Source organism: Acanthochromis polyacanthus, chromosome 11 (assembly GCF_021347895.1).
Source record: "Acanthochromis polyacanthus isolate Apoly-LR-REF ecotype Palm Island chromosome 11, KAUST_Apoly_ChrSc, whole genome shotgun sequence".
Taxonomy (NCBI): domain Eukaryota; kingdom Metazoa; phylum Chordata; class Actinopteri; family Pomacentridae; genus Acanthochromis; species Acanthochromis polyacanthus.
Genome location: NC_067123.1, coordinates 35,531,439 through 36,108,154, shown reverse-complemented (window position 1 = coordinate 36,108,154; position 576,716 = coordinate 35,531,439). Strand labels below are relative to the sequence as shown.

Below are 576,716 nucleotides of genomic sequence, written 5' to 3'. Positions count from 1 at the left end.
TATCAGCCTGAGGGAACATTTTAGCAGATCAGCGCTGTTTGCATGTGCTGCCGTCGCGTCGTGTTGCTTCTGCTTCACACCATAAATATTCATTCATAGCATTTTCTGTGAGGTGTCAGGACGTGCAGTTTGCTTTGTGCACAGCTGAGTTGCAGCTTTTTGCTTCGGTTTATTGACAAGAGCCCAAAATATTAATGAAATACAACATGCTCCTTTTTTTTTTTTTTGTGAGGGAAGGAACTTATTTCCACTGTTGACATTCAGTGTCTGATTCTATTTAATGTTTTCAGCAAATCCATCAAAACTAAAATATACAAAAACTGTACAAAAAAAAAAAGAGGGAATATTCTGGCAGTTGGGGCTACCAATTTACACTGTAATTTTTCAGAACTGAAATACATTTTTGAGCCTTGATTTGCACATTTTGATGTAGCATTTTTAAAAACTTTAATATTTTTTAAATTATTTATAATAATAAATACTATCAATAATAGTTATAGTAATAAAAATAACAACAACAATAATATAAATAAAATAAATGTAATAATCAGATATTGGAGATGATCCAAATGTTTTATTAATTGGCTACTCCTTTTCCCAGATAACTAAGAGAAATCTAAAATGCAAACCCAACCAAAGCTCAGGTCTTAGGAAATTAATTTAGGATATTTATATTTGCAAACCAATTAATTTACATCTACTGTTTAATTCCCCTTGTTCACAATTTCTTCAGTTATTTTGTCCTATTATTATACATTTCAACAACACAGGAAAATGAAAAGGGAAAATTATAGATTTTATTTAACAGTTTATCGTCACAAAACACCTTCAGTGTCTAATATTAGGAAATATAAGATGATAGAAATGAGAAAATCATGTGTGTGATAATGAAGGTAATGTGACAAGTAAAGTAAATAAATAAGAGTAAATTGAAATGCAAATGCAAGTGGTTTTAAAACAGAATAGTATTTTTATACTGTCATGCAGCTGTTTAGCCTTAAAGATAGTTCAACATTTGTGGTAATAAACTTCTAACAGGGAAAACAAATAAAGCTGTCCACAGTCGGTGTACATGCACCTCTGAAGCTCACTAATGAACATGTTCTGCTGTCTCTGTGTTTAGTCAGTAGAAACAATAAAGTGTAAAACAGTCGACTGTGGTTTTGTGGAATTAAAAAGCTGCTGTTTGCGATATCAAGCTGAACTAACCTGCTTCCTGTTTACTGCACGGACAGTAGAGTAGCATCAATGAACTCCCAGTAAGAAAGCAAACAGAAACATCCATCTAATCCGTTAAATGTGTGAAACTTTGGCTCCTCTTCGCTTAAAGCTCGACCTCTTACATAAAAATGTGAAAAATGACTGATTAGGCTTGGTTGTGTGTGTGTGTCCAGGCGTCTCTCTGCAGTGTTACTCCTGCCCTGATGGATCCACCACCAGCTGTGAAGCCACTCAGGAGTGTAACCAGGGAGAAGACAGCTGCCTCAAACTCACCAGCGGAGGTAGGAAGTATCCAAAAGCAGCTCAAAAGTAACAGTAATTAAACTTAATATATAGATGTTAAGTGTGTTGTTCAATAGAAACTTTATTGTGAAACTGAGAAATCATTTCATGGAAGGAAATCTTCTCTTTAATTGTGACAGCTCATGCATCTCTCTTAATAGTTACAATAATCCTGTCAATAATAAATAGTAATGATTATGGATGTCTGATATTGGCATAAAAATATCGCTGCCTTATCAGTTGCCTGTGGAGAATTTTGAACTGCACTAAACTGTATGAAAGGTGTTTACAAGTAAAGATTGATTCATTTTGTTGATTGATTGATTGATTGATTGATTGATTGATTGACCAGTACTGACAGATGTGAGATGTATTTGAAATCTCAGGTACAACTCAGAAAAATGTCATTAATGAACCTTAAATGCACAGTATTCTTTAAAACTGTAACAACTGCCTTGAACTTGACTGAACCTTGTTTTTTCTCATGTATTAATTTTGAATTAACCTTTTTTTGCGCTTCATTCAAGCTGGCTGACTTGCCTGTTTTTGTCAATAGAAAGTACAACACAGCTGTTGGTATCTGTTCTAATCGATATAATCGTGCTGATCTCACACTGTTTCCCTTCAGAAAAGACCTACACCCGCTGTATGAGGTACACAGACTGTGACTTCATGACTCTGGCCGTCAGATATTCCCTCCCTGACTTCACCTTCGACTGCTGTCAGTCCAAACTCTGCAACGGCCAAAGCAAAAGTTTCTTTCAGAAGATGAAAGATTTGTTTGGTTAAATCACAAAAGGAAAGAAAAGTCCTGATTTCAGGCTTAATTGCGACCTTTATTTGCTGAACATTGTTCTAAACTCAACAAAAGAATCCTAATAAACTGTGTGGTGACTTCTCAAAGCGCTTCAGTCGTGGTTTATTGGATTTGTGGCAAAGACTCGCTGTCTTTCTGGAGGAAGTGCACTTTTAGGATGAGACACCGGGGCGAACAATGAAACATTTTGACGTTTGACTGAACCGATGCCAAAGAGACAAACAGAGAAGGAAAAGTTGGAGGGTTGGCTGATGCTCTCATGCTGGTGTGTTTCACCGCAGACCATATGTCTTCCTGCAAAAACATTCATCTTATCAATTAACTTTTGTTTGATACAAAGCAGGACAAAGGAGCCAAACGCGCATTCAGTTCCACTTTTAGTGGATTTAGAGAATCTTAACCTGTTCTTGAAAGTGGAAAAAATGAAGAGAAATGTGGTCTTCAGTCACATCAATCATGAGGAAAAAAGTTATTTATTAGAAGATATTTATATTTTTTTCTCTATTACTGGCTAACTTGCTTCAAACATTGCAGAAGCTAACCATAACATTCCTTTAAAAATCAATTAGTATTGGAGACAAACTGAAAAAAAATTCAGTCAGGATTTGTTAATGGATTTCCGACATTTTTAACCTGCAATAAGAACAGAAATGAAGAATTTTCAAGACCTGGAACTCAGAAATGTGTTGTTTTTCTTTAATCTACGAAGCATTAGAAAATGAATTTTGTTTACGATAAGGTATTATCTTATAGATATCTGTAAGATAAGATTTTTATTTTTAGATATCTATAAGATACGGTGAGATCTTATTTTAAAAAAATATTGAAGCACATTATTGAAAATCCTTCTGTTGTTTTGGCAGGTTGAAAATATTAGAAATCCATTCATAAATGCATAACACACTGAATAATAAATAGATTTTTATAATCAGGCCACCCAATGTTTTTGCTTCTATGTCACGTCACTGTTTCATAAACCTTAATTTAACCATTATAAATGATAATTCCATAATAATAAGAAAAAAATCCTTCTGCACTGAAAGATTCTTTTTGATATTTTTCTTGTTGTCACAGAACAGCAGTTTGTTTGTAGATGTTCCTTGTAAACCTTTAGATGCACACAAAGTCTTATTTTGGGATTTCAAAGCTGCTTTAAGGTAAAACAAAGAGTCACAAACTTAAACAAGTGGGGTTTTTTTATGCATCTGTGCTACACTTTTTAAAGATTAGGATTAAAAATGTTCCTTTTCATCGTTTTTAGAAGGTACAAAGTGCAGACTGGCAAACAGGCAGAGACAAAGAGGCGTCATATCATCGTATAGACAGATGGGACGACGCCATGATGCTCTTTGTGCTCAGTGGGCCGAAGCAAACACCGCGTCCACTCAGTGCCACGTAAGATTCAGACCCGTGATTTCAAACGCTCTCAGTCAGAGTCTTAAACCCGCTGAAGCACAGCAACAGCCTGAAAACAGCCTAAAAAAAACAACACCAAAGTCTGAGACTGTAAGAGTGTCTGCTGCAGCTCTTGAATAATAATTAAGATGGAATTGAGTTTTCTAAACAAATTGCAATATTCCCCTACAGCCGATTATAGAATAACGTGGGGAGGACGGACACGTGTGTGTGTGTGTGTGTGTCTGCAGCCTGTTTATGCCGCAGTGAGTAACTACAATGTCTTAATTTGTTGACTTTAATTAAAAGAAGGACAACATCTGTTACCTGAAACAGTGTGTGAATGTGTGTGCGTGTGTGATACTGTTCCTGCAAGGTTCGCACTAATCACAAAATTCACAAATTTCACAAAATAAAATTGAGTTACAGCATTTGATGGTGGAAGAAGTAGATATATTTTAACTGAAAAGATCAAAAGTTACAAGGAATTAAGGAATCTTTACACATTAAAGCATCGTGGCATTGTATGCAAATGTGTGTGTGTGTGTGTGTGTGTGTGTGTGTGTGTGTGTGTGTGTGTGTGTGTGTGTGTGTCTGTGTGTGTGTGTGTCTATGTGTGTGTGTGTCTGTGTGTGTGTGTCTGTGTGCTACAACTACAACCCCGTCCAGGTGGCTCGGTAATTAAAAACATTTCTCACACTTGATTTTACATCGAAATCTCAACACTAACATCTGGCTGAGCAATGGAGGAAATGACCAGGTGTGTGTGTGTGTGTGTGAGAGTACGTGTTTATCTATACCGGTGGGGACCTGGTGAGGACTTTAAACTGACTCCACGCTATCTCAGTGGGGACTCGTGTCACGGTGGGGACCAAAAATGAGGTCCCCTCGGGGGGAAACAGTGTTGTCTTGGCCATGTTGTTGTTACTGAAAAAAGTAAAAGTGCAAAAAAGTTTCTTTAGGGTTAGGCATTGTTTTAGTGTTGGTTAAGGTTAGGGTTAGGGGTTAGATATGAATGGGAGTCAATGGTAAGTCCCCACGGGGATATAAGAACCAGACATGTGTGTGTGTGTGTGTGTGTGTGTGTGTGTGTGTGTGTGTGTGTGTGTGTGTGTGTGTGTGTGTGTGTGTGTGTGAGACTAAAATGAGTTGTGTCGGGTGGAACCAGCAATCCTTTCGTTATGTAATTGGAGTATTGCAAAGATTAATTAACAAGATATAGCTTTTAAAAAGTGCAGAGGCCCTCAGAGCTCATTTGGACGTCAGCAAAAGAAAAAAACAAAAAACAAACCCAGAAAATCCAGAAATGTGCAGCAAATGTGGACAACTTAAGTATAAACAAGTCAGTCATCTGTATACAGGAGCACCGACAAACACAATGCTTCCAAGCTTTTATGTGGTTAAAATAGAGATGAGCTTTTTTTGGGCTGCACTATTTTTCAGACTTGGGTTGTGACAAAATGTGGCAGACCCTCATGCACTTGTGGATGCAGAATGTATACTGTAGTATTTGTAATGTTAGTAATTCTGGCCCTAGTCTGAAAAGATACAGGAGTGGGCATGTCTTTCTTACTCACTCTGGGGCTGGCTGTTGGACCTGCATTCTCTGTACTTCTGATCACAATGGTGAACAACGACCAAGTCATGTACCTGTAAATTGGTATACTTGAGCGAGACACTACAGTCAGTGCATCCTGTGCTGATGGGTAGCAGAACTTCAAAGCTATTGTGTTTGCTATGAGGGAAAGTGCCAAAGAAGCTTCTCATTTTACACTTGACAAACATGCCTCACATTAATATGTTGTGTTTCCTCATTTTTTGAGCCCACAAGCAACAATCAGCTCACTATAGAAGAGAATAGAATAGTCAGATTTCAACAAATAAACTCCAGTCTCTGGTTGATTCGGAGGCAACACGGTGTATCTTCTCGTCACCGGTACAAGCGCCTGTGTTCCAAATTGTCTGTAAAGACTAACGGATGTGAAAAGAGAGCAAAACAAGGGAAAAGTGATGCCTCAGCCGGTTTGATCAGCCTGTAAGTCTGACAGGGAGGAAAGCTTGTTGCTTCAGAGTCGAGTGCATTTCACAGACAAAGCGGCAGCGTGAAACCGAAAGAGAAAAAAAAGGAAGAAGAAAAAACAACAGCTGACATGCTAAAGCCTTTGTTCAAGCACTGAAATGTATACAGAGCTGGATCTGAAGCCTTAAGCTGCACATGTCAGTGTTTTAGCTGAGATCCATAAACAGCGGCCGTAATCAGACGGAGCACCAGCAGCTTTCTGAAAAGGTAGAAGCTTGTTTTTAATTAGCGGCAGGTGTTTTTTTAGGTGTTGAAACAAGAGGATGCCTCAGCGAATAATTGAAGTTTAACACTTTTCTGAAGTATTCTTGTTCAGAGTGTCGGATGCCTCGGGAGCTTTTAGTTTCTCTCCAAACCAGAGTCTGTCTTATTGAATTTCAGCAGGGTCATGTGTGTTTTTTTTTACATATCAGCCACTAGTGGTTTTGAGCATCATGAGAGTGTTAATGCTTTGTCTGTTGCCGTGTGCACTGGCTTGAGGAAAAAAAAAGAAATGAGCGTTCTCCCACTGCTGACTGTTTTTGTGTTTAATGAAACCAATTAAAGTTGATTTTTATGGCAGCACTGCCTCTACAAACTGGAAGCTTTTGGTATGTGTGAACTTATTGACTTCACATACCGGCTGCTAACTTTTATATGTATGGCTCAGCATGTCATAATGGATTTTTACAGTTTCGTCATTCATTTTATATACGCTTTGAATATCATTTACAAGAAAGATGCAACAGAAAACTGCTTGATTCTAGACTTAGCTGCTCAGTGGTAACATCAGATAAAACACGTAATAGTATGAGGCGAGATTATACAACCCTCTGCAACTATAACCTGCCTGGAATGTTTGTTTGTATTTGACTTTGACATTGTGTTGAGGCAAAAGTTGAGGAAAAGCTTTCTCCATTTTGACTGAATTTATTTGCTCAAAGCTGTTATGTTCATTAGAATGCATCATTTAATATATGGTGAAAGACGTGAGAGCTGCTGCAAAGCGTGTTTGACACAGCCGGGTTTTATTTGTGTTACCTCGCTTGGAAAAAAAAAACAACTAAAAGCTCCCAAGCAAATTATCAGTAAGGTGAGTTTGATTCAAATTGTTTCCTGCACATCTCTGAAACCTTCCATGTATCTGAAGCAGCCTGTCTTGATTATTACGTTCTATTCTCTCGTTTAGCTTCACAAAGACAATCGCATTAACAGCATAAACAGCAGGACGCACACTTCTCTCCTACTTTTAAATTAGATTATACTACAATGTGGCTACCTGGTGTCAACAGGCAGTAAAGCTGTTAAAAGTCTATCAGCAGAGCTACAGGTTCACTACCTGTGCGGCTCTAATGAGCTTCACTCTGCCTCTAAATCGGCTCCTAAAACTGGTCGGTAACTGTGTCATTCTGGTAATCAAGACAGCAACTGGTTTTATTTTCTCTCCCTGTTGCTTTTGCACTGTTGCACAGCAGACTATTGCCATGGAAACCAGACCTGTGGAGGGCTTTGTATAATTTTTTGTGTATTTTTTATTTTTTATATATAATCTCCTCTAATCCTGGACCAATTAGTTTCAGACCAGGACAGAGAAGAGGAACGTGTTCGCTTTCTCTTCTTCCCCTGAGGATTTTCTCTCTTTCCTCACTCGGTCCTCCAAATCTCCCTCCTTCGCTGTCCATTTAAGTCTGTCTTGATTTCTTTTTTCATCTTTAGCTTGCACAACAACACACACATGCGCACACACACACACACACACACACACACACACTCCAGCTCATCCCACATTAATTTTGCTTCATATTAATCCAATTAGCTGAAAGAAATTGTTGGTTTGTCGTCATCTGTTCTCTCCTCTTGTTCCAGTTTTTTTTTGTGTATCGGTTTTTAGTCCTTTCGCGGATTCTGTTGCTTCGTCTTGAACTACTTCTTTTATTAAAATATATCTGTAACAAAAACTACAGCAATTAAAGCGTTTGCGTGGCTTTCGCCCTCAACAACGCGTCACTTTGTGTGGATTTTGGAGAATGTTTTAATCCATTCATCCCTCCTTTTTGCTCCCTTAGAGGCCCTCGGGCATGTGTGTGTCAGAGCTCCCTGGGGGTGTGTGTGTGTCTCCTGGGTTTCTGCAACATGCACACACTGGGAGGACACAACACACACATACAAACTCGTTGTCCCAGTCGGGGGTACAGGCTCAGATCTGGGGGAGAGAGATGCTCAGCGGGAGTACAAGGGGAAAAGATTATACCTCTGGGGCTGACACACATACACATAAAATTGTTCACATACAGACAGGAACAAACACACACACACACACTGTTATCAAACAAATGCACACAACACAACAAACCCAAGCCTGAACTTTGAACAGAGAGGTGAGGCTCATGCTCGGGGAAAACACAAGGCTGACATCACACAGAAAACTTTTTCATGTGATTCGGTTTAGAGTTTCTCACCGTCGATCCGACTCCACTATTAACTCAAAAACATCTTCACAAAGCTGATGAGAAAGGGTGGGGGAGGGCGGCATGGCTAACTGGAAGGTCGCTGGTTCGATCCTTGGCCTGGAGAGCTCATGTCGAGGTGTGCCTGAGCAAGACGCCAAACTCCTGATGAGCTGTGGTTAGCGCCTTGCATGGCAGCTTCCCCAATCAGTAAGCGCGTTCTTCTTCTTAATGGAACCACTGATTAGTTCAAGTGAGGGGCAGAGTGCCCTTATAAGCTGCCACTGATGAGTTCAGGTGTGTCGCAAAAGAGATCCATTGTTTTTGAGTGCAGGCTAGCGTGTTCTTTGAGGTACACTTGGACATTTGGTTGTTTTTTTAAACTAAATAAAGGGATTGGCATATCCAACCGAAGTAAGTGATTTGCTGTATTGTTTGTGGATGCACGAAATGAAGAAGCACGCCAAGAAAAGCCGTGAGTACAAAACCGGGAAGGTGCATCACCACATCGGCTGCTGGCCTCAAGCACACACCCACCAAGCGGATGATTTTCAGATGCAGCGCGTTTACACGCGGGAAAAACGTGTCTAGTGGACACGTAGCATCATTGTCGTGATGTCTTAACCCTCCTGTTGTTTTCATTTACAGGCACCAAAAAGTATTGTTTCCTTGTCTGAAAAAATCCAAAAATTCAGCAAAAAAACTTCCCCAAATTTCTGAAAATTTTCAAAACTTTTAGGAAGAAAATTCCAATAATTCCTTAAAAATTTCCCTTAAAATTTTTGTTTTAAAAAAATCCCCCAATTTGGCAAGAAAATTCTTGACAATATTTTCAAAAGAATGAGTACAATTCTTCCCAAAAAAAATTCTAAAAATATCTAAACTGATTCCATATCTATCAGTAAAGATATTCACAAAAAATTTACTTGATTTTTTGTGAACGTTCTTAAGAAACATTTTAACATTTTAAGATTTACCAAAAATGTTGAAAATGTAGACATCAGAAGTTTCACTGTGAGAATTTTTTTTTTTCCTACATTTTCAAACTTTAAAACGAGTCAATTTTGACCTGCAGGACGACACGAGGGTTTAATCTTTGTACAATATTATTCTCAAGATTATTGATATTCTTGCATAATTTTAAACTAATTATTGGAATTCATCCCAAAAAAAGTGTGCAAACTGGTTGCAAAAATTGGTATTTTGTTTTGTATCAAGCATTTGCTTCCTATGTAACAGAGGTTTTAAACAGTGATTTTCATGTGATTATTTCTCCTGTGTAGACGCATCTGAACATGTAATATATTCTAAGTAATACTGGTTAGCTCTTTAAAAGTATCCACCTTCCCAGTGTATTTTGCTTTGTCTAAGTTATATTACTCCAACACTAAATACCCAAAGGAAAAACAAAATGCTTTAGAACAAAGTTGACTTATTTCAGTTGTACCATTTTATTTTAGCCACATCAACAAATTTGCTTTCGACATTGAATTTCATGCAAATGTGTCCTCATTTTTGAGTGCTAAATAAGTCTTACTGAAGTGTAATGAATACTCAGACCCTGTCAGGGTCCCATTGAGCCGTGACACTGAACCAGTAACACCAGTGTCGTTCTTCTGATGGTATGAGCGCCTCTTTCACACATTTACACACTGTAAAATGTAGGCTTTATTATGCACGTGCATTAAGGGTCATGCCACATTGAGAATATCTTGGGGGATCTATGCTTTCGTACGCAGAAACACTGATAAAAGTTTAATACCCGATTTTATCGCAGGAAAAAATGCTTCAACAAACCCACCACTCAGCCCACTTTGCTCATCTATTAGCCTCACATTGAGCGTAATGTTTCAATAACCATAATAGTCGTGGTGGGTGTCCTGTACATCTACATCTGCCGGCAGTTTAAATAATTCGCCGCCAGTTTTTTTAGGAAGTGAGCATCATCTGGCTGACAATTTAGCTGTGTTTGCTAATAAAATGAAATTACTGCTTGTAGAGAATAGTCTACCTCTAACCTCCCGTCTCCTGGCATGTAATTGTTTTTGTGGTACAACCTCATAGAAATTTCTATTCACCAAACGCACTCTGAGTCTGTCTGTCTCTCACACAGAAGCCGATTTCCTCTTTGTCTCGGCGATATGTAAAGACCGCTCAAGCATGGAAGGTCAAAAGAGCCGAGGTCAAAGGTGAAAAGGGATCAGCGAGGTGTGCTCGTGGGTATATTTGCGTGTGTGTGTGTGTGCAGATAAAGCTCTATCTTGATCTGATATAAAAAAACGAACAGGCTCCCTGACATACCTGACAGCATTAAGAGCGGTGAACTCGACACCGGTGTTGATCCGTTGTAGGAGTTAAAGTGAGAGACGACATGTTGACAGATGCTGTCAGCTCATGCTCCCATCACTGTTGTTCAGCTTTAAGGAAAAAAACGAGACAAAGATGAGGTGCTATTTGATGAAAATAACTTTCTGAGAACCTCTATCTAACATAAACAGAACTTTTACATGTTACCTTGACTCACCTTACATCTGTGCAGCATGAAATCAGCCTAAAACGATCAAAAATGAAAGAATAATTCACTTTTTACATATATTTACTTCATACTAAAGGACTTTATGTGAATCAAACTACATATATTTGTATAGTCTGATATAAATTCCTTTGTTATACCACATTTTTTTTAACTGTCTGGCAGCTGGGGTACATAAAAAATAATGTAAAATGACCATAAAAATGGTGTCATTTTTCATAATTAAAATACTTTTATTTTCTTTTTGTGTTTTTCAGTGTTTAATGAAGGATATTCAATGTTCAAAAGCAATGTAATTACCTATATAAATAATATATTAAAATAATAAAGTTTAATATCACCAGTACTAGCTATTTTCAGCAATTGTATCAAATTTTACAAACATATTTGCAACATTAAACTTTAGTCTAAAAGTTTTATTTGTCAAATAAACAGAAAATATACTGTAAATTATAATAACGTTACAAATGTATTTTAACATTTTTTTGTAAATAAATAAATTTTCTTGTAAGAAGTAAAAATATTGTGGTCATTTAGACCGGATCATGTTTTTGTTATTTTACACTAGAGATGGATTTTTCGTAGATTTAAAAAAAATTCACAAGAAGTCTATAAAATAAAAAGCCCCAAATATGTAAAATTACAACACATTACAGATTACATTATTTTAAAAATTCCTTTTTTTTAACTAAATTAGGTTTTACAGTAAGCTTAAAATATCAGATTACTTTCTATAATCATTTGATGTACATAAATACTTGTTACCAGTGCAATGAGGGAAAACTAAACTTTAATTTATATCATAATATTTTTCTCAAAATTTCACAGACGTGTTTTTAGACTTCCATCAACTTGAAAGGAAAACAGTTAGAGGTCCAGTTGAAGCTTTTGTTTTTTTACATTTATTTTTTTTCTCCACATTTTTGCTCTGGGCCTGAATGCAAAATATCATGACGGTGTTTAATTTTCTTACTGCTGTGCTCCTCTCTAAAGGTTTTCTTTACATATTTGTTGGATTAAAGATGCAATTTCTTTGTTTGGAACTTCGATACAGGAAAAGATTAAGGCGGCTTCGAGTGGAATTCTCCAAAGACGTGTGTTATTATTGACAAAAATGAGATTCTTGATTGCATCTTTAAATTATTTTATTCTCCTTATCGGTGTGCGACAACAAAGAAAAGGACAGCGAGGTGATGTCCTGGTGTGGCACGCCGTCATTTACACACAAACACACACTCCCACCTCCTCTGGTCCCCATATGGAGCCTCTCCTGAGAGAAAAACCTATCAGGGAGGCGTGTATGTGGGCTTTTTATGACGCCAGTGTGTGTTTGTGTGTGTGTGTGTGTGTGTTGGGCCGGTGCACCAGTCTGGAAATAGGGGACACATTAATCTTATTTGTCATAACCTGTCCCTGGAGACGCTCGGACCCCCCAGTCCCCCCGAACCCACCCAACCACACACCCAGCACACAAACACACTCAGGCTGACCCCCTCCTGTGTGCTATCGGTATCTGCGACAGACAGAGAGAGTGAGGCTAATTACATGTGAGAGTTAAGACGCTGGAAACAAGACAAAGAGCACGCTGGTGTGTGTGTGTGTGTGTGTGTGTGTGTGTGTGCGTGCGCATGGCCTTTGTTCGCCTTATAGTATAATTCACTTTGTGTCCTTTGCTGTTGCTGTATCTCAGTAACACAAATTACTCTTACCTCTCATTAGTCAGTGCTGGTGTCCAAACTTTGTGTGTCCATCTGATTGTGTGTGTGTGTGTGTGTGTGTGTGTGTGTGTGTGTGTGGTCAGGACAAAAGGACGTCATGCAGGACTCTCTCTCTTCATTTTTTTGTTTTTGGAGTGAAGCTGTTGACTAAAAGACAGACCGAGATCTGTGCTCTTAAACCTGTAACAGCCTCAGAAGAAAGAAGAAAAGATGCTCAGAAGTTCGGATTAAAGCCGCAATTAAATCTCGCCACAAGGGGACAAAAGCAAAGAGTGAAGCCACCTGAAAAAACTCAATTAACAAACCAGCTGTTTGTAATGTTATTGATCTTGGACACAAAACCAGCCAAAACATTAAAACCACCTGCCTAATGTTGTGTAGGTCCATCTTGCTCTGACCCATCTGAAGGCGTCCTGTGGTATCAAGATGTTAGTAGCAGATGCTTTCAGTCATGGAAATTGGGGAATGTGACCTCCACAGACTAACTTTTTTCTGGTACATCTTACAGATACTTGATCAAATTAGGATTCTGAAGCAACAAATGAATTTGAATCAACACCTTCTCTGGAGCCCTTCTGGTAGCGACCAACCGCTGAATACTGGAAAAGTCCCACAAGACCTGCTGTTTTAGAGATGCTCTGACCTCATTGCAGTTTTGCCCCTTGTTGAGCCCCTCAGATCCGTACAATGCCATTTTCCCTGCTTCTAACACATCAACTTCAAAGACTGACTGTTCATTTGGTGCCTAATTTATCCCAGCCTGGTGCCACTGTAACGAGAAGATCTGTGTTGATCACTTCACCTGTCAGTGGTTTTAAAATTATGGGTGTTTTTCTTTATATTTTGTACATTTAAATCTTTAATGTTTAAATATTTAAATTCTCTGTTTTCTTTTCTTTTCTTTTCTTTTCTTTAAAGCTGAAATGAAAAAGTTGTTTTGACTAAAATTTAGTGTTTTTCTGAACCTTTTATTTTTATAAAAAACAAAGAACTTTCCTCGATAAAAAGAATTCCTTAAAAATCCTATTTTTTGGTGACAGTTTCTGCTTTCTCAGGGAGTGTTTGTATGTGTTTTTTTAGACCCCTTGGGAGGTTTTTTAAAAAGGAAATTACAGAAACGGTTCTTTTTTTATAGCTATTGTTAGCTATTGTTTTGTTGGCTTTGTTAGTTGAAAGGCAGACAGGAAAGTAGATAGAAGACCTGCAGCAAAAGGCTGTGAGCTGGAATCAAACTCAGGTCGCTGCATTGGGGACTATAGTCTCTGTTTATGGGTTTAAGAGCTACCTGATCACCCTTCTTTGGTTCTTTAATAGCAGCACATTAAAGAATCACTGATCAGTGACTTACAGTTCTACATACAAGCTGTCAGTCACAGCTGAAAACCATTACAGAGCCCAACATAGAAAAAAAAAGTCAATAATATGAAACAAATGTGAAACATGACGTGACGGCTGTGACTGAGTCAGTGCTGAAAATGTGACATTCACTATTTACACTTACACACAGTTTAAGGGTACTGCTGAGCATTATTACCACATATCACATTCAGACACAGCAGTGATTTCTGGTGCATACTGTAAAGCAGGGGTGTCAAACATGCGGCAAGCGGGCCAAAAGTGGCCCTCTAGAGGGTCCAATCCGGCCCGCAGGACAATTTTACAAAGTGTAAAAATTGCAGAGAAGACGTTAACTGCAAATTGTGAATTTGTAAAACTGTACATTTAAAATAATTTCCAGACCATGATAAGTTGTTTTGTTGTTTCATAAATTAAAATAAAAAATTGCTCATTGTTCTTTTGTCATTGAGTGTCTCATTTTTGTAATATTTTGTCTTGTTTTGGTTGTTTTTTGTCTGATTTTTGTCGCTTGTCTCGTGTTTTTGTCGTTTTGTTTCTTCTTTTTGTCATTCTCTCTTTTCCCTTTTTGTCTTGCTTGTGTTTTTGTCTTATTTTTGTGATATTCTGTCTTGCTAAATGTTTTGTGCTTTTGTTGATACTCTGTGATCTGGAAGTTGTAATGCATAAATGATAAACTGAGGCATGATATCGTAGAAATTTAACTTATTTTTCTTAAGAAATTTCAGGATGTTCATAATATTTTGTACCAAGATAGTTCCTTCAATGTGAACATTTTCAGAATGTACTTTTTGCACTAAAACAGGAACTTTTGGATTTGTCATTATTTATTGGTTAATATGCTCTGATTTTATTAGTTTAGCCTACTTGAGATCAAATTGGGCTGAATGTGGCCCTGAACTGAAGTGAGTTTGACACCCCTGCTCTAAAGTATTTCACTTGTTTTTAGGGTCATTAAATGTAACTTTTACACAAGAAGTCTCATTTCTAATCAACCTTAAAGAAGACAAATTAAACAGGCTTTTAATGGAGTGTAGTGCATGTTGTTGTGCATTGAGACTTTATTTTATCTTTGCATTTTGAGACTTTGCTTGTGGGAGGATGTGTTGCTCTTCATATTTATATTTTCAGATATCACCTTTATTGTTGAAGAAGCAGGAGAAGTCTCTGGAGAAAACATCTCGCATTGGAGGTAAAATACACCAAAGCTGTTTACATGCTCATACCAATTCTAAAAGTAAATCTGCTTTATGAAGCTGTCAGATATTGTGTGATCAATAACCACGGTATTTAAATGCCAAGTTTTCCTGTGTTTACCTCAAACCAACAATCAAAAAAAAAAAGTGGAATTGTGGATGTGTGATACCTAGCATAACTTCATATCAACAAACTTAAGCTTAGGTTAAAATGAAACCAAATGCTGCCTTTATTTGGAAGATTTCATGAAGTTTTTATGCTCTTCATTTCCCTCAGCTGTCAAGCCATGCAGATGGTTTTCATTTAGACAGTGGAGAAAGACAGTATCTTTGTTTTTTGTTTTTTGTTTTTTGTAATTTGGGAGATGTTACCCTTTTAACGCAGCTACAGAAAACACAGAATTACTGCAGGACGGCACCAATGTCACACTGATAAAAGCCTTCTTTTTATGGTAAAAATAAGTAAAACAAAAGTAAAACAAAAAGCTCCTTATCCATCATCTAAATCATCAGCTCATGACATCTTTGTCTTTCTTTTAGTCTGCCTCTCTTTTGTCTTTCTCTCTCTCTCTGCCCTTCTCCTCACCTCACCCGATCTCTCTCCCCACTTTATCCTCCCTCCCTCTCTCTCTCTTCTCTTCCTCCCCCCTCAGGCCAAACTACAGCTATCAGATTTCTCTCTGCTTGGTTCTTTTCAATTAGACTTGCTCACTTCCAGCCCTCGGTGTGTGTGTGTGTGTGTGTGTGTGTGTGTGTGTGTGTGTGTGTGTGTGTGTGTGTGTGTGTGTGTGTGTGTGTGTGTGTGTGTGTGTGTGTGTGTGTGTGTGTTCAGTGTGTGACACCTTAGGAAAAGACACTGCGGTGAATTCTATTAAGGAGCCGCTCATTTTACAACACTAAAAACGCAGCAAGTGTCCAAACACTTTCTCTTCTCTTCTCTTCTCTTCTCTTCTCTTCTCTTCTCTTCTCTTCTCTTCTCTTCTCTTCTCTTCTCTTCTCTTCTCTTCTCTTCTCTTCTCTTCTCTTCTCTTCTCTTCTCTTCTCTTCTCTTCTCTTCTCTGACTCACTCCGTCTGGCCAGATGAGCGCATTAATGTTGACAGCTGATTGCATTGTAGGTGATATCATCGCACGAACACAAACACGTTCACACAGAGAGACTAAAAATAAAGGCTGGTGATCGCAAAAATAATTCAGGCTAAGTCTGGATAAATGTTTATTCCCTCATTGTTTTATTTTATCACATTTTTATAGGTATATTTACAATGAACCAAAGATGGACTGACGTGTCCGACAATGTGATCCTGTCTCCTAAAAATGTCAACCAGCTTCACCGAGCCCCTGAGAAAAAGCAGGACAAAATTCCACCAGCGACATCGACAACTTCATGAACTCTCAGCATTGCAGGCATGTGACTATGTCCTGATTTGTAATTTCTGTTCTCTGACTCCACTCTCGAGCTTCCTATTATCATTTTTAGTATTGTTTGTTAGTTGTTTCATGGAGAGATGCTGTGTGTGGAAAAGAAAAATGCCTTAAGATATAATATAATAACTTTCAATTTTATTCAACTGTACATATAATTTTTAGAAGAATCTTTGTGTAAAAATGCCATGTGGTGTTTGGTTATAGGCGGCCATCTAGATGTACATCAGCACAATGTTCTCTGAAGTAATGCATGTGTGTGATTGGACAAACTGTGAGAAGCATAACAGACAACTGGAAATCACGGTGGCAAAAAAATCACACACGCACACACACACACACACACACACACACACACACACACACACACACACACACACACACACACACACACACACACACACACACACACACACATACACACACACACACACACACACACACACACACACAGACATGCATGCAGGCGGAGAGGGAATCAGAAGTGTAATCATCTCCAATCAAGATGTTATTGATTTACCGCTCGAGTCCTCTTTCTGGCGTTTTCTCTGCCTCTCTCTCCCACCAGCACCTGGCTCTTGTCACAGTGGGATACTGAGGCTCAGTAGCAGCAAAGGCAGACATTTATACCTCATTATCTTCCCATCTCACACTCGCACACGCGTCCTCTTTTGAAGTACACTCACATACACAAACTCCCTCGGTGTGTTCGCCGGTCACTGGCTCTGAAACCAAACACACACAGATGTTCTCTGCTCCCTTCTGCTCTCCAGTCACAATTGGCTGCTTGTCTGCTGCCACAACAACAAACGCAAGATCCTTCAGCTTCAGGGACATATAAGTGTTTCCATTTAGGAGGGAGAGCCTCCAAACTTCACATCTCATCTCCTGTACAGTCACCTGCTTAGTCATTTCAGCTGTATTATCATTTTAAAGTGGAATATGTTGGCTCAGACAGGCTGTATTATTGAGGTATTATCTGACCAAACCCTCTGTTGCACTGCATTTCTTCTCTTTTATTTCTGTTTAGGCCAATAGAATTTTAATTGGTATAAACAAGCATTTATAAACAAGCTTTTTTGTAAAGTTTTGTTTCTGTACATGCCAAAAAAACAGATTTAATTCATAAATACTTCAAACCTGGGGCGGTTCTACCACATGTTAGTTTTCTTTCGGAAGCCCTCAAAGGATGACAGAGTGTGTTGACTTAAACGGAATTCACAGAAGCACAAAATAAACTTTTCTTTCCTTTGTATGTCATTTCTTGCTGCATTGATCTGTCTTTATTTGATGCTTGAAAGGAAATGACAGGAGAGAAAAATGAAATGACCCAATTGAATTGGTAAAGAACATTACAACATTGGATCACATTACCTGCGAGTTCTAAGGTCCAAGAATCACATGCTCACAGTGGTTTCAGGAAACTTTCATTTCCAGCTACATTCCTATAAAGTTCATATAATGTTTTCATGTCAACATTCAGACAGTGCTGTCAGGAACACAGATTATGTTCCACAATAACAAAGAAGGAAGGTTCTCAATGCAGCATTAAAAAAATGTTTTCCAGATGTTATCGACAGCTCAGATGACAGAACGTGTCTTTATTCACAGAGGTAGAACACTGTCTGCAATGAGGGAACACATGATTGCACAGTTTTGCAAATGGACAAAGAATTTTCTAGTGCAACATTCAGTTTTAGAACGTTAGGGCATAATGGTCCAACAGTCCATTGTATTGTGTTAATCTGACAGCTTCGACTGCAACAGTAAGTTTGAGTAGGTAAAAATAACAAAAAACAATAGTGACCAGACGTAAGTCTAGCTCTGTGAACATGTAAGAAATAGAACAATGGAGAGTTTTTTTTATGTTAGCTTATATAAAACTGCTTCATTTCCAGCATGACAGGCCAGATACACTATATTGCCAAAAGTATTCGCTCACCCATCCAAGTAATCAGAATCAGGTGTTCCAATCTCTTCCATGGCCACAGGTGTATAAAATCAAGCACCTGGGCATGCAGACTGATTTTACAAGCATTAGTGAAAGAATGGGTCGCTCTCAGGAGCTCAGTGAATTCCAGCGTGGAACTGTGATAGGATGCCACCTGTGCAACAAATCCAGTCGTGGCATTTCCTCGCTCCTAAATATTCCACAGTCAACTGTCAGCTGTATTATAAGAAAGTGGAAGTGTGTGGAAACGACAGCAACTCCGCCAAGAAGTGGTCGGCCACGTAAACTGACGGAGCGGGGTCAGCGGATGCTGAGGCGCATAGCGCCAAGAGGTGGCCAACTTTCTGCAGTCAGTCGCTACAGACCTTCAAACTTCATGTGGCCTTCAGATTAGCTCAAGAACAGAGCTTCAGCAGAGAGCTTCATTTAAAGGGTTTCCACGGCCGAGCAGCTGCTTCCAAGCCATACATCACCAAATGCAAAGCAAAGCGTGGGATGCAGTGGTGAAAAGCACGCCACCACTGGACTCTAGAGCAGTGGACACGCCTTCTCTGGAGTGACAAATCACACTTCTCCATCTGGTTATCTGATGGACCAGTCTGGGTTTGGCGGTTGCCAGGAGAACCATACTTGTCGGACTGCATTGTGCCAAGTGTAAAGTTTGGTGGAGGGTGGGGGATTATGGTGTGGGCTTGTTTTTCAGGAGCTGGGCTCGCCCCTTAGTTCCAGTGAAAGGAACTCTGAATGCTTCAGCATACCAAGACATTTTGGACAATTCCATGCTCCCAACTTTGTAGGAACAGTTTGGAGCTGCCCCTTCCTCTTCCAACATGACTGTGCACCAGTGCACAAAGCAAGGTCCATAAAGACATGGATGACAGAGTCTGGTGTGGATGAACTTGACTGACCTGCACAGAGTCCAGACCTCAACCTGATAGAACGCCTTTGGGATGAATAAGAGCAGAGACTGAGAGCCAGGCCTTCTGGTCCAACATCAGTGTGTGACCTCACAAATGCGCTTCTGAAAGAATGGTCAAAAATTCCCATAAACACACTCCTAAACCTTGTGGACAGCCTTCCCAGAAGAGTTGAAGCTGTAGCTGCAAAAAGTGGACCAACGTCATATTGAACCCTTTGGATTAGGAATGGGATGTCACTTACCTTCATATGCAAGTCAAGGCAGGTGAGCGAATACTTCTGGCAATATAGTGTACGTTGTGTTTTACACAACAGCTACATTTAGAATATTTGGAGTTTAATAAGGCAGTATTTTTAGCAGCTTTGAACTGATTCAATGACACGTAATCTAAAGGCAGTGGAGAAATGAGCTGAAATGAAAGGAATTTTATTCAAGCACAGAAATACTTTCAATTTCAGAAGGAAATTATGCTGTTTTTCTCCACAACAAATATATGGCTGCTATTGCCATTGCGGCTTAAAAAATGTAAAACATACGATCCGATTAGAAAGTACGATGCAGTTATATAGAGTCACAACTAACAATTTAAATGAAGATATTAAAATCAGATCCACCATGACTTTATTTAGTAGCAGCGTTGATGCATTACTTATTTTAATTCCTCTTCCACAACCATTCAAAGTTTGAAATATTCTTTTGTGCACAAAGTTGTCAACATAATCACCCTACAAATGCAGGTTGTGCCTTTAATTTTTCTTTGCTTTGTGACACACCAAAATCACAGAACCTGGCTGCAGGCCGCTGAAGGCATCACAAGGGATTCCCCAGATGTATGTGTGTGCGCCGGCGTGCCTCAGTGTGTCTATCACCGTATGTTAATCAATGCCGTTAATGTAGCAATGAATTAGTAGTTTAGATGTCACGGGATGCTTAACACAGCTGATCCTTACCAGACACACACACACACACACACACACGGACACACGCTCAGCCCACAGGACCCCTGGGGACCACAGGCGGACATTGTATAGCAGGCTAATTATCCCAAATTGCTAAAGTAGTAGAGCGGGTGTGTGTGGGTGTGTGTGCGCACTCTCACAGCTGCTCCTGGTGTCAAAGCCATTGATAGATGAGAGATCGAGAGAGTGTTCATTTACTGCTCGGAGACACACACACGCACACACACATACACACACACCTGAATGCTCATTTATTGGTCTAACAGATTGGTCTTTTGTTGCTCGGTCGCTGGTTCACGCTGGAAGAGCTGCTGAAGTTGCCACGACGCTCCGGGGGAAAATGCACCCTGTCGTCAAGCGTAAATGCCTTAAACGCTGCAGCCAGACCTCCTATGAAATTTGTGGTCATAATTAGGAAATAACAGGCATAATAAGACAGTAGTTTGACAATGAACAGACGCGAGGGAAGAGTGTGCTGAAGTGTGAAATGGATGAGTGGATGTGATTGCCTTCAGCTCAGACAACGAGCGCTCCTAATTCACTCACAGCGGCTCTCTGTTGTGGAGGAAGTTTTTGACTTCACGTGAAAGTTTGTTTGGATAAAGCGTGACCAAATGTCTATCTTTGTAAAACTATTAAAGACAAAGAATGGAGAAGTTATGACTGCAATCATCATCCAGTCATTTTTAAAGAATTTCGTGCTCGGTATGAACTAATGAATGTGAGGAACTTAATGGAAAGGGATGTTGGATATCGCCTGTTTCCATGTTGCTGAGAGAAGCTCAGCGGGGTTTTGTTGACTGGATTTGTTAGGTGTTTAAAAAAAATCATCCAAACCTGGAAAATGAACCTGGCATAATAAAACGTGGGTTTTCTTCAGTCACATGGTTCTACTGAACTTCCACTCTGATGGTAGTTGCTTCAAGTTTGCTTCTCCTCACTGCTGGGTGATGCTAAAAATGTCAGGAGAAGTCACAGTTTGTACAGCAGAAAGTCTTTATTAACATTTAGGACTTTTAACTACTCGACTCCTGTTTGTTTACTCACATGTAGCAATAATCTAAAAGAACAAATGATTTCAGGCTGTATAAAAGTACAAGCTAACTTTATTTTCACTTGTTTTGATGTGTTTCCCATTGCTCCGCCTTTCTATTTATTGCTCAGCTATTGTTTCATTGACCGTAAATAGATAGATGCCGTAAGCTTTTGTCTTATTCCTGTGAGACAATGCGTGCCCCCCTTTCTTCTCCTCCACCCATCCATCCATCCATCCTCCTCATTCCTCCGTCCCTCCATCTTTTGGATATTGATGAGGTGACAGGGCCACAGGCTGAAAGACGCCACCTCATCTGCTTTAAATTACCTCCAAAGCACACACACACCTGCACCAGCTCCATCACAGCTGTGTGTGTGGACGGGTGTGGACGGGTGAGGCAAGGGGAAGGAGGGGTGAGTGCCTCTGGGATAGGTGGCGGGGGAACGCCCATGACCCCGACCATACAGATAAACACACACACACAACAGGAAGCGAGCAACAGAGCGGTTGGGGTGTGAAATGAGCTGTAAGGCAGAGGGGATATTAAGCTGCCACATGTGTTCTGTTTACTATTCTCTAATTAACCCCCAGGCTGTCTTATACACCACACACACACACACACACACACACACACACACTTTATCTCATCTGCAACAAACTGACTCCGCTGTCATCGGCAGCGATATTGCACCGCAGACACATTTCAACCGAATCAACCAGGGAGACGCACCGTATATAAAACTTAGTGAAGCTGCCAATTAACTGTACGTACAGTATAAGTTTGTGTGTGAAGATGCTGACCTCCAAGTTTGACTTCTTTCCTGTCACACGGTGCGCAGAGGGAAGCCATCTTCAGCACAGTGATGATGGATGGCTCACCAGGAGACCCAGACCGGAGATGTATGAGTTTCCTCCACCTGCACCATTTTGTACGTCCAGAAGAAGGATTGTTGTTGTGCTGCAGGACTCCGTCTCACTGCCAGACTGTACGGTAATTAAAAAAGACCCTTAAGAGTGCACAGTGTTTGCACAGTTACACCTATACTCTGAAAAAAATAAAGTTTTGAGCTCGAGAAAGTTTGCATTAGCATTGTTGAGTTATAAACACTTCTAATGAATTTATGTTCAACCAACCAACAAATTACACTGAGTTAGAGGAATTAGCTTTTCCTCCAGGCATGTTAAGATAGCGGAGAGATAGTGAAGAAAAATATGCTGTCAAGCAAATTTCATTAAGTTATTTCAACTTGAATTTACTTTTCCATCAACTGGGTCAATGTATCATTGTGGGACTTTTTGTATCATAGTTGACATTTTTGCTGTTTTCAGGCCTGAAACCAACATGGCCGCCCATAAACAAACACCACATGGCATTTTTACACTAAGATTCTTCTAAATATTATTTATACAATTCATTAAACTTGAAAGTGAAAGTTATTTCTAAAGATAACACTGCTGACATGCGATAAATCCACTACTTTATATGAAATAACTCAGAAAGCCTTGAAGTCTTTCAGTCTTTTCTTCGGGAGGAAATGACATCATGTCGAGCAGGTCATGTGATCTGGAATTAACACACTTCCTTGAGAGGTGTTTTTGTGACGGGGAACTTAGTGGAAAGTGATACAATTTGTTATTTTCCATATAAAATTTGATATATTGCCAAAAAAAGAAATATCTGTCATGATTATCTCAACTCAATAAAAAGAACACAATCAAAACTATTTTTGAATCAGCTCATTTTATTACGATTTAGCTAATTAGAAGGTGGTTGTTATTAAATCCAGACAGTTATTGAGTTGGCATTTTAGTGATATCCAGTCATTTTTATTAATAAATGATTGTTTCCATAATAAATAATTCTGGAATTTGTAAAGACATGATCATAACGAACATAAAAAACATTAGTTTTTTTTACTTTTAATAAAAATGTGTGCAAGATATATCCCATGGACTTCAAAACTCCCTCAATTATATACTGACCCAACAATTTTTTTTTCTTTTGCTTAAAATAGAAACAGGCTTCTATTATTTGCTTGTGTGTGTTTTATTTGATTGTTTTCAGTCCCATTAGTTTGTTGCTAAACCAACCATCTCCTCTTCTTGACTGCTTTAAGAGAAAAAGCTTATATTATATCATAGATGTTTTTGACAACTGCTTGGCAAGATTTAGACACAAAACAACTTGATCTGTGGAAAGATCAGGGTTTGACTTCAGAGATAGGAACTTTGTTGTTATGGTTGTAAAAATAATTTTAAGAAAAGCAGTTACACGAACACATAGGCATACTTAAAAGCAACGCTATCGGTTTAACATGAGAAGAAAACACTAAATACACTGTCCACCCATCCATCCACCCCGTCCTCCTCCTCTTTAAGCGACTCTGTGGCTCTGTCATCTCACTTCCTCCTCCGCCATTATAATCACTACCACTACAAGAAATTGTTATGATACAATCTAAGTATGTGTTGTAATAAGTTGCTTGCACAAACTACCTATTGGAACTTTTTTTTTTAAACTTAGAACACTCTTGAGACATGTGTGACTTCTCCTGCTTTTCTTCAACTTCATGATTGTCTCTCCTGTGAGCTGGCTGCATGACGTGATCGGACAGCAAAAGCAAATCCTCCAAGGTCAAGAGTATGTGAGCTCCTGACTGCAGAAACTACGGCACGCAGAGATCCCGCTGAACTCTGAAGTCATCGGCAAACACCAGCCGTTTAATTTGACTATCTAACAGAGGGACACCGGGGATATCCGAGTGCTCTTGCAAATTTATTGATGCATATATTAAACAGAACTGAGCTCTATTTTGCTGAAGGCGATCTTCTGCGTGCTGTCAGATTTTACTGAACACGCTCTTTTATACGTTGTTCTAAAGCGTTTCCCCTCCAGTGGAATTTTCAACCAAGCCTAAGATTATTCAGTTTGATTGTTAGATTGAATCAAAAACCTTTTGAACTCTTTCAAAGCTGGGGAAAAAAGGCACAGAACGGTGGACGTGTCTATTGAACGGAGTGGGATCTTCCTCTCTCTGACCTTATTGCTCTGTCCAGAGAAAGAGAAAATGAGAGAGGGGACCATTGTTCCTTTCATTGACCGACCCATAAAACAACTGTTTGCATTTTCTCCTGCCTTCCTTCTCCTCTAACCGCCTGTTTTCTTGCAGCCCCATCCCTCTGTCTTATCTTTTATCTCTTTTCTCTTCCTGACACAAGCTGAGACAGAGAGATGCACACAGAGAGAGGAAAAAAAATCAGACAGTGATGGAGGTAAAGATGGAGCGAGGGTGGTAAACAGACAGAAGGAATAAGAGATAGGAAGACAGCGCTCCATGTCTGTGATCTCGGCGTGAAGCTGATCCCTGCTTGGCCCAGTTCTTTACCTCACTCCATCTCTACACCTCTCCATCCTTTTCCCTTCTGTTTATTATTTCATTCTGCCTTGCATCTCGCTGATTAATTTTTAAACGGATGATTGCAACTTAAAGAGTTTGGCGTTTGAAATTAGGTTGTGACCTCCCTGCACTGTAGCTTTTTTTTTTCCTCTTCCTTTATCTCACATCTTTGCCATCTTCTTCCCTGTCTCTGCAGGCAGTAATCCTGCTGCTGACATGCTGCCTCTGCACCCCACAATTACTGTCACGTTTGGCAAAGGTAGCGGCGAGAAAGGTGAAATGATAAGCAATTAGGACGTGTCAGGTATTAGTCTGATAATAATGCTCCCCACTAGTAGGCTTCATGCTTTACTTTGCTTTTGACCTTTTACTTAGCGGTGCGGCGTTTGACCCCGGTTTGCCCCTGTGGAAAAACTTTCTGCTGCTGTGCGCCTCCACTTAACGCCTGTTTTAAAAATACAGCAGTACAGTGTTGCAAACGAGCACACTGTGCAGCAGCTTGAAAACATGCACAACAACAACAACCAGTTGCCTCAATTACGACATCCACACTTACATTGTGAGCAGCTGTGGCAAAATAGGTTGTCTCCGGTGTAGAGATTGCTCATTTGCCCCAATTTCAGTGACGTTTTGGAGGCGAGTAATGCCTCTAATGTGATGCTACTGTCTGAAACTTTTATTTGAACATTAATCAGGCATGTAAGAAGGGACAGGGTGATGAAAGATGATTAAAACTGATCACTTTCTTGCCACTCTAGTCCCAAACTCCTGTCCACAAGAACCAGAAATGACTTCTTCTGACTGCATAATCAACAAAAAGGCATGAAACTTAAATTAAAGTTAGACACTCTAATTGTGTAATGGTATAGCTACATGGACTAAGTCACATATAGCCACACATGTAGCACAGGCTCTGAAGGAAATAGACTCTAATGGTGTTGTGCTATTAGGATACAAAAACATTCTGTTAAAGTTACAAACAATGACTGAGCATGTGCAGGTCAGATAATGATATTTTTTGTGAAAATGGACATGCATTTTAGTTACACGTATGTAAAAGATATCCAACTGATATTTATTTTTTCTTGTGTTTTTTTTTTTTTTTTGGAAATGTGGTGTTCAAGCCATTGAAAATAAATATTTATCCAGGTTGTTTTCTCCTGACTAGATCCTTGCTTGTGTTGGCTCTACTCTCAGATGTACACCCCCTGTCAAAGGTTTTAGGACACTTTCTCATTCAAATAAAGTAGAAGCTGTCCTACAACTTTTGACAGGGGGTGTATCTACCAAATTTGGTACACATTTGCAGCACATCAGGCTGAACAAAAAAGTCAGTGACAGCCACATTCCAAACCCAACAGGAAGTGAGCTATTTTGCGTTGAATGTCAGATTTTGCCCATTTTTCATTTTTTTCTAGAGCCAACTCCTCCTAGGGGGAAACTCCGATTCACCTCAAATTGGGCCAGTACATACAGGAGGCCTTAATGATCCAAAGTTATTAAAATCTTTTTACAAAGTCAAAGGGCGTGTCCGTGGCGGCCTCTGGAATTTTGATCCTTCGCCATGAAATTTCAAATGCTGTGTAAATGCTCTGAACATGCTCCAATCTGCCTGAAACTTCACATGTATGATCAGAGTCCTGCCCTGATCACATCCATATGATGAAATACACCCCCTGTCAAAAGTTGTAGGACAGGTTCTACTTTATTTAAATGAGACAGTGTCCTAAAACTTTTGACAGGGGGTGCATGTCGCTTTGGATAAAAGCGTCTGCTAAATGAAACTGTAGAACTGTAGACTTGGTTTAAGCTACTGACTTACAGATAATAAGCAAATGTGTTGGAATACAATTTGAAACAGCCTTCCCAAGCCTGTACAGAAATGCACACAACGTCTAAACAAAACAATACATTATACAAGCAACTAATTATAAATGTTATTTACTTTGATATCTGTGAAGTTCTATTTATTGATTTCCCAAACACACAGTATCATCTGTCTAAAGGGAGATTTCTAAGAGATCATTGAAAGCCTTAGAAACCTGGTTGGAAATTATCAAAAGGAACATGATTCGTTTCCTAAATTCAAACCAGAAGATGACATTAATGGGGCAACGTTGGCTCAGAATGTGATACCTAATGACAAAACTTTCAATCTCTTTCTGCGTCACTCTTCTTTCAGTTGTTGAGAACAGAGTTCTACAAACCGTTGACCAAGAATCGCACAACAAAAAGAAAATATGAGGCAGAAGAGTCGTCTCACTTCCTTCAGCTTTCAGGCTTAAATTCAAACTTTTAACATGTACATACGGAGAGACTCTTGATCCACTGGTGTGTTTAATGTATATGAAAACTCAACAGCTTCCTGCTCGTATCACGCCTTCCTCCTTGGCCTCCTCTGTGTCTGACCTTGTAGCCACAGAGCCTGACGGGGGGGAGAAAAGGGGGAGAGGAGGCGAGTGATTGGGGTTGGCGGTCAGAGCTCCTCCCGTTAACGAGCTGTCATCTGCAGACCGGAGTTCCCACACATTCGATCAGACCTCCAGCTCATCTGACCTGCTATCCACACTGCCCCCTTAAAACGTGTTAATTCACCAAAAACATCCCATCAGCGTTTGAATATTAAAACTCTCCATCAAAACACTCTTTTGGGTCGACTTCTAGACCTGTTTGTGTTAGTTCACTGTCCCTCACACACACATACAAATACAGAGGGATGTTTTAAGGTCTCACTTCTGACCTTGTGACCTTCGTGGTCAGAGGTCTCGGCAAATCAAGAGTCTAAATGTGAACAGAAGGGGCAATGGACTCCCTTGACTGTTCATTACAGCCAGCTCCCTGTCTTTGTGTGTGTGTGTGTGTGTGTGTCAGCAGGTTAAGAGCCTTTCCATTGGCACCACAGAGACAGTGTGAATAGACTCTAATGATTGATTTTATCCTTTCACCCCGTCTCTGTGTGTCTTTCTCTCAGCATCAAAGCTGAAATTAGAGCCGCAGTCAAGAGTTGCAGGACACGTTTTCAGGCGCTGTTAATGTTTCTCTTTGCAAAACAGATGCGATGCAAACAAACTCTAAATAATCCACGCGTTCGGATGCTCTCCTTTCAAACGCCAGAGAAGGGAGTCTAGATTCATAGTCTGAAATATCTTTTTCTCAAATTTATGCAAATGATGGTGCTGGGCTGAAGAGGAAGGAGATCCTCTGCTTGATGAAGCGTGTTTTCATTAGACTTTTGCAGCGAGAGTGTGGAAATGACGGCTACTGTGGGATGGAGGCGTTTTGTGCAGCGGTGTGTTTCTCAGCTCCTTCCCACTCGGTGACTGAGCATCAAGAGGCCAGCATATCGTCAGCTGTTTGCTCCTCCAGTTACTGTTCCGCCGAGTTGTCATTCTTGCTTGGTAATGATCTTCAGCTTGTATTTTCCGAGGCTGAGGTCTATTAGTTCTCTATTTAAAACCCCCGAGGGGAGGAGGAGACTTCAGTGTGTGCAGCTATCAGTGGGGAGCACATCGGAGTCTCTGCAGGTCTGACGGTCGCTGATAAGAGCTGCGTGATTAGCGCGCACACACACACACGCACACACACGCACACACACGCACACACACGCACACACACGCAAGAAGGGCTGCTGGTGGTAGTCTATTGTTGGGGGAACAACAGACGTCTGGGTGTGCGCTGATAATCAACCATCAAACCAGATTTTACAAAGCATTTTCCAGAAAAGCGTGACAACATGGGAAAGCTCTACTTCAGCTCGACACAACTAACAACAGACTAGAGAGATCAAACCGCACGCTGTAGCAAAAACACACAGTAAAAAAAGCTTAAAATGCAAAAAGCAACTCTTAGAATGAAAAGCTATGCAAACCTTCAGTAACCACTGCGTTGTTTTTAAGATTAACTGCATTATTTTAGTAAAATTTACCCTGAATAATGTGCCACATTTGGCATGATTTGGTTTCTTCGTGTTGCTCTTGGTATTGTAGCGTTGGATTTATGTACGATTGTGTTCATTTGCATTAGTGTTGTTTTATGTTGTGCCTTGGGTATTGTTTCGTTGATTATTTGGTTAGATATTTTGTTGTTTTTTCTTTGTTTCTTGCTCTGCTCTGTGTCCCTGATGTTGGTTCTGACTTTCTGATGTTTTCTGGTACAGCCCTTTTAATCGAGGCACTGAGCCGTGAATAAAACCTGCTGAAATCTGTCCTGCCATTGTGGTGATGTTTCAGCATGGAAAATAGCAAAATATTCTGATATTTAAGAGCATAAGATAATTGTGACCTGTCTGACCTGCAGCCCTGGAGACGGGTGAGTTGATAAGGATTATAGTATTTTCAACATAAAAATCTAATTGTTGCTAAATCCTTTGTGCTTCTGTTGTCCCACTTCAGTTCCCGCTCCTTCTGTTTGAGCAGCTTTCACACAAAATTCCAAACAGTTAATTCATAGTCAGCCATCTTAATGTGAAATCCTCCTCCTCTGTGTACTGTTTACTTCTTCATTTATCGAGAACTAAAGTGCAGAGACCAAAAGTCCTTCACACAATATCAGACGAGGATTAGAAATTTGCACGGAGCAAGAGGTCAGGATGACTTTGGCGGCTGAAGTTGACTTTTTAAGCCCAGAATTCAGTTAGCTGGTCTGCGCTGACTTCTTCACAGCCTCCTATTAGCTGAGCTGACCTAAGCTGACTTAACCAGACTTCCACTGAGCTCTCAGACAAAGTGAGTCTGGGCTGAAAAAAAAAGAAACTGCACCCAGAAAAAAAAGGACTCAACTCTAAAACCATTAAAGCATGTCGTTCTAAAACTTTCCTGTCATTTATTCCTCATTTATCCTCTGATCCCCTCTTTCTGTTGTCTTGAACTCCTCCAAAGTCTGTCCATGGCTCTGCTGGGCCACGTTTTCCTAATTTATCTTCTCCTCCTCCTCCTCCTCCTCCTCCTCCTTCACCAACCCCCTCTTCAGCTCTGTCCTGGGCCCCTTGTGTCGTGGAAATCCTTTGTTCCCCGTGTGTCCTTTAGCACATGCACACACACATGAACGCAGATGGAGTGAGTGAGTCTATTTAGGCAGTCCCATCATATATCTGACAGTAATAGTCTTTTGTTGGACTATTGTCTGCAGGGGGAAAAAGACAAGCAGCGACAAGCATAAATAACAAAAACATCCTACTGGTCTCATTATGAAAAGTTATTAAAAAATAATAGAAATATAATTTAAAAAGAATAAGACTTGAGAATTGTCTGTTATCTTTGCTTCACATGTGCAAAGAAATTAAATTTAATACCCTAATGTATAAAAGTGATGATTAAAGATATTTTTTTGATTTAATAATGAGATCAAAGACTTTCATGCCTTATCAGTAATTTGTTTTGCTTTTTTTTGGTCAGTGTGTGGTTTCTGTCTGCTGCCTTTCATCTTTGTCTCAGAAACCCACATATGATGCAGCTCTCCTCCACCGTCAGTGGAAACGGTATAACTCAATGCAATAACTGCATGGCTCTGCAACTCTGTGACGCCAGGATCAGCAGTATTACTCGGAGGTAAAGGGAGGTTCACTGGAAATAACAGAAAATGTGAGCGAGAACGTATAGCCCGCACTAATATACATGTTTTTTTTTTTTGCCAAACTTCTATATGATATTGTCTTCTGATCCACTTACCGTCTTAGCTGACCAAGAAATTCCTGTGCAATAATCCAGCCAGTATATTGCATTTAAGATTAAAATTCTATGTAAATAAATTGACATTGACAACAGCGGGATATAATGTCCGTATCATCTGTGCTGTATATCTGTGTGTGGGTAAGGCGGTTTTCAAGCATTACCCAGAATTATTTGCAAAGCCTTCTGTATATCCTGTTGACAACTGCTGACAATTGGTTTGTGTTAATATGTCATTAAATAGGCTGGTAGATGGGTGAGGTTTCAATAGAATCTGTATAGAGAGGAGCTCGGGCTGGATGGATGGGTCAACATAACGCAGACCGTTAACTCAAGGTTTGTATCCTAACTGAAAAATTGTTGTTTTTACAGTAAAATGTTTGAAATTGATTAGGGACTAAAAATAGCTGAAAATGACCATTTTTCATTTATTAGATGACCTGTAAGTTTTAATTCTTGTGGCAATAGAAAATGTGCAGACATTAGCAGTACAGTAACTGTAAACAACTTTTATCTGGATGCAGAGAGGAATCAGAAAGCATGCACTTACATTACTGAGATGAAATAATAAGCAATAAGTACCTGCAGGCTTTGAATCTGCAAAAGATGTATGATGAGATAATTACTAAATTTAAAAAAACTGATCATAAATAATGCAAAAATAGCTCTTGATACGATACAAATCTTAGAAAGAACAGAGTGTTCATGGTATAGATGGGAAAATGACTGACCCTCCTGCGGCTGTTTTGAGGTTTGCTGTGGAGGCCATCAGCTGTCAGTCTGCTTTCAAATCATCAGGTGCAGGACTTAGATTGGATCTTTTTGTTGACAGGGCTTTGTGCTGAGAAGGGATGTTCCAAATTTGCATGCAAGGAGGCGTGTGAGCTGCTGATATGACCTGACCTGATTTGAACATTTTGTCTGTGATCTCGGTCCTCCCCAGAGGGTTGAGAAATACATATTTTCCTTTGTAAAATGGGTGGTACTTGGGGTAAAATCTGTGCCAGCATCACATTTTTTCGCATGGTAATTCTCTATCCTGCTTGCATACAAATTGCCTCTGTTGTGTCCAGAGTGTAAAACTGATACAAGCTAACCTACATCTGGTTCTGACACAAAAGAAACGTGACAGGTGAAGACATTCACGAGTAATCTGACATTTCAATTTTAAAAGCAGGTAGGTCCGAATTCCTTCAACAGGCTAAACCACAGGAGCTCTGACGTCTATTTAGTGTCATGTTGTGACAGCATATCTACATGTTTCAGGATGTAAACATTTTTGAAAGCTAGAATGCGGCAATTTTATATATCTACCGTATAAATTAGCGTCTGTTACATCCAGAGCTTTGCCCGATTAAGCCTATCAGCGCTGGGTAAATCTCTCGGTATAACGTAATGTAAAATCTGCTTTTTGTGGTAACATTCCTGCGCTGGTGTATCAGTGGTGATGTGTTTTATGTCAGCCAGCAATGATTGGTTATCTGCAGCTGAAGACTGCAGCAACCTTGGCAAAGGAGACAATGAAGGCTGGGAGTGTGGTGGAAAAACCAAGGAGAATCGATGAAAAGGTCTGAGATAAAAAAGAAACTTGGCATTTGGAGGAAACAATGCTATCTAAGAAAGAAAGTGATTGAATGTGAGATGCTGGCCAAAAAAAAGGCACCACCTGGATTTAACTAAGCAAATAGGTGAGAGCCTTCCATTGGATAATTACTGCAGTGATGAATACGTTTCAGCTGCAACAACTTATTTAACCTTAGCTGATGCAGTGAGGAGCTTCTCATTTCTTAAATGTTGGAAGACATATCCTGTGGTTATGGAAAGGTTGTTAATCTGTCTCAGAAGGGGCAAATTATTGGTCTGCGTCAAGCAAAGAAAACAGCTAAGGAGATTTCTGCAACTACTAAAATCAGGTTCAGAACCGTCAAACACATTATTAAAACCTGAAGGATAGAGGAGAACCATCGTCTTTCAGGACCAAATGTGGTCTGATGAGTCCAGATTTACCCTGTTCTAAAGTAATGGGGGCATCAGGGTAAGAAGAGAGGCAGATGAAGTGATGCCCTCATCATGCCTAGAGGGGTTTAGGGTTATCCCAGGATTCATTGTGAATGAGTGGATCCGGGAGCATGAGATGGATTGTCCTCCACAGAGTCCAGACCTCAGCCCCACTGAGAAACTTTGGGATGTTCTAGAGAAAACTTTGGTCTGACTCTCCCATCATCAATATAAGATCATGGTGAAAAATTAATGCAGCTCTGGACAGCAATAAATGCCGTGACTTTGCAGAAGCTTATTGAAATGATGCGACAGTGAATGAGTGCTGTACTCAAAGCTAAAGGCAGTCCAATGAAATATTAGAATGTGCGACTTTTTTTTCGGCAGGGCAGTGTATGTGTCATAAAAATACATCAAAATTGGTACAAAAATTTCCACACTGCAGGTTTGAGAATACTTTGAGACCTTAAATTTGTAAAATGTAAAACTTACTGTGTCTTAACAGTAAGCCTTTTTATTTAATCAACCACAGCAGTGATTGAGCTTTAAAAGGTTCTGGACTTTTGCAACATCTTGGCGTGCTAATGCCAAGACTTTAGTTTAACATTACAACTGTTGATACAACAGCTCTAAAACGTGGTGTTAACAACATAATGGTCATTTTTAAGGACAACTAAGACTGTAGTTTTGCATTTATTAATCTAAGGCTATTTAAACAAAACCAAAAAAATCACACTTTTTTATTTATAGGGAATCATCTGACAAGCTTAATTTTCAAAATAAATGATATTTCCAGTTTTTATCTCTTAGCTTCTCATCATTGGTTTAAATAACACTTTACCCACCAAAGTAACTGGCAAATGTCAGATGGGGAAAGCAACCAGCAGTCGACGGATCAGAAAGCGCTGATGGATATTCTGTTTTGAAGGAGACTTTTTTCACAAGTCTGATCACCTCACAACATTAAACATCAACTTCTCCATTCCAGCATGAATTATTTTGTTCAAAACGGCAATGGAAGATGGTACAAAACTTCCCAAAATGATCCCTTTTTCATCTTAAAGTCCTGTACCTCTGACCAGATGGAGTAAAAAATAAATTCAGGAGGAGATCAGAATCACTTCCAGTTATCTTTTCAGATGTACAGTGGTTCTGTTATTTATATCTGACAGGCTGCGATCTGAGAGGCAGTACGTGTAACTATATTAAAAGTATAAAATCTGAGTTATATTCAAAAGAAATGGGTTAAGCTTGAGGTTAAAATGTCAGACTGTCTCATATAAATGTCTTGTCAGATGGCCTGACATCAACAGCATTGTTTAATTTGTTACACCCAAACTATTTCTGTCACTTCTGTGTGAAAAATTGAGTGACACATACAATAATGTGCGCTTCATCTGCTACTGATTATTAGGAGTGGGATTATTGACATGCTGAGAGCAGCTGGAGGTGATAATTCTCCAGTCAGGTGTCATTAAATCTTTACTGAAGAAAAAGGAGTGACGAGATGCAGCGGTACCAGATTCAAACGTAAATGTGATGGTAGTTTTGTGTAAAGATGGGAGGAAGGTTCCAGTCTCCTCATGGCTCCACACATCGCTGATGTTTCTGTCTGCTGTCAGTTTTCGTCTCCTCAGTGAAGCAGAAGCTTGAGTGACATTTAAGTCACATGCTTCATGTACGTTCTGATTAATTCGCCGAGTCTGCTTCGACTGCTTCTTGTCTCATTTCGCGTTTTATTGATACACATCAGCCAAGCATTAAATCTATTGCGATGCTTATATTTTGATTTGAGGAACACTTGACCTCGTTAGCCATTTGTTTACAGTATGCTGGAGGAGAATTTGAAGTCCATGGGATAAATCATTATTACAATCATGACAGATAATTTTTTTGGCAATATATCAAATTTTATATGGAAAATATCAAATTGTATCTATGTCTGAGAAATCACTTTCAACTAAGTTATTCATTACAAAAACACCTCTCAAGGAAGTGTGTTAATTCCAGATCACATGACCTGCTCCACATGATGTCATTTCCTCCTGAAGAAAAGATTGGCCAGACTCCAAGGCTTTCTGACTTATTTAATATAAAGTAGTGTGTGAGTCAAGTGTGTGATTTATGGCATGTCAACAGGTTTACTACAATATCTTTATAAATAACTTTCAATTTTTCTCAATTGTATATATAATATTTTAGAAGAATCTTTCTGTAAAAATGCCATGTGGTGTTTGGTTATAGGCGGTCATGTTGATTTCAGGCCTGAAAACAGCAAAAATGTCGACAATGATACCAGTCAACTATGTTACAAAGAGTATTATACTGTATATTGACCTGTTACAGAAAAGTCAAACTGAAGGAATTCAAGTCAATTTAAATTTCTCAAAAGTAAATTTATGTGTTTGCATGGGTGTGACTGTTGAGTTGTTTGTTTTGAATCCCAGAAAACAGAGACCTCTCAGTTTGTTTTGCAGTTTTCTCTCTTTTTAGATTAAAAAAGAAATCTCCTACCTTACTTAAATAACAGCCTTTCATCCTTTAAAAAAAAATGCAACGTAATGAAGGAAAAATGTGGCAGAAAAAGTTACATTTATCGTGAAAAATAAGAGTTCTCCAACTTCTTCAATCCACTTTGCGACTTAAACTAGAATATGTTTATTTTTACTGGCAACATGCACACATTCCAGATCTCCCACATTCATTTGAGAGGGAAAAATAGTAATTAATTTCAAAATCTAGGTTGAAAAAAGCAAAAACAAAACAGAACAAAGCCGAGACGCGTACCCGCAGTGTTTCATTAGGGAACTGCAAACATACTGTTGCTCGCACAAACACAACAACAGCCTAACAAGATAGCACAGGAGGGTTTAACAAGCAGGTTACTTCCTCGCCTCTTGGGCTGATAAAAATGTTTGTTTCCATGGCAACAAAGCATTGTTATTTTACAATCCACTCTTAACTGTCACCCCTTCAACTTTTTCCTCCGTCTCCCATCTCTCTGTTCCTTCCATCACAGCATCGCTCCGGCGTCTTTATCCTTTTATCTTGACCTGCATCTCCGGCTCTCTCCCTCCGTTTTCTCTCATCTCTCCGTCCTCCATCTCTGTTCCTCTTTCGCCATGTTTCTCTCTCGTCTTCTCTTCTCCTCCACCCATCTCCGCTTCCTTCATTATAAAAAGCTAAGAGGATTTGGTGGTGTGTATGTGTGTGTGTGCATATATGTGTGTGTGTCCCCAGACCCAATTAACCCCATGAATCTCTTCTCTCTGCTGAGTTGTTGCACAAAATGAGAGACATTTTTGAATGACTCGCTTTAGGTGTGACGTTTTCACATTTGCAGATGGAAGCTAAATTGTCTTATGTGTAATAAATGCCTGTTCCTGACACGAAGGTCACCGGAAATCTGACCTAAAATAGATCCAAAAGTGGCTCTAAAATCAGAGGTGGATTGGGTTTACAGATTTTGGAGAAGCACCATGTAAACTGTCTCTTCCTCGCATGACAGACATCATGTTGACACAGCTGAGACCTGAACTAAAATAGATCCGCATGTGGCTTCAAATTTAGAGGTGGATCGGTTTGCAAATATCACTGTTATAGAAATCTTTTCATCCCAGGTACATCACAAACTATAAAAACCGGCATCGCTTTTCTGGCTGCCTCTCTAATTTTAGCTGATTTTCAGTGACGTCGACTACAACTGACTGAACTTTATGAGGAACGCGCTTTGAAGGTGTCTTAATTTTCACAGTAGGAAGACTAAATGGATCACGGTGCTCATGCTGGTTTACACACAAACATGTATTAGTAATTTAAAACTGCATTCAATTGCGTGCATTGCACCAGAACAACTGTTGTTACCAAAATAACGAAAAAACACTTTAAATAACAATACAAAAAGACATTATCAGTACAGATATTGGTTGCCCTCTTTCCACAGTGCCTCTTCCTGTCCCTTTGTTGTTATGAAGGTAAAATCAATGTTAAGATCTTTGGTTGTCATTTACCCAGCTCTGACGCTCACCCGCATTGTCATAGGTGCTTCCAGCAGCGGACTGGGGTCAGCAGGGGACTGATCAGCAGCTACGCACCACTTGTTCTAAAACCTTTCTATCATCGCCACAGTAACAGACCAGCCTTTTCTTCCAATGTGCATCAGTGAGCCTCAAGGACCCATTCGTGGATTCTCCAGTTGTCTTTCCATGAATCACATTTAGTTGCTGCTAACCACTGCACAAAGAAACTCACCACAAGACCAGAGAGCCGTACTAAGAAGCAGGTTCAACATATCCGGCCTTTCTCTGTCTGAATCCACTCAACAAAAACTGAAGCTTTTTCTTCTGCACAAAATACACTGATTGTCTGTCAGCTGCTTCAAGCTACAGGCTGTTTTAATGGAAAACAATACAATAAAAAAAGTCTGATGAGGCTGCTTATTTCTAACCGACAGCTGCAAATGAGAGCTCTTGAGCTTCATATGTTTAAACAAGATATTATATTTTAGTGTATTTAGTTCCGGCACTGTCCCTTTGTACGGGGAGAGATGATGTGCCTTGAAAAGCCTCAAAACACCCCTCTATGCTCGACCACACTTAGTACAGTCCGGTTCCCCCTTCTATAAATCTGCTTGGAATCTTCCACTTCCTGTTTGTCAAAGTGGCCTTCTACCTGGACAGGTTTTGTTGGGGCTCATCAACAAACATTTTGGGTAACTGCACTTTAATTTGGATGGATGACACTGAATTAGAGTCTGTTTTAATGAGACTGAGTTCAGATGTGTAGCTCTGTCATTAAATAGGAAATTATTTCTCAGAATTTACAGAGAAGTTAGCCTAGCCATGCTAGACCCATGTTTCTGAAGGCACAAGGGTCTAGGCACGCTCGACAGGGAGGGAGGCGGGCTAAAAGGTTGTCTATCAAATCCCTCTGCAGCAATTGGGTAGGTATACAACCAATCAACGCAACGAATAGGCTAACGTAGTTCCGAGAGCACCGGCGGATTGTGGCTAAGTCCCATTAGCTTCCCAACCAGCGGAGCCAACTGGTATATTAAGGATTTGCCATATCCCCTCGGCATAAGTCCAAATACTTCTTTCTTCTCAATGAAACACTTCAGTGCCGTCCTTTGTTTATATTTCAAGTTGAATTTTAGCTTCAAATCTTTAGGGCTGTGGCCAAAGTCGAGTCGAAAGATAACTGTTTATTGTGCGCTGGTTGTTTCTGTTAGAATCGTCACGCCTCTGTCATCACTTAGTTACGCCTGCCTTCTGACTCTACACTTCATGGTGATTCGTCCGGCCAGTTTTAGGAGAATCCAACCTCGAGCCTTATGGAGGGTAACTAGACCCACCCTGGCAGAGAATTAAATTCGTTGCCGTGGGTTGTCTAGCACGGCTAGGCTAGAGAAAAGTCTGAAATGTTTGCTAGGTTAGCGTCTCACATGTTCTTTGGCTCAGCTAAAGCTAACTGTCTCCAACTTCTGGATCTCTGGAGTTGCTTGTTGTTCAAATATCTTGCTAGAGGTGCTGAAGCTCAGAAAGTCTGAGATGTTTGTTCAGAATCAGCTCATTGTCAAGTCTTATCTGAACTGTCCTCTTATGTTTGAACTTTCCCTAAACTTAGGAGTTAATGACAGAGCAGCACATCCAGACTCAGTCTCATTTATGTAGAGATTAAACTTCAGTGTCATTCATTGATGTTAAAGTGCAGCTTTTCACAAGTTTGTTGCACATGCTCCCAACCAAACCAGTCCAGGTAGAAAAGGATGTGAAGAGAAGTTCCAGAGGATGAATAACACGAATCACTTTGTCATTGTTATGTTCAACAACGAAATTTGGGTGCTCTCTCTCAGCACAGATAAAAACAGAAATACAATACAATACAATCACACATTTACATTGGAAATAAATGTCCTTTAATTAGACATTGTCATGCAAAAGTTGGATTTCCCTTTAATGATGTTCAAATCTTGTTGATGTTGGTTTCTAAATGTTTTCTGACACTTGGCCCCAAAGATTAAAACCTTCTACGGCTCACAAGCTGCAACAATTCACACATTATCAACTATCTTTCTGACTAAACTAAGATAAAAAAAAAAAGAAAAACTGCCTGATTCTTGCATCATGAATGTAAATCTTTTTGGTTTTTATTGGTTATTATTTGGTTTATTAATGACTAATCAACAATTAAAGTAACTTCTCAACTAAAACTAATAAACTGAGGTCAAATAGAAGGGACAGTTTTAAATCCTGCAGTCCCACGATGACAAGAATAAAGTTTCTCAACAAAAACTAAATCTGCTGGTGGATTCCATTAAAGTCCTAATTCATGATAATACAGTGTGATACTAAAGGTTTGTGGTGCTCAAAATCTCAAAGTAAAGATATCATGTTGAACATCTGGATGGAGGCTGATAAAAGTTGACCTCCCTTCATTTCTCTGGAGCTGACTCCATGGATTTTAGGGATGCTGGTTAAAGAGCTGCTCTTCGAGTCGTCTTCCTTCTAGTCGCTGTAAAAAGCCACTCCAACCTCTCAACACCTCTTCATGACAAGTTCTTCTGCCTCTGACCTGGTGGAAACTCCAGAAATCCGGGAAACTCGTTGAGACTCGGATTTTCGAAAAACTCGTCGGGCGGGGGAAGGTGTGGTGGGCCATGGGGGAGTAGAGGGGGGAGGCTGCCACCCACCTCCCCACCTACTCTCTGCCCTGACTCCACCCAGACTCTGCCTTGACTCCACCCATGCGGTCACTTGGAAACTACGTTGCCAAAGGACGACGAATTAATGTTTTTTTTATCTGATCTGTAGCTCAGTGGGTTAAGGGTTTACCTGTGGAGCTAGAGGTTACCAGTTCAAGACCTGACTGTTCTTCAATTTTCTGAAAAACTTAGACAAAGACAGAAAGAAAAAGGCCAGTGGTGAGACTTGATCCTGTAAACTTCCACTTGCTAGTCTCTCTTCTTATCCCCCTGAGATACTCACTCAGATACGAGTTCTTCTTTTTGTTGCGCATTTATCATCGATTTTCGACCGTTTTTCCCAGGGGGATTAGACTTCAGCCTTTGTGCTAGAGGGTGGAACCCTCAGTCTCAAGACTTTCCAAAGCCTCCAGACCTCCTGAGTCCTCAGGACCTGAGCTTTCACATAGTATGAGGGCTGAAATTTTCTAAGTCCCACAGTAGATCCCTGTTAGATTTAACTTTCAGAGAGTCTGAGAACTGAAATTTTCTAAGTTCCTGAGTAGTTCTGTGTTAGTTTGAAACTTTAGACTGTCTGAGGACTGAAGTTTTAAAAGTTTCTCCGTACTTTTCTGTTAGTTTGAACTTTGTGGTTAACAGACGCCTTAAAACTTGTGACCTTGAGTCTTGATTTCACATTTAGACCATCCGAGTTCTTCTCAGACCTTCACCTGGGGGTTCTTTACAAATCCTGAACAAACTTTGATTCTCTTCACTGAACAGTAAAGTTTGTGTCAACATATTCCTTCATAGAGGAAACAATAGGTGCTCCAGACGATTTAAATCTGAAACCATTAAAGGTTTTTTTGGCTTGTTTGTGTCCATTTTTTGTCGCTTTTGTAACTTTTTTGTCTAATTTTTGTCTCTTTTTTGTTTCATGTGGTTTGTCTAATTTTTTGTCATTTTGTGTTTCATTTTTGTAATCTTTTATCTTGTTTTTGTCTTTTTTTTGTCTTTTTTTGTTGTTTTGATCCAAAAGTAAAGTACTATATCATACAGTTCCAGATGACATTGAACTTACTTTTCTTCAGAAATTTCAGGTTCTTCATAAAGTTTTGTAAAAACATAGTTCCAGAAATGTGAACATTTTTAGAACATACTTTTTTGCACTGAAACAAATGAAAAAAATGGAGTTGTTGTTATTTATAGGTTATTGTGCTGGAATTTTAATGCTGGCCCACTTGAGATCAAACTGAACTGTGCGGCCCCTTAACTAAAATGAATTTGACACCCCTGCTCTGAACCATAAGATGTGAACAATATCTTAGTTTTTGTCCATTTTGGGGCAGAGGAATGAATTGTAAACAATCTATGACATATTATTGCTTGACTAAACTGATGCATGTTGACAAATAGTGGAATAAAGACCAGAATCAGCATTAATTTGAATTTAAGTAGAACAATCGCTCTTTTTTAGCTTCGTTTTTGTGGAATCGGTTTCTAAGGAATATACACATTAGGTGTTTAACTGTGATAAAAAGCAACACCGACTAAAACGGTGAGAACAAACAAAACACAAATACCCAAAAACAAAAAGAATGAGACGCTAAAATGCTTCACAGATCTGAGGCTAACTGCAGAGTCAAAGCAATCTCTTTCATTAATATAAAGATATTAATTAGCAGCTTTAATGTAATGAGCGTTTATTTGCAATTTAAGATGTCTCTTTGATAATATGAGCTGACATTTATCAGAGCAAGGTTACCAAAGAGGAAACAGTAAAAGCTTCTTTTTTTTTTATCTCTTTATCGCACCTCGGGACTGTACAGACACACACAAAGCGGCACACACACAGTTAAAGGTGTCTGGGGGCTATTGAAGGTATCAGGTGTGAGCCAGCTGTGAACACAGACTGGTTAATAAGCCGTCTGTGTTTGAATTAATGACTCATAAAGCTGTCTATCTGTCTGCCTGTCTATGTGCTGCCCCAGACTCCAGTTTATAAAACGCAGTTGTCGCACCCAGAGTGGAATAATAAACATACATAAACATTCAAATGATCTTTGTTCCCCCAGACTTGTATAGGGGTTTTAAAGAACAAAATAAAACTTTTAATCCTCATGCTTAACTGTTCATGACAAGACTGGAAAAATGATCTATACTGTGCTATGAGAGGAAACAGTGATATCATTAGGTGTTCAGAACATCGCCGAATGGCAAATTCAACTCAGTGTAAAGAGATAAAATTAAATTGCAGACACCAGAGACTCGCAAATTCCAAGAAACGCAGTTATTCGACAACTTTAATCATTGAATTATGAGAAGATTTCTCAATATCCGTACAGCTGTTAGAAAACTTTGACATAGTGTAGACTAATCTAATTTGCTGCTGTTCATTCTTTTCTCTGACAGAAAGCTTTTCTGCTTTTATTGCCAAGTTCTGAAATATTAAGCGAAGGGCATGTAGATGGTATTACAGCACAGCAGACACATTCCTTACTTATACAAGCCTCAGAAGAGCTGCAGGATTATATAAACACCATCATTATCTGGAAGGTGTTTACTGGATCATGGTGACAAGGAAGAAAAACAATGTGTGTCTGCACAAGTCTACACTAAATGAACTCTGCTGAAGTCCATCCACCAAGCTTGCACTGAAGTTCATCAGTAGCTCTGTTTCTATTTTCCACCCATCTGTTTGTATGCACATCAAAAAAAAAAAAAAACTGAGTGGAAGCTTTTTGTTTCCTTGGGAGTGTCGACTTAAACATGACTCAAGCTTCTCTGTTACCAAAGTTCTTCCAAGAGCATGTAGCTGCACTATGAGAGGTTCACAAACCTTCATCTCCACTCTTTCCAGGATGCTCTCCATCACCTAGCTGACACGTTAATACATTCATGGTTTGTTGTCCTTTGTTGGCAACTTAACACTTATCTCGATGGTCCAACTCTTAATATTAACAACAGTAGTGGATTTAAATAAGCATAAATTTACATCTTATTTTGCCGATTTGGGTCAAATTTACAACATTTGCATGGAAACCCAGCTACTTCTCTGTCCTCCTATTAATGCTAAATCATAAGTTGTGTGTGCAGGCACCACATTACATCAAACAGGTGTGTTTCATTGAGAAATAATTCATGTAATTTTAACAATTTTTACATTCAAGTGACAAAACCTTCAAGTGTAAACTACAGGCTGGGCCACAAGTTTCATGTTGGACAACTGTTTTGTTTTATATAATGTGCTCTATATGATTACCATTGTTTCGAAAACACATATTAATACGTGTTTTCCACTGTTGGTGATCTTGCATAAGCACAGTTGAAGTTCTGCTTGTAATGCCGTTGGTAATACCTTCCTTGAGATGATTTATTTCTCGTATCTTCACCTGATACACCATGGACTTCAAGTGCACCCAAAGATAGCACCAAACGCTTCTTCTAGGGTATCTGAGACATACAAAATATACATTAAGAAGTACATGTTTTAAGCCAAACCATGACCTTTCCTGAAACAAATCCATTAATTTCGTACTTAGAGCTTATCAGTCCTTTGCCATATTATTAAAGTTATTTATTATCAGTTTAGTGATAGAATATGTTCCTGTTGGCCATAACCCTAACCCTACACTGTTTTGATTGGAGCACTTGTTGGAAGTTCTTTGAAATGTGTTCTGTCATCGTAGTGAGGCTTAAAGACCAATGAGTCAGATAATTCCCAAGTATTAGAAGCACGACTCGGGATTCATTATGACTAACGTAATTCCCGGTTTAATATCAGTCCTCGCACAATCAAGGCACAGACGCATTTCTTTGGATTTGGATCGGATTGGTGTCATCGTCACGGATAGCAAAATTGCAGTATTATTGGTTCTGTTGAAACTGCAATTTTAGCACATTTTTAAAGCAATATAATTCAATTTGCCGTCACATGATGGCTTAGACTTTAAAATGCTCAGGAAAAGGATGCCCAGATAGCTCAACTGGTTGAGCAGGGGACCCATGAACGGGGCTTTAGTCCCCACCGCATTGGTCTGGCTTTGATTCCAGCTCACAGCCCTTTGCTGCAGGTCTTCTCCCTACTTTCCTGTCTAATAAAGCCAACAAAAGGCCAAAAATTAAACAAAACAAACAAAAAATGCTCAGGAAATAGAAGTGCATTTATCATAACTCTTGTACTGAAGTCTTTGGCTATCAGGTCACTCTCTTTATGTGGATTTTTCAATCAAACATACTCTCAGTTTGTCTACTGCTCATCCAAAACACAACGATAAAAGCTCAACTATAGGGTTAAATCATATACATTAACTCATTGCTGATAAGCTCTTTTCCTCGTATTCTAATAACGGTGTGAAGTCGTAAACAAACTATGTGTGCCTCTTGCCCACTGAGTTTACGTACATATGGCCTCTTGTTTTGAGCAGGGAAATGAAGCACGTAGCAGCTTCCATCGGGAATAGTGACTTTCAGTGCAATAACTACGCAACCACATGTCTGGAGGGTATCAGCTGTCTTATATCAGCCTTCTATAATGACACACATGTGACTAGTTAACATGGGCCCAGATATCTGTCCTGCTGCTCTCTGGCCTCGCTTGTGTTCCTGAGATTTTATTCAGGAACAGCAAATATGTTTCTCTTTTTTAACGCTAAGGTGTTCCTTGTGTATCAACTCCTCAGATTAAGGGTTAATATGATGATGTGTGATGATGACTGCTGTAGGAGAAATTATGTTTCTGAGTTCCCCTCACAGAAAGGTCAGAGGTCACGGTCGAATACAGGAGCTCACTTGAGAATTGAAATCATTCATGTTTCAGATTCACTTTACCTTCCTTTCTAGTCAGTTTAGTGGGTAGCATACCTGTCACTGGTTTGCGTTTTGACTTTTCTCTGGACATCTCTCATCCGTCTCTCAGTGCTTCTGCCTCTCGGTGTCATTCCTAACAAAAAACATAAATTACATGAAATAATTCTTGGGGTGCAGTAGTCATCTTGAGGGTATCAGGTGCTCTGTGTGGCCTGATCCTAATGAGCCACATGTGACCAGTTAAAAAGGATCCATCTGATCTGCCCATTCGCCTCATTACCACCCAATACATATTAATGTCCAGGGTCACATCTTATACATACAACATACATATTCATAGCACACATGCAGAGCCGTATATGTATCTTAATGACACGGACATGATGGGTTTACTGGTGATATTCAGTTCCTTTCTTCTCTGTTTTGTTTTATTATGGCCAGCTATGTGCTGCTCTTTTTTCTTCTGTTTGTGTTTTGTTTGTCATGCCATGGACCATTCATGTGCTAATACATTGCCTATGACACACGGCCACTGTTTTACTGAGTTGTCTTGTATTGCACGAGGTTACACTGAATTGCATAACACTGAATAAAAGCAGTTGGTCTCAACCAGTTTGGCTTGAAACTGCTTAAAACAAAACATGTGAGGACAGAAGCTGTGAGCACTTCAACCAAACAGCAATTTTTAATCCTCAGATTGTTTTCTTAAAGGGTTTTTAGGGGCACAAAATATCCAGTATTTGAGGAGGAGAAACACAAAAACTTGAGAAGAAAGCAGAAAAATACATGTTTTTTTCTTTTTTATCCTTTTAATCATCTTGCAGCTTGTCAGATTTATCTTTGGACCCCCTGGGGGTAGTTCTCTGAAGATACAAGCCAATGTCTCTGCGGGTTTTTTATGAAGGCAGCGGTGATACGAGTAACTTTAGGTCACAAAGGAGCTGATGTGTACACCTCCCAAAAAAGTTTGTGGTATGGATGTAGGAGTTAACCAAGTTTTGATAAATAGAACCGGCTCATTTGGAGACACGTTTGAAGAGGAAAAGCAAAAGCATGTAAACATTATACTCACAGTCTGTACAGTAATGAAACAAACAGCCACACACACACGTCTCTGTACCACTCTATGCTTGTTTGTGTACGTATCAGCCTTTAGACAGTGATTCGCTCCAGCATCATCAAACACAAGATAAGAGAATATTTTCAGTGAAAAACATGCTCACTCTTCTTATGGACGGCTACAGACTTGTAGAATCTGACGAGCAGCACTGAGAAACTGTCCTCGCAACTAATGGATTTTCTCATTTTCTCCTGACACAAATGCCTATCAGTCAGGTGGATTTACAACTTTAACAAAGACGGAGACTTTGACAAGGGAAAACATTCTTTGACTTCTGTTTGCTCTTAAAAGTTGTTGCTGTTTTGTTCTGACCGCGATCATGACTTCATCCAAGTAGGTTTTCTGTGGATACCAAACCTTTTCACTAGTGGTGGCAAATTAGACAAAAGCAACCAGAATTAAAGCTGCAAGCAGCAATGGACGGGTCCTCGCGTCCTTGCTAGTGGACAAATCCACACATGTCCACCAGGTGGCGCTGTGACCGAGTGTGTATATCGACCTGTGGATGTGATGAAGGCTGGCCTCTGATCACTCATGTCAAATTTCAGCCAGATTGGAGCATGTTCAGATTAGTTATACAGCATTTCCTGTCCATCCACCAGGTGGCGCTGCAACTGAGAGTGTATTTCAAATCGTGGATGTGATGAGGGTCGGACTCTGATCACTCATGTAAAGTTTCAGGCTGATTTGAGCATGTACAGGCGAGCTATACAACATTTCCTGTCCATCCAACAGGTGGCGCTGCGACTAAGATCGTATGGTGGCCTATGGCAACGGCCCTGGATTGATTCCTGCTCACGGCCCTTTGCTGCAAGTCTTTTCCCTCATTTCCTGTCTGTCTTCACTGTGACTTTCGAATAAAGTCGAAAAGGCAAAAACAAAATATTTAAAAAAAAAATAGCCATATGATGGAATAATGTAAAGTAGGCCATGAAAAACACGATAGAGCAGTTTTCTTTGAAAAAAAAATCATCATGAATTTTGTCCAAAAAAAACCGCCATAGTATAGTATGTCGAACAAAAATGCCATTTTTTTTAAACATGTCGTAAAAACATGCCATATGATGAAATAATGTAAAGCAGGATGTTTAAAACGCTATAAAGCAGTTTTCTTTGAAAAAAAAATCATCATGAATTTTGTCCAAAAAAAACGCCATAGTATAGTATGTCGAAAAAAATGCCATTTTTCAACATGTCGTGTAAACAAGACATATGGGCGTTCTCATATAGCTCAACTGGTTAAGTGGATGACCCATGTACAGTGGCCTGGGTTCAATTCCTGCTTGTGGCACTTTGCTGCATGTTGTATCCCCCATTTCCTCTCTCTTTTCACTGTGACTTCCAAAAAAAAGTATTTTAAAAAAAAGATGCCATATGATGAAATAATGTAAAGTAGGACGTTTAAAACACTATAAAGCAGTTTTCTTTGAAAAAAAATCATCATGAATTTTGTCCAAAAAAAACCGCCATAGTATAGTATGTAGAACAAAAATGCCTTTATTTCAACATATTGTGTAAACAAGAAATACAGGGATGCTCATATAGCTCAAGTGGTTAAGTGGATGACCAATGTATAGTGGCTGGTGTCCAATGCAGCGTCCTGGGTTCGATTCTTGCTTGCTGCCTGTCATTTCCCCCATTTCCTGTCTCTCTTCACTGTGACTTCTGCAAAAACAAAATATTAAAAAAAAGAAAAACAAGCCATATGATGAAATAATGTAAAGTAAGCCTTGAAAAACACTATGGAGCAGTTTTCTTTGAAAAAACAAATCATCATGAATTTTGTTCAAAAAAAACGCCATAGTATAGTATGTCGAAAAAAATGACATTTTTTTCAACATGTCGTAAAAACAATCCATATGATGAAATAATGTAAAGTATTACGTTTAAAACACTATAGAGCAGTTTTCTTTGAAAAAAAAATCATCATGAATTTTGTCCAAAAAAAAGCAATTTTTTCAACATGTCGTGTAAACAAGATGTACGGGGGATCTCATATAGCTCAGCTGGTTAAGTGGATGACCCATGTACAGTGGCTGGTGTCCAATGCAGCGGCCTGGGTTCGATTCCTGCTCGTGGCCCTTTGCTGCATGTCTTCTCCCCCATTTCCTGTCTCTCTTCACTGTGACTTCTGAAAAAAAGTATTTTAAAAAAAACATGCCATATGATAAAATAAAGTAGGCAGCAAAAAACCCCATAGAGCAGTTTTCTTTGAAAAAATAATCATCACGAATTTTGTCCAAAAAAATGCCATAGTATAGTATGTCGAACAAAAATGCCATTTTTTTTAAACATGTCGTAAAAACATGCCACATGATGAAATAATGTAAAGTAGGATGTTTAAAACACTATAAAGCAGTTTTCTTTGAAAAAAAATCATCATAAATTTTGTCAAAAAAAACCCGCCATAGTATATATAGTATGTCGAACAAAAATGCCATTTTTTTCAACATGTCGTAAAAATAGCCATATGATGGAATAATGTAAAGTAGGACATTTAAAACACTATAGAGTAGTTTTCTTTGAAAAAAAATCATCATGAATTTTGTCCGAAAAAACGCCATAGTATATAGTATGTTGAAAAAAATGCCATTTTTTTCAACATGTCGTAAAAACATGCCATATGATGAAATAATGTAAAGTAGGATGTTTAAAACACTATAGAGCAGTTTTCTTTGGAAAAAAAATCATCATGAATTTTGTTAAAAAAAAAAGCCATAGTATACCTTGTCGAAAAAAAATGCCATTTTTTCAACATGTTGTGTAAACAAAACATATGAGGGATCTCATATAGCTCAACTGGTTAAGTGGATGATCCACGTACAACAGCTGGTATACGACACAGCGGCCTGGGTTTGATTCCTGCTCATGGCCCTTTGCTGCATGTCTTCTCCCCCATTTCCTGTCTCTCTTCACTGTGACTTCTGAAAAAAAGTATTTTAAAAAAAACGTGCCATATGATAAAATAAAGTAAAGTAGCCAGTGAAAAACACTATGGAGCAGTTTTCTTTGAAAAAATAATCATCATGAATTTTGTCCAAAAAAACCCGCCATAGTATAGTATGTCGAAAAAATGACATTTTTTTTAAACATGTTGTAAAAACATGCCATATGATGAAATAATGTAAAGCAGGACGTTGAAAACACTATAGAGCAGTTTTCTTTGAAAAAAAAGTCATCATGAATTTTGTCCAAAATAAACGCCATAGTATACAGTAGTATGTCGAAAAAATGACATTTTTTTTAAACATGTCGTAAAAACAAGCCATATGATGAAATAATGTAAAGTAGGACGTTGAAAACACTATAGAGCAGTTTTCTTTGAAAAAAAAATCATCATGAATTTTGTTAAAAAAAAAAGCCATAGTATACCTTGTCGAAAAAAAATGCCATTTTTTCAACATGTTGTGTAAACAAGACATACAGCAGCTGGTGTACGACGCAGCGGCCTGGGTTCGATTCCTGCTCGTGGCCCTTTGCTGCATGTCTTCTCCCCCATTTCCTGTCTCTCTTCACTGTGACTTCTGAAAAAAAGTATTTAAAAAAAAACATGCCATATGATAAAATAAAGTAAAGTAGGCAGTGAAAAACACTATGGAGCAGTTTTCTTTGAAAAAATAATCATCATGAATTTTGTCCAAAAAAAACCGCCATAGTATAGTATGTCGAAAAAATGACATTTTTTTAAACATGTCGTAAAAGCATGCCATATGATGAAATAATGTAAAGTAGGACGTTGAAAACACTATAGAGCAGTTTTCTTTGAAAAAAAAGTCATCATGAATTTTGTCCAAAAAAAACGCCATAGTATAGTATGTCGAAAAAATGACATTTTTTTTAAACATGTCGTAAAAGCATGCCATATGATGAAATAATGTAAAGTAGGATGTTTAAAACACTATAGAGCAGTTTTCTTTGAAAAAAAAATCATCATGAATTTTGTCCAAAAAAACCCCCATAGTATACTATGTCGAAAAAAATGCCTTTTTTTCAACATATTGTGTAAATATGAGGGTGCTCATATAGCTCAAGTGGTTAAGTGGATGACCGATGTACAGTGGCTGGTGTCCAATGCAGGGACCTGGGTTCCAGTGGCGGCTGGCCCATAGGGGGCGCTGGGGCCCCGCCCCACCAGCTGTGGAGGGGATTTTTTTTTTAAATTTTTTTTTAAATTTTTTTTAATCAGCTTCAGTTTTACTTAATAGTATGTGTGTGCCTACATGTATTTTTAAATCATTTAAACAACATTAACACCAACCGACAACCGAATTTCCGCTGAACTACAGTATGCCATTCTCCCAAGGGGCGCTCGGCAAAGTGCCCCTGACCTGCAGCTAAATAGCCAATCAGGTTATGGTTGCTAGGGGAAAATTACTGATAATTTGCCTATCGGCGTCGCCAAATTTAACGCCGATGGGGCGCTGGAAATGTCGCCCCAACTGCTACGTAAAAAGCGTGAACGTTTATGATCGCTAGAGCTGCTTGAGGAGCCAGCGATAGTTTTTTTTCGTAGTGCGACTCCCAGACTCCGTCCTACATCGGGAGGAAAAGAGGAGGGAGAAGATTCTTGTATTAATAAAACCTAGAGAGAGACAAACACATGCACACAGAAAAATAGACACACAGGAACAGAGACTCACAGAGGAACAGACACACACAGGAGCAGAGACAGAGTGTCTTTTAAGTGTATTTTACATTCAATGGGCAGTATGTAATAATAATATAGTTGTGGGTTGGTTGGTTGGTTGGTTCTCAATTCTTTGTATGTTACATTTTTATAGGAAATGTTCTCTTTCATTCTCTCTTCAAAAATAACTCAACCTACATTGATAGCATAATGTCTAATATGTCTGTAAATTGTTACTTCTTCTGTGAAACTGGAAACTGAAATTAAATTATTATTGTGGACCTGTAGTCATTTTCCAACTGTTCATTTGAATGCTTATGCTAGATTAGGCAGGGAAATCTGTTGACACACCAGCCCCACCAAGATTTTTTTTCACCAGCCGCCACTGCTGGGTTCGATTCCCGCTCACAGCCCTTTGCTGCATGTCGTCTCCCCCATTTCCTGTCTCTCTTCACTGTGACTTCTGCAAAAACAAAATATTAAAAAAAAAGAAAAACAAGCCATATGATGAAATAATGTAAAGTAAACCTTGAAAAACACGATGGAGCAGTTTTCTTTGAAAAAACAAATCATCATGAATTTTGTCCAAAAAAACGCCATAGTATAGCATTTGGAGAAAAAAAAGCCATTTTTTCAACATGTCGTGTAAACAAGATATATGAGGGTGCTCATATAGCTCAACTGGTTCAGTGGATGACCCATGTACAGTGGCTGGTGTCCAATGCAGCGGCCTGGGCTCAATTCCTGCTCGTGGCCCTTTGCTGGATGTCGTATCCCCCATTTCCTGTCTCTCTTCACTGTGACTTCCGAAGAAAAAGTATTTAAAAAAAACATGCCATATGATGAAATAAAGTAAAGTAGGACGTTTAAAGCAGTTTTCTTTGAAAAAAAATCATCATGAATTTTGTCCAAAATAACGCCATAGTATAGTATGTGGAACAAAAATGCCATTTTTTCAACATGTCGTAAAAACAAGCCATATGATGAAATAATGTAAAGTAGGCCGTGTGTTACGTCCCTGAGAACCAGTGAATGAAGGGAGTAACAAATGCACAGAAAGCCGGGTAAAGAGGCAGGGAAGACCGATTGTGTAGTGGACAAATTATTTATTTAACAGAATAACAAAAAAAAAAACAAGGTTCAGCACAAGGCCAGCATATTAACGCTGAGCTGGCCCAAAATCAAAGCACCAGATTGTAGCAGAACGCAAGACACCAACACTACGCTTTGACAGCTGATCTGGCCCACTGGCCCTGATGATCAGGTTTTGCTCATCATTTAACCAAATTCAGACCCTGAGCTTTACCTTACACCATTTCATTCTCTCTTGAGATGACAACAAAGCAAGCAACACCCCCATAAATCTAACATGTTAATGGCTACTTGCTTTTTACCAAACATGACTTTCTGAAACATTCTTTGATTGGTCAGGGGGGTGAATTAAGTGATCCATCAAGCTTTTAAAATCTGGTTTGTATTGCTGTTTAACAAGTGTGTATGTGTGATGGCAAGGAGAAGTTGTTTAAATGAAAGAATTCCCTCAGGGTGAGGTATATTTTCTTATCCTTTAAGAGTGAAAGGCTGGCTGAGCTAAGAATAGAATCATTTCTCGCTGACACAGCAGCAACAAATTAACCTCTTTTTATACTAGAATCTCAAGTAAAATCTTCAGAATACCAATCAGTATAGTCCAAATGATTGACTCTAAGTGATTAGAAAATGTGAAGACCAATTTCTGGGACTGAAAAATGAAGCCAAGGGAACGGTGCCAAAATGTCAGTTCCTCAAACGGCCACTCGAGGCTGCTCCAAAAGCGAGTCAATCATCATAGACCTCCATGTTAAAATGTCAAACTTTACAGCAAAAACAAACATGTTTACAAAAACAGTTTTGATCTCTACAGCTAAGGGCTACATTCATGACAGCTGTACAGGGGTTGAACTTTACTATACATCACCTGTTTAAATTGTATCAAAGCTCAAAATTGTTATTATTATGCTGGCATTGTCTACTATTTTTAGATTTGTCGGGAGCCAGGTAGAGTCAGACACTGCCAAGATGACTACAGCTGGAGCCACCAAACTGACCTTCAGAACCGCTCTATGGGTGACATCATGAAAGGTTTGTCCATCTTTATATCAGTTCCTTAGTCCCTGTTTTATTGAGTCCTTCACTTCTAACATATTGGTTGCAGGGGGATGGTGGTTGGGGATGTGGTTTTTATTACCTTTTTACTCCTGATGTGTGAAGCACTTTTTGTTTCATTCCATTTGTATGACAAGTGCTGCACAAATAAAGCCCGGCTGCTTGATTATGTACAGTCTGTGGTGCATTCAGGTAATTTGGAAGACAACAACAAACAGCATGTTTTCCATAACATTTGGAGGACTTAAGAAGAGGCATTTTATTAACAATTTAGTTCCACAATACCTGCAATAACTCCAAATGTATTACTAGAAAAAGACATGCATAACTAGAGTTGGACTAATGCAACAAATTTGTGCCGGTTGAAGTCAAAGTCAGGGTCATTCATCACTACCTTTATCTACCCACTGTGACACTTACACACGTGGACAAAATTGTTGGTACCCCTCAGTTAAAGAAGGAAAAACCCACAATTCTCACTGAAATCACTTGAAACTCACAAAAGTAACAATAAATAAAAATTTATTGAAAATTAAATAATCAAAAACAGCCATTACTTTTGAATTGTTGATTAACATAATTATTTAAAAAAACAAACTAATGAAACAGGCCTGGACAAAAATGATGGTACCTCTATAAAAGATTGAAAACTATTTGACCAGAGTGACATGATTAACTCAGGTGTGTCATTTAATTGACATCACAGGTGTTTCCAAACTCATAATCAGTCAGTCTGCCTATTTAAAGGGAGACAAGTAGTCACCCTGCTGTTTGGTGAAAAGGTGTGTACCACACTGAACATGGACAACAGAAAGCGAAGGAGAGAATTGTCCCAGGACATCCGAAAAAAAATTATAGACAAACATCTTAAAGGTAAAGGCTATAAGACCATCTCTAAACAGCTTGAAGTTCCTGTGACAACAGTGGCTCATATTATTCAGAAGTTCAAGACCCACGGGACAGTAGCCAACCTCCCTGGACGTGGCCGCAAGAGGAAAATTGATGACAAATTGAAGAGACGGATCGTTGGAATTGTATCCAAAGAGCCCAGAGCAACCTCCAAAGAAATTAAAGGTGAACTCCAAGGCCAAGGTACATCAGTGTCAGATCGCACCATTCGTCGTTGTTTGAGCCAAAGTGGACTTCATGGGAGACGACCAAGGAGGACACCACTGCTGAAAAAAACTCATAAAAAAGCCAGACTGGAATTTGCAAAAATGCATGTTGACAAGCCACAAAGCTTCTGGGAGAATGTCCTTTGGACAAATGAGACCAAACTGGAGCTTTTTGGTAAGGCACATCAACTCTATGTTCATAGACTCAAAAACCAAGCATACGAAGAAAAGAACACTGTCCCTACGGTGAAACATGGAGGAGGCTCAGTAATGTTTTGGGGCTGCTTTGCTGCATCTGGCACAGGGTGTCTTGAAAGTGTGCAAGGTACGATGAAATCTGAAGACTATCAAGGCATTCTGGAGAGAAATGTGCTGCCTAGTGTCAGAAAGCTTGGTCTCAGTCGCAGGTCATGGGTCTTCCAACAGGACAACGATCCAAAACACACAGCCAAAAACACCCAAGAATGGCTGAGAGAAAAGCGTTGGACTATTCTAAAGTGGCCTTCTATGAGCCCAGATCTGAATCCCATTGAACATATGTGGAAGGAGCTGAAACATGCCATTTGGAGAAGACACCCATCAAACCTGAGACAACTGGAGCTGTTTGCTCATGAGGAGTGGGCCAAAATACCTGTTGACAGCTGCAGAACGCTCATTGACAAATACAGAAATCGTTTAATTGCAGTGATTGCCTCAAAAGGTTGTGCAACAAAATATTAAGTTATGGGTACCATCATTTTTGTCCAGCCCTATTTCATTAGTTTGTTTTTTTAAATAATTATGTTAATCAACAATTCAAAAGTGATGGCTGATTTTGATTATTTAATTTTCAATAAATTTTTATTTATTGTTACTTTTGTGAGTTTCAAGTGATTTCAGTGAGAATTGTGGGTTTTTCCTTCTTTAACTGAGGGGTACCAACAATTTTGTCCACGTGTGTATGTTACTGTGAGCTGCTTCCCTCCCTCTCTCGCCTTCCATTTGACCTTCCATTTGTCCTCCATAAGAGGTTTCTCTCTTTATTTCTCCCTCTCTGCTTTGCTGCGTCTCTTTGTTTTTCTGCAGGTCTTTCTCTCCCCCCACCTCCTTTCTCCTTGTGTTTTCTCTCCTCCCTCCTGCTCTGTGTCCCTCTCTGTCAGTTTTTGTTTACAAACCCTTTCATCTGGATATTGCTTTATATGTAAAAACCCTTCTATTTGAATGGAGTTTTATTTAAAACCCTGTCATTTAAATAGCTCTTTAAAAGACAGAGGAATGGAAAGTCAACAAGGACCCTCCAATTGTGTTTCCTGACAGGACACACACACACACACACACACACACGCTCGCACACCGCCTGCCTGTCTACATGCATCCGAGTCTATTATTATGCTAATGAGTCTCTAGTCTCCACATGTCCCCACAGCCTCCACACACACACACACACACACACACACACGCACACACAGATGTGTTTCGCTGAGCTCAGCAGTATAGCTGCACTCGCGGCTAGCAGGGAAAAATAACGAGGAGTGGACAATTTCACCATCACTGAAACAGACGGGGATAGAATTGGCAGTGTGTGTCATTGATCGACACAGAAAGACACAGAGAAATACACTTAACCTCCCCTGACAGACACGTATATCTTAATGCCTTCTTTTCTTTGGATTTCCTTTGCTTCCTTTGGCTCTGTCTGAACGTACTGTAAAACAAGGCAGAAAGGTAAAATGCTCAACAAGTATTCAGGTGGGTATTCAACGACATGAATGACCGTCAGCAACTGACGCTGTGACAATGCTCAATTTTTTACAGCCATGTAAGCTGCTATGTGCAGAATGTTTACGTGGTTGTAGCATCTTTAAGGCATGAGGTTTTTGATTGCAACGTTGGCAACATTATCCACTATGGAGCTGGAATTTTCAAGTCTTACACATTGTAGAATTATGTGCAACATTAACTTAAACCCTTCATGACCTGGTTTTGCCTGCTTGACAATATAAGTTAAATATTGATGACTCTTTTAGATCTGTTTACTCTACCAACTCCTAAGATATATTATTTAAACTGATGCTGAGATGTTCTACTTTCTACAGCAGTAACCTGCCTATTTGTGCTCTCGGCCTTGTCAAACGACATTAAGCAACAAATTGTATAACTTGTCTATGATGATCAAAAATGGCACACAAAATAATTTTCCGATTTGATTGGCAGGAAGACAATATCTGCCTTCCAAAATCATAACAAACGGCAGTTTACAAAAGTGGAAAATAAATCTGTTTTGTTCAATTTGGCCACAATAATAATCTGGATTTGGTAAGAAAAGATTGTGGTTTATAATTAAATAAATGTGATTAAGATCAGAGAAGGACTGTACTCATGCTTTAAAGAAACATTTTAGAAACAGGAAATTAAAAGCATGTGTTAAACTGCTATGTTTTTCTAACCCATCCATCCACCCAACCTCCTCCCGGTCTAGACTTTGTAGCTCAATAACATTCGGCCTCATTCATGAACGCGTTCGTAGAAAAGCGTTTGAAAGAACGGCTTTAAGAACTCCAAAGAGAAAAGTACGTTGGATTCACGAAGCGTTCTTGACAAGCCAAATCTGTTCTTAGGAGGGAGCTGCGCCGGATTCAAGAACAGTCTCTACGAACACCCTCCCCTCTCATTAACATGACATTTACATTGTATTGACTTGTAAATGTAAAAGGTACACCCTCTAAACTTCCTTATAAGGCAGCAGCAAGAGAGTGTTTGAGACACGTGAGCACTGGAGTGCAGGTGAAACTCCGCCCACCAGAGTGATGGTCATTTCTGCAGATGACAGAGCTTCAAACAGCCAATAAAGTCTGACCTGAGACAGCTAAACTTTTATACTCAGAAAGGGTGTCTGTCGTAATAAAACACCCTCTGCCTCTGCTGCAGTGACAGGTAAAACTGCCCAGGCCATGTCCGCCTTGTCTCCCCGGTCAGCGTGCGCGTGCACACCGGGGCGTGTGCACGTGGCGGCGGTCATCGCGTGTGCACGTCGTAGTGGTCATTGCGCTTGTACCTCCCACAGACCTCCAAACACGTTAATGTAACCAAGTGCAGCTTCAGATCTAAAATCTGATTTTGAGTTTAACTGGCACTGAACTATAAAACCATTGATCACTAAAATTCACTTGAATAAATCTAGTTTTAAATTAAATAATTTGTGGTAATATTTGAATCATTTTAAGAAAGAAATTCAAATTTTTGGATCACTTTTGACTGTAACAAAATTCTAAAAGAACAGATTTTTTGTGTGTAAGAGTCCTCCTGAGTGTTCTTAGAATTTGTTCTTACTTTTAAGAACAGGTCAGTTAAGAACACGTTCGTGAATGTCAAAAAGTTTCTTAAGAAGGCTCTAAGAACAGATTTGTTCTTAAGAACGCTTCATGAATGAGGCCCAATGTTACATGATTTCCACATTTTTTCCCAGTTAATTAATCATCACTACTCTACAAAAGAAAACATACTGTATTATTTAAATTGGTGTTGGGATGTTCTACTAACATTTGTCTGTGTCTTCTGAAGTCATAACAGTTTAAAAAATGGAAAATAAATCTGTTTGTGATGTCACAATGCCATATAGTTAAGGCCTCGTTGGGTTTTAGCTACAATAATAACCTGGATTAAGTGAAGGAACATTAAGATTAGAGAAAGGCGATGGTTGGACTTTGAAAAACAGTTTGGAAACAAGAAATAAAGAGCAGTCTTGTTAGATTCCCATGTTTTGCTGGCCCATCCATCCACCCAACCTCCTCCCCGTAGTTCATTAACAATATTGCATGATTTTCAAAGTGTTCCCAGTTGACAAATCATCACTTCTATGGCTGCTAGAAGGCCTTGCACATCAACATAAACATATATAATTTTAGGACATTTGCTGACACAAGCAAAATGCTTGTCAGAGAATGATTCCTGGAAATTGCTTCCAGCTGCTTCATATATGGGACAGTTTGTTTATGCAGTATATATGGTCCAGAATACCAAAACAATGACCTGGAAACAACTAAAAGAGGCTGAAAGCTGCATAAGGAGATGGATGTTGAGTGTCAGTGGGTTCAAATAGGACTTTTACCTTAATAAACAGCACAGGTTTAACTAAAAATCAAAGTTCGACAGAAATGTGATTTATTGATCACATTTGGTAAATCCTCCTTACTTCAGTGGCTGTGTTTGGGTAGTACAGTGTATTGTCTATTTATTGTAAGGTCAGCGGTTAAGTCACCAACTCCTGCTTACCAAAGTGTCCTTGGTTAAGGGACAAGACACTGAATCCCACGATTATCCTGAAGACAGGTGAGCTCATTCTGTTGCAATTGGCTGTCACTGGTTTAAGTCAATGGGAACATTGCCAAGAACGTTTATAAAAAAGCAACAAAAAGGTGCAGTTCATTAATTTTTAAACCTTCTAGATCAGAGGTGTCAAACGTGTGGCCCATGGGCTAAAACCGACCCGCCAGAATCCGGCCCGTGGGACGACTTTGGAACGTGTAAAAATGACAGAGAAGACAATAACTGCTAATTTCAAATTTGTAAAATTGTAAATTTTAAATAATTTCTAGACCATGACAAGTTGTTTTAATCATTAATTAAAATACTAGATTGCTCACTGTTCTTTTGCTTGTATGTTCTTTTTGTATTTTTGTCTTTTCTTTGTTGTTTTTTTGTCTTGTTTTTTTGTTTATTGTCTCATGGTTTTGTCTTTTTTCCTTGTTTTTGGTAGTTTATGTTTCGTTATTGTCTTGCTTGTGCATTTTGTCATATTTTTGTCATTTTCTGTTCGGCTTTATGCATTTTTTGTCTCATTTTTGTCATTTTGAGTCTTTCTGTCTCATTTGTTTCATTTGTCCATTTTTTGTCACGTTGTGCCTCGTTTTTGTAATATTTTAACTTGTTTTTGTTGTTTTTTCTCTTTTAATCTGCCTTTTGTCACTCTGATCACAAAGTAAAATGCTGTATCATTCGGTTCCATATACCCGAGACTAAATGTTTTGTGTATTTGTAGACACTCTGTGATCTCGAACTTGTAATGCACAAATGATAAACTGAAGCCAAATGTTTTTGAAATTGAACTTATTTTTCATAACAAATTTCAGGTTTTTCATGATGTTTTGTAAAAAAGTTAATTCCTTAAATGTGAACATTTTCAGAATGTACTTCTTTTTTTTGCACTAAAAAAAGGAAAATTTTGGAGTTGTGGTTATCTATAGGTTTTTATGCTGTGATTTTACTGGTCCGGATCACTTGAGATCAAATTGGATTGAATGTGGCAGTGAATTAAGATGAATTTGACACTCCTGTTCTTGAGTCTCAGATTGCACGTGACAAACTGTCATTCCCTGCATCTAAAATGATACAATCCACCCGCTAATGCACAAGAAACCTTAGCAAACATCGGCACATAGATCAAAACCCTCAGTTACTAAACATACAGTGCACTTTGCTCCACATACATTCCCACAAACCCGGGGAAAAAAGACACACTACACAGCAAATCAGTCAGAGTTAAATTAACTCTGAGAGTGTTAAATTCAACACCAGGAAAGTGTGTATATGCGTCCACTCTTTTCAGTGTTAATTTAACATTTACACTAGTGTTAATGTTTTTACACTCAGCTATAGTTATTTCAACACTGTAGGGAGTTCAAAATTAACACTGGCCAACACTTGTGAAGTGTCAGTAGTACTCTACACTAGTGTCAGTGTGTTTTTTTACACTTAGCTCTAGTAATTCCAACACTGTAGGGAGTTCAAAATTAACACTGGCTAACACATGTGTAGTGTCAGTGTTAATGTTTCCACTCTTAGCTATAGTTATTTCAACACTGTAAGGAGTTCAAAATTAACACTAGCCAATATGTGTGTAGTGTCAATAGTACTCTATACTAGTGTAATTTCAAGAAAATGTTACAGTGACTGTGGTTGAAAATGCTACACTGACTACCAATGGATTCAGACCAATGGGTGTAAAATTTGACTACCAATAAACCCACCCACCCATAACCACCACAACCACCTGCCAAACCTATCACAAAAAATAAACAAGACAAAAACTTCTTTACAAAAATAGTCTTATTAAATGGCCACCACACCACAGTAACAATTAACAGTCTGCATGGATTCACATATAGTTACAGTATGGAACAAGGTACACTTGGTCATCGGTGTCATATGGAAAACTGCCTATCACAAGGTCTGTAATATACCAGGTCATTTACACAGATCACTGTGAAAACCTCATTTTCTCCTCAATACCAAATGCATTTAAATGAACATCAAAAAAAATATTCGAGACTTTACAAATCAAAGATAGGCATTGTTGTCTTTAACAATTATATTGTCAATCCTGTTGAACAAAGGCATCTCATTTTCAACTCCAGTAACCACATACATCCCAACCTGATACTCTGTGCCATAGTTGTTGACCCAGGAAGTGGTAGAAACTGACGACACATCAAAAGCTTCATTCAGCACCTCTCCACCCTCTATTACTGCTGACCAGGACTTCAGAAATCGGACCAAACTGTAATCTTTGGAAACAAAGTTCTCAAAATGAAATGCTAACTGAGACTGATGTTTCTTAGCCAGAGTCTTAGCAATATTTTTGAAGTTTTTAACACATTTCTTGAAGAAATTATGTTTTCCTTCAAATCGCATGCACCAAATGTGTATGAGTGGTCCAATTCTTCTAATACAGCTTGGTAGTGGATCATATGGTGATGTTTGGAATCAAATTGTGCTCTGGGAAGATGGATTAAAAGCTTGTGATGATCAAAAATTAAATGTTTCAAATAACAAGTCATACCATGAGTTATAGTTGGTGAAAACACAATGTTTACAATTTGAATTAAAAGGAGTAACAACTGCCAACAGGTATCCTCTCTGTTAACTAAATCTCAAATAACAGCGGGGCATTGCGTAGGAGGCACCAAGACTGGATAGCATTAAGTCCGAGATCTTTGCTGTTGTCATCCAGCTTAAGCCCACCTGGCCTGTTCTTTCTCTGTGTGTATCCATAGTTTAAAGCTAGGGCAATTCTTTCAGACAATGAACTCAGGATATTGAATTCTTGATCAAATACTGAAAAACAAGCTTTAACTCATATTGCACCACTCCTTCTAGCAGGTCATTGCATTATGTCTACAGCGTAATTGTTTGCTGAATGGGAAAAACTGGAGGGAATTTTAGTGGACAGTCCGTTTGACACCAAATGTTGATTTCAAAGCAGGATTTTCTTGGATGGCACGACGTGTCACATGAAGGTCTTTTGAACGTAGAATTAACCTGGGTGATCTTCAACTGAAAACTGACTAGATAAATCACTTTTATCAGTTAAACATAATCTACAACAGTACGTTGCACTGAATGATTCAACAAAACCTAAAGTGCATGGAGAGCTAAATTGTCTCCTTAACCTGAATGATTGACCCTTCACAGGTGTAGCTGAAAAGGGCAACTGTATTCCTTCAGTCTCCAAAATCTTAAGATCGTCAATAAGTGGCTTCAGAATTGGCTCAAACCCATATGTCTTAAGATCCTCTGAATGAAAGAGAGCGACAAGATGGATATTCATTAACACAGAATTGAGTTTTGGTGATAAATTTCTCAAAATAAAATAAACACATCCAAGTTTGTGTACTCCCTTTTTTGAGCCCAATGGATTGGCAGTTTCAAAGTCATCATAGTAGAGCTGGATCTGAAGAGCAAGTTCTTGCTGAGAAAATAAACTATGATTTTTAAAGTAGGACCCATCACTTATATCTCTGTAAAATCCCTCCTGGTGTAGTTTTACTTCTTGGAAGCTGTTACAGAGTTCACTGTTACTAAACATAGATGAGAGAGACCCCCGGATAGGTACATACATAAACTTATCATTGACTGGAACTTGCCTATACGTGCCTGTTTTTCTGTCTCTTCTTACATCAAACGGACACCCAGAACATGTTCTACAGGTTCTACTATATTCCATTTCTCTTCAAAATGCCTCTTCCTTTTAGATTCTGTGTTAAGACATGAAAATGGGTTTTCGAGCTGATCAAAGCAACCCTCAACTCTCTCCAAAGTTTCTTTAGATGCATCAGAAGACAAACATTAACAACTGCTTCCTTTGCGTGAGCCTGAATGTCATTAACCAGTTCCTCCATCGAGCCGACTAGACACTGCACAGTACTGTCTGGAAACACCTGAGGCTTGAACCTGAGCAATAACAGAGCTGCACAAGTCCAGTATATTCTTCTTTCAATTGGAACATGTGCAGTGACCCTCACAGGAGGATCCACATTCACTGGTGTGGAAGGCCCAGCACAGGCTCAAATTCAAAACTGCTGCTAACAGGATTTGGATCAAGACAGTCCTTATGTGCTCTAGATAGGTGACGTTGGTAACCAGAATATGTACAAAAAACAAATGAACAACCAGGCTCTCCACAGTTCAAGCGCATAGACCTTCCGGGATACAATCCATGTTCAAACTTCAAATGTCTAAATAACATTGAACAATTGGTGTGGTGTACCTTGCAAATGTAACATGTGTACATTTGTGGTCAAAATCAGTCTTCAGACTTCACAGTGAAGAAGCCTCGCGCTGATTTCTTTTACCCGAGGACTCTCTTTCACTTTGCCGACGTCGATGCCATACACGGTGGTCTGGATGAAGATGAAGAAGCTGGACAGCGCATCATCATACGACACAGCAAAAACATAATGTGCCTTGAAGAGCTCATCAAAGGCAGCAACTGGGGTCTGCATCCTGCAGGGAATGGCCTTCTGGTCCAGGATGATGTAGAAATCCTGGATGCTTTTGCGTCTTTCCCCAACACCGAGAAGAAAGGGCTGTTTGGGGGCCAGTTTCCTTAAGGAAGGTCTCCATGCTTGACCCCACCTGTGGAGGGGGTGGGGTTAATATTTGATAGAATGGATGTACACAACTAATGAATTCATGGACGGATCTAAGAATGTACACAACATTAATTTTTTTTGTGGCAAGAATGATTTTTAAAAACAATTTAACTGCATCACCCCCCCATTACCCCACCATCTTGGCTCTTGAAACCTTACATCAGCTGACATGAAAACATGCATCATTGATGTACAGTCCTAAGAAATACCTTCATGAACTTGATCAGGCGTCCAGCAGCATCCGATGCACTCATCTTGCTGGTCTTCTTGCCTTTAACTGTTGGAGGCAAGAGGTGAAGGAGCAGAAGGATGGCGGCCGTCTCAGAGTCCCACTCTTCAGAATGCCACACTGCAGAATTAGAATTGACACTTTAAAAATGTATTTTATTTCCTTATAAGCATTACAGCATCAGTTATAGTAAGGAATTCTTAAATTACACCAAGGATTGAAAATGGTTAGCAGTAATGTGCAGTATGTGATTTGTAGTAAAGGGGCCAAAAACATGAAAGAACATAACAATGTGCTCCTTTGTAGTGTACACATTTAGTGTACACTACAAAGTAGCACATTGCATGTGCAATCTACTGTGTCCACACTTGCCACCATCATCAGACTCCTGTTGTGCAGACACAAGTAGCTCATCCACACGCGGACTCGGAGTTAGATTCTTGCAGCAATCTGCGATGACCCTCGGTTTGAAAAATGTTGGCCACTTGGAAAGGAATTTACCAGACACCTCCTCACCGAAGATCATTGTGAAGTCTTGGTCGATCTTAAACAGAAAATGTTTGTGGATGAGAACACCATTGTAATGGGGCTACGGGTGTCAATAAACAGTCCAGCAAAACAAGCCACCACAAAGTCATCAGCAATTTATTTCATGTTTTACCAAGCCAGGTGTATCCAAGAATCTAGGAAAGAGATCCAGGACAGTAGAGGCAGTAACCAGGTCTTGAACCACCTTTTGCCTGTGCTGGAATGTTGCCTTCATCTTATTTTTGACAAGGGTCGTATCACTTGAGTGTTTCATCGCCGATATGGCTTCCCTGCATTCATCACCAGTCAACTGCTTCTCATCTGAACGGATACTGCGTGGACTCTTGGGGCCCTCTTGGAAAGTGGTCCTGGATTTCTTGCTGTCCTGAGCAGAGTTCCGCTGAACAGTTTTCAGCCTCCATGCTAGGTAGCCAGAACCACTCTGGTGATCATAGAAATGTTCCTGTTGATAAAGAAAAATACATGGAGTCACATCAACTAAGGAAAAACTCCAGGAAAGCACTTTAACAGGGAAAAAACTGGAGAAACCTCAGGGTGAGCAACAGAGGAGGGACCCCTCACTCAGGACAGGTAGACTTGCAATAGATGTTATATACAGACAAGAACAGTTTACAACATAGAATGTATGGGGATGCATTACTGTTTATACTCACATAGCCATTCTTGGAATCTGGGTCCTTCAATTTAGGGAACAGTGTTATAATCCCTAGTGCGTAGAGGATCCGCACATTCATTGGAGGAACCCTCCTGAAAAGGGATAGATGTGTCATTCCTCCAAAAACTGCAAATTTCATTTATGTGCACCATGGATATTACAGTTAACTAAAACAAAAACTATCAGTGAAAAAATAATTTAGTAAACTGAAATAAAAATGACATTTTTTCCAAAAATAAGAACTAAATAAAAACTGCAATGAACAATACAAAACTAACTAAAACTAAAGTGAATGTCAGATAACATCAGCTTAGTTGTGGTTTTCTTAGATGCTAAAGTTGCAGGGAGAAAAGGCCATAGCTCAATATGGAATGACTTGGAGTACGACCCATAGGTAGATAACAGTGAATGGAAAGGGTGGAGGACTGATGGGAACATTATGGGATGCAACTAAAAGGGAGAAATCCCACAAATGTGGAAGTTCATCTTTAGAGGTCTCACCGAGGCTTTCTCCGAAAAACTTAAACTAAGATTAAAACCAAATGAAAACTAAATAAAAACTATTCAATTCCTCAAAATAAAAACTATAGCTGTTTCATCACCTGTTGAACAAACTAAACCTGAACTAAAATTAAAAAAAAGCAAACTGAATAACTAAATAAAAATAAAAACTAATGAAAATATTTAATTACATTAACCTTGATGTGCACATGGGTGTGGGTGACGACATAATTGGTAGCGACTTTTGGAGGTAAAAAAAAACAAAACAACCACAACCTGTTATTGCTTACCCATGGCTCTCCACCATATCTGCCACGAGAATGTTTACCATCTTTCTTCTTGTAACATCACTGATGGTGCTTGTTTTCTCGTACTCTTTGAATATTTCGTTTCCACCAGGCTTTGAATACAGAGCGACTCTGACATTCTGAAACGACAATTGCATGACATTCATACTGCAGGTACAGTAGGTATGTCAGCCTGTGCAACCCGGGCTGATGTAACAGTTGGTCAAGGCGCGCATGATAAATGAGAATTAGCTAACATACCAGAGCTCTGGGTCTTCAGTCTGACACCTACTGAAGCTGCAGTACTAATATACTTAATGTGAAATTTTAATGTAAGGTTTGTCATCGGTCTAATTGACATCAGGGTCAATATCAGGTGGTTAACTTACATCTCTTGCAACGTTGCTATCCAGTGGTCCTTCAATCAGCTGTCTTTTCCGAGCTTTGGTAGAATCCAGTATCAGCGTTGAGTCAGAACCTGATGATGACCCTTGGGATGCAGGTGATGGTGACCAGTCTGATACAGACGAGCCCTCGGAGAACTCCTCCTCAGCAGTGCTACCTAAGAAAACACACAGCCTTGCAGTGTAAATGACACAATTGACCACGAGAGGAAACGAGTTACAGCTCAATTTACCACGCCTAGGGCTATGGGGGTGGCAAGAAAATACCCCAAGCATTGTGAATTGAGCCGTAACCCCCATCCTCAAATGGTCAGTTGCTTTTCTACAATGCTTATGTTATAGACTACACTCATAGCAATATACAATATTATAAAACAAAGCATCAATTCATCAATTCTGAGAAATTTAGTTCACCGGGCAAGGGAAAGAAAGTACCTACATGCGTTGCTCTCATGTATTGGATCAAATAGGATGTGCCCATTAATACTGAAACTGCCCGGTTGTTGCCAATCAGAATCAAGTATAAAAATTTGCTGTTGTAGAAAACAGAGTCAAATTCTTAAAAATTAAAAATATAAGCCTGCAATCCCTCACCATCACAGTCTTCGGCCTTGAAAGACACCCCAGATGATTTCAAGAGTTCATCAAATATGTCCGAATCCACTTCAACGTTTGAGGAATCCTTCAGGCTCAAGGAAGCAGAACCTGGCAAATTGAATTTTGCCAGCACTAAAACAGAAGATACTGTAGGTAAGCAAAATTTGGGAGGGCCAACATACATCAATGAACAAAGCTGATGAACTATAAATACACCGGCGTTAGCAGGAAAGCTAATTTTCATCTGTAGTCTCTAGGAAAAACATAGGAAAACCCTACATGCACAAATAAACATGACAGTCAAATTAGCCTACCTGCTTGCAAAAACTGGGAGTAATTGTACTCGTCCTCTGCCTGTGGTACCCTGACCCATTTGCTGACTCCTTTATATTCTACAGGGACCAGCATGTCGCTTCAAAGACAAGAATGGCATAACTTATTATTATTCCTAATTTTTTACTTTTACACACATTTGGAGGTGGGGGGAGGGCTAATTACTGCAACTACCGCACAAATTTAACATTTAGCTGTACATGACAATGACAGAGATGAGGGAAGGTGAAATGCTGAAAGAAATAACAAAACATTTTGTCTCCATGAGAGACTCAAACGCCCCTGTCTCGTTAATTAACGTTAACAGGAAACACTGTACATCACCACACATTTAACCCAACACTACCAAACACAAGCCACTTTTCCGAAGTGCCTACTCGGCGCGGTCCGGCTCGACGCTCCTTTAGCTGACTCAGCTCATCTCAGTTTAGTTGTATTTCCATATAACCGCATCGTGAGTGGAGCCGTAATATAGCACGGCGACTGAAAGACCCTTAAAGTCACTTGTGTGAAAGTTTTCTGCTCTCCATATTCGTTCTCTTACAATAAAAAGCCGTGACTACAGCAGAAAGCTACGTTGCTGTCGCCGCTTCATCTCGCTTGGAACCTCAGGCGAGAAGACGTACTGTGCCGAGCAGGCGCGAAGGAAATGTGGCTACAATGTGCCTTGCACATGTGTAATGTTATCATACTATAACTTACTTGTATAGTGTACAACCTTTTCAAAATATTACCATTACTCATAAAGCCTTTCCTTTATTGACACTTTTAATAATTTGAGGAACTAATATTAGCTAAACCCTGGTCGAGCAGTGTTGGCCAGGGCTAGCGAGCTAAGCTAACGTTAGCTAGCTAAAAAACACAAAAACGAACCTTTCAAGATATTTTCCTACAAATGCCATTCGCTCCAGACTCATTGGTAAGGCTATATCAATCCAAAAGAAACAATTTTACCAACTGAAACGTAACTTACCGTAGAAAGAAGAAATTTGGATGAAAAAAGTTCGATGACGCAGTCTGAGTGCCTCATACGGTGTGACTGTGTTCCGCTGCACCGCCAAGGACGAGAGGTTCAAGTGGTGGGTGTGGCCAATTGAACGAGCCAGAGTGTAAATTCAGAGTGATTCTCATAACAACGGATATCCACTCTTACACTATCAGGAACGGACTCTAGGGGGTGTTAATTTAAATCAATTCTGAGTAAAAGTAATAGTAACCCCTGTTAATTTACACCAACACTAAAAAATAACACTGCCACATTTGCAGTGTACATACTCTCCCTTTCTCTCTCCAGTATTTATCAATGAATTATAAAAATAGGTTAACTCCAAGGACCTCACTGAACACAACTTACATAAACGTACACGTCACTGGATTACATCACGCACCATCATCCATCCTGCCTGCCTGGATGTGTATGAATGGGGGTAGGGCCGTGCATAAGTGTGTGTCTGTCACTGTCTACTAGCTGGAGGCAGAACTCTGTGTGAGTGCGTAAACGCCAAAAACTGTGCTTCATCACTCTGCATCACGTCCCCTTCCCTTTGACACACGCATAAATGAACATGGTGCACATCAAAGGCCCACAGAGGTCTGACACTGTCTCTCTCTGCCTCTCTGACTCTGTGAGGCACCATTCAGTAAAAGCACCTTCACCTCAGTCACATTAACTAAACCCATTGGCTAATGTTGAGTATGGATTTATTCACAGGGGAGGGGATTGGCCCGGGAGGAGCCCTGATTTGCATAAAGCGAACTTGATTGGTCGACTGCAGTGTAAAAGCATTGACCTGTGCTCAGTGCCACAAGAAGTTGGATTTCAGCTGTTGGTTTGATGGTTCTCAGGCCCGAGAAAGGCTGCAATTCAGGTGGGCATATGAGTGTTTTTCTACAGAGCAACAGTTACTTCTGCACCTGCATATTCACAGGGTGTGGAGACCTAGCAGAAATTTAATTACATTTTATGTTTTATCATTATCTATCAATCTTTTAAGCTTGTTTTTCATTAGATCTGAAAGAGTGAAACAGAAAAAGCCACATGGTTATTTTGTTTTCACTCTTCAGTTTGCCATATCTCACATGTCTTGTGTCTTGTATCGGCTGCATTTGATCACACATATATCTTGTGGATATATTATGGATTTAATAAAGGATGACTACATTTAGACATGTTGTGCTTTTGAAATCATTTTCAGTATTAGTCATGTTGGTAACAGTGCTCTAATTTGGATTTAGTCTATATACTACATGTCAAAGCTTCTTTTTTGAGAGTTCTTGATATGACTAAACTGACTCACTGCATACTCAGTTTTCTTTTTAAAAAAATATGGAAAATTTTAGTTTTGATGGTATAATATTAAGTGGATTTTACATCACATACCAAAAACGTCAGTGTAATGAGTGTGCAGAGGAAGCATATTATCTCTTCATGGTTACATTTAAACATGTCATGACTAAAACATAATGTCTATGACTATTATAAAGTGTAGTTTGCATTGAGCCAGTAGCATATGCTTTGTCTTAAAGCTTCGAAAAACATCCTTCATCGAGATTTCTTGACTACCAGCCTGACCCAATGCATTGCGATTAATTGCAATTAAATTTCTTTGTGCAAATTTTAAGATTTCACTGATTCATTTCACACTAAAAATCTAAGTGTAAAGAATGTGTCGACTGCAGAAATAATATTATCAGCATTATTTTTAATCTCAATCTCACTGGCGACTACATTAAAATTTGCATGTAACCAATATACTACATCCTAAAAACATTTTCTATCAAGAGTTATAACCTGACCTTGGTTGAAATTAATGTCTTTATGCAAATTTGGGTTTGGACTGCTTCATTTTATGTATATTTTAAATGCCAAAAATAGCAAAAATTGAATGTGTGGACGACAGGAAGAACATTATCTCTGCTTGGATGAAGATTAGGAAATCCTATAATGAAATTAACCATCAGCTCAAGAAGCAGCACTGGTTACTTTTTTTTCTGTGGTATTTTTCTCTGTACTTATGTATGTTTTGTCGCTATAGTATGCCAACTTGCATCCATTTCTACAGGGATCCACAAACAGTCTCTGATCCCCATTTCAGGGAGCAAATCCAGCCCACTAAGCCTGCCTTTTAATTCCACTGCCATAAAAATCAGCGTGAGCGAGCACTTAAACCTCCCTAATTAAAACCCTCCCCGGCCATCAGTGCGCGCCGCTGCTGGTCCCACAAGACAAGATGCTCTTTTTTTTTCTTCTTCTTCTGATGAATAAAATTAAGCTCTCTCTCTCTCTCTCCCCTCTTTCTCTCCCCCTCCTTCCTCCCTCCTCCCCCCTCTCTCTCGCGCACTATAAAGCCGCAACAGCTGATCTCGTGCATCACAGAGAGCCGCAACTCCGCACGAGAGAGGAGGAAGAGGAGGAGAGAGTGAAGCCGAGAGTTGGAGAGGAGACGATGAAGATGACGGTGGCGGTTGCGGTGAGCCGTTCCGGTCTTCCAAAATGCAGTTTTTAGGAACATTTTCTGAGCAATATTTTCTGAGGACATTTCGAGTTTGTGATATCTGTGAAGCTCAAGTCTTGCGAGGCGTCTCGTGGACTCTTTAAACCTCCCATTTTCCCACTTCTTTCTGTGTCTTTTTTGACCCAAAAAACATCGCAGTTTTGTCCACTCACCTGCTTTGGGATTTCCACCGGAGTGTGTCGCTCGATTTTGCAACCGTGAAACCGTTTTTTCCTTCCTCCCTTTTCTTCTTCCACCGGAGCTGAACGGTAACGGGAGGCTCGCGCTGTGAGACGGAGCTGTCCGGTGCTGAACGCGCGAGCCCAGCACAAGGGGGGAGCTGTCCGCGTGCTGCTCAACACCATGTCTGTTTTGGGATAAAAAGCGAACAAAAAGGACAAAAGGACGATTTAAAACGGAATAGCCACGCAGGAGCTGATTTATATTTTTTATTTTTGACCCTCTACAAACTCCACAGGTCTTCCTCTGGCGACTTAACGGAATGAAAACGGACCATTTCTCAGCCAAACCTTCATTTAGCGAACATCAATAATACCCGGCATGCTAAAAATAGAGAAGCACTCGAGGTGGTTTGTTTAATCTTTGACAAAAAAAGAAAAAAAAAGAAGAAGAAGCCATGTCTCCACTTTCGAGGCTGTTTGATGGAAGGAAGAACCTTTAGTGGCTGAAACGAGGGAGTAAATACCAGAAAAAAAAGTAGATTGAGTGAGTTTTAAAGTGAGTTAGAGAGAAGAAACAGCTCCATCATGCCCCGGTCCTTCTTAGTGAAGAAAGTGAAACTGGACGATTTCTCGGCTGCTGAGCTGGAGAGCTCTTATGGTCACAGCCGAAGAGAAGAGCTCAGTCTGCGATTCCATCATCATGACAAAGGTTAGTCACCCTCCTACACACACACACACACACACACACACACACACACACACACACACACACACACACTCATGCACAATGTCTGCAATCCATCACCCAGAGAAATTCTTTGCTACCCTCAGATTTGAAAGCATTAGTCATGACTGTTTCAGAGAGATGAAGGGATTCAAGGGGTCAAACTCAGGCCAAGAACCCCAAAATACACCAATTTCAAGCATAGAAATTCTATTCCGTCTCCGTGAAACACTATTATGTGGAGGAAAGGATGAAGAGAGGTGGCAGGAGGTGAAGAAACCTCCGCTGAGATGCTCCGGGTAGTGAATGAGACACGTTTTTAGTAACATAATGAGATAAATGCTGATGCAATTTGACCCTTTCCCCGGCCAGGTCAGATGTCAGGGCGGAACGGAGGGGTCTTTCTCAGAGGCACTTCACCCGAGTGAATTATTGATGACTCAAGCCCGATTTAAACGTGAAATTTCCGGCTTCCCATGCAGATGATGTGGGTTGTTGCTGTGTCAGCATGGACAACACCTAAACAGCAGCAAATACAGCTGTATTAGTCTTTCAATCTACCTGTAACATTTCACATTTCCTTTTAAGATGCCAATGTGATACGACACTGTTCCATTTGTGCAGCCATAAACACACATATTCAGCTCCAGATAGTTGCTGACACTCACAAGTTAAACAGAAAAAAGAAAATTTTCCCCCTCAGTATATTAAGAAGGCTGTCGAGGAGCAACAGGGAGCCACAGAGCTGAGATCTTTTAGAGAAAACCACGCTAAATGATTATGTTAATACATTATGTCATCTGCACAGACACGCTGGGATTCTCTGTTATTCTGTTGCCAATTATATTATTCAAATCAGTTTCTCTCCAAGCACCTGTGTGCGTGTGTCTTTCCAAGACTTCGACAATATTTGCCCAGCTACATTGACTGCTAATGGTTCCCACGCACTGCATAATCCCAGACAGACAGGCAAAATACAATACAGCGTCAGTGAAGATTATTTGGGTCAAATATGCAGTTGAAATGTGTGGAAAAAGAGGAAAGTATTGATAAAATACTTACCTAGCATGCCTGAACAGAAGATGAAGCTCTTAAAAGACTGCTTAGTGTTCTAAAAAGTGCTTTTTTTAAAGGCTGCATTAACCCTCATGTCATCCTGTGGGTTAAATTGACCCGTTTTAAAAGTTTGAAAATGAGGGAAAAATATATGTTTTTACAGTGAAACTTCTGATGTCCACATTTTTAACATTTTTGGTGGAAAAAAGAAAAGGTTTCTTAAGAACATTCACTTAAAAATCCAGCAAAATTAGCTGTATTTTGGTTGATTTTTTTGTGAATGTTCTTAAAGAGAATATTACATATGTCACACATATATGTGTAATCATATTAGATAATTTTAGGATTTTTTGGAAAATTTTTACTCATTTTTGGAAAATATTTACAATAATTTTCTTGCCAAATTTGGGGGATTTTTTTTAAAATGAAACTTTTAAGGAATTATTGGAATTTTCTTCCTGAAGGCTTGGCAAATTTTCAGAAATTTGGAGAAATTTTTTGCTGAATTTGGGGATTTTTTTCAGACAAAGAAACAATATTTTTTGATGCCCGTAAATGAAGACAACAGGAGGGTTAAAATATAAAAAAAGATAACAGATAAAATGAATAAATGCTGTTATGATCCCTTTTAGCCTCTTCTGGCTTGTTGTTTTGGTTTATGTTGGAGTCAGTGTCAACTACACATGTAAAACAAACAAAGTTTGGCCTAAAAATTGCCCGATTTGTTTCCGGAGTTAACGGAAAACAAATTAATTGGGTTCAGAAAACATGAAATTTCACACTGACATTTTAATAAGGTAATAAATCATCTGGGTTGTACGTCTGTTTGCTAGCTTCTGCCCTCTAGTGGATGAAAAAACAATGAATGCAGCTTTAAAGAGAACTTGGAGAGGATCAAGCATGTAACTGTGTTAGTGCAGCCTGGCGGATTTCTCATTGTACCAAGGTCAAATGTAAGATAAAGAGATCCGAGGCGCTCTGACGACACATCTGAACAAAGAAACATGCAGCGGCAGCAGCAGAATCATTGTGGCGAGCGTGTAAAGGCTGAGGAAGCTATCCCTTATTATAAATATAACAAGAGTTTGAAGCAGCTTGTTGCACACAAACACACACAAACACACACGAACACACACACGTTGCTGTGTTTCTGTCAACTCGGCACATTTCCCAGGCAGCTTGCACAGCTGAGTGCACAGCATTACACACACACACACACACACACACACACACACACACACACACACACACACACACACACACACACACACACACACACACACACACAGGAAGCAGTCAGTGACCTACAAGTGTCCAAAGCACACAAGTGTGCGTCAGTTACTGCTGGTTTGGATCAAAAATTAAATTGTAGCTTGCAGCTTTTTCTCTCTCTCTCTCTCTCTCTCTCTCGCTTTCTCTTTCTGTCTGTTTTTCTCTCCCTTTTTTTAGTTCACTGCATTTCAAAGACACACAACAGAGGGACGGCTCTGGCTTGGCAGAGTATTTAATCTTTAATAAGCATTTAGAACAGCTATCAGCTCTAATGCCGCTAAAGTACTTTGAAATGAATACGGACTTGACACAGCGAGACAGAGACGGAGACAAAGAGACAAACAAACGGAGACGGTGCTCTGATGCGGAGATGCAAAGCAACAGTCGCGGCACCTTTCTGTAAAAGGAGGACAACAAGGAGTGGTCATGTTTAATTGGCAGGCATCATAGGAATAGCTTCTGTGAGGAGATGAAAAAAAAAACAACACCTCACATTTTGTTTGCACCTTGAAATTCTGCATCTTAAAACCGAGGATTGAGCTTGTTTTTATTTCTTTGCTCGCTGCCTGTCAGTCACATATGCACAACTCAGCCTGGCAGTTAGTACCTTCACAGCAGGGTAAACAAATACATGACACACACTGAATACTGGAAGAGAATACAGTTATTTTTGCCCAGACTTACTGTCTACACTCCAATCCAACACACACAGAGGACCATAGTGCTTCCTATACCACCATCAGGGCAAATTCCCACTAGTGGTCGACAAATATTCCAATCTATGTGGCGCATGGAGCCGAAATCTGCTGAACACCCTCCACATTTTGGATGCTATGTGGGCTTTCCATTCTAGTTCACCCTCAGGTCAAAATGTCAGTTTTGCAAACAAAGACGTCTCCTTTTAGTGCAACCCTTAGGATAAATGTCAACAAAATCTTAAGTATATGTTGGCTGTTTCATACAAATCTTATATATGTGTGTGCTGTTGAACCCTTATGTCGTCCTGCAGGTCAAAATTGATCCATTTTAAAGTTTGAAAATGTCTGGGGGGAAAAAAAATGTCAGTGAAACTTCTGATGTCCACATTTTCAGCATTTTTGGGAAATCTTTGAACAATTTTTGGTGCAAAAAAAGAAATGTTAAAAATGTTTCTTTAAGAATATTCACATAAAAATCAACCAAAATCCAGCGAATTTCGCTGGATTTCGGTTGATTTTTATGTGAATATTCTTAAAGAAAACATCAGAAGTTTTACTGATTCATGTGGAATAATTTTAGATATTTTTAGGATTTCTTTTTGAAGATTTTTACTCATTTTTTGAGAATATTTACAGCAATTTTCTTGCCAAATTTGGGGGAATTTTTTTAAATTAAGACTTTTAAGGGATTTTTAAAAAAGAAATTATTGGAATTTTCTTCCTGAAGGTTTTGTAAATTTTCAGAAATTTGGAGATTTTTTTTGCAGAATTTTTTTTATTTTTTTTCAGACAAAGAAACAATATTTTTAGGTGCCCGTAAATGAGGACAACAGGAGGGTTAAGATAGTTATACTCATAAATGTTACATTTGCTGATACACTACCGTAATTGTGTGTGTTAACACTTTGGAACTTCAACCTGAGGTAAAGCAAGTGGATGGAGCAATGATGGAAGCAGATGTAGGTGGTAGGTAACGCCTGTGGAGCTAGTTCAGGACTGTATCTGCACTGGAAACTGTCGGTGTGATTGATTATTTATCTCCACAACATCTCCAAGACCGAAGCTGTTCTCAGTCGACATATGTGGTTTAAAATGAACAATTAGATCATGTTTCTAAGCTTTACAAATGCTCTATAAAACATGACATGCCCACACAAACACAGTACTATGTTCCAGAGTGCAACGATTGAATACTTATCATTCATGATTTTCTTTCTTTCCACTCTGCATCACTTTTTTCTCTTTCTCTTGCTCTTCCCTCTGTTTTCTTTCTCTATTACTCTGACTTAATTAAATTCAAAACCTTAAATTAGCATGAAAGCCCCTAACCTAACCACCATCGCCACACAAAACATAACATCACTTCTTTCTTTCTTTCTTTTTCTTTCTTTCTTTCTTTCTGCGAACGCTCTTCCTTCCTACCTCTACCTCCCGTCTCTTACTCCCATCATATTATCGACCAACGTCCGAGCTTTTCTCAGAACTGCGTCATGAAATTATATTACCAGCAATAGTATCTCCTCTGCTGTCTGTGTCTTAATGCTCACAGAGTGCTAATTGAAATGGAGAGCTATTGATCGGCATAGATCCGCAGGAGTTGTGGCTGCGGGTTATTAGCTACCAGTCTCTGCTTGTGTCTGCTCCGGTTTAGTCTGTTGAGCACAGAAGCCAATAATAGAAATAATGAAACAGCTGACATCACAACACGCCAACAAATTATTTATCAGATTTGTCAGGAGCTGTGCAAAAATATGCGGGCTGCTGAGGAATTTGTGAGGAAGTCTCAGACAAATGTGTTTAGCTGAAGAGGGAGACTGTCGGTGTCAGGGTGCCCGTTGAGCAATGCACAAGAGCCCCCTCCCCAGCTGCTGTAATAGAGACGTTGTGTGTATTACATTTGAGGCTTTGACAGCTCCGAGGTGTGACTGTGTGCAACTGTAGACCTGTCAGGAAAGGAGCAGCTGATGAAGAGCAAGTGTGCTCACTGAACCCTCCCGTGAAAAATACAGACTTCCCACTGAGGGGAAAGTATGCCGTCCTCACTGGCGAAGACATAAAAGCATTTTACTACCCCTATAAATACGACAACTCTTTACTCCACTTTGTATCACCTCCAAAAACAGTCTGAAGGTGGTCTCCTTTGGTCTCGCATGGTTAAACAATGGGAATGCACATGTTGTTAATGCAATCCTTTGGTGGCGGAAGTAATATTTAGAAACCGGAGACGAAAAGCTGCAATCAGTAATGTTATCTGGAGACAAGATGCGAAGCAGCTCTGTTAATAATGAATGAACTTTTGGTGAATGAGTTAGATTTGTGGCCAGTGTTTTTTTTACAATCATATGAAATCTGTTTAATTTTCCCAGTAGCAGTGGATACTACAAAGCCTGCAGGGTACTGAGGGTGATAGGAAGCTGTGCTCACAAGATATTAGATCCATATCTTGTGCACAAGTTTGCAGCACTCATATGCCCTCGCCTCCCAGATTTTAAAACCAATCAGTTTCTCTTTCATGGCTCAGTTTGTTAGTTAGTTAGACTTTATTTTTGTCACTTTAGTTCTTATTTCTTCTACTTTCACAACAAAATATACATGGGCAATTTTTAATTTGCTGTAAATATGATACACTATTACAACTTCTGGCACATCCTGTTTTCATCTCAAGCACAAGCCTAATACTGCAGACCTTCAAAGAACATTAAAGCTAGAAATATTGAGAGATCAGAACCCTGTTATACAGATACAACATAATAAGTCCTGTCTTGTGTAGTGTGAGTACAAAAATACAGCTTTATCAGGGCTTCATAGGAGGTTGAAATAGAAACACTGTGAAGAGGAAAAGCACCAGCGCAGCTTTAGGTCTTCGTAATTGAGAGGTTTTCCAAAAGAGAGCACAGAGGTGTATTCTCCCTTTTATCTCACTAACACTTGTAGCACCTCATGTAGCAACCAATCAGTCTCTAATTTCCAATCGGTCTTCCTGCCAAATTGATTAACCTCTTCCTGTGTCTCCTCAGGCTACGTCAGCGATTATCTGAGCCCAAATCCTTACGATGACGTGGTGGGAAGCGACTCGTCGGTCATCTCCAAAGTACCCTCCCCGAGCCACTCGTCGATCATCTATGGCAGTATCGACAACACCTACTCCGGCATCCACGGTGACATCCACGGCGACTCGGACCAGCCAGACAGCCCGCGGTCCGAGGTGTCGTCATCAGCCGGCGGGTACATCAACGGGGACGCGGCCGTGAGTGAGGGATACGCGGTAGATGCGTTTTTCATCATGGACGGACGGTCGCGGAGGAAAACCACGCCGAACCCGAGAGGAGCCGCCCAGAGGCACACCTGCAGCGAGTGCGGCAAAACCTACGCCACGTCCTCCAACCTGAGCCGGCACAAGCAGACGCACAGGAGCATAGACAGCAAGATGGCCAAGAAGTGCCCCACGTGTGGGAAAGTTTACGTCTCCATGCCCGCCATGGCCATGCACTTGCTGACCCACGACCTCAAGCACAAGTGCGACGTGTGCGGCAAAGCATTCAGCCGGCCGTGGCTGCTGCAGGGCCACATGCGCTCGCACACGGGCGAGAAGCCGTTCGGGTGCGCGCACTGCGGGAAGGCGTTTGCTGACCGGTCCAACCTGCGCGCTCACATGCAGACACACTCGGCCTTCAAGCACTACAAGTGTAAACGGTGTAACAAGACGTTTGCGCTCAAGAGCTACCTGAACAAACACTACGAGTCAGCCTGCTTCAAGGGGGCTTTCTCCCCTTTGAGCTCACTGGGGGAATGATGGATGGATTCCTAAACCTTAACTTGGGGTTTATTTAATTTATTTACATCAGAGTTGTCTGATTTCTTTCTGCTTTGCCCCCAAAAGAAGAACCTACAAGGGAGGAGTGTTTTCTCTGCAAGGATCATGAGGTATACGACAAAAATAGTCTAAAAGACACGTCTGTTTTTATCAAGAACTCTCTCCTTTTGTGCCATCTCCCCTCATCTGGAAGTCGAGTGAAAAGTTTTCAATGCCTGATTTAGATTGTCACCTGCTTCGATAAGATGTGTCCCCTTGAGGCTGTTTTAAATATCTGTGAAGATAAATAAAGCACAGCACATCTAGATCATAATTTCTGAAGATACCTAGATCTATTTATGTCCATATCTATCTTCATCATTCTGTTTTCTGTTCCAACCCACGAGGAAACGACACTGAAGCACAATTGCTCTTCCATCTCTCTGTCTTTCTGTGACAGGCGTTTCACAGAGTTTAAAGCATGAATCACAACATCAGTTTTTCTTGCAAAGAGATTCAATGAACTTTCCTATTTTATGCTTTTTTAGAAACAAACATTGGTAATCTAAGGACACATCCGGTGTCCTGCTTTTAGTGAAACTGACTTTGGACTGAACTTACATGGAGATAAAGCATCAAAACAAAGAAAGCACACAGTATTTTGTTCTCTGCAAGTAAACAAGATACTTTCATTTACACTATTGTACACCTACAGTATGCTGTATGCTGTTGACAAACCACAATGAACTGTGAAGAAAACAAGGTGCAGCAAAGTACACCGCGTAGTGGGAAATTAGGATTTTTTTGGGGTGAAATTTCTTTAAACCACGGGCATAGGATTTGTTTACTTATCTTCAATGTAATGCTGGCATTTGTGCTTTACTTGACAGTAAACAGTGGAGAGTGTGAAGGAACTGGGAAGACAAACTGGGCTACCAGTTCAGGATCAGACAGCTGAGAACTCCCACTGAGCCACCAGGGTATTCCTTAACGGTGTTTTCCTACAACCCAAATCTGACGTTATTTATTTATTTATTTATTTATTTATGTCACTGTCAACTGAGGATCGAGACGTTAAAAAAGTCCTGATTTTCCTCAAAAGGTCAAACCTTTTTTCAAATGTTGTAAGATAATTTAGCTCAGTATTCAGCTTTGTCATCTTTTTTATATGTCTATTTATTTCCTGACTTATTTCTGTATTTATTTATTTATGGGTTTTTGTATTAATTTGCACTTTACTTTCTTGTAATGTTTTTTGCCTTTGTTACAAATATGCCAAAGCATTTGACACTTTCTAATTACCGAATACCTTTTTACTTTTGTCTGCCACTTTAATTATAAAAACTACTGCATGCAAAAAAAAAAATAACAATAGCCTAATAATGGAATCTATGCCAATTTTATGAGTCTTTGGGATAGTTTGCCAAATCCTCTTAGATAACCGGCAAATTAAGCAAATTTCTGTCTTGGGCAATATTTCATTCATATCTGATAGAGCAATAATGCATGATATTTTTGAAGAAACGTGAGTCATAACTGCTTGTAACATCTTGATTTTTTTCAAGTACCACTATTCTATGTAGTTATGAGAAAGGAAATTTCAGGGAGTTAGCGAACCAAGTTAGTGTTAAATAACGGAGGGTTGGGTTCAGAGCTCTAAATTTACAAGAATTGTGACGCTGCTGTGATTCTGTGAGGCTTTATCCAGTCACGACATTTTTTTAACACTCATTCAAAGATCAAATTCGAATGAGCGGAGTCGGTTTTTCAATTTTCCAACCTCTGCTGTGTAATACCATCCAAAACAATTGCCTCCTAGTTACAATTATGTCTTGGCATCATTAGTTTACGTCTGCACGAGCATTCGGAGCTGCTGGGGCTTCCAGGGATTCACACAGATGGCTCAACTCCTTTAGATGGAGGGCTCTGGGTTGGGTTGGGACGGGTCTTTTTGTACATGGTTTATGCACTGCCTGCCTTGTATTATTATTCTAAAATATTGTAGAAAGTAGAAGGTACTGCTGTAGACCTCTGGTGCTGAAACATGGACGGAAACCCAGAATGAGAACGTTTTGGTTTCATATTCTCATCGCCAAATACGGGAAAAATGACTTCCGGTCTTTTCCTTGACTCTCAGTAGTCCTTGAACGCATCCATACTTGGCCCTTGTGAAAATTTTCTCCTATGAGTTGGTCTAAATTAGCGAGCTCTCTTCTCTGAATCTAATCAAAAGATCAGCTTTGCTCATGGGCTCGGCATGAGACATTAACTCACAAACTCCATGTGAGGACTCCAGAGCCAACACCACTCATTAAAGCCCCCTGCACTATTTCAGTTGTTTTTGTTTTCATCATCTCTGGCAGTTGTGAGTTTGATGGGGCAATTCCCAATGCAATTAAAAGGATTGTTGTGAAAGGAGAGAAGACATTTGGTCGATATTTCAGCACCAGAGTGCATCGCCGAACACTTAGATTCTACTATGAACTACTGTAGCCTACTATAGCCACAATCTAGTTTACCTATTCTTATATAAAAGCACTTCCTCTTACCTGACATCTTAGAATTATATCCTACAATTGTTTTTTTTTTCAAAGATAGTAGCACAAAGAAAGAGTTTAGATTCAGGTAGAAAATGCCTTGTATGTAGAAATAACCTCTTTCTCATTTTTCTACCATGACGAATCAAATACAACAAAACAACAAAGATGCTGACACAACGCTGGCTGCGTTGTCCTTAAATAACACCAGAAAATCCAGTTAAAAATGACATCTTCAGTATATGCCATGTCATTTTTAACACAAAGCATCTACTGTACACCACGCCTTTTATAAAGCAAATGAAAAACTCGACTATTTTGCGGCAAGAGGTCTTGTAAATAAGCACTGATGTGACTTTGGAGTCTGATTATTTCTACAGATCTGTATAGAGTGACAATGATGATAATGACGATGACGACGATGATGATGATGATGATTAATTTTTCTGGAGCTTCCTGCTTTGTTTTGAGTTCTTCCTCAGAGGTTTTTTTTGGGGGGGACCTCCAGTGGCCGGTTTGAAACAATGTAAAGCACAAAGACAACACTGGGCATTTTGTTTCACTTCCTAAATAAAAACAACTTTGAAAAAATAAGCACGTTTTGAGTATTTTTGTTTCTAGCATGTCCATAGAGTCGTTTGAGATGGGATTCCAGATGAACTTTTGGTAAAGACCTTCTTTAGGTAAATGCACACGTCTATCAGGGTCTATCATGTCACATTTGGCAGGTTTGGTTTAATTAATTAAAATCAGCGTTTGTGCATTTGCTTTATTCACATGATTCATTTGAACACATGTGAACGTTGCAATCTGAACCAAACAAGCAGACTGAGACCCCCTAAACAGGTGGGTGGGATCACTGATCAATGACATGTAAACTAACCAAAAACACAACAGAGTTATCCAGCATGCCTGGACCTTCCTGCAATAGCAGCCCATTTGTTGCCCATTACAGTTTGGTACAGCACCATATTGTTTGGTATTTTCGCTTGTGTGTGCAATAAAGAAACATTTTCACAGTTTCGATTCCTTTATAAATTTCTTAAACTCTTCATGGGTTCTCAGTAGGTAAGAATACCTCCATATATACCCAAATTCAACAAGCACATTAAGTCCGGCACAATGTCAATATATCATATTTCTTTCTTTCATATACCTTTCTTATTTTGTATCTTTTGATTTGGTGTTAAAAATGGAAGTGTAAACGCTAAGCGAATTAGGATTTTAAAGTTATAATTCAGATCAAGTGGCAACCTCTGGGTATGAAAAATGACACTCATGCAGTACCTTGAATGACCACTTGAGGCTGCTCAAAAAGCGAGTCAGTCCCCATTGACCCCTATGTTAAAATGCCCAGTTTGACAGCAGAAATAGACATGTTTACAGCTGTGTACAAAAGCAGTTTGGGTCTTTATGGCTTATTTAACCATTCATGATAACTGTACTGTTGGTAGCTGTTTATGTAACTGACCCCTTTAAATTGTGTCAACGCTGTGTGGCTGTGGTGTCGATAATTTCTTCCGTATCATGGGCTCTTTCAGTGCATTTAGCCCAGCACACAACAGCAAATATGTGTCTTTAAAGTTGTCTAAACATTTTGTGACTTTTTTTGTATCTTTTGGTTTGATGTTAAAATACCAGTCTAAACATTAAGTGAATCAGGATCAAAAAGTTATAATTTATTTCTGCTTTGGTCTAGACCAAGCAGCAACTTCCACAGCGGAAAAATGATGCTGATGCAGTTCCTTGAATGACCACTGGAGGCTGGTATAAAAATCAAGTTACTTCCCATAGACTCTCATGTTAAAATGTCTAAATCTACAGCAAAAATAAACATGTTCACAGCCTTGTTTAAAAGTAACTCTGGTCTGTACAGCTTATTTAACCATTAATGATGACTGCACTAGGGGTGAATCTGTATATAAGTCCCCACTTAAACTTTATTAAGGCTTAAAGTTATGCAAATATAAGTGTTTATGATGAGCTCGACTGTTAGAGTACACTGAGCTTTATATGTAAAAGCAGTGCAGTGACCCTTTAAAGAGCATATTTATGCTGCTGTTGAACAAAACCCAGAGTCCTTCAGAATGATCTTTATGGCGACATGACGTATTGAGATGTGAGGCAACTTGGATTATTATTAGCTCTTCGATGCAGCGAGCTCAGTAGTATGAATTAATCATTAGCAAACGGACAAATCATCAGCTGTGTAAAGGACTGGCATGGGCGCTGTGTCAATATGTTAACTGATAAAAAAATGAATAGCGAAAGTGTAGTAACTGTAGTTTTTTGGCCTCTGTACTTTCATTACCATGTAAATGCTTAATTGAGGTTCTATAAAACATTCATTAAGATGATTTGCCCGCGGTATAAAAAGCTGTAACTGATTATTGTTTACAAAGCGCTCTCACTCGTTTCACCCTGTGGCGACTCTGCAGAGGTCAGAAGCTCTGTTTGCGTGTGCGAGTGCAAATGTGCGATTTTAATTGTTTAAACCGGGTCCCATTAATGAACAGGGAAGGTGGCGCCAGGCTTTAACCTTGACAACTGTGTGTGAATGTGGAACTGAACATGCACAGGAGAATATTTAGTTTAATTGTAACAAGGCTTTAAATATTGACACAGAAGCCAATTTTTGGAAGGATTAAAGTTTTTTTTAAGTGAATGCAATAAACTTTAACACTGTCTCTTGAGAAGAGCTGCTTTTCTATTTTAATTGGGCAATCCGTGATCTGTACTAATGAACACGGCAAAATGACAAAAACCAAAACCCTTCTATAAAATCTGTACAATAAAATGAGCTTTGTATCATATCCAACAAGAAAAGAAAATGCTGGTATTGTGCAGCCTGCGTGCATGTAATAGAAACAAAATGTACTGTACTTGCTGCCATCATGTGCACACAAATTGATTAAAGAGAAATTTTGATTGAATTAAATGTGTGCTTGTTTTCTTGAAGTGCAATTGTGTTTCTTTTTTTTATTAATTGGATTGTGTAAAAGGAAACAGAAGAGAGGACAGCCAAGCACCAGAGACTGCAGCTGCTCAAAGGCGCACTCTGTCTTGATTTACTGTAATTTCTTCAGGGTCGATCAGCTTGTTTTCTCAAAATAATATCTGGCTAAGAGTCAGAATTTTCAAATTGAAGAATAATAAGAGGGATATTTTAGTCTGAACTCTGCATGTGATTGCAGAGTGGTTACCTTTTTTTAAAAAATGTGGTGTTGTGACTGAGTTTGTTTTCTGTTAGAACAGAAAATGTGCTAACTGTCCATTAAACTGAACCTTCTCCTTCTTAAAAATGGCTGGAATGACGATTTCTGTACCTACGAGGCTTCAAAAACAAACATAAATACAAAAAACAACAACAACAAAAGCAGTCACAGTTTGCAGCGATCCAGTATGAAACCCTTCAAATGAACAGAAACAGACAGAAAACTTCCCTTCTTGAGTCATCTGTTCCTCACACAGCTTTAAGCTCTGAACTGTGAAGTCAGAGATCCAGTGTTAATGCATGTATTTTGTCATTTAATAATAAACGATTTATTCTAAAATGCCAAAAGGACATTTTCAGGACCCAAAGTGAAAAGACGAACCTGCAAATGATCACATCTGATGAAGGTAAATGAGATCAGGTTTGGCTGTTTGCTTGATAAATTAGTTAAACTATCCAAAATGGCTGATCAGAAGTCTCTCTGGGTCCAGTTTGGAGCAGACAGTGTTGTTATTACTGACAGAAACGCTAATAATACTCCAGCTATAATCACTGTATCATCCTTAAAGGGTTCTATTGAGATTAATCAAGATTTTTAAAAGCAGTGAAACAGTGGGTAATATCTGGCTAAGAGTCAGAATTTTCAGACTGAAGCAAGAGTGATATTTTAGTTTGAACACTGCATGTGACTGCAGAGTGAGTGCTTTTTTTTAACATGTGGTGTTGCAGCAGGGTTTTTTTTTTCTGCTGTTTGAATATTTCAAAAGACTTAGTATCAACCAGTGGACATAAACTCTATGTTGTGGTCAAAAACAAGAGTCAATAGTCGCTCTATAAGGCTACAATTATAGATAAGGGTACTTTGAGCTAATGCTAACCATATCTACAATATATATAAAGCTGTTTTTAAAGTTCTCTTACATGCAGTCAATTATCTCAAGCTCCCAGAGACTTTTCTACATTGTTCACCATCTCAGTTTACTTTGTTAACATATTCATATCCTGTCTTTCACCAGATATTTCCTGCTAAATCTCAGATCCATAACGGATCGTTTGCTAACTTTAACTCAACACCACATCATCTCGAGCCCCAGGCTAAATTTAGCATGTCTAACCATCCCATGCCCTCAGTGGATTCCAATGATCTCAGTGTAACGTAGACTACTATTGGCTGCATGTTAGATCCCATCGACTGCGATCGGCTAACATCTGCCAGCACTTTAACTCAAAAGACAAATGACCTTCTATTAAAAGGTGATTGATTTTCTCCAATTGCTACTAAAAGTATTGATTTTTCTCATATTGCCTTTGGTCCACTAATGACACTAATTCTAATATTCACTGGAGCTGAAAAAAGGCTTCCTAGCTATAATAGCTACTGTCAACGCCGGTGTGTGTGTTGCACAAGCATCTATGAAATCCATACGGGCATTATTGTACTTACACATTACACAGCAGTCTGAGCTGGTATAGATCCACGGCAACAGATGGAGCATCACGCTTTAATGTAAGAGGAGATACATGGAGGACATGAAGAGTATCGGACCTATTACGTACAGTGTAACCACCTGCAGTGAATCACTTTGCCACAGCTGTAAAATGTGGGTGGAAATAAGAACGGGCTTTAAATGGAACAAAAACAACTGTTTGGGAAAGTTTTTAGCCTGAAACCAGAGCTTGATCACTTTATGAGCCAAATGAGTTGAAAAAGCATCATCTTGAATATTGTTTAGTTGGAATTCTAGATGGTCAAACTTTCTATGATCCCGAGAACACTACAATAACGACTTGTGGTTTCTGTGGTCTCAAAAGCTGACATGTTATTGTGGTGTTTTGAATATATAGTATTTTTACTCGTTTTCAGCCACAATAGCAACATCATTAGCAGCTTGTTTCTTTGAACAAACTGCATTCAAGCCTTCAGGAGGAGGTTGGGGTTGATGGTGGGGTCAGTGCCCGACTCTCACAGCAGAGACTGATCTGTGGTTTGGTTTAGGAAGCAAAAGCACTTCGGTTAAGCTTCAGAAAAGATTGTGGTTTCGATCAAATATCAATAAGCATGTTGTGGTGGGCTTTTTTCTGCTTTAAATCAGACCATGACCTTTTCTGAACCTTTACAAAATACTTTAAGGGCCTAAATCTAACCAAAAAAACACTGATATTTTCGGTTTGAACATGTTTATGATCAAATACCAATGTTAGTTAAATATTACATTTATTACTGTGATAAAACTGTATTCCAGTTTTAGTATAATAAATGATCATTTTGTGCCTTAAATCTACCAACCACTTCTGTTCAACCAGTATCTGGCTGCTGCTAATTTCCCACCGTGGTGTGCCAGTTTGTGTAAATGGGTTGAAGAATTAGTTTAGGAATAAATTTTGTCAATTGAAATGTTGAAAGGTGTTCCCAAAAGCTGAAAAAAAATGCAACTTTTAGCAATTGTCACTGTCTCCCACCATTTCATCGCAACAAATACCCTCAAAACATCGCAACTTACATCGCAATTTTTTTGAAAAGCTGCCGCAACTTCAGACATTTTAGGCCGCAACGATCTCAAAAAAAGCCAGCGAAATCCTGGAGGGACTGTAATATGTACCGAACAAACAAAAATTATAGCTAATCAGTAAACATTAGCTTGCAAAATGTTGAGCACGTACATATTATTGCTTAACATTGTCAATGTTAGTCACAGAGTCTGTGTCAGACTGTTCATCTTATTTGAAATATACAATGATCTCATATTTATTCTTTAAACAGCTACTTCACAAGACACACTGTTGGCGAACATGTTAATTGGCTCCACTGTTTCATCGAGCTCACAGCTGCATATGTGTCGAGTTTTCTTGCACTTGTGTCTGCATGTCTGCATTGTATTGTCATATAGTGTTCTTGACTGAGTCAATTTCTATAAGCAGAAATGCTGAAACTCGTGCCTTGGATGAAAAGCTGCTAAGTGTTCAGAAAAATATAGCAAAAACGACTGAATTTCCAACCGAAATGGACTATATCTGTATGCATACATGGTCAGAAGACAGATGTGAAAAAGACATAAAACTGAAGAAAAGCCATACACTGAGAATATTTTATTTATTGCCCCAAAGCATTAAATATGTTAATGCCTTCTCCCCATGATGCCTGACCTTCCAGCCTCCAGCAGGTGATGGCTTAAATAGTTCATACACCGTCCCTGTGTACCTCTCACTTTAAATCATTCATAAATCAAAGAACCATAAAACCCAGACAGTGAACACCACAATCACACGGCCTGATGTTCTGGACCTGTTAAGCTTTCATTATAAAAATAAGATGGGACAAAAACCAACATGCACTCAGAATGAACCTTTACTTCACCGTGGGTCTGAAACATATTCTTCCCCTCACATTTACAAGTTTGCATCTTGTCCCAAAGCAATCTTTGATTTCACTATCGCTGACTAAAATCTGCCTTCACACCTGTAACGTCCCCTGTGGTTAACAGCTGAAAGCTCATCCCACAGTGAAATGGGTTTTCAGATGCTGCTGTCTCATATTTATTCATGTCTGAGGTGTAAAGGAATGGGGAAAGGGCACATCCTGCATGATATGACCAGGCTTCCTTGATAGGAGCGGAGGCTTGAGTGCAGTCCTTGAAGTCTACACCTTAAATGTTGCATTTGACCGAATAAGTGTCATCTGAATAAATTCCAAGTGGACCATGTTGGGTAAATTCTGCATCTTTTGAATACATCTTTTGGAGTCAAAAAGGATTTTGTGCTAAAATTCAGTTTGTGCTCCTTAAGCGTACAGTAATTCAATCAAGCCCTTCATTTTGAGTTGATCTTGTCGTAAAATTGCTGTAAAAATCCAGAAGTAGCCAATCTACAGTCATGAGTTTGGCAACATTGCCTTCAGAAACTTAAAAACCAAGAACAAAACAGCATCCAATGTTTCAACAAATGACCCCCAAAGGACACATGTTGATGCATAAATAGGCTTTGTAGTGGCCATTCGGAATGTTCATTTTCCATGGGGAGTGAAGGAACAAGTCTCAAGATCACTGTTGCATTGAGAGATATAGGCAGCATGGAAAGGCATGTGAAGCTCAAGATGTTATACTGGAAAAAAGAAAATGTGCTGGAATGGACAGAACTGGAGTCTGCTTTCCATGTTAAGCTCAAACTGGCCAGTAAAGCCAGAGCTCCAGAAGTCTGATGACAAAGTTAACAGCAGCTGTATGTGACTTTCTTTCTGAAGATTTGTCCATTAAAATAATCTAAATTCAGAAATATACAATCAGCCATCAATACTGAACATTCAAAATACACAACAAATGTGTGCTGCACAGTGGTGCAGTGGTTAGCACTTTCGCCTTGCAGCAAGAAGATCCCCAGTTCCGGGGGTGAGCCTGGGATCTTTCTGCACGGAGTTTGCATGTTCTCCCTGTGCATGCGTGGGTTTTCTCCGGGCACTCCGGTTTCCTCCCACAGTCCAAAAAATATGCTGAGGTTAACTGGTTACTCTAAATTGCCCGTAGGTGTGAATGTGTGTGTGATTGTGTGTCTGTATATGTAGCCCTGTGACAGACTGGTGACCTGTCCAGGGTGTCCCCTGCCTTCACCCGAGTCAGCTGGGATAGGCTCCAGCACCCCGCACAACCCTAGTGAGGATAAAGCGGTGTATAGAGAATGGATGGATGGACAACAAATGTGTTCTTCTTTCTGTATTTAACTTAATTACTTTGAATTCCAACACACAACTGTTGCCCAATTGACACTCCACCTGCTCATGTCAAGTATAAAAATGTGGATTTTGTTGTCTTCTGTTGAAGCCCCAACGCAAGACAGTTTCCACAGAAGACAAACTCTGGCAGGTAGTAACTTTTAAAGCTTATTGTTGATTATTTTAATGAGGGAAATTAGCTTACTAACAAAGGCTTACATGTTGTCAGGTACGGAGCTAACAGCTTCCTAACAAGATCACAGAGGACGTTTGACAGAAGACCCATCTTTACTTTCTTGCTGGATCTCTAACAGTAGAGTTTTGTGTGCCTGAATGTTAACTAACTGTAAACACAGTGATCAAAACCCGAACACAGACGTGATTTCTGGCGCATTCTGGCATCAGATCAGAAAATCCTGATTTGTGTAATTCTGCAAGGCAATTCAAAAAGATGTATTTTGTTTAAGCTGAACCTTAAACTTTTTGAGATGAGACCAGAAAGTTACAGCACTCCTCCTGTTGTGTAGGCACCGAGTGAGGCACCATCATGTACATGCAACAGGTGTGAGATTGGATTTGACCATGAAACTTCAGCCTGTAATAGAGAGTAAACATCATGTTCTGTGTGAGTCAACAGTGTAAGAGGAATTCACCTTCACATCAAGGATCTTCACTGGCAGTGAGAGTGGGTCTATAGCTTCGACCCAGACACCAAATGGCAGTATTCCTAGAGGAAGAGCTAAACCAAAGAGGGTGTGTCGGGCAGGAGCTCCACCAGAAACATGCTCATCGGTTTCATGAATTCATCCCCCAGGGTCAGACAGTCAAAACCAAGTTCTACTGTAACTTCTGAGGGAGAACATTTGGCATAAACAACCTGCATTTGTGACATCAGAGCAACCGAGTGCGCCAACATGACAACATGTCTGACCCGTCGCTCCCTGCTTGCCCCATTCTGCCATCTGCAACTTCTTCCTCTTCCCTAAAGTGAAGCTGAAGCGCTGTTTTGACACAGTGGAGGAGATTCACTGTGTCACAGATGGTGCCTGACATGTTTACAAAATGGGAGTTTCAGGGGGCGTTCCAAGCGTGGCAGGAGCGCTGGGAGAGGAGCGTCGCTGTACAAGGTGACTACAACGGCGACCACATTGGAATCAGGTTTCTGCTCTAATGAACACACCTTGTACATTAACCTGACATTTCTGGTTAAAATATCTAATAATCGTTGAGTATTAAAAGGATAAATTAACCCTTGTGTTGTCCTGTGAGTCAAAATTGACCCGTTTTAAAAGTTTGAAAATGTGGAAAAAATATATATTTTCACAGTGAAACTTCTGATGTCCACATTTTCAACATTTTTGGGAAACCTCTGAACATTTTCTGGTGGAAAAAAAGAAATGTTTAAAATGTTTCTTAAGAACATTCACAAAAAAATCTAACAAAATCCAACAAATTTCACTGGATTTTGGTTGATTTTTAAGTGAATGTTCTTAAGGAAAATATTAAAAGTTTTACCGATACATATGGAATCATTTTAGAGATTTTTAAAATTTTTGGAAGATTTTTACTCATTTATTGAAAATATTTACAAAAATTTTCTTGCCATATTTGGGGGATTTTTTTTTAAAAAAAAATAAAACTTTTAAGGGAAACTTTTAAGGAATTATTGGAATTTTCTTCCTGAAGATTTTGCAAATTTTCAGAAATTTGGGGATTTTTTTTGCAGAATTTTTTTGGGTTTTTTTCAGACAAGGAAACAGCATTTTTTGGCGCCTGTAAATGAGGACAACAGGAGGGATAAAATAATGTTTTTGAACTAGTGCAGGAAGCATAACCGCCGTGGGACATGTTTACCTCTCTGGAAAAACAAAATTGTCTGAAAAATCATATGTACATTTCTTTTTTAAAATATGGATATTTATGCCTGATGATATCACAGAGTTGTTTTAATAGTGCGTTGGAGGGCAGGTGACTTTCAGGCTGCGTGTGTTTATGTGTGAGCGCAAATGGATGAATATGTATATAAGCTTAGAGTGTAATATCACGGTTCACCAATCAGATAGGGAACATATAGAGGGCTTCTTACACACACTCACACACACACACATGAGCATCTATGTGCAAACACCTGCAGCACAAAGGTTGTATGTACAGCATGAGAGTGTGAACACCCTCATAAACACACACGTCTAATTGCATTTTACGCAGTACAGTCACATTTACACAGAAAACATCCATTTAGCCAACACACACACGCACACACATAGACACCATGCATGCTCCTGCAGGACTGCGCTGCTACTGAATATCATCAGTTACCACAAAACTGCTTTAGTAATTAGCCAAAATACCCCTTCCAGTACACCCGTCTCCAACTGTAAAGAATGGGATAAGTCTAATAATAAGCTTCGAGACAATCCGCTGATTAACAGGTACAAGATTGTGTTGCGCAGAGACCGTGTGGGATGAGAGGAGAGGCCGAAAGAACGGAGGACAGGAAAAGACAGACAGAGATAATGAGACAGAGACGGAGAAAAGATGGTGAAAGTCAGGGAGGCAGTGAGGGGGAAAGAAGTGTCAGGAAACGCTGAAGAAACTCAACCTGAGCTCTAAATGGCTCCTTAACAAGAGGCTGAGACAGCAAAATGAAATTATATCTCACGCACCCGCACACACACACACATCCACAGGAAACACAAAGCTTCTCCACTTTATTGCTGCGTGCATGTGGACAAACGCGCCTGTTTATGCTGCACGGTATTCTTGTGCTGGCGTCGCCCTCATGCGTGAATTTAATTGCTACAAACATGTTGCATGCAAACAGGTATATCCCTATTGAGTATGGCACTCACACACTTTTAACACACTCTCTTCTCCCTCTGTCACACACACAAGACATTGTATCTGTGGTCAGACGGAGTTGATATGCATTGCTCATACGCTCATGAATGTATACGTCTCCCCCCATTCTCAAACACACATTTAGCTTCACACACAGTGATAGGTCTTTTAAAGGGGTGCTTCACACCTCATCGCATTTCAATTAGTAGGTACGACACACACACACACACACACAAACGAGAAGCTTGACAGTCTGTCCGTTGGGTGAAGAAGATTCATTTGGATTCTCTTCTCTTTCGTCTTCCCTTCTGTGTTTGCCCTTTCTTTTCACTCATCCTCTTTCTCGACTTACCTCCCCCTCTATATTCACTTTCCTTCCTCCCTCTCTCCCCCTCGTTCTCTCTTTCTGTCTGTCTTTCTCTCCGTATCAACGTGAGTGACAGTGGTTTGACCTCCTGGGTTGTCAGGGGAGGCTGTTGCACAGACGGCCTGAATAGAGGAGCCTTTCCCTGCGTACGAGTCAGATGAAGGCTGGGAGACGAGGAGGAGGTCCAATGCAGCCACCTCTATTACCAGACACAGAGCCGACATGCAGTACAACACCACTGTGCAGCCTTGTCAGCGAGATGCTTTGCTCTTGAGTTGCATAATATCTAACATTATAAAAGGATAATATATGCTTATTTTGTCTTTAAGTTTGTACATGATGTGAAACCCACTGCTCCATCCATTCATTAGTATATCAGTCAGCTGGACCTTCTCCCAGCCAGACGGTGATACACCCTGGACATGTCCCCGGTCAATCACAGGACTAACACAAAGAGACAACCAATGCATGCTCACACTTACACCTATGGCCAATTTACAATCACCAATTAACCCAGCATGCATGTCTGTGGACTGTGGGAGGAAGCCAGAGCCCAGAGGTGGGACGCTCTGCTCTAAGACGCTAATTTTGAATGATTTCTTCCTAAGCTTTTTCCCTTTTCTCCCTAATGGGGAAAAGATTTCCCTCCTTATTGAGATGCAATAGGCGTTGAATGTCCAGAGTAGACAGAAACAGCAGCAAGGCAGAAACAGGCAATCACGGAGATTGTCAACAACCGAATAGTGTAAACCGGTTCATTTTAGGTAAAATAGCACAGTCCCAAAAGTAAATCTGATAGCAATGATTCCTTATTCCATAAAAAAAGCATGTGCTGCTGCACCTGTAGTAAGTAAGCTAAACCAGACGGTTGGTTTCTAAACAGTAAGGATGTAAGAGAAGTGAGTCCAGAGAAACATAGCTCACCAAAAATGATCCCAAAGATGAACAGCATGTAAATGTCTTTTTAAACCACAGTGTCACCATTAAAATACAGAAACTGTCTTTTATTTTTATTTTTTTTACTGTTGGTTGTCAGAAAACTTTATTTTTTTAATTACTGGACAAAGTCTGGGTAATTAGCTGCCACTACTTTCTCTGATATTTTATGGATTTATTTCCTAGAGTGCACCAATAAGGGAGCAAACCAGAGCTGCTGATCATAACACTTCTTAAAGACTTCGCCTGTCTCTGTTCTCTGCTCGTGATGTTCATCCTCACTCTGCGGCTTGACTTTATTGGGAAACTCCAGAGCAATCATCTCAGCTTGGTGTGTAATATTTCTCAAAGCGCTGGGGGGGGGGGGGGGGGGGGCACACTCATCCTCAGTCCAGCAGCTGTCCTAAAGCAGATCGGCGTTGTCAGACTGGCGTCTTACGATTGACGCATAGGTAAGAGGAAACAGACAAAGGTCGCACTGAGGTCAACAGGGAGTGGAGGTGCTGTCTGATACTGTATGTGTGAAAGAAGGAGAGGCAGAGGATGGACTGGGAATAAATTGAATCCTTTCCAAGTGGGAAACTATTGTGTGTTCATCACCTCTAAAACACACACAAACACACACACACAGTGGGAGTCAGACAGGTGTTAAGCATGACAGGGAAATTGATTCCACCTTGTTCTCAATACACACCACTAACCCTCTCTTTCGCTCAGCCTTATCTTTAAGCCACCATCCGCTCTTTCTTCATCCTCCAGATTCCTCTTTGCAGACTTCCTTTTGATAATTTTTCATCTAACGACGTCCCAGCTCTCGAAGGACACTCATCGTTACACTACGGCGTGTTTGTTCGCCTCAGTACGTTACAGCAAACGTCAATGAACATCAGATTCCTCTATGTTGCTGTAGATTGCTTGTATTTACAGGATTTCCAGGCAGATGCATCATGTGAAACCTTGCTCTGTTGCTTCTCACACCCACACAGATTTATTGTTTTTTTTTCCGAGTGAAAAAAAACACCATTTATGGGTGATGATGGTTTTTTTTTCTGTAATCTCTCTCTTTCTCTAATGTGTCTTTTATTGCACCAGTACAGAACAAAGCCCTCAGGCGATGCACACACACACACACGCACACACACACACACACACTGTACTCCCTTCTCATACAGCACACATACATACTGCACACACTCATAAACACATGGGACATACGGCAGCATAGCATCGCATGGTATGTTTGGTTTAATGTTAACAAATCACACAATATGTAGGACACACTTAAACACAGAGCCGTGCACAACCTTATACACACTCACAGGCTTTTCCGCGGCTGATGCCATGATGTAAGTGTGAGTGAAGCACTAATTCTGTGCTGTTTGTCAGTTTGCTGACAGTCGCTCGCGCAGAACAATAACTGGTCGTGTGGTTTTAACTGGTTTTATGAGCGAGGAGCTGCATTTTACTGTTAGCCCTCGGCTACGCAGCAGGCAGACAGACAAAAGGAGAAGCAGAGACAGAAAGTGGAGGAGACAGAGAAACCAGACATTGCAAATAAGGGAAGAGGAAAATGGCTGTGTGTGTGTGTGTGTGTGTGTGTGTGTGTGTGTGTGTACCCTGTTGCCAGCGCTATTAAAGTTGTATTGCACAGGCTTTTAGAGCATCGACCATCAGCCAAGTAACTTTAGCTAATAATTTTTTAAAAACCTCTGTGCTTTGTGCATGTCAGAGCTTCGCCAATGTGTGTGTGTGCGTTTGGATTGTCGACCTGTATTTGAATGAGGACTTTCGTCATGTCTGGCAGGGCCACATGCATGCACACATGAGCAGTCAGTCTGTAAACGCTCGGCTACACGGCAAAAATGCAAGATCTTACCAAGTCTATTTGTCTTACTTTCAGTCAAAATGTTTCATCCCACTTGATTTAAGATGAATTCACTGAACAAGTGACATTTCAGCAAGACGGAGGGACTTGTTTTATGACAATGCATCTTAAATATCTTGTTAAGTCAAACAATTTCGAAATGATTTTGTTTCGCTTTGAATTTTACAAGAGAACTCAATATAAGTTTACACCTCGTGTCGTCCTGCGGATCAAACTGACCCGTTTTAAAGTTTGAAAATGTGGGGGGGGGGGAATTCTCAGTGAAACTTCTGATGTCCACATTTTCAACATTTTTGGGAAATCTTTGAACATTTTTTGGTGGAAAAAAAGAAATGTTAAAAAATGTTTCTTAAGAAAATTCACCCCAAAAAATCATTTTTTTGGTGAATGTTCTTAAATGTGAATTTTCTTAAAGAAAATAGGGAAACTTTTAAGGAATTATCGGAATTTTCTACCTGAAGGCTTTGCAAATTTTCAGAAATTTGAGGAATTTTTTTGCTGAATTTTTGGATTTTTTCAGACAAGGAAACAATATTTTTGGTGCCTATAAATGAGGACAGCAGGAGGGTTAATACATCTAAAATTAGGAGGTTAGATGAAAGCGAAAATCTATTTTTGAGTAAAAAATTGCATTTTTTTCATATCTGGCTTATTTTAAGACACCTAAGCTTAACAATCCTGGTAAAAATACAGCTTAAACTAAGTTTTCCCAGCTAATTTTGAGATCTCAAGATTTTAAATATCATATCTTATTTCAAGAAATCTTACCAAGCCATTTTTCACTTCTTCTATTGGGAGATTTTTTCACTTATTTCCAGGTAAAAGATCCTTGAAATAAGTTTTTTTTTTCTTGTTTTGAGAGGGGCATTTTTTCCAATGGAATTCTTCTTTCTTTATCAAGACTCTCTGGTGATCTGCTTACTTACATCACAAACATTTCAAATTATCTTCACCACAATTAGAAATGAGTCACATTGCCAGTAAAAGCAAAACTGCAACATCCACATCAGTCCACTGTTAATTATGCCCATTACGGACGATTCTGTACGTCACAATTTACGCCCAGCGCTAGCATTTAATGCTAATGGGAGAAACATCGAGCTCAACAAGAAGAAGAGGTGACATTCACAGGTAACGCCTTGTTCACAAACAGAACTCCAAGTAGCAGATTCTCTCTGAAGCCTGATGCATGTTCAGTGTTGAGCACTTAATTTACATAATCAGCCCTGATTAGACAGTTATTTTCTCTTATAGTTATACATGATGAAGTAGCTAATTTCCCCAGCAATGTGTTTTCATGCACTGCTTTTCTTATTAAGTCCAAGAAGCTCATTAAAGTTACTGTACTATATGTCATATTAATTGGGGAAGTCGTTGACCGCAACACTGGGCCACATCAATTTACATAGCGGAGCTGGAATGGAAAACATCTGGAAATCAAACCAAACCTATCAATCCAAGTGACTGCTTGTCAGTGTGTTGTCACTCCCTACATCAGTCAGTTCCACACATCACACCACCGGGAGAGTGATTGTTATTCGCTGGTGGCTCAATTCACAAAGAACAACAGCTTGTTGCACTTCAAGTGTCACAAGCAGGAGACAAGTAGTCAGATCCTTTAATTAAGTAAAAGCATTAATACAGCAATTTAACATTAGTATCATCAGCTACATGTAGATTAAGTATCCCTCTAAATGATATATTATTATAGTGTCTATAAAAAGTGCTTACCCCCTTTGGAAGTTTTTCAAGACTGAATCACAATTTAATTTGGCTTTTTTGACAACAGAATGGTCAAACAAAGACTCTTTCATGTCAAAGTGACAACAGAAATTAATAAAAAAAAATATACAAAAAGTGATTCAACCCCATTCAAGTCAGTATTTAGTAAATGGACCACAAATTCTAAGTTGGATTGAGGTTCTGGGTTCTGACTTGGCCACTACAGAACTTTCACCTTGTTGTTTTCAAACCATATCTGTGTATTTTGCCTGTATGCTTCAGGTTGTTATCGAGCTAGGAAACAGGTCACAGTTCTCGGGCAGACTGCATCAGGTTTCCTCTGTGATTTTACCATATTATGTCATATATATCATGTTATTAATATTAAAATGTCAGTGTGTTAGCAGGGTGTTACTTTTACATGAACTACGTTTAGATACCGTTTTCTTCTGTTTCTTTTGTCATTTTGATAGCAGACAGCAGAAGATTTCCCCCTTAAAGTTCAACAGTGGAAGTATGAAGTGGAATAAAATGAGAACAAGCAAGTACAAGTACCTAAAAATGGCACTCAAGTAAATGTAAATGTAGCCTTTCTGGATTAGAAAATCAATTTATGGCCTATCTCGGTCTGCTATTGGCGTTTGCCTTTCTGTTAACTGAAACTACAGTCTGCTTTTGTTGTCTCACTCTAACCACACCTTAACATTAGTTTATTAGCTATAAGTGCAGTGATTAAGTACTAAATAACAGGACAGAGTGTGAAGTAATATGACTTTGAAGGGAGACTTCTGTGAGCCGTCCCTCTGCTTTGCTCATCAGTGTGGATTCTGCTGATTCACGGTGAGACGACAACGACAGTTTCTGGACTGTGTTGCCTTTATGTGTACAGATGTTTTCAGTTCTGTTTCAATGAAAAAGGACGTGTAACTCTTTGGTTTTCTCAGATGAAGCCACTGGAAGAAACTACTTTCAGAGTCCAGTCATGCTTTGCGCAAACAGGAACATTATTTATCTCTCCAGTTTGTGTCTAAACATATATATAAATGATCAGATATGTCCTGTATGTACTCTCACTCTTTATATTCCTATGCAGATGCGCTCGAACACACAAACTCTGCACTCTTTGCCTCAAGGTGACTCTGACCAAAAAAAAAAGAGCAACCAATGCTTTGTCTGTGAGATAAAAAGGAAGACAAAAAGAGGGAGAGCAGAAGAGGGAAAGGGAGGAAGAGAGAGATTAAGAGAGAGACAGAGCGAGAGGCAGAGAGAGAGGGAAGTGCATGCGGCAAAACAGAGAAGGACAGACTGAAGTCATTCAAGCTTTTCTTCCCCCTGAATAATCCCAGTTTTGTCCAAATATAGTTGGAGGAGATTGTGGAACATCCAGTCCTTGACATCAGCCAGAAAGTCATGTAACAGCACTAACTTATGCTGAGGCTGAATCTCTGGCTGCCATTTTTTCCCCCTTGAACATGTTGCCATCATTCTCTCTGTCTCGCTAGTGTTTCTTTTTCTTCCTTTACTCCACTCTTGTTTTGTCTGTCAGCGAGCAAGAGGGGAAAAAAAAAAGAAAAGTTCCCATGTGTGTGGTATGATGAGAAAACTGTAATGGTCTCAACTGACCATCAGATTAATGACCAGTTTGTCTTTGAGAGCAGGAATAGCCGACGTTCCTTGTTCAATTTTTAATCTTTCAACCCTCCGGTTGTCCTCATTTATGGGCATTGAAAATATTGTTTTCTTGTCTGAAAAAATACAAAAATTCTGGAAAGAAAAATCCCCAAATTTCTGAAAATTTGCAAAATATTTAGGAAGAAAATTCTAATAATTTCTTAAAAAATTTCCTTAAAAGTTTTATTTAAAAAAAATCCAAATGTGGCAAAAATTCCTGTAAATATTTTCAAAAAATTTGTAAAAATCTTCTAAAAAATCCTGAAAATATCTAAAATGATTACATATATATATCAGTAAAACTTTTAATATTTTCTTGAACAATATTCACCAAAAAAAATCAACAAAAATCTTGCAAATTTCGCTGGATTTTGGTTGATTTTTTGGTGAATGTTCTGAAGAAACATTTCTTTTTTCCACCAAAAAATATTCAAAGTTTTCCCAAAAATGTTGAAAATGTGGACATCAGAAGTTTCACTCTGAAAATATATCTTTTTTCCACATTTTCAAACTTTAAAGGACAACACAAAGGTTGCATATGGTAGCATATGTTTGCAGGTTGGACGCCACTCACACAAGATAAAATTTGAAAGTTTAAATGAAAAGTTCTGGAAATATCTGTAAAAATGTTCAGTTCAACAGTAGTTAAATGCAAGATATTTAATCTCTTTATGTCACAATCTTGCCAGTGTTGGAAGGTGGTACGTGGCAAGACTGGGCTAAAAGCAGCATGAGACTTAATTGGAGTCAGCAGACTCCCAATCTATTTCCTCCAACAGTGCAAGCTGCAGGTCACGTGGGGCGGCGTATTCAGCCACGTTGGGGATTCCATAAATCACGCAGCAGCTCAGGGCGCTGCGGAAGATGTTCATGTCATGGGCCTCAGTCCACTCGTTGGTCGTGATGTCGTAGTACTCGACATTGTAGGTGGTGGTGAAGCCATTGAAGCCCCCAACGACAAAGAGGCGCCTGTCGAGCACCTCGATGCCAAAGTTGCTGCGTGGGTTGGTCATTGAGGACACCTCGGTCCAGGTGTTGGTCAGCGGGTTGTAGGCCTCAGCGGTTTGCAGACGGTTGCTGCCATCGAAGCCTCCAACCTGTGGGAGGACAAGTAAAGGGATGTTTAACTCTCGTGTCGTCCTGCGGGTCAAAATTGACCCATTTTAAAGTTTGAAAATGTGGAGAAAAAAAACATATCGTCACAGTGAAACTTCTGATGTCCACATTTTTAACGTTTTTGGGAAATCTTTGAACATTTTTTGGTGGAAAAAAGAAATGTTGAAAATGTTTCTTAAGAACATTCACATAAACAATATTTTTTGGAGACAACAGGAGGGTTAAATGTAAAGAACCGGTTTGCCAGCACATGCGTCTTTGAGTTAAAATAAAGTAGAAGACCACTAGATATATCAGAATCACCCCAAATCAATTACACTAACAGATGAAATGCATAAGAATTGTTATCCTGAGGTTGCAGCCAGGATTTAATGAGGTTTTTTATGCAAGCTTAGTGTTGGCAAAAACTACTATATCAGTGTTAAGAGTTTAAAATCCCTGCTGATCAACACTTTCACACATTACAGATGTGATTTGTATGTTCACCAGTGTCTCCAGTGACTCATATACTTACTGCAAAGACACGATCTGCATACGCGATGACGCCGACTCCGCTGCGCCGGATGGTCATGGGAGCGATCCTTGTCCATTGGTTGACCTCTGGGATGTAATACTCTGCCGTCTGCAGGCACTCGTTCCCATTGAATCCTCCACAAATGTAAACCTGAAGGTAAAAGGAGGGGCGTTCAGTGATTTTTCTTGGTCTGTACAAGAAATATTTGCACAAATCCAATAGAAGCATTCGCTGAAGAATTTGATGGATCTGCTTATAAAATTTTTTTTCCATTTGAAGGTTTGTGTTTCAGTAAATTGTCTTGTTCATCATAATCATTCAATCAATCAGTCAAACTTTACAAACAAATTGGATTTCTTGTGCTGAAAATGAATATTGGTTGATATACTGTACATGATCAGATGTTTCATTTTTACAAATTAAGAAGTTTTTAGGCCTCAAAAATCCTATTAAATTGCTTTATTGAATTTAATATGTTTACTCTCCTGTGCTTAAATTATTGAAAATATAAAAGAGCTCGTTGAGGTTGTGCTTTTTATTCGGCCAGTAGAGATGACAACCACTGCCATGCATATTATGAATATTTCATGCATTTAAATGTTTAACTTGCTTCTCTTTCCTTTATACCATCATCACAAGAATGAACAACATAAATTCTGACACAAATTGATAAAGAGATGTGGACGCTACCTGCTTACTAGTCTCACTAAGCCAGATCATTCTGTAGTGCAGAATGGTCTGACCGCACTTCAGTGTTATTTGGCTATACAGGAACGAAAAATGCTCTTTTTTGTTTGTTTGTTTGTTTGTTTTTCTTTAAGCTAATCACAGTTTCTTTGGGTGGAGCTAAGTGAAGGATACAGCTTGATGTTTGCTTAAAATAGTACAATTGTCCTGGTGAAACGTTTGCATGCAATGTCATTAACCCTCCTGTTATGTTCATTTATGGGCACCAAAAAACATTGTTTTCTTGTCTAAAAAAAATCCAAAAATTCAGCAAAAAAAAAATTCCCCAAATTTCGAAAAAATTGAAAAACTTTCAGGAAGAAAATTCTAAAAATTCTTTAAAAGTTTCCATTCAAAGTTTTATTAAAAAAAAAAAATTGGCAAGAAATAAAAAAAAGTAAATATTTCCCAAAAAATACATGTAAATCTTAGAAAAAAAATCCCTTAAAATATCTAAAGTGATTACATATATATCAGTAAAAGTTCTAATATTTTCTTTAAGAACATTTGGGGAAAAAAATCAACCAAAATCCAGCGAATTTTCCCCAAAATGTTCTTAAAGAAACATTTTTTTAGCATTTCTTTTTTTGCACCAAAAAATGTTCAAAAAATTTCCCAAAAATGTTGAAAATGTTGAAGCTTTCACTGTGAAAATATGTTTTTTTTCTCCACATTTTCAAACTTTAAAACAGGTGAATTTGACCCGTAGGATGACAGGAGGGTTAAAAGAAAAAGAACTAGCAGGGTTGCCTGTTGCACAATCTAAGACTTGTAACTTTCAGTGTGGTTGACCAATGGTTTGCTGCTGTTTTCCATAAGAAAGTAGTAGGAAAGCACAGATAGTGGGAGGACAGAACAAAGCTGCCTACAATTAGCAGCCAATAGCAGGTGGTCCACATCCGTTGAGTCAGACTAGTCTCTTTTAAAAAGGTGAAAAACTTCACTCGCACATCTTGACTATTTTCTAAAAGGAAGCATTACAGCCTTACAGGGTCTCTAAGGTTACGGAAAACATTCTCACCCACCTTTTCATCAAGTGTCGTGCAGCTTGCGTCGCTCCTCTGCTCAAACATGGGAGCAATTTTGTTCCACTGGTTGGTCTCTGGTTGGTATCGCTCTGCAGAGCTGAGTCGTACGTGTCCATCATATCCTCCCATGGCGTAGATGAAACCATTCAACACCGCCACGCTCACGTAGCAGCGGCGACAGTGCATGGGCCCCACCTCTTGCCAGGTCCGTGTCTTCAGGTTCAACCTGCGCACGCTGTTGAAGTACTCCACCCTGTCAAAGCCTCCAACGCAGTACACATACCCATTCAGAAAGGCGGCACCGTGGTAGGCTCGAGGACGTTCCAGGTAGTTTGTAATATCGATCCATTTGTTGGCCTTGAAGTCGTACGCCTCGATGCCATTGGTCGGATCACCGCCGCTCCAGCCGCCAGTGGCCAGTAAGATGGCGTTAGGCAGGCGGGGACGAGCGAGGCGGTTGAAGAGGCCCAGGGACGGCCTGTATGTGACCAGGTGGCTTAGGATGTTTTTGGCAGCATTGATCAAGGTCTGGCACTCTTTGTTGTTCTCCAGCAGCTCATTGGACTGCAAATTGTTTGTGATGTAGTCTTCACTCATCAGAGCCAGACGGACCTATACGGAGAAAACAGGGGAAAATCCATAAATGGAGCCTGATGGACTGCAACACTTACTGTCAAATATCCAGACCACTTTACTGATTTGCTGGGGTTTTTTAAAAAAGTTTTTTGTCACATTTTCTAAATCTCTTGAGCCCGATATATGTCTTGAATTTAAGCATCAATTCTGCCAAACAAAATCTTCCAGAAATATTGAAAACTCTTCAGGGTAAGGCTGGCAATATTATATCCCTTTCTCGTTGCAAATAAATCCATAAAAAGGACCAAAATCAACTATCAATAAAATACAGATGGCAATTACTTTAGCGTAAAACCATGCTACAAATGTCTCCCTATTCTCTGTTTCTGCACATTTGCTACCATTTATGATAGATGAGGTCCTAAACTTGACTGACGCGGTCAGTGATTGTACGGCTGTCAGAAAAACACAATCAACCATGCACTGAAGACGTGGATCTGAACTAACGGTAAAAACAGAAATTATTGTACCTTCGACAAGACATCAGCAATGTGTCCTTCTCGTCCTGCAGGTTCATGTCTGATCCACCTCATCACAGCTTCGTATGCAGTGCTCTCCTCTCTCACATTGAGGTCGTCTCCGTCGAGGAAGTCAATGAATTCCTCCACAGAGAGCTGCAGGAACTCATCACAGGCAATGACGTCCTCAAAGTGATCAGTGATGTAGCGGTAGGCCTTTTGCTGCACTTTGGGGGTGATGCAGATTTTTGTGAAACGCCAGATGTTGACGCAGTTCTCCGGGCACAGCTGCTCCCCGATGAAGTCGCTGCAGGCTTCTACGATGCCCATCACACTGAACTGATCGGCCGCCATCAGAAGCTCCTGGACATTTTCCTCCGTCACACAAACTGAGTTGGTGTATGCAAACTCGATGATGAGCTGCATCATTTCAGGAGACAGGCCGGGTATGTTGTAGACCTCCTGATTTGGGCCTGACCAGCGTGAGAAGAGAGCTCTGAGGAATACAAGGAACAGCTTGTGCTCACATTTTTGGTCACAGATTTTTAAAGTTATTTGATGAGTCGTAGAACCATAAAATCATGATTTTTCTTTTAGCCAAGTAAGAATATTTTATGACTCTTCCATTTGGGACCTTTGGATTGGTTTCACCTGTCACACCTGGGGAATACACCCCCTGTCAAAAGTTTTGAGACAGGTTCTAATTTATTTGAATGAGAAAGTGTCTCAAAATGTTTGACAGGGGGTGTACATTGTCAAATGTTTTCCATAATCTACATTTTTAACCTCCTCTTGGTTTGTGGTACCATTGTGTATCAGTAGCATAGCTGAAAGTCAGGTCTATTTTAAACAGCATACACACATATCTATCTATCTACACTTAATTTTGTTGTTTTTGTAGTGAGAACCCACTATACACTCAGTAACTGCTTGTAATTAACCCTTGTGTTGTCCTGCGGGTCAAAATTGACCTGTTTTAAAGTTTGAAAATGTGGAAAAAAAAGATATTTTCACAGTGAAATTTCTGATATCCACACTTTCGACATTTTTGGGAAATCTTTGAACATTTTTTGGTAGAAAAAAGGAAATGTTAAAAATGTTTCTAAAGAGCATTCACAAAACAAATCAACCAAATCCAGCAAATTTCGCTATTAAAGAAAATATTAGAAGTTTTATTGATATGGATGTAATCACTTTAGATATTTTTAGGATTTTTTTTTTGAAGATTTTACTCCTTTAAAAAAACTGACAAGAATTTTCTTGACAAATTTGGTGGATTTTTCTTCAAATAAAACTTTTAAGGGAACCTTTTAAGAAATTACTGAAATTTTCTTCCTGAAGGTTTTGCAAATTTTCAGAAATTTGGGCAAATGTTTTTGCTTAATTTTTACATTTTTTTCAGACAAGGAAACCGTCGTTTTTGGTTAGGAAAAAAAGAAATCAGCTGGTGGTAAATGTCTTAAATAACCCTAAATATTTCTAAAATATCTACTTTTTTTCCTTTCTTATGAATGATCATTAACTACAACAAAAAAACGTTGTTTTTCTCCTTATTTAAGGGACAAAAATACATAATCTTACACTTGATAACCAACTCACCCGAAGTATGGTGTGCAGGTGGACAGCACGACCTTGTGGACTTTAAATTCTGTGTCCTCCACCTTAATGACTGCATCACAAAACTGTCCACTCAGATACTTGTCGTAACAGCTGCACAAATACTGTTTTTGGTCACTCATCTTGGCTTTTTGAAAGTAGGAGACGTTTTCTGAGCTTTTGGATGCTGTGTTTCCTCTGGCTTGCTGGGTAAAGACAGATCTCTGCAGCCTCACATATAAAAAATAACACTGTTTGGTTCTAAAACTCCATGTCAACCTGTTGCAACTCAAATATGTTTTTATTTAAAATGTTAACTTTTTCTGTTAAAACTGTGTTTTTCCTGTAATGCATATCGATATGTGTGCACTGCATTGCACTTTTTTCATGATTGTCTCATCACTACAATAAGCAACTCCACTAATAATCGATCAAACAAAACAGCTGCTATAAGAAGAAAACTCAATAAATTACCTTCAAGTACCACTTTATCAGATACATCTATACAATGCAGTATGAAAAGCTCGGTGACGTGTTAAATTATGGTGTTGGCTTACTGAGGTTATACTTAGCAGGAGAGCTGTATTGCACTGCATTAAGCTGAAATGGGATTCTAATATTCCACTCAGCATTAGAAGTGCTTCTAAATATAACACAGTCCAGTTTATCACCACAGTAAAATATAGTCTTAATAATAACCCTTTGAACCTTAGATACCTTAAAAAAACAACTTTTGACCAGTTTTCCTTCACTGTATAGCATATTTTGGATTAGTTAATCTCTGTTTTGAGTATATATGTGTCACAGTTTTAGCTTGTATGTTCGTTATTATTGTTAGCTGAGGAGGTTCCAGGTCACAGTTAATATTCTCTCCGCTGCTTGGATTTTCTGCCATTTTTTTTTAACATTGTGTCATTTTGACTAAAATTCCTGCATTACTTGACTTAAAACGACATTCAACTTAGGGTAACTAAGCAAAATCAGCTGAATAATTAATTTTTTCTTTTAGATGGTTAAGTCTGCTAGCTAAAAATGCATAAATCCCATGACTTAAATTAGTTTGTTGGTTGAACATAATTTAATTAGAAGTTATCTTTACTCAAAAAGGCTGTTGCAAACTGTACACTTTTTGTTGCTGAGCCTAAACATTGTTTTTTAGAGGGCATACAGGGAGGCGTTCATGTTGCACATTTGTTCAAACGTACATTAATCTCCGAAAAATCTGTGCCGGCTCCCCGTTATTAAACCGCTGCCTTCCTCAAAGGCAAAAACAGCAGGTAGCCTGAGATCTAATTAGCTGGTTAGTCTTTGGTTGACTGAGTAAAGACTCCATCCAAAATAAATATGAGCTCTCAGTTCATGACATCATTGCGCTGACAAAGAGGAAATGTTTGTAGCTGTGAACAGTAGCAGAGGGCATTGTGTTGATGAATGTCTGCCAAATACGGCAGCTTCTGTTCACGGGGATCTGACACAAAGTGAAACAAAGAGACGGCAGAGAATCAAACAGATTCCATCAAACTACTTGAACTTATTTACTGGGGTCATTGTGCTCGTTTTTCACGTCACCAGTCTGCTAATGTGCTTCGAAGGCAAAAATAATAATAATTCAGATACACAGCATGTGGTGAATATTCAGGAGGGAAATACAGTTTTACACAAGAAAACTGTGACTATAAATAAATGCGCAGCAGTTCTTCATCGATATCAAGGAAAAGTGTGAGTTTCCAGAAATTTTCAGTAACTTTCAGAATCTCAGTATCCAAATTTGAATTTTAAAATTCCAACTTTACTGCAGGAACCTGGATTTTTACCTGCTGAAAGATGGATTAAAGAGCAACTAGTTTATGTCTGTCCAGTGCTAATTACCTCCCAAACTAAGATGTTGATCAGCTGTTTGAGCACTAATGTGTGTTTTAAAGGTATTGTTGTTACTAATTGGTCGCCTGGGAGCTTATTCTTAATTTTTGCTTCAAAATATTTCCACTCGGCCTTTCCTATCTCGACCCAATTTCAATTTTACTCAATTGTATATATAATATTTAGAAGAATCTTTCTGTAAAAATGCCATGTGGTGTTTGGTTAAAGGTGGCCATGTTGATTTTAGGCTTGAAAACAGTAAAAATGTCAACTATGATACCTGTCAGCTATGTTAGAAAAAGTCCTGCAATTATATATTGACCCGATAGCTTCACCTCTTGAACCTTACAACTAAAACCTCTGTCTGTCAGAGGTATATATACATTAGTTTTTTCATCTTAGCCAGTCATTTAAAAGATCATATCTACCGGCATCGTCTCCTGTTTTCTTCCTGAGCTATCTGCCTTCAAACTCGGCATCAGTCAGGAGAAATTGTTGCCATAAATTTTACTTATTGCAATAAAATGGAAATAGAGTCATATCTGTCATTTGTGCCCCTGTCTTTGTCTCTCTCTCTCTCGCTCTCCGGAGAGTGTTTCCTGAGTGAGGTTAAGCAAGCATATCCATGATTAACTGGGATTTTGACTAAACAGTCCTCCGAGCATCTCTCAGTCATTATGCCTAAATATGACAGAGCGTTAACACTCGGAGAGATTTTAACATTCATGAGGGAAAAACAAAGAAACTGGAGCCACAAAGTGTGAGAAGAACAGAGATATGACTGAACACTAATGAAGATGTATGTTGCCAATACGCATCGGCCTGTGTGTGTGTGCTGTGGGAGAACGGACTTCATTGAGATCTGAATTGCCTCTAAAATAGCTTGATAAATGCAATTAGGGTGGAAAAAAAATAATAAATTACACTTGTCAGTTACAATTTATCCAACCGGTAAAACCTCTATTGCTCCATCATCCATGTCATGTCAGTGAATCCATCTGCCGTTACAACATCCTCCTGATCCATAAATTACAGCTGCCGGACTTTTTTCTTTATCACCTTGACGAGCTACTGTAGTTTTAAACCGTGTTTCAATGAATTATATCGGCAGTTACGAAACAAAATGGGAGTCAACAGGTCACATTTCTCTGCAAAAATCCTCCCTTTTGTTCCGTCCTTGCTGTCACAAAAATCTGGGAACGACAAAACTCTTAAGATTTCTGACCTTTGTGTGTAGAAGAGCCTGAGGAGAGTCTTGACTTGTTTCTCCGAGTCAAAATTAAACATTGTCGAGTTGTCATGTTGACCCATATTATAAAAAAGACAAAGCCAGTAAGACGGCGACACAAAAGCTGAACAGTTTGAGCACATACACACACATCAAATGCCCTCAGCTTAGAGTTTGGTTTGGTGACATAAAAAGTCGGTCGTTAAAAAAATGACTTCCTCTGACAGAATTCGTAGGATGAGTCTTAAAAAATGTCTCCCTTGTCTCAGCAAGCGCCACAGATCAAGATTTATTTACATTTAAGTGACAAAGACCTCCAGCAGCTACAGAAAGTATGAATTCTGTGCAAAGTAGAAAATAATGTGACATTATACAGCCACTAAACCAGCAGATGAAGGAGGCTGGGGTGGATTGATGGGCTACCAGAGGTCGACACTGCAGACCACAGATTGTTTCCTGAGACTGTCCTCAAACAAAAAATGACCACATAGGTCGTCTGTACACGCCCGTATTACGACCGAATGTTATGTTTTGAAGTTAAGCGACCTCTAGCGGTTGAGTAAATATCGACAGTCCGGTGTCTCAGCTGAAATGTCACCATGAACAAACTTTGACCAAACACTAACCCTAACCATAACCCTAACCATAACCCTAACCATAACCCTAAACCCGTCTTGCGAAAGTGAGGGAAAAGTCGTTTCGCAAATTAAATCCTGTAATGCCTTCCTGCCCCCTGTCGGGGCGCTAACGTAAATACGCTCTCATGGGTCGTATTCAGGGGCACGTTACATACGACCTGTGTGGTCGTATGAGTTTGAGGACTTGTTGTGTTTCCTTCTGACAGCCAACCTAGTTTTCATCTAATCATGGCCACAATCGTTCCCTACAGATGCACAATATGCTCACAAAACTAAACAAAAAACTGCAATGCATCAGAATTTTACTGAACTCCATCAGCTTTTTTAGGATTTCTTCTTTATCAGAGTGATTCAGTGATACTTCCATCTAACAGCAAAAAAACAAGCTCAGGCTCATGTTTTCATGTATCTATGGAGACATTGTATTTCCTGTGTCTTATACAAGTTTACTTCTGGTCACACACAAGTTTAAATGTGATGTACTTTATTTTAAAAAACCCTTAAATTGATATCTAAGCTCATGTTCATAAGTTATCAGGTAGTGTCATCGCCATGGTCCTCTCTCATACAGCGACTGACGACCGCATTCACTTCTCATAATTAGCAGATTTGAATCTCATAATTGTGAGATCTTTTGTTAGATAGTTGTAATTACAAGATGAAATCTCCCATTTTTCTGTCTTTTGTGAATGAAATGTGCTTGTGTAATCCCTCAACCTTAGCCAAGTCTTTTTTTTTAAACTATGAACATAAAGGAAAAAACATTAACCTGCATCACAGTGAGCGTTTCCTCAGACTGAACAAAGCGTGTTTGTGTTGAAAGTCAAAAAGGCTTGATAATGAAAGAAAATGGATTTACTTGTGCAACACTAGTTTCTCATGACTTAACCCTCCTGTTGTCTTCATTTACAGGCACCAAAAAATATTGTTTCCTTGTCTGAAAAAAGTCAAAAAATTCAGCAAAAAAAAAAAAAATTCTAAAAATTTGCAAAACCTTCAAGAAGAAAATTCCAATAATTTCTTAAAAGTTTCCCTTAAAAGTTTTATTTCTTTAAAAAAAAATCCCCCACCAAAAATGTTCAAAGATTTCCCAAAAATGTTGAAAATGTGGACATCAGACGTTTCACTGTGAAAATAGATTTTTTTTTTTTACATTTTCAAACTTTAAAATGGATCAATTTTGACCAGCAGGACAACAGGAGGGCAAATAAAATGTATTATTATTATTATTATTATTATTATTATTATTATTATCTCTTACCACTTTGGATGTTAAAGAGAGATACGAAGATCTGTGAGAACCTGAAGCTTCCAAATGAGAAGTCTGTCTTTCCAAAGCATCTTTCTAAAGTAAGCGAAGTTCCTTGTGATGCCCTGCAAACTTTTCTTGCCTGTAATAATAAAAATATCACAAACCTTGACTCTTGATAAGACTTCCATGTAGGATGCACTCATGCTTCCTCAATCCTTGTCTCCTCAAGGGTGCATTTCAGCTACTGAAAGAAGTGGAAGACACAAGGAAGCAATGTTATCAGAATGTTTTGTACAGTTTTGGTGAACTTTGCTAAACTTAAAACACTGCAAAGTCCAATAAAGGACGGTAAAGGCTTTATCTGGGAAAAAAAACAAAAACAACCATCATCTAAAATCTCTTTCTGCACTTTAAGGACAACCTGACCAAGAAGAAATGCTCTCATATGCATCCTTTTGCTCATTTTCTGGCTTTGCTTTTAGGAATTTTAATTAAAGTTTTAATTAGAAAAAGATTAAAAGAAAACATCAGCAACACAACTGTCACTTTTCTATGAAAGTTGTTTCCTCCTCAGAGCAATTTTACGTGTGTTTTAAAGACAGGTTGTGGTGCAATATGCAGCCGGTGTTAGGGGAGGAAAAAGTAGGTCTGCGGTGCTGCAATGCCTCTTAAAAAAGGGAGAGAGAAGCTGATGGGGCAGAAAAGGCAGTACTCTGTTCCATATTCATATTCCCCTTTATTTTACCCAGAATTCTCCACAACTGTTGATCCACTTTGAAGAATCACTCGTGCCTGTAGTCGGTTCCTTTTGCATAATTATACTCAGGGTTTTCCTGTGGCTGTGTGAGTGTGTGGGTGTGGCTGGTGTAGAAACACACACAGGTGAGATGTGTGTTTGTGCTGTAATACACACACACACACACACACACACACACACACACACGCTCGCTCATAGCCTCCTGCAGAAATTACGCATTCAGTTTAAGGGCTCGTTTTTCATTAACCTTTATTTGTCTGGGTTAAGCTGGCTGAGCAAACGTGCTGTTTTTCATTACGTTCTGTTCACAGCGGAGAAGTCTGACTAAAAGAAAAGCCCAGACACATTTGTTTAACGCAATTTATTTTCCGGGTTTGCAAAGTCTAAAGCATGCAGGACCACTTGAGGATGAACTGAGTGTTAGTAGATGAACTGCAGCTGTTGTTTTTAATCCAAAACTACTGAAAGCATCCTCGATTCAGGCTCAAAACAGCCTTTGAAACCATGAAAAGTTTAAAGAACCAAACAAAATGAGGAGCTCTAACCCTTCAAACCAATTATTGATGCTGATTTTCCCTGTTTTAATTCACTTCAACAAAAAAACTTCACAGAAGAAGCAAAATGATCTGTTCTGTGCCATTATAGGTTGCTGTCATTGTTAGTAAGTTGGTTAGTTGGACTTACTAAGGACTACACACTTTCTAGAGCAAATAAACAACCAATTTGTCCATTTCTCATACTTGTGATTTTTCTTTGTTTTGGTTTTAGTGAGGCTAAAGAAAGCACAAAATTCAGTTTGCACATATCTTAACATGATGATTGTCTAATGTTCAGCAAAATATGTTACTTTAGCATAAAATCATATAAATATAGTAGCTACACGCTAAAATATGCTACGCACAATATCTGTTTAAACATACAAAACTGTCAGGTATTTTATTCTGAAATTCTGAAAAGGAATTCTAATACTTTCAGTTAAGTATTGAGGCAACCAACGCAGTGATTTTCCTGCTTTCTCCTGACTTCTTGCTGTATATGCATCCACTTCAAGAAAACAAAACTTTGCACATTATCCAAAATGATCTACAAGCCATAATTTTACTCGGCTCTAAAACTGTTTGTGATCTTCAAAGTAAAAGCATAATGGTTTGTTCCTTCATTAGCTGGACCTACTAAGGACTGCACCTCACACATATGGCAGATAAACACACTGTTTTGTCCATTTCTTGCACTTTTGCTACTTTATTTTAGTTTTGGTGAGGCTAAAGAAAGCAGAAAACCTTTTGCACACAACTTCAGTTTGCACATAAATCTAAAGCTTAACATACTGACTCTTCCATGTGCAGCGAAATATGTGTCTCTAGCATGCAAAATTACATAACCTACATGCTAAAATATGCCACTCACAACACCTATTTTGTTCAACTCATAAAGAAATGTTGTTTAAACATTCAAGACTGTCAGTTAGTTTATTCTGAAAAGTTTAGACCAACCAACCAAAATACGGAATTCCATCACAACCAAGTGATTTTCCTGCTTTCTCCTGAGTTCTTACTGTATATGCATCCACTTTAAGAAGAAAAAAACCTTTGCACATACAGTATTAGTTGTCTGAAAAATGATCTAAAAGCCATTTTTTCTCTCTGTAACACTGTTCTTCATCTTCAAAGTAAAAGCATAATGGTCTGTCCCTTCCTTAATTGGACAATTAGGCCTCAGTTTTGTCCATTTCTTGCGCTTTTTGCTATTTTATTTTGGCTTTGGTGAGGCTAAACAAAGCAGACAACCTCAAGCATTCAACTTCAGCATGCAAATAAATGTAAAACTTAAAAATCTAACTCTCTCATATGCAGCAAAATATGTAGCTCAAGCATAACTATTATGTAAATGTGGTAGCTCCATGCTAAAATCCGCATCTCGCATGACACATTTTGCTCGCCTCCTGCAGAAATGTAGCTTAAACGCACGAGACGGCTGGCTATTCTACTCTGAAAAACCTGATGACTCATCATAAATCAAAAGGCTGTTGTAGCCTCCAAAAGGAAACAGCAGCAGCAGTAACCTCAGAGCGTTTTCTTTTTCTTTCCTCACAGCAGATCAATATCACTGTAATGAATTGTACTCAAACACACACAGGTATTTTCCATTATTTCTGCTCCGTGTTGCTTTTTGAAGTGTAACAGAGTCTAGCGGGGAGCTAATCTAGCTACACTGATGGAAAGAAAAACCCAACAAAGGCCATTTTTAAAGGGTGATCTGGGCTGATTTGAGCCTGAGCTCGTGCAAGGTTAAAAGGAAAGAGTCGGAGAGGCTGTGGTGTGTGTGTGAGAGTGAGAGTGTGTGTGTCATGTGCAGATTCAGCAGTGTGTGTGTGTGTGTGTGTGTGTGCAAGTGTGTTCTCACAGGTGCGTGTGTGTGAGTCAGAGAAGGCTCGAGGGGATGTAGCAGCAGTTTCCTGCTTCTCTCCGTCGCTCCCTGAGAAATCAATTCCAGCTGCTGCAGAGCTTCTCCTCCTTTTCTCTTTTGCCTTCTTACAGTATGTTTCTCCCTCCCTTCGTTCACGTTTACCCTCTCCTCCACTTGAAAGAAACAACCACAGCGGTGTGAGAACTAACACAACATTACATAACGCTTTCTTCTTTTCATCAGGTAGCGTTTCGCCATTGATCTGAACAGGAACAAAGCATCAGGAAGCCCGTTTATAGTGATCATGTGTATTGAACGTGGCAGCGATCATAGCCAGACCTCAGGAAAAAAGTACATTTGCACCGAGTAGTTTTTATCCACAAGCCAGAAACACATTGGAAGACGATGAAAAGACGTAAAAAGGGGGGAAGCTCACATTTTCACACATCTCCACTCAGATTTTTTGTTGCATTCCGGTCATTAAAATAAAAATGTTGGCTGCAGAATTCGGTTTAAAATGTTTCTTTAAAAATACAAAGTTGGCGTCTGCACCTTCACCTACTCCCTTGTCAGGGTTTAAAAGATGTGATCCAAGACTTTCCATCGCAGGTCCTTTTACTCAGAGCAGGTGAGAGTATAAAGACTAACAACGTCTAAGGTGGGCAAAGGATGTGGAGGTGCGATGGGATAAACAGAGGCCTTTTTCTCAGGAGAGTGACTTTTAGCTTTAACCTTGAGTATTTTTGTGCATTTGAACCACACAGATATTCTTGTGTTCATCTTTTTTCTGTGCTTTTCCATATTTCTGTGTACTGTAGCTTTAACCCTCCTGTTGTCCTCATTTACAGGCACCAAAAAAATATTGTTTCCTTGTCTGAAAAAAATCCAAAAAATCAGCAATAAAATTCCCCAAATTTCTAAAAAAAAATTGCAAAACTTTCCAATTCCAATAATTCTTGAAAAGTTTCCCTTAAAAGTTTTATTTAAAAAAAATCCCCCAAATTTGGCAAGAAAATTCTTGTAAATATTTTTTTAAAATGAGTAAAAATGCTCCAAAAAAATCCTAAAAATATCTGAAGTGATTCCATATATAACAGTAAAACTTCTGATATTTTCTTTAAGAACATTCACATAAAAATCAACCAAAATCTAGCAAAAGTTCGCACAGTGCGCATCAGATTTTCAGATTTGCCTGGTTATCGGTATATAAAAATCTAATATATAACCTGTAAGTTGCTCCAGTTGAGCTGTGTGCCTCTACATAGAAGTTACAATCATCCAAAGCAGGTTCTTGGCCAACAATTCATAACAAAACAAACATTTGTGTGACAGCTAAGAGGCATTACGTAACTTAAACTAGGATCTTTTCATCCAGTAACCACAAGCACCTGAACTGATGATGATAAATAGGATGAATAGTCACTTAAGACCTCCAAAAAAGCAAAAAGAACATGAGGATAAAATAGGCAATTAAATTAGCTGAGTAATCTGGTACCACACGTGTCTAATTATCCTGGAAAACAATGAAAGTGAGACTCAAGTAAAGCGACAAAGCAACAAAACCTAAACTAAACCTGGGAGCTCCCCCTAACCAATATTCTGTGTAATGATTTTTCAGCACATCCTCGTCCCTTAGCCGGCTAACAAACTGTTCCCAGGCCAACTAAGAAACTGTAACTCTGGCTTAACAGGCACAAAACAGCTGACACCACGACACACACATACACACAAACACACTAACACAGCGGTATATTACCGGCCCACCAGGGAACTAAACTGCTTACAGGACACACTGGAGTCCTTAATGACCCGAGGTGTGTGTGGCTGTGTGTGTGTGTGTTTATGTGTGTGTGTGTGGAAACAATTTTTATATCTGCATTTCCACAAGTCCCACAAAGCGTGGATGTGTGTCTTTCTGTGCTCCTGAGTAAACTTTGCTGCATGCAGGTGTTCTGTCTCCAAGAATCAAGCACGTGTGTGTGTGTGTATGCATGTGTGTGTGTAAGTGTGTGCATGTGTGTGTGTGCGTGCATGTGTGTGTGTAAGTGTGTGGATCAATAAAGCTATAGCTGTAATAAGCTAGCTAGGCTGTTGTGACAGTATTGCATCTGTCTCAAGAGAACAGATATGAGAAAGCGTTGTGTAATTTACCTCAGCAGCAAAATTCAGGAGTGGTTCATTTCCTAAACACACACACACACACACACACACACACACACACACACACACACACACACACACACACACACACACACACACACACACACACACACACACCTACACACACGCACATATAAGGGCGGCACATTGTTATTGTGGGATAATGGGATAGTGAATAGATTTCCTAATCACCACAAAGTTGCAGTTCGATATCTTGACATCGGGATATAATTAAGTTGTGATTACACACACACACACACACACACACACACACACACACACACACACACACACACACACATACACACACACACACAAAAAAAAATGCCTGAACTCTTGAGATAATGACACACACATAAAGTTAAGATAATGTCGAGATAACAGGCCTTAAAACTGCAAATAAATACACTTAACAGCTGCATAATAAATAGAGTTTTGGATTTTCATTTCAAAGCTGTTTGTACAGGGACCAAACTAAGAATCCATTTTATTCACATTTACAGCTGCAGACTAAGCGAGTAATCCGGTGAGCATGTATTAACAGATTACTGGCAGACATAAACAGTTTCATGTAACAGAAATATCATAGGATGTATTAACTATAATAAAAGTGGTAGTTATTATGTACAAATCTATTAGAAAAGGTGACAACGAGGAACTTTTAGTTGAGTAATGAAATATATGGAATCAGATTCACAACAACAACAAAAATGTTCTTGTAATTTTGTATTTACTTTATTGGTTACAGCTCCTCCTGTAAGGTCAGGCATCCCCCCACTTTCTCTCTGTGGTTGTGGTTTATTGCACACTGAACAGAATTGTAAACTCGTTTATTTGGGTTCGGGAGCATCTTTGCTAAGCCAAGTTCAGGATAGCAGCGTGAAAGCAGAAGACACAGAGATACCACACACGGATGCTCCCAATACTGAACGCAGCTAATTGTTTTCCATTTAAAGGAATGTTTTTTGGACAGCTGTTTAGCCTACAGCCTCTAATCAAATAGGCTTTTTACTTCTGTCATGCACAGTTAGCAGTTATCTTTGTTGATGATTATTAACCTGGAAACTGTTAGCCTGTAGACAAAATCATCATGGTGGTTCCCATGCAAGAGGACAATAATTGGAGGAAAAAGCAAACAGCAGAAACTCACACAGTCATTAGCAAACCTTTAATTATCTGACTAAAAAGAATAAAGTAAACATTCATATGCTTAAATTTTAGGCTAATTATTGTAGGGAATAATGAGGGTAAAGCAAGAACCCTGTTTAACTGTATTATTAAGTTACTTGGATACAAAGATGGTGAGGAAAGTTAAAGTTAGAAACAAACTATTTATTCCTCCGTTACATACAGAAAAGCACAGCTGGTTTCCATCCAAATATTTCCATGCATATTTTCAATAAGTGCCTAAAAAATCCTGAGCAGAAAGATCAGAAATCTTTCTTTTCTTTTCTTTTCTTTGGTCAAAATGTCACAATTAACACGAGAACTTAACAAAAATATTATATTTACACCAGATTTCAAGATAAACACGAAAGCCTGTATTACGTAGAAGGATTTGGGCTTAGCAAAGTAACTTCAGCTTTAACTTTGGGTTTTTTAGGACTATGTCAGAGGCAGGTTTTGTTCTGGTTAACAGGTCAATGCATGTATGAAAGGGTCAGTATACAACTCAGGAACTTTTGAAGTCCATGGGATATACACACGTGGACAAAATTGTTGGTACCCCTCAGTTAAAGAAGGAAAAACCCACAATTCTCACTGAAATCACTTGAAACTCACAAAAGTAACAATAAATAAAAATTTATTGAAAATTAAATAATCAAAATCAGCCATCACTTTTGAATTGTTGATTAACATAATTATTAAAAAAAAAAAAAACTAATGAAATAGGGCTGGACAAAAATGATGGTACCCATAACTTAATATTTTGTTGCACAACCTTTTGAGGCAATCACTGCAATTAAACGATTTCTGTATTTGTCAATGAGCGTTCTGCAGTTGTCAACAGGTATTTTGGCCCACTCCTCATGAGCAAACAACTCCAGTTGTCTCAGGTTTGATGGGTGTCTTCTCCAAATGGCATGTTTCAGCTCCTTCCACATATGTTCAATGGGATTCAGATCTGGGCTCATAGAAGGCCACTTTAGAATAGTCCAACGCTTTTCTCTCAGCCATTCTTGGGTGTTTTTGGCTGTGTGTTTTGGATGGTTGTCCTGTTGGAAGACCCATGACCTGCGACTGAGACCAAGCTTTCTGACACTAGGCAGCACATTTCTCTCCAGAATGCCTTGATAGTCTTCAGATTTCATCGTACCTTGCACACTTTCAAGACACCCTGTGCCAGATGCAGCAAAGCAGCCCCAAAACATTACTGAGCCTCCTCCATGTTTCACCGTAGGGACAGTGTTCTTTTCTTCGTATGCTTGGTTTTTGAGTCTATGAACATAGAGTTGATGTGCCTTACCAAAAAGCTCCAGTTTGGTCTCATCTGTCCAAAGGACATTCTCCCAGAAGCTTTGTGGCTTGTCAACATGCATTTTTGCAAATTCCAGTCTGGCTTTTTTATGAGTTTTTTTCAGCAGTGGTGTCCTCCTTGGTCGTCTCCCATGAAGTCCACTTTGGCTCAAACAACGACGAATGGTGCGATCTGACACTGATGTACCTTGGCCTTGGAGTTCACCTTTAATTTCTTTGGAGGTTGCTCTGGGCTCTTTGGATACAATTCGAACGATCCGTCTCTTCAATTTGTCATCAATTTTCCTCTTGCGGCCACGTCCAGGGAGGTTGGCTACTGTCCCGTGGGTCTTGAACTTCTGAATAATATGAGCCACTGTTGTCACAGGAACTTCAAGCTGTTTAGAGATGGTCTTATAGCCTTTACCTTTAAGATGTTTGTCTATAATTTTTTTTCGGATGTCCTGGGACAATTCTCTCCTTCGCTTTCTGTTGTCCATGTTCAGTGTGGTACACACCTTTTCACCAAACAGCAGGGTGACTACTTGTCTCCCTTTAAATAGGCAGACTGACTGATTATGAGTTTGGAAACACCTGTGATGTCAATTAAATGACACACCTGAGTTAATCATGTCACTCTGGTCAAATAGTTTTCAATCTTTTACAGAGGTACCATCATTTTTGTCCAGGCCTGTTTCATTAGTTTGTTTTTTTTAAATAATTATGTTAATCAACAATTCAAAAGTAATGGCTGTTTTTGGTCATTTAATTTTCAATAAATTTTATTTATTGTTACTTTTGTGAGTTTCAAGTGATTTCAGTGAGAATTGTGGGTTTTCCTTCTTTAACTGAGGGGTACCAACAATTTTCTCCACGTGTGTATCTTGCATACATTTTGATTAAAAGTAAAAAAAAATAACAACCTTTTTTATGTTCATTATGATCACGTCTTTACAAATTCCATTATTATTTATTATGGAAATGATCACTTATAAATAAAAAAATGACTGTATATCACTAAAATGTCAACTGAATAACCATCCCAATTAAATATCAACCACTTTCTAATTAGCTAAACAATAATAAAATGAGATTATTCAAAAATGGTTTTGATTGTGTTCTTTTTCTTAAGTTGAGATAATCATGACAGATATTTCTTTTTTGGCAATATATCAAATTTTAAATGGAAAATAACAAAGTGTATCTGTGTCCGAGAAATCACTTTCCACTAAGTTACATATTTCAAAAAGTCCTCTCAAGGAAGTGTGTTAATTCCAGATCACATGACCTGCTCCACATGATGTCATTTCCTCCTGAAGAAAAGACTGGAAGACTCCAAGGCTTTCTGAGTTATTTAATATAAAGTAGTTTGTGAGTAAAGTGTGGATTTATGGCATGTCAGCAGGTTTACAACAATATCTTTAGAAATAACTTTCAATTTCAGTTTTACTCAGTTGTATTTATAATATTTAGAAGAATCTTTGTGTAAAAATACCATGTGGTGTTTGGTTATAAACGGCCATGTTGATTTTAGGCCCGAAAACAGCAAAAATGTCAACTATGATACAAAAAGTTCCTCAGTTATATATTGACCCAGCTACTGACCAGTCAGTTCTCTGGGAAAATAACACCTCCATTCCTCGCACATCCTGCAGATCTCAGTGCACAGATAGAGAAACAATTTGTATAAAGATAAAATCCAAAAACAGAAACCGAATTTTAAAAAACAAACACAAAAGTCCTATAGCTTTTTGCTGATTTTGTATAATTATTAGTATTCCTTCTTACTCTTTGAATTCTGTTTTATTGTTGAAATAATTTGTCTTTTTGCAATTAGCCTAAAGGGACAACATCTGTAATACGATCTTGTGATGCATGGTGATAATTAAACAGAATCTTAAATTAAGGAACCTACTTATAAACAATTGTAATTATAGTCCCATCAACTTGTGCCTTAATGATGAGACATGATATACGCTGATATTAATAAGCCTTTTTAAACCAGCTTTCATTCCTGACTTTGGCTACAGCAGCTGCATTGCTTTTAGTCTGTATTCTATTTTTAAACCTCTCATGTCGGTTTCGGATTGTTCTTGCAGCTTTTGACCTGTCCATGTTTGCGACTGGCCTTCTGATGCCAACACCACACCTTTTTTATGAACATGCTCATAGCTAGACTCAGAAATCCTGCTCTGTGATCGCTTAGCCTGACAGTGATTGCTAGATTTAGTGAAGTCAGATATTTGTAACTTGCTTCATAGTGGTGTCATCATGTTGTTCCCGAGTGTCTGTCTGAGACCATGCATAGAGAGAGAGCACACGTTCAACACCTGCAGTACATACTCCTCGCTAACAACACAAACAACACACCTTTGTTTGTCGCACTACTTTCTGGAGGAGGGACGGTTGGCAGGAGGAGGAAGCAGGAAATAATGATGAGGTGCAAAAGAGAGATGGTACATTTAGAGGAGACCGGTGTGCACTCGCTGACACCTGTGAGAACACGCATGTGGAGAGGCTTGAAAGAGTTCGCTTACATGTGAGCAACACAGGGAGAAATCCACACAGAGACGGATCCCTGGACAGGACAGATGAATGATGTAAGGATATGAAATAACGGCTCAGAGGATCTGATGGCTGGTCCACACTCTCCACCTCTCTTCTCCTCTCCTCCTCTCTTCTCCTCCATCTTCTCATCTCACCGTCTCTGTTTATTGTTGTGTTTATCCTCAGGCTAATCTTAGTCATGGCTGTCTGTTTGTGTGTGAAGGCGAATCATCCGAGAGCGGTACAGTGGTTTATTAAAGGAAAACCATTAGTCGTCTGTTGGACTCCATGCTCTCTCTCTCTCTCTCTCTCTCTCTCTCTCTCTCTCACACACACACACACACACACACACACACACACACACACACACACACTTGAGGAAATGAGCTAATCACACACTGAGTCATCAAACGAGGATTACTGCTCTTCTCTTCTCTTCTCTTCTCTTCTCTTCTCTTCTCTTCTCTTCTCTTCTCTTCTCTTCTCTTCTCTTCTCTTCTCTTCTCTTCTCTTCTCTTCTCTTCTCTTCTCTTCTTCCACTCCAGTAATGGTAACATCATGTATATTCTATGAGCGATAAAAGCAGAGGGGAGCGACAATAGGCCGATTGGAGCGGCTCCTCGTGTGTGAGTGTTTCTTTGCGGGAACCACTTTGAGTTTTAAACCATCCGAGCGAGGACATTTTCAGCCTCTTCTCACTTTCTCACACCACTTCAAAGGCCTGTTGAAAGGTTAAGACTTGATTGTAAGGTTAATATTCTAATTAGTCGGGTTTAGGTTAAGGGTCGGGTCAATTAAAGGGCTATGGAATACATTATGTCCTCACACGGATATTTAAATAAAGATGTGTGTGTTTAAGGGAGGCAGAGAGCTTCAGGGTTTTAAACTGTGTGTAATCTTCTATGTGTGTGTGTGTATTTATAGAGTACAACAATGCATATATGCCCATGGACTTGCATATGAATGCATGCCTATACACATGTATGCAAATGAGTGTGCATGGGTAAACAATATATGCATGCATCTGTGTTTTATTGTAATGAATGTTCTTGTGTTTAGCTCTTCAAAGTCACTTAGAATGTATTGCCACAAAAAAAAGAAGAAAACTAAATGACAATGGATAAATAAATATAAAAAACTGGGATTTAATTGTGAGTCTAAATTGTCAGTCTGCTTAAACAGATACAGCAGTTGTTCCTGTGATTCTCTGGTTATTTCTGAGAAAACAGCTGCTCAACAAGCTCTTTCTGTGTAATTAAACTGTACCGGTGTCACCAGATTGAAAGAGTAAATAAATTAAAGGTGGGGAAAAAAAAAGATTATATTTGAGGAAGTGAAATTAATGAAGATTTTAACATATATTTAATTTTGTTTACGAAAACCCACATATACAATCGGTTATTTTCCATATAAGATTCAATATATTGCCAAAAAGCAATATCTGTCATGATTATCTCAACTTAATAAAAGAACACAATCAAAACTATTTCTGAATAAACTCATTTTATTATTGTTTAGCTAATTAGAAGGTGGTTGTTATTAAATTCGGACGGTTATTTAGTTGACATTTTAGTGATATCCAGTCATTTTTTTATTAATAAGTGATTGTTTCCGTAATAAATCCATCCTCTATACACCGCTTTATCCTCATTAGGGTCGCGGGGGGTGCTGGAGCCTATCCCAGCTGACTCGGGCGAAGGCAGGGGACACCCAGGACAGGTCGCCAGTCTGTCGCAGGGCTACATACACAGACGAACACTCACACTCACATTCACACCTACGGGCAATTTAGAGTACTCAATTAACCTCAGCATATTTTTGGACTGTGGGAGGAAGCCGGAGTACCCGGAGAAAACCCACGCATGCTCAGGGAGAACATGCAAACTCCTGTTTCCGTAATAAATAATTATGAAATTTGTAAAGACGTGCTCATAATGAACATAAAACACTTTTTAAATTTTTTAATAAAAATGTATGCAAGACATATTCCATGGACTTCAAAAGTCTTTCAATTGTATATTGACCCAGCTGGAGTCTAATTTATGTGATATTTGGCGTAAAGTTAAACCCTGGATAGGTTTCCATTTCTTTGCAGGGCTAACACACTCACAGCTACTTTAAAATCAATTAACCTATAATGCATATCTTTGGATTGTGGGAGAAAACCGGAGAATCATGAGAAAATCCATACAAACGCAGGGACAACATGTGAACTCCACACAAAAATGCACCAGTTCAAACCTCGAGGCCTTTTGCTGTGAGGCGACAGTGTTAAGATTTGCACCGCTGAGCTCCCTGTTACTTATTTCCAGACTAAACTGATTTGGTTTTGAGAAATTTTGACTCGCCGTTTGCACTTTATGTTTTTGCTATTCCTCATCGTTTTTTTCTACATGGAAAGTTCAAAGTGTTAATTGTAATGTAATCCACACTGACTCTCACCATGCCAATAAAACACCTTTTCAACTGAGAAAATTGAGTTACGAGCCAAACAGCGAGGCAGAGAGAGAGTCGGTCACATAGCGAGGGGAGCTTCCAGATAGTGTGATCGCATCTCTACAAGATGTCACTACTAGTGTTATAGGTCCCATATTGTGTGCCTTTTCAGAAAATTAATGAAAATCTCACATGTTCCCAGCAGGTATCTTTCAATTTTCCTGCTCCGAATACCACAAAGATGGTTCATTTCACCATGACTGTACAACCAGTTATTTTAGCTCTGTCCTAAATGGGTTGTCTCAGTGTCTGTAGCTTTAAATATACAGTCATGGAAAAAAATATTGGACCACCTTTGTTTTCTTCAGTTTCATCATTTTAATGCCTGGTACCGCTAAAGATACATTTGTTTGGACAAATATAATGATAACAACAAAAATAACTCATAAGAGTTTAATTTAGGAGCTGATATCAGACATTTTCCATGCTTTTCTTGGTAATAATCAAAATCATTTAAGTTCTTTCATCAACAGCTATGACATTGTTCTGCCAAAAACAGCTTTTAGGATTCCATGTTTTCTTTTCTGTTTGTTTTAGTCTCATGATCCACACAGGAGTTAGTACTGATTCACAACCATTGTTTCTGATGACTGCAGCCATGCGTCTTGACATGCTTTCCACCATCTTCTGACATTGTTCTGCTGTCACAGCAGCCCATTCCCGTTGCACAAATTCCAACAAATTTGCTTTGTTTTGGGGCTTGTGGTTCTCCATTTAGCGTTTGATGATGATTTTCCAAAAGTTTTAAGTTGGATTTAGATCTGGTGATTGAGCAGACCAAGCCATGGTTCCAGTGTTCTGGTTCTCCATCCAGGCTTTAACTGACCTTGTCGTGTGGTAAGGGATATTGTCTTGTTGGGAAATCCAGTAATTGAAGGCAGGAAAGAGTTTTCCAGTTGATGGAAGAAGACTGTTTTCAGGAGTAGCCCCAAACATAACCTGGTTTATTTGTCCTGTTCCACCTACACTGAAACAACCCCAGATGGTCACTGATCTGCCCCCATGTTTTACTGTAGGGGCAGACAGTCTGGTTTGTAGCTTCTCCAGGCTTCCTCCTAAACAGTAAGTTGGCTGGAGTAAACATCAACTGAACATTGGATTCATCACTGAAGAGAACCTTAGCCCAGTCATCAACAGTCCAATCCCTGTGATCTAGTAAAGAGTAACTGGGCTTTCCTCTGCCTTTCCTTGATGAAGAGCTTCTTCCTGCCCTGTGAGACTTCAGACCAGCTTCAGGATGTTGCTATTCAACTGTCCTTGCTGAATAATTCAGTTTTTCAGTGTTCTCTCACACGTCTACTAGCTCTATAAGATTTTGATTTACAACACAATGACACAAGCACAACACTATAGTGGAAAGTGTACAACCTTCTAACTGCAGGCGGTTCATACTCACTTAATGAGCTTTTAGTTTACTGTACAGCATCTTTCAATCACTTCTTTGTGGAAGGAATTACTTCAGAGACACCAACACTAATGTCAACAGCATATCCAGTCCGCCCTCGAGGACCGGTGAGGTTCAGTCGGCGTTTTATCTTATTTCCTCCTGTAGCGCGAAGACACTGATACTGAGACTCTCCCCTGAGCGATATATTATCAGAAACACGATGTACAGCAAGGAGAGATCGCTCACCTCACCTCTGTTACACAGTGCAGTGACAAAGTGGCAGCAGATTGAGAAATATGAATCTGTCACGGTCACAAGGAGCTAAACAATTCTGAGAAAAGACATGAAACTCTTGATTTTTTTAAAGATGTGTTTAATTATTGAGCTTAATTTGAGTTTCAGTTTAGCTAAATGGTGCACAAGGAGCCACGGGGGATTTTTATTCCCCAAGTGTTGACTCTTCCTCAGTCAGCCACGAGCCATGGCACCGTTCCACACTCATCTCCATCCTCACAAACACATTTTCCCAACACTGAGCATGCCTTCAATGGCAGCAATGAGGTTAACACCTGCCACTTCCACCTGTGACTCTTCTGTCTACCTCTCACCTCTCTTCTCTCTTATTTGACAAGACAAACAAGCTATTTTGCGACTGCTGTTTACATGCTGAGCTTGCCTGCAGCGTTCACCATCGAACATGTTTTCTTTCTCATCTGCGAAAGTTCACGACATCCAACAACTAATCCTTCCGTTTAAGCTTGAAGAAGTCGGTGCTGGATTACCACAGCCCGTGACTTTCACTTGTGGCATTTATTTTTAATTTGTCTTCAGATTGTAGCTCAGTGTTTTTGTTGTAGCTGCTGAGTGCACAATTGTACTGTTAAAACTTTTACTCCATCGGCATTCTGTTTTGTTGTTTAACGCCAAACCAAACGCACGACTGGCTCCGAATTTCAGCATCTCGTCTGTCTGTCTGTCTGTCTGTCTGTCTGTCTGTCGCTCGCTTGTTGTGAATCACACAAGTCAAAAAGTTGCTAGAAAATAGCAAATGCAGTGAGAGTGCATTGAATGACAAACTCAGTATATTAACTTGTACAATTACCTAATTTGTACCATATTAACATTTCTATTCTTCATAGCCCTCCATTATAACAACCTGTTTGTCTTGACCGAAGTAAGCAGCCCGCTCTTGGTCCATACTGTGCAGAAGAAGACTCAAACGAGGCATCAAACGCACAAAGAAAGCCCGTCTATGTCAAACTTCATTCGCAGAATTCTAAACTGTTTACACTGGAATCAGGTAGTGACAGAGCTGACTATCTATACATCTACAGTAGCTAATTTCAGCTACTAAATGAATCATGATCCATTACGACAGATCATTACAAACAACAGAATTTAAAAATGAAAAAATAGTGTCTAACTAATTGACTGACTTCCTCTCCTATATCTTCCTTTGTCATTTCTTCCACATTATCTGGTGTTTAGCATGTTTCCTCAGTTACATGGAGTAAACTTAAAGTGATGCAGCACTGTTACACTGAACAAAATGACTGATTTCTCTGGGTTTTGGTGCAAATATTTGGGATAATAACAGTACAGTGATCTATTGTGTTCAAACAGAAAACTGCAGAAATGTTGCGTATTATACCTTTAGAATAGAATTTCCCAGTTCTGCTGGACCACACTGACAAGGCAGTGTTTTGTCAAGTGAATGAAAGACTACATTTACGTATCACACCAAGTCCCAGATGTTGGTGTGGATGATGTGTGTTCAGGGCTCTGCGGATGGAGATTTGCATCCTGACTCATGTCTGTGACTCAGTTAACGCAACAAGATCTGGGTGAGTCGGGAAAAGCTCTTTTAAAAGTATAATAAAGAAAACAACTCTCTGTAGGCTGCAAAATTTATCTCGCAACATCAGATATTTTAGTAGGAACTCACGCTGCTTATTCAACATCATATTTTCTGTATCACGTTGAGAGAAAACAATCCGACCAACATTATGAGGGATAATGTCATCTATTTATCAGCCTGGTGGTACTGAGAACCCTGTTGTTACTTTATTGATTTATTTTTGTATTACACTCAATCCAATTCTTGTTCATTTCCGCTGTCCGACTCTGTTTTCACAGTTTCACAGTCGTCTTCAATAAAACTTTATTTCCAGTTGCTGTTATAGGAAGCGTGTTTAGCTCGCTGTGTAGCTGCCCACCTACATCCAGCGAGACGGCAGAGGAAGCAAAATGGAAAGAAGTGTGTCTTTATTGTGTTTTCCTTGACAAACATAAGAGATAAACATGATTTTATTGAAAATTGTAGGCTTTCTGCAGAAAAAGCAGAGTGCTGATTTAGTGTTGGAGGTCCTGATTGTCCTGGCTGCACACACACACACACACACACACACACACACACACACACACACACACACACACACACACACACACACACAAACATACACAAATAGACACACGTACACGACACACTCTGGTGTGTTCGGTGCAGAGCAGCAGGAGACTGTTGCTGTTAAAAAATGCACATCCTGCTCTGTTGCACAAGCTGCTGCCACTGCTGCATGGCAGACAAAGTGGGTCAGTACACACACACACAAACACACACACACACACACACACACACACACACACACACACACACACACACACACACACACACACACACACACACACACACACACATGCAGGTGCACACAAACACTAAGCAGTTAGCTAACAGACACACACTCACAGGGATCTGGGGACCTCCACACACTCACATTCATATGTTCTTTCTTAATAAGTCTCTCCCTCGTTTTCTTTCTTTATGCGCTTCACGAGCGCACACTCATGCACATGTGCACAGCGAGCAACGCCCCGGTGAGAGCGTTTCTCCTGCATCTGGCAATATTTGCTGTGCTCCAACTGTTCCAGCACTTAGAGCCTGTGGTGATGAAGGCTATGCGAGGGGCAGACTCAACATAGTGCTGCAAAGAAACAATAGTGGGAGAGGAGAGAGTTGAAAGGGGTAGAGAGGAAAAATTTAAATGAAGGAAAGAAAAGAAGAGGGGAGTGGTTGAATGAAGACGAGAAGATGATGAGAGCAAACTAGAAAGGAAAGGAAAGGAAAGGAAAGGAAAGGAAAGGAAAGGAAAGGAAAGGAAAGGAAAGGAAAGGGGAATAGACAAAAGGAAAAGAAACTTAATGACAAGAAAGTGGGGAAGGAGAAGCAGAGAAAACAAGCAAAGTTCAGAAAAGAGGCAAAGTGAAACATCAAGAAGAAGAATAGAAGGGTAAGCGAGGGGAGAAAAGACAATAAAAGCAAAGAATAAGGGAAGAAGAACAAAAATAAAGTGTGTTCAAAGTCTAACACAGATTTCTTTTTTTTTTGGACCAAATGAGCCTCTTGATTAACTTACTGTTGTGTAATGAAAAGGGCTGATGGCAGTTTCAGCGCTGTGTGTCCAGTATTTAATTAGATCACAAAGATGCCTTCGAAAGCTTTAGCAGCCTAACAGTGTTTACTGGACCATAAAAACTAGTGTCGCATCATCACAGAACAACTAAACACACACACATATATATATCTACACACACATACAGTTGTATGGTAAACAGACACACACATATGTACAGTTGTAGTGATCAAAGAGTGTGCTGTGTGCCAGTAGAAGTCACTGTAAGTCTCTGAGGTCCAGGAGAAGACGGCGTAACAACAAATATGCCAGCCTGCATCCCGAAAGAAATCACTGGGTGATGTGGAGGCAGGTGTGATGACACCACACGCTAACACACATGGTGTCATACACACACACAGAACACACACAAAGGCACATGTAAACAAACACGGGAGACAAGAGATCTGCCAGACATGAGCACACTTCATCTTGACAAGTTCAGTTGCACATTGTACCATCATGCATGCACACACACACACACACACACACACACACACACACACACACACACACACACACACACACACACACACACACACACACACACACTCACACTTACTCACACACACACACACACACTCACTCACGGACACACAAGCAGCATGAAAGCCACAAGTCCCTTGTCCTTCCAGAGTCACCTGTCAACATAAAACACCAAAAACAATCTGCTTTCATATCAATCACATACCACACTGGTGTTTCCACACCTAGTAGGAGACTTAGACATACACACACACACACACACACACGGTTTTTCCTCAATAACTGTTTTGTAGCAGTGGCATCACTCAGGTCTGAAGAGTAAAACCCCACTAAAACCTTTAGTAATAATAAGCTGCACTTCCCCATTTAGACGGAAAGAAAAGTTTCCATTGAAAACATCACTGATGAAACCCACTGAAACTCTTTGATGTTTTATAATACGTGTATTTAGTCTGTGTTATAAAACATCCATCCGCTGAATCCAACTCTAATGACAAAATCCTCAGGCTTGGAGAGGCGGGGGGGAATTGTACAGCTGCACACAGTAAGTCACAGACACTACAGCGTAATACATTTATGTATTATGGATTCTGTGTCAGAATTTTTAAAATGCAGGTTATGCATGTTCACTTAAATAATGCAGTGAGGGCTTCTTGGTCATGTAGGAAAAGTTCCATCAAATACCAAAATGCTACTCCGTGTAGTACCTCTGTGCCCTTGAATGGAACAAATAAATCATTTTTATGTCACAGTCCCACATTTATTCTCTACTTGCTAATGCATATTTTTAAAAATATGCTCTGCACTGAGGGGATCAATAAAAAAGAAATACTTAGAATAAAATGCAATGATAGATTTTAGGCGGGCAGCCAACTGCTTCCAGCAAATGAAACGTAGCTAAACAGATGTTTCAGGAGCCACATCAAGTAATCTTGTGCAGCACAAGACACTTAGATCAAGAAAGTGACCATTTACTGCAGAGCAACAGCAGTTAGAAGAACACACTCTACTTTATTTGCTTGCATCTCTCCTGCAAAAGTCACTCTGGGCTGTTAGGTTGCTGGTGTGGTTGTAACTTTTCAGGATCACCCTGTTTGTTTACCTTGAAGGTAGCTCCTGTAACTAAGCTAGCTGAATCTCCAGAAAAAAACTATGTACTAATACAACCCAACTGCATTTTCACTTAGACTTTGAGGGGCAAATATTTTCTACCCAAAAAAGTATGATTTTCTCCCAAACTGAACCACATATTTTAGGCACCTAAACCTCACAAAGGTTCAGGGATCCAGTCCTGTTGAAGATTCATGCTTACATCCCCTCCTTCTATTACGGCATTGTAAATACTAACATCTCTGGCACATTATTTTCACCTTATTTGTAGATCATTTCCTTATCTATCTCAAATATAACATGTGTGATACATTTTTACTTGTTATTTCACAGATTTTCCCAGCCTTGTTAAATGAAATATTTATATGCATTTAAATAGTTAGTAAAATTACAGAAACTACTTATATATCCTGTTGACATTATTACAAATTAAAGGCATTTTTCTTCTTCTACTTCTATTTTTACACACGTAAATATCCTACAGGAAACACTAAAACACCAAAAAATACATGTGGTCTCATGTAAAATTAAGACTATGAAATGTATTTTAATTATGGAAAATTCCTGTATTTTAATGAGATGTTTTTTTTTTCCATTGTTTTGCTGTATTCTCTGGCACCCATCTTCCAGAACATTACATGTTTTCTCTTTGTTTTGTAGGAATATCTCATACATAAATGAATTTTGAAACATTTTAGTTTTTTTTGTAGGTCACCTATGTCAAACTCTATCTATCTATCTATCTATCTATCTATCTATCTATCTATCTATCTATCTATCTATCTATCTATCTATCTATCTATCTATCTATCTATCTATCTATCTATCATAACTTTTTGGAGACAGCTGCTGTCAATCCAAGGCTGTTTAACTGGAACTCATTATTTCTGACTGAAATAATAGAGCATGTGATTGCAGTAACACAAAGTTTTGAACACCTGCCTCACAATCACACCAACTCAAGAGCAGTCAGCATATGCCAGCTTAGAATAAACTTGTATTAACTCCTAAAGTTTGCACCATATTAACAATCACTGGAGATGCCTCTGTAAGAAATAAATGAGCTGCACACTGGCACCGCTGAAATCAGTCGTTTACGCCCTCTTTTCTTCAACATTTAGATTTGAGATTTATTCTGCGTTAAGTCCCGCGGGTGACATGTCTCCCAGAGCGCGGTGACGATCACTTGTGCATTTACTCATCCCTTTAACTGTCCAGCAGAAGTCCCAGCAGACACTTAAATTGGCTTCTAGGAGCCTGAGAGGATCTCTTCTCTGAGAGTTGACTTGATCAGTCTGCTGTTAAAAATGACATTTCCACCATCCCTGGTTCTTTCCCTCTCCCTTCGGTGACAGCAGAGAAGACGGCAACGTGATGTCCTGTCCTCAGTCGGAGCACAGACTGGCATTCCCAATTAGAAAACCTCTGGTCCTCTTTTCCTCACTTTCTTCCCTCCACCACATCTTTACATATTCCTTCAGCATTATTTCTCTCAGAGCTTTTTGCTTCAGCCTACGTCTCTTCAGTGTTAGACCCCGTCTGTCTCTTTCACCCCCATCGCCACCCCTCTGTCATCTGATCAGTAGAATTAATGGCTTTATTTCCATCAAATCGCCATGGTGATGAATCATGTCGTTAATCATCATATCGCCGGGGTGATGGATCGTGTCATTAATCAGGATTTTTTTTTTTTTTCTGGGCTAAAGCAGCATGTTAAAGAAAGCAAACCCACACGTTGGTGATTAGCAATTAACACAATCACACACACACACACACACACACACACACACACACACACACACACACACACACACACACACACACACACACACACACACACACACACACACACACACACATCGAGGCGCCCTGCAGAGCTGGAGCATAGCCAGGCTGCAGAATGACTTCGTTGCTGTCGGCTTAATCAGACTGTCATCGGTAAGCTCAGAAACAAGCACAGTTCATGCTGGACAGAAAAAGAGCTGAGACCGAGTAATAACTGAGAATGAACCGCACAAATCAAAAAGAACACATTTTATTACAAACTGGGGCTGTTTGGCTAGTAGTGCTACATGTTTTTACTTTCAGAGCTTGATATTTGACACTGCTCGTTCAAAAGATTTGGTAAGAAGCTAAAGGGCCACAAGATGATTAAAAAGGTAAGAAAAAGATAAGAATTTGCTGCAGAAATCATATATTTGTGGCCTTTTGCTGTATATGTTTGAATCCTAAAACTAAATCAGACAGCTAAAGGTGGATTTATGTCTCTGAGATAAAGCTAGAGTATGCAGGATAACATACTCTAAGCATAAAACTAAGGTCCTCCTCCAAAGCTGCTGCTTTAAAATACATCAATGCCCACTACCTGCTGGAGGACTAATCCACACGAGAGAGCGTAGGTGTTCTCATGTTACTTGGGCTCTTTCCTTGTGTGCACCTCTTGTGGTTTTTCCTTCCTGTCTTCATGGTTTGTAGCCTGTGTGAATGTGTGATCTGACAAGATCGGATTCACTTGCGTCTCATCGTCCAGTTTGCCATTTTGTGTGTGTATTTCGTCTTGGCTTTCACTTTTTTAGTTTCCCTGTTCACTTGTACATTTGTCTGCATGCACTCCCATGTACTTTAATGATGTTCTTTCAACTATCTGCTCTACCGTACCTTATCCTCTTAAGACCTGCCGTCCACATATGTGGACATGTTTTTGTTTTTTGATTTTTTTTCCAAAAGGGCATATTGTTAATGCTAATAATAATGCTAATATTACTGCTTCTACTATTACTATTACTAATAATAATAATAGTAATAACAATGTAAATCTAGTAAAAAAAAAATATATATACATATATATAATGTAAATGTAATAAACATAATAATCAGATATTAAATATTATCCAGTTATTATATTTATTGGTTACTCCTTATCCCCCGCGACCCTAGTGAGGATAAAGTGGTGTATAGAGGATGGATGGATGGATGGATGGATGGATGGATGGATGGATGGTTACTCCTTATCCCAAGTAAGTAGAAAAAAACTAAAATACAAACCAAACCAAAGCTTGGGTCTTAGGAGGTTAAAGTAAGCCTGAGAACGATTTAGTATGTCTCAGTACTCCCTATGTCAGCTGCAGTATGCCAAAAATACCACTATATTTGGTCAGATTTTGCGGTATAGAAAGCAGCATACTTTTCTGACTCATGTACATCAAATGGATAAAGAAACTCAATCCACCCAGAGTGCAGACAGGTGACTCATTTCACACTAACTATAGACTGCAAAATGTTGATGAAGTAGCACGCACCAATTGTATGCATACTGCATGCATAGTACATAGAGCTTAAGGGTACATAGTTAAAGTAAAGACAAACGATGCAGTTTGGAGCACAGTCTTAGTATGTTTTTTAAACTTTTGTTTTAATTTCTTTTGTTTCAGTTTCTTCCCCACGTCTTTGATTAACCTTTACTTGCTCTCACTCTGCTTTCTTTGCTTTCTTTTAATGACATTTTTGCACTTTAGTAATTTTTGTATTGGTTAGTAATAAATCTTGCTATTTGTTTTTCAGATGTGCCATTGAGTCTGCATTTGGGTCCTCTCCTGACACCCCATATAACGCAAACAGGCTGAATCACCACGTTCTCAAAACATCTCCTTCAAATCCAGTTTGAACTCATTTGTGATCAACAATAGCATCAAATGAAGCTAGGCTACAATGTAGACGGTTGGTGAACATATACAGAGATGGAGTGTATAAAGGTTGGAGGCCACAAAAAACCCTGAAAAACGCACAATAACAGAAATGGGCGAGATTTTCTGGCACGTTTATAACTGCAAGATGTTTTAGGTTTAGGTGGAACTATGCAAATGTGGAACCACTTTGCTATTGTTGTGTTGTCTGCTTACTTGCTTCAGCAATGTGTGGAATACTCAGGTGATGTTTATTGAATGCATGGCAGATTGCATGCAGGTGGTCAGGGATGTAAACAGACAGGCAGGTAGGCTTTCCCATCATAATGGACAGATTTATTACAGGCCTGCAGCTGCCACAGATCGATTTTTGAATCAATATGACTGAACCGTTCCATAAATATAACCAAAAAATATTCTAGGAAACATTGCATACTATAGCTTTAAGAGGTGATGACAATCTGCAGATTTTCTTAAATGTGCTATGGTGGTTGTATACATATGAAGTAGAAACAGCAAGAATTTGTTCTTCTTTACTCCCAGAGAAGTCTAATACTAGACTGTGGATGACACAAAGTTTTCTCTTTCACAGTAAAGCATTGATCAAAGCACATTCACTATGTGTTTTGAGCTCTATTTTAGGTCTAACTCCTGAGGGAAATATTTGGCTCCTTAGTCACTAAATGTTTATCTGTGTTTACCAGCTATTTTCTTTGTCTGACATTCAGTGCTGGGCAGGTAGATCACATTTGTTTTCATCAGAATTCATTCCTCCTGTGGCTGGAAACGAGGATGATGAGAGTGTTGCAAGAGAGCAAAAAGCAGACAGAAAAATGTGGAAAAAAATGGAGCAGATTGTGCCTGTATTTGCTAGACACCAGCAGGAAGATGACAGGAAATGTGCGGAAAAAGACATGATACGTAACTGAGGTCTCCTGGCAGACACAGTTACGACTGATGGCCCCTCGCACCTCCAAAATACTAAAGTTGCAGACTATAAAACCTCAACAATAAACTAAAAGACACTAAAACGCTCTGTAAAGCTCAGTAAAATTGCACAACGGGGTGATAATGTTCTGTAACTTCATCACTACAGGAAACCTCTTTAACACACAAGTAGTCATTTGACCAACTCTTATCTCGGTATTTTCTCATTTTAAGAAGCAATCAGGCTGTGGAGGCAGCCAGCAAAATAGCCCAGGTGTCCTAATCCCTAGACATTTTCTGTAGCTCCTCCACGGGGATTCCACGGCATCCCCTGACCAGAACTGATATACAATCCCTCCAGTGTGGTCTGGGGCTGTCCTGTGGTGTCCTCCCTGTGCCTAGAAGACCTCCCAAAGGAGGTGTCCAGGTGGCATCCTGGTCAGATGCTCAAACCACATCAGCTGGCTCCTTTCAATGCGAAGGAGTTCAACTCTGAGCTTCTTTATTATATATCATCTAACATTTCTCCATATAACTATGGCATTATAGTATATTATACTATAGGTAAAGTTAGTAGCTTATAATGACATAGATGGATAGATATTATGTGTCTTCAAGGTGTTCAGCTGATTGCTTGTGTTGAGATTTCATTCCTGCATATTCCACTAGAAGGTCAAAGAGCCATGCAGACAGTTTGACAGTTAGCTGAAACAAAACAACTAAAATGTTCTGGAAGCTGAGGGTTCAAAAAAAAAAGCAAAAAAAATTGGAAAATTACCATTTCATTAAAATACAGCAATTTTGCATAATTAAAATACATTTCATAGTCTCAATTTTACATGAGACCACGTGTATTTTCGGTGTTTTAATGCTTAATGAAGGATATTTACATGTGTAAAAAAGAAGAAAATGAAAAAGAAGAAATTGCCTTTTATTTATAATATGTCAATAAGATATATAGTGAGTTTCTGTAATTTTACAAAATATTTAAATGCGTATAAATATTTCATTTAACAAGAAAGGGAAAATTTGTAAAATAACAGGGAAAAGGGTCATTTTTGACTTGTTATTTTAAGGTTAATGTGTAAAATTTTCTTAGGTTTAAAAATTAAACAAATCTCACACAGCTAAAACGGTTCACATATTTACTAGATGGATGGATGGATGGATGGATGGATGGATGGATGGTGACCCAGAGCTTGTGATCATGAGCAAGGACAGGATTGATTAGATTGATGTAATCTAAATGTACATTTTTAAATTAATAAAATAAAATACTGGTTAAAGTCACTTTAAACATGAAAAATGTGTAGAACATAGGACAACAAGACTGATCCGACTTCCCACAAGCGCCTACTAGATAATGAAGTGGCTTTATTTGGCTGACACAGATGACTTTTTACAAAATCACGTGTCAGCAGAGTCATTATGGAGCGTCGTTGGCCTCCTGCTGCGAGCGGGTCAACATATTCACGTTAATTGCCCCGGACCTCATCTGGGATGTCCCTGTTGTTATAAGACACGTTTGATATTTTCATCAGTGGCCCTCTAATGTGAGCAGGTGAACAAGCTGAAGTGTCACTTTGATGGACCCCGAGGAGGAAATTAGGCCGAACAATAAGACAAAACGAGACCTGAGGAGATGCCTTCTGCACAGTCACAGCGATGAAAAACAAGCATATACGCTGGCAGGCTGTTTCACACACATGTACCGTAATCTGCCTTTCTTTTCCATCCCTCTCAGCTCTTCTTGCTCTGTCATCGTCTGCTTCGTGTGTCTCACTTGCACCAAAACACTCTGATGTTTCACTAAAGGTGGCGATGGATGAGGGAAAGTGCTATCATATCTAAATTGCTGATTAAAATCAAAACAACAATCTGTGTCGCACACATACACAAACATGTTGGACACACACACACACACACACACACACACACACACACACACACACACACACACACACACACACACACACACATGTTTGTACTTCTATCTTAGTGAGGACATCCATAGGCGTAATGCATTTCCTAGAGCCTTACCCTAACCTTAACTATCACAACTGATTGCCTAACCCTAATCCTTACCCTAACCAAACCTCAATTCATACCTATTCTCTAAAAACAAGTCTTCACCCTCAAACATGGCTGTTTCAAAGTGAGGACCGGCCAAAATGTCCTCACTTTGTAAAAATGTCCTCACTTTGATAGTTAAATGCAGAAAATGGTCCTCACCATGTAGCAAGTACAAGAACACACACACACACACACACACACACACACACACACACACACACACACACACACAAACACACAGGCTTTCTTTCCCTCAGTGATCTCAGATGAATTTCATCTGAGATCATTGCTTCATTAGTGAAGCTCTAGTTGTTCAGATTGATTTAATTATCAAATCATCTGCAGCGAGTGTGTGTGTGTGTGTGTGTGTGTGTGTGTGTGTGTGTGTGTGTGTGTGTGTGTGTGACTGCATGTGCATGTGTGACTGTGTGTGTTTATTAGTGTGAAAGAGAGAGATTATGCAGTGATCTTGGCTGACATTGATCAGCCTAGTCTAATTGGGAGCATCTAGCCGTGTAATTGATTCTGCTACACTTCACAACTAGACGAGTTTAGCAACATCAACAACACTGATTCACACTGATGAACAGAACTACGCTGAACCAAACTGAACTGAACCACGCTGAACTGAGATAAACGAAGCAGCAGAAATAGACTAAACGACTGTAAACCAGAAGCGCAGACCTCTCATCAGGGCTCCGACCCACTGGTGGCGCTACAGTTCCTGAGATACCAGAATTTACTGGGTTCTTTTCCTGCCTATGCTCCACTTGTCCACCAGCTTTCATGAAAATCAACCTGGTAGGGTCTGAGTATTCCTGAATGGCAATCTAATAATGCTGCTTTTTATGTTTGTTTACTTCTACAACAATCCTATACTTCTAAAAATGCATTTATGTTGATAAAACATGCACAGAGCACATGACTAAGGATGGTATGTTACCAGCTCCGCGTCCAAATGCCACAGTAAGAAGTTTACAACCTGCCTGGAGCTCCTTGCTTCAGTGTGTCTTACCATTATCTGTCATTATTGCTTTAATTACAATACATAGCACCAATAATGAATTATCCACAATATATCAGTGCTTTTCAAAATGCAGATTCTGATTGGCCGGGGAGATGCATTATTGTCAGATAACTGCACAGCTCTGACGTAATGCCCTGAAGTTATTTCTATGGCATCACCACAGACTGCAGCTGTATAAAGATGAGTTACATGACATCCCCCTAGAACTCAAGCCAAAATATTGTGACCACCCTGACGTGGCTGGTTGCAGTTTAGGCCATAAACTTAACCCTAAGCCTTCCATGTTAGGGTTACAGGTTCCATAACAAGTCATTAGATTTTTAGAGCAATTCTTGCTCAAGCATCCCCGATTTGCCTGAATATTTATGGCATAAAATATGGATATTTGTAGAGAAATTGTTCAAACTAATTTTAATGTGTGAATAAACTTGCTGAAAGTTGGTCAACAGGCAGTTTAAAAAAAATTAAAAAGTATTTGATACATCACATAGCCTTTCAAATATCCATCGTTTATGATTGGAGATTGGATATAAGCCAGATGGGACATGAATCAAACTAAGGACTTGCTATCAAACTGATGAAATAAAAACGGCATTATGATTGACAGCTGCTCTGAATATAATAATTGTTGAGGCACCTGTAGACCTCAGTTCGGTAACATCAAAGGACTGCATTTAATTTTTCTTTTCTTAACCCTGTCACTTCTAACCGTCAGTCTCCAACCACACAATGAGTTGTTCTGCAGTAAACGGATCATCTGATGGATCTAGAGTATTGGTAAGGTACAGGATAACCGCTGCATTACAGCTGCAGACTGTCCCATGCAAAAAAAATCCATTTAAATCCATATTGTCTCTAAATAATGAAAAACATTTCACAGTTTTTGAAAACAGATGGATCAGACAGCACAGATGCCCAATGCAGAATCATTTTTAGGTCTCTGTCCAGCCTTTAAAAGCAGCTCCACAACATTTTCTGGCAAATTTGACAATCATGTGGCCAGAATTCAGCCAACAGTGAACTGGCTGACATGGAGGCAAAGAACCACTCAACCTCTCTGTCTGTGCATCTTCCATCACCCATAACAAATCGTTGGACACCTTACACTCACTCGAGTACAAACCCTTTAATAACATCCTCAGTAGAGCTAAAGACTGATCCTCCACATCATTTAAAGATATAAGGCAGTTTCAGGCTCATGCACATTGCCCAGCTGCCCATAACTCTTCCACTAGAATAGACATTCAACAGTATTTAAAATGTGCTACATCAAATATTCATGCAGTGATTTTCGTGGACAGAGTCTGTAGGTGCAGCATTGGGTGACCTCAGGACTGCAGCTCTGCTTTATGACGCAGCTCAGTTGGCTTCACTGAGTCCCAACTGCATCCTTGTATGAAGAGGCTGCAAATGTTTGCAGGTTTTCATGTTGCATATTTATCCTGACTACACCCAGGATGCAGAAGCTGAGAAGTTATTCCCGATTCCTGACAGATAATTCCTTTGAGGCTGCATTCAGGTTACATCAACTAACTGGAAATGAAAGAATGAGTCAGCAAAAAAAACAGGAAAGCAAACGTGAGGCTGGTTTTTCAACCGAACTGATGTAAAAAAACAAAAAACACATGAATTGGAATATCGCAATGTGCCAAAATTCACATCTGCCTTTGCACGTTTTAGGCAAAAATGCTGGAACTGCATCGTGGGAATGGAGCTGAAACTGGCTTTTCAAGAGGCTGCCATCTTTGTGCACCTGGTCAATTTGAATGAAAAATTACCTGGGCAGGAGCTAAGTACACTGGCAGGTCAGCACAACGCTGGGAAAATGGTGTTCACGCGAGTGCCAACTTCAGTGTGTGTGTGTGTGTGTGTGTGTGTGTGTGTGTGTGTGTGTGTGTGTGTGTGTGTTAATCTGTGTGTCCCGAGGATTAGTCATGCTCTTCTGCCTCTGCAGCACTGCCTACTTCCTGTGCCACACACACACACACACACACACACACACACACACACACACACACACACACACACACACACACACACACACACACACACACACACACACACACACACACACACACACACACCTGCATCCATCTGGCCGGTCCCCTCTGTTAGCAGAGGTGTGAAACAGAGAAAATCAGCGGAGTGAAGGGGAAAAGAGGGAGGCAAAGGAAGATCAGCAGAGGGATGGAGGGGGAGAAGGCAGTGGGAAGAAAGAGGGGATATTAACGACGGAGAGGGAGACCGGGAGGGGGGGAGGAAAGGGTGAGAGAAAGAGTGGGAGAGTGATATTAAACACCAGGGAGCTAACTGAGCAAATTCACCTGCCCACTCTTTCTTTTTCAGCCGTCCCCCCCCTTCTCTCTTCATCTGCCTTTCCTCTCCGTCTCCCTCTATCATCTGCTTCTTCTCTCACCTCCTACTCCCCTAATTAGCTCCAAATCCTCTTACATCTCTCGCTCTGTTCATCTTCCTCCTCTTCCTCGCTGCTGTACACCCCCCACCACCACCAGCACTCTCACAAAAAATAAATAGAAAAAAAATCAGGTTGACCTTAATGAACAGATGAAGAGAGGAGGGGAGCGATTGCATCCAGGGAGCCCAGGAAAGGCTGGATCAGCGCTTTCTGGATCAGCGTTTGTTTACTCAGGACTCCCCTCATGTGAAGCTGTCAGAGTTTTTTTTTTTGCAACTTCTTTTTCCTTCTTCTTCTGAGGCAAAACCATTAGGCGTTAGGATCATTTGGAGATTTTCTAATCTGTTTCTGCTTCACTTAGAGGAAGAGCAGGAGGGGAGTCGAGGCTGTTTACAGTGTTTCCTCAGTGTTTGACAGCAAACTGTGACAGTAAAGATGACAGGAGGAGGGTGGAGATGACACACAGTAAACAACTCAAAAAAGACTAAAATCCACAACGTAAAAATATGAATTGAACACAACAAACCTGAGACACTTAAACATAACTGAATATGTTCTATAATTGGCTGAAAACTACTAGTACTAACATACCAGTTACCCTAAAGTGAAATTACCAGTCATGAGATGATTCATTAATAAAGCATCGTGTTACTTCAGGCAGTGAACCTGTTGCTGGTCTCTTTGCTCTTGCTTTTAGAGATCTTCTTAACCCTTTAACCCCCAAACTCACCAGTAAGTTTGAAAGGCATGTTGTTTTGCAACCATTTATCAGAGCCAGAAGCTGTAAAAAATAAAAATAAAATGATGGGGGAATCGTCTGATTTTAAACTTTCTATCATGGACTATTCATCAGTGATGTGTCATTTAGCAGGGCAGCCTAACTAAATCTAATCCAACCTAAATGACTTTATTCAACATCTTTCCATTGAAAAAATGCTTAAAAATTAAACAGTTCTCTTTAGTCAGATTCTGTGAAAACAACCGTAGCACAATTGGGAAACTATTAGTGAGTCGGCAACAGTCGCATGACAAACATTCAGGCACTTTTTGATCAACTTTGGTTTTGTTACTTTTTGAAGCAAAATTAGAAAACGGCAAGCACTATTTTTTGGACACATAAGGAAAAATATCCTGGAATATATCGTCACAACTGGAAAAATTAATGTGAAGAGAGGACGAGACAGACAGAGAATGAGGATGACAGATGGACTCACATCATGGCTACGCATGGAACGAGCAACAGTCACGATTCAGAAAAAGAAAAGATCGGACTATGCTGAGTGGCATGGCACTTGATTGATTGATATATTGTATTTTCAAGTATAATGGCTTCTTCAGTTCTTGCACATTTCAAACCCACATTAAATGATTGTTCGTTATAAATACAGTGGAAACATTAATATACTGCTGCATTTAATGTTGCTGTGGCAGATGTGTTAGAAAACAAGCAACATTTATTGACTTCTAGTTTTTGCCACCTTACAAATGTAAATCCAATCTTAACTAAATTTTTGCTCCGTTTTTGGTCACCACCAATGCCTAAAACAAATATCTGCCTCTTTCGATGTTTGGGGGAACTGAGTAGTCTCGTGATAGTTTTCTTTGGGCTCATCTCTGCAAGTAAAAGTATGAAATTATTGATTATAGCTGCTTTAAAACTCCAACTCGCTTTAAGAAATGGCAACTCTGCTGCTCACACCTTTGCTATATTTTAGTTTTAACATTTTGCCTGCCAGATCAGCCCACCTATAGTGGCACAAAAGCCTAACAGCAAATTTATGACACATAAGTGGAGGCATTAATAGCAGCTTTTCTGTTTTTGTGATGACCTCGAAACACTGGCTGCATTAACACGCAAAAAATATTTTACTTTTTGCACTTACTTTACAGAAAAACAATATTCCTACTAGTCTGTTCTCATCACATCAAGAAAATAAAGAGATTCAAGTGAGTAAATAAGTCTTGAATTTGTTCATTTGTTCATTTTGTCTCCTAGCGGTGTGTTTGCCTCCTTTCTGTGGACAGAAACCTGAAACTGATGATGATGCAACATAACGTGGATGAATCTCAGCTCAGCCACAGCAATTTTAATGGCCAAAACATTTTCCTGCTCCACTGAATCATCAGTAAACATCAGGTTTGTGTCAGTCCCTCTAAATAAAAGAACAAAGGCTCTCCGGATTCAAGATTTTTTACCAAAGTTCACCAATTACAGGGAGAAATCTGTTGCAGCAGCAGCAGAAATGACACTTCCTCCACCAAAATTTTGCCTAAATAGACAAGAATACAGTTCAGCAACAGCGTGTATCTTTGCAGAGCCGTCATCTCTGGAACATTTGAAAAACAACGCTGTGCGGCGGCACTTTTGTATAGTAATTTGGACAACTGGGGACGGCAAACAGCATCTCCATCTCATCACTCTTACTGGTTCATTATTCCCTCCACTAACACACACACAAATTGTGGCTCACACACACACACACACACACACACACACACACACACACACACACACACACACACACACACACACACACACACACAAATTGTGGCTCACACACACACACACACACACACACACACAAATTGTGGCTCACACACACACACACACACACACACACACACACACAAATTGTGGCTCACACACACACACACACACACACACACACACACACACACACACACACACACACAAATTGTGGCTCACACACACACACACACACACACACACACACACACACACACACACACACACAAATTGTGGCTCACACACACACACACACACACACACACACACACACACACACACACACACACACACACACACACACACACACACACACACAAATTGTGGCTCACACACACACACACACACACACACACACACACACACACACACACACACACACGTTTGTACTTCTATCTTAGTGAGGACATCCATAGGCGTAATGCATTTCCTAGAGCCTTACCCTAACCTTAACCATCACAACTGATTGCCTAACCCTAATCCTTACCCTAACCCTAACCAAACCTGAATTCATACCTGTTCTCTAAAAACAAGTCTTCACCCTCAAACATGGCTGTTTCAAAGTGAGGACCGGCCAAAATGTCCTCACTTTGTAAAAATGTCCTCACTTTGATAGTTAAATGCAGAAAATGGTACTCACAATGTAGCAAGTACAAGAACACACACACACACACACACACACACACAAATTGTGGCACACACACACACACACACACACACACACACAAATTGTGGCTTTTATCCAAAGTCTTTGGGGGAAACAAAAAAATCACTGACTGAGGTAGAAGAGGACGAGGCAGGCTGATGGAGAGTGGGCACGCCAGCAGAGGAAATTATAAAACAGCCTCTTTATTTCACAGAGTCAGTTCTGCTTTTACACTTCAGGTAGGTTGAAAATGCAACAAAAGTCTGTTTGGCCAGGAGTCAAACTGTGGATGTTAAAGCTAAGTGGTACACTTTAAAGGAAATGTGTAACCGTTACAGCTCCTAAAGGGTGAGTCGCTTCACAGTTAAACTAGAGCAGAGGTTTAACTGTAAATCTATCATTTAACCACTGATGTCTGTTTGACACACACACAATCAGTATATCACATGATTCTTTGCTTACAAGTATGTGTTTTGCCGCTTATATTTTCATATTTTGAAGGAAACATAACTAGTAAAAATGGAAATGTTCCATTCTTTTACGAACTGAAAGTTGGAGGTGGTCGGGGTGGATGGTGAGCCTGCAAAGCTGCAGCAAGACTTTAAAGCAAAGACTGGGGGTCCAAGTTTGAGTCCCGGATTTAGGCGACAAAAATACACAGTGATTTCAAAAAGCTCTCGATGTCACCAGAAAACATCACAGGAGAAAGATTGTTCTTGCAACATAGTGTCCTTTAACGTCAGTGCACTTCGTCCAAAGATGATCAAGTTTTGCTATCCCTTCCTAGAAGAACTCGCACTCTTCAACAACAAGCGCGATGTCACCATCACTCAGCAATGACAACCACTCAAGTGAGATTTCAGTTTGGGAAACAGACGTCAGATGGGTAACTGAAATGAATGGGGCAACAGGTCATGTGAGTTTTTGTGGACAGTGACATAAGCTTTATAGCATACAGTTATGACCCAAAATATGAGTTATGCCTCTTGTTTCTGGGTGAGGTTTTGAAGTACCCTCATATTAGCATGGGGTGGGTAAACCAGAAGATAATGGAAATGGTTCAAACATGTAGTGAAAGGGTGGATTTTTACCAAAAGCATGATATTTCCCTAAGCCTAACAAAGGAATTGCGGTTCCTACATTGAATCAAAATTCTAATGTGTAGTTGTCATTGTAAAAGTGTTAATCAAAGCATGATATTTTCCTAAACCAAACCAAAGACGAAGCGAAAATTAAGCTTAAGTAGACAAACATGACATGACTGAGAGAAGTGATGATAAATCAAAAGAGGAAAGTTGTCGACCAGAAAAACACGAGCTTGACGATGCTAAAAAGTCACATGGGGTTTGAGGGAACCGAGGAGTCTAATGATCATTTCCAATGGATTTATCATTACGAGTAACTATGAAACTATTGATTGTAGCAGCTATAAAGTTCCGTCTTGCTTTAAGAAACTACAACTCTGCTGCTCACGCCTTTGCTATAATTTAATTTCACCATTTTTCCTGCCAAATCATCCCACTTACGGCCCAACAGCAAATTAATGACACATAATAAGAAAAGGCATTCATAGCAACTTTTCTGTTTTTTGTGATGACCTCGAAACACTGGCTACATTAACACGGAGAAAATATTTTAGTTTTCGCACTTATTCAAAAAAAAAGACAATATTCCTACTAAACTGTTAAAATCACAAATAAAAACAAAAATCCTGTAAACATGAGCTGTGCATATTTGATTTTTTTTCAAAGTAAGGTGCATGGGGCAACAGTTATTTATTTCAAATATTTGAGTTGTTCAGACTGATAGAAGCTTCATAATGTACAGTTACACTCCAGAATGGAAGTTGAGGTGGGACTTGTCATCCTGGTAACCAAGAAAAAGAAGTAAGCAGGTCAAACATGCAGTGAAAGGGTTGTATTTTTTAGACGGACGGACAGATGGACAGACGGACAGACAGACAGACAGATACTTTAATCATTTTAAGGGAAATTCAAGAATGCATTTTGCAGTAATACAGTGCAGTAATATTGCAGTAACATAGTTGTATAGGAATGTAATTTTGTGGAGACTTGGTTGGAGTGCTTATATCCTTTTTGTCTGGCAGGAAGGTTTTAGGACGGAGAAAGAAGAGGGAATAAGGGCAGGATTTTTTTTCTCTTTCCAGATTTCTACCTACCACAGCTTCAAGTGGCTGTTGAAAATTTCTTGTATAAATAGCTTAAAGACAGCTGCAGATATCCGAGACGGCTTCTAATCAACAACTTGGACAACTTGAAGGGAGATTTCTGCCTCTTGTCGATTTACAAAACTCAAAATCCTTCCAGGCTCCCAATTCAACCCAACACATTCGACCTTTGTAGATTGAAGTTCAGTCCTTTTTTCATCAGATGTTACTTTATTTACCTCTTGTAGGCACAAGCATTCACATGTTTGCCTTCTCTTTTTTTCCCTAAAACTCTGCAAATCGCTCTCTCCAGTGCGTCATTCTGTAGAGTGGCTTTACCTCCTTCTTCTGTACATCCTCCCTCCTCGGTCGGTCTGCAGAGTGACCTCGCTGAAGCCTGGCCGCTGAGATAAGCTCCCACCTTTCTCTCCCATCCAGCTCTCCTCTTCCTCCCCTTCGTTCGTACCTCCACTCCCCTTCCCCTCAGCCTCCAAGATTTCTCGCCTTGCTTCCCTCTCCTCAGCGTTTTTGCGTTTAATTTTTCACTTTCTCGTCGCCTTCTCTCCTCTCACTCCCGCGTTTTCTTCTATTTTATCTTTTCCAGCTCCCTCGTTCTCTATTTGTCTTTTCACGAGTTAACATATAGGGAATCACCAAAGTGAAAAACACCACCAGGAGCTGTTTTTCTTTGCCGGCCGTGTGTGTGTGTGTGCATGCATGTGTGTGTCTGTCAAAGGGAGGGATTTGTGCTGACTGGTAAGGGTAAAAGATTCATGACCCAACAAAGCCTGTCAGGGCCACGCACACAAACACAAACACTCAATTTTGAGACCAAGTGAGTCTGCAGATTTTGCTCTTGGGGAGAGACAAATGGAGAGAGGTCTAAAGGAAATGTAAGAGGGAGAAAATGTAGGAGGCCCATGAGCACTAGAGGAGGAGAGGAACAGACACACAAACCTGGGTAAAGGAGGGAAAAAAAACGACAGATAAGGAGGAAAAGACACAGAGGAAAAGGAGGTGATTCGTGAAGCAGAAAGGTCTTTGAGCCATTTAATACATGAGGGATTTCTTTAGCGGTGATGACACATCAGAAGAAGTAAACAGAGGAGAAGAGAGGTAGAGGAAGCACAGCGGCAGAAAAACTCTGACTCACCTTTCGAATCACGATTCTGTGTGCGCTTTCAACTGGACACATATGGGAAATCCCACGTTAAATTCCAGCGATTCCCGGTAGGATGATACGTAATATCAACAGAATCACTCAGGGTCGGGGGGTCGGTGTGTGCAAAAGGCTTTCAGGAGCCGACAGAGAGCATCACATGTTGCATTTTTCTTTTCTTTTGCTAGCAGAATGTGCATTATGAAAGCAAACTAACCTGAAATTTGTTTGTTCTCAACAGAGCTGACATTCTTCTAGCTATGAATCATTTATAATTTTATAAATTAGAAATCTTGGATTCCACATTTTTGTGAAACAAGAAAAAAAAAATGTGTTCAAGTATTCTGACCGAATACCTTTGAGTTCAACCGTTGAGATGAACGGCAGAATGAATAAATAAATACAAAGCCAGTGGAAGGGTGCAAACAAAGACAAGCTGATGATGATTTACTCCACTGAAGGATAATTCTAGTTCATCTCAACCTGCTGTATTTCCCATTAAACTGGCTTTTGTAAGTTTCACACTAATGTTGCAGTATTCAGAGATTCATGAAAACAACGAGTCACGAAACAGCGTATGTTGGGGCAAACAGGTCAAGCTCCCTGCAGCGTTAAAAAAAAATAGATTTTTTAAACAGAAATTAGCCTCCTGGAGCAGCTATTTTGCTCTTTGCACTGTGGATCGCACTCTCAGCCAACTTTGTTTTATGAATTGCTAGTTATGTTGGTCCTAACATTTTTTCTATTATCCAACTCAATCATGTGTGATATTTTTATGTATTTGTTTTCTAATATGTTTTGTCTGTTAAAGCCGTTTTATCTAATTGGAAATTAAGAATGTGTATCTCGACAGTTATACATGCATTTTTTAACTGTTCTGACTTAATCACCCTTCTTTTTAAATTTCAGATACAAACACAACTAACACCGGTTGCATGCTGTCATGTTTTAGTGTGCTTGTGTGTACAAAGTCGCTTATACACCTGCATGCACGTACATGTAAAGTGCGACTGTGTGTATGTGTGTCTGTACTTGAGATGCACATCCAGCCCTCTACCGGTTCACCAAACAGCGGCAGAGACGCTCAGTGTACCGTGAGAGAGTAAAGCATTATTTTATCTAAATACATTCAGCTCCTTCTCTGTCTCTCTGCTCCTACAGAATCAATAGTCATTACACTCAGAGTGAATTGATCTCTCAGCGCTGTTTGCCGATTCCTCAGACTAAACTAACACCAAATGAATCCCAGGCCCTCCGTGGAGTCGTATCAGGTGAATGAATGCTGAATGAGAGTCGGCCGGCAGGGGAAGTCTGAGAGGAGTGGAGGTCACATGTAAACCGATCCGCTTCCTTTCACGACGTCGTATCGGGTTAATCTTTATTGTTCACCTGGTAAATGTTGCAGTCGTCAAACAGGCAGAAGTAAATGACTGCTGATTTACTCAGCGTTACGTGGTAGTGATGGAGGGATGAGTGGTGGGTCGCAGAGGAAGAGCTGAGATACAGATGAAAGGGAATAAGATGGAGAGGAGGTGTGAGCGAGTGGGAGAGTGAATATGTATAATTGAAAAAAAAAAAAGACATCACAAGAAATCCTGCCGTGGCATTTGAAAATGATCAGAATGTTTTCAGAAAGTGTAGATTCTTGCTGGTGCACAGAAACCTTGCTTTAATGTATTTAATATGGTATTCCTGTGTGCACCCCCGTGTCTGCTCCCTTTATTTCAAATCAATAAAGTCCTCCATGGTGATAACTCAACTTTTATAGCAAGTCTTTTTTCCTCACATTTGGTAAAGGAGCAACATATGGCAGGGTCAATATATAACTGAGGGACCTTTGGAGTCCATGGGATATATCTTGCATACATTTCTGTTAAAATAAAATTAAAAAAAAAAATTATGTTCACTATGATCATGTCTTTACAAATTATTATGAAAACAATCACTTATGAATAAAAATTGACTGGAAATCACTAACATGTCAACTAAATAACCATACAAATTTAATAACAACCACCTTCTAAATTAGCTAAACAATTATAAAACGAGCTTATTTGATTGTGTTCTTTTTAAGTTGAGATAATCATGACAGATATTTGTTTTCTGGCAATATATCAAATTTTATATGGAAAATAACAAACTGTATCTGTGTCCCCAGAAATCACTTTCAACTAAGCTACCCATTATAAAAACACCTCTCAAGGAAGTGTGCTAATTCCAGATCACATGACCTGCTCCACATGATGTCATTTCCTCCTGAAGAAAAGACTGGCCAGACTCCAAGGTTTTCTGAGTTATTTAATATAAAGTAGTGTGTGAGTCAAGTGTGGATTTATGGCATGTCAGCAGGTTTACTACAATATCTTTAGAAATAACTTTCAATTTCAATTTTACTCATTTATACATATAATATTTAGAAGAATCTTTCTGTAAAAATGCCATGTGGTGTTTGGTTATAGGCGGCCATGTTGATTTTAGGCCTGAAAACAGCAAAAATGTCAACTATGATACAAAAAGTTCAGCCATTATATATTGACCAGACACCTTCTGTCTCAAACATGTCTACAGTCCAATGAAGCAAATACTCAAAGTAACACCTTAAAAATTTGTGAAATATGCCAGTTAGTCTTATTAGAGAGTGACGATTTCAATTTCTTTGTTTTAAGTACATTGCAGGAGTCAAGGTATGATTGGCACAGTGAAGCATGAGGACCAGAAGCTAGTGGAAACTTAAAACTATATGGTATTGTACCGCTGGTTTTTGAATTTGTCTCTGTAACATGAAAACTTAGTGGTCGCACTAAGATCCTGGATAAGCTCCTCCAGATTGTTTCTTTTCGCTAAGAAATGTTGCTTCTCTAGAAATCCGAGCTTATTTTTACTGTTGACAGTTTATTGCAGAAGATAATGGGGTCGATTCATTTTAGAGGTGGATGGCCAGAAAGCCTGTATGTGTTTGCAAACATGAAGTTGTACGTTGCTTTTCTATTCAGTGTGTGATGCTGATGCAGAACTCAAAGCAAATGAAATATGTGGCACATTTGGATTGTTCCAATATATTTTACCTCCATCATTCGGCCACACCAAACATCTAAAAATATTTTCTTACTGGAAGAAAATCAGGTGTGTATCTTCACCAGACAGTGATCAGAGATAGCTTATCAAAGGATTATATTATATATATATTACATTATCTTCGTCCAAAGCTCCATGTTCCTGCTTGTCACTTCTAAATCATAGTGTGGGTGCAGAGGGATGTGTGATAGATGGGGGTTATTTTATAGTTCAGTAATGTAGATTATTGAGAGTCAGGTCTGAAGAGGACCACGATGTCCGATGTACGAGTGTGTTTAAGTGAGAAGGAGACAGAGAGGAAGAGCCGCTTTGCACGCAATGTTTCTGTATTTATGACTTATTTATAACTCAGTCTGCAAGCTGCTTTGTCACTTTCTGGCTTGACCCACGGAACCTGTGATATTTTCTCATCCTCTGCCCAATCTGTGGACTCCTGAGGCTTCAAACAGCTTAAATAAAGCCAATAATCAGACGGAAATGACCAACTATCATTCTTATAACGTCCAATGAGGTAGTCCATCGCGACATTCAGATGTTGAATTTCCGGAGAGCTACACATGTAAACAAAATGGTGTGCATCGGATGAAAATTTAGGTGACTGGTCAGCCGTCATGTATGATACTTCATTTGATAAACTGATCAGTGACTTAAAGGTCCCATATTGTGTCCCTTTTCAGCCAGTTAATTGAAGTCTTGTAGTGTGTGTTTTAGTTTTTCAGCTCAAAATACTACACAGATGGTTCATTTCACTATGACTTTACCCAACTCCTGGTTTTGGGGTTGTTGTAAATGAGCTGTTTTGCTCAAAAAACCAATGCTGCTCCCACCTCCTTCAGGAAGGAAACTCTCTCTGTCTGTCAATCACAGTTTGAGCTAGACTACTGTTACTGGTTAGGTGTCTTTATATCTTAACAGCTAATATTTTATGCAAAGTTCATAACAATCACAAAACTCACAAAAAATATTTTCACCACTGGGGACCTTTAAAAAGAATGTGGTACACGAGTGTTAAGTAAAGGCGTTTCTTTACAACCAGTGCTTTTGGTAGAAGGAGTTATAAATTAGCTGTAAGGAGCAGCTTGAAAAAAAAAACTCCCGAAATACAAAATTTGAACAAATCACCCAGGTTTAACAAAAAAATAAAAAGTCAAATCTGGCTCATTTTCTGCAGCAACACAGTTCAGCATCATTTAGCAAGCTGCTACGGTGGTCAATTTAATACATTACATTATACAACACATTACATGAATTCCTGGTAGATTAACTTGTGATATGAGTGCTGTATTTCTATTAATCTAACCATCAATTAATTGCCACCATTCTAAAATGATTTCTCATAAGATTACAAAGTGATACGCAGTGTCTGACGAGCCTTCAGACTTATGGATTTGTTTCTAAAACTGGACTTCCTGGATCGTATTTCATTGTCATTTCCTGAAACAACAAGCCCCCTCTAACATAGCCTCGTGTCGTGTATTAATGTGTCGGCCGTTTTCGGTCCATCCAACACAAAGCAACTCAATGAGCTTTTTTCCAAAAATATTGCGTCGTTAGCAGTTAAATTGGGGTTTTATTTATTTTGTGCTAAATTACAAGCTATGCTTTATTCTTTTAATGAACTTATAGTGAAATTAGTGATAAAATATTGTGTTTCTATTTCATTTGACAGTACATATATATGAAACAGAAGGATGAAAAGAGATGTCTCTATAAATAATCCAATACATTAGATGTATCTCTTGCTATAGAGGTGCAGGAGGGGGTTGTGGACTTAACTGTATGTGTGTGTATCTAACACAAGGACATTTTTGTCAGCGTTCATTCTGTAGCAGCTGTAAACAGAAGCATTCAAATATGTGCCGGAGTGAAACTTAAGCTGATGGTCAATTCCAACTCCGAAAGGATCTGCGGTGGAATGAGATTGAAATGGGATTTCAAGTAATGTCCCGTCCAAAGTTGTGACAGCGCAATCAAACATCGATGTGCACACACTCACACTTATTTATAACATAATCTGTGGTCATGGATATGGGCTTAAGACTTCGGCTCACACACAATCCTGTTAGTGTAATGATAACGGTGACATCTTTGCACAGGAGGAAGGAATCATTTGCATTTCTCCTCTTGGTGACCAGCCTGCGGCCAGTAAAAAAGAACACTTTTTGATGGATCGTATCCCAGCCTCTTCCTGTCTCGAGGTGGTTTTATGTTCTTCTATCATCTGCCATCTCCTGTCTGTTTGTTGACAGAGCTGACACCAAAAACTGGAGCTTCAAATCGGCCCCTGCAGCAGTATTTCTTCAGTTTGCCCTGTTGCAGACAAGGAAAAGGACGAGGTTCAAAGCATCCTGGTGTCATGCGGCTACATGGCCAGTGCAGCACAGCTACTGAACCAAGAGATTAGATTTGGAGTCGGGCATGTCTGTACCATTCCACAAAACACATTACTTGTTTTGCAGTTGCACTGAATGTACTTTATAAAGGAGTTAAAGTGTTGAAATGGGAAGCAGTGAAGCATCCAAAGGCTTTTCTGGGCCATGTGTAACAAGCTACATCCCTCTGCTTGGTGACCAGGAGGAATGAATAATCTTGTCTCCTGTTGATGTTTCCTTCTATAGATTTTTTATTAAGGAGGCAGAAGTATCTAGATGTATATATTCCACAGGAGGTAAGTCCTAGCATGTTTTTTTTGTGTGTGATATGGGCAAACCAGCTCTTTGAAATATAACTAGAGGATTTGCACTGTTGAAGAAATTTCACTCTTAGCACTTCGAAGTTTGCTGTAGTGGGGTGTTTAATTGGTATTCATGCATATGGTGGGCTTACCAACATAGACCATGAGTCTGTGAAGGTAAGTCAACCAAGAACATTTGCAGAGTCCACATTTTATAGGGATGGTCAGAGAGTGGGTCAAAGGGTAGGGAAGGGGCCGCATGTAAATAATAGGGTGAATAGTGGTTCATTTGCATATGGCTGCTAATCAGTAACAGAGAGCAATACAACAAAGAACAAAAGGTGACTGGATCAAGAGGTCTGGCAGAGGACAAAAGGCACAGCAACAAAAGGTGAGAGAGGGGCCTGACAAATATCAAAAGATAAAAGAATTGTGGAGAACCGTGGGAAATGGACTGAAGGGGTGACACTAGAAGGTATCTGTAGCAAAAGGTGTGCTATTTTCTTCATCAGCACCAAAGTAGCCTGTGAAAAAAAGACTATTTATAGACTAAAATGTATCATTCATTAGTATTGCAGCAAAGTATAACAAAGCCATAACCTGTCTGGCTGGAATTACTCCATAACCAATAGTTAAAATCAGGGTAGTTTTAAAGGAGCAATAACAGTGCATTGTCACTTCAATTTCTGTCAGATTTTACGTCTATTGTACCAATTACCTGCCAATTATTCTACATCTAATCTTATTTGAGACCATTCATTTTCTTTACTTTTTAATGCAGTCTCAGGCCCAAATGTGAAATGACTACATTATGTATTGGTTTCTTAATAATACGGCTCTAAAATGTCTTTTGCCTTTCTCGGTGGCATTAACCACAGAACTTTCATCCAGGATCCTCAAGTTGGAATTAAATGGTATTATCAGTTTGCTCCCCGTTTCTTTCATTTGTCCTTTGTCTCTTCATGGGAAATCATCTGGGAATCGTCCTACCATTTCTTGTCCAATTATTGTGCCCACTTCTATGGTAGTATCTTCAACCAATTTTCTAAGTAGTATCTGCTTTTTGGTGTCCCTTGTCGGGCTGAAGTCTCCATTTGTCTATTCATGGTTCACAACTCTCTGTCTACAACTCATCACATCCAACACCACGGTCAGAACCTTCATCTTCAAACTGCTCAGTCAGCCACCTACCAACAATGATCAATCACAGCTGCTCATCCTAGGATCTGTTTTATAATAAACCATCCGAAAACTGAGCACCATCTCTGTCTTATGCATTTAGGTCCAGTAAACTCATTAACCATAGCATAAGTCCTGAGTGGGACCAGTCTTCCATTGCATTTCCTGTCACTTTTTTGTTTTGTTTAAGCAAAGAAAACTATTTGATCAAGTTTAGGCACCAAACTATGCGGTTAGATTTAGAAAAAGATGGTGGTTTGGGTAAAAATACACCGGTGCAAAAGCTAAATACAAAGCTCCAATTGTTTTCTATGACACCTGGGTGACGAATAACATCCCAAAAATAGCACCTAAATAAACATAAACATCTCACAATTAGTCTTTCTTCATTAAAATAACACATTTAACATTGCGCTGTTACGCTGTGATGATCTTTAATGACGAAGTGCTGTAGATGTTTGTGATCAACAGGACAAAATCCCTACTTTTCAGTTTAAACCACACTAACGTGCAGGGCTGTGTGAAAGTTGTGGGATTCTTTTCTTTCTCTGTTTAACCAATTAAAAGTGCATATTTACATGTATACTGAAGCACACTCAACCCTTCACAGAAGCTCTTTACAACTCTTGTTTTTTGTGAAACAAAGCAGGGCTCTAGAGAAGAATTAGGATCAATGCAGTGAGAAGTTCTTCTAAAAAAAACTCTTCACGATGCTAAACAGAAGCTGTCGTAATGAGGTGAAAGAAGACAGTAAAAAGCGAGTATACAATGAGAATTGCGGATTTAATTAAACTACACAGCTGCTCTATAGTCAATGCTACACACATGCATGTGCCAACACACACACCTTCTATACGACAGTTGCATTAGAATGAATGAGAATCTCCAAACCAATCACTTTATGGCTTTATGGATCATCTGTCAGCCGAGCCATTAGACTGCCAACTTCTTGACATTTACCAACAAATTCATATTTCTCACACACACCCACACTTTTGTGCGCACACACAGGGAAAAGACGCACACTCAGTCACTGCGCCGGTCCTCACTGTGGTAGAAGTACGCCCACATACACCCGCACCGACACACACTGAACGCTTGTTGACATTTGCCAGCTCTACACATTTTTTCTGCCAGGCATTTTCAAATGAAGGACATGAGATAGATCCCTGTAACTTAAGACAGATTGATCCGTTCCCGTCATAAAACTTGTTTCACTGCCTCTGAAGATGTGCTTCTCCGCAGCGCACACACTCGACACAGACAGATCCAATTCGAGCGTAAAATTTACTCGCTGTCTGTTGTTAGCTTCTTCTCTGCAGTGCGTGCATGCTTGTGTGTAAATTAGATTATGTGTGGTTGATATAATGGATGGGGCCCGGGCAGGCTCAGACCACTGAGGGCCAGTTTGAAAGATTAACAAGACATCACGACTTAGATATGACACATCTTAAATTAGTCAGCAGAGGAAAAAGGGAAGAAACTTTTAACCAAATGCCAAACAGTGAAATCAGTCATCAAAGATCAACTGCTGTGAAACACCATCAAACCAGCTGGAAAACAACTTTTGCACAGTAATTATTTTGAACCCTCAGGACGCTCTTTACGCCGTCATGAATCTCATGTTTCTTCGACGTATTAGTGAGGATCAAGAGTATATTTCACTGCAGAATGTGTCAGAAACCTTTGTAAGATGTGGATTGTTGTGCATGAAAGCAGCACAGATACCCAAGGTGGCTGTTTGAGGATAAGGCAATTATTTCTCTGATTGTCAGCAAATCCCATGAAAAAATTAAAAGCAACAATGAATTGATTGTACTGACAATTACTGCCTATATATGTAAACCTTTAAATAATGTATTTCTAAGCGTGTAAAATGTCTTTCATAATATTAAGGTTTATATGCAGATTAAAAAAGGGACAAATCATAGAGAATAGACATGTACTGTATAACCAATGGATGATATTAAGCAGTATTTCGCTGTCCTAAAAACAGTTGATTTGAATATGTTGAGTTTAGGAATCAGTTTATAAAATACAACCGCGTGTCAGTGTCCACAAGAGTGGGCAAAAAGCAATTAGTTGGCGATAATAGCGAGTGGTAGATTTATATAGTGAAACCAATCGATGGTGGAAGAGCTCAATAAATTAGTTAAAGTTCCAGCAGCAGAGCAACAAATATGAAAGCTGTGGAACTACAATGCCCAGAAATCTGTTTGAAAATCAGACTTCCTGTTCTGTAAATGTATAAATGTACGTGTTTCTAGTGGCCCACAAACCTCGACACCCAAACCAAGAGAGCCACAAGACTCACTTCCTCATTCCTCTGGCGTCCATGGAAACAGAGGTGAGGTCAGCAGAGGTTGGGACCAATGGGAGGCCGGGACAGAGAGGACAAGAGGTCATGTGTGAGAGGCACCAGAGGTCAGTCCCAAGTGTCCACACAGATGAACAGACAGGCACACACCAAGTGCACATACAGAGTAATGAGTATTATGTATTAATAGAGCTGTATGGACCAGACCTGGTTTAGGTTAATGAGGCCCGAGGGTCATCAGAGATGCACAGTAATATGACACTTTCCGCTGTGTGAGAGGGTGAAAGTAATATGACACCTTCAAGTTTTAAAGTTTCACTCTGCAGTGATTCCACAGACTGTATTCAAAAGATAGGCGTAGAATGTAGGTGTGAAAAGTGACGCCAATGCAGGAGTGAATTAAATCTGCATTCTTTCTAATGGCCAGCAGGTGGCGACTGCTCTAGTTACAAAGAGAAGTCAAATTTATGATAAAATGACCTGACTTCTCAGTTGATTTGTTACCTCAGTAGGCATTTTCCTAATGAGTTTTTGGTCTTAATTACTAGTTTCAAGTCTTCCTTAATACAGCACGGTGGACATGTTGTAAATTATGGTCCCATTTAGAGGAAACAGACAGTAAAACAGGGGATGCTACCAGGCATGTGTAGTCATCAGTTAGATCGATCTCTCATTCATCACATTCACTTTCAAAAACCCAAGCAGGCAATCTTCAGATTCTAATTTCAAGGTTAAAAAAGGCCATCTATATACGTCTATCTTTCATGTATACAATATATTTATTTCTGGTTTATTGTTTTATAACTCACGGTGTTGCATGTGACATTTCTACTACACTATTTTGATAATTATGTTTTGATATCTAAAAGTTTATGCTAACATATTTTAACTTTAAAGCAGCTGTAGTGGTTTTTGCGTTTGTGTTGGTTTGAGAGAGCAGCTCAGAGTGCATGAACCACTCAGGTACAACCAAAAAAAAAGTTAGCAATTTTCTTTTTTGTTTTTTAATTATATTTCCTACATACATAAAATAAAAATACAGAACCTTGGTGCTGACTAAAATATCTTAATCAGCAATATCCATCCATCCATCCATCCCTCATTGTCTTCTGCTTATCTGGGGTCGGGTCGTGGAGGCAGCAGACAAAGCAGGTTATTCCAGACGTCCCTACCCGCAGCAACGCTTTCCAGCACTTCCTGGGGGATCCCAAGGTGTTCCCAAGCCAGATGAGATATATAATCCCCCCAGAGAGTTCTGGGTCTACCCCGGAGTCTCCTCCCAGGCGGACGCGTTTGGAAAATCTCCAAAGGAAACCTCCAAGTCAGTTGTCCAAACCACCTCAACTGACTCCTTTTGACGCGTAGGAGCAGCAGCTATTACTACCTATCTCCGAATGTCCGAGCTTCTCACCCTATCTTTGAGGCTGAGCCCAGCTTTGGAGGAAGCTCATTTTGGCCGCTTGTATCCATGATCTTGTTCTTTTGGTCACTACCCAGAGCTCATGACCATAGGTGAGGGATGGAACGTGGATCGACTTGTCTACTGGCTTTGCTTTGTGACTCAGCGAAAATGTAAACTGTAACTCTGACTTATGCTTGAGAGCCATAATGAAGTTAGCAAATGTAGTATAATCCAATGTGGCGGCAAATGTAAACAAAGCCATCTTATAGCGCTGCGTGACTACTATATATACAGTATTCATCCGCTCCGCTAGCCACATGACTACATATTCTTTTGTTTGCCAAAGAATTCCACTGAACCAGTTCCAACATAACAACAAAACGCCGTACATTAAACCAAGGACCAGCCCATAATCAGTTCCAATGTAACAACGAAATGACCAAGGACCTCCTGTATCACCAAAACAAACAAGACGACATGGTCATCAATATCCCCCACACATGTGATGTCTATGAGTCTATATCCAAAATAGTGATCAAGGGCCATAACTCTGTTAAATATTATCGCACAGGTCTCATTTTCGAACTTGATCAAGGTGTCCATGGTGTGAAGCTATACACTAAATTTCGTAATCCTAGCTATAATAGTTTCAGAGAAAAGCTGTCCCCTTCATGTCGGACAGACGGACAGACGGACGGACAGACGGACGGACGGACGGACGGACGGAGGCCAAACCTATATCCCCCTTTTCCACTTCGTGGAGGCGGGGGATAATTAAACTCTCATCAGCCTCAGTTACTCTTTGTGTTTTAGTAAATACTGGCATGTTAACACACTAGCACATGGTAAACACTATGAATCTTCCAAACATCAGCACAGTAAAACTGGCATTGTGAGCATGACAGCAGTTAACTTGCAGCACTGGTGTGTCTACGCACAGCCTAAATGAGATACTATCATGGCTGCAGACATTTAGTCTAGTGGTGTCTTTTGATGGCAAAACACCTTTTTGCAGATCTCAGCAGTCACTTTGGTGAGTAAAATGTTACCATCACCAACTGAAATAAAAAACAAAACTGCAACAATAAGAGACAAGATGTAATAATCCACAAAAATAATAAAAATACTTTAAAAAAAAAAAAAAAGATCACTGTCTGCCATTGGGCCATGTTAGGTCAAAAGATTTATCTATTGTTTCATTCTCTCAACGTCCTTTTTTCGTACCCACCATTCAGGCTCTAAATATAAATCTAACATGATGAGGTATCCATTCGCTCACTCTCATGGTTGTTTCAAGGTAACACGAGTGTCTGTCCTGCTGCACACACAATTGCAGAGCATGCAGGGCCACACATCTACTACCGGCGGAGTTTCACACCGTCTGTGTAGTCACTGCTGGATGCTCACTCACACACACACACACAGAGTACAAGGTTGGAGCTGTAAAGTCACATCAGCATGCAGGGACATGCTGCACGTGTGTTGCCTGTAAAGCACTTTGGGACATGTTCTCTGATCCATGACGGAGTGAAGGGCTGAGCGGGAGAAGGCGGGGAGGAGAGTGCAGGGAAAAGAGCCGCAGACAAAGAGAGTTTGTATGTGTGAGTCCAACTGTGTCTCTGTGTGGAGAAATTCACCCTCATAAGCCTCTGTGATTGATGCGGTTTCACTGTAAATTAAACGTGATGCGGTCAAAGTGTATTAGTGTATCGCCACGCTTTGATTTGCTGATTGAAGAAATGAAAGTTTGCGTTGTCTCACGGCCAAAAAGGAGCATTTATTCATGATAAAAAGCAACAGTCATAAGGTTTTTAATTTGCTGAAGCTTCCATAATCAATATTTTCAGAATAACAATAGTTAAAATGACTGCTTGTAATGTAAAATAGTTCATGGTAAGTAACCAACAGATATTTGTTACCTGACACCGCAGCTCCTCTCGATTCTACAATTTTAGCATCTTTTAGCTCGTTGTTTTGGTTCGATGGCCTCAAATTGGATTATTTTAGTTCTTTGTCACAGCTCACATAGGAAGAGTTTTTCAGACATAGTAAGCAGCTGTTCTCAAAAAGACCCAAAACACTCTGTACACTACTCAGAACCAAACTGCAAAAGGACAAGCTTTGTGACTGCTTGGAGAAATGTTTCTCAAAGGGGTTGCTGAATGCTAAAGACCAGCTAAGAGGATACGACTCGAAATACTTGTGTTGCTTCATATCTGCTAGATGTGTAAATAGGCACATTTGACAGCATATTTACCATGCAAACTTTAAAGGAGACGACATGTCAGCTCTGTGTTTACAGCTTTTTGCATTGTAGCCAAAAATGTAATGTTTTGCGCCCTATAAAACTCACTGTCACTTTATGAAACACATTTCTACAATTTGTTGTAAATACAGTACAGGGGGTAAACAGCTTGTAGCACAAGGAGAACAAGACTGTTTTTCTCTATTCACGACTGCAAGTGAACACATTTTAGTTAGGATAATGTCATTTGTTGCCCTACATTTAATGTGTCATAAGATTCTCAACTCACACCTTACTTTTTTAGCAATATCTGGTCTGACAGCAGCCGTCTACCAACAATTCACTAAAACCAGGTGCAACCAGCAGCATGAAGTCTTTCTGGGTTGTTATTCAGCGTTGCATATGTATGGCTTCCTTGATCCTTCTCTGGCTGTCTGTTTGCTCCTGTTGGCGTTGGTTTGGTCTGGTGTTCACAGGTGGTTGTTGTCTGCTTCCATTTCTTTTTTTAGTCTGTAGCTGTACTCTCTTGAAAAGCTATTAAGCGAACCTTATGCTGCACTCAAGAATGCATGAGCTGCTGGAAAATATTCCCATGTGTTTAACAGGCAAACAAACTTTTGGGTCAATTTATAATTGCAAGACTTTTTGTAACATAGTTGACAGGTATCATAGTTGACATTTTTGCTGTTTTCAGGCCTAAAATCAACATGGACATCTATAACCAAACACCACATGGCATTTATACAAAAAGATTCTTCTAAAATATTATATACAGTATACAGCTGAAAAGTTATTTATAAAGATATTATAGTAAATCTGTTGACATGCCATAAATCCACACTTTACTCACACACTACTTTATATTAAATAACTCAGAAAGCCTTGGAGTCTTCCAGTCTTTTCTTCAGGAGGAAATGACATCATGTGGAGCAGGTCATGTGATCTGGAATTAGCACACTTCCTTGAGAGGTGTTTTCGTAATGGGCAAAGTGATTTCTCGGACACAGATACAATTTGCTATTTTTCATATAAAATTTGATATATTCGCAAAAAAGAAATATCTGTCTTGATTATCTCAACTGAATAAAAAGAACACAATCAAAACAATTTTTGAATAAGCTGATTTTATTATTGTTTAGCTATAGAAGGTGGTTGTTATTAAATTTTGACTGTTTTTTAGCTGACATTTCAGTGATATCCAGTCATTTTTTACTAATAAGTGACTGTTTGCATAATAATAATTATGAAATTTGTAAAGATATGATCACAATGAACATAAAAAACATTTTTTTTTATTTTGAATAAAAATATTTGCAAGATATATCCCATAGACTTCAAAAGTCCCTCAATTATATATTGATCCTTTGGGTTTTATCACACTGATTGCTGTTGATGTGACCATCAGCCATAAACTGCTAATTATTATAACTTCACTACGACACAAAAACTGCGGAGAACTATTTTATCACAGAAATGCATCAGAGGAAGACAAGGGATCGTAATGTTTTATTTTACCAGGGTTGCTATTCAGTACATACTACGATCATCACGTCATTTACTCGAGATAATTACCATTGATTTTCATGCATATTTGACACTTAGCATGTAGGCTATTAATTAAAGAGTTGGCTTTGTTCCAGGGTTACAAACCACAGGGACAAGATCAGCTCAGTCGATTCAAAAAGAAATACATGCAAATACCGGTAAAACTGGCAATGCCGATTTTATTTTGTTTGCAAAACTGAATCCAGCAAATTAATTAAAATAAAAGTAATTTTGTCACGGCTCAGTGAAGGTGGAGGTGCTGCTGCTGCTGTTATTGGACGCTGTGTGAGTGCAAGCATGTGCATGAGTGTCACAAGGGAAAAAGAAAAAAAAAAACATCAGACAGACCCCTGGAGCAGCTGTTGTCCCCAGCGTGCCCAATGTTTAACACGCACACACACACACACACACAGATATGCAGCATTTTATTCTGCTTGCACACACAGACACATGGATACAGTCGGCTTCCACCTACTTTCCTTGCAAACCTCCCCTCAGTTCATCTGCGTTTTTCCAATTGTGTGATTCATTCTGAACTGCACACACAAAGCTCATACATTTATTTTACTGTTGCTGGTTTCTGTAGGCTCAAGGATCAAAGCTTTCTTTTACCAAGTGAGGATCAGATGTGAGCGCCTACAAGAAGCAGACATGAAGCTTCGGAGAAAACTGTGCGTGTACCGAGAGATCTTGGTCATCATTTAGTGGTGAAATTAGGGTCGTAACACCTCCAGACTGCTTGGTGCATTAATTCAAACCATCCTTCTCCACATCTGCTCTGAACCCTGATTAGACCCACACTCACCTCCATTTCAGCTCATTAGAAATCCTCCAGTGACCGCACTAAAACGCGAGTTCTCGAGGACCTCGGCTAGCTCTCCGTTACCACAGACGCGTCCACCAGATGTCTTCTTCTACACTATAAATCTTTACTCATCCTTCATCTCATCCCTCGCTCCTCGTTAACCCTTGCCTTTCTGCCTCATCTCATATCTCTGATTTGCCCCCCCACATTCCCTCCTCGCTCTCAATCTCTGGTCGTCTCCCTTGGGGTCAGACTGATAGATGCCTAGTCTTGTCCTCTCCACACACACATTCGTGAAAAAGACACATTTCTGACCTCATTTCTCCAAGGAGGTCAGTTCAACAGTAGCTATGAAGAGACAACAGCTGTACAGTACAAACGGAGAAAAGGAGCGCAAAAGGAAGACAAGAAGATTTTTTTTCTTTAGACCTGCATCTGAGTCTTGAAACTTATTGAGTTGGAATTATCTTGATTAATAATTTATCTATCTGTCAATTTTTGCCACATTTGGTGATGCATGTGGCAAAAATGTAGCCTAGCCATGCTAAACCCGTGTCTCTGACGGCACAAGGGTCTAGGGAAGCTCGACAGGGAGGGAGGCGGGCTAAAAGGTTGTCTATCAAATCCCTCTGCAGCAATTGGGTAGGTATACAACCAATCAATGCAACGAATAGGCTGACGGAGTTCCGAGAGCACCGGCGGATTGTGGCTAAGTCCCATTAGCTTCCCAACCAGCGGAGCCGCGGAGCCAACTGGTATATTAAGGATTTGCCATATCCCGTTGGCATAAGTCCAAATACGTCTTTCTTCTCAATGAAACACTTAAGTGTCGTCCTTTGTTTATCTTTCAAGTTGAATTTTAGCTTCAAATCTTTAAGGGCTGTGGCCAAAGCCGAGTCGAAAGATAACTGTTTATTGTGCGCCGGTTGTTTCTGTCAGAATCGTCGTGCCTCTGTCCTCACTTCGTTACGCCCGCCTTCTGATTCTACACTTCATGGTGATTGGTCCGGCGAGTTGTAAGAGAATCCAGCTTCGAGCCTTATGGAGGGTAACTAGACCCACCCTGGCAGAGAATTAAATTCGTTGCCGTGGGTTGTCTAGCGCGGCTAGGCTAGCAAAAATGATCACATTTGGGGGCTATTTTTGCTTCAAAAAAAATAAATAAATAGCTGGACCGACCAAATCAACATAGCAGTCATTAAATTTCCGGTCAGTAACCACTGTAAACAGTGTGTAAATGAGCAATTGTGTACTAATCTTTAAAGTGTCAGTGCCCCTGCCTGTTTTTTTTCATCTATCTGTCATTTGTAGCCAGTGAAGAGATCAGGTAACTGCATTTGCATTTTGTTTTAATTGGGTTGTTTCCTTTTATTGCATATCTTAGTGTCACTGTCAGTGAGCCCTTGGCCTCAGTGATTATTCATGATACAATAAATGAAATACAATGAACTTAGATGCTCTTTTATTATTACACATTTGGACTAAAAGTAGTTCGTTTTAAGAGCTGGGGAACTGGGTAGTTGCAACTCAGGTAAAAGTATTATAGTATCAAAGCTTTTACATGACTTTTACGACACTTCTGTTTCTTTGCCCTAAGCTGAGGCTTCAAGCTCACTATTTACAACAACTAAACATGAGTACTATGTATTGAGCAATTTAATATTGCAGTTAATATATAGGCAGCATATTGTGAGGTGAGCAGTACACAGCCTGACAGTGTGAGCTCTGGGCAAAGAAAACCCTAAGACTACACCCTGATTCCCACACACACTCATTCACATATATAAAAAAAATGTATTTGCACGTACAAATTTGTGTACAATTCTCAGTACGTTTGGCAAATCTGAATACACGTTGGCGGATTGATTTATAAAAGTATGAGAGACTGAAATATGGTTTCATAACTCTGCCCACATTTGCGTTGCTACAATAATACCCCTTATAAATCCTTTAAACTAACATAATCAGGATAATCCAAGGAGTATTAGCTTAATATGTGTACCAAATTCAAAACTGTCACAATCCTGAGAAGCATGTGGCACGTAGCTTCTGAGAAGGCAAACTACTATTTCCAAGGGCAGGAAGAAACTTTCAAGCAGTCGCCAGAAGTATTTTCTTTGTCATTTATTCACTTTGATAAACGAAAACATCTCCATCCACATGTGAAACACAGATCGGTACAAGAAGTACAAGGTGCAAAGACACTGATATGTTCAAAGACACAGTTTGTACCAGATATTTCAAAAGCGTCATGAGAAGCATGCAATAAAATACCCATGAACCATATGCGTTATTGTGCAACTAAAGCCTTAAATTAACTCTAAATGCATTTGAACGTGCTCAAGTCTTTTAGGAAATTTGCAGTCAAGTTCAATGGAAGCTCATTTTTAGACTCTTTATCAAACCTCTGTGAATTCAAAATCCTGTTTTAAACATTTCTCTCATTATTATTTAGTTTATTTATTTTTCAAAATATTTAATACAGACGTGAGTTGTGAGAAACTAACTAAAAAGCATTGAAACTGGGTGTAGAAAAAGTAATAGAGCTGTGAAAATGTTCAACTGTCTTCAAGCAATCTGATCAATAACAGTAAATTATTGCACTTCAGTAAAGCTAAATCATGCGGTTTCTATTTTCAGGGTTTACTTCTCGTACAATAATAAGATCAAATTACTTTCATTTATAAATCTGAAAGGTCCTAAAGTCCCAAAAACAACCCTCGACACATCTCCGGCATCCATCATCTTTCCTTAACATCCCGATTGGTTTCACTCAAACCAAGTAATAAGCTTCAATCACTTTTTAAGGCTCGTGCCAGATGGAGAACAGGGCAGGTGCTGGTGTAGGTGTTGTTAGAGTTGAATGTGATTGTAGAGGGGGAAAAAAAAGACAAGGAGAAAATGTCTCAGCACGCCAAGAGCCATGGGCAGGAATTAAACCCTCATTAGGATCTGGCACCACCAACACTCTCTCCTGGAATCTGTGTGTGTGTCTTTGTCTGCGTTACACAAACACAACTACACAGTATCATCAAAGGCAGCGGTCAAAGAGTGTTTCTGAGTATATTAAAGTCAGGCAGCCAAATGTGAATGAGCAAAAACCATGAAAAATGACTTCTAATTATAACTGTTTTCTATCATTCAAGCATCACAGATTTACAATTGCACACAGATACTTTACAGCCAATGCTAAGAGACTTAATTTCACTGCAGAGGGCCAACAATGCATCATACAACAGTGCATGTTACATGTTGCAATGTCATATGTTGATTATTGTCACCTAAGGGGTGGTTCATGTTAAAAGATTTCATAGAATAGATAAGAAGACTGATAATATTCTCATATTTGAAGAAGTAGTTCAATATCTGACGCTCAGTTAAACCACTACCTGTTGTTTTTACACTATCAAATAAGATTTAACACATTCATTTATGATCTTTAGAGGGTTTTTTTTGGACAGAGCCAAGTCTGCTCTTTCTTCTTGTTTCTGTTTTTTTGTGCAAAGCTAGGCCAACCAGGTACTGGCCACAGTTTCATATTTATGAACCAGACATGAGAGAAGCATCTTTTTTCTGAAATGTTAAACTATTCCCTTAACCTCTAGTCTAATTCAGAATTTTCTATAAAAAAAAAAACAAAACAATGTGAACTTAACAAATACAAATCCTCAGATCGCTGCTAATCGCAAACCATTATAATGTTTTTTACTTCAATTTCTCATTTACATTAGATTCACATTCATACAATTCAGCACAAGATTTCAATAAATAGCCAATCAGATTGTTGCTCTTAAAATAAATAATTTGCCTGGTGACACTTAACAATGAGACACTGAGAGCATTAAAGCAGTAAATAAATAAAGAGCTAACTTTCTCCATCTCTCACAGACACACAGTCAATGCATTTAATTGCAATGGTATTCAGTTAACCAGCACAGATTTGCCTAGATTACTGAATCCTTACTGGCTTGCAGACCATTTATTGATTGATCACCCGTCTAACAAAACAACTAACTGATTATCACCAATCAAATGTTAGCATTTAACTGACGAATGCCTGAGACTAGAAATGTGTCTTAAATGCATTCACCACTGTCACTTTGCGCACAAACGACTGGCGTACGGTTGATTTCACAAGCCGCAAAGCAACAGAAATCAACAGGGCCGACTGCACAACGAGCTGCGTGAACATGTGACACATTTATATCTGATGACAGAGAAAAGGAGGAGGAGGGAGAATGTTGTGACTCCAGTGAAGTTGTATTAACAGGAGCAGCGGCTTAGCTACATGCTAGTAAGAGCTGATAAATATTTCAGAATATAAGTCGACGCACGGAGCATGCATTGCTGTTTGGAGAGGGCACCTCCTTACAAGTGTGTGTGTGTACCTCAGGTGGAAATACTGTATTATTAATATTCACTTTTCACGTTATGAAACTCTGTGATTATGTTTGGTCCGACAGCATCTACAGCATGTGTGATGGCAAATGGGGAGACCAATTTATATCACTAATAGGAAAAAAAGACCCCTCACAATTTCTTCTGTCTCAAGAGTTCAAATAAAAACTCACAAAATTAAGGTGTAAAACCATTTTAAAGTTGTAAAATGTGGAGGAGAAATATGATGTTGAGGAGTCCGTGTACTGTAGCTCTGTTGTCGGCTGTTCAGGGTGGATATTGGCGCAAACCTGCTAAATATTTCAAGACTGCAAAAGTACTGGTGTCTTCCCCATATTCATTCAGCAGTTGTTGGCCTCCAACAGCTTGAAGTCTACTACAGAAAATATGAAAAATGCATTCTAAAGAAACCTACTGCAAAATGCATCTGGAAAATCCCCACTGCTTGCACTGAGTGTAGCTTGCTAACCGTGTGCAGCGTTCTGGGCCAGCAACAGCTCGTTTTAATGTGTGTGTGTGTGTGTGTGTGTGTGTGTGTGTGTGTGTCAGGCTCTACTGTAAATGCAACTCGCTAACACCTGGAGTAAAGCAATTAATACAAGGCTCACAGGCAAATTCTCCCGCTCTATCGCTCCTTCTTTCTTTCTCTCTCCCGCTCTCCGTCTTCGCTCATAACCAGAAGCTTTCAGCAGGAAACACCGCTCGTTAATAATTTGTATTCATGTGTCATCGCGCTGGCTACGGGCACTTTTGGCTCTTAGATATGGCTGCTGATCCAACAAGCGCGCTGAAAACACGTTTCTTTTTTCAACCGAAGTGCACAAACTTGCGTGACTGTCTAAAAAAACAAGTTATCAGCAAAATAAAGAAACAACGACACATGTAAAATGTTGCGCCGGCCTGAAAGAGCGTGATGTGTTGTCGCGTCTCACATGCAAGGATGGATTCTGAGATAATGGGCCCCTGGGTGAAGGCAAGCATAGACCCCACCTACATAGCAGCAAGACACACTGACTGGAAGACACAAAACTGTGATTGTATGCATTTCTTTTCTGATAAATGTGGCCTCATATGTCTCTGCGGTCATTTTGTGGTTGTTTTGAGTCTCTTTGTCGCGTTCTTTCCATCTCTTTGTGATTGTTTGGCATCCTTTCGTGGTCATTTAATTGACTTACCAAAAAGAAATGTTGTGAAATTACCATTTGGATTGTTCATTGGAGGCCTGTTCCATGAAATCCATCCACAGACACACACCTGCTCACACACATGCACATGAATCCTGAGGCTGACTAGTTGATAACATACGTTCATTGTTGGTTGAGCAGCAACAACCTGTTTGGCACCAAGATAACAACTTCCTCCTTTTTTCTCCCACCGTTTTTAGAGTCTGTGTAAGTTGTCGATCTGTCGTGAGAGCTGGTGTGTGCGTCGGCCGTCGCCATGCGTCAGTGTGTGTGTCGACCAGTCTATATTCCCACCACCTCGTCAGAACAGCTGGAGTAACACCTCAGGTCCCCAGTCCAAGGCAGTCTGAGCCACGGCGAACACGGCTGCCCCGAGCGTAGCGGACAGTCCCCACACTGCCATCTTTACCATCCTGTTCCCCTTCCCCCACAGCTGGCCTCGGTCCCCAGGCAAAGCTGCTTCCAGGCCTGTTTGTCGAGAGGCTACGAGCACAGAACAAGAAGGAGGGGGTCAGACGGCGAGGAGCACAGACAACGGAGGGGTCAAGAGGGTTCAACATGCTCATGGCTGAACCAAAGGAGGTTGAGGAAAATAGCAGGATTGAAAGCAAAAAAGGGGATCAAGGAATACCAAAAGTGCGGAAGGAGAGATAAGAAAGGGGCAACATGCATATCAAAATCCATTAAGTATAGAAAAACAAGGTGTCCTTCCTGATCAAAAAGCAGCATAATCACTATATTTAACTATAGTAAAGTCACACTGAGTTGCCAGTTTTTTATTGGTACATCCATCTACCCAACATTAACGCATTAATAATAGAATCTTTACAAAGGTTATGACATTTAGTTTTTTTTAAACTGCTTCAGAGAGGTGTGGAGGCTATAGTTCGTGCAGCTATTTGGAGCCATATTTTGTATTTTTTTACCGTTTCTTTTCAACAGTGAGGTTATACTAAATATTACATTCATCCTTCAGTACACACAAACAAACCACAGCTTCTAAAGTGACCATGAAGACAAATCAAACATTTACAAACACTTTCAGTAAAAACCAAATGTTGTAACCTCTGTGAAGGTTGACTGCAGGGGCTGGATTAAGATTGCATTAGTTTTAGCATGCAGGTGTGTAATGCCTCAGTGTAAGTCCTCAGTCCTGGTTTATTTGAAGACACCCAACATCACTGATGGCATGGTCAATAAGGCTGTAAATATCAGGTAATTTTAGACACAAAAAAACTGTAATTATCCATTAAGTAGGCTTTTTCTCTACATTTTATACCTCCATTTACATTAGTGGAATTGGCTCTGCTTTCTAATTTGACTTGAGACCAAAATGTAACCACAGAGGTGCTTTTTTAAATCAAATTCATGACATTAATATCAATAGATTCTTATTGAAATACAGTTGGTCAAATATTGGAAGTCAAGTGACTCAACAGTTGGTGCAATTTAATCATAGGGGAAAAAATAATTGAAATATTAAATTTCTGTTAGTTTCAACTCAATATTTTCATCCAGGTCTATGGAAACAATTCTAAGGATTATAAAACATGACTGCTGTGTTTATGTAATAATAATAATAGTGACAGACCTGGTGGTGAGGAGTGCACCTGTAATTGCACACCTCCGAACCATGAAACATTGTACCGACCCATCATGCAGCACGGTTTTTGTTTGCTGCACAATGTCCACTTGTGCATGCACCATTTCCCGTGAATCCTTTCTGAGTGCACGCAATAAGAATCACGCATAGAAGAGGTGGATTTTGCCAGTAAAAGAAACAAAACACTGCAGATAAAACAGCTCGTTGTTCTTTTTTTACCAGCCGTTTCCAGAGATTTCAACAAAATCCTAAACCAAACGAGAAAACATTCCAAAAATTAGACCACATGTTAAAAATCTTTTGTAAAACTGCTGGTCATGGGGTGACCTGTAGACTGACAGCACATACCACATGGATGCAAACACCCTGTGCAAAGACTCCCTGATCATTTACTACATGTCATACTACTTGTCTCTCCACATTTCCTATCTCTGTCCAATGCCTCTGCGAAATAAATCCATAAAAATGTCCAAAAAAATAACCTTTATAAAAGCTAAAGGATGAATCAAAACAAACTGAATTCCTATTATTGGAAAACATTGGTCAGAAACAATATCAGAAATGGCTTTGCCAGATTTAAATCTCTGACTTCAGTTCATTGTTTGCTACAGTGAAATCAGGAGGTTCTGTAGGTCCAGTCCATTATGCACTTCATCTTGCTCCTAATTGAATTCTGATGAAACTGCAGGGAATTGTGCGCATATTATCCGTTTTCAAATTACCCTGTTTGGCCTGAGGGGAATGCTGCAACATATTTTTGATTGCCGGTACATCACAGACAATATGTCAGATGCCGCTGATCAGATTTTCACAAAACCTATGGGAACGATGCGTCTCTTTGTTCTGTTCTGGCATATTTAAATGTGCACTTGATTGGTCTGGTGGGGGTGCTACAACATTTGTTTACTTGTTATTGATTGGCCCAAGGGGGGGCAGTGTTTGTGGGGGATGTCATATTTACTGTTGCCTTGTTTTGAAGAATCGTGCTCACATGTAGAGCACAAAAACGTGAGGAACTGAGCATCCATCAAGCGATTTCAGCGGGGTAGAGATGTTTTTTTTACAATTTCACAGTTGATATTCATTTTTTTGCCGACTTCAAAGAGTGCGCAACAAATATGCACTTCTACTCATCTACAAGTGTGTCTGCACTCTCTGCATGTGTGGAGTCCTCCTTCAGAGTCAGTAATGAGATTACAGTGACTATTTTTACCGTGTCTGGAGGTGGCAGAGCCCTGGGCCTTGGTGAGGCGTTGGAGAACAGAGTCGGGCCTCTGGTGGAGGGTGGAGAGCTGAAACGCCTGGAAGGTGTTGATGGACAGGCTAAAGGAAAGGAAACAGAGGAAGAGGAGGATGGAGGGGGAGAGTTAGTCACGATGGAGAAGAGAGTCGGGTCTAAGGTGAAGCATGAACAGCCGGAGTGACATGAAAAGATGGACTGATGGATAAAGTCATGGATAAAGACAGGTGAGGCAGGGAGTTGGAGACAATTTGAGAGAACTGCTAACTCAGTAGCTCTTGTCTATAGGAAGCGAAGAGGGTAATGTATTGTGGGACATTAGTATCTTTCAGTGTGTCAGTCAAGGCCTTGCTTCACTTCTTGCCTTAAACAATGACTGTAAGCTACATTGAAGGACACTGACAGGAAGAAAGAGACTGATTGATAGACGTGGATATGCAGAGGAAGAGAGAGTGGTCTCTAATGTTTCCTCCTTGGTAATAAAAGTGGGGAAAAATGGTCACACAGATGGTCACACACACTCTAAATGGCCTGTGTGTGTTACCAGCACCTCTGGATGACGGAGTCAGGATGTGCTGATAGAGCATCACCTCTTGGTTACTGATGGAACTACAGAAATTACACCACCTACAATCACCTCACAACAGTTCCACGCAGTAAAATGTTGTATTGAAGCATTTTTATTTTTAAGTTTGATGAATTACCTCATACAAAGTAAAATCCTAACATTCACTGCATCTAGCTTCCTAACTGTAAGGTTTTGCAACTGTTTTCTCTTGAATATCTTTGAGTTTTGGACTGTTAGTTGTATGAAACAAGCATTCTGAAGACTTCATATTGGGCTCTGGGAAGTTCAACAAGTATTTTTTTTAGTTACACTACATTTTGCAGACTAATGTGAACAATACTGACCCTGCGATTGTGTGTTTTGCCAATCCGCTGAAGCAGTTTCATGTGATTTAGAGTGAACAAGAATTAGCATGACACCTCATTAAGTCCTTGTTTTAAATACAAATATATTTTTGTCTTTGGTTTAGACTTTAACACATTATTTTTTGAGCCTGTAGGCTGAAGCCAAATGTTCAATGAGCAACAACCTTTGCTGCTTTTGTTAAGCAGTATTACCAGATTAACGATTTTAATTTCAGCTGTCATCCCCTCACCTCTTGCGAGATTGCAGCGCTGCCCGTTTGGCCAGTAATGACGGAGGGTACTGGTCGAACAGGTCCTGGGCCTGGCCAATCAGAATTTCATATGGCAGATCCTGGGGGATGTGGGAGAGGAGGTGGTGGACCATGGCCATGTCACACTCTGTCTGCTTCACCTCCTTCTCCCTGTGCAACACAATCTGAGGAGGAGGGGTTAAAAAGGTTTAATCCTGAGGTAGATGTGGCTGGTCAGACACATGAATTAGATTCCACATATTGTGTGTTAGCTGGTTCCAGCGCGACGAGCACAGCAGTGAAACAGGCAGATGAAGAGTTAAAGCCCCATGCTGTGCTCTACTCAGCCTTGGAGGAAACATGAACTACATTCTGCTTTGTTGTTTCACACACTTCAAACAGAGCTCTCCCTCTGCCCAGCCCCTTCACACACACGCTCACAGACACACAACATGTGCACAGTGGTACCCACTAATCACCATGCACAAACTCTTCAATTAAAAAATGCCTCTTCATACACAAATAAACAAGTCAAAAAGCAAAAGGATGTCTGCACACACACAAAAATATTGTTTTTCCACAAACACACACACATGTTCCAGTACTAAGCATGCACCAGTTGGTGTAAGCAGCCAGAACATATGAAGCTATTCCAGAGAGAAGCAAATGAAATAAGTCGAAATGTTGCGTCCTTCTAAGTAAAGATCTCACATCAATAAGCTCTCCTTGTCATTCTTTATCCTCGTCCTTTTCTTTCTCTGTAATCCCTCCCTCTTTCCATCCTCTTGTACCCCTCTTTCTCCTTCTCATCTGTTCAAAAGCAGTGATCTAATTAACTAGTCTGTTGACTTCACAGTACTCTCTACTATTCATGTGCCCTGGATTACTGACGAAACAATGTCACTGGCCTCCCGGCGGCGATGGCGTCTTACCGTAGCGGCGAGGTAGATGGGCATCAGCGGATGTGAGGCCAGGAAGAAGTCGTAGAGTCTCAGGGTGTGTTTGAACTCTGGCAGGACGTGACCGTACCATGTGATGAGCCAGGAAAGTGCAAAGATGGTTCCAACCTCCGCCCTAAAGACAAAAGGAAAATACACAAAGAGAGGTAAACATAAACAAGCAACATATGCTGAAGGACATTCTTTGATGTTTCCATTTTAATCTTCTATTTTATTCTTTTCAAAAAATCTGCTCATCATTCATTTTCATATTTGTCCTGTGTTGTTTTTTGTCTCAGTGACGCTTAATGTCTTTTGTGAAGCATCTTAGATTGCCATGCTGTTGAAAGGTCATTCTGCAGTCTCCACTCTCCTGCCTATCAACCCTGAGCCTGCAACTAACTATTATTTTTATTGATAATCAAACAATTTATGATTGTCACAATTATTTGATTGTATGTTTGGGCTATAAAATCTCAGCAAATGGTGAAAAATGTGGATCCCCAAAGCCCAAGATGACAAATGTCAAAGAAACTCAGTCCACTGTCACAGATTAGTAAAGAAAAAAAACCCTCAATTTTCATAAGCTTCAATCAGAGAATTTGGACTTTTTTTCTTTGAATAAAATCCCTCAGACCAATCAAATATCAAAAGAGCTGGACAACTGATCAAATAATTGTTACAGGTTGAATTGAATCAACACTGAAGGGTAAATGTTGATAAGATCTCTTGTGATTAATCAAATGTAAAACAGAAATAAATAAAGGCATTCCAACACAATTTATTTCATCTAAACACCGGTCTCCTTGATGACTAATAATCAATATCGATCAATCAATCAATCCCTGAACATGTATGCAAACAAGTCTGTTGGAAAAATGTGAAAAACTACAAGTATGGTCTCCAAAACTGAAGCCAAAAGCTTTGCACAGACAGAAGTTATAACCTCTGTCTATATGTGACCACCTGTTATGAGCTGACATTTTCACAATCACTCAGACGTATAAAGAATCAGCCATATTGTAAATTTCCCCAATGAGGGATAAATAAAGTTGATCTTATCTTATGAAAATATGTTTCCTTCAACCTCACATACATCCTGTGTCTTGTGTGCCGACACGAACAGGTTGTTATTTTTAACTTAAGCAAATGAGAAACTCTGGGAGGAGGTTGTTGACGAATATTGGATGAGAACACTGATGGAGGATGAAGGATGTGTGTGAGAAGAAGGGAGTGACAAATGAAAAGAAGCCAGCGGGAGGGGTAAAGCAAAGGGGCAAAGGGCAAAGAGCATGTGCGATGGGAGGGACAGAGAGATAAAAATGAAGTGGCAGAGACAGAAAAAGAAAGGTGGGAAGGACAAAGAGTAGAGAATAAAAGAGGCAGAGATAAGAAGGTAGGCAAGGGGAAGAGGAAGGTGCACTAAAAAGAGCAAACCGAACTTTGAAGTGGAGCGTTGTTTATCCTGCTGTCTGCTTCCTCCAAGTGCAATGTCTTGTTTTATGTGCTTTTTCGGTTTATGTGAGTGTCTATGTGGGTAGACAGGTTGTTTGCAAATATGGAGGTTGCCAGCATTGTATCAATTATGAACAGGCAACAAGACAGCGAAGGGACTGTCGACACACAGAGCTGCTGTCCTCACTGCACACATCAGCGTTAACCTACAGTCGCGGCTTCATATGTCCTTTTATGTTGGCTTACTTTACTGCAAGACTTCACAAATGAATGTAAATAAATAAATATAGTGGAAACCTTCATGAAACTATAAAAATATGCTGAACTGTCCGATGCTGGAATTCCCTAATGAGATATTTCCTTCTGATGCATTAATTCAAAAACAAAACACCCAGCTATTCCTTTAAATGTGAAGCTTACAGGTCAAAGTCAACACTGCGGTGCCCTCTAGTGGTCGTTACTTCAAGTAATGGCACAACCAATCTTTGAGCAGGTGTGATATCTATGAGTTTGTACCTGATCATGAAGTCATGCAGTTCCAGATCGACCTGCTCCAATATAGGCATCAGATAGTTCAAAATGTGCTTGGTGCTGTCCATGGTGGGATCCATGAAGTCCCTGCAGACCCAGAAGACAGACAGAAGTTATATAAATATCATATGCTAATCTGAGTATTTACCCTTTTCACCTCAAAACGTGAAAGTAGGTTTGAAAGGCATGTTTCTTTTTTAAAAATCACAAAAAACACGCCTTCTATCAGAACAAGAAATTGAACAAATAGATACAAGCCTTGAATTAATCATGTGTTGCATGTGGTTGAGCCTGGAAATGAACTAAACCTGACCTTAAAATTATGATATATATATTTTAAGTTTTTATTCACCATGCTCCTTTCAAATTTTGGCAAAAAAATAAACCATTTGCTCTAACCAAATAATGCAAAAACAAAAGAATCTGCACAACCAAGATGCCATTAAAGTCTCAAGTGCAAAAAACAGTTACATGATAAAAATTCAGGGACTTTGTGATTGATCTGGGCTCATTTGTAGGCTGTGTTTACAGAGCAGAAATGAGACAAATCTATAAAAAAAAATCCAAAGTAAACAGTACAATATCTGTAGTATGCAGACTCATAATTTTATTTTTTCAGTACTCGTAACACCTGGGAGTATTCTGGTAAAATGTTGTACATGTTGATTGAAGGGGTTTTTTTTGGAAAACAATTGATCGAAGGAATGTAACTTTTTTTTTTAAAATCAATCACTGAATCACTCAAAGCCTTTATTGTCATTGTATAACAACATAAATATAATAATGCAATAAAATGGAAGAATTTCAGAATAAGTGTAGTGGAAAATATTTACAGTATTATACAATAAAATATGATAATTTATGGTCTTCTAACTATTTCATACAACACAGAGGAGATGTTTGAGTTTTCTCTACTTCTAGCCATAGTTGTGTTGCCGCTTCCATGAAGGTGCAGGACTTTATACTGCAATGAAAAACGAGCTCACAGCGTGTAAAAAATACTACAGGAGTAAAAAGAAAACATCCAGAAACTGCCGAGGGTACACAGGATTAAATGTCTCAAGATCTATTGTTTGGTCTGACAGGAAAAACGAAGTCCAACCTGAGGTGATAGTTGGACAGGGTGTCCAGCATGGCGAGGGCCATCCGTTCCCCGACCAGCAGCAGCAGAGTGACGGCCACATCGTGGTAGCCTTGGTAGTAGTGAAGCTGAGGGTTACGTTTCAAAACCTCCAGTATGACGTCAATGAGCTGCTCCTGAAGCACCGCCCTCTCTGCAGTCGGCATCCCTAAGAGAGAGCAAAGAAACAACACATTCATCAAATCCAAACAGCGACCGGAGGAAGACGTGTTATTGGTTCATAAGAGTCTATTATCATATCCAGGATGTCATAAAGGGATGCAAAACAGCTGTTGTAGCAATTTAAAGGGTAAACATTGGTGTATGGGACAAAATGTGCACAAAAATTAGAAGGAAAGTTTGCAGAAGTACAACCTGAAAAGAGATACAAGGATGTACAGTACATACATAAAATGTCTGTGAGACATTATCCTAACACTTCTTGCACCTTTTAACAGAGATCACCAACACTAAGGACCAAGGCAAGGCATAAAAGTCTTCTTGGGCGAAGCTTTACCTCAGTTCATTAATAAGTTAACTATGCCAGATAACTCCATGCTGCTGTCTGTACAGGGATACAGTTTCATAACTGAGCCATGCTGCTATCTTTAGAGATAACAAACACACGAGCACACACAAACACACACCTTTAGGGAAGCGTTTCATGGATCTCCTGACATCCAGAACTACCTGGTTGTAGTCTTTGTGGTTCTCCCTCACATCCCGACCTGCAATAAAAGAAAATAATTAGTAGTTTGTCCACTAGTAGCATATTGCATTGTGCAGTATTTATTGAAAAATAAATTCGAACCAGATTAATGTGGTTAAACTCACCAGGTTTATATGGTAGATCATACACATTTATGTTCAGCAGTTTGGGCCATGCTTTCCTCCTCATGTCGTCAGTGAGGAGTCCTCCTCTACTGGCTGCTGCTCTCCTCAGGGTCTCAATGTCCACTGGATCACTGACCATTCAAAAGCAACAATTGTACGAAGTTTACTCTAAAAAATATATAGCAGTTCTAAAATCCTACCTCTTAAATCAAAAAACTAAACTAAAGCTGCCAATGCCATTATTTTGTTTAACTCTAGAAATTAACTGCACATGATACATGAGTAGATTTTATGCTTTTTAAAAGCTAGACGTGACATTAAATGACCAATGTTTTTTTTGTTTGTTTTTTTTTGGGGGGGGGGTATTTGATCATTTAAACAACTTTGACAGAATCTTAATGTGGATTATGTACAGCCAAGTTTAAGGTTAATCTTGTGTATATAACAATTTCAGTCCTTAAAATGGTTTAATGAACAGTCTTACTCTTAAACCAGTCAAAATACACCCATATGTCAAAGCTTTACCCCATCCACATCTGCCTGACATCTGTCCTGCACTGATGGCAGCGTGGTATCCGTCTAAATCTCCAACTGACCAGACAGACAGCTTTTGAACTTGTGCAACTAGGCAGACAGCTTGTACATAAGCTTCTCTGTGTAATTTCTTTTGCAGCCTCATCTGCCTCTCCACATTAAAGTCTTCATGATCTTCATCACACTATTCCTCTGAGCACATGTGAGTAATCTCCATGTGTGAAATTATCTTAACATGGAGCAATACAGGTCACAGTCCGCAGATAAATGCATACCATCTAATTATGGAAGAGCACATTGGACAATCTGAGGGAGAGAGAGTCCCACTGGAGGAAGACACTCTAGTGCTAATGGAGGCATTTAGTATGATGGAAAATGTGAAAACTTTTTATGATTCTACAAAATATGAGGATTTTAAGGATGTTTTCTGGGACAAACTAGGGAATTGTAGCTAAAGGCAAATCTTAATCTCAAGTGTCACTTACTGTTCTGGTGTCTAAAAGGCAATTTTTATTTGTGCTTCACCATTAACAATATAAATCAGAATGTCTCATCACCAGCAACATAGGTCAGTATCGGTTTATGTGGAATTAAAATAAGTTTTAAGACAGCTCAGAAATAAAAATATGTGCTACATATAAAGCGTAAGTATGCTTAACAGACATACTGTAACTGGTAATGTTATATCAACCTGATCAAAGCCTGATGGATCTCAGTCAGCTTCTGCTTCCTCCCACAGTTCGGCTCTGTAAAGAAGGGACAGAGGTGGGAGGATGAGAAAAAAGAAACACATAGTGAAACCAAGAGGGAAAGTGCAAACAGAAAGAAGACATCAGGTTAAAGAGGGAATAAAGTACAGGGAAAGAGGGATGGATAAATATGGAGGTAAGGGACAGACAGAAGGAGACAAGAAGGACATTGAGAGAGGAGAGATCCCACTGGGGTTATAAATAGAATTTATTAACAAGTACATTCAACACGTATATAGCAGTATAGTTTCTAGGGCCGGGACAGATTGCTTTGTCATACTTTAACTGATACTAGGCGCCTTTAAACACTGGACATTTAAAGCATGACTTTTCCCAGAAAATGTTTACAGTCAACAGAATCTGCACAGACAAAAAGATCCAAGATTTTTCCGATTAAACCCTGTTGAAAGGATTCCTTTGACCAACCCATTCAATGTGGGTTTCATACAAACACAATGGCATTACACTGACTCAGTGAGTGTTTACAGTGTTAAATATGCTTTGAGACTGGAGTCAGAATGACCAAAGGGGTTAATTATAGTGTTAAGTGATTGAATCAGGTAGAACAGTGCTCTTCTGGCTCAGTGAACAAATAAAAGAACCTTTCCTGTCCTTCCAGCTGACAGCCAGCTAACAGCTCTCAGTTTGACAAACTGTCCAAGTTTCCAAACCGTCCAAACTCACTGACAGTCTGCCACGCAAGCAGGATTTGCAGATATGTAGCTAATGTTTATATTCTCACAGCCATGTAAGCAAAACGACAGTGTGTTCCAGGGTGTATGTGGGGAATAACAACCTGAGATTAGTGTGTAGTTTGAGTCACCTGCCTGCAGTAAGAGCATTAGGTTAAATGAGAATTTGCCGCATAGTACAGACTGGTAAAGTTCCGTCAGTGCTTACAGAATCGATATCTCGATTTAAGTTACATGTACAGGACATTTTAAATAGAAGAAATGGCCTTCTATGAGTAATCTAAATGTCTGCCTGATGAATGTTCATTTAAAAACTAATGTTAGCTACCTGTGGTTCACTTACCTCTTGTGGCAGATCCATTTACCCCAACTCCTCCGTTTTGTTTCTTCCTCTTGATTCTTTTCATCCCTTTTAAATACAAACTATCAAAAAACGGAGTTTGTACAATGCCATAGACAAAACAACAGATAAAAAGTACGTCCTTAAACAGGTAAAAAAAATACTAACAATAGCTGCCACAACGACGAGTCCCACAAACAGCTGCCGCTGACAGAATCAATCTAACACCGCGGAGCTAAGCTCTGATTGGCTACAAATAACATGTGATCCAGTGCACCTACGTTATTGGCTTTCCTCTTACTCGCAACGCAACCGAACTTGATGGTAGATTTGTAGTCCTGATATTCTAGCGACTGTGGTAATGTTCTTTTTAAATTAGACTTTAAGTGGACTTCCTCCATTGAAATGTTGAAAATGACACAAGAACTCATCTTAAAAGGTTTTCACATGTGTTCCAAAAGCACAGAAAAGTGCAGCATCACTGCAGCTGACTATTAGAAGTTTAAGAAATAAACAATGGTGTCTGTGATCTTCAAGGCTATTTAAACGTATGATCACATTCCTACACACTATATATAAAGATAACAAACATTACATAAAAAGTTAGCTTTATATAAAGTATATGGCCGCAAGAAACCATTCTACTAATAATAATAATGATATCAAACTCTTGCAAAGTAAACCAAATACATACTGAAGTATGGACAATTTTAAAATTTATTTATGCAAATGCAATCCCCAGCTATTATAGTCACCCCAAACCAACAGATTTCAGATGATAATTAACTTATTTTACCCCCATCAGACTACAATGGGACTGAGGCTTTGGATATGATCCTGAGAGGAATTACAGATCTAAAGTATTCTTCAAAAGTATATAAGAGTAACTGTTTGCATCAACCATAATCAGATGCTTTTGACTGACTGGTGGTGGGAATTTCAGTGGAAATGTATCATATTATAGACTTTGAATCTACTTTTAATACAATGTGCATGTGCTTAAAGCATTCATTTGATGAATGAATGAATGAATGAATGAATGAATGAATGGATAAAAAAGAATTATACTACCAATAATATAATACATACACTGTAATACATACACTGTAAAAATGTAATTTTAACAATTTTTTTGCAATTTATTTTGTTCTGTATTTAAAAAAACAACAACAACAACTGCACAAATAAAATTACAAAATTACACATGTCTTTAGTAAAATTACATTAACCCATAAGAACCCACGGTGACACCAGTGTAACAAGCATTTTGAGTGCCCCAGTCTCTTCCTATTAAAGCTTTATGTCTGAACTTAACTCATTAAGTCCTTTAAGGAAAAATGGGTCTGGGTTCTTCTGGGTTAAGAACGTATAGCTCTGAATAACCATACCATAAAATATAATTTTTAAAGAATTTTTAGTTGTTGAGGTAAAAAGACAAGTGAAATAAATTTGAAAAAATATCATAATTTAAAAAAATATTTCCTTTTTAAAAAATACATGATATGATTAATTTTAGGTTTAATACTGTAAATATATTTGTAAAACTAGAAATAGTTAGTGACAACTAACATATGGCTGGAAAAGATATTTTAATCATGGAAAATTCCAGTATTTTCTATTAGATGATTATCATTTAGTTTCTAGTAGTACTACTTCAAGTAGTACTACTAGTATTAGTATCAGTACTTTATTTTTTGGCACCTCACTTGCAGGAATATTACCCTTTTAACAGTTGGCCTTTTTTTTTTTTTTTACAGTGTACACATTGCTTAGTTATATTTCCCCTATTATAAATTTTCAAAACTTTGCAGAGGTCGTCCATTAATGAAATAATACCCTTCATATATTTGTTGTAACAAGATTTTCTATATCTTAGCCACTCAGAAAGCCGACAGAGAAACACAGAATGAAGTTGTTTGTGTCACAGCAGCTAATCCGGAAGCTGATAGGGACTGGGGCTCGATAGGGGGATATTAACTGAAAACAGACCTGGCAACCCGCCCGCCAAATGCACCTTGAGCTGTAACGCCTCGTTCATTAGCAGCCCTGACACGACACGGAGGAAGGTGTGCCGCCTCTGTGCGTTTAGTTCTTGTTTTAAAACCACAGAGAGAAACGCGGAGGAGCCAGTCACGTCTGCTTCACCAGCGATGTCTTTCAGGTAGAAAACGACGTGACCGAAGCCGCTGAGATGAGCGACAGAGCCGAGATGAGAGGGCCCGTAACCCGGCGGAGGAGGACGACCATCTCCGGAGGGGGCGGTGGGTCGTCCGGGGTGAAGCAAGCCAACGGCAGCAAGTGGCACGATTCTGGGGACAAACCTTCACAGGGTCCTGCTAAAACCAAAACAGGAGACGAGGCGTCCAGGCATGCGAGTAACAAGGGGGAGGTGGACCGAGAGGTGGGGGTGTCAGGGCAGCAGCAGCTCAGGAATAGCCCGAAGAAGCAGCGGAGTGCGGCGGAGGACATCAGCGACAGACTCAGGTAGCCGCTGGTTCGAAAAGACGTTAACGGTCCAGCGACACGTATGCAATTGAACGGTAAAGAACGTGTCAGAAACAACATTTCAGGTTATTTTTTTTAAAAGAATTTTCTACTGTTTTAGTTTTATTTTTAATAATACGTTATATACAGAGGTTAATCTTTAAATTTCATAGTGTCCTTTGGGGTTTTCTTTAGCTATTTCAGTTTTCCCCTGAGGTTAGCTAGTGCACATTTGCTATAGCTGTCTTCACATCAAATAGGGCCAACATGCTCCAAGATTCAACCAAAATACTGTCATCAGTGGTTGTATAATTCTGCACTGAAATATAGCAGTTTACCTCTTTAATTTAGGATACAGTTAACTAAAACCCAAGCACCTATTCTCTTCCACCCTTAGTAGTAGCTCAGTGCCACATCTGAAATGATGTGGCATAGAAATCTGTTCCTACTTCAAAAACAAACTGACACACTTATTGCTTGCATTTGGCAGATGCACTGTGATGTGTTTGCTCTTTGATTGTGCAAAACCCTCTTTGCTTCCTTGATATGCAACTGTTGGACTTATAATAAGAATACACGACAACGTTTTTGTGCTTAAGATCAGTTAGGGGATCAACTTCACATTAATGCTTATATCCTTTGTATTTTACTAAAAAAAAAACACCATCTTTTCTCAGTGTTACATGATGTTAATTGCATATATTTGGTTTTGGAACATTGCTTGAAACAAATAGTCAATCACATAAATATTCTGTAGATTAATCTATAATGAGAATCTTTTGTTGCAGAATTACTTAATTTAATTGTGATAAAGAAAATGCATAATTAGAGTAGCACGCAGGTTTACATTCATTATAAGGAAGGTGTAATATAGTCTTTTTGTGTCTTTGTTTTCACTCACTCCTTTATCAAAGAGAGGTGAAATTACCTCTAAGTTTTTATACAGAGCACATTGGGAAAACGGGTCACATACAAGTAAGAAATGACACACTAAGAGGGCAAACAATGACCTGACTCTTGCCCTAAATGTCACCATTCGTTTTACTGCGCCACACCCACACCTCAGATCCGTCTTCACCATGAGCTGTTTGAAAAGTACTCCCAGTGACAGGAACAGAAATTTGACAGCATAATAAATTACAAGACTTTACATGCATTTCTTTAAGTTGCCACATGAATTTCCACATCTTTTGGGCTGTGAAGTGATGAAACAGTGATTGTAATGCCTGTATTGAACCCATGCCAGCTAGATGACGTCATTTGTGTGAGTGTTTTTCGAAAGCATGTGCTTTTGTAATCCTGTGCTCGCAGACTACGTCTCTGTCTGCACGTTCTTCTACTGGCCATGTGTGTCCTGCCACTCAGTCAGGAACCTCTATACTTTATACTACATTAAATTTCTCTTTGCCTTCCTTACTTCACTCAAGCCACCTCTGTTCTTTTCCTTCATTTTACTCCCATAGCTCGTTCATTTTTCTCCCTCAATCATTACTATGTTTCTTCTTCTCGTCACCTCTTACCCCTTTTCTAATTGCCCCTCCTTCTACCGCCTTCCAGTTTTCACAACACTCTTTGGGGTCAGTACCTTTAAACTACATTTTCACAACCCTTTCCTAGCTTGATGCAATGGCAGGAGCAATTCATTTCAAAGCTACTGCAAAATAATTTCCCCTATATCCCAGTCCCCAACCAGGACTGCAAATTTTCTTTAATGTCAGAATACACAATGTACTACCACACTTCTAAATAACACTACATGCTTGTCTATACAGTACAAAACAAAAAATGCGGCGACCCAGTTCACCCCCTCTCAAACAAAGAAAAAATCAAGACAGGTGAATATATTGGCTTGATTATCTCTGCCCATATGCAGGTGACCCACTATCAACCTTTTTAACATAATCACAAAATAGTACTATAAACCAACAAACAAACAATTAATATACCCTTTAATCTTACAAATAGAACAATTCATTTCTGACTCCTACAGCTAGAATTGGTGTAGTAAATCAATTCATCAGTTTTGATAAGTACAGTAAGTTAGTAGCAATGCTAGAATATCTGAATGAATACATGCAGCTTGGTGGGTCCTTGACACTTCAAAGCTGCATGAGTAAAATGTGTGATTTGTGAAAATTGACACATTTTACCATGTTGCTCAGTAAGCCCAAACTCTGTCTTTTCTGTATTAATCATGAGTTGACTCACCATGATTAGCCAGTGTTTTGTAAGAATTGAGTCATGCAGCATCTGTCAGACCAAACAAAAAAAAAGCACAACATCACTGAAAGATAAAATCAGTCCTGGTCTCTTCATGATGACATTTAATAGGTCATGTTTGATTTAACACACTATTCGCTGAGTGTCTAGAGGATGTGAAGAGCTTTACTGATTCTGCAAAAAAATAAACAGTACATCTCTTGACTGTGTTTCCCTGCAGCTGTCACGTTCTACAGGAGTCTCTTCTGAGCTCAGCTAGTGGCTACAGCAACTACAGAGGAATCCTCAACTGGTGTGTTGTCATGCTGGTGAGTAAAACTACGTGTCCAGTCAGAACTGTAAATATACTGCTCTGTGACTGTCAAAACTAGATCCTAACATAGCTAAATCACATCCCTTGTGACATTTGATGTTAGGAAGAACAAACCTAGTTAACTATTTTGCTTTAAAATCCTGAAATGACCTCATTTGATCGTCTTTGGCCTTTTTGCACATCAGTGCATGCATCACTCTAACCGTTGTCTGACTCTCTGTTCTTCACCACATTGCTCTCCCCTTTTGTCTCTCACACTTACAGTATATAAATCTGTTAACTGCTATAGCACATATCAACTTGCACAAGTGGTTTTGACAGTTGCTCTCACAAGAAAAGCAGAAGTGCCAGCTTGTACAGTCCACATCCTCATGGGATCGAGTGGTAGACCTGAAACATTAACACTCTGTGACATGTTAACTTGTTGTGTTGTCTGTAAGAAGTCTGATAATTTGTTTTTTTTTATGTTGTCTTTCTGAACACGAGCAGAATAAATGCATATACACGCTCTACTTTATCAGTTAATCTTGCTCTGTCCCTGCTTGGCATTTCCTGTGTTTTCTCATTTCTACTGTTTTGATGAAGTTGGGTTGAGTAGTTAGAGTTAGGAGAGTTAGGATCAGTGACTTTGTTTGTTTTATAAGTTAAACTTTCACTCGCATCAGAAAGGGACATTTCGTTATCTCTCTGTGTGAGTATTGACACTGACTGCAACATATAATCATAGCACATATATTGAGCTCATATCATGGCACAATGATGAATACAACAGTAGTGGAGAAATGTTCTGTCCCAGTTTGTAGGCATGGAATGATTACAGGGAGAGCATGAAGCAACTGTGAACCCAAACAAACAAGAAATGTTGCATTTGAGTGTGTCTTATCCACTGCATTACATTATTCGGTACCATACTAATGGTCGTATTTTTTATTATATATTCTGCTGAAAGTGGAAACAACATGCTTAACCACTGAAGTAGTTTTTGACTGATTTGAACACTAATGATTAACTCTCTAGCAGACATTTTTATTCATAGCTCAGAAAAAGCTTCCTCCATGCAGGACAGTTCATGCTCATAAATTTTAAGCTTGCTAGTATGAGCTTACAGGGATCACATGAGAGCACCATCACAGGCTGCTTGCAAATGTACTCCCCAGTGGCAAGAAAATAAATTCATAGGAGCTTCTTCTAAAAAAGCTAGAAGGCTCTGTTACATTATATGCTGTCCATGTAAACATATGCCTCTGTTGTGGTAAATAATGGGAAAGATACAATGAAAATAGGCATGTCTAAGTATGTATTATGGCTTCCATGTTTTAGTAAATAATTAAAGTTGTGATTAATACAGAATTGCACATATTCTACCAAAGCTACAATACTGATCACAGATGTGTTACAGTTCATTTTGTCAGCATGCACTGAGGTCACTTCAGGACCTCGTTTTGAGCTTCTGCCTTGTTCCAATGTGTGACTGCAAGTGTGTTTTAGCCTCTCCAGTGGGACTTGCAGTGACCCAGAACATCCAATCACTAATAGTATTTTGATAGGCGTGGAGGATACAAATATCCACTTAGCTGTAATCCAAATTAAATTGAAATGGACCCAGAATGTAAATAGGACATTTCACATGTGCAAGTGTGAATATTTCTATGTGTATACACATGCATGCTTTACATATCTGTGTGTATAGGTACTTCCATGGTTGCATGCATGGAGATTAATGTGTCTGTGCATTAGTATACAGCACATGTGACTGTCTGTGTACTGTTCTTTTCTGTGTGTGTGTGTGTCTGTGCATGCTGTTTTTTCCTTGAAGCAAACCTAATTTTGCAGTTCTGTGACAGGATTAATTCCATCTTTAGAAGTTTATACGACTGTGACGACCACGTCCTCCACTCTGTGGTCACCAGGGACAGCTGACACTGCTCACTTCAGACTTCTTTAGAGGAAGCCTTTGGGATTAGGCTGTAAGAGTGTGAAGTGGAACTACAGAGCCTTGAATATCTATGTGTGTGTGTCGTGTCTGTGTGTACATTTAGAGCCTTACTTGTGTAGTTTGTTCTTGATAACCAGGATCATCAGCTGCAGGAATGCATGCTGCTACAGATGAGAAATTAGATGCATGTTTATTCTTCATTTTACTTTCTGCACAACAGTTGATTCACAACCTTACAGTGTAGATATTGGACAAAATTACAGAAAATCCTGCTTTGTGCTACTGCAGTATTTCTATTTGGTGCCAGAAATGAATGAAAACTAATTCTAAAGTTCATGAAACACTTCAGCCTCACATTTTCTGGCTGTTCCATGATAAATTAATATCCTCCATAAGGACTCCCCAGAGATGGATGCCCATTTTACTGCAGATCCATCAGCTTGGCAAGCAGCCAACAACTCTTTGTTTTAAGTTGTCCTTTGTCTCAGAGCTCAAACCTGTTCATTTTACACTGTAGATCTAAATCTATTACTAACAAGCCACACAGATGATGATAAATAAACAAAGACAGATTCTACTACATACGTGAGCCAACAGAAATGTTAGTGCTTCAGAATACTGTCCCTTTGTCACTTGGCCTAGTTGATAAAAAGATGCAAGATGTATAAAGCACAATGTGGATCCGTGTCTAGTGAAATACTTCCTTGGTCGGAGTAACTGAGACCTCAGCCAGTTCATGTCATTTGTTTCCTCTGATGTGCAGCCAAGCAAACCACGTGAAGAGCTTAAATGACCACAGGCTGACAAGGTCAGTGCAAAGCAAATCTTTACACCTCCAGCTGCAGTTTTTTTTTAATCAGACTCAAGATGTTTGGTCATTCTGTGTTTGCTGGCACCGGTTTTCTCCATGTTTCATCTTTGTGTGTCAGGGTCCTAAGATTCAGCCAGCTCCTGTGGCTTCTCCTCATGACACTGACATACAGTTTAATTAGACGTTATTTACACCATTGTTAAAACTGGAACCAGGAAGAAAAAACCGAGGTGTTATCAGAAAATAGTTCCTCTGAATCATCTTAGCTTCGTTGTTTAAAAAAACATTATAGATGATTGAAAGAAATGTAAATAGAAACGATGAGATTATAATATTTTATTACTGGAATATTACTCCATTGCAAAGTTGTTTAAAATGAAAAAAAATCAGATTTAAAGTCTTATCAGTGTTTTACTACTTAGGAAATTGTACATGATTAGATAATAGATTGTGATGTTGACATTTGACTCAAAATCTAGGAACAGTTACTGCCAAAGGTCCAAGGATTGTCTTTCTACATATATTTCTTAAATCTTATATGTAATCGTGTACCATCAGGAACAAAGAGTTCTTTGATCCAGCAGCCTGGGTTCAGTTATTATACCTCCAGTTGAAGTGTCTTTGGTCCTTCAACCTCCTGGGGTGTTGCTCCATATCTAACATCAGACGGTGACCTTTCAGTGGACAGGGATGATAGAAAACAAACTGGTACTGTTGAAATATGGCAGAATCAGATAATGCAACGCTCTCTATGCATAACTGGTCCATAGAGACCACTGTCCTATTTGCTGTGTTGTAAATGACGGCTCTCTCCTGTTCATGCTGAAGGTTACTGAGACAAAGGTTACCAGTTTGGACAACAGACATAGTTGAATCACAACCACATTGCTGCAGGGTCTTGGCAAACCAATGGGTATTATCACTGTAATACACCTAATCATAAGTCATATCCTAACGGTTCTGCTTATCTGAACTGTGTTTCTGACGCTGAGCATGACTGCCATAAAAATTATCTAAAAATGTATGCACACTATAAATACTGTTTTGAAACTGAGTTCATTGTGTGGGTTTTACCTCACAGAAGATCAGATAGCTGGTGACAGAGATCAGGCTGGACTCAGACTTTGAACTGAAATACACAATACAATCAGCAAGTTACTTTACCTGACACTTTTTTTTAACCAGAGTATGCAGCAACAAGGTGTGATGGCAGCAGGAACATGCTGCTAATTTCAGGTGTGACACAAATGTGAACTTTGCAAACAGATTATCTTTGATAATTCCTCTGCATGAGAGTGGCTGTGTTTACCTGTGTGTCTGTGGGCAGCAACTTCGTGTCCTTGTAAAGCCAAAGCTGGTTTCCTGTTCCTTTTCTGAATATCAAGTGACTCGGCACAAACAAACACACTTGAACCTGCTGGTTAATCACAAGCAGAAGTGATAAGCCAGTTTTCACCACCAAACGATGGCCAGATTCAGTGAATAGTCAGATACAAAACAATCCTTAAAATCTAGGGTGTTTTTAAATATTTCTTTTGCATGACTTCTGTTGAACAGCATCTCATTAGCTCCTCTTGGATGTTTTGTGTTCTGTCTCAGGTGCTGAGTAATGCACGCCTCTTCTTGGAGAACATTATAAAGTAAGTGTCCACCTACACACACAAACCTACATTTATATAATTTTCAGTATATACACAGGCAGCTGCTTTTACAATCCACTCCCATACAGTTATCCAGCTCACCCCTCATCTTTCACCACTTCTCACCTCTATTACAGTTTTATGATGGGCACCTGAAAGCAGCTTAGTTATATTTTATTACACTGGATTCATTTTGTCAACAAGAGCAGTGTCATGTCATCAAGAAAAGTACGAACGTCTGAAAGTAAAATCATCGTTACAGTGCAGATGTTCTTTTTAGACATGAGATAGGTGAATTTGACGTGCACTTTGTTTCCTCGCTGAACGTCCATGGAGAAAATATCACACCAAACCTTTATCTCACTGCACCAACCTCTAACCTTCACCTAAACACACTGTAGCCATTAATCTAGCTTTATGTTGAAGCTATTCCTACAGGGATCAGTAATACTAATTCCACTTCTCCTCCAGGTATGGCATCTTGGTAGACCCTATCCAAGTAGTGTCTCTCTTCTTAAAGGACCCATATAGCTGGCCAGCAGCTTGCCTAATAATTGGTATGGGCTTTTCATTTTACTGCTTTCCTTTCATTTAGAGATCTAAACAGCCATTTCATCTTATGTGACCCGACCATGAACTGAACAAACTCGTGTTGTAACTGTGTTTTTTTTCCACATTTGATTATTTAGTTGTTGTTTGACAGTAATAAACAGTGTTTGACAGCTTCTCCATCCCACAAAAGGCTGATCTGATTCAGTATGATATAATTTATTAATGGGCCAGATGCTCAAAGATGGCTCACAGAAAATACTTAGCAGTGTATTAAACATCCTTGTGCTTCTTTAGCTCATGAATCTGCCTCTCTGTTCTGTGTTTTAGTGTCCAATGTGTTCATCCTAGCAGCCTTGCACACTGAGAGGCGTCTTGCTGTGGTAAGTCCTTACAATAATGTGCTGAGGTTTTACAAAGTCACACAAATTTTCATTTAGACTGTGACCGAAAATAACTGGTGGACTTTTGAACATCAGTTTGCTGATGTGTTGATTTGGTTTTACTTATCTTTTTTACCACTGTTAAGAGAGTGAGTTTGAATATAAGGTTTGTTTGGGGATCTCGTGTTTGGTTGAAATCTGTATTTTACATTTGGTGGAGTCTCTAAAGTACATTGACCATCTCAGCAGCGCACCTTTTCATTCCTGCCCTGCTAACTTTGATAAGAACACCGCTGTCGATCAAGATTAGATTGGATGAAATCCACAACATTTCTGACAGATGCAATATTTTAATTCTAATCGGCATGTGCAGAATGGTGTTGCACAGTTTCTTTAAAGGTAAAACCGTGGAGGCGTATCAATAAATAAAATGTTTTACACTAATAATGCACTTTTCTGTTTTTCTTTCGTCCTTTCTAGGGCACCATCTCTGAAACTACAGGACTCATTTTTCACATTTTTATCCTGACATGTTTGTTGGTCATTCCTGCAGCCACAGTACTTGTTATGACGTCCATGACTCCAGGTACATACTGTATGAATACACGATTATATGTTTTATGCACAGTATATGTTGCATGTAGTATCTTTGATTGGAGCTACTGCATGTGTTTTAAGATGCTAACACAAACACTACGAGTGTGCTGCTTCAGAAGTTGTAATATAATGAGAACTGATGTCGACTGACTGAGCCAGGAGTTTAATTTCCATTGGTACACACACGCACCCCTTTCATCTGTTATATTATTTAATGCACTTAGCTAATGCCTTGCCTGTCTGTGTGTGTGTGTGTGTGTCAGTGGGTGGTGTGCTGTCTCTAGGGATCTACTCAATGCTGTTTCTCAAGATGTACTCTTACAAAGACGCCAACAGGTGGTGCAGAGAAATCAGACAAGCCAAAGCCAAAAGACTGTCACGATCATATTCATGTAAGTGTATGAACACGCACTCAGGGGCTGTTAAATCATCTCAACTAAGGTCAAAAAACAGCTCATACTTCAGTGAATAGATTAAAGCATGATTCACACACACGGTTTTGCACATTTAGTAGGATTTGATTTCATTTCATTTGATTTCATTACTGTGCTGCTACCACCATCAAGTGGTGGCATAGTGAACTGCAGTTTCCGGCACCCACAGGGATTTGGATCAAAGTTAACCGTTAACAGCTGCACCCCAGTGTGTGGTTTGGAGCTATTTTAAGCCAGAGGATTTTATGCAACATGATGACCACTGCACAATGCTTGAAATTTAAAAAGTTGGACATCTCTATGCTTGTCTTTTTCAGGTCCCTCTGTGGCACAGTCCAATGGGTCAGCGGTTCAGACTCACGTCTCCTACCCAGGAAACCTCACACACAGAGGTAACCATGCAGACACGTGAAGCCAAACAGCACAGGGAGATACTTGCTATATAAATAAAGTACTTTTATTTTTTGTATTATAATGTCAGAATAATTTACTGGACCAACACAGTCGCTTAGTAGTCCTGTAAATACCAGCTATCTCAAGGGCATATAATGACAAAGTTTGGTCTAGTTTTTGATTTAAAATGAAGATGAATCTGGTTATTAAACTTTCTAAATCAAACGTACTTGCACTAGTGCATGCACTTACATCTGAATAACAGCCTGACTTGACTTTTTAAACATCTGTTTGCAGACATGTACTACTTCGTCTTTGCACCAACTCTCTGCTACCAGCTCAACTTCCCACGGTCTCCTCGAATACGCAAAAGGTTCCTGATGAGAAGACTTTTTGAGATGGTGAGAACAAGCACAGACAAATACTGTCTCGACATGTCAGTCAATTACCTAATTAAGATGGTAGGAAATGAATAACAAACACAGGCAAGATGAGACGTGCATGAATGTTTCGTTTCAATCATAACTTGCTCTTTGTTGCAGATTTTTTTAATGCAGTTGTTGGTGGGATTAATACAGCAGGTTTGTTCAAGATTTACATAATTAGATTTACATATTACAGCAAAAATATTCTACAGAGAGCTATTTCTGGTCCTCTGTGTTTCACAAAATCTGTAACTCAAGTGTGTGTCTTTCAGTGGATGGTTCCCACTATCCAGAACTCAATGAAACCATTCCAGGTGGGTATGCTGTATTTATGCACATTGCACTCTATACAAAGAAGAGCTTCAACTATGCTATCATTCTAATTTGGCCACTTTTTTTACAGCCACACTAAGAACTTCTACCATATGTTAAATTCACACAAACTTCAGCCAGTCGTGTCTCAGTAAATGAACAGAAAAGGCAAAGTCAGGAAGAAATTGTAAACTGTATGTAATTGGTGAAGTCTTATTATAACAACTTAATTTAGTTTTTTTCCTTCTGTCTCAAAGGAAATGGACTTTGGTAGGATGGTGGAACGCCTGCTGAAACTTGCTGTAAGTATCATGTGAAAGCTACGCTGGATGCTCATCAGAGACTTTTTAGAACTTCACAGAGCGTAAACCTTTAACCCACATATGACCTGATCCCCTTACCCTGGTGTTGACCTTAGCTGTGATTGTTGTCTCATCTGTGTATTAAGGTTTTATCACAAAGAAATGTTATTCCATGAGCGGCAACCATAGTTTACCAACCCAGACTCCTTTCCTTTCCTTTCCTTTCCTTTCCTTTCCTTTCCTTTCCTTTCCTAGGTTCCTAACCATCTGATATGGTTAATCTTCTTCTACTGGTTTTTCCACTCCTCCATGAACTTCGTGGCAGAGCTGATGCAGTTTGGAGACAGGGAGTTTTACAAGGACTGGTGGTGAGTGTTACTTGACACGCACTTCCATGTTTTCTGCATTTGAAGTCGCTCAAACTTGGATCAAAATAAAACCTTCATTTCAAACGTGTCTGAATTCTTTCAGAACACCCAATAATCGGTTCTCAAACTGTTCTATTCTTGTTCTTTTCAGGAACTCTGAGACGGTCACGTATTTCTGGGCCAACTGGAACATCCCAGTGCACAAGTGGTGCCTGAGGTGTGCCCCAGTCCTGTTACAATGAGTTGTTTTAGCATTTTCAACTGTATTTGATGTTTTGCCTTCTCCTTCTGATTGAAGTCTGATTAATAAAAAACAACAGTGAAGTAATACAGGTGCTGACTGACACTTGTTGTCAGATCTGAGTCAACTTACTAATAAAGTATTTTTGCTATCTTTATGTTTTACAGGCATTTCTATAAGCCACTGTTGAGGACTGGGATCAACAAGTTTCTGGCTCAGACTGCTGTCTTTCTGATTTCTGCTTTCTTCCATGAGGTAAACTAACAGAATTCAGTCTCCACGTCAATGTGTCTTATAATTGAACTGCTCTGATTGTTATTTTTATTTCTGTATGTCAAACAGACTCCTTCAGAAAAATGCTTGACTATGTTTCACTGTGGAAGAAAATGCACATCTGTCACTGTCAGCCTGATTGCGTCGTCTTTTCTTTCTGCAGTACCTCGTTAGTGTTCCTCTGAAGATGTTCAGACTGTGGGCTTTCATGGGAATGATGGCTCAGGTAAGACGCATTGAATCCATCATTTCTTTCATTCTCTCTCATCTCTGCTCTCTCCAAACTTTTACACACGACGTCTGACCTTTTAACGCCTTCAGGTTCCTCTGGCTTGGTTTGTGGGTCGCTTCCTGAATGGAAACTATGGCAACGCAGCCGTGTGGATGTCTCTCATCATTGGACAGCCTGTCGCCGTGTTGATGTATGTCCATGACTACTACGTCATTCACTATGGCAGCAATACATAGCACTGGACAAACGCACATTCTCCTGCACACCAGCCTGTAAGACAGAACGATGAGAGAATGTGGAGCAAGTGAAGGTGATAGTGACATAATGTACTTTTGCACTTCAGAGAACTGGACCGCAATATGTCAGGAAATTACCTTTGGATATTTAAACGACAGGAGAGGTGCTCGATGTGAAGCTGAAGTCCACTTTCATAGGCTAAACATGCTAGGCCTTTGTACACCCGTGGATCCACCTTCACATCTGTGAGTAGCGCTGGATCTTTTCCAACTTCTTAGATTATTACAATTGATCCCCCACTGTTAGATTTGTTAGAAGTATGCTTTAATCTGAAGCAGATTTGATAAACAAAAACACGTGGTGCTGAAGTTTGATTTAGTTCTCCGCAGCTCAAACAAAGGTCGAATGAACCTCTTCTGCTTGAGCTTTAACAACAAAAGTACTTCAACACATTCAAAGGTGGCAACGCCGCTTGCAGCCAAATCCTCCTCCTGACTTGTGGACGTTTAGAAACACACACACACCGCCAAGCGCAACCAATGTGAATCACTGCCGAGCGAGCACAAGCTAGAACAGGACCCTGCCTCAGTAGAGCCAATGAAAGCCTTTTTTTTCTTTATCAGTAGCTGTGAAGTCGCTCTTCGTCTATTCAAAGGCAGCACATCCTTCTAAAGTCCCTTTTCTTCTACAAGCTGAGGCTTACAAATTCTACCTGTCCATTTAAGATGTCTGGTAATTGACCACATTGACACACATCCTAAATCCCTCTCTCTCTTTGATGCAATACATTTTCAAGTATTACAGACATTAAAGCAGTCCTAAAATGTCTAAAGGAAACTACAGGAAGTAAGGATCGGTCTCTAAAAGGAGTGAAATGACGGTGTTGTGACTTTTTTTGTATAGTCATGGACCCTGCTTCCCCTCTCCTGTTTCTCAACTACAAACAGAATCAATGCAAGCTTTTAGTGCACTAGTCCATGCTACAGGTGTTGTTTGCTGTTATCGGCTTTATTGTCTTCTGTCTGCGTTGCATTTGAATGATCAGGTTTATTTTACATTTTGTATCATTTTATTTGATAGTGCGTCTGTATGCAGCTAAATTGTGCCATATTGAAATTACTATTTTGCTCTATTAGTGTTGAGTCGATGATTTAATGTCGTGTTTGATTTGCCAATTTGAACCAATGAATGTTTTTTTGCACTTTAAAGACATGCATGCTGTTGACTAAAGCAATAGATTTCTATGAATGTATTCTTTAAGTTATATCAATCATGTAAAGAAACACACACTTTGCTGGAATAATTTGTATGTTCTGTAATTTGTTTGTCAACATTTTGTTTCATGTGGTTGGTTTAGGTTTATTTAAAAGCAAAACATAAGCTGCAGTAGTGAAAATAGGTGATTCAAACAGCCTGTTAGAAGTTTTACAGTGTTTGTATTCTAAAAACTCTAAGTCTGGGTTTAATCTAAATGTCATCAGAGCCTGTTGTATCAGTATTGCTGTTTAAGTTAACAGAGAACGGTGTTATTTTTCTCGTATGTTTCAACCTGTTTTCCAAATATGCTGTGAAGGTGAGCTGAACATGACAAACGGAGCGTCTCATTTTTAAAAGTCATCTTGCACTCTTCCCTTATCGATCGCATTTCAGGGAAAAACATCGTTGTCAAACTGTAACACCAGTTAGCAGACAGACTGCGTTTTGGCATTCCTTATTGAAAATAACAAGTGCCTACTGTAAAAATGTGCTTCAGTTTAAACAATTGCTAATATATATTTGAAGCCAAATACTTAAGAGTAAATATAAAGAAAAATAAAAGTAGTTTTACCTTAACTTTATTCTATGTAGCATATGGACTCCTTCTTACACGGTGTGTTGATTTATTTGGGAACGTCAGACTGACTGAAGTTAAAATTCTCGTCCAAATGTTTTTTTATAGCAGTAATTCCTTGTTTTCCTAAAAACAAAACACTATTTTGAAGGAGCTTAATTTGAGTAATGCATAAATCGTTATTTCTGTGCACAAAATGCACCTTTGCTGTCTATTAATCTGACCTACTGTCATCAACGAATATGACCCAGTTCTGAGCCACATCTGTGAAGTTTATATGCAGTGTTGCGTTTGTTCAGTCTTTATTGTGACAGATGCCACAGAGTGAACATCTGAGTGTTCTTCAGGTAGCTCATCTTGATTAGTCTAAATACTGAGAGCTGCTGTCAGTGCAGCTTTTCCAAGAATTAGTTCAGAGCACTGCATGGGACGATGAAAACTCTGACTACTGAGGTATTGTAACAGAAAAGGTGTCATCATCACAGCTTTTTTAGGAGCCTTGAGTCTGTTCTTTCACTTTTTGAGTTGAAAACCGCTTTAAGTTGAGCTTTTCTCTTTTTAAAAGTTAATTTTGCCATCATGTGATGTAAAGCAACATTTAAAATGAATGTATTGCTAGTTTTGCTCATACCGTGTAAAGAAATCCAAAGCGAAAAAAAAAAGATGTTTTGGGAATGCAAATAATTTTCATAACATTTCACATGAAAATATTTGTGCTGTTTGATAAAGATAGTTTATATCTGACGAGTGGACTCATTCTTTTTTTTTTTTCTCTTCTACAAACTAGCAGTGGTTCTAAATATCAGGTTATTTGCATGTAACAGGGGAGTAATGAATTCCTTCAGTGTCAGTACATATAATATGGCCGTCATCTTTCCAATTACTGCAAGCAAGAAGCAGTAATTAACTAGGACATATTAGTCCATAAAAAAGATTTATTGTGCATAGAGTCGCACAGGATGTCACTGAAAACTCATCTCAAAATTTACAATATTACAATGTTTTCAAGTTCATTTATCTACACAGAAGTAAAACCTTACAGCAAATCTACATCACATCTGAGGGAACAGTGCAGGTTGAGAGGCTCTACTGCTGCAAGAAACAAACAGACGAGCGTTAGGCTACTAAACAGCACTGTAAGTGGCCATAATAAAGCAGAATATTCTTAGAACTTCTACTGCTAACAGTTACAGGAGTAGTTTATGGAGGTGTGAACTCACCTTGGCCTTCTGGTTCTGGACAGGCAGGTAGAGCTTAAACTCTGCTGGGAGCTCATCCTCAGCGTACAGTCTGTCTGAGAAGTACACCCTCCTTATACGACAGTTAGCATGAATCTGAGGGGAAACAGAAAAAGAACATAGCACTGAACGTTAACTGCAGAGATCTTGTAGTCGCACCAAGGCAAGTAGGCTGGATCCTCATCTGTCTCGGTGCACGAACCTGTACACGCAGCGTCTCCGTATAATTGGTTCCGTAGGCCCTCCTGGTGAAGTCTGACAGGTTGAACTGAATCTGGTTCCAGCCGTCATCCAGCCTCATGGGCATGGTGCAGATAAACGGCTTCACTCGAGTCATACTCTGATAGTTACTCGCCCGAAATCGCCGCCGAACGTTTTTGTCATCCAACACCTGAGAGTTGTAAAGAGAGGATTCTAGATGATTGTATTACTTTAAGTCAACAACATGTGGACAGTGTCTGTACCTGAACTTCAAATGTGAAATATTTCTTGAGGTTTTTAATGACCATGACCAGAAACTGAAGTCTGATGCCCAGCGTCTTCTTAGGGTCTGCAGGACATGTAATATAGGTGGTGCTGCAGGGAGGAGAGAGATGATGAAAGGGGGAGGATGGCTGAGAGTAGTGCATGAATGAATGAACCTGAGTAACACACAAACTCACCTGACATTGGCTCCCTCAATCTCCAACACATTTGAGTGGATGTCATTGTCTGCAATTTTCTTGATGTGACCATTCCTCACCTGTGAACACAGAAATAGAATTTTTCTGGATTCATAGGAAAAAATAAGCTGATTCTTCCAGAAAGAACAGCGAGAACAGCTTATTCCCCACTGCCATCACTCTTATAAACAGCTGAGCCATTCCTAGGGTGACACCAACAGCCGGAACTAAATTCCTTGTATGTTGTACATGTACCATTACAGCTGATTCTGATTCTGAAAAAGGAGCTCGTTCAACACTGCAGACATCAGATAGTTAAGGGTCTAAGGATAGATGGTGCTTTATTGCTTTTTTATGCTTTGAGATTTCTGCCTAAATGAAAAGTGCATTACAAATGAAGAAATTATCACAATTATTATTATTGTGCGCAAGTTCTGAAGCTTGAGGCAAATGTGTGATTTGTGATACTGAGAACAGATGTCAGTCCAAAAAATTTACAGTGTAGAAATAACAAAATATGTATGAGATCATCTGGAAACAGTGTCACCATTACAGCTGGCTGACTAGTTCACAAGTCATGTTCAGCACAAATCTTCATCTCTAAATCCAAATGAAAGGGATTCTTACAAAGATTATTGTTTATATTTATACGTTAATGGCATGGAGAAATCATACTTTTTTTCTCCGTCAAATGTCAGTGTCAGTCTGGCTGTAATTAAGATGCTGTTGGTGTCGACTGTTACTATGTTTACCTGTTGCAAACATAGCAACAGTGCCTTCTTACCTGCCTGCTATCCTGCTGTAATCAGTGACAAACGGGGGCTTTCTGTTATCAAAATTGGCTTTACATCACCTTCACTTCTGCTTACAAAAAAATCAGATTTTTTTTTTTTTGTGTCTTGAAAAATATTTAGCCTCTCTCTGACAATCTAGTTGGCTTCTCTAAGTAATGAAATGTGTGGTTTTACATGTTCATACGCAGAATTAAGATTTCAAAAATCAGAAACTGGTTTCTCTCCGTTCGCTCATTATAATCTAGTTCTGATTTAACTCATCAGAATCAGAATCAGTTTTATTGCCAAGTAGATTTTTACTTACAAGGAATTTTCTCTGGTGCTCTTGGTGCAAGTACAAATAGAATAGTAAGTAAAAAGATAAAGATAATAATAATAATGATAATAATAAATGTAGTAGTTTCAGATCTATCCTTAGTCTAATGCAGTCCTAATGTGATAAAAAGCTGTCCATTTACATTTCCCCACACAGGATACATATTTCACAAATCAGTTACTGTGTGTTTGTGTTTAGCCTCTCAGAGCCAATCTAGTCCAGATTTGACCATGTGTAGTGTTTTTTTTTTTAAGTTGGACTTAGTCTACACACAGTTGAAAGGGGCACAGATTTCTTCTTTTCCTGCATTTTCACAAATAATATGAGGTTTCACAGATAATCAAAGTAAGTTTTGGACAGTATGAAGGGTTTACTTAAAATTTCTAACTAGATCTTACGTATTTAAAACATGGAAAAAATCTTAGCTATAAGTTAAATGGCCCTTAACATTTCCCTTAACTGCAATTCAGTGTCGTCAGAAATTCCAACCAGATCTATACTGGTTCTCTGAATCACTCTTATACATAGTGGGTTTAATTTCAACACATCAACAAATAGAAAATAACTGGAAACATCAACTGTTGACCTGTCGCTATAGCACATTAACCCCTGCATACCAATATAATGGCATTTTCAAACATTATGAGCTAACTAAGACAAACTTCGTCCGCTGTCTGAACACCACATCCGAGGTGCATTTCAGCAGAGGCGACAGAATAAAGAACATAACACATGACAACGAGCTTTAGCGCGACTAGCCAAGACGGCTAATTAGGACGTTCGTTGTGAATCGCTGCTTACCTTTTTGTCCCATATTTGAAGCGGTTTGCTGCCGATACTGTATAAGATAGACAAAAACCCGCTCTGGAATGTGTTTTTAAACATCCTATTTGAACTCAGTACACAGCTGCTGTGCACATGAGTTTGAGTCCGCTAGAACCGTTGCTATGCTGGTTGCTAACAGGAGATACGTTTCTTTACTTCCGTATCCAAGACTACTGGTTCTGTGTGGTGCCAATTAGCCCGTTCCGCTGATAAGACATTTCACGTGTTTCAAAACATTTGAGTATATGTGTATTGATATATCCCTAACTCATCTTTTCAACGGCCTTTTGCGTTGACATTGTTGGGGAACGGAAATCTCTAGCTGTTGTTCACACCGGTTCTTAAATGTTGACGCATCTCTGTCGCCATGGTTACAAGAAGCTTAAGCGGATTCTAATCATGACTGGAAATTAACAAGATGTCGATAGATGGATAGATGGATAGATAATCCGGAGGGAAATTCAAATATTATTTCTTTCATAAGGCTGCAGTAGCTATCTTCGTTGACACAAACTGCTGTGTCTACAGCAGGCAACAAGTATTGATCAATGTGGACCCTTATATCAACAATCTTTTAACAACAATGCTCTCGATTGAAAACTGCAAGTACAAATCAGTCCATAAAAAGGTTTTATTGTGCAGAAAGCAACACAAGACGGTACTTAAAACTCATAGCTCCAAAATAACAGCATCACAATGTCTTAAAGTTCATCATACACGTCAACACAAAAAAGTCTAACACCTGAATTCCACATCACATCAGGGGGAACAGTGCGGGTTGACAGACTCTACTGCTGCAAGAAACAAACAGACAAGTGTTAGAAGAAACTTTTAAACGGCATTTTCCATTACTGAGAGCTACCGTAGTAAAGAGGAATATTTTTATATCTACCGCTTTGTGAACAGCTACAGGAATAATTATGTGACTGCATATACTGTATGAACAAGTTTATGCATACTGAGGTGTGAACTCACCTTGGCCTTCTGGTTCTGGACAGGCAGGTAGAGCTTAAACTCTGCTGGGAGCTCATCCTCAGCGTACAGTCTGTCTGAGAAATACACCCTCCTTATACGACAGTTAGCATGAATCTGAGGGGAAACAGAAAAAGAATATAGCACTGAACATTTACTGCAGAAATCTTGTAGTCACACCAAGGCAAGTAGCCTCTGGAGACAGCTGGATCCTCATCTGTCTCGGTGCACGAACCTGTACACGCAGCGTCTCCGTATAATTGGTTCCATAGGCCCTCCTGGTGAAGTCTGACAGGTTGAACTGAATCTGGTTCCAGCCGTCATCCAGCCTCATGGGCATGGTGCAGATAAACGGCTTCACTCTGGTCGTGCTCTGATAGTTACTCGCCCGAAATCGCCGCCGAACGTTTTTGTCATCCAACACCTGAGAGATGTGAAAAGATAAATATGGGTGACCATGATTCCCAGTATTTCCACTGCAATAACCACCCTGAACGAAAGGAAATAAGACAGTGAACACTACATATATTTCTTTATCAGCTGCTGTTTCTTTTTAACATTTGTTTTAGACGTCTGCACTTTGTGAGCTTGTGTCTGAGAATTTCTGTCACTATCTATCTATCTTATTTCAACAACATATGAACAGTGTCTGTACTCGTACCTGAACTTCAAACGTGAAGTATTTCTTGAGGTTTTTAATGATCATGATCAGAAAAGGAAGTTTGATGCCCAGTGTCTTCTTGGGGTCTGCAGGACATGTAATATAGGTGGTGCTGCAGGGAGGAGAGAGATGATGAAAGGGGGAGGATGGCTGAGACTTTCATTCATTGACATATTTCAGTCCTTAAGTTATAAAGACAAGGTGAAAGCTAAGTAAGAATAAAAATGAATACACAGTGCACATAAATGCGTAGCATATATTGATGTATATATACTCAAACATAAAGTATACCTACACATAATAGAAATCTGAAAGTATATAATGAAAGTCAGGGTTTAAAATAAACAGAATATATTAACTCAAAAGGTGTAGGCTGAAGAGCAAGCCTTTGTTCTTTTAACTTTGTTCCATTTTCCCATATTTGAATTTGTACCTTCTACACAGTCCAGACAATAACTCATACAATAATTCATACAGTGTCACATTTGGATACTGTCATCCTGTCTTTCCACAACATATTTCTCATGTTTACAGATCATGCTTATGTATCAAACAAGAACTTTTATTTCTAAGCAGCTCTTTCACTTAATAGATCCTAAGATTTTTTTTTTTTGAGGCAGTATTGATTTCACATTTTCCATCATAATTCCACAAAGGACTGTATCAAAATATATGGTCCTACCTCAGACGACAAATTGAATGAATGAACCAGAGCTGATGAATGAGTGAACACACAAACTCACCTGACATTGGCTCCCTCAACCTCTAACACATTTGAGTGGATGTCATTGTCCGGGACTCTCTTGATGTGACCATTCCTCACCTGTGAACACATCGGAATGTCTTGTTTTACACTAAGAAATCAAACTGTTTCTTACATGGTCTAATGATGCTGAAGTTAGTTTCTGATTCGCAGCTTTCCATTCAGCTATAAAGGGGAAAGGTCAAGAGAAATTGAATACAAAACTCCGAGGAACCGATTCTCAATTGTTTTTCTAGATTTTAATCATTTAAAACTGTGTTGTAGTTCTCAGGTAAGCCCCTAATACTGTATGAAACCCTAGTTTCAAATTTATCATACTTTTATTATAACTGAGAAATTGCAACAAAAAAGGGGAGTTTTCACAGTTTTTTCCTCCCCAATAACTTGACCACATTAGACCAGGTCTCGGCAATGGTGACTGACTGCAGGAGGAAGAAGTCCACACCAGCACCAGTCACCATTCTTGCCATGGAGGTGGAGGTTGTCTCCAGCTGTAGGTGCCTGGGAGTGCAGCTGGACAACAAGCTGGACTAGTCCAGACACAAGAAAGGCCAAAGCAGACTTTATTTCCTGTGGAGGTTTTGGTCTTTCAACATCAACAGGCCTCTTCTATGTACAGTTTACCAGTGATCATACTGGCAAACTGTCTGTGCTTTGTTGTTTGGGGTTGTGTGTTGGAAGGAGGGAGCTTGATCCAGGGACAGAAACCAGCCGAATAAGCTAATTAAGAAAGTGAGCTCCACAACTGATGTTGAGCTAGAATCAGTCCAACAGGTTGCTGTGCTGAGAATGCACAGGAGGAAACCGAGCTATATTGCGAACAATGCTTTTCACCCAATACACAGTATGGAGATGTTTCAGCAGAAAACCTTCAGCCACAGACTAATCCATCCTCAGTGCAGGTCTGAGCACAGCAGGAAGTCCTTCCTACCAGCTGCAATCAGGCGTTTCAATTCACAAAGATATGTTTTAACTTTTATAATTCTTTCTTACTTATTTAATGTGCATTTGGACATACTGATGACTATTACTCCTGGTGGTCTGACGGGTTTGTGGGTTGTCTGCGTGTTTACATGTTGCTGGAACAAAGTAATTTCCTGTAAAGGATCAATAAAGTATTATTCTATTCTATTCTATTCTATTCTATTCTATTTTAATACATTCTACTTATACTCATGCATAAGTTTTGCTGAGGAACAGCACCTTGTTGCCAATCAAACAAAAGCCTAACTTTAAATGAACATATCAATATTAAAGTAAAACTAATTTCCATATTTTATTAGCGCAACAAGTCCCCGAAATCCCACCCAGGTCGATATTGGAACACTAAGCTCAGTTTTAACTGTATCAACGATGGGAAAACAACTGAAAACATCAACTGAAAAGAGGTCTTGAAGCTTAACTGAGAGCTTTCACAATTAACAAAATCATGGAGTTTTTTCCCACCCCGGAGCATGTTTCATATTATTCACTGATTCCATCACGGTTTCTAAAGTCATTAATAACTAGCACAAACTCAGTCAGCTGTCTGGACATCACATTCGAGGTGCATTTAAACAAGAGGTGGCAGTTTTAGGAATAAAACACACGACGCTAGCGAGCTTTAGCATAACTAGCCACGGAAGCTAACACAAATTTGGTTCGTAGCATTCACTTTAAATCGCTGCTTACCTTTTTGTCCCATATTTGAAGCGGTTTGCTGCCGATACTGTATAAAATGGACAAAAATCCGCTCTGGAATGTGTTTTTAAACATATCTGAGCTTAGTACGTCTTGGTTTCGCACATACTGTTACAAAAGAAATGTTTGTTGACAGATTTTGCTTCCGTCTGCAACTCACTGGTTCCGTGCGGTGCAAACTAATAGGATCCGCTGCTAGAAATTAAAATGTTTCAGTCATTCAAAAATTGGATTCGTTGGATATTTAGACAACCCTAAGCATTTCTCTAAAAGAACCAGAAAGAGAAAGAGAGTTGCAGTCTGGTCTTCACCATTTTAGCTTTGCTCCGGAACAGATATCTCTCGCTGTTGTTCACATCGGCTCATAAATGTCGACGCATCTCGGTCGCCGTAGTAACAAGGACTCTGTCGTCTGCCAATGGGCCATAATCAACAAGTTGCATATTTTTTTAGCAAATTCATATGTCTGTGAAGAGGCTACATACACCTCTCTAAAACCACGAAACACCCTCTGTGTACTTTGAGCTTCATCTTATTTGTTTTGCTCTACATTAAAATCTGTATTTGCTCCATAAAAATACAACTTTACTGTGATGGAGACTGTATATGTATAGCACACTGAGACTCCCCAATACTGAAGAGGACAATATATAATTGAGGGACTTTTGGACTTTTGAAGTCCATGGGATGGGCTGTATGTTGCAAAGACTGGCAAGATGCCAAGGTTTTCTGAGTTAGTTAATATAAAGTAGTGTGTGAGTCAAGTGTGGATTTGTGGCATGTCAACAGGTTTACTACAATATCTTTAGAAATAACTTTCAATTCCTTCCATTCTCTATACACCGCTTTTTCCTCACTAGGCTTGCAGGGGGGGTGCTGGAGTCTATCCCAGCTGACTCGAGTGAAGGCAGTCTGTCACAGGGCTACATATACAGACAAACAATCACACTCACCTTCATACCTACAGGCAATTAACCTCAGCATATTTTTGGACTGTGGGAGGAAGCTGAAGTACCCAGAGAAAGCCCATGCATGCACAGGGAGAACATGCAAACTCCATGCAGAAAGATCCCAGGCCCATCCCGGGATTTGAACCGCAGACCTTCTTGCTACAAGGCAAAAGTGCTAACCACTACACCACTGTGCAGCCCACTTTCAATTTCAGTTTTACTCAGTTGTATATACAGATAGCAGCCTCTTAATGGAGTGAAAACATAGAAGCAACTAAAGCCGCAAGCAGCGTTGGACGGGTTCTCACATCCTTGCTGGTCGGCGAGTCCATGAATGTCCACCAGGTGGCGTTTCGACCGAGAGTGCATGTCGAACTGTGAACGTGATGAAGGTTGGATTCTGATCACACATGTAAAATTTCAAGCATATCGCAGCATGTACAGGCTAGTCTTGAAATTTGAAATATTCATTCTGTGGACAAAACAGATTTACAATGATTTGATTAAAGGGTGTAAAATACGACACTTTTAAAGCTAACATTTCAACTTCCTGCACTATCATACGCCTCCTATCATGAGCTGAATGTTCATGGTGCAAGATAAAATCTAATGTTGCTTTCTCACACTCACAAGCTGGCAGCTCTGAAAAGAGGACCAACTACAGCCTCAAAATACTTGGAGAACTTCAGCAATTAGTTTAGCACTTTCTTAAAGTTAGATGGACTTGTGAGGCCGAGATTAAAAGATGTTATGAATGCTAAGTCTAGTAAATGCCAAGGTCCAAAGCACTGGCTCCTACAAAGGCCTGTAAAATGTATACGTCTTGTGATACAGTTTTTAAAACCAGCGTTTGTTTACAAAATGTGCCGTTTCCAGCCCAAGATAATTAAACAACTTTCTCATACTTGACCAAAGTTCTCTGGACCCACACAAGGCCCTATACAATACATTTTAAATCATTCTGTATGCTTGTAAATTGACTTTCAGATGTACAATTGTTGGACTGCTTCATATACACCAACAGTAACAGTCGCTAAAAATAGCTTTCCCATGCCCAAACTATATTTCAGTATTTCTCGCACTTACTAAGTCCCACTAAAGTGTGGCGCAGGACATCCTTCCTCTCCATCTGCAGCACTTTAAACATCTGACAAGGGTTTCAAATATTTGAACAAGGCGAGGAACACTCAATCAAACATTAGCCAGGCGCTTTGCACGATGACATCACCAGCAGCACGATATGCATCAAAACTCTTCTATTAGTTTCATAAGAACCAAAGTTGGATTAATTCAGTTGTTTTTAGTGAGGCGTTGCACTTTGTTTGACATACACTGCTGCACACTCTCACACATCCACACATACATTAAAGCTGTTTATCTTACTGCGCTTTATGAGGTGCCGTTTCTCTCCAAATACTACGCCTGTGTTCAAATAAATGCAAAATACTTCCATTTCCCTCCTCGCCGTGTCTCTTTTCTCTCCAAATTCCTGGAAGTGTGTGAGTGTAAATTAGATGTTACTGGTTCACAGGATGGCAGCTTCATAAAAACATCGACAGAAACAGTTTATACTTCTTATACTTCTTTGTCTGTTTCTCACTATTATCCTTCCCCTTCTCTTCTCTAATTGAGTCAGATATTTACACAGAGACAAACAGATTATATCTTTTTCCATCAGACTCTCTCACTGTGGGACCACCCCAGAGGCAGCTTTAAATAAACTTTATTGAAATCCTACTTGAATGAAACAATCTGCTTCCAGCCTCTCTTTTGTTGTGGTTTTTCCACAAAGACATGATCGTCTTCCGATCAGCTGTTTCTCATTTTCCTCTATCTTTTGCCCACCATTTGCTTGTTGAACTCATGGCAGATCCAGTTTTTCCCAGTCCAACCAGTAGCCTTCAGTGTTCCTCCTCTGTTTTTGACACCATCTACCCCTACACCTGTCAATATGAACTGCAAAAAAAAAAAAAAAAAGTCTTTAACTTTCCTTTTGGTTTTAAAATTATTCTGCGCAACTGAGTGAACAGCACTAAATACAAGTAAATTTATTTCCAAATTTATGGACAATTAAAAAATATATAAGCACTAGTTCTGAAATTTTGCATCTATGTGAGCGAAAGAGATCTTGTATAATTATATCCAAACTGTAAAAAATAAAAATAAACATTATTTTACACATATTTGCTAGTATTTGAAAGAAAATGTTGGGGTTGTATAGTTAAAATTGAATATTGCTAAATATATTTTGCACTTTTATTGTACAGATTTTCCTAGTTTTGTTAAATTACAGATAATATTTCATAAAAATTATGGAAAACTATTTATATTGTCATTATTATAAATAAAATCCTTTGTCTATATTTTTTACACAAGTGAATATCCTTCAGTGTAAATGCATTTGATATCATGTACACACGTGGACAAAATTGTTGGTACCCCTCAGTTAAAGAAGGAAAAACCCACAATTCTCACTGAAATCACTTGAAACTCACAAAAGTAACAATAAATAAAAATTTATTGAAAATTAAATAATCAAAAACAGCCATTACTTTTGAATTGTTGATTAACATAATTATTTAAAAAAAACAAACTAATGAAACAGGCCTGGACAAAAATGATGGTACCTCTATAAAAGATTGAAAACTATTTGACCAGAGTGACATGATTAACTCAGGTGTGTCATTTAATTGACATCACAGGTGTTTCCAAACTCATAATCAGTCAGTCTGCCTATTTAAAGGGAGACAAGTAGTCACCCTGCTGTTTGGTGAAAAGGTGTGTACCACACTGAACATGGACAACAGAAAGCGAAGGAGAGAATTGTCCCAGGACATCCGAAAAAAAATTATAGACAAGCATCTTAAAGGTAAAGGCTATAAGACCATCTCTAAACAGCTTGAAGTTCCTGTGACAACAGTGGCTCATATTATTCAGAAGTTCAAGACCCACGGGACAGTAGCCAACCTCCCTGGACGTGGCCGCAAGAGGAAAATTGATGACAAATTGAAGAGACGGATCATTCGAATTGTATCCAAAGAGCCCAGATCAACCTCCAAAGAAATTAAAGGTGAACTCCAAGGCCAAGATACATCAGTGTCAGATCGCACCATTCGTCGTTGTTTGAGCCAAAGTGGACTTCATGGGAGACGACCAAGGAGGACACCACTGCTGAAAAAAACTCATAAAAAAGCCAGACTGGAATTTGCAAAAATGCATGTTGACAAGCCACAAAGCTTCTGGGAGAATGTCCTTTGGACAGATGAGACCAAACTGGAGCTTTTTGGTAAGGCACATCAACTCTATGTTCATAGACTCAAAAACCAAGCATACGAAGAAAAGAACACTGTCCCTACGGTGAAACATGGAGGAGGCTCAGTAATGTTTTGGGGCTGCTTTGCTGCATCTGGCACAGGGTGTCTTGAAAGTGTGCAAGGTACGATGAAATCTGAAGACTATCAAGGCATTCTGGAGAGAAATGTGCTGCCTAGTGTCAGAAAGCTTGGTCTCAGTCGCAGGTCATGGGTCTTCCAACAGGACAACGATCCAAAACACACAGCCAAAAACACCCAAGAATGGCTGAGAGAAAAGCGTTGGACTATTCTAAAGTGGCCTTCTATGAGCCCAGATCTGAATCCCATTGAACATATGTGGAAGGAGCTGAAACATGCCATTTGGAGAAGACACCCATCAAACCTGAGACAACTGGAGCTGTTTGCTCATGAGGAGTGGGCCAAAATACCTGTTGACAGCTGCAGAACGCTCATTGACAAATACAGAAATCGTTTAATTGCAGTGATTGCCTCAAAAGGTTGTGCAACAAAATATTAAGTTATGGGTACCATCATTTTTGTCCAGCCCTATTTCATTAGTTTGTTTTTTTAAATAATTATGTTAATCAACAATTCAAAAGTGATGGCTGATTTTGATTATTTAATTTTCAATAAATTTTTATTTATTGTTACTTTTGTGAGTTTCAAGTGATTTCAGTGAGAATTGTGGGTTTTTCCTTCTTTAACTGAGGGGTACCAACAATTTTGTCCACGTGTGTAAACATAAGGCTATGAAATATATTTTGATAATGGAAAATTACTGCACTTTTTTGAGAATGTTTCCTTTCTTTCTTTTTACTGCGATAACATTATTTCAGATATTCAAAGAGTTAGTGAAGAGGAAAATGGGGGAAATGAGGGAAAAATTAGCATAGATAAAGATTTTTTAAAAAAGGTAAAGAGAGTGAGAGAGCAGGACGACGATGGAGGAGACAAAGGACAAGGAGAAATTTGTCTTTTCCATATGACATAAGAGAGATGAGGAGGAGGTCCAGCTTCTTAACTGTTCTCTCTGAATCCTCCCACCCAGAGCTTCAGTCCCAACTCTTTTCTCACCGACTTCTTGCTAGTGGTGACTTTCAGAAAGAGGACAGAAGGATGAAGAGGAGATAATAGTGAAAGAGTCCAGATGATTTAGAAAACTGTTAAATAATAATACAATCATCAAAACACCAAGAAGCTGTTTGTTGGTCTCCTGGATGAAGATTTTCTTTACTCTGTCGCAGTCACCAGGTACGTGAAGGAAACAGAATTTGTCGTCATTATGTGAAAAATATGCATTTTAGCTGATTATCCAAAAGGAGCTCAGAATTGTGCCTCAATATAAAACCAAAGTCTTTAATAGAGGGACTTAATACTAATGCGACCTTCTGCAAATATGGACAAAGTGGACAAACAAATGTTTTACTCACCTGTATGTCGCCTGCATCTTATTAGTTTTGATGTAACATGTGAAAACAGAAGCTTTCATTCGTTTAAGATGAGATAAAAAAAAAGATTTTTTTGTTACCATCTGAAACTTTCAGGTCTAATTGATGGAGGTTTCACTGAAAGTGATTCAATCTACATCCAAAAGTCTTCTTACAGGTCTTACAGGTACACTGGGGGATGACAGTCTGCACACAAAGGTTAAAAAATACCTGCAGAAATCTGTCATTCCTCTTTTATTGCACATAACTAGTAAAATATACAATAACATCAAACTTTGGGAACAGAGAGCTTCTCACAGACATTTTTATGTCTTTTAACCCAGGCCTTCTGCCATGTTTTATAAAACTGTCTTATGATGATGAAGAGTGGAAAGACCTTCCTCAGCAGGACGTGTTAACAGATGGGAACTCATCCGTCTCTGGTATTTATAAGGAAAAGAGACACTTGTGGCCCAAACCAGATTATCTGAAAAGCAATACTTTGAACAGAAAGGAAAAATCCACCTGGTTTTCAGTGAGAAACAATTGCGCCATTTCTGCTTGGAACGAGAAAAAAAAAAAGGTTCACTCAAGGGTCAGGCTTTAAGAGTCATGCTTTGCCTCAAATAAATGTCAATGAGATTCCTTGGAATAAATGGCAGTTATAAATTGTATAATCTGAATTTGCAGTTGTATTTTATATTTAGCATAATGTGGATCTAAGAATAAGAGGAAAGCCTTTGGTATGTTTCCTGTAAACATACTTTTACACATTATGTAACTGGTTAATTATACTCTATATTATCTTGTTATATAAGACACTGTCTCTCTTTTTTGAATAATATAAAACTACTGCTTTCAAAATGACAATTAACATTATTGTTTAAAGCCCCTTAAAATTAATTTTTGAATTCAATTTCTTTTTTTATAACATCAAATATTTCAGACAAATTTCAGTATATCTTGAGCAGACGTATTTGTAGGCAGAAGATGATTGGAAAACTATGTTTTCAGGGTCTTTTAAACCAAAAAGATGTCCTAAAATGGCTCTGGGTGTATTCATACCAACAGGCTTACTCAGTTTGCATGTTAACAGATTAATCTCTGAAGCAACTAAACCAACTGTAACCCCCAGAAAAGTCTGAAAGTTCTGGAAAAAGCTAGTGCATGTATTCCTAATTTGGAACTGTTTCTAAACCTGTACATAACAAACACACTATTGAATTGATATTAGGTGTTATTTTACACTTTTTTTTTAACCCTTCAGTCTATTTTTGGATCATTCTGTAATACCTACATTAATCTCAGCCTCTTAAAAGTGAGTAAAATCCGCACCTCGAGGATTTTAAAGCTCCCCCTTCTTCAAACAGGATGTCTCACATTCATCATCAAATTTGTGTGACTCGATCAAGTCCAGTGTATATCTTGTGCTCAACACAACATGTGTCAGCGGTGTGTTACTGAGCAGCACAGTGGGATACGCTTCATGTTACTGCTGTAGTCTGTGTTTAAAGTAACACACGAGGCCGTGTTCTTAACGTCCTTTTAGAGAGCATATGAAGATGGATTTGGTCGATCCTGCAGCACAAGAGGCTGATGTTTATAAGACGAGGATTTCTAAAGTCTCTCTCTCTCTCTGGATATACTTCTGCTGATTGTTGATCACTTTTCATCCCCCAAGGTCATTTCTGCCTCTTAGTTTTCAGTACGTGTGTGTCAGAGCGCTAAGCTTAGAGTACTCCGTTGTTTTAAGCCAACTGGAGTACATCCCATCCCTTTAGACTCGAGCTGCATGAGTTTGTTTACTGTACAGTATCCAAGGCCGACTCCAGAGTAAAAGGTTGAGGTATCAGTCACCAGACAAACACTATGGGAGACCCTGTGATAAGCTCAAATTCCTGCTCCAAGTGTGAACTACAGAAGCTTGAATGTTACAGAACAGTTAGAGCAAAAATGGTAAAAAGCGGACAGCAACTTGATTTCTTAAGATTAAAAATTTGAGCCAAATGACTCAAAAATGATCCAAAATTACAGGAAATTTCTTGAAAATGAAATGAAACTTGACCTAAATTGCTTGAAAATGATCCGATTTCTGAGTCAACACTGTTTAAAAGTATCGATTAAAACGGTTCTGAACAGAAACTAGACTCAGTGTTCAGACTGTGAGACTTGCATGAATGTAAAAGTGATCCGGTGTCAGTCTTCATCAGAACTCAGATGTGTTTAATAGGAAAAAATGGTCAAATTACATGAAACTTGACTAAAATTACACAAAAATTGTCCCAGATTTTTCATTATTGGTCAAAAAATGGCTCAAAACCTGTTCAAAATAACAACAAATGTCCAAAATTACACTAAATTGTCACAACTTTGAACTTTAATACCTCAAGTAGTACTTCTCCACTCAATGTTTTCCATTTATTTACCGTCGTGATTGAACTGCTTCACTGTTTCCACGCAGCAATTCCAGAAACAGTTCGATTACAAAGGTAAAGGTGGAGAGGTACTACTTGATGTATTGGAGTAAAGACAGGTAAATTGATCCTATACATGTGAGCGTGTCAGATGAGGTGGATGAGTGGTTAAAGCCATGGACTACTAATCCATTGTGCTCTGCATGTGTGGGTCCAAATCCCATCCTCATTGACACAAGTGCTGCTTTGGCTTCAGGCTGCCACTGTTAAACTTTCCCAGCTGATGATTTAACTCTCTCCCTACAATGACCATGAATAGCTTGGAATCCAGCTTCCAGGAACCAAACATTTAGCACCATCTTTACTATTCCTCACACAGAAGCCAATCTGTCAGTCATTCATCCTTTCCGCCCAATGGAGAGCCTTCTCACAAACATCAGCTCCACCTCCACCACAGAGTCCCTCCTGCCTCTTTTCACCCCGAACCCGACTAACTGCACCAGCTGGGACCAGAGGTGGGGGGCGTCGAACCTGCACAGGCTGGCACACCTGGATGTGCAGCTGTATCAAGATTTCTACGGTGTCTGGGTCACTCTGATGGTAAGACAAATTACTGCATTAACAGTATGTGATCTGGAATTAACACACTTCCTTGAGAGGTGTTTTTATAATGAGGAACTTAGTTGAAAGTGATTTCTCAGAGGCAGATACAATTTGTTATGCACCATATAAAATTTGATATATTACCAAAAAAGAAACATTTGTCTTGATTATCTCAACTTAATAAAAAGAACACAATCAAATCAGCTCATTTTATTAGCGTTTAGCTACTTCGAAAGTGATTTTTATTAAATTTGGGCATTTATTTAGTTGACATTTTAGTGATATCCACTCATTTTATATTAATAAGTGAATTTCCATGATAAATAATAATGAAATTTGTAAAGACATGATCATAATGAACATAAAAAACATTATTTTTTAACCTTTAATGAAAATGTATGCAAGATATATCCCATGGACTTCAAAAGCCCCTCAGCTATATATTGACCCGACCGTTGCTTTCTCCCTGCTGCAGGTGTGTAACAGCCTGATGCTGGTTGTCGGTGTGGTCCTCAACAGTCTGGCTCTGTACGTGTTCTGTGGAGCCTCCAGTCACTCCTCAGCCTCGGTGGTTTACACCATAAACCTGGCTGTAGCTGACCTGCTGGTGGCGCTGTCGCTGCCCGCTCGCATCGCCCTCTACCACAGTGGAGGAAGCTGCATTGCCTGTTCCTACGTCCACACTTTCAGCTATTTCGTCAACATGTACTGCAGCATCCTGTTTCTGACCAGGTGGGTGGAACTCAACATCAATCAGCATTTAAAACTCCATGTGCACGTACAGCAATAAGTATTTTCTTTCTTCCCAGTATCTGTATAGATCGATACCTCGCTGTCGTCCATGCATCCAGCACCCTCCATCGATGGAGAACGACAGGAGCGGCCAAGTGTGTCAGTGCCACAGTGTGGCTTGTTGCAGTTGTGGTCACCTATTCTTTTCAGGTGAAGATACACCAAAAACACATCACATACAGTCCTACATAATACAGATAAATCTCAAAAAAATAAATAAATAGAAAGATCTAACTATACTAGAGCCTCAGCCGGGAAATATTAATGCTTTTTAATCAGGATCTATGTGTCAATTATCTGTTGAGGGAAAAATGACCTGATCACATGACCTGCTCCACATGATGTCATTTCCTCCTGAAGAAAAGACTGGCAAGACTCCAAGGCTTCCTGAATTATTTAATGTAAAGTAGTGTGTGAGTCAAGTGTGGATTTATGGCATGTCAACAGGTTTACTATAATATCTTTAGAAATAACTTTCAATTTCAGTTTTATTCAATTGTATATATAATATTTAGAAGAATCTTTGTGTAAAAATGCCATGTGGTGTTTGGTTATAGGCGGCCATGTTGATTTTAGGCCTGAAAACAGCAAAAACATCCACTATGTTATAAAAAGTCCCACAATTATATATTGAACTTCTTATATATATTATAAGAAGCTGGAATCAGAGAACTTGGAATTTTCTTTAAGATGAACTAAAAACTATTAAAGGGCTGCACATTGGGGTAGTGGTTAGCACTTTCACCTTGCAGCAAGAAGATCCCTGGTTCAAATCCCAGGGTCTGCCTGGGATCTTTCTGCATGGAGTTTGCTTGTTCTCCCTGTGGATGCGTGGGTTTTCTCCGGGCACTCCGGCTTCCTCCCACAGTCCAAAAATATGCTGAGGTGAATTGATTACTCTAAATTGCCCGTAGGGGTGAATGTGAGTGTGATTGTTCATCTGTATATGTAGCCCTGTGACAGACTGGTGACCTGTCCAGGGTGTCCCCTGCCTTCGCCCGAGTAAGCTGGGATAGACTCCAGCACCCCCCGCGACCCTAGTGAGGATAAAGCGGTGTATAGAGAATGGATGGATGGATAAAAACTATTAATCGATTATCAAAATAATTGGAGAATAATTTAACTGTTGCAGCTCCAGTCTCAAATGACATGAAAGAAGAGCAGAGAAAGTGGAACACCAGAACAGCATGAATGAAATCATGCAGAATAGTGACAGAATCTCTCTCCTCTCTCTTCCTCCTCTCCTCAGACCACAGCGTTGGAGTTCAGCTCTTCCTGCATGCTCATCCCTGCCCTCTTCTACCTTACCATCCTGGAGTTCCTGCTCCCCCTGCTGGCCGTGGTCGGTTTCACTCTTCGTGTCACCTGTTTCCTCTCCTCCAGTCATGCACCGATGCCCCAGCAGAGCCGGGCCAGGAGGACTCGTGCCATCAGGCTCCTGGCCACCGTCCTGGTGGTCTTCACCGTCTGCTTCACCCCCTTCCATGTCCGGCAGGTGCTGGTCTACCTCCGGATCAGGGTCAGAGGGGAGGGGATAGCGCAGGGGGCGGGGCATGTGCTCGCCTATCACATCACAGTGACGCTGAGCAGCCTGAACAGCTGCCTGGATCCAGTGGTTTACTGCTTTGTGACGGACAGCTTCAAGAGGATGTGGAGGACGAGATGGAGGGGAGGGAGGGAGGTGGACGGGGAGGCCGGGCAGATGAGCGGGGGAGACGGGGACAGGATTTCGGTGAATAAATGCTCAGGTACGGCGCTGGCCATAGCTCACAGCGTGGTCACACTCACCCTCACCAGTACACCACTGTCTGCAGCCAACAGAGACCAGTCTGCATAGGAAAGTTGACACCCCCCTCCAAGACCAACAATGGAACAGTCCAGAGAGACACCTGAAGAGAAGGACTCGCCAAGAGTGATGGAGAAACCCTGCAAAGATTCAGCAAAAGAACACAAAAACAGAAATAAGCATTGCACGACTTAACAAAGCACTAAGAAACAATTCTCAAACCGTCCCAGCACCCATCTATTTATTACTCTGTGTACTCACTAAACCCACTTTTTTCCCCTCATCTGTGTTTGGATATTGTTCTGTGACTCATGAGATGAACCACGTGGCAACCTCAGGGGCAGAAACTTAAAATTAGTTCTGATATTGTCAATAACTGCAGTTCCTCAAATGGCCACTTGAGGCAACTGAAAAAGTGAGTGAATCCCCATAGACCCCCATGTTAAAATGCACAACTTCACAGCTAAAATAAACGCTTTTACAGCCTGGCATGAAAACAGCATTAGTCTCTACAGCTAATATCCACATTCATGACAATTGTACAGGGGATGCATTTTGATATAATTCGACCATTTAAATTGCATTAAGCTTTAAAGTTGTGCATAATGAAGGGCTTGTTTGCACGGATCACCCCGGTTCCACTTAGGAGATGTAAGAGCCACCACACTGAGCTTTAAAACTGCTCTGAAGAAACCTATTTTGTTGATATCACAGAGGATTCCTCCATATTTATACACAGAGTCAGACAACAAAGGGGTGTTTTTGCTGTGAAACTGACTGCAGGAGAAATCCCACGATAGATTAAACTATGATGCTGAAAACAGAAAGTCTTGAATCACGCTGAATGGTTGTTTTCTCACATGCAGAAGGGATTACTATTAAATCATGCACTAAGTTCACATTTGATGTCTCGACTCTGAGCTTGTCACTCAGTTCAGCTCAATTTTATTTATATAGCGCCAATTACAATTCAAATTGTCTCAAGACCCTTTACAAAACCCTTTAAGAAAACACCAAACTCAGTATAACAGCTAGCGAAGATAATAACTTTGACTATTTTTTTAAAAATCACTTTAGGCTTTTGAAATTGAAAACAAAACACAACATTTCACACTATTCATATGCAGCTAACCTGTAAATATATATTTATACATCTGTCCAAATGCTGTAAATATACAGCTTCTTCTACCACTTGCATACTGTTGTTTGACTGGATTCTTTTCAGGCTAAATTTTAGAAAACTCGATCATTCAGAAACCATTTAGTAGAAGCTGATGTGATATTTAAAGAACATACAGAATGTGAAATTCTAAGTGCATTTAAAGGGAGCTGGTGTGAGCATTTACAAAGAAAAAGTGGGAGAGAAGTAATGAAAATAAAAATGCTTGGTTTAAAAAATGATGATGAAAACTGCAAAAACATAATTATTATTGATAGCTGATGTGTTTTTCTTTGAGTTTACATGTTAAATTCTGATGATTTGCTGTGATATTTATTGTGATTATATAAGTGTGTCTTTCTGCTCTCACCCCTGTTCGTTATAAATAAAATAAATTGGAGACTTGTCATAATGAGATTCACAGATGCAGGCATTTAATGTTGCTGCATTCAGTGTCTTTGTCTATCAGTTAAACTATGGAGGGCTAAAAGAAACATTGTTCAGACCACAGAGGAAGCAGTCAGAAGTAGATCTACAGAGTTTAGTTGTTTCACTAGAGGACAGTGTCGCACTGCTGCAGAAAATGGACTCGAAAGATATTCAAAATCCATCTTATAGTTGGAAAATTTAGCCTCCAGGCAACATCAGCTGCTGCTGCTCTTATCTGCTGGATATAGAATCAGGGTCTAACTTTCACTCACTCATACAGAAAATTCCTGTTCCGACAACAAATTTCCTTTATTATTATCTTTGGAACATCTTTGATTGTAGAAGACATTTGACAGAAACAGTCTTATTTTTTCTGTGGCTGTTAATCTTATAATATCAGAATTCTACTAAATCTACTTTTGTGACGGCATTTCTAGATTATATTCGCTTTTATACATTTCAGGAAAAACCTAAATAGCACGTGTATTACCTTCCAAAAATAGAATAGGAAACACTGAGATATGACTATCTACTGTCCATAAATCCTCAAAACGAGACATTTTCATAAAAACTGACTACCATATTTTGTTGGATTGCCTTTAGCTTTAAGTACAGCACTCATTCACTATGACATTGTTTCGATAAGCTTCTGCAATGTCACAGCATTTATTTCTGTCCAGAGTTGCATTCATTTTTCCCCCAAGATCTTATATTAATGATGGGAGAGTCGGACAAAGTCTTCTCCAGAACATCCCATAGATTCTCAGAGTTCTGGACTCTGTGGAGGACAATCCATCTCATGCTCCCTGATCCACTCATTCTCAATCTTGGAACATGCCCATGAAATCAGGAAAGAAAACCTCCACTGACGGAAAGACCTGGTCATTCAGTATCTTCAGGTATCAGCTAAACTCATTCTTTGGGAACATAACGTTGCTGAACCTACCAAACCCAGATCATAACCCTCACCCCCACAGGCTGGTAGGCACAAGTCATGATGAGTTCATCACTTCATCTGCCTCTCTTCTTACCCTGATATTTTCTTAGAGCTACAGCTGTTCAGTCCCAATCCTTTGAGTTCCTTTTGCATTGTGCGTGTGGAAATGTTCTTACTTTCACTATTAAACACAGCTGTGAGTTCTGTTGTTGATTTCCTACGATCGTCTAAGAGTTTGTTCTCAACCACATTTGTCACATCTCCTCTATCCTTCAGGTTTTAATAATGCGTTGGACGGTTCTTAACCTGATTTTAATAGTTTCAGAAATCTCCTTAGTTGTTTTCTTTGCTTGACGGAGCCCAACAATTTGACCCTTCTTAGACAGATTCACATCCTTTCCATGAACACAGGATATGTTTTCTAACATTTAAGAAATGAGAAACTCCTCACTGCATCAGCTAGAGTTAAAGAAGTTGTTGCAGCTGAAACGTATTCATCACTGCAGTAATTATCCAATGGAAGGTTCTTTTTTATTAGTTAAGTTCAGGTGGAGACAGTGTCTATAGGAGGAGGGCTGTTAAGATGCACTAAGGAGTGTGAGGCATTATGTTGAATGTTATTTCCAGTTAAGCAGCAGGTCATTACAGTCCACCATGAGCTGAAAGTTCATACCTCAGTATAGAACATCACACACACACAGACACACAACATTTACTTACCGTCAGCTGAACATACTGTCACATTATGCGCCTGGGCTGGACACACACTCACACAGACACACACCAGTATCAGGTTCCTACTCTGGTTTCTCTGTATGTATAAAGAGCCGAAGCTGTGACCCCCGTGTGTGTGTGTGTGTGTGTGTGTCTGTGCGCAGGGAGAAATCTGACTCTGCAAGAGCAAAGTTTTCTCGTCTTCCTCTTCTGTCTGAGCGCTCTGACCACACGGCATCACGGGAAACCTGTTGGCGGCTTTAAAGATGCTGAGTAAAGTTTTTTTTTTTTTTTTTTTTTACAAAACACACAAAAAAAGTCATGAAAGTGCAGAGCATCAAGTTACTTTACCGGCAGGTCACTGGGATTGGGATTGTGACACAAACAGTTTATGAGAGTTACTATGGGCAGACAAACAACAAAGCGTGGCAAAGCTGTCTGTTCACATAGCTAGATGTTTATGTTCTGCAGAAGTTACTGCCTTTGTCTTGTAAATAAATATGAATGACCAGAAAGAAATCTTGTCTTGATGTGTATACTGTATTTAACATCTCTAAGTGGTATCCTGGTCATTTGCTTGCTTTAAGACAAAAGAAGTTTGATTATATCTCAAGATAAACACAGTTTAAATACCTCTAAAGGAACTGAAGGATCCTCGTCCTTCTACTGGTTCAAAGCACGACCTCATGTTTAGCAGTCCTATGTGTAAAAGCTAACAATTTACAGAAAGTCTTCACTCCAAACAATAATTGGAACTCAAACTGTAAAAAATGTTAACCAGAGAGGCTCCTTCACAAGGCAGAAACTTCAATGTTTGTTTAACCCTGTGAAACCCACTATTGCAAAAACACAACTTGTTTTTTTTATTACTAGTTATTATTTCTACCTACAACTTTTTAATTGCTAATTTTTATTATTTATAGCTAAATAAATATGCATTTTATTTTTTTCACTTTTTTTTCTACATTTGGAATTATTTACAAATTTCACATATATATAGATATACACACATATATGACAGTTAAAAGTAATTATTAGGTTTTATTATATATAAATATGTTGTTTTTGCTCTTTTTTCCCCATATTTGGGTTTTATAGGGTGAAATGCCATAAAGTGTTAGTCAGACCCAGAGTTGACTTTTCAGAGTGCGATTTGTGAATAAAAATGTCAAATAAAGAAGTCATGGTTGTTTTACTTCTGAACAGATTTTAAAGGTGCGTTCCATACAGTGTTCATCCAGAGTCCTACATATGAAGGCTCAAGCATATTTACATAACATAGAGATATATACAGACTTTATATAGAAAACAAAACTACTAACAAAAATAATCATCTTTCTTATAGCAGCAAAAAAAGAAGAAACTAAAAGAGAAATATGTATATTTACATCTTTTTTTCCAAATAACAAGGCATATTATATATAGTACACCGCGTATATTTGCTTTCCCATTCTTTAAGTATTCTTCTCGATTTAATCTCTATAAAAATCAAAGTATATAGGCATCTCTCTCCTCTGCCGTTAACACACAGTTTACAGGAGGGCAGAGCGGCACACACTCGGAGTTGGGACAGGTTGGACTAACTGCATGGCTGACAGCTGGAAACATGAAACAGCATCACGGCGTCTCCACATTCATTCAGTGATCGGGACGGTGGAGCCAACATGGCCGCCACTGAAAAAGTGCAAAAGGCCGAACTCCTGTGTGTGGCTCTGCCTAAAAAAAAAAAAAAAAAAAAAAAAAATCAAAGAACAAATACAAAAAAAAAAGGAGACATTTTCTAGTCGAATTAAAAACACCAGAACAGAGACAAGAAGACTCGTAAATAACTTCCAGTATTGCAGCCAGCGATTCCAGAGTTAAGTGTAAACCAGGTGATTGTAAAGAACAGAGAACAAGAATCAAAAAATAAACACTGAGATGACATTTGTAACACACTCCTGTCTTTTGCTTTAGAGCTGTGAGACGGCTGCACTCACACACTCACACACACTCTCACACTCACACAGCGTCCAGTCCACTCCTGTAACATCTCCCATAACAGCAAATAGAATAGCTTTAATTTACTCTTTTGGAAACTAAGTGAAAACTGTCTTTTACAAGACAAAAAAGCTCAAAAAATAAATATCCACAGTTATTTTTTTCTTCCTTTTGCAACATAATTCGACTGTTTTTTCTCGTTTTTTTTATCATGTGCAAGTTCTGTGCAACGGCAGGACCCCCATTCTGGCTTGTCGAACATCAAACTAAAAATGATTTCGACGGAAATCAACTCACATTCATTGACTATTTTTTTAAGATTATAAGTCACCAGATGGAATCAAAGGTTAAGAACTCAATCTCCCAGCAGGCCGAGCAGGCGGCCGTGCTGTCTGAACATTCCAGAGTCTACGGTAAAAAGGCCTGGGACATTAAGAACAAAAAAAAAAAAAAGAAGAAGAAGAACCCAGAAATCAAAGACTTTCTCACTGCATTGGAACAGAAACACTCAAGTTGCACTTCAAGTATTCGCGGCCTGGAGTTTCTCGCCTACACTTTTAACAAGGAGCGTCGCTCAGGACGACTTCTCATCTCTGAACGCATTTCAACACTTTCCATTAAGTGGGCGTCATGTTGAACGGCGATGAGATGAACGGGCGTCCCAAACTGAACTCGTAAATGTGCAAAAAATGTAGCAAACTCACATGCTTGTTAAGAGTGTACTGACCCAGACCGAGCACAATGCTTCAGCTTAAAGTGTACATGTTTCGTTTGTTTTTACACATCTCAGTTTGAAACGAAAGACACAAACATCCAGCCATGCATTAGAAAGTACATCCCTGACCTATAAAGACAATAACAGAAAAAGAGCTTGAGTGATTTTGTACAGAGTCTTACTTTGGTGTCCCGCACATGCATATCGCTGTTGTCGCATGCAAACCTCCCAACCCAAAGTTTTTTTTTTTTTCTTTTTTCGTTAAACTGAAGCTGTGTATCCACTTTTTTATCCAGAATATTTTATTGCCCTAGTGGTTACAGAGACCATTTAAAACCGTGGTGTCTGTACCTCCTTGTCTTCTATCAGCGTCCCATCCCTGCTTTTGATCCGTCCCAGGAAGCAAAACTCTCTCTCTCTGCTCTGGGACTGACTGAATGTACCTGAAAATGTGGAAGGAATCTAATTTGTTACAACAAAACAGGTTTAAACTCTGCACCAAACTTCACCAAAGTGAAAAAAAACACACCATCAGTGAGTGAACTCTTCTCTAAAATCAACAAGCTTCTCCTCAAACTGTTTCACACACTCAAATAAAATCAGTAAACCATCCCACTGCAGTTTAAACTTCCTTTCAAGTAGCGTGTGTCAGCTGATTGAGCTGAAAGGAGAACTGACCCAAATCCACGACCTTTCACCCTGACAGATGCAGGGGGGGGGGGGGAAGCCACTGGTGACGGATTTTGTCACCTCATACGACCCTGCAAACTTCCCACAGTCCCCTCTCTGGCTGATTAACAGGGGCTGCTATTGCAACAAAAAGATCTGATTTGTCAGAAAACAAACAACAGCATCTCTCGTATCGTCTTTCAAGTTACACGTCCAGCATCGTTTGTTAAGAAAACATTCAAGAGATTACTCTAACTTTATCACTGTACACTTAATATCTAGAGATTAGTTTTATTTCACCAAGTATATGTGTCCCCTCTGTGTTAAATATTCTGGGATTGGCCCATCAGCCTCCCTGCTGGATGTTAACGGGGTTGAAGTAAAGCTAAACTCCAACATCGTGTTCCTGCTGCTGCTACTTGCCCTCAGCAGACATTTTTCAGTTAGAGATGCAAAACCGTGCATCAGACACATCTCAAACAACATTTTAATTCAACTAATGCAAGCTGTTAGACTGCAGAAAGAATGATTTGTCATTAAGGGCAAGCTGTATTTATGCTGAAAGCCAATTATTCTTTGAAGTTTTGAAGTTAAGATCTCTAAAAAGATGCAATAAATCAAATTCTACCATTTAAAAATCAATTGATACCACTCCCATGTACGTGCAGTATGAAGAAACAGGCAGCAGCTGCTTAGCTTAGCTTAGCATAAAGACCGGAAACAGGTGGAAAAAACCCTGCTTGCATCTTTAAAACTCACCAATTCCCCACATTATATCTCATTATCTACAAAAATAAAAGGGTGATGGTAAATCTTGTTTCCAGTTTTTCTGCTCAACAAACCCCGGCTGGATGTCGCCTCATACTGGAACTTTCAGCAACAAAGAGAACAAAAGCACATTTTTTAAAAAGTGAAAACAATTCTCCAATTCTCCTCTAAGCTTACGTTCACTCCTTCTCTCCTCTGTTGGAAATCCATTCATCATGTCAAACTCAGAAACATCAAAAATACTCTCTTCTGCTTCCCTCTACTGATTGTATTTGGCCCGTTAAAGTCGGGAAAAAAAACTCTAACAGAAGCAACAAGCTGCTACAAACTCTCGTCTCAACACAATCATTTGCTTGCCCATCTTCCCAGATACATAATATTTCCTCAAATTTCTCATTCTCGCGTCTCCATCCCAGACTCGCTGGTGCAGTTTACTGGATCTACAGGAATGAAAAGTATCGGGAAGCTCCGTCCTGCCGGCGTCCGAAGACAAATCAATCCGACACCGACGCAGGAAATTTTTCAGCTTTCAAACTGAACATTGTAACACTATTTTTTTCCAACAATGGCTCAGCTAATTGTGCAGTTGGTGACAAATGTTGTGCTAACAGCATTTTTTTTTTTTAAATCAACAAAAACACAAAAGCAGAAAGAGCTTCTCCTCTGCTGTTTGGTTTGTCTCTGCAGCATGTAGGTTAGTCTGATTATTCAAACTTAAGCGTGGGCCCTCAGTATATCACCAACATAATATTTGGGATTGTAATGCCCCGTATACTGCACACATTGCATCTGCGCTCTGTCTGATGTGGAATTTCACCCAATAAACCTCTGCATTCTTTCAATATACAGGCAACTTCATGCTCAAGCTCGATATCTCCAAACAGACCGTCTTAGATATCATCATCTTTGCCCTGCGAGGAAGGCTAAATGAAAGATTTCGGCCAAAAACGAAACACCTGCGATCAATTTGGGGCCCTTGAGATCAATAATTCCCCCCAGGGACCAGGCTTTCAGGCTCAAAGTTTTTTTCAGAAAATGCCAAAAGTCTCAAGAGTCTTAAAGCTACTGTCGCAGAGCGCTGTAAAAGTCCCGCAAAAGCCAAGTGTGTTGTTGTCGTCGGGGTTTTATTTTGGTGAACAGTCAGCTTCCGTCAATCACAAAGCGATCAAGCAGATTCCACGGTGAGGAAGAACGATTTTCAGCATTTTTGTTTTTCAATGATTGCAGCTTCAAGGACTAAATGTTCATCAACAGTGTTCATGTGTCCATTCGATGGTGTTGACCCCCAGATGAAGAGGTGTGTGCGTGTAAAGGTTTACATGTATGTACTTGAGTCACCCTGAAGTTTCCTGTCCAGGTGGCTGCTCAGTAGCACCTCCTAGAGGCCCTGAGAGACAGAAACAACCTCTCTGTAATGGATCGATCACTCCTGGACGACCCCGACGGATCGATCAGATGTCCGTGAGGGTGAAGTGGAAGGAATTTCGTTGACGGCTGAAAACAGCGATAGGACCAGAATGATTTTTGCAGGATAAGTTGGTCTGATGTGGTCCTGCGGCAGATTGAGTTGTTTTCTTCAGCAAATCGTGATACAAAAGCCAGAGAAAAACCTGTCAAAGCCAAAACAAGACACTGATCGCGTTCCGTTTTCTTCCTTGTGTCTGTAAACTCCTGCAGGATGGAGGCACATCTTCAGCAGTGACGTTAAAAGTTAATTTAGTTGTTTCCGTTGCAATGTGTCCGTCAATCCGACGAGCCAATCACAGCGCAGACTCGTTGTCCATGTGACCGGATGTGGTCGTGGTGGTTGCCTTGCCCTCCTTGTTGAGTTTCAAGAAGCTGGGCTTCTCGATCACCACGGTAACGGGCCCCTCGCTGCTGTTGCGATTTTCCGTCTTTGTCAAGGCTCGTTTCTCTGAAGCTTTGGCTGATTCTCCGTCCCTGTTAGTCACAAAAAACATCTGTTAGGAAGGCAGCGTGGGTTTAGAGGGACAGTTAAACATTTTGGGAGATGTACTTTCTTGCCAAAAATCTGCAGCTAGTTAGCTTAGCAAGAGTAAAGGGAAACAGTGAAAACATGGTGCTGGAGAGACCAAACTCACATATTTTTGTACTGTCTAAAACTGAAACTACTTTGGGATTCAGGCAGAAAAGTGATGCATTTTATGTGTTTAGGTGTGATTTGTCACTGGAGCTGTTGTTCTACATAATCGGTTCTACTCCAGAAGAACTCCCAGAAGTTCTTAAAATAAAGGCATATCTATTACATATCCTACTACTGGTGGCAAAGGAAATCATAACTGTGTCATTTCTCAGCCCACTACCTCCCACCCTCCACCAATGGAGACAGAGATTAAAGAATCAATAGCAAAAAAAAACAGCAGCAAAATTACATTTGAAATTAGGTTCCTTTATGAATCTATGAGCTGCTGTTATTGCTTACTTTAATTTAATTTTACATATTTGACAGGCTGGGGGAGATGATTTTGTTTGACTTGGAAGTGGAGATGTAACGATATTTGTGACTGGGTTGTGTATTTTTACATGTTTTATAACCCCTTGCTGCTCCTTAATTTAATTAATCATATACTTCATCTGAAATGCTCCTCTTTATGTGGGTTTAGATGATGCCATGAGAATGAGAGTTGTGTTGCCAAATTGCATATTTGTTTTGGTTTATCATGTGTATGTTTTCATTTTTTCCATTTTTGAGCTGCATAAAATTTGCAAAAAACACAGTTTTTGGAAACATGGCAGCTGGCAGACTGAATTTGTTGGAAAGAGTTTGCGAGAACGTAAATACGCCTATTGCTGGTTTCCTTTATGCTAAGCTATTTCTTTATCGACAATGAATGTTGATCACCCGTTGTTTGGAGTCGGATAAATGACCAGGAAGCAGGCAGTGAAGAACCCGAGGAGGGATCCCCCGGAGGCCACCATGGGAATGACGCGAACGCTGCCGACGGCTTCCACTACAGCGCCCAGAGCTGAGGCCACCAGGATCTGACTGATGTACACCTGCAAAATCATGACACAATCCTATCAATACAGCATCAAGTAGGACCCCATTTGACAGCGGTGTTATATAGCGAGTATGAAGACCCACCTGGCAGGATAAGATGGCACAGTCTATTCCAAAGCCTCGGCGGGAGTTTCCAGGACTGTGCTGGATGTACTGCAGGAGGAGAGAGAGATTCAGTTGCTAGTCTTCAGTAACATATTGATATACAGTCTGCTATTTTATGAAGCTTGTCTCTACATTAAAAGAATGTGTGTGTAAAATTACAGCGTACACCAGAACAAGAATAGACTGTTTCTCCTAAAACTCTGAAACCCTGTTGTATTTTTTACCAACTGCATTTTTACTGCAGTGTAAAGTCCTGCACCATTAATCAAACAGCACAATCGTGGCTAGAATTAGAGAGAATTCAAAAAATATTGTTTTTACTTCAAAACAAAAATTATTAAATTAAAAAGAAGAAAAAATTAAATGGCATGACTATTAGTTACAGCTGAGCGGCGTCATGGTTGCGCTCAAGACTGAATCTAATTAATGTAAATGAGTCATTTTTAGTGATTTTTTTAAGTGAGACATGTAGAATAAAATAATGAAATATCAGATTTTGAGCTTAGGTTATGGATTTAGTTAATTTCTCCAACAGAACGACACGACACAGATGACCAGTGCAAACAAACCAGTGCATCAGGAGAATTGTCTCTGATTTTGCCATTTCTGGCTACAAAAAAACAGCGTAATTTTCCTTTTCTTTCCATTTGCCTTTCAAACTAGCTGGCGTATTTTGGGCTTTATGGGGTTAAACTGCGGCTGAACCAGAAGTCAGCATGTAGACTGACATGTCAAAGAATTAAAAAGGAGAAAAACCCAAAGAAAAGAAAGGCAACCTTTTGTTTGCTGGAGGGCTGATGTTATTTCATATTTTTGTTACGTTCCAAAAATCCAAATGTAACAACAATCTGACTCTTAATATTCTCAGAACTGATGCCTTCTGAAGACAGAATCTAAGTCAGGATCACTTTATACAAAAAATATAAGACAAAATAAATAAATAAGAGAATAGAAGTTTTTGTTTTGGGGCATAGTAGGTTTCAGCAAAGAGTTCTCTCTCTGGAGGAAATAGTACAAACTGTTGGGGACTATTTTCTGCTGTGGATTAATACACATTAGTAAACCCATGAACACTCAGCAGCAACAGGATAATGTACACACGTGGACAAAATTGTTGGTACCCCTCAGTTAAAGAAGGAAAAACCCACAATTCTCACTGAAATCACTTGAAACTCACAAAAGTAACAATAAATAAAAATTTATTGAAAATTAAATAATCAAAAACAGCCATTACTTTTGAATTGTTGATTAACATAATTATTTAAAAAAACAAACTAATGAAACAGGCCTGGACAAAAATGATGGTACCTCTATAAAAGATTGAAAACTATTTGACCAGAGTGACATGATTAACTCAGGTGTGTCATTTAATTGACATCACAGGTGTTTCCAAACTCATAATCAGTCAGTCTGCCTATTTAAAGGGAGACAAGTAGTCACCCTGCTGTTTGGTGAAAAGGTGTGTACCACACTGAACATGGACAACAGAAAGCGAAGGAGAGAATTGTCCCAGGACATCCGAAAAAAAATGATAGACAAACATCTTAAAGGTAAAGGCTATAAGACCATCTCTAAACAGCTTGAAGTTCCTGTGACAACAGTGGCTCATATTATTCAGAAGTTCAAGACCCACGGGACAGTAGCCAACCTCCCTGGACGTGGCCGCAAGAGGAAAATTGATGACAAATTGAAGAGACGGATCGTTGGAATTGTATCCAAAGAGCCCAGAGCAACCTCCAAAGAAATTAAAGGTGAACTCCAAGGCCAAGGTACATCAGTGTCAGATCGCACCATTCGTCGTTGTTTGAGCCAAAGTGGACTTCATGGGAGACGACCAAGGAGGACACCACTGCTGAAAAAAACTCATAAAAAAGCCAGACTGGAATTTGCAAAAATGCATGTTGACAAGCCACAAAGCTTCTGGGAGAATGTCCTTTGGACAGATGAGACCAAACTGGAGCTTTTTGGTAAGGCACATCAACTCTATGTTCATAGACTCAAAAACCAAGCATACGAAGAAAAGAACACTGTCCCTACGGTGAAACATGGAGGAGGCTCAGTAATGTTTTGGGGCTGCTTTGCTGCATCTGCCACAGGGTGTCTTGAAAGTGTGCAAGGTACGATGAAATCTGAAGACTATCAAGGCATTCTGGAGAGAAATGTGCTGCCTAGTGTCAGAAAGCTTGGTCTCAGTCACAGGTCATGGGTCTTCCAACAGGACAACGATCCAAAACACACAGCCAAAAACACCCAAGAATGGCTGAGAGAAAAGCGTTGGACTATTCTAAAGTGGCCTTCTATGAGCCCAGATCTGAATCCCATTGAACATATGTGGAAGGAGCTGAAACATGCCATTTGGAGAAGACACCCATCAAACCTGAGACAACTGGAGCTGTTTGCTCATGAGGAGTGGGCCAAAATACCTGTTGACAGCTGCAGAACGCTCATTGACAAATACAGAAATCGTTTAATTGCAGTGATTGCCTCAAAAGGTTGTGCAACAAAATATTAAGTTATGGGTACCATCATTTTTGTCCAGCCCTATTTCATTAGTTTGTTTTTTTAAATAATTATGTTAATCAACAATTCAAAAGTGATGGCTGATTTTGATTATTTAATTTTCAATAAATTTTTATTTATTGTTACTTTTGTGAGTTTCAAGTGATTTCAGTGAGAATTGTGGGTTTTTCCTTCTTTAACTGAGGGGTACCAACAATTTTGTCCACGTGTGTATGTGTGACTGACTCAAAATAACCTACAGTGTACGTGTCATACAGTGCAATACTGGGTCTCACTGATGTGTTTTTAATAGTTTTTGGACAACAATGGAGCTCCACATGGGAAGAAAACACAGCACATTAAGGCTTTTGACGACAAAGGAAATGCTTCTTAGTAAGATAATCTCTGTCTTATCTGAAATCAATTCTTTGATTTGGAAATGCTGCTCTTAACTCAGAGCACTTTATGTATTAGGAGCGATATTTATTCACAATAGTATGATATAAAATGCGCAAGATTTGGCTTAAAAAGCGAAAATTCTTCTGTAGTCTGAGTAGGCTGATGTGACACATTAAGAAAAACAAACACGGATTTTCAAGATGAATGCATCTGTACCTCTTTCATTTCGTGATATTGTCCCAGCAGAGCATAAGGACAGTAGGAGATACTCATGGAGATGATGCCCATGCTGCTGATCATCACCATGGAAACATACACATTAGGGAAGATTGCCATGATAGCAGTTCCTGTGGAGGGGGCAAAAAAGAGAGAAATTTCATAGTTACTTACTGTTCAATTCATCCAATTTTATTCTGTTCTATTACTGCAGTTCATACCTATGGAGAATCCAAGCGTCCCCAGGATGTAGATGATCTTAATGCTCAGGTCAAAGTTATCGAGATACTTCTGAAGTACAGCTGGAAAAAGGAGAGTAGTTGATTGTTTACTCAAGAGTTTTATGCAGAGACATGCTGATCTTCCAGAAAGTGCACTACATGGGTCAATACATAATTGTGGGACTTTTTGTAACACAGCTGACAGGTATCATCATTGACATTTTTACTGTTTTCAGGCCTAAAATCAACATGGCCGCCTGTAACCAAACAGCACATGGTATTTTTACACACAGATTCTTCTAAATATTATATATATAAATGAGTAAAATTGAAATTGAAAGTATTTTATATAGATATTGTAGTACACCTGTTGATATGCCATAAATCCACACTTTACTCACACACTAAGAAACTAAGAAAGTCCTCAAAAGTCCCTCAGAGTTTTTCTATGATCATGTGTCTGTTTGGTTACCTGAGCATGTGGCAGCAGTCATGGCATATATAACCAGTCCCCAGCATCCCATTTGAACTCCTCTGTGATAATTATCCAGTGAAGTGGAGTTCGCAGGAGCCTGTGTGAGAAAGAAATTGACTTAGTTTTAACTCAGCTGTGGATTGACTAAGACAGGGTTTAGTTCTGGTTGAATCCACTGTAAACAGCTTCACATAAGATAACAGTGAGAAAACAGAGGCAGCTGCAAAGACTCACTGCCACAGACACACATATAAACCACTGTACATACTGGACACTTTACATTCTAAATGTTATTCATTACATATGTAGAATTATCTGCACCTACTTATTTCATATGCAGGTTACATGTTTTCTATGATCAGACAATGCATGCTAATGAACTTAAAGGGAGTGACGGTGTATAAGGTTTTGTCTGTCGGTGTGTTTAGCAGCTGATTCTCTTACAGTGGGATCTCCTTGGTAGATGACTTGTCCCATGAAATCGGTGAAGAAGACGGCCTCTGCGATGATGGAGAACCAGGTGAGCAGGTGACAGGCGCACAGTCGCAGCAGCTCTGGAGGCATCTTCAGCATGGACAGCCACAGCAGCCGCACAGTGGTTTCAACCTGCAGAGAGCAGAGCAGGATTACTGAACATCACACAGCAACGAGAGACTGTCAACATATACTGCTGTTCAGAAGTTTGGGGTCACTTAGAAATGTCCTTATTTTTGAAAGAACAGCATTTTTTTTTCGGTGAAGATAACATTAAATGAATCACAAATCCAGTCCAGACATTATTAATGTGGTAAATGACTATTCTAGCCAGAAACGGTTGATTTTTAATGGAATATCTACATAGGGGTACAGAGGAACATTTCCAGCAGAACATGAAATTGTCTGCGTCACCCCAAACTTTTGAATGGTAGCGTAGGGCAATTTCAACTCATTTAGAGCAACTTAAACTAATACAGAGCAACTTTAACTAATGCAGAGCAACTTTAACTAATGCAGAGCAACTGTCGGAAAACACAAGATTGTGTGGGTGAGCCCAAACTTTTGAATGGTTGTGTATACAAAGATAAACTGAGAGGACGAGCTTGTTGCTACGGTTACAGTCGGAAACCCTGCTGCTTGTTGTCTCTTGGCAAATGTCGAAGATGCATAATGATAACTTTCTCACCTCGCCCTCTTCGCTCTCTGTATCTCCGCTGGATGAGTTGGTGTTTCCGCTGCGGTGTCTGTTCCTCTGCCTGTTCCTCCTCCGGTGTCTGGCCTCCATCTCGTACAGGTCGTTCATGCTGCGAGACGGCTTGATGAGGAAGGCGGCGTTGGCCCGGCGGTAGCGGTAACGGTGGCTTCCCACGCGGCCGTAGTAGGAGAAAGTGCAGGACGGCTGGCGGTAGAAGGTGTGACGGTGACGGGACTGACGCATGGGAGCTCCAGTACTGGCAGCTGGAAGAAGAGAGAGTTTATTAGGACATCATGTGGGTTTATCTTCCAAACTTTATTCTACATTTGGAACACTGTTAGAGAGCCAGCATGGAAGTGCCCTGAACTTCTCTCCTTTTCACTTTGACTTTGAATGAAGTGAAAGTTTCTAATGGATGAAATCTTTGTCTCCTTAAGGACTCCTAAGTTGACTGCTACCAGAAAATACATTTGGACAGTAGTTTCCACAACTGAATGGTATACATTTTAGCACAATCCTTGCCCTTGAAGCTATTAGTCTTAGACATTTCACACTGCACTCCAAACTCACTACTTATTTTGCACCTCTGGTTGGATGCTCCACTGCATTTCAGAGTCGTAATGCTTGTGCTTTGTGCAGTGACAATAAAGCTGAATTCAATCTATTCTAAACAGTGCAATCTGAGATTATAAAATCAGGTTATTTCTGTCCTTGTAACATGTTCAGTTTCCTATTCTTTTCACATTACAGAAAACTATTTTTTTCCTCAGAAAAGAGATTTTAATCTCAAGGGATTTCCTGCTAAAATAAAGGTTAAATACATAAATAAATAAATGACCTGAACCCCAGCCACTCTATTTGGTAGAATTTATGACAAAACACCTCTCAAGGAAGTGTGTTGATTCCAGATCACATGACCTGCTCCACATGATGTCATTTCCTCCTGAAGAAAAGACTGTCAAGACTCCAAGGCTTTCTGAGTTATTATAAAGTAGTGTGTGTCACGTTTGGATTTATGGCATGTCAACGTGTTTACTACAATATCTTTATAAAGATATTGACTTTCAATAAGACTTTCTATTTTACTCAATTGTACAGATAATATTTAGAAGAATCTTTCTCTAAAATGCCATGTGTTGTTTGGTTATAAGCGGCCATGTTGATTTTAGGCCTGAAAACAGCAAAAATGTCAGCTATGATACCCGTCAACCATGTTAAAAAAAAGTCCCATAATTATATATTGACCTATATAATCTTGTAGTGTGTTTGTATAACAAAAAATACCCTAATAGTGGAAAAGCACTGCTGTAATCGGTAAATACCAAGTCACAGAAGAGTAATATGAATCTATAACCTAATTATTTACAATCTTTTGTATGATCAAGTTTCTCAAAGTATAGAACAACACAAAGATGCTGACCTTTGACCATTCCAGCTCGGTGTGCTTGTCCTTTAGAGCTCAACCTGTTTCCGCCAACTCTATCGGCGTTGGTCACGCTCGCCAGCAGCCGTCCGTTCAGTGTCCGCTGCTCATTGAGCTGATTGTTGAGCAGCGCCTCCTGTCCATCATCGTTCTCCATTTCTTGTAAGAAAGCCGAGAGGCGGGAAATTCTGGGGGTGGGGGCGAGCGTTTGATGGTTGCTGTTTTGGGGGCGGAGCAGGTCCTGACTTCCTGCGCTGCTGCTGCGTCTGATGTTGGCGAGCCGAAGAGGCGGCGTGCTGTGATTGTGGTTGAAGAAGGAGGCCGTCGTGGGGGGAGAGCCGTGGTAGGGCGAGAGGCGGTCGGCGAAGATGGAGGGCTCGATGTGGCACAAGAACAGCGCATCGTGGTCCAGGTGGTCGAGAGTTGCGTCTGCCATGGCGAGAACACTGTCGCTTTTACCTGGAGAGAGGATCAGAGCAGCAGGAATCAGTTTAGATGTGAGAAATTCAAAGAAAGCCAAATGACTCACCGATCATGACGGGAAAACAGGGAAATGGGTGAAAATAAAGACCCTGATCTCTATTGGCGCTTTTCCATTAGCACCCACTCGGCTCGACTCGGTTTAGGCCGTTTTCCATTACAATTGAGTACCACCTCATCGCCGGTGGAGTCGTCAAAGCACGGCGGCAAAACGTAAAAAACAGGAAGCACAAAGAGCTTCTCCCTACACTGCTTCACTGCCCTGCTGTATCTGTGGGGGGCCATCCACTCAGAGACCTCCTGATAAGCGTTCTCACTGCAAGTCGCACCATCCAGCTCCCTCTGTATTCTTTGGTCCACCACCAAAGACAGAAAAGTCTCAACCTCTTCATTCGCCCATGGTACAGGTCTGGTTGCCGTATTCAAATTTTGACAAGTTTCGTGAAGAGCAATAGACCAGTTGCCAGTTTTGTTTTGTTTTTTTAATAAAAATGCCAGGTTTGGTTTTCATGAAGGAGTTGCTCTCGTGTATCATCATTCCCTGTCCAATCAGTAGCCTGCACTCTGTAGACGTCACATTATTAGCTCGACTCAGCTTGCTTGGAACGCCGGACGCTTAGGTACTAAAATAGTACCAGATACTACGTCCCAATGGAAAACTTCACAAACCAAGTAGAGTCAAGCCGAGTAGGTGCTAATGGAAAAGCGCCATATTTGCTTGGACTTGAAGGGAAAACATATAATTCAGGAATGTGTGAACTTACTTCTCACAAGCTCCACCTCCAGGAAGTCCATGTCCATGTCTCCTCGCTCTGACTGGTCGTCTTCGTAGGGATCATAGAGGTCGTAGCTCTCTATCGTATCGTCCTCTCCGATCATTTCCAGCTTCGGGGCGAGAAGTCCAGTCCTGCCGTTGGCCGACGGTTGCAGGCGATTGGGATTTGGACTCTCCTAGTGAGAGAAAGGTCGAAGAAGCATGTTCAGTGATCGAGTTTTATAGGTTTTTAATAAGCAAAAGTTTGTTTTACAGCTCGGTACCTGGTCGAGCCTGTCATGTTGCGGCGAGTACTGCTGTTCCTCAATGCTGAAGAGATGCAGCACCACGGAGACGGAGAAGAGGATGGCGGCAAAGAAGAACAAGATCTGCTCCTGGGATTTGAAGGCCGCTCCGAGGAAAGTGTGCGTCCAGTCTAAACCTCCGAGAGCGTAGCCGACCGCCCCGCCAAGACCTGCAGATGGAACAGCAGAAAAGGCGTTTGTGTTTGTCAGGTTAATCTATTTTCATTCCGTTGACCTCTGTAAACTCTTTATATTTTGTTTGAATTCAGGCTTTTCTGACAAGATCATAGATTTTATTCTTTCATGGCACTGACAACAAGCGTATGTCTTTCCATGAATCATTCATTTTGCGGCAGATGTCGGCCGTACCTGCAGATGCGGCGTGGATATTGAGCGCCATGTCCTGTTCCTCTGCATCTGCCACGTCTAGCAAGTACGCTCTGATTGGTCCCTCCGTAGCATCTGCGCAAAAGTCCAAAACCACCACTCCCAGCACAGTAAGAACAATTCCTATTGGTTGGTTTCCTTGCTCGTCACCCAGCGACAGTCCTGACGGGGGAAACACAGAGACGGGAATTAATAAATGTGTGTTTTTGTTCATTGAAATACAAGCAAACTAACAGTGGATGACGTCCAAACAGAAACTCAATTCAATGGATTTCAAAAGCTTTATTCATAACCAGTAACCCTCTGACCCCCAAAACTTGCCACTGGGTTGGAATGTCAAGTTTTTTTTATCTTATCAGAAACTGTATCAACAGAGAAACATTACAGAATGAACTGAACTGTTTTATCTGAGAGTGTTGGTTCTCACGGGAAAAAAATCAACAAATCTATATTTAAAATCATGATATTACATCAAAATAACTTCATTCTGCTTGTCTCGTTAAAAAAAAAACTGCCCAAAATGAACTGTTGGCAATAACTAGATTCTGAAAAAATGAAAAAAAATCTACATTTCTTGGCACAAACAAAAGGTTATTAGTGACTCTGTTGTGACTGACAGTCATGTGACAGAAATTCAGAGACTTTTAGGCTGAACTAAGCTGAACTGCAGCCTGTGTTTGCACAAAGCAGACAGGGAGAAACAGATAGAAACAAATAAAAACAAGCAAGAAGTCAAAAATTAATCATATGTAGAGTCATAATTGTTTCTAGTATTAGTGACACCTATAGGCACTTACAAAAATACAATACAATACAATACAAATATGTTGATTTCATGTCTTTCCAATTTTTTATCCTAATTTCAATTCAATCTATTATTAGAACCTTCTAATACTTTAAAAAAGGCGTTTTGCTTCCATAGAGGTGCTGGATCTCATATTACAGCAACAAATTAGTCCACAGTGGGTAAAAATGTAACAGGAGCACAAAATGCCCAGAAATTGCTTGTTTTTTTAGAGGGTTGAACAGTTGAAACGCATGTCTAAATAAAACACAGAGGACAAAGTAATATAATAAAGATTTAAAAGTGAGCTTCTTTTATATAAACATTGAGCTAATTATATTATTTTTTGGTTCTTATCTTAAAATAGACTACTAAAGTTGTGGAAAAAAGTTTTCTGACACCCTTAAAACTTTACACAGAGAGACATAAATAAATACAAACTATTTTTCAATGTATTGTTTACAAAAAAAACTAACAAAACTAAGTTTTATCAAAATGACTCAATACTCAAAATTTCTTATTTCTATGGAACCAATCAATTTAAAGTTTTGAACGGGTTTTTTTTAGGATTTGTTTCGTATCATGGCTGCGATTATACTAAAATGCACTTGAAGACCTAAGACTGATTCTTAATACAATATACATGTAAATGTATGGGGTGTCCAAAAACTTTTGTCCACCACTGTAAATGCAAAATAAAAAAGACGATTCCAAGCACAATAGCAACAAACAACATTAAGTACATCAAATAAAAAAAAATAGAGGTTTCTTTTTCCATTTCTCATTCACATTCAACATTCAGCATCTGGATTTGTTGCGCATTCAATAACTTATTAGTGCCTTACAACATCTGCACAACACAAAGACACATGTAAACGGGTCACCGCGCATTTCCCATACTGCTTTGCATGTTGTGCGTGACCTTGTGCGCCTCATTAGATGTGTGACCGGTCTTCCCCTCGAGCTGCTCAATGTGCATTTGTGCTTCAAGGGCCTGAGTGAGAAATTGTATAAATGTGTGCGAACTATACAGAGCAAAGTGCATCTGTAGTATAGAGTGTGTGTGTGTGTGTGTTTAGTGTGTGTGCATCACAGGGAAAAATGACGCAGCATGACTCTACAAACTCAAATTCATTAACGTCTGGGAAATAAAAATGTTCATAGAAAGAACAGCAAAATGTGTGTGTGTGTGTGTGTGTGTGTGTGTGTGTGTGTGTGTGTGTGTGTGCGGGACAATGGAGCCACGGTACTCACTAGCAGGCACCCAGACAGGAAGTGAACTGTGATTGGTGGAAAACGGGAAGCAAACAGGAAGCATTTCCCTGTGAACTGCCTGCTCTTGTGTTCCCATGTCAACACACACACACACACACACATAGACACACACGCATACAGGTTACTACAGTTTTCCCAAGTCACCCTGTGTTGTTCACACATATTCATGTATGTTTACAGCCGAGGAAACATCCACGTTTTTATTCACTCGCGCAGATACAGGTTGCTGGTTTTTCCCATGTTTGATCACACACACTCACACACACTACGGTGCCCTACATCGACCTGAGTGCCAACTCCTGTGCAGAAGAATGGAGGCAGAGCAGCAGAGAAGTGAATAGAAGTGAATAGAATCCGTAGACAGAAATCAGCTGACAAAGCTCTTGTTCTTGTTATTTATAACTCCTTTGGTTTTTCTCTTCGCTTTGTTATACACACGTGGACAAAATTGTTGGTACCCCTCAGTTAAAGAAGGAAAAACCCACAATTCTCACTGAAATCACTTGAAACTCACAAAAGTAACAATAAATAAAAATTTATTGAAAATTAAATAATCAAAATCAGCCATCACTTTTGAATTGTTGATTAACATAATTATTTAAAAAACAAACTAATGAAATAGGGCTGGACAAAAATGATGGTACCCATAACTTAATATTTTGTTGCACAACCTTTTGAGGCAATCACTGCAATTAAACGATTTCTGTATTTGTCAATGAGCGTTCTGCAGCTGTCAACAGGTATTTTGGCCCACTCCTCATGAGCAAACAGCTCCAGTTGTCTCAGGTTTGATGGGTGTCTTCTCCAAATGGCATGTTTCAGCTCCTTCCACATATGTTCAATGGGATTCAGATCTGGGCTCATAGAAGGCCACTTTAGAATAGTCCAACGCTTTTCTCTCAGCCATTCTTGGGTGTTTTTGGCTGTGTGTTTTGGATCGTTGTCCTGTTGGAAGACCCATGACCTGCGACTGAGACCAAGCTTTCTGACACTAGGCAGCACATTTCTCTCCAGAATGCCTTGATAGTCTTCAGATTTCATCGTACCTTGCACACTTTCAAGACACCCTGTGCCAGATGCAGCAAAGCAGCCCCAAAACATTACTGAGCCTCCTCCATGTTTCACCGTAGGGACAGTGTTCTTTTCTTCGTATGCTTGGTTTTTGAGTCTATGAACATAGAGTTGATGTGCCTTACCAAAAAGCTCCAGTTTGGTCTCATCTGTCCAAAGGACATTCTCCCAGAAGCTTTGTGGCTTGTCAACATGCATTTTTGCAAATTCCAGTCTGGCTTTTTTATGAGTTTTTTTCAGCAGTGGTGTCCTCCTTGGTCGTCTCCCATGAAGTCCACTTTGGCTCAAACAACGACGAATGGTGCGATCTGACACTGATGTACCTTGGCCTTGGAGTTCACCTTTAATTTCTTTGGAGGTTGCTCTGGGCTCTTTGGATACAATTCCAACGATCCGTCTCTTCAATTTGTCATCAATTTTCCTCTTGCGGCCACGTCCAGGGAGGTTGGCTACTGTCCCGTGGGTCTTGAACTTCTGAATAATATGAGCCACTGTTGTCACAGGAACTTCAAGCTGTTTAGAGATGGTCTTATAGCCTTTACCTTTAAGATGTTTGTCTATAATGTTTTTCGGATGTCCTGGGACAATTCTCTCCTTCGCTTTCTGTTGTCCATGTTCAGTGTGGTACACACCTTTTCACCAAACAGCAGGGTGACTACTTGTCTCCCTTTAAATAGGCAGACTGACTGATTATGAGTTTGGAAACACCTGTGATGTCAATTAAATGACACACCTGAGTTAATCATGTCACTCTGGTCAAATAGTTTTCAATCTTTTATAGAGGTACCATCATTTTTGTCCAGGTCTGTTTCATTAGTTTGTTTTTTTAAATAATTATGTTAATCAACAATTCAAAAGTAATGGCTGTTTTTGATTATTTAATTTTCAATAAATTTTTATTTATTGTTACTTTTGTGAGTTTCAAGTGATTTCAGTGAGAATTGTGGGTTTTTCCTTCTTTAACTGAGGGGTACCAACAATTTTGTCCACGTGTGTATTTAGAGACATTCAAAGGCCGCTATTGTAGCACATTTGCCACACATGTGGTTCACATTTGAAAATGGAACAAACACCTTCTATTAAATTACGGCTGCCATTTAGCGGAGATGCTCTTAAATTGAATATCAAACCCAATAAAAACAACAGATTGTTGCTGGCAATTGCTATGACGTGTCAAGAGGACAGAAACCTTCTTAGACCAACTAGTTCAACTTTCCACCACGGAATACAATTTTTTAAAAAGAGCTGAAAAAAGCTGCCTTAATTGGATTTTATTTGTCATGTTCTTTTGGCTATTTAAAGAAAAGACTCTTCATTGTCGGATACATTTATCATGCAAAATTAGGTTAATATGAAAAAAAATAAAAATTCCAGGAGCTGTATCAGCCACTCATGTTGTTGATGCCTTAAATTCAGGCCATCTTCAGATCTTGATTTGAAACGCTGCAAACACTCTGACACGAGAAGAAAATGAAAAATTTTCTTCATCTTCTGTCAACAACAGCAGAAGGAGAGAAACACAGAGACTGTATTGAAGCTACATAAAATTCAGCTCAATTTTGGGTTAAATTAGGTTAAATGTTACTATTTTAAGTCAAAAATAAGCACTTTCATTTCAAAACTGAGATTTTGCTTGCGCAGTTGTATTAAACAACCGAAACGAATCACCACACAAGGCTTTTTTTATTTTCTGCGATTCTTTCCTGAAGGCTGCCACCACCGAACAAACCTCTGGCAACGTTGCACTGAGCCATCTTTAATGTCCTGAAACAGTTACTTGTTAGTAATTTTGTCAGTTGTCTGTTTTATTTCCGGACACCTGATTAGGTCAGTCATTTAGCAAAGTGCTTAGACTTGTTTCACGCTTCGTGAGGAACCACAAAGACAACAATTGTGCTGGACTTTGGAAAGACATTCCCGACAATTTCAAGCCTAAAAAATCTTTTACAAGTAATAAAGGCTTTGTTTTGATAATGAAGATGATTTGCAGCAATCCATGTTATTTTGTTGCTACAGTTCAATAAGGGACACCTTCACTTTCATAATCAAACCTAGAATAAGTCCTCTCTGTTGAGTCCTCATGAGTTGAAAGCTACCAGAATGTGTGCATTTTATGTGAAGAACTTCATTATCTGTCGCTATAATTGGACCAATAAGACCTCCAGTATCAGTTATGATTCATACAAGGCCTGGAACCAGAAATTATTTCTGATGAAAATAAAGCATGTGATGGTTACCTTTTAGAGCTTTCACCACATGCTACCAACCTCCACAAAGTTTTCTCTTGTTTTTACAGCTCACAGCTTATTGATACAACACTGGAGGTTAAATGCTGCACACATAGTTAACGTCACCGTTTGTACTGTATGCCTCCAGTTCAGTCTATATGATATGTGTGCAGCAGCAGCAGGATTACAACCGGAACTCAGCTGACTTTGTTGGCCGAGAGATCAATTGGTGCGTCACGTGATTGACAGCTGATCAATTTGTTTGATTAGAATGCATGAACAAGACCTTGCAATGACATCTGAGTGACGTAACAAAGCCGAGGGTCAAACTGCCGGTAACATCTGTCTCCGTATAAGGTCACGACTTCCAGCGGGTGAAGCTAACAGCGACTGATGACACCAGGAGGAAAATATGTTCTTATGTTGTGCATGCTGGGTAAAGCGATTGAGCTCATGTATCAGATTTTGAGTCTCTTTTTCCCCACCAGGGCTGCAATATTCTCAGGTAGTTTGGACAACATTCTTTAGAAGGCACAAAACAAACAAACTGGAAACACAGAGTCACTGTGAGATCATGACTTTCCATTTACCAGCAGATGACTTCATGTGACTGTTCTGCTGTTCTTCCTTTTGGTTTCTGCTCGCTTTACTTTAATTCTGTCTAAATCAGCTGCGTGTTGCAGTAATAAATCGCACACAACTCCAGAACTGTGTAGTTAATGAGATAGCGCATGGTTCAGTGTGTAGAAAGTGTCAGAACAGAAACAACAATACATTCAAAATTGTGTATCCATCTACATCAGATTCAGATTTGTTTCACACAGTCATATGTCCAGTGCAATGTTTTGGAGAAAAAGAACCAATCACCTCACTATTCACAACACTAGAAAAACTAAAAACAGCAGGGGAACAGTAAATGCAAAATAATGCCAAAAGTATCAAAAACAGGACATTGAATTTGTCTATATATTTGTGCAGGGTCCAGAGCTAAAAATAAGAATGTAGACACTTACAGGGTCTAAAGTGTGTGTGTGCCAAAAAAAAACTGAATACTTGACATGTGGTGCAATGTACATACCATGGACTTCAAAAGCCCCTCAATCATATACTGACCCAAAGAACTGCAAATCCAAAAGTCTTATTCTCTCCTCTCTTATACACGCCACACAACATGCTACTTTTCACAATGAAACATGAAACGACACTCACCTATCAGCGATCCATTCAGAAACAGCGCCACTCCAATCAGCGTTCCAATACAAAGAGCCAGGATGAAGGGTCTCCTCCTGCCCCATCGCAGGGTGCAGCGGTCGCTGGCCGAGCCGATCAGAGGGGTGAACATGAGGCCGAGGACCGGGCTGAGGAACCACGTCAGACTGTAGTACTGCTCTGGAAGACCTACACGGGACAGACAGGCGGACAGGCGAGTTATAGGCAGAGACACGGACAGGTAGATGTACAGTTCAGCCACAGGGCGACTGACAGCAAAAGTTAACAAATAAATAACTGCGATTTGTCAGTGAAGTTTCCCCATCATCCACCAGGAGGCGCAAAACGCATCTTCACTACAGCAATGAGAGTTCTTAAGATACCTGAAGGTTTTCGAGTTTAAATCAGCCTTTTGGACAAAATTAAGCAGCTAAATTTGATCTATATAACAAAGACTCTTCAGTTCAGACACTTTGCTTTGTATTACTAAACATAAATGAGCTGCTGGTACTATAAAGGATGGCACTAATAAGGAATCTAACTTCATTTGTAAGATTATAAGATGAGATACCCACGAGGAAACGTGTGCATCACAGAGCATTCATCTCCAGACATACTTGGCAGCATCCTTTCAATCATTTATACTTTAAATCATACAAGCCAAAGCCTGCAATCAACAGAAAAAAATAAAGACTAGAATGCTGCACAAGCATCACACACTGAAGCAGTACACATGTACATGTTGATGTAGAAAATACTACAAAGGGCTCTGTAAATCACTAAATTACATCAAAGCAACATTTATTAGCTGTTTTTATGGATTTAACTTCACCAAAGTCATAAAACTTCCTCATAAAATTGTCTGTAATTCAAATGAGTCATTTGGTTTACTACTGTTAAAGTTACGCTAATATCAGATATGAATGTAATAAGCTGCAACATGTGATACCAGAGTCGCTACAGTTACAGGAACATAAACTGTTTTCAGTGTGTTGTCGCTCTGTTAGCTAAGAGCTGACCTGAGGCTAAAAGTTTCAACACTTTCTGGTAAAGCCCACTTAAAGCTAAAAGAAAAAAAAAAAGGCATGGCAGCCATACCCAACAGGAGGATTTATCTCAGGTCTATTGAGCATAAATGAGTGTTCACCGTCGATCATCACACAAAGGACCGCAATATCAACGCCTGTGTACCGCTTAATGCAGAGAAAATGAGCGAAGAGGCTCACTGATCAGGTTTCTCAAGCTTTTGTGAGTAACAGGCCCGACAGAAAGAGCACAAACAAGGTTTTGTCTGTCACTAGTGCGCTAATTATGAGCTTATAAATGGATGAAATCAATATCTTTGTGCTGCTCCTTCAAAAAGCACAGAAGGTGGAAAGTTTCTCCTGTCATTTTCAGGTCATTTCTGACTACTGGAGCTTAAACTTGAAAGCAACACTTGACTTTTCCCTCCTCTATATCCATTAAATGGATTGGACTTCACCATAACCTTGACTGTGAAGTGACCTAGCTGCTGATCACATATTAAACTATTTTTTTTGCCTTATCTTTCCACTGCCGGAAACCAGGTGAGGATTTCAAACACAACTGCTGCACGAGCGGCTCTTAAATTAGGACGGAACGATGGAAATAACTTCAGCTGAACAGACAAGCAGGATGCAGCAAATTAATGGAAACGTACACATGCTTTCAATAGCTCTGAATAATAACAGACGACACCTTCAAAACAAACCTGTCACCAACAAAACCTTGGTAACGCATATAATCCAGCACACCATTTGAACACATTTATATTTGACATTGGTTCACCAGCAGATCACTTTTAAAAGATAAATATAGATAGATTTCTTGTCCATTTTCACCTTATAATAGATATTGTATACAGTGCACCCCCAGGGGAAGATCTTTCAGGGTATATTGACATCCAATAACCAAGAGTACACAACATTTTATTTTTGCAAGATGTGCTTTCTAAAAAGAATAATTTATGAATCAGAATTAGAGACAGAAGGTTTTAATGAATCATCCCATTTTTTCATTTCCAGGAGTCCTTGAACTGTTCATCTGTGACATAAATTCAAGGATTTTTGGCAAAACTTTGGTGAACTGCAGGCTGTGTTTGATTGTGTGTGCGTGTGTGTGTTGTTTTTTAAATAGTCGAACAATTTTTTTGTCGTTGTTGCTCTTTTTTGAGCCCATAGGAAGCAAAAAACACCCATAAACCACTTGGGTTTTAGAGGAATAATGCACACTTCCAACTGATTTCAAATGTTCCTCGACTGAATCAAAACATTGTTAAACATTTATTTAAGCTCAGCCCCTTAGGATCCAGCATCGTTTGTGATTTTAAGGATTTCTACCTGTTCACTACACAAAAGGATTTAAGCTAAATGAACAAAGTGAATCATGCTTATTTTTTCATGGCTGTGAGCCATCCCCACAGTGCACAATATCTCACATCTAAGAAAACTAGTTTGCTTGATCTTTGCTTGTGTAAACGTTGGGAGTTTGTTTAACCTCCAAACTGTCGTCTCTGACTAAGATCTCACACGCTGCTGACACAGCCCTTCTGCCTTGAGGGCAGGCGTCCAGCAGGGTTTGTTCGTCACAGTTACTGAAGCTCATCCACAAGTTGCTGATTGCATTTGCTCCTTAAACAAAAACTTTCACAAATAGGACTGTCGGAGATTAACATTTAGAAGAGGGCACTTCATTCATGGTGTCTACTAAAAGTCTTAACCCTGTAAGACCCAAATATAGAAAAAAAAACCCAGCAAAAAATAGAATAAAATAAAACAAAGCAAAAAAAAAAATTATACACACACACAAATATATATAAACCCAAACACAAAAAATTAGCAAAAACAAATGAACAAAAAAAACCATTTTTTGATAGATAAACAATAAAAATATAATATACATATATCGTTTATTTTTCTAGTAAAATATATATAAAAATATATAAGATATAATAAAATATAGCATATATATAGTTAAATACATATATTAGTAAAATACATAAAATATATTTTTTGCTTTATTTTATTTATTTTTCGGTCATTTTTTCTATATTTGTGTGTGTGTGTGTGTGTGTGTGTGTGTGTGTGTGTGTATATATATATATATATATATATATATATATAACTTAAAGAAATAAAACGGATGTTGTATTTTTGCATCAGTGAGTTTCACAGGGTTAAATTTAGAAACTTTGCCAACTAGCCTTAACGTCTCGGCAAAATTTGTGCACATCAGCAACACCTGACTGCGGCCACCTAGATAAAATTTGGATGTTACCCCATTTCTATGACTTGAGACTCAAAAGCATCAATACAACAAATTAATAAAATCTATCATCACACACTGAAGTCTTCCCTGAGTCACTGCACGGCCGTTCAAGTAAGACAATAAATACTAATCCGACTACACCCTTGGACAGAGAACCATGACTTCACTGAGCTGATGAGAGGACGAAGAGGGAGAGAAGGAGACGGTCTTTTAGCTAAGTGAAGTCAGCTGAATCACGAGTAATTAAATCAGAACTTTATCATTGTCTCACTGACAGACTGTCGTTTAACGGAGCTCACTGAAAATGAATTAAATGCCATTTGGCCGATGCGCTGCTCCTCCCTTAGAGACAAGGGATGAGGAGAGGCAGACACTGAAACCATCCTCTCATGACGTCATTCTTAATAATGTTTAAAGACATCCCAGCCTAGGTTGGCTCAAATAATCATATTAGCTTTGATTAAAGTCTGTGGAAAGTGCCCTTTAAAAACACTGGAGGGGCTGCGTCCAATTTTTTTTAATAACTTTTTGAAACTGACCTTCCAAAATGCACACTCACTTCAACCAAGGAGGTCGATACAAAGAAGGCGACGCTGAGGTTTCATTTCTCAGTGGACAAAAACGCGGAAGGATGCAAGAAAGCTGCAGAGTGAGAATGAGCTGACGGCACCTGATTTGATTGAGAGAACATTAGGATCCTCTAAATGTGAAAAGCACTTTCAGACGTCTCAAACAGAGCTCCTTAATGAGACAAACATCAATAACTGAGTGCAGTGATATTCAATTATCAGGAAGAAATGTCCCCTCATCCAACCCACCTGATGGTAAACACATTTTGTTGAGCATCTGATTGCCTAAATTCTTTGAAGCAAAAAAAAAAAAAAAATCCTTTGTTTGTTAGATTGAAGAAAAACTAGCGTGACTCAACAGAGACTGCGGCTGCTGCAGATTTTCTGGAAATCTGGAGGTTTGTGCGGGAGGGAGGAGTTGTTTGTTTCCAAAACACTGCTGTCATGTGAAAAATAGCCTGCTGCAATCACGGTAATTTTCATGTTGTCACTGCTGTTGATGAATCACATGTTTCTCTGTAGCAGGCTTGTGGTCCGTGGAGTTATTGCAGAGACAGAACGTCAATACTGCGACTCCCACACTTAACTGCGTGTTTTCCCATCTGGCTGAATGAGGGTCTGACAGAAAACATTTGAACACATACCGAACATCACAGTGAGCAGAAGCAGCACATCACACCTTCTGACCTTCTGTTAGGACAGAAATGATCTTTTACGTCATTTTGTGATTGATTAATGCAGCAACCAACAGCTACACCTAAAACACATACTAATGAACCTGATATGACTGGGACACGTTTCATTACTGCAACAGCTGCTGCTCTCATGAACAAAGCGAACCCCTGGGCGCTAAACACAGCTGCTCAGGTTTTCTCTGCCTTCCTTCACAGAACAAATACCAACCCAGCAACTGAAACAAATATAATGGCAGTTACAGCGAGGTCACCGTTATTGACAACAAAGTGCCTCATCTGTCTTGCTTGTCAACCGAGCGGCAAAACCAGCCGAGGCAAAGTGATATCTGATTAGGAATCCACATGAGGAGGGTCCTGCAGAAACCTATTAAAATGTCGGTCTTTGTTGCACAGGTTGACTTTCTGCTTACATCCTAGAATAATTTAACATCAGTTAAAATCTTGAATAACTGAGTAATTGTTTTGTGTAGAGAAATGAAAACGTATGCTTCTTTTGTCCATTTAAAACCCCAGAGATATTCAGTTTGTAGAACACAAGACCAAGAAAAGAAGGACACTTGACAAGCTGGAATTAGCAAATTTGCATGAAATACTGTAATGATTAATTGCTTTTCAAGACAGGTGATCATTAGTTTTTAGATGTGCGATCCTCCAATCCCTGTTCCTTAAAAGCTGCACTGGCAACAACACCAATAGATTGGATCTAGTAATATAATTTTTAACACAGCATAAATCTAAACTGCATAGTCACACTAATGGGTCGGCATAATTAATGTAATTCGATATTTTTTTTTTACCCACAGGACTTTAAAATGTGTGTTGCTTCTAGCTTTTTAAGACTATTTCTTGTGAGTTTATTAAATACCTGCAACATTAGACAGCAGCAGGATGCAGAGAGAGATGTTAAGTGCATTAAATTCCCATTATTATTCATTATTATAGGTTAACTGTTCTCTACTTTTCTTCCAATGTGTTCCACACTGTGCCTCTGATTCACCCCAACAGGTCAAACTGTCTGCTCTTGGACATTTGTGTATGGAAATAAGGAGCTCTTTCTGACCCTTTGTAGTGAGTGTTTTTCCACAGACCAGATATAAGTTTTGACTTCTACCCACTAGGACTTCTGAGTGGCACTCTGAGACGTTCCTGTCATCTTATACTAACGTCAACTTCTGTCTTTCTTATGTGCAGACCATAAACTGGGCTTGACTCCTGTCGCCGCGGTGACCAGGTCTTGGGAACTCTGTCACCGCGGAGACTCCATCACCTTCGCTTCCTGGCTTCCTAATATGGCCGTGTCATTCACACAGCGCTTCCTGTTGTGAGGTTTGTTCAGACTAAGGAACGCTTTTGTTTCTGTAATTTTTTTTACATCCCTTTCAGTCTTTTCTTTCTCTCTCTCTTTTACACATTCACACAGCTAAGAATGCATGCATGTTCCCCAGAAAAACAACTAAATACACCCACAAAGCTACAAACGCAGCGTTTAAGATCACATATACAAAAGGCACAAACACAATACCTGTTAAACATTTGCACTGCCATAAAGTGGGAGACAAAACAGCAGATTGGAATCGGTCTGTCGGTTGGTTTGTCAACATCAAAACAGGAAAGCGGTTTCTAGTAAACAGCTCTCACACAAACACAGTAGTAAATACAGATATGTCTCCGTTCCCACACACACTGACACACCTACCAAAATCTTAAAAAAGCATAGCCGGGTTCCCACACAAAACTCCTGGTACTGCATGTACAAACACACACACACAGGGAACAATACTGAGAGAATCGGGACGCAGGAAGTATTTTAGAAAGAGCGAAAAAGAAACGAGTGCAGCCAGAAACAAGGGGAGAGAGGAAACGGAGAGAGAAGGAGTGTGAGAAAGGATTAAGATCAAAGAATTGGACAAGGGCTGGACAGAGGGAGGGAGAGGAGAAGGTGAGAGGAGGAGGAAACGTGGAGGACGGAGGAGGAAAACACCGGAAGGATGGAGAGGGCAACAGAACGACTTCATATTCATGCTGTCGGACGGGAGTTGAGTGTAGCTGATAGATCGTGGGAAAGAAAAATGGACGATCTGCTCCATCATTCATCAGTGTAATGTTTTCTCCACCAAGCGCATTTCCTCTACGCGCTAAAAATGGAGCTCAAAGTGTGACTGTTTGAGGACAAACTGCCCATTCATCACAGCGTCTGGATTGATTCCCCCCACATTGTCCCTGCACTTAAAAATACACAGTAAAATTTCAAGTCATTTTCCAACCACTAATTTGCAAATTAGATGAAGCTAATAGGAACACGGGGAAAGTCACCCCAATATCAATGCACATACTGCAGTAAATATGATAAATCATACACATGACAGAATTGGACTTCCAACATTATTTGAGGTTTTTTTTAAAATATATGTCTGCATACATTTATTTTAAGATATTATATGAAACAAATGGCGCCTTCTCTTCTTAACAACACTAAAGATCACCTGACATTAATAATACTTTCACATCACTACTCTCCTTTTCACTTGCACAATTTGATTGTTTTCTGCAGCAACATGACATTTGGGGGGAAAAAAATCCAACATAACTTTGCCCGAAAACCTTATTTTTAGTCAGTTTTAAAGTTTGTTGTTTTTTTTTAGACAATCTGCAGTTTAGCAAAGAGCTTTTACACCTTTATTAACCTTTTAATATAGACCTTTTGTACTTTTTGCAAGTTCTATAAAGACTTTATAGAGTTTACTCTGGGATTGCCTTCGAAAATTCATTGCATTGCTGTCTTGTACTGCATTATAATGATAAGAAAGCTTCTAATTCTAATCTAATTCTATATATGCAGTTTTTATGTCCCTGTGACCAGTGAAATTGCTGTTATGGCTTCCTTTTCATTCAATTAGACAGAGACCTGGTTTTGTGAAACCAAAATAACTGCTTCCAGGTGGACTATCCTGATGTGCAATATGGAAAATATCTTTTCTCTAATCCCTTTATCTATATCTATGAATCCTCTGTAGTACTTTACCTCTTATGACTAGAAAAACAAGACCGTTCTCTCCGTATCGTTTCTGTCAGACACTACAAACTGTAAATGAGCTACAAAAACTGTAACCAAACAATCTGATTTTCCCCTACAAACTCAACAAACCTTGTTCTCTCCCTTTCCCCCTCCATCTCCTGCTGTCTTTCTTAATCTATCTCTCCGTTCACAGGGCTTTTCCCATTCTCCCCACAAACACAAGACAATCCTTTCATATCCTGCGCTGGCGTGAGAAAAACCACAAGAAAAATGACAAGCGTCCCGAAAAGATCCAGAGAAATGGTGTGAAAGTGAGAGTGGGGCAGAGGTCGCGAAGGGAGAAAGTGGGCAGGAAGGAAAGGAGAGTGAGAGACAGAGGGGAACAGAAAGGAAAGGAAAGGAAAGGAGGAAGCAGGTGTTTTTGAATAAACAAAACACATGAACATGAGTCAGGTGTAGTGCTCGGAGGGGAAGAAACTAAAGGGAAGAAATGTGCTTTGCAACAGATGGACTACGAGGGCAGATTTAAAAATTGAAGTATCAAGATGAATATTTTATAACTGATAAGCTTCAGGGCATCACAAAGAGAATGAAGGTCGAGGAATTTAAGATCATTGTTGAAGATTGTTAGCGCGGAACACAGAGCATATTGTCCAGTGAAGGCAGACGAGGCATGCTACGAGGAGAACGGTACACCACAACCATGAATAACAAACTTATCGATCTATAATCTTGTGTGCCTGTCTGGCACAGTGTTATCACAGCGTAACTGTTTCTAAAGGTTTGGAGTAAACCGGCAAGTAGCATACTGTATATCAGTCTGCAGCTTGAAGATTTGATATAAAGATGTGCAATAAACATCTATAATAGAGGCTGTGACAACAATATTATATTCATAAAAATAAGTGAGGAGAATAACAGGGTCTAAGCTCAACTGATACAGCAGTAACCAAAGGCAAAAAAGCATATCAATTATATTACAAGATGCTCAGTCAGAAGTGCTGCGTTTAACTGTAAAATGTCAAAAAAAAAACAAAAAAAAAACATCAGCTTGTCCCAAAATTTGTTCCATTTCATTTAAAGGGAAAAATATCTCAAAGTCAGTACAATACTAAATAAAATTGGAGATGGGTCAACATATAACTGAAGGACTTTTGAAGTCTATGGGATTTTATTAGAAGCAAAAAGAAAATGTTTTTTTATGTTCGTTATGATCATGTCTTTACAAATTCCATAATTATTTATTATGGAAACAATCGCTTATTAATAAAAAAATGACTGGATATCACTAAAATATCAACTAAACAACTGTCTAAATTCAATAACAGTCACCTTCTAATTAGCTAAACAATAATAAAATGAGATTATTCATAAATTCTTTTTATTGTGTTCTTTTTATTAAGTTGAGATAGTCATGACAGTTATTTATTTTATGGCAATAAATCAAATTTTATATGTAACATAACATTTTATATGTACCCCAGAAATCCCTTTGAACTAAATTATCCATTACAAAAACACTGCTCCACATGATGTCATTTCCTCCTGAAGAAAAGACTGGAAGACTCCAAGGCTTTCTGAGTTATTTAAAATAAAATAGTGTGTGAGTCAAGTGTGGATTTATGGCATGTCAACAGGTTTCCTATAATATCTTTAGAAATAACTTTTAATTTCAGTTTAACTTAATTGTATATATAATATTTAGAAGAGTCTTTGTGTAAAAATGCCATGTGGTGTTTGGTTATAGGCGGCCATGTTGATTTTAGGCCTGAAAACAGCAAAAATGCCAACTATGATACAAAAAGTACCACAATTACATATTGACCCACACACACTTCTGTGATGTCCTCTGGCTAATGGTAGCGAAATTTATACAATGCATCCCACTACAACTTGCACTTGATAATAACCAAAATCACTTTGTATTGTAATTGTTGTTATTATGAAGAAAACCATAGAAAACCTCTAGATATCAGCTCTGAAATTAAACTCTTATGAGCTACTTTTGTTGTTATCATTGTATTTGTCCAAACAAATGTACCTTTAGTTGTACCAGGCATTAAAATGAATAAGAAATTGAAGAAAATAAGGGTTTTCTAATATTTTTTTTTCCATGCCTGTATGTGTACACAGCCTGCAGTTCAGCCAAGCTCCTCTGAAAAGCCCCTTATGATTTATTGAATAAGTGTCACAGCTGAGTCCTGAATGGCTTAAAGTTTGTGTAAAGAAATGCAAAATTTTAATTCTTTATTTTTATTTTTTTTAACAAAATCTGAAAACTATTTATTTGTGGCCAAATTCATTTGTGATTTTGATTAAATATTCAGATTCTAGTGTCAGATTTTGAGTATTTCAAGGATCATATGAAAGCAGAACATCTTTTTCCTGTTTGAACAGTTTTTTGTGACAAATTGTGTCATTTTGGCAATAAAAAAGAAAGATTACATGTCTTTTAAACCTTCTGGTGAATTGCCAGATGGTTAAATTGATAATTCACTGTTGAATAAAAATCTCTAAAAACCTAATCCACGGTGATTCAAAGTTGTAAAACAGCAAAATGTTCGATGAAGTTCACCGAGGCTCTGCAAACGTGGAGCTAACAGCTTTCACCCCACCTTACAGCATCCTGCAGACATGTGTGAAGCCTTGTGACCAAAACACCGCTGAGAAAATGGCTAATCTAAAATGGTACCAGCTCGTCCTACCAGCCTGAAAACAACCTCAGCCAACAATTTCTGCTCGCAGGGACTGCAGCGTGGAAGAAAGGAAAGGACCGAGACAGTCGGAGAGAAAGGAGTGAGTCATAGTGCTTCCCCGTAGCAAGACATGGTGAGAACATCAATCACAGAACGGGCACACGCAGTACCAGTACCAAGACACAGTCAAATAAATGAAGACACGAGGTACCCGAGCTGCACAGCCAAGGTCATGATTAACAAAGGTGCCAAACGATTAATTCAATCAGCGCAGACAGAGGAACAATAGTGACTCAAAATTCCTTAAATTTGCACGGCTTAGTTTTTACAGACGTTCAGAAATGAGTGCTGCTTCGGTGTGCGTGTAACCTTACATATTGTCAGTGTCATTCTTTAAAGGACGATGGGATTCAGCCTGCACACACACTCACAAATCTGCTTAATATTAAGTGGAATCTGGTCTGAGAATCACCCTCTCGGTTCATTTCACCAAAGAAAAGAATGGATATTATCCTGTGAGTGTGGCTGCACTCAGCGGGAAAAATCCCCCCCCCATCAGCCCCTCTAAAAGGTGGCATTAAAATAGCATGAAGCCTGCATGTATGAATACACACACAGACACACACACACAGCTGCTTCTAGTCAGCAGAGTTATGTAACAGCACTGCAGTAAACTTGCTGCCTCCTACTGAGACAGAGAGAGAGATGGGGAGAAATTTACGCCAACAGGGACGTTTTATGTGTGAAATCCCCGTTTGCAAATGTCCAAATGTATTTATTCCATACATATCAATGTTTCTACCATTTTGCCAAAAACATGACCATATGTGATGAGCAGCAGGGAGGGATAGTCTCCCAGTCTCCGGCTGGGATAGACCTATCACACACAGGAAGCTCGACCCGGCACCGCACGCTGCCCTTTCACTACCGAAGAAGCGATCAATAAAGCCAATCAGCAGTGATCAGTCAGTAATCTTATGTAATCGCCGGTACAGTAGGTCAGCCATGTTGTAGGGGGGGGGGGTTAGGGGATTGCTGTCAATTCAAAATGTCAGAAATGAGCAGGCTTGGTTTGCAATATGAACATTTGATTAAAGCAATATTTGGCCTAGTGGACATATTGACCCGTGGCCACCGATCACCTGGGAAATAAATGGGACTTTGTATATGATAATCTTGTAAGATTTCAATGCGAAGACAAAACAGCATTCAGTATTAAAAGGAGTGAGACCAGAGCTTGTTGTGTTGGAGGCCATGCTCAGAACACAAGAAAACAACTCCTTGATTCATACTGTGGAAAACCTGAAGTGTTAGAAGCGAATAAATTATGACGAGAATGAAAAGAATCCATGGAAATGTTTAAGAGAAAAAATACCACTACAGTGAAACCTTTATATTTTCCATCACTGACAGTTCCTCTCTAGTTATTTATTACCACATATCTTGATTTTTTTCTCCGTGAAAACTGCTTTTTGTTGCTCTAAAATGACTTGAATGCAGCTCTGCACCACTGCCTCCTTCCATGAATGCCCGTTTCTTTCTCCATTCACCACCTCACTGTTCGCTGCATCTCAAGCACACCAGCTCACCTACAACTCTGCTCAAACACTGCAAGACTATCCCCATATTAGCAAAATGACAAGCTGCTAAATTGGACAAATTCAGCCATACAGGCTCAAGCAGGATTCTAAAGAAGAAGTAGAACAAAGTGTGCAGGGTTACCCATTAGTATAAATCCAGTGTCTAGGCTTAACAAATGAATAGTTCGGCAAATCATTAAGAAACAAGAAAAGCATTTAGAGAGCGCAGTACTCCACCAAGGCTGCTCTTTCGTTGTATGATTTCTGACGGATAAGTCCTGATAAATGGTGGATTTTTAGTAGGATCTCAGTCCTGTGATTGCGAGCAAGCAGCTGTTGTTACTAAACATGGACTTTCTGCTTGACTGCGCTATCAAACATGTTATAAGGCTTCAGTAATTTCTTTTAAATCACGTCTTAAAACCCATTTTTATAGACTTGCTTTTATGTGAGGTTCACTTTCAGCTTTAATTCATTTTAGTGTTTTATTCTGTATTGTGTCCTGTTATTTCAGATGTTCTCTCTTGTTTATTTTACCCTTACCTGCCTGGTTCTTTGGTGTAATGTCGTCTCTCTAATTCTTGAATCCTCTATTTTTTTTACTTTTCATTTTAACCCTCAATCTTGTTCTTTAATTTTCAAACTGCCTAATTTAATTGTTTGAGTTGCGTGCTAATCTAGCTAATTATTCGTTTAATTCATTGTCATTTTCGCCATTTATTTTTAACAGACTGCTCTGACTTGCTCGAGCTTGTTTGGTTGTCCCCGTGTTTGCATGTTTTAACTGACTGGTGCTGTGTAAATAAAGTTGTGTACTGTCAGTTAAAGACTCACAGTTTCTCGTTTTGCAAGTCTGGAAATGAAACCAGAACAGGTTAAATAACTGAAAAGTAGTTTGGTGGTAATGACAGAAGCTACACAACAGAGCATTTACTTGGTTAGATCATAGCTGCTGCAGCAAACCCCATTTGGTTCACGCTTCAAATTACACAAGCAATTAGAGACCATAAAAGTGAGCAGAGCACTGTGAGCTTTCGTACTTTCCAAGAAAAAAAAAATACACAGTTTTGTAATGTTTTTAACAGTAAACAAGCCAATGTGGCACAGCAGTCAACTGATAAAACCGCCCACAACGGCAACTTTACAACTTTTGAACTTAAATTACTCCCACCTTCATGAGTTGAGCTGGATGAATGACTGTGTAGGATCAGTCTGTCAGTATTCATCCATCCATCCTCTCATTAGTACACTGTCAAAGTCCACAGGAGTCGGTGAGAGACAGCAGATGTTTTTCTACTCTCCTTTATAAATACTCACCCACACAAAAACACACACACACACACACACAAAATTACCCCGAGGCCAGCCATTACTGATGTGCTCGCTGGCTGCTATTAGGCCTGTGTGTGTTTGTGTGTGTCGTGCTGTTAGGTTTTATAGATTTTCAAGTCAGTTTGACTGACTGCAATGCGCTACAGTCCAAGTTGTTTTGAATATTATGAGATATAAACAGATGTTGAGCAGAAAACAGACACAGAAACAAATATTTCCTGTCTGTGTGTGCTGCATTTAGTCCTCAGGAACGATCTGTGCTCAGCTTTGTGGCTTTCAGTCGAGACTGGTCACGCTCACAAATACATTTTCACACGGCATCTTTTTATGACTGTGAAAAATTGCTAATTAAAAAATGTTTTTATCTTGAATTATAATTCCCCTGCTCTCATTTGCTCAGTCAGGATCGAGTTATGTGTGTGTTGTGAAACTGCATCAGAGCGATTCACCTGAATAAGAACGACAATTTGATTCAAGGGCGCCTTTATGTCACATTATCCTTGTGTTGATATCACTGTGATGCTCTGAACAAGCTGCAGGTGTGGCGTTAATGCACTGAGGGTGTTGTTTTCCCATCTGATTTACCTCCACATCGGGCTGGAGACCACATGAATCTTGTTAAATATAACATTTGTGATCGGAGCTTAATAACCTGCACATCTGACTTATTACGGCAACACATGGCCACTCCATCTGGCTCTTTAAATTTATTTAAATTCACAGGTATTTGAGTGTATTTTAAGCAACTAACTTGGGTTTGAAAGACATGTTGCCTTTGACTAATTTTTCAGTTTTACCATAACTTTTATATGTATTTATATAAAGTGATTATATTTTTTATTCACTCTGGCGAACCAAATGCCCTCTGAGGAAAAAAAAAAAATCACAGTAGTAATTTACTTAAATAAAAATCAATATAATGAGTGTAATTTTCACCCGCAGTCCCAGTTTAAAGAATGTGCTTCCCCTGATGTTTCTTTGTCCCTCGTCATCACCTGAGAGCTCGTTTGTTTTTGATGACTTCACCTCCCTGGAGAGGGAGGGCTGGGAGCAATGTGCTGACAAACAAACACACACACACACACACACATTCAGTCCCACATTCCTCACATATCTAACACTAATAGTGCACACATACCTTGCTCATAGCTTACAGGCAGTTGCATGGAAAAACATGCACAGCCATATGAACACACAGAATGCAGCTTTGTCTTAAAGGCTAAAGTATTTGCTGACTCGACATCACAAACACAAACAGAGACCCGTGAATGCAACCTGTACTGCAGTTCTGATTATTACACGACCCTCTCAGCGACACCCTCATGGTCTACAGACCACAGTGTGAGAACCACTGGCATCAAACGGCTGTTTTTCACTGCATCAAAATCATTCCTGCAAGAAAACAAACTTTTCTAAACCCACTTTGTGTGTGTGTGTGTGTGTGTGTGTGTGTGTGTGTGTGTGTGTGTGTGTGTGTGTGTGTGTGTGTGTGTGTGTGTGTGTGTGTGTGTGTGTGTGTGTGTGTGTGTACAGTGGCAGCATTATTACATGAACAAAGTTCCTGCAGTGATGATTTCAAGCTCGACAAATACAAAGGCTTTAAATAACCGCTAGACTGACATGCTGGCCTCTCGGTGTCTCTCTCTGTCTCTCGGGCGACAAGAAGACGTGTAAGAAGATAACTAAAGATAGAAGATTGTGGTTAAAAGGCCTCGCAGGCTTGCAAGAAAGCAATTCACACTCTCACTTTCTTCTTTTCCTCATTTTGTCTCTGTAAAGATGTTTTTCACTTTCCCACCTATTTCGTCCTGATAAACACTTTTTTCTTCTACCTGCCACAGACATTTTAACTCTCTCAGCTACAAAACATGCTGGTACATTTTTTTTAATTTTTTTTTTTAAACACAAAATTACATCATTTATCAGACCCAGAAAGTGTAGAAACAGGAAAAAATGCTGGATTTTCATCGTTCTGATGGTCTCTGAACCGGTCATGTAGGACAAATAAATGAAATCTGAGCTAAACCTGTGGATGTTTCAGCAAAATCACTTTACTGCACATGTCTCATTGGATGAAATACACCGTTTATATGCATTAGAGTCTGTGAAAAACTAAAATATTCAACACATCTCAGCGCAACAAAGAAGCCATGACTGTGATCAACAGTTACGTGGCAAAAATTCTGTGAGTTTCAGGCTGATCTGCAGGCAGTGCTTCCACAGTTTAGATAAACTAATGTTCAGTATGCAGACTAGTATTGTTGTGGAGACTTGGAAACATGCTGTATGTGCTGATTTCAAGCTTATTTCTTTAAAAAAAAAACAACCAGAGAAATTAAACTGTTTTGGTTTGTCTTTTTTATGATTAATACCATTTTAACTGTGTCAAACCACACAGAAACCCCTCTCTCCTTCTATTCACGGTTGGGCTGTTTCCATAGAGGGCAGGACTTTGTACTGCACTGAAAAATGAGCCCACAGTGAGCAAAAATGTGCCAGGAGCAAAGAAACTGCCTAGAGTTCAAAGGGTTAATGCAAAGATTTTCTATCCAGTCACCTCTCTGCCCTCCATCTACTCTGTCCCATGAATGATTTGCTAAGATTATGGTGATTAGTCACTGTGACATCAAGCCAGTCATTTATGTAACCCCATATTACGCCGTCTGCAAGGTCATCTGCTAGATTAGACCAGCCGACATGATGGGATCACTCGGTGGATTAGGTTACCTGGCACGCTAGTATAAACAACGCAAGATAAAGCGGATTTACTGCACAATAAATAGCATGGGATGCTTCATTCTCTAGCATGACAAGAGGCTACAAGCTACTGCACGACAAGCTACCGTGACATATGTGAAACCAGAGCTATTTAGGAGGCTCATTTCACAGAGGAGAGTTGCCAACATGCCGATTGCAAACGGTGGCAGCATCACATTACTGTCTTTGACAAATTGCAAAATCTGCAGGGCTCCCGTGTGCTCATGTTTTGTAAATTAACAAGAGGAAATGATCTCAGGCTGGCAACGGCAGTTTGCATGCAGGGAATTTGCGCCACACACTGCACTGCAAGACGTAAAAGTAATCAGATGAAGTAAAGGTGAAGACATTAATACCACGGGCCGAACCTTTCAGCCAGACAACCTGAATAAATAGAAGGATCTTTATTGTTGGATTGGAGTAATCTGCTTTAGTAAAGCCAAGAAGGCCTCCAAAGAACAATGTTGAAGAGCTGCCAGCTTTGGTGGCACAGCTGCATCCAAAACTAATCAGTCAAACAGGGAAATAAACAGATTACCAATAAGACTAATGGTCAAAAAGAAAGTTCTGGGTCACTTTCATCCCGTGAGACATTTCCAAAGGTAGAAAATATCCAGATAGAGGACAGAAACACACACGGTACTTCTACCACTAGAATAGAAACGGAAAGTCGCCTCTGATTTGTACCGAAGAATTGAAATAGTAAGAAAATCAGAGATTTTAGGAGGCAGCAGTTGATAAAAAGCAACCTGTAAAATGAGGATTTTTGCAGTCCTAATAATAAACGGATGTAATTTAACAAATGCTGATAGAATGATACCTTACTATCCAGATTTAGTATTAGGATAATGACTGTTAAAGCCCAACTCACTTATCACTGAACTGTAATCTCTGCTGCTGTAATAGTAAGTACTAATTTAATTCTGAGGCACTTTTTGGTGTCTGTAGGTATTTAATTCTGATGCAAGGCCTCTGTGTCTGATTACATCCCTAATATAAATCTCTCTCCATGACTCTTCTTAACAGATAATCCCACTGTTCTGCTGTTATTGTGAAGCTCTAGGGGGGCTGAATGTCTACTTTCGTCGGTCTGTTGACAGTTTTTTTTTTCTCCCTCTAATTTGAGTCATTATCGTGACGCTTTACCAGCTTCCTCCTGTGCCACTTTGAGCTCAGTTCTGAGAAAGTTTGTTATGTAACGTGGTGAGCTCGCGACTAAAAAGAACGACACCACACCGTCTGTGCTCGCCGCCTCCTCCTTGTTCCCCGACTCTCTCCTTTCAAAGGCTCCCCTCTCCTTTCTTTTCCACCTTATCATCTTTCCTAATCCCCCACTGCCTTCCACTCTTAGCTCACTTTTAACTGCATTAAGTCATTAGGTGGTGTTCCTACTGAGGGTGACTTTCACTGAGGACAACAATGAAGATATATCTGGAGGAAGAGCAGAAAAAAATCAAAGCACGGGAAGCCAAATCAGTCCCTGTGTGGCAGGTAAAGGCCATGAAAAATCAGCCACAATTGCACAGTTCTGATGGAACTGACGGCTTTTAAAGTTTAGAAATTAAATTTTTATTAAATGACATGCTATTTAACTTTGATTACTGCCTTTCATGGTCATTTTATAGAGAAATATTGACATTCACAAGAGTTTAAGATGCCACATTTAATGACTTTTTCTGCCAGACATACCAAGATTTATATGGTCTTGACCATAAAATATGGAGTCAGTTCAGAGGATAATGCAACACATGATGTGTAAATGCAAGTATCTGCGGAGCGAAGCATCCTGTGACACTGAAAAACAGAGATTTTTTTAGAATAGCAAAGTCTTAACGACAATATGGAAACAATGTGACTTTGTCAAAGGGGCCGAGAAATATGACCCAAATCTGCAGATCAGCACATTGTTTAGCTGTCTGGCCAACAGATTTACGGTTTTGGTTCAATCTCAGCAGTTCTACAGTGTCATTTCTGGTTGCAGAAAGCATGTTTTCAGTAAATAACCTCAAAAACAAAACACTGCATATTACCTGCTCTGCACCAAAAAGGAGACAAACACATAGCGGAGCATTTACCAATGAGTCAGACACTTTTTAAGAGTTGGTAGAGGCCAAAAATCAAACCTGCAGTGTCACAAAAATGAACGTTTTAAATCTAATTTCTCAAACTATTCACTTTGATTTGTTTCCTCTTTTGTAAAATTGTAGATAATAACTTGTAAAATCCCAGAATAAAGTACTAATTTGCATGTGAAACATAAAATGACACCATTTTGTATTGTTTTTAAATCAACAAAAATATAATTATTTGACCCATATTTTGCATCACAGAAAAAAGTATATTAAGGAATGAGAAAAGGTGAATATTTTGTACATTTGTCTGAAGCTCCAGACGCTGTATATTCATAAATGGTTTACATTTTCTTGTTTACAGTATTCTACCTTTGTTGTTCTAGCACCTTTGCTACCACATTTTCACAGGATTTTTTTTATTTTTTTTTATTTTGTACAACAAAGTGGATGACAAAGTTGCTTTGAAATGATTAAATGTGTCAAATGTATTGTTCCAAATTCACGAAGAGTGAGATGAAAATAACGTTTTTTTGTTATGATGGCCAATGTTCCACTACTGACAGCGTAATAAGAAAAATGCACTTTAGTGTTAGCTTCAGCATTTGTCAGTATTTACCTACCACACCAAAGTAGTTAATACAGGATCCTATAGTTGGTCCGCCATATTCTGCATTTAGATTCAATGCAGAGTCATCATACGACACAAGGTGATGATTTTGATCACTTACTCACTTTTTATTGTCTTCAGAGTGAAATTCAATGCTGTTTCTAAAGAGGATGAAAGTTAGATTATTATACTCTGACACCCAATGCTCCCAGCGTAGTGTCATTATCTGCGCTGTGACAAATGAACTGCAGCGAGCCTGAGGACTTCTTCTAAATTTCTACCACCCGTGCAGCTGCATCAATCTCATCCACACTTTGTGACACCAGCACTGTCTGACATTCTGGGAAAGACACTTATTCACTACTCTAATGGAGAATCAAGTGAGATCAACATCATTAAGGGTAAGCATGCAGACTGGAGGAAACTGGCAGTCTGGTCTGAAGGTAACACAATCAGCCAAACAGCACTTTTAAGGCTTTCAAATTAACAAGTTGCGGTTTTATAGTGAGTTTTGAGCCATGACTGTTTCTTGGCAACCTACAAATGGTTTCCATTCAATAGGGCAAGCTGTGCTCATCTCCATCCAGCTCTGTACCTCCATGAATGTCCATATTTAGTGGAAAGGATTCACCTACACATCAAACAATGTCCAGAAGCACCAGGAACAAATAACAGACATAGACAGGTCACAACTAAAACAGAAACGGACATGCTATAAAACACAGCATGAAAGTTTGTGCTGTGGAAAAGTACAGCATTTGGATAAGGCTTGAAACATGAAAAACACGAGAAAAAAGGGCTGTAATCACTGCACAGTGAGTTGGAGGAATCCATACAAGTGAGATGTCAACACTGCGAAGCTCAGCCCAATTTGGTCCCATCAGGTTTGACGTCTAAATTATAAATAAAACTGGCTCAACAATCTCAATATGTGCTGCTGCCTTTGGGGGGAAAAAGGCCGCGTCTCCTTGTATGAGAGCAGAAAAGAGCTCGGCGTGCTCTCCACACAGGACCTTGTAAGGTAGAGGTTTCTTATCCTTTCTCCTGCGTTGTGTAAATATGGGCTCCTTGACCACACAGTGTCAGCTGCACACACACATTCAGACACACACAGCCTCTCTTTCTCTGACCCCGATGTTGTGGGGTTGCAAACACAATGGCTTCACTCAGGGTGAGCCAACCAGCCAGCTTACCGGCTATCCAGCTAATTCCAGCAGCTACAGTCGGTCTACAGCACGCATGGAGCGCTAACTACCTATAGAGGGGTCGATATTTGTTATCCAAAAACTTGGAGCTCTGCCCGCAGTTGGAGGGAGGTTTGTTTTCAAGCTCGCTATGTTTGCTAGCAGGCTGGAAACATGAATGAATCTGCACAAAAACAACCAATAAAGATACATAACTCCCACCTAACACCCAACACATGATCCAAAATGCATTTTCCTTCTGCATTTCTTCCACCTTGTTTGTCCTGTCAGCAGTTTTTCAACACAGTCACAAAGGTTCTGTCAACACTTTACAATGGAGTTTCATGAGAAAAAGAGTTTTGGTCCTCTGGGGATTTTTTTTTCTACTGCATGCAGTAACAGACAAATGGCAACAAGGCTGCGGTGACACGACATACGAAGGTCTAATAATACATCCATGGTGCCAATCAGCACACAGAGGAAAGAGGAAAACTCTCCCTCATAGGCTGAACCATACATGCTGTTCATGTTTAGCCTGTATACCCAACTGCAAAACCATCCAAAACCAGGTATGGTACAGAAGCTGTTGTGACCACACTGCACAGAAAGTAAAATCTTCCCAAATGCCAATGGGAAGAGACAGATATTCCATATCTATAACTGATTAAACGACTATTTGTAACAGTAAAAGACTCACTCAGAGTGATCAACCTACAGACAATTAATAATGTTGGTGTTTGATGTCACCAAATAAAGTTCCAAAAAGCCAACTTCTTGCAACCTGCCCTGCACCAAGCTTTAGTAAGACAAAAATAGCTACTGTAACTGGTGAGCAAAGTGGATCCAAACCTTTAAATGAACCAATTTTTCTGTCAGGAGCTGATCTGGACCAAAAAGAAGCCAAAAAGGGAGTGATATTTGCACTTACATTCCATTCTGGAGAGCGAGACCGCGCGGGTTTTTTTTTTAATTTTTCTGAAATGCGGAAGTCGGAGAGAGAGCCATATCACGCTGGGAAGATGGCAGCTGATCGTAGAGGCAAACAGGTTGCAGAAATTATCTAGTGTTATCTTGCAATATTTGAAAACGGTATATTTGTTTTACTGTAAAGCACTTTGTGCACTTCAAGGGCACACCATTGAAATGCACTGGCGGAATCCCAGAATCAGGCAGCCACTTACCTCTGGTGTGTGTGTGCCCTGAAGAGATAGTTCACCAGTTTACTTGAAATGTTAAGGATTGCAAAGTGTGTATTTAAAAGGGCTTGTATTTTATTTTTCTATTTTATACGATCACAGACTGTTGTTATTTGAAGATATTTGTCAAGTTTACTTGAAATTTTATAGATTGTATTTGTTTAAAGTGAGTATTTAAAAGAGCTTGTATTGTTTGGGACCAATAAAACTGACACTTTGTATGTCTCTGCTTCTGTGTCATTTATAAATGCTTTATAAAGCATAGATAGTCCTCACTTTAGATGGGCTCACGGAATATACTTAACTAATGAGTAGTAACCGCATTAATAAGTTATTCATTGAGTATGAATATGTGTTTGTAAATTATATACTAACACAGTTGCTAACCCTTTATAAAGTAGTAACAACTGAGATTATCAATGAGCAACAAAACATTTTTAACCGGATTTATTAAGTGCTTAGTAATGCATAATAAATGCCATACAGATCATGAATTCATGATTAATTAAGCATGTATAACTAATTAGTTACAAATGATGAGTTAACGATGAATTAAGCACTTTACTAATGTTCAACTAATGCTGAATAATGTGTTGGTTGAACATTTAAAACTGTCTTTACTAATGCTTTGTAATGCATTACTAATGGTGAATTCATGATGAGTTCATGAGGATTTAAGGATTAACTAATGCTGAAATTATGCTTAACCAATGCTTAACTAATGCTTAATAGTGTATAGTTATTATAAAGTGCTACCTTCCTCTCTGCTCTGTGTGAACACAGCCTGCAGTTCAGCCAAAAAGTCCCAGGATTTTAGTCACCTGACCGAGCTGAGTCAGTCGTGGCTTCCTGGTTTCGCAGAGCGTTGCAGAATTTTTTGCTTTGTACAGAATGCGGTTATTTCAAATAGTTTATCTGCAGCAAATACAGCGACCTCGATGCGCAATTGCAAGATTCGATTTCATTTTCCCAACAGAACTCCTCGCCGCACATGATTTATTCGACCACCACCAGAAAGTTGAAAATGTGATGATTCGTTCTGGTTTACAGTTTGTGACTTGGATGAATGACGCTTCTACAGATAACGTGCCTTTCAAACCCGCTGGTGGGACTTGGGGTTCAGATGATTAATTACAGTGATTGCAGGATGTGTAAATAAGCAGTTTTCTGCTAACAAGTCTCACATGTCAACTTTATGAGACGATAAAAAGGCAATGTTGCATTTGAAGTCGCTTCCACAGTGATTGATTGTCCTGCAATCTGAACCGAACCACTGTTTTGAAGCACTTCAGGCACATCCATGTAACCGTTTGAGTGTCCTAAAGCATAAAGTTATTTATATAGTAGTTGTCTCAAGCAAGTTGCGAAGTGATTTTAAAGGAAAGCAGCTACATTGAGTTGCTGGAGGTCTTGCGACTACTGAGAGCAACCTACTTTAGAATTCATTTTGATGGAAGGCGACTTTCTCTAATTATGATCAGTGAAAAGGTCAGTCTGGAAAGCATTCAATTAGCCTGACAGGAACAACCTACACGACTAGATTAACTCTCTCTGCAGTGATGAATCACAGCGAGACACTAAAGTCACCACTCTGTCTGCTTCATTTCTATCTATTTCAGCGGACTAATCTGCTGCACTTGTACCTCCCAGTGGGTTCGAAATCTACTAAGAGGGGCTCAGACATATCCTGATCTAAAAAAAAGTAGGCTAGAGCAGCTAAATGAGGGCTAAAATGGGAAAACGAAACATGAAGCACCTCTCCTGTCTACAAGCCTGAAATAGTGCTACAGTAATTAAGGTAAAAAGAACATTTTCATGATTCACATGACTGTTTTTTCAATGGCTAATAATAGCTACTTCAGCTTTAACGTGACGTACAACTCCTCTGCGTGAAACTAAAATCCCTTTAATGTGCAACGCTTGGCAGGTCTGTCCTTAAGACGATGTTTGGGAGCCAGATTCCCCACGGCGACTCATCCTGGGTGAGCCAGCCAGGAATCACGGTGGCCACAGGGTGACCTCCACATCGCGTTGTCTTGGTTATGTAAGAAAGGAGATCGCAGTACGTCACTGAGGGAGAACCGGGCTTTTGGAGAGGAAAAAGAAGCAAGAGAAAGAGGAGGAGGAGGGGGTTGCATGGGAAATTACTCTGAATTATAAATAATGTTATGGCTCTTTCAGCCTTTTATCTCTCTGTTGCTCACTCTCCTTTTTTTCCCCCTTCATCCTCTCCTTCTTTTCACTCTTCACACCCTAAAGGCTCCAGTGCACTCCAGACTGAATCGGACTTGGCGTATTTTCAGAAGCTGTCAAAGACGACACTGGGTGCAGATGTCAGTGCGCTCGGTGTGACTTGAGGTCTCCATCTGTGTGTGAGTGTTTGTGCATGTGTGCTGTGAGCCAGAGTGCAAGCCAGCTAATCTCCAAGCGGATCTGGAGGAAGTCCATTCGAACAAGGTGAACAGGAGCTGGGATACATGCCCGGACCTTTTAGCCATCAAGGTGTCTTCTTAAAAGGCAGTACAGCATCAGGACGGACAGCAAGACTCCCTGTTCCCTTACAAGCTGGATTATCTTCAGAAAGTGCCTCATTTGATATGTCTTCTTACTACAAGGATGCAATTTCATACCTCATATTCCAGCCAAATGTATTTTTATTCATGACTTCTTCTCACTGAGATGATTTGCAGCTGTTTCAGTTTATAACAATAATTAGAAAACCTTTGACTTTCTGACAGCTAGCTGGACAAAATAAGACATTCCAAGACATCAAACTGTGATTTCCTGACCTTCTACAGACAAAACAACTTATTGATTAATAGAAAAAAGCATCAAGGACATTTATTAATGACAATAGTGATTATTTCTCTGTAGCTCAAGCAGCCAAGAAAACTATGAGAACTGAATTTGTTTTCACACAGAAAGATGAACCTAAATAGTTCTGACATGGGTGCAGTTCCACATTACGGAATCTTCACAAGTGTTCACAAGCAGAAACTAAATAATTAGAGGTTGTTAAAAATATTTCTGCCTGAAGGTATTTCAACAGTTAAAAACACAGGGGCTTTATGTTCAGCTGCACATACAGGATTGGTTCTAGCAACTCGTAAGAAAAAAACAAGACTAATCTTTGAAATTTTGGCACAAGAATGATTTAATATGGGATGAAGATTAAGGAATAATGAATTTAATTGTTAGTTGCAGCCTTGGTTTTGCCGTTGCTGCGTTTTGAAGAGTCGGTGCAACAGAAAGCCAGTTAGGTGAGGATTAAATGTCTTTCTTTGTTTTCTCACAGTGAGAAGGTGTGCATGAGAGGCTGCAGAACAACAGCAGGTGGCTGGTGATGAGAAAAGAGGTTCACCTTGGCCAGAATATGGGTCAATATATAGTTGAGGGACTTTTGATGTCCATGGGATATATCTTACATACATTTTGCATACTGTCTTTACAAATTCCATAATTATTTATCATGGAAACAATCACCTATTAATGAAAAAAAATGACTGGATATCACTAAAACATCAACTAAATAACCGTCCAAATTTAATAACAGCCACCTTCCAATTAGCTAAACAGTAATAAAATGAGCTTATTCATAAGTTGTTTTGATTGTGTTCTTTTTATTAAGTTGAGATAATCATGACAGATATTTCTTTTTTTGGCAATATATCAAATATTAGATGGAAAATAAATTGCATCTTTTCTCCTCATATGATAATTATGTGTGGTCATTTTGTGTCATTTTGTGCATTTTAGTGGTCATGTGTCTTTTTGTCATTGTTTTGTGTGTCTTTGTACTCATTTTATTTCTTTTCGTGTCATTTTGCAACTTTTTGCAGTTATTTTGTATCCTTTTATGATAATTATGTGTCTCATTGAGTCATTCTGTGTTTTGCTGTGGTCATTTGTGTTATTTTATAACACGAAAAAAACAAATTGCATTTGTGTCGAGAAATCACTTTCAACTAAGCTACCCATTACAAAAACACCTCTCAAGGAAGTGTGTTAATTCCAGATCACATGACCTGCTCCACTAGCCTAGCCACGCTAGGCAACCCACGGCAACAAATTTAATTCTCTGCCAGGGTGGGTCTAGTTACCCTCCATAAGGCTCGAGGTTGGATGTTCCTAAAACTGGCCGAACGAATCACCATGAAGCGTCGAGTCAGAAGGCGGGCGTAACTAAGTGACGACAGAGGCGCGATGATTCTGACAGAAACAACCAGCGCACAATAAACAGTTATCTTTCGACTCGGCTTTGGCCACAGCCCTTAAAGATCTGAAGCTAAAATTCAACTTGAAATATAAACAAAGGACGGCACTGAAGTGTTTCATTGAGAAGAAAGACGTATTTGGACTTATGCCGACGGGATATGGCAAATCCTTAATATACCAGTTGGCTCCGCTGGTTGGGAAGCTAATGGGACTTAGCCACAATCCGGTGCTCTAGGAACTACGTCAGCCTATTCGTTGCACTGATTGGTTGTATACCTACCCAATTGCTGCAGAGTGATTTGAAAGACAATCTTTTAGCCCGCCTCCCTCCCTGTCGAGCGTTCCTAGACCCTTGCGTCTTAAGAGCTGGGTCTAGCGCGGCTAGGCTACTGCTTCACATGATGTCATTTCGTCCTGAAGAAAAGACTGACAAGACTCCAAGGCTTTCAGAGTTATTTCATATAAAACAGTGTGTGAGTCAAGTGTGGATTTATGGCATGTCAACAGGTTTACTGCAATATCTTTATAAATAACTTTCAATTTTACTCAATTGTATATATAATACTTAGAAGAATCTTTGTGTAAAATTGCCATGTGGTGTTTAGTTATAGGCGGCCATGTTGATTTTAGGCCTGAAAACAGCACAAATGTCCACTATGATACCTGTCAAGTACGTTACAAAAAGTCCAGCAATTATATATTGACCCATATGACTTTATACACCATATAAGTCTTTGTTTGGATGTAAAGAAATGGTGTTTTAATGTAAACACTGACCATATGATCACCACTCACCTATCTGCAGCAGTACAGGCGTCACCAGTGCCGTCTCCATGGCATAGCAGAACTCCCGGCCAAACATCACGGCGCCGTGCATCACCCATCTCTTCAGGGGGATGCCTTCTATCGACCCCTCGCTCGCCGACTCCTCTCCTCCTCGGCGTCCTCCTCCGGCGCCGCCGCCACCTCCCGATCCATCCGTCTCGCCTCCCGCTCCTCCTTTCTCCTCATCCGAGCCCGATGCCGTGGAGTTTTTGGCATTGACCCCGCCGACCAGAGATCCGACCTGCATAGCGTCAGCCTCTGTGTTCTGGGGAGGCATGGTGGAGGGCATGCACGCGACTAGAAAACAAGCACACCCTTTCCAACGTACAAATCTGTGAGCAGTTGTGTGAGGAAAAACAACACTGCTTCCACAAACTGCTCGTATCAAATTGCTTGTAGTTTCCGTAAAACTAGTAGTGACTTCCTAGAAGCAACTTCATTACAATCTTTACAAGCTACAAACTGCAACTTATTAGTTATTATATAGCTTTTACATCTGTTACTGAAGTGTTCAAGAAACTATGGAGTGCTAATAACGCTAGAATAAAAACAGAAAACTGTAACAGATAGTGTCCCAGCATGCGAGGTAATAAAGTTTATCTATAACTGGGCCCTGCTGAAATTAGAAAAAAAGTACATACATGAATAGAAATTAATCTGGTACACAAAAGATCTAGCACAGATCCAAAACTTCCAGATCTTCTACAGCGGAAAAAAAAAAAAAATCAATCAGTTCTCCTCTAAACAAGTTGTCCTCCAAAAAACACTGCAACTTCAAACTTGTTAATCCTCTTTGTTTTCCACCCACAGTCGAGCAGAAAGAAAGAAAATCATGAAATCAGCTTTTCCCAAGGCTCTCGCAGAAAATCTCCAAAAAATAAAGGAAGCAGTTGAATTTCACAGGAAGAGTGAGCGGTACATTCCAAGAGTGACTTTGTGCATTTGCTTTCTTTGTGTGTGTCAGGTGTGTGAGATACTGCCTGGAAAACTGTGTCAGCTTTATTTGGTATGACAGTGTGTGGCGTGTGTGAGTGTGTGTGTGTGCGTGTATGTGTGTGTAGGTGCTTATGGCTTTTTTGTCATTGAGGTTTCCTCCTCGTTTCTCTCTTTTTTTGTTTCCTTTACTGTCTATTACAAGCAGTAAAAATCCATATAGAAGACCACTCGGTGAGTTCCAGAGTCATTTTGTGTATGGAGGGCTGGATGGCGGGCTGGACTACGGGGCGGGTGGGGGCGAGCAGGAGGCCACGGGGGGAGGGCGGGGGAGGAGGAGGGCAGGCGGCGACGGTGGGCGGAGCTCCTCTGAAAATCCCCATCGATTGGCTGATCAATCTGGAGAGGGGAAAGAAAAGAAACACACCAGTGAGTTAGGGCAACTTGATTTGCATATTGTGTCCCGAGTGTGTCAACATGAACCTGTGAGGTGCAGGAACATCGCGTGATGAACTGCGTATCAGCTGACATAAGAAGAAGAAAAAGAAGAAGTGGTTTTCTGAAAAGCTGATGCACATAAATGTTGAGACAAGGAAGCTGTGGCTGAGTAAAAAATTGTGGCTAGGGGTGTTTTGATGTGCAACGTATACGGGTTTTCAGTGGCGGGCCGTGCATTTTACACCTAGGCCTTCAATAGTGCCCCGTCTGAATCAATGCACCCCACAATAACTGTTTAATAGCTATAAAAATCTTATGCAGAAATGCAATATAAAGAGCCGTTGAATCGCAGATAGATAACTGAAGAAACAGACCCGGGGGGCACAAGTCTCCTTCTAATGTAGCTACAGCTGCGACACATTTAAAAAAAGAAACATCAATAATAACCTCATAAAACTGCAATATTATTTGGGAAAATAGCAACGTTTTACTGGCCAACAATTCTATTTGTACACAAATCCATCCTCCCTTCTTTCCTCAAAAAGAGTTCAACTACTCTGTCGTCCAGATTATCTGTGCGCTTCAGTTCCATCAAGATGTCCTTTTCTATCGCCATCGAAGCTAATGCTGAAGTCAGCCGGCCCTGTCGTATTTCTGGCATTAATTTTAAATTTGCTTTCGGGCTGAAAATGTCCGCTGGACAGAAGCAGTGGACATGAGGATGGTCACCTCCAAACACACAAATGTGTACAGCAGCCCCATGCTCTCACTCAGATTTTTCTGCTGAAGGAAGTCAAGGTAATATTCTGGCACTTTTATGTTACATATGTCTGAAATTTTTGGTTTCTTTTGTACATTTTATTTTTTGCCTTTTTTTTTGGTAGGTTAGTAGAGAGGCAGACACGAAAGTAGGGAGAAGAAGGGGGGGGGGGACCTGCAGCAAAGGGCCATGAGCTGGAATCGATCCCAGGCTCCAGTTCATAAGCTACCTGGGCACCTTCCTTCTATACATCTACAATAGTATACTTGCACTATTATGGACCCACTGTTAACATATTTACATTATTTTAATCTTCTCAGTCCTTGTATCACTAATAACACCACTACCTCTGTGTTGTATTGCACTTCACATTGTATATGCATCACATTTATACCACATTACACGCTTTTTAAAATACTGTTATATATTTTTTTGCTTGTCCAGTTTTTAAATCTTGACTTTATTGTTGCACATTGTGCCATGGAAGCGAGTGGATGCCTGAAATTCCCTCAATTCAATTCAATTTCATTTAAAGTGCGCAGATTCACAATGCATGTCATCTCACAGCACCGGGCGTTGTAAGGTACAGACCTGAGGAATTAGAAATAGAGAACGGAAAACCCAACAAACCAAACAAATTTGATCTCATCTTATAAAAAACTCAATAGTAGTTTTTGTTTAGAGACACAGTGTCCTGGATGTGCTGGATATTTTAACCTGGAGTTACTTTTAATGAAAAAAAAAAAAAAACGATAAAAAGAAAACTTGTAATCTGCCAAAATGGGATCATTAAGTGGAGAGATGCCGCTTTTTGAAATTCAGGAATGTAAGTACGCACACAGATTTTTACTACACTGTGCTGACGACTGAAATGTCAGAAACTAATACGTCAAAACCTGAACACACTACAAAGAAATGTCTACAGGGCCAGACGCCACAGAGGCAAAAGAGAAAAAGTGTATTTATGTGCCTTTGGTGAACCAGCCGGCACATGTTTGAGTTGTGTGAGAATACCAATATGCTGACAACACAAACTCACGCACACACACAGATACACACGCTCTCCTATGAAAAGAGTCCATTTTTAAAGAGTGTAATTGGCTCGAGCGCATGATTCATCCACGCAGACACTCGGACAGTCTTTGAAACTGGATTTGGTAGGGATGAAAGAACGTAATGTGTTTTGCGAGATGAAACATTTTTTCGAATTGGGCTACTGTTGCAAACAAGAGGGCTTGTGTGTGTGGTGAGGAGAAACGACGGATATGTGAGAGGAAGGAGAGAAAGAGGAATACAAGGCACGAATTTCACCTCACGGAAAGAGAGAGGGAGAAAAACAGTCCGCATGGAAGTTCGACACGATTTCCCACAGAGTGAAATTCCAAAGTGTGTGTTTTTGTGCGCTGCAGCCCGCTGGATTATAACCCATGGAGACGGCACGTTTCGTCACACCCAACTCACACTAACACCGGCCACGTGAACGACACACACACACATCATAATGGTGCTAAGACCCTCATCAAGCCTCTTAGGGAGGATTTGAGAAAGAAAGTGAGAAAGAAGGAGGGAGGAAGAGAAAGGAGGGTCTGAACAGGTGGATGGAAGGAGGGAGAGTTTGGAGTCCAGCAGAGAGGAAACGGTCATATGGATGAGCACGGACTTCACTTTCTCTGCTCCCTCATCTCCGTTTTCAGCGCTCTCACATGTCCACATGAACATTCATGATGCACTCAAGATGGTCATGAATATTTTATCGCTTGCAAACACACAGGCCCCGCCCCACCTGACCTCACACACACCACTGCACGTTGCATAACAGCCTCTCTCTTTTACAAATACGCACTAATTACACATAAAATATGATCACAACAACAGCAAAGAACACCGCAATCTCCGCTGTCAGTGAGAGATCTCGATATTGCGAAACACCCAAAAAAAGGCCAGTCACAGCACGCTAACGAGGAGAGCCGTGGTTCACCAGATATCTCAGTAGGGTGGAGGAGATGGAGCTCTGGCGTTGGTAAGAAATTTCTTTACCGATGATTCACACGTTAATGTGATGTTTAACAGAACCCCCAGCTGCAGTTCTCAGTCACACGACATGTGCGCCGTAATTAGAGCTGCAACTAACGGTTATTTTTCTTTTATCCAGAAATTACATTTATTTCTTATTTAACCCTGTAAAACCCAGTGTTGCAGAAATACATCAGTTTAATTTTTATTATTTTTTTTACATTTATTATTAAATATTATTCCATATTAGTCTTCCATATTATTGTTAAATATTATTAATTATTATTAAATTTATATTTATTATTAAATTTATTATTTTACTAATTTTTTTATTATTATTAGACAGACAGCTAGATAGATAGATAATTGTTTTTTGTTGTTGTTGTTGTTTTTTTTTTTTGCTAATTTTCTTCTCATATTTGGGTCTCACAGGGTTAACTAAGACAGTTTCCTGTCCCCATCTTCAAATTGCGTGTTTTGCAAGACCAACATCTCAAAACCAAAACATATGTTGTTTACTTTCATGCAAGACAGATCAAATCCTCACAGCTGAACTGAAGCTGAACTTCGGGGTGTTTGATGTTTGCGTGTCACTTTTTCAGTAAATGTTTCACATTAGGTGCAAAGTTAAATATCTGTCCATTGTGTAATCAAATAAATTAATCCATGATAATGTAATGTAGGAGCTGTTTTATACGTTAATTATTTCTTCTTGGTGCTGAAATGTAGAATCATATTTTTAAGTTATGCTGCCTGGAAAATCAGACATTATTCAGACAGTTGTGAAAAGGGGTATTGTTGTTTTGGGTGATTATTGTAATAAAAAGTTTCTGTTCAGCAGCCAACTCTCATTGTCATTTTCACAATTTTCTACAGCTAATCATCTCAACAACCACATCTTCAAACAGCACTAGGATCTTGGTTTTAACTTTATTGCTTAGAATAATAATGGAAGTAATAACTTGGGATGAATTTATTGCATCAAAGTGTCTTCCAGTAAAAAGATTTTGAATGGTGTTATGAAAGTAAGTTATTTAAAGGTGAGTAATTTACATATTAGAGATCAACATCTTACAGAAATTACATGAAAAATTAAGAAAGTAAGTGTTGGACAGATAAATAGGAAAGGTAAAGTGAATAACATTGATCATCTTGTTCCAGTTTCCTGCTGGGAAACCTTGCAGAAAATTAATCAATGTGGATTTTACTTTGAACGCTGTGGTTGATCGGGTGATATTTGAAGTTTCAGCCATAAGTATTGAGATTCCGGTGGTCAAATGTGAGCTTAACGCTGATGTTATGAATACATCAGTTCTCAAGAAAATTTTACAACTTTAAGACTTGATTTTTGAACGAAACCATTGGAAATGGATGAATTCCTCCCTAAGAAAGAAAGAAATTTGTCCAACAAAAACCTATGTGCATGAGTCTGGACAAGAAATGAATGAGCTATCTTACATAAAACAATTCTTTTTTGTATTTTTACATAACCGAGTGGCCACAAAGCAGCTGAATTTGTGACACCAGTGACGCAAGAGAAGACACCTGCTGAGCACAAGGAGCCAAATGACTCAATAAACCAAAGAAATGTTAAACAGCACCAGTTGTCACGGCGAAAACTCAGATGAAACACGAGCTGAATCCATTTGAATACTTCTGTAGAACATGAGGGACGGTTAATTCATCTTTTCTGACAGCAAAATATTTAGTCTGACGCTGTTTTGGAAGCTTGAGAGCAGCTCATCAAGTTTGACAAGTTGCAGTTATGTCCTACATGTGCTGTAAATATGCTGATCTGCGCTTGGAACATGTAATTACAGCGGTGTGCGGTTTTTAACAGAACAAAATAACAAGTCGAAGAACACAAACATCACAAGTGAAGGTCTGGGCATCTCTTTCTCATTATCAAACACCACTATCTGGCCTGCATCGGTAATTTTCAGCGCTTAACATGACACACAAAGCGGTGAATGCTATCTGATTACGGGTCCGCACACATGTCGCAGCAGTTAGCTACACTATTGTTCGTTTGTGTATTTGTGTGTCTGTAACATGAGCTCAGCTTATATAGAATTACACCTCAGCTTTTCTGAAGGCCAACATAAACAAAACACAGTCGAACGTGAGAGCAGAGGGCGGCCGAGGGAGAGTAAGGTGGGAAAACGGCAGAGGAGTGAGAGGAGATAGTGAAGATAGCAGAGAAAAGAAACAGGGGAAAAAAGACACAAATGCTCGCTAGTAAACTTTTTGTCTTCAGATGGAGGCAGAGAATGAAAAAAAAGGAGAGGAAAACAAGAAGGGAGTAAAGAAGATGCCTGTAAAGTTCAAGGTTGTGGACGAATTAAGAGTCTGCTGTCTCCAGTGTCTCACAGTTCAGCACACACGCATATACAATCTGATTCTGCAAATGCACACAACAAACACACCTAACCCCGGTCTATTTTAGGGAGTGTTTATTCTTGTGCCAGACCAGATTACCTGGGACATGAAATTCGGGACATGCCCTGTCTTTCTCAAGAGACAGATGAGGTCACAAACGGGGCACAGTGCCAACCTCCAGCGAAACCAGTGACTTAAATTGTGAAATATTTAGCGCGTTGTTCTGCGTAACCCTCGGCTACAGTGACTCCATTCTGCAGAACAAGTTGACACTGCAGACGTGAAAAAACATGAGCGTCTTATCAGTTATGTAAAACCAAGGGAATCTAATTTAGGCAGCGAGGTGGAAGGGGAGGGTAGCAGCAACCACACGCCAACAGACGCCTGACATACCAGTCAATCAAGTCCAACAAGTCTCAATTAAAATGCACTTAAAGGAGTGCGACGCTGAAAATCTAGGTCATTTTTTGTTGTTAGAACTCTTGTGAAACCAAGTTGACAACAGCTGCCGCCCTTTGTGAAGGAGGTGTTTACATGTATGTGACAAAATACAGCAGCGTTGTTTTTATCCGTTCATCATGGTGCAATTATTTGTATGACTGAGAAACACAGTTCTCATTGTGTTCGATCCAACATTCATCAAAGGATCTGTGTTTTTAGACAACATGTATTACAGGAAATGGTGGCTCTACACACTGTAGATATTTTACTTATTAGATTGTTACTTGCCTCCCATCTGTGCTACAAAGCCTGCAGTTCAACCTAGATCAGCTAAAAGTCTCCGAATTTTTGTCATGTCAATGTTGGCCACAGCTGAAGAACTAATACCTCCTTGGTTGTGTGAAGAAATGCAGATTTTTTTTGTTTTTTCAGAATCTGCATAGAGCAAACACTTTATTTTTGGCAAATTTTTTTAAATGACGTGTGTAAAATAAAGTACTTTTGGTCAAATGTCACAAATCAAAGCTTAGATTTCACTGAAAATCTTTCCATTCTTTTTGTTTTTACAGCTTCTTTCAAATAAACGAGGTCACTTTGGCAAATTTTTCAAAAATAACAGACTCGTCAAACCTGCCGGTGGGGCTTATCAGACAAAACAAACAATGTGAAGAATTCACCTTGGGCCAGGGAACAGGGCATTTTTCTTCATTTTCTGACATTTATTATGCCAGTAGATCAAGTTTTGTGTTGCCACAAAGAAACACAGCTGTCGATGCGTTACTGAGCCATCGCAGGATCTTCATTTTTAGACACTTTCAACTTTGAAATCAACATTTTGCTGCTCGATTGTAACAGATAACTTCAGTTTGACATGTGGGACACAGTTAAACCAGTTTCAAACCCTGTCTGTACTGCTGGTCACATGCTGAAGTGAGAAACGAGTAAACTTCTCTCTCTAACTCTTGTTTTTCATGGAGTGCTCTGAGGTGCATGTCTTACTGCTGACAGAGCGGACTTTAGTGGTTAAATAGGATGCCGTGCGACCAAGGTGTCACATGTCCCGTCAAAAGAGGCAAACAGAGACCCGCTAAATGCTGAGTAGCTCCATGAACACCTGGAAACTAGTAGTGTGATGCCATTATAAGAAGGGAGGAATGTAGAAATGTTCACATCTAAACTGGTCACTGGTTTCAGTTTGATTGCTTTGGTCTCTTTTACTCATCTTTCCTTAATATTAACTAAAGAAAGCTCATTTCTGATCTCAGAAACAGCAACCGATGAAACAACTTTAAATGTAAATATTTAATGAAGAAAATGACGGTGTAGTCTAACTGCAAAGCTGTCTCTGTCTATCTTTGTGCAGCAAGTGAGGACCAGACCCATCACTCTTTACCAGGTTGCATGCAGACATGAGTTTTAGTGTCACAGCAGCAGCGAGGCACGTGAACGCAACGCAAACAACATCGCACTGACCCATATAAAGCCACACATACAAGGCTGAAGACATCAGGATCAAGATCACATACTACTGGTGCCTTTGCATGTTTGTGTGCCTCATAAAGAGACAAAGGAAGAAGAGAAAGTAAATAAAAGTTGAGAGATTGCTGTGAGAGAGACACAAGACAACAATTCTTCTGGAAAAGAAGAAGTAAAACCAAATGACCTCATCCAGTGCTTTGAAGCTTCGTGGGCTTAATCGCTGTGAATTCCACACAAAAAAATATCTCCAGCTACAACAAAAAGTTTATTTATCAGAGGCACAAAGGAGGGAATCTAGTTTTATAAGATGTCAGGGTCACATTTTGTGCAGCACGGTCAGGTTATTTCAGTTCAGGTGTGTTTACACTGCATCTGTACGTGGAACTACTTCACGGTCTTTAACCAAGAGTGTGCTTTTTTCAATTCGAGAGCATCATTTCTTCATTTTATGTTTAGATTGTAAAAATCGGCTCTGCTCAAAACTCTACTGTTGCTGCACTAATGTCCTGTGCTTCAGTCTGAGAGCACCTCCTCGCACTAAAACTGCTTCTGCTCTCAGATTTATGCTCTTGCTCTTGGATCTTTGTGAAACAATCCTGTCAAAATTCACCAATCAATAGAATACCAGGCAAGATATTAACTACTGAGATTGTCTTTGGCTGCTTACAGGTGCTTTACTTCTTACAGCGTCTTTTACTGTATAACCAGGTTAATTGATTTTTACCTGCCAGAGGCTAATCATATGGACTTTACTTGTTTTCTCATAGCATTTTTGGAGCTAATACATATTCTAATGTCTCTATTATTTGCTATAATAGCTACATACAATAGTTGCACAACAGCACATTAGCTTCCAGTACAAAATTTTAAATGAAAAATTAATGCTTTCAAACTGAAAGATGAAATTAATTTCATACTGTATTTTCAGTTGTAGGTGAACATATGTTAAAGTTTAATGGGTGATTATTTGTATTTGTTGCTGAAATTCCAGTTTCTTTTCTCCATGTACACACTTCAGATATGCACTGGATGCATTTTTGTATACGACTGATTGGGTGTGTCCTCATGTAAAAGTGTTTTTGAGGTCATCCTTTTGCTGTAGCTGGTTGATGAACTGTTATGTCAATTTTGTGCATTTCTCACTGTAATTTATTCTTAAAATCGGCTTTTATGTGTGTTTATATGCTAGCTTGTGTTTTTCAAACTGTAACATGTGTTGTATTTCTTCTATCTTTTTTTTTTTTTTTAAAGATGTAAAAGCACAAATGTAGCAGATACCTAAGCGGACATTTGGGAATACAGGAAATACAAAGTGTCTTTTTTTCTTATACATTTATTGCATTGGTTTTGATATTAAATTAATGGTATTACAAAATGATTTTGACTATGTGAAGAAGGAAAATAAGTGATAAATTTGAAATTTCATTCGGTGTCAGAGACTTTAAGTCGGCCAAAGTGAAATGTTTTGAACACAAAAGGAAGCCTCACAACTTGTTTGCTCTCAGGCAGAGTATTTGTGTGACTGAATGGTCCGAGTGTGCGTGTTTGTGAGATGAAAACGCAGTTAAATGTCACTGGCATGTGTTTGAGTCCTCTGTCTCTTTCTGAGTCTGCTTCTGTCTTTTATAAGGATACTGTAGAAACTCGTTGTCTTTGGTCATGCTCTTCCCATCTCTCTTAGACACGCACAGAAACACAAACGGGACAGTACAGCGTGAGATATCTGCACCAAACAAAGCAGAAGCATGTAAATACGCAGGCTGCAAGGAAACACTTCAACATTCCCATTCAGTCGATGATTTTCCCATGAAATTTCAGCATATTCCCAGCTCTGGGAGGCAGATGGCAGGGATAAGAGAGAGGGGGAGAAAGGGAGGGAGGTAAACAGCCTGGATGTGCGCGTTATGGTGCAGTACTGCTGCAGTGCAGAGAGTGGAGGGGGGCACATGTGTATCAACGTGCACTAGCGTCAATGACAAATCCCCTCCTCATAGCACAGGGCTTATATCACTATAACGGCCGGTATGAACATGATGTAATATAAGTGCTCTTTAACATGCACATGCATATTAACACATTTGCGAGAGCCTCCCACTGACTCGCTTGTACAGCCTTGACATCCCAGCAGCTTATAATTAATCTCCGATCTCAGCCTCACCTGAACCTCACAGCTGCCTTCTCTCAAAATAGAGCCCTACATGTCTTCGCTCGCTTTAGTCGTCACCGCGATGATATGACGGGAGGACAGAAACACAAACATTGCTTCCAAGCGCCGGTTCAGTCGAGGTCGATCGTCTGGAGACGCTCGATCAACAGGTCGATCAAGTTAGAGGAGTCGCTCTAATACAGAACAAGCTGGAGTGATTCAAGGTTTATCAAACTGAAGATCTTTGTGGTAATTTAACTTCTGACCATTCAAAAGCAAAGAGGTTGTTGTCCCACTCCACTGGAGCAGGAATATTTTTTAATCCAAATAAACACACAATATGAGATTACATGGTTTCAAGCCCCAAGTGCATGCCATCCTTTTACTAATGAATAGGGCTGACTCAAAATAGTAGACCCAACCTATGTATATGAAATAGTTTTAGCCTATAAAGTTCTGTAAAAACTCCACAAGAAGTGGTGACACCCAATCAGTTTTCAACAGACATCATCAGTTACATGCAAGCAGGGCTGAACTCTTTGGGATAAATATCTCATTTCAGTTTTTTCAGGAGGTTTTTGCCATCAGATTTGAGATAGAATCTTTATACAGTAAAGCCTCAGTTCAATAGCCCCTGTCTTATTACATTAAACCATGTGATGGAGCATTACCACATGAGATACCATCAGAAGCATGACTGTCACAAAGCAGGACGGCATGGATTTGGAAAACCACCGACACGAAAAAACATTTAATATTATTTGTCTTGTACATTCTGAATTTCAGCCTTTGTGATTTCATCCCTGGAACTTAATTTCTTATGCCAACCAAAATGTATATGTAAATAATTCTAAGTAGACCAACAAAATCTTAAGTTGTGGATGGCGCCAGAAAAAGAGAAAAACAAATGCACCACTATAAAATTCTTACGTCAAAGTGGAGAAAATATCATCACTAAAACAGCAACTATGCGCTACACGTGATACAGCAACTTTTCAGCTTTCAATGCTGGTTTTCAGTCACTGCAAAAACACAGAACAAGACTTTCTTATCAATGCTGTTTCTGCTCTGTTATTGCGATATACTACATATGTAATACATATTTCCCTTTAAGGGTGAATCGAAGCAAAACTGTTCCAGCAGACTGAATAAGCTCGGGGGCAAGTTTGTTTGGTGTGTGGAATGAACATGTTAGATGCATTTTAATCACTCTGATGACACTAATATCATATTCACTTTATACCATAGTAATATATGCATAAACGTGACCATTCTTGTGAGCCTCCGAGTTTTCATTCAGTTAAAAGAACATCATAAGTCTCAACTAAACAGTGGCACAATGACTGCAAAACTGCCATCACATGCAGCGACATCTAAATAAAACCAAAAGCTAATTCTAATTTTGACTATTTGACTCCTCAAAAGGAATTTGAAACTATTGGTGTCTGCTTTGATAATGTCGAAAAAAGCCAATTTAGTCTATTTTGCATTACAATATGTTGTCAAACATGCGTTTTCCCATCATTGTCCTTCTTCTAACATTGTGTGAGCATTAGTTCAGTAGCCATCACTAATTCTGTTAAAAGCAATGCTGGCTTCCGCTAAACACATTAAGAGATGCTCAGATTACAAGTCAGTCTTTTTCCACTACTGGCAGTTTTGTCCTTGTCCTCTCCTTTGGGTGCTCAGACTCGTAAATAACTCTTTATAATAATAACAGATTTTATGCATGGCAACAGTAACCATAAACCTCAACTGTGTCAAAAAACTCACATTAACTTTATATAATGTTAATCTTGACCTAGTTTAAGCAAAATAACATCCAGTTTCTTTGTTCTGAAGTGAGAAGTAAATGTCCCTGTGATATTCATACATACTAATTCACTTGAAGCATCAGTTTTAGTCAGTATTTTCAGGCCAAAAATAGGGCCCATGTCTATTTTTTTTCAGGAAAGGTCAGGAGAGGAGACTTCTGCTGTGTGTTGTGTCAGCTAGCTTAGCAGCCAGGTCATTCTAATGTTTATTTTTAGCCCCACCAGCTAATAGCCTGACTAGTTAGCTCTGCAGCTGGTCCACATATGCAACTGTTAGCACAGCTAGCACAACACAGCTAGCCCTGCTTTCAACACATGAATTTTAAATTATTTATTTCTTCTTCCGTAAGCTGTTCAAGCTCGGAGGCCAAAGTCCAAACAGCACATCTGTACAACAACAACACAATGCCTCTCTGTAGACAAACTGCAGGTCCCTGGAGTTTTACATAAACACTGTTTATTATTTGTAATATCATTAATATTCTGCCCGAGCAGAGCGTGTGTGGATGGTGAGGCCGTGCGCATGCTGTTATTTTAATCTGTCTAGACAGTAGGTGTCAACGTCGTGTGTCATAAATCTAGAATCATTTTTATATAATCTGCTGACCTATAAATTTGTTGTGTTTTTCCAGCTAGCTATGCTAACAGATGACTATTGGTGACCTCTAATGTAAAACGCTGTGTTAACTCCTGCACGTCGAAAGCTGCACGGAGGTTCTGACAGGCTGCTGACAGCGGCCTCGGCCTACTTGCGCACACTGCTCCAGTGTCACCCTCACCACATAACCACCCCCACACCGACACACAAATGCACACACACAGACACACACACACACACACACACACAACTCACCCCCTCCAACCCCATCTTTGCCCCTTCCGAGTACAGTACCCCCTACCCAACATCACATTACTGCAAAACCCCCTCCCGCATCCTGTCTTTCTGACCCAGGAGGACTCCCCCTTTTTTAAACATATCGTGTGTGTGTGTCTGCATGTGTGCATGTGTGTGTATTTGTGTGTGTGCATCCTCCTCCTTCACCCCCCTGAGGTTTAAACCCACAAGGGAGCTGTGAGCCAAACAAGAGGTATTAAAAAAAAAAAAAAAAAGGAGAAGAGCGTGCAAGGTGGCGATACAAATCGACTGCACGCGTCTCTCGTTCGTCTTTCCGGCCACCTCTGCTCGTCTTATTGCCTCTTTGAATAAAAACAAACCCTTAAAACCGCATTTAAACCAGTTCGAACCTCGGTAGGAGCAGACTTAACACCCCTCATGAGTCTGCTGAATGCAGATAAACACTCGTGCACCAATACTCGCTGTGTTTGTTTTGAGTCTTGTAACCAACATGTTTGCTTCACATCAGTGCACTCGACAACAAGTCAGAAGAATGATAAGTGCCTGCACAGACCTGTTCAAAACCTCAAGATGGTACCGCACCCACACATCTAATGGAATATTCCACTGCACAGTTCACACTTTCATACCTACACACACGCTAGACGCTGATAAAGGTCAACTGAAGTGAAGGCCAAACTGAAATCAGCTTTAAAAAGTCTTCTTGTACTTTGATTAAACTTGTTGCTTTCTGTCATTATAGACGAGATAATCCAAGAGTCAACACACATTGCTGCTGTATTACATCATACAGATCTGCTTTGTGGTATTGATCCTACACTCAAAACAAGACTGAAGTATTGATCTGCCCACCTCCAATGCACACCCGAGCATGAAACTTGCATAATGTACCGTATCCTTGCATACATATCATACGTCTGGCAGTCAAAGAACATCGTGAATCATCTCAAACAATCCTCCAAATTCATCACACCAGTGTTCCGATCAAAAATGCACCACTTGTTTTAACTTGGGCAGATTGGGGTTAATGTGTCTTTTTTTTTTTCAGTTTAAATAGCTACATGTAATGAAAAAGGAAGAGCCAGCTTCCGTCTTGTACTGACAGCTTTATGCAAATGGCAGCGACAAACCACAAACTGAGCTGCCTACAGAAGACTCGTGCCTGGCATCAAGTCTGCCATGATTATGAGCAAATAAGTTAGAATGTGACAGTTCTACCAGCGTACAAACAACAACAACATTATGATACGTTCAAATCTGGCCTGACTTAACCAACCAAGACTCAAAGAAAACAACATTAAACTTTACAATATAAAGTCCTGCACCTCAAACATAACAACACAACCATTGCTAGAAGTAGAGAGAAATTTGTGTAATATAAGAAAGTTAAATTAATAAAGTTAATAAAGTCGTATTTTATAAACATCTGGAAAAAATGGTGACTCTACACACGACAGATATCTTACGGTTACATTTTAAATTTGCATCTATACTCGTCTCCTGTCTGCTCTGTGTATCGCAGCCTGCAGTTCAGTCAAAAAGTGCCTGAGAAGCCCAGAATTTTATTTTTTTTCTTGTCAATTTTTAAAATGAGGCATGTAGAGTAAAGTGACTTAAATGAAATGCCACCTTTTCAAGCTTAGATTTGGTCACATGTGACACAGACACCATTCCACTGTCAGAAAGTTAGAGATCCAAATTTTTTTCTGTTTAAACAATACATAGATCTGCTAAATGGTGCAATTTGGGGTATTTTTAAAAACACATCATGTTATGAAACCCTCCGATGGGTTTGGGGTTAAGAGGGTTAAACCACTTGATGGAGCATTTAATCCAAAGTGCTCTAATGTAACATGAGCGTCCATATTTTAACGACACAAACAGACAGGTGAACCAGGGCCAAATGCCTCCAAGTCCCTCTTTGCACAAACGGCATAATTAACACCACTGTTCGGTTATGACGCTGGACCGCAGCACTGTTCATGACAAGTTTATCCACTCTCAGTTTGTGCAACATTACGGGGTTTGTTTTGCTTCTGTGATAAAATTGCAGACAAAGAATCCCATGTTGACCTCTCTTTCTGCTTCTGTTGCAGGCAAATCAGCTCAAAAGTGACCTAGTGTCTGTGTGTGTCCATTACTCTGAGTGCAGTATTACTAACAGTGTTAATGACATTACTGGCACACGGCCAGTTATCTTCTCTCCTCTTTCACCCGGGATACCTGACTACCTCTCTGTATGCTGACCCGTTCAGACAGTGGACTGTGGACACTCTGTTCACATTTAGAGCTGCCGCCATTCATCAACTCAAATTTAAAAGCAGCTGAAGTTACTGGTTCGAGCTTCAAATTTGCCATACAAAATGTCTTTACATTGACAAATTTCCCTGTATAAACCCAATATTTTATCCATTACCAGGCTTTCATTTAATTTTACATAAAGTATGATATAAAATTACATATAAAGTAGGGATATCCGATATTATCGGCCCAATATTAACATAAAAATGTAATTTCGGTCAATATCATTATCGGGGTTTTTTTTGCCTATCATGAAAACCGATAAAGTAAGGGCTGGATTTCGCTGGCATTTACTGGACTCATAGAGAGAGGGAGAGTGTGAACTGTTGCTTGAGACAGTAAAAGAAATAGATATTGCAAAAATATGGCATTTTTTCCAGAACTCAAGTTTAAGTAGTTTCCTTATTTTGCATAGACAATGATTACATTTGAAAAGCCTTGTTGCATTTGAGAATGTATCCAGTGAGGTATCACAATAAAATCAGGCATGATGTGTTAATTCCACAACAGGAGATGTGTGATGTTACCTAAACAGCCCACGTATATTGGTATCGGTTGATATCGGAAGAGTTGGACAATATCGGCATATCGGTTATTGGCCAAAAAGACAATATCGGACATCCTTAATACAAAAGTACTATCATATTAGGATTGCATTTATATTACTCGTCCTACCTGGGATCAATTTGAAGTGTCTTATTCAACTTGGAGATTCTTTTACAAGCTCCACAAGGAACACCATGTTTATATTTTAAGAAAAACTTAAATAAAAAATAAAACTGTTGTCTAATGCAAAAAAAAATTGTAGACAATCCTGACAGATGTCCTATGCATCACATTCCATGCATTCAAACAGTTTGAGGTCAACTTCAACCATGACACAGCAAACGGCAGAGAGATAAGTGTGAGAGAAATGGGTGTGGTGCCTGCTTCACCCACCAAGACCTAAAAGCTGCCAAGACACACAACACAAAGCAAATCTGACTTGCTGCCAGTCATCTCTGGCATCCAGACAGCGTTCTGGTAATTTAATTGGAAGGTGCGGCATCATTTGGGCATTATCTGTTCAGGATGAGTCAGTAAACATGGGGACATTCATTGGACATAACCCAAAATAAACAAGAGACCAAATGACTTTTGACAAGATTTAAAGAAAGAAACTTTAAATCTGCCCTAAGTGCAGATGTTTCATAGCAGAGCGCTGCCCACTGATAAGAGTATTAAACTTGACCTCAGGCAGTTTAGCCCAAACAGCTCCAAGTGCAGCAAAGCCAAATTTGTTGAGGCTATTCATGCTACCACAGTTTAGACTTGGCCCATCTCAAAGGAAAAATCTGACCTTTACCAGAACCTTTTGCGGTTAAAAACAGCAATAGGCAATAAGTTGGATCCCTAGCATCACTAGAGGTTTAAAGAATAATCTGTATTAGAATCCGGCCAAGATTATCTAAATCTCCAGATGGGCGGGAAAATGAACAAGGTGCCCTTGAATAAAGCAGCAAATCTTCCTGCCTAGTGCTTGCGCTGCATTTTAAGACATCAAGATTTAGTTCGTGCCGACACTGGCTTAGGTGATGTGGCTGCTTCTGGGTCAATACATGATATATAGTAGTCTTTATGTAACAGAGTTGACAGGTATCGTAGTTGACATTTTTGCTGTTTTCAGGCCTAAAATCAACATGGATGCCTATAACCAAACACCACATGACATTTACAGAAAAATTCTTCTAAATATTGCATATACATTAATAAGTGATTGTTTCCATCATAAATAGTTATAGAATTTGTGAAAACATCAACATAATGAACAAAAAAACATTAATTTTATATATTTTTTAAATAATAATGCATTCAAGACATATCCCATGGACTTCAAAAGTCCTTCAACTATATACTGACCCTTCTGCATTTGGGATCGACATTCTTCACAGAAGAATACGAACATATTTGTAAACAGGATTTCACACCTTAGAAAAACTGCTCAGAAATGCAAAGTCAAATGCCAACCTATTGTTCGCTACACGTATGAGAAAGTGAAAACCTCGGATATGGTTCAGTTCTGCACAAAGTACTCTGCAACCACATGTGACCTGAACAGGAAATGCAAGCATGAAAGACAAAATAAAATAAAATAAACAAAAGATGTCAGTGTATGCCAGATTTTATTTGACAGAAGCAGCGCTGTCTAAACCATTTCTCAACACACTTGGCCAGTGTAATATTTCTTTCTTTCTCATTTTGTCTGATGATTTTCTTCAAAGTTTTTTAAAAATGAAACTGTGGACAAAATATTAATAGATTATTTGTCCACTCCAACCCAAACTGGTCGAGGCAGCCAGCTGCCCTCCCTAAGCCTGGTTCTATCGGGTGTTTTTTCATCCTACTATTACAGTTTGCTCTGAGGGAGCCATTTGGATTTGTTGGGTTTCTCTCTTTAATCTAATTTTGAAAGGCTACCACTTTACTATGTGAAGTGCCACCATCCGTCACAATCACACTCATGAAGTCCGTTGAACACAACTATCAATCCAACAACATGAGCTTCGTCAACAGATGCCAATTTCTCAACTGTCACAGAAACGCAGATGTTCTCATTTCCATTTCTGGAAACTACTGAAAATTCCTCCTTCAGGGGTTTACAAAAATAACACCTCCGTCTGCTCAGGAAGATCTGAGTGACGGGATCAAAAGCTCCCGGGCAGCTGCTGAACAAACCTGGTGGTGGCACTGTTTTGTCAGAAACTGCTGTCAAAGTGAAGAACAAACTTTCCATCACTGCCTTCAAACTGTCTCCCAAGAGCAAGAAAACAATGCAGCACACTGGGCTTTCTCATGGCAGTAGGTGTCAACATAGAGGAAAACACAGAATTAAAGATAAAGTCTCCAAGATTGGAGCTCAAGATGTGCACAAATGGAAACAAATAAAAAACAGAAATGACAAAAAGGGGAGAAAAAAGCCAGAATAAAAAGGCAGACAAGATAAGAGGAGAGTAGAAGAGGCAAACAAAGTGCAAAGTCTATTTTCTTAGAAGGCGTTTTGGATTCTTGACAATCTCTTCAACAACAGACTCTCTCTCTGTGTGTGTGTGTCCTCTAACTCAAAGCCAGAGCTAAATACAGTACAGCCATCTGATATTGACTTTGATAACAGTCCTTCACCACTAGAAAACCAACCAGGCATGCACGCAGCAATGCTGATAGTCTCCACGCTCGCAAACAAACACACAAGCCTGCAGTTTCCCCTCAACACAGATCTATTCACCCGCCAGGAAATCAAATCATGACATCTCCTCTCTGTTTTTCCACTTTCTGCTGATCTGCTGTCTGAAGAGAAAGTTTGGTAGCACAGCAATACTTTTACCCACCTTAAAAGTAAACACTTTACCAGACTTGGGAAAGGTCAGGCCGGATCTGGACAAGAATTACATTTTGGTTTTCCCGTTAGGTCAAAAAAAAAAGTTTTTTTTAAATATGTAAACAGTCCGGGAGCCAGTCGGATTTCCCCTCAGCTTCCGAATACAGTGACTCCAGACAACACAACAGCATTTATAGCTGCACAAGTGTGTGTGTTTGTGTGCGTGTGTGTGTGTGTGTGGCTATTGATGGCATGGCTGTAAGTGAGACGACAAAACACACGCACATAAACACACAGTCCTGCGCTCTGATCATAGGTGGGAAAACAGACCAGCTCACTCCTTTCTCTCCTCAGGTTTGTGTACAAAAACTTCACACCAGTAGGAAGTGGGTTATCTGCGCTCAGGATCAGGGCTCGGGATACAAAGCCAGATCTACTGTTTGAAAGTGTGTGGGTGTGTGTGTGTGTGTGTGTGTGTGTGTGTGTGTGTGTGTGTCTGTGTGTGTGTGGTGGATGAAGATTGGCAACGGCTAGAAAAGGAGGCAGAAAGTGTGGCATCATTTCAAAGGACACTGAATTTGGCTAAAAACACGGGCACATTTCAGTAGATGGCAAAATTCTACATTTTTGGCAGGAAAAAAAACAACTGTCGCAGTGTAAATTTCACAAGTTAAAGTCATGTCTCATGATAGTTTAAAGTCATGTGCCTGCTGTCGATTGCCCTTCACAGGTCTGCCAAAAAAACAGAACACATCAACACAGCAACTTGCATTTCTTTGGTCAGAAATGCACCCATTTGCTATTTTAACACATATCTGTTTTTTGCTCAGATGACCAGTCGGTAAACTAAATCTTTGCAGCCTCATGTTTAGCTAATGCTTGTCTTTAAGATTTTGGTTTGGTGTTTTGGATCCATTTCATTTTAATGTTGTATTTCTACTTGTGCAAAGTTGTTTAATTTCAATAAAAAATGCTAGACAGTGGTGGGATATCTATGCTACTTTTACTCCTAGAAAAATGACACAGTAGCATAGAATAGCTAAAACTGAGCTAATAATTGGTAAAATGAAATGATCGCAAAGGAAAAAGGATGGAAGACGTCGGTTTTTAGGTGCACATCAGGGAATGGTTTGTAGGTTCTAAATCGTTCATTCAACAGGAGCCTCAGAAGATGTCAGTCAGTTTGGAATATACAGTTTGTGTGTTTTGTTGTGTGTTCAAGGCATCTTTCATGCCTAAACAATCCCTTCTGAAGTGACAAACACACACAAAAGTCTCCTATTTCAGCTCCGAACCTCAATCTATTCCATCAAGAGTGAGTTTTGTTGAACTGTCCTACCAAGAGACTGTCATGCATTCGTGTTAGAATATGTAGATGGTATAAAAGGTGGCATGCTAAGACATTCAGTACGTTTTGTTCATGGACATGCAAACCAGTTCTTCAGGCGAAGTATTTGTATGTGGGTGGTTGATATAAGCCAGTCTATATGTCAATGTATGGGGGAGTTTTCTCTGTTTGCATAATCTGTACGTTCATGTGCATATGTTCTCATGTGACCGTCTGCTCGTGACCGTCGGTGTCTGGCTACTTCTGGCGGTAATAAACTGATGCTGACGCAGCAGCACTGGACAGTCAGCAAACATTTCATTAAGAGGAAGTCGATTGCTTTCACTTCAGCAGAACCGGCCGGTCTTCATGTGCAGACAAACTGAAACCTAAACTGCAATGCATCAAAACCAAGAGCCTGACTCTGATTTTTGAGGAAGAAGGGCTTGCATCGCTTGACAGTGTTTATGTGCGTGTCAGCGGAGATCCTGCAAAACCCAAAAACCGTCGCCACATCACGCCGAAGCCTCACACTGACTGCACATCCCGTCTGTGTTGTTCTGCTGGTGCTGGCTGTGGTTTCCAGCAGAAGAGAAACACATCAGACTTGAAAAAGGAGGAGAACATCTGTTGGCCATTTACATGTTTCTTTGGGACCACTGTTATGTTTTTGTGCAGATTTACTAGACCAAACTGCAAAATAACACACACGAGGAGGACTTTAAAACGCAGCGATGACAGCAAATAAAAGACACGGCCGCCTTTTGTGCGCATGCAAGACTCACCAAAAGGCCTTGAAAGCTTCATAAATGTCGATGAGACGTCGTCGTGGGGTCCAGGCTGCAATCTTAAGCCCTGCAGTCGTACCTGAAAACACACACACAGTGGGCACACACATTATGTGGACTTATAATGTACATTAAATCAATACAGCAGCGAATACACACATGCACTCTCAAGCCTCTCATGTACAAAAACACACAAATAAATCAGCAGATGCCAATACATCGGAACACACAACTCTCTCCCCAATCACTCCTACTTTGCAGCAGTAATTTGATCGACATGTAGCTGTATTTTTTTTTTTTTTTACATACTTTTGCTCACTTAAATGCAGAAAAGTGTGCGGAATAATTCAAATGGAAACTCCTGGGTGCCCTTCAGAGAAAGTGGTGCATAAAATTTTAGGGGCTGTAACTAACTATTTAGGCTACAGTTTGAGTGTGACAAACAATTCTGGATTAATCAATCAATCACTCGGTCTTTTCAAGTCTCAAGTTATCCCCAGTCCCCAAATGGAATGAAACACTCAAAGATGATTAACTCACCACCACAAACCACACACAAAAAAAGGAAGCTAGAAACAGAGATCCTTTGTTACACTTACTTAAGAAACAACTTTGCTGATTGATTGCTTCAGAAAACTGCAGCTTTTTCTTTGTGGTTGTTGTTGGATTAATTCTACACTAATTCTAATCTGATTTTTCATGTCTGGAGCCAGGTGGAAAAAAACAACACACCCACAGCTTCTGGTGATGAATAAAAACAAGAACACTCCTCGTGTTTTATTGTTTTTCTTTTACTGTTTTCAACTGGCAAGCCCCAAAAAAACAATCCAACCATACCGGCGTGTGTTTTGTTTTGGTCACTGGTGTATTAGTCACTGCAGTAAACTGAAATGAACATTATTCCACAACAACAACAACACTGAGCCTGCTCTGCTTTTATTTTTAACCCTCCATACCTGTCAAACACAAATTCTCATTATGCACTCTTTATAATTAGCGCAGCCTAATTATGCAACCTGACCTGGCCCCTTCTGCCTGCACTTGCAGCCTCTCTCCTCTTTTTGTTTTTGACACAGGCCTACAAAAAACTACTGTAAATGCCTTCTCCTTCTCCTTCTCCTTCTCCTTCTCCTCTTCCTCTTCTTCCTCCTCCTCCTCTTTCTCCCTCCGCAGCAGCAACCTGAGATGCTGTATATTCCTCCAGCTCTGAGCCTCCTACCAGCAAAATGTTTCATATCCGTCCCCCCCTCCACCGGTCGAGGCTGTTTGTTCCCCTGCGGACGCCGAGCTCACCTCGCCGGGTCGTGTCAGCCGCTGGCTCCGTGTTGTTTTGTCCGCTGAGCGCTCGGACAGTCGCTCGGCTCTGCAGCAGCTTTTGTTGCATAGGTTGTCCGCCGCTCCTGCAACTGAGTCCAGGGCTTTAAATACGCCTTTAAAGGAATATCTGTCGGGAGAAGAGACGTAGCGCTGCCTTCCGCCAACGTCACGGCTATTTGCATAAAGGGCGGGGCCTCATAGGGCGCTTTACAAAGAGGCTGGATCTTTAAAGGGGCAAACCGTCCAAAATAGACATTAAGTGTTATTAACCTTCGTGTTGTCCTGCGGATCAAAACTGACCCGTTTTAAAGTTTGAAAACGTGGGGGAAAAATATTTTGATGTCCACATTTTCAACATTTTTGGGAAATCTTTGGAAAACAAAAAGAAATGTTAAAAATTTTTATATACTTAATATAAATGTTTATATTGTTTATATGCTATATCTATAACAAATGTTTAAATACTTATTCCCCAGTGTTAAAAAGAAAGGATAAAACTGAATGAAATGCTGCATACTGCAATTACATTATTGTTCATTATCCCTCCTGTTGTCTTCATTTACGGGCCCCAAAAAATATTGTTTCCTTGTCTGAAAAAAATCTAAAAATTCAGCAAAAAAATCTCCAAATTTCTGAAAATTTTCAAAACCTTCAGGAAGAAAATTCCAATAATTTCTTAAAAGTTTCCCTTAAAAGTTTCATTTGAAAATATACCCAAAAATTGGCAAGAAAATTCTTGTAATATTAAAGAAATTACTAAAAATCTTTCAAAAAAATCCTAAAAATAACTAAAATGATTACATATATATCAGTAAAACGTCTGATATTTTCTTTCAGAACATTCACTAAAAAATCAACCAAAATCCAGTGAAATTCGCTGAATTTTGGTTGATTTTTTAATGAATGCTCTTAAGAAACATTTTTAATGTTTCTTTTTTTCCACCAAAAAATGTTCAAGATTTCCCAAAAATGTGGATATCAGAAGTTTCACTGTGAAAATATACATATTTTCCCACATTTTCAAACTTTAAAACGAGTCAATTAATATATGAATATGAATATACACATTTCATGCTACTTTTTACTTCACTACCAGAATATACTGATAGGGAAATGTGCTTTTTCATCGAATACTTTAATCTAAAAGCTGTAACTAGTGATTACTTTTCAGATTAGAAGTATTGTTCTCCCTTTATTCATGCAAATAATGTAGTGTTAGCAATGTAATGTTGTTTATGTAGCATTAATTGATCACAGCAGAAATGTACGGCTGCAGCCAGTCATTTTCATTATCAGTATATCTGACAATAACTTTAATTAATCATTTATTGATTGTTTAATGCCATAAAATTGTGAAAAATACCCATCATTGCTCTCTGAAGTCCAAGTTAATGCATCCAATATCAGACACATTGAATTACAATCTGAGAAATTGGGAAACACCAACAGTTATTCACATTTGATATGCATTTCTAAAGAATTTCTCTGAGGATGTGATGTTTTGTGGTCACATGGGGCCAGGGAGAACTGTTTGCCTCTGGGGTCCTGATGTGGTTAATATGCACGGGACGTCCTACAATAAGCAAAAAATTGTACGGAAGCACAACGATTTGAGTCAACTTTAGTGTTTTTATATGTGCATAATAAAAATTATGATATGGTAAATTTGCAGAAGTGCGTGAGCGTGACAACAAAGATGACGAAAACAGCAATATAAGTATAATGTCCAGTATAATGGAGTGATTTTATGCTGTCTTATTGGCATTTGAAGGCAAATGATATAAATGCCACCATTGTAGAAAAGTACTAAAATCGTAAACCCTCTGACGACAAGCTGTTCAAATGGAGTTAGTGTAACATATTTCACATGTAAAAATCACTTGGACGATGTCTTATAATCTCCCTGAGCCCAAACGTAACCGGTGCAGAATTTTCTGTAATGATTTTCTGAAATGTCATCACTTCAAATCCAATATCAGTTCTTCTAAAACTTTTTAAAAAGTCATCAAGTATTGTGCTAAAATGACAAAAATGACATTTCATACATTTTAAGCTGGTAAATAAGGCTCCGGTTCTCCTTAAATAAGAACTTGAAACTGCACAGTAATGAATATAAGTGTGTGAATGGGACGGCCCCACTGCCTCTGAGAGATTACAACAAAAAGAAAAATGCTATTGGTAGTACGAGGTCAGCCACCAGGGGTAACTGTGAAGTAAAATTTAGAAAATCCTCCTTTGCACAGATTATCTATTAAAGGTTGCACAAACTGGAAGACGTTACCTACAGCTATCAGAGAAAGATCCACCTTTGTCTGCTTTAAGAGACAGTATAAGGCATGGCTGAGTAACAATTAAACCTGTGAAAACTGACAAATTCAGGTCTTCTTCTTTTCCTTTCAGCTTTTCCCTTCAGGGGTCGCCACAGCGAATCAATTGCCTCCATCTAACCCTGTCTGCTGCATCCTCTTCTCTCACACCAACTACCTTCATGTCCTCTTTAACCACATCCATAAACCTCCTCTTTGGTCTTCCTCTAGGCCTCCTGCCTGGCAGTGGGAAACTCAGCATCCTTCTACCAATATATTCACTCTCTCTCCTCTGGACATGTCTGAACCATCTCAGTCTGGCCTCTCTGACTTTATCTCCAAAGCCTCTAACATGTGCTGTCCCTCTGATGTACTCATTCCTGATCCTATCCATCCTGGTCACTCCCAAAGAGAACCTCAGCATCTTCAGTTCTGCTACCTCCAGCGCTGCCTCCTGTCTTTTCCTCAGGGACACTGACAAATTCAGGTACTTTAAGTATATGTACTTTATGACAGGCTCTGCTAAAGTACTTTTCTAAAAAAGTAGCACTTTAGATTTAACTCAGCCAAATTTATCAAGGACAGTTCGTTAATATTGAAAGTATCAGTCGATGAATTGTTTTAGCATGACAGTCAGTCATAAAAGACAACACGTAGCCGACAAAGACAACAGAAATAGCTCCTTAGTGTATCATAATGTCCCATTTACTGCTTATATAAGCAGGCAGGTTGTTACCCGCTGGTTTAGTTGATGTTGTAATTCTGCTTCAGCCTTGGGTGCAATCAACAAACAAACAGCTGTAATAGATGGATGCTTAAAGCCCTGACAGATGTTATGACCCTGCACTCTTTAGGTGACTCCATTCGCATGAAAATCTATAAAGATGACATCATTTGGCTTCTGCAGCCTCATGTGAGGAACTGATACTGACACATGAGTCAGATATTAAATTAAAAAAAAGAAGAACAGAGTAATATGGCTTTAATTTCCCAGATCTTGCTTCAAAGATCTGCCTCAGAGGCTAAAAACGCATCTGATGTGATCTTATCTGGGAGTTTTATTGCAGGCCAGGTATGCTTAGCTACTTCTGAAAGATATGACAGCTGTAATTTCCTCATATAGCATCCAGAGACGTTCAAAGTATTAAGAAAAACAATGCAATAAACAGCACACAAATGTGGCAAAAAAGATTTAAAGCCTGAAGGCTGCATGCATGTGGGTTTCCTGTTTGTCTCTGTGCATGAAAATCTATAAAGATGACATCATTTGGCTTCTGCAGCCTCGTGTGAGGAACCGATACCGACACATGGGACAGATGTTTAGAAGAAAAAAAAGGTGAGAGGAACATGGCATTAATTTCCCAGGCCATCTTCATCCAGCTTGAAAGATCTGACTCATGTGAAGACATTATTAAGAGTAAAAATATCCTCGTCAGGTCATAAATTTAGGGCTTTCCATCATCAGTTTTACTCTGGAGCAGGTGGTGTTTGTCTTTTATCCGCTCTGTTCTAACCCTCAGGAACACACAGCCATAAAAATATATTTAGTCGATGTTACCTGCAGTAAATCTGTGTGTGTTTGTGGATAACACCTCAGGATTAATCAGTGTTGCAGGGATATAACCTGGGACTCTTGGGAGAGTCACACTGATGAAACTGCATTTTTTCTCAGTTATTTCTTAAAAGAGAAGTTGGAGATTCTAAAAAACAGAGAAACCAATCATGATTTGATCACACAAAGGACTCAAATACTGGCTACTTTATTTTGAGCTCTAAAAATGTCTCGGAACTACACGGACACTGCAGTTTATTTTAAATATACTAATACTTACCAGATTGTAGAATGTGTATGAATCCACATTTGGAAATAGTTCTAACAAATGTGATATATATTCCAGTTTGAACTTTACTGGACTATTTATTTGGAGCATATTTTTAAGCTTAGAAATAACTATTAAAAAAAAATCCTATTCTTACTTTAAGTAATGTGTTCCTCCTTGAACATATTTAATACCTACAATTTTGGTTGTTTCGTGTTTAGTAAATTTTTTATCCAACTGGGCTGACAGTCAGTTCTAATAGAGCAGATTAGTTCAGGTTTTGAGTTTTAAATATTACTTGTTTTGATATTAATTTGCAAAAATATATATATTTGCAGAAGCTTTACATTGAATTACATTGTCAGTAGTTAAAGACAGGGCAGGAAAGTCTGAGATTATTCAAACAAATGCTCATGTTTTGTGTTTTGGTGTCATTTACCGACAGTAAGCCAAATACAGGATAACAACAGTCGTGTCCTTCCTTAACCCTGTAAGACCCAAATATAGGGAAAAAAATGAGCAAAAAACTAAACAAAAATATAAACAATAATATTAATAATGATGATGATATACAAACCCAGATATAGAAGAAAATGAGCAAAACAAAAAATAAAACAGAGAAAAAAGGAGCAAAAAATAATTTAAAAAAACAAAAATTATATGTAGATATATAAACCAAAAAATATAGAAAAAATGAGCAACAAAATAAAACAAAAAATACAAATAATAATAATGATATATAAACCCAAATTTAGAAGAAAATGAGTAAACCCCCCAAAAAAATATATATGAAAAAATGAACAAAAAATAAAGTAAAACTAAAAATATATAAATAACAAATATAGACAAAGATGAGCAAAAATTGTACATATATATATATATGTGTATATATACATATATACAGTAGAAAGTAATATTTTTTAAAAATACAACTGATGTATTTCTGCAACAGTGGGTTTTACAAGGTTAACATAACTTCTGTCGCCTCACGAATCCAACACACACTTCTTCCACAAAGAAGCAGAAATAGAACAAACGTCCACAGTGGCTGCTGCAGCTTTAATAAAGTTACAATGAGCCCCCCCAGCATTGCACTGCAGGACACTGTGCCTTTGTAAACTACACACCTCAGGGTTTATAGCAGGTTTAAAGCTGCAGCATTACAACTTGTGCTTTTTTTCGATCTACAGTCTAACACACTTCCTGTAAGTACAAGTTTATGGTTTACAGGAAACCGATTAAGACCTGCAGGAGTGACAAAACACAACTTATCTCCCACCGCGGTCCGGCCACGAGTGGACCTGCATGTTGACAGATTAACTGCTGCTTATGAGCTCTATGTAACTAAACAACGTCCACATGAAGCTATATGATCACACATGCAGCGTTCTGAGTAGAAGGGATCTTTCAGTCCCTGAGGCCCTGATGTAAGAACACCTCAGTCAACTCCACAGGGAGGTCGTTCTCAGACCATGTTGATTTTAGGCCTGAAAACAGCAAAAACAATGTTACAAAAAGTCCCACAATTATATATTGACCTAATTAATCAGTGAAATTAACATTAAACTAATTTCATGCTTCCATCTTATTCAATGTGAGGATTTGCAGCTAATTTTTTTCACCACGTATAAATAGAAAAATCAATACTTTTGAAATTTGGGACAAATATCTACTAAAGCGTGATGAAAAGAAGAACTTAATGGCTGTTTTCACAATCGTTTAACAAGTTTTAGATACAACATTAATTCAATGAGCTGTAAAAAAAAAAAAAAAAGCAAATGAAATAATTATGGCGTAATCAAATGTAATCGGAAGGGTAAAAACGTTGCACTTTTCTTCTCTTGGTATCAAACAGCACCCTCTTCTGGTGAAAAAGAGGAAGTGCACCAAAATTCGGGCGAGTTCAGTTGTACAGGGAAATTAGTTGCATTAAGTGGGAAAAGTTTCATGATAAGCAGAGTAATAAATCTTAATAATTTCAGATGAGTTTGTAAAATCACCTGAACTGAGGCAATAAAACATTTGTCTCCAGGATTTGTGGTCTGGCATCCCTTAAAGCAGCAGCTGCTGGTGATGCATCACCTTCAAACAGTGTTTTCCTTTTAATATGGTTCCATTTTAATGATTTTAATGAGGTACAAATTAAAAAAAACAACAACAGTGGTCACGGTCGCATTTGAAAAAAATGATCCAATTTTCTCTGCATATGATTTTCTGCTGTCCCGTCTGTGAACCACCAATAAACTGCACAAATAGAGAGCAAACTGGAGCTGGAAAATAAAGACGAGGCTTTCTTTAAGAAATGTATTGGTTAAAAATGGTGTTACTGTCCTCAGAGATAATATACAGTTTAACATGAAGTCTTACAAAAGTCACTGAAAAAATCTATACAAATACAATAGTTGAGTTGTTGCATTGGCATCAGTTCAGTTTACAAAAGAAGAACATGAGTTCACATCCCACATTATATACAATGTATAAATACAATAATAAAAGATGGCTTTAGATTTAACCTCTGGTGACAAAAATAGTCCTGTGAAGCAAAACGAAGTTGACATCTTAAAGAGAAAACTTGACGTTCTGTATATAAGAAGAAGCGATAATGTCAGTCTGTCCACTTTCACTTGGTTAATGTACAAATAAGACTACTGTAATAAAAATATCTAGCTTGAAATCTTTATAAAGTGTTCAGGACATAAAACATTTAGAGAACATAAATATATTTTAATATGTGTGAGGCATTTTATAGACAGCTCCTTTGACTTAACATAAATATGTGAAGGAATATTTGCTTACAGGGATTTTGATCTTTCACGGCTGAAATTGTTCCGGTAGGAATATAAACAAAGGCAAAAATGTAAAAAATGTGTTGAATAATAAAGTAACTGGCCTACAGTCTGGGTATTGTAGTCAGCTCTTACTTTGTGTGGTCCAACATATTGCAGTTGCTGCAGGACTAAACATGTTTTAGTCAGATGCTCTGACACTCCTACAGAGTTTCAGTCCAGTTCTCATCATCGTGTATCATCACATCGCCTTTATATTAAAGCATAAACTGTCAAAACAAGCTTCTATCGGGGCTTTCCCACAGTGATGGTGAAATCTCCAGCCACGGTTTTGTTTTCAGAGTAGTTTGACTCCTCTGAATACTCTAACAACCTCAAAAGCACAGCTGGAGGTGAGGCTCAGTCACACAGTGTTCCCACATCACACTGGTGTGATTAAAGTAGTGGCGGCCAAACAGCACGAAAAAAGGACAAACTTTAAAAAACATCCAGCAGAATTCGAGCTCACATTTCATTTTTTTTTTTTTCAGTCTACATTTATCCTTCATATTGCTGAAAAAAACATCATCAGTTTATTCCAAACAGGCAGTAAAATGTGCCCGGTTGGTGATACTTCATGTAAACTTGTCCCTTCCTTCTTACAGTATCTCTGTGACCAGGCTGTGATCCTTTGCTCTCTGTTGTGCTTTCCAAGCTCGGACCTTCCTTCCATTTTCCAAGTTTCTGTGATCCTTTACACCTCACAGGAAGTCCCAGAGTTCTTTATAACACCGCTGAGGCATTAAGAGCCGACTCCACCTCTCTACTCCACCTTCCAGATGGCGATCTTTCCGTCGTGTTTGCCGGCTCCACTGAGGACGTACCGATCCTCGGCCGAGCAGAGCGCCGTCACTTTGTCGGTGTGGCCGTGGAGCTCCTTCAGGACCTGGTAGTGCTCCATGTCCAGGATGTAAATCTTCCCTTTGGTTGAACTGCGGCCCGCACCGCCAACCCACACCTGGAGGGAGAAAACGGGCAGGTAGTGTGGTGTTATTTCATGTGGAATCCATTCATGGAAACTGATGAGACAAAAAGTTTATCCCACACTGATGTATGTACAAGGAAGCTACAGCTGGCAGCCAGATAGCTTAGCTTAGCATTCAGCCTGGAAACCAAAGGAAATAGTCAGTTTGACTGAATAAAATCTGCTCACTAGCCCCTCTGAAGATGATAAATCATCACACTATGTTATTTTGCAGGTGGGTTTGTTTACCCTGATTTCACATCTCAGTGTAAAGCTAAACTGGCTGGTTGAGGGTTGCAGCTACACAACAGATGAAAGCAATTCCAGCTCAAATCACCACATTTGTAAGAACAATTCCTGCTTGATCATCTCCAATTTGCCTGAAATGTTTTTGCATGAAGTCTGGATATTTTTTAAAGATATTTGTGGCAAGACATGATGAGAAACTACAGGAAAAAAATGAGAATTTTAGATACAGTCATCCAAACACAGACTCAAATTTCAAAAAGGTTGTCTCAGAAAGTACTTGATCTATCAATCTAAAATTACACAGATACCATTTCAAATATTCATAGTTTATGACAAGCAAATCAAAGACGGTTGAGCAGAAGGCCCCTGATGATTTCAGATGGAACAACATGAGTGGGGTATCGATCTTCTCACTCAAAAACAAGGTATTTCTCAAAAAGGCAAGCAATACTACTTTTACAGTTGTGTGTTATGTGTGCATGTGTTTGAGTGTCGTATACTAACCTGGTTTTTGACTTTTATCATGCAGTAACATCCGGTGCAGTCCGGTAAAGCCACCCGGTGGAACGGTTTGGTCGTGTCTTTAATATGCCAAATACACACCTCTCCTGAGTCGACACAAATGCTCCACAGCTCCTCCGTCTGACGCAAACACATGGGGGGGAAACAGAGTGAAATTTAAACATCATACAGTACAGAAATACACCAATGATGAGGGGAAAAGTTAACACAATAATCAGAAAACAAAGTGTGTGGTACCTCAGGTAAGAGCAGCGTAGAGCTGAATGTAGCCGTGGATCCTTTCAGTTGCTCTGGCAAATTCATCCGATGCTTTAATGTTCCGTTCCTCCACACTTCCATTATGCTGTCCTTGGAGCCTGAAGACAGAGTGAGACAGAGAGTATTTAGTTTCTGAGGCCAGTTTCCTACTTTAATGCTGCAGTGAGAGTGAAACTTACAACACCAGAGCGTTCCATTACAGCTGGTGACAGACTGCAGACGATCACAGGAGAGACGAAAGTGTCTCTTCACCTGAGGTGAGACGAAACTCAGTCCTTCATATGTGTTTACACAGCACAGGCTGAAGTGATAACTCGTTATTCATTATCATTTCATTTCTGCTTTTCTGAACAGTATTGTCTGCTAAAACAAGATGCGGTAAACTGACTTGTAGTGTGGAGACGTCCCAGACCATAACGCTTCCCTCAGCACTGCAGGAGTACGCCACCTTTTGACTGAAGGACACAGTACACCAGTGAGATTAACTGTTACTGACATTTTAACAGTGTATGTCCAGAGAGCTTTGCATTCACTCCACACACTGCTGCAGAACCAAATGGACCCCAGTTTAGCTCCATTAATCACATTTTTATTATAATGATGCTCCAAAGTGCAACTCCAAAGAGAATTCACACTGCTGAAATTGTTCCATCAATTTGTCTTTCAACTGAAAATGATTTGCCTACAATTAAAAACCTAAAGTAGTCGAAACATTTATTGAGCACAGCTGACAAATAATTACATGTCTTTTAAATCACTTCTCAAAACCCACCTTCACAGACTTGCTTTTCTGTGAGGTTTACTTTTAGCTTGAATTAGTTTTAGTGTTTTATTCTGTATTATGTTCTGTGTATTTTAGGTTTTCTCTCTTTTATTTTGAAGCTGTTCTTTTATTCTGAAGCTGTTACTCAGCACATTTAAGTCCATTCTGAAGACGTACCTGTTCTCAGCTGCTTTTGATTAAATTATTTTAAGTTATTTTAACTCTTATTTTATGACACTTATTTTGAACAGCCGTTTTCTGACTTGTTTTTGATCTTTTTACTGTTCTGACCTTTTTTTTAATGATTTCATAAATGTCTTCTTTTGTTTTTCTTTTAACAATTGTTTTCATCTTCTGTTTTAATGTCTTTGTAAAGCACTTTGAATCACCTCATTGTTGAAATGTGCTATATAAATAAATTTGCCTTGCCTTTTAGCTGCCTGGTTCTGTCTCTTAATTCTTTATGGTTTCTAACTTTTAATTTCAACCCTCAATCTTGTTCTTCAATTTTCAAACTGCCTAGTTCCCTTGTTTGAGTTGTGTGCTAATCTAGAAAATTATTACGTGACAGACTGTGCTTTATTTTTATGATGACTGTCAGTTAAATTTGTCCATCAGTGACTGAACTCGGTGTTACCTGTATTTGTCGGCGTCCAGTGCCAGCCCTGTGACCAGTGCCAGCCCTGTGACCTCGGCTCTGTGTTCAGTCAGCTGTCTGTTACACACCATGGCCACCATGCTGATGATGTAGATAACCGAGTCCTCTGATCCCATCCACACCTGATCCTTGTCTACTAAGATCATACAGTTCTGAAAACACAGACAAGATACTGTTTAGGAGTCACAAAGAACTGGTTTTAAGACTAAACGTAGAATCTTCAGGGCTCCATTTTTGGTTGAATAGGTGTTTCTGAATGGAAGTCGCAGAGAGGCTGAGGAAGGCAACATAATGGGTTAAATCCAGCTTATATACAGTGTTTTCAGTATTTTCAGTCGCAAATTGTTTTTTAGGTAAGGCTGAAACATCCACTTGAATAAATAATTCCACTAAGAGAAAATTAACTGGCAGCTGTTTCAACATGCTGAGGTTATTTTTCCAGAATAAAAAGACAAACATTTGCTGCTTTTAGCTCAAGTGTGAGGATGTGACCGTGCATTAATTGATTACCTGGTCAGACAAAACTTTAGGGAAGTGTAATGAATATTATTCCAGAGTGGTAGAGAGAATGTAACACACTGTTGGGCTGTGAAATTATCAGATTTTCACTATGGAATTACTGAGGCCAAAAGATCTCATGACAACAATACATTTCTATTTCTGTGGAAAACAAAAAAAAAAATCCAAAACATATATATAGTCCTATCAGTAAAAGTCATGTTTTCTTTGTTTATTTTGTGTTTGTCTCTTTTGTTGCAAATGAATTACATTGAAAATGAGAGAATACAGAGGAGAGAACATGAGTAGCCATAACTGTACTGTATGTTCTTCCAACCAAATAGTTACTGTTGATGTATAATTTATGATATATTTGAATGTGTATTAATAACATTATATCAGTATTTAATTTTAAAATATCACTACTATTGTCAATAACATGACACCCTGGACATACGCATCCATTTGCCTGTCCTTTCCAAAGGTGCAGTGCAAAAAAGAAAAGGTTTTTTTCTTGCGTTATGTATCAATTACCTGATTAATTAAGATACTAATTAGCCAACTGATTTTTGGTGTAAGTAGTCATTACAGCCCGGAGGAAATTTTAATATATTTGTCATAAAAGTCTGCACAGGGATGAGTGTTCATTTCAGCAGGAATTATACTCACAATGTTGAGAATTTAGTGCAGGAGATTCACTAAACAATAACCTAACTTCCCCACTAGGTGGCGAACTTGTTCTGATAAACTACTCCCAGTCTGCTCTTACAGATTTACACTTTACCAAAACAAATCTATGTGTAAAAAATGGAGTCAGTTGCAGCTGTAAATAAATCTGCACAGGCATGAATTCACACAGTCGCTGCCAACAATTTCACAGATAATTCCTTATCAGGTGCTATTTTAACCAGCTGTTGTGCCACTTTAGAGGTAAAGCACGGTGCAAACGCTTCATACACGACCTGGTAGTGAACTTTGTGCAAATATTGTGTTTGGGAATAGAGAGCACACACACACCCCCTTTGTTTCTCTCTCTCTAACACAAACAAACAGATAGGTTAACATTTTTCATGTGACTGTGACCTAAAGTAGAGGTCAGTGATCAGCAGAGTCCCAAGAAGTGTCTTTAACTTCACACTTTATCTATCGTGAACCCTCTCCTCAAGAAGCTCCTTCCAACTCTCTTTTTTTTAATTGAAGGTTGCACAGAAAACGTTTGGCTCTGAAAATATTCAAAACACATCTCCACTCCCTTGAACATGTGCTTGCAAGTCTTAGGAGAATAGCGGCAATGTTTGAGGAGAAGTGAAAAAATAAACGTGAAGAAAACAGTTTTATCTGTATCTGATGTCAGTGGTATGCATGTGCGTCTGCAGATTCTGCTCAGTGATAAGAAGCAGTCAAGAATCTGGCCATGTGTTTTTATTTAGTGATGGAAGAACTGCAAAAAATACCATGCTGACTACAGCGTTACTGTGAGGAATATACTGAGAACATATTTGTCTAAAAAGAAAGCCAGTGATCTTAAATGCATCACTGTTAGCTGAAAAGCTGTGCAATAGGTCTGTCTACATAGAGCATGATCCCAAATTTGGAAAATTAATGTAGCTTATACTTGAGGGGTTTCAAATCTGAGAAGCTCAGGTTAGTTTCTATTTGATAAAATCCAGGAAAAAAAAAACAGCACAGATGGACTTTACCCACGCGTTCTGAAACTGTCCATAAATCTGACACGTTGGTACAGAGTGAGACATGCTACGTGCTTAAACGTTTGTGTAAAACTGAAACTATCACTAACAGGGCTTGAGAGGAATCCTCCTACGATGTAGACAGGCAGCTATGACTAAAGATGATTTGCACTTTTCAACTACAGATAGGCACGGGTTAAAAAAAAAAAGGAAACAGACAATATCGTCATATTTTGCTTGTTTTCAGATTCCCTGTAAAATAAACTGCCCCCCTGTATTTATCTGTGTAAAACTAATGACCTCCTCCTGCTCTTCCTCTTACTATCTGCTAAGTTTAAAATGTAAACAAAACTCAGCATATAACAGTGCCAACTTTTACGACTTGACAATGAAAGGAAATTTCAATAATCAGGGCAGCTTGGACAGAATACCATTACTGCCTTTATCTGTGTGGTTTCTGGCCCTTTTCAGACACCGGACACATTCCTCTATCAATCTGTTAACTTGAAGGCATTCTGACAGTTAAACAAAGGTCATTTTTCACATTGATGTTTCTCTCTTCTTCATGAAAATATATTCACAACAATCAGGAACAGAGCCATGGTATGCACAGAGAACTTCTCATACATGTAAGATTGGACAGTGCATTGGAGTTTAAGGAGGTATAAATAAGCTAAAGGCCACCGACTGTTTTAACCTATTTAACAGAATACCATGATCCACAAAGTGAAAACATGACCTCACCAATCATTACAGTAACTACCAAACCCACACTGCTCATACAGCCTGAGTGTGTCTGTTAATGCAACTTTATGCCTTATGTGTTGAAAATGACACGTAAACGCTACTGCCATTGTAGCTTTTCAGAAAACTACCCAGGGAGCTTGTTCAGAGATAAAGCGGATGTGTGCAGATTAAGGAAAGTGTCTAAAAGAGGTTTTTGTGTGCCGTGCATCGGTGGCTTTGAGAATTTATTTGTGCTGGCGTGCAGCTGCATGCAGTTTTCTTACCAGTCTCGCATTCCCGACATGACAGGTATGTGTGAGGGACCAGCTGGAGGCATCAAACACCATCACCTTCCCCCCACCCACAGACACCCACAACTGACCTGAAACACACACAGAAATTATCCGTTATTTCTCAATACCTTATCGCACATTTGTGGTCTCCAGCTGTCAGTGTTTACTCTTCCAGGAGGCAAAGAATGTGAACATTTGCCATGACATACAGTAGGCATGGACTGAGAATATTAACTCACTTCTAAAACAGCCTTTAATGTAATTTGATACGGGAACAGCAAGAAACAGGCCATGACTGGTGCGTTTGAACAGTAACTGCTTAGGCGTTTTTCCAGAGTGACGATGCAACACTCCAACACTTCACATTCAAAACTATTTTTCTGCAGCCTGACTCCACCCAGGCTTCATCCAACGGTCAAATTTCCTCTAACGTATCCACCGCTATTTAAAAACCACTGCTGGCGGTGAAAAAAAAAAAAAGAAAGTTACATCCTGTATTTCATACGTGGAGCAGAGGAGGACGGTGGGACATGGAGAGGAAAATCTGGATTTGAAAAGGGAGAGAAATGTAGAGGGAGTGGTGAGGGGAGAGGGGAGAGGAGGGGAGGGGAGTGAACTGGACAAATGCCAGGAACTCAATTCAGTGACCTATATTCAAACCAGAGAGGGAGATGGAGTCCGAGCAGGGCCGGGAGGGAGGATCTGAATAGCTAGATTTGTTCTTTTTACCGACAGAAATCCCAAAGAGCGGACTGCTACAGAAGAACTGGACTGTGTTTGTACATGTATAGACTGCTGAGTATGAGTGTGTGAGTGGTGGGGGTCAGTCTGCCACCAGCCGGGCATCTAAGTGGCCCCAGATGGCCGTCCACTAAAGGCCACCGCTTTGTTCTTGCAGCCTTCCTGCCACGTAATGCGCCAGTCTGTCTGCCCCCCATAGTAAAATCTAAGGACTGTATACAACAGTAACCAACTCCTAAGTTTTAAGGTTAAATCTAATGACTGGGATTTCCAGACAGGTGACAAATTAAAGGGGAAAAAAGGTGAAGGTCTGGGCCACCGCAAGCTTCCGGAACAGCGTGAACACCATTTGCGGTTGTATTGTGACGTGGTAGACAGCGAAGACGTCTTTCTAAAGTGTCTCATAGGCATTCAATGTGTTGAACTTGTTGAACTATACATCATTCTCTCTTAACTCAGCTTTCTGGCCCCTCGGGATCAAGTCACCAACCAACAAACAATGTCCTTGGTTCATGTCCAGCAAACGACCTTTGTTGAACTTTCTCTTCCCTTGTTTACGGTCTTCTCCTAAATGCTGACTATTAATAAGAGAACAGCCAACGACCAGCTACCGGAACAAGATGAACAGTATTTTGCTTCATTATCTGGTGATTTTGTGATGCGGTAGGAAGCGTTGTCGAGGGCGCCTTTCCAAAATCTCTCGTAGGTTTGCAAATGTGTTGAATTTGCTGGACTCTGAAGGCTTTTACACGATTCTCTCATTGTTATTCTCAACAATTCATTCAGCATCCAGGTCCCTTGGGATAAAGTCACCAAGCAACAACGTATTCTTTAATAAGACCATAAAAAAGCCCCAAAACACTGCGTTTCTTGTTTTTCATCATCAATTTGAACTGAAAGTAATTATAAGTTATTATAAGTAACAAGAACCCAAATAAACTCACTCTTGGCTTTCTTACAATTCAAGGGAAATGCTGAAACACATGTTGAGCTGAAAAGTTTTTCTTAGGTAAATTACAGTCTTAAAAGCAGTTTTTCCTTCTACCCCTACATCTACCATCAACTTTTTATGAAGTCAAAACTTAGACCTCAGTGGAGTTTGACAGATTTTTTTCAACAGTGCATTTGTGGTTATAAAATTTAAATTCTAAAACTTTTAAGCATCACTTAAACAATGATTCTGTAAACCAAAGTCTTTGCAGAAAAGTTACTGCAGAAGAGGCCAAAAGTGGCTTTGCATGCTTTGATCATCTTGCTCTTCAAAATTATATTATTATAGCATTTTAGATCCAGCGCTCAGTGCTGAATTCAGTCACTTTATCGATAGATTTTTTCCAGTTTTATTTTAGAAAAGCTTCTCCTTGCTTTTATGTTCTTGTGGAGTCAGCAAAGTCGATGCAGCTTCAGAATTACAGTGCAAAAATATAACCCACAGTTTACTCTATGCACATATTAATGCATTACCTAAAATGTGATTCTCTCCTTTATCATGTGCTTCATCATGATATCAGAGCTGCTATTTAAAAGAATAAACTTTTGCTACAGTAACCTCGACAAGGGGTTTCCCTCCTCTAAACTTCTGTCTTTCCCTTTTGCAGTATTCTGTAAAAGCCAGACAGAGAAGTAAGTTTGGTGGAGAAACTTTATGTGCTGCTTCATGTCTTCTGTGCTTGAGTGAGGCAGAGTCAGCGAGTGAGTGAGGGGGAAGTGATGACAAAACCAAAGGTCGTTTTGCGTGTAGCAGTCAATTTATACGGCAGTGTCTCAGTTGAAACTCAACATAGTAAATCTGTTCTGCTGCTCCAAACATCCAATCAAATCACAGACTCCCTCACTGACAAATCAGAGCGGAGAGGAACCTGACCATTGTCATTACAGTGTTAACAGGAATGCTGGAGAGGCTGCTTGGTTACAGGAGGCATTCAGCAGCGCCGTGTTTTACCTGGTGTGTATAGGAGTACGTCCACAGCCTGAGGTGCAGCGAGTTCCAACGAAGGGTTAATTTTGTGCTTTAGCGTCTCTGCTGTTGTCTTGGGAACCATCATTGGAACTAGAGGCACAGAAAAAAGAAGACGTAACTAACCTTTACCGGGTGGCAAATGCACAAATACACAGTGAAAGATCCCAAGTATCAATAAAAAAATCTCCACAACCTCTGATGAGACTTCAACACCATCAAATAGTGAGTTAGTAACCTGCTCCACAGCTTATGAAACTTTTCTGTTTCAGTATGTCAGAAAATGCTACTCAAACCAAACTGAATGACAGAGCAGCACACCAATAATCATTCCTCTACCTTCCATCTTGATGCGGTCAAAGTGAGCCAGCTTAGAGGCAGCGTAGATGGCCTTATTGCTCTGAAGGCTGCCCACCACAGCGTCCATTACCAAGGCATTGGTCAGAGCCTGCTGCATGTACTGGGGGTCCTGGAGAGAAGGATTCATTAGAGACAGAGTGGGTCATATAAGGGCATAAAAAAAATTGCAGCATGTTTATAGCAAGAAACGCACAATGAAACAAAATTAAGTGTAGTGCTATCCTTAAAACTGTTTGCAGAGGTGATCTTCGTTGAATATTCTTTTAGAGTAGGATGAAGTTCAATCCATGTCTGTGAAACTGGCTGAAAGTATTTTGTTTTGGACCAACAACCTGGAAGATTTTCATTTTAACTTGTTGATGACACAAAGTACAAAGCCAAGGGGTCACTCTTCTTTCAAATAACATTAATTGTCAGTACAAAATTCACTGGTAATCCATAGAATAGTAGTGGAGACATTTCATATAAAAACATAAACGAACAGTTAAAGGAGCACCAGAATCTTTGGGATTCAGACTGTGGGGAATGTGAATATCAATCTATCAAACAACAGTCAATCAAAGTGATGAAATTATCAACTTTGCCAGATATTGTGTGCCAGAGCCAAAGACATGAACTCTGTGATTACAAACCAGCAGAACAAAATCCAACGATATTTAGTTTACTAAGAAATATGACAAAGACAAGCTTTGCATTTTTACATTTGAGAAGCCAAACCCTCAAATTTGACATTTGCAGTTGAAAAATGTCTCACATAATTAATAAATTATCAGAGTAGTTTATTAGATACATTTTTTGTCGACTGAATAACAAATTAAATCTTAAGAAACAGACATTTCAAACTGTTGTATGGAAGCAGGTATATGGAATAATGATACATTTTTATTTTAAATCTAATCAGACCTTAAAAATGCACAAGTTGTATTTTTCCTTCGTACACAACACCAGATATTTTAGCACAAACTGCTGCTGATCCACATCGTCGGACAAGTCGGACATAAATGTAAATTCTCAATACGCTGACTGCCTGTGCAGATTTTGAATAAGGGGAACTGAGAATTAATAAACAAAATACAGTAGCTGTTGGATAAAAGAAAGGGGGAGAAGTAAGACCCAGAGATTTAAGTTACATAACTTGGTTTCATAAAGGAAACCCTCTGTCTTTGTTCATGTGCGGGTATTTATGTTCATGCACTGCTCATGGAATTTCAACCACACCCACAAAGTTCATGGACGTTCAAAAGGACTGACGCACACACACTCACGCACACACCGTAACTGCTACCAAGATAAAGACAAGGTATGAGTAATGAAGGCACATGACAACTCACCACGTGTATTTATTGAATATTATAAATGTAATATTCCCCTCATATAACCACTTCCGTTGCAGCCTCACCTTGTGTTGGTCAGCTATGTTGCGTCCGGCCCACATCTCTTTGACCATCAGGTTCCAAAGTTCAGTCTCTGTTTTTAAATTGGCCTCAAACACCTCCTTCCTTCCCCGAACACGCAGCTTCAGGCTGGGGATCCGCAGGAGCAGAAAGGGAGCTGAGGACACCTTCACCTCCTACAGGGAAACACAAACGTCTACTTGCTAGCACTGCAATTTCATCAGCTTTCATTTTATTTCCTATTACTTAGAAGCAACTTTATTCTGGTATTTATGACAACCACTCACAAAGCCACCCTTTTCTTTCTTTTCATCTCACCTCTAAATCTCGGTACTGCGCCACCTCCACATATCCTGGTCGTCCATCGGTCAGCAGGAAGAGCCGGCGTTGAGTCATAGCGATCTTACCCACGCCGCGACTTGTCTTGACTGACGAGGACAACTTGAAGACACATTCGGTGGTCTCGATGTGCTCCAACACTGATGCTGGCAGACAAACCTTGCAATCATACAAACACAAAGACCTATGTAAGGCGGTAATATCTTTCCATTTGCCTCACCTACATTATCCAGTTCAAATTAGTGAATGAACCTAAGATGTGGGCAGCAACTGGAAGGCTACAGCATTGTAACACAACAGTTTGTATTCATGGATCTTTATAGACTTTTATGTTGAAGGATGTTCAACTTACTCGAACAACACTTTCATAACTGTGCCTCACTATCACAGTTAGTATCCATTATAACAGCTTTTAATAAAAAACTGTAATTCTAAGCCACAGCAGCATAAATAAATTTATGTTTCTTGATGCCAATTTCACGTCGGTGAGAGGTGTCAAAAGATGCACATATTGTTGATTCTTAAGTCTCCAAATGATGTGACCAATGCATTAAAAATGTGCATGCAGTATATACAGTACTGACCTCTTGTGCTTCAGCCTCAGTCTCCTTCCAGATGGTGTAAAACACTCTGAACAAGTCTGGAGCGACCTGCTTCTGATGACCTGCAACACAAACACACACTGAGTTTCTAAATAATTCAACATAATTTGTGGACATCCTGTATTACTGTGCGTCAGAAGAGCTATGTGACTTGTGACACTGAGATCAAAAACCTGTATTTTAACCTTAATTTACCTAGAAATGGTTGATTGAGCAACATTTTTAGAACTACTCTGCTTCACATGTTCTCTGACAAACGCACACAGGTGTCTGGTAGTTGACTAGGCCAACTCTTCATTCCCAAGAAATCTAATCTGCCAGCATGCCTACAGAGTGAGTAGTTGCAGACTGCCACAGAGATGCAGCCCTTTATTATCAGTCAGTGAGGAGCTGTAAAATCACAAACAGAGTTTAAAAGTAACTGACTTTTTAAAAAAATAAAAATGTAGAATTTCAACTTCTCTCTCATGTATGTTCGCACACAAATTCTAAAAACCGTCTAGTCGATCCACTTTGAAAATATGTGTCTCCTACTCACGCAATAAAATTATTATTAGAATTTAGAAATGGAAAGAGACATTAAAATGCTGTTAAACCTTTAAACATACAAAGAATGATGCCTCAGATTTACTGCTCCATTTCAGCACTCTGAGAACTTCTGTTTCTCCAGTGGAGATCAGAAGTGGAAAGGAAAAACCTGACGCTTGCTTATGATAACACTCAACAGGATGTAAAAGCGTTTTCCCAATAGGTGAATGTGAAGCAAAAGATAAGCTCTCACTACAAACCGTCTTTCTGCTTTCAAGCTTGCAATTTTGGTAAAAATGTCAAATGTTTTTGAAAAAACATACTTCAGTTCCTACTCTCCTGATTCGCTTCCTCGCTTAAGTTCTTAGTTTGAATTAAAAGCTTTAATATTTCAAATATATTTCCCTTGCTTTCCTACTAACATGATCAGCTGATGTCATGTCACTGCAGCCAGCTCTCCCAGAGACACTACTACCTGCAGCAAATGAACTAAAGCTAATTGCTATGTGCTATTCAGTTCGGTTCCGAGTAAGAACATCCTCAGATTGTGTAAAATGGAAATCTAAATAATACTAATGTTGGCAAAAGGTTAAAGGGCAGCAAATAGCCAGGGAAGCCTTAGTTATGCCCACAATGCTGCATAACAACCTCCTCAAGAAGGAGGGAGGTAATGATTAACCCAAGGAATAAATGTTTGCCTGGAAGAAGGGAGGAGGAGGGGTAAAGAGGAAATATTCACGTGCATGAATGTGTGTGCATTGAGGCCCTGCGAAGGTTGAAAGGAAAGCTGTAAAAAGCAGTTTGAGTAGACGGTACATTTATACACGCTCCTTACCAACAGTCAGAGCGTCAAACAGTCTGTGAATGGTTCCTTGGTCCTTTACAATGCCAGACTCCTGGACACATTTCACAAACTCCTCCAGCTGCATAAATTTTTTGGGCAGCTGAAAGCGTTTTACAGCGCCTTCCTCGTGACTGTTGCCGTGGGACGCGCGTTCTAGTTCCTGGTCCCTCTTGACGCGACTGATAAGTCGTTTGAGCTCCGGTCGTCTGTCCGCCTGTCACGAGAGATTTCAACATTTGTGAAAGCAGTGCTGCTAATCATTACTAGAAATATGATTGATTACCGGCATCTTTAGTTTCACATCCTGATACAGTCTGGAGATTGTAAAATGAGTCATTGACGACTATTGTCAAGTGGATGTATCAATACGGTTGCTGAAACACATTATACAACTTAACTGTGGCTACAGATGTAACTAACTGTAGGTCATCCAGGTAACAGCATATACAACCGCACAGAGAGAGAGAAAGTACAACTAACATTCATGATAGTTTAAACTGACCTGTAAACGTTCAACGTCTGGCAGGGAGTCTACCAAGGACTTAACCATCTGAGAAGGGAAGATATCTGAGTCGGTCTTGTAAAGGCTCTGGAAGTCTTCTAATGCATCAACACGCCTGTTGGACACAGTGTTTACCAAACCACGAAGGTAATGGTACCTGGACAGAGAGATTGATGGATGAGTTTGGTTTGTAACACAGTGCATGGCCGACTTTACAGTCTAGTAGTCAGTTTATGTATTTAGGATGCACATAATCTTAGAAATCTCTGTTTCCACTTTTACTTTTCTTTCTCCTTTCTGCAGACTACCTGGCTAGCAGGGCAGATTCATCAGGTGGTGTAGCATTAATAGCCTTCCCCAGTGAGGCAGCCATGTCAGAATAATAGTTCTGGACATAATGATAGGCCAGTGGAGGTGGAAACTCTGGGAGACGGAAAACCTTAACAGCTTTCTTAGGGGACTTCAACCCTGGAAAGAGACAAATGAAATTTAAAAATCATACTTAATTAAATCACTGCTACTTTTCTTTCACTGGCACTGACCAGCATCAGGACTCATCTTCCTCATGGACTCTGGTCTGTTGGAGCTGATGATGGTTATCGTGTCATTGGAGGGTTGCTCCAGATTAGGCAGACTGGCTCCCAGCCTCTTGCTCAGTCTGCTGTCAGGACTGGTGTAGCTGCTGTAGCCAGTCCTGGACAGTTCAGACATTGGAGGACGGCGAGGAGTTTCTGTCATTGCACGAATCCTGCTAAGAAAAGGATCAGAAGACGAATTTTGAGATTATGGTTGGTGCTGATGTTAAGGAAGAAAGTATCTAAACCAGGTTTAAGATACATTATTAGTCCATTTTTACATCATGATAGTAAGGGAATGTAATGCTTTACTGTATCTCATATGTCTACAGCAGTAAAGACATCACTAAGCTAAAAAAAATGAAAAATCTAGTTCATTGTTAAGTGCTGCCTATGCTAAATTGACAGCATAAGTACTGAATAAGTAAGCATGAACCATCCAGTTCCGAAAAGTAACACTTTGAATGCTTTTATCATGTGGAGGTTTTCTCTACTTAGGTGCCACATCTGTTTTCCTCCCCTATATGTGTTTCTTGCTTTCTCAACACAGAGATGGAAAACAGAGATGGATTTTAGGGCTACAATTAACCCTTTTTCAATTAAGCTGCCAATTAGTTATCCTCAAACGACTGCAAAAGCCCATGTCAAGGTCACAGAGCCCAAGATGACAAATTCATATGTCTTCTGATATTTGGCCAAAGGTCAAAACCCAAAGATATTAAGTTCACTATGATAGAGGATATATTTAAGAAACCGCAAATATTCACATCTGAGGAGCTCAAACTAGAACTTTAAAGACTTTCTGTAACAAAAAAACATCACATTCAGTCAGATAATTGAGCAATTATTAAAACTGGTGGGCTAATTCATTTAGTTCTACCCAGTTGAACAGGTAAAGCAGCTCTGCGGCTGTCTTGGAATCAGAGGCAGCTCAAGACAATGTCCACTTGTGTCCTTTTACTTCTGCTGAAATATTTATGCCTTATGTGAAGTGTAAGAAATCAGATTTATCAGCATTAAAGCCAAAGTAAACCAGTTTTAAATATTATGTTACTTGTCCTGCACTTCTCTTGTTGTTGCCTGGTTACTTCTGTCCCATAGTGATGACATCATGCCAGCATCATACCTGTGTGCATGGTTACGCGTGTTCTGCTCCATGCGGCTGAAGGTGTCCCATTTCCTGTTGAGCCTGTCTCGCAAGAATGAGTGGAAGATATGCGTCTCTAATACCTGGGACAACAACAGAGAGAAAAATGCAGCACAGACAGTCAGAGCTTGTGTGTTTGTGCGTGAGCCAGTGTGTAGATCTTTGTGAATGTGTTTGTGTACCTTCTTGTAAAACAACTGGTCTGCCGGCTCCCTCGTTCTCAGAAACTCCTCACTGTTAAAAACTCGGTGTTCATGGTTTAGGAAGTCCTGGACCCCTCTGACAAAGTGACACATAAAGAACAGAAACACAGAGCAAGAGAAAATATTTTAATTTGACTCAGAAAACATGTTGATGTGCTATAAACCAGGTAACAGTGAGCAGTTGATTTCCAGGAGATTTGCAGCGTCCTACCTGAAGATGTTGACCACCAGCTCCAGGGCAATATTCTGTATCTGGGAGTTAAGCCGCCTCTGCCAGTCTCTACGTTGGGATCGCAGGGCGTTAGCATCGGTCCCCACTCCAAGATGGCACAGCTCCAAGTCATAGTGAAGCTGGAGACACTCTGTCCTGGACACATAACAAATAAATAAGAACCATGTGGTGCAGTATTAACTTAAATGGCTTTCATTTCATTTAAACTGATTTCACTAAAACAGCAATCATTTTGCATTACACAATGAGGACTGTTTTTGTTTATTTGAAGTTGGATTGTGTGTAATTATTTTTATTCATTTTTTAAAAGAACTTTGTTTGCTTTCTTACTTACACATTTTTTTGGTATAAATTTGATTATGTTTTGTTTGCAACTACTATTTTTTGTCATATGCAGAATGTTTGTATGATTTTTTTTGTATTCTTGCTTCTATGCATGTTTTTAGAACATGTTAAACCCTTTCAAGAAACTACTTGTTTACAATGGGAATGACATAAAAACAAACAGAGCTCCCTTTGTAATTTGATTTCGCTGGTATTCAGGGGGCGGATTTAACTTAAACTCCAAGTCTGTTCCACTTTAGATGCAAGCTGGGTTGAGTGCCAAAATGCTTTCTAGTTAACATAAATTTTGCATAGCATGTTGGTATGCTCACGTGTTTCTGGCTATTTTGCAGTATCAACGAAGCACAAAACAAAACAGCAGTGTGCTTTTCTCAAGTGGTATATATGTGTGTGTGTTACCTCGAAATAAAACTCTCAGCTGCAGCCAGAGGGATGGCAGGCAGATCGATGGACTCAGAGCATGACGACTGAATGATGCCATCATCAACATTCACCAAGATTAGGTCTTCTGTCTCCTGTAAACGAAGATAAACACACAATGGGTACAATTCATTACAATACAGTTGAACAAAGAAGGGCTCAGTCTGATAAACAGACAGCTACTGTAAAATATGTGAACTCAGCTTCTGTAAGAGTCTGAATAAAGATGAACGCAGTGGAGACTAAACGGATTTTGTTGAATACTGCACGTGAGCTCAACCAAGACAGCGACAGAGGCTACACTTACTGTACATCTGATGCTAATTGTATGGCCAGGAGTCATGTTCTATCTAAGAAATGGACAGGTCATTACAGGCAATATTCATCTATTTAGTAATTTCCATGTTTTGACCATTACTGTCTGTGCAAATCAGTTAATTCCTGTCAAATAATCAACAGAACACTTGATATCTACTGAAGGCAAAAACCAAAACTGCTCCAGATGTCTGGGACAAGAGAAGTGTCCTGATTTACTAGATTTGTCAACATGATTTGACCTCAAGCAAGACCACAATCCTTGATAACGGCAAAAAAAAGAGCCTGCTATAATGATACTGGGGTACTCACAGCAGCAACCTCTTCAAAATGACTGATGTGACAGCCCATCAGGAATGCCGTAGGAGCCATGACAAAGTCCAACATTCCTCTTGCCAAGACAGGAACATAAGGCTGCTGCCAGGACAGAGGCTGGAAGAGATATCAGAGGAACACAAGACAGGAAGAAAGTTTTAGAATATCTCCATAAGGTTAAAAATACATGAATAGTCCCACAGTGTTTCCTATACTAACCTGCAGGTACAACAACAGACTCTCTGCAACCAGAGTGAGTCTGGCCCAGTCAGATGAGAAGAAGACCAGTCTCTGCTCTTGGAGGAGGCAGGACAGCACCTGGAGAAGAAAAAAGCCTTTACATTCTTAAATCTTTCTATTGCAGAACATATTTATCACCATTTCATGACTTCATCTTGATTTTATAAGTTATAAACAACACTCGTAGATGTCGTCTGCATTACCTGAAGCAGTGTTGTGTGTGTGAAACACAGGAATGGTAGATGCAAGTCGATGTCAATAACAGGGCTGTCCTGATCCTCCCTGGAAGGAAGAACCACTTGGAGAGGACGGAGACTAAAAGACTGACAGAAACATATTTTGCAGTAAGAATCCATCAAAGAGAGAACATAACCAGGGTGGAGTGATTTGACAGAGAAATAAAAACAAAAAAAGGGAGAGTTTTCTGACCACATGCAGCTGTCCAGGAGGCGGTAAGGGCACCAGGGAGAGCTTGGCTGAAAACTCCTTGATCGTCTCCTCAAAGTCTGCTTGTCTTGCAGGTCGCAGCTGAACCAGGAGACTGAGAGTGTGGAGGTGGGAGGTCACGCAGGAGACATAGAGAAGGAGTTGAATTTGGACAGATTATGTTAAAAAAAACTGAAGGTGATCAGCTACAGTATGTGTTTAATGGAGATTATTACCATGACAAGCAGTCTCTCAGGGCGTTGTAGTAGGGGAACTTAGAAATGATGCACAGAGCAAAAGGTGTGTAAAGTCGGGACTTGGTTGAATTCCACCTGTGGCCATTCTGGAAAGCACCTTCCTGACAGGACTGAGAGAGCAGAAGGTTAATGAGAAACAACTGCCTTCATTCAGTCTGTGTTTTTCTGTTTGTGAGTGAGTACATGTGTTTGTACCTGTACAGTTCTGTAGCACTGCACAACAACCCCATGGGTTCGGTTGCCAAAGAGGTCAGTAAAAACCAGGAAGTGGTAGCTGTCTTCTTTCTGTTCATTGGCTAACTGAAGACCACCTAGACACAGGAAACCAAAACGTTTCTAAATATGCTACCAAGCAGCTGTAGTGTCACAATCGTGGCATGTAAGAGCATTGCTCACACCAAAATCCTCAGAACAATGATTGGGAAACTGACCCTCTGTGTGTGTGTGTGTGTGTATGTAGCGTTACTTTTTCTCACAACCCTTATTCTGCACTACATCGAAGATCGGAAATCATCTGTGCTATGCTGAAGCTAATTTCTCTACTTCTTTCTGCTGCTCTGGACACTATATCTACTGCTTTCTGCTCTGTAAACTGCACTACTGTGGCTTTGACTCAGATGCTTACATAGTATGTGGCTGGTGTGTATTAATAAGTCACTGCAGTTTTGTGTTTAAGTTTAACTTCATGATATTTTGTGTAAAAGATGACGAGTTTTCTTTTCACTGTTTGCCTTTCTAGAGACAGAAGTGAAGTGCAAAGTGTGGCATTTTGAATGTTTTAATGTCCTTTATGTACATTATTTATTTTAGTAATGGCATTTACTTGTATTCACTAACTTGCAGGGCGCTGTCTGTTTCTTGCCGTCACACAGTATTACCCCATGTCATTTCAAGTGGCAGCTGTAAACACTGCGGATTTCCCAATGTTTGAACAAAACCATATGGGGCATCAGCTCACTTTTGGTTTTGTGAGAGGTCAGCAGATTGTTTCAGTTGGAAGAGGAGGGCCAGTAGACCCTCTTTAGTATGAAAACATTGTTGGCCGGTCAGTAATAAACACACCACTTGTCTCTGCTGCTCGCTCCACAGTCACTGCTTGTGCACATTCTCAGCTCTTTTGTACTAGAGAGGAGCTGAAACAGGCGGCTATAAATACATACAGAGATGTGTAACATCAGCTAAAGACCAGTAACGTGTATTTAAAGTTATATCTCGGCAACAGAGGTCTATCTGGTCTCTTATTTAAATGTTTGCATAGCCAACTCTTGAAAATGACCTGACCTGAGTTCTGAGCATGGGAATCTTTCCCAAGCTCTATCATCTACAGTATTACACACTTTAACCTGATTGTCAGTGATTCATATCTAATCCAGTGCAACTACAAAGAAGTATCTTGATACAAAGAGACAGAGGAGGCAGTGCAAAGCTGCTGAAACTCTTTCTTAAAGTTTCTGATGAAGTAGATCATAATGTCCCATCCTGCAGCACAATAAAAGTTGGACAGGGCTAAAGCAGTCCTCTGGTCACAGTAAGAGGTGTTTTGACATTTTGCGGTGTTGTTTACGTATAAATGGAAAAGTTGTGACCGTGAAAACAGCTAGGTTATCATTATAACAAAAGCCGTCTGATTAAAGGGTAAGAACACATTGCAAGTCTGCCACCAGTGGGAGGTTTTGATACTCAATCCACACTGGGGACTTCTAACAGGATAGCAAAGCATGAATGTCACGCTTGAGCAACATGATAATAAATCAACAGACGAGATGCTGGACTTAAGTTTTGTGGTGCCAGCCTGGCAATATGGTGGTCTATAATGGTTAGCAAAGAGCAATAAGATGGGGATTCATCACAACATGGCATTATCTAGCGAGATCAGTAACAGTCAAAGCTTGGGCATGTAATTTCATGTGGTAAAAAATGTCAACAAAAGCACATCGGCCCTAAGTACAACTAGATTCAGTAGCTGCCTAAAATTCTGAAGGTCTTCCAAAGAACAGAACAAACAGATGTATGAGTCAATTTATAGCACTGTAATGTTAAGTTTGTGACAGAAAAACCCACTTTACCAGGAAAACAGAGCTGTGGCAAGGCGATTAAATCCAGATCCTTTGGAACACTAATGTCTTCTGTCGTTGACGACACTTCAGCACGACTGGATGCTTCTCCATTAGACAGCGTCTCTGCACCACGATCTCGTCTCTTCTGCAAAAACAGGGAAAAAATATACATACCTGAATGAGCTTTCTGAATGTGTTCTAAAAGGCCCAATTTGGAACAGACACATTACGTGGAAGGTATTAGACAAACTAGTCATAAATAACACAACTCTCAAAAGACTGTTAGAAATTATTCTTGTACGAAGTTACATAAAGAAATGGTATACCTTCTTGATGAAGCTCCTCCTCCTCTGGACACGGCTGAAAGCTGGACCAATCACCTGGCTCGAGTTGGTCTCCTTGGAAACAAAGGGTGGGGCATGGACCTGCAGTACCTCAGCTTCCAGCAGGGGGAGTTCGTTTAAGTTGCTCTGTTGATGAAGCTGCGAAAAAGCATGGAAATAATATTGTTTATACTTTAGGTAATATAGTAGAGACTGTATGATTTCATGCAATATGGAGAATCTATTCTCTTGATTTGTTATCGTAACTACGATTGATGACATTTTAGCAACTACAGTACATGTAAATTTGAAGAAATGCGTCCAAGTAGAAGAAAGTGTAGTTTTGTATGTTTAACCCATACCTACCATGCTGTCATTTAAACTCTATAGAAAATGGGTTTTTTTTAACAACTTTTTGGAATTGTTTTTCTTGGAATTCCAAGAGTGTAGAAATCAAAGACATCTGAGCCAGTGATGTCATACGACATATGATAGCATATTTAGCATCCTCACCTATTAGATTTCTAGACTGGGACAATCAGTTGTACACAACACGTTTTAACTAATGAGTACATACTGTACTTAAGTATACTTAGACATAATCATGCATTTACTCGATATGTGACACTATAATTCATGGTAATTGATCTATTTTTGTGAAATAGCATTTACATCTAGTTTTAAGACGCTATGGTTCTAGATATTGTAGACAGTTTGTTCAGGTTCTCCAGTGTTGTGATAAAAATGCTGATTCACAGAAAGGCAAGTACTCCCTAGACTTCACAATCCATAAGGGTTTGTTCAAAATGCAGAAGAGCTACATATGGAGGAGTGATGCAGTGACTCAGATAGCTCAGAAATGTGTCACATACAACAGAAACATGAGTAAGTCCTGTGGGGGGGGGGTCTTGTGACTATTTTACACTGACAGCCTGCTCTGTGTGTATACGTACCTGGTGTATGTCTCGGAGCTTATCGCTGGGGGCTCCAACCACCACACAGGCCTCCAGCAGTCCAGACGGGAGCTCCGCCATCACAACCAAGCACACACACTGCCAGAAACACACACAATGTGCATTCATAAAAGAGGACGTCAATAGAGTTCAATTTTGTCAATATCATCCATTTCTTCCATTTATAGTGAGGTAGATGTTTCTGCAAGAGCTCAAAACTAGAAGATCCCCAGTTTGCGTACCAGCCTGAACCCGGGAAACACTCCATGGAGTTTGCATGTTGTCGCTGTGCATGCACTGGTTTTCTCTGGGTACTCTGGCTTCCTCCCACAGTCCAAAAACATCCATCCATTCATTATCTATGCACTGCTTAATCCTCATTAGGGTTGCAGGGGCTGGATGTTATATCTTCATAAAATTACATACACTGTGATAGAAAATGCATAATTCACCTTTACTGCAGTGATAAAGAGCCAGGGTGAAATCTGAACACAATGAAAGAAGGAGCTGCGGTGATTTCATATTTCAACTATGACTAAGAAAAGATTCCCAAACCAAACGTTCTCCTCCTCTGAGTTGGTGTTTTGCATCTGTAATGAAACTACAGACTGAGTAATCAAATCTGTAAAAATTTACACAAGCTAAATAAAAACCACCAGAATCTCGTGAATCACATCCATTAGACAAATCTCTCCTCCCGCAACTTCCTCCAGATGTATGCAGTCACAGTCATGCTGTCATGTAGGCAGAGCCAGACACAAAAAAAGATCTAACTCATACAAGCACAGCAGATGGTTTGGTCACTGGTGCAGTAAACCAATTCTGTCATCAGCATCAAAGCCACACAGAAAACTCACGTTACTGTCGCTGAACCTCATCGAACTCTTTAAAAGTGCTCTTTTGAGTGGATTTTCTTAATAAATATGCTATACAGAAGTATGGATTTTAAAGAAGTAGACATGGTTACAGTCATTAAAGTGTTGATGCTGGACTGTTCATATTGTGTCTCTTTTTTTGGTAGATTTGATCAATTTAGCACTTCTACCAGTCAGACTAAAGCTGGACGTTTCAGTCATTTATAAAGTGTTTGACTACATTTAGAGCTTTCCACATGCTCTTTGTCATATTGTGGAGGTTTACTAACTGATTGATTTCTTCACCATTTACGCATAGTTGTTTTACCAAATCGTGACTTCTGTTTTTTTAAATCGGCGAAGCTTCTCTAAATTATACATGTTGTTCTGGTATCATCACTGCTTTAAGCCCTGATCAATCAACCTGCCTACATCTGTCTGTCTGGGTCAACACATTCAAGAATAAACATCTGACTTGCACTAGTTTCAGCTACGGGTTGAACTCAAGGCGGTACACACTATTAAACTGCCCTCTTTTTCTCAACCCCTCGCTTTTGTGTCTGTCACCTTTCCTTTTGTCCTATAATCCTCTCTCATTTCACCTTCTTGCTATCCCCCCTTTGACTTCATTACCTTTCTTTCTATACTTGTCCAATCCTGTTGTCTTCTGCTCTGGTTTAGTCATTTTCTCTTCTTTCTTCATGTTCAACACGCTTGCTCGCTCTCTTTCTCTCAGTCTTCAGGCCATTCCGGCCTCTGACTAAGTATCCCGCTGTGTCACGGAAAAACGCACGCTTAAGTCACTTATTCCCAGAAAACCTCTCATTTAGTAAACCTGGTGTTGGGAGGGACTGTGTTTATATGTCCAGCATTGTACCATTTTAAGAACTACATCACACATACAAACTGTCAACAGAGTTTCTTTCACATAAACACAAAGAGAATCTCTGAATAAAATGTGCTTCTTTTTACTTCTTTTGCACAGATTTCAATATATTAACAACACGAAATGGCAGAGTGCCACCATCAATACACCTGACAATAATACAGTGGATACTTGAATAGGGTGTGTATAACCCCATGCTATGAGAAGCAGGCATCCAGAAGCTGTCCAGGACATTTAACAAACAAGTTTGGTGACAGATATGATGTAGCTTTGATGTAGCCAGCAGCCATGCTAACAAGCACATGTTGGACAGATATTTGCAAGTAAATGAAAGTGGTTAAAAAAGGGTCACAGATTTTTGTGCCAATGCCTGCAGACTTGAAGCACTCTTTCCTAAACTTAGAAATAAGATCAGCTTCTAAACTGTAAATTAGCTCCGCTGCACTCAGTTTTATTTGCAGTTTCTTTTATACACAAAGGAGGCTTCTATTTTTTGCTCAAACACTCAAATTTAACTGCAAATTGACAACATCCATCTAACTAATTATGCATGTTAGCACTTGATATTCAAGTGCATTGCCTGATTTATCATCCCAGCAAAACCACAAAATCATGGGGAGTTTTTAGACTTTAATGAGCTCCTGTGGGACACAGGAAGAAGGTAAACTCTTAAAAATGGGTGACATGCCCCTTTAATGGGCACCAGACCAAGTTTATTAGAGGTAGGCTGGTTAGTTAGAAAAAACAACAAACACTCTCACGGCCTGAACCAGTAAACAAAATAAACAAAGGTAAACAAGTGGAAATAAATTTGTCCTCCTCTGTACAGGCAGTCTTAAAAGTAATTTATTACTTTGCCTTTTGTCAGATTGCAGCTGTGCAGGAAAAACTGCATTTTATGTTAATGCTCACACAACCTGTCATCTCGAAGTCTCGTTATCGTCTCGTTATTCTGGCGGGTTGGTGGGAAAGTACTAAAAATGAGCAACATGTGGCTTGACATGCCAAGAAAATGTCAAACCAAACAAGTTAGAACAGTGCAAACAATTATTTCGTGTGGCTACTAACGGTTTGTTAACGCCTACAGCGGTTTGATATGCATAAAACGTTAGCAAAATTAGCATTCATGGACGGTAATGTGAATTAATACAAGGTTAAAAAAAATTTAAAATGACAAATGTAATCATAAAGGAGAGGAGACGTGACTTAGTTAAAATCAAGGTTAGTTGACAGAACCGTTAAAATTAGACTGACCTTAAATTACTCGCTCATTTCCACAGCAGACGAGGAGTTAACAGCTAACGCGGCTCCGGTTTTCTCCGTCATAAAGCCGTGAAACGGTGTAAAACTCACGGCAGAGCGGTGGCTTCAGCTCTGGCTCTGACTTTCTACAGCTCACAGTGATTCAGAATTTCCTCACACACTGAAGTTTACCGCTGTTCTGTCAAAATCTGAGCAGCGACACGTTGGAGCTGCACTTCCTGGAATTCACTTTCAAAATAAAAGCCTTCTCTTCCACAGCTGCAGTAAGCGTTTTGGTGGCACCATCTGCTGTTAGTTTAATGAACTGCACCTTTGTAAATTATTTATAATATAAAATCTACTGCACTTTGTGATATATTTCTATGTTTTGTGTACTGCACTTTGTATTGTATTTATGATATTTTTGAGTACTGCATTTTGTGCTATTCTTTATGATACATTGTGTGTATTGCACTGTTACTTATTCATGATACATTCAGTGTACTGCATCTTTATGATATATTTCTGATATATTTAGCGTACCGTACTATTATATATTCATGAAATATTAAATGTACTGCAGCTTGTTATATATTTATTATATATTTTGCACACTGCATTTTATGATAACTATGATATATTCAGTTGACTGTACTTTGCCATATACATTTATGATATACGATATTCAGTGTTCTACATTTTATGATATATTTGTGATATATTTAATGCACTGCACTTTTTAACATGTTTATAAGTGTCCTAAACTTTTTCATATATTTATGGCATTTTTAGTGTACTGCACCTTGTGATATGTTTAGGATATATATCATGTACTGCACGTTTATGTCTTTATGATATATGCAACGCACTGCAGCTTGTGATATATTTAGGATATATTTAGTGCACTGTATTTTGCTATATATATATATCATATATTTAGTGTACTGCAATTTTTGATTAAGACTGAGGTCACTTTAATATTATATCATATACAAATATTACAAACAAAAAATAACTTACATACATTTAAAACAGATAAATAAGCTATCTATCTATCTATCTATCTATCTGTCTATCTATCTATCTATCTATCTATCTATCTATAAAGCTTTTGAGCTTTTAACCTATAGATTTTTCTTTTGCTGACAAGTGCACTGGATTTGTGCTCAATACACATCGTCACACACATGCACACAGTTGTACAGCTCTATAATGCACACACATAAATACAAATACCAGATCACAAAGACAGGCATTATTCTAAGAACTGGAGAGCCAGCTGCAGATTAGAAACAGGGATTATGAAACTGTGATTGATGCAGATTAAGGTGGACAACAGAGTGAGCTACAGGCAAGGCAGACTTCATACCCTAACAAGTGTAGTGGTTGACTTCTGTTTGTTTTAGTGACACTGACCACCTTATCCCTTCTGAAATTCCTTTCTACGTACAGACTCAAGTCCAAAGCTGAAGCTGGGTTATTATTATGATATTTTCAGTTTTATTTCCTTCTTATTCCTGTCCCTAAGTCTGCATGCTTGATTATTCTTTCATTTACTTTGTCCACACATCTGCCCTGTTGATAAACTATGATGCAATGGATCAGCAGAGACTAAACGTTGGCAAATAAATTGTTGGATAGTGTAAATAAAACACGCCTTCATAAATTCGGTTCGGTGCTCTGTGGATCAGTTCCAGGAGAAAGACAGAGAGAATATGATTGCTGGAGTTTCTAAGAGAAGGCATGTTGTTGTGTTAGTTTAAACTAGATTTGCCATCATGAAGTTCAGTTAAGTCAGTCCAGTTACATTCTAAGAGGCAAATAACCACAGAAAATTAAATTGGAAATGCTAAAAATCATTATCTAACTGAATTCAAGCAGGCCATTTATCAACCTGTATATTCCAGTAAAAGACCTGGCATTTGACCTTGTGTTGGCCCAATAATACATTTCCATCTGGACTTTTACATTTTAATTATCCCCTCCACACAGATATCATTGCTCAACTTCTGCTCAACTGCAAACTTGAAATTATGCCTAAGCACTACCAGTACTACAGACTGTGCTTCAAAAAAACAATATCTTATTTCACATTTGAGCTGCTCTTTTTCTATTATCATCTTATCTCCTAACAGAGCAAAAGGCATGGCAGAAATCTCTTGATCAGAATCAAGTTTACTCACACAGTCTGATGCAAGCCTTGGAGCCAAGTCACCAGAGTGTACTTAAAGCGCCAAAACAAACAGAGCTCCTGCTGTTTTTACTCTGCAGAACTGAAAGGGCAAATGAGGGACGTTTAGCATCGATGTCGATCATATATTCATACTAATGTAATTAGTAACTAATGTAACTAGTTACTAATACTAATGTAATTCCGTAAAATGGTTTATGTCTGTATGCAATGTCGGAGTGCCCAGTGGTCAGCCGTGATCGTATAGTGGTTAGTACTCTGCGTTGTGGCCGCAGCAACCCCGGTTCGAATCCGGGTCACGGCAGCGTAATGGCGTATTGTATTGCAGATGAGTTTAACACATGTCAAGCATTAGAGTTTGTTCAGAGGAAGGAATAAGACAGAGCATATCACCCTAAGTCCAATTGCGTGTCAATTATAACTACAAACATTCACCTTTACACTAAATGACATTTTTAATGTCTATTTTAAAAATTGATTAGGCATTTATTCTCAGTTTAGTTCAACTATCAACGGCGAAATCAAAGCTCAAGTGTTTTTAATCGTTGGTTACTTGTCGTCATTGCTTGTAGTAGTAAACCAGTTTAAATGCGCGGATGTAGCGTCCAGCCGTGATCGTATAGTGGTTAGTACTCTGTGTTGTGGCCGCAGCAACCCCGGGTCGCGGCAGTTTTCTTGCATTGGGGTTTCACTCTCGTCATTTGGGATGCCGGAGCTTAAGAATTATGTTATGCATGACTACTGAGGGGCTGCTCAGTGTAGCAGTGGTTAGCAATTTCGCCATGCAGCAAGAAGATCCCTGGTTTGAATCCCGGGGTGGGCCTGGGATCTTTCTGCATGCAGTTTGCATGTTCTCCCTGAGCATGCGTGGGTTTCCTCCGGCTTCCTCCCACAGTCCAAAATATGCTGAGGTTAACTGTAATACTCTAAATTGCCTGTATGTGTGATTGTGTATATGTAGCCCTGTGACAGACTGGCGACCTGTCCAGGGTGTCCCCTGCCTTCGTCCGAGTCAGCTGGGATAGGCTCCAGCACCCCCCGCGACCCTAGTGAGGACAAAGCGGTGTATAGAGAATGGATGGATGACTACTGGGTTTCTGATATGTAGTTCTGAAGACGTTTATCGAAAATAGACTCTATTCTGTCAGTTGCATCCACACCTTCTTTATAGGTGTGAAAAGTTGAGGCCCAGGACATCTTGGTGTGGCACATCAAAACCAAAAGTCACAACTGCTACACAGGGTAGGTGAAATCTGAGTCATTATGAGAGTTAAGGTTCACACAATGATATAACACTGCCAAATTAGTAACTTCTTTCCTTGAGAGGAATATATATATATGTATTTTGACCCAGACAGTCCTGTGGATCCTTCTGCTGTCTGGAGCTGCAGGTATGCAATAAAGTCAAAGGAGGGATCTATTATCGTGTCCATGACATTTCCATAATTGACTACAGACTCTAAATAACTGAAATACTTCTCTTCATAATGCCATGCACTTCAATAACCTTCTCTTAAATGATCATTAAGTTGAATGAAGAACCATCTGAAACTAATCACTGTAACCTTGACTGAAGTAATATCATAGACTGTAAGCTTTTGGTTTATTCACAGTAAACTGCCATTTTTTATCTCGATAAAAGTAACAAAGAACATTTGCTGCAAAATTTACTCCATGCTCAGTCAAAACCTCTGTGATATAGAGGATCCTGCCAGTTGATGTGGCCAGCCGTGATCGTATAGTGGTTAGTACTCTGTGTTGTGGCCGCAGCAACCCCGGTTCGAATCCGGGTCATGGCAGTCACTTTAGCACAATAAATAGAGAACAAAAAACAGCTTCTTCAAAAAAGGAGGAAGTAATATCTCCTTTAAAGAAAATGCAACTGGAATAGAGCTTGTAGTTAAAGATTAATTCTGTGACCTCATCAATCTCGTACCAACCACTTTATAGATGAAGCAACATATTATTACTGGAAGATAGTGATGGAAAAAACAATAAATTAGCCGAAACATCAAGAGAAGTGGGTACATACAAGCATAAGAAACCACAAACACACAAAGTCAAAAGCAAAGTATAAAAATAAACAAATATAAATTTACTACTTAAACAGACAACTGTATGGAAAAATGCAACCAAATGAATACCACAGTTTTATCCACACGTCAACCCATTAGACAACCACTGCTTCTTTGCAGGATTTGCTTGATGATTAAGCATTTTCAAATGTAGGCAACAACAGGGTAAAAGAATGTATTTCTGTTAAGACATTAGGGATGTTTGTCACTCCTTTCATCTTGTGTAGGGATGAGTTTTACCATCAGTTAGCCTACAAACAAGTTAGTTATATCTCAGAGTGTTTGATGTGGTCCTGTGGTGTGTAGAAATCTCCAGCGTCATAACAAATTCTGCACACAACGACAATGTGTGGGACTCCTGCATCGTGGTGGGTGGCCAGCCGTGATCGTATAGTGGTTAGTACTCTGCGTTGTGGCCGCAGCAACCCCGGTTCGAATCCGGGTCATGGCACATTATGCTTCAGGAGCATGTAGTGCAAAGTACTTTAAGTATAAAACAAAAGAGATTAGGAGAAGAAAGGTAACGGCTATCCGTGTGTTCAATGAGCCCTTTGATGCGCGACATGGGTCAAAAGTGACCCAAATCCAATGGAAAATGGGTATCTCCTGACTTACAAAGCGCATCAAAGGGTTAAGAAAAACAGAGCCTCCTGGTACACAGCACATGAAACATTATAGAGTAAAGCAATAATATCAAAAATCAAAAGCAGCATCCATTAATTAAGTAGCCTTTTTCAAACTTAAATGTGCTGAGGTGCGTAAGCACAAAATAAACATTTCATAATGCAATGGTAAAACAAGCAAATGTGTCAAAGATGCACAATTGTAAACATAAAACTGACCCATGAGGAGTACTAAGGCAAATTTATGGAAAGCTGAGTGTTGCTGTTGAAAAATCCAAACTTTAAAGTGATTTTAGATGCACTCCAGATGGAATGTCATAGACAATTGCTCAGCCTGAATCAAGCTACACTGTAAAAAAAGATAAAAACAACTCTGGCAATAATGGATGCAGGCAAAAATAGGTTTAAAATGAAGGAATACTGCTCAAGTTCAAAAATTGTACAACTGTTGAAAATAACAGCAAATATCTGGAAAGTGGCGATATTTTTGCAATCATGGCTTTGCTGCTGGTGGTGACCAAACACCATGAGCAGTAGCCAGCCGTGATCGTATAGTGGTTAGTACTCTGTGTTGTGGCCGCAGCAACCCCGGTTCGAATCCGGGTCATGGCAAATTTTCTCAACAGGTTGTAACTTCTATAACCGATGTGGTTCGTTAGAGATTTATCCAAGGCTTAGCTAAAACAGCAGATTTACAGACACTTCTTACTCATTCCCATTGCTGCCTCCTGTTTGGAACAGACTTGTTGATTTGGTTGACCCAGCAGAAGTCACAAGATCAGGGCTTGAAAGGATCGGAAGTTTTCAAAACCGACTGCAATCCTTTTTTGACTATTCTATGAACTGCCCACAAGTTCTGCTCAGTCTGTGTTAGTGTGTCTTGGTCTACATGCAGCCCAGATGGGATAGTTCTGTATCTGTTGAAATCTCTCTCCACTGTAGGATCTAACTACCAAAATCTTTGCCTGATGGAAGGATGCAGAAGTTCAAAAAATAACCTTAGAGTCTATCTATGAGCTACGGACTATAAAGCACTAAAAATTTCCCATTAAAGCCACAAAGATGGAAATTCAAACCCTATGGATACCCAAATATATTGCATTAACAAGTAGTGGCCACCAGGTGTCCTCTTTCAACCTGTGCAGGAGAGAAACGGAGAAGAAGTTACCTGGAACTGGCAAGAATGACTGATGGCCCTAAAGGTGGGAGGTTTGCTTCATAATTTAGCAGGATTCCATGTAACTATCTTCGCCATACAGAAAAAGTACTTGTGTAAGAATCAATGCCCAGACCCACAGAGGTACCAGACTGCCAGGTTTGCTCCATTTCAATTATTATAGTTAATTGCAAATTTGTAACAACTGAGACAGGTATTTTATTCTGATCCTTGTAGTCCTGTAGAAAGAAATGATTCGATTTTTATTTGTTTAGCTGATTTAAATACATTAAAACCATGTAATTTTACTTCAACACATTGTAGAAGAACTCGGCACCATTTATTAAAATACTGATTTTTGATGCGGAGACGACACATTGCACAGTTTTGGTCTGTTGATCTTATCTTTTCTTTTAACTTCACAAAAGAGGAAATATTCAATCCTCTTAATATACTTTTTATAAAAACTAAAAACTATGACAAAAATCTGTAAAATATAAATATTGAAATACAGAAAAAATGGTGCAATTTAATGGCCAAATGTTGTAAAAGAATGAATTTTGATGTTGATATACACAGTTTTGGCCTGTTTTTAGGGCTAGCATACAAAATAATACTTTTTCTGTTGTAATTGTCTGTAATTTTACAAAACAAGGAAAACCTTTACATATATATGATTCATCCTTAGTATGCATAATTTATCTTTCAAATAATAACATATATCTGTAAATTTAGAAATTTCTTGCTGTCTAAAATACAGAACAAACTGTGTAATTTTACAGTCAAATGCTGTAAAACATGAAAATTTATCGTAAACATTATTTACACTTTCTCCTCTTTTTGTAATTTACATGTACATTAATATTTTCCCTCTTTTTTACTACTTATTACTTGCAATTTCACAAAACAGTAGAAATCTGTAAAAAAATAAAAATCAATTGTTTAAAATATATTAGCTAAAAAAAATCTGATTTTTATTTACAGTTACGTTTTAGTTATTTCAGTTGTGGACAGGCCCACCAGCCAATGCCAGGTCCTACTGATAAATAGCAAATTATTGCTAAAAGCAAAGTGTAATAATTAAGTTTAGTAATACATTTTCCAATTAGAGGGTTAACCTCTATAGCCTGCAACTTTGTGTTTTTAGTTAATAAGTGATTGTTTCCATAATAAAGAATTATGGAAGACATGATCATAATGACCAAAAAAAACATTAGCTTTTTTACTTTAATAAAAATGTATGCAAGATAGATCCAATGGACTTCAAAAGTCCCTCAGTTATATATTGACTCAGCAGTATATTTTGAAGTTTTTTTTGTACTACAGTAAACATTTGGAATACAGAACTTCATTATTTACTTCATTAAACCCCTGGTGTTTGCTACTGCTCCTGCTATAGTATGATTTCTAACATTTTCAGTGTGTACACATGCACTCATTCATTCATAGGTTGCAGTTTTGAGCGCCTGAGGCCAGGCTTTTCCTCCCCCTTTCCTCCCTCCCTCCCAGCAGCAGCCATATTGGAATGCTGGATGTGGAGGGGAAGCAGGAACAGGCGACGAGAGGGAGAGAGAGAGAGAGAGAGCGAGGGAGAGACGGGGAGAGACAGGCAAGGAGCGAAAAAAAGCGCCGTCCGTAACTAGTCCCAGCTCTACAAGTGAAATAACGGACTGTTTACCGACTATTTGCCGCTTCTCCTGCCGGTAAAGTCGCCACAAACCTGCCGGACGTCACCTGGACCAAGTCGACGTGAGTGATGTTGTGTGTTTCTTTTTTTTGGAAAGGGGGGGGGGGATTATTTCAACCGCTAAGAGGAAAACTACGGGATGGTTTACCGTTCGTCCTGGCTGTCGCTAGCTGCTTTTCTCCCCATTAAGTATCTCTGGGAATTCATTTACTTCACATTTAGACGTATTTGACCGATAAGTTAGCTTAGCTTCACGGCTCCAGAAGTAGTTTTTCCCCCCTCTTGGTAAGTTGGAGCAGTTGAAAAGAAGGTGACCTACTGCCACCAAACTCGTCGCTACAGTCACATGGAGTGAATGTGGAGTAACGTTGGGTCTAATTTACGGCAAATAAGTGCACCGGATTAACCTACATTTAGCTCCCAAATGTGCCCCAAGTGTTTATTTCGTGATTCGACTCTGGTTACCTGGATTTGCCTCTTTACTAACAACCTGAACTCTTACTTTCTACACTTCAAGGGGCAGTTATGATTCATTTCCTCCTTCAGTTCAGTACCAGCTAAACGCTCCAGTTATCTTTGTGTTTTGGCTACACTACTGTTATATAATGAGATGTATGATTTGATATGATGTGCCTGCACACCCTCGTATTATTTAATGTTGCTAATAAGCTAATAGAGCAGATCAGGGGGCATTAGCTCGGTAGATACACATTTACAAATGGAAATTAGAGCTCAAGCAGTTGGTCAATTCATTGATTAGTCACACTAATAGGGGATGAATGACAACTTTTTGGATGAATTGTTCAGGTCTTCCTCTCGCTAAATGCCAAACACTCACTTATCTTTCGTATAAAATAAGTAGATTTGCTCTGATTATCAATCTTATATAATTTTAAGTTGAATACCTTTAGTTTTTGCATTGTTACAGAGGTTTTTCATTGAACTCAAGGGACATTTCTTAGATTTAATGAATATGTGGCTAATTGAATCTATGGAAAACACGCCCTCTTGTTTTTGATAATGTAGGAAATCTGAAATTGTTGGTGCAGGTCATATATTTTGACCTCCATGTGGTAGCAAAACAAACATTGTACTGCGAACAAAAAGTGTTTTATTGAAATAAAAAGACACTCAAAAGCTCCGTCCATCATCTCACAAACTGGGTGCTCTGTTCCCAAGTGTGAAATAGCTGAGCTTGGTTTGCCTACTTCATATTCCAGATGCAAGAAAATGCTAATGAATTGCAGTATCCTGAGGCCACTGACGCTTCAGACCTGCAGTGTACTAATAAGAGTGCAGTCCTGCACACTTACATTTCCATTTCTGAGGCACTGGTTTGTATACTAATAGGATCCAGGACTGTAAGTTGCAGCTACAACGCAGATACTGTTTGGTTCCACGTTTCAGTGATTCAATATTTGATTGAGGTATTCCAAATCCATATTTAATCTCAGTTACTGACAAGCAAAATTGGGTGGTTGTGGTGGCTGACAGTAAATTCCTGTCATCTGAATAATAGCTATTCTGATCAGAGGAAAGACTTTGCCAGGATGACGTCCTGCGGGCACAGTTTCCTACACTACAACAGACCAGAGTTCAAATGCTTTGTTGCATGTGTGGCTTGTTCAAAAACGCATATCTCCAAAGGCTGTCAGCTGCGACAGTAAATCTCCTTGCCCAGCTACTCATTTAAATGTACGAGCTTTCTACAGGTTTGAGTTAGTATTCTGAATCAGCAAACCAGCAACCGAGGCTCACATCGCTAATTAGCTTATCCACTTAATGAGCTTGTATTTAGTTAAACTCCAGCTGCATTCATTCAGTTCCCTTACCGTGACCGAGTGCCGCACCACATGAAGAGTGATCTTTGGCTGCTTGTTTGTATGCGCAGTTTATGTGGATATTTTGCCAATTTATGCAACTCATGACGCACAACAAGGTTAGATATGAAGGTGGTCGGATTTTGACTACATTGAAATTCATCACATTTGTGCATGTTTGAAGCATGTGGTAATAAGAGCGCAGCCGCTGTCTACTCATTTGTTATCATGGGACTCAAATGAAAGCTGCGTAATCCATTATCGCAAGTAGAAACATGTCATTACAGTCAGTGTGTTGAAAACAATGTTGTTTTGCTTAAAATGTCTGAGATGCTGCACTTCATTTGACTCTGGGAAGTTCATTGGCCATCGCGCTCTACTTGAGCTTTTAATGTCGTGATGTATGAGACAGATGAATAAATGTCACACAAAGTAGAATAAATAGCTACACCTTTTCTGACTCGGCTCTGCGGCCGGTCTACAGCAGGCTAATACAGGCGTGGCAGTCGTGGTGTGTGTGGTTTGTGTGTGTGTGTGTGTGTGTGTGTGTGCGCTTGTGTCTGTGTGTAAATTGCAGAGCAGTGCAGGAGGCCTGTATTTATAGAAACACTTGACTACACTCAGAGATCTTACAGGAGCAGTCCTCTACATTGCAGGGAACTCCAGTGTCTTTTCTTTCCTGCAAAGCTAGCCTCCCTTTTGATCCATTTATTAATTTTTAAAAATACTTTCTACTTTGTGCAGTTATATACTTTTCTGCTGGTTTTTTCTTTCTCTACCTTAGACAGGCAGATGGGAAGAAACAGAAATCTGCAGAGAAAGACAAGATTGTAACAAAGCCAGCAGTCAAGTGTCAGTAGATAGCAGTATATGTGTGACTCATAAGGACTGATAGCAGTCACTGCAGACACATACTGTGTGTGTGTGTGGAGCTATGTAGAGGTCCTGAATAAGAGTATGTGTGTCCTTAATATGTGAATGTCATGAGGAATTCATGATACCTAATGAAACGCTTTGTTTGAGTAGAGCAACTCTGCTGCAGTTGCTTCTTTGCCGTTTGAGTGTTTTTTTTCTTTTACTAAGTTGTGTGCCATTTTTCTAGGAAACGGGGTGGCTGTTTTTGTCCAATGATTGCCTACTTTGTGCCCACTGTGTAAATATATGCAGCTGCGCGGAGGTCTGAACTATTTTCTCACGTACTGCACAAGATTTCTGTTTGCAAACTGGCCTCAGGAAGGAAAAAAACATGAATGAACAGTTGAACTGAGGAACTGGTGTTCATCTGTTTGACACCTTTGGTTTCATCTGAAAGTGTGGAAAGCACATTGTGTGAGTGTGTAGGCTATATGCAGATGTATGTGTTTGTGCACGTGCTGGCATATGCGGCCTTAATCTTCAAATTCGCCCATCTTCCTCCATGGAAGTTATTCCCCTGCATCCTGCATCCTGCATGTGGTTTCAGCTGCGAAGGAAAAGGAGTGTGTGTCTGTGTGTGTGTTTGGAGACAGCAGGCTAAATGAACATCCATTCCCGTTGCTTCTGGATTGGTTGCATTCAGGAAGCATACCCCACACCCCTCCATGCACACACACTTTCAGAGCACTTATTGTACATCCTAAAACATGCTGTGTCCCTCGGGAGCTCAAAGGGAAACGCCTTCTTCCTCTCGGCAGCAGTAGCTCTCCTCAGACTTCTCCTCGTGTTTATGTGTGTGTCGGTATGTGTGTTGCTGCACTGTGATGATGACTGCGTTTACCCAAGATGATTTGTCTAAATGTCTTGGTTTTGTCGGTTGAAAGGTTCTCTCTCCTCCTTATACGTTGGATTAGCAAAATCTATGCGTCTAACTGCATTCTTGCGATTGCATTTCTATGTTTGTTAGCTGACGGCTGAGTTATGTAGCAAGTTAGTAATACTCAAATGGTGGACAGATTTTTATTAATGGCATCAACTGGTGCATTTATGTGACCAATTTGATTTCAAATCGAGTAGAAAATTAAGTGTTTCCATTATTATTTCCATTCGTTCAGTCATTCTTTGATGTAAAAAATTGTTCCAGAGAAAGACAACATTAGATTGATACATTCCTAACTCCAATTATTGGGATTAGGTGCCAATAAAAGCTTTTCTTGATGGCAGAATTGGTTTCATACTGTTAGACCTAATCTATTTGCAGTCCATTGCTTGTTCCATGTATGCTAATGATCAAGAACTCCCAACTGTGAGCACTGTGAGTAACGTATTGATAGTATTGGTAACCGCATAAGAAACACCCTTAAGAATCTATACAGCGATTGTCAAACTCCCTGCTGTGTGACTTTCCAAGTATTTGGAAAGGAATTCACTGACTTGCTTGCACATTTCAGAGATTCCTGAAGCCTGTGGTGCATTATTGTGAATTATATCAGTTCCAGCAGTCAAGACTGGTGTGTCCGTAATTCTTTTGTAGAACCTAAACACTAAAGAATAATGTTCAGTCAGATTGCTATGCACTGTATAGCTTTTAATTTCCCCTGCAGTTGATGTTATGAGCCCCTGCATGAATTTAAAAAAAGGACAGTATGCAAGCTGGTTTTCTGAGCTTAACTTCAGATTCAGACTTTATATATTATCATGTTTTTTCTATTTATCTACATAAAAATGAGGCAATGTTCCTCCTGAAACCAAAACTGTGCAAAGAAAGTCAAAGGTATAGCAATAAATTAATGAAGTGATCATTACGTACATAATAAAACGGATGACGGTGATGATAAATCACACATTTTAATCCAGTTTTTGTGTGTGCAGAAAGACCAGTGTAGTGTGCTTTGCTGCGTGAACTGAAATTTGCTACAATGGCAGGAAATGACATCATAGCTAATGACTTGTCCCTCCTTGGGGCATGCACACACAAGGACAGACACACACACACACACTCTCACACTCACACACTCACTTGGAGTGCGCTACCTTCGGTCACGTAGGTCACTGGTGCAGCTTGTCAGCTCGTGATGAATGGGCCTGAAATGCAGCGATTCCCTGTGGTGTTAAGAAGCGCGCGTGTTTGTGCGTTTTTTCTATGTGTGCATAAGAAAGAGTGCACCCTCTCCACTGAAATGACTCAACAAACTAATGGAGCTTCTCTTGCCCCTTTGTCTTCCCCTGTGCGATGAGTGATCTGCAGTCCAGCAAACAACAATTAAAACCGCAGATATTGTAAATGAGTCGCCCCTCTCCCTCTATGCGTGTCGGATTTGAGCGGACAGTCAGTGTAATTGCATTGCAGTGAGTCAGAGAAGGAGAGAGAGAAAGAAGTTATTGTTGGGCTTTGTCATGAAGACAAGGAGAGAAAAGATGTTGGAGGAGGAGAAAGCTGGGTACAGAAAAGACAGAACAATTTCTGTGAGTGAGCGTACATGCAGTAAATATTTCATTATCTACTGAATATGACCCAGTCTGTCTGTCTTTTAGCGTCATGTGTAGGATGTTTAATTTTCAGACGGTCTATTGTTCAGGGAAAACCCTTGTTTGGTAGGTTTCTCAGACCTCCTACTGCTTTTCCATTTGTTCAGCTGTTGACTGGTTGTGATATCTCAGGATATGTCTCAGACGTTAATGTGGATGACAGTCGCCCAAGGAAGCTGTTTAAAATTTCCATCCCTTGCTGAGTTAGATGAGTAGATCAATACCACTCACTCATGTGTATCTTAAACATGAAGTGGTTGCTGAATGGCCGGAAATCAGGAGAGGAGGAGACTGTTAACGTGGCAAAAATCTGCCAACCAGCACCTTTAAAGCTTACTCATTAACTCATTATTTGGAGTTTGTCTCATTTATACACTTGATTTTTTTGTTCACATCTTCATATCCAACTTCAGAGGTTTTCCTGAAGTTGATTTCCAGACTTTATAGTCCAGGATTTTGCTTGCAGAGAGGAATTGTTTGTGCATCTTAAGAGCTTTTAGCAGCACCAAAGGAAACTCATCTCATTTTATTCATTTATTCAAGCCTAATGGACATTTTTATTTGTCAAACTGTGAAAAAGAACAGGAAACTGTATAGATTTCTGTCAAACCAGTCAACACAGACTCATTGCCTTTACCATACGTGGACTCTACATGCTTCCTGTTGTGTGTTGTCAGCCCCCAAAGGCTCCAAATTCTGCGCCAGGAAAAAGCGCCCTGCATTAGTCTCATTTTGACCGTAGAGACACAAGTGTGGTATTGACCCTGTTTAACTTTCCACCAGTAAGCGAGTGTGCATTTCCAAACAAAAAAAATGTGAACTGTTCCTTTAAGAGCACATTTTGTAGCTTAATGTGTAAACTTCTGACATTTGCCATAAGTTCTGATAAAACTCGAGCTAAAATTCAATGCCAACGTTTATTTGCCATTTAGATGGCTGCAAAAAGCTTTGCACTAATTAAGATTCTCTCAGTGGTGTCTGATATTTGTCTTGGAACACACTGGTTATACTCAACAGGATTAGCTTCACATAGTTTTAAACATCGTCTTCATCATGGATATTGCTCAGATCAGTTTTGCTGTTGTGTGATTGCTGGTTGTAAATTCTCCTGCTTTCCTCTCCAACTGTGAAGGTCATCGGGACAGTTACACAACAGCAACTCTACAGCTGACAGTCAAAACTGACAAGGCAGATGAGTATCACCTCACTGCAGCTGTCACTTAAGATGAAGATTTTTATTGTATCAACTGACTAAACAGAAATCCTGACAGTGATTTAGAGAGTATGAACACGACATGAATCTTCCATACAGATACAGAGCTTTACTCAAAATGTCACTGGAGCATTTGCTTAGTTGTAAAGCTGTTATTCTTTGACATGCATCTCAGGCTTTTGGCCACAAGCTGCGAGTATAGAGTGTCTGGCTTCCAGGTTAAAACTACCCACAAAGAATTAAAGTTAAGCCCAAGCCAGGTACTTTACCGAGAGTGAAAGACAGAGAGAGAATGAGACCGAGGCAGTCATCAATGTCTGCTTGGCCAATCATATGATCTCATCTCTTCTCTAGATCCGTGCACAGCCACAGACACACAAACACTGTACACCCACAAAAACAAAAAAAGAAAAGAAAAGCACACAGTCATAATAGATTACAGGGGAAAACACACAGAGATGAGTGGTGAAACACCTGGACAGAAGCCATAGGCCTGACATCACACTCAGAGGCTGGAGTGCTCCCATAAACTAGCATGGCTGAGGTCAGATGTGGGTATAATGCCACAGTGTCTGCCTGTGTGGTGATGTATATGTGTCTGTCTGTGTGATTAGTCACCAGCAGGCGCACTCCTGTAACAAAGGTTCATTGAAGAATAGTTTTAAGGCTGTGTGTCTGTCTTCCTCTCTCTCGTTTTGGTCTGGTAAAATGTTTTTCGCTGTTTCTCAGCAGTTTTTACTATGTCAGCAGTGGAAAAACTGTCACAAGCTGATTTATAAAATATATAATTTACGAAATATTAGCTTGTCTTTATTTTCGTCCTGCTTGAAAGTGACAGAACCCTTAATATACTGAAAACTTTCCCACGTTATGATTTCAGCGGTTTTCCTGCTAAAAGGAAATGTTTTTGTGCCCCTTTCCAAGAGGTCGCAGCACCAAAGATATCACACGTGACAAAATGAGCGAAAAAGAATGCTAACTGTTATTTAGGATTTCACTTACTAAAGCATAATAGATGGTTTTGTTGATCAGATGATCAGGAAGATGCATAGATTCCTTTACTAGGTAGGGTAGGTAGACTGGCCATGCTGAATGTTGCGTGTAGTTCCCCCAAATGTCCTTCCTGAGCCAAGAAAAACACTGGATTTGTTTACTTTCTCATATTGTGACACACAGATATGATTGGAGATAGATTTTCAGGCTGATTTGAACCCCCAGCAGACCCGGTGGTAAATTTACTTTGGGAAAAGATCCTGCAGAATGACCGCAGAAGGGTTGGACTTGGTGACACTTAACTTGAAAATGCATTACCACTAGAGGGCAATGTCAACACACCGTCTCACGAAGCAAGGGACGCTCACATCGAGAGATATAAGTAAAGACAGAGCTTAGATCCACCTTCTAAATGAGAGTCTGAGTGAGCAGGGTGTGTGTGTGCAGCATCTTGACCTACTAATCCAGTGGCCCATTAATCTGCTTTACTCCTGATCAACTCTCATCTGTCTGTCCGTTTGCTTGCTTGTGTGTGTGTGTATACATGAGAGAGAGATATCTTTACTCTGCTATAGCTCATTCATAGACTCTGCTGAGTGTCCAGTGGGACCAATATACTGTGACATACTGCACATAATATTGATGATATAATAGCAGTGATAACCACACCTGACTTTATGGCACTGGAAATGCATTTTGTGGTCTGTTTAAACAGTGAACAGTCCTTTTTAAAGTTGTTTTTGGCCTTTTGTTGGCTTTGTTTGACAGGTGTCCACTGGATCTGGCATTTTCCCACATCCCATTCATTGTGTATGTGAAACTCAACATGTTGCATGCTGGTTGTGGTGCATTTTGAGCTGCGATCCGGTGCGTCTCCCCGGAGCGGGCAGCAGCTCATCTACATGAAGTAGACTCGACTGCTACTTTATGCAAATTCGATGCGGCGTGAAGAGGTCTGACGCATCACAAAACTTTCGTCCAACATCTGAGCTAGCCGTTGTTGAACTGAAACAAGGGCAGATTCAGCTCATGCACAGGTTGTTTTCCGCCTCAAATGCTTTCAGAAATGCTTTAAGCTGAAATGTTTTCGAAATAACAGAGAATGTTTTTGACCGAGCCACCATGTTGACCCAACGCATCTACCAGGCTGAAGGTCTGTCACGTGACCACCTACCGAGCAATTTTCAGACGACGTGTACAGGAAAAATGGATCTAGTGAACACGAAGCATTAGTCAGGAGGCAGATAGGAAAGTAGGGTGAAGAATGAGAGGAGGACCTGCAGCAAAGGGCTGTGGAATTGAACCCAGGCCACTGCGTTGGGAACTATAGCCCCTATTTATGGGTCACCCACTCAACCAGTTGAGCTATCTGGGCACCCTAAACAGTGAACAGTTAACAGTAAAAAATGCAAAAGTTGAACTTCTTTGATCATTTCCTTTAGAAAAATTGGATGCAGCATGTACAATCTTCTTCCAGATTTCCACAGATGTTTCCAATGCTGGGAAAAATATGGTGGCTCTGCATAATATAGACATGTTAATGATATTTTTAATTTGTTTCCATACTTATCTGTTGTCTGACCTGTTTAAACATAGCTGCAGCTGGGATTTGGTGAAGTCTACAACATAATGGCACATCACAGATAAATTGTTCAAGGTCTTTTTGTGTTTACAGTTTCTGGCTGTGAGAAATCGTTTAATTTGGGAAGTCAAAACAAATAGCATGCCTTTCAGACCTGCCAGTGGGATTTATGCCTCACATGGTTAATGTGAAAATAAGTTAAATGTTTAATACCATAATAAAAACTTGAGATTGCAGAATTGGTTATTTCACTACATGGATTGATCATACATGATTGTTGTGCTCTACATTTGGCACATGATGCACTATAACTTAAAATGAGGGCAGAATTTCTATATTATTTATTGTAAACTGTAAAGTAGACATTGGGCCTCATGCTGTGAGTAATGCGAATTTTATTATCTAGACAGTATCTGTGAGGGTTTATGATTTTTGTATGCGCCTATAAATATGTGAACATGTAGATTTACACACACACATACACACAATGACATATAGACAATCTTGTGCACGTCGGTTTTTGGACTGAATTCAGTATTTAACTTTACACTGTGTGGAGATCTGTGAAGTCTTCATGCAAGAGACCGGTATCCTACGACTCCACTGAGTTATTTTCACAGAGAATATGCCCAATTATATGTGTATGTTCACATGCACTATTTATTTTTAACCTTAAAACTTTATTACTTCAAGAACATATTGGTTTCTTCACCATTATATCTACTCAGTTTGTTTAGTAATCAGATGTAATGCTTTATATCGTGAGCAAAGTGCTGAAAATAGAGTGATGTGTAAAATGGGTGGAGGTGGGTTTTCTTCTGCATGCAATTTGATTACAGTGTAATTGGATTAAATGCGTAAAGTCAGTGGAACAAGTGACGGTTAGTCCCCGTGTCTCGCATCTTTCTTTGCTCCAAAGATGGATGAGTTCTGAGGGCCGGCGTTGATTTGAGAACATTATATTATGGCTAATTGAGGAGCTCCTCAGGGGGGCATTTGTGTCAACGAGGCAGAATAGCCAAAGGCAGCTCACACCCACACACATGTTTAAATAAGCCACACTCATCCCCCCCCCCTTGCTATGTCATCCTCAGTGGTGTGTTTTGCTGCTATACTGCTTCCTTGTTTAATTCTCAGATTTTTCCGTTGGCCTCCTCTCATTTTCCTCCTCCTTCGTCCGTCTTTCTCATGTCTCTTCTTGCAGTTGTTGCATCATTTCTTTCAGTCTCTTCTCATGTCCTCCTCACTTCGCCTCCCATACATCTGGCTCCCTCTTTCTCCCCACCCTTCCATCACTCTCCTGGGGGGACAAAGACACCCTTCCCCCCTGCTCCTCCTCCCCCATTCTCCTTCCTCCCTTTCTCTCTCTGGATTCCCTCCCTCCCCCCTTCACGATCATAGGCTGCCGACTGCTCCTCTCTCCCTCCCACCCTCCATCCCTCCCTTTACTCTACTCCCACTACTCGTGCTGTTGTGTATCTGTGTGTTTGTGTAGTAGCTGTAGTTGTAGTAGAGGGAGGAGGCGGAGGAGACTGAACTGTAAGCTTAAGTCGACATTAGCCATCATTACTGAGTTAGCTGGCTAGTACAGCGCTAGCCCAAAGACCACAGGAGCCCGGGATTTTGGCTTTTCCCAATTTAGCTGTCTTTCAAAAGAGGATTAGAGTTCCTCTGTTTCTCTTCTCTTCTCTTCTCTTCTCTTCTCTTCTCTTCTCTTCTCTTCTCTTCTCTTCTCTTCTCTTCTCTTCTCTTCTCTTCTCTTCTCTTCTCTTCTCGACTATAAATGGAAGGACTCTACCATGGTAAGGCTTTTTATCATACTGTATTTTGTGTATGTGGGTGGTTGCATGCATGACATTGTGTATAAAATAAACCACATTTGTTTTCTCTTTCTGTAGACTTTAAAGTCAAAAAATAATTGCTGTGAATTTGTGTGTGGCCAGTGCAGTTCTATGTGTTTGTATCTGTGCGTCAGTACGTTTACTTCTCCTGTAGTTTTTGGTTTCTTGCTGTCAATACTGTGGTCGAAAAGTATAATTTGAAAAGTACTGTTGATGGAGGCAGTTTTGGGGTATGTAAAGTGATGATGATAAACAGTGTAAATGCAAAAGGACTGTTTAATGCAGTTTACCAGTGGTTATAGTCATGATGTTGGAAAAAAAGAGGGGGAAAGGGGTGGCTGAACCTTCAAAATATACATATTTACATACTAGAACTAGAGCTGAACAGTTGACAATTTTAATTACTGTGATTGTTTAAAAACATTACTTTTACCAATATTTTGTGGTTTTTCAAAATTTAAAATGTGATAAATTATTTGCATCTCTCTGCTTTATATCATTATAAACATCTTGGTTTAAAGGGGAAAGCATGAACTCTCTAGGCTCTTGACGAAATTAATAATTTATTAATTGAGCAAATGAATGGGAGATTAATCAATAACAAATGCCAGCTACTTGCAGCCCTCACTGAAACCATTTCAGCACTTAGGAGAACATTTGAAGCCCTGTTCTATTCTATTCTAAAGGTGATGGTACTGTATCGGTGCCTGCATGTAGGAGGCTTCAACTTCACATTTTCATGTGCAGTGAAGGGGGTTAACACTGCCTCTGTACACTTGTGTGTGTGCTTTTGTGTTGTGTGTGGGAAGGAGTCAGTACGCATGAGGTAGAGATGATACTTGTGTCAAATTAGCGGGTTGTGTTTGAATACAAATGTGCATCCAGTGTGGGTCCCAGTGTTGCCCTCGTGGATGTTAGTGTATATTTGTGTAGGTACGTTCACGCATGCCTGCGTGTGTAAATGCAGGCATGAACTAGCAATCCCCCCGCGGCGTTTTGTTTCTAGGTTAGATCATCTATATTTCAGCGTGTTTTTAATAATTTGATCCTGGCTCATAATAGATGGAAATTTGCTAAACTATTGGCACAGTTTGCTAGTCCCCTCCTTCACACATGTGCAGACACACATGCATGCAAACCTTTACCTGCCTCACATTCAAGCAGTTCAGGTGACACTCTGTTAGATGTGGTATTACGATGCTCCAGTTGTTGGTAAAAAGTAAACGGAAAAGGTAGAAGCAATAAAAGCACAATTACTATTTTTTTTGTGTGTGTTTGGCTCAGTGGGCTTTCCAATCTGTATAACATAAAAGACCCTCTATCTAACACATATATATAAAAATCCATAAAATAAATATATATCATCATACGAAGGACTGGAGTCGTGTGTATTCTTAGTTGTTTTTCTGTAGTTAATTATGCATTTTAGGGTGCATTTGCATGGTTTAGCACAAGTCAACAAAGTTCTGCCATCCAACAGCATAGAGCGTAGCCACTGAAGGATTTGGGTTCATTGGCCAATCAGGAATGAGAACACATTTTTAGTCTTGTAAAACAGCTCCCCAGTGTTTGCTCTCACGCAAGATAAAAGACACATTCAATATTTAATGCTGCGTTTGATTTTCATCTTACTCAAAAACATGTTTTCACTGCAAGTGTAAATGCTCGCTTAAGCCCACAGCTGGGGCTGCAGTTGCACTTTAATTGGTCATTTTGTCTGTCAGATTTGTTTCATTTTTGTTATGTCATGTCCAAATAAACAGAAACTGCAATCATTTAAAATAAATTTCAAAGCTTATGCTATCTCACCAGTGCATTCGTCCCAAATCTCGAGTTGAATTATGCAGTGTTTCTGGTCTGAGGGTGATGCATTAACATGCGTGCCGCTCCAGTAAGCCGGTTAGATTTATCACAGCACCTGAACGATGCACACTTGAGCGAATGTGTGTGCCACAGCGTGTGCGCTTTTGTAGATAAATGTGTATGAGCAGTCATGCGTCTACATGACCTTATTATGTTGCATGCGTGTAGGACTTATCTAGAGTGTGCATCATCCGTGTGTGTATGTGCGTTTGGTGTGTGTGCAGGGCATTGTATTTAACATGTGGCAGGTTTAGACTAATTTCTAGATGTTTATCTAATTGTGAATGATGACATGACATTCATTTTCCGCTTTTTGCTCTAAAATGAGTCATGAAAAACTGCGACTTGTCCTCCACTTTATAAAAATACTTGTGTCAGTGTTATGTAAAGCACAGATGAGTCACCGTCCAAGTCAAAGCTGTGCTCACAAAGGTATTTTCAAGGGCAAAGTCAGGCCTTCTGTGTGAGTGTGTGTGTGTGATCCTGGGCATTTGTATACATGTGTGTATGCATGACTGGCAGGTGTGATTGGAGCCTTAGGCGTTATGTTGTCGCATCGTAAGAAGGCACGCTCCGGTAACGCCCCATTGTCCAAGCCCAGCTTGAAGGTTAACCGTTAGACATAGAGCAACGAGGCAGAACAGCTCTCTTCAGGTTAATTCATTTAATTCTTCCAGGAGACATGCTTGAGTTTCTGTTTTGGGAAAGAACATCTGCCTCTATTCCTGTTCAACTAGTTCATCTGTCACTTTCGAGTTGAGATGCACTGTTTTGTTGCTGCTTCTTCCATCCAGCCAACCTGACAGCTGCTTTAGCAAACCACAGACTGATTTTACTATAGACATAGATAGAGATTTACATTTGAAGTTACCACTAAATATTTAAGGAAAACCTCAAAACTAAAATATTCTATCTCATAAGTAAGTAAAAATTTGCTCAAATGTATAAGAAAGAATACGTTAACTTCCTTGTCTGAGAGGGTTTTACTTTTCCTTGTAACTGTCTCTGTCATCTTCAGTTACTCTCTGACCGCTCTCAGTCTGTGAATCTTATTTAACTACTCATCCGAGACCAGTAGTTCAGACATTATTGCATTGCAGACTCTCTTGTGACTGTTCTGTCCAATTACAGTCACCAAAAAAACTGTGATTAACATGCAATTATACACAGTTTGGAGACTATTTTTGTGTGTGTGTACGTCTGTACTGAGATATATCTCTGTCTGTGAAGGTGTATGTGATGGCAGTTAACAGTTTGCTTTCTGTTTTTGTTATTGGATTTTTAGTGTGTACAGTAATAACAGCTGAGCAGGAGCTCTCACGTACTTAGTTTCACTACCAACACATCTAAATGACGCAGGGATGAAATACAATGTGTAAGATGTGGAAGAATAAGGATGATTTTCAACAGGCAAAATCAGCTCTGAATATGAAGTATCCAGGTTGTGATAAAACATTTATCCAACCATGTTTTTTTTTAGCTACAACTGTGAGGGCACTTTGTGTTTTTGGCATAGGACTAACAGTGAGTTTTGCACTGCTTAGAGTGTTCGATTTATTTTCCTCGCACTCCTCCACAACAGCTTGCGGAGGTCACAGAGTCACTGGAAAACAGTTGGAATTGCTTAAAGACCGTTCCACAGTGCGTTCACCTTCCAACAACGCAAAACACAAACTTAAGGGCGCTTGTGGATTTGACGTGTGTGAAATAATTTGGGGATGAACAACACAACTTATGCACAGACCTACAAAATGAGTCCTCGCCCCTGTTGTCTCCAGTGCTTCTGAGCACAGCTTGAGGAGCAGGTGTTTTGGGCTGCATGCCAGTTCGCAGGCAAGTAATGTTCACATGTGTGTGTCTGTGTGTGAGGGAGAGAGGGAGAGATGCCCTCTTTGATATACAGCAGAGACTGTTCAGCAGACTGGTGTGTAATTAGAACCATGCTTGAACTCCTACATCATAGAGGGGTAAAAAAAAAGACATAGCAAGCTATAGTTAGCACTTTTTGTCTGTGTTATTTGTGTCATTTAAATTCTGTAAACTATACAGCATGTATCACAAAAAGTCATTTGTACAATACAGTCAAATTCAAGATGCATGGAGGCTGAAATGTGTTTTATCTATTGAGTTCTAATTTTCTATAAAGAAGGCAGAATTTTAATGAGCTCTTCAGGTGCTGTCTAATCTTGGTTCTCAGACATGAAAAGGTTCACTGTCTCTTCTGGTTTTCAGTCTAGACTGCTGCAGTGCTAGTATGGTTACAGATCTCAGTCTACACAGCACTTAGGCCATACTGCACTCCTAAAAAGGAGACCAGGAAGGACGAATAGAGAGAGTGGAGCTTTTGTAGTGTCCAGAGGACAGATGGTGTCTATAGGTTTCAGATCTATCTAGATATCATTATAGGCACTTTAAGACAGAAGCTGTCATCACGAACTGATCCAGATCAGTTTACTGTGTGCCATTTTACCCACTTAGGATACAGTTAACCTATCTCCCTACCCTCAGTGGTCAGAATATGTGTGTGTGTGCGTGTAAGTGTAGTTTTGTGTATATATGGAGGGAGGGGTTTTCTGTGTTTTTCTGTATTGTTTTTAACTGTTGTAAAGCACTTTGTGTTTCATTTTAGCTGTATGAGAAGTGCTATATAAATAAAGTTTGATTGATTGATGCACACTTACAGTATAGTGTCCTGGTTTTATATTACACAGCATTTGCCAATAACATACACACCATGAGTCACCTTGATGCCATTTCCCTTTGGTGTGTGGGTTTACTTCTTGCCATTACATCATCTTTGTTGACTGCCCTGCTGTCATTTCACCTTGTGTGTTTATGGGTGCATGCTTACCCAGTGTTTGTGTGTGTACATCAGGGTGCCTAATGCACTTAGGCACTTATCCTTTTGACCTTCTCCTGCATGCAGCCCTATCTCTGCCACAACTGGGTGTCAAGTGCCCATATAGCTTCTCCTGGGCTTCCTGTGGGAGTTGGGGAGCTGTATAGTTGAGGTGATGTAGTGTACCACAGGAGTCAGTCAATAGTTAGAGCAGAACAGCCACTTCTCCCATCAAATGAGAATTTAATGAAGGATTTTGCATTTAAATGTCCAACTTTTTTATTTTGTTACAATATCTTTTCTCATCACATGTGTGTTGTATTATTACTTTAACAGATTAGCAGAGAAGTCTTGTTTTGCTTCTCCCAGTAAACTGTATTTGTCCATTTCCATCCTACACTGAAATGACCTGATAGCTTTATTTCGAGTATTATGTTCTCTAAAATGTAAAAGAAGGATCCTTTTTTGAAGTGGAGGTCTCACAACAGCTGATACACCTTTTCAACATCTCGTGCGGATCGGAGCGTCGAGTAAGCTCGTTAGTTAATCCATCTTCTGTTGGGTGCTAGACTTGACGCACTGTCAAGTACAAGTGTAAATGAAATTAGTACGTGTTCGCTGTCATGTTGCACTTCACCCTTTTTACCTGCATGTATCCAAAGCTGTTTAATTCTTTTCTCTTTGTTTTTTTAGCTGTAATTCTGAGGGCAGCTGTTTCTGTTTTTGACACAAGTTACTAATAACTAACACCTTTCTGTCATGGTGCACTTTACCGTCTAACCTAAGGCAGGACAGTAAATCCCAGCCTTTGCCACATCTCACAGCTGCTAGACCTGAAAACATGAACAAAAGCACTGTTCTGTGGCGATTGCCCACTTAAACTCTTTTAGCCTTAAGTGTCAGCATATCAATAGTCCGGGTAAATGATGTAACAATGAGGTATTGATTTACAAAACTAATCAATATCCTTTTGAAAACTGTGTATGAAAACAGGACATTGATTGATTTTTAATCTCTTTAACTTGACAAATATTGTGGAGGAGGCCAAGGCATCCCCTCTGTAATTCACATCCACTAACTGAATTGTGGACACCTGCTGTGGGATTTAATTGAATAAGCTTCAGCTTAATTCTTGTTCTGACATGATGGTTTCTTTGCTCAGCATCTCATAGAGAAACAAAGCAACTAACTCTGTTTTTTCTCCATTTGTCTTTCAGACATTTCCAGGATTGCCTACTACACAGGTGAGTAGCTGACCCTCAAACACCTGCTCCAGTCATTTAGATCATTCAGCTGTTTTATTCATTCAGAGTATGAAAGGTCATTCAGAGCCGTGGGCCGTTTGATATAATAAACTTAATCAAAGGTCCATGTAATTGCTTTTAGGCTGACCTTGAGCTTGTCTTATTTTGTCAAAGATAAGGATATTGTTTTATAAAAGTATTAACCTTCTGAGCCCCTAAACTTACTGGTAGGTTTGAAAGGTATAGTGTTTGTAAAAATCAAAGGGTTTCTCATTTTCAAACCTCTTTTTTGATAGGCCATTGAGATGGAAAACTGAGCCACGTCTAAGCTTTAAATCATGATTTTTCTTCAGAATCAGACATTCTACATGTCTCATTTAAGCATTATCATTCATCTGCCTTATCCAAAATCTATTTAAAAAAACAAAACAAAAACAAAAATACAGCGTGCTCCTACGAAGCCAGCACGTATTCAGTTAGGACAAAGAGTCTCGTGACAAAAATTCAAGGGGTTTTCATCTGAACTGAAGGCTGTTTTTGTATAGAGCAGATAGGAGACAGGTATTGAAACTTACTGAAAACATAAATAAAATAATCGATAGATGTATATAGAGACACATTTTTTCCACTATTGATAATACCTCTGAGTACTTGAAAAAATATTGTACATGTTGAATTCTTTTGTTCTTTTTTTCTTCAATTCTTGTAAAAATTCAGCTTTTGTTCCTTCTTTTTTATTGATGGTATTGTTACTTTGTTTTGCTGCACAGAAGACATTTTTTGGTTCTTTTTCCTGGCCGTTGTTTTGGCATTGGTCAGGCTGTTCCCTTAGGGATGCAGGACTTTATATTGTAGTGAAAAATGAGCCCACAGTGAATAAAAATGTGACATGGGTGAAAAACCTTTTTTTTTCTTTAGATATGATTGAGGTGCTGATGTTGAATGAGGAACAAGTTATGATTAGTCAATTTCTATGTCCAATACAATGTCGTGTATAAAGGACAATACATTTTAACACAGCGCTTTATGCATAAAATAAAATTGTTTGTACTAATGAGAAAATACAGTCATGCATGTATTTATGTGAGTTATATTTGTGAGTATATCAGACTTAAACAAGACAGAAAACACAGAGAGTGGGACTATTTATCTGTGTGTGACAGAGTGGGACTGTGTGACTGATTATAATCTTCACACTGTGGTACCAGATACAAAATATGTTTGTTTTCAAGCTACTTTAAAGTCTCAGTATAGCACCAGCAACCTGAGGGTGTCTAATATTTTTCCCTCACTGAAATGGATGTGTCATAGTACCGTACCCTGAAAGCTGCTGTTCTACTATAACAAATGAATTAAGCTGCCATTGTACCTAACTTTAGCAGATTAATAGTAGCACTTTTTTCTTTCTGTTTACCCTAGAGTAATTAATTCATCAGATGATGCCTTTTTATCCCCTCAGTGCATCAAAATGTGTTCAACATTTCCTTCTTGACTATGACTTGAGTTTAAGAATACTTGCTGCCAGCTGTGAGGAAGTAAGAAAATAACAAAAGAAGAATAGCTGGTTGGGTGAAGGGGATGTTTTCCGCATAATAACAGTGTTCCTATGTTTTATTTTGCTTTGTTTGTCAGGTGTGTTTCACTTTATTTTTGTCTGTTTGTCAGCTTCAAGAAAACTTTTGTAACTGTTTCTTTTTTCATTTGTACTTTCCCTCTATAGACTAAATATGGTCAGAGTCCAATCATTTGTTTGTTTTGTCCTTTTTGATTACATCCACAAAACCACAAAGTGTACGTGTCATTAAACAATATAGGCACAATCTTTCACTAACATTTTTTTAAGATTAAATTCTGTTTTTTATGCTCATTATGATCATGTCTTTACAAATTCCAGAATTATTTATTATTGAAACAATCACTTATTAATAAAAAAATGACTAAATATCACTAAAATGTCAACTAAATAGCTGTCCCAATTTAGTATCACCATCCTTCTAATTAGCTAAACAATTATAAAATGAACTTATTCAAAAATTGTTTTGATTGCATTCATTTTACTCAATTGCATATTTAATATTTAGAAGAATCTTTGTGTAAAAATGTCATGTGGTGTTTAGTTCTAGGCGGCCATGATGATTTTAATCCTGAAAAGAGCAAAAATGTCAACTATAATACAAAAAGTCCCAAAGTTATACATTGACCCTACTACATTTTGTTCAGCTTGTAAGAGAAGATGAATTTAGAGTGATATAGATAGCAAGCAGGGAATAATCATTCATTAGGCAAGATATGACTGTAATTCAAATGCCCTGTGTATTTCACATTGAAAGCATTGAAACAAGCACATCCATTGTTTACTGATAAAACACATCAAAGCAGCCGGTATAGATCTGAGGTTTACCGGCTGGTTTCATATTTTATTTGCTTTTTGTAGATGGTGTGTGTTGTGCCTCCCTCCCTCGCTAATATATATGTTCATAAATGCAGAACCAAATAGAAAAAAGAGAGAGAGAGACTTTGGCTCAGTCCCAAAAGAGCTCTTCCTATTCATAGCAACATCCGGCCCTCTGACAAAAGGCTTTCAAAGGTCCACACACACGCACGCGTGCACACGCTACAAACCCCCCCCCGCTCCCACCAGATTTTCATAACAATGGACCACAAATTATAGGAAACCCACACGTGCACACTCATACAGAAATGCACATCCCAATGACAGATAGGTAGCCTGAAGCAGAAGCTTAGTTAACGTTTTACTTTTTGGTGTGTTTGTGAAGGTTTTTGTGTGTGTGTTCAGTAACTAGTTAAGGCCTGGTCAGTTGTGTTCAAACGTATAAATGTCCGTTTGATGGATGGCGCCTGGCATCTGGTTAGCAGTAACGCTCAAAGCCAGAAGTGCCACTTGCTTGCAGGATATTGTACTGATTCTGTGAGACAGAGGCGGTATATCCCCCGAAACACCGACCGTGCAGTGTGAAACGTGATCGATTGATACCTTGTGGTTTTGGAGGTGGATTGTTTGCCACATTGCTAGCAGCTGCTAGTTTACATGCTGCTCACGGAGAGGGCAACATCTGTGCTGGCGAAATGCTCTTATGTTCTCAATTTTTACTTGATTTATTTAGTTTGGGTCCATAAAATTCTGTCAGAAAGATGGATGTGCATGTTGTGGTAATTTGTCCTAAGGTGGTTGGCTAATCTGGCCATTTAGACATGAAGTAGTAGAATTAAAGGTGTGATTGTGGTTGCAGATGCTACAGAGGATGGTGGTATCTCTTTTTAGAGTTTTGTGTCCTTATTACTAAACAGTGGACAGTATGACAGTTAAATTGTATGTACAGTGGGAGGTAATGGAACTGCACTTTTATCTTTGTTCAGTTATGATGACTGACTGTTTTTGTATTTGGGATTTATTTTTAACTGAGCTTAGTCGTAGGAGTGTCTTCTCTTTTCTTATTAGCTGAAGATAAGGGCTGTTCTGAGATCAGCTTCATAAACAGAAGTGGGAGGGGATTTCACTGAATAGAAGGGACTGGATTAGCATATTAATAGTTTCTAGCTCCTCCTGCTACTCCAGCAGCCCTCTCTAGAGCTCTCTTATTCCCCACTTCCCCAACTTTCTTTCAGTTTTGCTCCTCTGTCCTCCTTTTCCTCTCATCCTGAAACAATCGCTGCATTTCTCTCTCTGTGTCCCTCTGCCTCCTTTGTTTTTGTGGCTCCGTCTTTTCTCTCACTTTCTGTTTCCAAGAGAAGAAGATAACTTTGTGTTTGTGTCTTACTGAGCACAGTAATTGCCTCTCCTCCTCTGTGACCGCTAACTAACTGAAGGTCTTCTGGATCAACACTGCACAAGTTGGCTGTTAGCTTTTTGCTGGAGGAGCACTGCTCTCACCGACACAGGGACTCCACTGAGCGAAATAACTCGAATTCTCTCCTGAGCGACAGTTGCTTGACACTTCCACGGCAACTCTGTAGCTATGGAGCGCAGTCATGGGGCAGAAATTGGACAAAAAACAAACAGTGTGTTGTCATCAGAGAGGGGCCGCTGAGGAGTAATTCAGAAGTGGACAGAAAAGAGGAGGAGAGAAAGCTTGCGGATGAAAGTAGCGTTACGTCTCTTTTTGTCTCGTACAACTTTGGATAACAGGAAAAGATTTGGAAGGCAGCCGCTAACGGACAAGAAGCTCTTCAGGGAATGTTGTTTTTCCCTGTTGATATATTTTCTGTGGGACTTTCACACTCCACACCAAGTGTCAGCAGACTGAAGATCTGGCTTTTTGGAGGTTTTCTGCTGCTACCCCTTTGGAAGTAATTGTTGGCAAAAGCTGGAACACAAGATTTGTTTCTTCGGAGACTCTGTGTGTGTGAATTAGTGTTTGGATTATGTGAGAGTTTTCTTGCGTTAGCGCCAGGATCTTAGCGTGTTTATTTATTCAGCTCTTGTACATGAGAAGTTCGCTGCGTGCGATGCGTGGTCGTGAAACAGCGAGTTGTCTGTCTGTCCTCGGTGCAGACGGACACGGGGAGGGACAGACATGCATTTCCATGGCGACAAGTGGCTGCAGCCCCTTCCCCATGTGTTGGGATAGAGGTATGAATGAGGTCTCATTTGTGCACACACACATAGAAACACACAGCACAAGTAGCATGAAGCCACTCCTCACAGTGTGATACCTGACTCCATGGGAACTTAGTTGGTATACAGCCAAAGCTACCAATACTTTGTGAAAGTTTTTTGTGTCACGGAGAGGGAGACTGTACTAAATTGTTGACATAAAATTCATCACCTTCGGCAGAGTAAGTTGGGAGCACATTTTCATCTTGTTTCATCTGTGATCTGTCCCTCAACCACATTACAGTCTTTTCGTTGAGTTATGTCTGCGTGTGCGCGCTCTCTCCAACTCTCTCAGGTGTAATTACCTGCCAGAACATATCCATTTTCCTTTAATGGAGGAGAGCGGAGAAGCACAGGAAGAAAGGGAAGCAGGAAAATGGAGCGTGAAAGAGATCTCGGTGTCACGATGACGACAGCACACACTCACTTGCCTTTGCCACACTAACAAAGAGGAGGTAGCTCTTGTCGGGCATTTCCAGATGAAGTTACAATGAAATTCCAGGAAGTGTGTCAATGTCAGAACTTCTTATTCAGAAATTATGGCAGCCCGTGGTGCATTGTTTTCTCGAAGTTATAGACGCAAGCGCTTTGACCCTGACGACATTTTTTTTGTCTTTATTTCTCTCTCTGGTATCCTATTGTTCATTGTATTTGGATTAGATGCTGTGCAGAGTTTGCATCTAGAAGGACGGTGAGGACTGAGGAGAAAAGGGGATAAGCAGGATTCAGACGTACAACAGCTATTTTAACTAACAGTAGTGAGTTACAACACTAGAAAAACAAGCATTCGAAAGATTAGTAGAGTGACAGAGAATTTCTGGCGACATTTTTTTATTGATAAGTTGTATGAGATCAAGAAAAAAAGTCAATGTTGATATTCTGTGACTGGACAAAATGTGATTGGCTTTTTTTTTTTTTTTTTTTTACCAGTTTGATACACTTTATGTACCAAACAACTAATAAATAAATCTCAGATATAATTGTGACATAGATTGATGATAACGACAGACAGTATTTGCACCTCTACTATAGTTTTCACAAAAGTGCTATTTCTGCACCTCATATTCAGATATTTGCGTGTGTGTTTGGTCTGTCTTGGCTCAGAGTAAACTGCATTTTGGGATCAACAACATACAAATTTTTTGCGTATTTATTGTAGAAATATCCTCTGTGCTGGAAGTGTCCCTTGTTGGCAGTCACTGAACTAAATGGTTGAGCTATTCACAGAGAAAATGAATGAATGGATTTAAGTTAACACCCCAATACAAGCATTTATTGTTTTGTTTTATTTTATGGGGTTCAGGACTGAAGTTTGCTATCAGATTGGTTAAGTTCAAGAATTTTTTTTTGCTTTCCTCTGATTGAACTCTTAATTCTTTCTTCTTCTTCTTCTTTTTTAAAAAAAATTAGCCTGTGATTGTTTGTCCTCTCCTCTGTTTGGCAGAATATGACAGACACCTAGCAGCGGCGGTGTCAGCAGGGAAAACCATGGCGACAGCCTACCTGGACCCCAACCTCAATCACACCCTCCTCGGAGGTGCCAAGTCGCGGCTGAGTGCGGGAGGATCAGACCGAATCATGGCCGGCTCCATGGACAGGGTTCTGAAAGTCTTCCATCACTTTGAGACCAACACTGAGAACAGCTGCTGGTCTTCCAATATCAGATATGGAGATGCAACTGATGTCAGGGTAAGAAGACACAGACTCACCTTGTCTCGTTATGTCCTGAATGTGTATATATTAGGAACACCTTACCATTAAATGCGTCCCACAACAGGTCAAACTGTGGTCTGAAATTGTAGGTTTATGTTGATGTACAGTATTTACTGACAGCAAGAAATACATTGTAATGCCAGCCTTATTTTAGTCCATCCAACTGATACTAAACCTTCAGAGTGATAGTATTTGGGGTTCATGTCTGTCCCCAGGCCTTGTATGTTGCAGTTTAGACCCAACACTAGATTTAAAGGCGATTTAAAAAAAAAAAATTATTTGTCCTCAGCTCAAGGTCCTAGCTGTCTACTCTGATAAAGGACACTCAACACAGTGAGAATATTTTGCTTGCAAATATATGTAACCTTAGGGCAACATTTGCGTGTGTGTTTTACTTAGCAGTATGCTTTTAGATCCACTGTCAGATGCAGAAACTACCTAGCACTGATCAAATTTTAGTGGTCATACGGGCTACGTCACTGCAAAAATCCTCTGCTCTCCTTTCATCCCACTCTTCTTCAGTATCTAGGTCAGACCCCCTAGCGTTTTACATGGCAACACGAATGGTTCTGTGAGCATTATTGTGCGTGCGTGCGTGCGTGTATGAGGTCTGTCAACTTGTTTGAGTGGGAATGTCATGTTAAATTGCTTTAAGTCACCTACACACACATGTACAGACATGGACTGATGCCCCGGTTGGCCTCATGCAAAATGCCAGATGTCAACATTAGCACAGTTGGCACAGAGGTAAGGCAGACTAGCTAAATGTTATTTTATCCCCACTGTGCATCTCTGTTTGATGTAAGAGGCACCATACTGACCTGCACGCACTGGACCACCCACAGGGAGAAAGGACTTTATAAATATGCCCATTTTAGCGCAGCAGACCTGTCAAGAATAATTTCTGCAGAATTAATCACTTTCTGTCAGTGTGTGCCTTTATTTTATCACTGTTTGTCTGCAGGGGATCATCCAGAAGATTCTGGACATCCACAAAGTGCGCTGGACTTCATGCTTTGGCCTGCGTCTCAGTAACAGCCAATCAAAAGATCAAGTGCATTGGCTCCACCCAGATATGGGCGTGTCCCACGTCAGAGAGAAATACGAACAGGCACGGCCAAACGAGGAGTGGAGGTAAGACGAGGCCAGCGTTTGTGTGCTTGTATTTGCCAAACACTGCTGTTTGGACAGTTGTCAGCACTAATGTAACGAACCAGAGGTGACATCATAGTTTGCTGCGGGAGTGAAAATGATGCATTCAGCGCCACTGCATCAAACTGCAGATCAGCCTGTAGATGTAAAGCAACAAGAGGGAAACAGAGAAACAGCAAGGATACTATAAAAATGATATGACCAAGCAACTGAAAGGGTGTGAAATGTCCGGTTATGAGATGCTCCAGAATGGTTTGAACCCTCATCTGTGAATCTGTGACAAACCTTAGCTGAGAAATACCTTTTAACAGTTTAGCTTGACGTGTATTATCTGTTTTATAGGTCCAATTTTTATGTCCATGACTTATTCCTTTTATCTATTGATTAATCAACTGTGTTCAGTGTTTTTTGAGTAATATGAGAAAAATGATAAACTTTATTTCTGTAGCATTTTTCTGAATTAGACACTTTCCTTAATTAACCTTCAGGACCCCAAGCAGTTTTGGATGTTTCTTCGCTCCCGTCACATTTTTACTCTCTGTGGACTCAATTTTTACTGCATTATGAGGTCTTGAATCTCTTCAGAAAATGTGGGAGAAGCAGAGAAAATTTGCTCAATCATACAGAAAGAAATAATGAAAGTTTTATTTTTTTTTGATAACTGACTTTACAATAAAATAAAGATGATTCTCTTACCTTCCCTATTTAATTTGTTTCTATACTTGCATCCCAATTACTCTGTGTAAACACGGCCTGCAGTTCAGTCGAGAAGTTTCAGAGTTTTTGTCACATGACCTCCCACCACTAAACCACTATTGACTTCTCAGTTGCATCAAGGAATGCAGAATTTTTTGTTCATAGAATCTGGTTAATGCAAACAGTATACTTATGGCAATTTTTTTTAAAAAGAGGCGTGTTGAATATATTGATTTTGGTGAAATATCTCAATTTTAGGGTTAGGTTTGGTCCCAGACAGAACATCATACCAGAGATCAGTAGTTGAAAGACCATCAGAAATGTGAAAATCCATCGATTCCTTCTGATTTTTCAATGTCAAACTTGTACCTTGGCGGCCAAACTCTCCCTCAGTGGATTAGAAATGTAGTAGCCAGCGTGGTAGAGGAGCTACACACGTGGACAAAATTGTTGGTACCCCTCAGTTAAAGAAGGAAAAACCCACAATTCTCACTGAAATCACTTGAAACTCACAAAAGTAACAATAAATAAAAATTTATTGAAAATTAAATCATCAAAAACAGCCATTACTTTTGAATCAACAATTCAAAAGTAATATCTGTTTTTGATTATTTAATTTTCAATAAATTTTTATTTATTGTTACTTTTGTGAGTTTCAAGTGATTTCAGTGAGAATTGTGGGTTTGTCCTTCTATAACTGAGGGGTACCAACAATTTTGTCCACGTGTGTATAACTGATATTCTGGAGACATTTTTTCCCCCTTTTTTTCCTTTTAATTTGAGCTTAGACCCTGAGGCAGGTGCTCGTAGGTCCTTAACAAGCAGCTCTTTCAAAAAAAATGCAAGGTTGCGCTTTATAAACAGTTCCGTGCCTTTGTTAGACATGACTTATTTGTCCTTGTAAATCCAGTCAAAATCAGAAACGGCTCGCTTCAGCAGTCTGTCGTATTGTATTTAAAAGTAGCAAAAGGGAAAAATAGTGTGACCCATCTGCTGTATGGCGCTGAGAGGCCTTGTGTGTGGTGCGGTGTGTCGGCTCGGTAGTTTGGATGTTAATGCTCTGGTATATATTACCTTTATTGGGGCAGACTTAGTACTAATACTATTGTGAGGTTGAGACCCTTTGCACTGTGGACATAAAGACAGAGAGAGAACCAGATGTCTGCTTTGTCTGACTAAGTCAACAACTCTCCCTCTGTGCCTGTGTGTTTCTGTTATAGAGTCATTCATTCTCAAAGATAATCAGATTTTAGAGGAATGTCTGCTTGACTCTTGATTTGTCTGATTTTTTAGAGCATAAAATATGGGTATTTATAAAGGTTTTTGTGAAATTTAAGCATGGTATATCAGCTACTTTGTGAGATAAAGTAGTTGCGGGTACAACCACTTTCAAGACGTCTTTTCGCACATTGAAATATGAGGCTCTGTTCCGCATAGATTAGGCTATCTAGCAATATATTTTTTAAATAATGTGTTTTGTATTATTGTGACATGCAATTTCAATGGTTCAGAAAATATCACTGATTGACTCAATTTGTTTGTAATGTCTGCTCAAAGATGTGACTTTTCTTGTCAACTTCAGTTTTTTTTTTCAGATTTCTACTGACCCGGTATTGCAGATTCTAAATCGACAGCATGATGAGAAATAACACAGAAAATTTCAGATTTCTGTCTTAAATAGTTCCTGAGATACTACCATCATAACATAGCGTCAGATGCCAATATGTAAACAAAGAAAAAACAAAAACACGCTGAACGTGACTCTAAAGGCAAATTTAAAAAACAACCTTGGAAAATACTTGAAATATTCATGTAATATTTCACAGATACTATTTCAGTTCTATCTAGTTTATGATAAGAAAGGTTAGAGACGGTCAAGCAGATGACCCCTGATGATTTGAGATGGAAATAGATGCATTGTGATTGTCTTTTTTTGCCCCTTCTGTCTGTGCTTCTTCCTGAACCTCCTTCAATCTTCTTTCTTCTTCTGCTCACCTGCATGTCCTTTTATTTATTTTTTCCTTTTATTGGCTTTCTTAATATTTCAATCCTCTCCTCTCCTCTCCTCTCCTCAAACTTCTAAATATGCTTTCACATTATTAATTCAACTGGAGTGTCCTAATTAATTAACCAGAGGCACACTGTATTTGTTAAGTATTTAATACAAAGCTGGTAGCTCAGACTTTCAGCTTGACGCACCCGAAGTTCTTTCTACCAGCAACACTGGCCCCAATGTTATTATTATTTCAGGCAATAGAGAAGTTTCAGGTTCAAGTTTCAGCTAGTACCTTTTTGTTTTATAAGTGGAATGATGGCATTTGTACAGCTTTACATAACCTATCTTCTTCTCCACTGCAGGTATGAGTTAAGGATCCGGTATTTACCAAAGGGCTTTGTGCAGCAGTTTACAGAAGACAAACCTACGCTCAACTACTTCTACCACCAGGTGCAGACACAAACAGACGTAGAAACACTCAGAGGCACTCAGACACACAAACAGATTTCATTTTGTGCCAACAGGCAGCACTGAAGCATATGGCACTGCTAGAAGGCTGTGTGTGTTTGTCTTTGGATAATTTAGGTCAGTAGAACTACGTGTGTGTGTGTGTGTGTGTGTGTGTGTGTGTGTGTGTGTGTGTGTGTGTGTGTGTGTGTGTGTGTGTGTGTGTGTGTGTGTGTGTGTGTGTGTGTGTGTGTGTGTGTAATGGATGGATTGCCATTTGATGTTGAGAAATAAATGTTTTAATAAGCACATCTCTCTGGCGTGTATTCGTGTCCCAGGTGAAGAATGACTACATGACAGAAATTGGGGATCAGGTGGAACAAGATGTAGCTCTCAAACTGGGCTGTCTAGAAATCAGGTAAAACACCGGGCTGTGTCCATTCCTTTACATGCAGATTTTCTTTTATTATCAAAAAATAAAGGACATGATCTAATCAGTTATTAAACAGTATATTTTAGCGCTAACTAGCTGTTGTTTAAGTTGCACTTTTCACCACTGAAGTTCTGTGTTTGCCCTTTAGCTACACTGACAATTCTTTCCAGCATTGCACATTCATTATTTTTCATTCATTGGACTGTTTCTTTTGTAGTATTTGCAGAACTGAAAGCCATTTAAAATCTGAATTATTTCTTTAAAGAGAGAGAACCTGAAATGACTGCTTAACGTGAGAGCATCTTCAGTCGGTGCCCTCACTTTCTTTGTGTCCCGGTGGTTTCTATTGCAGGAGGTTCTTCAAAGAGATGCGAGGAAACGCCCTGGACAAGAAATCCAACTATGAACTACTCGAGTAAGTATTTTCTCCATGAGCACAAAAAAAAACTCCAGAAGCACACATCATTGTGGCTCCTCACTTTCAGTCCAGTTTCTGGCACAACAGTCCCTCTTAATCACATCCTTGCTTTACCTGAGGCTTGTTTTGTAACCCTGCAGTCACAGTTTCAAATCAGGAAAACATAACGCGGTATATCCGTTTCTAGTGCAGGGTTTCCATGGCGTTCCTAGAACTCGATAGATTTCAGGTCATTAGGAGGTTGCAGGACGCTGAATGTGCACATCTGCAAATTGCTGCTCGCTATGATTTGACATGTTGCATTTAATGGGGGTAAAGGAACGCTCTTACAATCCAGGAACAATTGTTCAACACTCTTTGTGTGTTGTCTCACTATGGGCTCTCTGAAAGATGGATGTCAGTGAAGAATTAACAAACTGAGGTCTAAATGAGGCTTGGCTCCAACACAGTCTGATTCTAATGAGATGCCCTCTTCCACTGATGTCTTTCTTTCTGCCCATCCGGCCTAACGAGCTCTCCAATTAACTGAGAAGAATGCTCGCTGTCTCTCCTCCGCTATTACTGTCTCTCTTTTTCATCTTCCAAGTTCTCCTCTGTCTGTTTCACCTCCATATCCTCTATTTCTGTCTGCTTTTCCTCCTGCGTTCCTCCTCTTTGTTTTGTCTCTGTCTCTCCCTCGCAGCCTCTCTGTGGTGATTGGAAAAAGATGTTGTGTCATGCATATTTTAAACCAGTGAGAGGGAGATGGAAAGTGCTGTGAGGGCTTTGAGACAGCAAGTTGACAGTTGGCCATCAGGAGCTGCTGGGCTCTTGAGCATTCGTAGCCAAAATTTCCCAATACACTCCGGGTATTGTTGCCTCTAGTTGGCTCATATCTGCAATAATTTTAAGTTGTTGGCAGAAGAACCAAAGGCCTCTTTGTTCAGCTTAACAAATAAATTATTTCATCCATTTATTTTAAAAGTTTTTGCCCCAGCTTTTACTTCTTCCAGTAGAACCTTTCCAGACGTTTCCTTGAAGTGCTTTATCATGTGGTGCTACATGAGGGCAAAAGAGAAACAAATTTGAATGACATGCCCCACTAAAGCCCAAGTAAATATTAATTAGTCCTTTGTTAGTGGAAACTTTACTCTTTCTCTTGCATGCAAACAAATTTACACTAGGGATTCATTTAAAAGAATTAACTGGAGGTGAACCAAGTGAACAAAATTAAGCGTTGCTGACTCTGCAATTCAACCCAAAACTTTTGCGCCATTTGCGTTTTTATATACAGGCTCTCAAATATATACAAAGATTGTCTCATCAGATTCACACTAGTCTGAAAACAGCAGGCGGGTTTTTGTTTGCGTTTTCTGTTTGTCAGCCCCGGAGCGTTCAGTGCATGGCTGTAGTGCTCGTGGTTTCAGAGCCGATGCTACGTGTTTAATCAGTGCGCCTTTGTCAGGGTTCGTTCTCTGAGATCAACGTGGTTATGTAATTTCTCTGAGTCTGTTTGTACTTATTGTTGCTCCTGTGATGGACACAGCTTTGATTTGGAGAGAGAGAGAACAGCTTTAGAGGTGCCACACAGAAGTTATACTTTCATGAGCCTGAAGTTAAATGATACTCATGTGTTTGCCAGTGTTTTGACAGCATCTGAAAGGCTATTTAGTGTATTTTTGTTGGATTTACAACTTACAGATTGAACTTAATTTGAACTCTCAACCCTGTTTTGCACTGTGTACACTCATCAAGCTGTTATACAAGTGCTGTATTAAAATTCGACCTGTGGCGGGGAAACAGAAGGCAGAAAATATGATATAAGCTTCCAGCGTTCTCATACTCTCTCCTCACTCTACTCGTCTTTTCTCCAGAGGAGCATGAGTCATTAGTAGCTTCCTGTTATAGCTCTGCACATCTTTCTTTGTCTCTGTGCTCGCCCTCTTTGTACTCCTCTCTGCCTCTCTCCATCTCTCTTTTCCTACTTTTTCTGTTTGTCCTTAACCCCCATCTTTTAGGAAAAGATGAGTAGCGCTCTCTCGTCAGCACTTAGTCATAGCTTTCTGTTTCTTGTCTTTAGTTGTCTGTCTGCCTAGCTGTAGCTGTTGTTGGTAACATCTCAAGAGAGAGAAAAATATGCTGCTGAGATCAGATAAAGACAAAAGAGCTCGCTAATTAACATTCCTCAGTGTAATTACAGCATGATAAACATTTTTGATCTTTTCCTCCTGTGTCTCTCTCTCACTCTCTTGTTTCTCTTTTCAGGAAAGATGTTGGTTTGAAGCGGTTTTTCTCAAAAGACCTGTTGGATTCAGTCAAGGTGAGATGATGAGCTTCATGCCTACACGGAGATAAGTGGTACTACATCTAAGGTTGCTGAAGCAGACACAGTTTTTGCCTTTTCGTACTGAAGTAGTTGTGCAAGAAATAGTCCAAAAAAAGTTGTTATGATCAAAACTTTGGTGTTTTTTTTTTTTTTTTTTGCATGATGAGTAAGTAGTGCTCCCTCCACACTCAGCAGCTGGTATGACAGTACTCCATCTGCACCATGAGAGCTGCTCAGTTACAGAATCTGTATAGTTTTATATGCAGACTGCTAACGTAAGCAAAGGTGTTGCTTGATGTGTTGTCGGTTGTTGTCTGTCCAAGCAGATGAAGTGTGAAACAATCCAAGATTTACCAAATTTGAATTGATGGTCAGCTAATGGGTGAAGTTTAGATCAATGGAGACAAGTAAAGAGAAGGAACATAAAAACCTACCTGTGTTGGTGAGTGTGATGAGTGTGGTTTTGAGCAGTAGCCAAGTTTTTAATTAGTTTTCAGTAATTGTGAAAATTTGAACCAAATCTTTGAAATTTCTCCTGCAAAATGAGCATTATGTTTGTTTTAGTTGACAGTTTTGGAGCAAAAGCTGTTGTTTGTCAACCTCTACAATACCTTGAAGAAGAAACAAACACAACTTTGGCCATCTATGAGAGAAAAACGGAGAGAAATCTAGAGAGGAATTGTTTTTAGAGGTGGAAAGTTGTAATTATTTTTTCATGTCAGCTGGCACTGAACATGCTTCATGCTTTTGGGAAGTAAAGATAACAAAAGAGTGCAAGCAGTCGATTAGTTATGCGGGGTTATATGCTCTACATACATGCGAGAGATGACTCATTCTGCACATTAACTCTTTATCAGAAAAGTGAAAAGTCACTTCAAGTGAGTGTTTTCTGATTCTTCGAAAAATACATCATGGAAACACAGCTAGTGAAGAACTCCTTTTTGCCAGTTTCACTCTTGATAAAGATGTCGTAATTCCCTTTATGCAAATAGCCTAGCATTTAGTGTAAATGGTGCCCAACTTAAGGGAGTATGTGTGTTCAGTAAAGCAGAGCAGATTCTGTTTTCTAGCCTTGATTCATTGTTTTCATTGTTGAAATGAAGAAGTTCCATCCAGACAAGTACTAACTACAGCAGAGTTCAGATTGTTAGGCAAATCAGGCAGTATCAATCAGTAAGCAAAGTCTGAATTAAACAATAATCATCAGATGAACTTGCATGCTTAGTAAAATGAATCCCTGTCAGAGTAGAACCTCAGTATTTGGGCAGATTTTGGTCGTCTATGTGAAGGCTGGTGGGTGTGCTTGCATAATGAACAGGGTCTGTGTCAGTGATAAATTTACGGCACGTGTTTATGGGGAGGATCTCAGTCAGTGTGTGTGTGTGTGGATGAGAAAGGCTCAATGACCCGCAAAGGTCTTGATGTCAGCAGGCGGGCGGACAGATGCTCAGCAGAGGGAGAGAGACCGTGTTCGTGCACGCTTGTGTATGCATGTTGTGTGTCTCGGCGACCCTCAGGTCATGTTTAAACCCACTTTCTCTTTCCAACAATGAGGAGGGAGGGGGAGGTGTCGATGCTCGTCTCCTTCTGGTCCACCTCCCTCTGTCTGTCAAGCTCTGTCAGCTGCCCACCTATCTACTTTAACTCCTCACTTACTCTCCTCTCATTTTGGCTCCTTTGATGCACAGCAAAATTCCCTCCCATGAGGCCCGTTTTGTTGAGCACACAGTGACCCACATGTGCAGTCAAACATATAGCTTTTTGAGATTATTTTATTGTATATGACACACGATCTACCAGATAAATGTGAGGACAAAACTAAATAAGTAGAAGAGCTAGTTGTTTACATTCAAATTCTGTGTTCCAGAGTCGAACTACTTGATGAAAATACTTCAGATTACTGTTCAAGCAAAAAGAAAAACATTCCTTTCAGCCTCTCAACTGTTAGAATGTGTTAAAATCAAATTGCTTTCTTGGAGCAGTCTGTGAAACACGTGATGTTAAGGCTTTTACACATTTTCACCATTTTGTAGACCACTCAGTTAGTTGAGAAAATACTTTAATTCAATTAATATTGAAACTGTTTGCCACCATAATGAGTTATCTTTGCCTGTGTTTGAGTATTTTACATGTATAATTGAGCTGCAGCTCTTATTTATTTTCGCTATCAGTCACTTGTTTAATCTAAGATTGTCAAAAATAGTGAAAAAGCGGTAATGAGTTTCCGAAATGGATGACTGTAGTGTAACACAAATAAAAGCAAAGCAGCAAATCCACACATTTTAGAAGCTGGCATCGATGCGTCATGATTCATGGCTGAAACGATCGTTTGTATAAACAGTTTAATATTAATTCCTTTTTCATTCAGCTGCTTCTTCAACTGCTGCTACTGCACTTTTGCAAATGACTGATTGAAACGTTAAAATGAAAGTCATGTGAATGAATGTTACCCACATGGATTCTATGAATTCAGCGCTACAGTAGCACTGATTTGCTTTTAATTCAAAAACTAAAGCGTTAAAAGTCAACAAACCGTACAGTACTGTTGAACATTTTAGCACTTTACATATTTGCATCGATTTTGTGGGATTCAGATGTGATCAGCTTTATATTATCACAGCAGCAGAGGACAAAACACACAAGTGTCACCTTAAAAGAGACAAGTGGAATTACTGTTGCAGACAAAAGTAGAGACACAGCAGCTCATGCACTTTTTATAGGGCGAGACGAAACATTTAATTCATTTTTTCAGTTTGCGTCTGCCCAAGCTAAATTGCAATTTTGTATGCTTAAATTAAACTTCAGTATAAAATAATTACTACATCTTGTCAGATCATCAGAGGAAGGATGCGCATTACTTGAGAATGTTTAATTAGGAAAAATCAAGAAACAGTCTAAGGACAAATTAAGGTTTCCTTCACGAGAGGCACTGAAGGCAACACCTTCTACCGGGGTATATGATTCATAATCACATTCTACATTTAATGCCGAATAATAAGACCGTGATCTACAGAATATGGAATGTGCTGGCAACTAATGGAAAGATTTCTTTACTACAGATCATGGTTTGTTTATCTGACATGGATCACATTCCAGACTACAAGTATCTGCTTCTTCATCTCCATTGAATGGCTTGAATGAGTCACTAATTGCTGTGCCTCTAATGTGTGATTTCTTACAGTAAATTATCAGTTTAAACCAGTATAAACAGTCATGGTAGTGCAAAGCAAATGATGAGCTTCTACTGCGCTCGTTCTGTGGCACACACACACACACACACACACACACACACACACACACACACAGAGACACGCACACAGAGACACGCACGCACACAGAGCGCAGCTGTCATTTACGTTTCTGACGGTCACTCTGGTGAAAGAGAGTGGTAGTCATTTAATGGGATTATTCTCCCTCAATGGACTCCACTCACACACACACACACACACACACACACACACACACACACACACACACACACACACACACACACACACACACACACACACACACATACACACATGCGCACAACCCAGAGCAGATGGCTGTGGTAGTAAACAGTGACTGATGGGAGCTGTTGTAAAGAGCAGAGTCTATTCATTCATATTGACCGGACAGGCAGCAGGTTTAGTAAAACCGACCTTTGGTGGCTTTGGAGATCAAAGTTTCATCAACCAGCCACAGCTCCAGTCCAGCAGCTTGTTTCCCTCGTCCCTCATCAGACAGATAACATATTTAAATACGGTCACGCTTTATTTAATCCAGCATTATGATATTGTTTCATGACAATTTGGTGAAAGTTTTTGCTGCATGTGCAATACTGAGTATATTGCATATACAAAAAGATATCCTTTAAAACAAGCCTAAAAATGTATTATATTTACGATGATCTGACAACATAAACATCCATGTCTATGGCAATTTCAGTCCCCATTTAGTATTGAGTTCTTAAATAATAAATAATACAAAGCAACACTAATGTATAAGTGAAGTATTCTGTTATTTTTCATTACCTGGTCCACTAACTAGCCTGTTGAACGTGTACATGTTCAAAAATAGCTGATTGCATTTTGCAGCATGAGTGAGTGATTGATGTCGCAGGAAAACTAGGAACAGTTATTACTCAAAAGCAAATACTGTACACAGCTGACTAGGGTCGCTAAAATTTAGCCACAGTGATTAAACTCTGTTAGTCTGGACCGCAATCCAGATATATGACATTATCTAGATTAATTTCATGTGACGTGTGTGTGTTGTTTTAATAAGCAAAATGAGCAGAAGCAGACCTAAAACACTTACAAATACACTTATTAGTTGCTTGCTTTGACGTATCAACTGCAGTGAGAAAAGAAACAGCTGATAATTGCAAAAGATGGCCAAAATAAGTTACATCCGCTGGTAGTAAGTTTGTGTACAATTTATGCTTGCTATAAGCTGCATTCAGTGAGCGGTTATGAACTTCCCGATGCTGAAGTTGTGATAGAAAACATACAGTGATGAAACATTAAACAACTTTTAGCCCAAAATACTTTCCACCTGACACTCTACTTGCTTATATCACCAAGCAAAACACCAACTAAGTGTGGAGGATTTCAGTTGAATGGTTCTCAAGAAAAGTGTAAAACACACACATACAGAGACTCCTCTTTATTGCTAGATTGAACGTTAATTATGTTTTTTTTCCGCTTGTTTTGAAATGAAGCCAGTTCAATAAAAGCAAATATTTTGTCATTTTAACATATTTTCCATGTATATTAAGTTATTCGAGCTGGACTATAATGTGTTTGTGTATCTCAGCATTGCACTGATTAGTGATGGATAACTTATTTCAGTGGCACCAAAGCAGCTTCTTGTTTCTTCAAATGCATGAGTATTAGTTATACTTTCCAGGCATGAAAAGAAGTGAAATCTGTCACTAATCGAAGCCCGGGTGAAAAAGTAAGTAAACATAACTGTTGAAAACAAATAGAATTATTTTACTGAACTTAGCCATTCTGATAACGTGTTTGCAGTGTAAAAGCTGCTTAATGAACCCTGAACTAGAAATACAACCCCAGCTTCTACTAATGCAAATCACTGCACAGCTAACCAAGAGTCTTACTACACACAACCGTCTCTGTGTCCGTGCTGGCGTCAAGGAATTGATTGTTTTTTTGCAAAAGAAAAACACTTTATAAGCGCTGCGACCGGTCAGCAGAGTGTCATAACTGGTCAGCCTGTTGCTACGGCGACAGTCAGCATGCCGATGGGGACAGCGATAGCCACTCGCAGTACTTCCTCTCAGGAAGGGTGGACACTTCAGACTGACAATGTCCCAGTGTGTTTATATGTGTGTGCATGTGTGGAATTAAAACAGTGATCCTATCAGGAGCATGACGAGCACTCACTATGTTCTATAATCGTGTAGAGAATAGTGGAAAAAAAAAACCCTAAGTGCATTATGACATCTGCTGAAATGACACACTTGTGGGGATTCACAATGTATGTGGGAGTGTGTGTGTCGGTTTCTGTATTCCTTCGGGCTTCGCATGTAGACAGCTGGCAGTGGGGCTCAGTGATGCTACCGTGTAGTAAAGATGTTAAAGCTTTTATTGACAAATGCATCATGAAAATAGCGGTAGAAATAGGTAGAGGAAAACAGAAAAATACTGCGACTTTAATCATTATATGAATGATTCTGTAGTGTAGATGAATACAATATAAAAGCTGTACATCTTCTGATCGTGACCTCTGGTGCTCATTAAGCACACTTGAGATTGGTTTGTCATTTCCCTCTCTCCAAAGTTGTGTTTCCAGTCAACAACTCAATGAACTGATACTTTCTGTGGTCATGATTGTTAAACTGCTCAGTTAAATTGTGCAGTTTGACCTTAATTTGCTGCACCAGACTACTGTAAATCCGTGTATTTTATTTTAAAGCCTGGTCAATACGGAACTAAATCTCCTCTTAATCTTTATCTTAATCTATACAGGGAACTATTTATAGGCAGGGATTGTCCGCACAGTATAAAGTGTATTTTTCAAACTATGTACTGAGTGTGTATGTGTGTTAAACTACACTAGCCTGTATATATGTATACATATGTGTGTATATTGTCCACCTTTGTGTCTAGATTGATAAGCTGTACATGACAGAGTAATATTCCCAGATGGATTTTCTTTCCCATCCGTCTACTCTGTGGTGACATAACAGACCAAAAATAAAATCAGGTCTGAAAGTGTGACTAAAACACCAGCAGGCAAAACAACCCGCAGCACGGTTCACTCTGTATTAAACACTATATTAACATACAGTGAGACGTAAAATACTTTAAATGAACGACTCTTTGGTGTTTAATTGAGTAACTGGCAGTGTCAATGTGTCTTTGTTAAGATATTGATCTGAACTGTGAATGAAGCGCTGAGGTCAGATTGTTTGGAACCGGAGTGGACTATTAGTCGATCAGTGTCTTTTAGCGTCAGTCACTGTGCACCCACACACAACTCCCATTCTGTACCGCCTCCACATTCTCCTCTCACTTACAGATTTTCTGCTGCGTCAGCTGGAAAACATCTTTAAACAGTCGGTTTTTATTGTAATTTTCTTCTCCCAATTCCCTTTTTTTTCCTCTCCAGGCTAAAACTCTTCGGAAGTTGATTCAGCAGACCTTTAAGCAGGTCGCCAACCTCAACGATGAGCAATGCATCCTGAAGTTCCTGGAGGTGCTTGCACCGATCTACCGCTACGACAAGGAGTGCTTCAAATGTGCCCTTGGGGTAGGTTTCTTCCATTCTTTCCTTTACTCCACCGTTCAGCCTCAGTGCGCCTTGATGTGCTCTGGAAGCGGTCGTTAGTTGTGTTAGGTTGACCCCTTTTGGTGGCATCAGGTTTTGCATGTTAAGTAAAGTCAACTTTATTTATGTAGCACATTTTAAAAAAACAACCAAGGTTGACCAAAGTGCTTTGCAGATCAAAAATAGCAAACAAGACATAACCTGTAAGGAAATATACAGAGCAAGACGAACAATGCCACATATCAGGTGTCAGCGCTCAGCTAACAATTGAAAGCCAGAGAGTACATGTGTGTCTTCAGGAGGCACTTGAAGGTATCAAGAGACCAAGCGGTTCTAATCTGGACAGGTAAGCAGTTCCACAGACTGGGTGCAGCTACAGAAAAGGCTCGGTCACCTCTGTTTCTGAGCCTGGACCCGGGAACTTTAAGGATCATCTGATGAGCCGACTTCACTGATTAAAACTGGAGCACGGACAGTTAGAAGCTCAGATAAATAAGAAGGTGCCAACCCATTTAACACCTTAAAAACACGCAATAAAATCTTTAAAACAGTTATAAAATAGACAGGAAGCCAGTGGAGTGTATAGGTTTGTTTAGGTTCCTTCACCTCACGCTTTGTCTTTCACTCTCTTTCTCTTTTAACTTGTATTTTGTCTTCTCCAACAGTCCAGCTGGGTGATCCAGGTAGAGTTGGCTATCGGACCAGAGGAAGGGATCAGTTACCTCACTGACAAGGGGTCCACGGTGGGTTTTTATCACAAACACACTATAAAACACAACCAGGTTTAATACACTGTTGATCATGAGAGGTTTGACAACTGAGCTAATGTTATACAGTCATCCACGAACAAATGAATGACTGATAAACAGGATTAATGTGGTTACCTTGTTTAACTTTAATTCCTTTGTGTCTCTCTCTTTTCACAGCCCACCCATCTTGCAAATTTTAACCAAGTCCAGTCCATCCAGTACTCAGCTATGGAGGAGAAGGACAGGAAAGGCATGCTACAGCTGAACGTAGCCGGAGCTGCTGAGGTACTCCAACTGACAAGCCAATGAGCTTTTAGTCATCTGATGTCTTTTATATCTATGATAAAAAGACAACATAAAAAGAAAACAGCCATCGCCTCTGTTATGTAACCTAAAAATGATTATTTAATTAATTTTCCTCAGCCTGCTTTAGATGCAGAGTCAGGTAGTGAATTTCTATCTTTCTCTAAGTTGTACGGAAAAAATACCAACAGCTGCAGCTGAGGAATCTTTTCTTGTACACAGTTTAAACACAAGTGCTGAAAAAACATTGAAACATGTTGTGTTCCAATTATTTTTACTTACAAATCTGCAGAGGTTTAAGTTGGCTGTGTAATACTGTGGCATGTTTATGCAGATTTTGGTGGAAAAATGTGTCTCTTAAGGTCTTTTTATGTTTGTTGACACAGCGGGAACTCTGAGTTGCTGCCACCAAAGTTATTTACTGCAAAAGGTTTTCCAAACTGTAGGCTTTAGATTTGTCGAACTGTGAAATACAACCAAGATTTCAAGGTTTACGAAGTTCTTCTTCTCTCTTCTAATGGTCGTAAACTTTACCCATCTCAGCATGTGGCCATATTTATCAGCCTGTTGTTTGCTTGACTGACATGGACACAGAGCTGCACGAATAGTTTCCCTGAATACGTTCAGCGTCACGGTTTTTACTCGCAAACGAAGATTTTCGCACACACTGATAAGAGTGGAATCTTTCTGTTTTATTGTTGCTGTTGTGTGTGAAAGAGCTGTTTTGTCTGACGTAAGGTGCAGCTGGAAACCTCCATGGGGTTGTTATGTGTGCGTCTTTTGAGATAATGGCTCTCTGTAACAAGCCTGCCACTGTGTGTGTGTGTGTGTGTGTGTGTGTGTGTGTGTGTGTGTGTGTGTGTGTGTGTGTGTGTGTGTGTGTGTGTGTGTGTGTGTGTGTGTGTGTGTGTGTGTGTGTGTGTGTGTGTGTGTGTGTGTGTGTGCAGCCTCTCACAGTTACGACGGCATCACTCACCATGGCGGAGAACTTGGCTGACTTGATTGACGGTTACTGCCGGCTCGTCTCCATGGAAACGCACTCCTTTATCGTCAGAGTTCAGAAAGGTACAGTTTGAAGCTGTGGTTCCCTGTGTTCTGTCCAGTTCCTCAGGAAATATTCAAATTGAACTCTGTATAGCATTTAGAGTGTTTACAATTCTTTGTAGTAGCAAATGAGTGTCTTTTTTTTTATCTGAAAAAAAACCCCAAGAGGTCTAAATTCACCATTTTGTTATTTGAAAATGTGGAGTTTTTCACCAAACAGCTTCAGCACTCACGTTAATGCCAATATTCTGTACAAAAGACAGTTTAATGATAAACAGTACAACAAAACAATATTCTCCAAAGACTTATAATGTGTTCCATTCACCTATTTTGACATTAACGGCATCGAGCTGTTTTTATAACAAGCACTATGAAAGTCCTATAAAATTTTCAAAGACAATAGAATACAAAGTATCAGTTGCACCATCTGTAGCGTATGTGTTTGTACCTGCTTGTGAAGTTCCTGTTCTAATAATGTATAGTATTGTTTGCTCTGCACATGCAGCCACGTTTCACTAGTGTGGCGAATCACATTTCATTGTTTTGATTTTTCCATCCTGATGTGTGTTTTTGTCCTCTAGAGGGAGAGAGAGCACTGCCTTCCATCCCAAAGTAAGTACCTATCTCATTCTTGTTATTGTTGCACTAAAAACTACTGTACACACCTGTAGAAATAATCTCATATCAGAGCTGTGAGTCTTCAGATTAGCGATTTCTCCTGCTGTATTAGACAAAGATACAGTGTTTGCTGTATGACGTGGTTTACGTTTGTCCTGTCACGCTGGTCTGAAACATCTGAGACTGAAATGACCTTTTGAAGTTTAAACCAATATCCTATTCAATGCTTGAGTTTGTAAAAGTGAAAACTTTGCAGGCTGCTGAGCCAACAACTATATTTTTGGCTAGAATTAATGATAAACATCCATGAGCTACTCGACTCATCCTGGATGTTGGAGTTCCACTTCAAATGCAAGGGTTGGACTTATTCCTCTGTTTAAGAAGAGCATTAAAATCAGATGTATAAGCAGAGACTTCCAGGGAAGTATCAGCTTTAACAACCATATTTAGTTATGGCTCCTTTCTGGAATCTGCTGGTAGAATATTAACTGAGTAAACAGACGTTCTTGCTGTTGGCTTTTTTATTAGGGAATCTTGTCAGTGTTTATACGGCATTAATCTGCCCGTTCTGCTCGTTGTAGTGGTTTAACAGCTAAAGGAACAAACTGCAGGTGATGCAAAATACAACAAAAAATTGTTTTAAATGCGTCTTTTGAACTCATGTTAATAGATTCAGATTGTGATTGCACCGTGGAGGGTAGAACTACAGAAGCTACAACATCCAATATATGCAGTGTCATTAGCATACTGGTGAGCACAGATATTTAGCATTAAGTTTTCAACAACAAAGAGGACTTTTGGAGTTCAGGTCAGCTCTAAATCATAAAATAGCTTGAGCTGGCAATCTGATTTTATTGTGTGTGTTTTTGTGGTTTAGCTATCTAGGCATGTTATTTAGGTTTTGAACATTTTAGGGTTGATTTAATTCTGTGTTTGCTGCATGTTTTTAGTAATAATGAGTAATTTAGTCAGTCCATACCAGGTCAGCTAAGCCTAAAAAATGTGAAATTTGTTTGCAGGCAGCGTAAAACTCATGACATCTGAAGGACAAAGTAATATCTACCGAATGTTTGCTTAGTCGTAAATTTTTTTAAGAGTTTCATATTTCTCATTTGATTAGCAGTAAATGACCTGGTTATCTCCTTTGGGATTTATTTGGAATTTATAGATAAAGAAGAAGACAAACATGCTTTTTCCCCTAAATGAGCTTTTTAGGAGTTTTTGGCTCACAACAGGAGCTAACATGGAGTTCATTGTATTTGTTTAACTCGAACTGTTTTAACCTGGACATTAGCATATTCACATTTCACTGTCACTTGTTTAACTTCAAACAGTTTTGCTTACTTTTGGTTATTTCAACTCAAATCTCCCTCTCCTTCTTTTCTTCCCCTCTCTCTCTCTCTCCCTCTCTCGCTCTCTGTGCCTGTGGTCAAATAAGGAGATAAGTTCAGGAGCCAAATATTTTCCACTTAGGGTTTTTAAACACTCTGCTAGTCTCCTCCTCTTTCTCTCAGTCTCTTGCTCTCTTTGCTCGCTTCTCCCTTCGCCTGTTGTGGTCTGTGATGTAAAGATAGTAGAGCTCAGCTGACACAGAAACAGAGACCACGGCAAAGGGAGAGACATAATAAAAACAGTAAGGAAGAGTTCACAGATGTCATAGCTGTTTTTTTTTCCCACTTTAGAGAGCTGTGTGCACATATGGAGAGCAGCTTCCTGTTAATTCTTTTATGAGATCTCACTTTTAAGGGGGCGTTCATTTAGTAGTCTAGTATTATTAGAATGCATTTAACTTGTGTAATGTTTTCTCCTTCCTCTCCCTCTTTTGTAGACTGTCTAATAATGAGAAAAAGTTAGAAGCAGTCAGGAGTGGAGTAAGAGCCATCTCTGTCTCAGGTAAGACACAAAGTCACGCTCATTAACTCACAGATCGACTGGTTTAGGAACAAGGTGAGCACAGTCCGACAGCTTACTGGGCTCCAGCTGTCTTTCTATTTCCTTCACCTCATCTGTTCCTTGTCTTGTCGCTCATTTTCTCTCCATCTCATCCCATTTTCTCCTCTGTTGGGACCGCCTCTCCCTCTCTCTGGTCTCTCTGTTCCTGCTTTCTTTTTGTTTACTTCCTCCCACCTTCTCTTTTCCTCTTGCTGCTATCACTCACATCCATTCACTCTTGTGTTTTTCTCTCACACTCTGGTCCTCTTCGCCCGCCTCTTTGGCTGAAGACCAAGTGACATCGGCGCCTCCTAAGCCAACCAAGGCTCGGCGTTTCCTCCTCCCCTTTGTCTTCTGTTCAGATTCGCCGCCCAATGGTATCCTCGGCTCTTATTGGACAGTCAGTAGAGGGGCATATCCACAAAATTGTGATGTGGCGGAGTAAAATTACTGATTTGATAGTCATGCTTACTGGATAACTTTACTTCGTGTTAAAGACACACGCGGTGTAAAGAAAATCCTCAGATGCAGTAACCCACAGTACTTGTGGAATGTGAATAAAACATTTAACTGCATGTGGGTCTTTGCAGTGATATTTTAGTTCTCTTGATGGAGTTATAGTACTCATTTGGCTGAGAGTCAAAACACTGAATCAGTTTTGGAAGCTTTTGTTGGAATCACCATCATTTTTGGTTTAAAGTGAAATAAACTTGCGAATTCAACACTTTTATCTGCTGCATCACAATCTGTCTTCTTTTTAAGTATGCCCTTTTCTACTAAACTGTCTTGTCCTCACTACCTGGTTGCTTATTTTTTTTGTTTGCACACTTATGATTTAACCACAATAACAGATTATATTTCACTGCATATTGCTCATAAAAAGACTTTTACACAAGCAAAGAAAGACTCTGGTAAAACTTGATCTTTTTGTATGTTTTTGATGGATTATTAATGGTTTTGTGTGAACAAGTATTCAGTTTTGAGGCTACCCACTGGCAGAAGTTTGGTATTTTTCTTTTACCCTGACTTTGGTTCAGCAGAATGAAGTGACTGGAAGTAGTCTGCACTGACACACAGAACAAAATGGTCCTGTCAGGTCTCAGTTCAGCACATGCCTTGCTACTGAGATCACATTTTAGGTTATTTTTGATCATTATTTTCAGTGGTTTGTGTCAGCTAATTCAAAGTGGCAGGGCTTTATTCGTAGCGAGGTGGCCAAGTGGTTAGAGAGTTCGGTCTTCCACGAAAAGATTCCAAAACCAAACTTATGCCTCGTTAAAGGGTTTTCAAGCAGTCAGTCAATCGTCACCAACTCCATGATGTTGTTCTGTAGCAAGTAAAGATTGCATGATTCATGTTAATGAAAACATACGTGCAGAGCTACACGTTAGCCGGTACGTGACCTTGGGTCTCCATCTGTGGCAGCTGCCATCAGTAGCTTACAGGACTGCTCGTGAGAAACTTGTGAATCTGGACAGCAGCTGTTTCGCTGTTGAAGCTTTAACAACCGTCCAAACTTTTTCTGCTGGAGGCTCCAAACGAGATGCGTAACCATGGTGGACATTAGACTTTGTTTCTTTACTGTGAGCTTCTGCGTGTCAGTAGAGCTCACACAAATAGCTTCAATGTGTTTCTGTGTACGTTCAACTTAATTTTCTTACATTTAAACTGAACTTTGTCTCTCATTTTGTATTGAATGCCACTGAACAGAGAGCATCAGTGGTTATGTTACAATTATAGACTTAAAAACAACAAAAAGTTTGGTGAAACATCATTATCAGTTCCTCCTGAAGGTTTTAAGATGCTCTAATGAGTATTTGTGGGTCAATATATAATTGTGGGACTTTTTGTATCATAGTTGACATTTTTGCTGTTTTCAGGCCTAAAAGCAACATGACCGCCTATAACCAAACACCACATGGCATTTTTACAGAAAGATTCTTCTAAAATATTATATGTACAATTTAGTAAAATTGAGATTGGAAGTTATTCATGATTCCAAACTTTACTCACACACTACTTTATATTAAATAACTCAGAAACCCTTGGAGTCTGGCCAGTCTTTTCTTCAGGAGGAAATGACATCATCATGTGGAGCAGGTCATGTGATCTGGAATTAACACACTTCCTTGAGAGGTGTTTTTGTAATGAGTAACTTAGATGAAAGTGATTTCTCAGACACAGATACAATTTGTTTTTTTCCATCTAAAATTTTATATTTTGGCAAAAAGAAATATCTGTCATGATTATCTCAACTTAAAAAGAAAACAATCAAAACAATTTTTGAATAAGCTCATTTTATTATTGTTTAGGTAATTAGAAGGTGGTTATTATTAAATTTGAAAAGTTGTTTAGTTGACATTTTAGTCATATCCAGTCATTTTTTATTAATAAGTGATTGTTTCCATTAAAAATAATTATGGAGTTGGTAAAGAAATGATCATAATGAACATAAAAACATTTTTTTAACTATATACAAGATATATCCCATGGTCTTCAAAAGTCCCTCAATTATTGACCCTTATGCTAGGTTTTCAGAGAAACTGTCACCAGGTTGAACTGGTGCTGACTGTTTCCATTATACCTCTCAAACTCACTTGGCTGCATCCTCTATCTGCTAACCCATATATACAATAACTCTCTAAGATATTTACAGCTTGACACAGAACATTCTTCACTGAAAGTGCTGCCTTGAATATTGCCACTGATTTTACCTACTGTGTCAGCACAGTATTAATTGAAGGTATTAACTCTGCTTTTCTCCCCCCCACAAGTTTTTGGATTTTTAACTAACTGCTCGCTGAGTGTTTGGCTTCGCAGATCCTGCAGCATCGCCCATGTTGTTTCCAGGCTTGTCATGCTCTAACCTCTCTTTTCTCTCTCCTCTCTTCACCGCTCTGCCTTCTGCTTTTCTCTCTCTCTCTCTCTCTCTCTCTCTCTCTCTCTCTCTTTCCTCGTTGCCGTCTCTTTTTCGTCCTCCTCCTCCTCTGCTGTCCCGTTTCCTGCATGCTCTCCCGGACCCTGCAGAAGATCTTAGTGGGGATGGTAAAGTTACGCTGTTGTTTATCAAAATCTCTCTGTTGTTCTTTCTGCTCTATCCAACACGCTGCAGCCTCCTAGGAGAGGGTAGCATGTGTGGGCTGAAGTTGCATGCATTCCTACTTCTTTAACCGCGGCGCTGCGTATATGTGTGCTCTGTAATGTAAACATGGTGCAATGTAACAGCGTAGAATGATTTAGAATGCAGTGATTTTTGTAGACCTTTAAAAATCACCAGTAGCTTTAACAAGCCTTTTAGTTGCATTCTGTTTTAGTGTTTTAAGATGTTTGTGTCTTTGTCTATTTATACTTCTAAATTTGAAATATGTCCGCTTTTAACCACAGAGGACGCAAAAAAAATGCAGAATTTGTAATTTAAGTGGTCTTTCTCTTTAAGAAAGCTTCTGCAAGAGTCTCTCTCTTTCTCTCTCCATGCACAGGCTACACACACACACACACACACACACACACACAAAATCATGCACACGTGTACTCACATATATTCATTCACACGCTCGTGCACACGCAGAGTGGAGTAGGGAGAGGTTTGCTGGATTCAAGAGCGGGTGCATTCCTGGCTATAATGGGCTAGCTGGATCACACACGCATGCACACACACACATACACACACACACATTCCCGCTATGAAAAGCAGAAATAGACCGAGTTAGACTAGTCAAACTTAGAAATGGTCATTTCTATAGAACATATCCCAAACCACACAGGGCTGAATGTGCACGGTGATTCAAACAATGCCTCACTCAGTAAAAACTAACACATCTACCTAAAATATTTCTGATTCTACAGATCAGATAGAGTTTAAGCAAGCTGCAGATTTAAATAAGTAGAAGCTGGAAATGAGAAAAGCACTGGAACTGTTTCTTTATTGCACATATGGAAGTGGTGATAAGCCCTGGCTGGATTAAAAAGCTTTATATAGGAATAAACAGTTTCTCTGTTGGTAAAATGTGTTTTATCAGTTAAACTTGTAGTGATGAAAGGCATCTTCTTGCAGAAATACTATGTTTTATGATCAGTTCATCTAATAAAGCACATTTTAGCCAAAGCAGCAGCAGACTGAGCAGAAATGTTGTTTTTATTCTAGCTCATATGAAGATATTTTTTTAAAGGCTTTCATTCCGCTCGTGTGAAACACAAGTCATGCATAGAAATGTTTTAATAAAACTCATGCCTGTTTGATTAAAAGTTAAACTTTTTTTTTAATGCCTCTCAGTAAAAACTAGCACATCAGCCTAAAATATTTCTTATTCTACAGATTAGATAGAGTTTAAGCAAGCTGCAGATTTAAATTAGAAGAAGCTGGGACTTGGCTGGAAATAGGAAAAGCACTGGAACTCTTTCTTTATTGCACATATGGAAGTGGTGACAAGTCCTGGCTGGATTAAAAAAAAACTTTATGTAAGGAATAAACAGGTTCTCTGTTGGTAAAATGTGTTTTTTCAGTTAAACTTGTAGTGATGAAAGACATCTTCTTGCAGAAATACTATGTTTTATGATCAGTTCATCTAATAAAGCACATTTTAGCCAAAGCAGCAGCAGACTGAGCAGAAATGTTGTTTTTATTCTAGCTCATATGAAGATATTTTTAGAGGCGCATTAAAGGCTTTCTTTCCTCTCATGTGAAACATAAGTCATGCATAGAGATGTTTTAATAAAACTCATGCCTGTTTGATTAAAGTTAAACTTTTCCAACGTCTTCTGAGATGGCCCAACAGCAGCAATAATAGAATACAAGAAACGGCTTCTTTAACTAAGAGATGGTCTAAACTGGTATAGATTTAGCAAGAAATTTTTTTGATCTTTGGACAGAGGTTGCTTCACCTGTTTTTCCTTGTTTCCAGTGTATCTGTTAAGCTAGGGTAAGTGCCTCTCTCACATTAGTTTCAAATATACTTCGCCGATATGAGAAAGCCATCAATCTTCTCATCTAACTCTCCCAAAATGTCCCTCAGCAAACACTTTTCCATGCCATTTACCAACCATCCAGTGTATTATTTAGCTCGCCTTGTTGAAATAACCAAACAGCTTGCCAGTAGTTACCCTACATCTCAGGCTTTAAAGACATTTCTTGAGAAAATCAGCCGCGGGCTTTAAAAAGGGATTTCTGATAGATGTAGGGACACGTTCCCACAGAGCCTGATAAATCCCGAGCAGAGCTGTGAGGGTAGCGTTCAGGACAGCAGATGTTGGACTCTTGTTTCCAACAGCTGAGTCTGCACGCTGATTTTATTTTAAACACCACCATCTGGTTAGGATAGACTCAGTCCATCTTCCCTTCTCTTTTTTTTCCCCTGCTGGCTCTGTTCTCTGCCCCCCTTCTCTCTCTGCCTATCTGTCTGATTCTACACAGATTTGATCCTAAACGCTACCATCTGCTTACATGACGGCTAGACCCAATATTTCTCCCTCTTCCTCCCTGTGTGTCTCCCTCTGTATTTCTGTCTTCCTTCTTTTTCCGACTGTTTTTTCGTTCCTGTTCCATCTTTCGTTTCATTTCTCTTTTACCCCCCCCACTCCTCCTCCTCCACCACAGTAACTCCCTGCTATCCAGCTGCTCTCACACAGACAGATATTCACAACACATGCTCAGCTGACGCTCTTCGCCAAGTGTTTGTGTGCGAGAGAGAGAGAGAGAGAGCGGGAGAGGGAAAAGGAGAGCGAGGAGCTACATGGGTGTTGCTTTGCGCAGGAGTTGTTGAAACTCTGAGCTAGCTTTTTTGAGTTTTGAGTGTGTACCAGGGAACACACGGTAAACCAGTCCTGTGCATGTGTTTGTGTTTGTGTGTAATATCCTATTGTGTTTCAAGTATGTTTACGCTGCTTCTGTGTGTGTCTAATGTTACAGAGACTGATGACTATGCAGAGATAGTTGATGAAGAGGACACATACACCATGCCCTCCAGTAAGTCCCTTAATCCGTTTTCTCTTTTGCCTATCAGCTGAAGTATTTTGTACTTAAAAAAATCCACCTCTGACACGAGACAGCTGTAGAGTTTCACTGTTATTCTTTCGTGAAAACGCTTACATTCCCAAACAAACGCTCATTCCGTTCTGCTACCAAATAATCTGAGTGCGGTGTGACTCATTTCCAAGAAGCACACAGTTGCATTAAACCGCTTTTGGTTAAGAAGCGGCTATCATATTCAGGCCAGTTTCTTCGTCTTCTATAAACATAGAGCCGCTGGCCGGACTCTGCAGCTCCTTCTGTGTATGTGTGGTTCCTGGAGATACGTTACATCTGTCAGATTCATTCATATGTTTGTCAAAACCCTGAACGTTCTGGTACATTTGGCTGTAGTTCTTGAAGTGATGGTGGCTTTAGCCTGTGTTCCAGTACTTAAAATGTGGATGTTTTGGCCAGTACAAAGTACTTATGTATTTGATTGTGTGGCCAGCTTTGAAAATGGACCGTGTCCTCCTTTCCTCCCACAGTCTTTTTCTGTCTTGCTGCGTTGGTCTGGCCTTTATTTCTTTGTCTCTTTCACTTTGCTTTTTTCGAACTTCCTCTAATCAGAGTTTCTGCAGACTTCTGACATATTTTCCTACTCTGTGCCCGAGTTTGTATGTGTGTTCATGTCATACTGTCTGCTGTATGTATAAAATGAACCTGTAAAAAATGCAAAGCAAGCCGATTCTTTTAACCATTCTGCAGCATCAGCCCAACATAGTTTGCTTCTTTATTAACTAAACATCAGATTAAGAGTGAAATGGGTCAATTACTGTTAACTGTATAAGTGTATGTGTGCGCTTTCTGAGCTATTTTCAATCCTAAAGCAGCTGTCTGGCTCTCCCCCTTTCTTCATCTCTCTTTCTTCCTCTTTTTCCCATCGCCAACACAGTGAGCTATGGAGTAGTCGAAGGTAAAACTCCCTGTCTCTCTCATTCTGTCCCATTTGAATGCCTTGACTTTTTGTTTTTCTTTGCCAGGCAGGAAATATAGAAATGTAGAAGCAGATGCATCTCCCAATAAAATGAGAGATTGTTACTTAATAATCAGATATTTCCATGAGGTGTTAGAAGAGTTGGGAATCATCTTAGGACCTTTAAGCATTAGTACCTGGCAAAGAAAAACACAGACTCAAGGTGTCTTCCATTGAGTTGACTTGTGATTGTTGGTGTTGTAGACTGCAGTTCACTCAGGTGAATTCAGGTGTTGGAACTGACAGGGAGAGCCAATCCATAAACAAAGCAAGATGCTTCTCCATTTAGAAGTTAACAACTATTTGGGAACATTAGGTCGCCGCTGAAATCTCGAGCTAAACAACGTCACAGCTTTTGTTTTGTTTATTGGCTTGGTTCTCGTTTCACCATTGTTTTGTTCGGATATCTTTATTTCTTGTTTTCTTTTTTTTAATTTATGGTCATGGTTGTTTCAGATCTCTGTGGGTTCTTTTGTTTGAAGCAATTATTAGTTTCTTGAGAATGGATTGTTGTATGGATTAATTGCAGTAAATCTTTTGAAATGGAATGTGTTTTGGTTACTCTTGAGCTGGTTGGATACGCTGTTGGTATCTGTAGAAATGTCTGCTGAGCAGAGCTTTGTTTAGCACACTAGATAATTAAACTTTTCTAGGAAGTTCCTGATGGTCATCTTCCTGCACAAACCTCCTGAACTCACTTTTTATTCCGTTTTTTTGCTGCAGTCGGTTGGTAGCTGACGTTAATGCACCTCTGCAGAAATGCTTTCTGACCTTTTCAACAAGGCGGAAATGTTGATAACGCATAAATGTCAAAAGTTAAGAATGTCAAAGCATGTGGTTGTCAGTTGGAAAACCAGGCAGTTTCTTTGAAGTTCTTTTGAGTATACAGTACCCACTGAGGAGAAAAAGCTCAGTCCAAGCACAGACTGCGTTACATACAGCTTCAGTGCATCTGTTCACATCAGGTCTTTGGTCAGACCCACAACCAGGTCCAGGTGTTCTTTTTTTAATAAATGGGGTCCTGATGTTTACATGCTCCGAGCACTCCAGAGGCCTGTACTACATAGCAAGTTGAACATTCATAGGATATCTTTTCATTTTGTGGCTTCACTAAGTCTATTAACTGCAGTCACACAAAGCTAGTTGTCAACTTATTAAATCAACCCAGGGTTTCTGAACCTCACTGTGAGCATGTTCACATGAAAGATAACTAATCACAAACATGGACATGTGTAGAGCCACATATTTCTGACAAGAGGAGCAAACTGTCTTCCTAAACCAATATGAGGAATTCAAAAATATAATACAGGCAAAAGGCAACACAGCTGTAGCAGCTAAAGCCCAGAAGGAAAGCTGGTAAAAATATATCAGCAAGTCGATCTGACTATAATTACAATCATGTATCCCATTACATTAATCTCCTGTTTAGTTGCAGCTTATTCTTGTGCTGTGTAAGACAGTTTTAGGCTTATTCTTACTGCTGGTATCCTGGTGGTGCTTGGGAGCAAGTAAAGAACAAATGTTAAAACATATTTCAAAACAGTACGTAATTGTATTATGCACTTTTCTAGTACAAGATTTCACTGCTTTAGTCAGTCTCCGTTAAGGCCTGTCGAACAATTTTAAATTATTTGCAGCCAGCAGGAAGAAAAACAAAGCACAGAAGAGCCTAAATCTAATATCTGTGCTCCACTGATAAAGCTTAAGGGTAAGGCGGTCTTTAAAAACTCAAACCTTCCCCTCTCACTGAGCTCCAAAAGATCTTCCAGGAATGATGACGGCATTTTCCAAGAAGAGAAAGAAAAGAAAAAGCGCTTTTAAACGTGTTGATGTGTCATCTCAATCAAAAACTTCTCCGGAGCAGCAGAAGCAAAAGTTACTATGGTGATGAACCCTGATAAGAAGAGAACCACCGGCGTAGATGTGAAAACCTGAAATCACCTCGCTAACCCCAAATCCTGCCTTGTAGTACATGCCTTTGGTGTTTATCTCATTTTATTCAGAAAAACTTGTGTCTGTGTTTCCCTGCTGTCTCCTTTTCACTATGTCAGTACAAGAAGCAACAGAAATGATAATGGGACTCTGGTTTGCATGTTTTTGAAGCTTACATTTGCCTGTTAAGTGGTTTTACTGTATGTTGGTGCGTTTGGATATGTGTGTTACAGAGTGCATGTTAAGTACATGTCGGTTTCTGTCGAGGTGTTGGGGAGGAGACATGACACTGAATTTGCAAACCCTGGACAAAATGTATTTGCGTATGCTGTTCATGGTTTATTTTATCTGGTTTTCAGTGGATGGGGTTTACCTAAAAGGACTCAGAAAGTTGGAAATCCTTTGAAAGCACCGTAAAAGTGTATCAACAGTCTTGTGAACTTTTCCATGATACAATAACTTGACACTGTCCAAATATTTTTGTCCTGCTAAGCCCCATCCATGCGGTCAAAGGGAAGCATGTCAAATGTGATAGGGTCTTTCCGGTGTATGGAAAACATTAGGTAAGTGTATATATCTTACTCTTTCCACTTGTTTTCTCTTTTCTTCTCTCGTCCTCCCTCACAGCGCGGGACTATGAGATCCAGAGAGACAGGATAGAGTTAGGTCGCTGCATCGGAGAGGGTCAGTTTGGCGATGTACACCAAGGAGTCTACAACAGTCCAGTATGTAGAGAAAACACACATATGCAAAGGCACACTTTCTTAATGAATTTGTAGACATATTTTTACCAAAAGGTTGCAAAAATGTTATTTTGTAATGCCAATATCAACGACATTCATGCGAACTTGGGTTCTGTGTGTCGTCCAGGATAAACCATCTCTACCTGTCGCCATTAAGACCTGTAAGAACTGTACGTCAGACAGCGTCAGAGAAAAGTTCCTGCAAGAAGCATGTAAGACCTCATTGTGTGTGTGTGTCAACTTTTCTGCTTCACACAGTTGAGCAGGTCAGTGTGTTAAAGGGTTTGTGTTTCCTTGCAGTAACGATGCGTCAGTTTGACCACCCTCACATCGTTAAGCTGATTGGAGTGATCACAGAGAACCCGGTGTGGATCATCATGGAGCTGTGCACTCTTGGAGAGGTACAACTTAAGCCTGAACTGTTGCACGGTCACTTTAACGGACACAAACAGCTGTTCTGTAAGACATGTGAAGTGGTTTAGGGAAGATTATTTCCACAATATTCATCCAAGATCATCAAAGAGCACTTAGTACAAAATAATTACACAATGTCTGTGATAGTTAAACTTTATTGCTATAAAAACATTTTAAAATATTGAATTATTACACAATATACATTACTTGGTGTAAAATCATTGTCTAATCTTGTGTGAATGACTGTGGGCGGTATGTCTGAATGATGTCGGTTTCATTAGGAACATCAATGGAAAAATTACCTTTTTTTAAGTGACTGAATGATGCAACTTTAACACCTTGATAAAGCCAGCATTATCCCGTATCCTCTCACTGGAATGTTAGAATCACAGTATATGCACCATGTACAAGTGTACCTCTGTTAATACCTCTCTCTGCTTGTAGCTACGCTCGTTCCTTCAGGTGAGGAAGTACAGTCTCGACTTGGCCACGCTCATCCTGTTCGCCTACCAGCTCAGCACAGCGCTGGCCTATTTGGAGAGCAAACGCTTCGTACACAGGTAAACAGTCACTCAGATCGCCTGACTGTAGAACAACCATAGGATCAGATTATTTTTTTGCAGTTACTGGATTTAGATTATTGTTACTATTATGATCTCAGATGGTGCTGAAGTTTTCTGAATGAAAATACATTTCTAACTAACTAGGACAGGTTGAGGACTTTTGTTCTCTAAGGTGATTTTAAAATGCCTAAAGATGATGATGTTTTGTTGCTTTTTATGAGAAAACGCTCTAAAATTACTTCCCCATTCACTTCCTCACCATTGTAGACAGTCAGCAGGTTACTGGATAGTGAGTGAGAAATTGCAGACACTTATGAACCATCACTGTTTGGCGTCATCGCTGACAGATGCGGTGTTGTATGAACATTTTAGGGCGATACATGCTCCATAGATGTAACTTTTGCAGTTCAGATTCTCAAATATGATCGCAGAAAGGGACAAATATACATCTTATAGCAAATACAGAATGGTCTGACACAACCATGAGGTTTCACAGGACACTTCTCATGTCCTTTGACAGATATTTTTAAAAAATGTAAATTTACCATATGCCACATTTTTGTTTTGTAGGGACATAGCAGCACGCAATGTGTTGGTGTCGTCAGTCGACTGTGTGATGCTCGGAGACTTTGGTCTGTCTCGATACATGGAGGACAGCTCTTACTACAAAGGTAATGAAACGTCTGCACACACACAGTTCATAGCTTTGTTAGAACACAGAACTTTCATTCAGTCTTATTTTACATGTATCTGAAGCTGTTTTCAGTGTCTTAATCATCGATGTAGAAACGTTTGTTTTCCTGTTTTTAGTAGAATATAATCTAGTGTGTAGTGCTGACCTGAGATCGGTGTATTCCTCGTTGCAGCAGCTTCATTCATAACAGTGTTTTCTAGCTGCTAATACTTTACCACCATCTACTGGTAACATCAGGTTACATCAGTCACCTAATCAACCCGTTCAGCATGTTATCGAATAAATGTTACCAGCAACCCAATAAATGAATTTCACATTTAATGTAGGTTTGAAAATTGTTACATACCTCATATGTAGTCTTGACTCTGCAGATAATTTTAGTGCATCCATGTTTGTGTGTCTCAGCCTCTAAAGGTAAACTTCCCATTAAATGGATGGCTCCTGAATCTATCAACTTCAGGAGATTCACTTCTGCCAGTGACGTCTGGATGTTTGGTGAGTTATCTAGATGTTTCTGTTATTTTAAATATGTTGTTTTACTGTTACCAAAACTGCTAATTTGGTTTATTCTCTCTCTATTTTTATGTACTATATAAGGCTGTTGCTGGGTTTTGTAGGTGACATTTTTGTTCGTCGTCCTTTGCATTAACAGCACTGCCTGTCTGTGTCTTCCCCCTTCCTCTGCAGGTGTGTGCATGTGGGAGATCTTGATGTACGGCATCAAGCCCTTCCAGGGGGTGAAGAACAACGACGTGATCGGCAGGATAGAGAACGGCGAGCGGCTGGCGATGCCTCCCCAGTGTCCGCCGACCCTCTACAGTCTGATGACCAAATGTTGGTCATACGATCCCAGCAAGAGGCCGAGATTCACTGAGCTCAAAACACAACTCAGGTAAAAAAAAAAAAAGAAGTGTCAGTACATGCAATAAATATCAATCACTAATAAAAACCTGTCAGGCTGATACTATAGTAAGGCTATACTCATGAGTTCAGTGCAGACTGAATGAAGCAGATTCTGGTATTTGTAAAGCCACATTTTACATTATAGGTTCTTCTGTCTTTAAAGTTGCCATGTGTAATATTTTTACAGGCAGCATATCAAGTAAATATTCATTTTCACTTATTTTTTTGTAGTAATTATTGGTTATTACAAATGGTAGTGATAAACAAGCTGCAAACAACCTTGGATTAAAGTAGCTCATTGTAGAGTAATGATAAGGAGCATTTTTTTTATTTTAAATTGTTTTTAGGTTAGTAGATAAGCAGACAGGAAAGTATGGTGAGTAGACCTGCAGCAAAGGGTCCGTTAGTTGGAACTGAAGCCATGACCGCTGCGTCGCCCACTCAGCCAGCTGAGCTATCTAGGAGCACTTTTTAATGCATTGCTTTAAAACAAGAGTTTACATATCTTGAGAGTTTTTAAGATGACACATCATGGGACACATTTCAATTAGTCTTTTTCCTGATTTAAGCCATTCTGTGTCACATAGGAGATATTTCTGAGTTCGCTCTCCCTCCAGCTATGGTTGTACCGTTTCCATCGAGGGGCAGAACTTTATTTTAACTTTCATTTGGTCGAGCCTCAGACGTGATACTTTGATATTACTATAAATGGAGTTACGTTCTGTCTTAATTCTTCCCAGTGGTGTTTTCAATTTCGTTCCTTCCTTTCCTAAAGATTAATGAATACTTGTTATCACGTGTCTTTTTCCGTGCTGAAATACACATTGGAAGAGATTTTCCTGTTAACATTTGACTTGTAGTCCATCTGTCAGGAATGAAAACATTCACCACCTGTCAAATTCATTTTCATCTGCGTATGTTTGCTTATGATTTCTGTAGCACCATACTGGAGGAGGAGAAGCTTCAACAAGAGGAGAGGCTTCGAATGGAGATGAGGAGACAAGTCACTGTTTCCTGGGACTCTGGAGGTTCTGATGAAGCACCGCCCAAAGTAAGAATAAACAATTGTTAATGACTGAGCCTCCCTTTTTTTCTCTCACTGTTTCACTGTTTTCTGTATTTCACTGCAAGTGTTCAGCATGACTGATTAACACAGCCCTCTCTTATCCTTTTTTTGCAGCCCAGTAGACCAGGTTACCCCAGTCCTCGCTCCAGTGAAGGCTTCTTCTCCAGCCCCCAGCACAACCACTTCCCGGTAGACTACGCACACTCACACAGAAGGCAGAGGTTATAGAGAGGAATGCTGGCTGAGCTTTTAGAGCCAAACATAGTGTAATCTATTCACAAATCCTTAATAATAAGGAAAGCACAACTTTTACTCATTTAGAATATATACAGAAAAATAGAAGCTATGTAGGTAACCTTATGTTCTGCAAGAATCATTCTTTTTCTGACTTACTGTTGTATTTTGGGTTTAAATTGAAAGAACCATAAACTGTAAAATTCACAGTTGAATTCATTGTAGTGTTATTTTGAGTAGTTAATCATTTGGAGAGGAAAGGAAGCCACAAAATTCAGTATATTTTATGTCCTGGTCTGTAAAAACATCGATAGAAAATGTTTTAGTTTTAAAGATATGGAGAGTTGCAAAAAAAGATCTTGTTCTATACATTTCCTGTACATTCCTACACAGTTTCTTAGTCTTCTTGCCTTATACGATTTTGTGCTGCCTGCAACAACAAAAACCTTCTTGTTGCCAAAACAAATCTTTGTAGAGGCACAAGGACAATCAGCATCAAAGAAAATCCAGTGAAGGAAGTTAAAATCTGGAAAATCTGGAGAAGAATGTTCATTTAAGCGCAATTTTTAAAAACAAACCCATAAATTGTACATACTGGAAAAATCTCCTGTCAGGTTCTATAAATCATTCGTCCGATAGTCCCAGGTTAAACTCTAACTACCAAGTTAAGAAACTCGGCGTTGAGTCTGGATGAACTCAGACGGTCGGGCTGACGCTGAGCGTGTGCTGCATGTGTCAAAGTCAGAAAGAGAAATGTGAAGGCAGTGAAAATGAGAGCGACTTTGAGTGCAGTTACTCCTCTGCTCATAAACCGGGCAGACAGCAGGCATTTCCTGTAGTGCTAAAAGCCACTCGCTCATGCACACACACTCACACAGACGCACAAATCATAGCCGCTCTTTAACTCTTTTGGCAATGAGCTGCTCTCTCTCCTCCTTATAAAGAGCGTATAATTCTAGCTGCTGTTTAAATCCCACTTCATATCGTAATTCATCTATATATTCTGGCATGTTTGGCATGCCCGAATGACTTCTAAAGTGCACTGAAGAGGCTTTTTATTATCAGTGTTATGCTTATTTAGATTAGCAGTGTTTGGTAGGCTCTGTCTTTGTGTATATTTGAGATGTATGTTTACTGCAAACTCTAGAGTACTTTATTGCAAACATTTTTCTTCATTAGGACATTTATTCGTTTAAAAACAGCCCCAGTTGACAGATACGTCTCATGATTTTGGGACTTCTGGAAAATCAGCCGCTTTTTAGTAATACAGAAAATGAAAGTGAAGGATTGGACATATTCTCTAAGCAGATATCAAGTTAGTTCACTTGCCTTCTAATAATGATGTTCATTTTTCAATTAAAACATGCTAAATATGTTAGCTATTGTGCAGCATGTGTGCTTAAAAATACAAGACAAACATGCTCTGCTGCTTGATAAACAACACATTAGTTATTCAAAAGTGCTCTTTTTTTATTGATTTCTGTCTCACACGTTTCATTTAGCATTTTCCAGTGTATCGTTTATTGCTTTCTATTGACTTTTTAGCCCTGTTTTGTCAGCTGATGACAGCTGATAAGATCTAAAAATCTTCCAATAGACCCAACTGTTTTTGTGCCAAGAACACAAAGTGTGCAGTAGAGTGGAGACTTTACACAATGTCTTCCTTCTTACATCAGTAATAATTTCTGTTGTTCTGTCTGTCTGTTCTCTGTCTCTCAATCTGTCCATCCACCTCCAGCCTTCAGCCCATGGTGGTGTAGGAGGTGTAGGAGGCAGCTACCCTCCTACTGATTCCTGGAATCCACACAGGCCTGAACACACTGCGCTGTGGAGCCCAAACATGGAGGTACACACAGACACATTTGACATATGTCATATTTTCCCATAATACTGCGCAGTAATGCAGTGAAAACACACAACTGAAGCAAATGTTTAGTACCTGAATGCAGCAATTTTAAATTCAGTTGGCAGGTAAACCTAAAACATGACATATCATATTTTATGTATGTTTTTGTAGTTTGTTTTAATTAAACTTAGCAGGTTACCTCCCAGTAGCGAGGGGCTTACCCTCCAGCCTTATGGTACAGTTGTATTTTTTAAGCAGACCACAGGGTGCTCCGTTCAGGGGAATCAGGTAACAGCAGTCAGGAAACATTTTTACTAGCTTATGTATGTCAGATGATGCTCTGTCATCGTTGTACAGTTTGAGCAGTCCATTTTCATTATGTCAAGATGACTGAGGTGAAAATTCCTCTCTTACATTTGACAACTTTTTACATTTTTTTTATTTAGCCTTTATTTGACCAGGTCGGTCCCATTGAGATACAAGGACCTCTTTTTCAAAGGAAGTCTGGCCGAGACAGCAGCCAGAGAAACACTAAATTTACAACACCAACTCACTCAACAAAAAAACAAAACCACTGCTAGATTAAAGCACAGGATTAAGAATTTACATTAAAACAACAACAAGTGTGCAAAGTCTTTCATGCGGTTTTTAAAAGTTCCAATAGTGATGAGCTCCTTCAGATTCAGTGTGTTTTGCAGTGAGTTCCAGGCAGCAGGTGTACTCCCAAATTCAGAATGAATCTTTGGCACGTTTAATGTCGTAAACAGTAATTGCTGTGGGTTTTAGAGTCACAGAAATAATGTGGGATAGATCTAGGATTGCTTTGTAAATAAAAGTGTACCAGTGCATAAGACGCCGTGTCGTCAAAGAGAGCCATTCAACTCGAGCATTTAAGGTGCAGTGGTGAGTGAGAGCGAGCTCTATAACCTGTGATGAACCTGAAGGCACCGTGATGCACAGAATCCAGAGAGACAGTTCATATTTACATGTCTGTGTTTTCTACAGGAGGGTGGATGTGTTGGCCAGGTTCAGATGGAGGAGAGGCTGATGATGCAGCAGCAGCAGATGGAGGACGACCAGCGGTGGTTGGAGCAGGAGGAGAGCTTCATGGTAATTTAAATACACACACACAAACACAGAATTATGTATCGATACGCTACTTCATTTTACAGTTTGTCTGTTACGAGCACAACTTCTCCTCTAGTGTCAGCCCTTAAAGATATTTTTTCTGCCCGGTTATTCTGATCATGGGTCATCATATCACTTTGCACTTGCTACTTCCATTGTAAAGATGTATGTAACAAAAATAACATATCCCAGTTTTGTGCAGAGACGTGTTAGCTGTCTGTATGTGAGCACATGTTGGGTTGAGTTCTGCACATGTGCATTGTAGAGAATGTGGTAGCAAATGAAAGAAGATGTGTTTATACAATTGTCTTTCAAGGAGATTCAAAAAGTGGTTTCTTATCCAAAACTGTGGTCAGAATGCTATAGTCATCAAGGTTTTCTGCCATTACGGCTGAAACTGTGGTGTAAAACATGCAAAAGCATAAAAGGAAGCTGTTAAAATCATCTAAAAAGTTCATCACGGATACGGCGCTTCATGTTTGGTAAAACTTGTCTGAGCTCCAGAGTATCTTTTTCAGATCTTTGAACCGGTTCAGCTGTGCGTGCCTGATTTACCTCATAAGACACGGAAACATCCCCAAAAGGAGCCAAAACACTGCTTTTGCAAAACAAGTCTGTTTTTCCTCTCTCCTCAAGTCAGAGTCTTTCTTCTGTTAACTTGATGGGCTGTTTTCATTTTTTCAGCCAAATCCAGAGAGCTTAAAGACAGAAAGAGAGCAAGAAAAACACACGAGTGATGAGTGCTGGGGAGTGATGTCCCCTCTCGTTATCTATCACCCTTCTTACAGATACTTCTGGTCAGCTTGCAGCATTTGAAGTGCACATTTATTGCTTCACAGAACAGGAAATCTCTCAGGGGAGATCTGGCAGACTGAATTGCTGATATCTTATTTGGCAGAGCGCACATTTTTTTTTTTTCCAAGCCTTTGTTTTTCTTTTGATGCACCAGTTGCTTTCTGCACCCACCTGCAGAAACTTAATAAGATCCAGCAGTTTTATGACGCTGACCTCGGTCCTCTGTAGAAATGGTGAACTGAAGTAACTTCCCCTCAGCAGCTAATAAAATATTGCATTATTTGAGGGCTTTATTTAGCCCATTACTTCCACACATCAATGCAGGACTACTGCCCATCGAGTCAAGTCAGTTCATACAAACTGGAAACTCAGGGGGATGATCTCAAAAACTGATCTTCATCTACTCTCATATTGCCACAATTCCAGCAGCTAAAAATGGAGCCATAGAGTAAACCAAATATCGCTCACCATTATTAATGGCACTCAGATAATTAAATGACAAAAATACAATGAGAACGGATTATTTTTGAAAGCAGTTTGGTTATGTATCTATAGATTATATCCCGCTCCAAAGAACTGTGTCTATTTCAGTATATTCAGTGCACAAACAGTATTGCAAAGGGCATTTGTTGGCTAATTACATGAGTAGAAACTGTTCTAACATACATGGCCTATAGCCTCAGAAGAGTCTGGATTTAAAATCATCCCTCTTCTCCTTTTTCCTGCCAGGAACCCTTTACAGGTGGAACCTGTATTTCAAACAACATAAACTTTTTAACAACAGAACCTTTTTAATAAGATTAAAGATACAAGTTTACTAATTTATTAGTAGTGTTTATACACTGTAAATGGGAAACAAACCAAGTGGTTCGGACCGGTTCACACAGCACTGTTCTAGCATGTCCTGCTTGTGTACAGGACCTGGGAAAGGAAGGAGGATGGAGATGGGGGAAGATGTAGTGAGAGCCCGAGGGATGATAAATTTAGCACGTTAATGATCTAAATATGCAAACTAGTTAATATCAACGATCCTCCTCCAGAATCACAGACTCCACTTCTTTATATAAAACCCTCAAATGGATAACGACATTGAAACAGTTCCATAAATACACACGTTTCCATCAAAACCAAAATACTGAATTTCTCAAGTTATTTAGACACAAGTGTAAAGTTCAGAGTTCCTATTAATCACACCGATCAGGACAATTGTGTTGCTTTTTAGTGAGCTTTTATCAATCTGTTAATATTTTGAATTATTGGTCTGTATGCCATCTGCTACTGGAGATATTTACAGTTGCACTGAATAAAATGTATTTCAGATCACATGTATCTTTGCAAAACAACAATTCTTTAGAAAACCAAAGGATTTGTTTAAAAGGATCAACAGTGGGCTAAATGTTGGTTAAATCCTTGTTCTCAAAATACAAGCAATTGATGATGTGAGAACTTAAGAGTTGCTCTTAAAACTACTCTTACACCTGGTTGTAAATGTGCTCACTCTTATGTTTGCTTTTAATAAATCCTTAGAAGTGTCACAAGTTCAGGCTTTGCTCTAAAGTCTTATCGAACCTCACTGGTAAACAGCATTTAATGTGCACGAGAATCAAGATAAAAGCTTCTGGTGGATATGTTGAAAGAGACAAGTGGTATTTTCAGCCTCGAGACTAGTGAAGGATGGATTAAGCAAAATGGAGCTTAAGTAATAGAGAACGTGTGCTGGAATATTATATGGCAGAAGTAATGAAAGAGTGAATTCCTGCTGGTGAAATAGGCAAGTAAACTTTGTGATTAATGAACGTAGGATCAACGGGGGGAAAGAGGAAAGCGAAGAGAGACGAGAAAAGTAAGAGCAGAGGACAGAGGGAGGGAGAAAGGAAGTGGGATTGGCAAGAGCGACGGAGAGGGAGGAACAAGCGAGGAGTCACCCATCAGAGAGAGGGAGAAAGCGGGGGAGATGCAGAGGGATGGAAAGAGTGGGAGGGAGGAACAGACTGAAGAGGAGAAACTGAGAGAAGAGTGAGGCGGTTGGATCTTTTCTCTCCAGGATTTTGTCTCTGTGGCTCAGAGGAGCTTTTCCTGCTCTGGAAAAACTTTCTCTCTCTTTCTGTCTGTCTTTTCCTCCCACTCCGATCTCCTCTGACTCACTTTTTCTCTCTTTGTCTGTGCATTTCTTTGCACCATCTACAAACTCTTTCTTCCATCAGTTTCTGTCTTTAAGCTTTTCCCATCTTCTGTCTTTCTTTCTACTACACCTTCAGTTCCTATCTCTGCCCTTCTTTCGATGGCCTCCACTCTCTGCGTTCCTCCTCCCGTCTTCTTTAGCAGCTATTCTCCCAGGATGCATCTCTTCAAGGCGTGCTTCACCAAAACGGTACTGAAACAGAGAGAGAGAGAGAGAGAGGGAGGCAGCAGGAGTTTTACTGGGTTTATCAGGGCAGAGATGGAGAAAGTGTTGTAGCATTCCTGTTGGTGTCCAGCGAAGGTATCTGTGACTGTATCTGTGAAATGTTCTTCTTTTTTTGAGAAGAAGCAGTGTAGATGGAAACATTGAAACCTACTGCAGGAGATAGTTAAAGGAATTTGGTCACATTTGTCTTTGAGATGTTGGAAAGGAAACTGTTTTGCTGCTTCTATAACCTGCAGGCGGCTGGTTAACTGCCACTTTTTTTATATCTCGTGTCGCATTCTAAATACCCTGTGTTTTTACAAAGGAGGCGTGTAATCAAAGTCAGTTTTTTTACTTTTATTTTATTGCTAAACTGTCTGGGGAAAAAATCATTTTTTTTCTGTAGAAAAATCTCCAAGTGCATGCTTAGTTTTGGGTTTTATATCTGATTTTTTCCATTAAATTTGTGTCTCCCCCTGCAGAAGACAGAGTCCAGAAACAGCAGAGGAAGCATCGACAGAGAGGACGGCACACTACAAGCACCGGTCAGTCGCTCTCTATTCATCTGTCTATATATGTATGTGTGCGTATATGTGGATGTGAACATTGTGTTGGTATGTACATTAAAAGTAGTTTCACTCGTGGTTTTGTTGAGCTGCGAGAAAGTTAGACTGACTTTGCAGTCGTACACGGATATTGATGGATGGAGGAATGCTCAGGTCAAACAGAGGTTAAGTATAGTTAGAAAAATGCTGGCAGGGCTGAGACAGAAAGTAAAGGAGAGGTAGCAGAGATTATAGCAAAGTGGAGCGAGACTGAAAAAAACTGGGGACCCAGAGGGAGGCAGAGGGAATGCATTCAATCCGGCTGACAGACAAACACAGAGAGAGGAAATGCAGACACTGGGAGAAGAAGAGAAAGTATTTCTGTCTGTGTGCCATGAAGGGCACTGCCTACATACCAACCACTTGACCACAGAGGACTCATGGGAACTTTAAACCCAGACGCACTGCACATTTACTGTAAATGAGGGTTATAATGTCCTGAAGCTCAGGCAAAATCTCAGCTTTCGCATGATCATATTTCAACAGCAGTAATTTCTAGCAGAAGAGTGGCATCGCTGGTGAGAATTCTCAATCTGCTAAAGCTACTGTGAACATGTAGTCTTCCATTTATCTTTTCAAAAAAGCATTACGTTTACTTTTTGGTATAGGTCCGTTCTTCTAATGAAAAACTTTGGGTATTTCATCATACAGAACTACTGAAATAAATCATCTGTATGTGTGTTTGTCTCTGCTCAGGGTGGAAGCCAACACATCTACCAACCTGTAGGGAAACCAGGTGAGAGAATGAGCATACTGGCACATTTCACTGGAAAAACACTGAGTAATAAGTAAAAGTGCTGCTGCCAACATATTATTGAATAATTACTTTTAAGAGTAATTTATTGAGGTGAACTTTTTTGTTTACATTAGCATGTAAGCGGTTTTAGCAGGTGAAGATGGAGCTACTTCAAACTACACTGTAGTGTAGTTTCATCCAATGTTTCGTACACTTATATCATATGCAGTCATATTAACTTGTAACAAGCTGCAAAACTGTACTCTATTTTACTCTGAAATTCATTAGATGGAACTTAAATCCACTTACTTGTGTACTCTGTGCTGCTGCATGTCTGTTAGCATGCATCCTACATGGATAAAACAATGATTCCTTCTTTCCAGAACATGTGGCTCCTCCTAAGAAACCTCCACGCCCCGGTGCTCCCGGTCACCTCGCCAACCTGGCCAACCTCTGCCCTGTAGACAGCTACAACGAGGGGGTCAAGGTGCACATGAACACACGCACTCATACACAAAGTCACAAAAAAGAAAACGGAAATTTAGAATTGATGGGATGCAGGTGATTAGTTCTTTTACTGCACTGATGTTGTTGAGGAAATATCACTCTTAGTCCTTCGAAGTTTGCTGTAGTGGGGGGTTTATTAGTATTCACCAACACAGAGCATGAGTCTGTGAAGGTAAGCCACCCAGAACATTTGGAGAGTACACAATTTATAGGGATGGTTAGAGGGTAGGGAGGGAGTGAATAGTGGTTAATTAGCATATGATTGCTAATCAATAACAGAGGGTGGTTAAATAAAGAGATCTGACAAACATTTGCAAATAACAAAGGTGGGACAACAAAAGGTAAGCGGAGGATCTAACAGACAGTAACAAATAAAAGAATTGTGGATAACCGTGGGAAATGGAATGAAGAGGTGACACCAGAAAGTATCTGTAGCAAAAGCTGTGCTATTTTCTCCATCAACGTGCACACTTGGTTTGGACATTCCCACTCTGGCAAATAGTTGTTGATTTGACTGTTGGGCCTCTTTTTTTCCTGATGGGTTGCATGTGGTGCTGTGTCATGCTTTGCCTGTGGTTGGCTTTGCCCTAATTTACTGTCCCTCTTCTCTCCCCCTTCACTCCTCCTCCCCCTCTGTCACTAACATCCATCCATCACCCCTTTAACGCCCTTCTTCTTACTCCGTATCTCCCTGTTCTGACCTGTTGCTGTGACATCTCCATCAATCCGTCCGTCCAACCCTTTCTCACTCTCCCTTCAACCTCTTCCCTCTCAAACCCCCTCACCTCCCAACCACAACTCCCTCTCCTCCCCTCATCCTCCCCATAGCCGTGGAGGGTAAGCTGATCCGTGTGTGTCTGTTATCATCGTAGAAGTATTTAGTAATTAGTTTCCATCACTTTCATGTGCAGAGAAGCTATCGTTCTGAATTTTTGTCATTTTTTTCTTCACCAGAGATACAACAGGAGAAAACGAGAGGTTGATAAAAGTGCTTTTTTTTTCTTTTGCATTAGTCCACCAGAAAGTTCTGGGTACCACTAGTTACATGCTTTGTAACTTCTGGCTGTATTTTGCTTAACAATATTTGTGTAATTGACCATGTTTTCTGGTGAAGAAAAATACTGTAGAGTTGTCAGATTCATAGATGTCCCAGCAAGGATCAGTAGAACTGTAGTGAACTTATCAGTGTGTCTGATCATACGTTTTAGATAAAAGGTAATCAAATCATTAACTGGTGCAGAAGAAACATCCAGCCAAAGTTTTTTCAGAGTAAAAGCAATAACATTACAGAAAATCACTTTTTTGCTTTGTCGGAGTCTTATTTTTATAATACTTGAGGTATTTTTTTTAAAATCTAAATGAAACTGAATACTGATGTTTTTCCTCGATACTGTTTCTTACCTTCAAATCATTTAATTGTTTCTTCACATTAATTGCTGCACCGCACCAAAAATGAAATCACTAGCTTTAAAACCTGCTTGAAGTGATTTTTGACCTGTAGGAGCAGGGATACAAAAACAAACTCTAAAGCTCAGAATTTGTGTTTTTTTAATGTGTAAAATTGACTTTCTTAACCCTTGTGTTATTCTGTGGGTCAAACTGACCCGCTTTAAAGTTTGAAAATGTGGAAATATATATATATTTTCACAGTGAAACTTCTGATGTGAACATTTTCAACATTTTTGGGAAATCTTTGAACATTTTTGGTGTTAAAAAAAAAGGAATGTTAAAAATGTTTCTTTAAGAACATTCACATAAAAATCAACCAAAATCCAGCGAATTTCGCTGGATTTTGGTTGATTTTTATGTGAATGTTCTTAAAGAAAATATTAGACGCTTTACTGATACATATGTAATCACTTCAGATATTTTTAGGATTTTTTTGGAAGATTTTTACTCGTTTTTTGGAAAATATTTACAAGAATTTTCTGGCAAGATTTGGGGGATGTTTTTAAATAAAACTTTAAAGGGAAACTTTTCAGGAATTTTCATCCTGAAGGTTTTGCAAATTTTCAGAAATTTGGGGAATGTTTTTGCTGAATTTTTGGATTTTTTTTCAGTCAAGGAAACAATATTTTTTGGTGCCTGTAAATGAGGACAACAGGAGGGTTCGGCAATCAGCAGATCTTAAGAGCTTCCAAACTGTGTTAAAAATCACTTAAAGCAGGCTGATGTTTGCAGCTGAACAGCCAGTCGATACTAACCACACATTCCTCACTCGCTGTAGAAAATATCTAGTATGTAGCTCCCAATGCATGTTAATAGAAATAGTTGAAAGCCCGGTTGCCCTTCCTGTGCCTGTAGTTTTTGTGTTTGCAAATGCTGCCACCTAGTGTTGGGTCTGTGAAACTGGAGTCACAGAAAGAGCTGTGGGCAGTTTGAGTGATGAATGATTGCATGAAGCTTCTTTAAATGAAGCATTTTAAGTTCTACAAACATGATTAATAAGAAAATAATTAGAAAAACCTTTTAATCTCGTTCGTCTTTATCCGATCTGTTCGTACAGTTGCAGCCTCAGGAGATCAGCCCGCCACCCACCGCCAACTTGGATCGCTCTAACGACAAAGTGTACGAGAACGTGACGGGATTGGTTAAAGCTGTGATCGAGATGTCCAATAGGATTCAGCCTGCCGCACCAGAGGAGTACGTCCCCATGGTCAAGGTAGGATTCACATTTTGAAATGACAAGATCGTCTTTCGCGGGCTTAATTGAGATGTCATTGAGATTAGAACAGGTTTGAAAGTACAAATTCATTTATGTTTAACGTGCATGTGTGTTTATTTTGCTAGGAGGTGGGTTTGGCTCTGAGGACTCTACTAGCAACGGTGGACGAGACGATTCCTGTGCTGCCAGCCAGCACACACAGAGAGGTAAACAAACACACACGCAGTCAAAAATGTATACAAGTTCAAATAACAAAACTGCTTCCATGAACGCTGTAGTTGAAGGTGCCTCGGAGGTAAATAACTTCAAACAATCCGAATAGGGAGTCCCACTTAAAAAATTCTGAAAAATATACAAAATCTAGCTACTCGATCGAGTGACATAAAAGTGCTCAGTGTTCAATCATTCAACAATATAGTTGCAAGGACAAATAAAAAGATGAGATAAAATAAATAAGATCAAGATAAATAAAACAACAATTGAATGAATGAAGTGGGGAAAAAAACTGCTGATATTATTTTATATATTCTGGGGATTTCCAAGTTTTATCTTCTGGAAATGATTGTCAGTCACGTGACATTTTGTTGACATTTCGTTCATCTCCTCACAGATTGAAATGGCCCAGAAGCTGCTGAATTCAGATCTGGCAGAGCTAATAGCGAAGATGAAGCTGGCGCAGCAGTACGTCATGACGAGGTGGGTGTTCTGAGGAGACAGACTCAGAGACACTCTGGAGACTCAGATGGTTTATGTTGAGAATAAGGTTTACTGATAACAGGAGAAGCGATACAACGAGCAACACAGTGATGTGAGCACCGGCAGCTTTAATTCTGAGGATTCTCTCCAACCTTGGGTATATATTGAGTTGGGAGGATATTTAGATTACAGGAGAATATGGAGACGACTTGTCTACTCTGTGACATCAGACTGAACAATACCTAATCTTAACCAAGTCACGTTTTTGCTACAGCAGTTGTCTCTCTCTCATGTATCTTCTTCTGCAGCATCTGCCTTTCTCAGGATCATATTAGGGACAGAGAGGACCTGAATGTGTGACCCAAATAGGAACAGGGGTCAAAGGTGATGACATAGGATAATTTGAGGCGATCCATAGGTTCTACAACTTGATTTAAGGTGACTGTAGTTGACAGATGCGACCTTTTGGGATGTCTTCAGCTAACACCTGTGAGGAAACACAGCGGTCCCTCGTCTATCGCTGGGTTTACGTTCCGGATCCCTCTGCGATAGATGAAAATTTGCCAAGTAGCAACCGTATTTGTTTTATTATTTATATATATTTTAAAGCTTTATGCACCCTCCCCACACACCGCACAACAGCGCATAGCAACACTGTTCAGCGATCAGAAGTCTGTGAGAAATGGACAAGATGCTGAACGCTGCAACACACAGGAGACAGAGGAGACTGATGCTACCGTCACTGAGCCAATCAGCACTCAGCGCTGTACACTAAGCATTTTATTTCAATTAGATATTCTTTTAACATGTTTTATTAGGTTATACATTAATTTTTTAGGCTTGAAAATGTTTATTTTACCGCAAAAATAATTAAAATAAGGTAGCGATCACAGAGCCGGTCACTTTGACTGAACTGTTGTGCTGCAATGCACCATGGGAGTTTGGGGTGTCGGGGGTTTAAATGTCGTTATTGTAATTTATGATAGTGGTACAGCGCTAGTAGTGTTTGTGTTTTATTCAGCCTAGTCAGTGCTTTGCTGTTAAATTAGTTTTTCTTCCATCTATGGTCACAGTAACAGTTTTTTTTTTTTTCGTTCTGGACAGTTTACAAAAGGACTACAAGAAACAGATGCTAATGGCAGCTCACGCCCTCGCAGTCGACGCCAAGAACCTGCTGGACGTCATCGACCAGTCGCGGCTCAAGATGATCAACCAGACACGCCCGCATTAGCCCGGGAGCCCGTCTAGCCCGGAGGTTTCTGCACATTCGAAAGCAGGAAAAGGAGAAATCAAGATCACGGAATGTGCTTATTATGGGCTAATTCATAAGAGATTGATGGACGGACATCGTGATGAAAACCGTGAACTGATGGACAGCAGACATGACTGACTGAAACAATCAACCATCTTATCCTCCCTCCAACATCCAACACTTCTTTTCTCTCTGGAAGCAGTCATGTTTTGGTCAATCTTGTGTTGTTTTGTACTTAATTTGCATTATTGGCTTTAGTATCCAGAGAAACTCTCTCTCTCTCTCAACACACATCCTCAAAAATCAGCTGTTTTTAATCTCTGAAGAATCAAATAAAGGTTTTGGAGGCTCACTTGAAGGACTTTGCAGGTATTCTGGTGGATGGACGCACCGATATTTGCCACAGAAACACACGACTGACACTCTCCAATATGCAAGATTAACAACTGGAACTGAAGAGCCAGCATGAGGGGGATAATGAAGAGGATTTCATAATGTTGTTGTTTAAACATGCTTTTATATCATTAATTATTATTATTATTACTATTTTCAGCCTTGCAGTATGTCTCTGTTAGATTTTCAGTCTTCCTCTTGTATGAGCAAAAGTTATCGATTTACAGAACAGAAGCTCATTAATGTCATAATTTCATCTCTTTCTCTCCTTTCTACAGACCTCTTTATCTCAGGCACCGAGAGATGGCATAAAAGCTGAATTTTGAAGAACAAACTAAATGTCTTTTTATGGAAAAAAAAATGTTTTAAAAAAAAAACTGCCACAGGCCACTTTTTAAGTTAACTTGCATAGTAAATATACAAAGAAGCTCTATTTTTAACACATTTCTGAGGCATGAATTGTTAGTGAATAGGGGAGAGGGATGGACAAAGGGGGAGAGTGGAGGAGACAAAGAGCTGATAAGTGGAGGGAGGGTGGTTTTTAATTAACAGCGGAGGTGCTAATTGTATTGTACAGGAGGTCTCCCTGTGCCAGATGAGTTGTTTTTGACTGAAAAGAAACATTTCAATCAAAATGATCAAGTTTAAGGGTCATTTTTGTACATTTTCTTGATAAAATCATGATGGTTGCTGCTTGCTGTGTACATTAACGCAATATGTATTGTTGCATTGTGAGTTATTGTCGTCATTCAATAATATCCAGTGTAAGCTTTCAGATGCACCCTCTATATCAAATTTCCTTCAGTTTTATCAATCCAGGAATTGAAGTTTAATTTCAAACCGAACACTAATTGGAGCTAAGGCTTTGTTGATGACGTTTAAGATTAAAAAAGTGATCCTGATTTCCTCCCCCATCTTTCTACCTCCCTCCACTGGAGTTATTTATACCTTTTTATTTCTTCTCTTGTCCTGGTCTGCCTCTGTTTTCTTATCCTTCCCTTCAGCTCCGGCTTCCTCTCCTCCCTCTCAGATTCACTCGCTGTTCCCTCTCCCCTGAGGTGAGCGGTATTCTCAGGAAGGAGACACATGTACAGTTGCTAAACCAAGCAAATAAAACACTGTTATTAAGAAGCATTACAAGCTGTTGTCTGTTATTTGTTTTCTCTTTAACCTTTCAATAACTTAGACATGTACTACTGTAGACAACAACAGACATGGATAACCACTACACCATGGAAACCTGTGTGTAAGACCCCTGTACAATGGACCTTAAGATGAAAACAGTAGGTTCGACATGGAGCATGAAATTGCATAGAAATTACGCATTTGCACTTGAAGCGTTGAGGATGTAAACAGAGGTTGACCGTACATTCTCTCCATATACTACAGCATTTTTTTTTTTTTACATCCATTTAAATCTAATTTGAATTTGCCTTCTTAAATTACCTGCTATTGTGGTCAAAATCCCACACTAAAGGAGATTGTAACTAGTAACTTCTAGACAGCAATCACAATAAGTTACCACTACCACTCATTTTACCGTCAAATTCAGCACAACTACCATTTTCTATTTTCATTTTCTCTATGAATGTACATTTTCTATTCGGACATGTTCACTGTAATTTTGTGTTAGAATTCAGTGTCATTTTTCAGCAAAATATTGTTAAAGTCACTGTCACTGTCTTTACTTAATCGATGTAGCATTAGGGATGAAAAATTTAATTAAGAACCAATGACTTCAGTTCAAGCTTGCCAATAGTAATATGTTTGCATGGCAACATGGCCTAAACTTTACTTGCATCCTACTTTCATCCTAAGAGTTTCATTATTCTCATATTTCAGAATAATTAGACAGTTGTTTCTAAGCTGTTGTGTGTTATGCACATACATTCTTAGTTGAATATACTTCCTCGGGCAAGTGGGAATCAAAATACTTAAAAGGAAGTAGGACTAGGAGATTGTCCTCTACACCTATTCACAGCCAGAGAAGTGTTTAGATCCTTTAAATGTGCGACACTCCAACTAAATATGCTGTCTTAAGTTAACAAACAAGAGTACTAGTATCAAAGTGTATTTACAGTTCCTTAAGGTGTTATTTTGCAGAATACATATACATTATTGAATGTTATTTAAATGTAACATGAAAATTTTGTACAGTACAGAACAAAGAGCCAGAGAAACCACTCATTTTTGTAATTTTATTGTGTTTTCTTAGAAAACCAGCTGTTCTAATCGAAGAGACCGAAGCCCATGTCGTCATCGGACTCCTCAGACTCTTCCTTCTTCTCCTCTTTCTTCTCCTCCTCCTTGGCTGTAGATGTAAAAAAAAATATATATAGTTAGTTAAACTTTAAAAAAAACAGGATTATGCTCAAGACATGTGAAAAGTCTGTCATTTGTGTCACTGGATCAGGACCATAATCTGACAAGTACTAAATTAAGAACACGTCCAGCCTGAGACTACATGCCTATTATACAGCTGTAGTGTTACTGAATTAGCCTAAATTGAACCACTGTCTGTCCGGTTACCTGGGGCGTCACCAGCAGCAGCGGCACCTCCGGCAGCGGGGGCTCCAGCTGGGGCTGCACCTCCGGCTCCAACGTTGGAGATCAGGCTGCCGATGTCGACGCTGGACAGAGCCTAAAACGATGACAGCATTCACTGGTAAGTAACATCATTCACACATCTGGCCTCATTGTGGTGAGTGATACACAAGCCTCGATAACTAAAGCACAACACCAACTATATATTTTGAGCGTGCCTGTGTTTTGGTTTTAAATACCTACAAATCCTTCCACAATGAAGTCACATCCTTTACACAGACTATTTAAAATAAAAAAGCGCTCCTGACATTTTCATTTGGAGTCTCGTTGAGTGTCAGCATCACTCTTTTGATTGCTCATACTAATTTTTAAAATGGTTATCTTTACAATTTATAACTTTGTACTTAATTCACATTTTTTATGTAGCCTGAACAGGGCTGGTAAAATTCAGTAAAGCCTCAAGAAGCTGAAAGTAGTGCAGAAATCTTCCTTGTTACAGACATACCAAGTTTCAATAAGAACTCCTCTCCAGATCATCACTGCACAGGAGCTGTTAATGTATAATAAACTAATAAAAAGGCGTCATTCCCTCACCTTGGCAAACAGACTTGGCCAGAAGGGCTCCACGGTGACTCCAGCGGCCTTGATCAGGGCATTCAGCTTGTCCTCCTACAGACACAGAAACAGCAATTAGTACGAAAATCTACATTTATCCATCAATCAGCCAGAACGGAGTCTTTGAGGTTTATGTCATCAGTACAATGACACAGAACAGATATGTACACTGCTATACGTTTCCATAAAATATGCTGATATAACACCTATTTAACAGGTAATTAATGGTTTTGTTCAGACACATCAAGGGAAATGACACATTCTCTGTGAGGAATTTCTATCGTTTTTGTGTCTAATTCCTTCAAAATCAGTCAATTCTTGTTCCAAAAAAAATAAGTATACAGTTTAGGAGTTCATAAACTAATACAACTGTTCTATCTACTCTTGTAATTTATACAGGATGCTTTCCAACATTTATTAATAGACTAATCAGTAAGTATCAATCCATAGTATGTTGCATCCCTTCTAGTGAATGATGGTTTATTGCCAAGACACTGCTCAGGGATGCTACTCATGAGGTTGTTGTCCTGCATCCACGTGTAGCAATCTGTCAGACAACTCACTATGCTGTTATGACTTAAAATTTTGTAAGACTCAATATTGCAGACAAGCAATGCACTTTGAACTGTGTGGACTTTAATGTAAGTTACACTAGCTTATGTAATAACAGAACGACCCATGTACACCTGTAACTGTCAGAGCATATGTTTGAGACACATAGCAACTCACTACTCATTTCTACACATTGTAAATACGGAATTCGAGTGTCACAACCAGCAAAACAGACACATGAACTGCTCTGATATAAAAACGTGGCCTAACGTTAGAAACAAACATGGCGCCCTTTTAGCCGGTACTGTGGACAATTTGAACAACAGCACGTCTAAAATCTTATTTTAACTGACATATTGATGTTCCAGGTAATCAGTAGAGTCGCTACAATATTAGTGGTATGATTTAATCAGGTCGTAACCAGCTAAATGTTCCAAAAAAGAGAAACTAGCTGAGCTATCGGGGGGTAAACCGGGACACTTACGGTGACGGTGACTTCATCGTCGTGGAGGATCAGAGCGGAGTAAATGCAGGCGAGCTCGGACACGGAGGCCATTGTAGATGTTAGATTTTATATTTTGGGCGTCAGATGCCTAAATTTGACGGTGCTAGTCGCCGGATTGTGGGCCTTAGCTTCGGATGAAGAACCAAGCACCTTAGGCACGTTAACTTCCTAGAGCGGAAAAGGGAGGGCAGAGGGCGGGAGCTTAGAATATATACTGGCGTCACGGGGTGCGTGCTTCTGACGCCATTACGCAGACTACGTAAAGTAACCAATCTGGAGCATTCAAGCTCTGGTTTATTTTCTTTCATCAAATAGCTATTTCTGCTAAATTATATATTTTTAAGAGAGTTCTATTTGTTTTGTTTCATTAAATGTTTTATGCATGAATGTTCAATTAATTTCAACAATTTCAATTTTTTACCTTTTACATCCATATGTAGTTATAATTTCTTAGTGTATACAATTCTACAGTTTCATTTATCAGATCTGAGCATGCTGCTGTATAATACTATAGACCTTTAATGCATATCTTAGTCAGGTAAATTTGTATTTATGCAGTACTGTATCATTGGGTCCCAACCATAATCTGTGACCTTGCTTGATAATTTGCAATGCTAATCTACTAGAAAAGCACATTGACTCAACGGCTGTTGTCTTAAATGTGCTACATAAGTAACAGCTTGACTTAAATGTCAAACTATGAAATAACACTTGTTATTGTTTCACAAATGTTCTCTGAACCAATGATTTTGGAAGCGAATACTAGCAATAAGTATGTGCAAATGAACTGTGTTAGTCTGCATTTGAGCTTTTTTGGTTCCTGCAGCACTAATAATAATTCAAAAGCAAACGAGAAAATTCTACACTGCAAATAAAAGTCAGTGAAGTCAGTCTTTTTTATTTTATCTCAATCAAAAACACGAACATCACAAGAAGTAAAACCATTTCAAGGCAAATTTCTGGAAAAATCTATCCTGGCTTCATTTACTCAGGAACAGAAAACCTGTGCTGTATCTTTGCACACAGATCTAACATATCCTGATACCCGAACATGGAGTAGACTGATTCAAAGTAAATATTTCTAGTTTAAAAATGCATAACATTAGCAAAGAAATCAAAATGTGATGTTGTAAATCCAGATGTAGCAATACTTTTCTTAAATCTTACCATAACTATTTCCTCCACAATGTCAGTGTGTGTTTAAAAACATCAGATGGATCCTTTATGGTGAACATACAAAGCTCACACACAGTCTCACATTTGGCACTAACATATTTTCTTGGCCCTGATATGTAAGAAATACTCAGACGGGTAAAAACAGGCTGTCAGTTGTACCCAGCTGCGTTACAGTGAAATAAAATCCGTATCATTTAACATCAGACAGAGCAGGATAAACAATTCAACTTCACACATCCTGGAATGTTCAGGCAATTCATATAGTCTCTGTAATCAAAAATCACATTCTTCCTCTGCCTCTAACACAGCAGAAGATTTTCTAACAATCACGCAATTCACCATGGCAGCTATTTGGAATCTTGTACCATTACATGCTTTGACAGTAAAATTCTTTAAAGTGATGTGTTTTTAATGTGACTCTTCTGTTGTGTCCCTTTTCCTTGGTTACAACCCCACTCTTTTTTAAAATCACATTATATACAGTATATTCTTGCTTTAACACGTAGGTAAAGAAAGATGATTCTGGTATTTGTGCCAGAGCTGACATATGCCAACCTTTTCAACAGGATAGTTTTGGATACAAATTATGGCAGATGCACACATTGATACTTTTTCAAACTCAAATTGCTAATAGCCCTTTCAGTGAAAAAATCTTTAAACGTAATTAGCATAATTCCATATAATTTCTAGAAAAGTGTATTTAAGTGAGCTATCAGTACGTCCACTTATGTTTCCGTACTGCCAACCTTTACCTAATGCAGCTTTTATAACACACTGGAGTTGCCATGATTACCAGTTTCTTACTTGTAAATAGCTTTCACTTCAGCACCTAGGCTATAATTACGAATGGATTTTCCTGTCAGCTCTGACATATCAAACCTAGTGCTTATGGAATAATATGGAAGTGCCTGAAAAAGGAAGTGAGCAGGGATGCTTCACATTTGCTGAAGTCTACTGTTCAAGGTTAGGTAGACCCAAATGCAAGGATATAATGCCATTTCTGACAAAGCACAGTATTTGTGTAGCCCAGCTGTCACGATAGCTAGCTTTTCAGTCATTCTGGTTGTGATATCTGGCAGGTAAACAAGAAGCAGCTGGATTATGCAGTCTTGATGAATGAAGCCTCTCAGATGAGCAACTTGTTCTAAAACTCCTAGATGTGCTGTATCAGTGTCCCGAAGCAGGCTGAACCAGACTCTTATCAAAATGTCAGTTCATTGAAATTTGTTAATGCAAAATACTTTAAAAAAAAAAAAAAGGGCTGCACAGCGGAGTAGTGGTTAGCACTTTCGCCTTGCAGCAAGAAGATCTCTGGTTCAAATCCCGGGGTGGGCCTGGGATCTTTCTGCATGGAGTTTGCATGTTCTCCCTGTGCATGCATGGGTTTTCTCCGGGTACTCCGGCTTCCTCCCACAGTCCAAAAATATGCTGAGGATAATTGATTATTCTTAATTGCCCGTAGGTGTGAATGTGAGTGTGATTGTTTGTCTGTATATGTAGCCCTGTGACAGACTGGTGACCTGTCCAGGGTGTCAGCTGGGATAGACTCCAGCACCCCCCATGACCCTAGTGAGGATAAAGCGGTGTATAGAGGATGGATGAATGGACTTTTAAAAAAAAAAAAAAGAGATAAAAATCCATTAAAATTCTGAGACTGCAGCTTTTACAACAGTTTTCAGCTTTAACTGGTAGCTCCAGCCTGCAGAATGAAACATGTTTTACTTTTGCAGTTTAGCACAACGAAGTCAGTATTTGCAGACATCCAAGCTGGAGACAAAAAACAAAACTCAGTGATCTTAACAGGATGGAGTCGTTCTAACAGACAACAAACATGACTGGCTATTTTTTTAAAAAAAAGTAAGAGTAGAATTTATGGCAGAAAATCTCAAAGCTGCCACCAGTATCTACTATCGTAAAGTTTCTGTAGTCGGTGTACTCTGTCATATTGGAATTAAGCAGAGGTGTTCACACTAATCACACATACAATATTTCCTGGTTGTTGTGTCAGTTTGGAGGATAGTCACAGATTTAGCATAACAATTACAATACCTCTCCAGGCTGCAAAAAGACAGATAAGCAGATGTTGTCCATTCAACACTTAGTGACAGGGTGAAAAAGTGAGAAACCAGAAGAATGTTTGTGCAACTGGTCCATTTACAACTAACTGGCCCAAAACAAAGACAGTTTCCACCAGATTGGCAAACTCAGTTCAGGTAATACCAGCGGAAACGAGACGATACCCACAGAGTCCACCTTTCCCTTCTAGTCCCTGTGAGTCTTCCCTTTGGGTTTGTCATCGTAAGAAACTCCGTATTCGTTGACTCTCGTTTTGTCCACCGGGTAGAGCCTGGTGCAGAGAAGGGTCAGAGTTTTCGGTTAGAAAAATGTTCTGTTGGCGATTTAGGAATATGTGTGGTGAGCGTGCGAGTGCGTACCATCTCTGGTAAAGGTAAATGAGAAACACTACGTCGTCTCGGAAACAGGCCAGTCTGTGAGACGTCGGCATGGTGATGACGAAGGCAAACACATCGTCGATGAAGGTATTGAATGCCTGGGAACAGTCAATCGATGCCAATTACTGTTCTTCAAATGCACTCATCCCTGATAAAGACATTCACTAATTCTGACAAATGAAATTACTTACCATTATCCATTTGCTAATCATCAAATTAAGTAATTATTAATGGACAGAAGATGTGCTCCTACCTTATACATGAAGGCCTTCCAGGGCAGATGAGCGACAGATTTCAACTGTTAAATGAAGAACAGGGCAGAACGTTTTAGTCCTAATGCTGTAGAAATAACATAAAGCCTTTCTTTTACTGAGGACACCTGCCTAGTTTACCTCCAACTGGTCTTTTTGTCTTTAATACTGACCTTGTAGTTGACAAATAGTTGTGGAAGCATGAAGAGGAAACCGAAGGCGTATACACCTGAAATAGTGAGAATAAAATGAGAGCTTACTGGGTGTATTATAAGAGCGTAAAGAAAGCATTAACTTTGAATCAATAGCATATGAATAGACAGATGAAAAATGTGCCAGAAAAGGAAAACCCTAAGCTATTAACCCCTACGGGTGAGGGGGATTTTTGTTGGCATTGTTTGGGTCTTCTTGTTCCCTCCAAGGGAAGCATCACAACAGCTCAATTTATACGGCACAAAGGGTCTCTGAATTGTCTTAGGAGTGTGAAAGTGATGTGAATCTTATGCTATGGCCTTTGCAGTGACTAGATCTAAACCCAACTGGGCATTCTATGGAAGATTTTTGGACCAAGGTGCTTAGTATTCTCCATTATCACCATCAAAACACCAAATGACAGAAGATCTTTTAGAAGAACGCTGTTCAGAGACTTGCAAAGCGCATTAAAACTGCTTCGGTTTTTCCTTTAATTTGTCACCCATCTCTATTGGCAGAGAAGTGTTTTGTCTTACCGTTCACCAAACTGTTGATCAACCACGAATACCAACTAAAACAGAAAGACGTACAATCAAGTTACACAACAACCTCGCAGACTAAAGTTTGACATGATTTGCAAAAATTCTAAACTGAAACCTACCTCTTATATCGCAGGAATATTAGAGCATACACTGCCCCTCCGATACACAGTGGGTAAAGGAGGTATGAAAGATACTTCATGGCCTACAGAAAAGCACAAATAAGTAATGATTAGATTTTGTACTCACTTTGTATCATAGGAGTAGAAATTGTGGATGTATGTGTGAGTTTGTTGTCGTACCAGAGTATCATATTCTTCCGTTCTTCTCTCTGATTCATCTAATTTTCCAAACTGTTTCACAAAAAAAGGCACACATGAAGACTCTGAGCATATTTTAACATTCTGTACAGCTTTCAGGTCAGAGCTCTTGAAACAAAATAAAAATTACAAACTGTAAATGTTCATTAGAACGGTCTAATTTAGCATTTTCAATTCAAATATATAACAACAGAGAGCTAAATATGTTTTTTCTTACAGATGTATTATCATAACTATACTAAGGAATGGAAATAATAGTTTTATTTCTTCTTACAACATGACTATTACTCATTTATCTGCTGTGTTTTGTCAAATGACAGTAATTTGCTACAAAGCATTATTGCAACACTAGCAGACAGAAAGCCAAAATGACACTTCCTTTACTATCGACAGTCCAGTGTTACAATTCTTGCTGCATAGAATAGATTTCTTCTTTCATAACTTACCAGGAATGTTGGTTTGGCTCCTTTCCAGAAAACCTGAATCTTAAAGGCCTTCTTCACTTTCCAAACCTGCAACAAATACAGTCTTGCATTAACAAAAACCTGTTTTGAAAAGATTACTTGTGGATTTGTAGGAGCGTTCACGTGCGTTTGTGCACTTACTTCGATGATAGAGCCGATCCCAGCAGGTATGAGGACAAGCAGGCTGGTCTGCTCATCAAACAAATACAGGAAAATCACTATGGTGCTGAAACATCGCCACAGCACTGAAAGAAAGAACACACAAACTCAAGCTGTGATACAACCGGAGCCAGTGACACTGATGACCAATCATTTGGTTCGCATTGCTTCCACATTTTCTCGAGATAACACTTAATCTCCCACAGTGTACAAAGCTTTTTTGTAATTTGCACTAAGTATTGGTGCATTTACAGGGTCACGCTGTGTTTTAAAGCACGTCCTCTCTACTGTTTTTCTAGCCTGCGCTGTGAAAATTCTAAATCTGAATAAATCGAGGCTCTCACGTCGCCACCGCTGCAGATCTGCGTGGTGCCACTGCAGAAAATAGACGCGAGAAGCAACAAAAAAAATTGTTCAGAAGCATTAGAGTGGTCTTTCTTTGTCCTGCTGCAGGTCAACAGTATTTTCCAGACGTCTAATTCTCACAAACACATAAGAGCATCCCTTACTCTGTCGGTGTTTTTTAACGTATCTGAGATCGTACAGGTGAGCAGAGGGAAGCAGGACGCAACATCTGGCCACCCAGCAGTGGAGATTCATGAGTCAAAATAGACACAAACACACAAGTGATGCCTGGTTTCTTGTAGATTAATTTGTTTTACAGACTTTTCCAAAGCTTTATTACAGGTTGACAGCTACCCACTGCTCTGTACAAAGTCTGTTTAAGTCGTAATAGGAAATTTATAGTGTGCAAACTGAAATCTCTCAGTTTTCACAACAATTCACTGTATGAATAGTGGATTGAAGGGTTTGATGACAGCATAAAGTAGTGCTGTGACGTGACGTACCTGCTTTGCTGGACATTCCCACCATGCTTTTCTTCTGCTTCCAGAAGCTGATGTCATTTTTAAAGGCCAGGAAGTCAAAGAGGAGCTGCAAAAAGTGAGAGACAAGACACAAGAAGGTAAGTGTTTTCACCAGCATATAATAAACAAGCCTTACTTGCTGTACTTCCTGTAGAACTAAATTTGAGTAATGATTCAGCTTTCAGAATTCTTCTGTCATTAAGTGCTGTTGGAGTGTATTCAGCAGTCAGACTCACATGGAAGGCAGCTACGAAGAAGGTCAGAGCCAGGAAGTACAGGTTGGTATCAACAAAGATCCCTTTAATCTCATCAGCATCCTTTTCTGTGAAACCTGCAAAACACAGAGACCCACAGACAAGCACACATCATTAGTGTGTGTAAGTGTGTGTGCCTCTGTTTGTATGTGTATGTGTGTGAGTGACAGTTTTACACACCAAACTGCTGCAGAGAGTAAACAGCATCTTGCATGTGGATCCAGAATCGAAGCCTCCCCAGAGAGATGGAGTCGTAGGAGATAGTCAGAGGAAGCTCCGTGGAGGTACTGTTGATCTCCTACACACACACACACACAGTTCAAACAGCAACATTTTTCTATTGTAAGCTCGTCAAGTGTGTATTTGGTAGCACATTGATGTTGTGATCTCATAAACTTTTAACATTTAAGTGTGAACTTGGCCGGGATCGTAAACCCCGATTCTTGTCATCTAAACAAGTTCAGTAAGAAAATAAAAAGAATAACAGAAGAAAGAGTGCATTTGAACATCTGCCACTGGGACTAGCTGACAGACAGTTGCAGCGTGTTGCATAATATTTATTTAAAAATGAAAACTTACCACAAGGTCCTTGACCCGGTTGCTGAGCTCATCGACAAACAGCAGAGGTAGATACACCATCTTCTTCCCATTCTGGAATCTGAAACATGAAAATAAAACATTTTATGATGCACTTTGAAGCTAACATCATGTCTGTGCTGGTAGTGGCTGTAATCTGTACAAGTATGACAAGTACAACAGGATGACTGCTTTATTCACAGCCTGAATATATCAGCATCCATCGCGTTTTTCTGTGTAGTCTGCTCTGATGTGTGTGTCTTACACTCTGAGGTATCTGTGGACATCACTGGGGAGGTATTCTCTGTCAAAGTGGAAGTGGTCGCTGACTATGTTGAGTGTTAACCGGGAGCGCCAGTGTGAAACCGGCCGATCTGGTGTAGAAGCGGCTCCACCTCTGGCTCCACCTGCAGGTTTACCATCGCCCTGCTTCGTTTGCTGGGCCTCTTCTTTCTGACCCTGTGTGATCAGACAGACAGGTGCAAATTCTATTCTCACAACAAAGTTTGGTGAGAATCTAAACTCTTCTGCATCTATATTAATATGATCAGAAAGCTACGGTTCCACATTAGTGAGGTAATTGACTATTATGCTACATGTCCACTAGATGTGTTTTTCCCACATGTAAACACGGCGCATCTGAAAATAGGAGTGTACTTGAGGTATTAGCCGGGTTCAACTCCTGCCAACCTTCTTCTCCAACTATCCTGCCCCTGATTGGACAAATGTATCAACTCAGGAGCTGTCTGCTCCTGGATTTCAAGCCAGACTAACATGGCAGCTCAGTTGCAAACATTCGTATTACGAAAACAGTTCAGCAAAAAGTAATTCTGAAAACATTTGGGGCAAGTAGCTGTATCTGTCCTCGTTTTAATTCACCAACGGCTAGCTTAGACATTTTACGAAAGTTTTGTGTTCCGTCAGACCTCCGCATGCTGCATCGAATTTGCATAAAGTAAAAATCAAGTCTATTTTATGCAAATAAGCTGCAGCCAGAGAGACGCAAAGGATTGTGACTCCAAACGCACCGGAACCGGACCAGCGTGCAACGCGGTGCATTTCGCGTAGACAGTGAATGGCATGCAGGAAATTGCCAGATCTAATGGACACATAGCTTTAGTCTCAGCTTCTTTTTGAAGTCTTAGTGTTTTCTAATATACTGCATGTTTACAGTGTTTCCTTTTTTAAACAAAGCACGGGCACTTTTTCTGTCCCCCGTTCAAATTTCTGCATGATTTTTCACCTTAGGTGGGTACAAAGAGTGCAAATGCATCACATTCTGTGCATTAGTTATTACATCTACTGTACAATATGTGCTGCAGTTGAGAAATGAAGACGGAAAACACAAAAACATGGCCACTTTTCATTTTCAGCCTGAGTACCTGTGTTTGATCCTCTCCAGATATCAGAGAGATTTCCGGCGGTTTAGGGACCATGTATGTGGTGAGCTGAGCCACCAGGTGGACCTGTCGCTGATCCTGCCACGGATTGATACCGGCTTGATGGACAAATATTAGTGCATATAAAGTTCCATTACTACGGGTTTTCTTAGGAAGGGAGACGTTGACTATCCTGGGGGAAAGACAGAGAAGAAAAGAAAGTGAGTCAGTATCAAAATTGATATGATAATGATCCATTTCTGAACACATCTGAAAACAGGTGTAAGCACTGTAAATTATCTGGGTATGAATTGTGGGTCAGGATAATATTCTGCACTTCCCCTAACAATAACTGCTAAAAAAAACAAATGCTCAGTAGCATCAGTGGATGTCTTGCTTCGTGGGTTACTACAGGCCACAGCTAGCTAGCTACGTATGTCTTCATCAGTCAAATGTGTCTTCCCTGTATGCCAGAATTTGAGAACAGCCTGGGCACCCTGTTTAAATCTCCTGGGAATTATGTGATGAAGAACAGCTGGACTGATGTTGTTAAAAGCTACACTGATGGAAGCTGAGGACCGCCACCCACACTGACCTCTGCGCTGATCCTTCCACGAACTTTTAGTGGAACCACTAGAGTTTGTAAATAATCTACTGCTAAATGAATGGGGTCAAATCAACATGTCGCACTCTTTGGCCTTAATCCTTCCGACCCGCTGACATCTGGTGCCATTATTAGCGCTACATGTTCACCAATGAGTGTGAAGTTGCTCTGTGTGTTTATTTTATTATATTGGTTACTTAGTCCTGAGCCACAAAATGACAAAAATATTCCATATCTACAGTATGCATTCGTGAATTTACATCTAACCCTTTGTGTTCAGTTAGAAGAAATTCAGATCCGTTTGCGCAGTTAATACGGTTCATTTGGTTTGATGTGAAAGCTGTCAAAATGGCATTTCAGGGCTGAGAATTATGCACACTTTTTCCAGATTTTGCAACCTAATTTATTATATCTGGTGATTTTTTTAACCACTTTGCTCAAGATACAATTTACATTCTTTATTTAAGGCTTGGAGACAAAATCCATTCCCTTTCCTACTATCACTAGTCTCACTTACCTCTCAAACTTATTGCTGACATCAAAGTCCTCCTCTTTGTGGATCAGAGTATGGCCTCCTTCTGCCTTTGCCTGCAGAGCAGTGTAGATGCTCAACTATTAAATGGAGAAAGAGATGCAACAGATATTATTAGCAGTATTTTTTCTAACCTGCAAACTAAAAGCAACCCACCCACACAAGACAGCGCAGTGAGACCATCCATCCACTGACCTGTAGTTTTGGGTTTCCTGCCAGGAAGGGTGTGATGCAGTTGCCACCTTTGGGATTGTCACAGGGTTTGGTGTACACTATCCCATACATCACCCAGCAGGTGTGGAGCACGTAGACCACAAACACCCCAACAATCAGGGTGGTGAAAGATGTTTTAAAGAACATGATGCTGGCGTCGTCTCCTTCAGCTAGCCGAGCAGCAGGGCCATATGTCTGGAAATGAGCCGTCACAGATACAGGATCAGATTGAAAATCAATCACTCAATTACTTATTTCAGCTAGAGCTTGGAGTACAAAAAGCACAGACATGTTTTTTTTCCCTCTTTAAGACAATTTCTCCCATCTTTCAATGAGTTTAGGATGTGGCTGGTCAAGAAATACAATTGCCAAAACTTGCTCCTCCAGTTTAGAGATTGTTATACTACTAAGACTGCCAACAATAAGATGAAAGGCAGAGTCACATTTGGGCATGACAATTCCAGAAATTATATTCACATAACTAGCTGCAGCTACTATTCAAAGTACGTAGTAGAAATGTTGTGAACACTTCAGCCAATTACTATTAGAGTTGCTGGACTCATTCACCACTGATTCATTCGTTTGCCTCGGATTAACCACCAATCTGATTGACTGATGACAGCCTAGAGGCAATCTGAAGCCCTTTAACTAACTCAAACTCAGAGAAACTTGCTGTCCATATGGTTGCATCTCTCAGATTGTGCAATTTACCACCAAAGCATTTGTTTTCTGACGTTTAACGGTATCTGATGTCTTTAACTCATCGCACACAGTGTCAGAGTTGCCATATTTAAGGTCTTATCACTTTTGTTCCACGCTGAATCAAAAACTAAAAGTAAAATTGAGACGTTAATGCCAAACATTACCGGTGTTTGATCTGGCAGGCTGTCGGTGACAGGACACTCTCAGCTCGATCATTGACTGCCCATCCGTCCATTCACTTTACCGATCCCATAGACCACATTCAAAGCGACAACATCGTTTCTTCAACACCATCCGCTGTTTTTGTCTGAAGACATCTGCTGCCGACTGTACCGGACTCTGCTTTCCAGCCAAAACAACGTCAGGTATGTCCAACAATTGATAGCTGAAAGAGTGAGGTGGATCTATATTTCCGCCATTCGTTTCCTGGTTGCTTTCTTGGACGAGATTTGGGGGCGAGGTAACGCGAGACTTGCTGACTCCTGCCACTTGTAGAGATGCATCGTATTTGAAGAAAATGACAATTTAGCCCTACGAAATTGCTTTTATTGTTTATGTATAGTTATCGAATTACGTAAAAATAGTGGAGCATTAAATCAAAAATGAGGCGAAGCATTAAAATAATATCCGAAAGAGCGAAATATTGCATTCCTGTTAGAATAATTGCACTTACACGTTTATATTAGTGATTTTTATGACTTAACAGACAGGGATGACAAATAATGCACCGTATTGCGTTGAAGGCATCGTTATCGTGTGGTTACCTGATTAACTAAGTGCATATTGTTTGTTCACCTCGCCATAAATAAGGAGCTGCCGTGACCCGGATTCGAACCGGGGTTGCTGCGGCCACAACGCAGAGTACTAACCACTATACGATCACGGCTGGCCACCCGTTCACATGGTTGAAAGGTCCGGTGACATAATAGCCATCATGACACAATAAAGTAATTGCCCATGGGGAAGAAATAGTGCATATAAAATTGAACGCATGATTAAGAAGTACTGCAAAAGAAGTTGAGATATCACACCTTATCATTTCTAAATTGCACATAAAATTGATAAATTTCACTGGTTAATGAAATATTGCACAGAAAATTTAAATGTCAGACATGAAAATTAGGTATTAATCACGGAATTCAAAAACTGCACATGATATTTAAATATTACACCCTAAAAATGATGCAGTGGTTCAGTACGAAAGGTTTATAAAAAGTTATCAGTTTAATTCAGTTTGTAGTTCTCTGTGTCTCTGCCTATTTTTCTAATTAAATTCAAACAAAAAAAATCCTTCAAACACATGCACTTACATCTAATTGTACATGAGGTAGGTACTGAGGAAACACATGGATACCCAAGAACAGAGCAAAAGGTTCTGTATGAAAAAAAATATATTAAAGGAGCATGTGCAACATTTATGGTGCAGAAAATTAGGATCTGGTCATACCAAATGAAGATGAAGTATTGCACATAAAATGGTAACTGATATTGCACAAGATATTAAGAAAAGTATTACTGCAAATGATACTGATATTTTAGTGTTTTTAGATTTTAGATTCCTTCCTGCAGACTTATTCAGTTTGATGTCCACTGGTAGAAACGACCTGTGGCATTTTTTGCTGCACCTCAGTGGTCTCAGTCTGCAGCTGAAGGTGCGCTGAAGTGACACCAGGGAATGAGAGGCATTGTCAATAATACTGAAGAGTTTCCTCAGCATCCTCCTTTATGACACTTTAAACCAAAAACTCCAGCTCCACTCCCATTTTAAAACACGTTCTTGCCTCATAGACATTTTTCGTTAATTTCATATGTGACGTCAAACACTTGGTGAAACACAACATGAAAGTTGCTATATATTTTCCCAATATTTCAGCAGAAACACATCCAACAAAAACACAAACGGCTTGTAAATGGTCGAGTTTTCTGACTTAGACAAAAAGTGGCACATCTCGTGCTGTTTTTATCATTATTAGAAAAAGACAGTCCTCGACCCATGACTTCTAAAAGCTTTATTCAAATGACGTGATGCCACAAACGTTGGCTGCAGGATCCTGGCATGTCGGTTAGCTAGGCTCTTGAGTAGTCCAATTGTCAACTTAAAAATAATTTCAGGCAACAGAGTAGGAGAGATTGAATTTACAGCTCTGGATTGTCCAACAATGTGACCTTGTGCGCCAAAATGTCCACCAACTTGACCGAGCCCTCCAGGATGAGTGGAACAACACGGAATTTATTAAACTGCTGTCAAATGGAATCACCCATTGATTTTCTAAAAGTATGGACCGTAAATAGATGGATGGATAGAACTGTGGAATTCGTATAGTAGGCCTTTCTCTCCCCATAGTTGTTGTGTTGTTTATAGTGGAAAACAGCTGGTGCTATACTTCACTTTTTGAACACATTTCTTTTTTCCCCCCCTTTTATTGACGTTTATTGGTGCCTTGACAACATCAAAAGAAGCAGCAGTAGCAATAACATAAGTTACAGTGGATATTTTCTGATAGCAGTCATAACAGGTGTAACTAATCTATATCCATAAATATTTGGACACAAGTTTGCATTTTGGGGTTATACACATGATATTAACAAAACTATACACCCATTTTTTTTTTGTTTGCCCCACCGCACCCCAACCCCCAACCCATCCACCCACATAAAAAAAGAGAGAAATGAATAATATATGCATATATATACAGATACAAATACATCTACATTCATACCTACAAAAATGCATAGACGCACCTACACATACATACATACGTACACATCCTTTATAATTACATAACATAATATTACCAAAAGAATAAAACAAGAAAAACAAAATAAAATAAAATAAATACAAAAACAACACGAAACCAAAAATATATATATACACACGTGGACAAAATTGTTGGTACCCCTCAGTTAAAGAAGGAAAAACCCACAATTCTCACTGAAATCACTTGAAACTCACAAAAGTAACAATAAATAAAAATTTATTGAAAATTAAATAATCAAAAACAGCCATTACTTTTGAATTGTTGATTAACATAATTATTTTAAAAAAAACAAACTAATGAAACAGGCCTGGACAAAAATGATGGTACCTCTATAAAAGATTGAAAACTATTTGACCAGAGTGACATGATTAACTCAGGTGTGTCATTTAATTGACATCACAGGTGTTTCCAAACTCATAATCAGTCAGTCTGCCTATTTAAAGGGAGACAAGTAGTCACCCTGCTGTTTGGTGAAAAGGTGTGTACCACACTGAACATGGACAACAGAAAGCGAAGGAGAGAATTGTCCCAGGACATCCGAAAAAAAATGATAGACAAACATCTTAAAGGTAAAGGCTATAAGACCATCTCTAAACAGCTTGAAGTTCCTGTGACAACAGTGGCTCATATTATTCAGAAGTTCAAGACCCACGGGACAGTAGCCAACCTCCCTGGACGTGGCCGCAAGAGGAAAATTGATGACAAATTGAAGAGACGGATCGTTGGAATTGTATCCAAAGAGCCCAGAGCAACCTCCAAAGAAATTAAAGGTGAACTCCAAGGCCAAGGTACATCAGTGTCAGATCGCATCATTCGTCGTTGTTTGAGCCAAAGTGGACTTCATGGGAGACGACCAAGGAGGACACCACTGCTGAAAAAAACTCATAAAAAAGCGAGACTGGAATTTGCAAAAAATGCATGTTGACAAGCCACAAAGCTTCTGGGAGAATGTCCTTTGGACAGATGAGACCAAACTGGAGCTTTTTGGTAAGGCACATCAACTCTATGTTCATAGACTCAAAAACCAAGCATACGAAGAAAAGAACACTGTCCCTACGGTGAAACATGGAGGAGGCTCAGTAATGTTTTGGGGCTGCTTTGCTGCATCTGGCACAGGGTGTCTTGAAAGTGTGCAAGGTACGATGAAATCTGAAGACTATCAAGGCATTCTGGAGAGAAATGTGCTGCCTAGTGTCAGAAAGCTTGGTCTCAGTCGCAGGTCATGGGTCTTCCAACAGGACAACGATCCAAAACACACAGCCAAAAACACCCAAGAATGGCTGAGAGAAAAGCGTTGGACTGTTCTAAAGTGGCCTTCTATGAGCCCAGATCTGAATCCCATTGAACATATGTGGAAGGAGCTGAAACATGCCATTTGGAGAAGACACCCATCAAACCTGAGACAACTGGAGCTGTTTGCTCATGAGGAGTGGGCCAAAATACCTGTTGACAGCTGCAGAACGCTCATTGACAAATACAGAAATCGTTTAATTGCAGTGATTGCCTCAAAAGGTTGTGCAACAAAATATTAAGTTATGGGTACCATCATTTTTGTCCAGCCCTATTTCATTAGTTTGTTTTTTTAAATAATTATGTTAATCAACAATTCAAAAGTGATGGCTGATTTTGATTATTTAATTTTCAATAAATTTTTATTTATTGTTACTTTTGTGAGTTTCAAGTGATTTCAGTGAGAATTGTGGGTTTTTCCTTCTTTAACTGAGGGGTACCAACAATTTTGTCCACGTGTGTATAAAAACAAATATTTCACTTTTCACAATAGGGATGTTCGTTAAGAGACCTTTAGTCCTATATCTATGTATTTTAATATTGAATTCATTTAACTATTAATTTTTATCCATCCATCCTCTATACACCGCTTTATCCTCATTAGGGTCATGGGGGGTGCTGGAGCCTATCCCAGCTGACTCGGGCGAAGGCAGGGGACACCCAGGACAGGTCACCAGTCTGTCGCAGTATTAATTTTTATGAATTACCTAATTTACTTTTTCGTTTCTTTCATTTATTTGAACACATTTCTAGCGATGTTGAGCTAGTGGCCTCCAACAACTGTGCCACTCTCTCCACTCAGTTATATATTCTTAAGTTTTGTTAGCCTGTTGGTGAGGAAGGTTGATATTTCTTGTCAACATCTCTCTTTTTTGTCACTATATCAAAATAGGTTGCCGTGACCCGGATTCGAACCGGGGTTGCTGCGGCCACAACGCAGAGTACTAACCACTATACGATCACAGCTGGCCACCTCTGCTAGTGTCATGCTCCAGGTCAGAGGTGTGGTTGAGAATAAACTGGCACTCAAAACACTTGCTGTTTCCTGTTTTTAAAGTGTTTATAGCGGTGATGTGACGCTCCCTGGATGGAAAAGTTTGCTCTTCAGCTGTGTTTTATGGTGATTAAAAAGGAAGTTTGTTTTTTCTTGACCTTTAAATTAAATTAAGTGATGTTAATTATATTGGGACACTGCGCTTACATGATGATTATAAGGACAGCATGCCTGCCGGTGTCTTTATTAAAGTGAATGAGTGTTGAATCAGCCACATGGATTAATCGAACATGAATAGTAGCCTAACGTTATGCATGATTAGCAGTGATGAACATACAGAAAAAGAGAGGCATATTGTCAGTATTTTAGAGATTCCCTCCATATTTTTACAGATCATATTTTCAGTGGAGCTCATGTCTTTTCACAAGTGGCTGATCTGCACCACTCTCCCTTGTAGTTCACAGATAACTTAAAAATAATGCAACCTAATACAGTATTCCTGCAATGAAGGTTACAGTTATTAGTTTTAGAGAGATGTTGATTCAACTTTATGACAATTTTAGAGGATGCTGTTGAACTTTATTGCGTTACACATGGAAGTGGTTCAGTTATTTAGCCTGCATTCACTGATTTAATTGCTCGGACACAAGAGCACTACATCCTCTAAAATGGCTCTAGAGTTCCATCATCTCCTTTAAACTGTTACAACCTTTGCAAAGGTAGGATTTGCACCTACCAGAAAATGCAGCTGAGCGTAAATCCACTGTACAAGCCCAGGCGTCTCAATTCCAAGCTCTGACAAGCATGATGATGGAGATTAATCTATGCTTATCCTCTTAAAAAACCTGCCGTGACCCAGATTCAGACCGGGGTTGCTGCTGCCATGATGCTGAGTGCTAACTTTTGTAAGAGTTTCAAGCTTCTAGAATGACTCAAAGTAGAAAAATGTCTCTAAAATTAAAAAAAAAACTGTGACATCAATGCTGAAACATGGCTTTTTCATGGAGATGATAGTCTAATTAATGTCCTCATCTGACCACTGTTGTGTAAAACAAAAAAAGAGAAAACATTTGTCCATAATTTCACAGGAATTTTGGAATTTAACCAGAATGTAACCCAAAAATGCTGGATGATGCAGAAACACCACCGAGTCTGGCAGAAGGCTGGCATGAAGTATAGGTAGTCTTTCTATTTCTTTCTGAAATAGTAGGAAATGGAGGACGACATGTTGGATTGTTTCGTACTGCCTTAAAATTTTGAAAAGAGCAACCTCTCTTTTGTGTTTGTAGTCCTGAAAAATTGAAAATGTGTGCAGTGAAAAGAAAGAACAACAACATTCCTTAGAAGCAGCTTTTTATAGCAGGTAGACTCAGAATTGCCATCAATGCGCCGACTCTTCAGTATTCGTATGCAAAATTAAGATTCAAGGTTGTCTTTATGATCCTGTATGACAACTCACTGACAATATTTTAGAAATGATCTTCATCCAAACTCAGTCAGGCTCAGTCATGACTGTGCCTTTGTGTCTCCAAGACAAAGTAACTATGTGCTGTACATTTTTCATCTGCTCACACTGTTGCTTTCCACCGGGACACCAAACAACACACTGACCCACCTGGCCCAGTCAAACAGGTACAAACCAAGCCGTGCTCCGTTTGTTATGGACTGTGTTGTTGTTATCACACAGAAATACGTGCTTCCTTTCATAACAACGCAAAAACAAAATGCAAGTTATAAATGCACCGTTTGTTTAAATCCCATCCTCCACATGTAAGAGATGTACAGAGGCTATGTATTAAACAGTCCGAGCGAGAACAATAACCTTGTCAATACAGGCTCATGAAAGGTTGCCCGGGGGTAAAGTGCTTCAACAGCTAATACCAATTTATCTCACATAACCTTAGGGCAGGAAAAATATAACAGCTATGAAAGCGTATAAGTGATTTTTTTATGCTTTTGCTCTACCTGTGAAATATTCTTTGTGCAATTTGTATTTGCTAGTTACAACAGCCGCTATAACATTTAACCCGTACGGTTTGTCCATTAATGACATGACTTTCATAACGGATGATTCCTGTGCTGAAGATGTTAAAGCTCACCTTTCTCTGTGACTTCTGGCCAAGGACGCTGACCTCACTTTTAATGGCGTCCTTGAACCTCTTTTTCTTCCATACACATGCGTCACAGAGTCACTCCTTGACCTCTGCAGTTGGCCCACAGACTGAAGCGTCTGCAGTCTCAATACGAGCCTATAATTCGTCTGAGAACTCCTATAACCTCGATGACTCTACCATCAGGATATTGTATGTGGAATATACAGTAGCTGTGAATTGAGCACCATCATCCTGGAAGTGCTCTGTGGGCAAATTTCCCAGCCGAACATCACTTCATAAATCTCCGGTTGGATATTATTAGACTTCCTGTATCCAGCGTGACCCCACCTGTCTTTGGTGTGTCTGTCCCCGGCTCAACTCCCAGGACACCGATGACTGCATCTCTTGCTTCCTGATCCATCAGATGGGTTACATCTCTAGATGACCTGACCCTTTTTGGCCTCATCAACAGCCACGAAAACGACTGTCATACGTCAACCATCAGCAGCTTCCAAGTAAGTGTCACGAAAGTTAAAGATGGGGATGGAAATTCAATCTAAGTTGCCAGAAATTCCAAATAACAAACCCTGGGAAAGTAAAAAATGTGTAGATTTCGAAATATTATTTTGTGCCTTATGGCAGTGTTTAATGTTTAGGTGTGTATTTCCTTCCTGCTTTATTATTATATGTTAATAACATTTGGTTAATCTTTGATTGTATTGGTAGCTAAATTTGTATTTCATGCATTGAAGGAGTTTGTGGAATCATCTCAAAATTCTAATATGGGTTTATCCATTTCTGCTGGTGGAACGTAAATAAGTATATTTACTAAAGTATTATATATAAGTACAGATTTTAGTATCTTCAAAAAAGCAGATCTCTTGTTGTTAGTGGTTTAATTTTTTAGTAATTTTAACGATTGTTTGAGGTAACGAGATAAAAATCGCAAATATTTCCCTCAAAAAGCTAAGATTCAGTGCAAAATCCACAACACTAACAAAACTTCACCGACCAGAATGTTTTTCTTTCTCTTTTTTTTTTCTCATTCTTAGACCATTTATTATCTCACAACCTTTTTCCTTCATATTGTGACTCTCTGACAGGGACCAGACATCACGGTTTGTAGCTATAAACTAGTTAAAACTGGCTCCACCTCAACAGGAATTGATGCGTGCACGTGTATTCATCAGTATTGGCAACCCAATTACATCATTTTTATTAACACAGTATATCAGCCACAGAGGTCATTTGTTTCTGTAGAACCAGTGTGTTTAGTTAATAATGCCTCTGCTCCTTCATCTTAATGCAGTACCTGTGCTTGTGATGGAGTATTTCAACATTGTTGTAAAGCCTCTAAGTGCTTCTCCCACCTCTGTCCATCTATCAGTTTGTGTTTCTCAGTCTAATTTCTGAGTGTTTTGTCAGTTTTGAGGACTTAATTCATTGTTGTGCTCACTCTGACTAAAGGGCTGCATGAAGAAAGGATCTACACTTCAATCAAGTTTCCCAAAGTAATGAGATACTCAGTGTGCGTTTCTGAGCCTTTGGGTGGAACAGCACGTCAGAAACACTAAAGAAGAGGGAAATGCAAAGAAAAAATGGCACCATTTAAAATATATGACCAAGAGAAGGGCAGAACTTTCCCCTGATGCATTCCACGCCCATTTACTTGTCAGATATGATTAAAAGGCCTATCCCATACCAGTGATGAACTTGTTCTTTTCCCTCAGGAAACCTGAGCCACATACATTAGCGAAATTGCTGAATTTCTGTTCCCCTGTAAGCCAGAGAGCAGGCAGAGATCCTCGGGCAGGTTCTTCTATCTCCTCAGTCTCAGTTTCAGTCGAAAGGTGACACAGACTTTTTGGTTTCAGGGCCTCCAAACTTTGAAACACCCAGTGAGGGAATTTTTCACCGGCAGATTGACCACTTTTTCTTCTAACTTTTACTCATGAATAGAAAATCTGCTTGCTTTACTGCTTGAGTTTAATCAATCTTCTTAGTGTTTTTTTTTCTCATTTGAAGTTGAGCATTGTGTTGTGTCCTTTAATCTCATTCACATAATGGCCATGGCTATAATATAATAGATATTTGACACAACGCTAACCAATAACACACAATCCAGATTTACAAATGTCCCCCTAATCTGCTGTTCAACCAATTCTGTAGGAGATCAACTTTTTGAAAATCCTGTGCAGCAGTGTTTTCAAATCAGAATTGCAACTTCCGTTCACTATTTTGAGATTTGCTTTGAACATAATCACACATTTCTGTGATAACCTTGGTGGCAGCAGTTACACGTTTCACCACTCAGTGGCGCAACTGCTCCACTTACAGAAAAAAAAAACAGATTCAGTTCTGTCATTAACCATTCTGAGCCCGCAATGCACTTTCTTTTTCCGTTTCTGTCTGTCTGTCTGTCTGTCTGTCTCCGTCCTTCCTTGATACTCTGCCGTGATCCATAATCACCACTCGTGTGTCTCCATCAACATCCATCATTCTTTATGGAGTTTCGCAGTCGGGGCGCAGAGCAGAGAAATCGGGAGAGAGAAAAAGACAGCCTTCCAGTCAGGGCCAGAAAGAAGGTTACTCAGCACTCTATTTCCAAATGACCTCCCAGATAGAAAGAATGTGTCCCTGTCCACACATTTTCAATTGTCAGACTTGAGGTATTAACGAGACCCTTTTCCCTCTCCAGTCTGGTGAGCCCCGCTGCTTCGCTCCCAATATTTGAATACACTGACTTTTGACAAATACAGATCTCCAGAAACATAACATCTCTCTTCAGTTGTTCAGAACCAAACATTCGCCGGCAGAAACTGCATTATTATTTGTTGTTTCACTAACATACATTACATTCTTGTTGTTCCCAAACACATTAAGTGGCACTAAAATTACAGCATCCCTAAACATGCGTAGACTTACAGCTGCTAGCATTTGAAATGAATCACACAAACAAATTGGATGTTTTATATAGACACAATATTTATTAGTGTATTTAAAGAAGAGTGGCTATTAAACACAACCACAGCAAATCCAGAAGGCGGAAGCTAATAAATAAACTAAGTAGTCAATTAAATGGTTCTGCACATGTTACAAACACAACTGAGGATCAGAATTGCACTGTTTTAAGCTCCTGCCAGCAGGCACATGCATGTAATACGCCACTACAAAGACTCTGTAGGTGTCAGACTCCTGCAGTAGTTGGATTAAAGCTTAGGTGGCGGAGCAAAGGTTAGTCACAGCAGCAGGGGAGCAGCTACCCTGTTGAAGTGTCGGGCGCAGTGACACAAACACACAGACGCAGAAAAAAGTGCCTAGTTGTGTGCTGCAGTGTCAAAAGTTTTTCTTGTTTTGTGCTATAATTACAAAGGCAGTATGTCGTATTGTGCAGAATATGTGACCAAGTTTTGCTGCATTTTGATGCATGTTGGAAATTACCGGTGGCGGCATAGCTCAGTGGGTAGAGTGGCCGTCTTGCAACCGGATTGCCGGTTCGGTCCTCGGCCCGTCATGCTCATGTCGAGGTGTCCTTGAGCAAGACACCTAACCCCTAATTGCTCCTGATGGGTTGTGGTTAGCGCCTTGCATGGCAGCTTCCGCCATCAGTGTGTGAATGTGATGTATCATGTAAAGCGCTTTGGGTACCTTGCAAGTATAGTAAAGCGCTATGTAAATACAGACCATTTACTATATAATAGGAGCATCCATTGACAGTAACTCAAAACTACATTGGTATATCTTCAAAGAGAAGGAATAATGGAATCTAGGTGCCTTTTGCATACAGTATATGCTTTTTGCTATAGGATCATTCAGACATGACAAGACTTATAAATGCGTGCTGTGCCATAGCCGGAGAGCTGTGAAGAAAGAAGAGTGTTCTCTCACAGGTTGCATCAGTGACAGAAAATTACAGCTTTTGATGTTGAAGCATTAGAAATTACCTGATGCATTTTCCCAATGTTTAAAATGTGTCATTTATTTTGAACGGTAAATATAGGCTATTTCTTGGATAATACTTTTGCGAAAAGTTCAACTTTGAGAAGACTGACGTTTTCTTGCTGCTTATTAGGCCAGGACTGCATCATCCTGTGCAGAATTTGGGGAGGTGAACAGAACCTTCCTACAAGATACAGAGTGTCCTGCCAAGTGTACAGGTGCATTAACGTATCTCTCTGTGACACGTACACTGCAGAGATAAGGTTGAAAATCATTGGAGTGGTCCTTTAGGCAAGACAGCTTGCATCAGTCAAGCTGTTCCGTGCCAAACGTTGGTGGTTGTGGTTGTAGGCTACTGAGCTGCAGCTCTCCGCTGTGAGTGAGTGTAACTCCGTGAGTTTGATGCAGGGGTGTTGCTGAAAAAGAGCGAGCATGTTCACTCAACCTTTTCTGGGTCAATAACACTAAAAAAGCCACCGGTCTCCCTCCTCTCATCTCAATCAAAGCTATTGCATTAGTAATTTAGAGCGGGCGTAAAAGGAAAATAACTTGCCTCATTTAAATGCTAATTTGTTTTCAGCTGAAGATTCAGTACAATGGCAACAGGTTGGCAGAATATGGAATATATTGTGTGAGAGCCCATAGATCAGACACAAAGACAGTTTTCCAACCACGTTTCCCCATAAAAATCTTTTATTTCTTCATGCATCTTTTGTGGCCCAGCAGTGCTGCATAAATACGAGGGAACCAGTGGTCCGCACTACTGCCATGACTGAAAATCATTACTGAGACTTCTTCTCTCAATCACATCTTCTCTGTCAGGGTGACAGTATTCTTGGTATAGTGACCCCTGCTGCTGCTGGCAGGCTAAATTCTGATAAACAACGTTTTTAAATGATGAAGTCACAGAGCAAGACCTTCTTTGCATCCCGCATGAGTGCCGCAATCAGAAGCACACTTTCGACACGAGACATCCGGTCCTTATCTAACTGCAGTGAATGTCTGAATTCTTGGCAGAGAGTCAAACTCGTTTCCACTTGGGTTGTCTCTTGTCACAAATTCTGTTTGTGATCGTCATGGGCAGGATTTCATATCGCATCCAGGAGGGAGAAGAGTGCCCTCTGAATTGCCTCTCTGCTCTTTGCAGACCTTGACTTTGAGAATGCCCTGGGGCTGTTTGCAGTCAAATATTAAGCAGCCCAGATGAGAGTCAGCACCTCCAAGTCGGAGGCCATGCTTCCTTCGCCAGAGAACCTCTCATCATCTGTCTAAAATGCTGGATTGCTACCTCTGGGTTGAGAGTGAGTTTGCTGCCCCAGGTAAACAAGTTTAAGTATCTTGGGGGTCTTGCTTGTGGGTGAGGATAAAATGGAGCGTGAGATGGACAGGCAGATTGGCAGCAGTAATGCGGACGTTGTACCAGAGCGTGGCGGTGAAGAGGGAGCTGAGCTGGAAGGGAAAGCTTTCAATTTGCCAGTCGATCTACGTCGGAACCCCTCAGCTATGGTCATGAGCTTTGGGTAGTGACCGAAAAAATGAGATTGCCACTTGAGGTGGTTCAGTCATCTGATCAGGGCACCTTTCGTTTGCCTCCTGGGTGCCTTCTGTTGGAGGTTTTTCTGAACACTTTCCACTTGTCGGAGACCTTGGGCTTGACCCAGAACACACTTAAGAGATTATATATCTCATCTGGCCTTTGAGTACCTCATGATCCCTCAGGAGGAGCAAGAAAACTTTGCTGTGTAGAGGGATGTCCTGGCTGCTTTGCCGCTTCAAATTGACTTGGTTAAGTGATAGAAAATGGATGGATATTTTTCTTAACGCTTAAGGATCACTGAATGTTTTGAAAATCAAACAGGTGATATCTTTTTTTCTTTGGCCCCTCCTTTGCTTCCTCAACCATTCTTCCATTTTGCTTTTTGTTTCCACGTAGCTAAGCAACCTGCAGAAACTGAAAATTTCTCTCTCAGCCCTTGACACTGTTCTCTTTAACTTCTCCTGTCTCTGTCTCTCTGCCCCGTCCTCTCTCATCGTCTATCTGAATCTTTAACCTCTTTCAATCTGTCTCTCTGTGTCATCCTCTGTCTCTGTCACTCTCCGTCTGTCTCGCTCCATCTTTCTCATTCTCTCTGTCGGTCTGCAGCCACCCTCGCTCTGTCTCTTTGTGATTGAGCGAGTTGAGAAGTTAGTTGGATACCCTTCTACTGTCTTCCAAGGTTAACCACAGACACGCACGCACACACTGACCTCTCTGTGTACATCATTCCATTGGCTCTTAAAGGCTTTTCCGCCCTCGCCGGTATTTGACATGCTTGGCTTAATGTATGGCCAACATCTATTTTCACACAATTACCTTTTTGTGTGCGAGCGTGCAGGTGTGTGTTTGCATGTTTTGCATGGCACGTGTATGTGTATGTGTATGTGTTTGCGCGCGCTCGTGCGGCTTGCTCATTTAGATTGCGGACTGTATGAATTTCCATTACGCAGAGTTGACAAGGAAATGGCCCAGTTTTTAATTGGCGGGGATTCGCCTGCGACACAAGGTCATTGGCTGATAATATGTCAATTATCTGTCACACAGCTCAGAGAACAAGCCGAGAAAGAGAGAGAGAGAGAGAGAGAGAGAGAGAGAGAAAGAAGGGAAGCGAGAGAAAGAGGGGAACGTATAAGAAGAGGGTAGAACGGTGGAGAGACGGACATAGCCTCATTTGACTTGTCAGCTATCTATCCCAGTAGTGGTCCAAGAGAACAAACCACACACACACTCACACAGACACACCAAACACACACACACAGACACAGCAAAGTCACCTCCAGGCACAACAGCAGGAGCTCTTCAAAGCATCAGTCGACTCTCTTTCTTACGCTCTCCTTCTGCTTTGTCCACAAGTCGTCTCAGGTTAAGAAGATTGTTCAGTATTCTGAGGAGATGCAGACTGATGTGTGTTTTGATTCACCTGTTAATGCAGCTAATCTAATCAGTCCCACCTTAAAGTCTTACATTTCGTCTGAAGGAATATCTCTTGAGGTTGTTGTGCAAAAGCCTTGATCCTAGACTTTTTGCGTATCCTCAAAGGGCGATTCGTGCAACCTGATCGTGGCTGTGAGGATGGTCGATCATGTCATCACGCAGTCTTAATGAAGGTTTTTATAAATGTATGCAGGCATTGTCTACCACTTCTGATGGACACAAACACTGTACGTCTATGTGAAGGAAGCTGGCATGTTAAAATCTTTTCGAACAAATATCAAGTAAACATGAAAATTTTGTGAGAATTGAAATAATTTGTTCCACACCCTCACTTCAGTTGGTTGAGGCAGATGGCTGCCTTCCCTGAGCCTGGTTCTGTCAAAGGTTTTTACACCTCACTGTCAAAGGGTTTTTTTTGGTTCCTTCCCACCATCGCAAGCCCTAGGCATAGAAGCTGACTGCTTGCTCATTGGATACCCGAGTGGATTGCTTTCTATACCAAGAAAGCAGTCAGCTTGGGAATCCAAAGGAAACTTTGGATTGTTGAGTTCTTTTCAAATTCATACGATCTTTACCTTACTATGTAAAGAGCTATGAGATGACATATTGTGTGAATTGGAGCTATAGGAATTGAATTGAATTGAATTAGAGACTTGTAGTGCTAGCAGTTGCTCAAGGTGATCTTTGGTATCATCTTTATTCTTATTTCTCATTAGTTTTTGCTTTTGTCTTTGACTCCTTGAGCTGTATGTACATGTAATGCAAATTCCAACAAGATATCAGAAGAAATGGAACATTATTATGTCCACTGTCACATCACCGTATCCTCTCCTCTGATAAGAAAATATTGAAATATCAAACTTTACTAGGCCAACTTTCTACATTTGACTAGAATTTAAAAAATCCCTGCCCATGTAACAGCAGGTGGCAGCAGAATATCAATGCTGCACCTGTCAGAAATTTAAAAAACGTAAAAGTAGGTCTCGCTGGGAAAAAAAAAGTAAAATGCACACGTCATCCTCGGCATTCCCTGTTACACCAAAGCTAATTGTTTTTAAGATTTATGTGCTGGTTTCAGATGTGCACTAAAAACAAACAGGTGCATGGATACTCACTTTCCTTCTTTGCTCCTCTTGAGCTTTCTTTCTCTTTTGTTTTTCGATGATGCTTCTCTAAGTGATTCAGAGGCTCAGCTCCACTGAGCCCATCACTCAGATGCGATTTCAACACTTTCACAGATCGCTAGCCTGCATACTGTGTGTGTCTATGTGTGCGAGTAAAACTTTGATTGTTTCTCTTCTCCTATTCTCCCCTTCACGTCTCCCCCCTTCTTCTCCTCTTTCATCCTGGCTTCTCCTTTGGTCTTTTGTTTTTTTACCCCTCACCTTGTTTCTCCACATCTCACCCTACTTTCTCTCCTTCCCATTCTTGTTCTCTCTCTCTCTTACTCTCCCAATCTGTTCATCTCGACATGTGTGTCAGTTTGGATGGCATCGGGTCCCGTCGCCATGGCGATACCGAGGCGGGAGGATCATGGCGGGAAGGCACGGCGGAGGGCCGAAGGGACAGATGCACCGAGCAAGTGATAGCAGAGAGGAGATGGAGAGACATCTGATGTTTTCTCGCTGGGGCAGCCATGAGTGTCGCTACAATCTGTAAACACACACGTACACATGCACACAAGCACACACACACACATACACAAACACGCTCACACACACAGTTGGGACGTGAACACAGGGGAAATCTGTACCCTCTCAAACAGAGAAAATTAACACAACAGGAAATTGGTTTCTGCTTTCTGTGCAAATGTGACAGATATCCCTTGACAAATGATATATAAATGATATGTGTAATTTATTTAGCTCCAATGAAAGATGGTGGGCTGGTGGTGGTCAGGATGGAGAGTGAACAAGAGCGCAAAGAACGAGAAACAAGCGAAGAAACTTTAATTCCTACAGTAGTGCTTCAACATTTTGTGAAAAATACTTATTTGCTTTCCAGTGGAGACTTAGTCACTTTTATGTCTGTATGTTAAATATGAAGCTACAGCTAACAGGAAATTAGCTTAGCTTGGCATAAAGACTGGAAAGAGGGTTAAAGAGTTAGCCTGTTTTCATCAATAACAAGAATTACCTTTCCTGATGGCTGAAGTTACAATAAAATTCTACTTTGTTTGTTTAACTGGTTAAAAAAAAGCCGCAGTGTGATTTTAACACTGTTTTTTGAATACAGATTTAACACATTTACACATAACATGGTAATTTGCGAGCTTTAGAATTGCTGGTAGGAGAAATTTCCTGCCTTTGTAAAACACCAGGCTGTGGGTTTCAGTCTTTTTCCTAAGCTGAGCTAACTAGCTGCTACTGTTGTTTTATATTCAGCATGCAGAATAAAGAATGGAACCTATCTTCTTTTCTAACAATAAGAGATGGATTTAGCATCAAGGTCTGAAAAGTAAAGCAAATATGGAGGATACTTAAACCTGCCTCCTTTCTACTGGCCAGCGGGGGCGACCGTTCTGCTACTAAAAAGTTTCTATGAGTTTAAGTCTATGAGAAAATGATCCTACTTCTTTCTTGATTTATTATCTTAGTGAGCATTTTCTTAATTAACTCATGGACTTAGTATCAATTTCTAGTCTCATTCAATACAGCATTGTGTTCATTTTATCAATTAGGGGCCCATTTCGAGAAAAAACGATTATTATTATGTATGTTATTATTATAATTATTATTAATCAGTTTATCTAAAAAGGAACCATGTACAATATTAAACATAAATGTTGCCATTCGATGTCTTGTACCAGAGTTAGCTTTAAGCTAATTTCCATCTACAGTCTCCTGACAGGTCACAATATTAAAATGTCTCAAAAACACTGAACTATAAAATACATGACACAGTGAAACAAAAGATCTCTCTCTCACACACACACACACACACACACACACACACACACACACACACACACACACACACACACACACACACACACACACACACACACACACACACACACACACACACACACACACACACACACACACACACACACACACACACACACACACACACACACACACACACACACACACACACACAACACCACACACACGTTAGTGGTTGCAGTTCTGAGTGTCCTAAAGCAAATTTTTCAGTTTGTTTTTAATATTGACAATAGAGGCACAGTTCTTCATGTCGTCAGGCAGGCCATTCTACTGAGTCGTAGTTTTTACAGAAAAAGCTGGCTGCACAAAGGTGGTGAGTCGAAAAGGTATTTAACAGTCACTGATGGAACATATCCTTGCATATGTTGGTATATCAGGCTATGCTTTAAAGTTCAAAGATCCACTCCTTGCTCATTATGTCTTGTTTTAAAAGCCCAAAAGGCCAAGATGTCCATTGAGAAATTCTAAATTTGAAGTTTCAAAACAGTAGTTCACAATCCAGTGGGTGACGCTACGGTTTGCTGCGTCCATCTTTGATGTGTCTAACATCAGCCAGAGAGTGACGAGTGCATTTCCGGACAACCTTTCCAGACAGACAGTTCAGACAAAGTTGCCGACCGGTAGATCAAACGCCATGGCAACGGGTGGCCGCTGTGATCTCGACAGATATGGGAACTGAGAACTTTGCAGCGGCTGTTTGCATGTACTGTATATGTGTGCTGGTGTGAGAACAGTCACCAAGCTCATTTAGCTGTACAGGAGTCCGAGGAAAATGCTGAAGTGTGAGCGACAGAATGCGTTTCCTTGTGGGTAAAACGAGAAGGAAAAAGGGCATGTGTGCCTTCCTTCAGTCATCTATTAACGTATGTGTGTGTTTGTGTTTTTCGTATGTCTACACAACATGTAAGTGTCTGAGGCTGAGTGTCTCCCCGGGCTTTTTTCTGATAGACCACTACTGGGTGTTGTGGAGATGAAAGGGATGCTGGGAACTCATCTCATGCTATGAATCCTGGGTAAGTGGCGTGTGATGCGAGTACAACCTCAGCACTCAGTCAAAGAAGGCTTTCATCCCTTATCCGTCGCTTCTATCAATATCCCATCTTTCTGTCTACCATCATCGTCTTCATCCCCAATTTCTTTCTCCCCTCCCTCGTCTTCAGTTTCTTCTTTTGTTGTATTTTCTTTTCTTGTCTTATTTCCTCTTCTCATCCTTCCCTAATTTTCATACCTATTTCACTCTGTCCTTTTTATTGAGTCCCCCTTTCCTCTTTTTCTTGATTGGCTCCGCTTTGCCTTCCGTTCTACCCAAGAACTCTCTGAATTCTCCCTCCCTCTCCTTTTTTCTTTCCCTTTCTTCTCTTTCCTTTGCTGCTCTTTCCATTTCCCCCTTCCGTACATTTTCCTTACTCCTCCTCTTTCCCTTCCGTTCACTTTCACTGCTTTTCCACCTCTTTTCATTCCTTAAGCTTTCCTCTTGGTCCTTTCCTTCTTCCTATTCACATTCTCTCGTGTTCTCATTTGCTATTTAGATTTTTTTGATCTCCTTTTGTCTTTTGTTCTCTCATCTTCTCATCTACATCTCTTTTGTTCTGTTCACACATTTAATCCAAACTCCCCTTAGCTCTTTCTCATCTCCTCTTTTCTTTAATTTTCTCTGCTTTTTCCTTCCTCTCCTTGCAGATTCTCTTTTCTCCTCTCTACATTATGAATTTTCTTTATTTTCCCCTCCTGTCCTCTCCTTTCCTTTTGGTCTCCTCTACGTCTCCTTTCCTCTCTCATCTCCTTTCCTTTTCTTTCCACTTGTCTCGTTCTTCTGCTCTCCTCTCCTGTGAACATAAAATGATCAAAGTGCCCATTCTGGCCATGACAGTTCAATTTTACCCGAGCGCGCACACACACACACACACACACACATCCACAGACACACACCTACAAGCGCTCTTCTAAGAGTGTACATGCGGTCAGCAAACCTATACGTGTCTTGACGGCAGACTTACCGTTTTTTTTGCTTTTGCTTAACAAGTTGGACAAGTCAAGTTTCAAACCTTCCTCTAATGATTATTCTTTTCAAAGTTGATTTGACTTTACGCCCTCTTTACCTCAAATTGCAAGACTGTGAAAGCGTAGATGAAAACTTACATTATAAATGGACCAGGAAGTTACTGCCTTAATTCCCTTTCTCAGCGCTTGATGTAGCTCTTCTGGGCAAGACACCTCAGCCAAAGAAGCAGGTCATGCAATAGAAGGCTGTTCATTAAAAGCACATCTCAGGTAACAAGCAAAGTACAATATATGGATAAAAAGTTTTAGTGGAACTAGTCGGGAAAGTAGCTGGTAACTGGTGAAAAACTTTTATGTTGCGGGATCTTCATGGCTGAATTCTTTGCCTCCAGTCGTGTAATTGACTTTAAAGTGCATCATATCAGTTGAAATTATACCAAGATAAAATTGTATTTTCATTAAACTGTTCATTAACAAATATTTTTTGAACATGTGGCCAATTATCTCAGTCAATCTTTTCATTATTTTAGTTATAAAAGGTCAGTAAAGTATCTGAATAATCCCAATCACAGTCTCCTAGAGCAGAAAGCTCTGTAGTAAAAAGAGACAAATAAAGGTAATAAGTAAAGTTCACATCTGATGGAATCTAATTGCTTGACAATTACTTTAAATGAATGATTGTTCCAGAAAATGGTTGCAGATACATTTTAGGTCACTTAGGAGCCAATCAGTTCATCTTTACGCTCGAAACTAAATCTAAATGAAGTCTGAAAAAGTCACAGTGAAACAGGACTTTATTTAAACTGAGACTCCTGGGACAGAAGCAGACTGATAATGTGGACATTTTCCCAACGTATATAAATGTAAGTAACACTGTTGAGCCTCTACTAACAGTAGTGATTTCTCCAGTAATGATTCAACCATTTTCTATTTTCATATAAAATGTTGGAGTCTGTCTGGTGAAGACGACACTATTGATTTAGTAGAAACCATGAATTAAGAACATGACGACAGACTTTGTGATCTGCCACAGGAGGAAAAGCACATGTATAACAACGATGGCTGCATCCACTGATGTGGGGTTTTGGTTTTGCGTATATTAGTTCACTGCTGTGGCTCACTGGGACCCTTCAGCCGTCATGTTTTCCATCTGTGCTTTCTCTAATTTCTCAAATCAAATTAGCAACAAACATTTTCAAGGTTTGCTACTGAAAATATCACATCTGTCAACACCGTGATTTGAAAATAAAGAAAAAATTTAGACAAGGGTGTTATCAGTGCAACAAGGTTATCTACAGAGCTGGCCATGACCTCCCTGGGTGCCAAGGCTGTCAAATTCTAAATAAAACTTTTTTCTCCTGGTCTTCATAAAAATCAGTGTTCAAAATTTAGAAACAATTATTGATGTCGATTGAAATGAAACATTTTATCGTGATGAATTTTTCATCTTTGCCACACAGCCTACTGTGAGCCATAGGAACCATTTGCTATAACCACATAAACACCTCACATCTAAAGCAAATCTCGTTCCGAAATTGCGAGCTATCGCGTGATTTCGGAACGAGATTTGCTTTCTAGCATCCTGAGATTTGGATACCGACCACAACAAATAGTGATCGCCAAGTAATGTGGAGGTTTTCGTTCACTTCTCATCTCTAGTATGGTGTGGGACACTCGTTGAGACTATCCGAGCCGGTCAGTGTGGGGAAAAAAGCACGTTAGGGTGGACTTTGACGCGGGGGGGCAAGTTGCCCCATACTTTTTGCTAGCTGAGCTGCGAAGCTGCCTGCCTGGCTAAATACTGGAGCTATGTCGAAATCACTCACATGTATGAAAAGACATGAAAACAGACCCCAGGTTGAAAAAAACCGAAGTTCCTCTTTAACAACAGTTTGCTCCACCTGCTGGTCCCTGGATTAGAAGACCAACAATAATAATTCATTGTTTTCTACTTTGCAGGAGTCTAGAGTGTTTTCTAAACCTTTACAGAAAAAATAGATCCAATGTCTTGTTTGAAAGTTCTGTGTGCTCAAATATTACCTGGTTTGGTCTCCATGTTGGTTGGTTTCATTTCCATGCATGAACTCACATTTGCCCACAATGCAGTTACCTTCTCCAAGCTGCAGTTTAAAAATACCTGTCGTCATTTATCAAACGTAATGTACGGCTGTATTTCAGCTGCACTTCTGTCAGACACAGTTACAGAGAACAGCCCTGGAAGTGGCCGCAAGCAAGCAAAACACAGACAGACCAGGAGATGGACTGCACAGCGAGAACATTAACTTAACAGTTGGTCTTCTGTTATTTTTTTGACATCAAACTTGGAGGCAAGAGAAAACAAGTTTACCTGACCGCTGTTCCTGTGATTTGTTGTCATGGTGTCAGAGGGAAGGTTTCACTTCTTCCTGTCATTGAGGCAGAGGTGCCTCCAAAGGTGGGCTGGCCTACAAGCCACCCCAGATCTGATACATCAAGGTCATTCACTGAAACTACAATGTCTGTTTGCACCATGTAAAGTATGGTTAACATGTAAAAAAATGAATAAATGTCTAGTTCTAGTTATAATCATTTGTTTCACAGAGCAAATCTGTAACTTAACAGTTTAAAAATAATCTATTTTTTTAGTCCTTATTATTATCATTTATCTTTCAAGAATAGCAAATACCTGAAAAAATAATGCCGTCAGTGAAAAAAAAAAATACAGTCTTTGGATGTGCACATTATTCACAAATTTGGACTGTTTTTTTAATACAGTTGACATGTAAATTAATGCTTTTTAAATCTGTGATTTTACTAGTTATTTTAATTAAAAAAAAGGACATCTGTAAAACATCAAAATTATTTATCATTTTTGTACTTTCTAAATATTTTTTTCTTTCAAATAACAGTAAATACATGTAAAATAATCATATCTTTGCTGATTTGAGTAACATATTTAGAGTGTAATTTTGCAGTTAAACATTGTTAAATAATGAACTACCATTTGCACAAATACAGCCTTTTGATGTCCACATTATTTCCTTTTTTTTTTTTTTTTTTTTTACAATTTTGTACAATTAGCATAAATGAAAGGGGCATGTATAGTGTTATTATGTGTGATATAGACAGTATTCCGTGCAATAGTGATAAAGAGAAATGTGTAATGTTATCATGTGCAATAATGACAATAAGAAATATGTAATACAGTTATGTGTACTGGTGTCAGAAGGATACATGTAGAATATGTATTTGTAGAATCTTGTGTTATAGTGACAGCGGGGTTGGCGTAGTGTAACAATGTGGAATACTGATATATACTGAGGGATATGTGCCATAACCACAAAGGGATATTTGCAATGTAATCATGTGTAAATGTTTGTGTTATTATGTGTCATGGCTTGTTCCTTGTATTCCGTTTTTGTATGTTTTTGTTCAGTTATGGTATTATGTTGTTTGTCATTTTTTTAACCCGCTAATTCGACTCCAGATGGAAATTAGCTGTCTCGCTACAATCTCTTGTATTTACATATAAATGTTCATTAATACAACTGTCCAATTTAAAAATACAGAAAAAAATAGAACGTAAACATTTTCTAGGTTAATTTATGGCGTTTAATGCCACTCCCAAGATTTTCAGTGCACCTATTTGGCCACCACAAGAGAAATTTCTGGAAGCACCTGTTCCTTAAAGTTAACCAAATTACCTTAATTAGGTGGGATTCACGCGCATGCGCAGCGAACAACGACGCCACCCCGCTTTACCTGTGATGATGCAGTAAATAAGCCCATTCTAAAGCTTGTAGTCAACGGGATATATCGCCAACTTTAAAACATTTATCAGATATACGTGTAAATGTTTTACCAAGAGCGGAAAAACTGTTAGAATCCCGGAACCAACGTGAAGTTCGACATCTTTTTTTTTTACACCTTCTGTGACGCACAAACTCCCCACTGAGATTGAACTTCGGAGGCCTGACTCCTCTGAAAGTGGACCTACTGTGAGGCAGAAAAATACCGGACGTTTTCCGGACTGCAGAGGCAGGAGAGGATTTGGATTCTTAGCCGGAATATCGATGTAGTCCTCTGCGGTGGAGGATCAAGTCCAGTGGGAAATTATTCCACCGTGACTGTACAAATCTTTTCCATGCAAGAATGATGGATTGTCTTCTTCAAATACCCGTAAGTGAAGCAACACACACCTTTTTCTCCTCTGCCGGCTCCGTGCTTTAGGTTACTTGGTGGCAAAATGTATGCACTTCACACATTTTTCTTCTTGCATACCTGCTGTTCTCCATGCTCACCTGCAGCAGGCTGGGGTTTCTGTGACGTGTGATAGTTGCCTGCCAAGATCTGGGAGGCTGCTGTGGAGACTCGGTGGATTTTATTTCCTCTTGCTTGATTGCTGTGTCCCCAAACAGGCTGATACATGCACTTGATGACTTAAAGTGTAATCTGTTTCTGAGTGGTGTGCATTAAGTCACTCATCTGCAAGGGATATGCGTTTTCTCTTTAGATTCAGAGGTGCAGATGTTAGTATCTTTGTCTTCTTTTTAATATAATTCTGCCACTTTAAGCTCTATAAAAAAAACATATAAAAGTCAGTGCAAGTGCCAGTTAATAAAATACAACAAATTCAGAAAATCTGCATAAAATTGTAGATGTTGTTTTCGCTTTTTAATCAAAATCTGTGAATGCATGATGGCAGTATTCGTGAAATCCTGGCTGTAGTCTAGAGTTTGTGACAAATTCATCTTAAAAGGTGAATTTTCATGCTGTAGTTGGGTGTCTCTTTTTTTTGCTTCTTGAAGGACCTGTCCTCACAATTTCTTCCCATGTTCGACCGCAAGTGTCATTAAAGGCCTAACAAGCAACCCTGCAGTTAAATATCTTTTGCATATACAGCGGTTGTTGCACCTTAGGATTCATTGTTGTGAAATGCACATTCATTGCATACATTGTGTGGTTAAATTGTGGATTTGTTGCAGCCTGTTTTTGGTAAAAAATGTATGTGTGCTGGTTTAACTGGGCTACTTGTGTCCTCGTCTGTCCCCATAAGTTATCCCAAAAATAAACAAAGAAACCTCATTCAGTCTGTCCGTTAATATAATGTGCGAAATCCAAAAATTAACAGAAAATTGTAGATGATCTTTCTACAGTTTAATCAAAATCTTCCTGAATTATCATGTGAATGATCAACCAGTATATTTACACAATTTGGCTGCAGTCTAGCAGTTTGTGACAGACTAATTCTAAAATCTGAATTTTTACGTCACAGTTGAGTGTCTTTTTTATTTCTTAGAGGACCTGTTGCTCTAAAGATCTCAATAATAGGCCCAACAAGTTAGTTTTCTTTCCGATATGCACTTTTTACTTTCTTTTTGTTATGATCAAGACATCAAGTCAGGATAGATTTTTTTATTTTACAATAAATGTAATGTTTTAGCAGCATGTCATAGCAGAAAACCTCTATTCATAACTAGGCTTCTTAAATAATAAAGGTGACTGGAACTGAGAATGTAAAATAGAAATAGGAGTGATTAAATCAGGATACTGTCCTCCATTTATGTGGAATCGGCTGATCAGTTTGTCTTTTGCAGTTCCTCTGTTTTCTTAATCTCTCACTGTTGTATCACTTGAATTGTCCACTAATATCCAGATCTGAAAGCATTTTTAATTATGGTTTTCCAGACTTTGTTTCGGATTAATCTGTAGCTATCTTCTAACTTTGCCGCTGGGAATTAGCGTAGCAAGAAAAGTAATATCCTGTTTTTTTAGGTTGCGGGTGTTTCTGTTTCAGTCTCTGCTTGAGAGACATTTCTGAGCGACAACAGACAGAGAATCACACCTGAAGTAGTGCATCAACTTTATAGATAATCCACCAATATTTAAAAAAAAAAACATCATGGAAAAATGTTCAATATCGGACATAATTGACCAGGCCAATAGTCTGTCTATCCATAAAACTCAAGTCAATTAAATTTTATTTTATTTATATAGTGGCCAATAACAATTCAAATAGTCTGAAGACGCTTTACAGAACCCTTATATCTGAACCCCCAGAGCAGCCCTAAGGCGACAGTGGCAAGAAAAAAAACTCTTTAATGGGAAGAAATCTTGAGCAGAACCTGGCTCATATGGGGGGACCCATTTGCTGCTGGCCGGTGGGTTGAGAGGGACAGAAGAGAGGGTGTGGGGGGGTGGGGGACAAGGAACATATAACACACATTGGGGTACATGCATGATAGGAGTAACATAAATGATACATACAAAGTAGAAGCCAACAATGAAAGTGATTTATGAGTTTACTGTTATGGTGTACGGTTCTGGCATTAAATATACTAGATAAGTAGCTGGTAGTAAGATGCAAATGGTGTGTAGATGAGCATGTCATGTATAGTGAGGGCGATGCAGAGTTGACTGGTGGAAATGGTCTGGAGGAAGGTCAGCAGCAGCATCCCACGGTGGACATGATGGAGACTAGACCAGTTGGTGGGACAGCAACCACAGATCAGAGGCATCCAGCTCTGGGACCAGGGACACTCGGAGAAAGGACACAGAGAGAAACAGAGTGAGTGTAATGCAATAATGGTATATATAGTAAATATGTAGGTAATTGGAGAAGGGCTCAGTCCATCCAGAGAGGTCCCCAGCAGCCTAGACCCAGAGCAGCAGAACTAATATCAGTTGTGGCCTTTAAATGAGGACTCAGGGTCACCCAAGTCAGCCCTAACTATAATCTTTGTCAAAAAGAAGGTTTTAAGCCTGGTCTTAAATATGAAGAGGTTGCCTGCCTCCCAAACCCAAACTGGGAGCTGGTTCCACAGGAGAGGCACCTAATACTTTTCGAAATTCTGGGAAGTAAGCCTACAGTCTGAGAGTGAAGAGTTCTGCTCGGATAATATGTACTATCAGGTCTTTAAGATATGAGATGTTGATTGGTCGTTAAGAGCTTTGTATGTCAAGTGAAGGATTTTAATTTCTCATCTGGATTTCACAGGAAAACAAAGCTATTGTTGCAACATGCTCTGAGGCATACAGGTATGAATGCGCTGGTTTAACTGGGCTGCTTGTGTCCTCGTCTGTATCCACAAGGATTCACTGCAAAAACACACCGCCTGCTTCTTTTGGAATATCTTCCAGTGTCTCCCTTCATCCTCTAAACCCCAAACCACTCACACAATCCACGTGTCTGCTCCTCACAGGTAGTTACACCTTACGCGTCTTGCAGGCTTTCTACTCAGTGTCCTTCCGATAGACGCGTTCTGTTTTGGTATTAATATGCATGACCAGCTACACTCCAGCACTTTAAACTCGGCAGGCACACTCGCGCATATTTTCTTAGGAAAATGTGACTTCTCCAGGTTGTGTTTTTTCTTTCTTTCCTTCTTCTTCTTCATCCTCCTCCTCCTCTGTCTGCACTCATTCTCTCTCAATCTTTCTCTCAACCTGCCTTCCTCGCTTTCCTTCTCTGTTCCTCTGCGTCACTCTCTCAATCCTGATATATGATGCAATGAAACAAAACGTGACAGTCAACTTTTTTCCCCCTCACTTTATTCCCCTCAGACCCGCTTCTCCCTTCCTTCATTTCGCCTCTTCTTCTTCATCTTCTTTCATCCTTTTTTTCCTCCTCTTCTTCTCCTTTCTGCTTTCTCTTTTGCTTGTCACCCCCCTCCTCCTCCTCCTCCTCTCTCTTCTTCCTCTCATCTCTCTTCTCTTGCTTCCCTTCCCTCTCTGGAGTCCTCTTCTTTCCGTCTGTTTCATTAACAAGATTTATCTTCTCTAGTAATTACAGTACACACACACACGCACACACACACACGCTGTATTGCGGCTACACTTCCTGTTGCTGCAGTTCTGCTTTTCCACCAGTCAGGGTCACTGTGGCACTGTGATGAAAACAGTGGATTTAAAGGTGTGTGTATGTGTGTGAGGAAGGTTGCTATATGCATGTGTATGTATTTGTGTGTGTATATATGTATACAAGTGTGTGTTTTCATGATTCTGCTCGACTGCAAACTGGCATCGGGACGGCACCTTGGCGGGATCGCAGTGACATAATTTGAAATAAACACCGTCCCCACTGAATAAATGGCATTCAGCCGGTAGCCTCTTCCTTTGTTTTCCAATTCATTTGTGCTTGAATCCATCATGCACACACTCATCCCACCTTAATGCCTTCTTGGAGGCCACAGCTCCGCCTCTGCGTGTGTGTTTGTATATGTGTAGATAAAGACCATCAAGGCCCTCGATATTCTCGTGGTGTGCGAGTGCTTCAGATGCAGAAACAACAACAGGGCTTTATGACTGCAAATATTTGCACAGTCAGATGAGCTGGTTGAGGCGCTAATGGAGGCACTTTTCAAAAAGTTCAACATTTATTTGTCTCTCGGTCTGTTGGCCCACAGCGGTACAATCTCCGATATCATAATCCCTTCTAAAGTAATGGCCCTGCCGCTGACAGAGCCTGATTGATGCCGGTTTTCCCTCCATGCAGAGCTAGCTAGCTGCTTGACATTGACAGAGTGACTGACAGAGAGGCTGACAGAGTGACAAAAGCAGAGTGACTGGCGTTCATCATTGCAAACCTTTTCTGACTGACACAAGAGCTGACGAGAATCATTGGAGGATTTTTTAAAAATATAAATTTCCGACCGCAAAATTGCAGGGGAAATGCATTATTTTACCAAGTCTGAACTTCATAAACACCTGCCGCTTGGCAAGGTTGAAATAAACAACTGTGGTGAATATACAGAGTCAGTGAGTTCACTCTGTGTAGCAAGAAAGCTTCCTCTGTTACTGTAACTAAAGCACGCTGTTAGAATTGAAAGTACTGCTCTAATACAAAGCTGTTGTTGTCTTTGAATCGTATTTTAATGAGTGTAACTGCAGTGTTGCACATTTTTAGTCAAATGCATCCACTTGATTTGTATAAAATGTGTTTCTGTACTCTGCAATTCCCTTTCTTCGCTGTGACACATTAATAGAATAAAACCCAAAAGACTTTTTTCCCTTTTTTTCCCCACTATAAAAAGAAACTATGAGCTATTTTCAAGCCAGCGTGTGCAGACTTCCTCCTGCGTGCGTCACACAGTGGTAGACTGACAGATGGATCGTCCAGCAGAGTTGGGTGCCGTTGTGTCACAGAGATGCTAATAGCATGCTGTATATAAATAACATTTTGTATTTTATTGCAGTTTTAGTCTAACTCAGGCTGTGTCAATTTGCTATGCTGCTAATTCTACTTTTTACGAGATAAGAAATGACTTTGTAGCTACATATGTAAACAAAGAAAGGTGCACATTATTTCATAAATGTATTTTTATAGTTTTTTTGCTGTAATGTATGAAAAATGTGTAAGAATACATCTACTGAACTGGGGATTTAGCATGCTTTAGCTAGTTTCCTTTCCTTTTTGGGCTGTTTCTGTAAGTCTTTTGATATTATTGGTGCTCAAGTTTAGAATGAGGTACTCAGACTTAAAATACTCTATTACTGGACATTATTTGAAAATCTTCAATATTAATGCGATTCTGATAGCTGGGTTTATGTAGCAGTTACTGCTGAAATTGTGATTTGAAGTGATGCAAATAGCAAATATCAAAGGCTGCACTTTGGAATATACATTATGCAGCATGTCTGACCTGTACTGTGAGGCAAGTTTGACATAGCTGGGCTTTCTTTGTGTAAGTTGGCTTCACAAAAACTATCATAGTTTTATTAGCAACATTCAGCTCAACAGGTTTAGCATATTATATCCTCAGCTGAGAATCTGTATCACTCATAGAGAATCGTTTTGGTTAAAGGGAGACACTTCTTAGAGCCGATTTATATCCAAATCTCTGTACATAACCAGCTCCAGACCAGCATAAGTTGCCATGGTGATCTAGCAGGTTAAAACAGAACCACCTTCATGACCCCCTCCTTCTCCTGCCTTCCACCCCTCCTTCTCCTGCCTTCCGCCCTCCCCCTGGGGGGTGGGGCGGGGGATGGGTGTGGGATGGGAGGGCGGGTGTGGGATGGGGTGGGGGGGTTTGGGGGCTGAGGGGGAGGAGGGTAGGGGGAGGGGGACCGGGTGCGGTGCGCGGGGGCGTTCTGGCCTGGCCTGCGCCGTCTGCCCGCTGGGGCGCCGGGGCTGGGGGGTGGGGTGGGGGGTTGGGGATTGGGGTTGGGGGTGTATGGGGGGGGCACTGGGCGCGCGCGCACCTCCCTCCGCCTGGCTGGGTGGGGCCCCGTTGATCGCTCCTCTTAAATCATCTCGGGCGGGTGGTCGTGGGGGAAGTGGGGCTGTGGGCCGGTGGGGCGCCGTGGGGGTCCGCTATGGCCCGTTCTGCTGCCCGGGCCTTGGGGTTCTGGCTGTGTCGGGGGGGGGGTCGCTCCGGGCTCCTGGGCTGGGTCTCCGCTTGGTGGCTCCTGCGGGGGGGCTGGGTGGACCTCCTTGGGCTGGAGGGGACAGCTCCCTCCTTTTGGTGGAGGTTTTCATGCATGCCAGACCCACCACACCGGCACCTACCAAAACTCAATAGAGTGTGTTCCTCCGGTCGCTGAGTCAGTGGAGGTTGCTGGGTTAGTGTCTGTGGATCTCACTCTGCTCTATCTATCCTTCTTGTGGCCTCCTGACATCTTCATGATTGATCCAGTTGGGACTTTGTCGTATTAGGTGTTTGTGAAGGGTTTTAGATTTGTAAATGGTTTTAAGGTGTGAATTAAAGAGTACAAACAAATAAAATGCACCTTTTCTCTTAGAACACTGTCTATGCCTCACCTTTCTGTCTGTCCTGTGTTTGTTTTATGTTTCACTTGGGTGTGCACAGCCCTCAATGGCATAATGTAGAAAACAGCTTGAAATAAACATGATAGGTTAATTTGCCATGAGGGCCGGTGATGGTCACAGTCACAAAGAAGAAAAAAAATTGCACATGAAGCTTAAGCAGTGGCACCATGAGTGGTTGGTGTCATTTTTGAGCGGACTTGCAGACAAAAAAAAAAAAGAACCACCTTCATGACACTGAAAGCTGTGACTTTCGGCTCAACATGTCTCGCCCACCCACTAATCTTACTTCATAGCACAGCCCTCTGAGGGTTAATGCTGTTGTCTCAATTGTTTTATAAATGCACATCATCCACCTATGGCCTCCTATTGCTCCATCACATCTTATCACACTACTACAAAGTGAATATTATCCTAAAATTTGACTTTAACAAAATATATCACAGAACAAATCACATCACAACACAACACAGTACTTTTTTATTAGCTTCATTTGCACATAGATAAAAATCAGACTGCTCAAATGATCAGTTCAATAATGAACTTGAATGAACCTGAATGTATATAAGTGATGTTTTTCAAGTTAGAAAAGTTGAGTTCCATCAGGTGACGGTTGAGCAAAAAGATGACATAAACACGCCTCAGTGTGTTGAATAATATCGAGGTTCTATATTCAGCCTTATTTCTCACCGGTGTACATATGTGTACAAACACACACACACTTTAGGAATATACAGACTGAGTGAAAACACACAAAATGACACAGACAGCCGCACACATTCATATTTGCACTCTGGAAAAGCAGTGATAATGACAAGCTCTAAAGAGGCGTGTAAATGTTATTTGAGTTTGCTCTGTGTGTGTTCTTATATTTATTTGCGTGTTTCTCCTTCATGTGTGTGTGTGTGTGTGTGTTTTGGTGTGTTTCTTGAGTGTTTGCGATTTCGTGTTTGCGAGTGTGCAATGGTGTGTGTCGTGTACTCAAGCCAGGAGTGTATTGTTGTCACTTCAGCCCCCCTAATATCATTTATACGGTTTCCACACTGACGCATGCACACACCCAAGCGCACACAAACACACACAGCTATAGCGGACATCTACCTTGTCAAGAGGGCAAAGCAAGGAACATGCCTATGTGGACCTGTGTGCATGTGTGTGTTTGTGTACAAGCTCAGGTGTGTGTCGGTTGATAAACTTTATCAGCCCAGGGCACGTTGCTGTCGGCAACCGGTGTTGTGAAGGGAAAAGGCTGCTCAGACAAAGTGGGTTTGTGTGTACGTGAGAGTCAGCGTGCATGTTTGTGTGTTGTGTGTCTGCAGGGAGGAGGATGGCAAACATAAGCACTGCTGATGACCCTTTTCTCATCTCAGAAATGTGCACACATGCACAGCAGAAGATTTAAATCCATTCTGAAGAGGGAAAGCTATCAGCATATTTATTGAAGTTGATATTTTCAACACCAACAGCCTCACCCAGAATATATATGTATATATATATATATATATATATATATATATATATATAGTACCGCAAAGTACTTTTAGGCATTACATGTTTTGTTTTCTTTCTGTTTAGTCACATGAGCAGAAGGTACTGCATGGTGCTGCAGAATGCTGTGGTAGCCATTTTGGTTCAGGGTTCCTCTCACTCTGTACAAATCACCGACCGTGGATCCAGTAAAACAGCCCCAAACCATTAAGCTTTTTCCTCCATCTTTGACGGTTAATGTCACACACTGAGGAACCATCCTTTCTCCTACTCGACGGCGTACAAAAATCCTACGTGATGAACCAAAGATTTCAAATTTTGATTCTTCAGTCCATAATACTTTCTTCCAGTCTTCAGTAGTCCCATTGGCAGCATTTTGTGGCCCAGGCAAGCCTCTTTTTCGTATTCTGACGTCTTAGCAATGGCTTTGTTGCTGCAACTCGACCTGTCAAACCTGCCACCCGAAGTCTTTTCTTCACAGTTGAAGCTGAGACTTCTTACTACGACCACTATTAAGCTGTGCTTGAAGCTGTTGTCCTGTGAGCTGTCTATCACAAAGCTGCTGACTCTCAGAAACTTGTCTGATTCTGTTGTGGCTTTGGGTCTTCTAGACCTCTTCCTGTCAGAGTTTTCCCCCAGTTTTTGAGTGACTTTTGATGGTGAAGAAAACTGTGCTCACTGACACCTGGACTTTCTCACAATTTCTGTTTTTCGGAAAGACCTTCATTTTTACGTGTTATGATGGTCTGACTCTCTTCTATTGTCATTTTTATACAAAACACTACTTTCTGCAGTAAAGTACTGTTCAAATAATGCTATAGAGGGTCTGGTGCCATGGTGTGTTCCAACACTACTTCTCTGCAGACAGAGGGGGTTGTAAGTAATTAAGAAGAGTCGGGAAATCTGTAGGATTTGTTTGCACCACCTTTTAAGGCTTGATCAACCTCCATTGCTGCAGAACAACTTTAGGTTGTTAACACATTTCTTGTTTTCAGAAAAAGGCCTTTTTGGATAATTCTGAAATGTACATTGCTCTTCAGTTACCTTACCTTTTTTTTTTTTTTTTTTTAAACCTTTGGCAGTTCACCACTTACCTTTGTATCATTTCAAGCTGTTCATTGGACTTGGACTATTTGAATTTCAATATAAAACTGGGAAAATTGTGGTGGTCTAAAACTTTTCACCAAACCCCATCATAGACATGACAGCAGGATGCACTCGTACATACACACTGCTCCTAAATTTGGGTCTAAGCCACATTTCCAAAAATCTCAGCAAATCCAAACATCTTGTTTGGCATAACTGCTGATATTTCAGGGTCTGCTCTGTGACAAGGCTGTAAAAAATGGGTATAAGACTGACAGACAGGTGACAAAAAGCAGGTCTCAGTTGAATATTTTGGTTTGTGCAGATGTCAGTCCCAGTTTTTACTCACTTTTAATCCTAACCTCACCCTGAGATCAACCCCAGACAGCACAAACACAGCGTTTCAAATAACCTGACACTCAGCAGTTTTTTTTCCTATATGTTAGTTATGTAAATACCAAACGTCACTGTCCAAACAGAGTGTGACTCCTAGCATTTGACTTGCTCACTTGCACAAATTGAAAAAATGTGAATATAGGAAAGTAGTTATACATTCACATAAGATGTGTAGACAGAGCCAGAAAGCCAAACAGGTTGTTAATGTACAAACTAGAATGGGCAATGATTTTCAAAATAAAATGTACTTAAAATTTACAGTAATGAATTTATGAACTTGTATGTATTTTGAAAAAGAAAAGAAGTTTATTTTGAAAATTTGACTTACCAAATCGCCATTTGATCCGGTGACAGTTCCTGGTTTCACAGTTGTTAGTGGTGCTAAAGATGCTGAAATAAACACTGAAGACACATAATGGTGAATAAATAGATTCGGGATCGCTTGATATGTTTATAAATTTTTTTAGGGGCAATACAGATGCCGATTATTGGTGATCAAGAAAGGCCAAAAACCGATAACTAGAAATGATGTACATCAAATATGTGATAGCAGAGAACCTGTCATTCATAGCTAGACTTCTTCATTAATAAAGGTGATTATAACTGAATAAATATAAAATAAAAATAGGACTGATTAAACTACGATGCCTCCTCTGTTTATGTGGGATCGACTGAGAATGATCACTTTGTCTTCTGCAGGTACATCTGCTGTTCTTCTCTATTTTGTTAACTTTTCACTCTTCTATCACTTTTACGATCCACTAAGGTCCATATTTTAAAGCATTTTATTAATCATGCGATTTGGAATTAACACACTTCCTTGAGAGGTGTTTTTGTACTGGGTAACTGAGCTGAAAGTGACTTCTCAGACACAGACACAATTTATTATTTTCCATATAAAATGTAATGCATTGCCAAAAAAGAAATATTTATTATTGTTTAGCTAATTAGAAGGTGGTTGCTATTGAATTCGGACGGTTATTTAGTTGACATTTTAGTGATATCCAGTCATTTTTTATTAATAAGTGATTGTTTCCATAATAAATAATTCTGGAATTTGTAAAGATGTGATCATAATGAACAGAAAAAAACATTAGTTTTTTTAACTTTTCATAAAAATGTATGCAAGATATATCCCATGGACTTCAGAAGTACCTCAATTATACACTGACCCGAGAATTAATACCACGTGTAGAACAATTAAAGGCTACAGTGCATTCTGTAGCTTTCCAATAGTCACTTATTAGTTTGGCGTCAGTAGCCTGATGAGGAGTGAAATGAAAATCCACAGCGACTAAAACATTTGGCATGTTTGGAAAAAAAATGTGTGGAGAGTGAGAGCGAGGCTCAGTCTCTGCCCTCACAGCTGCTTCTGAAGTGCCTCTGGGCCAGGCACTTGACCTTCAAGAGCTGTAGTTGCTCAGCAGCTAAAAGAGCATGACTCAACTGGGCAGCTCCTAGTGGAGAGTCACTGCAGACCTTGGACGCTGCTCACTCGCTGTGAATAAAAAAACAAACAAGAGTGTTTTTGGTCAGTCGGTGGGGTTCAGGAGGATTAACTGCACGCTTCAGCCATCTTAATTAAATATTCATCAATGCTCAATCACACCAACACTGTCTGCAAGCAGTGCTGGACGCTGGAAAGAATAATTTTGTTTAGCAGCAGGTGATGTTTTGAGAATCAGCATCTATTAAACTGCCAGGATTTTTTGGCCATTTCAGTGGAGTGTTGGACGCTTTAAGAGACGCATACATCAGGCCTGTTAGTGCCCAATTAAACTACCTTTATCGTAACATTTGCTAACTGCTTTTTCTCGCTTGTTTTGGTCATATTTATGTAAAAAAAAAATCCAGACATTCTGTGGCTCCAGTTTCTGTCAGAAGGCAGAATTTGCTTTTTATTTCTTATGATAGTAAATAGAAAGGCTCCCATCCATTGGCGCCAGTCCTGACCTGATTCAAGTGGACTGGAATCATCGTTTCCTCATCGGCGTAATTAAATTCAGTGTTTGTGCTGTCAGGTCAATTCAGTCTGAGGTTTATTTAGTGTAATGTCCAGCTTCATGTTTCCTCATAGAAAAACAATCCATCATGATAAAGTTAGCAGATTTTTAGTTCTTTAAGAAGAGAACACTGGTGTCTGATCAGCAGAGGAGTCAAAAATAAGAACAGATATCGTGTCCTATCATGGTCTAAAGGTAAACTATATTTTTTTGACAATTGTTTAATACATTGTATCTGAAACTATCCTCTTTCCCCCTTCTTCAAGTGACATTTGTGGCTCCAAGAAGGCTGGGTTGATACACTGCCTTGGCAGTTTGATCTCTTGAGCGCTCTGGTGAATAATGGTACACGAGAGCACCATTAGTTTTAGCACAGCGTTGCAGTCCAGACCCTAAGTATTTGGACAGTTACACATTAGTGGTTATTCAGGCTTTGTGCTTCAGTGCATTCATTTTGAAATAAAATAATGGAGACTGCATTAAAGTGCCAAGTCTCAGTAGGTTTACATCAATACAGAAAGAACTGCGTGGCAAATGGAAACCTTTTAACACACAGTGCTTAAAAGTTAGGGGTTCAAAAGTGATTGGAAAGATTCACGTGCAGTCAAAAAAATGTTGTATTATTTAATATTTAGTGGAAAAACCATGCCACGTCTGACGCCCAAAGTCAGTACGTCTAAATCTTATTTGACCTACTTATCCAATATTGCAGATTCCAAACTAATGGCATTAGGAGAAATAACAGTGAAGATTACAGGCTTTCAACTTTAACAGTTCTTAGATATTGCCTCCAATTTGTATTGTAGATTGCAGTTCATGGTAAAAAAGTTTCTGGCAAATCAGAGATAGCTAAGCAGAAGCCCTTGATGATTTAGGATGGTTGATTTGGCTGCATCTTCCAGATTGCTTCCTAGCTAGATGATGAATTGTTGTCCAATGGGTCCAATGAATTTGATGCATTTTCCTGAACCTGACCACACGTTTGCACTACTGGCTACCATTTATGCCCAAATCATAACAGAACCAGCACCATGTTTGACAGATGGCTTTGGATGTTGAGCTGTTTATTTGTCTTCTGCGTATTCGTTCTTTCCTTTATTTTGGTTGAGGTTTGTTTTTGTTGTTCCAGAACTCTGCAACTGAGATTGTGTGTGTTTGTCTTGCTAGAGGTTTGCATCTAAACGTCTGGCTCTGAAGTCTTCTCTTCATCATTTACCAGGAAACCTGCATCCCCACATCCACTAGAGCGTTCTGCTGGACTTCTGCTCCTCCGTCTACCTGCTGCTTTGCCGTTTTGTAGTTTTTCTGTGAAAGCATGCTTTATTTTTTTTCAAAAATGAACTCAGCTGGTGATGTGATAGATCATCTGCCTTCAACTTTTTATTCTGCTGAGCCTTATTATGTTTTTTTCACTTGTGCTTCTTTACTTCTTACAAGCTGTTTTTACATAGCATAGTTTTACGTCTCTTTTTGCAACAGAAGAAAAAGTTCATGGAAATGGCATACTTTTTAAAAAGTATTTATTTTTCCGAAAAGGAGTAAATGCACACAATGGGAGATTGAAACTGCTTTTTCGGAATAAATTCTGACAGATTGAACATTTAACTCACTTGACTAATCAGCTGTTGTTGCTTTTATCAGAATATTTTTTCTCTGGACCGCATGAAACATGCCCAATACCAGCTGACATGAAAGAACAATTACAACTTCGCTGATTGACAACAATTCCTAAAGATTTTGGTTATCTCCTTTCCTTTTCTTCAGTTTCTCGGTTGTTGGAAAACAATGAACTTCTTCTACAGTACTCTGTGTGTTACATTCATGCGTAACAGTAACGTAGTCTATGGCAGCACTTTCTGACGACACCATGTAGTCATTTGCTCCAAAGCAGTTAATACAAGCAAGTTGAGTTTATCCATCCATCCATCCCATCCATCCATCCATCCATCCATTTCTTGGTCGGGTCATGGAGGCAGCAGACGGAGCAGGTCATTCCAGACGTCCCTCCCCCCAGCGACTCTTTCCTGCTCTTCCTGGGGGATCCTGAGGTGTTCCCAGGCTAGACAAGATACATAATCCTTCCAGTGATTCTGGATCTACCTCGGGGTCTCCTCCCAGGCAGACGTGCTCAGAAAACCTCCAGAGGAAGTCTCCCTGGAGGCATCCGAATCAAATGTCCAAACCACCACAACTGGCTCCTTTCAACGCGAATTAGCAGCAGGTCCACTCCGAGCTTCCTCCAGATGTCTGATCTTCTCACCCTATCTCTAACGCCCTTTAAGCTTCAGTGTACCGCCGGCGGTACACTTACTAATTTGCATAGGAATTTCAAGAATGTCCGACGGGTGCAAACGCGATTATACAAACACTATACGCCGATGGAAAGCTTAGATTCTCATGAATCCGCCGATATAAACCACTTTCAGATGCGATTACCACAGCGGGTGAGAAAAACACATTTGTCCGACAAAAACAAATATTCATCCATCCGTTCTCTATACACGGCTTCAAAGCACACAGCGCGACTCACATTTCCGGGTTTATTATTACACACAGAAAAAAAGATTCCACAAAAAACGGCCATAATCCAACCTTTTACATCAGATGACACAAGCCAGTAAACTATTTCGTCCAAAACATGTCCTGAAGTCGGTATAAAATCCCCGAATCGGTCGTTTTCAAGGAAATGCACCTCCCGATGCGCGTCCAATATTCCCCGTATTTTTCGTAATTTTTTTTATTTAAAAATAGAATATTAGCGATTTTTTTGTACTGAAAACGGCTGGAATTGACTGAAGCTTAAAGGGTTAACTTTAATGATCCTAGCCACCCTATGGAGGAAGCTCATTTCTGTACCCACAGCCTTGTTCTTTCGGTCACTACCCAGAGTATCATGACCATAGGTGAACCTTATAACTCAGCTGACTCTTCACCACGACGGTCCAGTACAACGCCCACATTACTGCTGCCGCCGCACCAATCCGCCTTTCTATCTCACACTCCAAGTGTAATTTGTCTTTTTCTTTATCTTTTTTCTGAAATTTCCAATGTTTGCTTCAAATTTGCTCAACAGTTTTATAGAAACATGCTAAATCCAGTCCCAATGTCTGTGGAAGCTCCTTTGTGAATAACCTAATGTGAAAACGACAATCAAGAAACATTTAGAAGCCAAACATCCAATTACTTGTGAACTCACAAGAGCAGTATCTTTTCATATTGATTATTCTACTCAAATTAAAGCCGAAACTTGGCATTTAATCTGATTTCTAACTTAATGTGCAACAATTTAGTTGCTTTCCCAATACTTGCAGTCTAGATTGTCGGTGGAAAACACAGATAACTTATATGGATGCCCCGAGAGGAAACATTTAGGGTGAAGAAAGTATTTAAGGTGTTTATGTGAACCAAATGCTCCCTTGTATGTCATAACAGCGTATTTAGTGAGTGCCTAAAGGCCACAGATTCATCAGGTTAGTGATTAAAAAGATTAGCATTTGAATTTTTCTCAAATTAAAAAGGATGCTGCTCTCAGGCATAACGTCATGAAGAATCACATGTCTGAGCATCCTCGAATGCACCAAGAAGGACAGTTGATAAACCGTCTCCGCATCACGGCTGCCGTACCATGCGAAGATAATGCAGGTTTGATAAAAAAAATAAAAAGGGCTGATTAAATGTCGTTGTGATGGATTACCCATCTTAAGGAAGTTTCAAGCATCTGGAGATTCATCTGCATAGCACACAGTATTTTTGGTTGTTTTTTTAGTTTGAGACAAAATCAGTAAAATAAAACCTCTGCTCTCTGTCCTCAGAAAGTCGAAGGCTTGAACACAGCTTAGGATGCTTATCTCGTGTAATCTGGTCTGAGTTTCTCCACCATGAGCTCGACTTTGCAGCACAAACTCCAACGGGTGCGTGCACTAGATGGCACTGTTGCCATATCTCACTTCATGCACACACACACATACACACACAAATAAGCAGAGATTGGCAAACACAATGCTACCCAAGGCTCAAGAGATGGAGAGGCGCTTTCTGTCTTTCTCCCTCTCTCTCTTTGACACACATACTCTCTTTCTCCTTTGGCTGTTTTCTCCCTCCTTCCCTCACACACACTTACACTACCTCCGCCTATTCATCCGCCGTAATGTATCGTTATTACTAAAACAGACACCTCATAATACTAAAACCCATTGTTACTGCAGCCAGAAAAAAAAAATCAGGAGAGACTTACAGTAGGCGTGCAGTCTCATGTGATTCATGAAATTACGAGATGCGTGTAATCACGAGCTGCTGCAGCCGAGACAGGCTGCAAAAACCCCACCTCGCCTCCATCCACTCCGGCATCGGTTACATTTTGCTCACACCTTCGAGCCGCATGTAACCGCAGTCGTCTACTGTCAGATTCAGCCGCAATTTTGAAGTGCTTTGCCGAAGAGCACTTCAGGAAAGTGGATTACCTCTCAGTCACTACTCCCACAGTTTGTTCTGCCTTTGGGGATTTAAAGTGTCGTCTGCATGGTCACCAAATCACTTCTCTCCCTTTGGAGGAGGCTGCCGACCAAAGAGGCCAAATCAGATGAAGAGTCTGTGCGAATTTGTCGTCGTCCTCGCTGTGTCACCCAGCGCTCTTCATCCCATCTCAGTGAAGTGCGTGTCAGAGAGGGAGATGAGAGAGATGAGAGCTTGAACCATGACTCAAACTCGGTTAACACCAAGAAATAATGATCAGCGGTGCTTGGTTATCAAAACAGGCGCACACATGGAGGGAAAGCACATATCACTCGCTACACAGGCTGTTTGTTCACACGCTTTAAATGACGTGTTTACGCTTTACCATCCAGTGACCTCTTGTGGTTGGGTCACAAATGGCCGGCCCGCTCATTAGAGGCTCAGATGTTGATGTCTAAACCTGCTTGGTGGGCGGGAGCCTGTGAGGGCAGAGTGTTGGATTCTGACACTTTTTAGACTGTGATTTCCATCCCAATTCCTTGTGACTGTTATGTGCCTGACAGATCTGAAGACAGTCATATGGCTTGTTTTGGATGTCCATTACAACTGACCAGTTTTGTGGTTTTAGTATGAAGCGTAATAGAATGAAAAGCATTCGAAATGAACTATGCTACAGTATGCCCTAGCTTAAAATAATCACAACTATTTAGACCGTTCATTATTTGTTTGAGTCATTTATCAAAAAAGTGTCTATAAGTCACTGGTTTTAGATTCTTAAATATAAATATTTGCATATTATTGTCTCACTGATGTCACTACATTTGTATTATCTCCAATAGGGATGTGAATTTTGATTGAATTCCAAAACCAATAGTTGACCGCTTAATCAGTCAATAATTGACAGCATGAAATTATCTCAATGAGCATTATTTTACATCAGCCACTTTAAATGCAGTTGCAAGACTTGGCCACGCTCATGAGATGGATTATCAGGTAGTAGGAGTGACACCATCTTATCACACTGTAGCTAAAGCAAAAGCAGAGCTCTGGTCCGGAGGCATTAAACATCACAGAAGACTTTCTCAAGTTAGCCCTTTACAAACTAAGTTCCCACAATGCTCTCTGCTTGCCCAAATGGAACTGTCTGTTCTCTGAGTTATCGATTCTTCAGGTCGTTATAGTATTAAACATTTTGGGGGTCCACCTGGTGGCTCAACCAGATACTACAACTTATCTATAATACATTTTCTGACATGCAAGTTCTTCACCTTCTGCCGTATTGGCTAATATATATATATATATATATATATATATATATAATTAATAACAGTAATGAATAGTTGTTAGTTATTTTCTTTGATTTTCTCGTCCAGACTCCTTTAGTTTTCTGTTTTTGTTTCTCAGTACAAGCTATTTTTAGCGTTGCAACAAATTTAGGCACAATGTCTCTTTTCTAATTTTGTTTATATCTGCTTCCCCGAGAGATAACGTGAGGTGACACGCTACTCTGATTGCTTCCACTGGCACCATAATCGTAATAATATGTCAATATGCCATTATTCTCTAATCTTGCAGTGTGTGCATGAGTGGAGTGTATTTGTGAAATTTCTCAATATGTGTGCGATGAAACCAGATTTAAGAATCAGATTTGAAAACCCCTGTAGTGGCCTTATACTCATGTCACTGCCACTTGATTTAAAATTTACAGCAATTGTTTCTTTCTACAGCAAAATGCATTTATGTTATCATAAAAAGCCGCACATGAATCAGTTAATTCCCATTTCAACTAAGTTTCCCTCTCAGGGAAGTGTTAATTCCAGATCACATGACCTGCTCCACGTGATGTCATTTCCTCCTGAAGAAAAGACTGGCAAGACTCCAAGGCTTTCTGAGTTATTTCATAGAAAGTAGTGTGTGAGTTAAGTGTGGGTTTATGGCCTGTCAACAGGTTTACTACAGTATCTTTGTGAATAACTTTCAATTTTACTCAATGATATATACGTATAATATTTAGAAGAATTTTTCTGTAAAAATGTCATGTGGTGTTTGTTATAGGCGGCCATGTTGATCTTTGGCCTGAAAACAGCAAAAATGTCAGCTATGATACAAAAAGTCCCGCAATTATATATTGACCCACACCTAAATAAAACTAATGTAATTAAATACAGGAGACCAGCTGTAAATCCTTTCAGGTAGAATTTTTGCAGGAAGGTCAACTAAGTATTAAAAACTTAATGATCTCACTCTTCAAAGTCAACAAAAACAACAAAGAAGTTTAGGATTTATTGTTAGAATGCTGCGGAAGGCCGCATTGGTATGAGTGAGGTGCTAATATATTACACTGAAAAGTGACGGTACACAACTTAAGAGGACACCCCAATGACAGCTGACAATGTCGATTTTAAGTTCATGACACATTTAATCAAGATTTGCAGACGGGTCACTATTTATCATCAAAATTTCAAGTGCGACCTTTGTTCATCATCAGTGAGCCAGTAAAGGGTGCCAGGCACACACACACCTCTGAAACAGAGCAGCAAACAAATTTGCTCTTTTGTGGCGTTGACAGTCACGACACCGAGACGCCTGCCAAGAAACTTAATATCGACTCGGGTCAATAAAAAGCAAACAAGTAAATCACAAACCCATGAACACACTCAACCAAACTTTCCAAATCGACTCGAAGGCACTTTTGCTTGTTTAAGCGAAGAAGCGAGCGAGGACAGTCTGACTGACTGCTCGCCTAACAAGACACAAAATGGCTGCACAGTTTGGCCACGGATGCCGACGGCTGACAGTTGAGCCATCACATCTGATTTCACAAAGATTGCTGGTTGACTCCTCACACTGACAGTAGCCAATACTGCTACCGCTGATAGTGCTCCCTCAGGAAGTGTACCTAATTGCCGTACACCCTGTTTCCACCATAACTCTGCCCAGCGGAGGGGCATTAAAATCAACTCAGCTGTAAACCAAATGTTTTGACAGATGCAATTGGCCTCAAGTTTTATCTGTTCACAAGTTCATTGAGTATAAGTACACAACACCAGTTGCTGCACTTAAGTATAGTTTTGAGATGCATGCACTTTACTGCACTCTCCAACTTTATATTTCCCTTTAATCAGATTTTTAAAGTAAATATTGTACTTTCTACCACAGTACATTTATTATTCTCCCGCAGATTAAGGCATGAAAACACAATTCCGATCTGTATCTTTTTCTCCTAATGTTTTCAACCCTTTTACCTTTTGTGCTGCTAAATGTATTTAAATAAAAGGTGTGAAACCTCACAAACTCCCCCCAAAAACTTTGTTCTTAAGTTTTCAGTAAATCAACAATAGTCCCAGAACCTGCTGTTCGACCATCTGCAGTATTGCAAGTCAGGGATTCTTTAACTTTTCATGCTGAGATCCAAATCAGTAGTTCCTCCTCCTCCTTTTCCTCCCCTCTTCAGGATCCAGACTACTTTCCTCCCAACACCTTGTACTGCAGCCCAGTGCAAATTCTTACTAACTACACAGCCAAGGCCCCAAAACAGAACATTTGTTTCAATCTCGCCTCCTACGCTCGGATCAAACAGTTAAACCTGGAGCTTAAATTATCTAAAATTATCAAAAGAAAATGGAAAGTAAAAGGTGTGATTCTCCTCACAGTGACTTCCTCGATTAGTCAGACTAGGTTGGCAGATTTTTCCGTTTCATCACTTTGGGAAAATCAAAGAGTTTATTATTTTTCTCAATTTAATGCACAGTTACTGTTTTCAGGGTATTCTGAATTGAAGACAATTCGTAACACTTCTTTTCTTCCCTGATGCTGATGAAGTACTGCTGAGCAAAGGTGTTTAAACTCCCATAATGTGCACTAACCTGCAGAGAGATGTTGCATGCTTCATTGACACATCCACATTCAGATAAAGATTAAATGCTATCTGTTTCAGCGTGGTTAAAGGTCTGTCCTGATAGAGCGGTACAGCAGAAAGATGGGCAGATGGTGGAGAAAAGGGGAGAGAGAGAGAGAGAGAGAGCGGGGAAGGAAAAGGGAGGAAGACTGTGTGTGTCAGCGTGTCAACACATAGATATTTCCTCTGCAGCACTCTGTCTCTCCTCATATCTCACCCAAGTGTCGGGGGAGTGGGTGGCAGGGCCTGTCTGGAGAGACCACACACACGTTTAGCCTTCAGTAAATTAGCCCTGGCAGTGCCAGTTGGGATTGTGAACGAGGAACTAACACACACACTCACACACACACACTGCGGTTGTGAAGCTAAAATTACATGCTCGGTGAAGTCGTGTAAATATATATTTAACAGCAATATAGATTGTACAGTTTCTAGTAAAGTCCGGCAGCTCTATACACCTATCAGGAACAACATTAAAACCACTGACAGGTGAAGTGAACGGCATTGATTGTCTCATCAAAATGCAGTGTTCTGCTGGGAAGCCTTTGATTCCGGCACTCATGTGGAGGTCACTTTGACATGTGCCAAACTTTTACCTATTGTCGCAGACCCAGCATGGCAGTGGCCACCCCTCACAGCACATTGTCCTCCTCAGAAATGCTTTGAGGAACACAGTCAAGGTCTGGGTCAATATATAATTGCAGGACTTTTTAAAACACAGTTGACAGGTATCACAGTTGACATTTTGCTTTTTCAGGCCTAAAATCAACATGGTCGCTTATAACCAAACACCACATGGCATTTTTACACAAAGATTCTTCTAAATATTATATATACAATTGAATAATAATGAAATTGAAAGTTATTTCTAAAGATATTGTAGTAAACCTGCTGACATGCCATGCTTTATATTAAATAACTCAGAAAGCCTTGGAGTGACATCATGTGGAGCAGTTCATGTGATTTGGAACCAACACACTTCCTTGAGAGGTGTTTTTGTAATGGTAGCTTAGTTGAAAGTGATTTCTCGGTATCACAGGACATTCTGAGAATTCCTGTCTGTAGCCTGATGAATGTGAGCTGTTTTGGTGGCTTGAGGAGGACTTATATAATCTTAGAGTTGGCAATTCCAGGAGAAATTGTGTACAAGTGTGACTGCAGAAAGCTAGAACTTGTACTGTTCGAGCAAAAAGCGGGTGTCAAACCTGCCACCTTGCAAAGGAGCAGCCCAAGATGCTTATCAGCTGTTATCATGCTTTGGTTTACCACAATCTAAAGTCCAGTGGTTTTAATGTTGTGGTGGACTGTTGTATATTTTTATAGTTACAGACAGAAAGAGAGGAAGAACTGTGTGCTTTTTTTTTTGTTTTGTTTTTTTGGCAATGCTAGTGATATGTAATGGTAGTAGGAGTGTACAGGCCACCAACATTCACATTTTGGTATTAACCCTGATTTCAGTTGTTGGTGTTTTTTTGATAAGGGAAGACAACTAAACAAATGAAAAGTCCATCAGGAAAAGTGCAACTTATTAATTATTCACCTAAATTAACCTTTTAATTCAGCGGTGTTATTTCAATTTTAGAAATTGCACAAAAAAAGTGATTTTTTTTTTTTGTTTGTCAACACTGAGGATTCAGCCATCTTGTCCATGGAGTTGTTGTTTACACTCAGTATTAGATTCACGTTGTGGTTGGTCACGAGCTATTGGTTGTACATACTGAACCGCTAAAGATTTCTTTCCAAAATGAAAGTCACGTATTGAACAGTTCAGGAAGATTACACCGAGTTACATCCCTTGATGTCGGGGATGAGTCATCCACTTTTGGTCCAGACTGAAATACCTCAACAACTGAAGTATGGTCTGCCCCTAGAGAATGAATCTGCTTACTGGGGATCCACTGACTTTTGTTCTGTTACAATCAAAATGTTGACAGTGGCAGTTTGAGCTTTTAATGTTTGCAGTGCTTTTGTTAATGACCAAATAATACACATTAAAATATTTGAAATTAGTAAAATACATACACTCAGTGACAATCGCTTTGTCTAAATAGTCTAAATTGTCAGTGTGCCCAAATTTCATGATCAAAAATGTTTACCTAGCAGCCACACCGCAACTAAAACAATACCTCAACTAATTTTCTTAATCTCTGCAGTTGCCGAGTTTTAAATAACAGAAAGAGCACCTGGTTGAAAAAATGTTGAATCAGTGCACCAAGTAATAACCAATAAAATTTCTGAGGGTAGAAATAACTGAACTGAGGAGAGTGAAAGGCAGTTAAGGCTTCAGATACCTTTAGAATGGGCTCCCAGAACTGGATTCAAACTGCAGTGTGAGTGGGGAAAGCCATAAATTTCCTGCCATGGTAATTTGATTCTGATATCTCCTGAATGTTTTGATTTATAGAGTCTGTTACATCTTGCAGTACAGTCCTGCCTTTCATAGAAACAACATATTTGTCATGTCTGGACCGATTTAGCTGCTTTGAAAAGATATTGATCAGTCAGATTGAGAAAACAAGATTGTTGGAAGCTGAAACAAAGATTCCAAAGGTGACTTAGTAATCGGCATTATGACAAAAGTTTAAAAACTGTTCAAAGGGAACAAATACATATACTTGTATTAAATCACTGGCAGCCACTGTGATAATTTTGTTTTAAGTGTTGATTAGTTTTTTTATTGAAAGCAATTTACTGGATTACTTTATTGAAATTCTTTTGTGTTCACGTAATTAGTTCAGCGTCAGTAGGTTTCAGAAGCGCAAGTGCTGATGATTCCTTTATCTTGTGGTCATTAGTTTATTGGTGTTAATTGTGACAATGAATTCATATGGCATCCATCATTAGGGGAGAGCCTTTAGAGAGAAATAAGCAAACAACAATACTAAATGCAGGAGAAAATAATGGTTTAATTAGCCTTAATTCAGTATTTTATGACACGAAGGAGACGTTAAAATCACACATATTCCTACAGCAAAATTAGAACAGATTGGGCTAAGAAGGGACAGATTTTGAAGATTGAAGGCCACACACTTTAAAGTTGTGTGGAAAGAGTAGTAGATAAGCTTTGTAAGCCACTTCATATATTACTGCCTCACAAACGTAATCATAAATGGTACCAGTATGGAATACCCTATTTGTTAACATACGTTTAAAATTTTGTTGCATGAAGCAGCCTCTCCTGCAGTCGTTGCAGTTTTTTACACATCTGGCTTGTGTTGTGTGGAAGAAAGACCAAAAAGTAAACAGACCTAAGGGAAAAAAACTAAACTGAGTGCATGAGCTAAAAGATTCAGTGCTCTGCTAAAGGTAAAACTGTACTGACAGTGTTGTGAAACGTGCTATATCTGACAGATATGAGACACAGGCCTTCGCCCAAACTGCATCTCTACCCTGAAGCACAGTTGCCGTCGTATCGTCCTTCTGGGGACGTTTCAGCGACAGTAAATGTAGGACTTGTGAGAAAAGATCAAATGATGAATGGAGCCAATTGCAAGCAAATCCTTTGCAGAAGCTGCCAAACATCTTGGATTGGGGTGATAGTCTACTCTCCAAGACGACAGCGATCCTAAGTATACAACAAAGTTAACATTGGAATGAATTCACAATAAAATCATGAATATCCTTAGGTGGCTCAGAAAATACACTGGTTTTGAAATTTGTGGAATGACTTCAAGGTGACCATTTAGGTGTTCTTGCTTCAATTTAAAGACAGAGGAAAATGGGCATATATCAGAAGTTTAATCTCTGCTTGAGGCTCCAATGCATACAGATTTAAATGACGTGGACATGTTTTATTTTAGGGCTGCACAGTGATGTAGTGGTTAGTACTTTCGCCTTGCAGCAAGAAAATCCCCGGTTCAAATCCCGGGGTGGGCCTGGGATCTTTCTGCATGGAGTTTGCATGTTCTCCCTGTGCATGCGTGGGTTTTCTCTGGGTACTCCGGCTTCCTCCCACGGTCCAAAAATATGCTGAGGTTAATTGATTACTCTAAATTGCCTGTAGGTGTGAATGTGAGTGTGACTGTTTGTCTGTGTATGTAGCCCTGCGACAGACTGGCGACCTGTCCAGGGTGTCCCCTGCCTTCGCCCGAGTCAGCTGAGATAGGCTCCAGCACCCCCCACGACCCTAGTGAGGATAAAGCGGTATATAGAGAATGGATGGATGGATGTTTTATTTTGAAACACATGCAGTTGGTTTCAATTTCTTTTTCTCTATACCTGTTTATTTTCAATGTTGCTTGCTGAACTTTAAAATTTTTGCCACTCTTACCTGGTTTGTCCACAAGAAAAATCTGCCAATGTTATATTTAAACCATCAAATGTTAAAATGAGTTCATATACGAAGGGCAATCAAAAAATTCAGAGACTGTTCGTGTTGAATTGGGAGATCACATACACTGGTGATTGTCTCAGTTCAGTTCAGTTTGACCTAGCACCATCAACAACAGTAGGACCAAAGGGGCACTTTCATGAATTCTCCATTGAATGCAAAAAGTGCGTTGATGTCGAGGATCATCACAAGTGAGGCTGCAAACAAGAGAAGAAACAGCAGGTTTCACAGTAGTTTCTAATACTGGAAAAGGTGCATCAAGTCAGGTGTTATTAGGACCACACATAATGTTTTCCTCATTATTTACATTGTTTTGCACCGGGTATTAGTCCCTTGGGTTGGACTGTGAAGGTAGAGTTGTAATGTAATATCCTGAGGTATCTAAGGTAGGACATCCATCCATCCATTCTCTATACACCGCTTTATCCTCACTAGGGTCGTGGGGGGTGCTGGAGCCTATCTCAGCTGACTCGGGCGAAGGCAGGGGACACCCTGGACAGGTCGCCAGTCTGTCGCAGGGCTACATATACAGACACACAATCACACTCACATTCACACCTACGGGCAATTCAGAGTCATCAGTTAACCTCAGCATGTTTTTAGACTGTGGGAGGAAGCCGGAGTACCCGGAGAAAACCCACACATGCACAGGGAGAACATGCAAACTCCATGCAGAAAGATCCCAGGCCCACCCCGGGATTTGAACCGAGGATCTTCGTGCTGCAAAGCGAAAGTGCTAACCACTACACTACTGTACAGCCCGAGATAGGACATACGATGCAACTTATGTGAACTGAATCATGATATCATGTTTGTACTTCATTGTGCTGTACATCCAATCACAGTGTAGTGAATACACATTTCTTTGGCCACGACAACACAGTCATCAAACTCCGTTTACCCTTCTATGGATGCTGGATTTGGCACCCTGTGACTTCTTCCTCTTCCCTGAAATGAAATTCAACTTGAAGCTTTTGAAACAGTTTTGAGGATTCAACGATCATCAGTAATGCTGCTTGACATGTTTGCATAACTTGACTTCCAGGGAGTGTTACAAACATTGCAGACACTCTAGAAGCGTTGTATCGCAGCACAAGGAAACTGCTCAACGGGGACAGCAGCCAAATTTAAATCTGGTCTTAATTATTATTATTTTTATTTCTATGCAACATCTCAGATCGTCTTGTACAGTTGAATACCAAAGTCTGAGACAACAAGTGAAGATACTTTTATTTTGCTTTCAATTCCAATTTAATACAAACATTTTCATTTGGAATAATACATACTTGAATTTCATGCTCTCTTAGAATTTTCTCCCCTTTTCTTATAATAGCAGCATTGCAGGAGCTGGCATGGTTTTGTGCAAAACCCCCGATAACCCATGTTATCCCAGCATGATCTGACAATGATCCAAAGAGCTTCTGTCAGGATTGTCTGGCTTTCTCTTTTCTCAAGTGCCCCCATCAGTGAAGTTGAGGTCAGACGACTGAGGAAAGTTCATGACAGTCAGCACTCCTTGGCTTTCTCCGATTTTCAAGGACTTTTCGGCCGTGTTTGGACTCTTTGTCCTGCTGCAGCATGAATCCTTCACCTCAAAGATGCAAACCAGAGGAAGTAGAATGTCTAAAGAAGAGAGTGATGCTGTATATTTTTGGTCAGGATGGAAGGGATTTTAGTGGAATTGTCCTACTTGGATAGTATCTGCATGTCACTTCCAGACTTTCTTTTACTCTTCTCCTGTCTGCATTAAAAACTGGCAGAAAAAGGCCCAATAATAACAAAAAAAAAACATTTTAAAATCATTATTGGCTTCAAAAATCTATTACTGTTTGGGGTCTATTTTTAAATTTATGCCTGGAGTCTTCTCAAGTATACTTATAGGAACAAAGATTCTTTCTGTTTTTTTTTTTTTAACTATGGAGGCTTCCAGGATAAAATGCATCAAATTATTACACCAAATGACTAAAACAATGTCTGACAACTGATCACAGGCATCAGCCAGACGTCAGAGGAAGAACAGTTTGTCTAATTCTTTGAACCCGCTGCTCTCCTTGTACCGAGTTGGTGAGAGGAATCTTCAGCCATATTTTAATAGATAGTCTGGTGTCCTGCAGCGACATGTAAATGGATTTCCATGAACCGAGCTGATCAAAACACGAGAGGCTACATTCATCAATAAGCTATCCATTTGCAACTGCTGCATCCCTGGAGTCACAGTTTCACTGAGCTGCTGTGGGCGATGAATAACCGGAATGTGTCTGTCTGTCATTTAGCAAAGTGAGCATCACAGATGGCTTGCAAATTCAGATTCTGTGATTCTCTGCAGCCACAAAAGACGATTTTTAGTTAGAACGCCGCTGATAGCTGCATTAATTTTGATTTATCTCGCATTAGTGTTGAAATCTCTGTTTGATTTCAGCATGTTGTGCAGCAGTGATGTTAAACTGGGCACAGGCCGTCTAGTTTAAGAACTGTTGTCTTAATAGTGCTGGGATAAATCTGCCATCAAAGTGAGCCGATCATCAATAACCTGAGGACTGAATATTTGGAGGAATATTTTCGTTGTTGTATAATTGTGCCTTGGGGCTATAGACTGCATGTATGTAGCAGTAAACAGGGATGATTTATGTATAATGGAGCATATTTGAAGGTTTTCTTTTCTATTGCAATCTAAACTATATTGTGTCAGATATTTCTGTTTGTCCCGAAGGCAGAAAAATGTGTGCTTTACAGAATACATGGCTTGTAAATGTCATTAAACTATGCTACTATCATCATATGCTACTCCAAATAAAGCTATATTTAGGATAAACTGAAAGACAAACTTATTGTTTGAATTTCATTACCCTCAGCTGAATGCTGCTCAAAAACCCAAAGTAACTTAGTTCATGTTAACTACTTGATGGCAGTGTGGGTGAAAATAAAATTCAGTGAAGCAACGTGTCCTGTTAAAGCACCATATTGATGAATATATGGTTATGCGCATTTTCTGAAAAAAAATCCAAACAGGAAATTGTAAATTGATAAAATAATTTGCAGGATGTGCTCATTTTCTAGTTAATCTAGTAAATCAAATAGTTGACAAATTAAAATACTTCATCACACTGATGTAGAAATCATATAAAAATCCAATAGTACCATAAAACAGTCGTGCTCATTGATTTACTCTATCTGCAGCAAGCTTATGCACCCAGATATATTAACGACTCTTTTTATAGTCTCATCATATCGTATACTCTATAGTGTCATATTGCCCACCCATTGTTTGAAGGGAAACTAATTTTGCTCCCTGTTCTCTATAATTACCCTACACTTTCCCCCTCTACTGTCAATTCATTTACCCCCCTTTTAAAATGAATTTTTATTTGAACGTGCACTGTCACTTATTTTTGCCATATTAATTCCCATGCTTTCTCAAATAACTAGACTGACAGTGGTAACACAGGTGTGTACACTCATACACTGGCCTCTTTGGAGGCAACAAACACCAAATATCACCAGCAGAAAGCAAGTGACTGTGAGTGCAGCAGGTCAGCTCCAAGGATTTCACTTGGTGAAACTTGGTGAAGTGTCACAGGAAGTCTATTTTCCACTCCAGGTACTGTAACTGATTAGACTTTGGAGCCGGACTTACCTGTGACCAATTAACAATATGTGCACAGTAGGTTCGACCTGCCTCTCTCCCTGAGACCTGGACATCTGTGAGAGAAACGGACTGGCCGTAACCTGGTGTGTTAGTTCACAGGTCAGTGACAGCTGCTTCTAATGACGGCGAGCACACAAAGCAACACTGATGTATTATCCGACCTCTGGAGAAAGCTGCCCTCGTCTCGCTAAAGCCTGCCTGACCCGATAAGACTCGGGGTCAGCCCTCTCTTTGCTCTGTCTGTATTTTTCTAAAGGTTGTATGATGTCTTTTGAGTCTTAAGTTGACTGAGGAATATCCTAGGGAAATTTCATTTCACTTTCTTCCCACCACTGCCCCAGAGATTTATCAGTAAATTCAGCTTTTTGTTCAAATGTCAAACCGCTTGTCTTGGCTTCTTATTACACGGTGTGTTCACACTCAGGTTGTCATGTTTGTGAAGAACGTGGGCAAAATCACTTAGCATTAGAGGAGCAGATGTCATAGTTCATACAGTATTTAAGATTAGCGGCTCACTAACTTACCCTTTTGCAGATCATATTAAATTGGATAGCAACAGATATCATCATATTTTGTTACATATTAAAATCCCAGTTAGTAATGACGGATAATGTTTCCAAAAAAAGATCGGACTATAAATGTACGAACAACATTTTAATTTACTCCATGATAGATTTGGGTGATGTATTTTCATTTCTACAGCACATTCACCACAAGTTGTCCTTTTGTATTTCAAAGCTTCACAAATTAAACGTGTTAATGTTAAGCTGGAAGGTTCATTGTTGACCTTTGAAGAGGCAGGTGAACAAAAAATTAAAGCACAAGGTCTGCCTATTGGAAATGCTGTATTTCAGAGCTTTCAGACACATTTTGTAGCCTTCACTAGTGGATGTACATGAAGTATATTATGCAGTAAATGTTGCAAATGGACTCTGAGTAGCTATTAGATCGCCTCGCCTCAAAGTGTTTAATCAGAATTTCCCTACGGCTTCACTTGACCTAATAGTCTTGACCTTTGCGAACAATATATGACGTAAAGAGAAGCTAAAAAGTTCCCTTTCTGGCTTTCAGACCTGTCACCTGTGTCCCATAGATTAAATGAAGGGGTGCATCATAGTAGTGGCAGCACAGAAAGACATGAGGTGACATACAAAAGACAAAGCCATAACTGAATATCAAGTATTGCATTAATGTAATAATTAGGAAATCACATACTGACATACTTTGCTTTCTCATTTTACAGCAAAGGTGGCTAATTATTTGATGTGTGCAAACTAATCGAGCTACAGATAACATTTTAAGTATTAGATTGACCACAGATCAGAACAGTCCAACAGAAGAGATATTGTCGTGTATTTGAGGAAAAAATTTACCAAGATTTTATTTTGGGTTCATATCAGAGTTCAGTGAGACACTAACATGCATAATTTCCAGTAAAAAATGGAAAAATCTGGGTGTTCTAAAACTTTTGACTGGTAATATCCATCCATCCATCCATCCATCCATCCATCCATCCATCCATCCATCCATCCATCCATCCATCCATCCATCCATCCATCCATCCATCCATCCATCCATCCATCCATCCATCCATCCATCCATCCATCCATCCATCCATCCATCCATCCATCCATCCATCCATCCATCCACAATAATGCCACAGCTACATTAATCTGCTGTGAAATTGAAAAATCTAACTCATAAAAATGTCCCCAAAACCTCTGTGGGGTTGCCACAAAAGTTTCCAGGGTGACCATTGCCCTCCTATCTACCCCCTGAAAGTGCGTCTGGCTCCATTTAGTCTGGTTGTTGAAGAACTTACGTCCTCTTAGTTTGGTCCTTTAAAGCTGGGGTAGGCAGTCATATTTTGGCATCATAGAGGAAAAACTCCATGAAAACCTTTCAGCATGTTGTCATTCAAGTGTTTAAGAGGAAATTTCGACTTTTTTGTGCTCTTGATTGGAGACTTTGGCCAAACACAAGACAGAGGGTGTCATATCTATTGGCTGTTCTAATGCTGATATGTCGGCATGTTGATTCCTGCAGACGTTTGAAAAAGTAATTCAGTGGCGGAAAACACCACAGGAAAAGTTGCTGGCTGTTCCAGGTTTGGATACAACTGGCTACAAAGCAAAGTGACTCCAAAAAAGAAGGCGGTCTTATGAAAAAAGAGAGTCTAAATAAAATCAGACAATAAAATGTAACAATTTAGAATTGGAGCTGCATCCAGGAACTACTGGATTCTCAGCTTGCCATTGGTTGTTTGGGCTGTGTAGGTGGATTTACCATCCAAGCTGGTGATAAGTGGCTTTGTTGGGTGTTGCTAACTATAGCACAGAGCTGTGGCTATGTTGTTATTCCAACTTAAATCATCAAATTGCTTGTTAACCCACTTTAAATGCAATTTTTTTCACAAGGCTCTGTTTGAATAATAATATCTCGGGAAATACTAAAGATAGAAGCCTTAAAATTTCAGAATTATTTCTCATTATTACATTGATTGCGAATGTTGAGATGGAATGACCCTATGGTTAATTCAAAGTCAAAATCAGCTTTATTGTCAATTCTGCCATATGTACAGGACATAGATCTGATTGAAATGCTCTCAGGGGCCGTTTACATGAGGACGCTTGCAGGTAAAAACGTCAAAATATTTCAACAAAACACCCTATCGTTTATACGAGGATGGCGTTTTGGGGCCTAAAAACACAAAAATTTGAAACCGGCCTCCAGAGTGGAAAAGTAGAAAACGCTCCGCCGTTATGTTTCTGTCTAAACAGCAAAACGCAAAACTTTGCCGAGATCTGACCACGTCGCGTACGCGATTACGTCACATACGTGCGCTGGTGCTTTGGTTTGCCAGCCGGTACAAGGAAGTAAACAAAGATGTGTGATTATTTCCATCCTTCGTCCCTTCAAGCAACTCTGGAAGCTCTATGTACACTACAGGAGTCGTACCAACAAATGTACAGAATCTGTACAGATTACATTCATGAACATTTACCGCGGCGGAGATCCGAAAAGGGAGATAGAATGCATGCGTGTAGACATGGCGGAGTTTTATCACAGCGTCACCCAGCTGCCTGGCATGCATATCCAATCAAATTCCACACACTATAGAGTCACCGTATATATGCAGATTTCCTTCAAAACCGCTCGTCTAAACGTGAAATGACAAGACGCCACTTTTGCGTTTTCTGTTAAGATGGTCCTGGTGTAAACGGCCCCTCAGTCCCCAGTGCAAACATGCAAGGCACAGTGGAAAAAACACAAAAAGACAAGATACTAAGAAACAAAATAAAATTTATTTATGATCATAATCGAGCTTGTGGTTGGGCATCCATATGCCTGTGCTGGTATGGTGGGAACTGCTCAGGACAGAGGTGAGGTAAAGGAAAAGGGCTATTGTAGATTATTCAGTTTTCTGCCTACCCAGGCTTTAAATAACCTTCCCTATGCAGCAGATTCCTGCTAAAATGTGATGCTTTGTGAAAATATAGAGGTTGGTACAGACTACCACTCACCAGTGATTTTCTACAAATTATCCTCATCTACAGTCACCAACAAATCATTATGTGCCCAAGTTAAAAGGCGATATACAGTATAGCATCTTTTAAGGTGGTTATCGATAGAAAGTTCAAGAGAAAACAGAAGAAATATCCTCAGTTTTCAGCTTTAAATCACATTGTTTCAGCACCGCAGTACTTTTCCACATCATCCTGCAAAAAAAAACAAAAAAAAACTTGAGGCTAAACTGATGTCCCATTGACAGCACCACCCTCTGCCCATTTCTCCCACCTCTCCTCATGTCTCTTCCTGGCCCCTGCTTTTTCCTCCTATCTCTTTATTCCACCCATTTTTCCATCCTCTCCTCCTTTCTCTCCCCCCCACCAGGTTCTTGGCAGTGCTTGGCAGTCGCCCACCTTGTCTAACTAGCAGGTTGATGTGTGCCTGTGAATGTGTGTGTTTTCTGCGTGTGTCTTTGCGCTGTCTGTGTGTGTTTGCATGAGATTTTGTGTGTGTGTGTCTAGCAGAAGTCTAGACATGGTTTCCTCTCCTGTGTTTGTCTTTCTCCTCAGGCCAGCTGATCTGTTCAGCCAGGAATGTTACTGCTACTGCTGCCATACTGTTAACACACACGCTCTCTGTTTCTACACTGCTTCTCCCCCTTTTTTGCTCCCTCCTTCATCTCTCCACTCATTTGGTTTTGCCCTTTTTCTTTATCTACACATATCTACTTTCTATCTACCTGCTTGTGTGTCACTTCTCATGCTGGATCCATTTACTTCCCTCCTTTCCTTCTTGCTTTCCGAATTCACACTTAATCTTTCTCTCTTCTAAAAAATGCACATCTTTGACCACCCTCACCTCGTCTCCCCCCTTTTGTCTCCCCATTATTATTTTGTCTGGCTCCTCTCTCTTTCTTTCTCTCGTCTTCCCCTCCTCCCTTTCCTTCCTTACTTCCCTTGCTGCAGACAAGGTTGTCTTTCACTGCATGTCTGCAGGCGAAAGACCGGCACACCTCGGTCTGTTTGTAGTTTCTAGTGCGTTTATGCAAATACTAATATTTCTGTAAGGCCGTGTATGTATGTTTTTGCATTTGTGTGTTTGCTGTGTTTGATAACTTGTGTAAAATGAACTGTTCTGCTGCAGCTGTGTGTATGGGTGTGTGTGCGAGCGAGCCACTGGCATTGCCAACCAGACTGGCATCAGGGTGGCACACCTCAAAGCCTGGAGACAGACGGAATTAGAAACATGGACACCGGATAAACGCTGGTGACCTGTTTTTCTATTTATTCTCTTTATTTGTCCATCTTTTAAATTCATAATGCATATTCATGCTTCCCAACCGTGTTTGGGGAAAGTATGACTGTGTTTTTTGTTCATGTGCGTCATACGAAATGTATGTTTGCACAGTACATGCAAGCAACATTATTCTGAATGATCAGAATTATTTATAACCTATTAGTAATGATGACATTTAGTTAGATTAGTTTATTAAGATAAACCATGCAAATTACATTAATGTCAGTAAATACTAATGTACAAGGAATATTTTTACCTTCATAGTGAATTCAGACTATTTAGAACACACACTTTCTGACATTGTGAGACCATAAAACCGATATTTTTCTTTTCTTTTCATTTTCAAGGTGAAAATATACTTATCAATTATTTAGTTTGGTGTTGATACAGCATTTAGCTATTGTAACTCATTCATACATGTATTAATAATCAGTGTGTCTAGTGGTTATATGCAGTTTTACATATTTAATACCTCGTGTTTGTGTCTAGTTTACACCCAACACAGACTAGCACATGTTTTAACATCTTATCAGAGACTGGGACAATTTCAGTACATAATTTATAGTTACATTTAAGAAGGATAAATGTTCTAGACTTTATTCTATGTTAAGCTAAGTTTAAAAAAGATACGTTAAGATATAAAAATATACCACATACTTTACTATCACCAATTAAATTTAGGCAGTTGCACAAAGTTTTTATTAGCTCTGTGCAATAACAAACAGCACAATAATTGAACAACGTTACACAACAAGGTACAAATAAAGCCATATATGTAGAGCCATATATAAACAAAAATCATGGAAAACACAGTTTGCATCACAAACTAGTAAAAACTGAACATACTTCAGTAGTATGAGCAATGTGTTGCACTTTTGTATTTACACTGTGTGTGATTACGATGTTTTTTTGAGTGGAGTGATAGAAGTGGGATTGAAGGATAATTTAAAACAGTTCCTCTTGAAAAAGATGCTCTTAAAGTAATAATACCAATCTCTTATTCCAAAACCTTTCCTTTTACCTGCTGGTTACTGAATGGTTACTTTAAACAACCCTGTTTTACACAGTTTTGATTTCATATTTATGATGTTTTTTCCAACTTTGGATGCATCTAACTCCCTTGAAGTGACTATTTGAACTGCCGATGAAAAGGCTAAAAGAGGGTTTCACCCTGTTGCTACTACATGAAATGATCCTTTATTCATGTGACTCCCATGTAGAAGTGTATAAGCTAGCATGGACGATTCAAACACAACTCACTGAACCCGGTGTGAAATGTAATCTAGAGTGCCACTAGATGCAGGTTTTTGCTGATCAAGTGTAGCCACTTGTTGAGATGTGCATTTAAAAATGTTTTTGTTTGTTCACCTGAAGATCAGTAGTGATAAGTTATCATTTGTAGCCCTACATGTTTTTTTCCCTGTTCTTCTTCCTTTCATTCCCTTTTTTTCTCCTCATGACTTTGTTTTATGTACTGCAGCCTTTGCTCCTCACTTCCTCCATCCCTCCCCTTCACCTCGGCTTTCTCTGTTCTCCGCTCTCCCCCCCCGCTTCAGGCCTTCAGGTTGTAAAAATTAATCTTCATAAAAGGGAAAAAAAGTTTCTTCTTTCATCTCCCTTGGTCCTCCTTCACAAAGACACACACACACACACACACACACAGGCTCGCACACTTTTTCTCACTTTTAAATTAAACTGATAAAATTCTCTTTCTAGTTGGCCTTGACAACGACCTGCACTCTCTCTTACACACACACACACACACACACACACACACACACACACACACACACACACACACACACACACACACACACACACACACACATCCAAACACACACCTTGGCACTGGCCACACGTCTCCCATAAATAAGCAATGTGGAAGGGAATTAAAAAAAGATGCATGCTGTTCCCTCCTCCCCCTGGCAGAAAATGTAGTAGATGACATTCTGTAGTCAGGCCTGTACAGGAATAAGAGCATCTCTGAATCCATGAATGGATACAGAACATCAGAAAACCCTCATGGACCGATACAAAACCAGTCTGGAACATGTGCTGGACGTGGATCTTCTAGAGAAAGTATGGAAATATACAGTGGAATGCATTCCTTCTCCTTTATTATTGATAACACACATAATAGTATTTGTCCTCACACCATGTCCTTGAAAAAGTCCAGCCTCTTCATGGTTGGTTCTTGCCAATGGCTAAGCAAATTATTGGTGCAGATTTTTGAGGCCCTTGCTCACATATGTGGGAAGCAAATAGAAGCTCACCCGAGCATTGCCGTTTCTCGAGTGCCTTCCCCAGAAGACTAAATCAAGTCGCCCCGTGCAGACGCCATAGCATATGCCTGGTTACTGACACTGAGACCGACCCTCCTCTAGTGGAAGTCAGACAAGCCTCCGTCCTTCCAATGCTGGCAAGAGGAGGTGCAGTCAGCGCTACCACTAGAAGATGGAACTGGTGCAGTGAGAAAACAACACTCAGCAGGACATGGCCACCTTTTGTGGCATTCAAAGAGGGCCAATCCTTATCAAGACATTTTCAGAGTGGTTTCAGTGGAAGTTTAAGTGATGCTAAATTAATTTCCTTATTCATTGGTGCTTAATGAATTTTGTCAGAAGGTAAAATGTGATATAAACCATGAATTGTTGTTACTGTAATGCAAATTTCACTTATCCTAATTATGTTGTCTATGTTCTGAGTATACAAATCACCTCAAAGGGAAAATAACAATACTGATGGGGAGCTTCAAGCAGTTTCTGGGGATTTTTTTAATACATTTTTACACACTGTAGGCTCATTTTTCACTGCAGTGTGAAGTCCTGCACCTCTATGGAAACAGTACAAGCCTTGGCTAGAAGTAGAGCAAACTCTACTGATATCCTAATACTTGCATTTGTAATTTGTTTCCATACTTGTCTCATATCTGCTTTGTGCTCAGCTCAGATGACTGCGTAAGTTTTTATCATATGAATTATGAATGCAGCTGAGTCACTAATGGCCCCTAGTTACACTGAGAAATATAGAATTTTAGTTTTTTAAAGCATCTGGTTGATACAAACGGCCTATTTATGGAAAATGGAGACCTATAGAATGAAGGGATTTGAATGAAATTTTGCAGTTTTAAACATAGCTTTGATTAACTTTTATAATTAAATAGTATTTCACAGACGATTAAGGGCTGTGGGAAAGTTATTTCTAGATTTTATGGCTCTAAGGAATTGTGTAATTTTGGCGATTTAAACCGTAAAAAGTAACATCAGGTTTTGGATTTGAGGGGGTTAAGAAGTTAAAACACTGACACTTACACTGGCGACTTTTTTTGGTCTTCTGGAGGAGGACGTAAAATCTGAGAGATTTTCAGAAAGGCTGTGTTGTCATCACTGTCAGGCTTTTAGATGTGGCAGTATTCATAAAGCCAGTTAACCGGTGTCATTAGGAGGAAGCCTGTTTAGAGGGGTCTACGTTTATCCAAACTAGAATCTTTTCCTCAACCTAAATACATTCAAATTTAACCCAACTGCAACTGAAGACAAAAATAATCACAACAAATGGAATAATAAGTCAACTAAATTTGACACAAAATCCACTCTTCTGTGTGAAGTCTGGATAACTGATGATGCCGCCACCATGCCTGCCTAATCTGAATGCAGATTCTATGGTTCTTCATTTGCAGACAGTCACATATGTTGTTTTGGGAGCTGTTGGTAATCGACCTGTTCTGTCATTCAGGTGTGAAAACATGCTTATATGTATCTGATGCATGTGTTTTTTAGTTTTTTGTTGGATGCAATTTCACTGTCAGCCATCGAAGACCTGGAGGATTTCCAAGGAAGGGGATGGAGATAAAAAGAATGAAGGCTTTAATCTGAAAAAAAGAAAGTGTCAACAAAAAAATGCCTGCTGGAAAAACAAAAGCAACAAAAAGTGAGTAAGAAGAAAAGAAAAACAACAAAGGAAATGACTTTTGTCTCAGATCCTCACATGTCCTCTGGCCTTGCTCAGAAACAACATGAAGAAATTAAACGACTTAATAAGTTCAAACAGCTGCCACTTGTCGCAGCGTCATCAGCAGACATTCAAAAAGGCCAAGATGACACTGGAGTAGCGTCACGTGGACGCACCAGCACTCACACTCTGCTTCTCCTCTCGGTCTCCAACCATCTGGTTAACTTATCAGCCCTCTCTCTCTCGTGGTTGCCGTGACAACCAAAGAAAACAGCGACTGGGGGCTGCCGCACAGCACAATGCCTCTCTGTCTTTCCCTCCTTCTTCCTTCACTCTCTTTACACTCCCTTAGTCTCTTAATCCCTCTATCCCTCGCTCCCTCGGCATGTCACTCCTTCTCTGCATCATTTCTCCTCTCCCTCCCGTCATTGCTTCATCTGATGGCTTCTCTCGCCATATTTTTTCTGCCTCCCTCTCTGTTTTCTTTTCCCACTTCCCAATCTAGATTCCCCTCTCTCCCTCTCTTTTTTTACTTTGCTAACTTTGTTCTCCCTCTTCCTTCTGTCATTTTTTCCCTCCCCCTTCCTCTCCCTCACTTGTGTTTTCTCTTTCTTTTTCTCCCTATCTGTCTTTCTCCCAAAGGCAACTCAGCCAATCAGGCTACTAAATTGAATTTCTGTTTCTGCTTTCTACATGAAATGGAGAAAGAGTAATGGTTTTCACACAAAGACGGTAACAAAATAGTGTGTGTGTGTGTGTGTGTGTGTGTGTGTGTGTGTGTGTGTGTGTGTGTGTGTGTGTGTGTGTGTGTGTGTGTGTGTGTGTGTGTGTGTGTGTGTGTGTGTGTGTGTGTGTGTGTGTGTGTGTGTGTGTGTGTGTGTGTGTGTGTGTGTTCAGGGGGATGAAACGTAGATGAAAGAAGGGGGGAAGTCTATGCGGACGCCATTAGCATTGATCCTTATGGTACCTCTGTTTCTCCATGTCACTGCTGTTGTAAATAAACTTAAGTCTGAGAGTTGTTGTTCTAACAGCAACAGATGTGCAGTGGGTTGATATTTAAAATTCAAAGATGGTGAGGTTCACTGGTTGATAAAATCTCAAGCACACATTTTTTTTTACATGGTTAATACAAATTGCTTAATTGTTCAGATAGCTAATTAGGTTTTTTTTTTCCATTATTACAGGTTTAAGTAATTGTGATCCAATCTAATAAAACTTACTCACAGTTCATTATTTCATGTTTTCCTGTCGTGAGACACAAACATGGAAATAATTCCCTCTGACACTACATATTACAAAGTTCTCTGATGATATAAATGTCTCAGTAAATCAGTGTTTTCCATAGTTTGTACTTCTGTGTAGGAAACGTCATTTTAAAAGAAGTTTCTTTGAAATTTTGTGTTTGGCTGCAGTGCACCACTTGCTTCTACACATTTGCATGTGCTCGGATGTGTGTTTCTCCACTGCCCTTGCCTACGGCTCTGTGTGAATGTGTGTGTGTGTGCATGCTCGTGATGGATGTGTTAGGTGAGCAGGTTAATCTCTTGCTAATGTAGATGAATTGTCCATAGTCCACGTTACACAAAAAGTGCAAACACACACCCCCATACAAATGGATAAATTATCCCAACAGCAAAAGGCATTAGACGCACACCCACGCAGGCGTACTGTAGATGAATTGTCACTGTAGCATGCAAAGATCATGGAGCAGTGCAGGGTGAAGGGCACTGGACAGCCAGGAGAGGGGATGGCACATGTGTGTGTGTGTGTCTGTGTGTGTTTGCAAAGAGAAACGAACAAGAGTGTCAAGCTGTCAGCAGCAGAGGGATTCTCTTTCATTTAATTTTTCTCTGTTTATCCTCACTGTTTCCCTGCATGAATCAAGCTGCAGTTAGTTCTTTGTATTACTGTCTGATATAGAAAACCACACACACACACACACACACACACACACACACACACACACACACACACACACACACACACACACACACACACACACACACACACACATGCAGTGACTCATTGCTGCTAGTTTCTTCTGTCAAAGTGCACCCACTCTGGGATCGGCAGACTGACAGTGGTGTGTGGGAGTGTGTGTCAGTGTGTCATGGGCCACAGGAATAAAAACTTAATTTGGAGCTGAGACTTGCAGCTCCTCTGGGTTTGACAGACAGACAGACAACAGTCCGACTTTGAAGTTGCTCCGCTCAGCTGCACAGAGGCGCTACAAAGGCATCCCGCCACCTGTTGATGCACCCACAAAACCTCATCAGCGCCGCCGCTCGCTCTGCTGCTGATGCCAGGAGACTCTGGCCTTCAGCCAATCACTGCAGGCGAACCCTCGCACCGCTCGCCTCTGTGTTTGTGGAGCAACAGTTTGTCCTCTTTACGGGCTGATGGGAGTTCACCTGGTGTCATGGTAAATACTGTCAAACTGACAGAAGTTAGATCCAAATCAAAGGGGAATGCAGGGAGAACAAAAGCTGCACAGATGCTGCTTTTTGTAAAATTGATGCTGAGTTATTAAGTTTTCTTCAGTTTTGTCTAAATTACCACGGTGTAATAGGTCGCAGGGGCATTTTACATCAGATGTTACTAATAGTTTTCATTTTATTTTGAAATTACTTTCTTTTCTCTCAGCTGCAAAAGTATGTGTATGTATTTGTTCATCTTTACTGTTGCTGAAGCTGTTGAGCAGCAGAAAATGAATCTGCAACAGTTCTGATGATCACTTAAGTCTATTGAGGCATTTTAAAGGGCAAATGTCACTCCCAGTTTCCATTTTTTGTCATGAAAGAAAGTTAATTGAATGCCTGTAGAGTTTGGCTTCTTATGCCCTATTCACACAGGATTAGCATTACCTGAAGATCTCTGGTAATTTGTGAATTACCCCAACGTCTGTGTTTATTGCAGTGCATTCGTACAGGAGAAGTGAAGTCTGTATTTTACTCACGTTATTGACATTACAGCCTGGATGTGATGTCAAATCTGTGCACATCGCAGCATTTGATGTTGTTGCTGTTGTTGTAGTCATCATGGCAACAGTTAATATGTCAAAGCAGCAATGTGACTTGAGAACAGCGGGCAGTGTTGTCAGGATAACGGGCGTTTGTATTAAGCCTGTTTGAAGATAGGCCCAGAAAAATGTTTCTTATCACATGCTGCTAGACATGCCATCCATCTCAGTATCTTCCCAAATTTTCCTCCTCTCACTGATTTTATTTTGCTGTTTTTGTTAATGGTCGATAGGCCTGTTGCGTATCGGCCTGCTTCTACATTGGCACCTAAAATGCTGTCAGTAATTTCCACTGCAGCCTCCATAATTCAACTGGGGAAGAGGTAGAAAACATTGGCGCAATAGATAAAACAACAACTAAAATACCCCAAAGTCACTGAGTTGCAGATTCGCACGTGACTAGTATTATCACAGGACATCGATGTTTGGTGAAATATGGTAGGTAATTTGCGGTGGAATTTTTACTTTACAAATTACAGACATGGAACATTTGCGTGGGATTAAGATCACAGACATCCTCCACAATTATTACAAATCACCACTGGTCCCAAAGTAATCCTAATCCCATGTGAATGGGGCTTTAGTTGCTCAAAACAAACTAATAGTTGGGTGAACATTTTTTCTCAATTTTTTGACCTTAAATAGATGAAACGGCTCATTTATTGCACACAGTATTCAGCATGTTAGTTAATACAAAAAGTTTTGCCAGAACGTTTGGTGTTCCACTGCTTAACCTGATGATACAGACATGTCATGTGTAGTTGCAATGTAATATAACCACACCTACATGTGTTGAATTTGTCATTATTCTCCATCAGAAGAGAAAAATAGAAATCATTTGATATTCCATTTAACACAAGATTACACTTTAATGTTCTTTAGCCTCCCCTTTTTCTTCACTTTATTAACAATGTTCAGCTTCATGCCAAATTTCACTCTGTCTTAGTGAAGCATGTTGTCACTGAGTGCTTAATCCCATTTCACACATCCTCCAATGCACCTAAATCATCGCGGGGCCAAATGGAGGCAGCAGATATTGGCTGCAGTTTCACTGTGAAAGTATCAACTTTGAGGGTAAATCTGACCGAATTTTCACCCTCTTTATGCTGGCGATGATTTCATTCACAGTCTCGACACCTCTGCTCATTGCTGATCCAAACACTTTTTCCACTTCTTTTGATGCCACTCTGCAATTCCGTTCTTATTTGAATAGCAAAAAGATGTATTTGTCTGTAAGTCAGAAAAGTGAACTAAATTAACTTTCAAAGAGCTAATGCAAACATGCCAATGAAATATTGAAGACAGTAATTTTTGGAGAAAACGAATGCCAAATTCTAGGGAATCACATTAGTACCATAATAAAAGATAAAGCTATTACAAAATAAGGAAATAAATATGTAAGTATAAAATATGATCAAGTATTGGCTACTCACTCTGCACAGAAAACCCCACCCAAAACCATTTGATTGACAGCTCAGTCCATCTATTAAAAGCAAAGGCAAAATGGAAAAACAAGAGGAAAAAGGAAAAGCCAAGACAAAATTTACCTTTATATTTCCATATATTTTATATTTATTCGTCTTTATATTTATACATCTATTTGCTTATTTTTGTCACACTTTATTTATTTATTCTTTTATTTAATCTTCTTCATATTTACACATATATTCCCATCTTTTTTAAACATTTTTTTATTTTTCTTGTTTATATTCGCACATTTATGTGCTTATTTTTTTAAACAGATTTATATTGTTATTTACTCTTTTATTTATTCCTCTTCATATTCACACATATATTCCCTTATTTTTAAACATATTTTTTATTTTTACTTTATATTTACATATTTGTTTTCCTTTTTAAACAGATTTGTCTTTTATTGTGACGCTCCTATGATTCCATAAAATCTGCTTTTCATCACATGCTGATGTACATCGCACACAAAAGAACATACACCTGCCAAAGAAGAATTAAATGATGCTTGCTACGTTGCAGATTACAAGTTTTCCACATGTTTGACTTGTTTATGCTTTTTCCGGCATCTATAGCTCCATCTTTCTCTTTTTTCCTCCTTATCTCTTTATTCACTGATTGTTTTTCCTCCAATCTCTCATTTTTTCCCTCCTTCCCCTTGCTTTTTATCCTTTTTATCTCCGGCTTCATTTTGTTTCATTGCTATCAGTGCCAGAGGTCGTCCGGTCATCTCTGGGCATTTTACCGAGTCTCATTGTGTAGTAACTCAATATTGAACTGTTGATTTATACTGATGCAAATCGGTTGTATGGAATGTGGAAAATGAAGTAGAAATGGAAAATCAATGTAGCTGTTAGTAACAGCTTTAAATCTAAAGGGGAATAAAGGGTTTGAGAGTTGATTAAGGGCGAGGTGAGGATGTTGTAACGTCTGGTATAAATGTTGCAACTTGTGTCCTCAAAGTTCACAGTATTTTTCCACCAAGCATTTGGAATAAGAATGCATAAATGTTGTCCTCAGTCTAGATTTCCAAGGCGGAGACACATTAGTGTATAGAACTCTTTCCCCCCGTCTTCTTTGGTGTTTGTAGGAGTGAGTAGAAAGTCTATTAAATTCAGAATGTGGCCTGAGTCTTAATGAGAGTTTAATGACACCAAGACATTACTTCAATCTCACCTTCACTATTTCTTCAGAGCTTAGAATTCTCCTGCCTCATTAGTGCATCTATAAAAATGTACATTCTACCTGCAGAAGGCTTTAACTCCCAGAATTCATGACCTTAGATCTGATGACTCTGTGACTCTTTGCATCTCCATCATTAAACTTGGCACTATAGCAACTATAGTTGGCCTCCAGCCAGAAAACATCTATCCCCCCTCCCCTTTTATTTTTTTTTGAAAAAACAAAACAAAAAAACTTCCTTATCATTTCTAATTTTGTCATTACTTTACTACCTTTATCATTTATTTTGTTTCACTTGCTGTTTTAATGAAAAGTGCATTTTAAACATTTTATTTAGTGCTTGTGATGATTCTAGGCTTTTGATTTATCAAAGGTGAAATTACTGTCATTTTCTGCACTTTTTTTGCTTCAAATTTCCAAATTGAGCTTCTGAAATTTTACCCTTGTGCTTAATTTGAAAGACATTACTTTGTGATTGTGAAACTGGAGGCTTATCGTGTGTTTGGAGGACGACTCTCTGCCTTCAGCCTGTTACAGTCGTTTGTAAAAGTTTGTTCACACTTGGGCCAACTGTGTATTTTTTTTAGTAAACACAACCTGTGCAGATGTTAACAAAGAGCCGAAAATTCCTAAATCAACCATAGTGAGAAAACTGGTGCTACAGAACACTTAAATAACGCAATACCTTAGGAACTTACAAAACTGTAGGTTTGTAAAGAGGTTCATTTCAACATCTGTTTGCTGCAAAGTTTGTGTTTACTTCTTAAGTGTTTCGCTCCACAGAAGTTACGGGCAACCACTCAAACTTTCGCATACAATCTTAATCTTGTGTATTAACACAGTCTATTTACTGAAATTTAAATTTATCTCCACATTCTCCAACCAATTCATCTGTTTATTTTCTGTGTTTAAATTTTATTCTTTCAGTTTACTTGTCCATCTGGCTCGCTGCTGAAAGTTTCATGAGCATTATCCGAAATTAAACTCCACAAACCAGAAGAAGCTCAGTGTTTTCCTATATGTGCTATATGTCCCAGTACCTCCCAGCTTTACAGTAAAAACCCACCTTCAGGCAAACAGAACCAGTCCGCTGAGTGCAGGATGTGTTTCAGTGTAAGTTGTTGCACTATTTCCATGCAGTTCTGTTTCCTTCTCTCTTATTCGTTCACCTATCCTGCTTTGTTTATTCCCTCGCCCCCCTTCCATGTTGCTCTCCTGCTACGAATAATGTATAAAAATCTACGGAGCTGAATTTTATTATCAGTTTTCAACAACTTTTTTTTGTCTGTTTCCTCTCTCACTTTTCCGCCTACACCTTTCTCTCTCCATCCACCTGTCTTAATTTCCATGTCGAATTCTGCCTCCTATACTACAAACTCTGTGTACGAGCAAACTTTTTCTTATATAACATTTTATTAAATGGTTCGCTGTTCACATGAAGACTTTATGCTGAACCTATCCTTTAACCTGAACATCCCTTATCTTTACTGAATCCTCCTTGTAACCTCTAGTCCTAAAAATGGTGCAACGCTTTACCTTGTGATGATGAACAGCTTGCACACAGCTCATTTTTGGTGGAGGTTAATCTAGAATACACAAAAGCATGTGCACACATACAGGCACAGACAGCCCAAGGCCATAAAACTGTAAATTTACCAGCATGCTGACCTACACACAAAAACTCCATGATACATAGAAAAACATCACACTATGCTGCTGTGATTCTGCATCCTTCAGCTTCTGCTTATATAAAAACAATGTTTATGAGGGACTGATGTGGATTATTGGTAATCAAGAAAGACTGATAAACGATATTTGGGACCAATATACATTTTGTGTATGTTTTTACATACACGTTTTTGCTCTTTGAGACGTTTCTGAGACCACAGAGTGATGACAGACAGCGAGAAGAGTCTGTATCACACCTGAAGTAGCATTTAATTCATCAATAATCCATCAATGATTTACCAATAACAATAACGAGAATGCCAAGCACTGGCTACGATAATCAACCAGGCTGATAATCGGTCTATCCCAGGGTCAATATATAATTGCGGGACTTTTTCTAACATAGCTTACAGGTATCATAGTTGACATTTTTTGCTGTTTTCAGGCCTAAAACCAACATGACCGCCTCAAACCAAACACCACACGGCATTTTTACAGAAAGATTCTTCTAAATATTCTACATACAATTGAGTAAAATTGAAAGTTGTCTGTAAAGATATTGTAGTAAATCTGCCGACGTGATAAATCCACACTTGACTCACACACTACTTTATATTAAATAACTCAGAAAGCCTTGGAGTCTGGCCAATTTTTTCTTCAGGAGGAAATGACGACATGTGGAGCAGGTCATGTGATCTGGAATTAACACACTTCAAAGAGAAGTCATTTTGCAATGGGTAACTTATACTTTCCACATAAAATTTGATAAATTGCAAAAAAAGAAATATCTGTCATGATAGTCTCAACTTAATAAAAAGAACACAATCAAAACTCTTGTTGAATAAGCTTATTTTACTATTGTTTAGCTAATTAGAAGGTGGTTGTTATTAAATTTGAACAGTTATTTAGTTGATATTTTAGTGATATCCAGTCATTTTTTATTAATAGATGACTGTTTCCATAATAGTAATTATGAGGTTTGTCAAGATATGATCATAATGAACGTTAAAAGATGTTTTTTTTAACGTTTAATAAAAGTGTGTGCAAGATATACCCCATGGATTTCAAAAGTACTACTATATGCTTGCACAAATGAAGAGTTAAACGCTTGGAGGTTGTGCATGAGAGAAAATGTCTCAGTAGGAGAAGACAAATGAGCAGAATATCAGAGTATCAGTTTTTTCTAATAGCTATGAGCCTTTGTTATTGTACGGAGCCTCTACACTGTATTTACTGTCATGCTGTAATTAACCCCTGATGCCCTAACAGCTAGACCAAGGTGAGTTTTGCTCTGTGGTCTGCACTTGAGCAGCACCTGGGCTAAACTCACATCTCCGATCATTTTTAATTCATTGCTTTGTGTTTTTTGCCATTTACTGCCAGGGCCACATTTTAGCCACACAGCTCCAGCAGATTCCGGCAGTAATCTCTTTGATGCGCGGAGGACAGCAGCACTCGGTTATCTGCACGGAGCAGGCTTTTCACTCCAAGACATAGAGCATTCTCAAAGAAAGGCGGGAGTGTAATATTGCTGCTCTGCTAACTCATTTATGTAAACACTGGGCTTCGTTGGAGACGATGATGGACACTCTGAGTGAAGATCATGCATTTACAGGACAAAAATGGTCAAATAAATCAGCTACTTCGTAAAACGTCTTAAAGGGGAACTTCGGTTTTTTTCAACCTGGGGTCTGTTTTCATATGTCATTTCATGCAAGTGAGTGATGGAGAAATGAATTTTCGACATAGCTCCAGTATTTAGCCAGGCAGGCAGCTTAGCAGCTCAGCTAGCAGCTCAGCTAGCGAAAAGTATCGGGCAACTGGCCCCCCCGCGTCAAAGTCCACCCTAACATGCTTTTTTCCCACACTGAGCGGCTCAGATAGTCTCAACAAGTGTCCCACAACAAACTAAAGATGAGAAGTGAACGAAAACCTCCACATTACCTGGCGATCGCTATTTGTTGTCATCTGTATCCAAAGCTCAGGACGCTAGAAAGCAAATCTCGTTCCGAAATCGCGCCATAGCTCGCGCCAAAACGTGTGATTTCGGCACGTTAGGATGGACTTTGACGCGGGGGGGCCAGTTGCCCGATACTTTTTGCTAGCTGAGCTGCTAGCTAAGCTGCTAAGCTGCCTGCCTGGCTAAATACTGGAGCTATGTCGAAAATTCATTTCTGCATCACTCATTGTATGAAATGACATATGAAAACAGACCCCAGGTTGAAAAAAACCGAAGTTCCCCTTTAACGCTCTTGTTTGCTAATGAGAATGCGTGAGATATAGTGGCGGCCAATTGTGCAACATTCCTTCGATTTGACTTTTTTCAAACTCAAGACGCGCTCATTAAATACGTGGATCAGTCTGTTGTTTATATTGATGCTTAATAACTTCCCCAGACTGCGGCATGCACATCTACCTCAGTAATTATTCAGGTTCAATTGTCTCCACTCTTATAAAATGGGGATATAAACCCTTGACGCCAGATGTCGAGAGGAAAAAAGAAAAGGGGGGAAAAAAGAGCAGCTTAACCGAAGGCTCAGTTGAATAACAAAAGTGTAGCAGCATGCAAATCCATTCGGCTGTTCATAAGCATCTCATTAATGCCTTCACAACCACCCGCTCGCTGTTTCCAGCACATTCATCCTCGTGCCCGGTGCCGGATATGATATTGGAAAGTCAAGTAGATTGTGATTGTTTCAAATTCCTGTTGGCTGTATTTAATCAAAATGGAGATTGTGGTCATTTCAAATGATAACACTGGTTGTAATGCTGTGCTAATACTAATGTCCAGGATCAGGAAGTTATACTGAGTGTTATTTGATTTAAAATCTAGTCATTTAAGTGACTCATAAGTGTCAGTGGTTTAAACATGCTTCTTATTAGATTTTGGAAATGCCTCCACTGCCCTTTTTTTGTTAAAAAAAATGCTTTTTTGAAATTTAATTTTCACTACAATATAAAGCCTTGCACTTCTATGGAAACAGCACAGCTATGGCTAATAATAGAAATAGTTTTTTAAAAAAAAGTCTTCTGTGAGGCTAGAATGCCATAAATCATAAAAAAAAAAATTAAAAAAAAATTGAAAATTAAGTTTCTTTTTTGATATATGATTACAAGAATTTTAGAATCTTGGAATCCATATGTGCAACATTTTTCCAATTGGCCACAGGTATCATCAGTAAAAATTGAGTTTTTACTGGTGATACCACTGATGAACTATGGGTTTACACAACCGGCAGTTCATCCCAGTTCAGGTGAAACATTCCTAAATGTGCCACAGGAATATTGGTCACAGCTGAGCCACTAATGGCCTTGCAATTCTATCCTTTGTTTTAAATAGTTCAAGTACTGTTGGAAGATAATGTCGGATGGTTTTTAGAATTTCTTGCTCCCATAAATGCTGTCATTTTGGTCGTTATAAAAATGACAATATACCTTTCAGAAGAACCAATCAGAAGGTTTTAGAAGCTTGAAATAGTTGTAGGATAAAACCAAAGTTGACCATTAGTTGAAAACATTTTCGGTAAACGTCAGATTTTTTGTTGCCCCATTCATCCACCCAGACATCATCCTTGCATGGAGTTTGTTGCTGTGTCAACCATCACATTACTTCCTGCTTCCCTCCATCACAGTTTTTTCAGAGAACTTTATTACTTTACGTAGATGATGTTATGTTGCATTTTTTTTCATCCTCCAGTCAGAAACTTTTTTAATTTACTGCTACTGAATATTGTGAGGAAAGATGGTAGAATAGTTTGCATATAGGTTGATTATATTCTCTTCCTAATTACGTTGATTAAAAACTCCAGGCAGCATTACTCATCGTGATGGTAGTTGCTTGTGTATGAACACAACATTTTTGGAAAAGAAAGGATAAAATAAATCAGGATTTTTTTAACGTTTTCTGTAGAGAGAACTGGGGAAACATAAGGAAGAAGAGAGAATGAGATAAAAGGCATGGCTCTGAGTCTTCCTCATTAAGCTTTAAGTTTTTATTCTGTTGAATTACTATCATCTTCCATTCATTCCTCCAGTCTGTCTCCATCTTTCCCCGTCATCTCATTCATTAGCTGCTTTGATTGTTCAATCTCATTTCATTTTTATTACTATTCAAGGTATAAAGTCTTCTCGAATTACATTTCTGTTTGAATGCAATACGAAGAATAAATGAATACAGAATTGATGTTGAATACTTATGAGACTGACTGCAGCAGAGGAGGGGGGAGGAAATTGAGAGAGCATGACAGAGAAAATCACATAAGTCTGTGTGTTTTCCATTTTAAAATATCAACTCCACATTTCCGCGAGGATGGCTCAACATTTGACTTTGAAACCGGGTTGCTGTTTTGAAGGACTTGGAGATGTTTTTTTCTCTGTCACGTAATGTCAGCTCACGCAGCCGAAAGCCTGCCTCCGAGAGAACAAATTAATTTGGTTTAGTTTATGTATCTGTGCAGCTGAGTAGGCAGCGGGGAGAGATTGTCCCACACAAAGCGAGCAAAACAACATACAAGTTGTTCAATTAACCTTTCAATGCTCACTGTTTTCCGTTTTCCAAATATTCCTCAGCATTTTTTTTTCTCATTGATAATACTGTGGTTTCAAACCGAAATGAAACAAAAGGACTTTAACAGAGGGAGTAACAGAATGAAATTAGGGAGCAAAGTGAGGTTAAAATTGTGGCTAATATGTGAAAATGGTTCCTCCAGCAATAGTTTGACTTCTTTGATGGAGAAATGTATGAAAAGTAGAAATTTTTAAACTGTAAAAGACAAGAATAGAATAGAATAGAATAGAACAGAATAGCCTTTATTGTCATTGTATCGGGCACATCGAGATTAGGATACCAGTTCCCATATGGTGTCAAAGCAAAAAAAAAAAACAGCAATAAACAGTAACAATTTAAAAAGAACCATAAATATATGTACACAAGGGCAAATGACTGGTGATCTGAGAATCAACAAAGGACAGTAAACCATCAGTCAGGGTTCATATCTCCAGAACAAAACCACTTTGTCTCTTATAGTCATGAATTACTAACGGCTTTCTGAATAATTGATAAAAGCGAAAATTCATTTCTTTTGATCAATTGGGAACAATCACATTTAGAGTTGTACCATTTTCCCCTCTTGTCTTTTCTGCTCGGTTTCCCTCGTTCTCTCCCTATTTAGTCTGTTAGCTCATTTCAGTTTAATGTAGTTATGTTCACTTCCTTTCTAAAGTGCTTTCTTGTCCTGCATGTCAGAAAATGACACAGAAACAGGCTCCAGTCTTCTTAAAATGCACTTATATTGTATGTGTAGAGCCAAACAACAGGACAGTTTGCGAGGAAATGATCAGAAATGTTTTCTCAGTTGTCATATCGTCTTTGAAAGCACTGCAGATTGCTTTATACTTCAGTTTAGTTTATGTTGAGCGTCCTTTCTCTCCACTGTAGCTGTACTACCCCTCTTCCTCAAGCCCAATACGTTGTAAAAATATACTTTTTAAAAAACTTTTTTTAACTGTATCATTTACTGTTATACAGACTTTCACTGTTCCTTAAAAAAATCACTGAAAAGAAAGTGTTAATGTACATGTTAACAAAAAATCTTGAAAAAACAAACAACTGTACAGAGTGTCCACATCAAAAAAAAATGTACAAATGGTTTTGCTTTTTTATTTTTAGCTGGGAATTTACACCTTAAAAAATGTTTAAATTACCAACATGTTATTCATTTAAAGATATTTGCTGCTTTTTTAAGCCAATTTATATAGATTGGAGAATAAAAAAACAGACATTTTTGACTTTTTTTTCCCCCTGAGTTGGTAAATCACTGATAATATTGAATAAAATCAGAAAAAAAATGTCAGCTTAGATGTTGACTGTTATCAAACGGGAAAAAAATAACATTTTGTCCTCTTCAAAAATCTGTATTTTTACAAATAGTATTTTGTTCTTTGAAGATGTAAAATGGATTATGAAGTTGTTGTACTGTATTTAAATTCATGGCAAATCTCATTTAGTTATTTTCAGTGTTGGAACATTACAGCAATCTGGTATTTTTAGAGTGTTTTTGCTGAAACCCAGATTTTACTGTTGTTTTTATGTTTGCTTGTTTTACAAGATTTGTTTATTCATTCATATATATTTTTACAGTGTGGCTAGAACCATAATATTTCAGTATTTCTATTCACTTTAGAAGTAAAATGTTGCTTTACTGTAATGCAACTGTACAGTGAACTCATTTGTACTGTTTGTATTTCTGGCAAAACCACCAACTTTAAAAGAAAAAAAAAAGTCTTTGGGAGATTGCCATCTCATTTCCTCAAAAGATTTTTAGAAAAACTGCACAACGATGAAGCCACTTTTTTGAGTTGATAATGAGGTGAGCTCATGGATTAACTTGATAAAGACTTCATGCTGACACCTCAGTTGATTAGTTGTAAATGCGATTATCCAGTGCAGCCAACACGTCAAGTGACTTCTCCATCATGATCTAAGTAATTCCTTCCTGATCGTGAGCATAAAACAAACCTATTCATAGTCAGTTCAGGAGACACGTGTATGTTTCCTCACAGGATATCTGCACGCCGTTGCCTGTTTGCATTGTAATTAGTCAAACATCTGCCTTAGACCTTTTTTATTCAGCAGACATTTTAACATGTCACAGAAGGGAAATCCCAGGTATAAATCCACTTAATGAAGGTTAAATTCAATGTAACTGCTTCAGTGTTGGGGTCCTGGTGTTCTGTGTGCTGTTGGGAGTTTAAAATACAGCATATATGAAGTCAAAGCTATATATTCCTTAGAATCATAGTAGCAAAAGAACAAACTACTCCCAGGCTTGTCCAATCCCCTTTTCTTAGGATAAACATTGCAATGTCCAATCCAGACTTTACTGAAATATGTCTTACAAGCATAAAACCTCCTTAACATTTTTCCTGTCTCCTTCAAATGACTCAGTCCCCTGTATATGCTTCTTTTGGTACAAAATTTTCATCTACCAACACGAGCTGAACTCACTTCGTTATCCACTATTGAGCTCGATGTCATTGTCGAGCCAACAGGTGTGAAGCACAAATTATGCCCGTGTCCCTGGAAAATAACACCGGGTGCCACCACTGGGACCACAAATTCAACGTTTTTCGCCACCGCTGAAGCAGCTTAAGGATTTGTCTCACAGATTGGGGCTTTATGTCCTGATGGCATAATAAAAACCAAGATAACCTGCTGTTTTCCAGGCTTCAGGAGAGGCCGGCTTATTTTCCACAACTCTTCAGGACGCTAAGATCATCAGATGAAGTAATGCGACGTTGCATTTATCCTTTCGGTAAAATTCACAGTTTCTGTCCTTCGCTCTGTAGAAGCATGTCAAAGGTCGAGGAATCTCGCCTGCAGCCGGGAGGCAAACCTTCACCTGCTGACAGGAGCTGATGTATTAGCGAGTTGGGTCACTTTAGATTTCTCATCTTGGTTTATCTGCTACATATTGCAAAACGCCAGGGGTCATTACACCCACCCTTACCTCTGGCTCACAGAAGCGCCTCCAGTCTTCTCTCCTCGCTCTCAATAAATGCCGCTGGGGAACAAGCCCCAAAGGCATTTAGACAGTTTTAGAAGAGAAAAATGTCGCCGCTCCGTGTTTTCCAGTACGTTTCACTGTATAAAAGAAATATCCTGCATGAGGATCTCAATATTTTGTATTTTGGCCCAAGGCTCTATGTTTATGTAAAGACAAGATGGTGAACAAGAAGATGATGAAATTTTTGTCAATGTTAGCGTTTCCATATGGTTTTTTATGCTGGAAGGTTCATATTGGATGAAATATACAGTTAATGCCATAGCTAAGCACAAAACTACAGCATATCGATGACAGTCTCCAAACAAACAGCATTTCAGACTGTCAGGGTTTCATATTTATCTTTCTATATCATTATTATTCTACAGGATCAGCTGCCGGTTTGGACATATCAGATTGAATTACTCCATTATTATACTTGCCATTGTGTAACGTAATGTAGTTTGTAACACAAGAGTAGGTTAGCTGGTGTGGTCGAGCTGCATTGAGGTCAATATATAATTGTGGGACTTTTTGTAACATAGTTGACAGATATTAGTAGTATTGTAGTAGATATTGTAGTAAACCTGTTGACGTGATAAATGCACACTTGACTCGCACATTACTTTATATTAAATAACTAAGAAAGCCTTGGAGTCTTGCCAGTCTTTTCCTCGGGAGGGAATGACATCATGCGGAGCAGGTCATGTGATCTGGAATTAACTCACTTCCTTAAAATTTGATATATTGCCAAAAAAGAAATATCCGTCACGATTATCTCAACTTAATAAAAAGAACACAATCAAAACTATTTTTTGAATAAGCTCGCTTTATTATTGTTTAGCTAATTAGGAGGTGGTTGTTATTAAATTGGGACGGTTATTGAGTTGACATTTTAGTGATATCCAGTCATTTTTTTTATTATTAAATGATGGTTTTCCATAATAAATGCTTATGGCATTTATAAAGGTATGATCATAATGAATATAAAAAACATTAGGTTTTTTTTTACTTTTAATAAAAATGTATGCAGGATATATCCCATGGACTTCAAAAGTCCCTCAATTATATATTGACTAAATGGTGGAAGGGTGAGTGGAGAAAGAGGCGAAGACCTACTAGATCCACACAAATGCCTTAGAGCTGCGTTTTAAAGCATGAAAGGATTACTTTCATAGAAAAATTTAACTTTGATATACATGAGAGGAGTATTTTAGGGGTTTAATTAATGCCAGGAGAAGAACTTTAAATTCAGTGTGTTGAAAATTTAATTTACAGTTGGACTCTTCTATCTTCTGATATAAAATAGCCTGCCCACCCACATCAAAACATTTTCATGAGGTGTAGAGTGGTGGCCACATTACTTAATGACATTCACTGGTCTATGCTGGAAAACGCCAAACTTCTACATGTCAGACATATTTTCACTCTTTATGTTGTTCAGACACAATATCTCCTTGATATTGTGTCTGATTTCTGTCTACTGTTCTGTTTTCCTTGACCCTGGGATTATGTTTGCAATTACATGCCCTTTTGCTTAACAAAATCACTGAAGCTAACGGGCTTGTTAACACTCAGACATATTTGCACCATCAACCGCCGTCCTCCAACCGCCTGCAAACCTCTGCTCCTTCGGCTGGACAGTTTTCACTCCAACAGCAGAGGTTAAAGAAAAGTCAATAGTCAATAGTACCGCAGCTAATACGCTACAATAATTTCTTCTGTCTTTGACATTCTGGTGAATGCCGCCTGTCTGAAGTAATTTTGATTTCTTAAATGAGGAACAGGGTTGTATTTGCTTCTGCAAATTTTCACTTTCATACCATCTTAGTCATTGTGTCCAGAAATGAGTTGGATTGAACTTGACCTGAGCTGACCTGACTGTTTCTGACTGCATGTTAATTTTCATGACTATGTATTTATGTAAGAAGTTAAAGTCTGAGTTTTGGCTACTGGTAGGAGTGATCTTTTTGGCCTGTGGGAATCAACTAGAAATCTCAACAAAAGCATAATAGAAATTCTAGGAGCAACTTAACTTTGGTGCAGTTTCAAAAATTCACAGAATTTCACATTTTCCATGAATGTCAGAATCAGATTAACCCAAAGCTTAACTTGATCACCACTGTTTTGTGTCTTGTATTAATGAAACGAAAAGATCATCACTGGTTGCAGCTTTATTTTTGCTGCTTTTTCATTAGACAACATATGAACTGTTTAAAGCATTTTTGCACTTGAGATTTTTGTGAGTATAGACGGTGCTTGTACACCCCAATATTCGCTCAGTGTTCTGATATGATCATCCACAGCAAGTCACAGGTTGATCGCTCAGTCCTACCAACTAACTAAAGTGGATGTAACCAAGAAGACAGCGGGTCTCTTTTAAGCTCTTCCATCTTATTTTGGAGTAAAAATGCCTGAGGAAAAACTCAAGTTTGTAGTGAAAGTGTCAGAAAACTTGGAGGTGATACAGAAACAGAGCAGTGGAGCCTTGAAGTCAGTAAAAATTAAACATTTTTGGCTCCAATAATGAAAAAATCTGTACTGATAATTTCTATGCTGTTTGTAATCCTGCAACACTTACTAAAGAAATAATGCAAGACGTGACTTACGGTACTTGTCCCCAGAGGCCTTTTCTTTCTTTTTTTTTTTTTTAGAGATGAGGGAGGCTACTACCCAACACTGAATGCTTGATGGACATACTACTCAGCAGTGACTAGTGCTCTTGAATAGGAATCCAACAAAGGATTCACCTTCCAATGGTCGTACCAACATTGGCTGCACCTGTCTGGATGTGAAACAGAACCCACATAGAGGCTCATTTGGAAACCTTCTCTTTTATTAAGAAAACACTTGTGCAGTTACTGATTCTGTCGGCTTTTTCAGAAGGTTCCAGAAGCATCAGACCATGCTTGACATAATGACATTAGAGGTCTTACTTTATGCAGATAATGAGTGGTTACCAGCATGCCCCGTCTCTCCAAATGCAATGCCACGCTATTAGAATGCACTTAAAGTCATAGATTCTGTAGACACGACTTTGGACGGTGCATCTTTAGGCTGCTCTTGTGCAAAATACCTAAGGAAAATAAGAAAACCAATGCTACTTCTGCAAAGACGAGGACTTTTGTGAAGTCTGTGACACAAAATTTGCGTTTTTTTTTTATGTGGTCTGCAAAATAAAATAAATAAAAAAGAACAGGGTACCACAGGCCAGTTTATGTGGTGAATACATCCTTTGGGTTTAAGTTGTTCAAGCTTTAACAAGGATGATGTCTCCAATTAGAAAAATACAATGGAAGTCTGTGTGTGGTAAAAATCGGAGCAGGATGTATATCCGTCTATACGTTTCTTGTCATCTGGTTGTGTTGTGGTGTCTCTGTTGGTCACTTTAAACCAGTAACTGACAGAAATGATGAACAGCGATGCGGCTAATTGATGACAGAAGCGTCCCTGTGGAGAAATGACAAACAGCAGCACCACTCACATGTCAGCCGCACCTTGTAGTTTTCCATTATTGTGTTTCACGCATACTTGCTATTTACTGCAGTCTGTGTGGATTTTATAATGGGGAGAAATACTCCTTTATGTGCCCCCACGTGTTGTAAAGGGCTCTGGGTGTTGTAACTGCACCCGTCACAAGCCTTGAGACTCCCTTCACACAAAAACTACAGCAACAGACCTGCGAGCAGCAACAACACACAAAAAAAGACACATTCACACAGAGGCAGAGACAGAGGGCTGTGCAGGAGCAGTTAATTTAGCATGTTCAGAGAATGTGTGTATAAATATCCTGCTACCTTGGACAGGGTGATGTAGTTAGACACAAATTATAGTTATGGCTGTTTGTGTGTGTGTGTGTTTGTTGGACAGTATGAGTCAGTTACAGACCGTATTTATAGTTGTGGGACGAGGTGAACAGAGGACGCACAACACACACAAAAACACACACAAACCGAGCTGGGCGGCACGGTGCAATAAACCCCTCACACAGCGCGCACTTTGTTGCGCACTCGCACACCAAATCACACACAGACGGAGCCGAATATTACACAGTTGACAGTAAGCTATCTATTGTTGCCATGCAGTGCTAATCAATACTGTCTCTATTGGACACATACATCATTGGCAATGAGCTGAACTGTCTGTGTTTGTCTGTGTGAGTGTGTGCATGTGTTGTGTTGTAAATGGAGGTGTAGATCTACGACAGTCGGCTGTGTGTGTCTTTGTAAAGGGGCTGTGGTGTGTTTGGGCAATGCTAGGAATCTTGTTGTTCATTTTTCTGTCGGATATTTGGTGTTAGTTTGTGTTTCTTTTCGTTTTAATTTCGACTGTGACTAATTTCAGTTCACTCTATGTATTATTTAGTCTGTAAAACATCAGGAAATAGTATAAATGTACATCACAAGTTTCAAAAACCCGAGATGTCATCTTTAATAACCTCAATTTCTGTTTATTGTCATGCAGTAGGCTCAAAATGGACTAAGAAACCCAGAAAATATTGATATTTTAGTAGCTGGAACAGGTTTTGTTGGTTCTTAAGCCGACAACACAACCTAAAGCACTGCTTAATACTTAAAAAACAATTCTAGATTATTTTCTTGTGGACCAGCTAATCATTCAAATAACTTCTGTTGTAGGAAATCAGTGTTACATAAAATATTATTCATATTTACTGTTCAGTTAAGCTTGTAAGTATTGGTGTGTTACCAAAACAAAAACATGAAAATCTGATTAAGTGAATTAGTGATGCAAATCCTCCCCTTTTGGGTGAGTGAAGTTTCTCTTAATCCCATCTCCTTTTTTTTTTTTAATCAAAATTTCTCTTAAAACTAAAAGAAAAAATCAGAAACATACACGTGTGTGTTTGTTCTTGTGGTTGGTACCTCAGGTTGAGAAATGTTACCACAATAAAATACTCACATTTGTATGATTTTAGTGCACTCCCCTCTTCTTTTCCACTGTTTGACCAGTAAGGAGCACAGCAGCACTAAAATAAGCTTCAGTTCCTTCACCACCATTAGTGAGCATCCAGCAGGCCACGGCTCAGTGCCCCGAAAGCCCTCCTATGACCCTTAAACGGACATCTGAGGCAAGCAATGAATAAAAAAATGAATAAGCAGAGAGGTGGAGCGTGCTGTCGCCTCAGAGAGAATTATTTGTCTCTGAATCAACAGGTCTATTTGTTCTTTACTCTACACCATTTTACCAAGTAAGACGAGCTGCAACAATTACTGGCACCATTCTTCACCACTGCAAAAGCAGATGAATAAAATACACGGTAAGGCAATACCTAACGGGACGCTCCGACTCGGAAAGTGGGCCGGCGGCCAGATAGTTGCTGCTCCTGAACTGGTGAGAAATGCTCCAGTATAACTCAATGGTTATAGAAGAAAGTTTGCAATGTGGCTGCATTTACTTTTTCCAAACAAAACCATTTAGAAGATGTATTTAAGTAGGAGGAGGTCTAAAGGTGTCCCAGCATGTGCCACTGGTGCCGTTGAAAAACCTTCCTGCTACTTTTTATTGCTATTTCTCCAACAACACACCTTAAAGAACACTTTTCTCTCAAGTAACAAAAGCGCTTCTAAAAGTGAATGAGCGCAATATCTGCCGAGCTTTAGTAAAATGGTGACCTGCCATTATATAAATGCACATTTTACCGTACATTGTGGGGTTTTCTGCAACTGGTCTCATTCAAAAATGGATTTTTAAAAAGTATTTCTGCTCTACCGCTTCAGATTTTCTGTAAATTACATTAGCATAACAATATGAATTTTTAAGTGTGATTTTGAACTTTTAGCTTTGATATATCAAATACTTTGGGATAATCGAAAGAAGAAAAAAATGTCCATCAAACCACTTTCTGTTCATCTTTTTGCATGCTGAAATTTGATGTTATGTTTGAGCGACAATCTCAGAAGCTATTAAAGATCAAAACGTAAAATTTTTACTGTTATTTCTCTGTAGGTCATCAACTCAGAATCTGCAACATTGTAGAACAAATTACCTCTCATTATGTGGGAGTTGAAATATGAAAGAAAATCATGAAAACTCATATCTTTGAATGTACATTAGCAAAAATGATGATGCAAAAATCAACTAGTGATATTCTATGGACCGTATGTAGCTGCATGTCACAGTAATACAAAACTAGATCTGTTGTGTAGGACGAGGTGTTTATATCCCTTCATGTATACATGAGACACCTTAGACTCTGTGGGATGGTCAAGTGAGTGAGGGCGTCCTCTGGGTTATCACTTCTTCCTCAGTGTTTCACTGATAGGCCCACATCTCCAGGAGGGTTCAGCCCCTATAGATGCCATCTCCTCACTTGAAGGCCCAAGTGGAGTCCTTGCTCTTCATCCACATCTAATGACTTCCCTTTTCAGCAGCTCTAGAGAGGTCATTGCTGGTGGGCCTTCCCACGTACTCCCATCTCCCATGGAAGCCTGGATGTTGAGGTGGCTGCACAGCTCCTGCAGCCTATTGCAACAGGTCGGACCTTCACCTTTCCAACCTCGCTGGTTTGCATCAACGGCAAGCTCCATATATTTCAGCTTCTTGCGCTCATAGGCCTCCTCTAGTGAGCTCTCCCAGTATCCCCCAATCACAAGCCCCTCTCAGCTGCCAAGGATCTGGTGTTGAGGTGGTGAGACAGGCTCGACCTGCCGGACAAATGTTGTTCCTTGCTCTACATACATAACTTATAAAAATTAAATACTTGGTCACAAATGAGAGAAGAAGTAATTTTTGTCAGACTTTCGTAACTGATTGAGCAGGTATGATATGTTTACCACAAAAGCAAGAATTTTACAAGGTGATGTGATCCAAGCAGAGTTCTGGAGTTTCAAAAATGGTTTTATAAATCAGATCACATTTTGTAGGTTGGTGAAACTGAAGGTGGGTCGACAGGCAGTTTTTTAGAGAACTATTTTGGAAACGACTTCATATGTTAAGCTAAAATTTCACAGATACCATTTTAAATATCCGTGGTTTATGATATAAAAAAGTTTGAAACAAATCAGACATGGTCGAGCAGAGGATTCGATTTGGAATAACTCTGCTATTTTTATCCACTCTTGGAGTTCTTCATCAAGTTTTCTCTTACATGTATCTCAAATTAAACAAATTCTCCTAACAAGACAATCCTTTGTCAGAACTTATTTTCTCTATCCCAATGAAGCCACCGGCTAAGATGGTGTTTGTTGGAATAAATCTTAAGTGATTGCCATAAAATCATATCTATTCTGCTCTATTTGTGGGCAAATTCAGTTCTCAAAAAACATAAAATGCCGGATTAAATTTGCCCCAGAGAGTTTCAAGTCCCACAGCTGGAAATCTGCAGGCAAAACATTGCACATTTAGTAGTGTTAGAGAGACGGCACTGGCAGGATGCAGAATGAATGAGGAAATATGAATACAGCCGCCACTTTGTCTTCAGAGTACTCAATGGAAAGTTATAATCTCAAAACATCTGGTAGTGGTCCATGATTTGAACTGGTCAATGAGACCAGGTGAGGAATAGCATACGGCAGGTGTTGCTACAGTGACCACTTTTGTTTGTGCTTCTAATTTCAATAAAAGCGGTGAACGCCATCAAATCCGCTGCACTGCACGTCACAAGAATAAATGTGTTTATACCAGCGGTTCTTGCATCAGACCGGTCGTCTCCTACGTGTGCAGAGTGATTCAGTTGACCCTGGCACCGAGAAAACCCTTCACGCCGTGTTCTGCAATATTAAAACACATTTGTGTCAAAGGCAAACTGCTCGGTTTTTACCACAAATCTCTATTTTTGAAAAAGATGACGCTTTTGGGCAGCATGCGGTAAACAGTGTCAAGCTGTAAAATGAGGGGAAAAAAATATGGGAGGTGGAGTTTTCTGCTGGAATGTGGATTACATGAGTAATATTTCCAAATCTATCTGTCTCGCTGTAACAGCCTCATACGCATCCGGTCGGCTCGCCTCCACAACAGGAATAATAAATTCAATATTCGAGCCAGATGCACAAACCAGCTATTATTCACTATACCTGAGTATGTGTGTGTGAGAATAGGTGTGTGTGATTTCATGCATATATGTGTGTGTGTGTGTCGCTCACTTACTGCTGTTTCTGATTGTAATACATGAGGGCCCTCGCTGTATTTAAACCACATGTGTTACATGACTGCTGTTCTAGTTTTACATTAATAAAAGCAGCGACTGTGTGTGAGCGCACAAATCCTCGCTCCCGCTACGGAGTGTTGTAGTAATAAAATCATCACACAGCATTTCTGACATTTAACCGGAGAGTCTGAGAAAGGAGAGGAGAAAATATCCTGTGGGAAACATTCCCCTGTGGTTAAGGTTTCAAGTCATTGTGATTATTCTCAATATGATGGCAGGTTTATTTTCATACTGGTTTACAAGCATCGCTGTTTGAATTCAAGTAGCTGTTTCTGCAGACGAAACGCCAGAAACTTGCCTCCAGCGTTCGCCGAGTGTGATTTGTTGGGGTTAAACATCTGAATTTTGGTACAAGCTTGTCGAAAGTGTTTATATACAGATGGTAAGGGATCAGATACTGGATGCAAAGAAGTTGTTATTCCATCTGCAGTAGAGCAGGTAGCTGATGAAAGCTGGACAAAGTATCAGTCTTACAGTATATTTCTTTCTGATGTAAAAGGACAAAATCCACCGAGACGTTTGACAAGTGTTGCAATAAAAGACTCCTTGTCAGGTGTTTTAGTGCTAATTTTTTGTTTTGCAATTCTTGAATCTTGATTTATTGACCAAACTGGTTTTTACAAATTTTTTTCAAATAGATTTAAATGACATGAAAGGAAAGAGCAGCTGAAGGGAAATGGCCCCAAATTAATGCAAACATAACCAGATTTTCAATATTGCACAGCACTTTTTGTTTAAGTTTTAACAAAAACGTACAACTGAACTAAACAGAACCTTCACACAGCTCAAAAAGTCAGATTGCCACATTTAGTGTGAGAGTTTTGATATTCCTAGTAGAGCTTAAACTGCATGATTCCGCATAAATTACAGTTCATCCTCTGAACATCAATCAGTTGCTGGTTGTTTTTTTTCTGCCCCTGTCATATTTTAAGTCACTGTGGACCCATTTTTCACTGCAATCTAAAGTCCTGCACTTCTATAGAAACAGAACAGCCATGGCTGGCTAGAAATAAAGACAAGCATAAAATGCATTTTGTATAGTTTGGCACAGTTATAACACCATGAGTCGCTTAAAGGGGGAAAAAACAGAGTTTGATTTCTTTAAAAACTGTAATTGACGTGCATCATATTTTTCGAAGGGCCCACAGGTGTTAACAAAGTATATTTTCAACTTTTTCCATGTTTCTTCTCTGCTCTGTGTGAACACTGCCTGCAGTTCACCAGATTTTTTCCCCCCCTTGACTGTTGGTCACTTCTGAGTCAGAAATACATTTTACTGAATTGCGTTACTACAATTGCTTTATTTTTGACAATTTTAAATGAGGCATATAAAATGAAGTGATTTTGATGGGAAAAAAACAGGATTTCAAGCTGAGATTTGAGTCGTGAGTCATTCATGATCGTCAGACAGTTGAAAATCTGCTTTTTTCCCCAGCTTTAAAAGTTTCTGGCTCTGATAAATGGTATAATTTTTGTTTATAGCTTAACTTTCCTTTCAGCCCATCAGCTGGCTTAGGGGTTTAGAGATTTAATGGAAATACAATGAATAGAATTCTGCACTAGATATGTCATTGCAGAAACATTTAGACCATAAAGTAGGGTGATATCAGCTGTATATGAGTCTTTTTCTTTCCTTTTTTTAGACTACCAGTTAGTATGTTTAATGTGGGTGGAGCTGCGCTGCTGAAATATGGAGTCATGACCAAATTCCCACAGCTCGTGAGTATTTATAAAGTCCTGGCTGCAGCGCTATCCTCTAATGAGAAGCTCAGGAAGATGAAGATTAAATCACTAGTATGAATGAATTAATAAGAATATGAAATAGAGATATCTCCAGTGCAGTGGCACAACGTTTTTTACAGTCAGTCTCAGCAAGAAGTCCTGCTAAGAGTCTTCTTTTTATTTTGTTTTACCGAGAATCAACAATCATAATCTATTAAAGAATAGAAACCAGGGATGAATTTCTCCACCCGCTGTCCACAGTCCATAATGCATTGCAGCTTTAAGACACGTTGCGTTTCGACTAAAAGAGTGCGAGTCATTCTTTCTCGATAGGAACAAATCTCGCCGTCTTGCTTTTGACTACTGCTCTTCCCACCTACACAAAGCTGAGCGAAAAAGCAACAAGTTGATTTCTGATCTGAGGGGAATCAGTTGAAGTCATTCTGGGAAATGCAGGGAAGCATTAACTGTAGCTCTGGACAGGTTGAGAAGGAGAAGGTACAGCGAACTAGTAAATTGCAACACTTAATCACAAAATAACTGCCCGAGTGCACCGAGCATCGCAGATCGATGGTATGAAGCAGCGAAAGAGGAACTGAGGGTGGGATTTTGCTTTAATAGTGCAGTCAACACACACCCACAGTGACAGCGGGTAGTTCAAGGCGACTGCTGTCCAGCTGTGTGCATAATGTATCTGTGTGTGTGGGGGGTGTGTGGTGGAGCACTGGTGGTGATGGCAGCACAGACTGGGAACAAACTGTACCTCTGGAAAAAAAAAAATCTACAAGCTGTGACCAAATTGCTGCAGACGAGTTGCAGAATTAACGACGCCAGCGCGGGACACAAACTGCGCTGAAATGAATTATCTCTGCTCTCGCATATTTTTCAACCGGGAGGAAAGTTTGGGAAAGTTGCCCTGGATGTATAATCTATTACAGGTTACTGATCACCCGCTTCAAACCATCATCAGTCACAGAATCGAGAAGGCAAACCTTCAAATTTATTTTCCGTTACACTGCCTCCTACAATCCATATGATGTCCCTCTAACACAACAACTAACCCAATCTATATGTTTCTCTTTTGAATAGCACCATAATATTAAACAGCCAAAGAATCCTATTTGTTTTTATAGCCTTGACACTTTCTTGCTTTTATGCTGTTTGGAGACTTCTGTATTAGTTTCAGGGCTGCTTGTTTACTGCAGACTGTGTTGGTGTGGTCATGAAAACATGACATGTAGTCTAAAAAGTTGGTAATAAATCCACAAGTTTGTCGGCAAATCAGACCCCAAGACACTCATCAGTGGTTTATTATGCCTTTGAAATGTGGCCTGCTGTGATAATGTTGCATGGAAATCAACGAGGAGGCTGCATTTTGATGCAATGCTATTGTCGTTTTAAAAACTGCCAAAAGATGTCAGTATGCTTCATTAAAATTGCTTTTCAGCTTGTCAAACAATGTCTGAAACACACAAAGACCTTTGCAGTGGTGGAAGTGGAGGAGTTTGGGTATCTGACAACTTCTGTGACTTTGTGAAACTGACAATCCAACAAGCACACCTACTTCACTGCAGTGATAGGTCACAACTTCTCTCTTCAGGTCTTTTTCTTTCTTCATACAACTCGTTTTCATTTTATTTTTTTGCACATAGAAACAAGTAGAACATCAGAAATGTACCTTTGAGGAATGAATGATTGCCTCATCTTGTCATTCTCCCTGATAACAGCCTTTACGCTTTGCTCAGTGTGCACGTTTGGAGCAGGCATAAAAACATTTGCCATGGTGATACCCCTACATGGTTTGATGAAATATATGCACAGAATCACAAATTACTATGAAGATTTATTAATTCTTTTGAATTACAAGTCCCCTTCTCTTTTTAAGGCACACTGCCTTTCTCACTTTTTGCAGCACTACACACATCCTGCACAAAGTCAAACCATCTAGATGGCCTCTTGGATTCATTATATCTTTTTTTAACTTCATTTGATGCTGTACATGGATTTTCTTACAATTCAACACAGCGTAACGGCTTGACATCCCTGAGAGGTATTTTACAGGATATTAGATTGTTTCTTTTTGTGTTGCAATTCGAAATTTGTTTTTGCAAATTATCAAAAATGTTACTCTTGGTACTCCTGCTGGGCTTTGTGGATTGCTTCTCATTAAAACCAGGTGCAATGTCGATGATTTTCTTTTTTCCAAGTCTTGCTTTTGAGAGCAGAAACATAATATGGGATGTTTTCCGAAGGAATCACTTTATCAAGATCTTGTTGAATACCTGCGAGTCTTTCTTTCTGGATTCCTGCATATAAAAGGCCTGTTTGCTGCTGCAGTTGTGTCGTTCAGAACGCTAATACATTTCATTACAATAAATCTTTTATTATCCTCGACAAAAGCGGCTGTTATTTCTACAAAGCTTTGAGTGTCTGCAGCTTAGAGCGGCTAATGGCTTTGCCATGTGTGTGTACAGTGTGTGTGTGTGTGTGTGTGTGTGTGTGCGTTCTACATGAGTAATATTGTAGTATAGATGAATTATTGGCGGCCATCCATGACTATGCGCTGCTGTGCCACAAGGGTCTTTAATGTGCAAGTGATTTTTTTGTGGAGACTGTGTGTGTGTGTGTGCGTGCATGCCTGCGTGTGTGTGTGTGTGTGTGTGTGTGTGTGAACCCGTAGCTTTTATATACTGGCTAGCAGACAAAAACAACAACCCTGAAGGTAAAGGAGACAAATCTAATCACACAACGCAGGGGGAAAGCAATCACACACACACTCTACACACACAGACAGAATACACAGGCGCCCTTTCTTCTTCTTCTTCCCCGTCTGTTGCACATACATGCAAACTCACAGACCTGGACACATGACAACTGTGGAAAGTTTGGGAACTGGCTGAGTTTTTTTTTTTTTCAAGAAAGTGTCAGCACAGTGGACCGTTACCATAGTTCAGCAGGGTTTGGCCACAGCTCCTGTCCCTTTCCTTTGCAAAATGCACCAAGATAAATAAATCCGCCTATGTATTTTAACGTCATGTATTAAACTGCATGTTTATAGTTCAGGCCAACACTTTTTTTTTGGTCAAACATAATGGAAAGCAACTTGTTTAGAATACACCCCGGCTGTGGTGAGAGCGTTTAGTTCAGCAGCAGAGACAAGAATCTTTGTGCTAATCTTCTGTAAGTTTTTGTGTCTTTGCTTGTGCAATCGTGAAAGGAATTAGGAATTTTTTAGGCCCGAGACAAGAGACAGACTGTTACAAAAACTAAAAAATATCACAGAAAAGAAGAACAACTAAAGAGATGTACAAAAAAAAGGAAGAGAAAAACAATTCAAGACAACAAAGTTAAACAGCACATCATAAAGTGTGGATATGTATTAGAAAATGTTCAATTTCTTCTTTTTTTAAATTTCTGAAATGTCCTTCATAGATACGTAATGTGTACGTGACGTAGCTCTGATATAGTAAGCTGAATATAGTTGCTATGTTCATGCTGACCAGGCACAAGATTAAAGTACAGAACTGCTGTCCTCTGTTTGTATCTTCGTTTTTCTTGCTCTTTGATGAGAGATTTTTGATCATTACAAGCCACTGATGAGGACCAACTTCTACATATTTCCCCCATAAAGAGTCACGCAATTAGAACCCACGTCAAACCACACACACACACACACCACACACACACACACACACACACACACACACACGGAATTTGCAGCATCTCAAATTGCCATTTGGGTTAGCAGAGAACAGAGAAAACGATACAGTGAGAGGGAATATATAATAGCACAAATGTAAGTCAGCGAGTGAGAATAATGATGCAGGGGACAAAAAGAGAGAGAAGTGGTGCGCAGGCACCATTGGAACAAAAAAAAGAGGGGAAAAAAGACGGACGGGGCAGGAGATGATATTTGGAGAGATGTAATTACCTAAAACAATAAAATTACAGCGGTGGGCCAAAGTGATAGAAGGTGACGGGGCAAATGAGGAGAATGGATCGAAAACACTGACACAGATGAAGAGAGAGAGAGAGAGAGAATCATAGTTTCCATTTTCCCGTGCGTCACATGAAAACAGTCTTTTCATTAGAGCATCAAAACTAACACGCAATGGTATGACCACTTCAAAGCGTGGGATGAATATAAACAGAAATATACAGAGAGAGGAATGACAAAGATGGGCTCTGTCTGTGCTGCCAGCTCTGAGCATTAGCGTGTACAGTATGTGTACATGTGTGTGTGTGTGTGTGTGTGTGTGTACGTGGAGTATGTATACTGGCATATTCAAGGTTGAGCACCGCACTGCAGCCTTTTATAACTACACATACTGACAGATTCACTATAGTATAAAAAATGAGTTTGTTTCCTCTCTGAGATGGTTGCTTTTCAAAATAATCGAGGACATGGTATGTGTTTGATATTGGAAAAATCTCTTTTACAGTATGTTTTGCAGTATCTTTTGTCAAAGTTGGGTGTTTAAGTAAGTCTGAGTACCAAGGATTTCCTTTTTTTGCATTTTTTGTGGGTGCTTTGTGGTGGACGAGCAACATTGCTACTAAACTACCTTAAACAGAGGTATCTCTTGTGATTTATTCGCAAACATTCTGCAGTAAGCTGTGAAAGAGCTCTTAGGTTGCCATTTATTACCTGTTTGTTCATTTAATGTATATGTGGCTTTGTGGTTGGGGAACAGTTTTCATGTTAGTAGCTTAATTATTGAGGAGTTGCCCAATGCTACGTGTCCACCAGATGCGTTTATCCCGAATGTAAATGCACCACATCTGAAAATCGCCCGCTTGGTGGACGTGTTCTTGAGGCCAGTAGTGTTCAATTCCTGCCAACCTTCTTCTCGAACTATCCCACCTGCCCCTGATTGGACAAACGCATCGACTTTGGAGCTGTGTCAAGCCGGATCAACATGGCGGCTCGGTTGCAAACTGTTTCTTTAATTACGAAAACAGTTCAGCGAAAAGCATTTCTGAAAGCATTTGAGGAGAGAAATAACCTGTGCAGTAGCTGAATCTGTCCTCGTTTTAGTTCACCGATGGCTAGTTTAGACGTTTGACGAAAGCTTCGCGATGCGTCGGACCTCCGCACGCCGCTTCCAATTTGCATAAAGTAGAATTTAAATCAACTTCTTGCAAATGAACTGCGGCCCACTCTGGGGAGATTTACTGTATCGCAGCTCAAAATGCACCGCAACCAGACCAGCATGAAACGTGATATGTTTCACATAGGAAGTGAATGGGATGTGGGAAATTGTCGGATCTAGTGGACATGTAGCTGAAGGGTCCAAACAGGCTCAGGTCTGAGGAAATGAGAACATATGTTTAGATCCCAAAAAGGTTTTTCTCTTTGGAAAGATGGATATATAGATTTTTGTACGTCTGTAACACAACGGATGGAAATTAACCTTGTGCTAAATCCGGCTAATTACTGTAAACTATTATGAGATTGTATGTTCGTTAAAATAAATAAACTCAGCATTTGTAACATGGAATGGACAACTATGCCATAAGGTTCAAACTTGCAATGAGCCAATAGGAAATTAGTTTGTTCACTATAAATGCTGTTCCATTTGTAACAAAGGACTGTGTTGAGTAAGATCCCATTGCATTCATGAAATGTCATTCTCTATATTGTTTGTTTTATATAGACGACCCAGCAGTGCGTTTATCTTATTGGAGGGTTGAAAATATCCTCAACAAAGCCAATCCTGACTCAACCACGTGCTCATCCAGTTTGTTAAAAGTAATTGTGACCCTGCAGGCTTGGTAAGCACATTATCCGTTCAACCACCACCGGATTTATTTCAAGGATTTCTAGCAAAAGATCAACAATCAGACAAGTTCTGCATAATTTCGCGTCATAAAAATGCCCCCTAGACCTCTTTATTATTTCTTTGCTGACACCTGACCGCCACTGTTGAGGGAACAACCGCTCCAGGCGCCCTGACAACATAATACTCTGATTTATTCACCAAATTTCAAGAGCTAAACTGACACATTTGTAATATTCGGCCTCTAAATGGTCAGCGTCCGAGACACCTCATGGTCATGGGACCAATTTTCCCAGTGATCTGTTGAGAAATCCTTGCAAAATGGCAGTATAATAAAGTGCATATGTGTGTGTGTGAAGCGGGGAAAATCAGAAAATGCCCTTTTTCAAACATGCCCAGTTCAATTCGCCTCTCATAATCACCCCTGTGCTCAACTTTTCTCTCTCTCTCTGTCCTTTTGACACCATCGTGGCCCACCAACATGTGATTAACCCCCCTGGTCCTCCTTGTGTAAGATTACATGGCCTCGGGGTGTTTTGAAATACACATTGTCTAAACAGACATTTCCATGTAAATGAGGATATATGAAGAAAGTTTAGGAGAAAAGGCTGCATTCATCAGTTCATTTTCCACAAAGCGCTTGCAGCTATGGACTAATTTAACAGCTGTTGGAGGGGGGAAAAAATGAGAAAACGAGATTGGCTCACCGATAAACTTTCCTATTAAGAGAATACAGACAACAAAGCTGTCCCCCCCCGTCCTCCCTGGTAACAACTTCATAAGCTGCAGTTTGGCGTGTCCCAATGCATCAGGTGCTTTAGGAGGGACATAAAAGGTGGCAGCTCGGTGTGTGGGCACCTCGAGAAAACAATTTCATAAACAGCATATGGGTGACAGTAGCTGACTGTAATCCTTTTAAATGTGATCACATGCGCTAATTGATTCTTTTGAATTATGTAACCGTCAGCTCTGCATGCCCAGAAGTCAGACTGTATGGAATGTATATAGCAGTGAAAGTACACAAACACACACATGCGAACAATAGCGCTTTATTCCCTAAACTCTCGCTTTCAACTCTACACACACAAACACACACTATACAGAAACATGTGCAGATGCCCCCATAACCAGAATTTTTATTTTTTTTTTCAAAAGCCCCAATAACAAACAAAAGGAACAAACATAAATCCACTTAAATCGAAATTAAACATTTTATCATGCTTTAAGCACATTTCACTCTGGCGATCACATAAACAGACAAATGTATTCAGAAATATTTTCCCTATGTGAAACATTGCAACGATTATCGGATTATCGTTTCATCTTTTGTTTTGGTGGATCTGGACTGCCCATTTAAAATTCTAAACAGATCGGATAAAAGGACGCTTTGAAGTCTGATGACTGTTTCGCTTCTCTTCTTCCCCTTTTTCTTTCTCTGCTTGTTTCGGACTCTTTTTTTTTTTTCCCCCACTCTCCACTCTGTATGTCGGTGTGTGTGTCTCGAGTTGTTTGTTTTCAGGCCAGACAACTCGCCAACAAGCTACTGATCTTGTATACAGCAGGCATCCAGAAAAACTTTGTTTTTTTTTTGCGGTATTGATCTCGTAAAAGATATTCTCTTTCTACTTCTCTGCTCTCGAGATGTCAAAGGTCAGGAAGGACTCTTCAGAATGTGGGATTACTGCAAACTGTTTCTCTTTCTTTCCCTCCCTTCCGCACTTGCATCTCTGTTTCTGCTCTCCGCCTGCCTTGTTTTCCGTTCGCATATGTTGCGGTAGTGACACTAATTGACCATTCTTAAACATCCCATAACCTAATCCTTGTTTCTATGACGACATAATTAAATTCCACAGTCAGATTACTTAACAAATTCCTCCAAGAACGAGGCATAGACACACACACACACACACACACACACACACACACACACACACACACACACACACACACACACACACACACACACACACACACACACATCAAGTAGTCACTTTTCCACTTGGCATGTTTCTCCAATTGAAGTAAATAATAAGGAACACCAACGTAGAATCAGTGTGTGTGTGTGTGTGTGTCTGCAGAACACCAGCATTGATGGTTGATAGAGAAATGATGAAACTATTAAATTCATTAAAAGACAGATTCGTCAGTCATGCTTTGCTTGGGACACAGATACAAACACAGATATATGCAATAGCCACACACACACGCACACACACACTGTTAGTGTTTCCTTTAGAATTGGAGGGAGAGAGTAGGTTTGTGTTTCTATCCATATTTTAAGTCATTTGCCTGTGAAATGACCCAGTTTTCTTGAGGGAATCGTTAGTTTTGGGTTTATGTGTGAGGAGTGAAATACTGTGAGGTGAATGGAAAAGTGATGTGTCACTGTGTGTGACTACTGTAAATGTGTTGAGGATGACAAATATACTGTGGGTCTCTGATGGAAGCTGTGTGAAAGAAAGCAGCCCCCTAAAGAAAAATATTGTGGCCCTGAAAAAACAGGATTGTCAGACCAACTTAAAGGAATTGCTTCCACTGGTCGCAGGCAAGGGAATTAAGTTTATTTAAATGAAGTTTGGATGAAATGCATTATTACAATGTAAAAACATTAAGTTAGATGTACTCATGTCTTTGGATTTTTCTGAAATTAGCAGTTATGAACTGTTCAATGTGCTTCAGCTTCATTTTGAGGAAAGTTAACTTGAAGTTTCCAATTTTTCCAGTGTAACTTTTGCTTTACCCAAATTTAAAATGCAAAAAAATAGGAGTTTATCATGACAGTTGTTCTGTAATTGAAGAACACAGTAGTCCAGCTACAGCAGAAAAATTTAAAGAAATGTCAGATGAACAATGCTGAAGGTGTAGTGAAACTATTTTCACCATTTTTTGCATTTTCCCTGAAGATTTTGTGCCAGTTATAGGTGCAAAGCGTCATTTCAAGTTGATAGAATACAAATAAGTAAATTCCCTTCATCAAAGCAGAAAGATAAATGAGATCTAATTTCAAGCACTGTTTCAAATAAATCTCATTTGTCTTTCTGCTTAGGTGAAGCCAATTTACTTGAATTTACTTCAAATACAGCTCAATTTTTTACAGTATATAAACTGCTGATGTTGTTAACCTTTATAAAAGCAAAACATGTCGTTTCTGATTAGTAACATCGATAATCAAATCAATGAAGCACATTTAAATCTTATTTTCACAAGTTGTTGTGTCTACAGTGAAAGTTTGACGAAGTTTACATGTTTGGATGTATAACTGCCACACAATGCCATCAGGGAGGTGTTTGATGGGTCTAAAATTCATTCTACAGCCTGAGAATAGAGCTAGAGACACAAAGAACTATCTTCAGTGACCAGAAGAACAAAGACTCTCCCAACAGATGGTGTGACCCCAGCAGAGTCCTGTTTTCAGTATCCTCAGGTCAGACTGGGACAGAAGACACAGAAACAGCACAGAAAGCCTAAAAAATAACGGAGATGTGGCGAAGAAGTTCTCCATGATAAAAACTCCCTACTGATGGGGCTGTTTTAAAGCCACATGACACATACCTTTGCTCTACGTGTTTGCTTTGATTAGATCTTTCAGTTTACTGCAGTTTGTGTGGAGTTAAATGATGAATAACAATGTTCATTGCATTATATTTGAATGCATCTTCACTTTACTTTTAGTGCATGCAAACATTTTCCGAAATGGAGAGAAAAATTGGAGTTGTGTCTTTAATCTAATCTCGAAGTGATGAACCCATTGAGAGTTCCAGTAAAAAAAGCTCCTACTTTGCTGCTAGCTGGTGAACATAGCGAAGCATTTAGCAGCTAAAGAGCCAGATATGTTCTTTATGAGTTTCTAAAGATCATAAACTTAGAAAGTCTAAATATTGGATGTACTTTTGCCAGGTGGCCACAAGCACACCTGTAGAAAAACAGCTGGTTGCTAATAAATGAACATCCAAGTGATGGTGTGTTCATGTTTTCTTCACAACTTGTTTTCGCTGCTCCTAAGACATCAGAATACAAAGTTATTGGATGTTTAAAGTGCTTAAAACTAAATCATTTGATATGGATCTAATAGGATAGATTAGATCTACTCACTGACAGTTTCCTTGTCTTGAATATCTACCGAGTTACCTCCGCCAAGGAGGTTATGCGATCGGGTCCGTTTATTTATTTGTCTGTCTGTGTGCGTGTCTGTGGACAGGATTTCTCGGAAACTACTTGTCGGATCTTCATGAAATTTTCACCAGAGGTGGATCTTGGCCCAGGAAAGACTCCATTCAAATTTTGTGTTGATCAGGTGAAGGATCTGGATTCTGGATCCGGATTTAGATTTTCCAACTTCATATCATCTTCGCTTGGCGGAGGTCAGAAATCTCGTATTGCTCTTGTTTACTTTGTGGTATGATTGTTTTCTCATCTGCTCTCTAGTTCAGGATTGAATTTTGAACCGTAGTTTTTCTTTTCTTTATACCGTGTCCAATTTCTAATGTTCCTGTGATATTTTCAAAGAATACAAGATGTTTTTCATTTTCTGATTTAACAAATTTCCATGTTGTCTCATGTGATATTAGTTTGGTGTTCTAAAAACCAGATGACATCATTGGGAGGAGTTGTACAAGATCCAGGTTCTGCTTTGAGCCAAGAGAATCAGACAGCAGCTGCTTCAGGAGCAAATGTGAAAGGAACAGAGAGCAAAGCATTCTGGGTGTTGTAGGATTTTCCCTCTAAAGTCATTTTCTCATATTTTCTGCTTGTGCACCCTCACCAGCACCAAACATTCTTGCACTATTCTGAGTTTTATGATATAATTTGCTTTCTAGCGGTTTAAATTAGCTGCTGCACACATTTGTAATTAATGCTCATTCTTATACATTTGGGCCGGTAGGGCTTCTTGTTGCACCTTCTAATAGACTAAGACATAATCACCTGAATAAATAATGATCCATTGTCATCATTTAATACTGATGGAGTCATGTTTTTGCGCATACAAACAGGTATCTATATTGTGCAGAGACATAATTTTTACAGTGTTGGTCACGCCTGTGGGAAAAATGTTGCACACGTTGACTCAATTTTACGTTTTTTCTCTTTTTTTGATGATTTATGTCATCATAATTTTGTTATACTGCATATAATATGCAATTTTTGACAAGGACTTAATGTTGCAGGGAGAAATGAGTCCACAGTGAGTAAAAATGTGACAGGAGCAGAAACATCCAGGATCTGCTTGGTGGTCAGATGGTTAAAATACACTATTTTGCTGTGTTGACGACACATTTCCTGGATTTTGAATTCACTCGACATTTTATTTGCACCTATTTATCACACAACTGCATATTTATGAGTGATCAGAATAGATGAGGACCTTTCTCTGGCTGACTAGAAGGTGGAGAAGGTTCCTACGTGTTAGAATGCTGTGCTAATGATGATAATTGCCACTTAAATGACCTGATAATGTTCAAATTAGGTGACTACTTCCAGCTGCCTTAGCTTCTATGTTGACAAAATTTGTTGGAGCAAACTCCTCTTCCTAAAATGAGAATTTACATGAAAAGGAAATGGCAATCCAGTCTGATTTGTCAGGTTCAATGTGTTTGCCAGTTCACAGATCATAATGTACAAGTCAAATGCTAACTTTGTCAGCAGCGTTCAACACCACACCAAGCCTGGCAGTAACATACTAAGCTAAGAGGATTAATTGTAAACCAGAGGCCTCCATTTTTCGAGTGCTGTGACACTGCCTAATCCAACAAACAACTCCTCTTTATTACATCTCTTCCATAGCGGTTACCAACAGCTTTGCTGAAAGTGGAAGACACGACTTCCTGTGTTTATTTAACTCTCTGTGAAAATGCCAATTCAAATGAGCTGCAGCAAAAAACAGAAAAACAGAAGCTCGCAGATTAGCCCCCCGAAGAGAGGCTTGAATCCATTTTCTCTAATTCAGCTTTAAAACTTCAGGCCCTGAAGTAGCTGTAATGGCAGAATTTAGTAATGATTCATGTTGTAGTAATGATTCATTTTATCCTCCCCAACACACACAAGCATTATGCTCAGCTCTGATAAACCCCCCCCCCAGCACACACACACACATACACACACACACACACACACACACACACACACACACACACACACACACACACACACACACACACACACACACACACACAAGTTCATTCACACAGAAATAGATTACAGAAAAACATAATTAATGGAGGTTTTTTTGCCACACCTTTAAATACACACAGTAATACACACACACACACACACACACACACACACACACACACACACACACAAACGCACAGATATTAGTGCATGCTGTTTGCTCTCTCTATGAGCACAGTGCCTGTCGCTGGTTATCAGTCATGTCTACATTTCCAGTCTGTAATTTGAATGAGTGTGTGCTGCTGAAAGCCTGCTTGGAGCCCAGTGACCTGAAACTTGCTAAATGACAGACAGAGAGAAGAAGCTGGTGAACATAATGACACAGAGACACGAGATAAGCCAGCCCCGTTAAGAGGAATATCTGAATGCTAATCAGCATCAGTGATTCCTCTATTTACCCGGCGGCTGTTTGCCGAGGGTCCAACCTCTCTGTAAGTGACGCTTTGCTTCACATTCAAACAGCTCAGAGACTCCTCCTGCACTGTAAAAACACATTACACAGCTGCTCCACCGGAGGAGCTGTGGGTTCATTAGGCTGCTCAAGGGTACTGTAAAGGTGTGGAGCGTTCAATCTAAATCGGCATTCATCATTTTTTATATCAACATTTACCTGGATGGTGGGTAGCTCAAACTCCTGAACTCTCTCGAACTGGAGCCTTTTAAGCTTCTTAAAGCTTATCGTTTCAGTTCTGTGACCCTCATGTTTACTCAGTCTGAGCCGGTCTCATCAGTCCGTGCAGACAGGGACGTCTTCCACAATCTCACTCTGCTCTATTTGCCCAGTGATGAGCAGCGGACAGGAAACATGAGCAACTAGGTATGAAGACAAACAACTTGAAAGCTAAAGAATCGTATAGTTCTCTCAGGAGCTGGAGCCTAAATGACATGAAAGTGAATAAAATTCTAAGAACAAAGGCCTCAGCTCTGCTAGATATGGAAGTCAAAGCAAAGATTAGTGCGGTTAATTTACAAATCTAATAGCCAGTTATGTAGTTTCTTCCTTGTACGTTTCAGATTTAAGATTTTACTCTTTGCTCCTGTCACATTTTTACTCACTCTGTTGTGCAGCAGTATAAAGTTCTTCACCTACGGAAACAGCACAATAATGGCTAAAAGAAAGAGTTCTAAAGTGAATTTTGTATAGCCTATCTTTGAGTGCCCTCTGTGAAGTTGTAATGCCATAAATCTTAAAAAAAAACAGGAAAAAATTGTTTATTTTCTGCTATTTATTTCACAGAAATTGAAAAATCCTGGAAGGAACAAAATTTGTAGAAGTGCCCAGACGTCCCCAATACTGGATTTTATTTATCTATTTATTTTTTTGTGATCGATATTTGTCTACTTACATTTTTAATTTGTGTCCATCTTTACCCTAACCAAATAAAGCAGCTGAATCAGGACAATAAATCTTGAACCTGTACATTTACTTTGTTTGGTTGGGTTTGTGCAATATTTATTTATATGTTATTTATCTATTTATTTTCATATGTATATAATGTATATTTTGCGTAGCATATTTTTTATTTGTATATTTTGTTTTTGTCTGTTATTGTTTTATCCCACAAAAGAGATGCACTCAAAATGTCATTGTACGTATGTCCAATGACAATCGAGACATTTGGTTTGATTTGCTTTGATCTCTGAAGCACTGCCTGCAGTTCAGCCGAGTTGAGCTGAACAGCCCCTGAGTTTTGTCACATCATTGCTGGTTGCGGCTGATTCATGAATGACTTTCCAGTTGTTTTACTGAGCTCAAAATGCTGTGTTGTTTTTTTTTTATAGAATCTAGTTACTGCAAAGGATTTATTTTTAAATGAGACATGTAGAAGTTATTTCGATTAAATATGATTTTAAACTCGGTTTTAGTTACATATTATGCCTGAAAAAAACACGATTGTTGGAAAGTTTCTGTTATAATGATGTCTGGCTCTGGTGTATGTTGTAATTTTGGTGATTTTTAAAAATAGTCTGCCAACCCGCTGGCTGGCTCTGGGGTTCAGAGGGTTTATTAAACGTAAAAAGAATTCCACGGCAGTCAGCCACAACAATAAAGCTACCAGCAGGTGAAGTGATTAAGATTGATCATCTTGTCACTGTGCAGTGTTCTGCTGGCAAACTTTGGGTCCTGGCAGTCATGTAGATTTAGCTTTGGCTAAGGGTCTTATGGCAGGTGATGGGATATAGGCAGAGCAAAAATGCAAAAAAATTCACCAGTTTTCCTCATCTTACTGAAGATCAATTAAAATCAAATCCCATTCGCAGCCTCTCTGTTAAAGCAGTATTAATAAGTTATTTTGGCATATTTGGGGCAAAACTCCACAAAATCACACTCACTCAAACACATGTTCTGGACCTGTGAAGTTGTTATGCTAATGTGTTAGCAATCAGCCACCTATTTACACATCCAGCAGACATGGAGCAACATCAGCTTTTATTCGTGTTTCTGGCAAAATGACAGACTTGATTTCAGCTCTCTCTCGTGCACTTTGGCTCTGTTTGGATCTTTGCTCACTCAAAACATCTTTGGCTCTTTAGCTGCCAAGTGCTTCGCTACATTCACCAACTTGTCATTTACTTTGTCTGCCTGCCTTTTTGGTGCTTGACAAGGGCTGTGCAGTGGGTTGATGTGAGGTTTTTGTAGCTGCAGCTGAAACAATATTGCTGATCAGATGGGAGTGATCCAAAAAGTAGAAGTTTGAGGGGCAAAACAATGAGCTATAAAATGCAAAAATGATTTGCATAACGGAGAAGAGCTTGAGGGAGGCTAATTCTCTGTGGGTTCATTACTACGAGCGACCTCTCACATCATACATAGTTATGAGTCATTGTTCATATGAAAATACAGATTTGTACAGTTTATAATTATTCTCTTGAAAAAAAAAGAGAGAAAAGATTCTCTTCATGCAATAAATTTCTTCTAATGCAGAATATGCAAAACAGACTCAAGTTGCTATAGTAACATTGTTGCTTAATTTTTACTGCAAAATATGTTGTAAACTTACCAACACTTTGTCCCACAACACTTTATTGTGACTAATTCATTCATCCTCTGGCCCAGACATTCCCAGCCACTATTTTTTATTCGGTTGTGACTTGTTGAACTTTTACATCCCTCATTAACGTAGCGAGTAAACACAGTTTCCCAGGTCTAATATAACCAAGAGGATTGCTAATGTCCCCTAATAGGACTAATATGCAAATGATCTCATAATCACACTTCACACAGTTTGACGGCTGGTAGATTTTGTACAATCTCAGTAGAACGTCGGAGGTCTAATTAATTCTGTGCTCGGGCCTCATTACCATATTTTTGGAACAAAAATTATTTGCATACTTTCCAGGCACCTAGCCCGAGTCCTGATGATCAGGGTTATAAGGAAGATGCTGTCTTGCATATTTGTTTACAATCAGAACGCACAGGGGTGCGTGGCAGGCTCACAGCTAGCAGCGCAAACACAAAAACATACACACGTGCTTTTGTGAGCCTCCGTATTAGTCTGTACATCTGTCTATCTGTTTCTCTTTATGTATGTGTGCATTAGTGACTTTGCTGATCGAATGTTTCCTCGGCTCATGTATATTCATGATCAATCAGCACTGAGTGCAGCTAAGCATAGCCTATCAGATTCAGCCCCGACACTGCTGGATTTGCATATTTTAATTGCTGCTGCAACAAGTGTATTACTGACACATCACCTGCCTCTTGCAGAAACAAACAGGTAGCTGTTTCTCCGTTAAATTTAGATGCTTTAGTTCTGCTTCTTTCAGTCTAATACTCTTTTTCTCTCTGTTTCTCTATTTCACTTTTCTGGTAATATCAGTAATTATTCTGGCTACTTCCCAATAGTCTGCCTGGAATTGAGTCGAGCTATCTTTCTGTGCGTCTGTACGGGTGTGTATGTGTGTGTCTCTCTCCCTGTGTAATTGCTTGTTAAGCTGTTTCAAAAGCAGGTGCAGTTTGTCTGAATGACTTCTCTGTTTTCCAAGTAGCTAACTGCTTTAACCTGCCAACTTAAGTGCATGCGTGCGTGCGTGTGTGTGTATAATGAGGGTGACGTTAGTCATCATGTCTGACAGCTCCCTTCCTGAAAACACACCTAAGAAAACACACGCCGCCGCGCGCACACACATGGGCCAGCGAGAGCCCTCCCCCTGCAAAAGTGTGTGTACATTTTCTCGAGCGCAGATGCATGTGTACAAGCAAACAGACATGCAAACACTCTCCTGCGAAAACACAACACACACTTCAAGCTGCTGACAGATGAAAAGCTGACGTCTCCAAAAAGTCAACGTTTCAGCCCGCAACCTTTTCTGATTGATAGTCCTGAAACTACACAGTTTGGAGAGGTTTTAAAGGCCGATCGCTCAGAGCAGAAACACTGTGAAGGAATCTGTTGGTAAAAGAAATAAATGTAAAAAGCACAACAATAACAGTTTTGTTTTTAGAGGAAATATAATGCTCCTGTACAGTAACTTACCACAAGCCATTATTGCAAAGAACCTTTTTGCTTGGTTTAGGTTGTTTTGCTTCATCATGAAACACAGCAGTCCACAGTGGTGTTATTAGGTGGAAAAACAACCACTAAATAACACTATTTATATATTTTTTACATTCTCCATACAGCTTAATTAACATGATGATTCAACTGTGCACATTACCAGTTCTGCTGTGTTGTCTAGTTGATTCCTGCTGATCTCAAACAGATACTTAAGTATCTTTTATTTCTCAAGGGCCTTTCCCTATTAAGTGTGACTTTGCATATGTAGAAAATACACAGCAGCTGAAAGCATCCATGGTTGTTGTCCCGCGGGTCAGATAAACCCGTTTTAAAGCTTCAAAATGTGGGAAAGAAAAAATATTCAAAGTGAAATTTCTGATGTACACATTTTCAATATTTTATGGGAAATTTCTGAACAATTTTTGGTGGAAAACAGAAATGTTAAAAAAATATTTATTTCTTTAAGAACATTCACAAAAAATCAACCAATTTTGTTTGATTTTTTGTGAATGTTCTTAAAGAAAATATCAGAAATTTTACTGATATATATGTAGTCACTTTAGATATTTTTAGGATTTTTTTGGAAGATTTTTACTCATCTTCAGAAAATATTTGCAAGAACTTCTTACCAAATTTGGGGGATTTTTTAAATAGAATTTTTAAGGGAAATGTTTAAGGAATTATTGGAATTTTTCTTCCTGATGGCTTTGCAAATTTTCTGAAATATGGGGATTTTTTTTGCTGAATTTTTGGATTTTTTTCAGACAAAGAAACAATATTTTTTGGTGCCTATAAATGAAGACAACATGACGGTTAACAAGTCGACCCATTTAAACCAAAAGGATTAAATGTTCAGCTAGTTTGGAGAGAACAGCTCTTGCCCAGGCATCCCCCTCTCTGGATAACACAGTCAAGTCAGCCATGTTTTTCTCCACATTAAAGCTTTTAATTTTGTGCTGAAGAAGATATTCCTCTTCATTTTTGGTGACTACAGTTACTCTTGCCAGCAACAAGCCGCTGGTGACAACAGCATGTGGCCAAATAAATAGCAGATGGACAACAGGGAGTCACTGACACTTGAACTCACATTTGTACCAACCGCTTTCGTCGCCCAAGAGTTTGTTTTTCCACCCTTGGGACCCTCGGCATTGGGAGAGTGGGTTCATCCCCACAGTGGCCACCGCTCCATTCAAGAGCAGTTAGAACACTTTTCATTCTAATGAAAACTATTCTGTTCAGCCCTGGGTGTAGAATGATGATAATGACAGTGGCTGAAGATTTTTTTTGTGTCCTGAATTAGTCCAGGGTTATCAATAATTTCTAAATTACCGACCACAATTAAGTCTCCACTTTTTCCAGCTACCAGCAGGTGGTGCTGTGCCCCACTTCTATCAAATCAAAAATCAAATCAAATTAAGCTCCAGTTAATGAAGACCCCGACCCTAATTGCCAACTCAAAGTATGACAAATAGAAATCATGTGAAGTGTGTTTTGTCCCTCACAGCTCTTTTTCTCACTTCACTGTATGAAGTTCGGTCAGTTTTTGTCAGACCAGCTTGTATCTCTGAGGCTTGAAATTCACTTTTAAATGTATTTTACATACACTAATAACGATATTTTCTCATGATAGTGAAAGAAAGTGAGAATGAAGCAGATAAAGGGTTCTATTTATGAAATCAAGATAAAAAAAAAATAAAGATCAGATGTTTTTCAAGCAGCCACGGAAAGCATAAAAAGTTGCAAAATTATCTCTGAACAATACTGGAGCATCTTCACTTTGAAGGGTACAAGAATCAAATAAAAATAGATGAAACACCACAAAGTGTGCTGAAATGAAACCTGCCTGAGCAAGCTTAACTCCAGAAAGGATTTGTTGACAGAGTCGTGACACACTCAGTGTGTGACACAGCTGCAGCCAGTGGACAGAAAAGATTACACACAATAACACTTGGTACCTGCCCAATACAACCACTGTCTGGACTGCTGACCACTGTGCTGCCCCACTGCAACAGTTTGAGGTTTTGCTCCTTCATCGGTGACCCCTAAATGTCGGGTAATACGATTTGTCCCGCTGGTCAGACTTACATTCCTCTTGACACAAGCCTGTCTCTGTTTTGACAATTGGAACAGCTGCACTGTATCATTTAAGAATACAATAAAATACAAATCTAATAACGAAACCACAAATAATGATACAAACGAATGCAACAGGTTTGATTGTCTCCTGTTGCACTAATCAAAAGTACAATGTGGCAAAAGGTCACAGGAGACAGATGCTGGATACAGTAAGCTGAGTGAAAAACCAAAGACAAAACAACTTCTCTTTGTCTACTGAAAAACGAAGAAAAAGAATACATGCACCGAGACATGTTTTAATTCTGTGAAATAATGGAGAAACACTGACATGAGATATCCATTGCTTTAACTACAGTCTGATTTCTCCATCCGAAGAAAAGTATGACAACAGGATGATTGTTGAAACTGAACACCGAAATTATGCTTTAAAAGCTACACAAGATATATTTAACTGCAGGTTTCGTCGGTTTGCCGTTTCAACAAAAATACGCAGCTATGAAAGCATGAAATGTATTAAAGACAGACTCTGTAGGAAAAGAAAGAAAAAGACTGACACAGAGGCTCACAGAGACACAGACAAATGCAGTGAAAGTCTAATAGGTACAAGAGCCGAGGAGAGTCAGAAGGAAGGAAGGAAAAAAAAAGAAAACTTGGTGCAGGGGTTCCCTGTGTTCCAGCCTGTCTCATTGTAAATTCCCTCATTTAAAAAATGGTGAAATTCATTTCTCACACAGATGGGAACAGGCAAGGCTGATTTCATTAAAATACCCCATCTGTTGGAGGGAGAGAGGGGATGAGGGAGGGAGAGAATGGGAGGGAGAGAGGGAGAAAAAACAAACAAGGGTGAACCAAACAAAACAGTTCTGCTGTCCTGGAATAATTTGTTTCCCCTCCAATGGTGTGTGTGTGTGTGTGTGTGTGTGTGTGTGTGTGTGTGTGTGTGTGTGTGTGTGTGTGTGTGTGTGTGTGTGTGTGTGTGTGTGTGTGTGTGTGTGTGTGTGTGTGTGTGTGTGTGTGTGTGTGTGTGTGTGTGTGTGTGTGTGTGTGTGTGTGTGTGTGTGTGGTACTGATGGGAGCTGAATTTGAACAGGCTGCCATCGCTGTAAGAGGCAGCCACAGTGAGAAATATGAGGATGATATGAGGGAAAAATGGCAAGAGGGAGAGAGCTGTGGTGAAAGAGTGAAATGCACAAGAAGTAGGTGGTATAGTATGAGAGGTAGGTACCTTAAAAAGGCCAATGAGAGGAGTTGAAAAAGAAGAGTAGTCCACTCTAAACTCTTGAAAACTCCTTTTCCCCTCAGGAATGCCCTTCATCCAAACCCTCGTGCCAGAAAGGAAAAGCAAATTGAACAACCCTGCAAAAATCTGGATTATATTCAATAACCGTGTACGTTTTCACCTTGATACTAGTGTTTTTTTCTTCTCATAGCCTATCCTACAATTATCTCTACATAGCAACTGTGATATGGCTAAGGTTCAGGGATAATTATATTATGACAATAGTAGCCATAAAGGTTAGGAGACAATAATTGCAGACCTGTCACCCACAACACCTTCACCTGCAACATAAAGGCACTGAATGCTGTCATTGTATAAATGGTGACATGCTGAATTGAAGAGTTCATTTGCAAAAACAGGTAACTCCGTTTTCAGAAAACTCATTTTTATTGTTTATTTGAGATAATGATAGTAATAACACTAGTAATTTATTTTTTCTGTATTTTGTCATGTATTTTTCTACTGAGTCAAATCCACTCAACTTCAGTTTGATTGAAATTATTGAAGTAAACAATAAAAAAAAGTTTTCTGAAAATTTATCGAAACTGAGTTTTCTGTTTTTGCAAATGAACTCTTCAGTTGTCCAGTACTGCTATAATTACAAGTGAACCAGCATTCAGTCAGTCAAACTCTGTATAGCACCTTTCATACAGGTAAGTGCAGCTGAAAGTGCTTCACAGATGACCAATCAGTCAACAGTAACGTGGAAAAAATGTAGGCTATAATGTGTGAAATAAAGCCATGATCAACCCTCGAAACACAAAGATCTGCCATGTTATCTTTAAATGGAAACTGTTTCAGTGCCGCAAACAGTAAAAACATAAAGAATAGCCAGATTTTCAACTTTCACATAGTCAGTGAAGTGCTCATACTATTGAAAACTCAATCAAATCCAAGCTTAGAATTATATTTCATCAAAATGTTCACTAAAAATAAAGCAAGATTTTGTCACAAAGAAGAAAAAATCTGTTGATTAACTCAGCTGTGAGGAATAGGAGCATGCCAAAATTCACAACTGTGCAGTTTCACTGTTTCACAACAAGGCAGTAGAATTTCCAGACTGTATGTCCTGCTACTGACCAGATACCGGCTGTGATGCACAGTTTGGCTGTCTTCTGCGCTGATTGAAACAGGATAAGGAAGAGGCGATAAAGCTGTTCTTTTTGGAATTTCATTGCTGATCGATGTTGATGAAATGACCAGAAAATGCAAGTGTAAATAGAACTTTCAAAACTCGCTGTGGTTTTGCTCAGAGACATGAAATTTAATAGCTGAAATATGGAGGAAGATGAGAAGAAGTGAGGGAGACGGGGCAAGGGAGAGAGAGAGCAGCTATTGTATTTTACATTTGTTTTCGGATGCTTTGCGTTTTATCTCTCTTGCGTGGGGGTGGGTGTGTGTGCGCGTGGTGGCGTGAGGGCATGTGTGGACACGGACGAGCTCGTGATTCATGTTCGAGTGGGAGTTGGAGTGGTTTAGATCGCTGTATAATTCATTGTGTTTCCGTTTTATTGCATTTGAACATCAGAATTTCCCTACAGAGGCAATAAAGTTTATCCTCTAAAAAGGCATAAAGTGACAGAGAGGGCTAAAGAGCGGAAGAAAATGAAGAGATGCCAGCAGAGGAGCCTGATTAATAGCTTCTGTTTCTCAACTTTTGGTCTGGACAAACCAGCAATGCTGCACCTCTGCAAAAAAGAATTTAGTATTTTGCTCTATAGCAGTGTAAAAGTTTTAAAAAACTGCAAGTTACATTGAGCTGGTGAAGCGGCATGACCTCATTTGCTTTTTTTTGTTAGGTTTTTCTTTTTCAAACCCAGTGGAAAACAGTTGTTGTCCCATTTAATGTTTGTTTTCACTGACAGCAGTTTAGCTAAACTCTGCACTTTCCAGAAGGAAAGTTTTTACTGTAGCTGCCGCAAAACAACCAAACATAAGAGGGTGTTGTCCTCTCGTGTCCTAACATTTTTCATATGCCACTTGTGAATGTACATATTTGGGCTGAGTGGCTTAGATGACACTTTGCAGATGAATGCATGTGTTGCTGCATGGTTATGTGCTGATTTACTGCTCATTGTAATTTGAGAGATGAATTCATTTCTGTGGCTTTTTGTAATTAAGGCAGACCTGCAAGGCCAAGACCAGTTTTCCCGGGGGGACAACAAAGTCTTTAAGCATTCAAATCGAAAATCAGAGGAAGATACGTGGAGAAATATCCACACATCTTCTGCTCATGGGCAGACTGTGAGCTACTGGAGGAGCTTCAGCTGTTAAATTCAAGAGAGATGCAGCGTGAAATGTTAATGTGCCACTGTCTGCTTTAATTGACATGTGTGGCTGGCTTTATCGCAGTTTGTTCAGGTAATAGGTGCAAGTGCAATGTGAAAATTATTCTACAGTATCCTCCACCAACAGTCAAAAAACCAAGTATAGTCAGCCGAAAAAAGCAAATAAAACTATCTAAATTACATTTTAACTTGCAGCTTTTAGCAGTTGAATTGAATTCAGTTCAGTAATTGTCCGCTGTTTTAAATGCAACTTTTGGCAGCATGCTATAAGGAACATTGTGAGACCTCTCAACAGGCCAAGTAGTTATTATGTGGCAGTTTATTTGGTGAAAATGCTCAACATGTAACACACACATGAGGAGGGGAAATTTCTAAACCACATAAGACCCTCAGGCAATAAGAGTGTCATGCAAATAGGGCTTTAATCTGCAGATTTAAATGTTTTCTAACAGTTGTACAGCACGTAATAGAATTATGAAGATCTGTCTCTTGCTGAATTGCACTTCAGGAGTCATGGTTAATGTCCAGCTCAATGCTTTTATTGTGACAAGAGTGTACTTTCAACTTTTTATTTCTATTTTGTACCAAATTTCTTAGTTTCTGGACTGATGATTTGACTTTTTTAAGATTGACCTGAACTGTAAGTGGTCAGACAGTGAGTTAGGTGACAGTGTCTATGGGGAAAATGAATAGAAGGAAACAAAATACAGGTGGTCCTCAGTTTACGACGTCCTCGACATACGGCGTTTCGTCACTACGTCAGAACTCGTTACGTGGAACGAGTTGACGAGTGGAGCAGATGAATACGTCGTCATGCGGCGCTGTAAGACGGCTTTGCTTACATTTACATTGTATGCCACCTTGGATTGTGCTACCTTAGCCAACTTTTTGCCCTCCATTATGGCTCCCCAGCATAAGTCAGACTCTTCTGAAAATGGGGATGGTAAAAGCTGCAGCTATTCAACGAGTTAGACTCGTGCTTGCAGAATGAATCATGAGTCAGAACAAACTTGACTTCTTTACTTGATACACATTACAGAGTGAAAACTGCAACAAAAAATGGAATAAAACAACATAAATACATGTAAATAAATTCTTTTAACTTAACCAGTAAGTCCAACAATGAAGTTACTTACGACATTGCCTCTGTGGAGTTTATAAAGTAGAGAGCCATCCAGAAGAGCATGTACGTATGTAAAGCTAAACATCATAATTGTGGACAGGAAATGGCAACTGTCAGACAATTTCAAAATAAAGGCTTTTTCAAAATAAAAATGCATTAATAATTCGGACTTAATGGCAACACACCATGAAAATGAAATTATATTAGTCAAACACTCAGAACAGGGCGAAACACCGACGGCATTATTAGATCAAGGCGTAAAAACAGTGGAACATATTATTTTATCTTCTTGTAAAATGACTCATACATGCATGGAAGTCATTGTTATTTCTGACTTTTATGAAGAACTGATCAATATCGTGATGCACGTAATGGCTTTGCTTATATTTTCGCCGGAGTTCCGACTTACAGCGAAATCGGCTTACAACAATCTGTAAGAATGGAGCTCCAATGTAAGTCAAGGACCCCCTGTATGTCTGGAACAGCTGTATAACTCTATTCTGCTAACAGCTGCATACTAATTTGCTTTTTCATTTCTATTTATTAGCTCCTACTGTAGTAATCCAGTAAATAAGGTCTTCTGGCTCCATTTCCAGGATTAACCGCCTTTATCACATCAGCTGACACCAACTTACATAGGTTCGTTTGTGTTGACTGAAAAGCTTTTGCATCTTGCTGTGCCAGTGACTCACGTTAAATAACAGACTGTGATCTCAGGGTCTGTTATATTCTTTTTCAGTAACATCAGTTCTGTCTTGCCAGCCTCCCCCTCATCATCATCTTTTCTGGCAGTCACAATTTAGAGCTGCCAAACATAACCTTTGGATGATAGACTGAACTTGCAGAACCTATGAGGGACTTGTGTTTTGTGAACACCCTCAACAAACATTTCTTAAGGAGAAAAAAAGATAAATCCCACAAAAAAGCAGCCTCCTTTTTTTAACTTAAACCCCTTGCCTTTACTTATTTGCAGTATTAAGGTAGCGTTTTCCCTCAAGCCCTCATTAAAGCCTAATTTATTTGAGCTTTTGGAAGTTTGGAGGTGACATGTCTGCCTGGGAGATTTCAACCCATAACCCACGCACTTCACTGGAAATTAGAGCGTTTCCCTTTTAGTTTCCTGCAGGATGTGCTGTATGTGCATTGTATGCACGAAAGCTTCAATAAAAACCCTAAAAATGAGATGCACACTTTATGAAAAGGGTTTTTGTGATCAAAAATATTAAGCAGAATCTGGTTTGTAGTGTTAAAACCATGAAAATATGTTTATCCTGAGGTGCTGATGTCATCTCATCAGGGAGACTCACACACTTTCTCCTGCTTTCTGTAACACACACACACACACACACACACACACACACACACACACACACACACACACACACACACACACACACACACACACACATGTTTGTACTTCTATCTTAGTGAGGACATCCATAGGCGTAATGCATTTCCTAGAGCCTTACCCTAACCTTAACCATCACAACTGATTGCCTAAACTTAATCCTTACCCTAACCCTAACCAAACCTCAATTCATACCTGTTCTCTAAAAACAAGTCTTCACCCTCAAACATGGCTGTTTCAAAGTGAGGACCGGCCAAAATGTCCTCACTTTGTAAAAATGTCCTCACTTTGATAGTTAAATGCAGAAAATGGTACTCACCATGTAGCAAGTACAAGAACACACACACACACACACACACACACACACACACACACACACACACACACACACACACACACACACACACACACACACACACACACACACACACACACACACACTCGAGCAACCAGCCGCCCAGTCTCCGTGATAATGCACACTGGGCATTTATCTTTACAGTGAATTATGGTACACTGCGGTCTCATTGACTCTGTGCACAAATGTGAGTGTGTATGTCTCCGAATGTGTGTGTGTGTGTGTATGCATGAGTGTTGAATTATGACCCGCACTCACTGGTGTGGATGTGTGTGTGTGTGTGTGTGTGTGTGTGTGCGCATGAGTGTGTGTTGAATTGAATTATGGCGTTGCGCTATCTCATTGACTTCAACTGAGTCCCATTCATCACAACTTAACCATGGAAACAGACTTTATGGACAAAATGCTGTTTTAGCAGTGTGTGTGTGAGCCGGTGTGTATCCGCAGGTCTTAGTGTGTGCGACCAATGAAAATACCCCTGATGAACATTACAGCATTGGCATATGTCAAAGAGAGAGAGAACGGATCAGCGTGTGGAGAGTTAGTGTATGTCGGTGAGGGAAAAAAAACTGTTATTGCTGTTGTGATTTATTTCTGATTAATTCTACCTGCATCAAGAAATGATTTTTCCAGCAGCAACGCAATTACAGATCCAAAACCTTGAACACACACGGACGTCACAGAAAAAGTTGCGTCACCGAGAAAACACAAAAGAAGGATTTATGAGGCTGCGTGCACGCTCACAGGTGTGCATGAACTCCTTCGCATTCATACGGCGCGTACAATCCATTCATGCTGACCTTTTTCTATAATAACACAAATGCTATTTCTTTATGAATGTGTGTGGAAAAGGTCAGGACAAAGTAAAAGTACATGTGAGGCCTAGACACGGGCAGACAGCAGGATTCATGTTGCCCATAACAGGCATACAATTTTTATACTTTTGCCGGGGCCAGAGCTGAAAGTTTAGTGTCCTGCAAAGAATTTACCGGCGGCAATAATTTCTGCACCCTGTAAATAATCTCCTCGTGTGTTAGGAGAGATGATGGGAGTACAGCATGTGGAGGAGGAGGAGGAGGAGGTGGTGGAAGAGTGGTGAGGAGGTGATAACAACAACAAAAAAAAGCAGCATCAAGAAGTCTTTTTCACTCGAGATGTGTTTTCCGTTAAGCTGTGACATGTCAGCTGATGTATACCTCCTGTTCTTCTTTTTAGTGGCGTGGAAAGTCAGCAATATGGGTTTGAAACGGTACAAATGCTGAGCTTTATTTTGATTTTTCCGACACACACAACGCTCTTTGCGGTACTGAGTTTACTTCCACACTGACAGCTCAATAACAGCAGTTGTCTCTTAGGTTTATGGTTGGCAGTACAATCACACCTGCATTTTTTTCCCCCCGTGACTGTATCTCTGCTTTTAAAACACTGATCCATCTCTATCTCATAGACTCATCAAGCAAAGCCCCTGCACTCCTCTCCGTGTGTCTTTTTCGATGTTTTATCTTGTAAACTCCCCCGTTCCCACCTCTCCTGCCCAGCTGCATGATTGCCACTGAGGAATTTTTATTTGTCCTGTTGAAGCTTAAGCGTCGGTCGATGCCCTTACATCTCCATCCAATCTGTTCTTCCCTGTGTTTATCATGGCCGTTAGGACTTTTCATCCCTTCCCTTTCAATCTTTGAATCTCTCTTTTGCAGTTGCTCAGGATTATAGTAGTTTCTCACCATGCACAAAATACGACAGGAGATGTTCAAAAACAAGGGGAAAAAGCTTGAACTCTTTTACCGTCTGACCCATGAAACACACATTTTTATTGAATCAAAGCATGCTTTTGTTACTTTTGTGCAGCTGTTTTGCTGTTGTTGGGATGGAGAGCCTGGAAGTAAATAGCAGAAACAGGGGCATGAAATTACTCATAATATTAACTTGGCATCAAGTGCAGCAATCTGATGAGAATGTGCATAATATAATCAGATAAAATCCACCAATTACATTAAAATACTTTTTAAAAAAAAGTGAGAAGTATCTCAGAACAATCAGAAGAGGCGTCTATAAGGCCTGCATCATCTTTGGACTGTTCCCACATGCCAATTTCTGTCTTTCCCGCCTCCTCCAAAAACTGCAACCATGTATCCAATGTATTTTTACAAACAAGAACATCTGCAGTAAGTAGAAGAAAGCCACAAAGTGCCCATGTTGTATGATGGCAACATGCAGCCATTGTGAAAAATTTAGCACAGAGGAATCACATGGTAAGTCAAGAGCCTTGCTGATGTTGCTACACAGTGTCCACAAAGCCACAGAGAAAGAGCTGACACGGGACAGAGGTGGTATAGGTGTATACTAGGGATGCTGTCCTTCCAAAGAAGTGCTTCAAATACATTCCGTGTTTTTAGCAATACTATTTTAATGAAACGTTTTCACAGCATCACACAAAAAACAATGCATCTAGAGAGCATATTGAATTCTCTGCTCTGCTATATCTCAGTCATCTCACTGAAGAGCTCAGATGGATACTGCTGCTACTTTATGCTGCAAGTATTTAATAAACTCAGAGGAAAGATTCCTGCAAACAACTGGAAGCAAAAATGCAGCTTCACCTCCTGTTAATTTTGTATTACATTCATCGCTGATGAGTGCCATTAATCAGAGCTTCTTGTCTCTGTTTTGATGGCAAAAATGTGTGTGGACATTTCATTTTTGCACTCGGTTCAGTGTGAAATGATGAGAAAAATCCTTCCCCACATCACTTCACACAACTCCAAATATGTGGGCTGTTTGTTGGGATTTGTGTCAAGTTAAAAGTGCTATTCAGACATAAAATTGACATGTTTAGAAGCCATCAGCTTGCCTAAAGGGGAGTGCATGTCTGACTTAAAGATCTCTGATGCCTGGGAAGAGAAAAATCCAATGATGATATGATCAATGACTAGTTTTCACTGATGCAGAGTAAAATGTTCCAGCCTCAGTTTGAATGTTGGATAACTTAATAAATCACTAGAGTTACTCTCACTATAAGTTCATGAGGGGAAGTTAGGAGTAACATTGAGATGTTTGTGTATTAACCTACAACATTTTGAGAAGTAGACTTTTTCTTTTAAGTGTGCTGCACAAGCCATCATCTGTCTCAAGAAACCAGGCATGCATTGTTATTGACATCTTAATCTAGTTAGCTAACATGCTTGTAATTTTAAATGAAAGTGCATCTCCTTTTCCATCCCTTTGATAACTGATAGTTGCATTTGTATCACTCATTAGTCTTCTCTGCAGCAAACAGCATGCATCATGTGAGAGACGTGCTCCCTGGAAGCACGTTTTGTGCATGAATGCTCGGTGTAATTACTCGTTCTGTTTCGTGTTTTAGACGCAGCATCTGTGCTATTGTTGCCATGGATTTCACCATCAGCAGCTTTTTTTAAAATTCATACAATGTAACACCAAGTGGGCACATAACTCCACATTTGAAATAGTTTAATCCCAACCCTGAAAATCCTGGGACACCTGCAGAGGCCTTGTCCACCTCGGTGCCTTCCAGCCATGCAGCATCGAGTGCTCCTGTCCCCTCCATTGCTGTCTGAATGCAATCATTTCTGCTGGAATTGGCTGCGATCCAAAGGGACACCAGGTAAAAATCTCAGAAATCAGATTGGTCAAGGCCAGCTCTGCATAGAGGAGGTGCTTTTTGGTGCAGGAGGTCGTACTTGACAGTAATTTTTTAAAATTCAAAGTCAAATTGCTGATAATCCTCAAATGGTTCCGATTACAAAAACATAGACATCACCAACTGATGGTCGAAGTTCGAACAATATCTTTTTTTAAAAAGCTTTATGAAGCTCTTATTCATTGTCATGATCTACGGATTAGTGGACACGCTTGGACTAAAATTCCCACCGAGTGTCGTGAAGCCGCTGTTCTGTTTAAAATTATGATAAAAACACTCATAAGAGCACATTTTGTGGCATTAAATTGCCACCAAATGTCTCCCAAAGTGCACTTCACCACAAGTGTTATAAATGAACCTTATAATAGTTTTGTCCTCTCATTGTAATTAGTCGCTGATTTTTTTTATTTATTTTCATTTTATTTGCATTTTTGGATTCCTAATTCCTTTCAACTACGTAAAGCATTTTTTGGCTCAAGTGATGCTTTCAGCTCACACACACACAGACACACAACGGAATGGAAATAATAGAATACACACACGCATATACACACTCTCACAAACGATGCAGAATGCTCTTTTGACCATGTACTCCAAAATATGCTGAGCCAATGAACTAAGCCAACCGCTGTTTATAATTATAGATTTACTGCTTTGTGTCTGTCTGTGTGTTTGAGTGTGTGTGTTTGGGCTCTGACTTTCGTCTGGCTTTTTCCTTTGACTTCACATGACCTCAATTTACCTGCCGCTTGCTTCTAAATGCAGCGCGCTGAGACACAGACACACACTTTTTATTTTTTTGAACTCACTTTTGCCAGTCATTCACGCACGCTTCCTCTCTCACTGCCTCCCACATCTACACACACACACACACACACACACACACACACACACACACACACACACACACACACACACACACACACACACACACACACACACAGTTCCTCATATGAATAATACATTACTATATAAGAGCTGTCCTAAAGTCTAGAAAGCAGTCGAGACAGTGAAAGAGGAGAAGTGAGAAAGTTTCTGCGTGTTGTTTGAGTTACTTAGTTTATTAGATGACTGACTGTGACTTTCTGCACAAAGTCACACATACTGTACTGTTGCTGCTTTGGTCTCCAACCGTCTCCTTGTGTGTGTCTCTCGCTCCCTCGTCCACTGAGGGCTGTCAGGTTGCATATGCCAACTGATGACACTCTGATCTGTGTGTGTGTGCGTCCGCATGTGTTTGTGGGTCCTCTAACCTCTACGCCAGCTTAAAGTGGGTTCTCCGTTTAGGGTGCTGATGGCCCGATTTGTCTTCCACTTGTCAACTTCAGCTTCCCAAGAGAGAGCGAGAGAACGAGGGAGAGGGACAAGGAGAGTTTGAGCCAAAAAAAAAAAAGGTAACTGTGAAACTTTTGGCTGCTGATGCTGTTTACTGTTTGTAAATTCAAAATGTTAACAGATATCCTGTCAGCATCTTGTTCGACGTGCTGTGAAAATGAAGAGTATCAGTAATGTAATATTACAGACTAATATCAGGGTGAATTGTGCCGAGTGCCAAGATAAGGGGTATTTACACTGTTAAATGAAGAGGTGGTGCAAATTAAACTGAAAATGGAAAAGAGGATTTTTTTAAACATTGACAAGGGCGGTATTTCATAGACAGCTGGCAGTGCAGGACTGCAAGGACGGCAGCCACAGTGAAATGTCTGTGCTTAATATTCAGCTGCTGCTCTTTTCTAAAGCAGCGGTGTCTGCTGATGATTGGAGCAAGTTAGCATATGATTCGGATTTATCCACAAATGAAGGTACAGTCAAGGCCAATTCTAAGTGTAGAAATTTGTTCACTGATTGTCTAATATTTTCTTAAAGGCCATATCAGCTTTTAGTAATAATAACGATAATTTTATTTGAATAGCACCTTTTAAAGACAGTGTTTACAAAGTCCTTTACAGGAAAACCTAACAAGAAGGAAAGGATACTCAGGAAAAACAATAGAAGAATGGTCAAGATACTTAACTCCAGACAGAAGAATAAAATACCACATCCGAGTGAGGTGAAGAGCAAGTGGAATAAAAGAAAAATCAAGAGTAAAACCACAAAGGCTAAAAATGATCATAATAGTTGTAATAGTAAATTTAAAAAAAATAAACACATAAATAAGTAAATAACTAAAGAGTAAAAAAGAATAAATGAACAATGAAATAAATAATGTTTAAAAAACACTATTAGATGGTAAAAATAGATGATAGATGCCCCTTTCCTTGATGTTTGAACAGTATTATAAAAGGAAATGCTTTGCCAATTATAACACTGCTTTTTATAATAGTTGGAGCGTAGACATAGACCTCAGAACTACACGCCTTATACCACATACCTGGCTTATAAGATACGATACGATAAGATATGATAGCTCATATTGATCTCTTCTTAGGGAAATGTACATGTTGCTGGAGCTGGATGCAAAGAAGACATGAAAGAAGCAAGACAAGAAATGCATAAGTACAACACTACAAAAGGCTATGAAAAACTTTTACATGAACAGATGAGTCCTGATGGATTATGTACTTAATTATAGGACACACAGGGTTTGTAGAATCATACTTGCATTTATACAGAAAACTAGTGCTAAATGCATATTTATTGTTGGCAAAACAAAAGTACGTACATCAAAATAAATCTAAGTGCCAAATAAAAAGAGGTGACTAAAGTCTGGCATTCCCTGCATTATTAGTGACCATCTTTCAATAAACTTGTCTGTTTTAAACTAGAATCTTGTTGTGATATTCTCAGTGATAGAGACATTCTACACCCTGACTTATTATGTTGGGTTGCTGCAGTTTTAACTTGGAAAAAAATTCAGATTTTTTGGGGGGATTTTCAATGAGACATTAGTCCCACTTTTTTAATAAGTCTGGCTCTGAAACACTTCGGCTTCAACTATAGTTTGCAAAATAGTCTGCGGGACTGTAAAGTATTAATAATGTGGAGTAAATGATCTAAACAGCGCCCTTATGGTGCTTTACAGAAACTCGAGAAGAGGAGCCGAAAAACATGCACAAAGAAAACGTGAAGGCAACTAGGGCGACTATTACTCAAAGTGTAATGGCTCAAACTGTCTCGTATAAAGTAGTAGCAGAGACTGTCCATATATCACTCGGCTACCAAACTGCTTCTGCTGCCAAGTTCCGTCACCATCTGCTTCTGGTCCCAAATGCCAGGGGAATTTAATCTTTGTCTCACTTCTGCCCAGCCTTTGAAGCCTGCTGTTGTTTCGTATCTGTGCGTGTGTGTTTGTGTTGGTGCTTGATAGGGAGCGAGAGTAATTGTGTTTCCATTGTTTAGGTGTCAACAACTCTTGGTGGGCTACTTGTTTGCATATTGTTAATTTCCCCCTCTTGCTGTGCAGCTCTGCATGTTTCTATGTAATCCGTTTCTGTGTGTGTTTGTGTGTCAGCGTCTGTGTGTGTGTGTGTGTGTGTGTGTGTGTGTGTGTGTGTGTGTGTGTGTGTGTGTGTCCTGCCAAGCCGAGAGGTCCCTGCACGCTGGCACTCGATTTGACAGGCCTGCTGACACTCTAGCATTTAGCCTTGCGTGCATGTGTGCGTGTGTGTGTGTCTGTGCGTATTTGTGTGTGTGCGTGTGTGTCGTATGAGTGACAAGGTGTGACACACTAGCATTTGTCTCGTAAATGCCAGAACAGAGAACTGACACTAAAGGGCAGAGAGACGGCGAGAGAAACGCAAGCACCGGGAGGAACAAATATAGAGAAAGAAAGAGTCAAAGGGGAGCAAAATGGGTGCTTGTGTGTTCTCGTGTTTAATTGGTAGTTGGCTGGTGTATTTGATATTTTTAAAAATTCCAAAGAGAGGAACCTGCGCGCCGCTAATCTGCCTTTAAAGTGTGACAGCCTCGCATCTGCCGACGTGTTTTGTTTGGGCGATGGCACCTTTTCATTTCCGATGTCACAAATCCTTTCTCACTCCACACTGCGACAAATCTACATTTCAACAAGTCTGTTATTCAGCTTCATAGTGGAGGTCTTATTTTGCAACACAGGTGACATATTCTGCCAGTGAGATGCCAGTGTTGAGAGATCATTCCGGCATATTTTCAGTGCAAATATTTGTCAGCTTTTGTGAAATGAAGGCGCTAACTGAGGCCTTAATGCTGTTGCTCCCAGCAGCAGAGGAGCTGTCCGAGGTACTCATCTGCACCCGTGGTAATGCACACTGTCAGGGGCAAGTTCCAGCCAATGACTACTAAATATAATTATGCCTTGCACCTGTTTGCTGGGCCGTATATAGCCAGTCGTTCACGTTCTCCTGGTGTCTCCGTTTCTGATTCATTCCACGTGGTTTGTTCTCACGCCGCTGACACACGTCGCATGTCAGAACTCTGTGACTTTTCTTCAGTATGACAGCGTGTTTAAAATGTTCTGAGATGTTGACTTGACCCGTAGAAGCATGAATGATCATCCGTGCACGAGGCATGGCAAAGGCGAAAGTGGAATGTTTAAATTCAGGCTAGAAGCATTTTTATATATAGTGAGAAAAGGATCAAAACAGTGAAGGCACCGTCTTACACGCAGCAGAACTGACACTATGATTGATTGATTTCTATTATTTAGTTTTCAGTGTGCCTCTGCTAAGTCTGTGACCTTATTTGAACCTGATATGAGCATCTTGATGAGGCAAAACACATCTAAATGCAACGTGTAAATGCATGAAGAACCCAGTTGAATCAGAAGGCTTTCTAAATGTGTTTTTAGCTACTTTAAATATTAAAGGGGAACTTCGGTTTTTTTCAACCTGGGGTCTGTTTCCATATGTAATTTCATACATGTGAGTGATGGAGAAATGAATTTTTGACATAGCTCCAGTATTTAGCCAGGCAGGCAGCTTAGCAGCTCAGCTAGCAGCTCGGCTAGCAGCTCAGCTGGCGAAAAGTATGGGGCAGCTGGCCCCCCGCGTCAAAGTCCACCCTAACGTGCTTTTTCCCCACACTGACCGGCTCAGATAGTCTCAGTGAGTGTCCTACAACATACTAGAGATGAGAAGTGAACAAAAACCTCCACATTACCTGGCGATTGCTCTTTGTTGTGGTCTGTATCCAAATCTCAGGACGCTAGAAAGCAAATCTCGTTCCGAAATTGCGCGATAGCTCTCGCACGATTTCGGAATGAGATTCATTTCTCCATCACTCACATGTATGAAATTACATATGGAAAGAGACCCCAGGTTGAAAAAAACCGAAGTTCCCCTTTAAGATTGGATGAAATTCCAGGCACAACCAAGATGTAAATGATGAAAAGACTCCATATAGAGATCACATGTTCATGCCAGTGATTTTATTTGTAACACTTTTATTTTCTTATTCAATTCTAATGTTATAGTGTGATAAACTCTTCCGTTATTCACATGTGGACACTTTGGTTTAAAGCAAAGTAAATCATAGAACTGTACACAACCAGGAACTTTGGAGAGCCCTGTGCTGCTAGAACAGCTTCAGCTTTGCTTTGCTTTTTAAACTTTCTTTACCTCTCCATTAACCGTTCTTCCAAACGTTTTTCCCTCATTTGGTGTTTCAATGATGGTGGTGAAGGAGAGCGCTGTGTAACACGTGAGTCCAACATCTGCCCAAACTGCCTCATGTCTGCACTTTCGCTTTGGGCCCCTTTTCCTTTATTTGTTATCTTGAAACTGCAAAAGACGGCAATAAAAAAGTAATTTTGCTTAAATATTAAAGACATGTGTTATCTTTTACTTTTTGCAGGTCATGTTTTACTCATTCAGCTCGACCAAACATCTACATGCCACCGTTCATTTCAACAATAGTTGTGCATAAAACATACATTACAGTCATGGCCATAAGTTTGGACACAGCATGACTTACTATGTCTGTTTTGATGTCTATTACAGAACATAACTAATATTTTTTGACAGCACCAGTTTAATTAGTCAACAAATCAACAAGGGATATAATATTATCAAATTCCAACAATTGGAACAACTTTGTTCCCAAAACATAATACTAGAAGAAAATAACAAAAAAATGCAGGACTTTCACAACCGAATTTGGTAAGAATAACAAAATGACACCAAACTCTTTTGATGTTTTTTTTAAATATGAAACTTAACATAGTTCTCAGGAGTTGTGTACTGTATTGTAAGTGACAATTTTGTGGTATTTTCTAAGATTCACAAGCCTCATGGTACTTGTGTCCAAACTTATGGCCATGGCTGTATTTCATGTCACGTAACTGTGTGGATTGATAAGGATGAACGTGTACTTTCATGTACATCAAAATCAAAAAAACATAAGGTGATACTTGCCCTTTGTACATGTCCACAAAGCCCTAATAATGGCAAAGTACAGAACTCTATAGTGGGGATAAGTTCTCTTTTTAGTGTCTGTGACATAAACTGTATGTATTCATGCAAGGATTCTTTGTTTTGAAAAATGGTACTGCAATATGCTCATATTACAAGACCCAGCTTCTGCATTTAGTGCCACATGCATCCATTTTTTACATTCAGCCTCGCACCAAAATGCCGCGCTGGGTCAGGGTCAAAAGAAAGCACTGATTTAACAGCTGCCACCACAAATGGACTTAAATGCTGTAAATGTTGCAGCAGGCTAAAGTAGCTTAGCTCATATTTGTTTAATAGCCTGTTCCACCACTTCAAAGATACCCTATCAAATAAATATATAATGCACAGAGCACCCCGGTCCACAGTTTGCATGGAAACCGTGTGAAACGATGCCAAGTTGCAGTCGCTAATGTGTTCTCATGTCGCCAGAATGAGCTTTAAGCAACCTGTGAGAGTTCAAAGGAAATCAGAATATTCTAGTTTCTATTCAGTGACATGGAAATGTATAGAATGTGAACTTTAAAATAAACGCATGCTGTATTTTATATAAGTCTTATGTCAATAAATAAGGGGTTTTGTGGTTATAATGTTCTGATAACTCCACTGTATTGATGTATTTTCAATAAAATGCAGCAGTGTCGCTGACTGAAGCACAGAGACTAATCAAAACACATCGATTTACAGCTGAAATAGAACATAGCAGTGCAGCTTCTGGAAAACATCTCTGGATGTGAAGTTGAAGATTGACGGATCTCTCAAAACTTCAGCTCCCTGTCTTTGAAATATAAACAAACAGGAGCTTTTTGAACTTCTCCGTTTCTGCTCGATGAGTTGTACGAGTTCGCATTGAACTGGATCGACCAGCGCAGAAGCCATTTGAGGAAGAGTCTCTGATCTCAAGCTTGGAACCACGACGAGATGTAGCCCGACACAATCTCATTAAAACATATTCTCCTGTCGTGTGGGGACCCAAACCGAGTAAATGCAGCTTCTCTCTCTGGGACTCAGCCTCATTAAATCATAATAGCACTTGTGTCATGTCAGGACTCAGCAGAAGCACCATGTGACACATGTAGAGTTGTGAAGATGAGAAATGAATAATGTCTCTGCCTTCTGAAGGAAAAGTCTGATTCTGTGTATTGAAACCTGATGAATCCAAACAACTGATTGTTAAATAGCATTTTCTTATGTTCTAATTAAACTAGATGGGTTTCTTGTTCATGATGTTTGATGCATAATCTACTCTAAATGTCTATTTTAAAAATGAAACGTACGTGGATGGAATCCCTAATCTACTCTGAGACTTTGGAGAACACATTTTAAATTATGAAAGGCACCAAATGCTGAGGGAGCCACAGGAGATCATTTTTGTTGTTACTGTGGTTTGTTGCTTTTTGTCTTTGACGCCCATGTACGTCTCTGATATTCTTGTCTTTCTCTCACACTCGCGTTCTGCTGTACCGCTGTTAAATTGTCGAACACTAAATGGCTAAAGGCAAAAGTCTCTTTATCATGACTGCAGGAGGTGCAACAAAGTGTCCAGGCCCTTCCGTTATGGAAGAAACAGATTTATAAAAATGCACAGCAGCCTCACAAATATTTGATAGTGTGTAATGGTCCATTTATTTATTCGTCTGTCCATTATGGTATTGTGAATACAAAGGTTTCAAGCAAGAAAAAATGACTTCCTGTCTCGATTATTCAAACATGTTTAGCAAAAAATTTCACTTCTATACAACAAAACTGCATTTTTAACTACATTTTCCTCCAGATGGCCTTTGTCATGGGTCACAAATAAGCTTTAAATCAACACATCTTTGTTTATTTTATTGCTTTACTGTGACTCATTTTTACTCAATCAATTATATGTTAGAATGGGTGAAAAAATGGAAGAGAAGCTTCAAAATAGGTTGAAAAAGAGTTGTAATTTGACTTTTATGTTAACTGTTGCACTCCTTTTCCCCTATTTTGTGTGATCAACCATATCTTGGTTTGGGAAAACTGTGGCTGTGTTCCATATCGCACACTTTTTCTTTGTACTTTAAGTACACGCTGCAGCAGCCCTCATAATTTACATACTGTTTCATGCAGCAGGCATCCAATTGGACTTTGTCATCATATTGCACTGTAAGCTTAAACTGTCGCCAGCTGCTTTCGGCAGGTTAGGCTTGTTTATTCCCGTGTGAGATACCATGATGTATGTGATATAACTGTACAAAATTATGGGTCAGAACGGGCAGGAAATCATGCTGACTTGGACACTGCACAGTGTGACCACATGTAGAAAGACATCCGAGTATTTCTGGCGTGCTACTTTTAACATACCATGTATGGGGACATGCTAAATCTGTTTCTGTCATTCTACAGAGTATGGATATGGGTGCATACAGGGGAAACTGTAATTTGTTGTTACCAGGTCCCCATTGTGTCTCTTTCTGGAACTTTGGTCATCGAGTAGACTTTTTGTGTTGTTTGGCGTTAGACACTCCTCACTGCAGGCTGGGTCAGGGTTCAGCATATTCTGCAGTATTTAAAAAACAAGCGACAGGCTCCTTGTCTCTACTTTCGGATGGATGGATGGATGTTTATTTTCATTTCTTTATTCTTTGAGTAGCATCCACCATCATTGCGATGCATGTTTGTATCACAAAAACTTACGCCCCATTTACTTTGTCCCAAACTTTGGTTCAACAACAACTATCTGGTTATTTATCTGTTGCTTCCCTTTCCTGGATCCCAACAGTAACCAAATAATTCCGGAGTCTAAACTTCACTATCGTTATCGTTGTGAAACTGTCAAGCAAATTTCGATATTTTACTCAACCTAACAATGAGGCTTTGGTGCCTAAAGGTAACTGAAGAACGCTTAAAAATGGACAGTAAACAACAAGAGAAAGCAAAGCTTAAGGCTAAGGATAATGTTCCCACAGTGGACTTGAACTGTGCCCTCCTTAGATCAATTTTGCCTCACTTGGCTAACGCATACTTTGCGTTTTTTGTCAACTGGACACCGTTGTTACTGTGTTTAAATAATAATGCAGTTTTGTTGAATAAGACTGTAGTTGGAAGACAGAGTTGACTTATTCACTCTTTCCATTGTGGATTCATACACAATCTAGTGCAAAATACATGCTGCAAATAGTTTTTAATTATTCCCCTTTTTCACACCTCGCAGTAATGGAAATAGGCTATATTTGTACATTTGCTGGCTTGCTGAAGTTTGTATCATGTGAAATCAAGTCCCTCATATTATGCATATCTTTATTCTTTAGTTTCTGTGCTTTGTTTGTTTCTGCTTTCTTTTCCTTCTGCTACTAACAGCCTGACAGACAAAAATGCTTCAAACCAGGCTTTACTATCTTCAGCTGTTTTTTGTGGATGTGATTCGATGCAGAAACACACACACACACACAAACACACAGGGTATATGTGCTTTTATCTGGGACACTAATAATATATTGCGAAGAAATATATTCAATTCAACTGGATTTAAAGCGTCATTAAAGAATCCTGTTTCCTCCCCCCTCTTTCTGTCTGGATGTGCTGTGTATTCATGCCGTTGTCGCGACAAAAACCCTTGTCTGCTGGTAAATGCTATTATTTTAGGGAATCAAAGATGACAAATGTTTTTTGAAACGTGCGCTGACACGCGATGGGCACTATGCTGTGCATCTGGAGGGGAAAACTGTGAGCGTGTTCACAGTTACAGCAGTTGCAGTTTTGTCTTCGGTTATCTTAAACCCAGGAAACCAGTTTGACCAACTTTGGAATTAACTTTAGAGGGAACATTTTATTCCCAGCATCGAAATGTCAAGTCTCAGCAAACAACCCGTCTGGTAATCCTCCACCTTGCAAGAGTCGATTTAAAAGTTATTTTAAAACTTAAAGCAACATTTGGTTATTAGCAATTCAGTGAGGAAGCATCTATCATTTATTCCTAATATTTCCATGAGAGTCATGCTTTAAATCAGCTTCTAATTTCAGAGTCAGCACACAAAAAAGCAAATTTTTTCAAACTGCCTTTTCTTTATAAACCTCTTCATTGTACGATTTGACCTTTTTTCCCATAGAGTGTTTATATTTTTAAGGTCAAATTTAGTTTGCAGTATAAAATAAAGGAAGAAAACACAAAAAGTCCTAAAAACAGACATAAAAAATAGCAATCAGAGGTTTTATGTACACTGTGATGTAAGAGAGTTAAATCATAATTACAAACTGCTTTGGTAGACCTTTGCTGCAATGCATTGTGGGAAAATTTAACTCGTTTTGCCTTATTTGCCTTACTTTGAATGTACCATGGGTCTTTATCGGTGTGCTTTAGGATTGCCACTGAAGAACGTTGTCGAAGACATTTCATTTCCTGTGATTTTGAGCTGTATGAGTGTATTTAGCAGCTACAAGGACAAAAGGCATTAAAAAGCTTTTCCTGCTAATGAATGGAAAACACATCTGGTGATTTTCCTCAGGTGCTCGTACTGCTGTGGTTTGTCATTGAAACTTTTTGTTCTGTGGTAATTTCAATTGCTTTCACACTTTGGATGCCCTCGGTCTTACAGAACCTTTACACAGAACCTGGTTGGACCTTGTTCAATCGTCTCCGACATTGTCAGTTCTTCTGTCAGCCTTTGATGAATAAATAAAATAAATATACTATTCATTATTGCAACATGAGGGCCATCTTGCCCCTTTTATTTCGCTTGCTGCATTCAATAGATTTTTGACGCATTTTCGAACTGAATATTCACAAGTGTCGTGACGTTTAACTTGAGTTGATGCTGACAATGCTTGACGCCGTAAGTGCAACAGGTCTTTTGCATGTAAGTTCAGAAACACAGTCAATCTGTTGAAACATCCAGCTAAAGTTCATCACATACAGGCAGAAAAATGCACAATTTTCCACTGCTCAGCTTGTAGTTAATCCCTTGTTAAGGTGTGTGCTGTACGCCAGCAGGCCACACACAAAGTTAATGAATAAAAGTAACCATGAGCTTATTGTTTGCAGTTGGGTATGTTCATTAATTCAGTCTGCAGTGGTCAGAGCAAGTAAAGTGTATACCAGAGATTCAAAGTTTCAGTTTCAAATCGCACAGAGCAGGGAGGATTAAGTGATTTGGGGGCTGCAGGCAAACTCTGTCTTGCTCTATTTTCACCCTTTCTCACACCGAATTTGGTGTTGGCAGTGGTAGAAGAAGTGCTTAAAACTGCAAAGTAAAAATACTGTCCTGCATGAGTGACAGAGAGAGAAAAGAAAGAAAAGACAGCAATGTGAATAAAGCTTTTTGCAGCTGTTACTCATGTTTTTCTCTTAATAAAATAGCAAAAAGTACCAATACCTGTCCTGGATTGAGAAATTATATGAGTAGGATTAAAGTGTTGTGGAACTACAACACTAGTTACAATAATTTGAAGCGTTTTACCAAAAAAATTAAACCGTGCTTTGAATTTCATCATCAGTGTCATCAAATATGCCTACTGATCAAAGCAGCCAATGTGTGTTTTCATTGCAAAAAGTACGAGTAACGAAGAGTAAGTTAGTGCAGCGCGTCAGTTTGTGACAAATGTGTTTCATAAAGTTGAATCCCTCATTTTTCATCAGAGGCCTGAGAGCCGCATGCACACACAAACAGACACACAAGAAGAAGAAGAAGAAGAAAAAGAAGAGGAGGAAAAATCCTTATCTTCAAACGTTGTGGCTTCCACTCCTTGGAGATTCTCGTGGCGCCTGTGTGTGTACGTGTGTGTGTCAGTACGTGAGCTTGTGCGTATAATTTCCACGCTAGACAATGAAGCCTTTCTGCGTGTGTGTGTCGCCATGTGTGTGTCTCCCTGTGTGTGTATGTGTGTGTGCATTTGTGCGTGTTTTCTGATGTGGTTTTGTTCAACAGAAAAACAAGCCTTTAAGTTTTACAGAGAAAATCCTCAAATCCCCAAATGGATTGATAATTACAAACAGGACAAGACTTATGTGTGTGTGTGTGTGTGTGTGTGTGTGTGTGTGTGTGTGTGTGTGTGTGTGTGCGCGCGCTTATGTGTGTGTGTTTGTGTCATAAGACTGAAGCCGAACATGTTTTATGAGTTTCGAAGGAAAAATAATTACAAATTCCTGCCACAGCTCAAAGAGAGGGAGACAGGCAATGACAGAGATGCAGATAGTCGGAGATTTACATCGTGAGACGAGCAGAAACAAACCGAGAAACATAAATAAATAAATAAAATAACTGCAAGATGGATGGAGAAACGCAGAGATAGAGGAGGCAGGGAATAATAGAGAAACAGACACACAAAGATACTTTCTTGGAGAGAAAAGGAAAAACACAAAATTCCTGTTATGTGAATAATATTAGACAGCTCTTGTGCTGCAAGATGCCAAGACAGGATGGTTTCATTTAGTCCCATTACAAAGTTTCTCAACAGAACCAAAAAGCTCCTGCCTTGGCAATTAGAGCAGATCTTAAATGCTTCCGCTGATAGCAGGAGCCCCAAAACTATTATTTGTATCATAAAGGAGCTTTTTTCTTTTTCAGTGTGTGACTTAATCTGCTTCCTTTCTCTATTTTCTATACTTTTTTGATTCAATTGTGCAAAAACTGCGGCACATTCAAGACAGCTTAGGAAATATTGTTGATTTTTGACAGTTGTGCCAAAAAGGCATCTTTGATGTGAAAATTAAGACACTGCCAGAGAGACGGCGGGAGCAGAAAAGAAGAAGAGAGACAGACAGGGAGAGAGAGAGCAACAAGAGGAAAGAGGACAACAGAGAGAGACAGAGAGGGTTGTTTCAAAGAGACATTTTGATGAATGAGCAGAGTTTTGAGCCAGTGGCAGCACAGCTAAGCCAGAAAATTATAGACTTCAAAACAACTTCACACATTCAGAGAAAGAGAGAGAGAGACCTTGAATTCAGCAGAACAAAATAGAATACAATAGAATGTGAGATTAATACTGTAACTGAAAATAGAGGAAAAGCTCCAAAGTGTTTGGATTCACTCCTTTAATAATCCCTAGATTTACAAATTAGCACAATTTACTGCAAAGGCACACAGCGGTACTTTTTAAAATATAAAATGTGATGCATTGCATTGTGGAACTCAATGTGGCCTAGTACGTAGTGTTCATGTCAGCGCCATTTCTGATGCAATTTTGAGGCTTCATGTCCTGAAAAAATGTCATACATGACCAGAAAAGTGTGAGAATAAATGCAGAGTTAATATGAGGTGAATCGGGAGAAGTTCACGACACAATTTGAGATTCTGCATCTGTGCAAGTGGCTCTGTCAGTCCGCAGTAAGACCCAGGAGTGAGCTAAATGCTAATGTAAGTGCACAGTGACAACAATAACAGGTTGATGCAGAGCAGCTCCTCCATTCACCGTCACAGTTTAACATGTTGTGGATATGTGTTAGTTAGTAGAGCTGAGGCTGATGGGAATATGAACAGTTGAATTCAAAAATCTGATGTGATGATGCTCACTTAATGAAAAGCCAGGACATCAGCAAAGTTATCACGTAATCAGGAAATAAACCAAAAAAGCCACGAAAATTAGTAGAATCTGTCCTCTGGGAAGCACCCAGAGTTCCATGTCAACATTTCAAACTCACCCAACCATGCAGTTCCCAACAAATTTACTACACTACACGTTTTTATGCTGTGCTTATATAAGTTTGCCACAGTTTCGCCCTCACTGCTCATATGGGATTTAACATGAAATGTGAGCTGATTCAACTTCGGAGCAGACGTGACTGAATTTGCTTTAACAGCAGCTCACCAGAGAGACCTTTAGCTGTGACATTTTGGATCCACGTGCCAAAATGTTTGCCGTGTGTAACAGTAGATGATGATACAAACCTTAAATTTAACAGAAAAAAGATTAGATTTTCTTTTTGGTACAGTGTCCTACATCTCTAAATGAGTTCTTCTGGTGGATTATGAGAAAAAAAAACTTGTGCTCTGCTGCTGTAAATGATGGAAAGCTCCTTTTTGTTGTTGTTGAAAAGTGGAGCATAAGAAAGGAGACAAAGTTGTTCTTCGTTTACACAAGTATTTCCCTACTTCAGTGATGCTTTAATACACAGAGAAAACAACACTTATCCAAACAACCCTTTTAAAGATGCACGATTGTATGTAATAAGACGATATAGATTAAATAATGTGTGCATTTTAAGGTTTTTCTGGATTCACTTGTGACTTAATGTGTGTGTGTGTGTGTGTTTAATATTAATGAGCTGAAGGATATGCAGCACTACACAGTCATCATTTTCATCATTTTCTGCCACTGGAGGCAGCAGTAGCCCACACACCGTCACACCTCCTCCTTCCTCCCTCCCAGACACACACACATATTCATGGACACACACGAAACCATCCATCAAGCGTGTGAAAGATCCTTAAGGCCTCAACATTACTCTTGTTTGCTGTGATAGAGTGCTGGACAACTCTGTCTCATTCTCTTTTTCATTCTCTCGTTCCCTCTCCGTTTTTTCCTCGCCTTTTATTCTTCCATCCTCTCCATCTCTTAATCTTGCTTCCTCATGTACTCTCAGCTCTTAAATCTCAGCAGTCCTTGCTCTGTACGCACTCCATACCTCTCCATCGGTCACTCTCTTCCGCCACCTCGTCCTCCTCTCTTTGACTTTTAATCCCGCTTCAGCACACACGTGCAAACACACCCTGTAGTTATCCGTCATGCTGATTATGATCTTTATTGTCGCCCTGACATCACTGCATGAACGATGACATCATTCATCCATACATGAATGCTAATATGGTCTTCATTTGGTGTTCTTGAAGTGGGGAGAGACGGGCAGAGAAAGAGACAAAAGCTCTATTCGGGTGGGATTAGCTTCCCGAACCCTGTCTGAGATATAATTAGTAACAAAGGGCGCCGCGGCTTTCATGTTCGTATTCGAATCACTGTGGTTTCCAGCCAGCGTCAAAGAAAACCTGTTAAAATTGAGCTGTTGACATGAAAATGACACAAGTATGAATATGAAAAAGCTGGGGAGAGGCTCTGTTCATTAGTTTATTTGTACCTCATAAAGGAGCTAACAGGCGGTGCGTCACATGAAGCTGATAAAAATCTGATCTGTAGTGTCTGTAGTCTCCAGCAGATGTAGGCCGTTTTAGGCTTTGTAAGTTTTAAAAGAAGATAAAATAGAGCCAAACTCTAGTTGCTTGTTTTTCAAAATCATTTAGGTGATTTTTCTTAACATAAATGCTATTACCAGCTTCTCAGATGTGAGGTTTTGCCCCTTTCACTTTGTCCAAAGTGATCAGGCTTTTTCAGGAATGACTATACATGACAGCAAGATACAGTAAAGGCAGCGAGTCGGTGTTGCCTTATTTTACAGAAATCTCTGCATTTTCCTGTTGTTTTTTACCATTAAATAAAGAAAAATGTCTATTATGCTTGCGTAAATGCAACCACCATTAACAAATCGTGTGTTTTTTGATGTTTTAATTCAAGAGAGAGCAAAAAAAAACGAAATCGTATATGCAGGAAAACCTGACAACATTATATCTTTGGGTTGCAGATTGTTCCTTGGATAGAAACATCAATTTAAAGGCATCCCCTGGAGCTCTGAGACGTTCTGACTCGAGGCATTTCTCACACTTAACATGGCTGATTATTTGGGGAAAAAGTTGGCAGGGGAAGTGATCAAGATAGAAATTATTAGTTGCGGTCCTGAAACAAATTTTAAAAGACAACGATATACAATGCTGTGAAAAAACTTTGGCACACTATACATTTCCATTCATCACACAGTACCATCAAGGAGGCATCTGATTGGCCCCAGATTTGTTCTGCAGCACATAAAGCCAGTCATAAAGAGCTATTGTCAGCAGCACGAGGGGTCCTGCAACAGATGTAGTGATCTCAGCATCACAGGCCCAGTCTGGGATCACATAAAGAGACAGAAGTAACTGAGGCAGCTTAAATGCACAGAGGAACTGTGCATATCAACCCACATGCTAAATACCTGGAGAACTGTGTGAGGACTGCTAATCACACCAAATATTGATTTGCTTCTGTTTACAACACTTAATGTGAAGCAAACTGATTAAAATCTCTTTATGTCATTATTTTTAAAAGCATTGCCACTTAAATTTTATTGCCTTAAACTTCTGTCCCGTACTATCATTTCCTATTAACGGGGAGTCAGTGCAGATTGCTTTAAGTAGTTTGTGCTTTTGTATGCAGCAGTAGGTAGAAACGGTGTGTTCTGTGCTGTAAGATTTACCAAGACTGAAAAACAGGCTTCTTTATTGCATGCATAATGATAATTAAATTAGCAGATCTACCAAATCTGAAGCGTCAGTGTTAATGTCATCAAATTAAGAGACAAAAGTTCCATAAAACGACCCAAACTCATTTAACTCACATATTAGTGTCAATCTGGTTATGTAAACAGTTGTCTGTTGGTTTTTATTAATTCAGATTTTGTTTTCTGCTTTGAAAACACTTTTTGGCAAACTCAGGTGCCAGTAAAGTTACTGATTTGAATGAGAAGAAGAGCGAAGCCAAGATGAAAGCGCGAACATAAGAATGAGAGAAAACAGTAAAGGAGACGGTGTGAAAGAACCAAGCAGAAGTTAAGAAGCAGACAGGAAAAAAGTTAAAGGCAGAAAAAGGGGAAAAATAAGAGAAAGTCAAGAAAAACTGTTAAGTTGTGATGGATGCGGCAGCAGAGCAACCTGGGATTGATTTCAGGACTGTTGTCTGTCAACAAACCGACCAGAGAGAGGAAATAGGTATCGGTGTAGTGAAGATTGATTACAGTGGTAACATCCGGTAGTAATCTGGTAAGTAAGTGATGGAGGAGGAGGAGGAGTTTGGTTCTCACCCGACGTCAGGAAATACAGCATTAACTGCCTGAGCTCACTGTTAGTGTCATCACAAGTTTGAGGTCTTTGTGACTGGGGAGCTCATTTTCAGAACAATTCATAGGCATTTTGGGAGAAATAAAATGTGTGGACCATCATTCAATATGTCTTGAATTTAGTAGCTGCAGCCTGTAAAAGTGTCATCATTTTGGCAGCACACCTATTATCCTTAAAAAGGTCTATTTTTGTTTCTGTTTTCTGTTAATACTTTTTAAAGAACATCTGCTGATTTGAAATACAGAAATTGTTAAAAAAAAAAAAACTTCTAAAAAGATACCAAGTACTGGACAGTAACCTTGAGTTAGTTGAGTGTTTTTTGATCTTGCTTTGAGGACTTGTGGCCTTGCTGGTTTTCATTCAAGTCACTGAATCCAGAAATGAGTCACATGTGGCGCAGCAGGTAAACTCTGTCAACCAGGTGGTTTGATAGAAACCCAGAGCCGCTGTGGACCCGGAGCACCACTAGCGGGAGGCAGTAATTTCATTCATAAATTCTTTTTGTTTGATCCATTTCACTCTGAAGAGACCCGCAGAGCCGAGCAGGTTGGGTTCTAAAAGTTAGTGTGCTGTATCTAGTTGGCCTCAAGAGAGTTTTTTCTCTTTCTTTTTATTTTTTATTAATAAACGAAATCCCTGGGATGTGTGGAGAAAAACCACCACACAAACATAGCTGAAGCATTAACATTCATGAAATCAAGTCAAGTTAGAAAATAGAAATGTTTTGTCCATAGAATAGCGTCAAAAGTTCACAAACATTGTTTTCAGAAATTGAGATGACTTGATTAAATGGCAGCGAGTTCATCTCCACGCTGCATCCATCTGTGTTTGTGTTTTGCTGGAAGCCTGTGCTGCAGCTCTGAGTTACATCTTGTATAGTGAAAGAGAATTGAAACCATTTAAATTGGAGACAGAATATTGACAATATGTAAACCACACAGAGGAAAACATCTTTTTACGGGAAAAGAGAGCATTAAAAGAGTCAAAGTGGATCGACCACACTTGACTCTCTGTTCCTTTTTTGTTTTTTTCCTGTCTGCATTCTGTAAATTTGCTTCATTTCTTCTTGCCCTTAAATCTCCGTATTTTGCATCCTCTCGTTGCTTCCTCGGGTGCATCTCTAAATCTCTTTCTATCTCTTTTACGTGTGATGTTATCTCAACCTACAGCAGTCTGTCCTCTTTATTTACTGCATTTATGTTAATGAATATGGATTTTCTTCTGCTGGGGATGAAATTTCTCCACTAACTTTTCTGGCTGTTTCAGCAAGAATAAAAACTGAAAATAAAAAATCTTTAGAGGGTTTGGAGTGACACTCTGCATGAACGTGGACAGGCACACATTATGGAAAAATATGGGAAAACAATGAGAGGAATGAGAACGGTGTATAAATAAATGCATTTAAAATATACTTCAAAGCACAGGAAAATGGCCAAAAAATCAAGAAACTTGTAGAAACGGGCTGCAAGCATCTCTAATAATATTAAAATAACTAAAATGAGAAACAAAAGTCTCATTTGGCAAAAAAAATTAGCAAAAAATTGAAAACTTTAAGTAAGAAAAAAAGAAAGCTGGAAAGTAAATTACGCAGTTTTCAGAAATATTGAGGTGTTGACAGCTTTTATGTTGTTTTTTTTTAAATATATATATACACTTTATGTCAAAGCTCATCTACACAAATACGAAGCAGAGAGACAGATAGATGATGGTGGCAGAAGGTGGAGAAATATTTCGTCTTGCCTTAACACTGTGAAAGAAATCATGTCCAGAAATAAAATAACAGTACTCTGTGTGTGTGTGTGTGTGTGTGTGTGTGTGTGTGTGTGTGTGTGTGTGTGTGTGTGTGTGTGTGTGTGTGTGTGTGTGTGTGTGTGTGTGTGTGTGTGTGTGTGTGTGTGTGTGTGTGTGTGTGTGTGTGTGTGTGTGTGTGTGTGTGTGTGTGTGTGTGTGTGTGTGTGTGTGTGTGTGTGTGTGTGTGTGTGTGTGTGTGCGCACACTTGTGAAAGCAAAGCAACCTGGCATGCTACCCAGTCTCCAGCTCCGACCCGCCCATCAAACAGAGCCACTGTGGAAAATCCATCTGGATCAGATACACACCTCATGACGTCACACGGACACACGACGCAGAAGCATTCCCAGTTTTTGTTTCTTAAACTGAGAGTAAACAGACTAAACTTCACCGAACCAAGAACGAAAGGAACGGCAAAGAGAAGGAGGATGATGGAGATAAATGTGGAAAAAGAGGGATGTAAGGAGAGATGACACAAAAGTTTGTGAGTCGCGCTTTTTTGCACACACACCTAATCAGTCTGTATATGACCACCGCTATCCCTTTTCCCCTCATACATAAATATCAAATTATATTATGCAGGTACAACTAATCCCGAATGTATGTATGTGTGTGTGTGTGTGTGTGTGTGTATGTGTGTGTGTGTGTGTGTGTCTGTGTGTCTGTGTGTGTGTGTGTGTGTGTGTGTCTGTGTGTGTGTGTGTGTGTGTGTGTGTGTGTGTGTGTGTGTGTGCTGGGGGGTGGTGGTGGGTTTTGGCATGGCATGGTAGTCATTTCCCTTCTAGACTCAACATCATGCAGATACACACTCGCGCACACACAAACGGCAAGCGTTGGAATATCATTACGGTAAGAGCTGCAGTGAGCAGGCCCCCGACACAAGCGGCCCTTTGTTCGAATGCAGACACACACACACACACACACACACACACTCTGCAGACCCAGACTCAGGCCTTCCATATCGCCAATATAATTACAGCTATTACATCTGACTCAAATATAACTTTACATCTCGGTCTCTCGCTCTCTCTTTTTCTGTCTGCGTCTCACTGCATCTCCTCCTCCTTTCCCCTCTTTTCCCTGCCTCTCTTTCTTTCTTACTCTGGAGTACCCATGTTGGAGACATGTATATGTGTGTGTGTGTCTGTGTGTGTCTGTGTGTGTCTGTGTGTGTGTGTGTGTGGGGCGGCATAATGCTATATAAACATTACCTCAACTAACGAGCGGTAACTGGTCTGGCCCAAACTTTGTGTGTGTGACTGAGAGCGTGGTTTAACTTAATGACCTGTACAGTCACTTTTTTGTTCAGAGGGCTTTTACTGTGAAAGGAGGGAAAAATCTCCCTCTTTCTCAGCTTCAGTCATACCCCGATTAAGAGATGATGGAGGAGGGAGGTGTGGATTTAAAATCAGACAGTAAAATAACCACCGAAAAACTTCACATGGCACACCTTTTTTCTGTTACAGCGAAAAACGCTGGTGAATCAATCAATTAGTTTCATGATAGAAACTTATTTCATTCATTTATTGATTGAGGAAGTCCTCAGTATAAGCCAGTATGGATGGACACTTTCAAATTTCTAAGGTACTCCTCTTGATTTTATGTCATTATGCACTAAGAACTCTGCCCATCTTTTGACTGGACAAAACAGGCAATCTGAAGGTGTAATTTGGGCTTTTGCACATTACAGTGAAAGGAATATTGCAGTCATGCATTACAAGTTTTCAGAAGAAAGAAAAGTAAGTCTTTTTAGTCCAGTTTCAGGAAGTATAGGTTAATGTGAGAAAATAAAAATGGAAAATAGAGTTCTAGACAGAAAAATATCAAATCAGGTGCTCCTCAAGAATAAGGGCCGGTAGTCGGTTAAAATTAAAAAGTAATGACTGTTATTAATGCCAGTCTTTAACATTGGTCTGCAGTCCAAAGAATATCCGAGGCACTTTAGTTTTAAATATAAAAATCTTTTATTAATACGAGAATAAACCGTTTTAACTCGTAGACTCTTCATCAGGACGTGGTGTGCAATGGAAACAGGTGTTGCGTTAAAAATTCATTAAGCAGACAGTGAATTCTGTTGCTTGAATAAACTAGACACGACTTGACAAAATACAAGAATAAGCATCTACTATAATGACCTCACACTGTGGGAAAAAGAAAAGAAACGCGCACAAAGAAGATCACAGTTTTTTGTCAGCATGAGAATACAGTTTTAAAGTCTTTTTTTGTTTTCAAAGAACAAAGTACATCAGGGTTAAACTCTAAATGGAGGATTGCTTTTAGCTTTATCTACCAGTAAATAAAGCAAAAAAAAAAAATTCCATTAGTAACGCTGTTTAATCAGGTCCTCTGTCTGATATGAAGCTCTTTTTTTCATGAGACACATGAGAACAAAACCAGTTGCAGTCAGACAACCGCATACAAGGAATATAAAGCCAGACAACCAACAGCAACAAATAGAATCATTAAAAGCAATTACAAGAGTCATAAAAAAAACGTCATCTCTTAAAGCTTTACCAAATGGAATGAAGGAATCCAGCAAGAATTTCCATTTTTTTTTAAAGGGCTGTCTGTCGCTGGCTGTTTGAAACCGGCATGACACCATTAACCACCATTAGTCAGCAGCACAAATACGCAAATCCCAGATCTGACCAGCAGAGAGGTGGCAGGTTTGATCCTCGCAGAGCAGTGAGTACATTTGTTTATAATGTGGTGACATCAGCAAACACAAAGGGTGCCTTTCGGTGACCCTGTTGGTCAGGTTTCTCTCTAACAGGTTCAAGGTTTGCTACCCAGGAGCAGAAAACAAAGCATTTCTAAGTGAAAAAGTGTTAGAATAATGTAAGACGTGCTGCAGAGAGAGGGTTGGGACTCACATCAGCTTCAGCAGCAGCTGCAGCCGAGCGTCCCCACCTCCCCACTTGTACTTAAAACGAAACGTATGTCCTGGCTACAAACCTCCCTAATCCTCGCTATTTAAACATCTCCCAGAGCCTTTTTAGGCATCAGAATAAAGGGAAAGGATTAGACTTATTTGCAGTTAAAGCAGCCTCAAGACAAGACTTCTCTAATTTTCATTCTTCTGAGACAGTTTGCCAACTAGTAGCCGTGACGTGTGATGCTTTCCTCCAGCCTGCCACACACATGCAGGCGAATTTTTTTCCTGCAACATGTTCAACAGTTTAAGTTATTCTGTAATCTCTCTCCCGATGCCGAGATTTGATTTTACGAGGCCAACGAGTTCCTACAGAATCACCCATGAAGCACTATACGTTTGTTTGCAGCAAATTAGTGGCTCGAGAGTGAAGCCGTGTTTGTGGAGGACTGCTGGGATGGAGTGTGATAATGGAAAACATCCCCCATCGTATGCTAAATGTGTACCCACGCAGGCAGAAAATCAATTATGATGCACTCACACAAATGTATATTTACATAGAGCAGAGGCGTTGTTAATGTATAATGCATTGATAGGAGCTGCTAATACATGGTGATAAGTGCTTTGAACATGACATTTGACAATCGTGAATTGTTCGACCATCATTTAATGCAGAAAAACATTCACTTTCAAGCTTGTTTTTTTAAAAATACGTTCTTGAAATAGCGTCATTAAGAAAAAAACGGTAATGTACGGTTGATAGTAAGACTGTTTGAAGAGCTGCTTTTGATTGGCTGGTTGTATACAGTGAACATCTGAATGTAGAAATGTATTTATGGTTTATGTACATTATAGCTTGTGTTGCTCAGAGCTACATATTTGAAGAAATCAAGAGTACACACACACTCTCTCCCTCTCACACACACACACATTGGATTAATATAGCGGAGTGACAACTGTACTAAATTATTTTTTATCAGCAACAGGTGTGAGAGTAGGTGTGCAGGCCTGGTCACTGCCTCTAAATTAGCAAGATTCTGTGTGCACTGAATAATAGCAAAATATGTGTGAAGGAATAATATTATTGAAAAAAAAATACCCGTGGATCCTTTTCTGCATCTGTTTCTTTCTTCACCTTGCTTTCTTTTGTCTTTTGCTCTCACCGACTCACTCAGATGAAAATAGAGGCTGTCTCTCTGCTTTTTTTTTTAATTTAAATGAAAACCATTCACAAGCAGAACTCCGAAATTTTACATATTTAACCAAATAAATTCAGAGTCGGGCTATATTTGATTCCAATAAAGTTCTGCAGGTCCCAGTGCTGTGTGCTGTAACCAGACGAATCTCAGATATCACTGCTGCAGTAATACATATGTTGGAGTAATTTGCATGCATATTGCAAAATTACAAACACACAATGTGCACAGATGCATGTTTAAGAGACAGTGTTTTTTGTTTCTGCGTTTCCCTGCTTTACTTATTATTGTGTGACTCATATTTTAATGCATTAAGTTTCTGTATCTCCATATTTTTTATGTTAGTATTTTTACCTCCGCCAGGAAGTTATGTAAACATCGGAGTTTGTTTGTCTGTTTGTCTGTTTGTCTGTTTACAGCATAACTCAAAAAGTCATGGACGGATTTTCACCAAATTTTTACAGAATGTCCGGAAGTGCAAAAGTAACAATCAATTAGATTTTGGAGGTGATCAGGATCACCATCTGGATCCAGGATTTTTTTGAAAGACTCTAGACAAACAGACACACAGACAAACAGATGGCCTGGCGGAGGTCTGCGCTCTCCGAGTGCTTTTCTAGTTTTATTATTTAAAACAAAGACTTTCTGCTTTTCTTTCTTATTTATCTAATTCGGGATCAATTCTGTATAGATTATGTGTTGTGCAGAGCCTTCACTAACTGTCAGTAAAGAACAGATCATAAATCTGGATGAATGTTGAAGGAATTGAAACCCCTTTATGTCAGTTAACTTGGTCCACGTCCAACTTGAAAACCAAACATACTGCACTCATAATTCCTGACTGGCCAGTGTGTGCTTTAAAACTCCCTAAAACAGAAAAATAAGTACCAAATTAAGGCAAAGGCTGCTATGCTAAACTCTGGTTGAGTATAATATGCGCTGACACACAAAGAGTTTCTCAGCAGGAGTCCAACACAGTCTGCATATTTAGAAAACCGCACAGCTGGAGGGCCACGGGCACCAACCAACCGGCCCAGTTTTTGTCTTTGAAAATGGGCACAAGATGGTCCAAATGGTCAGGCATCCTAATATAAACAGTTATCTAAACATGAAGCCCAGCTTGTACATGCATTGCAGTTTGTATAATGAAGCGAGTCTGGCTGATTTTAAATCACTTGGTGTTTATAATTATGTACTTAATGCCAAGAGCTATTTTTACCTCTTGAAATATTCATTTTTCAGTGAGTTTACCACGCAAAACTCCTCTTACCATTAGAGCTGCAAGGACTTATTAAATAGTTGTCAACTATTAAATTAAACAATAACTTTTTTTAATGATAATTTGATCGATTGAAAGTCAAAATTCTGTGTTCCCAGCTTCTTAAATGAGAATATTTTCCAGTTTCTTCACTCCTCAGTGACAAATAACTGAATATATTTGGACCTTCTTGGGCTTTGGTAAACACTGACTGACATTTTTTACTTTTTTTGACATTTTATAGCCCAAGTACTGAACTGATTAGGTAATAGTCAAATTAATGAATAGTGAAAATACTTGCATCCCTGCTTACCATACTGTCATGTGTATACAATCCAAAATAACAAAGATGGGAAGCCAGTCTGTAAAAATGCTTGTCACTGATGCAAATGTAGTTGACAGCTTTGATGTCTTATTAAAAGTCAGCAGAAACAGAGGTTTATAAAGTTGCTATTGCTAGTGACAGAGGTCAAGATCAGGCTTTCAATGAGACATGCTGTCTATCAATATTACAATTGTATGCCTTGTATCTAAACTGAAAATCATGTATAGAAATACCAAATTGCCCCTAATCGCATTCCATGCACAGTGAATGGGACTACTAATAAATCCAGCAAATATCTCTCATATCTCATGTGTTTTGTGAGTCTAATTTTAATCAAAACCACCGCAGCAGTCAGGCGTAACAATGAGCGGCGCTCTGCGATGTGAGGAAAATATCAGATTGTGCTCACTGTGCATGCAATTTACAAATAAATACGGGGGTCAGGGAAGGTCACGCCACTATCTTGACATTCACTGCAGCCTGTTCAACAAACTAAGCACAGCTGGCTATTAGCTGACTTTTACCAAACAGTCCAATTAAGGACGTCTTCAAAAAATGGGATCATTTGTTTGCGTGACCTCTGGGTTTGTGATCAAAATACGGTCATGGAAAAAATGATTAGACCACCCTTGTTTTGTTCAATTTCTTGTTCATTTTAATATCTGGTACAACTAATGGTACATTTGCTTGGACAAATATAATGAGAACAACAAAAATAACTCATCAGAGTTTCATTTAAGAGCTGATATCAGATATTTTCCATGGTTTTCTTAATAATAACCAAAATCACTTACATTCTTACATCAACAGCTATGACATTGTTCTGACAAAAACAGCTTTTAGGATTACATGTTTTCTTTTCTGTCTGTTTTAGTCACATGATCCACACAGGAGTTAGTACTGATTCATAACCATTGTTTCTGATGACTGCAGCCATGCGTCTCTTCATGCTCTCCACCATCTTCTAACATTGTTCTGCTGTCACAGCAGCCCATTCCTGTTGCACAAATTCAAATCAATTTGCTTTGTTTTTGGGCTTGTGGTTCTCCATTTTGTGTTTGATGGTTTTCCACAGGTTTTCAATTGGATTTAGATCTGGTGATTGATCAGGCCAAGGCATGATTTCAGTGTTCTGGTTCTCCATCCAGGCTTTAACTGACCTTGCTGTGTGGTAAGGGGCATTGTCTTGATTGAAAATTCAGTCATTGGAGGCAGGAAAGAGTTTTCCAGCTGATGGAAGAAGACTGTTTTCAAGAGTAGTCCTGTACATGAGCAGGTTCATCGGCCCTTCACACAATTCCATTTGCCCCGTTCCACCCAAACTGAAACAACTTCAGATGGTCACTGATCCACCCCCATGTTTTACTGTAGGGGCAGACAGTTTGGTTTGGAGGATTCTAAAGGCTTCCTCCTAACCAGTAAGTTGGCTGGAGTGGGCGTCAACTGAAAATTTGGATTCATCAGTGAAGAGAATTTTAGCCCAATCATCAACAGTCCAATCCTTGTGATTCCCAACTAAAAATAACCAGACTTCCCTCTGGTGATGAAGGGCTTCTTCCTGCCCTGTGTGACTTCTGACCAGCTTCAAGAAGTCACTTTCCAACTGTCCTTGCCAAACAAGTCACATTTCTCCACAGTGCCCACTCATTTTTAAGGTCCCTGGAGGTCTGTTGATGGTCAGCTCGTGAGGTAGAAAGACGTTTCCTGCCGTGACCAGCCAGGAGTTTGGTAATGCCATGTTCAACTTGTTTTTTCTTGGTGTAATGAATGGCTGTCTTGGAGATCTTCAGTTTTTTGCTACCTGTCTCTCACTCAAACCAATTTCCAGCAGTGCCAAGATGTCTGCTTTTGTGGCTTCACATAATTCTTTTGTTTTAGGCATTATATGAGAGCTGACAACTTATGAGTTGTGCTACGGCTTGAATATTAGCAGGAAACCACTCTAGACCTTTACATGTTCAGTGCTGCTGATGACATGAAATGGCCTCTTATATACCCTAGAATAAAATGAAGCTTAAGCATGTCGAATAGGACAAAGTATTATGGAATCAACTGCATTTTTTGTCGTGTTCATTGTATTCTTCAGGTATTATACCTTTAGTGGCACCAGGCATTAAAATGAAGAGGAAATTGAAGAAAACAAAGGTAGGTGAATAATTTTTTCCATGACTGTACATTCATGCCATTCCTGTTTTTTCACACATGTTAAGCACAGACACAGAAAAATATAATTCACTAAAGTAACAATTTGTCTAAAGCTTAACATCTATGTAGGGGCTAGAGAACATCTTAAAAAGCATAAAAATGTTTTTGCAGTAAAAGGAGTATGTCCCAAAGGATCTTCACAACTTTACAATTCAGAAAATTACACCAGTTGTACCACTTGCTTTTCAAGACTCCTAAAATTTAGCACATTTGTCACTTTTCATAGGATTTGAGGCTTTTCCTGTGGTTACAACGTGTTGACGCTGACAACAAAAATATTGGAGGCTCTTGTAGGATGTGTAGGAAAATATCATTTTGCAAAACATCTGAACGAAGTCCTTGAGGAGCTAATTTGCAGTCAGCTGAACAAAGATATATGATAATGTTTGTTTACTGTGTGTGTTAGCTTGTGCAGATTTGTGAGTTTGGTTCTCTGCAGGGAGCACTGTTTAACACACACACCATCTGGACTTCTTCAAACACCGCATCAATCTAAGTTCCTGTACATCAGTTTCTTTGTGGGTGTGTTTGTGTGTGTGTGGTATACACATATGTGGCGCTTAGTGTCTGCATATGATTGCTTGTTTGGATTTTGTGTGTATTTATATGTTAACTTTCCTGCAACTGCGTAGTTTCACGTGTGGCTATTCGCTGTAAACATGCTTTGCAGTCACTGTTTTTTTTTTATAGCCACGTTCAGGGTTTTTGCTGCCTTACGGTATGTGTGAGTAATTATTTTGTCGCAAATAGTCAACAGCCCTTAATCAACCTTAACTTGAGTTGGGCTAAAAGAAATGTCACATTTGTGAAAATATGCAAATTTTTCAACTCATCAGTGATAACTCCTTAATGGCAGATTTTGTCCTAAAATATGACTTTTACGTAACTTTTTGGATGATTATACCAGTGGCTGCATCATTTACATATTGTCTTGGTTAGCTTATAATGTAGCTGAAAAATGTGTGTTGATAAAATGTTTCATTTCAGTTGATATGAATCATAACTGGTCATTATCTGTTTAAAGGGTTTATTTTGACTGCGACCACCATGATTTGTATTTGACCACTTTAGCCCACTTTACAGAGGTATTAATTTTAGGGTTAACACTTTTAAGGATAAAGGAATCATCTAAACTTGAAATGCATTTAACAATATAGCAAGTAAAACCCACAGGTGCATGAAAGGTGGTTTGGGCGATGCTGCTGGACCACGCCGAGGTTAAGGTTTAAATGCTTGCTCAGGACCAGGTTTAACTGTTTGTTGCTCCCTGATGCTTAGTCTACCAGGGCAGGCTGCCTGTAGTACATTGTTTAGGTAAAGGTGATGGGGTCACATGGTGGTTGTAGGCGTTGTTTTTTTTACTGCTAGCCTATCTGGCAAGGGCAACTGTCAGAAGTTACCAGCCGCAACCTTTACCAGTGGAGGTTTGTTGCTGGTGCACCTTGGAAGGCTTGCATCAGAGTTAAAGCTAGAGTGACGTGTAGTGATGAGGCTTCATTATTAAGGGGTATGATAGGCTGTTTATGAATCGGGTGGAAAGCACACTTGGAATCTATGCATGCAGCTCCACTTTGTGTTCCATTTGAGCTTTTTATTATCATAAATATGAGAGAATGGTCAGTAGTCAATCTCCCATTGTTCTGTTTGCCTCACTGTCAGTCCTTGGTGTAACGTTAGCTTCTACCGTCGCCCTCAGGTTCCCCATTTTGGTACATCTGTTAAATTTCCTGTTCAAAATATTCCGTCTCTTATGCTTCTACAAATCCTTTCTTGAAGCATACATATATTTATACACTATAGTACTCGTATTTTTCATAATAAAAGACACATATCGTCCAGGGGAATGGTATATTCGTGTCTCAATAACAATGAAGCTCTGTATCAGGCTTTGGACAGACAACCAATTCTTGTTGGTAGGATAAATTTATTGCGAATTTTGATGGGATTTGTTGACAATAAGAAAAACACGGCGAATGACCAGAGTAATCCTCCAAAATGTAAGCTCACTTTATAACTGATTTTCTGTAATCTGCTGTGAAGGAATTTTCCCTCTTCGGGCCGTGTCTCCGAGATCACTTTAAAGTGAAGTCTCACTCATAAGTATTTAATGACTTAGTGTCTGTCTGTGACACAAAGGACATGAAGGGCTTCTCTGGTCTTATTTTAGTAGAAAGATCAAGCCTACTCAGCTCCTCCTTTAGACCTTACAGTGATGTGTGTATTGTGAATCCATAAATACACTGACTAACATATTGGTTCTCTCTATTCTCCTTGACATAAAACTACAATACAGGCATCTGTGTTTCACCATTTAGGTTTTCTAATCTTCCTTCCAGCATTGGTTAAGCAGCTCACAGGATTCCCATCACATCCACTTTAAATCTAAGATTAGATTGTACACTGAGGATCATGTGGTCGTTGTCTCCAGCTGCTTCTCACATCAACAGTCTACAGCAATTAATATATATTAGTGGTCTTTCCATCTGCACTAATTACACCTTTTAACCTACTTCCAAACCTATATTACCTCATTGTTATTGCTGCTGGGCTCTCTGACGTTATTGATAATGCACATTATGCCATTCTCACTTGCACTGCCACAGCAGGTAATCAAATCTTCCATTTCCATTTTCCCATTGCATTTCTACTTATTATTGCAGAGCTACACCCATTACGCCCTTCACATCCATCCATTCAGCTGTCAGAGCGGGAATGTTTGCCTGGTGATTCACGTCGTCTTACCGGAGAACAGGGTACGACTAAATAGCGCAAGTTGAGATTCCTCACCACATTCTATAAACATCATTTTAATCAAACTGTCAGTTATCAAGTCAGTAAGTCATCCACCCAGTTAATCAGCCAGAATGCAAGCCAGCTAGTCATCCAATTATGCCAGTTATGCTGCATCTGTGTGCCAACCAGTCAATCAGTTATCCAGCCAAGTGGTCAGTCAGCCAGCAAAACAACCAGCCAAACAGTTTGCTAGAAAGCCAAATAGTAAATTACCCATTCAGCCTGCTAGCCAAAAACAACCAACTAGCTAGTCAGACAGAGTGAATTGTAATTAATGATAAGTGATTAAGATGTTTTAGTGATTTAGGATGAACAACTGCATTTTGCAATTAGAGCATCTCTCTTTCCTCTTCTGTTTCTCAACTCCTCCTTGTTCAATACTTTTGCTCTCCAGTTACCACCGTGTGTGTGTAGAGCCGAAGCATCACAAACACAAACATTAGGATTCTGCTCTTCGCTGCACTTAGAGAAACTTCCATTGAGAATCCATTAGTGGTCTAAAAGCACTCAGAGTAATTATGAATAGAAATTCGCCGATGTTCTCAGATTCAGTGTTCGGATATAAAAAGTTGTTTTTATAAAACAAAATATTCCGCTGTTTTTGTTAGCATTTTTATTAGCAATATTTAAAGTGTTGCATTAAAATACATAAGTGAGCAGCAGTAATAGATGCCGTCGTGTGGAACGTGTTGTAATTCTGTTCATAAACCATTAAAGCTCTGAGATGAAGTGATTAGATGCAGCGATCACGTGTTTTTGTTTTAGTTTATTAATCTAAGCTTTGATTTAAGAATACTTTCAAGTTGTGTCATTTCACTAGATTTTGTTCTTGTTGTGCGTTAACATCTGTTCATATTCAAGCTTGATTTTTCACATCAGTCTGTTTACCAGATCCCGATTATTACAGGATTTTTGGGGCCGATATAATTTTTAAGGAGTAAAAAATTCTGATTCTGATATGAGGCAATATTGTATATGTGCACTTAAGACAAAATTTGAAAAGGAAAACCTTTTCAACAGTATATTTCATAAAATAATGACGAACTGACCATGACCATCTCTGCTACACGTGTTGCAGATAGAGCTGAGAATGTTGTATGCAATAATATCTGATATATCAGTTCTGCTGTTTGCATGTCTCAAAGAGTACTTTTTATGACAAAAAGTTTGTATAAAACCCCTGTAGGCTCCAGTGAGCTGCATGAAAGTCAATAAATTACCTAAAGTGATGTAATTTGAAGCAGCATTAGTTAGGTCAAAAGAGTGCAAGTTTTGAAAATTAAGAAAAATGGTATGTAGACAAAATATTGCTTAACAGACTGCTGTGTTGCTGCTCCTCATCACTGTCGTCAGTTGTTAATGCCACAACACTCCTAAATCTCCAGTTGAATCAGACCAAACTGTCACCAACTGAGTTGCATTGTGGATAAAGTAGACATCAGGTGTTGACAAAAAAAGGACACAAATCTTTGTGACTTAAGCATCATTTTTAATCTGCTTTGTAACTGTCAATTGAGAGTCTGAGAGCGGGCTAAATGCCCGATGCTAAATAGGTAGAATACTCTAAAATTAAAGTAATTTACTTGATGGTTTGATGATTATTGTACTGTGATCAAATTAACACCATTTCTGACAGGTTGCTTCCATCTAAGCTTTCTGTTTTAGTCTCATCCACCGCTAAAATGTTTTTACAGGAACTTTCTGGCTTGTCCATGTAACCTTAAGCAAGCTGTAGATGGGACGGTTTTCGATTGCTTTCTCCTTACATGCGCTGTAGTTTAATTTCTCCTGATGGTGGACTCACATTTACATTAGCCAATTTGAAAGAGGCCTTTAGTTGCTTAGAAGTTACTCTGGGTTCCTTTGTGACTTCATGGACTACTACACGCCTTGCTCTTGAGGTTGATCTTGGTCAACCACTCCTGGGAAGCATAGTCTTAAAATTCCTCCATTTGTATAAAGTCTGTCTGTGGATTGGTCCAAACTCCATAAAGATGGTGTTGGAGCCTTTTTCAGCTTTAACTACTCTTTTTCTGAAGTCCTCAGAAATCCCCTTTGTTTGTACCATGATACACATCCACAAGCATGTTGAGGTCAGACTTTGAAGGAACCCTGTTCTTTAAATAAGCCAGGGACCCACTCACGCCCAATTGTCATCCCATTTACTTAAATAAAAATGAGATTTTATTTTTACCGTTAGCTTGTCTGCCATAATATTAGATCATTTTAATCAGTCCATAACTGACCAAGTATAGTATGGATGTCTCATTGATTTAACTGGTTTTTAAGGATTATTTTGGTAATATTTATGCAGAAATACAGAAGATTCTACCAGTTTTTCAAGCTTCCAGGCACCACTGTAGTCCTGCATGTATTTTTTTTTTTTGCACAAATTTGAGGTATAGAGAACAGAATTACTGAATTTGATGAGTGAAAAATAATTTCTACATAATGTCATGATCAATGTACTGTGAAATTCTTTGTGTAGTTAATACTTAATTGTTGGTCCAGTATTTTAAAGATGCTTTGAAACATACATGCTTCAGGAAGTTTTTTTTCAATATGGTTCACTATGCTGTGGTTTTTCCTAGCCATTTAATTAAAATATACAACACAGAAACTCAAAACAACATTTTAACACCTGTGTGACATGTAGGCTCAGCATAAACACACTATTCACAAGTCAAGCTGATGGTTACTCGCAAAAACCCTAAAAACGGCATTAATTTACTGTTAACTGTCGTTGTCCGCTGTGGCAAATCAGAAAATCATGTATATGGTAAGACTGATGAAGTAATCTAAAGCTTTTTCCTCCAGGACTTCCACAAATGTTCCCGCTTTCATTCTCTGTCTCTCCTCCATCCTCATCTCTCTATTCTCCAATCATGCTTTTCTGTGAACCTCTTAACCCCCTAGAGAAAGAGGAACGGGCTGGAATATTGGGTTTCTGCCGCTAATGGGATACGTTTAAAAAGGGCCATCAGAAATGGCTTTTCTTCCCTCATTTTTACTCGTGCCTTGTGGAAGTCTTCAGTTTTCCTTTTTTCTTGTCATGTCTCCATTATTTTTTTAATCGGAGGTAAAAATCGGGTGAAACCAAAAGGGGGAAGGAGAGCTTGAGGTGTTGGACTTGATGGTTTAGGCCATCTTGGGAGCAAGCAAAGACATTTAATTAAGAACTACTCTTGTACATATGACCAAACAAGAATTATGTGTCCATAATTTAAACAGAAAAATTCAGAACAATAATAAATTACTTGCTCAGCTGCCAAAAGCTGGCATGAATGACAGCAACTTGTATTGAGGGAAATCGCTGTAGGTGCTGGCCAGAATCAAAGAGACCCATTTCCTGATTGTAAATATTCATCATCTACAGTTCATCATTCATTATCTTTAAAATTTACAGCAGCCACTCCGTAAAAATGTTATGACTTTGTCCTTCAAACACTCAAGCCCCCCAAACCCTACTGGAATAATAGGACTTTTTAAACACTTAGTTTATTGTAATTTAGCACAGCTTTCCAGTTGCCTTGTAATGGAACCATAAAAGTTGGTCTTTAGGTTACAAGATTGAGTCATGATTTGTTCAAGAGGCTTTTATTGAAGCAGTTTCGGCCCAGAAAAACTTCTGATCTGTGGGATGTTGCCGTATTTACCAACCAGTGGGAAAATGTCCCTTTTTGTCTAGACGTGATAGAGTGAAAACTTGTGTGGTTACAGGAAATCAAAACTGACTCAGCAGAGGAAGCAGATTCAGAGCAGACACAGTTGTAACGCGATTAAAATATTCCTTCAAGAACTTAATAATTACTATTTACAGAGGCAGGCAGCCGGAAAGATACGAGACAAGTGGGCATGTGACAAAAGTCCTGATGCAAATTCGACCCCAGAGTGTTGCAAGCGCATGGTCTGATCTTTAAACCGGCAATCCACAAAGCTTTTATATCCACTCTCTTTTCTCTCTCTAACTATATTATGGCAATAACAAGATAATGCTGTTATGCTACAGAATGAATAAAGTCATTTTTACTCAGACCTCCACTGTGTCTGCTGATAAAGAGGGCAGATCCAATATCAGTGCTTTACACACAAACATTCACACACGCACATTTCATAGAGAAAATTCGATATGATAACTTTTAGCTGTCAGACGAATCAAAAGGGTCAGTGTCAAAGAGACACACAAGGCTTTTATGTGGGATTTAGCTGTGTAGAGGAAGTGGGAATGGGTGGGGTTGATAGTGTCCCATCTGGTTTCTGTATGATTCAGTATTAGCTTGCCTGTAGCAATATAATAAAGGTATCTCTTTTGGATATCATCACCTGTATCTGTTGTTTTTGCCACTAGATTCCAATCGTATCCTCCCAATAAATGGATGTTATCAGTTATCATCACTAATTATGGTGCAGATTAGGAAAGCTATATCTACTATGTAAGCCAGAATGCATCTTATTGTGCATTCTGATCATAGATAAACAGTACGAAATCCAGATAATGTAGGCACAAGTAACATATCTGCTGGTATCTTTAAGACTTTGTGTGTCATGGCAACGCATGGAATACCATTTTGCAACAACAAAAAAAAACTTGTCAGGTGTGAAATAACAGTGTTTTCCCAACAAAAGTGACCCTAAACCATCTTTTTCTAAACTCAAAAATGCAGTATTTGGCACTTTAGCCTGACAAAGTAGTGGCTGAAAGGGTAAAGTTAATAAAACAAATAAGGTAAAAATGACATAGGACATGAAACTAAGTCTGCTAGTTTGGCTTCAACACAGCAATAAAATATTCAGAATTTATTGTCCTCAGACATGAAATAAAAGTCCTCTTTTTTTTTTTATTTGCAGCCATGTTAATTTAATGTAAGCAGATTTTTTTCCAATCATTTCCTACTGCATGTTGCTGCATTTAAGAGGAAATGACACACATGCTAACTTTTGTACTTGAGAGTTTGTCTTTGAGCGTGACTCTCACCTGTAGGTCAACGAGAAGCCCACAGTGTCACTACATCAAGTTGAACGTCACATGTGACCATCTGTGCTCCACATTAATCCTTGTTATTGTCACCATCGATTTATCTTCTAATTCTGAAAGAACAGGGCAGCAATCATTATGCTCCAGAGGGAGGAGAGAGAGTAGAAGAAGGAAACAGAGAGAAGGGAGAAGGAGAATAGAAAATGCAAAGTCATAATTGGGCTATAAAGAATATTGTTAGCAGTAAATGAGCCACATCATGTGATGACTCAGCACTTCTTGGATCCGATCATGAGCCAGCAGTTCTGTGACACGGCTGATGTCACTCATGGGTAAATCAAAGGACTAAAGGTCAGAACAGAGCTAAAACTGAGATTTTGGCACACTGACTTCAAAATAAAGTAGCAAAAGTCTCCCCAGACTGCCCTCTGTGCCCTTTTCTCCATTGTTGAATTGCTGTCCACAACATGGGTTTAACTTTTTGTTGTGCTGCTGTATAATATCAGTTTTGTTGACAGAGTCAGAGGATCTTAGATGTATAACTTTAACACTGAGCTAAAGAGTTTATTTATTCAGCAGAACAGAAAACTTTTGGTTGATTGCTGGAGGACCACAGAATACATTGTTGTAGAAATTCTCTCGGATGCAATTCAGTTCAGTCTGATTAAATTTTTATAGCGCAAATTCATAACATATGCAATCTCAATGCATTTCACATAGTTTTGTGAAGACCTTGCAACAGTATACAGAGAAAACCGACAAATCTAGAGTTTCTTTTGGGTTACCTTTGTGCACAGCTGGCAACATTGAAAAGAATAAAACTCCCCTTTAAGAGAAGAAATGTCTTGCAGAACCAAGCTCAGGGAGGGCGGCCATCTGCCTTGACTGGTTGGGGTGAGGGTAAACGGGGACCAGAACAGAATGGGAGATAAAAACAGAGACACTGCATAAGAGAACAATTAAAACCTTGGATGTTGGTGGGGTCAGTACCAATAGATCAGAAATGTTTTGATCTTAAGGTACCTGTAGAGAGGACAAAACACAAACTACAGGAGAGAAAAGACACAAAGTTAGTGATGCGCAATGGTGACATTTAAATGTAAAGAGAAAGAAAGAGGACAGTAGAGGAAAAGTGCAGTCTGGGCCCACAGCAGCATAAGTAAGGGATGGTCACATGAATCCCTTACGTGGCAGCGTTAACTGTAAGCTTTATCAAAAAGGAAATTTTCAGAAATTCCTCTTCCAGTTGAACAAAAGCTGAATGTGAAACGCAAAGTTCACTCCCCAAAACTGTTATCTCTAGAATAAAGAAAAGCTTCTACAGAGCTGGTGTGTGGTGACATTTGAACTTCCTGTCATGCTCAGTTGGTGTCCCAAGTTTTATTCCTATTTCACTGTCTGCTTTGGGGCATGGTTGGTAATGACAAAGTGTTTCCTTCCTCTGCTATGGTTTCATAGACAACTTTAGTTCGACCCAAACCTCTAGTCAAGTAGGCGGATCTGACAATCTTGAGTTTCTCCTGCATGGAAGAAATAAATTCACAACAAGTGAAATGAGTTTATTGCATCTCTCGATGCCAATCTGCTGTGAAGTTGGGCATTTTCACATAGAGCTCTATGGTAAGCAGTTTGCGTTTAGAGCCAGCCTCAAGTGACCATATGAGGAACTGCAGTTTTTTGTACTTCTTTCCCTGGTGATGTCTGAGAGATGTCAAAAGATTGTCACATAATTTAGTAATTTTTCACAGTTAATTTTTCTTTGTTTCATTTTTTTCTTTCAGTTAATTAATTACTGCATTATTCAGACTAAAGTCCTACCGATACGCATGCAAGAAAAAGTATCTGAAACTTGGCAGAAATCTTTACGACTTACATTTTCTCCCACGTATCTGGGTTGGGTTGAGGTGACAGCAGGCTAAGGAAGGACATTGCAGACATCTCACTCCCCAGCAACATTGCCCAGTTCTTCCTAGGGGATCCTAAGGCATTCCCAGGCAAGATGAGTTTTGTAATCCGCCCAATAAGTTCTGGGTCTGCCCCAGGGTCTCCTAGTTGGATATGCCTGGTAAACCTCCAAGGGAAGTCACCAAGGAGGCATCCTAATCAGATGTCCAAACCACTTTAGCTGGCACGAAGGAGCAGTGACTCTACTCAGAGCTCTGGATGTCTGAGTTCCTCACCCTATCTCTAAGGTAAAATCCAGCCCCCCTATGGAGAAACCCTTTTGCCACTTGTATCAGTGATCTCATTCTTTTAGTCATTACTCAACGCTCATGTCCACAGGTGAGGGCTGGAACATATATCGACTGGTAAATGAAGTGCTTTGCCTTTTGGCTCAGGTGGCCACAATGAATGCATTACTGCTGACGCTGCTCCAGTCCTTCTCACGCTCCATTTTCCCTTCATTCGTGAACAAGTAAAATTCACGTTTATTTTGTACAAGCCTCCTAAGACACAGTAAAAACTTACCCAGGTGTCTGACAAGGATGAGTTGTTTTCATAGACTTTATGAAGGGGAGACTGTAACAAACCTGAAAATGCTCATTATACAGGTATGCAAAAGTTCTCCAAGTTCTGGTGTGAAAGCCGACTTGACATTGGTACAGACTACATCTCAACCTGACCAGCCTCCTGCACATGAATAATTTATGGGAAGAGTGGAGACCGTTGGGACTCATTATGGTCTAATGGAGACCTGGCCAGCATCCCCTCAAGCCCCTCAAGTTGGAAAACTTGTCCCTCACCATATTGGATTTGATGTCACGACTCCATCTGGAGCCATTTTTGGAGCAGCCATTTTGTATCCCTCCTGGCAAACATTTCACCCATTTTATTTGGATTGTAGGAGAGAATTCATTTCGCATGAGCTTGCCGCTGAATCGCGCAGGGATTGTGATTAGGATAAGTGTGCTGTGGCTGGTAATGACATTATGTCTAAACAGCTTATGCATTCCAGTGGACTCAGCAGGTAATCAGTTATGGAAGAACTCATCCAGATGTTGCTACAGGTGAAATCTAACTTTCTCTGTGTGACTTCATACCTCCCGAATTCCACCTTTACTATTTTTTTTGTCTCTGTTCTTTTTCCTTATTCTCCACCTTCTTTCTCACTCTATATGAGCCTTTCTAGGCCTGTTGCATCCAATCCTTCTCGCCTTTCTTCGTCTTCCCTCCATCTAGCTATGCCTCACTGCTCTTCAGTGTTTCACTTCTTCACCCTCCTTCTCTCGGCTTGCATGTTCCGTGAATCAGAATAGGTTTCCATTGGGAAAAGCTCTGAATATTATCTTAAATTTTTCATTCCTCATCTCTGCTTTGAGTTTTACCCTCAATTTGTTGCCCAGAGCCAAAAAGCAACATGGGATTCATGAAACGTGCACACACCACAGAAAATGCGATTATGGCCTATCCATCTCTCTTTCCATCCTTCACTCTTACTATCCAAAACAACTTGGGAATCATGAAACGTGCCCGCACCTCAGACTTGAGCACTTCTCTTTCTCTGTCTTGTTTCCTTTTTCTCTCACCCCACCCCTCCTTGTTTCTGCCTTCCTTCCATTTGCTGTTATTTAATTTTTTTCCCTCCTCTCTCGCTCAACTCGCTGAATGTTATCGCTCCTTCTCTCCTCACTTGAATGTCCCTTTTCCTCTGTCTTTCTGCTCGTCTATATTTTACTCCCTCATGCTCAGAGGTAATTCTCTCCCTCCTCTCCTGAGCCTTATTCATCATCATCGTCATCCTTTTCTCTCTCACGCACACAGACGCTATACACTCCTATTGACATGCACAAACCCAGTCTGCATATCAGTGTCACCGCTTCTGATCAATAGAGAGGATGATAGCGTTTGGGTGGGTTGACGGAGAGAGAAAAAGGAACAGAGATAGAGAAGAGGAGGAAGGAAGAAGTGATCCATACACCGCTTCATATCCACATGCAGTAGTCTACATAACACTTTCTGCACATCCAACTTTACTCAAGCTTTGGCCTTCTATGTGCAAAGTAGCTGTTTTTTTGCTCTTATTTTGGGGGTATTCAATGACGTTCTCTTTAAACACTGTGAATTGTTAATAAAAATTACAATAGGAATCACACAAAGGATGGGAGAGATAAAGCACAGGGACCGCGAGAGAGAAAGACTCAGAGAAACAAAGAGAACAGAATTTGAATAAAGCCTATTTATTACAGATTTGGCTGAAGAGATTGACATGAGGCTGTCTAAATTGATAAAATATGGTTCATTCAGTGCAAAGCTCTCGAAAAAGATCAGAGAAATAACTTCTTTTCTTCCCTCACGTCCAAAACCAGCTTTAATTTCCAAAACTCTGTATCTCAGTTGTTAGGAAATTCTTATTAATATTGCAACAAAGGATTCAACAGCAGTCCAGATGTTGTCAGTCAAGGTCTTAATCATTTTGTGAAAACAGAACACAATACAAGGAATACATATGGCTACTTATGAGCTGGTAATATTACATTTGATTAACCTTGATTTAACTATTTACTTACGGATTTTTTTTATCCATCCATCCATTATCTATACACCGGCTAATCCTCATTAGGGTCAAGGAGGGTCTGGTGTCTATCCCAGCTGACTTGAGGCGAAGGCAAGGGACTCTCTGGACGGGTCACACTTGCATTCACACCTATGGACAATTTAGAGTTATCAATTAACCTAAGCATGTTTTTTTGACTGTGGGAAGAAGCCAGAGTACTCGGAGAAAACCCAAGCTTGCACAGGGAGAACATACAGACTCCATGCAGAAAGATCCGTGACGCTAACCAGGGATCTTCTAGCTGCAAGACAAAAGCACTAACCACTCATCCACTGTGCAGCCCTCACTGATTTGTCATTGAAAATATATTCATTAGGACATGTGTTGTGGTCAAAAATCTGTATAAAGGTCATGGACAAACTGTGCATAATGTCACTCATAGAAGGGGAGGTTTTGAAGCTCCAGAAAACACTGTGGAGTTTGCATCTTTTTCAGCTTTAATACAATTTAAACAGCTGAGTTATATAACAACGTACCCCTCTCACAGTTGTTATGAATGGGAGAAGTAGCTATAGAGTCCAAAACCAGTTTTTCTACCAGGTTGTAAGCATGTTTATTTCCACTGTGAAGTTGGACATTTTTAGCCTAGTCGCACTAGACCCATGTTCTGAAGGCACAAGGGTCTAGGGAAGCTCGACAGGGAGGGAGGCGGGCTAAAAGGTTGTCTTTCAAATCACTCTGCAGCAGTTGGGTAGGTATACAACCAATCAGTGCAACGAATAGGCTGACGTAGTTCCTAGAGCGCCGGCGGATTGTGGCTAAGTCCCATTAGCTTCCCAACCAGCGGAGCCAACTGGTATATTAAGGATTTGCCATATCCCGTCGGCATAAGTCCAAATACGTCTTTCTTCTCAATGAAACACTTCAGTGCCGTCCTTTGTTTATCTTTCAAGTTGAATTTTAGCTTCAAATCTTTAAGGGCTGTGGCCAAAGCCGAGTCGAAAGATAACTGTTTATTGTGCGCTGGTTGTTTCTGTCAGAATCGTCACGCCTCTGTCGTCACTTAGTTACGCCCGCCTTCTGACTCTACACTTCATGGTGATTGGTCCGGCCAGTTTTAGGAGAATCCAGCCTCGAGCCTTATGGAGGGTAACTAGACCCACCCTGGCAGAGAATTAAATTCATTGCCGTGGGTTGTCTAGCGCGGCTAGGCTAGGACATTTTAACATGGCGGATCTATGGGAAGTGACCATTGGAGAAACCGCATTTTCTTTACACATGTCAACTTTGTGTTTTAGCACTAAGAGATGTTCAAACAAAGAAAACAAAATCTGATACAATCTGATTCATATGTTGTTCTTTAGACAATGTTTTTGGCTGTTTTTTTATGTATTGTGTTTGAGTTTTCTTTCGCTCAAGTATCCTATTAGCAAACACCCCATTATCAAGCTGTTGTAATTTTCTTATTTAAAACTTGTTACATGCACAGTCGCAATTCAAGGTTTCGAAATGAAAACTGGGAATGCTCTGTCATTTATTTCATGCATGCAAATAGGTGAACATGCATCCACTCAAACCACAGGAAAAGAATAAACAGGGGGCTTACAAATACCAATGAAACCAAGTCAATCTTGCTTAAACACACACAGACACAGACAAACACGCACACACAGTTTTATGACACAGTAATGTCATAAAAAAGAAAGACAGAGCTCTCGGGGAGATAGAGAAATGGAAAAGGGATGAGGAGAGAATAGAGTACACTGCACACACGCACGCACACTGGGGAGGAATGATAAATTAACATCATGTGTTGTCATAGACAGTTTACCCATGTGACATTAGCTAAGATGATGGATGAGCGCGGTTTATAGACAAAAATATGTCTTTTTTTGTGCGTTTTTGCATATGTCTGTGTGAAACTGAAGGGAAGCTGCGCAACTTTGTGTATCTCTGGCTTGTGTGCGTGCAAATATGTATGATTTTTGTTCTTAGTGGATTTGAATATGTCTATTTTTTCATGCTTATGGACGTCATATGCCAGCTTATTGTTGCATATGTATTAATGCATGAATGCTATTCTGTCCTCTTTTTTCCTCATGACTTCCCTTCTTCTTACTTCCTTTATGTTTGTAGTACAGCGATTACAGCTGCAATAAATATGCAGCATTATTTAACTGTCGCACCTGAACGCTTTTTTTAGCCTGAAATATGTACCTTGAAAACTGACGATCATTAATAAACACCAACATTATTTCATAGTAACATGAGGTTACAATTCAGTACTGCAGCGCACGTTTGCATCTGTTACAGCTTGATTTAATTTATTCCTGCGATATCGTGTCATCAGATGTGAGCTTCATTAAACCAGATTAGATCAGATCAGCTTACGAGAAACTACTGAGAAACGTGCTTTAAAGAAAAAAAAAAACAAGCGCAGTGAGGGATCTGTGATGTGTTTATTGCTAAATGGAAGAGCGGGGAAGATTTTCTGAACATCACGGCTGCAGCAACTGAGCAACCTTTGATCTGATCAGATGAAAACAGAGAACGCTGTCGGGGGCAGGAGTCAGGTGGCTGTTCTGATCTCGTGGGATTTTTCTTATCAACCCTGTCGTCCACTGAGAAATCAGATCGCTGGCTGGTTGTTTGCAGAGCTCGTGACTCACCGGAAAGCATGTTGTAGGATTTACAGCACAGTCAAGGGCATTGCTTCAGAGCGTGAGTGTGTGCTCGTGATGGTGTTGAGTCTTGGAGAGCGTTTGTGCAGCTGGTTTTCACAGTTGTGCAGACGATTTACTTAAAAAGTAAGATTATTCTTAACCTGCATAAAAATATGGTGAAAACTGATGCAAGAGAGTTGGTATCCTGACTTTTAGTTTCTACTCAGGGTCAAGTAAAGAAATGATGAATATTACATTCCCCGTAACTCACCTATTAACTTTTTTCTCAGACCCTTAAAGGATACCCCTGTTGTAAAAAAAACAAAACAAAAAAAGCAGGAATTATGCTTTCAGTTTTCTAAAAACTCAGTCAGAGCCAACAAAGATGTTATTAACAGGAAATCACAGGAAATCTTTTATTAAATGACTTATACGGGGGTCCTGCCATAAGCCAGAACTCCGGCAAAAATGTAAAAGTCGTGATGTGCATCATGTTATCAGTGAGTTCCTTAGAAATGTCATGAATACCAATGACTTTCATGCATGTATGAGTCATTTTACAAGAAGATAACAGAATATTGTAACGGACTGATGTTGTTGTTGTAGTGTGTGTGTGTGTGTGTGTGTGTGTGTGTGTGTGTGTGTGTGTGTGTGTGTGTGTGTGTGTGTGTGTGTGTGTGTGTGTGTGTGTGTGTGTGTGTGTGTGTGTGTGTGTTGTGTGTGTGTGTGTGTTTGCTCCGTGCGGGTGTGTGTGGAGTGACAGACAGCTGGGAATGGCGACTAATTCTGGAAAAAAAGTTTGAGGTTTTATTATATCTGATTTCACTTCCATGGAGATGACTTTCCATTTTTTCTAAGCTCTGCCATCTGTAGAGTCTGACTTATGCTTGGGAGCCACACTGAAGGGCAAAAAGTTAGCAAATGAGGCACAGTTCAAGGTGGCATCTAACCAGTGAATGTAAACAAAGCCATCTTATAGCGCCACGCCACGATGTATTTGTCCGTTCCACTCGCCAACTAGTTCCACGTAACCTATCCCGATGTAACGACAAAACGCCATAGGTCAATGATGCCGTAAACTGAGGATCCCCTGTCCATTACCTATATACCGCTTAATCCTCAATAGGATCCCAGGGAGGGTGTAGTCTATCCCAGCTGACTTAGGGACACTCTGTATAGGTCACAAGTACATCACAGGGCTACACAGGGCTACGCACTCACACTCACATCTATAGACAATTCAGAATCACCAGTCAACCTCAGCATGTTTTTGGACTGTGGAAGGAAGCTGGAGAAACCACTGAGAAGGCATGCTGCACAGGGAGAGCATACAGTCTCCATGTGGAAAGATCCCAGGCTGTAAAGTGACCTGGGGATCGTCTATCTGTGAGGCGACAGTTCAAACCACTCAACTACTGTGCAGCCAAAGTCAGTCTAATAAAATAATGAATCCTCCATTTCCCATCATGCAACTCGCAATATTTTTCCTCCTTCTCTTTTGGAGTATCGCAGATGTCAAAATAAAACAATGATTATCCTCTCAGTTTTCCATAAAGTCCTGCTGAGCTGCAGGAAGCATTATCAAAAATAAATTAAAGTACATCTTTTATTAAATGACTTCCATTCTGTTTCAAAATAAGAACTTCTTGGGCAAATATTGCAGTTAATCTTTCATGCATTGTTCTGACTCCTTCATGAGGATATTGATCACTCAGCTACTGATACAATTATACTGTCTGAAGGCTGTTTCATCACAGTTTAGAAAGCTGCTAACACTGTGCAAATGATAGTACTCATATGATGCAACTAATGTATTATTAGTGGCAATGTTGTGTTATATCCGTCCTTCTCTTTTCGTCATGCTCTGCAAAACTAGTACAGATAAAATGGCTGCGTTCCTTTTTAAGTAAAAGTCTAGTGTCCTGTTAACTTGTGTGGTTGATTTGAATGTACAAAGTCCAAATGTGATCTTTGAGCCTCACCAGTTCTCTCAAAAACTGAGTAATCTTTTGGGGATGTCACATCTAGACTTTGCTCCACTGGAAATAAAAAGATGATCAGCTTTGAGGATGAAACAAAAATAAAAAAGGCTGTTTGTGCTTTTCCATGAAAGTGAAATATAACTCACTGTTGTGCCAACTTTTCTAATAAGGAAAATATGTCCTTATCCCCCAAAACTGACACTGTTGATGTCCCCAAATATGGAATAAATTGGCAGAGATCAAGAGGAAAGCACGTCAAGTCTGGTTTGGGGTGAATTAACCCTTTAAAGTAGCTAATCGAGTGCAAAATGAGAGAACCGTCGTTGGTTTGTTGTCAGCATATGTCGAGTAAATTTTTAAAAAAGCGATGCAGAAACACACAAAGACAAGTGAAAAACCGTGTGGAAAGTTGGATTTGATCCCACAGAAATGGCTTTGATAGCAATGTGTAAAAGTAGACACTGGTAGCGTGTAGACAGTTGGCACCATGAGACAGACAAAGACACAGAGAAAAAGCAACACATCGAGAGAGACGTTGTGGTTTTCGCTTCTCATGGATATATAATCAGTTTAAGAGGAAGTTTTTCCCCTCAGTTTTGCTTTGATGCACAATCAGATTTCGACCCGCACTGTAATTCTCCGTCTCTCTCCTCATCTGTCCCTCTCTCTCCCTCTCTCCATCTGTCCCTCTCGCCCTCTCGCTGCTGTTTGATGTGGTGGCACCCTGGCATTGTTCTTGCTATTGTGCCAGTGTGGAAAGAAGGGAGGAGGGACAGGGGTAGGGACAGAGATAGATGAAGGGATGGTATTGCAGTATTGATGTGGCATTGAGGCCCCAGTAAAGTTGAAAATCTGGATATAATTGACAGCTATGCTGGCAGATCTGGGATTCCCATCAGAACGTGGCGGAATGCGCTAGAATGTTCCAGTATGACCTCTGAGAACTCTGTGGAAGGGCCAGCAGGCAGCGAGACTCATATATCATCGTATCATCATCACAAATACCAAACATTCATGGTTCTAATTATTTCTCATGCCCTTGTTTATCTTCCATTACGCTATCCTTATCTCTTCTGTGTGTGTGTGTGTGTGTGTGTGTGTGTGTGTGTGTGTGTGTGTGTGTGTGTGTGTGTGTGTGTGTGTGTGTGTGTGTGTGTGTGTGTGTGTGTGTGTGTGTGTGTGTGTGTGTGTGTGTGTGTGTGTGTGTGTGTGTGAGAAAGTCCTGTGTGTCTTTGTGTTGTGTGCATTTGTGTGTCTGGGTAAGTTTAATGGATGCAGTGTTGTGCAAAAAAGTTTTAGGCAAGGTTGATTTATAGATTCTTATCCATCACAGAATAACATCAGGGAGGCATCTGACTGAATCCAAAATTTATTGTGCTGCGAGACAATGAGTCCAAACATGCAGCTCGAGTCATAAAGAACCATCTTCAGTGACGAGAAGAACAGGGAGTCCTGCACCAGATGGTATGACCTCAATCACAGAGTCAGCGTGAGATTACACAGAGAGACAGAAAACAGGCTAAATTTCCAACCTGCACACCGTGTTCCCAGAAAAGCTGTGCAGATGTACCCAGGAGAATTGGTTTTAAGGTGAAAAGGTGGTCATTACAAGTGTTAATTTGAGATTTTATTGCTCATTGCAAAAAACATTTGCAAAGTACCGTACATTACATGAGTGTGTATCTGCATGTGTGCCTGCATAGTTGGTGCAAGTGTCTTTTCCGACTTTTTCAAGTGTGATCATTGCTCTTGTAAGTGACTTCACTGCAACCACTTCCTTAGCAGGGGTTTGATGGCACGGCACTTTTCACTTGTTTCCCACCTCTTCAAGTCAGCTACCGTATGCGAACAAAATGATGATATTTATTTCCGTTAAGCACTAACAGCATGTTTTGCCCCACCATCACAGTTCTGATATTGTCATTATATCTCTTCTGCAACAGCATTTTACATGTTAAAATTCGACGATTTCATGTTAGGACGTATTTTTTTCCTTGGCAAAAAGGTGACTATAAACATCTGCAGGTACTGTCATATGAAGTGATGGAAAATTTTCATAGACTAGACTGTTCTAAAAAAAAATGTATTGCTAACCTTCATAATGACCAAGAGAAGAGTTTTAAAGCGAAAGTAGTAAAATTGCCCCTGAAAATGGTCTAGGACTCACTGAGTATAAAAGTATGAAAAATCTGCAAAGTTCAAAGAAGAAAATGTGTCTTTGTGCGGCCTGTCTCTAAAGGCAGTGTTGTTCTTTGCAGCCTATTTTCTACATCCACATTTGTTCATCTAGAGGTCTGTGAAACCTCCAAAGTAGTTCTGGCTTTTATTTTACTCCTAAATATTTAAATATCTACTTGTTAAATTTGTTCTTCTATGTTTGCCCTGCAGTTCATCACGGTTCAACCTGAATTTTTATCTTGTTCTTTCACTGATGAGTCGCTATTGACTTAACTGTTGCTTTGAGGAATGCAGAATATTTAGTTTTCTGCAGAATCAGACTACAGATATATATTTGACAATTAAGAAAAGAGAGAGAGAGAGAGATGTGCAGTAAAGTGATTTTGTTGAATTGTCACAATTTTAAATTTAGACAAAACTGCATGTCACAGATTTCACTTCAAAGACCATTGGGGTGTTTAAAATCCACATTCTCTGTTTCTATAGTTTCTGGCTTTGATCAATGGTGTAATTATGGCAGTTTTTAAAAACACAACATGCTTTTAAACCCGCTGGTGGGTTTTGGGGTTCAGAGGGTTAAGCATAGCTGAAAGCAATTTAGTTGAATGTATGGAAGTAAATGTTTCTACCAAAGGACAACATCGTCTGTTGATCATTCTTTGAGGTAATTTTATAGGCAAGATGAAAACTAACATAAAGCCTTCATCTGAGAGGATGCAATGTCTGTTCTTTTTTAAAGCACATATCACAGAATCAGAAATCAGCCACTGAATAGATACACGAGAAGATCAACAAGTTATCCAAATCCGATCTTAAAATCCCATCGGACCAAGATAATGGGATTATACACTCAGTTGATATGAAATGAGTGAGGAGCATGGCTGCTTCCTCCTCACATGGCATTTGACCATGTTTATCAGTCTGCATGATTTTCTGTGGGCGTGTGAAGTGCAGTTTTTCCTCACTCTGTTTGTTTGACCCCCTCTCTCTGTTTCTTTATCGATTTAAACCGCAGCAAATGACTAATTCTATTTAAATAACTCTGGCTGAATACAAAGAAACCCTTTAACCGACTCCTGATGAATACAGAACAACCTGTGGATTTCCAGGTGAATCTCTGTTAGTTTATGCCAAATGCTAAAAGGCAAACCCAGCTTTAACTCGCTCCTAATAGCTAACAAGTACTGCTGACAGATCTGGGTACTGCAGCACAGAACTAACTCACTTCCCCTGCAGAATGTGTCACTTTTTGTTTTGTAGTTTTGCATCTGTTGGTGAAAGTCAGTATGAGACATGCAGGATTTATCAATCAGTTAGTGTGATGCATTTATTTTGCCACATTTTTTTTCTCAAAACGTGCTAACAGTGATGTTTTTAAGCATCACCTCACCTGTAATAATTCAAATATGAAATTGGATACTTTCTGTTCGGTGGCAACAACTCTTTCAACTTACAATTTTGTTTAAAGTAGCTGCCAAAAATGGAAATCAATCAAAATGACATTTTTTAATGAATTTCGTCTGTCTTTCATTTAACTTTGAATATAACTGTGTTGTTAAGCCCTTGATGTTTTGCTCGCAGAGAAAAATACGGAAAATGTCACCTGTGTACTGTCAGGCGTCGCTGCGTTGTGTGTGAAATTGAAATGCTTCAGTGGCAAATTCAAAGGGGGAAATAAAGCACACGTGAGAAAGATAAAGGACGGTGATGAGAGACTGTAAAAGGAAAAGAACAAACAAACGAAAGAAAGAACGACAGAAACTGAAACTCAAAGAAAATGATTGAACCAGAGGGGGGAAAAAGGAAAGTGAGAAACGGGGGAGAGGAGAGAGACCGAGAGATGATTGATGGAGCCAAAAAGCCGATTTCTTGCTTCATCTGATCTGCATTACTCTGCAATCAGCACACACACACACACATATGCACACACACACGTATGCACACACACACGCACACACCTTGCAATCAACACAGATACACACTCAACATCTCTCTCACGGGCTATTAGTCTGCAATCAACACACAGGTTACTGATCAGCACCTGTCATCAACAACACACACACATACATACATGCATGCAGACTGCACATGCACACACACACACACACACACACACACACACACACACACACACACACACACACACACACACACACACACACACACACACACACACACACACACACACACACACACACACGTACACACACTACTGGTTTAAGCTGCACAGAACTCATCTGCCTTTGTGCAGATGAGTCATCACGTACAGATGCAGCCTTTTAACACCCCCACACACACAAAAAGTGAAATGCTGCTCACACACACCCAGGTTGAAGGATTTAACATGTGTTAATGGCAGCAGCTCCCACTGTGTTTTACACATACTTCGAGTTTTGTGTTTTGGACATAGACAACCTTGCTCGCTTTCTTTCTTATTTTCTCTATTGATCCCCAAAGGATGAATTCATCTTTCGCTCGCTTCCTCAACAGGAAGGTCAAACCGCAGGTCGGTTAAAAAACTGCTCCCCTGGAGCTGCAGGCCTTCAGTATCTTGCTCAAGGACATCACTTTTTTGGTCAGAAAAAAACAAAACACACGGGCCTGAGTCCAGAAGCCTTGACTTCACATTGTTAGTACATTAATTGTATTCAGAATGTGAATTGATGAATGTAAATTGTTTCGCGTTTTGCTCTCATACATTTTCCTCACAAATGAAGAATCTGACAGTGGCTCATTTTAAAAAGCTTAAAACCTAATTTGCAACATATGGTGAATGTTATTGATGTAAAACATGAAATTCTTGCGTAGCTGTGTTTTTCCTGCTGTTGAGGTTTTTGGTAGAACTTTATCAGGACAATCACACAGTTAGATTCTCATATGATGTGAACAGCCATAAAACACACGTCGTTTTAACGGGATGTGGTGACGTCAGATGAGCTGCTTTATGCACCAGACAGCTTCTGCATGCTGTTTTAGAGCTCATCCTGAGTTACTGTCGCTCCATGGATTGAACAGCAGAAAGCCAGTGAAGATTCTGATTGACTGGAAGGTTTTCAAGGTTTCACTCAGGCAATAGTTTGCAGTTAGTGGGCCGGTACTGAACTCCAGACGAGGACAGAAACAGTTGGATTTAAGAGTGGATAAAAATTTAACATCAGAAGTTAGGATGCTTGTGTGAGTCTGGATGCCCAGTTCAAAACCTTGCATTAGCGACAGTCAAACTGCTAGTTTTCTGAGTTTAAAGATGGCCCCAGGAGAAACCCAGTTGGTTGTGCTTAGCTTTACTTGGTTTTTTCACTCGACATCATGCAACGTAAACGTGAAGAGTATAACTTATAACGTAGTATGCTAGTGTGTTATTACAGTTGTGGTTTAGTTTTTAGGTGATGACATCTATTATTGTCATTTCTCATTTAGTTTAAAACACAAATGGCTAAAATAACAGTGCAGGCACAACATTTCAGCAGAAAATATCAGGAAATGCAGGTGCATCGCTGCAGATATACTAGTGATATGTAGCGTCTTACATTCGTACACTGTATATTGTGCATTATGCGATACATGCAGGATGTTTGCAACCCTGTATGTTGATTAAAATGTGTTTAACCCTCGTGTCGTCCTGTGGGTCAAAATTGACCCAATTTAAAGTTTGAAAATGTGGGGGGTAAAAATGCATTTTCACAGTGAAACTTCTGATGTCCACATTTTCAACATTTTTGGGAAATCTTTGAACAGTTTATCAGAGGAAAAAATAAATGTTTTTAAGAATATTTACCAAAAAAATCAACCAAAATTACTGGATTTTGGTTGATTTTATGTGAATATTCTTAAAGAAAATGTTTGAAGTTTTACTGATATGTATGTAATCCCTTTAGATATTTTTAGGAAGATTTTTACTCATTTTTTGAAAATATTTACAAGAATTTTCTTGCCAAATTTGGGGGAATTTTTTTTTATTAAACTTTGAAGGGAAACTTTTAAGAAATTATTGGAGTTTTCTTCCTTAAGGTTTTGCAAATTTTCAGAAATTGGGGAATTTTTTGCGGAATTCTTGGATTTTTTTCAGACAAGGAAACAACATTTTTTTGGTGCCTGTAAATGAAGACAACAGGAGGGTTAATAGCAAAAGACCACAAATATTTTCATACAGATGCACAAAACAACAACCCTGCTTAATGTAGTGCTGATAAACGAGCACTCACATGTGAAAATATTTGGAACTCAATGAAACACTTGCCTCCCTCTTTCTTTCTTCAAGTTTTTTTTAAGCACACACATCCAGACACACAAACACACACAACTATGGAATGACTTATTAGTAGTCTAATGCATGTGAAGTTTTTAAAAGCCAATGCATGCAAGCGTACACGAACAATCCATGTGGGTGAGTGATTAGTAACTTAATGTTACTGAAGCGTCATCATTTTTCAGTGGAGTGCCGGAGGTTTGTTGCTATGAATTATGACCTCTGTGTTGCCATCCATCTAGCGCTCCCGCTCTTCTCCCTCCATCCTCCCTCCATCTTGCTTGGTATCTCTCTGTGTCTCTCTCCCGCTCGCTCTCTTCCTCGTTTCAGACTTCCTTCCTCCCTCCTTCTCATCGCTCATTTCTCTGCCTGCCTGATCATCATAATCAGATGTGATTTATGGTGACATGCACATGCAAACACACGCACAGACCCGCACACACAAATCATTAATCACACATTTGCCCCGCATCGGGCTATCATAACTCTAACGATAACAGAATCTCCAGGAGATTAAAGAAACGCACCGCAACAAGATGCTGTCTGATCAATTAGGCTGCTTGAGCAATTTATGTGCACATACATGCACTCACAAAACGAGAAACCTGCTTAAGATGAAAAAATTCATGCAAATAGGCAACACACACACACACACACACACACACACACACACACACACACACACACACACACACACACACACACACACACACCAGTCCTACATCTTTGTCATTATTTTCTCAGTTGCGCTCATCCTAATGTGCCACACACCGTCTCCAGGTTCACTGATGTAAAAATGCTAAATGATGCCATACTGTGCTAATAGGATTTATGCTGCAAGGATGCTAATGATTTCAGGTAGCTGATGTTAAAGGCGCAATCAGTAATATTTCAATGGCTCTTTGCACAAAATGGTGGTAATTTATGAGCGGGGAGGCTTGCGAGCGTTGGTGATCAATGCCAGCGGCTCAGCAGCCTCTGAGGTAACAGAGGGCCTTTCAAACTTTCTAAACAGGCAGATCTGTTTAGAGAGATTGTATCTGTGAATATTAAAGCAGTGCCAACTGGGGAGATTATTAGGCCTCAGAGGACTTATGCACTCTGAACTGCATGATTTGGCTTTCCAAAAATCAAATACCCACAGTTTAATATGACCAATGCCCAGCCTCGCTACATGCTTGTGGGTGTAAAATGAAGACATTTTATGGGTTTGCTTTGACTTTATTAATAGTGATGAAAAAATCTTTGCTTCAGAAACAAACGTTTTTGTACCAACCCCGGGTATTAACCCTCTGAAATCCCAGCATGTAAGTCCTACAGCTCTCTGAAAACAGCACAACACACAGAAGCAGAGAGAATTCAAAAGGTTTTTTTGGGCAGCAGCTATAAGAAAGTTATAATGCCATAAATCATTAAATAAAAGAAAAACAAAAGTTGAATTTCTTTATTATCTTACAAAAATCGACAAAAACCTGGAATCCACATTTTTCCAAGTGCCCCCCAGTGTTGTCAGTACTTTAGAGGATTTGTTTTTTAGAGAATCTGGTGAGAGCAAACAGGAACAAACACAGCAAGCAAACGCTTTAAAAATGAGAGCTATAGAAAGAAGTCATTTTGATGAAAAGTATGAGCTTAGATTATGTTAGTACTCCTGACAGAACGGCACATCATAGTTTAGTAGTTCAAGGACTGTCAGAAAGTTAAAAATTCATAAATTCCTTCTTTTTTCTTTTTTTTCCCCTCCCTGCAGTTTTGGCTGTAATAAATGGTGGAATTTTGGCAATTTTTAAAGACAGCATACTTTTCAAACCTGCAGGTGAGGCTTGTGGTTCAGAGAGTTAAAACAGCTACATTTTTACAAAATGGATTCCCAAAATCAATACTTGAACACATCAAAAGATACCTGGAAAATTCACGCTTAGAATAAAGAATTTAAGAACCTTGTTTTTCTGTCTGGCTTGGCAGAAAACACACACTGTGCTGCACATACAGATGAGTTCAGAGATACAAGACGGTTTTATTTAGATACGCTCACTGCTGACACCAGCAATCTATTGAGAAACATGCGGCCTCTTCATCTTTCTCTTCATGGCAATTTAAAGATAACTAACACAAACTATGGCTAAACTGTCTTAAAATGAGCCAATAAAATGTGTAAGTTATTTTGTCAAGTGATATGACAGAGCTGTATTACACCGCATTATGCTAGGAGAGATGGTAGCGAAAGGAGGAGGAGAAAAGAGAAGAAGAAATCAAAAGAGTGTGAGGTACAGAAAAGAGAAGTTGTGATGGGAGGACAGAGGGAGGGCGAGAGATAAAACGAGAGGGGATGAAAGACAGGGAGGCAGGGGGAGAGACCAGAGGAGATGATGGGCAGACATACAGATGTAGAGAGGAAGGCACCGTCAGAACAGTGATGGCCATATTGTCTGCATTATCTGCGGTGTGTGAGTGTGAGTGACGCAGAGCAGCAAATATCCAGTGAGAGGAGACAGAACACAGCACTGATGGGCCTCCAGCGCTTCTTTCCTATTTAAATCAACAGCATAGAGTCATGGAAAAAAAAATATTAGACCACTCTTGTTTTCTTCAGTTTCTTGTTCATTTTAATGCCTGGTAACACTAAAGGTATGTTACCTGAAGAATATAAAGAACACGACAAAAAATGCAGCTGATTCCATCATACTTGTGTCCTATTTGACATGCTTCAGCATCATTGTATTCCCAGTATAGAATAGAATAGAATAGAATAGAATAGAATAACTTTATTAATCCCCGGAAGGAAATTCAATATAAAATTCAGTATGTATATATATATATATATGTTACAGGCGAAATTAGAATCCAGGCAGATTTTAAATCCGCCTAGCAGAATTAGAGACATGAGACAGAGCGATGATAAATGTAATTTATAGGTTTTTTTTTTATATATATTCAGTATAGATAAGAGGCCATGTCATGTCATCAGCAACGCTGCGCATGCAAAAGCCTAGAGTGGTTTCCTGCTGACATTCAAGTCGTAGCACAACTCAGAAGTTGTCAGCTCTCACATAATGCCTAAAACAAAAGAATTATGTGAAGCCACAAAGGCAGCCATCTTGGCACTGCTGGAAATTGGTTTGAGTGAGAGACAGGTAGCAAAAAGACTGAAGATCTCCAAAACAGCCATTCATTACACCAAAAAAACCCCAAACCCATCATGGTACGACCAAACTGCTAGCTGGTCGCCGCAGATGACCGTCACTCATCCATTCCTGTGTCAGGAATCGTCGTCAGACCTCCATGTAACTTGTTCGACAAGGACAGTTTGAAAGCAACTTCCCTTAGCTGGTCCTAAGTCACACAGGGCACAATAGAAGCTGTTCATCAGCACTGTCTTTGGCAGTGCAATGCCATTGCTACCTATATAAGCCTCTGATAAAAGGTGTGATTTTGTTGATATTTTAGAGACAACATTCCTTTTGAACCCACTGGTGGATCTTGGTGTTTGGAGAGTTTATCTCTTGCTTTGCTTTTCCAGTAGTACAGTAGCTGATTTAGATGTTTCGTTTGCTTTCTCTCCATGATAATCTTATTTTCAGACAAAAAGCAATCAGTAACAATGTATTCGACTTTAAACAAGGAGGTGAAAACATTGAGGTTGATAAAATTTTGCTCTGAAATGTTTGTTCAGTGTGCACTGTACCATATTGCGTAAGAAATGAAAAAATTCATTGAACAAAGCAAAATGAAAGCCACAGGGGAGTTTTGTTTCTCCTATTTAAAGCTAAATAAAATTAAGATTTTGACAAACCAAATTATAAATGGAATGACCATCTAATCTATATCCTTACCTGGTATCTTTTACTCTGAAAGTATTACAGGATTCTTGAAGTCTCAGTTGGTGTCTTAACCATGAAGAACTCATTCCCCAAGGATCGCTTCCTTAGGTTTGTTATCTATGAAACCCTAAAAATCTAAATCTCTGTCTTAAATTTTGCTCCTAATATTTCTTCTAGCATATACAAAAGCACCATATGGACATGTTAACAAGGTAGAAAACGTGATTTTCCACGGATCGGGTCTTGAATTAACTGATTCATGGTGATTTTATCATCGGGCAGCTCTGGTATTTGAGTTTGCTTGTGAGTCACGCCGCTGGATTCGTCTCGTCAATGCCTGACTGTTAGACTGTGACAGAAAATGAAGAACACATGGGTGTATGGAATATAAAAGTTAGATTTTTGCAACTGTTGGGTAGAAAATAATTCAAACACATACAGCACGTTAAGCAACAGAAAGCCACAAAGCAGATGTTTGGGGAATAAAAATCTCGCTCTACTGTCTGCTACTCCTATGTTCACGATTTTGCGCTACAAAATTTTCATCCATTGCCAATATTCAGCACAAATGTAGGGAGCAGTTTGCCTATTTGGATGCGGAAGACAAACTTTGCATCCAGTCTCAGAGTTGCAATAATGGCCATCTTTTCCTCACTTTTATTGGAATTAAATGACAGATATTGCAGAAAATGAGAATTTTAAAAGCATCGGCCGTGAAAGTAACAAAACATTGTTCCAATTCAGGCTTTTGCAGACTAATCCAGTCTCCACACTGTCTGCCGATAGAGCAGATAAATCTGTCAGCACGCTCCGCAGAAACATGACTTTGACTTGTCCTCACCGCCAAAATAACAGGTTCACTGCCAAAAAGAATTGTCGCTTTGGGCTTTGTTTCAGACTGGTGAGCCGAAGTTCTCAAAGTTTCAGTGTCTCATTCACTGTTCACACCGTGCACTTATTCCTGCAGCTTGTCATCAGTGTTGAGTGTTTTCAGGCAGCATACTTTTGCGTGACTTTCGAATCTGCTTTCACTGGGACTCTCAAGCTCAGACAATACCCTCAGCAAGAATAGTGCTATGTGTGTGTGCATGTAGAAATACAGTGAATATAACATTTTTGAGGGAATATCATGTAACAGATTGGATTCATTTGTGCATTCCTAGAGTTCTGAATGACAGTAAATGTGTGGATAGTAGTAACAGACTGTTATACCAGTTTCACAGTCAATATAATAACCGATATGGGCTTTGATAACTCCTTGTTTTCTCCCCTTTCCTCGCTCTCTTTATTTCTTCTTTACTCCCTCCCTCCGTCTGCACCATTGCATTATATGTAAATTATGGCAGAAAAGCTTGAAGTTGAATGTCTTCTGGGATAGCAAACAACACACTCATTGTTATGCCTATCCCCGTCTTGTGGTAAAAGACAGAAAGGGAGAGAAAAAAGATTCTCTCGTCTCCCACTTAACCAGGAGGAAATCAAAATCTATCCGAGTGAAACCATGAATTCTAATCTTTAGAACATTTCTGCTAATTTCCTTTCCATTTCCTGCTATCTGCCTTTTCTGCTGCCTACTAAACACACTCTCACACATGGGTGCACACGCACACAATGATGCAAAAGTTTTAACTGATCTGTGTGGACGTCAATCACAGCTCTGATTTCCCTCTGGGTCATTTCCCAGCTGCTGTGTTTCTTTATTCTTTTTTTTTTGGGCGAATTTTGGCATTCTTCCATCTCTCCCTGTGCAAAAAAAATGTCTTTGTTCTTTGATTTCCAATTAGACAGACAAACCGCCTGTCTTTCTGCTATTATTTGTCACCTTCTGCACATTTACTTATCTTTCTCTTTTAAATTTTTATTTCTTTCTGTCATTCCACCTCCTCCCCAGCTTGCCTTGTCCATTTCACTTTCTGTCATGTTCCGGTTTTCAAAAGTCCACCACTGTCATCTGTAATCAGGTATTCTCTCCACCTCTTCCTCATCCACATCTGGGAGCTTTATCTTGATCTCCGTTTTCATTTAGCCACTTGATGACTTCATCTCCTTCTCATCACTGGATGTGGGATTCCTTGCGTCTCGCGTACCAGCTGCTAAGTGGTTCACAGACTTACTCGAGCGTCCGTAAGGTCTCTACAGCGAATGACCGTTGGACCGTTGGATACCTGGCTGTCAGCATTTCATGTCTGAGTCCTGCTAACACTGATTGGAGGCAGCGATACAAAGGAAGCACACTTTTTCCCTGTGTATCTTCATTTCTGTGGCACAACCTCCTCACTTTGTAGACCAATTACTACTTTAACCCTTTGATGAACAACACAGGTGAAAGGATACCCACATTCCATTGAATATGAGTCACTTTTG

The 576,716-nt window shown here is 39.6% G+C and overlaps 14 protein-coding genes and 6 non-coding genes across 37 annotated transcripts in view; 9 read left to right on the top strand and 11 right to left on the bottom strand.

Annotated features, from left to right (window-relative positions):
- LOC110954977 (CD59 glycoprotein) overlaps positions 1-2,406 on the top strand; it is a 3,131-nt gene extending 725 nt beyond the window's left edge. Inside the window, exons 3-4 of the mRNA XM_022199754.2 lie at positions 1,395-1,502; positions 2,132-2,406. Of these exons, the coding sequence (XP_022055446.1) occupies positions 1,395-1,502; positions 2,132-2,292 (269 nt within the window). The 3' untranslated portion in view covers positions 2,293-2,406. The remainder of the gene's footprint in view (positions 1-1,394; positions 1,503-2,131) is intronic.
- A 59,034-nt stretch (positions 2,407-61,440) lies between these two features.
- Positions 61,441-66,548, bottom strand: LOC127536109 (uncharacterized). Its single transcript, XM_051955587.1, has 10 exons — positions 65,319-66,548; positions 65,002-65,136; positions 64,393-64,565; positions 64,007-64,143; positions 63,214-63,307; positions 62,673-63,002; positions 62,384-62,555; positions 61,992-62,131; positions 61,704-61,765; positions 61,441-61,633 (listed from the first exon to the last, which is right to left on the bottom strand). The coding sequence occupies exons 1-10, from the start codon at positions 65,410-65,412 to the stop codon at positions 61,441-61,443; spliced, it is 1,530 nt and encodes a 509-aa protein (XP_051811547.1). The 5' UTR covers positions 65,413-66,548.
- Positions 66,549-68,591: 2,043 nt separating this feature from the next.
- On the top strand, positions 68,592-79,687 carry LOC110954975 (transcriptional repressor scratch 1-like). Its single transcript, XM_022199753.2, has 2 exons — positions 68,592-69,722; positions 75,781-79,687. The coding sequence occupies exons 1-2, from the start codon at positions 69,599-69,601 to the stop codon at positions 76,554-76,556; spliced, it is 900 nt and encodes a 299-aa protein (XP_022055445.2). The 5' UTR covers positions 68,592-69,598; the 3' UTR covers positions 76,557-79,687.
- A 17,451-nt stretch (positions 79,688-97,138) lies between these two features.
- On the bottom strand, positions 97,139-101,405 carry LOC110954961 (kelch-like protein 10). The gene is made up of 4 exons (XM_051956245.1): positions 100,922-101,405; positions 99,813-100,427; positions 98,062-98,211; positions 97,139-97,528 (listed from the first exon to the last, which is right to left on the bottom strand). Exons 1-4 carry the CDS (start codon positions 101,336-101,338, stop codon positions 97,169-97,171), a joined length of 1,542 nt encoding a protein of 513 aa, XP_051812205.1. The 5' UTR covers positions 101,339-101,405; the 3' UTR covers positions 97,139-97,168.
- Positions 101,406-160,714: 59,309 nt separating this feature from the next.
- On the bottom strand, positions 160,715-177,394 carry zgc:63863 (uncharacterized protein LOC393372 homolog). Of its 2 annotated transcripts, none has more exons than XM_051956244.1 (11): positions 177,376-177,394; positions 175,390-175,469; positions 174,297-174,351; positions 173,072-173,202; positions 172,885-172,965; positions 172,220-172,406; positions 171,103-171,204; positions 169,126-169,267; positions 168,194-168,378; positions 167,004-167,113; positions 160,715-164,670 (listed from the first exon to the last, which is right to left on the bottom strand). In XM_051956244.1, exons 2-11 carry the CDS (start codon positions 175,451-175,453, stop codon positions 164,489-164,491), a joined length of 1,239 nt encoding a protein of 412 aa, XP_051812204.1. In that variant the 5' UTR covers positions 175,454-175,469; positions 177,376-177,394; the 3' UTR covers positions 160,715-164,488. The 2 variants fall into 2 exon arrangements, with proteins under 2 accessions (XP_051812204.1, XP_051812203.1); XM_051956243.1 differs by lacking the exon at positions 177,376-177,394 and adding an exon at positions 175,555-176,453.
- On the top strand, positions 177,366-192,111 carry dgat1a (diacylglycerol O-acyltransferase 1a). The gene is made up of 17 exons (XM_022199749.2): positions 177,366-177,870; positions 180,311-180,398; positions 184,750-184,790; positions 185,262-185,347; positions 185,670-185,722; positions 186,203-186,308; positions 186,583-186,711; positions 187,071-187,145; positions 187,444-187,547; positions 187,689-187,727; positions 187,844-187,885; positions 188,141-188,185; positions 188,441-188,553; positions 188,705-188,770; positions 188,962-189,049; positions 189,231-189,293; positions 189,389-192,111. Exons 1-17 carry the CDS (start codon positions 177,578-177,580, stop codon positions 189,533-189,535), a joined length of 1,578 nt encoding a protein of 525 aa, XP_022055441.1. The 5' UTR covers positions 177,366-177,577; the 3' UTR covers positions 189,536-192,111.
- LOC110954978 (cilia- and flagella-associated protein 20) lies at positions 179,803-199,610 on the bottom strand. Of its 5 annotated transcripts, XR_007945282.1 has the most exons (10): positions 199,270-199,610; positions 197,579-197,658; positions 196,836-196,947; positions 196,410-196,598; positions 196,178-196,291; positions 192,408-192,459; positions 184,225-189,569; positions 183,755-183,824; positions 182,451-182,503; positions 179,803-180,120 (listed from the first exon to the last, which is right to left on the bottom strand). XR_007945282.1 is itself a non-coding variant. In XM_051956248.1 (6 exons), exons 1-6 carry the CDS (start codon positions 199,351-199,353, stop codon positions 192,454-192,456), a joined length of 585 nt encoding a protein of 194 aa, XP_051812208.1. In that variant the 5' UTR covers positions 199,354-199,610; the 3' UTR covers positions 192,271-192,453. The 5 variants fall into 5 exon arrangements, 3 of the variants coding, with proteins under 3 accessions (XP_051812208.1, XP_051812209.1, XP_051812206.1); XR_007945281.1 differs by having other exon boundaries at positions 183,755-189,569; XM_051956248.1 differs by lacking the exons at positions 179,803-180,120; positions 182,451-182,503; positions 183,755-183,824; positions 184,225-189,569 and having other exon boundaries at positions 192,271-192,459.
- LOC110954972 (cilia- and flagella-associated protein 20) lies at positions 187,677-195,565 on the bottom strand. Its single transcript, XM_022199752.2, has 7 exons — positions 195,179-195,565; positions 193,268-193,347; positions 193,070-193,181; positions 192,808-192,996; positions 192,588-192,701; positions 192,408-192,459; positions 187,677-189,569 (listed from the first exon to the last, which is right to left on the bottom strand). Exons 1-6 carry the CDS (start codon positions 195,260-195,262, stop codon positions 192,454-192,456), a joined length of 585 nt encoding a protein of 194 aa, XP_022055444.1. The 5' UTR covers positions 195,263-195,565; the 3' UTR covers positions 187,677-189,569; positions 192,408-192,453.
- Positions 199,611-207,544: 7,934 nt separating the features above from the next.
- Positions 207,545-212,158, top strand: LOC110954959 (G-protein coupled receptor 20). The gene is made up of 4 exons (XM_022199733.2): positions 207,545-207,983; positions 208,462-208,718; positions 208,796-208,928; positions 210,028-212,158. Exons 1-4 carry the CDS (start codon positions 207,798-207,800, stop codon positions 210,613-210,615), a joined length of 1,164 nt encoding a protein of 387 aa, XP_022055425.2. The 5' UTR covers positions 207,545-207,797; the 3' UTR covers positions 210,616-212,158.
- Positions 212,159-214,976: 2,818 nt separating this feature from the next.
- LOC110954968 (solute carrier family 45 member 4) lies at positions 214,977-284,477 on the bottom strand. 2 transcript variants are annotated; one of them, XM_051956095.1, is made up of 16 exons: positions 284,241-284,477; positions 283,019-283,100; positions 261,962-263,323; positions 235,960-236,148; positions 229,375-229,554; positions 228,985-229,175; positions 228,711-228,897; positions 227,464-227,925; positions 226,035-226,306; positions 225,317-225,478; positions 224,870-224,969; positions 224,398-224,478; positions 224,177-224,307; positions 221,042-221,110; positions 220,799-220,953; positions 214,977-219,876 (listed from the first exon to the last, which is right to left on the bottom strand). In XM_051956095.1, the coding sequence occupies exons 3-16, from the start codon at positions 262,278-262,280 to the stop codon at positions 219,696-219,698; spliced, it is 2,679 nt and encodes an 892-aa protein (XP_051812055.1). In that variant the 5' UTR covers positions 262,281-263,323; positions 283,019-283,100; positions 284,241-284,477; the 3' UTR covers positions 214,977-219,695. The 2 variants fall into 2 exon arrangements, with proteins under 2 accessions (XP_051812055.1, XP_022055440.1); XM_022199748.2 differs by having other exon boundaries at positions 284,315-284,477.
- Positions 284,478-290,754: 6,277 nt separating this feature from the next.
- dennd3a (DENN/MADD domain containing 3a) lies at positions 290,755-316,152 on the bottom strand. Of its 2 annotated transcripts, none has more exons than XM_022199747.2 (30): positions 315,978-316,152; positions 312,984-313,082; positions 312,034-312,189; positions 311,717-311,852; positions 309,846-309,961; positions 309,630-309,760; positions 309,397-309,508; positions 309,171-309,290; positions 308,947-309,045; positions 308,725-308,844; positions 308,077-308,192; positions 307,312-307,467; positions 307,080-307,176; positions 306,877-306,980; positions 305,718-305,926; positions 305,484-305,643; positions 305,176-305,332; positions 304,665-304,887; positions 303,284-303,363; positions 302,679-302,858; positions 302,366-302,536; positions 300,946-301,075; positions 300,592-300,699; positions 297,900-297,997; positions 294,683-294,855; positions 293,671-293,737; positions 293,462-293,534; positions 293,262-293,380; positions 293,007-293,144; positions 290,755-292,247 (listed from the first exon to the last, which is right to left on the bottom strand). In XM_022199747.2, exons 2-30 carry the CDS (start codon positions 313,062-313,064, stop codon positions 292,053-292,055), a joined length of 3,825 nt encoding a protein of 1,274 aa, XP_022055439.2. In that variant the 5' UTR covers positions 313,065-313,082; positions 315,978-316,152; the 3' UTR covers positions 290,755-292,052. The 2 variants fall into 2 exon arrangements, with proteins under 2 accessions (XP_022055439.2, XP_051812044.1); XM_051956084.1 differs by having other exon boundaries at positions 305,718-305,923.
- Positions 316,153-318,388: 2,236 nt separating this feature from the next.
- On the top strand, positions 318,389-318,460 carry trnah-gug (transfer RNA histidin (anticodon GUG)). Its single transcript has one exon. It is a non-coding gene; the product is annotated as a tRNA-His (tRNA).
- A 1,423-nt stretch (positions 318,461-319,883) lies between these two features.
- trnah-gug (transfer RNA histidin (anticodon GUG)) lies at positions 319,884-319,955 on the top strand. Its single transcript has one exon. It is a non-coding gene; the product is annotated as a tRNA-His (tRNA).
- Positions 319,956-320,610: 655 nt separating this feature from the next.
- trnah-gug (transfer RNA histidin (anticodon GUG)) lies at positions 320,611-320,682 on the top strand. Its single transcript has one exon. It is a non-coding gene; the product is annotated as a tRNA-His (tRNA).
- A 712-nt stretch (positions 320,683-321,394) lies between these two features.
- trnah-gug (transfer RNA histidin (anticodon GUG)) lies at positions 321,395-321,466 on the top strand. The gene has a single exon. It is a non-coding gene; the product is annotated as a tRNA-His (tRNA).
- Positions 321,467-323,547: 2,081 nt separating this feature from the next.
- ptk2aa (protein tyrosine kinase 2aa) lies at positions 323,548-393,403 on the top strand. 11 transcript variants are annotated; one of them, XM_051956092.1, is made up of 36 exons: positions 323,548-323,759; positions 340,510-340,536; positions 346,596-346,840; positions 347,829-347,998; positions 351,071-351,158; positions 351,494-351,573; positions 351,941-352,003; positions 354,251-354,305; positions 360,927-361,067; positions 361,751-361,828; positions 362,012-362,119; positions 363,085-363,202; positions 363,763-363,793; positions 365,628-365,692; positions 366,022-366,108; positions 368,759-368,776; positions 371,637-371,693; positions 372,631-372,651; positions 375,271-375,368; positions 375,514-375,598; positions 375,687-375,787; positions 376,245-376,360; positions 376,934-377,034; positions 377,463-377,552; positions 377,745-377,949; positions 378,900-379,011; positions 379,141-379,215; positions 380,999-381,106; positions 382,112-382,216; positions 385,898-385,960; positions 386,717-386,756; positions 387,140-387,243; positions 389,770-389,925; positions 390,054-390,134; positions 390,539-390,624; positions 391,729-393,403. In XM_051956092.1, the coding sequence occupies exons 3-36, from the start codon at positions 346,640-346,642 to the stop codon at positions 391,853-391,855; spliced, it is 3,234 nt and encodes a 1,077-aa protein (XP_051812052.1). In that variant the 5' UTR covers positions 323,548-323,759; positions 340,510-340,536; positions 346,596-346,639; the 3' UTR covers positions 391,856-393,403. The 11 variants fall into 11 exon arrangements, with proteins under 11 accessions (XP_051812052.1, XP_051812048.1, XP_022055435.1 ...); XM_051956088.1 differs by lacking the exon at positions 323,548-323,759 and adding an exon at positions 334,226-334,551; XM_051956085.1 differs by lacking the exons at positions 323,548-323,759; positions 340,510-340,536 and adding an exon at positions 344,169-345,127.
- Positions 393,404-394,453: 1,050 nt separating this feature from the next.
- rplp1 (ribosomal protein, large, P1) lies at positions 394,454-396,684 on the bottom strand. The gene is made up of 4 exons (XM_022199732.2): positions 396,465-396,684; positions 395,408-395,482; positions 394,799-394,910; positions 394,454-394,580 (listed from the first exon to the last, which is right to left on the bottom strand). The coding sequence occupies exons 1-4, from the start codon at positions 396,534-396,536 to the stop codon at positions 394,498-394,500; spliced, it is 342 nt and encodes a 113-aa protein (XP_022055424.1). The 5' UTR covers positions 396,537-396,684; the 3' UTR covers positions 394,454-394,497.
- A 678-nt stretch (positions 396,685-397,362) lies between these two features.
- clptm1l (CLPTM1 like) lies at positions 397,363-407,613 on the bottom strand. Its single transcript, XM_022199737.2, has 18 exons — positions 407,330-407,613; positions 406,446-406,658; positions 406,236-406,330; positions 405,118-405,307; positions 404,001-404,194; positions 403,739-403,817; positions 403,340-403,457; positions 403,142-403,236; positions 402,888-402,972; positions 402,022-402,125; positions 401,863-401,928; positions 401,399-401,449; positions 401,219-401,301; positions 401,094-401,128; positions 400,539-400,594; positions 400,368-400,412; positions 400,097-400,212; positions 397,363-400,008 (listed from the first exon to the last, which is right to left on the bottom strand). The coding sequence occupies exons 2-18, from the start codon at positions 406,608-406,610 to the stop codon at positions 399,924-399,926; spliced, it is 1,662 nt and encodes a 553-aa protein (XP_022055429.1). The 5' UTR covers positions 406,611-406,658; positions 407,330-407,613; the 3' UTR covers positions 397,363-399,923.
- A 366-nt stretch (positions 407,614-407,979) lies between these two features.
- Positions 407,980-408,051, bottom strand: trnah-gug (transfer RNA histidin (anticodon GUG)). The gene has a single exon. It is a non-coding gene; the product is annotated as a tRNA-His (tRNA).
- Positions 408,052-412,108: 4,057 nt separating this feature from the next.
- On the bottom strand, positions 412,109-412,180 carry trnah-gug (transfer RNA histidin (anticodon GUG)). Its single transcript has one exon. It is a non-coding gene; the product is annotated as a tRNA-His (tRNA).
- Between the last annotated feature and the right edge of the window lie 164,536 nt (positions 412,181-576,716).

Excerpts from the sequence above, each read along its gene's own strand:
- rplp1 (XM_022199732.2), bottom strand. The coding sequence starts at position 396,536 with ATGGCCTCCGTGTCCGAGCTCGCCTGCATTTACTCCGCTCTGATCCTC. Across the intron at positions 394,911-395,407 it reads GGCCAAGTCTGTTTGCCAAG|GCTCTGTCCAGCGTCGACAT; the intron begins GTGAGGGAATGA and ends TCATCGTTTTAG. Across the intron at positions 394,581-394,798 it reads TGCTGCTGGTGACGCCCCAG|CCAAGGAGGAGGAGAAGAAA; the intron begins GTAACCGGACAG and ends TTACATCTACAG.
- LOC110954972 (XM_022199752.2), bottom strand. The coding sequence starts at position 195,262 with ATGTTTAAAAACACATTCCAGAGCGGGTTTTTGTCTATCTTATACAGT. Across the intron at positions 193,182-193,267 it reads ATTGAGGGAGCCAATGTCAG|CACCACCTATATTACATGTC; the intron begins GTGAGTTTGTGT and ends TCCTCCCTGCAG. Across the intron at positions 192,997-193,069 it reads ATTTCACATTTGAAGTTCAG|GTGTTGGATGACAAAAACGT; the intron begins GTACAGACACTG and ends TACAACTCTCAG.
- LOC110954968 (XM_051956095.1), bottom strand. The coding sequence starts at position 262,280 with ATGCCCTCCACCATGCCTCCCCAGAACACAGAGGCTGACGCTATGCAG. Across the intron at positions 228,898-228,984 it reads AACATGACAGGCTCGACCAG|GAGAGTCCAAATCCCAATCG; the intron begins GTACCGAGCTGT and ends TTCTCTCACTAG. Across the intron at positions 225,479-226,034 it reads CAGAGAGCGAAGAGGGCGAG|GTTGAAACCACTGTGCGGCT; the intron begins GTGAGAAAGTTA and ends TGCTCTCTGCAG.
- LOC110954975 (XM_022199753.2), top strand. The coding sequence starts at position 69,599 with ATGCCCCGGTCCTTCTTAGTGAAGAAAGTGAAACTGGACGATTTCTCG. Across the intron at positions 69,723-75,780 it reads ATTCCATCATCATGACAAAG|GCTACGTCAGCGATTATCTG; the intron begins GTTAGTCACCCT and ends GTGTCTCCTCAG.
- LOC110954961 (XM_051956245.1), bottom strand. The coding sequence starts at position 101,338 with ATGATGCAGCTCATCATCGAGTTTGCATACACCAACTCAGTTTGTGTG. Across the intron at positions 98,212-99,812 it reads GCACGACACTTGATGAAAAG|GTTTACATTTGTGGAGGATT; the intron begins GTGGGTGAGAAT and ends TTTTACCTTCAG. Across the intron at positions 97,529-98,061 it reads ATGCAGATCGTGTCTTTGCA|GTTGGAGGCTTCGATGGCAG; the intron begins GTAAGTATATGA and ends GTCCTCCCACAG.
- LOC110954959 (XM_022199733.2), top strand. The coding sequence starts at position 207,798 with ATGGAGAGCCTTCTCACAAACATCAGCTCCACCTCCACCACAGAGTCC. Across the intron at positions 207,984-208,461 it reads GTGTCTGGGTCACTCTGATG|GTGTGTAACAGCCTGATGCT; the intron begins GTAAGACAAATT and ends TCCCTGCTGCAG. Across the intron at positions 208,929-210,027 it reads TGGTCACCTATTCTTTTCAG|ACCACAGCGTTGGAGTTCAG; the intron begins GTGAAGATACAC and ends TCCTCTCCTCAG.
- clptm1l (XM_022199737.2), bottom strand. The coding sequence starts at position 406,610 with ATGTTCTTTAAAACATCTTTCACCACCCTGATTGTTGGGGTGTTTGTG. Across the intron at positions 406,331-406,445 it reads CAGGAAACCCAAAACTACAG|TTGAGCATCTACACTGCTCT; the intron begins GTCAGTGGATGG and ends TCCATTTAATAG. Across the intron at positions 402,973-403,141 it reads TCTTCGTAGCTGCCTTCCAT|CTCCTCTTTGACTTCCTGGC; the intron begins GTGAGTCTGACT and ends CACTTTTTGCAG.
- LOC127536109 (XM_051955587.1), bottom strand. The coding sequence starts at position 65,412 with ATGCTGGTCCCTGTAGAATATAAAGGAGTCAGCAAATGGGTCAGGGTA. Across the intron at positions 64,144-64,392 it reads ATAGCAACGTTGCAAGAGAT|AATGTCAGAGTCGCTCTGTA; the intron begins GTAAGTTAACCA and ends TTGTCGTTTCAG. Across the intron at positions 62,132-62,383 it reads ACAGGAGTCTGATGATGGTG|TGTGGCATTCTGAAGAGTGG; the intron begins GCAAGTGTGGAC and ends CTAATTCTGCAG.
- dennd3a (XM_022199747.2), bottom strand. The coding sequence starts at position 313,064 with ATGGCGGAGCTCCCGTCTGGACTGCTGGAGGCCTGTGTGGTGGTTGGA. Across the intron at positions 309,962-311,716 it reads GCCACAGCTCTGTTTTCCTG|GTGGTCTTCAGTTAGCCAAT; the intron begins GTAAAGTGGGTT and ends TCCTGTGTCTAG. Across the intron at positions 309,291-309,396 it reads CTCCTGGACAGCTGCATGTG|TCTTTTAGTCTCCGTCCTCT; the intron begins GTCAGAAAACTC and ends TGTTTCTGTCAG.
- zgc:63863 (XM_051956244.1), bottom strand. The coding sequence starts at position 175,453 with ATGAAAAGAATCAAGAGGAAGAAACAAAACGGAGGAGTTGGGGTAAAT. Across the intron at positions 172,407-172,884 it reads CATGAAACGCTTCCCTAAAG|GGATGCCGACTGCAGAGAGG; the intron begins GTGTGTGTTTGT and ends GCTCTCTCTTAG. Across the intron at positions 171,205-172,219 it reads CTGTCCAACTATCACCTCAG|GGACTTCATGGATCCCACCA; the intron begins GTTGGACTTCGT and ends CTGGGTCTGCAG.
- dgat1a (XM_022199749.2), top strand. The coding sequence starts at position 177,578 with ATGAGCGACAGAGCCGAGATGAGAGGGCCCGTAACCCGGCGGAGGAGG. Across the intron at positions 186,309-186,582 it reads TATGACGTCCATGACTCCAG|TGGGTGGTGTGCTGTCTCTA; the intron begins GTACATACTGTA and ends TGTGTGTGTCAG. Across the intron at positions 187,886-188,140 it reads ACTCAATGAAACCATTCCAG|GAAATGGACTTTGGTAGGAT; the intron begins GTGGGTATGCTG and ends TCTGTCTCAAAG.
- LOC110954978 (XM_051956248.1), bottom strand. The coding sequence starts at position 199,353 with ATGTTTAAAAACACATTCCAGAGCGGATTTTTGTCCATTTTATACAGT. Across the intron at positions 196,599-196,835 it reads ACTTCACGTTTGAAGTTCAG|GTGTTGGATGACAAAAACGT; the intron begins GTACGAGTACAG and ends CACATCTCTCAG. Across the intron at positions 196,292-196,409 it reads CGGAGACGCTGCGTGTACAG|ATTCATGCTAACTGTCGTAT; the intron begins GTTCGTGCACCG and ends GTTTCCCCTCAG.
- ptk2aa (XM_051956085.1), top strand. The coding sequence starts at position 344,983 with ATGAGAAGTTCGCTGCGTGCGATGCGTGGTCGTGAAACAGCGAGTTGT. Across the intron at positions 345,128-346,595 it reads CCCCATGTGTTGGGATAGAG|AATATGACAGACACCTAGCA; the intron begins GTATGAATGAGG and ends TCTGTTTGGCAG. Across the intron at positions 351,159-351,493 it reads TCAACTACTTCTACCACCAG|GTGAAGAATGACTACATGAC; the intron begins GTGCAGACACAA and ends TTCGTGTCCCAG.